Source organism: Zootoca vivipara, chromosome 6 (assembly GCF_965207765.1).
Source record: "Zootoca vivipara chromosome 6, rZooViv2.hap1.1, whole genome shotgun sequence".
Taxonomy (NCBI): Eukaryota; Metazoa; Chordata; class Lepidosauria; order Squamata; family Lacertidae; genus Zootoca; species Zootoca vivipara.
The window spans coordinates 71,664,193-72,230,799 of NC_142589.1; the positions used below are offsets into that span (position 1 = coordinate 71,664,193).

The following is a 566,607-nucleotide window of genomic DNA, read 5'->3' on the forward strand; positions in this document are numbered from 1 at the left end:
CTCCCAGCATGCAGCGCCGGCGGGCCCCGGAGACTTGGTCTTCGTTGCCGGTGGAGACGCAGAGGAGGAGGAGGAGGCTGAGGCGGAGGAGGCTGGTGGTGGTGGTGGTGGTGGCGGCAGCAGCAGCAGCGCTTCGGGTCCTGGCAGGTGAGGTGAGTGCACGGCGAGGCTTGAAATTAAAGACCGGTGGCGGCAGAGAGCGGTGGAGGGGGTTGTTCTCCCCTTTCCGAACCATCCCCGCCTGCACTGAACCGGGGCAGGGGGCATGTCCTTTTTGCACTCCTCTATCCCTCTCTCTTTCCTCTTCTCTCTGTATCCGCAGCAGGAGCCCCTTTGCCTTGCCTTCCCCGCTAATCTCTTTCTCCTTCTGCCGATCTCCCTCCCTCGCCAGCTTTCCCTTCTGACTTTCTCCTGTCAACCTTATCTGAGGCTCCTTCCTTCCTTCCCGCTGGAAGTTCAGTTTACTCCCCGGTAAGTGGCCTATAGCAGCCTCCGTCACCAACCTTTCCTCCCAGCCCCCTTGTTCCTCCTTCCCTCCCCGTCTCTGCTGTCATTCTCCTGCTCTCCGAGCCCACTTCCCAAATCTCCTTTCCTCTTATCTTATGGATCCACCCGCTCCCCGATTCCGTCCTTCCTAACCCTCTTTTCCTCCTCCTTAACCCTCTGCCAACCCTACTTCTGCATTTTTTGCGGGGTGGCGGCGGCAATTCTGCTGCTTTCTCTCCCTTTTCAGCACCCCTCCCCCCTCCCCGTTTTTCCTCCTGCCCTGGAGTTCATGCATTGCTTCTTTCCCCTCCCTCGCCCAGCAACCTGACATCTCCCCTCTCTCCGTCCTTCTGTCCGTCCTCTCCACCTTCCCTCTCCCGCCGCCACCGCCGCCGCCAGCCTCCTCGTCTCCTTTCACTCCTGGGTTTCTTCTTTTAGATCTGAGTTGCGGAGAGACCCCCCTTTCTCTCTCCTTTTACCCGCACACACCGCGCGCGCTCCGCCGCTGCCCCACCAATTCTGCAAGATGCAAAGAAGGGCAAAGCTTCTTTCTCCCCTGCAGGTGCAGCAAAACTCCTGGGCTGGACAGCCGCCCCCCTCCCCTCTTTTCCCTCCCTCCCCGTTTCCCCTGCGGGGCCCCTTTCTAACTCAGCCTCTCGCGCTGTGTATTTTCCTGTGCAGAAGCCTGGAAAAAAGAGGGGGGGCACACACACGCGCACACGAAAGAGAAGCAGATTGGACTGGAGGTCAAGTTCGGAGAGAGGGGAACCAGGAGCCTGGGAGGAGAAGGAGGAGGGGTTCCTTCCTACTCTACCCCCCACACCACCAAATCAGAGCAGAGGGGTCGGCAAGAGAATGGCAGGCAACCTCCCTCCCCATCCACCTTGTAAGATGCGCGTTCTTTGTTCGTCTGGATCGCTTTCCCCCTCCACCCCCACCCCGCGCGCCCACTTCGTGGGAGCGCTTAACTGGGGGAAAGAGAGGATCAGCGCAAGTCCCCCCTTCCCCCCGAGGATCAGGTAGGTCGGCAGGGCGGGGTAAGGGCGATGCAATGGGAGGCTGCTCCGAAGGAAGGAAGTTGAGGCGCTGGGGCCGCTTGGAAAAGACAAGAGGGTTCACCTCGGTTTCTTTTGCAGGAGGGTTCTGCCCTCGAGCGCAAAGTGGGGGGAAGGCAGTGCGACCCCCGTGTTTACTCGGAAGCAACCCCTACACTTCCTTCACGGGTGCTTGCTCCTAGGAGTTGGGAATCGTCGAATCCCCTTGATACTTTCCTCTCTCCCCCTCCCGCCTCTTTTATGTCATCTTTCCTAGAATTGGTGCTGTGCATTGCAATAAACATTGCGAAGGGGACCCCTTTCAGATGTTTCTCTCCCCCCCTCCATTAATGCACATATTTCGAGGGGAGGGGTGGAGGCTTTTCTGCAAAATCAAAAGGAAAAGCGACTGTCAGGACACTTGGGTTCCGTTCCTGAGAGCCGGAAGAAAAGTGAAAAGTGGGTTGGAGCAAGCAAGCTGTGGGTTGAGGTGCTCCTTCAGTGGGGAACGGGGGTCTTGAAGTGGGGGGTGTGTGGAGCGGAAGATTGCCTTGGAAGTGGGGCCTGTAGGATTTTTGTAAGGTGGCTGCAGGCGAATCAGATCCGGAGATCATGAATTGTTTTCCAGTTATGCATTGGGCATCTTGGGCGAAGATTTGGGATCTTGGCATCTGGGGGCTGGGGAAGAACACAAATCCAGGCAACCTCCTTGGGAGACAGCAGCAATTCTCTCTTCCCTGCCACCCTGCCTGGTTTTGCTTGCCTCTCCCCCTCTCGCTCTCTTTCGTCTGTCCCTGAATTCTGCCATTCCACTGCCCATATAATTTATTCATCCCAAGATGCACCTCTCTGCAGTTGCAGGCAGGAATGGGGGAGGGGGGCCAAAGAGCTTGCCTCCCCCCCCCAATGACTCTACATTTTGTTGCTGCTTGCAGCCCCTAACCTGCCCTCCGTGGAACAGGGGAGGAGGGCATTGTGGGAGGTTTGGGGCATCCATGGAGCTGAAGGGGTGTGTATGTGTGTGCGCCCCCCCCCCTTCGCTAAGGTTTAGGGGTGGGGAGGGCAATGCAACACGAGAGTAGGAGGAGCCCAGGGAAAGCAGCGAGGAGAGCTTGGTGTTGAGGCGGGAGGAGGGAAATGGGGCATTTTCAGGGTTTAAACAGCGTCTCCCTTCCGTGCCCCCCCCCCTGTTTTGACTTGGAACTTGCAGAGTGTAAATTTTATTCTGCTGAGATTCGGGAAGGGGTGGGGTTAGAGCAGGAGAGCATGTCTTTGGGATAGAGCTGGAAACACTCTTTCATTTGGAAGTGGTTTGCATGATCTGCTGAAGGAGGTTGACTGAGGATTTGGAGAAGTAAAGATGAATTTAGAGCAAGGGTGGCATCTAGGTTTCCAGACTCCTCTTCTCTCTCCCTCTATTCCGAAAAGCACACCTCCTTCCACCTCGCCAGAATCAGGTACAAGAACCCCCCTCCACCCACCCCACAATCCTAGCTGAGTCGGCTGCTCTTTTGAGAGCTGTGGCACTCACAGGGTTAATGTCTGGCAGTCTCCTTGGTGGGGAAGGGCGGGTCTGGAATTAAAGGGTCAAGGGGGAGAGACCCAGCTGCAGCCTGTCTGTGAAGCCAGACAGGGTCAGAGGTCATGGGCGAGGTCAGGGGTCTCTCCCAGCGCTGCCTCCATTCATTGGCAGCGCTTTGCGTGAGCATAAATCAGTTGGCCTACTAGGGGAGTGGGGTCTAGGGGGCTACAGGCAAGGAGTGGGGCACGCCTCTGTGGTGCTTGGGGAAGCTGCTGCAAACTGGGAATCCTCGGCTCACATCCTTATATAACACAGCCTTATGGCTCTCCATGCGTGAAAAACCCCTCCCCTCCCTCTCTCTCTCAGTCTCGCTGTACAGTACATAGAGACAAATCCATATACCACTCGTGCAACACAGTCATGAATGTGTGTGCACGTGTTTGCACTATAGTTTGTGTAGCAGCACGCCAGAAAAAGTTAACACGTGTTCAGAAGCACCTCCGCAGTCCAGGGAAGCGGATGCGTATGTTCCTCATCAAAGGTGTCGCTACATCCGCGCATGCGTGAGTGCACACAAACAGCCTCTGCTAAGATGTTCCAGGGTGGGGCAGCATCTTGGGAGTGGGGTGCATAGCCTTTTGGCTCCCCACTCTCTGAAATATATTGCAGATGCCTCTGTGTAGAATAGTGCCAGGAGCAGCGGGGGCACGTCCAGCACACACACACACACACACACACACACACACACACACAGAAATTATGAAGATGCATGCATTATTCTACAACAATTAAGTTCAGTGATGCATGGAGATGCATGTGTACTCCCTCTTCTATATACACTGCACAAGTGCACCTTCTTCCCCTATATATCTTTCTATTCACTCACCTCTGAATGTGACACCATCCCACAAATTCCAACACAGCATAGATCCCAGGCCCCTTGTGGTTACTTCCACATCTCTTTTGTGCAGGTACCAACCAGCCTGTAACACAAGAGAGGTGCCTTCATACCCCAGGAATTATACCTGCTCCCCTTAGGTGATGACTGGGCCCTTCCCACCAGTAGGAACCAACCCTTAATGCAATGGGTAAAGTACATTATAATGGTCTGTAATATAACGAGGAGCAATGTTTAGTTTGGATTAAATGCAACCATCACCCCAGTGCTGTGAATCAGCAGATAAGTTTTCCATGGGGATAAGGATGCACCTGAAATTTGACATGCACGGCCTCCAAGAGTTATGGGAATACCTGACTTATCAATAATCGTTAACTCTCACCATAATGGACACATTTGAGAACAAAAAGAGCTGCAGCTAGCTACTGTAGTTAGTTGCCTCAGAAAGGTAGCAGACCTTATAAGATGGGACTGTGGACTGATGGGGGAGACTTTGAGGTGTTTGCTTTGTGGGGAAGACTGCTGCCTGGTGATTTCACCACTGCCCCCCTCCCCACCCCCTCAGTTGTGACCTACTTTCTTAACAGCCCAAGTAAAGGTGTCTTGGATGATGATGATAAGTGGGCTTGGGGTGGTGGTCCTGATCTGTTCTCCCATTCTGGCTTAGAGGTGACTGTGTCTGTCCATAGTTTCTTAATTTAAGTGTGTGTGTGTCCCTGTTTTTTCTGCTTGCACGTGCAATTTGAATAGGGTGCTTTTATGTGCTGGGTTGTAGCTAAAAGCTTTGATCCCAAATCTTAGCCCAGTGAAATTATGATTTAGTGGGTGGAGGGGGGGAGGCTATGCCCAGGACACCCTTGTGTAACTTATCTATGTCTGGCTAATTGTACAGCTTTGGGAGAAGATATGCGTGTGAACGGGCACGGCAGTATGATGTGCAAAGGTGCTGCATGCTCAAGGAGGTCATGTTCACCTAGCGGAGCACGCCTGCACAGCCGATCTTTTGTGCAAGCATGCAGTCTCCTACAGCCCCTACGCCACCACCCCCATGTACTTTCACTGCCTGTGTTAGAGCCAGAATCCTCTTAAGAACTTGACCTCCCGACCAGCTCTAAGGCGGTGTGTGTGTGTTTTTGTGTGTGAAAGAGAGAGCGAGAGAGCAGGGAGGGAATTGCAGCACAGCAGGGACAGATGGGGGAGGGGAGCTTATTGCAGTGGTCCCATCACTAGCTATTTTCCTTCCTTGCTCCTTTACTTTTCTGCTCCCCCTCTCTTTGCCCTCCCTTTTCCCCACTTTGTGGATATCCCAGCCTTGGTCTCTCCCCCCACATCCTCTGTGTTAGAAAGGTGGAAGCCTGCATTCAAAGAAACTACAAATGTTTCTCTTTGCAATAGTTGCTCAGGGACTGTTGGGGGCTGCAGCCTCTCTGAGCTGTGGTTTGAGAGGCATGGTGGAGGGTGGGAATTCTTCCGTCCTTTTGGTGCGAATGAGGTCATGAAAAAGGCCCTTTGATTACAAACCACTGTGGGATAAACGGCTGGTCTGGACCAGTCTCTGTGTGTTTTGAAACCTGCACCATGTCAGAAACGCACAATGGCACCCTGTGATCCATTTCCCCACCTGTCTAGATATATAGATATCCTACCCATCACTCTACTTAACTCAGCCAGCTTCTTATCTCCACCTTTTCCCCCTAATGCACACCCATCCATGTCTTGCAATAAACTGCCTGCCCTTCATCTCTCCCCATTCATCCATCTCCCCTACTGGCTTCCTCATCCATTCATCACCCTTTATAGGCACTGATCTATTTCTGCTCCTGATAGGCAATTTCCAGCCCAGCTCCGTATTCCCCCGCCCACTCACTTTTCCATCATTCTTCAGCTTTACACATCCGGTGATTCCCATACAACTTTCTATGCCGTCCCACCCCACGCCCTTGCCTTCAACACCATATGCTCATATTTACCGCATCGTCTGCATTTAGCCACCCATGTCGGCCACCATTTCCCAACTGATTTTCCATTCTCACTTGTTCAGATATGACCAGGTTTCCACATATCTGAAGGGTCTCACACTGCTATTTGGTGGTTGCTGGAGTGGTTAGAAAGCATGTGTAGGGGCAAGTGTTTGTGAGGATGACAGGCCTACCATAAAGGCTTGGGGTGGTTATGAGGCACCGTCTCTAGCTTACCCTGTTATCTTACCCTCTTCTGTTGGCCTAATGTGAATTATGGATTTCCCCCACCTTAGGGGTCAACACCTTTGCTTTTTGTCCTTTTTGTTTGTTCTTTTCCATCTCTCTCACATGCCCACTTGCTCAGCCTTTCCAGGAAGCATCTCTGTGTCCCCAGGATTTGTGCATTAGGGTGGGTGGGTGTAAGAGGAGGATGGGGCAAGGAAGAGAAAATGCTCAATGACATGACCACCCCCACCTACCTAGGAACCTGGGGCTTGGAAGGAGGGAATGAAGGAAGCGGTTTGACCTTAGAGAAGAATGGGTTGGACATAGCTTTCTCATATTACAGCAGAGACAAAAATGTCATAACTATCAGAGTTGGGCTAGTGCTACTAAAATAGAAGTAGCTTCTTTATGCTAGGCCACATGCATAAGGTTTGTGAGGCTATGCAAAGTCTCAGTTGGTTTCATGTTCCCATAACAGATGGTCCTGGCAGGTAAGAACGAGGTGAAAAGTTTGCCATGCCAGTCTGTTTAAAAGGCCATGCCCTTTTGCAGGGAGGAGAGTGCGATGTATCTTCCATGACAAAGCAAGCAGGTGACCACCAGGTCAGCCCCAGTTTCCATCACTGCCACCACCCAATTTTTTCAGAGCTCTGCATGCTTGCTGTAAGGAGGAACACGGGGGCATTAATTTGGGAGTGGGCCCACTTAACTGATCCAGGGCGCCAGTCATTGAGACATGACTTGTGACATGTTGGGAGTTTAAGAGTACTTCTAGTTGGATCCTGGGTTTTCAGATGTCGGGAGCATAGAGAGGATTCAAATCTGTGTTAATGATTGTGGACATGGGGTCTGATGGTATGGTAGTTATCTCAGATTTAACACCAGCTAGGAGGATGCCTTCTTATGCAGATAGTGTATCTCTGTTCCCAGAAGGGGAGTGGCAGAATGCAGAGTCCCAAGCAACTGAGTTTGGTTGTTGGCAAACAGGTTAGTACTCATAGACAGGGTGGACTTCCTTCTGGAACTGTCCTAAGACCTAGGCAGTTGCCTTTCTGACCAAGAGGCCCTGTCCCCATTGCTCAGTCTCCCCCATTGCTCACCCAGAGCAAATAATAACTAATGCTTCTGGACAAAAGTCCTGCACCTACATTCTACCATCATTCCATCACTCTCCACCACCTACCTAATTCCACTTCCCAAACCCGGGAAACCCAGGAAAAGAGGGACCTTTTCCTGGCAGAGGAAAATCACAGGTCCCTTATTCCATGGCTAATCCTTGGGGGCAGCTAAGATGGCCGTTTCAGTGTGCGCCTGTGTTTTAGGCAAGGCCAGCCCAACAGGGCGCCTCATGTAGCGAATATGGAGAGCATTTTAAGACCATTTGCTGTCCAAAATATCCTACGGCCAAACCGTCTCAATATACTTGAGGGTGGGTGGCTGAGAGATCAGAATGTGAGTAGTATACAGGTTTTCTACAATGGTTTCTCCAGGCTGGTTCCATCCTTCCTAGAGGATGACAAAATATTGGAATATGGGGTAGAAGAAAGCTGAGTGGCAGTGCAGCAAATTACTCAGGTGATAAAAAGGCTCGTTTTAAGTGAAGCAAAGGCGGGGGGGGGTGTTGGCGGCAGTGAAATATTTTAAGGTGACAGGATTATCGTCTTTGATCAAAAATCAGGTGTGGGGGCATAAACTCTGTTAGAGGGGAGGTTCTGGGATTTCTGTCTGTCGTGGATTTCAAATGTATGGGGTGCCGTGTCTCCCAGGGCGTCCCTGCATTGTGTTGGCCTCCTGGGTTGTTGGTCAGCAGCGTGCAGCAACCAGGTCGGTATCCTTTGCTTTCTTGACTTCAGTGGGCAGACTTCTTAGCCCTCAGACTGTCCCGTAGCCTTTGTGCGGTGATGTTCTCAGCCTCCAAATCTGTGTGGCCTTGCGTAGCTATCTCTGGCGGGTGTGTGTGTGTTAAATGCGTGTGCATGTATTTGTGGGCGCACGCCTGTGGGTACCGTGACACTGCAGTCTGGTGCATGCACGAGGGTCACTGCTGGGCACTTGCTTTGCTGTTTTCTCTTTGTCGCGTCCCCCTCCGCTTCCCCCCCCCCGCGTTTGGCGCATGCATTCAGTTTCACCTGTGCGCATTCTTGTGGCATTGTAATTTATCTGCTGCTGTGCATTAGCCGGGTGATGTACACGGCTGTGTCGCTCTTTGTCTGCATCAGTGGTGCTCTGTGCTTCTGTATCACGGCAAATCACTGCTTGAGGCTCAGCACCTTGGCTCCGACGGTTTGCTCGCCATGCATGTGCTGCTTGCTTCAGCCTGGATATGTCGCGGCACATGCATGTGTGTGTGTGTGTGTGTGTGTGTGTGTGTGTGTGTGTGCACTGTTGTACGTCTGTATCAGGTGCTAGACTGATTCTCCTGGGACTCTGCCCCAACCCCGCCCCGTAGTGTCTGTGTCTCAGCCTCTTTCCCCCTCCCCAAGATCCCCCTTCAGGGGTCAGGGAGTGCCAGCGAGACAGTCTGCCGTCATGGCAACGAGGCCTAACACAGGCTTCAGCCTGACAGTTCTGCTCCCCCCTTAACCCTTCCGGGCCCAGGTTTCGCTACCTCTCCCCAACCCACCCGCTCGCCCCAATTCAGTCTGCTATTGAGTCCTCTCGTCCAGAAACTTTGCTAGTTAGCTTTTCCGCTGTAAACCCCTGCGGCTTAAAAAACACGGTGACCCCTCTCTCCCTGCTGCCAGTACCCCTGACTTTGCAACATCAAAGTTGCTTAATTGCTTCAGCCCCAGACCACCCTTCTAATGGCTTTGTACCACCCCTGCGTCCGCATTGCCAGGACGGCTGCTGTTGTGACGCTAAGCCAACCCCCAACCCCCAACCCCAAAAAGCCCTTCCTATTCTTTTGTGTCGTACTTAAACCAAACCTGAAAGATCCAATTTCCCACCCACCATGCTTTTCAGCTGTTGCTACAGCAAAAAATAAAGGGGGGGCAGGCACCTTGTTCTTCTAACTATAGAGTTTTCTAAAGGATGAAGTATTCGTGGGGACTCGATGCCATATCTTATTTTCTCACTGTGTATTCTAGCTACAGATGTGGGTGGTATTTTAACCTCTTAATAAGTTATATTTAGCTGGATCCCACAATGCTTCATGATGAGGATGAGGATGGTTTCCTGGTGGTTCTTACAACTTTGCTGTTATATCGTACAATTTGGGAAGTTAGATTCGCGTCCAACAAACATGGATTTGTGGGGGACCCCAAATGCAATATTTTTTTTCCCCTAACCATAAGGGAAGGGACACATCTGAAAATATGATTTTCAGGTTTTATCTGGTGGGTTGGGCCCACTGTCAGGCTTCATGGAACAACTTTTATCCCCTCCTCCCTGCATATGAAGCTCCTGTATTTTTTTTTAAGTGTACCTATTTTTACTCTTAACAAATGTTGGGAGGTCACGTAGAAGCCACAGATTGACAATAAGCAGCAGCTGCCGTGAACTCAAAGGGTTGACAAGAGGCCCTGAGAGGTGAGGAAGGGGAAAGGAGAGAGTCCTCTCTTAAGCAGGAATATTGTAACTCAAGAATGGGCATCTTTTTGTGGGCCCCTGTACCTTTTAATAGCTATGCAGAAGGGGGAAGCACAATAGCCCTGGCCTGCTTGTAATCCCCAGTAACTGATATTCAGAGACATCCTGCCTCCGATACTGGACGTAACATATAATGACCAGTAGCCTTTGGGAGCTATTCTCCTCCACAATTTTGTCTCATCCCCTTTAAAAAGCCATCCAAGCTGGTGGCCACCACTGCCTCTTGTGGCAGGGAATTCCACAGTTTAACCATGTGCTTTGTGAAAAAGTCCTTCTGTTTGTCTGAACCTTCCGACGTTCAGCTTCTAGCATGATGAAAGAAATTCGGTGCACTGCTCCAATTGAAAAGCAGCATCTGCCAAAACATTTTTTTTTCTGCATATGGCTCTTAAAACCGCAGACACCTTGATGCAGAGGAAAGGTTGGTTGTCTTCTCCTTAACTCCTCCGCCGTTATGAATGATAAGAGAAAGACTCCCTCTGCCCTTTCCTTCCCAATGTGCCTTTGTCCAGCATGAAGCACATGGCTGTTTGCATTATAAGAATTCTGGGATGCATCTGTCTGCCGATTCTCACAGCAGAAGGAATGGGGTTGCATTCTTTGGTTCTTAAAGCTGACTGGGTAGGGGAGCAAGGCACACCCCCCCTTGAATAACCCCTACCAGAAGACTGCATGCTGTTGGCTTATGTTAATGTGAATACAGCCTGGTACAGTATGAGGAAGAGTTTGGTCCATTGCAGAGAGAGCTGAATTGCCGTGATCCTTGTAACACATCCCATTTAAATCAGGCGCTAAGCAAGAAAGGGGCTGCAAGCTTCTGTGTTTATATTTCAGCGTTAGTACAGGAAACAGCCACCCTTACCATTGCTGCCTTTGAGGAAAAGCCAACATAGCAATCCTGACCCAACTGGCTTTTTAGCTGGGCCTAAGGCAGGGGTGTGAGACCTTTTAGGCATGGCTGGCCAGATCTTTACCTCTCTCCATCCTGTGGGCCAATTTTTGACCAGTTGGTGAGACTATGCTCCTGTCAATCATCTGACATCATAATACACAAGCAGCCAATCCAGTCATGCGACATGGGGTGAACGGCAGGTAGACGTGATTTAGGGAGAATGGCTTCGTGGGCCAAATGGGGAGCCAGATTTAGCCCAAAGGCTTGAGGTTCCCCACCCCTTGGCCTAAGGGGTGTTGGGAAGGGGAAACTTTGGGGTTGTTTAGCAATGACTTTTCACCTAGTATCCCCTAGTTCTGGCTTCTGCCATTAATGGATACCTTTGCCACGGGTAGGTATAATGAGCCACTGCTGCAGAAGGCAAGGTTGACTGCAAAGATGGTGTGAGTGCTTGCTTATTTATTTCTTTAACATTTAAATCCTGCTGTATGACCTTATGAGGCCTTTGTGGTGACTTGCCATTCAACCTGTCTCTAACGATTTATGACTTAACAATTCTAAAACAAACAAACAAACAAACAAAAACCCCTGTTGAAATCCACCGAGCTGAAAATTAATAATAATAATAATAATAATAATAATAATAATAATAATAATAAAGAATCAACTGAAAATAGTAAGCTGTCTCAGCCTCCGAAAGCTGACTGAAATAAAAGTGGAACAAGTCAGTGGAAGGTGAGGACAAAGTTAGCCTTGTGGGCTTCAGTTCAGGTAACCATTTACAGGTTGCCAAAAGAGAGGAAATGCACCACTAGGCAGGGGGGGCAAGTGGGCACAGATTTGCATAAAATGATTACCAGAATTTAAATAGAAATACAATACATCTCATCATCGTGGAGAAGTCTGTGACCCGGTAACCTTTGTGCCTCCTCTTTCTGGGGTCTTGGCATACAAGGAGGCCTGTAAGAGAGGAGTCATTTTCCTTATGTATCCTGAGTCTAGGCCTGTGGCAAATTCATTCAGCCCTCAGTATCATCCAGCTCTCCAGAAGCTGTGGGCCATTCTTGCTATCTGGACTGCGTTCCTTTCTGGTGTGTGTGTGTGTGTGTGTGTGTATGCCCAAACGAGATAGTGAGGCAGGGAAGGATTGGGATGGCACAGAGGGAGAAGAGGCTGTGTAATTTGGCAGTACTGCAAACATCTTCTCCTTTTGATGCTGCCTCTGCCCACAATCTTCCCACCTACACAATGATTTTTTCCTGTGGGTCAAGGACCCTCCATAAGGTGAGGGGCATTATTTACTGCCAGGCTAGATAATTCAGGGCTTATCTCTCCGTTTTCATATCTTGGTTCCTGATACATCCCAGCCATGGCCTTCACTCCTCCACCACCTTCAGCCACTCAAAAGATCTTCTCCTTGTTCAAATGACTTAATCCTTTTCTTCCTTGCTGCCCCACTGTACTGTATTGGCAGTGGCCAGGTGCCCAAAGCTAGTAAAAGATGCTCTTGGCAACAACCCCTTAGTGAGTACCTAGGAGCAAAGCTGGGTTGAGCATTACCCTCCAGGATATTGTCTCTCACCCCAACCCAGATCCAGCTGGGATGCGAGATGTACAGGCTGCCGGTGCCGGAAAGCCAAGCATGCCGTCTGGGAAGGTGGTGAGAGGCTTGCAAGCAGAGGGAGAAATGCTGATGGAGATAAAAAAGGGTGTGCTCACCAATCGATGAGGCCGTCTTGAGAAGATGCCTGGCTCTTTGTCCTTTTTAATTTGAGTGCCCCATTGTCTCTTTGTCAGCATTTGGAGGCTTAAAGCTCTCCAAGCTCCTCCATGGTTTTTGAACAAAATTCAACTGTCTGTGAGTTCCCTTTTTTAAAAAAAGGACAGAAAAGAAAAACTAGTCACTTGCGCAATTGCCTTTGCCTTTCTTTGTTTCTTTATTTTGTCGGTGGTCTTCAACCTTTTAGTCTGGGACCCAACTTTAATCCCAGCCTGCTACAATGGCCCCACTATTCATTTTCCATTACCCTTTTCTTTTCCCTGTCCACTTTCTCCTTATCTTTCCCTATGTCCTCCACCTTTATGCTTTATCCTCTCTTTCTGCTTCTCTTACTAATATATATGCATATAGAAAGAATACTGTGATTGCCCCTCTCGTGTGTGACCCATCTTGGGTTGACTTGCAACCTGTTCCCCCACCCTGCCCTCAATTGGACCAGAGAAACTTTGGGCTTCCAAACTAAAACTGCATTCCTAAACATTAGGCTTCACTGAACTCACATATTCCTCTAGGTAAACGTGCTCAGGACTACACTACGAATTCAGGAGCATGGCTGCTCCTACAGAGTCCTCCCCTCTTCTTCCAACGATAAGGAAGGGAGTCTTGGAGCCAAACTAGCAGAAAAGAAGCTAATTTGATTTATCGCAGTGTATCACTGCAACACAGAGGTGTAATAACATCACAGTAAATACAGGACGTAGGCTGTGCAGGAAGGGAAAGACAGGATGCCTACCCTAGTAAGTTAATTTGCTGCCTTGACATGTTGGTGAGGACCTGTGGTTTGTACACCTTTTCTAAAAGGGATTAGGTGAATATATGAAAAATAGTTCTATTTGTGTCTATTATTTGTGATAACTTCATAGAGCCTCCATTTTCAGAGGCTATATCTCTCTCAGTGGTTCTGGAGTTGAACAAGAAAGGAAGGCCATTGGCCCATGCCTTGTTGCAGAACTCCAAGAGGCCTTCTGGTAGACCATAGTTGGAAACAAGATACTGGATTAAATGGGCCTTGGTTTGATCCAGTACAGTGGTACCTCGGGTTACAAACGCTTCAGGTTACAAACTCCGCTAACCCAGAAATAGTACCTCAGGTTAAGAACTTTGCTTCTGGATGAGAACAGAAATCGTGCTTCGGCGGCACAGCGGCAGCAGGAGGCCCCATTAGCTAAAGTGGTGCTTCAGGTTAAGAACGGACCTCTGGAACAAATTAAGTTCTTAACCAGAGGTACCACTGTATAGCAGGGACTGTAGCTCAGCAGTAGAGCACTTTGCATGCAGTAGTTCCCAGGTTCAATCCCTGGGCATTTACAGTTTAAGGAACAGCTAGCAGGTGGCAGGAAAGACTGTCTGCCTGGAGAGCTGCTGTCAATCAGAGTAGATAATACTGTACTGGACTGGGTGGACAAATAGTCTGACCTGGAATGTGGCAGCTTGCTATGCTTCCAAGTCAGGAGTCTTGCTAGTGTGAAAATGAGTCTTTTGCCCTAGCTGAAAGCACGCACACCTGCCAATCCAAAACTTGAGCAATCTGCAGTTTATTCCCCCACCCCTTCCCATTTCTAGGAACAGAATCTGGAAGGTCCATATCCATACTCTATAGCTATTGCCTCCAACCAACTAGGTTTTATCTTCTGTTGAAGCATCAGAGGTTGGTGTGATTACCAATGGCATTTTGGGTGCTGCACATTAGTTTTTGAGTATGTCTGCATGGTGCTTATTTTAGAGATCTGATGCATTTGTGCAACGTGCTTGACTCCTGAAGGCTATTAAGTCCAGGGTCTCCAATCCACACTGACCCCTGCTTTTCTAGGCAGTTGATGGGAATGAAGATGGAAGTGTGTAAACTACATTCCCAGTTTCCCTTTAGGAGCACAGGGGGGAAGCACATGTCTCATCAGTGGACACTTCTGTTGAGTATCAGAGCAGCAGCGCTTGCCAGCTTGTGGGTGGACATTTTAAAGAGCCTGGAGTATATCTGAAGAACTCCTGTATATTGTCTCTTCTGATTGTATCTGGGTATGTTATACTTCAGTCTCAGGGTCCAACTGACCACTGTATTTTGGGTTGGGCAAGAACTTTTCGGCAGGCAAGATTATTTTGGCGGTTTTTACCTTAGCTTGCTTTACCATTTGTGTCTGACATTGGTTTGTTTGCTTGAGTTAGAAGGAATTTTCTTGCTCCCTTTTCCTGCTTGTTGCACACTATAATATTCCATAGATGGAATAGGTTAATTTGCATATCCCCTGTTTCTGCAGTGACCCCCTTCAAGCACGGAAATTGTTTCTGGGGGCATAAATGACAGCATACCAAGGACCTCAGTTTTTCATTTAACAGTAAAATCAAGTTACTACTAGCCCCTGAGGTTGTGAAGGTGTGCTCCCAGTAAAGTTCATGCCCTCCAACACTGCACAGATGAAAACAGGCCTGTGGCACCTCTATTCTCCTACCAGAGACCAGCTTTTGAGCATCATTCATTCTGCATTGCTGCATTCATTTACTGTGCAGTAGGTAGCCTGTCCTTTGCCGGTTTAGAATCAATATGTTCTTTGTTCTTTTGGTTGCAGATATATTGGTGGGGGAGACCTGATTGTCTGATAATATGCCACCACTATCTCAAAACATATGTCACCATCTGCAGTATGTAAAATGTCAGGATTTGTTCTTTGCGGCATGTGTGCTTTTTTATGCATGTGCAGAAGGGTGAATATACATCCATCACTTATCCTATGCACAGAAATGCACCTTCTAGAGACTTTGGGGAGGAACTTAAACGTTGAAGAACTGCAATTCTAGCAGCCCATGCTAAGAAAGCTTTAATAAGCCCCCCCTCCCAGGACAAAATAGGAATACTGTAGTGATTTACCAGGAGTGGTAGCAAAGAATATAGACAGTTTCTGGCAAGCAAGGACAGATGACATGTATGGAAATTTGAGATGAAATCTCAGAAGGCTTTTGTGCCTTTCATAGCCCTTTGGGGCTGGGAGATGCAGGATGAGTTAGGCAAATACTGTATATCCTAAACTCATTGTTTCGTACAGATCTGCTTTTTGGTACAGAAGTTGGTCCACCTTGTGCCAGAAACATAGGCTGCTTCCACTAACTGTTTTCTCTGAAATTGTCACAGTTCACTCACTCGGTTATTCTGGAGAATCCAGGCAGTGGTGCTCCCAAACCATTCAATTCCCATGTTTTCCCAGATATAGTCTTGCTTTTTCAGCTTCAGATCTGCCTCCTATATTACCTTTTCTGCAATGTGGTCCCCTACTGCAGGAATGTCCAAAGTCCGTTTTGGGGGTAAAATCCTTTAAAAAAAAAACACACACACACCTCAACAACTTCAACCCTAAAAAAATCTCAACAACTTTAGGTAAAATCCTAAAAAACCCTCAACAACTTCAATCCTAAAAAAACTTTGGTCGGCCCTCACGGCCCTTCACTTAATCAAATCTGGCCCTCTTTAGAAAAAGTTTGGACACCACTGCCCTACTGTCATTGCTTCTTAAGCAGCTTGTATTTGCCATCTTTGAAATGCATATATATTATGCTTCTTCCCAATTTTTAGAGTGAATGTGCTTGGGGTGAGAGTGTTTGTGTGTGTGCTTTTGTGTGTGTGTGTGTGTGTGTGTGCGCGCGCGCACACACACACACACACAGGGCAGAAGTACAATAAAAACACTATTGTCGTGTTAAAATTTGATTATAGATAAACAAGTGCAAAAGTTTCTGTTTTTGAAAGGAAACAAAATGCATGGAGGATGAAGCAGCTTGTGTGCATGTCTTTGGAAAATGGGGGTGAATGGGAGTAGATTGATTGAATGGGATTTGTGCACTCCTTGATTGTGAATAAAACCTCTGTGTTTTAAAAATGTGAAATACATATTCAAATAGTTAGTGTTAGTTGGAAAGGTAGCTTGTATGTGGAACCATAGTTTTAATTTCACTTCCATCTGATTGTGGAAGAGCAATGACTGCATAGTACTAAGACACTCTGGTGTGGAAGCTCTCTTATAATCTTGCGGATGCCTCTGGGGGAGCGTGAGTGCCTACAGTCCTGTCTTATCTCCTTCGGAATCACCTCTTTGGCACAGGTAGGTAATCAAACTGGTCCACGCAGCTGAACTCAAACAGTGAATGCATTATTGGATTATATTTAAGCAGACTTAACATTTGGTGGGGTGCAAATTACTGAGAATTTTCCCTTTGGTCAAGGGGTTTTCAATAATAATAAAAAAAGACCTTCAGGTTCTCTATCGGTCTGTGACTCAATCAGAGTGAAGATCGCCAAAGAGACAGATAAGCATAATGTGAATGAGCAATTTAAAAAGAAGGCCAAGAACGGTTAGAGATACAGTGGCCATATGTTCTGCGTTGCAGAGGAGAGCCCTTTATTTTGAAGGCCTCTAAGAGGACGTTCCTCTATTTGAAGGTGACCTCTGTTTGAGGGCTCTCTAATCCAAGTTGGGATTAATGATAAGGAACCATAAAAAGGGAGAACAGGAGCCTTGAACCTGCGCATCAGCAATGAGCAGCACCTGGTCTGAAGATTTAGAAGGCACACAAGTCACCTGGTGTCTTCTCCGTTACGTTGAGATGTGTTTCTGTTCAATACATCTATACATATAAATCACCATACAGTACGCAAATTCTGTGCAAACTATTGCCCTCTTTTTTTGGTGATGCAAATCCTCTTTGTTGGCAATGCATTACCAGCCGTGAGGAACAGTGGCCAGGAGGAAGGATGATGTAAAGCATTTCTTCACTTTTCTTAAAGTCAGAATATATTTTGATAAAGTCTGGCGCTTTTTATGATGTGTTAACTTTCATGTTAAATTCCCCCGCACCGCCACCACCGCCGAAGTACTAAAATGGATTACAGCTCCCATCATCTCTAATATCAGCCATGCCGTCTGGGACTGATGGAAGTTGGAGTCCAACAACGTCTGAAGGCTGTTCCCTATCTTTGATTTAGAGTAATCTGTGGATAGTGGGAGAGAGGTGGAGATCTCTGTTACTTCAGTGGATAGCTTAATCGGTAGAGCACGCAACTCTCAATCTCAGGGCCATGGGTTTGAGCCCAACATTGGACTAATGATTCCTGCATTGCAGGGGATTGGACTAGATCAGGGTTTCCCAAACTTGGTTCTCCAGCTGTTTTTGGACTACAACTCCCATCATCCCTAGCCAGCAGGACCAGTGGTAAGGGGTGATGGAACTTGTAGTCCCAAGTTTGGGAAACACTGGACTAGATCTTCCAAGGGCGGTCCCTTCCAACTCTATGATTCTATGAAGCTGAGCCAATGGCAGTGTTAAGAGTCAGAATACACAGGCCTTGCCAGGGCTACAGTGGCACCAGGAAAAATAAACCACCAGAGAGGGATAAGTAGAACTAAGTTGTATAGGGGGTAGGGAACCTGTGGCCAACTCCCATCAGCCCCAGTCAGCATGGCCAAGTGTCAAGAAAGATGAGAGTTGTATTCTGCGTCCATACAGTCCCTGTACCTGCTGTACTGCTCTGGAAAGTTTTAACAGAGCAAGAAATGCCTTTGTGCATGTCATTTATGGGGTAGCACTACTCAAGGATATCACAGGTCGCACCAAAACTTGCCTTATACTCTCAAAGGATCAGTTGCCTCTCTATCCTAGAGACCTCTGGTCATCTACCCACAAATTATATGCCGTTTCTAGAATGGACCTGAAGCCATGCAATGCCTGTGCCTATTCTGGAAACAATTCAGTCTCAATTGGACCTCCTTTTCCCAAGTGCGGAAAAAAGGTCAGAGATAGAGATTGGTACAATATCTGACTACAGTATATTTATGATCCACCATACAGGTGGAGCAGAAGTGTGGAGATGCAATCCCCTTGTAATATATTTCTGACAGCATGTGCTACTGAAGCAAACTTGAAGAAACTGTAGGATGGGACGAGAGCTCTTGCGTCAGCACAAAAATTGCAGTACCTGCTTGCAATTACAGGGCAGAGAAGTTATGATAGATTATTGGTACCAGTGGAGAAATTTCTGTGTTTGGATATGTGCATTCTCAGAATTCACAGCCTCAGTTTGTCTTACTCTGCAGCTTAGGAGGCTGGCTTAAGACATTTAAATTTGAGGTTCACAGCACTTGCGGGTTTCATAAATTTTGGCTTGAAGTAAATGGCTATAATAAGGGGTTTAGTGTATTCTGTGACAAAGCAAATCGTAATTTTCAGTTCAGAACAAATTAAAATGATTATAGATTAATCTACAATATAAGTACCCTAATTCCCAAATATAAGTACAGTCATATCTCTGGTTACGTTCGCTCTGGGTTACGTACATCACGGGATACGAACGCGCCAAACCCGGAAGTACCGGAACGGGTTACTTCCGGGTTCGGCGATTCACGCATGCGCAGAAGTACTGAACGACGTCACGCGCATGCACAGAAGCACTGAATCACGTGGCGAGCATGCGCAGATTTGGCGCTTCAGGTTGCACACTGCTTAGGTTGCGAACAGGGCTCTGGAACGGATCCTGTTCGCATCCAGAGGTACCACTGTAACCTAATGTCCTTATTTGCAACCATCCCAACATTCAGTTTCCAATCTTATATCTGGTCTAAAGAGATTTTTGGGCATATGCTGCTGTTAAATAAGTGTGCTACTCTGGAAATAGACCCAGATGTGCTTCCATTAAATTCAGCGGGACTGGCTCAAAATAAGTTACTGTTGGATTGTGCCGTTAAACTACTGGCATCTGAGGCACGACTGTTGAAAAATATTTCAGATTCCTAGGCAACAGCATCACATATTTCAGTGCCTTACAAACTAGGCACCTGGGATTTTTTTCTCAGTTGAACTTCTCGGTCATAGTCAATGTTGCCTCCCATTTTGAAAAAGCCAGGCTTTCGCATCTGCTACGAAGAGAGAAATGATTGGTGCATTTTTGAAAAGGCAGGGAGATTTCTGGCAAACAGTGGCCTAGTTCGGAAACTTACCCCGGCCAAAGATTGCATTCCTAACTTAGCATGTGATAACAGGCTTGTATGCAGCGTAGCACCAAGCATTGCTCTGCGCCAGTGAACAGCCTCCTCTTAACGGAATCCGACCCTTCTCTTATCCCCCCACGCGCCCCACAAATTTGTTCCAGGGGTTTCGTCAACCTAGGGGGGACAGTGATGGGAGAGGAGAGGGTGGCAAAGTCACTCAGTTGCTCCAGTGGGTATCTTTGCTCTGGCTCCCAGTTAGCACAATGGTTTAGCTGAATGTTACCCAAAGATCAAGGGTCTCCAACCCTTTTGGGCCAGTAGGCACATTTTGAATTTTGAGAGAGTGCTGAGGGTGCCTGTAGCAACCGTGGGGCTGGCGTAAAGCAAAATTAGAGAGACAGCCATACTCCACATTCTTGTGTTTACCGTGGGAAGTCAGCTCTGTCCTGCTGGTCCAGATTGTGGAGATCACACAATATTGATTTTACAAACACACACAAACACACACAGATACTGTAGCAGCAGGGAGCATTCTTCAGCACCAGGAAAAATATACAAGATGTTCAATATCTTTCCTTCTAGAAGGGCTAGAAACTTTTTAAAAAAATCTTAAAAGGAAGCTCAGAGTCTGGGGCACCTCCACTCCCCCACTTTTGGAATCAGGAATTTCAGTCAGGGTAAGTACGTATCTGTAGAACAAGGCCATAAATATCTTTACTCCTTAATGAGAACATTATCACGCGCACACACTTTTTTCTTCTTCCAGAAAATTTAGTTTCCTAGTTGTCCAGAACCAAACAAAACATTTTAAATAAAATTCGGAGGAACCTCTGAAGCAAAAGTCTTTGAGGTCTTGCTCACATTTTGACAACAAAAGCAGCTGCGCACCCTTCACCCCCTTTTTAAAGACGAGATTGGAACCCTTTAGGTCGGAACTGTCACCGGTAAGAAGACGACACTTGCTGGTAGAATTAGCACAATTGCATACTTTGTACATTGTGTAGAACAGGGGTGGCCAACCTGCGTCACGGCAGATGTTGTTGGCCTCCAACTGCCCATCAGCCTCTACCAGGATAGCCAGTAGGCAGGGATGATGAGATATAAAATGTCCTGCGCATGTGTACAAGAGGGTGTCACATCACCATTTGGGAACCCACTATGATGTTCCACCAGCACTTTGTTCCCTTCCTGCTGTGCACCACCTAAACTGTTTCACCCTTCTAAACTGCAGGAACCCCAGCACTGTTGTTCTCTCATCCCTGTTCTCTGTAGGCCAGTAGAGATACCTATCTTGGATCGAAGAGAAGTGAAAAGCTTCCATCCCCTTCTGTATAGGACTTGCGCCATCTTCTGTTCATACATTTCTCTGGGCCAAACAAAGAGCTCCCCTCTCCTCAGTGGTGGTATTTTATAGGGACAAAGTATTCTTGTGAATGACAACCAATGCTATATCCTCTGTGCCCGTCCTTGGAGATATTTCTTTGGGGGCTGTATCTGAACTCCAGATGTATATTGGTTATCTCCCAGTTATGGCTTCCACTCCAAGGATTCTTGGGGTTGTAGTTTGGTGAAGTAAGACAAGCTCCCCTTCACGTGACTACAGTCCCCAGGGCATAGCTGCCAAGTTATCCCTTTTTTAAAGGGAAATTCCCTTATGCTGAATAGGCTTCCTCGTGAGAAAAGGGAAAACTTGACAGCTATGCCCCAGGGCAGCCTTCCCCCAAGCTCACACCCACCAGGTGTTTTGGACTACAACTCCCATCAGCCCTAGGGGCGATCCATCAAGGATGATGGGAAATGTGGTCCAAAGCACGAGGAGGGCACCAATTTGGGAAAGGTACTCCCAAGGAGCAGGCAATGGCTGTTTAACCAATTTGAATCCGTGGTGTAGACTCCATGCTATGGCAGCATGCATGTTTTGCGTGAAATGTTGTCTCTCGCTTTCTCTACACTCACATTAGCTTTCCTGCAAGGCAAGGAGGTTGTGCATTTCTGGGCCGGGTATCTGCTTGCAATGGCTGTTGCAGGTCATTCTACTCCCAGGTATATTTCCACAGTGCCCACGTGGGCACTTCCTTTCAGTTTGACTCAACACTCTGTAAATATGCCCACCCACAGTTCCGCTGCCCAAACAATCACCTGGTGCTAACAGTATTTGGATGAGCTGCAGGCCTGCGTCCTGCACACATCTTCTAACGCACAACACTGCTTTGCATTTGTCAGCAGGCTTGTCCAACTTGCCTGGCATTGTCTCTGACTGGCAGTAGCTCTCTGAGGCTTCATATCGAGCTCCTTTTTATATCCTTGGTGCTTGCATTCCTTGTAAACCAGAGACGCCAGGGGCTAAACTTGGGATACGATGCACACAGAAGCATGCGGTCTACCCAGAGTTGCCGGCAGCATCCATTTCTGAGGAAGTGGTGAAGCACGGACATGTTCAGATTGCAGAGGAGCGCCACTCAGAATGGAATACTTATGATTACCGGAAGCCATAATAGAACAACTCCTTAAGATGTGGGGAAATGACTTACCCGTTCTTTAAGTAGCTGAACTGTATTCTCATTGACGATGCCAGAACACAACACCAATGAGGGTGTAGTGAAGCCACAAGTACCTCCTGCCCTCGCACAGAAGGGTTTAAGAAGTTGCACAGCGTCAGTCCACATGCGTCCATTCTTTCTGGTTTATTCCTTTGCCCCAAGATTCACTGGATCCGTGCCACGTGTTCTAGCTTCTCATGCAAACACAAGTGCTGGAAACTTGCCTTGAATAAAACAATTAAAACCAAAATGCCAAGGACACTGCGTGGGAATTTGCAGGAATATAGCGGAACCCTTTCCACATTAGGGAAACTCTGGAATTCTCTGTGTGTGCCCGCTGCTGGTGTTGCCGCTCCATTGAAGCAAAAATTGAAAAAGGAATGGTATTATGGCTCATAAGATCAGGAATATTGTAGGGGCCTTGGAGAATTCTGATGAAAATGGAGACTGGGACGAAAATGGCAAATGTTTGCTTATTCTTCCCATGGCTCCCTGATTGTGGAATGCCGTCTCCAGAGAGACTCACCTGGTGCCCTCATTACATGCCTTTAGACACCAGGCAAAAACATTCCTCTTTACCCAGGCCTTCCGCTATATGGACTGTAAAAATGTGGGGGAGAGGACTGTTATTTTTATGATTATTTCACTATTAGGCTGTCTATCAGTATGCTTTTTATCATGTTTTTGTCATTGATGTTTGGTAACGTGTTTCAAAGGTTGTACACCATCCTGAGATATTTAATAATGGGTGGTATAGAAATAGAAATAGAAATAATAATAATAATAATAATAATAATAAATGTACAGAGCGTAAATTATTCCAGCAAATACAATCTGTATTCACTGCTGTTGTTACTTTCAGTCCCCAAACAACACGTACTTGATTACATCCCCCGTTGAACCATTTGAATTGTGTTTTCTTTGCATCAAAATGAATGGGGTGGAATTGCGTAATGACAACATAATTTACATAATTACATAAATTGCATATGTAATGTAATTTTGCCACAGCAGGCAGCAATATGAATAATGTAGTTTTTGGCGGAGGGCGAACTGCAGTGGGGCGGAAACAGAGCTGTAATGAATATAGGGCAGAATGAAAAACAATGCCTTTTTACATCCCTAGTCATGGGATGGCCTGCTGCAGGCTCTGAGTCTGTCCTTATGCAGACTCTAGCCTGGCAATCGAGCCACGCCAAGGTGTGGACTGGATGGCCCTTGTGGTCTCTTCCAACTCTATGATTCTATGATTCCATACCTCAGTTGAGTATTGAAATACAACTGGTATGCAGCTGACCCACACTGTTTTGCAGTACCGGTAAGCAAGGACTCTGGTATATAGATTACATTCAGGGGAGAGCACCTGAAAGGATGTGTCTTACCCAAGGATGCTTCATGAGCATGCAGCTAAATTAGGATTTGAACACATACCCAACTCTTAGGGACCCTCTTTCTGGTCCCTTCTGTCAAAGTTTCCCATTGAAGAAAGATAAGAAGGCTTTAAAATTAGCACCAAACTGCCTCAATAGAGGAGGAAATACTTCCCTGCATGCAAATGGTAGAATGATTCTTCCTATGCAAGAAAGAAGTGCCTTGACTTGCCTAAATGGGAGCACCCTGCACTCCGTGCTAAGTGCTTTACTGTAAAACAGGACGTGTGGGAAGCAGCGCTTGGAAGTGCAGGGCCAATGTAGCTTGGTAGGGTTTCATGCAACAGTAGCTTTACATTGTCTCTGCCACCAGTGCATAATCTGCAATTTCCTGTATCTGCCATGTAGACGGATGAGGTATTTGTTTGGGGATGTGCATGGCTTGCTGTGAAGTTAGGGAATGCTAAGTAAGCACATCTGAGACCGCTGTTTACTTGCTATAATTATTTATATCCCATCTTTCAGGATGCAAATCCTTCCAAGGCGCAGCTTACAGGCAGCACTGTAAAATCAGAACAAACGACATCGAAACAAAAGAAGTCATTGGGATCCTTCCCACAGAGCATTTGGTGGTAGATTGGTTGGGGGGGGGGGAGGTGGAGAGGGAACAGTCCAACTGGTCCTCCCTCCCTCCTTCCCTCTCTGTGCCCTGTTATCCTGCCCCAGTCCTCTTCTGAAGATGCCCCTATAAAACACTGTTGACACCCTGGGGGTTGTGACTAGCAATTGGATTGTGATCTCCATGAAGTGAGTTGCAGTAGATCAGGGCATGGTGAGATCAGGAGAGACTGGAGCCTCAAGACCAGTGGGACCACAGCCCCCAAAAGCATAGCTGCCAAGTTTTCCCTTTTCTTGCGAGGAAGCCTATTCAGCATAAGGGAATTTCCCTTAAAAAAGGGATAACTTGGCAGCTATGCCCAAAAGTGCCAGGATCCTTACCTTCTACAGAGCATCCAGAAAGACCAGGTATGAGGTTTATCAAGTTATGCATAAGGCGGAGGAGAGATAAATGTTTCTCCCTGTCTTTCTCATAACACATGGGACCACTTTGACTGGCAGTAGATTCCAGACCTTCCAAGTGTCCCTATTTTCCAGGGACAGTCCCAGATTTACAGAAGCCGCCCCTGTTTCTGATTTTATACCGGAATGTCCCGCTTTTCCTTAGGATGTCCTATTTTCACCGGAGAGATGTTGCAGGGTATGGAGCTATGTGACTCCTGACCCAAGGAGATAAGTAACTGTGCAACCTTTAGAAGACATCTGAAGGCAGCCGTGAATGGGGAAGTTTTTTTAAAAAAATTAAATGTTTTATTTTGTTTTGATATATGTTGGAAGCTGCCCAGAGTGGCTGCGGAAACCCAGTCAAATGGGTGGAATATAAGTACGTAATAAAACAACTACTAATACAGAGGTACCTTGGAAGTCGAACAGAATTTGTTCCAGTAGTCTGTTTGACTTCCAAAACCAAGGCCCGGCTTCCGATTGGCTGCAGGAAGCTCCTGCAGCCAATCGGAAGCCACAGAAGCCCTGTCGGACATTCAGCCTCCAAAGAATGTTTGCAAACTGGAACACTCACTTCTGGGTTTGCGGCATTCAGGAGCCAAAACATCCAAGTACCAAGGCTTTCAACAACCAAGGTACGACTGTACTGTAATTGAACAGGACGTCCCTGGTTCCATCAGAGAAATGTTGGAGGGTATGAGATTCAGGACCGAATTTTTTAAAGTACTCCTTATAGACACACACACACACACACAACAGTGTGCATAATTAATATATAGCATTTACTGTCGCAGGATGCGGCGATGGCCACAAGCTTCGATGGCATTCAAAGAGAATTAGACTTATTCATGGACGAAGGAAGGCGTATTGATGACTATTAGCCTTAGTGGCTGAATGAAGCTGCCACATTCGAAGGCAGCATGGCTCTGTGGGGGGCTCTGTGGACAGGAGGCATTAGCAGTTGCTGGGGGGCAGCCAGCAGTGGAGTCTCGTTGCATTCCTGCCCTACCCGTGGGCTACCCCAATGCATTTGGTTGGCCGCTGCTGGAAGCTGCATCCTGCCATAGCTCCGTGATAGAGCATCTGACTGGCATTTAGAAGGTTGTTGGTTCAATTCCCAGCATCTCCAGGTCTGGCTGGGAATCGCTGCCTACCTGGAGAGCCTCTGGCAATCTGTATAGACGATACTGAGCTAGATAGACTAACGGTCTGGCTCCGAATAAAACAACTGCTTATGTTACTTAGTCTAGCAGGGCCGACCTCATGTATGAGAATTCCCCACTGGCACATCCTACCCCTTCTGAGTTAAGAGGAGCTCAGAAAGCACAGCTAAAGTCTTGGAGCCGGCAGCGCTTGCTTGTTTTCTGCTTTGCTCTGATTGCCAGGAAAGAAGCAGGGGCACGAAACAGCTTGGGGTGAGGGGGGGAGAGAGCTGCAGGAGGTGGGAGAGAAATCTAAAATGGCTGCCGCTGCTGGTCACTCGTGCTTCGGCGGCTAGTGCAGCGAGTCCTGGCTGGGCTGCATGAGGATGGAAGCTGGGGAAAGTCCAAGAGAGTGGGGAGACAGTGAGATGAGATGGGTTTCATGTTCAAGCCTGGGGTTAAATATGTGCCCCAAGTCTGGGAAGTCTACAAACCGCCGCTGTCTATGCACCCCCTAAAGGAGCCGGGGAAATGGACTCCTTTGCCGGTCATAGGGGCAGTTGGATTCGGACAGAAGAAATGCACCAGAAAGAGCCAGCTCTGTTTGGCTGAGGCTGTGTGCAAGGAGAAGAAGCTGTGGAGAGCAGCCCTGAGCCTCAGTTTGGGGCTGGTTGCCCCAGGCCGGCCATGGGTGCCCCTACTCTGAGGCACGAAGGCTCCTGCCGAGCCGAGCTGAGTCAGTCGGGGTGGGAGGAGAGAGTTAACCATGGCTGTTGGATCATGGCCCAGAGCTCTGTTTTTTTTCCCAGCGTCCCTCTCTCCTTTGCTCTCTCCCGCTCTCCCTCCTCCTTTCTCTCTTTCTCTTCCCCCCTCCACTGGCACTGAGCACTCACTCATTCTCCCAGCAAAGCACCCCCAGCTCCCTCCCAGCTCCCCTCGGCCACTGTGCCCCCGCACCCTCTGCAATCTCCTCTCCCACCCTGCTCCAAGCCTCAGGCACCACCTACCTCAGCTTGGCACACCCTGGCAGGGTTCCCGGCCTCTCGTCCCTCTCGCCCTCGGTGCCAGCCAAACCCCTCCATTTTCTTTCTCCTTCGTTCTGTAACCTGCTCTCTTTCTTGCTTTTGTCCCCCATGCCACCCCCAGCTCAGGGCATCCCCCCGCTTGAACCCCGAAGACCGCGTCCCTGGAGGCGAACCCGTCCCGAGCCGGGTGAGGCGTCGCGCTAAAGACTTTGCTTTTTTTATTCCCCCTGTGTATGCCAATTTTGCAACAAAAAAAAGTTTTGTTTTGGGATAGCTGTGGGGCGGCGGGCTGAGATTGAGGGGCATCCCCGTCGGGTTGGGACACTGAGAGGCTTGGCTTGGCAAGCGAGGGGGGACAAAGGGTGGAGCATAATGGCAGCGCTTTGTTTGAGGGTGGGGGTCCCACGGGCGGGAAAGCGAGCAGATCATGCCTGGAGTTCCTCAGTTTATGCTTACTGTAGTGAAGCCCAGGTAGATACTGCAGCCCCAAGGGCCATGTTGACTGTTCTTCCGCCTTACCAGGCAAAAAGGAGGTGATAGGTGGGCCAAAATGCGTGGACCACATTGCACCCGGGCACATTTTGTGCCGTGGTGGTCGGAGCAAATGCCAAGTCCTGCTTCTTCCTCTGATCTAGGAATGCCAAGGCACAAACTGGTTAAGGGCTAGCTGGGCTGATGCCCAGAGAGCACCGTCGTTGCATCCTGAGCCCTTTGATGCTCTCCCTTGTGTGCCCCATAATTTCGGTGCGTGGCCTCGCGGATCCTTCACCCTCAGAGGGGATCTTAATCCACTACTGCAGATCCTCACAGGCAAGTACTGCAAATGCCAGCAGCCTCATTTGGTTATTCCGGCTCACCCCCGGGGTTCTGGGCCCGCAGCCCCTCTGTGCACACCGCGAACGTTTGCCTGAGCTCCCCCAGGCTCATGTTTTTTTTTAATAAAAAAAATTGGCCGCAGTGCAGTTGTGTAACAGGACTGAAGGCCTTTCAGGAATTTCCCCCATCAGCCTCTGGGCTGGAAGATCGCCGCAGAGTTAGGTAAGGAGCGGGGGTGCCTGGAGTTCTGTGGTTCCCAGGGAATCTGATCCGGCCTGGCTGTAGGGCTCGGGAGCAAAAAGCGGTGTGGCGGCAGCAGCGATAGGGGAAGTGTAGAGCCTCAGGATCTCATTCAGACACCTCCTTCCGCGTTTGCTGCATTTCACTCAGCTCCCGTTTGTCTGCATCTAAAAGCCATGGTGTGTGTGTGTGTGTGTTTTTTGTTTTCAAACCACCACGGGCGAAAGAAGAAGAAGGGTTATCCGAGACAGTGTAGGAGGGGAGCGTTGCCCCTCAGGAGCCCCACTCGTGTTCTGTGGGGAGGAATAGCAAGAGGTGGTTGGGTGGGGGAAGCTGCAGTGGGTCAGGGTTGAAAAAGAGAGGGAGGGAGGGAGGGAGAGAGAGAGACTTGTAGCATTGATGGAAGCTGTGTGCGCAGCACTAAGAAGGGGGCTGGCGGGTGCCATGGGCGATGGATCGGCACAGGGAGGGTGGATTGGCACGATGCCAAGGCCTAGGCGGCCGTTGCTAGGAAACCCAGGTTCCCTTGGCAGCCAGACCGCCGTTTCACTTTCATTAAAGGGTGAGGGAGATGGAGACAGAAGAAATGGGGAAAGTGGCAAGGGGGGGGGGAGGGAGAGAGAGAGAGAGAGGCAGGTCAGGTGGAGCCGTTAGAAAGGGTGGCGGCAGAGTCGGGTCAAGCAGCAGCATGTGGGGGTCACAAGGACAGAGTGCGGGGGTCACAAGGGCAGAGCTGGGTTCAAATGCCCACTGCGGATGGCAGGGTGGGGCCGCGTCATGATGTGCTACCCCCTCCACCCCTTGGCTCTTGCGAATAGATAAGGAATCAACTTCTCCCTCCCTGTGAAGGTTTTCATGAGGAAAGGGTGTGCGCATGTGCATGTGCATGCTCTGGGCCTTTGGTTCACAAGGAAAGTGCAAAAGTGAGTGTGGGGGCAGTGAGGGAAAAAGACCCACTGCTGGTCAATTTTGGGGGTACAGTATCAAGACAAAGGAGGCAGAGGACTTCTGCGCTCGTGCTTTTCAAAAAAAAATACTGGATTCCGCAAAAAAATATAAACTACACAGCAACTCTTGGTCCCTCTACCCCCTCTGCAAGCTCCCTACTGCCCCCCTCTTGCTTTGAGGAATTTTAGGCCCAAAGCCTAATCCCTTTCTCTTATACTCCCCACCCCACCCCAAAAAACCCAGGCTGCTCTCTGCTGCCATTGTCTCTACTCCCCTCCTGCAAAATGGCCAGCAAGGGTCATTTGGAAGCTGGGGCAGAGATGCATATGGGGAGGAGGGGCATATGGTGGCTGTGAGTGTCTGGATGTGGGTGGGTGGGATGATGGGTTGGCAGATCGGGAGAGCATTGGATTCCAACCTGGAATAGCTGTGGTTGGGCCCTGGCAAGTGAGGAGGGCACACGCAGGGTGAATATTCACTGCACTTAAGGAGACAAGTCGCTGTGTGGAGTGGCAGCTGGGCGGGGGTCGGGAAGATTGGGTCAGCAGACTGGTACTCCAGAGCAGCTGGCAATCTGGAGGGTGGGCGTTGAACTGGAAGAAAGGAAAGGAAGATAGATGGCACGGGGAGGGACTCTCCAGTTGGCGCTTAAGGGTTGGCACACGAGACGGTGGCAGGTAATGATATAGCTGGGGAGGGTTGGCGGTTGCGAAGCGGGGGGGGAGGGGGCAGGTTCCTGCCATTTTGAGGCCAGGTTGGCGAGCAGAGAAGGCCTCGCAGGCAGGCGGGTGGGAGCGGAGGGCTGGCTGCCTGGCACTCCGGGGGCCAGCCTGCTGGCGGGCAAGTTGGCATAGTGTACCGCAATACAGCGTGATGTGAATTCATTAGAGGCCAGAGCGAGAGAGCGAGACAGGAAGGGAAGGGAAGTGGCGGGGGGGGGGGAGAGAGAATGGGAGATGGGCACTGACCCAAAGGCCAGACAATGGCAGCAGGTAACCATGGTGATGTGCCCGGCTGTGCCAGCCTAGCTGCCGAACTGGGAAGAGAGTTATCCAGACAACCCCTGGGGAACTGCCCGCCCACAGTGGTGTGGGGTGCAGGAGAGGGGTGGGTCACCCTTTTCCATTCTTCCCCTTCTGTCTACTATTTATGAATGTGCGGCTGGTGCCAATATGACCCACCCCCCCTTTCTGCTCCCACACTCCATCTCTACCTCCTCGGCTGTTTTCTCCATCCTTCTCTCACACCTCTGTCTGATCTTTTCATCCCTCTGTCGTCCTCTGTTGCTGTCTGGCTTGCCCCTGTTCTCCCCCCACCACGATCATCTCCCGCCCCGCAGCGGTGCCCTTCTTTCTTTCTTTCCATCCAGACCCCTATCCACATAACATCCCCCTCTCCATCCCAGGACCCTCCTGTGTTGACGGTGCCGCCTGAGGGACGGTGGGGGGGCAGGGAGGTGGCACCGTGCCCAGATCTGAGTATTCCTCCCTGCCTGCACGTCCCTATCTTTCTTCTCCATTGTCTGCCTCAGTCTTTTTGCTTTTCGCCTTCCTCTTGTTCTCCACGCCGCCGCCACAGCTGTCTGCCGGCTTCTCCCACCTCATGCTTAGCCCTTTCTGTCGTTTTATTTCCCACCCCCACTCACCCCCTGTGTATCTTGGCACAAGATGCCCATCTCATAGATATTCCGAGGCTCACTCTCCTCTGCCACTGCAGCCCCCCTCCCATTCCAGCACATCACCTCAGGGTGAGTCCCGGTGCATGGTCTGTAGGTCCCTCACTCCACCCTTGTTCCCCATTTTTTTAAAAACACACACAGAGAGATTAAATGTTTAGGTTGATAGGGAGATGATGGCGGTTGCGGTGGGGAGCATGCCTGGGATTTATTTCCTCCTTTACAGACCCATCTTCCCCTTGCGCTCCCTTCGTCCTTTCATTCCTGCCGTCTTCTCTTGCAGCCAGAGAGGTTTGCAACCAGGCCTGGCCCTGTCGTTAGGCAGAGTGGGGCGGCTGCCTCAGGCGGCAGATGCGGGCGGGTGGTATCAGTGGTGAGATATTGGAGGGCAGAGCTGCGTGAATCATGCGGCCTGCTCTATGCTTCCTAAGCTAGCCTGTTGCCCTCAGGTACTGTGGAGGACGCTGTCCCGTTGCCATTGTTGAAGTAGGAGTCGACTGCCACCCAGTCGGCTTTTGTACCCAGAAAGGAGAGAGGGAGCCATCTTGTCCTTTGTCTCAAGCAGCGCAGTGCCTTGGGCTGTGCCTGTTTGCGATACGAGGAAGATGCCTCTACGTATTAGGGCTATACATTTAAAGCATCCCCGCAACGAATCCTGGGAATCCTGTAGTTTACCCTTCCCAGAGTTACAATTCCCAGCACCCTTAACAACAGTTGCCAGGACTTTTTGGGGGGCTGACCTGAACAGAAGGAGCCTTGTCTTCTATGGGAGAGCCAGGAGGGTGTTGAACTTGTGGGGTGAGGGTTTCACCTCAGAAGACGGGGCTAGTTTAGTGGTTACCTAGTTTAATATAGCTAATATATCTGGTTTTCACAGCGCTGCAAAGAGCTATTTCATTCTGAACCACGAAAGGAAACCACCTTTCCAGTTTCTAACGCAGGAGAAGCGATGGCAGAATTAAAAACTCCATTTGGATTTCTCAGGAAGGGCCTCTAACGCCCGTTGATCTTCAATCCTGGTGTAGCTTTTTCAGCATAATTAGAATAATTAGAAAAATACAGGCGATTACCTCAGAGATAGGGATTATGAAGGCCTTCCCCCTCCCTCCATAAATATAATTAACTTGATCAATATTCCAGTGTAGGGCTTGGAGAGATCCCTGTCTGAAATCATGGAGAGCTGCTGCCAGCCATTGCAGGCAGTATTGAGTTGGATGGACCAATGGTCTATCTCGGTATAAGGCCGCTTCCCATATTCCTAAATTTCCTGTGGCTTCTCTTGAAATTCCTTACAATGTTTCACCCAAGGAAGAACATCTAAAACACCTGTGAATTTTGATTTAGGTGACACCCATAGCTGCCAAGTTATCCCTTTTTTAAAGGGATTTTCCCTTATGCTGAATAGGCTTCCTCGCGAGAAAAGGGAAAACTTGGCAGCTATGGTGACACCTGGCTGCTGGCAACAGCCTAAGAATGTGTAGAACTGTCCAGATAATTATTTGTCAGTTTGAGCAAAATTCGTTTGGCTTCCCTCCCCACCTCGCCCCCTGAGAACGAATTTTAAAACAAACTTCTCCTCAGGTGAAGTTTTGGCAGAAGTAACGAGAACCTGCGAAATGGAGCCTTTGTAAGGCACCAGGAACTGATGAACACATTTCTTGGACCTGTACCTCAGAGAGGATTGTAGCATCAAGACCTCCTTCTGGTACATCTGTCAAGACAGAGATACCCCGAAACAATAGATAGAGCAGTTATTCAAGTATACCTGCTTGCCGCTTGAGTTTACAGGAGGTAGCATTTATATAATTAACTAGACCTCTCTCCTTTTTCCGTTAGTCTGGTTGGAGGAAGGTGCCTCTGAACATGGACAGAGTATATCTCTCTCTCTCTCTCTCTCTCTCACACACACACACACACACACACACAGAGAGAGAGAGAGAGAGAGAGAGAGAGAGAGTCCTCACTGGAGTGTTGCATGTTGGATTTTGGATGTAGGAAATGGACTTATCACTTGATCCTCACCTAGCTTGCAAGGTTGTTGTAAGAGCAAATTGTAACAACCTGGTGTAACTTACCCCTGAGCTCACTGGAAGAAGCATGTTATGCAAATGAACAAAAGACATAAAAAGAATTAAGGGGAACGGAAGGTTTTAGTTTCTAGAGAAGTTTGTATCCCCTGTGCTTCTTATTTTCTACAAAAGAATAAGCCCTTTCTGTGAAATTGGGGGTTCAGGTATTCCCCACCACCACCATCCGGGAACTCAAAGTGATTAAACTACAAATGCACACCCCCAAAGTCTCAGAATCCGCTAAACTCAGCTTTGCTTTATTCGGTTTGTACAGTCTCCTTAAACAAAGAGAAAAACTTTTCCCTCTTTTTTTCTAGACTAAGAACCAGAGAACCCATTTCTGAGCCCCACTGAAGAGAAATGGGGGAAGACAGCCCCTAGAGGTAAGACTGTTAAATGAACATTATTTCCCCTCATCAGTAAACATCATTTCACATTTAAAACAACAACAAAAAGAATTGTTCTGCCGTTCTGATCTTGTTCGGTCTCACCTCAACTTTGCTGCTGATGTTCCCATTTTGCAGATTGGGAGCTATAACTTCCCTGAGACGGCCCAGTGAGTTCATTGCTGCCAGAGATATGAACTTAGATTTTTCAGATCCTGTGCATTGTTAGTCGTTTGCCCTGGCTTTCTTCTCTGCCACCAGACAGTTGCCTCTATACATCTTCCTTATCTTGACTCTCCTGGAAGGCCCCAGCCTTTAGCATCTTTATCAGGGCTGCTTCAGTAATTGCAAGGAAGCATCAAGAGCGAAGCACTTCCTCTCCCCACCAGTGGTGTCAAGAGAGGAATGATGTGCATGTCCCCTGTGTCAGGGGGTGAGGAACCCTTTTTCAGCCAGAGGGCCAAATTTCCTCCTGGACAGCCTTCCAAGAGCCACATTGGGCAGGGTCAGAGGCAAAAACAAGCAGAGAAACATAGGCAAATTTTACCTTTCTGCTGCAGGCTAGTTCCTACACAAACTTGCACACCCCATCCAGACAAGAAAGAGGCCTTGTCAGTCAGTCAGAAGTGTTTAGGGTGTGAAGCAGGCTTGGTGTTGGAGTATAGCCTGTTGAGAGGGTGAGGCACCAGGGGAGATTTCCAACAGTCAGGCAGATGTTGAGTGCCTGGGCCTTAGGTTCCCCATCTCTGCCCTTACATGAGTGTTCTCCCCTCTGCTTTGGGCAGATGTACTTTGTCCTGCGTGAGGAATAAACGCCACCTCCTTTATTTATGGGGAGAGGAGGCATATGTGACTCGTGCTTCCTGTCTCTTACCACCCATTCGAAGAATCTAAACTAGCTGATGATCATACTCGTGGCCCTCGCAGACCCCCAAGCATGGTGATCCCTAGTGAGAGGCTGTCATTGCACCCTACCCTTCTTGCCTAACCCTCCCATTCCTTTTCCCACCTTTCACCCTACATTTTATTGTATTTTAATCTTTGCTGGAAGCCGCCCAGAGTGGCTGGGGAGACCCAGCCGGATGGGTGGGGTACAAATAAATTATTATTATTGTTGTTATTATTATTATTATTTTATTACAAAGGGCAGGATGGGTGTAAGGTTTAGTGCTGCTGGGGCACAGGAAGGAGGGGTGCTTAACATCAAAGGATTGGCCGCCCACCCCTCCCCAGGGTTCTTGCCTCTCTGAGCAGGAGAAACGCCCATTCATTTCAGCAAACCATGCACAGGAGAATTTCCTAGAGGACATTCTAATCAGGAGGAGGGATTTGCCTTTTGAATGTTCAGCCTCAGGCACCCAAATAACTTAGACCGACTCTTCCTTTTGTGAGCCACCCACTTCAGCACCTCTGTGACATGACTGGCACCGTCATTGTGAAGAGTCTTTGTACAGCAAAGCATGGCGATGAGCATAATCAGCCTTTCCTTCTGCTCTCCCAGGCCCTCCCTGCAAATCTGGGTTGAGTTACTTTCATATTTTGAGTTGATTCACGGTTTCCTCTTACACTCTGCAGTGAGTCAGCGCTCTTATTTCGAAAAATCGTTATTTTGTTCTGAAAAGAACCGGGTGAGGCTTCTATTCACAATTCCGCTGCAGAAAATTTATGTTTGGAGCAGCTGGAAGCAGCTTTGGCTGGAGAGAGGGGACCAGAATCCATAAAGTGGCTAAGAGGCTAGGGTACCCCACCCGTGTGCTAAGCACCTGTCTGTGCAGAGAGCGGCCGATTCAAAGTGTTTGATGCCCTCACCCAAGCTGCATGGGAGAGTCCGGTTTGCAGATCTATGCCATACATTTAAAGCACATGGCTTTACCCAAAGAATCCTGGGAACTGTAGTTTGTCAAGGGTGCTGGGATTTGTAAGTCTGCGGGGAGGGATACTACGCTTCCCATGATTATTTGGGGGAAGCCATGTGCTTTAAATCTATGGTGGGGATGTGACCTCAAAGCACATTTAAAGAACAGGATTCTTTTGGTGGGCGGGTGCTTTAAACTTATGGTGTGTACACACCCTCACTCCCTAGTCACCTTCCCCCTTCATTCTGCATATTCAGCAGTGCTGCATAGCAGTGCAGAAGGAGGACAATTTCCATTTGGAAGCCCTGTTGAGTCATTGTGGTGTCCACCAAGACCAGTAGATCCTATTCACATGTATTGATTGCTGGTAAGCCAGATGACCCCCCCCCCCCCAATCTTATATGTGTGCATCTGGTTCTTCCTGCCTAAGTGCAGAACCTTACATTTGTCCCTGTTGAAATTAGTTTTCTTAGCTTGGGCCCAGTTCTCCAATCAGTTAGGGTCGTTTTGAATTCTGATTCTGTCTTCTGCGGCTACCCCTCCCAGTTTGGTGTCATCAGCCGTTTTCATGAGCAATTCCTTCATCCAAGTCATCTACAAAGCTGTTGAACAATGGGCTCAGGACAGGACCCTGCGGCACCCCACTTGTCACTTCCCCCCCCAGAATGATAAGGAACCATTAGAGAGCGCTCTTTGGGTTGGTTCAGTCAACCATCTTGCAAATCTACCTAGCAGTTACCAGATTCTCCACAGGAATACCACGGGGGACTTTGTCAAAAGAACTCAAGATACACTATGGTACAGGGTACGTTCCTGTTTCCGTAACCTAACTTCCTGGTGCAAGTGAGCCACTGCGAGGAAGCCTCAAGCGATGCTGTTAAAGCTCCCAGTGCCAGTTTCTTCCTACCAGCCTGCAGTGTGAACCCTCTGGATTGTCCAGGCCAGGTTTCAATGGAATGGATGACTTGTACAGGGATGAACTAAGTTTAAATCCCCTTGCCCAGCCATGAATGTGCTGGGCACTTTGGGCAGGCCATGGTTTATTGAGCTCAGCTTCCTGTCTCTAGAATTGCATCCTACCTTTAGCACTCAAATGATCAAGGCCTGCTGTGTGTACTCCAGGCTGCGCACAGCTCAAGCTGTCACTCCAGCTCAGATTCATGGCTCTTCTGCCAGCAACAGGTAATCTGGTTTGGGGAGGGGCAGGGAAACCCAAACCAGCAGAGTCCTAGGTCCTTAAAGGATTCAGGATCCCAGGACCAGGACACATATTTTATCTTATTTTTGCAAAAATAAATAAATAAATGCTGATTTGGGAAATCCTGTTCTCAACTAGATATTCACATGCAAGCATGCAAGATGGAACTGAGCGCAACAGCCCTCTCCCCTCCTATAGTTTCCAGAAACCACTAATCAGGAATATACCACCTCTGACCAAGGAGGTAGGGAAATCCATTCTGTAAGCAAAGTGTCTGTGTGCAGGTTTTTTTAATGTTTAAAAGGGGGCAGTCGGAAGGTACAAAAGCCTCAGGCCCCCTTGGCCCACCCCCTAACAACACCCTTGTTGCCCATCTTGGGCTCACTTAACACTGATGAGTAAAATAAGTAAATAAAATTCCAGGAACTGCATTCCTTGTCCCGTCCCGTCCCCCCCAAAAAAACCCCCAAGGTGATTGAAATGAAGTTTGTACAGATCAGCTTAATGTGTCTACTGCCAGAAGGTAGGCATTTTTTAGCTCAGACTGTGTGTGTGTGTGTGTGTGTGTGTGTGAAATGACATTCCGTTTGGGTTACACACATAAATATTAAGCCTAAACACTGCTCAACAACTACCTTTAGCATTACATTAGATTATTATTTTTTGATATATATCTTTTGGAAGCACAGTAAAGTGTCTGAGATAAAACATGTTACGTTATCATCTGGTTAAATTTACAATACCATAGCAGAATGCTGGTGGCGAAAGAGCTCCCCCTTGTGCATTTTCTCTGAAATTCCTCTCTTTAACCCACTGCTGCCATACTCTCGCATTTTGTCCTGTGACAGCCATCCTTTCTCTTTGTTGACAGCTTCTGCAGGACGGTCCATAGAACAGGCTCACCTGCCAGAAATAAACTAGCAGAAGCGGGGGGACACATACCCTCTTTGTTCAAAAGACAGTGTGGGCCGTTTGAAAAAGAATAAGGGAGAGAGAGAGACTGCTGTGCCCCTGGGAGACCTAAGAGCACAACCCAAGTCAGTTGTGCTTTCTCTTTGGTGGTCACTCATAGCCAAGGGTCTTCCATGAACACAGTCTTAACGGTGTGTCCGTAAGTGACTGGGGAGGCCAATTCTGGATCCACATGTCCTTCCACAGTGGGCACATAGGTCTTCAGGCGGGAGATGATCACAGTGAGGATTTGCCAAACGTGCCTTCCTCTTAGCTCATTTCTCCCTTTCATCCTGAATTTTTGCTTCTTCAAAGTCCACAACATCTTCAGTAGAGGCTATTCTCCAGTTTGTGCGCTTGCAGGCCAGTGTTTCTGAATTAACATTTTTTAGATTTGCCCTGAGAGTGTCTTTAAACCTCTCTTGTTGTCCACCAGCATTTTGCTTTCCATTCTTAAGTTGGGAATAGAGTACAGTCAAACTTCGGATCCTGAATGGCTCCGTTTTGGAACGTTTCGGCTCCCAAACGCCAAAAAACCCAAAGTAAATGCTCTGGTTTTCAAACCTTTTTCAGAAGCCAAACGTCCGACGCGGCTTCCGATTGAGTACTGGAAGCTCCTGCAGCCAATCGGAAGCCGCACCTTGGTTTTTGAACCGTTTCGGGAGTCTAATGGACTCCCGGAATGGATTAAGTTCAAGAACCAAGGTACCACTGTAGTTGCTTTGAAAGATGATAATCAGGCATCCGAACAACATGTCCATAGTTGTGCATCCACCACTATGAGAGCCAGTTCCAAGACTGCATGGTGGTGAATTCACAGCTGGCCTGGGATATGCTCTTAGTTCTCCCATGGGGATGGCAGGCAGGGGTGTAGCAAGGGGGTTGCGTTTGGGGTGGGGTGCCCCAGGTGCCACCCTGGAGGGGGGTGACACTTGGTGCCCCCCCCCTGCGACGAGCCCCACTGCCCAGTAAAAAGCCTCGCTCGGCTGGCTTGCTCGCTCACCTGCTTGGCTGGTGTGCGCTATGCTTTGAGGGTGCGGCGTCCGTACAGGCTACCGCTCTCTCACGCGGCCTGTATGGAATGTCGCCCGTGCGGCAGCCGTGCAAGGCACAGCCTGTACGGCCATCGCACACAACCAGCAGCCCATATGGCCGCCGCGCAAGAGCGGCAGCCCATACAGACTGTGCATGCGCGGCACCCCGTACGGAGTGTGCACGCGCGGGATGCCACACATGCACAGTCTGTACAGGGTGCCGCCATGCACAAGCAGCAGCCTATACGGCCGCCGTGCATGAACGGCATCCCGTACAGAGTGCGCACGTGCGGGATGCTGCACATGCACAGTCCATATGGGGTGCTGCACAGGCGCCGCACCGGGTACCATCTGGGCATGCTACGCCACTGATTGCAGGTTCTTAGCAAAGTGTTGCCTGGTGGCCTGCCCTTTCAAACACTCTTAATGGTGATCAGCCCTGGTGGCCTTATCTGGCAGTGGCAGACAATACCGGTAGCTATTGTACAGATGCTCTGATCAGCACCTTGGCAGTGGGACTTTTCCAGTGGATCATCTTATTACAATAGCCAGCCTTCCTTTCACGGAACTCATGGCAACAGACATGAGGTTCCCAGTCGGAGCCTCCTGCCAGGTACAGACCAGACCCACACCTGCTTAGCTTCAGTACTGTTGCTGTGTTCTACAGGTATGCCTTCAGATAGGCTTACAAGAAACTAATTTAATTCTTCTTCTTTTTAAATCAGTTTTGTTAAAGGTTTCAACCTAATATACCATCAAATTCAAACTAAAGAGAATAATAAAAAAACAACTGGAAAAAACTGAAGGAAAAAAGAACATTAATAATAATCCTCATGATCTTCATAAAACACAAAATTATAAATAAATCTATGTAGTGCTCAGTCACCGTTTTATCTTAATCTTCACACATACAGAGAGTTGACTCTTCCCACCTCCCACCTGAGAGAGCTCCCCCTTCCTTAGTCTCCCCCCCCCCCCCGAGAAAAGCCACTCTGACCTGCCTCTCTTCCAGCCCCCTTCCTCTTCTGTCAGCCCCCTACGTGTCTTCATTCATCACAAATATAATTTTTTAGACGTTAAGACATACATCCAGTGATTACTACTAAGAGAGCCACCAGAAATCAAAGATCACACAAGAAACCCAATCCAAGAGAAAAGAAAAAAAGAGAAAGGGAAGAGAGAGAAGAGAAAAAGAAAGAGAAAGTAGAGAAAGGTTTATAAAAAAGAGAAATACTACCATTTCCCTATTTGCCAATTGTGAATATAACTGTTATTCATAGTATTTAACACATATACTCCAGAGCAATTCTAGCTATAAATAACATCTGGTTATTGTGTTGAAGAAACTCACTTTATTCTTCCTTCTCTCCTCTTTCCCTCTCTCCCACAAATCCCAGTGTTTTTCTTTTTCTCCCATAGCCTTGCAGGTTTTTCTGCCCTGCGCTGCAGGCCTCTTCAGCTCCTCCAGGCAATGGTCCACCCAGCTCCTGCCGTGGTTTTGCCGGTTGCCATAAACCCGTAGATCCGAACTTGCGGTACCTCTGCCTCACACAAGCTCGAGTCTGTGGGTATGTGTCGACCTTGGCCAGGACTTCCAGACATGCTGTTGCACCCGGACCTTCTCTCTAGTGTTGGGGCTTAGATACAGACTCCCCTGAAAGTTGACGAGAGCTGATATCCCTGAAGCGAAAGCAAGCAGTGTGACAACTTCCAGCTCCCCGTTCTCTGGAATCATTCAGCTGAAAGGGCAGAGGAGAGCACAGAATGTGGGAATTTAGCTTCCCAAGAACCTCAGCTTTTGTTTTTGTTTTGTTTTTTGTTTTAAAAAACCCAGCAAGATCCTAGTCCATATGCCTCTTTAAAAAACATGCCTGGAAGTCAAAACAAAAATTAAAAAATTCATTCTAGTAGAACCTTAGAGGCCAGCTAAGTTTGTTATTGGTATGAGCTTTCTTGTGCATGCACAGTTCTTCAGATACACAAGTGTGTGACAATGCCTGCTGAAATTTCAGAAGCCAGAGAGGTGGTTGTGTAAGATTTTAGTGAATGGGGGCAGACAGGCCTCCAAGTGCCCTACATAGCTCCATGCTGCTCCCTATGCTGAGCAAATCCAGATTCAGTGGTGCAAAATTTAATAACAATTATGATGATACTTTATAAATAGAATAAATTAAGCAGAAGAGAAACAGTGAACATTTGCCCTCCTGGCTAGTTTAAACAGGTTGCACCATTTGGACTGCCTGGGAGGATCTTTTTCTTTTTCTTTTCAGCAAGCAGTTGGCACAGCCCTGCCAGCCAGCCCCATGACTAGCACCAGCAGTTGGCAGGGCTGCCACTTGCCAAGCCCCAGAAGCTGCTGCAGACCCCCTCGCCAATCCTCCCTGCTAGGGAATTTGCGGTCTCCCAGGCATGCAAGTTGCTAGATCTTTGTTCTGATTTATAGGCACAGATTTTGTAAATGCTGCCTAGAAGCAACATCCTTTGCCCCGGAAGCCTCTTCCCCCTATCTCATATGATGCTTTGAGGCTACCTGTGATGATGCAGGGATAAGGGAAAGCCTGATTTTGGACCAGAAGGATCCCTAAGGGCCTCTTACCCCAAAGCCCATGAAAACCTGAAGCCAGGTCTTCTCTCTTTTGCATATGGCTGGCTGGAAGCCAAACGTATCTGAGAAGAAAAGCCATTCTATTTCCTCGAGGCAGTAGGTTTCCATGATCTTAGAGGGGGCGAAATTGGCCTCTTTCTCTTGAGTGGTAGAGCTGTGTGAAAACCTCTGTCTCCTGCAGCTGGACTTCTTTCCTAGCCAACAAATGACTGGTGTCTTCAATCTGCAGTGCAGCGTGTCTCCTCCTGCTGGGGGTCCTGCCACATTTCCAGATGAAACCTGGTTGGGAAGCTTTCTCTCCTCTTCCTCCAACTCCTGCTGCGTGGCCTCGTGTTGAGGTAGTAGGTTGTATGGTTTAGAATAACACCATCAGGAGATAACTGTACAGCCTCCTAGCTTTCCCTGGGGCAACGCCACCATCCGAGTTGGTCCACTTGGCAGCGGGTCGGCAGCCGCCATAAGGGTGAGTAGCAAGCAATGTGACTCCCTGTTGCTGGAAGCGATTTGGCTTAACCTCAGAACCTCCCTGCTGTAGTTTACGCACCTAAAGCTGTAGACGGGCTTCACAAGACCCGGAAATTGTTTGAGAGAGGTTCCTCTTTGTGTGGGGCGCAACACACGCACACACATTTATTTTGTCTACGCACCTATTTGGTCGGATGAGAAAGTTGCACACCAGCAGCGATCCCTCTTCGAAATGTCCTTCTTCTAAGGGGGCGGCTGTTTGTGCATTGCCGAAAAGGAGGGGACGGGTTTGCATAAAATGTGCACCTGCTAATTTATATGGATAGATGCAAATGTAGAAGTAAGCACTCCAATTTAAATGGAAGTTAAATGCATTTGACCCTACTGTGGCAGAGGGGGAGGAAGTGACCCGTGTGTCTTCTCAGTCCGCTTTCTGGGTGCTGTTACCTTGCTGGGGAACTGGAAGGGACCCTCCTGCCCGCCCTTAACTATGGTTTTTTGTCTCTAAACTATACTGGGTCCAAGCAGCCTTTCAAGCAGAGAACTGTTAGCTGTAAATTATTGTCATTGTTACTGTAATCAGCAAACAGATATACAGTTTAAAAACAAAAACCAAGCAAAAGACATTCAGAAGCATATTAAAATATTCTAAAATCAATTGCAATTAAAAACATACCTCCATCCAGTGATCTCGAGGTTTGCAGGTACAGCATTCTTCAGCCACCAAATCGCTGGATGGGTGAATGGGGATGTTTTAACACTCCTCCTGAAAGTTAATAATGAGGGAGGCAGGCACTCCTCACTAGGATACATGGCAAATCTTGGGGCCGGAGGCAGACATCTTTCTCCAGGTTCAGAAGCTGGAGAGGTTGCTGAATACAATTATCAGTGGTCAGGAACGAAGATTCAGTGCCTAGCAGAAACCGCACGATTAAAAAACTCAAGATTGCCGATTCTGCATAATGCGTTATGTAGAACAAATCTGCAGGTTTGCATGGCAGTTGCCTTTCTTTTGGTGCAGGCCATTGTTCGTGTAAATTACACAACCGTCCGAAACATGCTCAGTTGTCTTCTGGTGTGAGAGTGTGTTGCGTTCGTATGTATATAGTTTGGGTTTTTTTCCAATTGTGTTAAAATGTGTATTGTGCAGGAGGCTTAAAGACAAAGATTCCACAGGTGCTGACTGCAAGGCATGCCAGGCTTCTGGGGGTAAAAGGGTTGGAGAAATGGAGCTGACCTTGGAGAGGAAGTGGGGAAAGGTAGGCAAGGTGGATGTCTGGAGCAGCTGTAAGAAATGATGTTGAGCCTAGGAGAAAGACAGGGGAAGGCATGCAAGGGCTGGAGATATACTTGTTGCGTTTTTATCTTGCCCTTCGCCCAAGGTTGGCATGCAAGGCCTTTCCAGATGGGAAAGGATGGCAGACATCTCAAATGCCATGCACTGCACAAGCAACACAGATAGCTTTGTGAGTCACATTAGGGGAAATCAGAGGGCACCAAAGAAGCCCAGGATCACCTACGAGGAGGCAAGTTCATGCCTGGACTTAAGGGCATGTGAAGATGTCAGCTGCGCACATGCCCCTTATGCTAAGTTGTGGTGAGGCATGTCACCGTGTGATATGCAGGGTCTCTCCACGACCTTTCCGCTGCCCCTTGTGTTCACCTCTTGTGTTCACTCAACTGGGCAGAGAAGGATTTGAGTTAACGTTCCCTTGGCAGTGGAGAAGCAAAGTGGAAGAGATTCTGCATGCAGGACTTTGGTGTGTGTGTGTGTGTGTGTGTGTGTGTGTGTGTGTGTGTGTGTGTGTGAAGGGGATACTTACTGCAGATAAATTATTCTGGAATCTTATTTTTTTAAAAAAGCACGATCCTATGGGAGTGACCTTTTTGGTTCTGCACACATGGAGGGCAATACGCATTTACAAAACTGCAGGAATACGCAGATTGGGTTGTGTTTTGTAACCTTTGGGAAATAGTGTGTGGTCTGAAGCAGCTCTTTGTTTTACTGCGTGAATTGTCCTTGTTTGTGCTGTGAGCGACTGTCTGGCGTGGTGTGGAAGCTATATTGTGAGATGTAGCCTTTGTTAGCAACACAAAGCCCTTGCAAAAGCAATGCATGGAGTTGGGAAGACCTATTTTTTTAAGGGTTGTACCTGTGGACACAGGGCATGCACTTTTTGGGGCGGGGGCAGCTGCCTGCATGGGAGGGGCTGTTTCATTCGCAGACGGGCCATTTGCCTTGCTCCTCACGTGCTATTGTCTAGGTACATACACGCGTGTGGTGTATCTGTGCTTCATGCATACACTTAATGTGGAGAGCATGTGTATTTCAAACATGAACATGGGGGGCACGTCTCTCTGGGGCAGACCAAAGGTCCCTTGGCTCCAGCGTTTGGTGCTCAGCAATGATCAGGCATGATAGTGCGGGCCATGCCCATTTGCCCCATGTACTTTAAGATAGGCTGCCTCTGAAAATGGAGGCTCCATTCAGCTGGCATGGACGGTTCCCGCTTGTGCCTTGCGGCACTTTTTTGTCATTTTCACGGGAGGCAGCCATGGGTGGCTGGCATGCTCTTGACCTGTGGCGGGCCATGCAACATGGCATGCCTAGTTCTCGGTCCATGTGGTGTGGCTTGCATCTTTTGCCTTTCATTTGCTAGCCGCGTTGTCCCACACTTGCCGTGCTGCATGCTCTCGTCCGATGGGCGCAGAATGTGGCGTGGGTCTGTTTGGGCTCAGCCCCACCTGCCTAGCTCACCTGCCGCTTATTGTCTCGGTTTGCTGCCATTTGAATTTTTCCCAGCCAGCTCCCTCCCTCCTTCTCCGCCGCTCCCTCTTCTCCCCTCCTTCCCTCTCTCTCTCTCTCCCTCTCTCCCCGCCCTCCCTGCCGTCTGGATCCAGGCAAGTCTGATAAAGTTCCATTCCAGACAACAGCCGCATTGCGTTGCTACAGCATAGACAGCGGCCCAGGGAGAGAGAGAGAGACATACAGCCAGAGCTAAGCGATGATGGAGAAAGAGAGGAGAGCATCTGTCAATAGGCACAACCACCCGTGAACCAGAGCCAAAGCCAAGGATGGAGGATGGCAAGCAAGGAGGGCAGAAGGAGAAGAGGACCAGAACAGGTTAACCTTCCCTGCATGGGGAGTTCACCAGCCCTGACCTGTGGGGTGGGGGGGGTGGGAGGGAGAGGGAGGGAGGGAATTGGCAGGGGAATAAGGAGGACCAGGAAGGAGACTGGAGGAAAGGGGCTGGGTGGGTGAGTGCAAGAAACAGGCGATAAAGAATAAGGGGAGGGGAAGGGGCTGACACAGAGCAACAAGGAGGAGAGAGCCGATAAGGCAGAGGTGCTGGAGAGGGTGGGGGTGGGGACAGGTGGCATGTCAGGGGCAAGAGGGAGAAAGGGAGATGGATCAGCCTCTGCGCACAAAGCTTGGGTGGTGAAGGGGATTGGCAGGTAGGTTAATGACCTTAAGTTTGATGGTGAGGAAGGGGGAATGTGTGGGGTTTTTGTGTGGGAGGAGGCTACTCACCTTCCTTAGAAAGATGAGAAGCCCGATAGCTGTGGAATGCTAAATTTCCATCCTGCCTGCCCCCTCCAGGGGCAAGTGGAGGCAAAGATGAGAACAGAGAGAAGCACTCTTTCTCTGGGGTTCAACAGTTGCCACCTGGGGCATCTCTCTCTCTCTCTCTCTCTCTCTCTCTCTCTCTCTCTCTCTCTCTCTCTCTCTCTCTCTCTCTCACACACACACACACACACACACACACATGCCATGTGTGTGTTTCTCTCTCCAAGGAAGGCGAAATGCATGCGCAGTGTCCCCATCCCCCCCCCAGCCAAACCACCAGGGGTTTCTTAGAGAGGTCCCAGCTGTTACCACCCCTGTGGGCACTTCCTGACATAACGCACCCGTGGACCAGTGACCTCATTGAGGGATCCAATGCATGACCTCCCTCCCCCAAAAAAATCTTGCCTCCCCCCCCCACTCCAAAATACAAGATGGACACGCTGTATGTGCATTGGAACGATTCATGTGCGTGCACACACACCTCAGGGGCCACACCCACCCAAGGGATTCCCATCTTCAGACATGCACAAACCTCTTTCGAAAACACTATTGGGTTCTTTTCTTCTCTCAGGGGAAAAAAATCTCTCTCACACACAAACACACAGGAAGAGTCCTCCAGGACTGGCCAAGGAGGAAAAAAATCTGCATGTGAAGGAGCTGGGTGTGGGTGTGTGGGAACAGAAAGACTGAGAAAGCGGTTCTTAAGGTTATTTGTCACGGATTGCCTTCTGTTGTGTGCATGGATAACTACTGTGTGTGTGTGGTAGGGTGAACCACATTTGGCATGTTGAAAGCTATGGGAATTATGTGGCATAAGTTCCGTGTAACAGGGAGAGAGGGGTGTGTGTGCCATGCCACAGGCATGTGCCATGAATCAATCCATTGTGCACCACAGAGGCAGCGTGCTTGAAAGAGGGGCAGTTTGGCCGAGGTCTGTGAGTGCACGGAGAGAGGGTATTGTTTGCGAAGAGGATGGCGTGGTTTGTGGGCAGTGGTATCGATGTCAAGGTGAATGCATAAAAGAGATCTTTGGGGGGGGGGACATGTGTGAGCCTGTGTGAGCCCGGGGTGTGAGTGCGAAGGAGCGGGCAGGCGTGTTTGCTGTGCATGTTCAAATCCTTGGTATTCCTCTGGACAGAACATGCTCGCATAACACAGACCCCGAGCAAAAGTATCTCTTGGGGAGTTGGCCCCTGTCTCTGCCTGGAGCGTCTGTATCATAGCATGTTTGGAAGATGGCTTGTATCCAGCACAGTCTTGGGCTGCAGGAAGTTTGGTATGCCTGTGTGTGTGTGTGTGTGTGTGTGTGTGTGTGTGTGTGTGTGTACGTGGTTGCTGGCTTTGGGGGGGCTGGTGGAGATGTACTTTTTGGAAAATGCAAATGTGCCGGGGCAGGTGTCTCTCCTATTATATCACAGAGCCCTTCATGATGTGGCTTTTGGCTCACCTCACCCAGCGACAGCAACGAGAAACGCACCCTGACCAGGTGAGTTGGTGGGTGGGGAGAAACACCCTTTGTGTTTGAGGACTGGGCTCCAGCCCCTCCAGATCTCCCTCAGACTTGGCTGGTTATGCTTTTCCATGCAGCCCTGATCAGTGTCCTTCGCCTAACTCAGTGAGTCTCCGTGGCACTGATCCCCGTGGACTTCTCAAAGGCCACCGAGGACTGTTTCACGCGATGGCTGCAGTCAGGTGCCCACCGCTTCTTTCAGCTTGTGGGTCACCCGACATGCTCGCCCCGAGCAGACGCTGCCACTTTGTCACGTTGCCTCAGATCAACGCCTGTTGGCAGCAGACGAGGCAAACAGCTTGCCACAATCAGGGGCCTGCCATGGGCTGAAGCAGCAGCCACGAGAACCACAGTTGTGGAGACTCATCCCTGAGCGAGCTGCTGGTTTTCCGTGAGGAGAGCAGTCCGTGCCTTGGTGGGCGGGGGGGGGGGGGGACGGTCCTCTCACACAAGGACTGAGTTCAACAGGGCCCCAGAGCCTCTCTTGAACTTCCTGGGCCAGCACATTTCCCTGACTTGAAGCCTACCCAGAGATTGAGCCGGCCAGAGGAGTCAGCCCCCTGACTGCATTGAAATCCACTTCACCATTCGAAGCAGCAGGGGGACAGGCGCAGTTCCGTGTCCTCTGGCATTTGCTGGAACATTCCAGAAATGTAGGCCCATCCCTTATCTGGAGTGAAAGGGAGTCTCTCTGGAATCTTAGCAGGGACTAAGGTCCAAAATGCAGAAATGCCAAGAGCACAGCGGGTACAGGCTGAAGCTGCCCCACCTATAATATGCTCCCCAATATTGAGGTTGAAACATCCCCGTGGCTTCTCCTTGCCAACCCACTTTCCGCAAACTTCTCAACTGGCACTTATCGAAATGGAGGTCAGGCCCAGGCCTTTCTCCAAATGGGAAGCATCCTTTAGAAAACTTTCCAAAAATGTCTCCCTTCAGAACTTCCGAAATTCCCACAATCGTTCTTTTAATTAAATGTGTCTTGCCTATCCTGGTTTTGTTTTCATATTTGCTCAATGCTTTTAAAAAAAGAAACAGCTTATATCCTCCCAAACATCCTTCCCTCTTTTTTTTTTTAAAAAAACCCTTTTTTAAGATTCCACGTCTTATTTAGCCACTGGCTTTGATGCTCCCTTTCGCCATGACCTTCTTGAGTTCACATTACCTGTTCTCAGTGTGGTTCCCCCCACCACCACATTCTCTGCCCTTTTGTGATTGTATTTTCTTCGGGGCACACCCTTTTGGTTGCATGGTGAGGCTCAAGGCAACTACAATTTTTTGTAGTAAAACTGCCACCTTTTGGGGTTTTTTTTTTGCATTTTCCTAGGTCCATTTTCAGCAACTCTTGGCTGTAACACATTACAAGTAGGATGGGAAACCTGTGTCCCCCAGACATTGCCAGACTCCACCTACCACCAGTCCCCCAGCAGCCTGGCCAGAGATCAGGGGTGACAGGAGCTGTAGTCCAGTAGCATCTGGGAAACTACACATTCCCCCCCCCCACCATCCCTAGTACTCTAGCGATGCTCTGCCCTGGGTCCTCAAATGCTTGTTTGAGTTACAAGCGTGTCCTGGGTCTGAAAAGGTGGGAAGCTACTGCTGCAGAATATTAGGACAGGTGGGTGGCAGGAGGGAGGGAGGGGAGGCAGCGGGACATGCCTTCGCTGCATTTTGATCCTGATTGCTTGCATACCATCGGGGCAGGTAGCAGTGCTGCAAAGTGACAGTGGGCTCTAGCCAACGCTCATTCTTCTCAGAGCAGACCCACTGAAATTAATGGGCACGACTGATTTAGGTACATTAATTTCAGTGTTGTCCAAGTAGAAATCAGATGGACCCAGAAGGGTTGGCAGTTAAATAGATCTAGTTGTGGTGGGAGCTGGCAGAATAAAAAGCTTGGCTTCCACTGGACTGAGGGCTAAGTGGGAAGCTTGAGGAGGTGCCAGGCTTCAAGCTTCCCAGGATATTGTATTCTGGGCCTAGAAACTTTTTTTCCAGCTCTCAGATACTATGTGTCTGGGAGGACACTGTGCGTGTTCAGGATAATTTCTTGTTCATCTCACTTTCCATGTCCTAATATTTGGCATTGAGAATAATGATCCAGCCCTGGCAAAATTGGAATTGGGTAATGATGATGATGATTTACGCAGCCACCGAGAACTCCCTGGATGGCTTACAGCAATGATTAAAAAGTGCAATATACAATAATAATTACAAACCCACAATTAATAATAATATAAACCTTACTTGCACAAAGCAGCCTGAATTTAAAACAATTCAAAAGCCTGAGTGAATAAAAAGGTATTTTACCTGGCACTGAAAAGGCTACTAAGAAGATGCAAGGTGAGACAAATGGCATCAAAAAGACCCTGCTCTGAGTGCCAAGTGAGGTGAGCCGAGTGGCTCCAAAGGAGAGAGCCTTTTTGATAGTGGCACCATAGCCTGCCTTCAGTGGCGGTCAAATGCCTTCTTTATGGTATTTCTGGTGCCTTTTGATTCACTCAGATGTTTTAACTGTGTTTTAAACCCGACCCACAAACCGCCAGATAATTAGATAAAAGTTATGTCAGAAAAGCAACAGGGCATTTTGTTTTGTATTTTAATTTTCAGGGGAAGCTAAAAAAGAGAATCACGTTGAAAGAATTGACCCAGTTCTGCTTAACTTAAAGGGTGTCATTAAGGCTTCCTTGTATTTCCAAAGCGACTGCCATCCTTCTGCTTTGCTTCCTGACTTGGCGAAGTTTGGGGATAAGAACGAAACTAGAGAACGAGAGTCATCCAAGAGACTTTGAGGACCTGCCACAATTTGTGTCTAGCAGCAGTTGAGGAACGGAAGTTTGCTTGCTCTTTTTATTCCTGTCTTGCTAAACTTATGGTGCCTTGTCTCTCACCTGTTTTTCCCCCTTCCCAGGTTAAGGAGTCACATGGGGGAACGACCTCCTCCCCACCCCTGCCCGCCCCTTCCTGTTATAGTCCCATTACCCTTTCTCTGCCTTCCTGCTTCCTCGTTTCCCGGCACCCTCTCTGTCCCTGAGACCCTTAACCTGTGAGGAAGCCCAGAGGTCACAGGTGAGGTTCTTGGGAACTGAGCGGGTAGCCCACCCCCTGCGACCCCCAAACGTCAAGGTTCTTGCCTCGTTCCCCCAGGATGGAGCAAAGGGGCTCAGTAGCACAAACTGTGCATTGGGAAATACTGTGGCTGTCTAGGTCATCCAGAATGGTGAAGAGAACAACTGCTTGAGTGGATTATATCTTACACTGCGGGGGACACCCAAACTCACAGAAAAGCTAATAAGATGAATGGTTTGCACAGCATTGGCCTGATAGGGAGTGTGATCTTTGCGCTATATACCTCTGGTCTCACAGCTAGAACCCATACTGCTCCCGTCTAAAATGTCCCATGTCCAGCACGACCTCCTATCCTGAGTACCAGAACCACAGAGGCTTCGCCTGTGTCAGCAGTTTCACTAGTGAAGAACTGAACTTCCTCCAAACGGAAGTTGCCCTGCTTGAGCTGTTCTTGCCCAGTCTTTGGGGGGTTATTGGAGACAGCAGAATGTGGTGTTGTAAAATTTAAGCTGGTTCCTATGAACCCAGAGAAATGGATCCTGACCCAGGGAGAGCCCAAGGATCCAGGCAAGCAGACGAATTTAAGCGTCTCCTGCCCACCAAATAACAGAGACCAAACCAGGACGTACGAAGCAAGGCACTTTTATTTTTGCTGTTGCAACAGGGTCCTTCCTCTCACGCAGGAGAACAAGGAAGGAACCCCAAACAAAGGTGTCTTGCCCTTAAAAAGAAATTTGAAATTGGTTTCAGCCCACCCCCCAGAAGCATCATCCATATGTCACAGAAGGGGTGTAGCCCAAGACCGCCCTTCTAGGTACATCATGAAAGGGGAGGTCTGGTGGCAGTAATCTGAGCATCCTGGACCCTGCCCCCAAAACCTAATCAACAAAAAAGAGATATTTACATTTCCCTGTTTCCCAGCCAAGTTAATCACACCCTTTTGTCTGGCACCCAGGTATCAGGATGCCAGGGATTATCACTTTAATTCCTGAGACAATGAGAAGGTTCCCCCCCCCCCCCCGCCTTCTTCCTTGCAGAGGAACGCCAGGTCTGAGAGAGTCAAAATGGTGTCAGTCAGTCCTGTCTTCCTGTGCTGCTTCAGACATGTTTCTGTACATTCATGTACATGTTTTATGAACAATATATATATATATATATATATATATATATATATATATATATATATATGACCTCAAAATTCTTATAACAGTGGAAACAAATTGGCCTGAGCCAGCTTGGGAATGTGCATCCTCATTCTAGTTAGGGCTCGCTTTCGCAAAGAACCCCCGGGAACTGTAGTTTTGTGAAGGCACCCCCAAGTCTCTCTCTAAGGGTCCCTGGGTTTCTTGTTCCCTGCTGCAGCTCCTACAGTTCCCAGGATCCCTTGGGGGAAGAGACAGCAACATTTACACTACTAAACATCAGTAAAGTAAGAGATGCTCCCCTTGTGAATTGGCAGTGGCAGTGGTGCATGTGGTACTTCCTCCCTTGAGTCGATGAGTTTTCAGTACTTTAACCGACGTTGGGAGAGCCTTTCTCATTGCTGGGTTTGCATGAGCCACAGATATCACTCAGCTGCTCCTGTGCAGACCAATAAAGGCCTCCACAGAGGCACAGCCGTGAAGCTTGAAAGGTGCTGTTGACCCACAGCCCAAAGTTATCTCTGGCTGCTTGGAAGTGCCATCCATCCCCCACCAACCCAGCATGAACTGTGGCTGATTTCTAGTTACTGCATCAAAACCTATTCTAAGCAAGCTGGTAATTTCTGGATTTTCCTGATTGGACCATTTTGCATAAATCAAGGGAGCCGTAACTCTGCCTGACCTGCAGTAGAATTTTTTAAAGCACCACTGAGAAGCATCTAAAGATAACTGGATGTGCTCAAAGATGTTCCTTTATTACATGTGGTATAATACCAAGAAGGACAAAGTACTCGTGGTTGGGTACATGGACTAATCCTTTGACACATATGTGGGCAACCCAAAGGCAGTCATCAGAGGCCCCAAGTGTGACCCACTCAGGTGTTCAAGTTGCCCCCAGCTGCCAAACCTGTGCATGCAAAAGGCCTCCCTGCCCTTCTCAGTACCGCTCCATCCCTGTTTTACTCAGATCTCTGCCGTTGTTTAAAACCACCATTTTGCTCTCAGTGTTGCCCTACTACCACTTTCCACAAACTTCTACCATTATTTAAAACAGCTACATTTTCTTCTTTCCAGTGTAGCTCCCTATCACTGTACTCCCAACTTTTCCCTGTTCCGTTCCATAGCTGCCTCTTGTGGGATAGACCAAGCATGTGTAGCCCTCAAATATTCCATAGTACTTACTCAAACCTCTGCTCCTGTTCCTGTTCGAAAGTGCCACTTCCTCTCATTTTTCTCCATCCCAGCTTTAGTCAAACTTAACCCTGTTGTTTTAAAGCACCACTTTCCCCTGCTCAGTGTCCTCCCAACCTTGCCATGGCTAGCTACTGCTCTTGTGCAACCTGCCTTCAATATTGCTCCGCGATCCTGCCCCCGACTTCATGCAAATCCAAGATTGTGATGAGGTACAACATCCTTACATTTTTATTATAGAGGGAGATATGACTCTTTACTTCAAGCTAAACTGCAGGAGGCTGGTTTCTTTTTACACCTTCCCCACCCAAGGGAACAGGTTTGACAGGTGTCTCTGTGCCTTTAAGGCTCCTCAGAGGGAGACACCATCAAATGACTGATCCCCTCTATCTCAGCAACATCGGGGTTCTGCCATCCCACCTCAAGAAGAAACTGAACAGGACGACAGTAGGGTCACTTTAGCAAAACCTGATGTTGTGTGTTTTTCTGTGACATTAAAGAACATGCTACCCAGCGCTCTGTTTTTCATATAGCCTGCCACATCCCAAGGACTCTGTGTAAGTAACAGGGGTAAGTTTGAAAAGAAATGGGAATATGCAACCAACAGTGCTAGTGAGCTCTTGTCATGCTCCATTTTAATGTTACATGGCAAAGGTGAATGATTTGCCAGTGGTATGGAGTCCTTCACTCAAGTATGAGGTCTGTTAATCGCATAGACAAGACGTGGTCTGCTTTCAGAGAGTGCAGCACAGCCTACAGCTAGCTGGCTGCACGTTCTGCTGTTGCAATTCAGGTAACATATCAAAGCCATGAACGGTCATTTTTCCTAAACAGGAGGATGGATGGTAAAGCTCATACCTGCTGCCTGTCTTCTGCAGGTTGCCCTTCTCGGTTATCCTGGAGAAGTGGTATAGGTGAGGCAGCACAGGTAGGGCAACCCTATTTCCAGTGGGTGGTTCTAGGTGATTGCCTAGGGCAGCACTTTTGCTACAGCAGCAGCAGGCTGGAAGACCCTTTCCCACTGGTAAAAAAGTAAAGGGACTCCTGACCGTTAGGTCCAGTCGTGGACGACTCTGGGGTTGCAGTGCTCATCTCGCTTTACTGGCTGAGGGAGCCGATGTACAGCTTCCGGGTCATGTGGCCAGCATGACTAAGCCGCTTCTGGCGAAATCAGAGCAGCACACGGAAATGCCATTTATCTTCCCGCCGGAGCGGTACCTATTTATCTACTTGCACTTTGATGTGCTTTCTGACTGCTAGGTTGGCAGAAGCAGACACACACACACACACACACCCCATTGCGGGGATTCGAACCGCTGACCTTCTGATCAACAAGCCCTAGGCTCTGGTTTAGACCACAGCGCCACCTGTGTCCCTTTCCCACTGGTACCTCTCTACATATGCTTTTACAGTCTGAGACCAGCAGAGGGCAACATCCGAATGGAGTAGCATCCAAGGAAATATCATCCAAGCAATATCTCAAAGAGCTGTAATGTTAAGTGAGGAATCCTTGGGACCCAAAGTCTGGTCTGATGCTGTTGTTTTTAAGCAGCGTTCAAGCAGTCCTTTGCTATATTTCTATCCCAGCTTTTAATGCAAATCTTCCCGAGATGAACAGCTCGAAAGCAAAGCAGTAATGAAAGTGGGCTTTCAGGACGAGGAGCAGCATATAGAAAGAGGAGATCAACATGTCCCAGGGGATATAATGGACACTATTCATAAGGTGCTACGCGGGCAGCCACAAATTGTACAGCGCACTCTATTGAAATGAGCTGGGGTTTTCCTGCTACACAATGTGGGAGCTCATTGATGGGGTGAGTGCCATTTGCCCACACGAGAGAAGTGCCAATTTCAGGTGTGGGGCATTGAAGACATGTTTCTGCAACTATTAAGGGGGGGCACATTATGCTTGTGGGAAGTATTGGCCCATCAGGGCTACCATTCATTCTCCAGCTTTCTTCAGCCTGGAGCCCTCCAGAATGTTTGGACTTTCTGGGTGGGGTTGATGGGGGCTGTATACCAAAACAGCTGGGGGGGCACCAGGTTGTGAATGCTTTTTCCCTGACACTGAGTGAAGGCGAATGGAAGATAACCACACTTGAAAAGGTGCTTGATTTCTGCTGATAAGAATCAAGTTCAATTTCAGAATTGAATAATTATACACTCCCTAAAAATGGCCTCTTTAAATCTTGGTTTATTGCCTCTAGTGCCCCCAAAAATAAAACAACTTTTCAGAAACATTTCTATGCAAGTTGCCTCTGGGCATGTTTGAAGCACCTTTGTAAAAATGGTGCTTCCTTGCCTGTCTTGAGTAAGGTGTGGAATCTGGTTTTTATGCTAAAGCCTACCTGCCCAAGCATGGGAGTGCCCTCCCCCCCAACTCTCTTATCTGAAAGAGCATTTTGTATACAGTCACTGCATGCTGGGGTTTTTTTGGGGGGGGGCACTAATCCTTTGTGATTACTAGTTGCACAGGTGCACACAGCGACAGCAAACACATGCACTGACAACTACCAACCTTTCTCTTCTGCCTTTGCAGCCTCTTAATTCAGACAGCTGACCAAAACTGATATAATTCTGGCTTGGACCCCCCCCCCAATTTTCCACGGGTTGCAAAACCAGCCCCTAGAATTACTTTTATCCATCCCTAGGCTCAACTCGATGCTCTCCAGCTGTTGGATTACAACTCCCTGCAGAACCAATGACCAGAAATGATGGGAGTTGTAGTCCAGCAACATCTGGAAGGCACCACATTGGGAAAGACTACATTAGGGTAGCACTGAGCTGGCACTATAAGGGGGGAAACCTTTCCTCCTATAGCAGCAGCGAGGAACCTGTCATTCCCAAGGGCAACATATCCCTTCTGAGCAACCTTTCAGAGTCTGAGGACAGATTTTAGCTAGGCAAAAACACTCTGTGTGAGGAGGAGTGGGCGTAGGGAGAGGGGGGCTGGCATTGGGCCTCTAGTGGAGGAGCCCCGACCCTCCTGAGGGGTCCAAGCAGCCCTTGCTGAAGCAGACCCGAAAGACCCAGTTGCAGAAACATACCACCACCAAGTTTAAGAAATGGGCCATTAAAGCATCTTGCAAAAAGCAAATTGCCACTGGATTTTTATGGCTGGGTTTTTAACACACATAGAAAGGAAGTTAAAAATGTCTCTGATGAGGGTGCGTTGAAGGAGCTGGCATTTAGACCAAGTGCAAAACCAGCTGCAGAAATGGAGGCAGGGCGGAAGGTCATGCAGATTGGGAACTGAGTCTTGAGGGTCCAAGGCTGAGCTTGCCTTGCAGATCAGTGTTCTCATTCGTTCTCTTATTGATTTAGCTGTCATGGGCAAGAGCACCTTCTGCCATCTCCGCTTCTCCCTCCCTCTCTCTCCTCCCTGTTTAAAGGACATATTCTCAGCTTCAAGCTGAGCTGTCTGGTTTCCATGGAGACAGAGGTCTGAGGCCTACAGGTCCCTCCTCTCTCCCATTACGGCTTTCCACTCTTCCACATTCTCCCTCTCTGCCTCCCCCCTTTTCCACCTGTCACGATGCCAAGAAAAGCAATAACTGTATAGACGGAAGGTGCCAACAATGCAGCACCTTCCGTCTTGCCAGGGAGAGTCGTCGTTATTCTTTGTTTCAGCAAATCGTGCTGGTGCTTTTACCAGCGTGCTTAAGACAGGGGGTCCTGTCCTTCTGTTGGCCACAATGAACAGGTACCTGTGGGGAACAGGTGTGTGGACAATAAAACCATTGTCCAGCCCATCCCATCCAATTCTGGGTCCCCATGGTGTCTTAACGGCAATTTTTAAAAAATATGTGCAAAATCACCTAAAAGTGTGAAAAGTTAGGGATGGTTTCCAACTAACACGTCCTGTCAGAACAAGGATTTATGCTTGTACAGCAGGACCTATCCCCTGTGCCCCCCTAAATCTCTTCTATGGGTCTCCCCAACCCTCTGGATGAGATTGGGGAGGATAGGGAAAGGGGGAATGTTCCATTGCATAAGAGTAAATCCTTGACCTTTTTCTCCAAAAGACGGATTCCACAGACCCAAAGCACCCAAACAGGGCTAGTCTGTAGGGCAGCACCTGTTTCCCCCAAACAAATGCCAGGCCCTCGAGGTTTCCCTAAGCCAGTGGTTCCCAACAGGTGGTCCGGGGACCCCCAGGGGTCCGCGAGCTATGCCAGAGGGGTCCTCAAGATCCTATTAGAATAAAAAATATATTAAATATATTTCGTATGATAACAGATTTTTTGTTTTGGCCGCTTCCTGCATGAGCAGAGTCTAGCGCAAAACTAGAATTGGATAGAGGCAGTAGTTCTGCTGTATGCCGCAAGGACTACAAGAAACTTGGAGATAAGGCAATGAAAAAAGATCCTTCCATTTGCAACCACATATCAGTGTGAGCAAGCATTTTCTTCCATGTGTTTCATGAAAAACAAATATAGGAATCGGCTCAACATGTGGTCGGATTTCAGAGTGAAAGTTTCAAGTTTGGAACCTAATATTTCAGAAATAATGGACTCAAAGGACACATTTAACTCATCTCATTAAGAACTGAAAATTAAAACTAACTGTATACTGATGGAGTACTCTGTTGTAACTGTAAAAAACGTATAAATATAAAATATAAAAAGGCTCTTAATTTGGCTCTCACTTTTTAATTTTAGGATTAGGAATTAATGGGGGTCCTTGTCACAATAGCGGCTCGATGAGGGGTCCTCGAGAAAATTTTCTTGGGAACCCCTGCCCTAAGCTTAAGACATCCGTCACCTTCGCTGGCTCAGTTGTTTCTCTTCGGCCCTCTTTCAAGCATATCAGATGTGCACGGTAGCTAGGAGCCACCAGCCACTGATAGTCATGAAAGAAATGTCTCTGGCTATAGGAAAGCCAAGAGAAAGCAAGATTTTGCTTATCCGAAAAGAACGAATGCAACAGGTTATAGAAATGTGAAGCCAAACCGCAAGGCTACATATACATTATGTTTTTATATAGAAAGAAGTAGTCCTCTCCGTTTGATGTTTTTGTTTGTTTGTTTACAACAGGGCTGCTAGGGCTAATGTATGAAATGGGTGGTATCCAAATTCTCAGGCTTTTGTCTTGCTTGGCAGAGAGTGTGTGAGGGGAGACTGTTAAGCCCAAGGAATCTTGAGAAGGAATTTGAGAGAGATAACATGAAGAGATTACCTGTGGAGAAGGAAGTTTCAGATGCAGGGGAGGAGAACAAAGATGCACATTGTTTTAAGAGCATGAGATATGTAGGGAAGGTTTTTAAAAATGTTTTATTGTGTTTTTATATATGTTGGAAGCTTCCCAGAGTGGCTGGGGGCAACCCAGTAAGATGTGTGGGGTATAAATACCGTGTTTCCCCTTTTTTAAGACACCGTCTTATAACTTTTTTCCCTCAAAAAAACACACAGTGGCTTATTTTCAGGGGGTGTCTTTTTTTTAAAAAAAAAGTGCTGGTACAACTGGGACCCACTGGCTCAGGATGCTCGGTGCTCTCTTCTGCACATTGCTGGGCGCGTTGTTGGCGCTGCCAGTTCCGAGCGCCTGCAGGGTGGGGTGGGGGTGGCAGTGCTTTAAACCCCCAACCCTGTAGAAAGCAATGGAAGTTATGGACTGTAACAATCCTTAAGAGGCGCAGGTCTTAAAAAACCCCTGGTATCACCCTTGAAGCACAGCCTTCCAAAGTCAGGGGGGAATAGGTCTGTTTAGACAAAGGAAAGGATCGGGGGTGATTCTGTGCCCTGGGACCCACAGAACTACTTTAAAAATCCCAACCTGGGGGGGGGTCAAATAGTGAAGCCCCATAGCCCTGTAGCAACAGAAGGCACATTCTGAAGCACCCGAGCTGTTCGGTTCCATAAAAAATCCAGGAATTGTAAAATTAACAACAATAATGGGGGGGCACTCTATCCAAAGAGTTAAGAAGGAATGGGAAAGTGTTGAGTTATATATGGAAAAATATGGAAAGGAAAGTTAGTTAAAGATAAAAAATAAATAATTATCGCAAGGGGAAAAATAACATCATAAAGGGTAATAATATTAAATATAAAATAGACAACACAACAGAAAAAGCAAGTATATGACTAAATGAGATCGCACAGGAGTGAGGGAAGTGGGGAGAGAGGGAGGGGGGTAAGGAATGGAAGGAGGCAATGGTTGGAGGAGGGTATAGGGGGATGAATTAAAGGAAAATTAAGACTGAGAAGCGCATGGTTTTTGTTTTTTAAAGATGCAAAGGCTTGCAATCAGCCAAAGTATAGAGCCCAACTTCTAGGAGACTGCGATCTACTTGCGGATTTATAAACTGGAGGTGATCTACCCCCGTTATATTGGTGTTCAGGTCAGAGTTGTTTTTAGAGAGAGGAAATATCCCATTTTTGAGGTTAAAGTAAAAGTTCCTGACCTTTTTTTTATAATGAGGAAATGCTGCTAAAACTCCGTTCTTCATTCCACGAAGGGGAGAGGGGGCGGGGCCGGGTGCTCAAAGACAAAAGAAATGGAAAAGGAGATAGCGATCAAATCCAGCCTCGCATTCATGCAGCCGTCGGGAGAGGCAGGGGCTGCAGCCGAGTGCTGCTTCACAAACAAACGGGGGAAAGTGCTTAGAACCCAGAGAATCCAGCTGAAAAACACGAAGCAGCAACAGCAATTGCACACACACCATCCCAAGCCAGCACAGTAACCAAGTCCCAAAAGCAAGAAAGGACTCAGCAAACACTGCTGCGGCCGGCGTTGCTGCTGCTGACTCGGGGAGCTCAGTGATCTCTTCCGCACAGCGCCTATCACTATGGCTTATTTTCGGGGTACGGTTTATATTTCTCAAATGCTTAGAAATGCTGCTATGGCTTATTTTATGACTACGCCTTAAAAAGGGGGAAACACGGTAGTAAAATTATCATTATGGAAGGGGACGTCCCTATTTTCATCGGAGAAATGTTGGAGGGTATGGGTGGAACATAACCATGGTGGTTATCAGGTCTCATAGGAATCTAGGAAGCCATCACGTACCATACCAACTCAGACCAGTGGTCTAGCTGGCTTGATATTGTCTGCACTGACTGGCAGAAGCTCTCTGGGGTTTCTGTTGGGCTGTCTCCAGCCCTGCCTGAAGAGAGCAGAGGTTAAACCTGGGACCTTCTGCATGCCAAGCAGATGTTCTGCCCTTGAGCTATGGCCTCTCCTGTTGTCTTTCTTCTAAAACGTCCCACATTTTACCTTTCTTCACCCCCTTAATAATTCTGGATGCCCTCTGCTGAACCGGCTTCAGCTCTGTGATGCCATTTTAGTAGTGAGGGATCTTTGTTATTGACAACCTGATCCTTAACCCCCCGCCCCCGCCTCTCTCTGCTTAATGTGTGGATGTGCTGAAGCAAAAATGACACATGGGCCTAGCCAGAATTTTTTATTTTTTTAGTAAATCAAAGAAGCTGTTGAGCATTTCTTCGGAAATCACAGGTACAAATACCCCGTATACAGGACACTGTGGTGGGGAAGGCTTCTGCTGGAGGGTGGGGCAGAACCTCAGATAAATGAGTACCGTACTTTCAATACTTTTCAATAATATTTGTGGATCTAGGGAAGGCAGCTGCACCCCCCTGGCTATGCCCATGAAAGTTAAACTGTTCCAGAAGCTCTTCAAATGCCATCTTGGCAGTCAAAATAACCCCACAATTAGTTGGTATTTGTTTGTAACCATGAGCTCATATATGTTTATATTCACTTGTTTTGAAAAAAGGCTAATTGGCTTTGCTTTGATCCTATCCTTATCTGTGGGCTTGGAGTGCTGAGCTTTGAGCCCAGAAAGTGAAACTATCTGTAACACTTGGGTATTTGCCATCTAAGGCCTCATCTGGTCAGGTGGAGTGATGGGAAGTCCTGGCCAAAGTGTTGTTTGCTGCTTTGTGTTTATAAAATTATAGAGTTGGAAGGGGAGACGAGGGTCATCTAGTCTGACCACCTGCAATGCAAGAATCTTTCACTCAACGTGGGGCTCGAACACACGAGCCTGGGATTCATGCCCTACTTCTTTCGGCCCTACTTTGGGCCCAATCTTATTCAACATCTTTATCAATGACTTGGATGATGGGCTTGAGGGCATCCTGAGCAAGTTTGCAGATGACACCAAATTGGGAGGGGTGGCTAATACCCCAGAGGACAGGATCACACTTCAAAATGACCTTAACAGATTAGACAACTGGGCCAAAGCAAACGATGAATTTTAACAAGGAGAAATGTAAAGTACTACACTTGGGCAAAAAAAATATATGAAAGGCATGAATACAGGATGGGTGACACCTGGCTTGAGAGCAGTACATGTGAAAAGGATCTAGGAGTCTTGGTAGACCACAAACTTGACATGAGTCAACAGTGTGATGCAGCAGCTAAAAAAGCCAATGCAATTCTAGGCTGCATCAATAGGAGTATAGCATCTAGATCTAGGGAAGTAATAGTACCATTGTATTCTGCTCTGGTCAGACCTCACCTGGAGTACTGTGTCCAGCTCTGGGCACCACAGTTCAGGAAGGATACTGACAAGCTGGAACGTGTCCAGAAGAGGGCAACCAAAATGGTCAAAGGCCTGGAAACAATGCCTTATGAGGAACGGCTTAGGGAGCTGGGTATGGTTAGCCTGGAGAAGAGAAGGTTAAGGGGTGATATGATAGCCATGTTCAAATATATAAAAGGATGTCATATAGAGAAGGGAGAAAGGTTGTTTTCTGCTGCTCCAGAGAAGCGGACACGGAGCAATGGATTCAAACTACAAGAAAGAAGATTCCACCTGATCATTAGGAAGAACTTCCTGACAGTAAGAGCTGTTCGGCAGTGGAATTTGCTACCAAGGAGTGTGGTGGAGTCTCCTTCTTTGGAGGTCTTTAAGCAGAGGCTTGACAGGCATATGTCAAGAATGCTTTGATGGTGTTTCCTGCTTGGCAGGGGGTTGGACTGGATGGCCCTTGTGGTCTCTTCCAACTCTACGATTCTATGATTCTATGTATATCTGCACCCAGCCACTTCCATGAACCTCCCTTTGGACCTGTGGTTCAGAACAGTTGATGGGAAGTTGAACAACCAACCTGAGTTTGCACTTCTCCAAAGTTTGTCATTCAGCTTTAAAGTTTAAACACATCAAAATATGCACTTTGAGAGAGAAAAATATTAATAATAATAGTAATAATTTATTATTTATACCCCACCCATCTGGCTGGGTTTTCCCAGCCACTCTGGGCAGCTCGCAAAAGAATATTAAAAACACGATAAATTTACAAATACATACTCAATCACACATTTAAATACAGAGTTGCATTTAAATTCAGGCTGTTTTTTTAAACAACAAGAAGCATACAGCGAAGCCATTGGTTCGGGTCCACCTCCACAGCAGGAGAAAACAAGCTTGCTCTATCTTCCATGTGACAGCCCTTTAAATATTTCATCTTTGAAAATCTTCTTTTCCAGGCTAAACATACCCAACTCCCACAACCTCATAACCCTTGATTCCTTCCAAACCCTTGATCATCTTGGTCGCCCTCTGCACACGTCCAAGCTTGTCGATATCCATCTTAAATTGTGGCATCCAGAACTGGACATGGTTGGATGGCCACCTGCCTTGTATGGTTTAGTTGAGATTCCTGCATTGCAGGGGTTTGGACCAGAAGACCCTCGAGACCCCTTCCAACTCTACAATGCTAGGATTCTGTGAAGAGGAAGTCTAGTCAGACGGTGAAAAGAAGCAAAAAGCCAGTGCAGCAATTTAAAAGAGGAATGTATTCTATGGCCTGAATGCAGAGAAATGCTATTTTCAAACACAAGTCATTGTGGGCAAAACTGTAAGATGGACTAATGGTCTGATTCAGCATAAGGAACCTTCTGAGGCGCCTGCATTTGTTTTGTTTTTACTTCAGAGTCGTTTATTTATTTTATATTATCTCCTCTCATTTATGAATCACTTCCCATGAAACACCCTGAAGCAATTTAACAGCGATATCGTCAACAAGAAAAAACATGTAGAAAACAATTTCAGATCCAATACATGAATGGACAGGGATTTTTAAAAAGATCTTTAGCAGGTGATGGATGCTTTAGCTGAGATCCCTGCATGGCAGGGGGTTGGTCTAGATGACCCTCGGGGTCCCTTCCAACTCTACAATTCTATGATTCTATGATTCCAAAGGGTAGATGCCACCACACTAAAAGCCTACTGCCTACATTATACATGCTGGTGAGATGACATTGGCAGGAAGCCTTCTGCAGAGCACAGTGGTTGGTTGGGTACATATGAATGGGCGATGCAATATTTTAGGTGCGAAGACCTTTCGTGGTTGCCTCTTGGAGCTACCCTTCTGCATGCGAGCCATGAAATCACAACCAACTCTGTGGACCTCCCTTATGACATCACTGGAGAGTTCTTTTCTTGGGCATGGTTCTTCTCCAGCGGCTTCCTATCCCCACTCAGAAGGCTGGGCATAATGCCTACGGTACATTTCCTGCTCCTCTGGCTAGCTCTTCCTGCACAGGCAACAGCTTGCCTCCTCTGCTTCTCCACCCAACGAAAACGTCTCCGTGTGTGCCAACACTTCTTTGGCCACCGGGTTTCCCAGCATGGGAACTGCCAACCGATTATGGAAAGGGCCTTTGCACGTTTTGCCAAAACCCAGGTAGGTGAGTGGTTTCCAATTGAGCACTGAACCAAAACGGAGGCGGTCGCACATACCACCTGCCCCGATGTGTAATGTTCAGTGTGCATGCTTATGGGTGCTTATAGGATTCCCTGATCTCAGTTGTTTCACTTGAAGTTCCAGGGGTTCAGCTATTTTCGCTGAAGGTCTGCAACCAGAAGTATGTTAAGCTGATCTTAACAGACAGGGCCATAGCTTGTCAGTTATCCCAGTACTGCCAGTCAGTGTCAGCGATACTGAGCTAAATGGAACGATGGTCTGGCTCGATATAAGGTAGCTGCCTAAGTTCCTTGGATAGCTATCTGAAAGCATAGGCTTGGCCAACTTGGCCAAGCAACTGGGCTATTGTAGATGATGCCAGGCAAAGGAATCTAGGGAGGAAATGCCACAACTGAGATGCTACCACAGAGAAGGCCCTTTCTCTGGTGCCTACCAGCTTCACCTCCAAAGGTGGGCTGACCTGGAGAAAAGCTTTCAGGTGAAGATCTGAATAGATTGGCAGGTTCATAAGGGAACAGGTAGCCCTGTTAGTATTTTTCTGCTTAGTTCTCGCTTGTGTTCGGCTCCCTGACCTAGCAGATGCCATTCACCACCACCCCACTACGCTCTTGAGCTCTGCCCCTTTCCAGAATCATAGAATTTGTAGAGTAGGAAGGGTCCACAAGGGTCATCTAGTCCAACCCCTTGCAATGCAGACATATGTTGCCCAACGTAGGTCTCGAACCCATGACCCTGAGATTAAGAGTCTCATCCTCTACCAATGGAGCTACAGTGGGAAAGGGACCAGGCCCGTCAACAGCTTCCTATCGTCTTCTTTCCAAGATGCGTCCGAAATTGAGAAGCTGAAGGACATATTTGGCAGAATGATCTTTTTCCTGGAGGAGAAAAGCATGGCGAAGGGTGCGTATAGGCTCCTCCATCTTCTGCACAGAACTCTGCATATTTAATTGGATTTATCATCCACACTATCCCAAGGTCAGGGACGCGGGTGGCGCTGTGGGTTAAATCACAGAGCCTAGGGCTTGCCGATCAGAAGGTCACCAGTTCGAGTCCCTGTGACAGGGTGAGCTCCCGTTGCTCGGTCCCAGCTCCTGCCAACCTAGCAGTTCGAAAGCACGTCAAAGTGCAAGTAGATAAATAGGTACCGCCCTGGTGGTAAGGTAAACGGCGTTACCGTGTGCTGCTCTGGTTCGCCAGAAACGTCTTTGTCATGCTGGCCACATGACCTGGAAGCTGTACGCCAGCTCCCTTGGCCAATAACACGAGATGAGCGCCGCAACCCCAGAGTCGGTCACGACTGGACCTAATGGTCAGGGGTCCCTTTACCTTTACCTTTACCCCAAGGTCTCACGGTTGCTAGCGGGAATGTTCTATTTTTTTAAAGAAATATAGGGACAGAACAGGAGCTCACCCTGTCTCAGGGATTCGAACCGCCGACCTTCTGATTGGCAAGCCCAAGAAGCTCAGTGGTTTAGACCACAGTGCCACCCGCGTCCAGGGGTCCTTTACCTTTTTTTTTCCTTTAGAAGAGTAGCCATGCAACGGCACCCACAGCACATAGAACATAGAATTCAACCGTGCCCTACATCCGCACCATAGCTCCCCCCAAACAATAATCCTGGGAACTGTAGTTCATCCTCTCACAGCACTACCATTCTCAGCATCCATAGCAAACTATTGTTACCAGGATTGGGGTAGAGGCTATCGGGAGGCAGAAGCCTCCTTGAATTAGAGCCTATTTTCTCTTTGTGTGACCAGTGAATTAGTTTTAGTGCAGGACTGGATAACCTGTGGGCCTTTGTTGGACCACAGGTCCCATCACTCCTGACCCGTTGGCCACACTGTCTAGGCCTGATGGGATTTATAGTCCCACAGCATCCCCATCTCTGCACAGAATCCAGCATTTTCCCATCTGATGGCTCTTGGACTACCACTCCCATCAGCCCCAGCCCAACCGAGCAATACCAAAAAGCAGAACAAAGCAGACCCCATAACAGCCACAGGAAGGTTTGTTGTGGTGCACTAGTAACAAAACAACCCCATCTTAGTCTATCAAAAGCCAGCTGGGGGTGGGGAGGGGAGATAAGCCCTTCCTTAGCGCCCAAAATATGTCAACAGTGGCAATGCTGCAACCCTAACAAAAGAAAAGAAAATCCATTTTTTAAAAAACCCCACCTGCCCCATGTATGGATAACAAAAAATTATTCTGAATATTTAAGATAGGAAAGGTGATTAGACATTGAAATCATAAAATTATATAATTGTAAAGCTGGGAGGGACCCTAAAGGTTGTGGAGTCCAACCCCCTGCAATGCAGGAATCTCAGCTAAAGCATCCTTGACAGATGGCCATCCAACCTCTGCTTAAAAGCCTTCAAGGAAGGAGAGTCCACAACCTCCTGAGGGAGTCCGTTCCACCACTGAACAGCTCCTACCATCAGAAAGATTTTCCTGATGTTTAGTCGGAATCTCCTTTCTTGTAACTTGAAGCCATTGCTTGGAGACCTACCGTCCCTTCCAGAGCAGGAGGAAATAAGCTTGTTCCCTCTTCCATGGGACAGCCCTTGAGATGTTAGATGGTGGCTATCATATCTCCTCTCAGTCTCCTCTTTTCCAGGCTGGACATTCAGGGAAGGAAATATGTGATGGGGCTTAGGATAGATGCTTCCATGTACAGTAAGATTGGCCAGTTTATTGGCTCTAAGGGACTGAGAGAGTAGAATGGATCCTGCATTGGCCAAAGAGTGCTGCCCAACCTTCTCCAGTCCGGAGTTCTCCATAGGTTTTGGATTACGGCTCCCATTACACGTGCCGCCTGGGGCTGATGGGAGTTGTAGTTGTTCTGAACCGCAGGCCCAAAGTGCAAACTCAGGTTATCTGCTAAACGTCAGATAAACTGTTCTGAATCGCAGACCCAAAGTTGGGTTTGTGGGGGTGGTTGGGTACAGGGATGTCAGAAACATCAGAGCAATCAGTTCTAGTGCTTTATTAAAGAAGGTGCAGACTTACAGCAAATCAGCCTGCCAGGCATCCTGGCCTTTACAGACTGCGAAATGGACACTGCAGCAAGGCACCATAGGTCACTTGGGCCGGATGTTCCCATAAGGGCATAGGTGGCAAACAACCCGAATCTTACAGATAGTTCCCTTTCTGGGCTCAGAGCCTAGCATCCCAAGCCCACAGATAAGGATAGCATCAAAGCAAGCCAATTAGCCTATATCAAAGCAAGTGAATAGAGACATGTACAGTATGAGCTCACGATTACAACAACTACCCATTAATTGTGGGGTTATTTTGAGTGCCAAGATGGCCTTTTGCATCCAAAGGAATAACTTGACACCCTTCTCCATCTGCCCTCATAGTGCCTTATCCCCTGGCAGTTAAAGAAGCTGAGAAGCAGGTTGAAAAAGAGATGGCACAGCTGAAAGCAGGTAATGTAGAGATATAATGACGCAGGGCAAAGGTGCTGTCTTAAAGCTGTCTGTTCCCTCTTTTGAGTCCGCAAACATTGTTCCCTCCACCACACAGTCTCCTTTTCTATCTCCAACTTGAACACAGGTTTTGTCTGGCTGAGTGCATTATCATGTGGGTGGGAAAATGCAAGTGGATCTCCTCTTGTAAGTCCCACAATATTTTGCTGGTGTCTCAGCCTTTATTGTGGCTATTGGATGCAATAGCTAAATAAGCCTCGTAAACAAGCCCATAGAAGTTACTAGCCTGTGGAAATATTTACGAGAGGCTGGCCAGACAGCTCCACCAGCCTGTTGCGTTTCCATGCTAGGCATGGAGAAAGGTGCTGGAGTTGCTTTGCTATTACTTGGACAATCTTAAAAAGGGGATTCGATAAATTCATGGAGATTAAAGGCTATCAATGGCTCCCTCCACTGTTGGAGACAGTATATCAATACCAGTTGCTGGAAATCACAAGTGCAGATAGCGCTGTTGCACTCAGATCCTGCTTGCGAGCTTCCCATAGGCATCTGGTTGGGCAGAACAGGATGCTGGACTAGATGGGCCATTGGCCTGACCCAACAGTTTCCTTCTGGCAACCCATTTGGTTTTATACTGGACAAGAGGAAAAACAGAACGCTCCATTGCTTCTCCTCCTACGTCACCTTCTCACTCACTTGCATGGAATTCCTTCTTGCTTACCACTACCAGGCTAGTGCTTAATTACAAGGCTGAATAGAACCAGATGTTTCTGAGACCAATGGAATAACAATTGCTCTGGGGCAAACAACAGGAGAGGTTTTCATGTCCAGCTCATGGGCTTCACAGACGTATCTGGTTGATTCATAGCTGCCAAGTCTCCCATTTTCCCCGGGAAACCCCTGTTTTTAAAGCCGTTTCCCGCTGTCATTCTGAATGGTGAAATATCCCATAATTCCCCCTGATTTCTTCCGGTACCGCTCTGCCCATGTCTGGGCACCGGAAATCGGGCAGCGCTGGCACCAGAAGTTGCTTCTACGCATGTCTGGACATGCGTAGAAGCGACTTCTGGTGCTGGCGCTGCTGATCCCGTATTTTTCTAACCGGGACTTGGCAGCTATGGGTTGATTGCTGGGGTAGAAGTGGGGATGTGATTTGGGCTGATCCTGCCCTGCAGCAGAGTTGAAGCAAGCCAGAAGCAGTTTAGCCAGATAGATAAAAGCAGAAAGTGGTGCCTGAGTGATATACAAGACTTTTAAATGGGTTGACCCTTGAGGGGAGGGCATTCGGACTCGTCTTCATGTGGTAAATGTTTGAATAGAATCAAAGGCTAGATGGACCTTTGTTCTGACCCAGCAGGGTTGATAGGTTCTTCTATAAGAAGGCTGGCTTACCCACGGCCCTCCAGAAGTTGTTGGTCTCCAACTCCAAACAGCCCCAGTCAGCATGGAGGATGGGAATTTGTAGCCCAGCTATGTTTGGATGGCTACAGATTCTCCACCCCTACATTCATCCAATACAAAAGCTCAAGGCGGCTTGCAAAATTGCAATTAAAAAGAAAGAAAAGAGATGGGTAATAGAGAGCTGGTGTGGTGTGTTGAACTAGGACCTGGGAGATCAAATCTCCTACTCAGTCATGAAGTCCACGGGGCAACCATAGACCAGTCACTGTCTCAGGTTCAACTTACCTTACAGGTTGTTGTGAGAATAAAATGGGGGTGGGGAGAGAAGCATGTACGACACCTCATTTGAACTCCTTGGATGACAGGTGGGATTGTTATTAAATAATAATATTATTATTTTAAATGTAATATAAATGTAATAAACAAGCAAACAAATAATGTTATTTCCTCTCTTCCTGTACAGCTCCTGCCTGCATCCCACCATGTGGTGAGTGCCAAAACCTACTGCTTTCCTAGCCTATCCTCATTGCTCCTCCATTCCAGATTCCCTCCCTGGCTTCTGCTTCTATTCCCATTGCACTCTTTCATCTTCCTCCCAGGGTTCCAGAAAGAGGCTCGCCAATACCGATGCTCATCTTGCACCATGGTGGACTGCTCGCTGCCCATCGATTGCCCAAGTACATCCCTCTTGGTTCTTCCTTGATTTGGGGGGTATTTGCTGGCCCAGGTGGTGGGAAGATTCTGTGCCAACCGTACCAAGAAGGATCTTGCACTGAGAGCCATGGAAACCACAGAGATGTGGGAGGGGAGAATCATAGAATCGTAGAATTGTAGAGTTGGAAGGATAAGGAAAGGCCATAGCTTTGTGGTAAGACACATGCATTGCATACCAAAAAATTTTGGTTTCAATCCCTGGCATTTACAGATACGGGTTGGGGGGGGACTCCTGTCTGAAACCCCTAAAGTACTACTGACTAAAGCTTTGATGCAGTATCAGGGGTGGGGGGCTTCCTATGTTCCACATTTCCCTGGTGAATGATGCGCATCAAATTGCACTCACAGCTTAATAGGAGATTTAGGTCCTATGCATTTCAGGGGTGTTGGACTAGACCGCAGGGGTGCCCAACTCCCAAGAGACTGCGATCTACTCACAGAGTGATCTACTCCCCTTTTGGGGTTCAGGTCAAAGTTGCTTTTGTTAGGAAGGAGGAAGGCCCATTTTTGGGGGGTTCGGGTCAAAGTTGTTGAGTTTTTTCAGGGAGGAGGTAAAATGTTGAGCTTTTTTTTAGGGGAGCCACAGTTGTTCAGCATCTTTGAGGGGAGCCAATGATCTACCAGTGATCTACCGCAGACGTCCAGTGATCTACCGGTAGATCACGATCTACCTGTTGGACATGCCTGGACTAGAGGACCCTTGGGGATCCCTTCCAACTCGGTGGTTCTATGATGACTCCATACCTGTGTGAAGTACATTTGAAGTATGTTCTTTCACTCAGAAGAATTCTGGACACTGTAGTTTGTGACTGCTGGGAACTGTAACTCCATGAGGAGCAAACTATCTATTATTGCTATATTAAACTGGTATACCGACCTTTGTCTGTAGATCTCAGGGCATGTTTTGAATGTGCTTTAAAGGGATAGCGCGTACAAGGCCACATGGTCTCTAAGCACCATCTAGGATGAGAAATGACTTCCCCAATCTGGCTTACTCTGCTAAAAATATATATATTAATTTGATTCTTTCTCCTCCCTGTTCCCCAATTCCTCACCTCCCAACCTCCCAGTTCAGGATGTGCATAAATCTGAAGGGGATGTAACACTTCTCAGCTGCGGAGTTAAGTTTGAGATTTCTGAAGAAGCAACCTTCCGATGGAAATTTGTCAAGGACGTAAGTGACTCCTGGGTGGTTGAAACGGAGGCTGCCTTCCTCGCTAAACCCCCGGCTTGTGAGGTAGCTCTATAGCAGAAGATTAAATGCTCCTCACGGTGTCCCTTGTTCAAAGGTGCTTTGAGCAAGGTTTTTGCTGCAAAACAACCACAAATCTTTGGCTCAGGTTTGGAGGGGACCCCAAATTTGGGGGTTCGCAGTCAACGAAGCCATTCTTAGGGCTTTCCTTGATTCCAAGTGTGTATCCACCAATTTGTGGTGTACTCCTGCAAATCTTCATTCAACGGCAATAACACAAAATCCAATGCAAGTCTAACGGTTTGGTGGGGCCCTCACTGCAAGGAGGACTATGTTCCTGAGGAGGGGTGAGAATGCTTTTGTGTATGTGTAAGTAGCCCAATAATATATATACTCACACAGCAGAATACCGGTAGCACTCAGTCTGCAAAGAGGATCATCCCCTGACAGCTGAAACTGACTGGTCTCAATATAGTCTTGAAAGTGACGCTGAAACTGACCAGTCTCCAGACAAGAAGTCTGGTATCATTTCATAGAACCAGTACCAGATTTACGTTCAGTATAAGCTAAACAAGCTATAGCTTAGGGCCCCACTCTCTTGGAGGCCCCCCAAAAAATTAAAGAAAAAATCCTGGATGTACATTTCCAAAATATAAGACAGAAAGCAAATAAAATAAAACCTACATACAGCAACAGTGTTTTGTGTTGTGTAGGCTCCTATTTGTTATGTGCAAATGGCTTTAGATACCTATTAGGTCCATAAATTACCATATGCCATATATTCAACACAAAAAACAGTGACAATTTGTTGTTGACAAAGGACAGCTGAAGCTGGACATATAAAGGGCCCCATTACCGTCAGTAGCTTAGGGCATGAGTAGGCAAACTTAGGTCCGGGGGCCAGATCCGGCCCAATCGCCTTCTAAATCCGGCCTGCAGACGGTCCAGGAATCAGCATGTTTTTACATGAGTAGAATGTGTCCTTTTATTTACAATGCATCTCTGGTTATTTGTGTTGCATAGGAATTCGTTCACCCACCCACCCCCCAAAAAAATAGTCCGGCCCCTCACAAGGTCTGAGGGACAGTGGACCAGCCCCCTGCTGAAAAAGTTTGCTGACCCCTGCCTTAGGGCCTCATCAAACCTAAACACGGCCCTGCATAGAACCACCATTTATTTCTAGAGGCACTGCATCTGTGATCCCTAGATGCAAGCAGCAACAATAAGCCATTGCTGTCAAGGTCGAGGGGCCCCTGTTTACTTGCAAAGACACCTGGCTTCCTGCTTGTTGGGAACAGGAACATTGGTGTTCTTTTGCTCTGACCTTGCAAGCCTGCGCAGATAGTCCTCGGATGTTCTGTAATCTGCGCAAGCGATCGCAAGCTCTCAAAATACAGTTTAGAGGCTACGGCAATGATGAGAAACCTTTTTTTCCCAGCTGGAGGGCCACATTCACTTCTGAGCAGGCTTCTGGAGGCCTGGTGGTGTCACTGGTCAGCGGGGACAGGGGAAAGTGGACAGAACGAGAAAGGCAAATTTTGTGTTTGTGCAGGAGGCTCGTTCCTACATATACCCTTCCCTTTCTTTAATCCAAGAAAGCAAAAGGCATTATCAGAGTTGAAGGACACATTCCAGCTGAGCAAAAAATGCTCAGGGAGGATGCAATGCAGGGAATAGCTGATGTGGCCTGGGGAGAGGGAGGGTGGAGAGGCCAGTTTTGGAAGCCAAACAGAGAATCTCAGAGGGTAGTATTTGACCCGCACAGCCCTAACCCTGGGCTTTGAGGTTCCCTGCTCCTGATCTAAGGGAAGGGGCAATGTTTGTGTGCCTGAAGGTGGAACTGCACACTTGAAAAGACACACACCCCAGGTTTTTCTCCTTGAGAAAATAATCTATACAGGTCCCCCTATATTCTATCACCCAGGGAGAAAGGCAGATTCGCTTAAGATGGAGTGGGGGGAGTGTTTGATTTTGAACAGAGAAATGGCTGCAAAGGAAAAGGTTCAGCCAGGGCCGGCCCTACGGCAAGGATGGGTGGCGCAGGGCGCCCACCAGACAGCCGTGCTGGGAAACGGGGTGGGGGGGTGGGCTGCCGGAGGGATCTTCGCACCAGGGCGCCAGATATGCTTAAGATGGCCCTGGGTTCAGCAGCCCCCACAGTAGACAATCTGCAGCCACCTACAACTAGTTTGCCTGGCAAAATAAATTCCTCAGGAGAGCTGAGTGTGGGTGCAGAATCGTGCAGCTACGCACTATGGGTTGCATTCGACTAACTTTTACTCAAAGTTGGACCCATTTGAATGAACGGGTCTCATTTGGTCGTGGCCATTACTTACAACGGGTCCTCTTGGAATAAAAGTTAGCTGAATGCAGTTCCTCCTGTGTGCAGTTCCTCCTTCATAAGAAGGTTCTCTACACCTGGGTGTAAAAAAGTGTTCAGAGGATCCGCCAGAATTCGCCTCCATCCAGGTAAGAATCTGAGGAAACACCTGATGGAGAAGAGTCGCAGCATGGCTGCTTTACGTCATTAAAAACAGTCATAATCATGACTGCATGAGAGGCACACCATATTCAGAGTCATTTTTCTCCTATCCTTTTATTGTTGTTACCATTGATTTATCATGAATCCTCTAAACTGCCGTCTGAAAGCAATTTACACTTAAGATAAATAAAAAGCAGTTACAAATATATTTAAAATGAGACCGAAATCCTAACAAGGGGAGACCCATTTAACCATCTGGGACAGGCTGTCAGAACAAAAATGCCCTTGATTGTTTCCAGAAAGTACTGATAGTGGATACCTGTCACATCTCAGCAGGGATGTTATTCCACAGCACAGGGGCAGCCACAGTGAAGGCCATGCTCTGAGTTACTGCTTAGGGCTGTATCTGAAGAAGTGTGCATGCACACGAAAGCTCATACCGAATGACAAACTTGGTTGGTCTCTAAGGTGCTACATGAAGGAATTTCTTTATTTTACTTAGGACTTGTAACACTACATTTCCCTTCTTCCCCCTCTTCTCTTTCCACTTCTCTACCTGCAGATCAGAACCAACAAAATTTTCCTCTTCCATGACCTGAACTTTGGATTCAATCCTTCCCTCCTTATCCGCCCCACCCTGGGATCCCACCATGGCACTTTCGCCTGCCAGATCGCCGATGAGGAAGGGATACTGGTCAGGAAGTTCTTTTACCTCAACGGTGAGGAGTTGGGGCTTGTGGCACAAATAGGCTCCTCAGAAAACTCCAGCTGTTTTTGGCTGGCAAGGCCTAGACTAGCTTGGGTCACATCAAAACCACACCATACATTTTAAGCCCGCTTATACCACTTTAACCAGCCATGGATTCCACCAAGGAATTTTGGGAACTGTAGCTTGCTCCTTGCCAAGCTACAATTCCCAGTACCACACCTCCCAAGTTCCCCCCAAATACGAGACATCCCATTTTCTCGTGTGAGATCTCGGCAGTCGTTTTGGGTGCCGTGCTCTCCACTCTTTGGGGGTGGGAGCAAGGTACAGGTCACATGACTCACCCAGAATTGCATCCCAGTTTAGGGCTTTTTTTTAATGGCCTTTTGGACTACTCTTCAGTTTCTACATCTACAGTTTCTTCTTGGGAAGCAATGGCTGTGAAAGTAGCACAAGAGTAGTTCAAGGTGCACCTTTTTGCCCTGGCTGTTGACACTTGGGAGCTATATATATTTGGGGGACCCACCTTATTTCTGCGACTACAAGTTGCTTAAAATTCTTTTAAATATTGTGCTTTAACTTGCCCTGGGACCTCAAGATGAAGGGCGAATTAACAAACAAACAAGCAATGCATGGCGTGGCTGTGACCTTTGCTTATACAGTGAGACCTCGGGTTAAGAACTTAATTCATTCTGGAGGTCCGTTCTTAACCTGAAACTGTTCTTAACCTGAGGTACTACTTTAGCTAATGGAGACTCCTGCTGCCGCCGCTGCACAAATTCTGTTCTCATCCTGAGGTAAAGTTCTTAACCCGAGGTACTACTTCCATGTTAGCGGAGTCTGTGACCCGAAGTGTTTGTAATGTGAGGTACCACTGTACCTGGATTGAGCCAGGAGACAAATGTGGAGGAGCCTGGTCACATGATGTTGCAGCAATAATACATACAAAGGTAAAGCTTTCCCCATCACTGTATACTTGGGATTTTTGATTATTTCCTGCACATTTGTAACCCGCCCTTCCTCCAAAGGTTTCAGGATGTGTGTATCATGGTTAGTCCTGCCCTGTCTTTTATCTGAAATGGATAAGGCTGAAAGGCAATGGGTCGTCCAAGGTCATCTGGCAAGAGTTTCATGCCTGAATGGGGTTTTTTTTTAGCCTGACTCTCCCCTTTCCTTTTTGTGTAGGTGGGTGATTTCAACCAGAATTGCTCATCAAAAAAACCTTTTACAGATATTTAGCTCTCCCCATTCTTGATCTAATGCCCTAAGCACTGCACCATGATGCTGCTAGGGGCAGAAAGCCAGACATACATACATATACAGTATATACATAATAAAATAAAATTGGTTGCATTTTTGCCTGTTGCTCAACTATCAAATAGACAGGAGTTTCTTCCCCTAAAAACCTGGCAACCACGGACTAAACAGCAACATGTTGAATTTGCCATGTTAAATTGGTACAAAAAGCCCTTAAGAGAACTGGCCTTTTGACAATTGCCACGTAAAGTTCATTCCACGCTTGCAAGAAACTGATCCTTCAGTATAATTTATATTAGGCAGGTGTTATTGCAGTCCTCTTTTCAGTTCCTGCTAAAAAACTTTTGTGTTTAAGCAAGTCTACCCAGATGGTGACAGCAGTCATGAAATTAAAAGACGCCTGCTTCTTGGGAGAAAAACAATGACAAACCTAGACAACATCTTAAAAAGCAGAGACATCACCTTGCCGACAAAGGTCCGTATAGTTAAAGCTATGGTTTTCCCAGTAGTGGTGTATGAAAGTGAGAGCTGGACCATAAAGAAGGCTGATAGCCGAAGAATGGATGCTTTTGAATTATGGTGCTGGAGGAGACTCTTGAGAGTCCCATGGACTGCAAGAAGATCAAACCTATCCATTCTGAAGGAAATCAGCCCTGAGTGCTCACTGAAAGGACAGATCCTGAAGCTGAGGCTCCAATACTTTGGCCACCTCATGAGAAGAGAAGACTCCCTGGAAAAGACCCTGATGTTGGGAAAGATGGAGGGCACTAGGAGAAGAGGGGACGACAGAGGACGAGATGGTTGGACAGTGTTCTTGAAGCTACAAACATGAGTCTGACCAAACTGCGGGAGGCAGTGGAAGACAGGAGTGCCTGGCGTGCTCTGGTCTATGGCGTCACGAAGAGTCGGACACGACTAAATGACCAAACAACAACAACCCAGACATATAAATCTGGCACGTGTGTGTTTTATACTGTTTGTTTGTTTGTTTGTTTGTTGTTTGTTTTTAACTCCTGCTTTTCTTTTCATAGAATCATAGAATTCTAGGAAAGGGACCCTAAGGGTCATCTAGTCCAACCCCCTGCAATACAGGAGTCTCAGTACACGAATCGCAATACAGGAATTTTCAATGACAGAACCATTGAGCCATTTAAGGCCAACGTTTTCCCTAACACATTATTTTATTGGTAACTGAATGTGTATTTCCTGGTTTGCGTAAAGAGGTTTTAACGACTAAGCGGTAAACCCAGCACATTGTTAACCCGTGGAACTCCCTGCCACAGGAGTCAGGGATGGCCACCGACTCGGATGGCTTTAAAAGAGGGTTGGACAAAATTGTGGAGGGAGAAGCCCATCAATGGTTACCAGCCGCCATGTCAACGTTCTGCCTTCATGGACTGAGGCAATAATGCTTCTGAAATGCTACCGGTAGCTGCTGTGAATCACAAGTAGGGTGAGAACTGTTGCGCTTAGGTTCTACTTTGGGGGCTTCCTATAGGCACCTGGTTGTCCATTGTAAGGGCAGGATGCTGGCCCAGATGGGCCACTCACCTGATCAGCAAAGTCCCCCCTATGTTCTCAAATTAAATAAGATATAGCAAGGTTGGTCTTTCAGTGATGGTTTGGCTAAGTGGCTTGGGCTTTTCCCTCTCCTGCAGTGACGGAGAAGAGACTTCATCTAGAGAAAGAGTTGCAGGAGATGTTCAAAGCCGTCTTGAACCCCCCGCCAATGGTAGGGGGTGCAGGTGAAACATGGGGAGAGGAGGTGCAGAGCAACCTAACCGACTCAGAGATGCCGTCCTTGGAAGAGATTCTCTCTGGGCCAGACTTCCTCCACAAGAAGGTTGTTGTCTTCCTCATCGTGGGGATAGCCATGATCTCAGCGCTCGCCACTATGATAACAATGTGAGTTTCGTTACAGTTCTTCCTGCACCGAGGGCTGGGATTCCAAAATAAAGCGACTTGCTTTATTTTACCCCATTCTGTTCACCTCATTTTGCAAATAAAAACGAAAAGCACCGCGGCACCGGTTTCCTTGCCTGGAACAACCTCAGCTCAGGGCTAGATTTGTTTTGCACATAGAGTTGTCCAAGCTTCAGTCTTTTGGGGAGCCAGTTCTATAAAAGTAGAAAATACTGAAAACAAGATGGACAATGAATGTAAGAAGATTGCTGGCAGGGCCAGCTCAGTGGCCAATCTCACAGTGGCTTGTCAATTGATTAAAGCTAGTATCTGTCTAATAATCTGCCTTTTAAACCAACTAACTGATTAAATCTAAGGCTGTCACTAAATAAATCCAGGGTTGCAAAACTACACCCAGTTACCAGGGAGTTAGCCCCACAGAGTAAACCTGCATAGGAATGCCATAGATCAATGAACTGATTAAATCTGCTCAAATATGCATATGTGAAACACCCATTTTAAAGGGGGAGAAAAGATCATTCATGATATTTTCCAGATAAGATTGGCATACCCAAAGAAGATGTATTTACCTCCCTCCTCACACACAAGTGGGAAAATGGTGCTCACCATCTCAAGTGTGTTGTAAATAAGTTATATTAAACAGTGATTTTTTATCCCTGGGGGTAGGCACGTACCCCTAAAACGTTTTGCTTAAGTTTGGCCTCATTGAGGGGCAGTATTTCAATATGAGTAGAAAAATGAGAGTACCCCTAAACATTTTTAGGGGGGGGGAAGCACTGGTATTAAAAATTATGATGGAAAAATAAACAAATAAATTCTTAAGACCACATATTTAGTGCCAGGGGTGTGTGTGTGTGTGTGTGTGTGTGTGTGTGTGTGATATGTTGTTGTTGTTTAGTCGTTTAGTTGGGTCTGACTCTTCGTGACCCCATGGACCAGAGCACACCAGGCACTTCTGTCTTCCACTGCCTTCTGCAGTTTGTTTATATATATATATATATATATATATATATATATATATATATATATATATATATATATATATATATATGAGAGATAGTTCCAGCTGGCTAATAAACAAAACAGCTGCTTTTATTGCATATTACTGCAATAAACAACTCAATAGTAGCCAATTTGTTCAGCATCAGCTACACTTCCTTTGTCATTCAATAAAAAGAATTTTGCTCCCCTGATTTTCAGGTCAGTGGAATCAAAGATCTGAAGCAAATAAATAAATAAATGTTTTTCAGACGGATCCATCCATTCATAGTTTTAACCTATTTGAAACCTTACATGCTTAAAACTAAGAATGGGCTTAGGGATGAACACAGGTAGAGACTCAACCATTCCACCAACCCTGGTCACATTATATTTGAAACCTTGCATTTTAGAGCAATTTTTTTCACCCAACAGATTTTTATTTTAAAAAAGCCTTTTGTACAGCTTTCCACCAGAACCAGCACTCTTATTGCTGATCCTCCCCCATCAAAGTCAACAATGCCATCATTTTATTCCTAAATTTTGGCATTTGAAAGCCTCAGGTTACTTTTCTCATCTCTCAAAAAGAGCTGGGTTTTAAAAAATAGTTTGATCTATTAAAACCTGGAAGTTTAACTACCCCAATTCCCATTGTTAGAGGGAAAAGTTGTCCTTTCAAAATATTTTCCCCATCTTCAATAGCTCCCCCCCCAAAAAAAATTGTGCTCTGTTATGATGTGGCTCTGCTGGTTAAATTTGGCTGGCTAAAGAGCAACACATTTTTTTGTTCTGAGATGTAAAGGTCCCTTTGAGATCAAGAGCACTTACTCCCACATGAACTGTGGATAAGAATGCAGCCTTGATTAATCTTATCTCTTAAGCAGCTGTTAAGAGATGGTAGTTTTAAGTAAGCTGTTAAGAGATGGTAGTTTTAAGCTGTTAAGAGATGGTAGTTTTAAGTATTTGGAGCAGCCATTGAACTAAGCATCAACTCTGTTTGCTCCTTAGGACAATTTATCGCTGGGCTACAGACATCAAACTGTGAATTGGGAGGAACTTCACAGAACATTCCCCCCTTCCCTTCTACCCACCCCTTCTTTTTCCTGTGCCTTGGTAAGGACTGTACAACGATGACATCACCCTTACGACACAATTAAAAGAATAATAATTATAATAAAAATCCAGGTCACACACTGGAGCTTCTAAGGGCAAGTTATGTGTTTTGCAATTTGTACTCAAGATGATCTCTCTTCCATTTAATGACGGGATGGGTGGACTGGTGACTAGCTAAACTCCAAAGCATGCATCTGTCTGTTTTCATTGTTGCTGTTGTTTGTTTGTTTGTTTTTTTTTTTTGAGCCTGTCTGAGCCTGTTACAAAAAAAGGAAATAAGCACATTGGGTCCTCTCTGGGCTGTTTTAGGGGGAAAGAGGAGAGCGCAAAATATGGTCTGAAGCTCAACATAAAAAAAACTAAGATCATGGCCACTAGTCCCATCACAAATAGAAGGGGAAGAAATGGAGGCAGTGAGAGATTTTACTTTATTGGGCTCCATGATCACTGCAGATGGTGACAGCAGTAACAAAATAAAAAGACGCCTGCTTCTTGGGAGAAAAGCAATTAAGAAAACATCTTAAAAAGCAGAGACATCACCTTGCCAACAAAGGTCCGTATAGTTAAAGCTATGGTTTTCTCAGTTAGTGAGCTATGGAAGTGAGAGCTGGACCATAAAGAAGCCTGATCGCTGAAGAATTGATGCTTTGGAATTATGGTGCTGGAGGAGACTCTTGAGAGTCCCATGGACTGCAAGAAGATCAAACGTATCCATTCTGAAGGAAATCAGCCCTGAGTGCTCACTGGAAGGACAGATCCTGAAGCTGAGGCGCCAATACTTTGGCCACCTCATGAGAAGAGAAGACTCCCTGGAAAAGACCCTGATGTTGGGAAACATGGAGGGCACAAGGAGAAGGGGACAACGGAGGACGAGATGGTTGGACAGTGTTCTCGAAGCTACAAACATGAGTCTGACCAAACTGCGGGAGGCAGTGGAAGACAGGAGTGCCTGGCGTGCTCTGGTCCATGGCGTCACAAAGAGTCAGACACGACTAAACAACTAAAACAACAACAACAACCCCCGACCCATCCCCATTAAGAGGTTTCAAGCCTACTGATATCTCCTTCCTGCTAAGCGAGCAAGGCACTCAAATCTGAAAATGGAGTTATTAGAAGATATAAAATCTACAAGGACAGAGCTGTGTTACAGTGTAGCTCAGTGGGAGGGCATCTGCTTTGCATGTGGAAGGTCCCAAGTTCAAATCCTGGCAAGGTCTGAAAACCTGGAGAGTTGCTGCCACCCAGTGTGGACAATACCAAGCTAGATGGGTCCACATTCTGACTCTGTGTGAGGCAGGTTCTGTGCAAGGCTAACCCTGCCTACTCAGAAATAGGTCCTACTGAGTTCAGTGGGACTTACTCCCGGGTATGTAGGGTTAGGGTTGCAGCTGTACCTGCCTGCTGCAGCGAAACCAAAAGAAGTTATCTGAATGGAAAGGAAGCCAAGGATTATGAGCAGGTCCTACAACAAAATGTTGCCGCGTGGCGTGTTCCATACCCTCAACACCCAGGTTCCACCCCATCCCCGCAAAAGTCTGTCTGTATTCCATGTCATGGGAGTTAGTCACGTAAGAAACTAATAGTGCAAAGTAGGAATTTATTAGCACAGGAATTAACACATTCCTCTAAGACAGGGTTCACCAAACTTGGGTCTCCAGTTGTTTTTGGACTACAGCTTCCATCATCCCTAGGTAGCAGGACCAGTGGTCAGGGATGATGGGAATTGTAGTCCCTAAACAGTTGGAGAGACCCAGGTTTGGGAAAGTCCGCTCTAGGAATTACTAGAAGGGTGGAAAACCTGTGTATCGAATCCAACTCCCATCAATTTCAGCCCGCATGGTAGAGATGATGGGAGTTGTAGTCTGGCAATGAATGGACACGTTAATTCCCACTGAACTGGCTACTTGCCTCAAGAAGGATATTTTGGAATGTTTAGAAAAGGGCAGACAAAATGATTGAGGGGATGGAATGGCTTGCCCAATGAGGAAAGGTTGCAGCATTTGGGAGTTTTTAGTTTACAGAAAAAGCAGGTAAGAGATGGCATGATATATAAGTTTATGCTAGGCATGGAGGGAACAGAGTCAGAGAGAGAGAGAGAGAGAGAAGTCTTCCTCTCTCATACATAACACTGGAACTCGGGGACATCCAAGCAACAGATAAAAGAAAGTGTTCTTCTTCATGCAGTTAAACTTTGGAACTCACTGCCACAGGAGTCAGTGATGGCCACCAACTTGGGGGCTTTAAAAGAGAATTGGGCAAATTCGTGGTGGGCAAGGCTATGCATGGTAACTAGCTGCAACGGCTATGCTGTGCTTTTACAGCTGGAGACAGCAAAGTGTTGAATATCATTTTCTGGAAACCACAGGAAGGAAGGGAGCACTTGGGCTTGGTCCTGCTTGCAAGTTTCCTAAAGGCACCTGGTTGGCTGCTGTGAGAACAGGATGCTGGACTAGAGAGGGGCTACTGGCCTGATCCCGCAGGCTCCTCTTACATTCTCCTGACTAGAGCAGGGCTGACGAATCTGTGGCCCTCCAGAAGTTGCTGAGCTCAATCTCTCATCAGTCCTGGCCAGTATTAGGTACCAGGAGGCAGGGATGATGGGAATTGTGGCTCAGCAACATCTTTATCATGGCAAGTTCCCCATCCTTGCTTCGCAAAAGGCAGAAAAGGTCATGTTTCCCTGGTGGGTTGGTGCAGTTATAGGAAAGGATTTAAATTCACTCCAAACTACAGTACTCAGAACTATCACCCTGCCCTGTTTCTTTGTTGCGTCTAAAAACAGACTAGTTACAGGTAGGTAGCCGTGTTGGTCTGAGTCGAAGCAAAATAAAAAAATTCCTTCAGTAGCACCTTAAACACCAACTAAGTTTATATTTTGGTATGAGCTTTCGTGTGCATGCACACTTCTTCAGAATCTGAAGAAGTGTGCATGCACACGAAAGCTCATACCAAAATATAAACTTAGTTGGTCTTTAAGGTGCTACTGAAGGAATTTTTTTATTTTGCTAAAAACAGACTGTTACAGATGTTTGAAAGGGAGCTGCATGGAATTTTCAAGTGACAAGAAACATTTCTTCTTTCAACAAAGCTATTTCATTTAAAGAAAAGAAGTTTCCTTCTCTTGGTTAATATGGGCTGCTGAAATCAGCAGTATTCGAATCATCAATGGCATTGCACTTGGGTGATTTTAGATTCTGAATTGAACACTGTAAGCTTAAAGTGTGGGCCCTGGGGGCACAATTAACAACTCCACACTGAATAGAGCTCCAAGAGCTGAGTGGATCTTCACCTCTGCAGATTGAGTGGGGATAATCTGGCAGATCTGCCTGAGCTAATCAGACACTTGATTAGATTACTGAATGTTCTTCTTCCTGACCCCATTTGCCCCCAAGGGTAATTGGCCCCTTCCTAGACTTACTTCCTCACTCTTCAATGGGTCTTGGGGCGGGGGGGGGGGGGGAGAGGTCCTTGCTGTCTCCATATTTCCAAAACAGCAAAAGGTCTTCTGGTTATACCTTAAAACCCCCAAAACCTAATATATATTACAAGTACGTAATGCAAAAACCCTGGTGTGGTTTCTCTTAATTGTGGAAGTTAACATAAAGCATGTGTTTGGGTAGGGGTCAAATTGAAAAGAAGAACACGATAACTTCTAATTTCTCAGAGCTTTATGTGCACATGTGTGGTGTTAATATAGCATCCAAACAGTTTTGGCCAGGTATGGAATCCATTTGATGCTCCTTAAATAAGATGGGAGACTGCAGAGCGTTTCTTGGACTAGGCAACACTTGTAAGAACCTGTGTAATGACAAAAAGGAAGAGCTGTATTGATCGGTGGATACATTACTTTGTCAACTGCAAAAAAATTGTTGTGCTCCCATTTCTAATTTTCTTCCCAGAAAAACTGAAGACAAAGATTTTTCAGAATAAAAAAACAAATAAATGAGGCATAAGCTTTCATGTACTACAGATTCATGAAGCATTATTCTGAATTATAGGTATTTTTATACATGGGTTGGTGGGGGTGGTAAATAGCGAGAACTTTAAAGTGCCACAGGACGCTTTGCAGCCCTTTGCTGCGAAAAGACTAACACAGAAACTCCTGGAAATGCATTTTAAGTGCCTGTTGTGCCATTCGAGTAACATGGTAAACATAAAGGTGAGCCTGGACTGCGAGGAACATGTATTTGCAAACACAGGTATTAGGTAAGAGACAAAGGAGGAGTCCAAGGGTACCTCAATAAACTAAGGCTGCAGCCCTAACTCAATTTACCTGGATGTAAGCCCCCATTGAATTCAGTACAGTTTACTTCTGAGTAGACACAGGATTGTGCTGTAATGCATTTACTTTTCACAGAAACTGTTTGCTATTTTCTTCTTCTGCACAGGCTGGGTACACACTCCTGTTTACTCTGCATCCAGTGTGTTCCCACTGCTGGTTTGGGAAGCAGAGTACGCATGGCATTGGACACAAACCCATGCCCATCCTGTCAAAATATTCCATCTTGATCTATCTTCTCCCCCAAAATCAGTTTCAATCCAAATTGAGAAAATAATAATAATAATAATAATAATAATAATAATAATAATAATAATACCCTGCCCATCTGGCTAGGTTTCCCCAGCCACTCTGGGCGGCTCCCAACAGAATTAAAAGCACAATAAAACATCAGACGTTAAAAACTTCCCTAAACAGGGCTGCCTTCAGATGCCTTCTAAAAGTCAGATAGTTGTTTATTTCCTTGACATCTGATGGGGGGGCGTTCCACAGGGCGGCTGCCACTACCAAGAAGGCCCTCTGCCTGGTTCCCTGTAACCTCACTTCTTGCAGCGAGGGAACCGCCAGAAGGCCCTCGGAGCTGGACCTCAATGTCCGGGCTGAACAATGGGGGTGGAGACGCTCCTTCAGGTATACTGGGCCGAGGCCGTTTAGAAAAGTCATGGCCTAGCTGTGTTTCGAGTAAGGTGTGCCTCCTCTGGATATTAGCAAGAGGAAATCAGGACTGGCCGCAGATGCACTGGTGGTTGTTGTCAGTCCATACATCTTAAGTGAAACATATAAGACAGGGTCTCCAAACTAAGTCCCGGGGGCCGTATGCAGCCCTATCGCCTTCTAAATCCGGCCTGGGATTCAGTATGTTTTTACATGAGTAGAATGTGTCCTTTTATTTAAAATGCATCTCTGGGTTATTTGTGGGGCATAGGAATTCGTTCATAATTTTTTTCAAAATATAGTCCGGCCCCCCACAAGGTCTGAGGGACAGTGGACCGGCCCCCTGCTAAAAAAGTTTGCTGACCTCTGATATAAGAGAATATAAGCCCTTATAAGATAGGTACTGACGTAAAACGAAATGAAGTGTGTTCAAGTGTGTTGTAGCCAGAACTGTGCGATCCTCAGACCATTGCATATTGAGCAGTGGGGGTTTCTCCTCCGTGGTCCAGGTATAAAATCTCTTTTGCAACCATAAGGGCTTGCAGTGTCCACTTTTGTTGCCCTACCATCCATCCCCATCCTACAGGAATATCAATGTAAAAGCACATGGTCATCTGCAAACAGGAAAGATTTTCACCGATACCAAATTGATGCAGGCAACAACTTTGGACCAAAAAGAATCTGACAAAGCCAAACCACATGCCTCAATTGACATCTGTACGAATGCCCTTCTATACAAACATTGTCGAGTCCAATATACTTGGAATGCTACTTTTTGCCAGATCAATCTCAATTTCACATCCAAGGAAACATTCCATATGGATTCTAAAGCAATTTGTTTATAACAACTTCCAGTTCCCTATTCCACACGTCTCCACGACACCTTCCCAAGTTGGTCTAGATGGGCCACTGGCCTAATCCTGCACCTTCTTTTTCATTTCATTCTTAAATCAGCCTGCCTAAACAGGCTCAATCTGGACACACTATTTGATTTCACCTGCTTCTAAATCTGTTCTCTAAGTTTATTGTTTTAAAATCATTTTTAGAGGCTTCCCCATGTTTTAAAATACGCTTCCCTTCTTTTTCAGCTGTATTATTGTATCACAGATATGTTTGCGGCCCTGGGATCCTCTGGGAGGGAAGAGCAATGTTTAAATAAATGTAATAAATGAAACAAGGTAACTAAACAAAATGTACCTGTTCCTACTAAAGCTCATTTCCAAGTACAGCAACGTTTGTTCTAGGAGCCTGAAGCCTTGACAGTCACACCTCGATCCTTATCTATAATACAGTGGTACCTCGGTTTAAGAACAGTCCGATTTAAGAACGATTTGGTTTACAAGCGTCGCAAAACCGGAAATAGTGTCTTGGTTTGAGAATTTTACTTTGGTTTAAGAACGGAATCCGAACGATGGAAGAGCAGCGGCTGGAGACCTCATTAGAGAAAGCGTGCCTCGGTTTAAGAATGGTTTTCATTTAAGAATGGACTTCCAGAACGGATTAAGTTCATAAACCGAGGTACCACTGTACTAGTAGTCCTGAGACAGCTGGATACCAATCAAATTGTTATCTAATATAATAACATTATTTTTATAAATACATCGGTTAACTACAATAACCTATTATTTTCAATGTACTGTATACAAGTTTTCCCCCTCCCGGTTCTGTTTTGTTTTTCTGCATGGGTGCTATTCTTTTTCTTCTTCTTTGCATCTTATCTTACTCTGTGCACTTGAAATTATGTACTTTTTATATTTCAATAAATAATATTACATACATACAGTGCTTTTTTCTAAAAAAATGTTTAGGAGTACTCTCATTTTGACTCAAGAAAATCACCATTTTATAGTTCAAATGGGGAAAAATAAATGCAGTAAATGGACAAAAGTACAAAGATTCACAAAACGTTTAGAGGTATGCGTTCCCCTGCGTCTCCCCAGAAAAAAAGCACTGTATACATATAAACTGCAATGGGGAGGTGTTATTGCTTTGCCTGTTACTATGCCATACATTTTTGTGCTTTTCTTTTGCAAACTGCCCTGTGATCCTCAGATAAGATAAGGGGTGTGTAGAAATTAAATAGATTAAATTAGAAAGAATCCCTTTCTTCTCCCACCCGCCCTTTCCTCCTATTGTCATGTTGATCTCTTTGTCCAGAGATCTGTACAGCGCCTAGCAAATTGAAGCACCCCCCGCAGCACTGCCGGTCACGCCCCCTGTGACGTCTCCCTCCCGCCCTTCCCAAACCTTCTACCCCTCGCCCTGCACGCTGGAAGGTCCCACGTGGCCAGGATCTCCTTTTATGGTCGCTGACGCGGCGGCCGCGCAGGGAACCCCCGCCTCTTCCCCCCCCCGCTCTTTGGTCCCGCCTCTCATAAGTCAGAGGATCCAGGAAGAGGCGCGCACAAACCCAAGAGACCGAAACAAGGCAGCCGCGTGGTCGGGCAGAGCGGAGAGGACCAGAGATCGAGAGAGAGCGCGCACGCTGCATTGTCGGGTAAGGCTGATGCGGGGGCGAAGCGGGGCGCTTCGATGCGGGGTTCTTTACTCCGGGTACCTCTTTTTTTCCCCTCGAGAGCTGGAGTTTTTTCCTTCCGTCTCCTTCCAGGGGAGTGTTTGGCGGTTGCGATGGGGAAACTATTCCTGGAATTCTGGGTTTCTTCAAGGGATTGAGGCACACCTCCGCTAGACCCTCGTTCTTCCTAAAACGTTTCCCATAGAGCTTCCTCTTTCCACTGAATTAAGGGGGCCGATCCGGTTGGTTTTCTGTTTGGTATGGATCGGGCTTTCCCCCTGGATTTCTCATTCCCCCCCCCGCTTCCCCACTCCCCGATCGTCTTACCTTTCTCTCCCCGATAGTCCCTCCCCGCTCCCCAAACAAAATTTCATTTCTGCCTGTCCGACTCTCCCGACCTCCAGATCGGCCCCAAACGTTCCTGGCATCGCATCGACGACCCCCTCCCCCCGGGCGAAGAATTATTGCTTAGCTGTCCGGTTTTCTTTTTAAATTACTTTTTATTTACCTCGAACGCTCTCGATCCCCGTCATTGCCGAAACATTTCCTCCTGGATTTGACCCACCCGCTGTAATATCTCCGTCCCTAAAAATAGACATCGGATCCTGGATTGGGGGAGAGGTCGTGTAGGATTTTTTATTTCGACGCCCTCCCTTCTCCAGTCCCCAACCCACTTTAAATTCCCCATCGCTGGTATTTTCTATTGCTGGCATTGCTATCTGTGCCTGTGCCGTTCTCTCTCCCCCCCGCCCGCACAGTTTCATCCTCCAGATCTGACTCAACCCTGTTTCATCTTATCGTCCCCCCCGGAGCCATCCCGGCACTACACCGGCGACCACCTCCACTCCATGCGCATTCCCAGCCCTAATTCCCGGGCGGCGTTATAACATGCGTCCGGTCTTTAACAATCGCACACCTCAAATCTACCTGAACTTTGCGTTCAAATCTACCTGAACCCTGTTTCATCTTATCGTCCCCCCCGGAGCCATCCCGGCACTACACCGGCGACCACCTCCACTCCATGCGCATTCCCAGCCCTAATTCCCGGGCGGCGTTATAACATGCGTCCGGTCTTTAACAATCGCACACCTCAAATCTACCTGAACTTTGCGTCTCTCTCTCTCTCCCCCCCACATTGCTTTGTCTGGTTCCCAAATCCTCCTTTCCTCTTCGTGTCTATTCCTTCCCCCGTTCCCCTTTCACATAGGGGGTGAAAAAGTGGCTCGTGGCGCCTTAAAGGTTATTGCACGACCCTCCCCGTGCCCATCGGAAGGACACGCAGAGTTCAGTGGGTCGCCATCCTCCCAGGGACGTGCGTAAAGGATTTGCAGCCTTGGGGTGCGAAAGGCCTTGAGGTGCTCCAAAGACTCCCGTATGTTTAGACTACCGGCTCTTTCGGCCGTGACCTTCATCCTAGCCCGATCTCGACACCCCATATTTTCCCCCTTTCCCGACCTCGGTACCCACTTCCCCCAGGTTACCGATTGCCAACCCACTCTGTGCGTATTTCCTCCTCTGACGCTCTTTATTGCCTTCCTGCTCCTTTCTGAAAGCTGATGAAACTGTCCTGTAGTTTGTTTTGCAACTTTCATTTAGATCAGTGCCTGGAGTGAGACGGGAGAACGGCCTTTGCCTCCCCCCTTCCTCGCTCCGCTGGGAACTTTATTGTTAAACAAATTGTTAAACACATTCCTATGCTCCCTCCTGTGTGATTTGGTCGGTGTGTTGTGTGGGGATCTATTGAGCTGTTTGTTTTGATGTCGCGCAGGAATCTCAGGTGGGGAGAGCGGTCTTGCACCTGGGTCCTGCTTGGTGTCTTCTCTGGGCATCTGGGGTTGGTCAGATCCACCTGCAGTTTTCAGTTGCCGAATCCTTGTTTTGCATCCTCTGTGTGCTAACAGAGGAGGGTTCTCTGTTGTTGAGGGAAGTTTGGGGAGGTGTACTGCCCCGTGGAAACGGTGTTCCCCTTGAAAGACACATTCTCGGAGAATAGGTCCAAGGGAATGTGTCTCTCAATGGAGCTCCATTTTCAGGGAGAGCTTACCCCCCCCAGCAAGTATATAAATGCTAAGCAGATTTTAAGATGTTTTTAGGACAGAACCCAAGGGTGTAATGGTACTGCAAATCCATTTCTACATTTGCTGAGGAATTGGGGGTTGTCTTTAGCTACCGTACCTGCTGAGTCCAGATTTCCCATTATGCAGTGTGGATTTGTGCCTGCCTGCCGGCAATGCAATCAATATGGCTTGTTTATATACCCTCTTAAATAGTTACATTTTGGGGGCATGGTTTTTGGGATTCTCTCTTGGTGAATGTGTTTTGTTTTGTTTTAAATAATTTTTATTGTAAACATTTTAAATCCATACCAATTATCAACATTACAATCAAATACCTTCCCCCCATTTCTCCCCCTCCCCCTCCCCCCCCGGAACTTCCCCCAGCTCCCATAAATGACCCTCCAGGTCAGGCATCCCCAAACTTCGGCCCTCCAGATGTTTTGGCCTACAACTCCCATGATGCCTAGCTAACAGGACCAGTGGTCAGGGATGATGGGAATTGTAGTCCAAAACATCTGGAGGGCCGAAGTTTGGGGATGTTTTACCATTGTAAATGATATTTTTATAATGTTCAAGTTCATATTCTACTTAAAAAATTGTGTATGTTTATTCAAATCCTGCCAGTGGTTCTAAGTCTCTTTGTTGTTTATTCAGATAACTTGTAAAAAGTTCCCATTCTTCCTTAAAGTCCTGATTGTCCATTTCGCATAGCTCGTCAATTTTTCTTGCCATTGTTCCTTCATTGGTATTTCTTCTTCCTTCCATCCTTGTGCTAGGTAAATTCTTGCTGCAGTTGTAGCATACATACATAAATTCTTAGTCTTCTTTGGCATTCTTTGATGAATGTGTTTGAGGCAGGTGGTAGCTGGGGTTTTTGGTGACTTACACAAGACTGGAACAAAGAGTTTGTTGCAGAGGTGAGATCTAAATATTAGGCTTTTTAGGGCTGGTGTGTACAGTACATTGTTGTTAGGTCCTTGTGAGCTGTTCTGCCCATTCCTGGCTGCACACTCACTTTGCATGTGTGTGCATCTAGGATGTCAGGTGGAGAGATGCTATTGAGGCTCATTCATGGATGTCCTGGCAAGTGGTCAAATCAAGTGCAGTATACGGTAAATAACTGCATATAGGGAAGTTTTTAAGTATAGGGAAGTTTTTAATGGTTTATGTTTTTCCGTGGTTGTATATGTGTTGCAGGTTGCCCAGAGTGGCTGGGGAAATCCAGCCAGATGGATGGGACATATATATTAAAAATATTATTATTGTTATTATTATTAATATTATCTTCAAGTGTCTCAATCCTCACAGGGATGAGGAAGCTGCGGCCCTCCAGATGTGGTTGAATCCAATTCCCACCAGCCCTAGGCAGCATGACCAAAGGCCTGGGGATGATGGAAGTTGTAGTCTAGCAACAGTCTGAGTGCCCACAGTTTCCCCATCCTTTCCCTAATACAAGTCCCATTTTCTTAAGGAGGGAAAGAATTCCTAGTGGGTTACATCAGTTTGAGATTTTGTGATTTGTTGCATTTTGGTGTCTCTGTTTGAAAGCATTTATTTTTTTCATCAACCTTAAGCCAATGGTCTTGCTACCTTTGGATGCAAATATGCATTTGGGGACCATTCTGCATGTACTTTGCATGGCAACAGTCCTGCTATTGCAACCCCCCCCCCCCCCCCGCCAGCAAGCTGTGACCCAGTAGGTAGTAGCTCTTCCCTGCCCACAAGATAAAGCTAAATGGTGCATTTGGGGAAGTGGTTGCCTAAAAGGGCTGGCAATGAACATCTCTTGCGGTGCATTTGTTCCTTCCAGGTGACATGAATTCCTGAATATCTGTTAAGGCCCCACCCCATTCCCTAAAAAGATAACTAAACAGAAAAGGTGCCCCTTTTGAATGCATTAAAAGCCTGCTAAATCCCCATGTATTCACCTAACGCAATCTGTATAAAATGCATGTTTCATTGTTGATGGGCTTAGATAAGGTGTCTGAAGGCTTTCTTTTTTATCTGCTGTGTGTCTCACCCTGGCCTCTCACCAGCATTTTTTATTTAAAAAATCAATTGTTTCTGAATGGCTCCTGTATTGCCCCAGGAGAGGGTGGATCTTGCTAAATTAGCATCTGTATCACAAGGTTTCTAAATGGCCATTGGACAGCTGCTGGGAGATCAAACAATTAATTTGTTTGCACTTTTGGGAGGGTTGAGGATGAATCCCCATGTCATTGCTTATCAAACTTGTGCTTTCCAGAGGTTTGGGGGGGGGAGAGAATTCCCATCAGTGTGCTGGCAAAGGCTAATGGGAATCGTAGTCCAACACATCTGGAGGGAGGCCCCAGGCTAAAGAAATCTGTTTTAAGTGTTGTGTTCAGTTGCTTGCTGTTTTATAGCTTCTGGATTAATGTTTTAGCCCAGGCATAGGCAAACTGGGCGCTCCAGTTGTTTTGGGACTACAACTCCCATCATCCCTGACCACTAGTCCTGTTAGCTAGGGCTGATGGGAGTTGTAGTCCCAAAACACCTGGAGCGCCCAGTTTGCCTATGCCTGTTTTAGCCTCTAGAACTGAGCTTCCCAAACTTGGGTCTCCAGCTGCTTTTGAACTTCAACTCCCATAATCCCTAGCTGGCTGGTCAGGGATGATGGGAATTGTGGTCCCAAACACAGCTGTAGACCCAAGTTTGGGGAAACCCTAATCTAGAAGCATGGTTATTGTTTGTAATGCCTGGGTTATAAATAGGATAACCTCCATATGTGCATAGCCACCAGAAGATCATAATAAAACCACACACACATTGACTATAAAATAGTACAGTTGGAAGGGACCCAAGGGTCATCTAGTCCAACCCCCTGCAATGCAGGAATCTCCACACACTGCCCTCCATCCAATTTTGAAACCAGACCCTGCTTTAGCTTTGCGATCAATGCTGGTGTTACTTAGTGTGCTTCCTAGGTGTAGAACATCTCGGTGCTACTTACCCTAACCTTGCAAGTAGGCCAGCATGATTTCCTCTTGTACAGTGGATTGTGCAAGGTGGGGAACACTGAAATGGAGAGGAATGGTGCCTTGCAAGAAACCATTCAGTAAGTTAGCTGGGATTGAAAAGAGGATGGAGGAGGAAAGATTTGCTTTTTGTTCCCCGTGAGGCAGAAAGCGAAAGAGGGAAGTGGGGAAAGCCCCACTGCCCAAAAATTCCTGTGGGGTGAGACAAGTGGGAAGTCATTTTCCAGAATCCCCTTTATTTGGGGAGGGCAGAGGAGAGCACAAAGGAATTCCCAGTTCACCTTTTCTCTTAGGTTGAGTGGGAAGTGACTGACAATCTCTCTCTCTCTCTCTCTCTCTCTCTCTCTCTCTCTCTCTCTCTCTCTCTCTCTCTATCTATCTATCTATCTATCTCTCTATCTCTCTCTCTCTCTCTCTGTGTGTGTGTGTGTGTGTGTTTGTGTGCCTAGGAACAGGTGTCAGATTTGGCAGTTGAAAAACAGCAGTTGCTCAGGCAGCAACCATGACTGGTTTGGATATGCGTGCCTCTGCATTATAGTTGGGCCATCTGAGGTCCTAGGACAGGTGTGGGGGGACCCATGCCCCTCCAGATATTGTTGACCTGCCACTCCCATCACCCCTGGCAATTGCCTGTGCTTTCTGGGGCTGATGGGAGTCATAGTCTAGCAACATCTAAAAGACCAAGGACTCCCCCACACCCGAGTTACAACCTGGTTCCAAAATTTGATATTTGCGGAGCTGAAAAGAACCCCCAAAGTGGAACTGATCACATTTTAAGTGATCCAAAAAAAATCTGGATATTTTTAAAAAGTGGTGTGTTTGTCAGGTTTTTAAAAATGTTTTTAGGGTGGATTTTCCGGCTTCCCTGGTGGGAAGATTTTTTTTATTTCTGGTTTTGGTGATCCTGTAAGTTATGTGCATATATGTTTTGCCAGGAATTGAAGCTTCCTTTCCCAGCCCAGTATTAGCTTCCACTTCCAAAGTAGTTTGTGGGACCCCAGTGCCCTGTTTCTGTGCTCTGCAATGTTTACCATTTCCAGGAAGCTGCTTTGTGTCATTGTTTTGGCTCACTCTCCCTATGATATCATTTGATTTTTTTCAATGTGACTCCAGAGTCGGTGATAAACGCAGGTGAGCTGATAGACGCTGCAGATAGCTTGCTGAGCTAATGATACTTGGCAGGTTTTGTGGCTTGGAGGGGTGAGGTGGGTGAACACTTAAAAACAGATGCCTCTCCTCCTTACAACCTTGGGACCTGCGTAATGGCTTGCCTTTCTGGCAAATAATGCCGTGCTTTATTCTTATCTGTCCAGCAGGTGCCTTGCTCAGGTGGTGTGTGTGTGTGTGTGTGTGTGTGTGTGTGTGTGTGTGTGTCCTCCTGGCCGTGTTTGCTGGAGATGGTGGTCGTTGTGGTTAACCACCACCTGTTCCTCACACCTGGCCTTGCTGCTTTCTCCTTTGTTATCCTCAAGGCTAGCCTGTAAGGTACTATAATCCAGGCTTCTCTTTGATGGCTGTCTGTAGGCAGTTCACAAAGCGTGTGTACTGCATCAGTCAAGACCAGCCCTGTCATTAGACAGGCAAAGTGGCCTGCTTTGGGAGTCTGACCTTTGCACTCTTTCAAAAGAGATGCAGATGGTGAGTGAAACGATTGCTGGTTATTTCCCACCCCCCCACCCACCCCCCCCGTGTGTGCATGCGAGTATACTTACACACGTATAAGTGTGCCAGCCACGTGGACTTTGCCTTAAGTCCCACATTGCCTTGGGCTACCTCTGCTGCTGCTAGAGCACCAGAACAGGCCTGTTGTATACTGGGTGCAGTTCAAGATGCCGTGCTTCTAAGGCCTGCACTGGTGGGCTGGGGGACAAATGACCCTCCAGATCAGGCATCCCCAAACTTTGGCCCTCCAAATATTTTGGCCTACAACTCCCACGATCCCTAGCTAACAGGACCAGTGGTCAGGGATGATGGGAATTGTAGTCCAAAACATCTGGAGGGCTGAAGTCTGGGGATGCCTGCTCCAGATCATGTTGGGTTCCAACCCATATCAACCCTGGCTCTGGGGGTGATAGGAACTGTAGACCAGCAGCAACTAGAGGCAGTGTTTGAAACTTACTGGCCACATTTTGCACCGGGCTATCGGCCACTTGTGGTGCGTGATGTCTCCACTATCTGGAGGTGCATGCTTGGGGACCTTAGGATCTTGCCTGTTTCCACACACTAATACCACATCCTGTAGATTTTTTTTTGATATTTTCTCTTCGCAGTCAGAACAAATTTCAGGTAGCATAAAGACTCACGAGCCATCGGGCCCCTAACTGGCCAGTAGACATTCCATTTTGGAAACTGTAACCTTGGTTTTAGGAGCCATTTGACACCTAGCTTATATATCTGGGTTTTTAACAGTGTGGCATCTAGACTAGCTTTCCAGGATCATAGGAAACTCCTGTCATGCACAATGGGCCGTAGCTTGCCTGCTTTGGATGCAGAAAGTGCCAGGTTTCAACTCCCAGCATTAGGCTGGGAGAAAGATCTCTGTCTGAAATCTTGAGAGCTACTGTCGGTCATTGTGGACAAAACTGTTACAGAGGGACCCAAGGTGTGACTCTGTTTAAGTCATGTTCAGTTCTGACTCTTGTGCTCCTATATAGATTCTGCCCACATTTCACTCAGCTGACGCTTCGGGGGCAGAACCTGCTTCCATGTGTTTTGGAAGCATAGGGCTGGGGTTATGATGGGCAACAACATTGACCATTATTTCCTGATTTGCAACATTCATTTGCCTCTCTCTCTAGCCAAGCTAAACACAGCTGGGTGCGAGGGAGCCTTCTTTCTTTCTGCATCATCAACAAACCATAAATCTCTTGCCTTGCCCCAACTGCCTTGTGCAAGAGATCGCAGCTTTGTACGGATGTGTGTGAACGCAAGCAGACTTACCCAGTCACGTGCCTGTGTTGATAGGAAGAGGTTTCCAGCCCACACATGGCCCTTTCTCTTTTTGTTTTGCTGCTTCGAGGCCCAGCCCCTCCTGTTGCAACCTTTTGCAACCAACTCAGTGTGTACTTCTGTGTCCCGTCAATGGCAGGTAATCTGCTTGCAACAAGCTGTTCCCGGAAACTGAGAGGGCCAGCCCAGTGGAGGGAAGAGCTTGTGCATACAAAATAGCATGGCTGAGGATCCAAGCGGTGGTTGTTCTTATCTGGAGTGTGTGTGTGTGTGTGTGTGCTGTTTGGGTGGGGGCTGGAGGGAGGGGGAAAACCACACACTCATGTGGTCCTGAGTGGTAATTGATCGGCGGGAGAAGTAAAATTCTTTGTACCATCGGTATCAATCGAGAGAACTGGCAGAATGTAGGGCAGGTAGCTTTGGCACCCTGAATGCTCCTGAACTGAAACTCCAATCAGTCCCCACCAGTGTGGTAAAAACTTGCAAGGCCAAAGTCTCTCCACACCTGAGAGCATTATAGAGTGTTAGAATCTCAAATATACTGTATATTGACAAATGGTACCTTAAAAACCTATGTTACAGTCACTAAAATGGAGTATCTTTTCTTGTTCTTCTTCATCAACATCATCATCATCATTTCTATACTGTTTTATATTTTAAAGGAAAACTCTCAAAGCAGTTTACAACCCGTTAAGCCATCAAATAAAACAATTCAGAACAAGACAAATTCAAACTTCAAGGAAAATATTTAAGATCCTTCTCTAAAGTGGCATTTTGCTTCCCTCATACTTCTTAACCTGCTTAATTTATAGTACCCTAGCAAGCCAATGTGGCATAATGGTTAGAGGGTTGCAATAGGACTTGCAAGGCCAGGGTTCAAATCCCTGGACTCTGCCATGAAGCTCACTTGGTTGCCCTTGGGCCAGTTACAGCCCCTTAACCTACCTCACAGGGTCGTTGTTGGGATTAATTGGGGAGGTGGGTGAACTGCTTGGAGAAAAGGGGCCAGCCAGATGGAGATGTCGGGCACCAACCTGGCATCCAGAGATCTCCACATGGTGCCATTTGGTGATTAGATTTTATACCTGAGTTTCTGACACTGGGTGGGCCTTGTGAACTTTGTTAAGAGCCTTCTCACCCACCTTCTTCATGGTTCTCCTTAACTAAGAAGGCTCTCCCCCTTTTAAAAAAAGATAAAGAGTTTTTGACCTCTTTCCTCTAGGGCACAGGGGAGTGCTATAGTTAAGAGACATGTTTGTTATTGATAAGTATGTTGACCCACAAGCATTCTCCCCCATCGCAAATGCCCTTTTGGCTGTGTTGTAATTCTCTTCCTCCTCCTTGACCCAAGGATGGATGGGTTGTGTGAATAATACCAAGCTAGAGAGTCCTAGATGGCCGCAAGCATCTTGTTCAAACGTTTTCCCCAAACTCGGAGCCAGTGTTTTGTCAAAAAGGTTGCCTACTCAGCTGAATTGGTATGAGAGTAACAGGGCAGACGGGGTTGGGCTATATGACCTCTGGGTGACCCCTGCAACAACCTTGCCTGTTTTCGTCTGTGTGCCTGGGCCATTGTTGTTACCCACTTGCAGGAGCCCTGATGTAACAGCCCTACAAGTTCTCCCTCGGTGACTCACTTCTGCTTCATAGGCCCGAGTCACTATTTTGTGGTCCTGGTGTTGCAAGCTTTTAGAACAAAGAGTTTCCTCGTGCTGTGCGGGAACACAGCTCTCTCGAATCTGTTCCTTGCAAATTGAAGGACCATTTCTTTCGGCACAAAGTGACTTTTTAGAGAGTTTCCCCACTCCCTACACTGGAGCCCTGTGCTGCATTATTTGTAGGGCTCAGTCGCTGAATGGGTTTTCTTCTTTTCTCCCCCAGGACGTACACAGCGAAGGGTCCAAGATGAAGGAGGAAGTGGAGAAAGCAGTCTGGTTCATCTCCCGCGTGATGGATCGCGACCGGAAGCTGGAGAAGGAAAAGTTGGAGCGTTTCAGGGAGAGCCTGACCACGATCCTGTGTGAGCGCTACAAGGACCATTGGTATCCAGAGAAACCCTGCAAAGGGCAGGCTTACAGGTAAACAAGGAAGTTGGTTTTTTTTATGAACTAAAATTGGAATACTGTCAACTGATGGAAGAGTTTTCAGCAAGCAGTCTTTCGGACGGTTAATTAAGTTGACATTCACATTGTTACCAAATATCGTGTTATTACAAAACCTCAACATTTGTGGGCTGCTGATTTTAACCCGATTTGGGATTCATTTGAATGGAGAGCAGCATAGAAATTCACTAAATCAGTTCCCTTTCTGAATGCCAACAGGCTTGTTCACACATTACATTGGGTGAAAGAGTACACTTCATACAGCTCGGTGGTTGCCACACCCAGGGCCGTCTTAATCTTATGTGGCGCAGGGATCCGCTGGGCGTCCCCCACCCCCACGGGGGTCCCCCCATCCTCTGTGCCTCTACGGCCATAGGATGCCTTTGCAGCCTGCCCACGTGGCTTGCTGGTGGGAGTGCGCAGCCCGGGCAGGTCCTTCTGAAAGGAGCGAGGTGCGCAGGCCGGCCTGGCGTTTGTGTCAGAGGGCTGCCTTAGGGGGTAGAGGGGTGGCTGCTTCCTGCTGGGAAGGTGGCGCTTGGTGCTCCACGCGGGTGGGCGAGCGACATGATGGCGCCCCCACGCCGGGGTCTGGATCTAGAGGCACTGCTGGCATGGAGCAGCGGCTGGGCGGGTGGCTACTTCCCAGAGGAGCGCTGGGTGCCTGAGTGTCTGGCGTGGCCTGCTGGCCCTGCTGGCCAGCACCGTCCCAGCTACATCCCCAGCACCCTTTCCCGCCTTCAAGGCAGCTTTGTTGGAGGCATGGTGATCTGCGCCCTGAGGATAATGGATAATGGGAGTTGCAGGCTAAGCAGTATCTAGAGGACCGCAAGCTCCTTATTAGTGCTGAAGGTTAGATTGTAAGCTCCTTGGGGCAGGGACTTTGTAAAGCACTCTGCACAGTGATGGTGCTATGTAAGTTAAATAAACAATACACAGCTGCTAGAGTAGACTAGCCCTTCCCATCTCCTTTCTCCTCTTTTTGTTCTAAATAGGAACCCATGCTGATCGTACTAGTGCTACCCAGCATAGGCTGAGGCATGTTCTATACGTGGACACCCTACTTATAGAGTAGTGGTCTTACAGGGTACTTTTTGCACTCCCTCCTGATTTTCATTGCCTTAAAGAAAGGGATAAAAAGAGCTCGTGCTTTTTGCCAATAACCATGAGGGCTAGCCACTTGGCTAAATACATTTCGCATTTAAAGGAGAGAAGGGAAGGAATAGACTGAGAGCAAGCGGTTGTGTTCCCTGCTTTGCCTCAAGATCCCAGACATTGTTAGTCACCCTCGACTCTTGTCTGTCTGTTTGTCGAGGATGAGGCAACGATCGGATGCCTCTTTATGGCGGCAGTTGTTTGCAGAGCTAGCTGCAAAATAACTGTATTGTACCTCTCAAGGCTATTTGTGTAGCTGATAGAGAACTGCGGTTTACAAACCAGTTGGCTGCTGCTACGCCTGTGTCACCAGCCTGCAGGTCAGCTGGAAGCTTTGTTTGCAAGGACTCTGTCTGGAGCTTGTTGTACTACAGATTATAACCTGGCAGTCCTTGTTTTATAATATTACAAATTGCTGTGGACACAGAGTACCCGAGTGGCAGAGCATGTTCATTTCAAGCAAATCCTGCTGAGCTTAGTGGCAATTATTTTCTGACTTTGTGTGCGCACGTCGAGAACAAATGTTCGAGTCAGCCAGCAAAAGTAGAAATGTTAGATTCACCCAGCAAAATTGATTTGGTCATAAGATTCTGGGCAGACAATTGCAAAGGGCACAACCTACAGATAAGGCTTTATAAGGGGGTGGAGCAAATTTGCAAGCATAGTCCTGCATCGGTTATGATAGTGAGTTTAACTGTTGCACTCAGTTTATATTGCCCTCCTCATAACACAAGCATTCTGGGCAGCTCACAAAAATAGAGGGGAAACGGTCTGTCAGGGAACCTGGTTCTAAGCTGTTCCGAACATCAGAGCATCTTAGGTTGGCCCTGGAAATGGAACTGGGAGGCAGCAGGGAGATGGAGTTGGATTTGCGTGTCGGATGTTGGCAACCAGCCACAGTAGAGAACTATATAGCCTTTCATGTCTTGCTTCCCAGAGACATCTAGTTTGCTGGAAACAGGACCTAGGAAACTTATTATATTGAGTCAGGCCACTGGTACATCATGCCCAATATTATTCACTCAGACAGGCAGCGACTCTAAAGGATTGCAGACAGGTTTGTTTGTTTGTTTGTTTCTTGGCCAGCTCCACCTGGATCTTGAACTTGGGATCTTCTGCATGCAGAGCACCTATTTATCTAAACCCCAGATGCTGTACTGAGCAGGGCAATTTTTATGCATTTGGGATTGCAGCCTCAGAATAGTTTAGGCATTTCGACGCTTGTGACGTGTGTTTCCAGGACATGCCCTATGCCCACAATGGCCCCTTTTAAAAACTGTTCTTAATTCTGAATTTTAAACTGTGACTTACTGGTGAAGGACGGGCAATAAAAACAGTAAGTCTAATGGTGATGATGATTTGTAAGATGCTATAGATAGGGGTATACTTGTTAAATAATTATGCATATTTTTATAGTTATAAAATATTTAGAATTGTAAGGTGAAAGGGATTATGGTCTATGTGTATTGCATAAGTTTTCGCGGGCTTTTGTGGATCTAGGTTCCCCCCCACACCCATTGTGTTTAAAAAAATGTGCATTCAAAATGCTGATTCAACAGCCCAGGAAATGATGTATTCAAAATGTGAAAACGGAAGTGCTGGCAACCTTGAATATGTATAAATAGTTGGTTTGCCTCTCTTGAGCAGACTAAAAAGGTCTCTTCAATTTCTGACAAAGCAGAATAAGAATAAGAGCAAATTATGCTAATCTTCTTTGGGATGTGCGGGTGTTTCTCCCCAGTATGGGAATGCAAGTTTACCTGCTGTGCCTGATCACCAAATCTTGTTCTAAATCTAAGCCCTTTCTGCATCGTCTCTGCTTCCTCGCAGGTGCATCCGAATAAACAGGCAGTATACCAAGGATGACGCCATCCTGAAAGCCTGTATGGAGAGTGATCTCGATTACTCGGCATTGACATTGAAAGGCGCAATTACAATCTGGATTGATCCTGGCGAGGTTTCCTGCAGGTGAGTGCATTCGACGGAACCGTCCCTTTAAAAAAGCAACAAGCCCGTAGGTGAGTCATAATAGAAAGCACCCTTCGAAAGAGGGATTCCCCTTCATGTTGTGTAAAGTACTTATGTTAAAAGTTGGATTTTTAATTGAGCACCAGTAATTCTTGTTCAAACTGAGGCTGATTTAGATCATTGTATTTTTCAAACTTGGGGCACCAGTTCTTAAAGTTATGTAGACGCGCATGTAACTGATCACCTGGAGCATAGATTTTCATTTCCTTCTTTATTTCCATACCCCCCCCAACCACATTACAAAAGTAAGATTGATTAAATGCAAATTAGCCCCCCCTCCCTGCTTGAACAGCATTTCAGGATTCAGATAACGTTTCTCTAAAGCACGGTATCTACAATAATTCTAACTTTTCCTTTACGGCATTTATTGTTTTCTATAATGTATGATTAAAACAAATTCCCCCATTCACTGGATCCACACTTGAGCTTTCTCGATTCAACTTGCATTTTCCATTAAAAAGACCAAGCCATCGTTGGAACTGTTCCCCGCCTGCAAAATAAAACATAAAAAACCTGCCTGTCTTCCTTCCAATGGAAGCTTGTGAGTGTAAATAGAGGGAAAGCGCTTCCTTCCAGTGTCTGACCCCTACCTTCCTTCTCCCCCCACCCCAGGCTTGGTGAGAACAACCGCCCCTTCACAGTGAAGGAGGATAAGGAAGAGGAGGAGGAGAGAAGAAAAAGCAGCAGCAGCGGCAAAGCAACGCCCGAGTCAGAGACGTCGGACTATCACTCCGAGTCTCCTTCGGAGTCGCCCTGCGAGTGCGCGTCCTCCTCGGAGGACGAGGGTCCCGGAAAGCGTTCTGCCGCGAAGACATCGCAGATTAAACCAGGGGGAGCAAATCTCCCCAAACAGGTAAGCTGATAGGAGAGAGGCTGGGAATCTGGTTCTGTACTGTGCGTTTGCTTCTAGGCAGAATGTAATTTTATGCAGTGTTTTGTACAACAACAACAACAACAACAACAACAACAACAATTAATAATAAGTGCCAGAAGGCCCTCGGACCTGGACCTCAGTGTCTGGGCTGTACAATGGGGGTGGAGACGCTCCTTCAGGTATACTGGGCCGAGGCCGTTTTGGGCTTGAAAGGTCAGCACCAACCCTTTGAATTGTGCTTGAGAGCCAATGTAGGTCTTTCGGGACTGGTGTTATATGGTCTCTGTTTGGCTTTGTAATGTAGTCATTTATTTTACAGGCGAATGGCCTATGGCCCAAGCATTAATAAACTACACCAATATTTTGCATATTTAAGAAGTCATATTCTGACCTCTCTTCCCCCTCTTCCCCTTCCAGGAGCCCCATCGCTACCGCACGCCGTCTCCGCTTTGGGTCCCGCACCCGCAAGGCCCGGTCTTCACCTACTTCCCTTTAACTTACTATTACGTCCAGCCAACGATGCCTGTTCCCCGGAGACCCAACCCCAACATGTTGAAACGGCTGACAAAGCGAGCATCCAAATCCTGAAGACTGGGCAGAGCCTGGGGTGGTTGTGGGGTTTTTTTTGGGGGGGGGGAACCATAGTATTCCTTCGTGAAGGACACCAGGCTCCTAAGACTCCTCCTTGAGTCTGGAGAGGTTCCTTGAGAGGGGCTGGGCTGACCTTGTTTCTATGGTGTTAAACAACTGTAGCATTCCGATTTGTCTGATTAAGCACTTCCGGAAAGGAAGGGCTGTGTTTGCCAGTGGTTAGAGCAGGGTAAGGCGGGTGTCTGTGTTATATATATATATATATATATATATATATATATATATATATGTGTGTGTGTGTGTGTGTGTGTGTGTGTGTGTGTGTGTGTGTGTAGTGTGAATCTCGGCGCATATATATATTCACTATATATATAGTGTGTGTGTGTGTAGTGTGTGTAGTGTGTGTAGTGTGAATCTCAGCGCATATATATTCACTATATGTGTGTGTGTGTGTGTGTGTGTGTGTGTGTGTGTAGTGTGAATCTCGGCGCATATATATATATTCACTATATATATAGTGTGTGTGTGTGTGTGTGTGTGTGTGTGTGTGTGTGTGTGTGTGTAGTGTGCGTAGTGTGAATCTCAGCGCATATATATATATTCACTATATGTAGTGTGTGTGTGTGTGTGTGTGTGTGTGTGTGTGTGTGTGTGTGTGTTTCAGCTCTTTATATAGAGAGAAATGTGAAGCAGTGGGGCAAAGGACCTGCGATCTCCTAATTCTCAGTGGCTTTTCTCAAATAGGTTTTCTGTAGGCGCTGTGTGTTTATCCTGCACTTTAGAACTAAACCAGGGGCCCCCAAACTATGGCCCCCGGGCCGGATGCGGCCCAATTGGCCTCCCAATCTGGCCCGCGACGACCCCCGCCGCCCGCTGCCGCCGCCCGCTCTTAATGGCGCGCGGCGCGGCGGCGATCTTCAAAATCAGCAAAAAATCGCCGAAAATCCTTTGTGCGCATGCGTATGGGCCTCTCCCGACCCAGAAGAGGTCATTTCCGATGCACTTCCGGGTCGGGGGAGGCCCATACGCATGCGCACAAGCGATTTTCGGCGATTTTCTCCCCGACCGTGTGCGTGTGCGCATGCACACTGGCGCGCACTCCCCCGCCCTCCGGCCCGAAGCCCGGTAAGTCTGGGGACCCCTGAACTAAACGCTGCTCCTGCTGACCCCTTTTGCACTTTTATGGGAAAACATGCCATTGAATGAAAATGCGCTCTGTCTGCAGCAACCACAAGGAAGGTCAAAAAGCATTAGAGCAGAGGTGTGTGGGGATCTGTGGTCCTACAGATGTTGCCAGACTCCAGCTCCATTCAGCCCCCACCCCCAGCCCTTGGGCTGCACATGCGGGGGGGGGGGGGCTGATGTGACCCAGAGGGCTGCAGGGTCCTCCAACCCTCTGCTAAAGCCTCATTCCCTTGCTGTAGCTGCTCAGGTCTCCTTTTGCCACCACCCCCAGCTTCTGCAATGCACTCAGGCATCTCTCGCCTACATTTCAAGCTCTTCTGCAACTTAAGGAAAGGCTGGGGGAGCCTGTAGCCCTTCAGATGACCTTGTCTTTGGACTCCCAACTCCCAGCATGACCAGTGGGTGGGGGGAGGGAAGGTTGGAGTTGAGTCTGACATAAGGTCTAGAAATGGCTGGTGTTTTTTTTCCAAGCGCTGAGATTCATCCCAGCTGTAATCCTATGTGCATGTACTTGGGCAGTAAGTAAGTCCAGTTCACTCCAGCAGGCCTTACTTCTAAGTAGACATGCCTAGGATCGCAGTTTGAATGCATGCGCGCATATATATATATATGTATATGTATATATATATATATGTATATATATATATATATATATCACATAAACATGCCGTACTGCCTTGCACCTTTTTTCCTGGAAATACACACAGCTGCAATAATAATACTTACCTACCTCAAGAGATGCTCTTATCAAGTTATTATTGTTATTAATATCAAGTTGTTGTTGTTATTGTTCTTACTATTATTAATATTGCTGAAGGATTGTTGGCGCTTGACTGGACCTACTTCTTGTTGGGGAAAGTATTGTTGTTGCTGATAAAATGACAGATAATATATATATTTAGATATATATTATGTATTCTGTGAATAACAATTGGGAGCTTTGTAATTTATGGAATGAAAATGATTTTGTAAATATGGTACCTGCAGCTTGTTTTTACGCACCATTGATACAATGAATTTTGCCTTTTTTTACAAAAAGCAAACCTCTTTTCATTTTTATACAGCTTTTTAAAACTAATAAAATAAATGATGCAAGTAAAGGAGGCTAATGCTGTGTTTGTGGTTTGTGGATGATGATGATGGAAGTGTGGCCATTGTACATGGGCACCCAAAAAAGGAACTTTCAAAACAAAGCAAAAAGGGAAGTGTTTCCGTTCTAAAACAGACAGCTTTTGTCCCTCCAGATCTTGCTGGGTTACATCACATGGCCTGGAGACAGGCAGGCAGGTTGTGCATCCGCAGCAGTGACCAGAGGAGGAATGACCTCTGGGAGGAGCTCGGAGAGAAGAAACGCCATGGCAATTCTGCAGCAGCAGAACTGGATGCCTCCCTCTGCCCCAGCTGCAACAAATCATGTCTCTCCTGTATCAGTCTCTGCAGCCACAGCAGGTGCTGTAACACTCCAGTGGTTTGCCTTTACCCCCCAATGGTGCACTTTAGACGGATCCCAACGCACACACTTTTACTCTAGCCAAGTTTGAACCAAGGGAGCACTTTATAGCCTTTTCATCTAGCAAAGCTTATCCGCTTCCCCGACATGTTCTACAGTCATACCTCTAGTTACATATGCTTCAGGTTGCATACGACACGGGATAGGTACGTGCCGAACCCGGAAGTAATGGAACGGGTTACTTCCGGGTTCGGCAATTCACGCATGCGCAGACACACTGAACGATCATGCGTGTGCACAGAGGCGCCAAATCGCACGGGGAGCATGCGCAGATTCTGTGTTTCAGGGTAAATACTGCTCTGGGTGCGTACGGGACTCCGGAACGGACCCCGTTTGTATCCAGAGGTACCACTGTACATATTTCCTAGCTCTGCAATGGCCTTTTTGAGTGACCAGAGCCATATCCCAGGGGGCGATGGGATCCCATGGCCCTCCGATCAGCCCCATCCAGGATTTACCCCTCAGGGGTGATGGAAGGAGCTGTTATTGTCCCATTGGATTTCTTAACTGGGGGGAGGGGGGGGTTGATGTGACCCAGAGGGCTGCAGGGTCCTCCAACCCTCTGCTAAAGCCTCATTCCCTTGCTGTTGCTGCTCAGGTCTCCTTTTGCCACCACTGAGATTCATCCCAGTTGTAATCCTATGTGCATGTACTTGGCAGTAAGTAAGTCCAGTTCAATCCAGCAGGCCTTACTTCTAAGTAGACGTGCCTAGAATCACAGAGGCGTGGTATGTACCTTTGTTAACTATGAAAATCCTTTAATAAAAAAACAGCTACTTAAAAATAATAATAGGGTGCATCTTAAAATAGTGGTTGTAGCCCATTAGCAGCTGTGGGGGGGAGGGGGAGGAGGCAACAGGCTCCATTCCACAATTGCTGGCCAAGCGAAGCTGACCACATACTCCTTATATAAACGAAGTGGAGGGAATGTCCTCTTCGGAATTTTTCTTCCCCATGCTAATAATTCCTTGCACTCTGTTTGCCCTCCCGCTAGAGAAGAAACCTCAGCTGAAGGTTTCAGTGTTGTATCTGCCACAGCGCGCACCAGCCTGGTGTTCCTCCAGTCCAGATTGTTTGGACTGCAACTCCCATGAGCCCTAGGAAGTATGTGTTGGCTGGGGATGATGGGAGGCTGTATGGGATAATTATTCCAGAAAATATTGTAATTTCGAGGAGATAAGTGAGCTGACATGGCCAGCTCTTCCTGTCTGGTTATCTCTTCCTTACTCTGGTCACCTATGTTTTATTGCTTTCTCTATCCCTTGGAAAAAAGGTCTTTGGTGTGGGACCCGGCTTTTTGTCTTTGATGTAGAGTAGCTGGGCCCTAACAGGGACCAGCATCTATAAAATACCTAGTTTTGAATATAGGAGCTGGGAGTTGCCACAGAGCTGTGCAAAATAAGGCTACCTGCGAGTCACTTCGCCACATCTGCAGGGCTTCCCCGTGGCAGAATGAAGTGCTGCTTGGTAACGTATACAGGTGAAACTCTGAAAATTAGAATATCGTCGAAAAGTGCATTTATTTCAGTAATGCAACTTAAAAGGTGAAACCAATATATGAGATAGATGCATGACATGCAAAGCAAGATAGGTCAAGCCTTTATTTGTTGTAATTATTTGTCATTAGGTGGGTCAATTATAAATGGAATGTAATTAATGAAATGTAATAGCAATGTTTATTTTTGTATTGTAACTATTTGTTTTATTACTGTGGAATTTCCAAAAGAAAGCATTTGTAAAAATTAAAAGGAAAATAAAAAATAACAAGTTGCATTACTGAAATAAAGGCACTTTTCGACGATATTCTAATTTTCCGAGTTTCACCTGCATTTTACTTGCTGTTCAGAATAAAATCTGAAATCTTCTCACCCACTTGCGTTTGTATTGCTTCTGTTATAGAAAATTTAAGGGATACTTGCCCTGATAAAAGGGGCCGATTCCGGGCGGAACCCTGACCTTGACAGGACGTTATTTGAAACCCCTGTCGGAATAGAAGTAACAGAGACCAGAGTTCTAGCGAAAAGCAACGCGGCTGCTAAGCCCGATCAGTTTATTATAAAATTGAAGACTTGGCAACAGGGTTCTTACTCACACGACATTACGATGGAGAAGAGCCCTGAACAAAAGGACTTCTGAACATTTATAGGCTACAGTTTTGACACAGCACAAGACAATAGAACAAATAGCGTTATCCGGGTGCGGTGAAGGGATTATAGCGGGTGAATAGGGCGGCGGAAGGGAGGGGGATTTTCCTGAGAGGGTATGACATTGTCATCAATGGATACAAAAGGTGTTTTTCCAGGTGGTGGTTCTTGGGAGTTCCGTTAACGATAGGTGATGTCTTTCCCCCTTTATCTACAGGGCATCACGGAACTGTCGGGACCCACCTGATAAGATTCTATGGATGGAACATCTGTATGTATATTTGTCCTTGTCCTATAGCTTTATTTGCCTAATAAAATCATTTTCCTAAATTCAGGTGTGTCTGTGAGTTCTTATGTAAACATGTTGGGAAGACCTGTGGAGGGGGGTATACAGAGAGTTAGAGGGGAAACGTTCACGCGTATCTTAGGATACAGAAGTTGCAAAGGTAAAATGAAGATATACATTTCAGAGATACAACATTCATGGATCAAGACAAGATACAGATAGTTTTATAGCTCAAGCGTAACAAATGATTTCATAAGTTTTCCCCTGGGCTACATAGCTTTATTTTAGGTTGAAACATTTTGTTTCCCCTTTCGGAGAAGATTTGACAGGACCACGGCTTTTGTTATTCCAGGGGGGGTGTTATCAGTTGTTAAGGAAGCCTGCAGCGATCACATCAGGATTTTCTATGGTCGGTTAATGAGGTGTGTAGACAGTTCCACGTGACCGAGGTGGCTCTGCATGGCGGGGGCGTGTACAGATTTTGGCAGGCGTGAACGTTCCTTTTATTTTTATAACAGAGCAATTGCGTGATTTTCTTTGATAAACGTCCTCCCCCCTTTGCGGCTTCTACTGCTTATAACAGCTTCTGAATCTAATTTTAAAAGCACCTTAGAGACCAACTATGTTTGCCATTGGTATGAGCTTTCGTGTGCATGCACACTTCCTCAGATCCACTGGAACAGAAGTCACCAGACCCTTATATATAGTGAGAGGGTGGGGAGGGGTATTACCCACAATTACTGGCCCCAACAACATCAAATATACCATCTCAGGACTATTTAATTGGTCATCTTCTAACATTGTGTATGCCATCAAATGCCAACAGTGCCCTTCAGGTCTCTATATTGGACATACAGGCCAAACCCTATGCCAAAGTATAAATGGACATAAATCTGACATCAGGAATCACAAGACAGAGAAACCAGTAGGAGAACACTTCAATCTCCCAGGACATTCTATAGAAGATCTCAAAGTAGCTGTCTTATTACAAAAGAATTTCAGAAATAGACTGGAAAGAGAAGTTGCTGAATTGCAACTTATTACCAAACTTAAAACCATGGAGAGACCTTGTCTGAATAGAGACATTGGATTCTTATCTCATTATACATGATAAAGCTTTTTTTAGCCATCTCACCCCTTGCTTTTTCCTGTAAGACCAATTGCAGTCGTTAACAGTCGTCCACAGGTTTACCACACCTATCTGCCAATCACTCATTCCCACCACTCTTCTGAGTAATAAGTAATACCCCTCCCCATCCTCTCACTATATACATATAAGGGTCTGGTGGCTTCTGTTTCAGTGTATCTGAAGAAGTGTGCATGCACACGAAATCTCATACCAATGACAAATCATAGTTGGTCTCTAAGGTGCTACTGGAAGGATTTTTTAAATTTTGTTTTGACTACGGCAGACCAACACGGCTACCCAGCTGTAACTAATTTTAAAAGAACCATCTTGCATTTGGCAAGACAGAGCCGTACTCCAAAAGATCTGGAGGGCTCCAGATGGGCAAAGACTGTAAACTTGCAATATCTTCCCAGGGCTGACATAACCAGTTCAGAACATTTCGTATGTGAAAGTAACACAACATGCACCGTTTTGCTCTAGGGTTGCACCCCATGTGCCTTTTCTGTGTACATATACACAATGGGGAGCCAATGTGTTATTGGGGGTGGGAGCCCAGGGTTTGAATCCCCACTCTCAGCCATGAAGCTCACTGTGTAACTTGGGCCAGTCGCTGCCTCTAAGCCTAACCCACCTCACTGAGTTATGAGCACAACAACAATATCAGGCCAATGGACAAGCCTGTCTAACATTCGGTTCCCACAGCTGCAAAACAGCGGCCTGTGGGTACCATGCAAGCAGGGGCTGAGCAAAAGAGTACCCTCCCCTCCTCCTGTGCTGTTCAGCAACGGGTATGCAGAAGCATTACTGCCTCTGCCTGGAGGCAGAACATAGTGATTGTGGTAAGTAGCCACTGAGAGCTTTACCAGCTATGAATTTGTGTAGTTTAAAGCCACCCAGGTTGCTTGCAGTCACTGCCTCCTGTGGCAGTGAGTTCCATAGTTTAACTGGGCATTGCATGAAGAAGCGCTTGCTTTTATCTGTCCTGAATCTTGCAACGTTCTTAACTCTCCTTTTCTGAAAACTAGACAGTCCCAAATGTTGCAACCTCTTTGGCAAAGGCTCAGCATATATTCCGATCTATTAATAGATAAATGGCAGCAACAAGCTTCACACAGTGCTGCAGGCTGTTCTCCTTTGCAATGCGTGAAATGTTAGCATTAGCATCCCGTAGCTTCAGAAACTGAGATGCTTCTAAAGGGAATCGTCATGAATTTCTTTAGCTGCAGTTCCTTCCTAAAGCCACCAGGGTGGGCTATTGCTCTATAGGTGTGCAAGTGGCCTCTGGCTTCCCTATTCTCATTCATTCACGAACTTAGAAATACAGAGAAGGGACTCTCTTTGTAACACCATCAATCGCAGAGGGCTGGCTGCGCCAACTGGGGTGTTTCTTGGTGCAGGATGCCCTTTGCAAGCTAGTCCCATTCAAGGAGACATGTTGTAGACAATAGCAATGGTGGACTGTAGCTCACTGGTTAGAGCATCTGCTTTGTGTGCAGGACGTCCCTGGATCCCTGGTTCAATCCCCACCATCCCCTGGAAGCGCTGGGGGAAAAGACACCAGACTAAAGTTCTGGAGAGCTTCTGCCTGTCTAAACACCAGGAAGAACATTTCTAACGGAAAGAGCTGTTTGACAGTGGAACAGTCTCCCTCGGGAGGTGGTGGACTCTCCTTGGAGGTTTTTAAGCAGAGGTTGTTGAGATTCCTGCATCACAGGGGTTGGGCTAGATGACCCTTGGGGTCCCTTGCAAGTCTACGATTCCATGAAGGGTCTGTCTGATTGCGAGGCAGCTAGCTGCCTTTAATTGCTGTGCAGAAGAGGTGATTGCAGCAAGCCTAGCTTTCTTAACATGGGTTGATCTGAACCAGCAAAAAGCATCCACATTGCATGCAGAAAGGTCCCAGGTTTAGTTCCTGACGTCTCCAGGTATGGCTAGAAGAGGAGACACCGGCCTTCATTCCTGGAGAGCTCCTGCCAATCAGTGCAGACCAGAGGTTTTCAACTTTTTTGGAGTCCATGGCTCCTTTGACCAAGTATCTTCTTTCTGTGGGGCTCAGGAGCCAAATTATGTCACCCCTTGCCTGCAGAGCTGGCAGCCTCTCACCCTTTTCCAAACACCCTCCCTTGTGGAGTCTTCCCTCAGCCTCCTCTCTTCTCCCCTCTCCTTGGGAGTCCTCTGGGCAGCTGCTGCTCCCCCCATCTTTGAGCTGCTCCCTGCCCCAAAGAGCGGGCGTGCCCCCTCACACTGCCCCACAGGGCTCTGGGAAGCACCCCCTGGCCAGCCCCAGAGGCACCATTCGCCTGGGGAGCTTGTAGCCAGGGCTGCTGCAACAAACAGCTGCGCAAGCCTTTGAGGGCAGAGACACAAGAGGGCATCAGAGGAAGGAGGGAAGGAAGGAAGGAAGGAAGGAAGGAAGGAAGGAAGGAAGGAAGGAAGGAAGGAAGGAAGGAAGGAAGGAAGGAAGGAAAGTGGGACAGAGGCCAGTGCTGCCCGCAGCACCCCTGACCTTCATTCAAGGCACCCCAGGGTGCCACGTGTTATAAAATCATATTGGGGGGGGGGGTTTGCAGGACACCATTATTAATGAACAGAGAGGGGTGACAGAATTTGACAGCTGCAATACCCAGAATCCTGTTCAATGCCATCTTCCCTGTCTCCCCACCCCTCCAGCTAGGACTCGACCCTGCCTGAAGGAAGGCTTAAGGATCTGCATATGCACAACAGTTAGCATAAACTCACACATTTCCCCTCTCCACCTCCCCTCCGCCCAGAACAAAACAATGTTTCCAGAAGAAGGGGGGGGGAAACCGCCCAAATCCAAAGTGACACTTTTCTACTCAAGTTAATAATACAGCCTATTATATGTTCTCTTACCATGAAATCTCTATCCGCTGCCTCTGTATTAGAATTGCTGTTTTATATCTTAGAACTGTATATGTCAGGACTGCTACCTTTTAATTAGAAATCCCTGTATTAGGTATGTTTTCCAGGTATATTTTCTGTATGAACCCTGTATGATCCCAACCCACCTGAACCTTGCCCTACTACCACCCTATACCCATTCAAGGACACACGGACAATAGAGGGATTAGCTGGAACAACTTTATTCAAATAAATTGCCATCCTCAACGTAGCCCACCCTTCCATGGCCTGGAGGAAAACACTGCCGGGCGGACTTCCACCCCATGGAAATCGCCAGGAACTGCCCCACCTCTGCACCCATCTCGACTGATTGCCCTTCCTGCCAAACAACAGGGAGCACCATCAGCGACAGGAGAAGAGCGATTGACATCTCTCCATCTGAAAGGAAAAGTCATCTCCGCACCCAGCTAATCCGATCCCCCACCCGTCGCCCTTGTCTCCCCCTCCCTCCCAGTACAGAGATTTCCATGCAGGGACAGGAGGGTATATAAGGGGACTTTACCATTTCCCGGGGTTCCTTCCTTTTCCAGAGGCAGGGACCCTACAGCTGTAGTTTCTGCATTTCTGCAATAAAGGGATCAGTTTGTTTTTCCTGACAGCATCGTGTGGTCTCTGTCATTTTCCCGGCGGAGCTGAACTTAGTGCAAATTTTGGAGCTTCCGACCCGCGTCTGTCCTTCTTAAAAGGCAACGCATTTTGGGGTACATTTTTCATAACACACGGCACACTGGCTGAAAACCACTGGTGTAGACCACCGTTTCTCAACTGTGTGCCGCGAGACGCTGGCTGGTGTGCGGCGACGTGCGGCGACGAGAAGGGCGATTTGCATTGTCACGTGCCTGGCGGTCGCCAATAGACGATACTGAGCCGCCGGAAAGCAATATTTCTCCTCCTCTTTCCCAAAGCTCAGTGCAAACGAGCCTGGCGGCCGCCAATACACAACACTAGCCCGCCGGAAAGCAATATTTGGCAAGTGTTTCTTACAGTCATAATTATAATATAGGGCGGCACAGAGTTAATTTTTTTAACTTTTTTTAATGGTGGTGTGCCTCGTGATTTTTTTCACGGAACAAGTGTGCCGTGGCCCAAAAAAGGTTGAGAAACACTGGTGTAGACAACACTGAGCTGGCTCACCAGTGCTTTGACTCAGCATTAATTAGGAGGCTTCCTATGTTTCTGCGCCTTGAATAGCTGCGTGGAAGAGGGGATTTCAGCCCAACTTGCTTAGTCAGCAGCACGGACAAACTGAAACATGATCCATGAGCAAAACCCAGTATCCTATCTTGCGTAGGGCAGACAATGTCCCTCCTTGCTTCCACCCGCCTCCTGCCTCTAGCCATGCCTAACTGTAGCTTGATAAAGCAGAAGTCAGCCAATGATAAAGCTTATCTGCCCTTTCTGAACCATATCAAGGCACTGTAGTGTGTGAAACTAGAGGGACCAGTGAACAAGCTGGTAGCTCTTTATCTGGGCTGTGCCCTTACCCAGAAAGGTGAGAGAGGCCTTTTGTTCTGTTTCCTGCAAAATGCCTCTGCAAATTATCTTGGCCCAGCTAGGGCGTGCTTAACAGATGAGCTATACAGTTCCCTACTTTGGATTTCAGAAAGGCACAGCCAAACCAACCAGGAAGTAACTTATACCCTCCAACATTTCTCCAATGAAAATAGGGACATCCTATTATTCCATAACAACAACAACAACAACAACAACAACATTTATACTCCGCTTATAATATCTGTGCAGCTTCCAACGCATATAAACACTTCATAAAACATTAAGCATTAAATAACTCCCCCCCCCAACAGGACTGCCTTCAGATGTCTTCTCAATGTGTTTTACTTATCTCCTTGGCTCAGGGGTCACATAACTCCATACCTTCCAACATTTCTCCAATGAAAATACCGACATCCTAAGGAAAAGTGGGATATTCCAAGGTCAAATAAGAAACCAGGATGGCTTCTGTAAATTGGGGACTATCCCTGGAAAATAGGGACACTCAGAGGGTCTGGTAACTGTTTTTTTAACTGGGCTGTGTGTGCACGTGTTTGCAATTGTTTCAGTTGCTTATATATATATATATATATATATATATATATATATATATATATATTGTTTTATACATATAGATTGCATTGCAAATCATTTTGTGATGCATCATAGGATAAGGTTACCAGACGTCCCTGTTTCCTGGGACAGTCCCTGGATTTACACATCAGTCCCCATACAAAATCCATAGAAGTTGAAAAGTGTCCCTGGATTCATTGAAAAACATCTGGTAACCTTATCATAGGAAGTGATTCATAAATGCGGGGTTACCCTTGGGCCTGATCCGGAGGCTCCAGCTGGTGCAAAATACTGTGGCTAGATTGCCAATGGGGACTATCGCCAGCGCATCCCTTCCAGTGCTCAAAAGATTTCACTGGTTGCTCATATACTACCAGTGCAGGTTCGAGATCCTTGTATTAATTTACAAGGCTCTTAACAATTTGGGTCCAGGATATCTCAGGGACTGCCTAAACCTTATACCCCAAGCGGATCCCTGAGATTTTCTGGGAAGTCACTGTTAATGCTCCCTCAAGCCTTAGACCACACAGCTTCTATCCACCGGGAATTGTGCTCAGAAACTTACTGGGAGTCAATGTAGGTCTTTCAGATCAGGACCGGTGTTATATGGTCCCAGCAGCTGCTACCAGTCACCAGTCTAGCTGCTGTATTCTGGATTAGTCTAGTTTTCATGCTGGAGGAGCTTTGCTTACTAAGTGTCTGCTGGTCATGTTAAAGACACAGGAGCGCAGCCAGGAAAAAAAATGGCAACCTTTGGTGATGACATTTGAGAAGCATGGTGACCAAATTTTCCTTCACAGGGCTCCTGTGCTGTTAATAGCTTCTGAAAAAACAAACAAACAAACACTCAGAAGGAGACTTTTTCTTGGCATGAAGATAAGTGGTAGGAACAAGTTGCACCTCTTAGAAACTTTTGTGAGTACAGCAGCTGTTAAATGCGCAGGAGCTCTTCCAGGTTGTAAAAGCTAACAACCTCAACCATTAAACTTTTCCGACTGGTTATTAAAATTCTTCACCGGATTTTACAAGGTTGCCTGAATTAATTAGCCCTCTCAGTCCCTTAGTTTTGTAAGTGTTTTTGTGCCCTTGAAAGGGTTGCTTCTTAAACATTTAAAACTTGCCTCCCCCTCACTAAATATACTTTCTACTCCGCCAACCCAAAACCGATGATCAGAAGGAAACATTCACACTGTATGTTTATAGCACGTGACTTCCCCCAAAGCATCCTGGGAAGTGTAGTTTGTTAAGGGCGCTGGGTATTATGGCTCTGTAAGGGGGAAACCACAGTTCCCAGGATTCTTTGGGGGAAGTCACATGTTCTAAATGCATGGTGTAGATCTGCCCAGGGATCCTTCCTGATGTTGGGTGGTGAAGTGAAAAACAAGAAAAGTCTTCTGCAGACCTGCTATTGTTGCCCTCGAGGGCCTACAGCTTGGAGGCACTAATCTCAATGCAGGCATAAACAGAGGCATAGCATGCCCCCTGCTAACATTGCAAGGAAGCTTCCTAACAACAAAGCAGTGACCCTTTCTAAGCTTGCTTCTTCCCAAGCAAGGACACAGTGAGGGCGCTTTCTGCTGGGAGGCAGCGAGGGTTCTTTGCCATGTAGACCCAGTCCTCTTGGCCGGAGGCACAACTTGCTTTAGGATGCTGTCTCTCCCTGGAAAGTCAGATACTTCAAAGGGAGGGCTGCTCCACAGTTAGATAACCGCGCATGGTAGAGCACTCACTTTTTGTGCAGGAGAATCCAGGTTCCATTCCTGACATCTCCAGGTAGGGCTTGTGTACTTTTTTTTGTTATACACACCGATAACTGGGAAACACTGGCCTGTGAGCGCTCCAGTTGGAGAACAGCCTTTACCAAAGGTGTCGTGGGCTTTGAAGACGCTCAAACTCAGGACGAAAGGGAGAAACGCGCTAAGAGGAAGGCACGCATGGCAAACCCTCACCGTGATCAACTCCCACCCGGAAACCTATGTCCCTACTGTGGAAGGATGTGTGGATCCAGAATTGGCCTCCACAGTCATTTATGGACTCACTGTTAAAACCATGTTTATGGAAGACAATCTTACTCAGCTATGAGTGATCACTGAAGAAGAAGAAGAAGAAGAAGAAGAAGAAGAAGAAGAAGAAGAAGAAGAAGAAGAAGAAGAACTTTTTTTTGCTGCAGAAGAAAATCCTCAAACCCCCCCCCCCTCATTTATATATTAAAAAGTGCATTGCTTCATAGAATTGTAGAGGTGGAAGGGACCCCAAGGGTCATCTAGTCCAACCCCCTGCAATGCAGGAATCTCAACTAAAGCATCCATGACAGATGACCACCCTTTGAGGGACTGTCAAGGAACAATCCTCTAACTCAGGTTTGGGGAGCCATTGGCCCTCCAGATGTTGCCCCAGGAAGAATGGTCAATGACTAGGGATTATGGGAGGTGTGCTTCAGCAATATCTGGTGGGACAAAGGTTCCTTGCACATGCTGTTAACTGAAGGAGCTCTCTTTTTGGAAGGGCTGCCTGGTGTGAAGCTGAAGAACTGCAAGAAGGAAGATCAGGAGTCTGGAAATAGCTGCCCTTTAGTACTTGGTCAGCAGACATTTGGCCCCCAGGACTCTTCCCCATGATGGTGAGATGTATTGCATCATAAATTGCAGTATTCCCGCCCCCGCCACTGAATTTGCATCTATAGATAGTGCGTACAAATGTTACACAATTCTGTAACATCAACCCTTTTTTGTGACGTTGGCTGTTGAAGGATTGCACAACGTCATGGGATTTATTTAAAGGTGACCCTCTTACATACAGATCAGCATGGGAATTTTCACTTTCTGGGAGGAGGAGGAGGAAGACAATGTTATCTAGTGGTTAGTGTGTCAGACTAGGACCTGGGAGACCAGAGTTCAAATCCTCACATGGCCATGACAGTGGCATAGCATGGGTTGCCAGTGCTTGGGGCTGCGTGGAGGTGTGGGTAGGCGTCTGCATCACCCAGGAGATTGTAGCCACAGAGATAGGCATAGAAGAGTCATTCTGTTGTCTGAAGAGGTCACTTCCTGCTTTGCATGGAGAAGCCGTTTTCAATGGAGCCCAATGATGGGAGCACACAGCTGTATTGAGGCACCACCAGGTGTTGAAATCTTATCCCCCTAACAATTTTGCACCTGGGGCAACTGGCCCTGTGGCCCCCACCATGCTATGCCACTGGGCAGTGAAGCTTCCTGGGTGCCTTTGGGCTGCCTCTCAGACTAACCTACCTCGCAGGGTTGTTAACGGGGATTAAATGAGGAGGGGGGGGAAACCACAAGCTCCTTGGAGAAAAGATTGGGAGAAATGTGCATCACAACTAGTGAAGAAATAGAGAAGATGGTGAAGTGCCCCTCTGTGTTGACCCAGATGCGGAAGGGGACCAGAAGTTCAAGCCTGAGATGCCACATTCCTTACATAGAGTCCCCGATTTGCGGTTTTAGCCAAATGTGGTAAGCCTCTAAAGAGATTAGCGATGCATTTGTTTTTCTTTCTTGGGTGCTGCTGGAGAAATGGGTGTCTGCAGAAAATGTGTTTTTTTCCTGCTTACCTAGAACAAAGTTTTTTTTATTTTCTCCCTTGCAGGGCTCTTCCTGTGCTTAACAGGCAGTAATCCAAGAGACAGAACTTTCCCCCATCACTGCACCTGCTGAAATTCTGCACTGTACACTGTCCTGTTCCACCCTGTTGAAATCCCCTCTCCCACATAACTATTAAAAAGTGTGGGAATCCTGCCCTCTCCAACATGTGGCTGTCCTACACAGCAGTCAGCCAGTGTAGCTGACCAACCGGGACTAGGTGGGTGGGTTTTTGGGGTGTGTGTGTGTGTGGAGGTGTAATTCTGCAATGTGACATTGCCCCAATAATGGTCCATTAATGGTGGGGTTATCCTGGGCTGGCCACACATCCTTCCATGCTTTTAGTCGTGCTGCGATGCCTCCCCAGGGCTATTGCATCATTGTCACCTGGAGTGTCAAGCTTGCATCGTAGCCCAACGAAAGCAGGGCGAAAAATAAACTGGAGCACTTTTGGCATGAAAAGCTACAGAATTTCATTCTTGGTGATAGCCATTATAAAAGCTCTGCCAGCTACATTTCTGCTGGTTAGGCAGCTGCAGTGATACAGGAGTCCTGTTAAAAAAGGGGGGGAAGGGAGAGAAACAGCCTTTAGCTCTACCAGTTGGATTTCTGCTTGTCGTGTATTGTTAAATGGCAGCAATAGAGAGATTGGGAATGTGGCACAGCATAGCATTCAATGGTATGTCACATTTAGGCTGCCAGGTTTACTTTTGCATTATGAGAAGAAGTTCAACAGGTGAAGCTTTTTCAGTTGTTGCTCCTCCATCCCTGGAGAGACTTCGCCTGATTGTCTGCTGGCCATGAAACTGTGAAAACATTCAAGGGCCCCAGCAGGAAAATATATCGACAACACTTTGCTATTGTATCTGAGAAGTACAGGGTGCTAAATCCGGTGGCCAACTTTTCATTGAGTCCAGCTACATATTCTTAAATTATTGGCTTAAATTACAATTTGCGGATGGAGGAAAGTTCCTCAAAATATACCTTGCCAGTAACAAATTTCTTCTTTTGGCTTCTCAGCCTCTTTGGGCTACAGGTGTGCCAACTTGGCCCCACAACCATGGGTGCCCAGAGCTGTGAGTGCCATGCGCTGTGCACTGAAATTTGTAAGTGCCCAGCCACTTCATGGGGAATTTTGTGGGTGCTTGGGCACCCAGAGCCCCAAGGAATTGGCACCTATGCTGGGTTGTTTCCAGCAAGTTATAAAACCACAATAAAACATCATATTAAAAAACTTCCCTATACAGGGATGCCTTCAAATGTCTTCTAAAAGTTGGATAGTTGTTTATTTCCTTGGCATCTGATGGGAGGGTGTTCCACAGGGAGGGAGCCACTACTGAGAAGGCCCCGTAACCTCAATTAACCTCGCAGTGAGGCAACTGCAAGAAGGCCCTCAGAGCTGGACCTCACTGTCTGGGATGAACGGTGTGGGTAGCGATGGCAGACCCTCCAAGTGCTTCCATTTCCCTGATTTAGAGAAGCCATCCCTGTTTCTTATTTGATCCTGGAACGTCCCACATTTCCTTAGGATGTCCCTATTTTCACTGGAGAAATGTTGGAGGGTATGGAGCTTTCTGACCCCCGGGCTGTCTGAAGGAAATCCTGTATAGGGAAGTTTTAAAAATGTTTAATGTTTTATTATGTTTTTATATATGTTGGAAGCTGCCCAGAGTAGCTGGGGCGACCCAGTAAGATGTGTGGGGTATAAACAGTAAAATTATCATTATGGAATGGGATGTCCCTATTTTCATCGGAGAAATGTTGGAAGGTATGATACGTTACTTCAGGTATACAGGGCCGAAGCCATTTAGGGCCTTAAAAGTCAGCACCAGCTCTTTGAATTGTGTTTGGAAACATACTGGGGGCTGATGTACGGTAGATCTTTCAGGACCAGCGGCCCCTCCCAGCCACCAGTCTGGCAACCGCTTTCTCTGTCAGTTTTAGTTTCCGAGTCACCTTCAAAGTTGCAAAATCCCACTCTTTCCTGTCTCAAGTTCATTTGCACATTGAGATAAAATTGCAAAACACAGATCAGATTTGCCTAGAATCTCCGAGTTTTGAAATCTGACAGCTGAAGCAAGCATATGCAGAGTAATATTTTTTGCAAATGTTGCAAACTCACAAAGATCTAAATCTATTGATCGTTCTTAAAAGCATGGCGGCATGAAGATCATGAATGTTGTCACCACTACCCACCTGGCACCCATGAAACCTGCAAGATAAACTGAAATCAAATGGGTATCTTATCACTTGCGTGACCTCAAGTTGTATGGGAAGAATCACCACTAGGCAAAGAAGCAGGAAATCTGGGCAAATTGAGTTCTTCTTTTCCCCTCCCTCTTTTCGACTAAAAATAGCAATCATACGTGCTTGCGGGTTTCTTGTTTTTAAAAGAATTGTTGGTGAGGTTGACCTAAATCTCACAATTTGGGCTTTTCAGAAGTTGGCCAAACCTCCTAATTCACAGTGTAAACCTGCATCAAATTAGATTGCAAACCTGCCAACTTCATGTCTCGATAAGACTTGTCTACATAGGCCTAGATATTATTTTCATAATAGCTTGCTTCTGCAGTCTTTCCCCCAAACAAATTGCCAGTTAAGGGAAATACTATATAGTTATTTAAAAAAAGTTATAAAGTTTGACTATGATCTTGGGCTCCTTGATCACTGCAGATGGTGACAGCAGTCACGAAATTAAAAGACGCCTGCTTCTTGGGAGAAAAGCAATGACAAACCTAGACAGCATCTTAAAAAGCAGAGACATCACCTTGCCAACAAAGGTCCGTATAGTTAAAGCTATGGTTTTCCCAGTAGTGATGTATGGAAGTGAGAGCTGGACCATAAAGAAGGCTGATCGCCGAAGAATTGATGCTTTTGAATTGTGGTGCTGGAGGAGACTCTTGAGAGTCCCATGGACTGCAAGAAGATCAAACCTATCCATTCTTAAGGAAATCAGCCCTGAGTGCTCCCTGGAAGGACAGATCGTGAAGCTGAGGCTCCAATACTTTGGCCACCTCATGAGAAGAGAAGAATCCTTGGAAAAGACCCTGATGTTGGGAAAGATTGAGGGCACTAGGAGAAGGGGACGTCAGAGGACAAGATGGTTGGACAGTGTTCTCGAAGCTACGAACATGAGTTTGACCAAACTGCGGGAGGCAGTGCAAGACAGGAGTGCCTGGCGTGCTATGGTCCATGGGGTCACGAAGAGTCGGACACGACTAAACGACTAAACAACAACAAGATCCCCATAAATTTCCAAGCAATCCACAGGGGAAAAGAAATTTAGAATGGCTGTCCTGGTTCTGGACCCTGCGTGATCTGGAGACATTAGGAGGAGATGCTGCTTTGTTCTGGGGTCATGCAAAACTTCACTCCTGATTTTGAAATTCAAAGGTCTGCTGTGTAGGGTTTCCAGGTCTAGAGTATCCAAGACCCTGAGATCTCAAGAGCCAAACATGAGACAGAGGGGCAGCCCTTGGTGATGTCATGGACGTGGGTCCTGGAGATGGAGGTTAATTGGGAGAGGGGAGGAGGGCAGACCTTGCGGAGTATCTATGCTGTGATTTGCTGGCAGGTGGGCAAGTGTGCCTTATCTGTAGTGCCCACCTGGAGATTCAAGTCCTACACCTCTAAGCGGTTTACATAAAATAGAAAATATTTATTTGAAAATGCCAGTAACCTGCAACTTTATAAAAAACCAACAGAGATGAAATGTATCAAAGCATACGAAAATCAGCAGTTCTTTTTAAATTGAGTTTTATAAATAAAAAAGTAAAATAAAAAAACATAGAAACACATAAACATACAAACATACAAAAACATATAAACATATAAACACATAAACATACAAAAAATAAACTGCTATTTACACAAACAAGAATTGTACCCACTGTCCAGTTCTTAACACAAAATATGCACAACAAAATTGCATGTCTGGGGAGCCTTGACTAAACAAAAATAGTTTTAGGAAGTGCTGGGGAAAAATACAGCCAAGGTGCATGCCCTGATATCAATGAGTAGTGGCATACCCATTTATTTTGGAAAGGGTGGGAAAGTGAAATTTCCAGTAGGCCACACCTTCTGAAAATCTTCTTCTTCTTAAACCCTGCCTATCCTCCTAAGGAGTCCAGCCCCTTTTAAAATCTCCCACCGCCCTTTCATAAGCCGCCCAGAGAATCTATGCCATGGGGCAGCCAGTAAATAAATAAATAAATAGATACATACATTTGGTCAGGGGAAAAATCTGTAAGTATAAATCACCATTTCAGGATGCTCAAATCTGGCCACCCAAAACAGCCATGGCACTATACCTCTTGATGGGTAGCTGGCCTCCATTTATTCTTGATCCTTTGAATTCACTTCTGCTTCCTTTTTCCTCTTCCTTAAAACCATAGCCCAAAGCTTGTTCTCTCCTGGATCCATTTCTGAACGCCCAGCCCACTGTATTGGGATCACCCTGGCAAGTAACTGGCTCTGACAAACTCAAAGGAGGAGCTGGTTAGATCTTATTACATCTGTGCTTTCATTCCAGGGAACTCCTCTCATCCAGGGGACTGAAACTCTCAGTCTTTCCAGGACAAGCCAAGACGGCAACTTCCGGTGGCTTCCCGCCCATCACAGAAATAGCACTTGTGTGTCATAATGGCCCCTTCTATGAATCATAATTTCTCTCCTTCTCCAAGGCTGGTGCACCATTCTTCAGAGCCGAGAGGAATCCTGGGATTATCTTATGCAATAAATGCCCTGTGTTTCCTCGCTGGCTCGGAGAGGCATTTGGAGGTCTGTTAAGAACATTCTGAAAGGCCGTTATGGCACAGAAGCGCTGTTTTTGCAAGGGCTTGTGGGCTGGACCTCAGGACCTCAGAAGAGCCCAGGTGCACCAGTCCAACGGCCCCTTGAGTCCAGCATCCGACTCTCACTGTGGCCACGCAGATGCCTGAGGCCTACCTTCAAGCAGGACCTGAGTCAAGAGCACTTTCCCCTCCTGTGGTTTCCAGCAGCAGATTTTCAGAAGCAAAGCTGCCTCCACAGAGCCATCCCAGCTAGAAGCCATCGATAGCCCTCTGCTTTGTGAGCATCCTCTGCAACTGCATTCTACAGGTTGCAGGAAAAAAAATCACTATTAGGTTTCACAAAGGCCACTATCAGGGCTGGATTTAGGTTTGATGAGGCCCTAAGCCAGGGGTCAGCAACCTTATTCAGCCGTGGGCCAGTCCACCATCCCTCAGACCTTGTGGGGGGCCAGACTATATATATATTTTGGGGGGGGAGATGAATGAATTCCTAAGCCCCCCATATAACCCAGAGATGCATTTTAAATAAAAGGACACAATCCACTCATGTAAAAACACGCTGATTCCCGGACCGTCTGTGAGCCAGACTGAGGCGGCGATTGGGTCGCATCCAGCCCACGGGCCTTAGGTTGCCTACCCCTGCCCTAAGCTACTGAAGGTAATGGGGCCCTTTATATGTCCAGCTGTCCTTTGTCAACAACAATTTGTTGCTGTTTTTTGTGTGGAATATATGCTATATGGCACGGGTGTCAAACACAAGGCCCGGGGGCCAAATCCGGCCCGCCAGACCTCGTCATGTGGCCCGCCGAGCGCCCCAGCCAGCGGGACCCAGCAGTGGGACCTTGCTGCTTAAGCGCCGCGCCAACAAAGCGCCGACAAACAGCTGGGGCCGGGGAAATGCTTTTTGCCCCTGGGTCCCTTCGCGCTCTTTTCTGGCGCTGAATCAAGGCGGCGACCTCCCCCCTTCCCTTTCTTCCTTCCTCTCTCTCGTTCTTATTCTTTCTTTCCCTCTCCTTCCTTCCTTCTTTATCTCTGTCTTCTCTCCCTCTTTCTTTTTCTTTCCTTCTTTATTCCTTCTTTCCTACTCTTCTTTCTCTCACCACTTTCCTTCCTCTCTCCCTCCTGCTCCCTCTTTTCTTTCTTTCTTCCTTCCTTCCTTCCTTCCTTCCGTCCTTCCCAACTTTCTTCCTCTCCCTCATTCTTATTCTTTCTTTCCCTCTACTTCCTTCCTTCTTTCTCCCTTTCCGTCTTCTCTCCCTCTTTCTCTTTCCTTCTTTATTCTCTTCCTTATTTCCTACTCTTCTTTCTCTCCCCTCTTTCCTTCCTTCCTTCCTTCCTCTCTCCCTCCCACTCCTTCCTTCCTTCCTTCCTTCCTTCCTTCCTTCCTTCCTTCCTTCCTTCCTTCCTTCCTTCCTTCCTTCCTTCCTCACTCCCTCCCTCTCCCTCTCCCTCTCCCTCTCCCTCTCCCTCTCCTCAGAAACATAGGATGCTGCTTTATACTTCTGGCCCTTAAACCCTGGAACCAGGAGAGCAGCTCCAGTGAGTCAACCTCAGCCAGTCCCTTTGGTGAAGGGTGGTGGCTCACTGGCAGAACATCTGTCCTGCATGCAGAAGGACCCCAGCACCTCCAGGTACTAGTAGCTCTGCAAAGGTCCTGCATGAAACCCTAGCGAGCCTCCACCACCCAGTGCAGTTACCAAAATTCATTTTTCAATAAATTGTACAATAATTGTACATTTGAATATCTACTTGCCATTATTCTGACTATGTTTCTGCTTTCAGAGCTAGTTATTACTTACATTATTACAAAAAAACAGTAATAATTGAATGCAGTGACAATAATTTATGATAATAAAGAGTGGACACATAGTCCTACAGATACAACCGGCCCTTTGAGGGTGACCAAACTGCTGATGCGGCCCCCGATGAATTTGAGTTTGACACCCCTGCTATATGGTAATTTATGGACCTAATAGGTATCTAAAGCATTTGCACATAACAGTCCATGCAGAATGCAGGCACCCTATATATAGAAATGAACAAACCAGTGATATTTTAGGGAGCAGGCTAGCAGGCGGGGCCCATGACTTACATCATAAGAGCCTACACAACACAAACCACTGTTGTTGTACCATATGTAGGTTTTATTTTATTTGCTTTTATCTTATTTTTTGGAAATGTGCATCCAGTTTTTTTCTTTAATTTTTTGGGGGGGCCTCCAAGAGAGTGGGGCCCTAAGCTGTAGCTTGTTTAGCTTATACATAAATCCGGCACTGCATGCAGCATTTTCCAGAAGCTGTTGGACTCCATTTCCCATCAGGCTCAGCTAGCATAGCCGGTGGTGAAGGATGATGGGAATTGTAGCCCCATACATATTGGAAGGCATCAATATGGAGGCATCATATTGACCAACTACCCCTGGCTTTAATGAACTCTCTTGAGGGGTGTACATCATAAACTTGCTGTTCTTACTTATGCTAGGTATTTTGTGGTTCTCATATTGAAAATTGCGAACCGGCCTGACGTCTGTGGACTAACCCAGAAATAGAAATCGTGCAGCAGCGGCAGCAGGAGGCCTCATTAGCTAAAGTGGTACTTCAGGTTAAGAACTGTTTCAGGTTAAGAATGGACCTCAGGAACGAATTAAGTTATTAACCTGAGGTACCACTGTATACGAATTTAATAAATGATAATCATGACAGAAAATCTCCCCACCCTCTCTCCGCATCTACCTGTACATAACATTATTTTATAGCCGGTAGCTTTTTTATTGTTGTGTTTTATGGCGCTAGTTTAAATCATGATATTCCAGGTTTATTGCATCTCAGTGCGCTTTGAAGCTGTATTGTTCGTTTTAAGGTTTGAAATGTTCGATGTTGCCTCGGGTCCCTTCGAGGAGAGAGACAAAGAGCAAACAGAAATACACATGTTGCAAGGTGGTGTGTGCTTTGGGGATAGGAAGATTTGTGGAGCCAGGATGACTGTGAGGCTTCTTCGATAGACCCTGGAAAAGCTGGCTAGCACCTTTTTGTTTTATTTCTTTCTTGGTTAGGGAGATTACTGGCAAAATGGCTAGGAAATACCTGAATGGGTGTGTGTCTCCCTCCCTCTGCTCCTAGATGTCTAGGAGTTATTGCAGAAGACATGCTTGAATTTGTTTCCTGGGAGATTAGAGATGTTAGCAATTTAATGAGCATTCACCCAGAATTGTTTAGGGGAGACTAAATGTCATTGCATCAAAGCTAGTGCCCCACACTTTTCAGTGCATCTTCCTGCCACTTTCATTATTGCAAAAAGCCCAATCTCAGGAGGAAGTTATATCCGTCTACAATATATTTGCACTTGTTTGTCTTTTGGGCACCTATGAAAGACCTTTCTTTTTCAACATGCGCTTTAAGTGGAGGTGGTGTGTGTGTGTGTGTGTGTGTGTGTGTGTGTGTGTAATCCCCAGTCTGTGTTCCTATTGGAATTGAAATCTTTTATTATTATTACTATTTTATGAAATCTTTTTTGTTGTTAAATTGCTTTGAGAAGTTTCCTAGGAGGCAATGCATAAATGGAATGAATTAAAACGAACAGAGAGATACCTACTCAGTCCTTAGGGAGAAACAGCCTGCACTTAAAAATAAAAATAAAAACCAGAGCACTTTCTACATGTTTACCAAACAGGCTTTTTAAAAGGTATGGATAGGACTTCCTGTGAGCAGGCAAGAAGGCCTAAGATAGCAGCTCTGGAATGTCTGTTGAATGCCAATACTCCACCTATCGGAACATGCAAAATAAATAGGAAGACGCTTGTCTGATTTCACCTCTCAAAGTTTATTAAATGTGAAATTTCAAAATTCATCCCCCAGCATTGCAAGCTTCCCAGACGGCTGTCCTCCATCGGAATCAAGATGTTGTGTATCCCTTATTTGGGTGACCCTACCCACAGAAAGTTACCTATTGTCCAGCTTTGTGGAGGGCAACCTTCCTTTCTAAACACAAAATGCCCTTTAGTTATTTCAACTAGAATGCAAAGGCAAGCAGAAAGGCAAGCAGCCAAGGTGGAAGGAAAGGCCCTCTGACTGTTGAAGGATATTCATTCAGCCACACTTGGAGATGCTGCCTTCTCACACTGCCAGATGCCAAAAAGGCTCTTCCTCTGGGTCGGACCGGTGGATCAGAGAGAGCACTGCAGCGGGGGCCTTGTGAAAATTCCAGGTGGCTGCATTTGAAAGCCGTCCAGCTGCTGAGTTTGGCTCTTCGCTGTCATTTCTAAACCACTTCTGACCCCTCGAATGTCAACAGAGGAGGCACATTCCATGCTGGCAAGCTGGGTCTGTCCCCCTGGGTACTCCTTTGATGGGATCCCTAAAAATAAATAAATACCCAAAGCTTCCAGGATGCGTGACTACTGATGACTCACCGGAGTGGCATCAAACCCATTGCGTCAGGCAAAAGCCAACGCCCAAAGTTGGGATGGTTGGATGGCGCCATGGCGGGGTTTGGTGTGGAGAGGAGCAGGGCTTTGTGTTCATGATGCGGTGAACGGCCAACTCCAGCTGTGAAGCATGTCCCATGGCTCCATCCCTGATGGATATCAAACTCTAGGAAGGCAGTTCCTTCTGTGTTAATGCCTCGGCTGGTAGCCATAGGCAAGAAGGAATCACAAACAGAATTCTATTGGGATGAGTGAGTGAGAGAGCAAGGAAAGTTTGGTCAAGTTGCTCCATACTTCCCTGCGCTAAGCACAGAAACTAAATGGGTGTAGGAAACCCCCTCTCTATCCAGCTTAGCATACACTCCAACATTTCCCCAATGAAAACAGGGACGTCCAGTTCCATAATGATAATTTTACTATTTATATCCCACACATGATCATCTTACTGGGTTGCCCCACTCTGGGCAGCTTCCAACATATATTAAAAACATAACAAAACATTAAACATTTAAAACAAAAAACAAAAAAAACTTCCCTATACAGGATTGCCTTCAGACGGCTCAGGGCTCGGATAACTCCAACATTTCTCCAATGAAAATAGGGACATCCTAAGGATTCAAGGATCAAATTAGAAACTGGGACGGCTTCTTTAAATCAGGAACGGCCCTGGAAAATAGGGACACCTGGAGGGTATGGCTTAGAAATGCAGACGGCTGTTGAAGGAGGGACAGAGCACTCCATCTCCCCTCTGCCAGCCCTCAGTAATATTCCTTGCAGGCTAGTAGCTTTTGTACACTTATTTGAAATGCTATAATAAATGAAATACTACTAATAATAATAACAATTTCCATCCTACTCGTCTACTGATGTGGGTAGTGGGTTGTTACCTAAGTTCTACTTGAAGAAGAAAATCCATTGAAATCAAAAGGACCTAAATTGTTATTATTATTTATTTATTTGATTCATTGAAGCCCATTAGTCATGTCCATTAATTTCAATGGGTCTACTCTGAATAATGCACAAGCACTGGATACAGCCCACAGCAGCTGCCAGCAAAGATTTAAAACCACAGCAATCAATTATTTCGATCCTGCTTTTATACTAATGTACCCATGAGTGGTGAACATCCTATATATATTTCTGCAATGCAGAAATCTTTTGCCCAACGTTGGGCTCGAACCCATGGCCCTGAGATAAAGAGCCTCGTGCTTTACCAACTGAGCTACATCTCTTGATTGTTATTATTTCATTAATAGTATTTTCTGTCAACTTTTCTGCTGATGTACTCAGAGCAGGGAGCAGCATAGGTTTAAAAAGTAGTCACAGGAAAACAATACAAATGATCAATTAACTACAAGCAGCTCTGTAAGCCAGTCTAGACATTAACACAGAAAGAACAACGGTAACATTGGGCGGCGGCACAATCTAAATTTGCAGACAAAAAGACTGCTGAAATAAAAATGCCTTTCTGAGTGAAAAGGCTCAAAGTTCATACATTTTTCAAGGATAAAACTGGATTAGCCACCATTTGCGTTCCAAATCAGACAAAGCCAAGCCTGCCTGCCTGATGCATGTATCTACAAAAAATTTAAATAAGTAGTTGTGCATCACTTATTTGCAGGGAGGAGTGTACACTTTGAACATCTTAGCTATGCACCTAAATCATCCTATCTGAGCAGCCCTCAAGACTCCGTTGTCAACTTGGATTGATGGGGAGGCATTGCTGGTATGCAGCTGGAAAAGAGGTCGGTTGGCACTTGAGATAGACTCTCTGAAATATACTCAGAATCCTGTAGTGACTTCATGCTCTTTATTGCAGCTTGTAAAACAGTGAATGAAATGCCCCCCCCCCAAACCTCAGGCTTTTATATACATTATTTACACAATGAGTCCCGTCTGATTGGCTGATTCTGCTTCCCTCCTGGAGCCTGATTGGTCTTCTCCTGGAAGAAAATCAGTTGTTGCATTCTACTATCCTACTTGCCTATTGTTCTAGGAACCAAGCTTAGTACATAACACCCTCCAAATACAGTTGTACCTTGGTTTTCAAACGCTTTTCGAGTCAAACATTTTGGTTCCCGAACGCCGCAAACCCAGAAGTGAGTATTCCAGTTTGCGAACTTTTTTTTGGAAGCCGAACATCCAGCGCGGCTTCCTAGGCTTCCGATTGAGTGCAGGAAGCTACTGCAGCCAATCGGAAGCCGTGCATTGGTCTCCGAACATTTTCGGAAGTCAAATGGACTTCTGGAATGGATTCCATTCAAGAACCAAGGTACAACTGTAACCCCCTTTTGCTAGCACCCCATTGCCCAGGTGATATATAACACATCTGAACCCTGGCTGAACCACAGACTTCAGGCTGATAAGTTGCCTTCTTCCCTTCTGATTCTTCCTTTGATACGTTTTGGCTACACTCACTCGATACATTTTAAGCACTATTTTAAGCACGCTTTAAAAACAGCTGTGGCTTCCTCCAAGAATTCTGGGAGCTGTAGTTTGTTGAGGGTGCAGAGAGGAGATTATTTATTTTTGCATTTTTTTCCCTATCCCAACGTGCTGTGCATAGCTCTACCTGCCTTGATATCATGCCCATACTGCCTGAATATGACAGTATGTATGAAACATAGTTATGTAATAGCTAATCCACAATAGGATTTCATGTTAGGAGAGCTCTGGAGGGAAGCTGGGTTCTCCCTGGGAGATCACTGGCTTCCAACACACTGTGGTCACTCTTGTCTGGCACCTCAGTTTCTTTTCTGTAAAATGGGAATAATAATGATAATGATTCACTTCAGACAGCTGTCATCACAAGGATGATTAACAAGTCTGGCAAAGCACTTCCCCGGTCTTGTATGAACGATTATTAATAAACAGCTCAAGGCTAAACTTACAGCCAACACAACTGACTCACACTTTGCCATGTGGTTGTGGCAAGGCCGTTTCTTCAGGCTAGCAAATGTAACCCCACTCACACCCATTCCTCCAGCTCCTCTCAGATCACTTGGAGTTTGCTTCTTCGTCTGTCTAGAGCAGGCATCCCCAAACTGCGGCCCTCCAGATGTTTTGGCCTACAACTCCCATGATCCCTAGCTAAGAGGACCAGTGGTCAGGGATGATGGGAATTGTAGTCCAAAACATCTGGAGGGCCGAAGTTTGGGGATGCCTGGTCTAGAGACTCCAAAAGAAAAACATATACAGTACTGTATATATCTCCCTGGAAGTCACACTTCAATCTGGAAGCCCTGGCCTGTAATTCTGTGCCTCTGTTTGCAAGGTAATCGGTTGTGCTTAGTCACACACCTTTCACATGCCCAGAAGCACTGCGTTTCCTTGGATTATTATTAATTTTTTAAAAAAAATATCTTTCAGGGTTGAGCCCAGCACTGAAGAATGATTCTGTTACGATAATTCCTTCCCAGGATCCCAGAGGTGAAGGAAGATGAGGCTCCCTTTCCTATGAGCAATTGTGTTGGGAAGAGGGAATGTTCACAGGTGCAATTCTGTTCATCTCCCCACAGCTGTACTAAAGGGCAATTGCTGAGCTTCTATGCTGCTATTGAAGGTAGGTAGATCTTCAGGCCATCTTGGCTCATATTTAGCTCTGTGAATGAGCATTTGCCCTCAAGAGCTGCCCTCAAGGTCATAGAATCATAGAATCATAAAGTTGGAAGAGACCACAAGGATCATCCAGTCCAACCCCCTGCCAAGCAGGAAACACCAACAAAGCATTCTTGACATATGCCTGTCAAGCCTCTGCTTAAAGACCTCCAAAGAAGGAGACTCCACCACACTCCTTGGTAGCAAATTCCACTGCCAAACAGCTCTTACTGTCAGGAAGTTCTTCCTAATGTTTAGGTGGAATCTTCTTTCTTGTAGTTTGAATCCATTGCTCCGTGTCCGCTTCTCTGGAGCAGCAGAAAACAATATTTCTCCCTCCTCCATATGACATCCTTTTATATATTTGAACATGGCTATCATATCACCCCTTAACCTTCTCTTCTCCAGGCTAAACATACCCAGCTCCCTAAGCCGTTCCTCATAAGGCATCATTTCCAGGCCTTTGACCATTTTGGTTGCCCTCCTCTGGACACGTTCCAGTTTGTCAGTATCCTTCTTGAACTGTGGTGCCCAGAACTGGACACAGTACTCCAGGTGAGGTCTGACCAGAGCATAATACAGTGGTACTATTACTTCCCTAGATCTAGATGCTATACTCCCATTGATGCAGCCCAGAATGGCATTGGCAGAATTGCATAGGTCCGTCTCCCCTATGCCAACAGGCACATCAGAGTACCTGCTATTCCACAGGAGTTGAGGAATTTCTAACCCAATGAGGAAATGCCAACTTTAGCTCCCCTCCTGGCTTCAAGGACAGGATCCAGGAAGTGGAAGGCCCAGCAGGAAGTAGGGTTGCCAGACTCAATAGAGGACAGGACTTCTGTGCCTTTAATTGCCCTGTTCTCTTTTGAGTCTGGAAACCTTAAAGAGAAACCAGCAAACCCTTTGCTTGGAAATTAAACAAAGGGCCTGCTGGTTTCTCTTTAAGGTTTCCAGACTCAAAAGAGAGCAGGACAATTAAAGGCACAGAAGTCCTGTCCTCTATTGAGTCTGGCAACCCTAGCAGGAAGAAGCACTTCTGCCTCTCACTTCTTGAAAGCTCCAGTGCTGCCAACCCGAATTAGCCCCTGCAAAATAGCCCTTTCTCATACACACACCACTGCTGCAGTTTGTGGCTTTGCAGTCCAGACTAGGAAATCCACCCAACGTTATCTGACTCACCATGACTGAAGCAGATTACCTCCCTCCCTCCCTCACACAACTAAAGAAAGGAAAGGGAGGGAAATGCTGCAATTTTAGTTGCATGTCTGAGGATAAGGCCTGTGTTCGCTCAGAGCGGTCAGCGAATTGCACTCTGCACATGTTCAGAGGTGTCGAGTGCTACCACTACACTGTGTGCTCTGGCTGTGTTTGATTTAGAAATAACACCTATGAGAAGTTAGCTGAATTCCATGTTCTAGAGCCGAGTACAGTACTCATATTGTGAATATGTGCTGGGGCTATATCCCTGTGAAGCTTGGACACAGCTTAAATCCTGCCACGGCCTCCACTCTGTTGCATTTTTCAGCTCTGAATTTACAACCCTATTTTCTAAATTCACCCAAATGTACATTTTCGCTACTGGATGTCCTGTATGATTGTAATCACCGTCGGGCAGAGCTTTCCAAACTTTTCATGTTGGTGACACACTTCTTACACATGCATCGTTTCGTGACACAATACTTCAGTTTTACTAGCAAACCGGAGGTAAAACTAACCCCTTTTCCAGCCCTGGGAGGAGCGCAGGGAACATTTGCATGACTCACCTACACACTGCAGCCGACACACTAAAGTGTCACGACACTCAGATTGGATAGCTCTGCCTTAGGCTGTGTGGGACTGCATAAGCTAATAAATAACTACAAAACCAGAAAAGACAAATCATGGTAACCCTTTGAACAATCCTGAAATATTGTCAGTATAAGGTAAAGGTAAAGGTACCCCTGACCATTAGGTCCAGTCGCAGACAACTCTGGGGTTGCGGCGCTCATCTGGCATTATTGACTGAGGGAGCCGGCGTACAGCTTCCAGGTCACGTGGCCAGCATCACAAAGCCGCTTCTGGCGAACCAGAGCAGCGCACGGAAACGCCGTTTACCTTCCCACTGTAGTGGTACCTATTTATCTACTTTCACTTTGACGTGCTTTCGAACTGCTAGGTTGGCAGGAGCTGGGACCGAGCAACGGGAGCTCACCCCATTGCAGGGATTTGAACTGCTGACCTTCTGATCGGCAAGCCCTAGGCTCTATGGTTTAACCCACAGCGCCACCCGCGTCCCTGTCAGTATAGTCAGGGGTTAAAATGTTGAACTAGGACTGGGTTCAAATCCCTGCTCCACTGTGATCTTTGGGGAGCACCTACTGACCATAACAAATAGTACTCGGCTAGAACCAGCGGCCTAACTCTTCTTTCTTCTTTTTTGGCGATCACTCATAGCCGAGAAATATTGTCTTCCATTAACACAGTCTTAACCGTGAGTCTGTAAGTGACTGTGGAGGCCAATTCTGGATCTACACATCCTTCCCCAGTGGGGACATAGGCCTAACTCTATACTACAAGGATAGGGAGCCTGTGACCCTTCACCTGTTTTTGAACTACAACTCCCATCATCCTTGACCTCTGGCCATGTTGACTGGGGCTGCAGATAAATGGAATCTGTTAATATCTGGAGGATTGCAAGTTTCCCATCCCTGCAGTACAAGATAACAAGAAAACTCAAAAACTGATGGCTGCAGAATCTCACAATGAAGCAGGAAAAAAGCAGAAAGGAATTCATGGGTGCAGGAAAGCCCCTTAAACTCAAAACCTGGGGGTTTCCTCCTATTGCAAAAACTTGGGGGTTTCCTTCCATTGCAAATAGCCTCTATGGTCAAATTCCACACTATACTACTTAAAGCGCATAAGGTTCCCCAAAGAAACCTGGAAACTGTAGTTTAAGAGTGCTGGGAATTATAGCTCTGTGAGCAGCCAACTATAATTCCCAGGATTCTTGTGCTTTAAAAGTACGGTGTGGATGTGACCTATGCCCGAGCCCTGTTTGGCCCTGAATTTCATGTGCCCATGGAGGAAATTCCCCTGATCTCTCTTACACACATTCTTTTTGTGACCCTGAGCCAGGATTTCCGATAGGGCTGCTGATCTTTGGAGAAGGTGCCCACACTGGGAAGTTAAACAGGTGGAGCTTTCCTGGCTGCTAGAAACAGTGCTTAGGGAAGCTTCGCCTGTTGAATTTCGGCCATCCCACCATTGTTCAAGCCCTTATGAGAGAAACAAAACAAGGCAGCAATTCTCTCCACGTCAGACTGCCCCTGCAGCAGGATGAAGCTTCAGGTGATGGAGTGGAGATCAATGAAGACAGGAATCTGAGTCTGAGTAGTGAAGGGACGACTTTTTAAAGTGTGGGCCCAGCAGCATGGATGAGAGATGGATTGTCGGTTTCAAAATGATTCGGGCCAGCTCTGCTCCACAGCCTCCTTCCTTCCCTGCTTAACTTTCTTCAGGAGACTTGGAGAATTCTAACAAAACATATTAAAACGTCGAGCAAAATAAAATAACTGGACCCACCTAAATCTGGGAGGGAACCAGCCCCAAGAAAGAAAGAACTTGTTGGCCTTCCAAAAGATCCCAGGCTTGGGCTGATCCCCTGCCTTCAAAGAGGACCAAGGGGGGGGGGGGAGAACAAGAAGTCCATCTGCTCTGCAGGATTGCCAAGCAGGCATGAACTCACAATTCAACAGGTGCAGGGTTTTTATCCCCAGCATGGAATAACAATGGAGAAGGCTTCAACCTTTGAATTTCTGAGTGTTGTAAAAGGCACAGGAAGGACTCTCTCTAGCCGGCCCTTGATGCTGTCAACCACACCCTTCATTGACTTTGTTTTGCACCCTCTTGGAGGTGTTTTTGCTTGGTTGGAGGGTATCTTCGAACTCTGATAATGCCTTTTGCTTCCCTGGATGGAGGATAGAGGGTGTGTTGGTGTGTATGTGCAGAAACTTGCCTACCATAAAAAGGTAAAATTGACATCTATTGCTCTGCTCACTTTTTGCCCCTTCCCCCTCTTGAAGGTTGTCCAGAAGGGAATCAGAGAGTCCTAGAATTGTAGAGCTGGAAGGGACCCTGGGGATCATCCAACCCCCTGTAATGCAGGAATATGCAGCTGTCCCATACGGGGATTGAACTTGAAACCTTGGCATTATCAGCACCATGCTCTAACTTTCTAGGAAAGTGGCCCTTAAGCTGGAATGGGCCTGTCAACAGCTTCTAACTGCATGGCTATTTGCAGCCTCCTGATTGCCTATTATGTCTCTGTATGAATGAATGAATGAATGAATGAATGAATGAATGGTTTATGAAGGTCACAGACCAATGAAGTGACTCTTTATTGCTTTATGGATTCTCCCCTGCCCCATGCACAGCCACACCCAGAACAATGACACATACGGATTCAGAAAGTGGGGGCTCCTCCTTCCTACCCGAAAACAGCCAGCAAGAACACCTCTGAGCTGAAAATGCGGAAACCATGGAGGCACCCAACTTCTTGCTTCTGGAGCTCTCTCGTTCTGTGCTCTACGTTAACTTTGAAATCCCTGATTTGGGTGCCTCGCCCCTTTCCCCAGGCTGCACACCTGGGTGGCAGTGGCAGCCAGCTCTCTGAGAGCTGCTGTCCACCTGGGGGTGGCTATGTGCCCATCTCTGCAATAGCACCCACTGTGTCCGTGTGTCCAAATGATGAACTGGCACAGCTTCATTGGAGGGGATCCAAAACTATAGGGTTTGTCGTTAAGGAAGCTCGGTGGCATCACACATCCGGTGCCTGGGTGGGAGACCTGTGCCTTGGCTGGCAGTGCTTAAGGTGAAAGGGTTTTTCATCTGCAAAGCAGATTCCATTCATCTGAAAATGCCCTCTGTCCGAGGACCCTGGTGTACTTGGCTGAGGTTACTTGAACTACTGTGCCTCAGTAGTGCAGTTGCCTAATCCCGACCCAGGCTGTTAAAGTACTCCTTGGCCTGTATCTAGCTAGGCTATTATACAGTAATACAATAATTGCTGCCAGTGTCTAGGACCTAATTATAATTTCTCCATTGCTGCTTAGTTCCTACCTACCTAGGCTAGGGTAAGAATCCCCTCACTGATGCCTAGTTGGCGAGTACAGTATATAATTCATTCCTTAAATATACTTTGGAACTTTGAAGGAGGCTAGCACACAAACAACAGGATCCACCTGCCTGAACATTTACAGGGTTCATCCCCTTTTGTGGACCTACTATATCTCCAGCTTTCATGCACCTGTGTGGGGGAAAAACCCAGAAAGTTATGGCCAGTTTAATTTTGATTCTTTTATTTAATAAATAAAAATAAAAATGTAAAGTTTAAATGTGGCTATCACATCGCTCAATGGGAAGGCAATGGTTTCCCAAATATTGGTTTGGATATGAGATCTGAGGTGAGACCCTCCCAAAGTGAACCGAAGGGAACAGGGGCTGAGTCAAGGTGCCAAAACAAGCTGTGAAGGTGGGGGTGGGGTGGCCTCATACAGTCACACCATTGAGCTCATTGGGACTTGAGATAAATTGCCTATAGGATTGCAGCCTTGTATGATCCAAGACTGAAACATGTTTTTATTGGTAATCAGTGCCTATTGGTGGTTTATAAAACAGTTGTCTGAATTCTGCTTGTCTGACAACTTGGTCATGAGTAGGAAGAATACGCTCTGCAGGATCTCAGAGGTACTCTCTCCTCTCTTGTTGCTGCGTGCCTCCAGAGGCTGGACTAAGCCTTGCATCCTGGACAGAACTTCTTAGGGTGCTGCTGGTGGCGTGTGGTAGAGATTTTGAGCTTCAGAGTACCGCGTCGGCATAAAAGACAACACGGGAAACTTGCTTCGATAAGGGCAGCACTTCAGCTCTCAAGCACCTAAAGCTTGCCTTCCTCAGGAACAGCGTGCCTCTGAGCATGGGCAGAGCTCTTTCATCCTTCCCCGCGGCAGCCACCCGCTTATTCGTTAGTGTTGGGACAGTTTCGAGGTCAGAATTGCGCTTCTCATGCGCCAGCGGTTCCTCTTACGGCTGAGTAAGTGAAGGAGGAGGAGAGAGAGAGAGATCACAAACCTTTACCAAGTTTCCACGTGCTTGAGCCCCAGCGAGCCACACCTCCCCATCCTGCAGGAGCCCAAAAAGCTGCCTTCTACCGAGTCAAGCCGTTGCTCCACCTAGCTCAGCGTGGCCCACACGGATCGGCAGCGGCTCTCCAAGTTCGCATGAGGCAGGGGACACCCACAGACCCGCTGGGCGATGCCTGGGCCCGGGGGGGGGCACTGAAGGCGGCACCTTCTGAGCTGCGCTACAGCCCTTCGGCGCGCCTTCCTTGCGTTGCTTCGGCGCTCGGGTTCCCTCCCTCCCGCCTCCCCTCCGCCGTTGTTCCCTCCCCGGGGAGCCCCCGCCCTGCCCTGCCCCGTGACGAAGCACCAGAGACCGGCCCGCCGGCGACTTGCCCAGTTCCTTCGGCGCTCTCTGGGGCTGCCTCCACTCTCCACCCTCTTCCTTGCCCGGATCGCTGCCTCCGGCTCCGCGCGCTTGGAGAACTTCGCCGCGCGCTCTTTCTCCTTCTGGCCTCCTTCCTTCCATTTTTTTTTAAACTCACGCTCTTCACTTTCTCTTTCTTCTCCGGACCTTCCAGCTCGCCTTCCTTCTCGTTCTCGCTTTCCCCACGCGTCGCTCGTGCTTTGTTTTCTTTTTTATTTCTTCCACCCTCTTCCTTCCCGGCCACCCCGGAGCGCCAGCAGGTGCCACCGCCCCATAATACCCCTACCGCCCCCCTCTTTCGCCCTGGCTGCCTGCTGGCTGCTCAAGAGGCAGGGATGGGGGGCTGCCCAGGGGGTCTTCAGCCCCTGCCTCCCAACCCCGGCGGCCAAGCGCTCGACCGTCCCCGGCTGCGCGCAAGAGATGCAGATCAAGGAAGACCCGGCGGAGACCACGGTGCTGCCCATCCCTGGAGAGCCCGGAGACAACCTGCGGCGGCTCCGAGGCAGGAAAGTTTTGCTGGGGGAAGAGAAGAAGCTGGCTGGCTGGGCGCTGGGCATAGCTCTGCTCGGCATCTTCCTGATGATTTTGCACACCGAACTGGCTTGGTTTGGACGCTGTCAGGTATGTCACCTTTACGCTCGACTCTTAACAGCCCTCACCAACCAAATGTTCTCTGTCCGGATGTTTTGGACGGATGGGGATTGTGGCCCAAAACATCTGAAAGGCTCCAGGGTTAGCAAAGGCCTCAAGTGTTTTAATAGCAGGTGTTTGCCCCAGATCCGTTTCCATTTGGGGGACTTTAAAAAGTTTTGCCTCATGCAGAGAAGATACAGAAGGAGTGCAGTTTGGGGTTAGGAAGAAACGTCTCTTAAAATCGAGTCAGCTGGGGGAGATTCATGGTCTTTGCTCTCTCTATACATCAGGGATGGTGCCTGTGGTGTCCCAACAGATGCTATGGGACTCCAGTCAAGCATGGCTAATGGTCAGGGAGGGTGGGAACTCTCCATCCCTGATGAGACGCCTAAGAGCCTGCTGCTGCTGCTGCTTTTCCACCAGATGAAGAATTCTGTGGAATTCAAAAGCTGGCAGCACTCTCATCAACCACAAGTCCCTCCGTTGACATGTACAACCTATAATTGGAGAGCCGTTGTGGTGCACTGACTGCTTGGTCTTGGGTGGGCTGGGTGGGAAGAGTCTTTTTAAAAACCCAACTCTGCAATAAAGTTCACTGAGTGACTTTGGTCTTAGGTAGCCAGCGAAGGGATTGACCACACTGTGAGTTCTTTGGGAGAAGGGCAAGATTGAAAACATGACGTTTCCTTGCCCATACCCCTTTGCATCTGCACCAAACCCTCAAAATAGGTATCAAAAGGAAATGGAGGCAATTTGCCGTTTCCTAAACCAAAGATTTTCTTTTTCCATTCCCCAGTGCAATATCGCATTGCAACACAACCACAATAGCCTCAGAACAATAAACATGCATGGCTTTTAATCCTGACTCTGCCTGCTCCTCAAGAGTGCCCTGCCCCAACCCCCCACTCCTGGTGATAAAAGCGGGAGTTAATTAACATACAGATGAAAATTTTCCTATTAAATTAACCTGCGGGACTCATTGCCACCAGCACACACGGTGGCTTCAAGAATTGCTTCATTGAAAGTGGTGGTGGAGGCATGTCCATTATATATCCATATAATTAAAAGTCAGTAGGTCGGTGTCAGAGATATTGGCATTTTGGACCACAAGTTGCTAAATATTGAGGACTGTGGGTGAATATCACTGCTGTTGTGAAACACCCCCAAGGCTCCTGATGATCTGCTCTTGCTGTGTTTCAGGGCTGGGGAACCTGATGCCTTCCAGATGTTAGAATCACAGAGTTGTAGAGTTGGAAGGTGTCCCCAAGGGTCATCTAGTCCAACCCCCTGCCATGCAAGAATCCTGCACACATCTGTCCCACTGAACTCCAGCTCCCATCATCTCAGACAACTGGCAGTGCTGGCTGGGGTTTGTGTGATGTATGTTGTGGTCCAATAACACCTAGTCCTGGAGGGTCCCCGGGTTCTCTATCCCCTCCCTTAAGACCTTCCCAAAGTAGGTGCCTGCCTGGATTCTGCCTCGGATGTGACGAGGGAAGGTGAGGCAGCGGCCTCTGGTGGTGGATTTGCAGCTCTGTGAAAGGTTGAAGGAGAGGAAAGCAGGTGGACCCAATCTGCAGGGCATCATCCACAGAGAAGGGTTTTTTTTAAAAAAACACCTTGATTTCTTAGTAGTCCTTTTGCAAGAGCCCCGTTGAAGTGAATGAGAACTGAGGGGCAAAGTAGAGATGATGTGGGGAATTTATTAACAGCGTCTTGCTTTTTTAAAAATTGCTAATAACAGCCAAAGGTATTAATCAGGAGTGTGTGTGTGTGTGTGTGTGTGTGTGTGTGTGTACGTGCTTAACCCTTTCACTCCATGCCACTTTCCCAGTTAAATCAACCTTCCAGCAGCTATTTAGCCCAGCTGTTTTGCTAGTATCACTGTGCTTCCTCCCATGGGGCAAATATAGGGTCGCCAGACTCAATAGAGGACAAGACTTCTGTGCCTTTAATTGCCCTGCTCTCTTTTGAGTCTGGAAACCTTAAAGAGAAACCAGCAGACCCTTTGTTTAATTTCCAAGCAAAGGGTCTGCTGGTTTCTCTTTAAGGTTTCTAGACTCAAAAGAGAGCAGGGCAATTAAAGGCACAGAAGTCCTGTCCTCTATTGAGTCTGGCAACCCTAGGCAAATAGAAGATTGGTGCAGAATTTAACCAGAAAAATAGTGAAATCGCCCATCTCTCAGTCTTCCCCCTCACAAGTCCTGCAGCTTTTCTTAACATTTGCGAGAGAGAGAGAGAGAGAGAGAGAGAGAGAGAGAGAGAGAGAGAGAGATCTCTCCTGTTTAGGGATTTCCTGCATCACTTCTGGATTGGTCCTGGAATGAACAGCCCCTCATTCCAATGCAACTCATGCAAAAGAACATCCCAGCAGCTTCCTTCCTTCTCCTGTTTAATTTGTGTGTCTCAGCTGGGAAGGGATTGCACTTGGATTTTCCTGCCTCAAAAGCACGATTGGGTTCCCGTTTGTGGCCTGTGATATCTGATGCTATACACTCGATATGTGAGGACACTTCTGTGTCCTCCAAACCATGGCTATTTTGGGGATGGGGTTCTATGGGTGTTTCTTAACCTTTGTTACAGCAGGCTGTGTGTTACAGCCGCGGAAAAAACAGAGGTTTCTGAGCACTCAAAACACATCTCTACACTCTGACGAGCAAGAAGCATTGTCCCAGTTCAAGGATGCATTCCAGCCAAGTGAAAGAGCACAGAACAGGTCCAGCGAGGACAATGGCTTGGGGAGGTGGGGTATCCAGAGGGCAGAATCCTGAGGGCTGGATTGATAAGCTTGGAGTGCCACCTTTGACTTCATAGGAGGAGGTGAACTGGAGGTTCCCCACCCCAGATCTCCCTGATTAGGGAAGCAAAAAGAAAAAACACCCATGGGAAAAGAAGACCCTCCATACATGGGCGTACCCAGGATCAAAACTAGGGGGGGGGCAAGGGGAGGGGCCAAGGCACGGAAGGGGAGGGGCCACAAAGTGGGCGGGAACGGCGAACTCGCGCTCCGCCGGGCTGTGCCCCTCCCTAGAAGCAGGGCTGGTGGGCGGAGGCGGAGCCCAGCCCAGCGGAGTGCGAGTTCAGCGTTCCCGCCCGCCGCGCCGCGCTCTCTGGTTCCCCGCCGCGCTTGGCCTTGCCAGAGGGCGCGACGGGGAGCTGGAGGGAGGGTGCGGCGCGGTGCGGCGGGAATGGCGAACTCGCGCTCCGCCGGGCTGTGCTCCGCCTCTGCCCACCAGCCCTGCTTCTAGAGTAGGGCAGCTGCCCTAACTTGCCGCATGGTGGGTACGCCCTTGCCTCCATAATCACTGATTTGTGTACCTCTGTGTTGGAGGAGGAAAAAATCCACTGTTTGTGTCCACAGACAAGTCCATGTGTGTCTGCAGTAACATTTTATTTTTTAAAAAGACACCTCTACATCATAAAGGTAAAGGTACCCCTGACCATTAGGTCCAGTAGCAGATGATTCTGGGGTTGCGGCGCTCATCTCGCTTTACTGGCCGAGGGAGCTTCCGGGTCATGTGGCCAGCATGACTAAGCAGCTTCTGGCTAACCAGAGCAGCGCACGGAAACGCCGTTTACCTTCCCACTGGAGCGGTACCTATTTATCTACTTGCACTTTGACGTGCTTTCGAACTGCTAGGTTGTAACTAGGTTGGCAGGAGCAGGGACCAAACAACGGGAGCTCACCCCATTGCAGGGATTTGAACCGCCAACCTTCTGATTGGCAAGCCCTAGGCTCTGTGGTTTAACCCACAGCACGACCCCACAGCGCCAACAGAAGACAAAACAGTGATGGTGCTTTAAACAGGGAGATGTAGTGGAAGGGAGAGCCAGCGTGGTGTAGTGGTTAGAGTGTTGAACTAGGACCTGGGAGACCAGGGTTAAAATAATAGAATTGTAGGGTTGGAAGGGATCATGAGGGACATCTAGTTCAACCCCCTGCAATGCAGGAATCTTTCACCCCATTTGGGTCTCGAACCCATGACCCTGAGATCAAGAGCTGGCTGAGCTATCCCAGCGATGCCCACCAGATGACCTTGGGCCAGTCCCAGCCTCTCAGGCTAACCTACCTTACAGAGTTGTTGTGAGGATGGAATGGGGAGCAAGAGAACCGTGTGGAACTTGAGCAACTTAGAGTTACAAACAAAAATAAATTTTAAATTTTATGTTTATATTCCACCTTTTCTCCAAGGAGCTCAAGTTGGTGTTGATACTTGTCCCCCTCCCCGCAACAACCCTGTGAGGTAGGTTAGGCTGAGAGGCAGTGACTGGCCCCAAGGTCACCCAGTGGGATTCCTGGCTGAGTGGGGATTTGAACCCTGGTCTCTCAGGTCCTAGATCCGACACTCTAATCACTATGTCACGCTGGCTCAGACTGGCTACACCACAACCAAGAGAACAGAGTTTCTCCTTGGGTAAGTTGTGCTGGTGGATCTAGGTGTGGAGCTTGCAAACCGTCCTCATCACACTGCGTAGCACAGCTCTCTGGTCTGAGTCATCTTGGCTCTGACTTCATCAAACTCTTCCCTTGCCCTGGAGGCAGCTCTTGACTGTAGATTTTTTCCCCTTGATAACAAAAGGGCTGTAAGCTTTCTTCATAAGTGAGGCTTAAGTTGGTGTTTGTATTCCCCCACATTTGTAATGCAAATGAAAAGTCTACATCATCTGCTTGTCTACTTCAGGAAGCCAAAGGCAGCCAGACAGTGATGGCTGGTGATAATAGGCCACTGACTTTAAGCGCTCAGTTTATGTAGTTTAGGAAGTTTTGTTCATGCTGGAAAATAAGACTTCTGAAATAAGAAAGCGTGAAACTGGAAGAAAACGATGCGGTGTGTCTTTGCAGGATATTAACAATGCTTTTTATTGGAATATTCCAACATTGTGTCTGCCAGCTGATTTGGGGATGAGAGATGTTGTCCAAGACAGCTGGGGGTATTAAGGTTGCCAAACGCCGGATTAATGTTGCTGTTGGCATCATGGGTGTAGCCGGGGGGGGGGGACAGTTGTCCCCCCCCCCAACCAATAAAAATCAGTACAAATCTGAGGTTCTCCCCACCCCAAAACAAAAGCCTGCCTCCTTCACAAAAATCCTGGCTGCACCCATGGTTGGCATCCATCTTTCTCAAAAGACAATGGAGTGTGCCTGGGGGGTCGGGGGGTGAAGTCAACCTGCTGCGGGCCTTCCTACAAAACCAGCAGCCAAACATAGAAGCTAATCTCCTCTTAAGGTGCGTGGGAAGCTACATTGCAGCTAGTCAGTATTCTCTACACCTCTTCAGGATTTGAGACAGGGAACCTCCCCTGCCCTGCCTGGAGATTTCATGGCCCTTCTGCATGCCAAGCATGTTCTGCTACTCTACCTATGGCCTTCCAGCTGTTGATAAGCTCCCACTCTCACTCCACTCCCCAGGCAGCGCAGACAGTGGTCAGGGATGATGGGACTTGTGGGGGGGTTACAGGTGCCCCATCCCTGCATTAAAGCTTAGATGTACTGAGCTGCTCCTGCAGAGCAGCTGGGAGGCTGAGTTTCAAATAAGAATACAGGAATAACCCTATGGGATCAGGCCAATGGCCCACCTAGTCCAGCATCCCACAAAAACCCACCTAGTCCAGCATCCCACAAAAACCCACAAAAACCCACAAGCCATGAGCACCTTCCCCACCTGCGATTCCCAGAGACTGGCATTTAGAGGGCATCCTCTGCTCAACTCTCAAAGCCAAAACAAATGGGAGGCACAGAAACAGAAAAGAATACGAAAAGGATCTCGAAAGCACCTACAATTAAAACTTTATCATAGCTCAGCATGTTTCAGAACCAAAGGTTCTTCAACTGGAGACTTTCCGAAGCACTTCGCACAAATGCTGCTGACTGTCTGGCGCCATGGGGGGAAAACAGGGAACAAGTGGGGTTTGGGTTTCTGTCGTTTTGCATCTGTCTTTTCAGAGTTCCTCTTTGCACAACCTGTTTAGATGGGCCTAGACTGGCCATGCTCTCCCAGTCTTAATCCCACCCCCTTTCGTGCACTATAGGGCAGGGCTTCCCAAACCGTGGTCTGTGGGTTACTGGTGGTCCACGAACTTCATTTTGGTGGTCCAGGGCAAGGCTGTGAAGAGGAACATTTACCCTTTGAATTCTGCAAAATTTTGCAGAATTCGAACTGGAATGCAATGAATTCGAACTAGAATTCGAACTGGAATGCAATATAAGAAAGGAAGGGACCAATCAAAACGCAATTAAAAATTATTATAAGTGCTACAGCAGGCACACAAAAATCATCAAGAGCCAGTGTGGTGTAGTGGTTAGAGGGTCGGACTACGGCCTGGGAGACCAGGGTTCAAATCCCCTAACGCAGCAAAAACAACGCAGGAGGCAGCAGTTACAAGTTACCGGTCTCTGCAGCCACAGCAGGTGCTGTGATCCGCCAAAGGTTTGACTTCACCCCTGGAGTGCACTCCATTCTCTCTTGAGACAGACAGGTGTCAGCAACAATTCAAAGCACATTCAATACAACTTAAAGCACACAACTTCCCCCCAAGGAATTTGGGGGACTGTAGTCCCCCCCCCATATAGCTCCAATGCCCAGTACCCACAACAAACCACAGTTCCCATGATTCTTGGGGGAAGCTATGTGTTTTAAACGAGCATTGAATGTGCTTTGATTGTATGGTGCAGATCATTGCTAAGCATGCCAAGCTCTGCTGATCTCCCATCCCGTAAATATGTCTCCCATACCTTATCCCAGAGAAGCAGGAAACAGAAAGTCCTTGCTCTGGCTTGTCTCCTCCACCCCCTCCCTTGAGATTTATTGCATTTTGCGCTTGCTGCAATTAGAGACCTGCAGGGTGGAAGGACGTTGGGGACATCAAGACCATGGAAAAGGGAAGGGAATGTGCTTATTCAGGGGTGGGGTGCAGGACTAAATGGACAAGTCCCAGCATAGCGGGGCAACGGCATGCTGAAGTGAAAGATTTGTATCGGTTGCATAACACAAAAGGTGCTGAGGTTAAAGCCTGCAATTGATTGTGTGCTTGTTTGTAGGCCAGCCTAAGTGATCCATTTGGTAAGGGAAGATTGTCTGAGACAGATTGTCAGTCTTGCTTATCTGACCCTTCTGAGTCACCAGTGGTTGGATAATTGTCCGTAAACATTCTGTGACATCACCAGTCATCAGCATTCCATAACTGCTCCTTTCCCCTCAGTTGTTAGAATGTCCATAAACATTCTGTGACATCACCAAAGCTGAGGCAGTGAAAGGGTTTGCAGGTGGCTGGGCTGTAACTTGCATCTATAAAGTGCTTCTTAAACCTATAAAGTGTATGAAGGAGACTTCCTGTGGAGCAGTCATTCCCAGAGTGTAAGACGGGTCTTTGTAGGGTGATTACCTACCCGTACCGTACTACTTCCTTGATTCCTTTCCAGAATGTGCCAGGAATTCAATCACTGAGCTTTCCTTTGTAAATGCCAAACAGTGTTGCCATTTTTTGCAGTGTGTGTGTGTGTCTGTGTGCCTGCAGGCCTGAGAGGGTTGCATTGGTAAGAGAGGTATGACAATCAGAAACACAACAGGAGCAGTGTTACCTGGAGATATGGTAACCGGGGAAAGACCTGCTAAATTTTTGCCTGTCGTGCAAATGTTTTTTAAAAGTACAGCAGTTCAGACTAGAGAGGAGGAGGAAGTAGCAGCACTAGGGAGAACAATAAATTGGGGCATGACCTGCTTTTTCCAAAGTTATTTTTTTTTACCTCAATTTGTGTGGTGGTGGAGAGAATATTAATTTCATCTACTTACTCACAGGTTGAGGGCAGGAGACCATGCGAATCACTGCGGCTGGGGGGGGGGGAGAGAATAAAAAAGCAGGTGTTGTATCTTGTAAGGAATGAAGAACCAAACCCTTAACATGCAAGGAAGAACAGACAGGCCAAGGGGTGCTGAATTATCCCCCACAACCCTGATCCTCCCCTGAAAATCAGCCCTGCAACCGCTTAAAATCCACCTGCTGAAATGAGCTCCAAAAGGAGTGTGAGCTCAATGGGGAGTGGGATGGGTCACGCACCTCTTCCTCTCCCACATCAAATGATGGCATTGCAAGAGACGGCTGCAATGGGCAAGCCAAAATAAGTTGCTGGGATCGACAGCAATTCATGGTAATGATTCACAACTGTGTGGTTCTGCAAAATCTGCAAGATACCTTAGTACTGTATATGTTTAGAGGTAGACCTATATCCCAGTTGTTGAATGATAGCAGCAACAAAAAGACTCCACCCTCCTGGTAGATTAACCGGGAGTAGCTTTTTGCGAGTTTCGTTCAGTCCTTGGTACTCAAAACGAATTCCTGAGCTCATATTTATTTCTACATGTAAGTCTGTCATACCAGACTCTGGTTGGTGGATCTCAGCAGCGGCAGGCCTAGGGACCTCAAATTTAAGTGGTGTGCTAGGTGACACCAAAATTCAGCGCCCCCTGCCTCTTGCACTCCAACATATCTAAAACAGTCAAGAACCACGACAACAGCTTCTCTGAAGCCATGTAACACTTAAATAAGGTTAAGACTTCAAATATAGAATTTTGGTTTGTTAGAAAGCTTGATGGGCTCCAGCTTCAAGGTTACAGAAAGGCAAAAAGTGTTTCACAATAGTATTTGTGGCACCCCCAAGGCTGCGCATCCAGGGCGACCAAACTGGTTGCTCTCCCCTAAATCTGCTTCTGATCTCAGGGTTTTGGCAAAATTCCTCCACAAAATCATTGCTGTAAGTTTGAAGCCTGTCCACCCCCCCCCCAGCTCTGTAGCACAGATCCTATTGTGATGTTTATGGGGCAATGGAGGAACTCTACAGTCTCTCATGTATGCAGAATATACAGGAAGGGCCCTACCAATCAGTGTGGACAATACTGAGCCAGATGGACCAATAATTTGCCTTCATATAAGGCCATTTCTTTGTTGAATGGCTTGCTGAGAAGGACTGGGGTTCTGCAGAACAGGATTCTATAAAGCGAGTGTGGGAAAGAGCTTGTTGACCTTGAAAATTCCAGCTTTGTTAAAAAAATAAAATAAAAATAAATATGGCAATTAGTCCAAAAGTTCTGGCTTCAACGCAAAGAGGTCTGGCAAATTGCCCAGAGATCAAAAACCTGCTTGGGCTGCTTTGCTTTGTTTTCGAGTCAATGAAGCGAGAATACCTACCTTATAGGGCTGATGTGAAGACTTCTGAGAGAGTGTTCTAAAATTGCCTGGTTTCCCATTTTTAAAAACATTTGTTATTAGGTCTCAATCAGAACAAGAGCTGGACATGTAGCTGCTGTTGCCATGCTAAACTTGGACCCTGCATGTCCTGAGCTGCATGCCCAGTGCTGTCCAGATCCCAAAAGTGATGCTGTGCCTCTCCTGGGACAGATTTCACATTGCAGATTAGATTAGATACAACAGGAGCAGAGCATATGCTCTCTTTGTGTTGGGTTTATAGCTTCTCTTCCCCCAATTTTGATGGGAAACCTTGCACAGACCCGGAGAGAACTGAGGAAGCATCTTGTGCCCACACTTCCTTGTGTTTGGGACAGCGTGTGACAGAAAGCTGCCTTTTGTTTCAAAGTCTGAGGATGACTTGCACAAGTGCACAAGCCCTTGGAGCTTGGCGCTGGACCCAGGAGTCCTGGCATGCAGCCCCCCTGCCCTCTACCTCCCCACCCGTTGGGACGGGAAAATATTTTCCCTTGCTACAGCTTGAGGTCTCTTTGCTTTTGCCCTGCTATGTGACGGCAGCTCCGTCTCCGAAGGGCACAGAGATCTGGAGCAAGCTTCCCCTGGAAGATGAAGAGCCCTTCCTGAACCTCCGTCTGCAAACAGACCTCAGATCCGTTCTAGGTCCCCTCCGTGACCGCTCCCTGCTTGGGAACACGTCGGAGAAGCTGGCTGGAAGAAACAAGGAGGGAAACGCCAGGCAAAGGACTCTGTCTGGGCTGCAGAGGAAAGGAAAGGGGGCTGTTTTATTTTATTTTATTTTTGAGGCGGGGCAAATGCCGTTTCAGTAAATGTGCTCCAATTTAAATATTGCACTCGGATTCAAAAAGGAGTACCATGAGTAGAGCTGCCTTCTGTGAGCTATGGTGACCTCCCCGTTGCCCTCGTCACTCGCTGGTACTGAGACTGAAAATAAATCCGATTCCTGCCAGCTCAGGCATTTTAATATTTGGGCTCCCTCAGAGCCTGTTCTTAAACATCAGGTAAAAAGAAATGCACGTTGGCGTCTTTCAGAGGCAGGACCATGCAGCTGGTGACCTGCTAGGCCACCATCTATAGAAGCGGCTGGTGCTTGACACCTTCCCCATTTTTGCAGTGACAGGCAAGCCAGGGGATCGTTCTTCAATCTCACAAAAGCCACCTTACATGTCTGGTAGCCTGCGTTCAGCTTGGTGGGTCAAAATTTGCTGACCCATCAGGATTAAGCGGATTTCAATCCTACTTCTGCTTTGTTTTTAAAACCTTACTATAACAGATTAGCAAGTGATCTGCCTTGGACTATTTGGCCAGGAACACCAGTTTCCACTTAAAAAAAACTTGAATCTTGCAGCGTTCTTGATTAACTTGATTAACAGCTGAGCTCTTGCAAACAGCTCTGGGTTTTGCTCCAGTAGGTCAGTTCTTGCATAGCTTACAACCCAGCTCTTGCAAGGAACTTTGCTTTGATTGCCCTGCTTGACTCTGAAACCATGCTTCTGACTGGAGGTTTGTAATCCAGTTTCATGTGGCATCCTCAGAGGCCTGAGTTCAAGTCTTCACTCAGCTACAGGAGCTGGGAGGAAGGCCCATGGCTGGATTGCCACTTTAGCCTTAGCTTCCCAGCTGTTTGACATGTGGCAGTAGGATTCTGGACTGTACCACTTTAGGGGTTTTTTCCATGTCCCCCCACAAAGTAATAAATTAGTAAAATGGGGGGGGGACTTTAACACAGCTTTCTCCCTGGTGTTCTAGTTTTCTGCATGCAAGGAGTTTATTTTCATTGTTGTTGAATGCCGGAATATCCAGAAGTATGACCCAAACACACCTGCAGTCTGAAGTGGTACAATCTGGAATCCTGCCCCCTCGTTCTCTTTAATGTGTTGCAAGGGTGGGAGTTTTCCACTTTTCATTAACAGAACAAAGGTGGGTGCTTATTTTTCCAACATACAGTACCGTAAATAGACTTTTTAAAAAAATTGTTTTGCAAACTGGGATGTGAATGGACCTGCAGAGGAGCCAAGCAGAGGCACGCAGCTCTGGGATTTACTGAGCAACTTGTCCCTACCCTCACAGAGTTGACCTTTCTTATCTGGTAAGAAACGTAATTCTACCTTAGGCAAAGGAGGAAAAAAAACCCGTTTTCATAGCACTTTAGTGGAAATGGGCTGGAACGAAATCAAAGCAGGAGGTGAAAGATAAAATCAGGAAAGGGACTAATGTTGACTCTTTGGCATGTGGAGCTGTGCAACGGGCAGGTGTTGAGAGGTGTCTTCCCCCGGCACCCAAGGGTGAACGTAGGAAATACGTTTTTGGGAACAGGCAGAGAAAAGGCAAAACTGGGGCAACGTCACAAGATGAGGGGGGGGGGAGTGCTCTGCAATGCCTGGGACAGGAGAGTGTCGAGGAGAGGAACAAAGACCATAAAAGGTGGCAAGAGTAATGTTTGGTTCACCTGCAGCTAATGCAGAGCCACCGGCATTTCCAAATTGAAAAACAAGGGGGCTTGAGAATTTGGAACATCTGACCCATCACAGATGTGAACCTGTGTATGGTGGACTCTGGTTCCTATCAGCCCCATGGGAAACGGTCAGGAGTGATGGGGTTGTGGACCAGCAACATATCAAGTGCCACACACACACACACACACCAATTTAGTTTCACACCCATAATCACTGCCGGAGCCCCTTCCTTTTTGCACACACTCCATCAAATTGTGGTAATTTGTGTAACCTTCCCCGTGTCAGCTTCCGATGAAGGGTGTGTGAGTCGACTGATGATAACCATTTCCGAATAATGTTTAACGAAACGTTTCCATTTTACAGTGGATTTTATTGTAATCATCGAAATAACAAGGTGAAGACAGCAACACAAGGATGCGACTTGAGATGCAGAGGTGCACAGAAAGGACTTCACTGAGTCGCCTCAGTGACATTTAGGCACACAGAGCAGGAAGTGGCGCTCTGGGATTTTTGCACATGCTCTAGAGTCAGGACAGCGTGGTCCTGCAACAAAATGTTGCAGTGTGGAATGCTACAGCTTAGGATGCCGGCTTCTAATAGGATGAAGGAAATCAGAGTAGACCTAATTTTTCAACTAGTGCGTGCACTTCAGATTACACAACATACATTTAAAGCACATCCCCTCCCCTCCTGGGAACTGTAGTTTGTTTGTTTGTTATGGGTGCTGGGAATTGGAGCTTTGGGAGGAGTAAACTACAGTTTCTGAGATTCTTTGGCAGGTGGATGTGCTTTAAAGGTGTGTTTTGTACACAGTCCCAGTTAACTGTCTTGAAAGAAGATTAAAAAATTGCCTTGCAGGACCAGCACAAAGATCTGTCTGGTCCTCAGCCTTTGGACGTTCGCAGGCCGAATATTAGGCAACATCCCCTTCCCCTGTTTATCTCATGACTCATAGGAATGGAACCTGCAACAAAGTGCTGCAGCATGGAATGCTTATGTTCAGGATTCTAGCCAGTCAGCCATACTGTTAATCAGGAAGCTTCCCAGAGTGGCTGGGGAAACCCAGTCAGATGGGTGGGGCACAAACAAATTATTATTATTATCACTGATACAGTGGTACTGCCGGTTACAAACTTAATTCGTTCCGGAGGTCCATTCTTAAGCTGAAACCGCTCTTAACATGAGGTGCGCTTTCGCTAATGGTGCCTCCTGCGGCTGCGCCGCCAGCGAAGTGGCTTCCACTCGCATCCCGGGGCAAAGTTCGCAACCGGGAGCATCTACTTCTGGGTTAGCAGACCTCATTATCCAAAGCATTAGTAAGGAGGACGGTATGTAACACAAGGTTCCACTGTAAAGAAAGCAAAAGTAATGCAAAAAGGAAAGAAAACTAGTTTTGGAAGAGTTCCCTGGGAAAAGAGATGGAAACTACTCTGGGAATTGTAGCTCTGGGCAGGGAACAAGGGTCCCCTAACAACTCTTAGCACCCTTAAACTACATTTCCTAGGGTCCTTTGGGGGAAGCCATGAGTGTCTGAAGTGATATCAGAGTGCTTTAAATGTATGGTATGACCTAGATCTGGTCTTTACTGAGCACATGTTCTGATTTGTTTGTGGGGCAAACAATGAACATTCATCCTGATTGGCTTGTGGGGTGTTTTATACATCTTCGCTGGTTCACCCCACACTTTTCAGTCCACTGAGGTCCCTGGGCACTTCCAGCCTGTTGTTGTTTTTGGGTGGGACCCAGTCACGTTCTGGGAAATTCAGGTTCCACAATTATAGCTGGTCAGGAGTTCTTGCACAACAGACCTGCTTCTCTGAAAGATGAGTTGTTTATTGATAAAGAACTCATTCACACTTTCGCTTGACTCATATTTTGATCTTATTGTGTACTGATTAATTCCCCCAGATCCAACAGATGTTTGTTTGTTTGTTTGTTTGTTTGTTTAGCAGCTGTGCCTTGCAAAAATCCGATCTTGCCCGTTGAATTAAGGCTCGGTTGAGCAAAATCTCTCTTGGGATTTTCCAAACATCTGATAAGATCCGATTCAGCAGCTAAGGTTGGGTAAGAATCCCGGGAGCTGTAGTTTGCCCAGAGTGCTGGGAATTGTAGTTCTGTGGGATAAACTACACTTCCCAGGATTCTCTGTGGGAAGGGGAATGTGCTTCAAATGTATGGTGCGTATCCAGTCCCCATTAGCCTGAAATGTTAGAATTGGATCAGCACAAAGATCGTAGAAGTCCACCCATTGATCATAAAACTGTAGAGATGTAGCTTAACACATCGTCTCCCATCCAATTTGAAACTATACGAGACCCTGCTTAGCTTTGTAAATGTGCTAGCAGTTTTTAGCGCTGCACCACAAGGAGGACTAAGATCTGCCTGGTCTTCAGCCTTTGGAAGATTCACAGGCAGAGGAACAAGCGGCACGCTGGCCTTTTGAGTTTCTTGCATTCGTGCATTTTTCAAGGCTACCTGCAACAATATGTTGCAGCATGGAGAGCTTGCAGCTTCAGATTCCAGCCAGCCGGTAGCATGTAAGACAAAAGAAATTGGTAAGAAGAGCTTGCTGGATTTGGCAAGTGACCCATCTAGTTCTGCATCCTGCACTGTCCTGAATCTTTCAACAGATTAACTAGCACACAAACTTCAGATTACTTGTCTTGGGCAGCATACATTTAAGGCAACCCCACCTGGGAACTGTAGTTCCTTTAAGGGGCTGGGAACTGTAGCTCCGTGAGGTAAATTACCACAACCAGGATTCTGGGGGAAATGGGCTCTAAAGGTGTGCTGTGTACGCAGGCCCAGTTCAGAGGAAGGTTTACCACCTCAGAGAGAGAACAAGGCTGTGTCTTTTTGGCTTTTCTCTTTTCCCTTCTTTATTTCCTTATCCTACCATTCCTGGCACGGGCAAGCCCCTTCTCCCGGCTCATGGAGGAAGCCCAACTTCCTTCTCTTGTCCGATTGTTCAGGACACAATTGCTCCCTTCATGGCAGGGGCTGTGGAGCTGGAGGGGGCGGGGAGGCAGCATTGGGACTGGTGACAGGATAAATATTAATCCGGATGGGCCAGGTGACATGTGTTCTCATGGAGAAGCAGCCACCAGCAGTGGGAACTGCCCAGGGCAAGGACGGAGAGGAGCCAAGAGACTCCAGGAGTTCCTTCCCAGCGCTGGGAGGAGAGTAAGGGATAGTGGTTAGGGATGGCAGGAGTGCAGACGTCACAAAAGGGGAGAAAACACACACACATACGCAAACCCTTGCAAGTGCAATGACTGGAATTCAATGGAAAGGAGAGCCAAGTTGTAAATGTTAAGCTTTTAATCCAAACTCTGGAAGGGATTTGAGGCCTAGTGGGTGCCGCCAAGCCGCAAAAGTTGTTATTTCCGCTCCTGGTCCCTTTATTCCACCTCACCCTTGAGCTGTGGCAAGTTAATTTAATTTGCCATCTTTACGGCGAGCGACTCTGTGCCCTTAATGGAGCGGTAGCTGATGTGTTTGCTTTGCAGAGGTAGCAGGCTGCAATTCCTAGGATCCGGTGCCATTGGCCACGCAGACTGGGGCTGATGGGAGTTGTAGTTCATTTGTTTGTTTGTTCATTTATGACCCGCTTTTCACCTTAAGTTCCTAGGGCAGGTTGCAACATTAAGAGACAATATTCAAAACAGTTTAAGACAACTCACAAAAAATTTAAAAAATTGCACACCTGTCAGGTTCCATGATGGCTTCCCCTTGCCTTGATAGTACCATAGTTGAGGGCTGCCAGCTTGAATGGTTTGAAAAGAGGACTGGAAAAATTTGTGGAGGCTATCTATGGCTACTTGCTGAGCAAATATGTACATGTTGCATTTCTGCTCAGCATGGGGTTGTTTATCTGTCCACAAAACAGGTGGATGCCTTCCTGCTTCTCCAAGGATACTAGGGCAGAGACTTTGGTGCCTGAGGGATGCTCAGACCACACCTTGGACCAGCTATTACTGCTGCTAGTGCATGAATGAAAAGCTGGTGTTGATCTGTAAAGTGAAGTAAATCAGCTTCCATGCCCTGGAGCGAAATGAGGAAGTGTTGAAAAGGGGTTATTCTTGGTGCAAGGACCTCCACTCCCCCATCAGCCAATGGCTTCACAGAAACAAGCCAAAGAAGGAACCCATGAGGGCCGCATGCCCTCATGGGTGACCTTCCAGGGGCCGCCTGCCAAATGGAGGGTGGGGCCGGAGACAAAATGGGTGGATCACAAGCATGATTCTTACCTTTGCACAGTAAAAGTCGCAGATTTCTGCACGCGACCCCCAACCCCTACCTTTCTCTAACCTCCATTTGGGCAACAAGAGGAATGATCACAGTTGAAAGACACATTCCAGTCAGGCAAAGGCACTTGAGGAGGAAGCAGAGCAGGGCTGTCCAAGGGCAAAGCTGGGAAGACCCCTGGAGCAAATAAAGGTCACATTCACACCCAAAGAATCCTGGGAAATGTAGTTTGTTAAAGGTGCTGAGCATTGTTGGGAGAAACCCAAAATTCCCCTCGCAGAATTACGATTTTCAGAGCGCTTTAACAACCAATCCCTTTTCACAGGGGACTCTGGGAATCGTAGCACCTCCCAGAACCCATATCGAACTACAGCTCCCAGAATTCTTTAGGGGAAGCCGTGATTGTTTAAAGTAGTATCGTAGTTCTTTCAATATATGGTGTGAATGTAGCCAAAGTCAGGATATATTTTGGCTTTAAAAAGAGACTCATGACGAGGAGGCAGCACTCATTATTCAACTCTCTCCGCTGCCCCCTCCTGCACCGCTGTTGCCTCTATCTGTCTGTCTTGGCTGTCCTTTGAGGCCTGCCTTGCTTATATATCTTGCGAGTGCCTCCCCTCTCAGGCACCTTCCCTATTGTAATAATATTTGCCCAGGGTGTCTCCCGTCCTGCCTTGGTCCTTTAATGGCCAAAAGTGCTCCCCCCCCCTTTGTCTTTCTGGAGCTTAGCTCTGGAAACGCCACCAAGGCAAATGTTTTTCCCCAGGACAAAGACCCCTTACCTTTCCAAGCTTTTATCACTTTCGAGGGAAAGACTGGGGTGCAGGGCAGGAATATCTTAATCTGGAGTGTTGCAGGTTCTAAAAGAACTCACCTGGACACAGGCTGACAACACGAAATTGGAACTTAAGAGCACCCCAAAATTTAGGAGTCCTAGAGGGGAACGTAAGATAACAAACACACAAAAATCCCTGCAGTGGCCCACCTAGTTCAGCATCCTGTTCTCACAAAGCCCAGTCAGATTCCAGATTCAAGCACGACCCAAGTGCCACAGCATTCTCCCCTCCTACGGTTTCCAGCAAGTGGCATTCGGAAGCAGTACTGCCTCCAGTCATAACCATCAGGGCTGCTAAGCCACAGTCCCGCTTTTTAGAAATACAACTTTCGATAGCTGTGCTTCCTTACTTCTTACATTCCAGGGCCTGTGGAACTCCCTGCCACCGTAACTCAAGAATTCCTCAAGGCGACCGTTTTCTACTGCCACATGTTTCCCTTTATGTAAGCCACTTGACTAATGGTTTGGCATGAGCCTGACACCAACAAGGGGGATGGAGCGAGCTACAGTATTAACTGTGATCCCTACTTACAGAAAGGAAACGGCGTACGTAAGGGAACGCTGATATTTACTGTGATGGAACACGGGAACCTGATTTATACTGAGTCATCCCCCCCAAAAAAATATAGTCCAGCCCCCCAAGGTCTGAGGGACAATGGACCGGTCCCCTGCTGAAAAAGTTTGCTGACCTGCCCTAAGGGATGTATGCAATGCCCTTCAGACTTGGAAAGAAGAGAGTGCCGAGTTATTCTTTACCATGGGCACATTTATTTCTACATCCCAGTTCTATGCCTAATTTCCAAATGCGTGTAAATAGGATTTTAGTCTGTCTCTCTTTCTGTGTGTGCCAGTAAGCCTGTCTGGAAACACCTGGCTCAGGTGGTAGCTGGTTGCCCAGGTGAAGGCTGTTGCCTCCAACAAAACCCACAATGATGCAATTGTTTTATTAGCACACGGAGATTGGTCACACACCCCTCATCTGTTGCCCCACGCAGCAGGGTTTTAACTCCTTCTGTTCCATGAGAAACAAGTAGAACCACCTCTTTGAGGGCTGCAAAGAGCTGCCGGTTTTGGAATAAAACGGTAACGCGCTTGCAAACTTTAATAATAATATTGTTTGTACCCCACCTTCCGGGTGGGTTTCCCCAGCTACTCTGGGCGGCTTGCAGAATATATAGAACGTAAGAAAGCATCAAACATTAGAAACTTCCCTAAACAGGGCTGCCTTCAGATGTCTTCTAAAAGTTGCATAGTTCTTTATCTCCTTGACATCTGAAGGGAAGGTGTTCCTCAGGGAAGGTGCCACTACTGAGAAGGCCCTCTGCAGCACGGTTCAGGGCAAAGAATGACATACATCACAGCACTGGCAGGTTGGCAAAACTTCACATGATGCTGTTTGGCCAAACTTGCCCTTATGGACAGTGGGAGACATTTGATTCAGTACCCGTCTGAGGGCAAACCAACCCAAGTTCCGCTTGCAGAAAACAGTAACCAGAAATGGAAACACAGGCAAAATCATACTTCTCTGAGTTATGCAATTCATTTATTTATCTTAGTTATTAAATTTCTTTTAAAAAACCCTTTATCCAAGGCTCACAGGGTGTTTTATAATATAGAAACATGAAGATACATAATGTAGTAACAAACGAAAGTTTGTTTAAAAAACCATAGATTGTTTAATTGGCCAAAAGAGAGGAATATTTTTGCCTGGCACCTAATGCTGGTGCCAGGTGAGCCTCCCTGGGGAGAGCATTCCACAAATGGGGAGCCACCACAGAAAAGGCCTGTACTTGTGTTGCCACCCTCTGGACCTCTTGCGGAGAAGGCATTACGAAGAAGGGACTCAGAGGATGATCATAGGGTCTGGGTTGGTTCAGTTTTCCAGACAAATTGTACAAAAAATACATACTGTACTACTAGGGTACAGTGCGCAATAAATAAATAAATGCATCTTGACATCAGGCAGACACCTTCACTGTACATACTGTTTTCGGTGCCTGCAAAAAATTGGTGTGTTTTTTGTTTAGACAGGTCTACCCATGGATATTCAATGTTGACATGTGTTTTAATCAGGTTTTTAGCTTCTTGCTGCTTTTATTTTTTTAAAAAAACATAGTCAAACCTTGGTTTATTTGGCTTCCGAAATGTTCGACAACCGAAGCACGGCTTCTGATTGGTTACAGGTGCTTCTTGCACTCAAGCAGAAGCTGCGTCGGATGTTCAGCTTCCGAAAAATGTTCAAAAACTGGAAAACAAGTTACTTCTGGGTTTTTGGTGTTTGGGAGCCAAAACGTTCCAAAATGGAGGCGTTTGGGAACCGAGGTTTGACTAGTTGTTTTTAACTGTTTTTACTGATACTTTTTGTTGTTTCACTCTTTTTGCAAACCACTTCGATCCTCCGATCCTTAATTTTTTTTTAACCAGCTGATGTTACACTAAGCTGATGTTTCTAGCTGCCATGTAACCTTCTGACAGTTTGACCTCACCCCCAAAGACGCAGTCCTCCACTGCCTTCCGAGACAGACAGATGCCAAACAAATACTAGCTGCTGTTTCCATTCCCCACAATTCCTTGGAGCAAGGCTACATCAAGGGCATTGTGGGAAATCAAAATGGCTATTCCCAGCTCTCCCGACACTATTTAGAGCACCAGGCTCTCTCTCTCTCTCTCTCTCTCTGTGTGTGTGTGTGTAAATGACATCTGTGGTTGTGACCTGTTGGGCTGTTGGACCTCTGGCAGATGCCCAAGGCCCACAAAGAAACTGGAAGCCAGTGCAGGTTTTTCAATGGAGCCAAATTATTGCAGTGATTCCCACCCCCTTCCTGGTTAATAACCTTTTTGTTAACTCTGTGAACAATTACTTCCTTTTGTTCGCTTGAGCTTTGTGCCAGCCAGGTTGCCCTGAGGTGCCATTCAGCTGTCAATGCTGGCAGTCAATTCTTGAATGCCATCCTGGACTTTCCTGCAAGTTGGTGTAGCCTAGGAGCCTTAGGAGAAGGATCCGCAAATCAGGAAGTACCTGCTTTGAATGTTATCTGTGGGCTGAGGTCCCTAGGTGGTCTCAGGCCATAGCTGCCAAGTCTCCCGTTTCCCCCGGGAAACCCCCGTTTTTAAAGCTGTTTCCTGCTGTCATCCCGAATGGTGAAATATCTCGTAATTCCGGTGCCACTCTGCCCATGTCTGGGCACCGGAAATCGGGCAGCGCTGGCACCGGAAGTTGCTTTTATGCATGTCTGGACATGCGTAGAAGTGAATTCTGGTGCCGGCGCTGCTGATCCCCTATTTTACTAACCGGGACTTGGCAGCTATGTCTCAGGCAATCTGCTCCTCCTCGGCCCCATGCCTCCATCCCATCTGCATTATGGAGGGCAATAATATTGACCTACCTTGCAGGGTTGTTAGGAAGGCTAGAGCTATATCATGCACTGTATGTGGAGTGCTTGGAAATTTGCGAGCATTAAGCCGTATTATTTATATCATTGCTGTTCTAACAGATATGCTTACGTATGACAAAGGTATGAGCCACATCCAATGTTTGTCATACTCAGAGTTAGACCTATTGAAATTAATGGGTATGGTTAATTTACATAAGCAGTGCTTTAAAAAAAAATCATAGAATCATAGAATCATAGAATCATAGAGTTGGAAGAGACCACAAGGGCCATCCAGTCCAACCCCCTGCCAAGCAGGAAACACCATCAAAGCATTCCTGACAGATGGCTGTCAAGCCTCTGCTTAAAGACCTCCAAAGAAGGAGACTCCACCACACTCCTTGGCAGCAAATTCCACTGCCGAACAGCTCTTACTGTCAGGAAGTTCTTCCTAATGTTTAGGTGGAATTTTCTTTCTTGTAGTTTGAATCCGTTGCTCCGTGTCCGCTTCTCTGGAGCAGCAGAAAACAACCTTTCTCCCTCCTCTATATGACATCCTTTTATATATTTGAACATGGTTATCATATCACCCCTTAACCTTCTCTTCTCCAGGCTAAACATACCCAGCTCCCTAAGCCGTTCCTCATAAGGCATCGTTTCCAGGCCTTTGACCATTTTGGTTGCCCTCTTCTGGACACGTTCCAGCTTATCAGTATCCTTCTTGAACTGTGGTGCCCAGAACTGGACACAATACTCCAGGTGAGGTCTGACCAGAGCAGAAAATGTTTATGGGGACTCATGAAAACCACCATTTTATAGTTCAAATTGGGAAAAATAAATACAGTAAATGGACAAAAGTACAAAGATTCACAAAATGTTTAGAGGTATGCGTACCCCCAGAAAAAAGCACTGTATATATAAGTATAAAGGGGCCAACTGAAAAAAGTTGTGGTTTTTTTTTTGGCTAAACATCAAGTGGGATTTACAGCATGATCCAATGCATGTCTACTCAAAAGTAAGCCCAATTGAATTAAATGGGACTTACGCTATGCCCCAGGAACTGTCCACATGATCACAGCCATGGGTGTAGCCAGGATTTATTGGGGGAGGGGACAGGCTTTAGGTGGGGGGGGGGCAGAACCAAGTTACCTGTGATACAATTGGTCAGTTAGTTAAGCATTTTTATTTGTTTGTTTGTTTGTTTGGGGGGGCGGCATCTGCCACACCTATGATCATAGCCTTAGTTTCCTATAGTTGTGCTGTCTGCTTTGTTGGTTGTTGTATGTACACACACACACACACACACACACACACAACTGTATTATGTACCATTTGTTTTATGACCTTTTTAAAATGTATTTCTGCTGCGTTGTAGATCAAGACCAGTGGAAGGTTAGGGTTTGTTGTGAATAACAGACAACATAAAAGCGTAGAATAGCTACGGAACAAGCATCTTCAGCTTTGTTTACTATTACTATTGTTTACTATTATTACTGTTATTTAATATGGATCATAGATTTGCAGAGTTGGAAGGGACCCTGAGGGTCATCTAGTCCAACCCCCTGCAATGCAGCAATCCTGCCCGTAGCCATCCCTGGGTGGGCTGGAGCCACCAACCTTCTGGTTAACAGTCAGATGCACTGACTGAAGATCTATGAAAAAGCGGGTTGGCAAAACCTGCAAGAAAGGACCCCCCAACCCGAAAAAAAATGCAACCAAATTCATACTATGATCAAGCCATAATATTAGCTAGGGACTTTGAATGCGCACCTTCCCAATTGAATTCATGCACCAAGGCATGAATTGAATGTGAGAATCAAACTACTGTATATTTTACTCGCAGCTACATGGACAGAAGCTCTGACTTCCCCTCTCCAGCCACATTGGAAAGAAGAAATATTGAGGAGGCTGCAATTCTGGGGCAAACAGTGGACGGGGAGGGGTTTTGCATAACTACTTTTCTGATTAAAAGTCACTTCCCTCGCCCAAAGCTTGGAGGGAAGAGCTAAGCACCCACAAATTTTGCTTCCTCCCCACTCACAGTTTGCGGTCCTCCTCAAAGCTCTTTTTCTCAGTTAAGTGGAAAACAAAGCAAGTCCATTGCAACACTGTTGCAACAGAGTACACACAGTGTGTCATTTGGTCCTAAGACCGAGGTAAATAACTTGTTTATTTATTTCACAAAAGTTATTTAACACTTGATTGTGAAAAACAACAGCAGCAACCTGCAGGTGGTTTACAAAAAGAATGAAACAACTTAACAGTTAAAAGCATCAATTTGAACCCAATATGAACCTACCCAGACCCTGTGATCATCATCTGAGGCCCTTCTTTGTGTTCCTCCTCCGTGAGAGGTCCAGAGTGTAGCAACACGAGAACAGGGCCTTTTCTGCAGTGGCTCCCTGTTTGTGGAATGCTCTCTCCAGGAGGGTCCGCCTGGCACCTTCATTGCATACACCTGTAGGCACCAGGCGAAAACGTTCCTCTTCAACCAGACCTTGGCTGGTTAACATTATATGGCAGGGGTGCCCAAACATTTTTCAAAGGGGGCCAGATTTGATTAAGTGAACATGCGTGAGGGCCGACCAAAGTTGTTGAGCTTTTTTTAGGGTTGAGGTTTAGCCCGAAGTTGCTGAGCTTTTTCACTACCCCAGGACATATACGGGAGCAGGGTTAAATCAAGCGGCGAGCCGCATTAGGCCCCCAAAGCGGACTTTGCACATATCTGTTATATGGCCTTTTAAATGTGCTTGCAGGAGGAAGGGGGGTTTATTGGTTTTGTTCTTGTTTTTATTATGCATTTTGTGTATTTATCTTGTATATTTATGCTATGAACCACCCTGAGATCTGTGGATACAAATTCAATGTGCTCACAACAACAAGCGTGGCTTCCCCAAAGTGGCCTTTGCTGGCCGAATGGGGAGGCCTGGTGGGCTCTGCTGGAGGGCTGGAGGTTCCCCACCCCACAGCACTATGATAAAGATGATCCCATTTCATAGAATCACAGAATTGTAGAGGTGGAAGGAACCTCAACGGTCATTTAGTCCAATCCCCTGCAACACAGGAATTTGAGAATGAAGTTCTACCATTCAATGTTTTTGAAGGGAGGCAAACCACCAGAGCCTGTGACTCTTGTCAAAGAGCGGCCACCATTGAACCATTGGCTCTGGGCGTAATAGCTGACATCCTTGAGGGGCTGAAATGCACCCAGGGCCTACTTATTTGTAGACAACTGGCTGGCCATTATGAAAGCTGGACTAGCTGGGCCATTGGCCTGATTCAGTAGCCAGGCTCTCCTTCAGCTATGACTTTTAATCCACTCAGTATCTATAATTTATATATATATATATACAGTAGTAGCTTGCAAGATGAATGCCCTGCAAGATGAATTTTTCACAAGATGAATGCGTTTTTCGATTTCAATGGAGACTCGCAAGACAAAGTTTCCTATGGCACGCTTTGCAATACAATTTTTTTTTTGTCCCATAGGGTGCCTTGCAAGACGAATCCCCCCCCCCCGTCTTGCGAGGCACCCTATGGGAAACCGCACTTCAATGCGTTCCTATGGGAGCCGCTTCGCAAAATGAATTTTTCGCTATACGAAGCGACTCGCGGAACAAATTAAATTCGTCTAGCGAGGCACCACTGTATATATGCAATGGCTTTTCGTTGTTTATGCATATGTTGTTGTTTTAACTTTCTATATAAGCAGTAGTTTGATATGCATTTCTACTGTACTGCAAAATCACTTCAAGGTTCTTCATAGGAAGGGGTTCATGATAATAATGCTCTAATAGCACTGGGCCCTTCTCCTCACTTCTCCCTCCTCTTCCCTTCAGTGGTTTGCATACTCCTTCATGGTGAAGTGCCTCATCACCCTCTCCACAGCTGGGCTGCTGATCACGATCCTGGCTTTTCACATCAAAGAGATCCAGGTAAGCCTAACTATGGGACTATTTCTCAAATGAGCGCAGTGGAGGTCAGAGAGTCTGACAAAACGCTGCGTACACACCATACATTCAAAGCACTAGGATGCTGCAATGATAGCAGTCATGGCTTCCCTCAAAAAATTATGGGAGCTGTAGTTCGGGGCGCTGAGAGTTTTTAGGAGACGCCTGTTTCCCTCACAGAGTTACAATGTCCAGGATTCCCTGGGAAGAAGGGTTGCTTGTTTAATCTCTCTGGAAATTGTAGCTCAATGACTACAGCCACCTGAATTCTTTGGGGGAAGCTACAACTGTTTAAAGCGTTCCCATAGCACTTCAAATGTAGGGTGTAAATATGGCCACAAAGGACCTAGATCACCTATTGAGCTTCATGAAAAGTCACCTGGGTCACAGTTTTCTGTGAAGTGTTTTTTCTATCTCCGTTATAGTAATTAATTCTAAAATTAGCATATTTCTTTCCTTCTTTTGGACTGCCCTCCTTGATGCAAATCTGCCTGTGGTGGTCCCCCCCCTTGGGGGTGAGGTGTTGTCATGGAAACGACGAAAAAATAAAAACCTCCCCAAAACAGGTTCTCTCCAGTAATTGGTACATATTTTGGTATGCACACAGCAAGTAGCACACAGAGTGAGAAAAAGTAGGTGTTGTACTTGTTAAAGAGGGACAGGATGAGGCTTGGGAGGGGGATAATTATGCCCCAAATCAATGACCCAAGGCTTGAAACAAATTCCTGGCAGTAGGGCTTCTGGGTGAAGGACAGGTCACTCAGCCGAAGGTTACCTCATTTTGGGAAGCTGCAACCATTATAACAGGAAGATGGAAATGGGAAGGTACGTATATGAAACTCTAAAAGGTAAAGGTAAAGGACCCCTGACAGTTAAGTTCAGTCACAGATGATTCTGGGGTTACGGCGCTCATCTTGCTTTACAAGCCGAGGGAGCTGGTGTTTGTCCGCAGTTTTCCTGGGTAATGTGGCCAGCATGACTGAGCTGCTTCTGGCGAAACCAGAGCAGTGCACGGAAACGCTGTTTACCTTCCCGCTGGAGTGGTACCTATTTATCTACTTGCACTGGCATGCTTTCAAACTGCTAGGTGGGCAGGAGCTGGGACCAAGCAATAGGAGCTCACCCCGTCGTGGATTCAAACAGCTGACCTTCTGATCAGCAAGCCCAAGAGGCTCAGTGGTTTAGACCACAGCGCCACCAAGTCTACAGTTCTATAATTCTATAAACCGAGCACAAGAGCACTCTCCCCTCTTGCGGCAACTGGTATTCAGAAGCATTGCTGCCTCTGTTGAGGCAGAACATAGCCACAATGGCTCATAATCACTGATAGCCTTATCCTCCTATGAATTTGTCCAGTTCTATTTGAAAGCCATCCAAGTCACTGCCTCCTGCGGGAACGAGTTCTGTAGTTTGCAGTGTGAAGAAGTACTCTCTTTTCTGTCTCCTGGATCCAAAGGACTAATGGTCTCTGACTCAGCTTCCTATGTTCCCTACCTTTGACCTTGGGGTGGTGGCGGCTGTGGCTGCATGGATCCCGCTTCGGAACCTGTAATGTTTCTCCACTCTATAAATTAATTGCAAAGAAAAAATGGCCGAGAACTAGCTTTTTGTGGGGAAAAGGAGGCAAATGGAAAGATTAGGCTGGCAGGCGGGGATTTGCATTCAAGGTCTGGGACGCAAGCCCAGAACTTCAGCCTTCTTCGCAGACCCATATAGCTCAACCGCGCATAGGAGCTAGTGACACTTGGAAAATACATCTCAGAAGGGTTTTTCCTTTCCTTTGGGCTGTTTGATCTCCGCTGCTGATCTGAGTGAGCTGTTTCCTGACTGAGTCACGGCATGTTTCATCCAGCTACTGGGCGAGTTGTGGTCGCTGCAGGATATCGTGGAGGGCTGGCTCTGGTGTGATTTGTGGGGTCCTTTGCTCTTCCTTTTCAGGTTAGCTTCTCCTGCAATTTGCCAGAAGGACATTTTGATCATCGTTCAGTTTAGCTTAGTGTTATCAGTTCAAACTCAAGCAATCAGGATGAAGATATATAACCAGATGTCACAAAGTCTCAGAATATTGGTGGGTGTGCAGAAACCACTGATCTGAATTAGATTTTGCTCCCTCCAAAGTGGACACGCCTTGGATTGTGCTATAAATACAACTTAACTCTGTTGATTGTGTGAGTTTTAATCGACCGGTTGGTTAACTGATTAAGCCAGCCTGGATTCTGCGTGAATGAAACAATTGTCCTCGAGCACAAAGCATAGAATCATAGAGTTGGAAGGAACCCCAGGGGTCATCTAGCCCAACCCCCTGCAATGCAGGAATCTCAACTAAATCATACAAGGGAGCAGGGGCGTAGGAAGATAGGGGCGGTGGGGGCGGGGCACCCTGGGCAGTGCGATCCCAGGGGTGCCATCGTGGCTGCCCGCCTCCAAATCATGTGTGGCATGCTCCGCCCCCAAATCTCGTGCCCCACCCCAAATCTTGTGCCCCACCCCAAATCGCGTGCCCCGCCCCGCCTCCAGAACATGCGCCATGTCCCTGGGGGCAGCATGCCTGCTCTCCGCCCCCGGTGGCAGACCATGAAGCTCTGCCCCTGCAAGGTAGATGACCATCCAACCTGTGTTTAAAAACATCCAATGAAAGGGAGCCCACAACCTCCCGAGGGACTCCATTCCACTGTTGAACAGCTCTTGCAGTCAGAAAGTTCTTCCTGGTGTTTAGTCAGAATCTCCTTTCTTGCAATTTTAAGATATTGGTTTGGGTCCTAGCCTCTGGAGCTTCTCCCTTCATGCGACAGCCCTTCAGATATTTGAAGATGGCTGTCACGTCTCTCTCAGTTTCCTCTTCCCCAGGCTAAACACACTCAGCTCCCTCAACCGTTCCTCATAAGGCTTGCTTTCCAATCCCTCGATCATCTTGGTTGCCTTCCTCTGCATACGTTCCAGCTTGTCAATACCTTTCTTAACCTGTGGCACCCATATTTTGAGTGCGTTTGATGATAATCATAATAACATAAGCAGAGCCTGCAGGATTAGGCCAGAGCCTGTAGCTCTCTCCCCTCCTGCAGTTTCCATCCACTGGTGGTATTCTGAAACATACTGCCTCCGACAGTGCATGGAAACTGCAAGAGGAAGTAAAGGCTGCTGCTACTGCTGTGCTCAGGTCGATTCAATGGACTTAAGTTACTCAGCTCCATTGATTGACGCTGAGCATGACTAACTTTGGTTTTTACCCTCAATACGTTTCAGAGCAGGCCAGTAAGGGAGAACTTAACTTGAAGGAGCTGCCAATATAGTCAGAAGCATTAGTAAGGTCAAAACTATGCCTGATGCTTTGTGCTGGCGAAACCTGATAAAGCCCAAACTCCTGTCGCCCAAGCACATATAAGCCTGGTATTCATTTTTACTCTATATGTTACAAGAATTACAGTGGCAGCTCTTAACAAACGTTGGGTTTCCCCCCTGCCCCCCCTCAATGAGCTTGAAATTCCTCAAGTATTATCAGCCTGCTTTGCCTGCAGATAAATATATAACCTTGAGTCACACAGACACGCCCAGAGGTGCAGGCGGCTAGCAAAGAGACGTGGGCTGCTGAAAACCTGCCTAGCAGACACTCTTAAGTGTTTGCGCATTCACATGCCAGACCTTATGACACACGCCATGGGGTTAACCAGCGGAAGAGGAACTCCTGCCACTGAAAGTGCTTACAGAGTGTTGCAGGCAAGAGGCAATGATGGCCACAGACTCGGGTGGCTTTGAGAGAGGAGCTGGCAGCTTCATGGAGGATAAGTCGCTTCAGAGGCAGTATACACGTTTGCATTAAAGTGGGTTGGACTAGATGACCCTGGTGGACCCTTCCAGCTCTACGAATCTGTGATTTTGTGATTCTATGAATACCAGTTGCTAGAATACCACAGTTGCATGCCACTTCTTCAGATAGACTGAAACAGAAGTCACCAGACCCTTATATATAGTGAGAGGGTGGGGAGGGGTATTACTTATTTCTCAGAAGGGTGGTGGGAATGAATGATTGGCAGATAGGTGCGGTAAACCTGTGGACGACTGTTAACGACTGCAATTGGTTTTACAGGATAAAGCAAGGGTTGAGATGGCTAAAAATAGCTTTATCATGTATACTGAGATAAGAATCCAATGTCTCTATTCAGACCAGGTCTCTCCATGGTTTTAGGTTTGATAATAAGTTGCAATTCAGCAACTTCTCTTTCCTGTCTATTTCAGAAATTCTTTTGTAATAAGACAGCTACTTTGAGATCTTGTATAGAATGTCCTTGGAGATTGAAGTGTTCTCCTGCTGGTTTCTCTGTCTTGCGATTCCTGATGTCAGATTTATGTCAATTTATCCTTTGGCGTAGGGTTTGGCCTGTTTGTCCAATATAGAGAGCTGAAGGGCACTGTTGGCATTTGATGGCATAATTTTGTAAAAAATTATCCACTCTCTTTCCCCTTAGCTCTTCATGATGGACAACTCCTTGACTGACTGGCGGATTGCTGTCAGTTGCCGGAAGCTGGCGTTTATCCTGCTGGAGCTGCTGGTCTGCTCCCTCCACCCCTTGCCCACTGGAGACTTCGCCTGCTTGGAGCCCCAACCCACTCAGGCCTTCCTGTTCCTCTCCGAGGTCGACATGCTGTTGTCGCTGCTCATGTTCCTCCGCCTTTACCTGGTGACGCGGGCGGCCCTGCTGCAGAGCAGCGTTCTGGGAGACGCCTCGTACCGCAGCATCGGGTCCCTCAACAAGATCCACTTCCAGTACCCCTTCGTGCTACGGGTGATGGTGAACAGCCAGCCGGGGAGAGTGCTGCTTATCTTCACAATGGGACTGTGGTTCATCGCCTTCTGGGTGCTGTCTGTCTGCGAACGGTAAGGACCGGGGCCTGCCTGTGCTGGCGTTAGGTAGTGAGGGTCAGTTAGTAATAATAATAATAATCATTTATTATTTATATTCTGCCCATCTGGCTGGGTTTCCCCAGCCACTCTTGAGCGGCTCCCAACAGAACATCAAACATTAAAAACTTCCCTAAGCAGGGCTGCCTTCAGATGTCTTCTAAAAGTCAGATAGTTGTTTATTTCCTTGACATCTGACAGGAGGGCGTTCCAGAGGGCAGGCGCCACTACCGAGAAGGCCCTCTGCCTGGTCCCCTCTTAACATCACTTCTCTCAGTGAGGAATCTGCCAGAAGGCCCTCAGCGCTGGACCTCAGTGTCCAGGCAGAACGATGGGGGTGGAGACGCTCCTTCAGGTATACTGAGCCGATGCCGTTTAGGGCTTTAAAGGTCAGCACCAACACTGAATTGTGCTCGGAAACGTAGGCTGGGAGTCAATGCAGGTTTTTCAGGACCGGTGTTATATGGTCTCGGTGGCCACTCCCTGTCACCAGTCTAGCTGCTGCATTCTGGATTAGGGCAAATGGGGCACTGCCCCACCAAGCTCAGCCGACCCACCCACCAGCCTTACATGCAACCAGTCTAGGGGGGGGGTGACCCTGGTTATGTGCTTCCTCCTCTTAATCTCAGGGTTGCTGTTGTACAACGTGGGAGAGAGGATGATGGGGACCAAACTAGAATGGACTCTGATTAGCTGTGTCCCTCTTTAAGACACGGCATCCCCCACTTCTGTTCTAGCTGCAGACTGAGCCTGGCACTCTCTGCTTACAGAACATGAGTTTTGTCAGATAGATGGTCTCATCCATAGAAGGAACCCATTCCACCCTGAAGCAGCCCAGAGCTCTACCCTCTTCCTTTTCAGAGCAGGCCTTTGTTTGTAAAGGACAATCCCATTTTCCACCTGATGCCCAGCCAACAGGTAAATAAACTCCCCTGATGAGCCGGAGGCTAGCAACTGAGTCAGCCTCCGTGAAAAGAATAAACAAGCATTTTGTCACTTCAGGTGACACTCAGTAAAAAAAAACAACAATAAATAGGCAAAGCCCATAGATCGGATTTCAAAGTAGTGGGCGAGGAAGATCAGTTGCAAAACCAACAGTCTCCCGCTCAAAAGCTGCAGTGTTGGCATGCCTGCCCTGGTGCATGATGGGAGAGAATGCTTGCCTACCGTGTTTCCCCCTTTTTAATACGTAGTCAAAAAGTAAGCCATGGCAGGGTTTTTAATCATTTGAGAAATGTAAGACATACCCCGAAAATAAGCCATACTTCCGCGATGTGCGGAGCAAGACCACTGAGCGCCCCAACCAGCTAGCGGGACCCAGCATGCTGGCTGCAACAGGAGGAGGAAGCCTGCTGGGTCGGGTCGGTGCCCGGAAGCGGTGGCTGCTGCTGCAGCGCCGATAAAGCGTGCAGCAGTGCCGCACGGAGCACCGAGGGCACAAGCCAGCAGGACCCAGCTCCTGCAATGCCGGCCATGGCAGGAGGAGGAAGCCTGCCAGGTCGGGTTGGCGCTCGGAAGTGGCGGCGGCTGCAGCGCTGACAAAGTGCGAAGCAGCGCTGCACACTCTGTGTGTGTGTGTGTGTGTGTGCGTCCGTCTCTTTCTCTGTGTGTGCGTGCGCGTCTCTCTCTCTCCCTGTGTGTCTTTCTCTCTCTCTCCCCCTGTGTGCGCGTCTGTCTCTCTCTGTATGTTTGTGATCGCGTCTCTCCCCCCCCTCCCCGACAGAGAAAAGGTGCCGTGCAGGTTCCTCTTTGGCTCATCATTCAGCTGCCCTGGCCTCCTTGCCGAGAGCTGACGCCGCTCCTCTCCCCCTCCTTCCCGCACGGAGCACCAAGGGCACGAGCGTCAGGAGGAAAGAGAGAGGGGCTCGTTGCTTGCGGAGGGAAAAGCGTGGGCTCGTTGCAGGTTTACCTCACAGCTGAGGGGGCAGCAGGGGCCAAGCACCTTCCCACCCCTCCCCAGAGCCCAGCCCGCAGGCTGTTCCCCTCAGGAAATGCGGCTCTTCCCGTCCCCGAGGAGAGCCGCCAGCCCTGGAGCGCCTCTCTGCCGCCCGAGGCTCTCGAAAGGCCGCCTCAGAAGCAGGCAGCTCCCTTACGCCATCTCCGTATCCCGCCGGCGGGGTTACTCAACCCGTTCGGCAGGACTGCCCCCGCCCCCGCCTCTTTGCAGAGTTTGTGCAGCTTGTGCGGCTCTGCCTAACTTCTTGCGCGGCAGGCAGGCGGGCGTCCTCCCATCGGCGCGGCGAGCTTTGCAGAATCGGGTGCTGCAACTCGGAAGCCGGCCAGGCGAAGCTTAGCTGCCAATCAAAAGGACAGGGGTGTACGCAAGACGTTCTCCTTAGTTGCTTGGACCAGTTTGGTGATGGTGATAATGATGCCCTTTGTTGAATCGGTAGAATTGTAGAGTTAGAAGGGACCCTCGGGGGTCATCTAGTCCAACCCCCTACAATGCAAAAATCTCAGCTAGGTCATACATGGCAGGTGGCCATCCAGCCTCTGCTTAAAAGCCTCCAAGGAAGGAGAGCCCTTGACTCAGGATGGGTAGGAGGGGAAAGGGAGAGAATAGAAGAGGCAGAAAACGGAAAGGACCATAACAAAGTGGCAGAGCACCCTGTGCTCTGTATGCATAAGGATCCCAGGTTTAACCCCCAGGTACCCCCAAGTTTGAAATCCTGGAGAGCTGCTGCCAGCCTGGTTGACAGCAATAATGGTAGAGGACACACGTAGCATTAAAAAATCCCAGTTTCAATTGCTGCAATTGCTTGCTATGTATTATGTATTGTATTTAAATAATCTCCTTATTTTCTTGTTTCATTTAATGGATGTTATGTACATCATGTTGTGCATTATGTTACAGTATTATGTTGTAAAACCTGGATAGCTCAGTTGGCTAGAGTGTGGTGCTGATAATGCGCGTGGAAGAGAGCGCTGAGCATCCTGAGCCAGTGGGACCCAGTTGTACCGGCACTTTAAAAAAAAGAAAGAAAAAAAGACACCCCCTGAAAATAAGCCACCGTGTGTTTTTTTGAGGGAAAAAAGTTATAAGACGGTGTCTTAAAAAAGGGGAAACACGGTAACTGAACTGGGTTATGTTTCATGGGGAAATGTACCCAACCCCGCTTGGTTATTTTCCTCGTTCTCTGGTGTCCCCCTCCCCACTATGCTAGGCTGCTACGAGCAAAACTTGAAAGGCTTGTTATCCCCTCATCGACTTGCCCGAGCAAAGAGAGACAAATGATACCATCGCTCCTTCCCTGCCCCACTCCCTGTCTGTTTGGGCAGTGATTCAGACTGGGCCCAGAGGGAGAGGGCCTGTGAGGGAGTCGTGGTGGTAGTGGCAAGGACAGCATAGCCACGGTGGCCAAGTTTTACTTCCCTGGCTAGAAGCAGTACCCCTCTGAATTCCAGTGGCAGGGAGTCACAAGAATGCGCTTGTGCTTGAGGTTCCAAAGGTCTTTTTATTTCCCAGGGCCTATTTTGAGTCAGTTTGAACACTGCTGGTACCTGTTCACTGATCTGCTATTTTAATCTCTTGCGTATGGGTGTTTAATTTCACTTTTTAGGAGTTTACTATTTCTCCTGTCCTCTTAAGTAACCCTGAAGGGTGCAATGTAACTCTCAATAATGTGAATTACACATTTCCTGATGCACCTCTCTTCATTCCTACCTGTCAGGGAGCATATGGATAATGACTACCTATATAGCACTTTCTGGCTGATCCCCATCACTTTCCTAACCATTGGCTATGGAGATGTTGTTCCGGTGACGGTGTGCGGAAAAGTTGTGTGCGTGTTCACCGGTGTTATGGTAAGAGATGCATCTGCGCATGGTGCAGAGCTGAAATGTGCACATTTTTGCAAATCCCGAATCCGACTCCCAGCTCCCCCCCCAAAAAAACTTACGTATTTATTGTGTCCATATTCCACCCTTTTCTTCAAGGAGCTCAAAGTCGCTATGTGGTCTCTACAGCTCCGCATTTAATCTTTACAACAACCCTGCGAAGCCAGGGTTCCAAACCCCACCCAGCTGTGAAGCCCACTGGGTGACCTTGGGCCAGTCACTGCCTTACCTTACAAGGGGTTTTTTGGATTAAATGGGGAGGCGGAGAACCTTCAGCTCTTTGGAGGAAAGCGTGGACTAATAAAATTGATTAGGCAGCAACTGAGAGGCTGAGTCCAAGGTCACCCGGCAAGCTTTGTGGTTGTCTGGATATTTGAATCCTGGCCTCCCAAGTCCTAGTCGATCACTCTAACCACTACACCACACTTCCTCTCAATTCTGAATCAGAAAGTTGCCTGATTCTGAAACGGAAAGTTTGTATCTGAAAATGTGATGCTGCAATGCTACTTCAGAACTTTGGCAGCTGGACTTGAGCGCTTTAGACTCAAATATCTTGATTTGATTTTTTTAGTATCATTATTATTATTGGTCAGGCGTCAAATAAGAAATCCCATGAAGCTGTCAAGTGCTAAATGCCGCTTTTTGTGCTGCCTGTCAAGGGCTGTCGGATGCTATATGTAACAGTGGACTCTTGGCGAATTGATTTGATAACAAAACAAGAATTGATACCAATCCTTTCCTTAGCATTACTGGGAACGTGGGCTGGACAGATGAAGATGGCTTGGATGGATAATGGATTCTGTATGGTATTTCAAAATCATGGGATTAAATAAGGAATAGTCAGATCTGGTCCATAGCTACTGCTGAAAAATTAACCCAGAAATGAAGGACAAACCAAAAAAAGATTCGTTTTCAATAATGTGGCAAAAAAATATTTTATATATTAATGGTGAAAACAATGTTCAAATGCCTTTTGTGGAATATGCTACAGTTTGGAATTAACTTTTCGTCTTTAAATTAGAATGCCATAAATCCTTGATGGCAATATATTGATATTTATCAATAAAACAAATAATTTTTTTTAAAAAAAATGATATCGCCCTCCCCACTTCCAGAAACAATAATAATTTCCCCCCAAGGAATGTGAGTGAAACAACACAAATTTACACTGTGTGTGACTTTCTACATTTCATTTCCATTGAATTGTATTGTTTTGCTCATCTTCCTTATTATTGTGTTGCACGGGTAGCCCAAGTGGAGATCTTGAGATTTTGGGCTTCAGCTTCCATCAACTTTAGCCAGTGTGGTCCATGGTCAGAATGCTGGTGAGGGCTGCAGTCCAAAAATGTATTGGGGGGCCTTCCCCACACAATTGTGTGCTCTGCTTTAAACTGCTTTGGTTTTATTTCAAACAAGTGGTATATAAATCTTGTGATTTACGTTGAGGAAATGCTTTATGTATTTCCAAGATGCTTAGAGACTATTCATGTAGCAAGTGATTAATGATGATCACAAACATAATCATAATAACCTACTATATACTTTGGAAAGTTGCATGTTTCTTCATTATGTGTTTGGGCATCTCTTAAGAGATCGTTACCAAATTTTGCACAGTAGTTCCCGAGATCAAGGAGCCAGGTTTTCATCTGTGCTTGGATACGGTGTGATGACATTTTTAATCAAGATGGCAGAATGAGCTTTTCAAAACTGCACTGATATCAAATGCACCAACTGGGCTGATTTTTTAGTTTTTAAATTTCTGAGCTATGCAAGGAACTAGGCTAACGATACAGAAAATCCTGAAATTAGATATGTGCCCTTCCACTGAGCTATCATAGTCCCTATCTGCCACAGTCATTCCTAGTGTGACCCGAGGCACAAGGCATATATTTCCTCTGTGCCTCCAGTTTTATTGCTTCAAACTCATTGTCCTCGTTGTTTTTTGCAGGGAGTGGGCTGCACAGCCCTCTTGGTGGCTGTTGCTGCTGATAAGCTGGAATTCAGCAGGGCTGAAAAACATGTCCATAACTTCATGATGGACATTCAATGTGCCAAAGAGGTAAGGCAGAAGATGAGCTTGCTGGATCAGGGCAACGGCCCATCTAGTCCAGTATCCTGTGCTCACAGAGGCTTGTGGGGAACCAGCAAGCTGGATAAAAAGCACTTTGCCAACCTGCGATTCCCAGGAACTGGTGCTCAATGGCAAAGCAGAGCTTGTAGCTGCTGATATTCTTCTTCGCCATGATTTTGTCCAATCCTCTTTGAAAGCTATCAAAGTTGGTGGCCATCACTGCCTCCTGTGGGAGAGAGTTCTATAGTTCACCTTTGTGCTGTGCTTAGAAACACTTTTATCTCAGGGTTGCCATACGTCCAGAATTTCCCAGACATTGCCGGTATTCTGCCACTGGAAACAGCGTCCAGGCAGAAATTGCCCAACATAAAGAAAAATACAATAAAACGTTAAACTTTTTTTTTAAACCCACTTCCCTATCCAGGGCTGCCTTCAGATGTTTTCTAAAGGTTGAATAGTTACTTACCTCCTTGGCTCTGGGGGTTGCATAGCTCCATACCCTCCAACATTTCTCTGATTAAAATAGGGGTGTCTGCCAGGCTGCCAGGCAAGGCTTACCTTCCCCTTCTCTGTAGAAAACAGCATGAAGTGAAAGCAGTCTTTTGCAGCAACAGAGAGCTTTATTGAACACAGCACAAACATTCAGCGTCCATTTTCACCGTGCAGGTGCTCCCAATTGAGTTCCTCCCACTTCCCTCTAGTTACTTCCGTCTTCCCATCTCCTCACCACGTGATCCCTCCACCACTGAGCCTTCTGAGAGGCTACCCTATCCAGATGCCTGGCTCTAGAGCTCCTGGGCTGCACACTTTCTAGTGAGGGAGATCCCACCAGCTCTCTCTCTTCCTCTTCCTCTCCCTTTGGTTGCTGAACGGTGTCCTTCCGCAAACAATTGCTCTAGGTCAATACTATCCTCCTGCTCCAGAGCCCCTTCATGATCAGGCCCTTGAGCAGAGTGAGAGGGGGACCCCACCATTCTTCCTCAGAGCAATACCCTTCTGTCTGGTTCCTGACAATGTCCTAAGAAAAAGAGGGACATTCTGGGATCAAATCAGAGACTGGGACGGACAGCTTCTGTAAATCTAGGACTGTCCCCGGAAAAGTAGGGTTGCCATATTTCAAAAAGTAAAAGCCAGGACACCCCAAAAGTAGTAGTTGAGCTTATTTTGAACAAACCCCAAAGTTGTTGAGTTGGTTTTTTTATAGCGTGATTTTTCGGTTGACTTGGCTAAGATCCAGGGAGAGAGATCTTAAGAGAGCCTGCTTTCATGACACCTCTTACTCACCTTCTCTCTCAACGAAAAAGTACCAGAGGTGTCAGCCTTTCCTCAGAGGAGAATAGCTCCCATTACCTGCACCTGGAGTGGGTAACTTTAGTCCATCAAGGGCTGCAGTCCCTTGGGGAATAATATTTTGGAGCCTGCATATTGACAGTGGGTCGTGCCACTCCTCTTTCTCTCTCTGCTACCTTTTCTCTTTTTTTCTGCCACTCTCTCTACCTACCCTCGCTTCCTCCCCCCCCCCCACCCAGAGGGCTGCCAGGAAAGGAATATGTTACTCTCACCAGACATCTGAATTAATTGTTTGCAGAGGATTTTTGAAATTAAGCCAAGAGCGTCACATTGCCCACCCCCTGACTTTTCAGATCAATCAATTTCAGCAAGATTAATGTGGGAAGTGTAGGTTTTGAGTTTCCTTAATGCCTCTTCTGTTTTCATTTCGAAACATCCTCTTTCTTGTCATCATTCACCAGAAATCAGGAATCAACAGAAGACAGGGCTTCCTGGTCACAGGAAGGTTTTTGGGTATTACATCATACCTTCCTCCTTCCAGAGTTGTGTATCTTTGTTGGCTACAATTTCTAGTGAAATGCTACCATTGTGTTTTCCGCAAAGCATGTTCCTGCTTTGCATTTTGTTATATAGCCTCTAAAACGGCCAGGGAGGTGCAGGAGGCGGGGGGGCATCAGAAGTGTGTGTCCAGGTGAGCTGGCCTTACTGGCTCAGTTTTTTTGGGGGGGGGCTGGATATGGGTCAGGTGGGTTCCCAGGTCAGCTTGGTTGGGCTTTTGGTTGGGTCAGGGGCCTGTGCACACCCTTAATGATCACAGTCGAAGGAACAAAAATACTCAGCCAGGCAAAAAATACTCAGCCAGGCAATGGTACCCCAAGAGGACCGGGAGGGGTGCACATGAGAGAAAAGTGTGTAGCCGAAGGACAGTCTTACAGGCCAGAGAGAAAGGGCAGCATCCCTGGTGTCTACAATAATGAGGTGGATGGGATGGTAGTCAAAACAAAACAAAACAAACAAAAAATCCTTTCAGTAGCACCTTAGAGACCAAGAAGTGTGCATGCACACGAAAGCTCATACCAGTGACAAACTTAATATGTCCAAGAGTCACTCTTCTATCACTGATGAACTGCAGATCTACTCCTCTTTCCTTCCCTGTCGGGCAGCCCTTCCAAACTGAAACTCTACAGGGGTTTCTGCTGCAGCATTTTGCCCTGCAGAAGAGCTAAAGGGATCCCCTATTTGAATGTTAATATGCAAAAACAAGGGGCATGTTTCTGTGTGGTTAGCTCTTCCAGCAAGGGGCAAAAACCTGAAACACGTCTGGCTCTGTTGTTCTCGCTATGACCTTGGCAGGTGCCATTTTAATGTGCCCCGTGGACCATGGTTTAAGAACCCCCTGCAATAAACAATATCATTGTTCCTGGGCTCTCTGCCCAGTTATCTCAGGGTGTGTGTAGGCATACATGCAAATCAAGACTTCCTTGTGGGTTTCCTCCTCCCTGGCCTCCCCCCCCCACTGCCCACCGCCTTCACAACACTTTTGACAGATGTCCTGTCCTAGCCGGCAAAATCAAAGGCTAATGCAGTTGTCAGTCTTCCTCCTTCTTCCGCTTGATGGGTCATGAATGGCACTGCAGGGAAGGGTTGCAGCTCAGTGGCAGACTCTCCTTCGCTTGCCGAAGGTTCCGGGTTCAAATCCCCGGGATTTCCTGGTAGGGCTGGCAAGTTGTCTCCCAGTGACGTCCACAGGGCCAAAAGTTCCCTAGTCCACTTGTAGACCATCAATAACTTTCTGCAAAAGGAGCATAGCTCAGTGGTAGAGCTCGTGCTTTGCGTGCGAAAAGACCCCAGGTCTAAATCCTTGGCATCTCCAATCAATGTCTCCTTGGTTGAAACGCCAGACAGCCTCTGTCAGTCAGGGCGAGGGAAGCCCTGAGCTGTTGGGCCTGTGTTCTGACTTCATCTAAGGCAGCTCCTTACATTCCTAGGGACAGAGAAGGGAAACTGAGCTTTAGCGAGCCGTCATATTTCTCCCCTTTCTCTCCATTTTTGCACCAACCTGTAGATGAAGTGGTCGGCCGCCAACGTGCTGCAGGAGGCTTGGATGCTGCACAAACACACCAAGAGGAAGGATGGCTTAAGGACACGCAAACATCACCGAAGGCTGCTGGCAGCCATCCATATGTAAGTGAATCGCTCCCAGGTCACGGGGTGCTCAGGTGTAGCACCAAGTCGGGGGGGGGGAGAGGCTGGGCAAGGCACCTTCCGGGGCAGAGGGCTGCACTGCCCTGGTCCTGCTCTGCCAGTTTCCCCCTATCTCGTGGACTGCTTGGGTGCCAAGGAATGGTGGGCGAAACCATCAGGGTAACCCCCAAGGGAAGAAGGCTCAGAGCCCTGGGATTTGTGGTAGGACGGCATCGAGTGGTCTTCCGCAAAACAATCCTCATTAAGTCCTCTTATTTTTGCTGTTAACTTTGCCCAATTCTACATCACCTTGCTTATTCGTCCTTCTTTGGTTGGAACTTCTTCTTCCTTCCATTTTTGTGCATAAAGATTCCTAGTCAAGCGCGGATTTCGAATCGAACTGGTCCTTCGATTTGAGATGGGAGGCGGCGGTGACAAGGGCCGGTTAGATTTGTTATCCGTTGGTCGCCCTGCATGCAAGAGCTCTGAACCACTCGCAGATGGGCCTGGGAGGGTGTTGTCTATTTCGCCAGAAATTATAGCGCGCGCGCGCAGACAATTATCAGGGTTTCCTGAGGAAAGTGCACCAGCGGGTCACGGCTGCTGCGTATGTTTTAACTGTTAAAACTCTTCTCTCCATTGCAATTTGGAAAGGAAGCACACTGGCGAAAGCCCAGGAGGGGAAATAACTTCTCTGTTCTCCCCGTAGGTTCCGACACGTGAGGATGAAGCACAGGAAGATCCGAGATCAAGTGAATGCCATGATGGATGTCTCTAAGGCGAGTTGTGTGCAGGGAACATTGTTGCCCAGTCGATAAGAGGCTATGCACACACAAGTTTAAAGCATATTGCTCCCCAACAAATGTATCCTGGGAAATTGCAGTTTACCCTTTACAGAGCTATAGTTCCCAGGCATCTTTGGGCTGTGGTGCGGGGAACATGCTTTACATGCACAGCCTGTATGCATCCTCTGCTGACCCTCCTGTGGTGCAACGGACCAGTGCATCTGGCTGTTAACCAGAAGGCTGGCAGATTGAGCCCACCCAGAAACTGCTGTCAGCAGAATTCTGGCATCACAGGGGGTTGGACTAGATGGCCCTCAGGGATCCCTTCCAACTCTACAATTCTGTGGTTCTATTAATCTAAGGCAATGCAATGCATTTCAGCACAGTGTGTTTCCAACATAAGCATTAGTGATTCCTCAGAAAAAGGCCACTGATAAGTTCCTGGAGGTGTAGCTTCTATGACGGTAAAGTGGTACCTTGGTTCTCAAACTTAATCCGTTTTGGAAGTCTGCTCCAAAACCAAAGCGTTCCAAAACTAAGGTGCACTTTCCCATAGAAAGTTATGCAAAATAGATTAATCTATTCCAGACCTTTAAAAACAACCCCTAAAACAGTGATTTAACATGAATTTTATGATACCATTGAGCCATAAAATGAAATCAATAAACAATGTTACTGCAGTCAGCCAGTCAGCCAGTCAGCCAGTCAGCCAGTCAATCAATCAATCAATCAGTAGCTGAACTGGGTTCCACACAGTCACAAAAATAAAACAAAAAAAAAGCCACAAAAACAAAAACTCAAAATAAATAGCAAAAACAGACCTCAGCGTAACACTCAAAACTGAAGTGTGGCACTCAAAACGGAGCACATTCGGATTCTGAAAAAAGTTCACAAAAGTTCACTGTATTTTGTGCCCGGGGGAAAGTAAATTATTCCAAATAAAAGTGTTGCTGCTGCTTTTGTTGTTGAGATTCTTTTTTATCCTGCCATTCGCCAAGCGGGCTCAGGGCAGCACATTCATTTTCTCTGCCACCCCCCCTCCATTGATCCTCATAACAACCCTGTGAGGTAGGCTGGGTTGACTAAAGTGATGGACTTGATGTCATCCAAAAGGCTAAATAAGAAGTGTTAGCTAAATCTGGTATTGGACTGCCCTGTTTTCTACAGATGAAGGGCAGCATAGAAATGTAATAAATAATATCAGTGTGAATATATTATACAGTATATCAAAAATATATTGTAATAGCAGACTTTGAAAGAGGTGATTTGTGCCCCCACCCCCATCTTTTATTTGTGCAGCTGGTTCTTCCTGTCTAAGTGCAGAACCTTACAATTTTGTTAGTTTTGGCCCAGTTCTCCAATCTGTTAAGGTCGTATTGGATCCCGATTCGGTCTTCTGCACCATAAGCTACCCCTCCCAGTTTGGTGCCATCTGCAAATTAGATGAGCCTCCCCTCAATTCCTTCATCCATGTCGTTTGCAAAGCTGTTGAACAACACAGGGCCCAGGACAGAACCCTACAGAACCCCATTTGTCACTCCCCCCCAATCCCTGAGGACAAGAGCGCCACCTGTGGGCCAGCCCTGGGAAGTAACTTGAGCAAAGGCTGAACTGTTGTTCTTCTTCCCCTGCTGCAGATGCAGATGATCATGTGCGACCTAAGCTCCAGCCTCAGCAGCTCCCACCGGGAGCTGGAGAAGCGGATCGAGTCCCTGGACAGGAAACTGGACGAGATGACGAGGCTTCTCTCGGGACTCGTGGACTCCAAGCAGCGGCAGGAACCGCGGGCGCTCTAAACGCCAACTGCAGTTGGGTAGGTGCGGCAACTAGAACTCTGCAACGAAAACCCTCTTCGAGGCACAGATTCTGCAACTCGAAAACACCCACATAATGCCATCGGAATCTGTTGGGACAATTTGAATAGACTAGCAAGTTCTCCCCGGGTGGAATGATTTGTCTTTCTGTTCTTCCCTCTGGAGCCTAGAACTCGAGAGACGTGCCGGGACCTCTGTCCTATGCTCCGGGCTCTAAAAGTGGGAGTGGCGAAAACTCTGACATTCTCAACGCTCCTGTACTGCCCCCAACGGCAATTTTAGGCTATGTTTTAGCGACCCAGTTTTAATTTACATACTGTATTCTAAATGCTGTGATATATACACGTGTACTGTCCCTGCCGTGTAAATTTTAATGCTACATCATTGAGTTTTATTATTTTTGATTCTGTATGTGAGCTGGTCTGTGACCGTAAATAAAATTGAATTGAATTGACGCTCCTGTACTACAACTCCCATCATTCTGAACCATTAGCATCACTGGCTGAGACGAATGGGATTTGTTGTCTCACCACCACCACCACCCAAAATGGAGGGGAAACTTGTTTGCAAGCTACCTGTGGTCTACTTTTAATATAATCCTCCCCTTTCATTGTAATTTTTTAAAGGAGCGGTCGGATGGCCACCCCCCAGGGATGCTTTAGTGAAAATTCCTGCATTGCAGGAGGTTGGATTAGATCCCTCCCAACTCTACAATTCTATGATTCTATCTATTCCTCCAATATTAGTGCCATTGTGACCTTTGTTTTCCTTTCCCTTCCAGGTGGCTAAAGAGATGGTTTTGATCATCCCGCTGAAGCCTCCATAGACAGAACTTTTAAACGCCTCCTGCCTTTCTTCATGGGCGTCAGGCAGTGTGTCGGGAACACACGGGACTACACCGCCACCCTGTGGTGGAGGAGAACCACTACAGGCATTTTGAAAAGCCGACCCATCGCATCACCAGACAAAAGAAAAGGAGCAAGGAGGAGCTTTCGGAACTTTGTTCTCCGCAGAAAAGACTTCTCGAACCTCTGAATGGATTTTGCAAAGGTGGTTGTGTCTTGCAAGAGGGACTCAGGATGCAGAAATCAAAAGACAGGACATCCACTCCTCTAGCAGGCTCCTGAGCTGGGGGGGGGGGCGGCGGCAAGAGGACAAGATACAGGAATAAGTGTGCTTGAAACCTGTGCAAAGTCCTTGCCCTTTTCTTTTTTGCTTTCTTTGGCAAAAGACAGTTTGTCCATCCCGGGCAGGAATGCAATTTCCAGGAAGCAATTGCTAACTGGCTGCACAGGATCTCCTGAGATGGGTGGGATAGGACCCCACACCTTCGAAGTTCAGGTTTGCATATAAGCGTGTTCTTGGTCACCTAGAGAGTAACAGTTGCTGCAGGTGAGGAAGCTTGTGTGTGTCTGTACCGGGGGTGGGTTTATCATTTAAGGCGGTTAATGCTACACCAGTGACTTAACATAAGCTAGGGCTAAGCAGGCAGGCTTCTGACAGCGTGCAGACCACTTGCCCGCCTGCTCTTGACATTTACTATGCATCTGGAACAAATGTGCCTTAAGACAACACTGCAGAAACACAACTGCTGGCAAGGAGACCCTGACCAGGAGCTCCAGAGACAAGCAAGAGCCATCGTTTTAGAGCATACCCTAAGGGTCCCAGCTTCAGTACGTTAAAAAAATTATGTTAGGCATGGAGGGCAGAAAGATGCCTTGTTTGTGCCATGGACCTTGGAGGCAGGCAAAGTAGATGAAAGACGGTTGGATGGACGCGGTGGTCCAACTTGAGACAAAGAGTGAAGTTCTCAAAGGGTTGCTTAGGCTAGCTGTTCAGTGAGAACTCGAAGGAGGTCTCCGAAGTGTGGGAAACCTTGGGAATCAGCCGCTGAGCATCCTTTGTCTGGCCAGAGGGAAAACTTTGGAAGTCAACATCTAGTGGAGAAAGAGCTGCTTAGCTCTTGGTTTTCAGGTCAACACTGAAATGCAGAGACATGCTTTCTTTTTCCAAGGTGTGCGGACAGGAGAATCACAATTTGCACTTGGGTCCTTGTTTCGGGCTTCCCACAGGTATCTGGCTGGCCAGCAGGAGAACAGGATGCTTGTCTAAATGGGCTTGATCCACAGCAGGCTTTTCTTACATTCCTAGGGGATCAGCTTTTAGAAGCCATACTTCTGTGGGGAGCCGACTGCCGTAGTTTCCTTCCTTTCTGCAGAAGTTTGTGAAGCACATAAAACTGGAGGTACAGATTCCTACCTCTCCCCTAAGGCGAAAACTTGATATTTGGATTGCTTCTGGTCTCTCAGGTGAGAGATGAGGGAAGCTGGCGGTGTATGTATAGGCGGCACTCTTCTCCTTTATAGCATTTTCTCCTTTTTTCTTTAGAGGGGAGGAAGGAATAGACGAAGTGCCATTGCCCAGTCTGTTAGAAAGTGGTTTCTATCGTGCCTCGTGATAACCTGCCGCTTCCCCAGTGAGAGGCAAGGGGAACGCTTGGTATGAATGCTCACCTATGGGGTGTCTATATTACTGCTTGCTTGTCAGTACTTGACATTTGTCTGGATCTCATAGCACAGACGTGCGAGGATGTGAGACAGAATTATGGCAGCGATTGTGGAGTGAGATTGGAGGGCGTGCTAGAATACGGTAGTAAATTTGAGTGTGTGTTGATCATGCAAGGTGTGTGTGTGTGAGCGAAACTGAACGGTCTCTGCATTTTTACCTGTAGTTAGATGAAGTTGTGCAAATTGCTGAGTAGGGAGCTAGGCATTTAATTGGATTGATTCATTTAATGGGATGATTGATTGATTGATGTATGGTGGTGGGGAAGAATGAGTTGATTTTCTTTTGCTTCATCGTGAATCAGATTTGTTTTTTTTAATAAAAAAAGGTGAAATTTATACTTCTTAGCTCATTTTTAATTATTTTGCTAGCTTCCTGATCTTTAGAGGATGCTTGGATTTAGTCCTTTACTATGGATTTTCCTTGCATTTTTTACAGCTGATTTTTATGTGGCAATGTTTATTTTGATACTGACAAGGATGCTTTGTTTAGTTACGTTTTAGAGAACGTAGAAATGCTCTCCTTTTTTGTTTTGGTATCTGCTGTTTATTTAAGATGTTTTAACCTATGTTGTAAACCACTTAAAGAGTTTTGTTTAACTACAAACGGTATATAAATGGTCCAAATAAAAATGAATGAAAGCCATTATCCCCGTTGCTAAATGATGGCTGCACACCAGTCCCAAGGAAGGAAACATCAGGACCACTTTTCATCCTCCCTCCCACCCCTGGGGTGCCATCGCGATACACACCGAGGCAGCAGTTTTAAGGAGAGGGGTTTGCACCTCACCAGCCACTTCCAATGAAGAGACCAGAGTTCTTTACTCCCCTGGAATAGAGATCACTACTTATTGTGTACATATCAAACGATTAATTAAATCTGCATTCATGTGGATTCAGGAAAAGGCAACGGGCTGGATCCATATAGCTCTACCATTGAAAGCGACAAGTTCTCAAATAAAGTCGTGGCTACGACGTGACTCGTCGATTTCAATTGGACTTAATTTCAACTGAGTCTGGATGTAGCCAAAGAACTGCATAGATATATGCACAAGTTGTTTTTAGCTCATGCACACATGTTGCAAAAACATATTAGAAGATGCGTTCTGCATTCTCTGGCAGGTGGAAGCACCTCTTAAGATGGTGTTTGCCATCCCTAGTTTTTCATACCGGTAGGTACCTGTATTGAAAATAACTTACAATGTGAAAAGAAGCTGTTGATTGGTTCATTGGGGGCACCTTTGCAGTCAACCCAAATATGTTCTCAGCTGCTACACCAAGGGCAGCCAATATGGCGGTCCCCCACCCCACCCCACGTGCTGTTGGACTCCAATTCCCACCAGCCCCAGTTACTCCAACCAATGGTCAGGGATGATGGGAGCTGTCCCCCTCCATGTGCCTCACGCCAGGTGAGCCCATGCCAGTCTACACACCTCAGCCTTCCTCTTGTGAACACAACCCATATAAGAAACACAGGTTTCTGCTACCACACAGGCCTCCCTCTGCAGGTAAGCAAAGAGTGATGGACTCAGCATCTTTTGCTGTTTTAATTTTCACAGTCATAATTACATGAGGGGAGGAGAACAAAACAAAAGAAATACATCCCAACAGAAACGAGTGAAGCTTCACAACCAGTAAACCATGTCAGACTACCACTCCCCTGGAAGCAGCAGCCTTTTGTCTTCGGGTCACCAGACATACAAGGCGAACCGCCAAGGGACTGGTGGGCAAAGCTGAGGGTCCGCTCTCAACGGGACCCCCAGATATTCCTGAGGCCCTGACTGAGTGAGCCCACCTGGCTCAGCTCGAGGGGAGGAAACCTGAGAGGGTGTACACCCGCAGGCCGGGCCGCTGGTTCCTCACATGGTGCCACAGGTAGCGGGACAGGCGCTGGAAGCTGGCTCCGCACAGGCAGCTGAAGTGGACCGGGCGAGGGTGACAGGAGCCGTGCCTGGCGAGGCCCGTGTGCCCTTTGAGCGACTTCCCGCAGGCCGCGCAGATGAAGAGGGCTTCCTCCAGGTGCTGCAGCTGGTGTCTCAGAAGGTGTAGCAGGCCGCGGAAGGAAGTCCCGCATTCACACAGGAAGCCCCGCCCTCGGCGCCGGGGCCATTTCTGGTGGGCGCAGAGCTGGGACATCCGGCTGTAGCGTGCCCCGCAATCGGGGCACCGGAAGCCCCACGCAGTCCTCTTCCGTCTGGCCGGCTTCCGAACCCTTCTCCGGGAGGCCTGCCGCTTGTGGCTGCCGAGGGGGCGGCCCACTGCCGCCATCTTGGCACCCCTCGAGTCAGGGTCCACCTCCACCACGATGAAGTCCTCCTCTGCTGCCGCCACCACTTCGGCACCGTAGGCCTCTGGCCCGGCCCTCCCGTTTGCCTCCCACGGCTCAGAGGCCACAGGGATGCCGCCGCCCATGTCGTACTCCAGATCCAAGACCTCGGGGTGGTCGCCCCCAGACGTGCCGGGGACCAGGCGGACAACCACAGAGCCTTTGGGAGAAAGGGTGGCGGTTGCCGGGGGAGACGGCTGCTTGTTTTGTTGACACGGGTTCGGCACGTACCCCGAGAACTGCACGGTGGCGGCCTGGGGCTGTTCCCAAGCCCCGTTCCCGTCGCACACCGGATCTGTGCTGTCCAAGGTCAACGCGTTCCCGTACGGGACGGTTATAAACTGAGACTCTTGGTGCAAAGGGACCAAGTGGAGGGTGGCCAAGTCCACAGAAGAAAGGTGAGGGTCTGGGTCCAGATACAGTGTGGATGCCCCTTCTGAAGTCTTGATGATCACCTGCTGCAGGGGGCTGGGCTCTGCCTGGCCGTCCACGACGGCCCCCTGCTCGTCCGTCTGGAGCAGCACAGTCCGGAGGAGCGTGCAAGGGTTCTGGGAGACCCACCCAGAGGCAAGGGTGGCCTGGTCCTTATTGACTCCCCCCAACTGCAGGGAGCTCAGGCTCACCGGAGTGTCCAAAATGGCTGCCTGTTCCTCGGCCCGGAGGAAAAGAGGCCGGAGGGCGTTGACGTTCCCCTGCCCGTCGAAGAGAGTGGCCTGCACCTCTGCCTCGTCGCCGTCCAGGATGATGATCTGGTTGTCAGCGTTCATGACCGCCGGCTGGAACAGGCCCCCCACCACCTGGCCTTCCAAGATGGCCTCCTGCTTCTGCCACGGCTGCAGCAGGGCCACGCCGACGTCCCCGTCTAAGATGGCCACCGAATGCCCCGGGTGGGGGGGACCGAGCAGGCTCTCGGCAGGCGGAGCACCAGCAGCCGGCAGCTTCCTCTGGTGCTTGGAGGACTTCCGCTTGCTGGCCTTCTGGGCCCGGGGCGCCTGGAGGCTCTTCGGCTGCCTCGGAGCTTCCTGCACAGCTGGCAGGCCGGACGTGCCTTTTGCTCCCGGCTGCGTTTCGGCGGGCTTGTAAACATAGGCAGCTTGGGAGGCGGGGGAAGAGGAGCAGGAGGAAGAAGAGGAGGAGCGCCTGCACCCCTTCCTGTGGCAGACCTTGATGCCCTTCCGCACCAGCTTCAGGTGCCACTTGGTGTGCCGGGCAAAGTGCTCCGGGTGCAGGAACCGCTTGCCGCACTCCAGGCAGCGCAGCTTGCGGGGCGGGGAGCGCGCCCGGGGCGGTGGCGCCGCAGGCTTCTGCAGCTCCTCTTGGGCATGGTCCTTGAGGTGCTGGGCGTAGTGCCACTCTTCCATGAAGACCTGCAGGCACTTCTGGCACTGGTGAGCGCCAAACGCCGGGCTCCCAGGGGCAGCGGGAAGGCTGGGGCGCAGCGGGCAGGGGTACAAGGGAGGGATCCATTTTGCACAAGAGGCAGACCGGGTGGAGGGGGAGGCTGGCGGGCGCTGAGCGGGGAGGTGCTGAGCAGGCCGGGCTGGGCGCCGAGCGGGGAGGTAAAAGGTGAAATAGGCCTCCCCGTCGTCATCGCTGCTGGAGGTGTCCAGGGTTTCCCAGGAGAGACAGTTCTTGGCGTTTTCCTGGTGGTGGAAGGAGAGAGAGAGAGATGTTAACAGAACATCTTAACACCAGACACCATTCCTGCTTGCGGAATGCTTACAGACGTAGGCTTTGTTTGGAAAAATAAGACATTGTTTGGAGTGAGTGGATACAGAGGATCAAAGCTTCAACAGGGAACAGGAGCTATATAGACTGCATTTAAAAGAGCACTGTAATGTTTTCGAGTTCTTTGGCAGGCTTTCAGTAACTCTTGCAGCATTACAAAGATGGTGGATATTTTGGAGGGCCATAATGTGGAAGAACTATAATATGCAGTTGATTTAGACATATAAAGGACCCACAGAGGGGAGGAGGTAAGTCCTAAGATTGGGAAGAATTTTAAGATTGGGAAGATTTTAAAATTTAAATGTGGTAAATGTGAAATTTATTTTGTAAAATTAATAAAAAAATATTTCAAAAAATATATGGAATGAGTTGATACAGAACGTTTAATATCTACGTACGCTTAGGATAATGACAGTACATCAATTTATAGAAGAATGCATGGGAGTATATTACATTGCATTTTTGTATGTATATTTCCCCTTACACACATCTTTGTTCTTTTTTCCTCTCACTTCTTTTCTCCATCACTATATTCCTTTATACTTGAAATACTTTCAATAAAAAACAACACCACACCAAACACCATTAAGCATCACATGCTACCGACACAGTTGTGCGCACATCACATTTCCAAATTTGGGAGGGGAGGAGGAGGAAGGGAACAGAAGACAAGTATTGAGCATTTCTCGATCGTCTCAGCATTTCTCGATCTACTGAGCACTCTCTCTTTTAAGCTTCTAGCCTTATGGTTGCAAAATGCAAGGCCTGGCGGACTCTTGGGACAAGTAATTTTGTCAATGGGATTTCTGGCAGCTGTGGGCCACTTGCTTTTCTGTTCTAAAACAACATCCCCAAGTGGTCGTCAACAACAACATAGATCAAAATAAAATCATCCAAAAAAGTCAAACCAGGTAAAAAAAGAAAAGTAAAAGAAGCAGAAAAAAGGAGAAAGAACTATCCCAAACCAAACATGTTTTCAAGTAATGGAATGTGATCAGAAGAGGAGAAAATGAACGTGAGAAATGGGTGGGTTAGAATCCCAAGCCTATGCCTGAGTTCCTAAAAGCACTTGAACCCCATGGACTCTCCTGCCTAGTTTTAGTAAGTTGTGAGGGAAAGTGACACTTCTGCTGAAGCCTGGAGAATGCCAAAAGGTTTGTATGGAGCTTATGATATCCACCCCTCAGGATTTATACTGCAAACCTATCCATCTGTGGCCATCCAGATGTTGGACATCCGGCTCCCATCCACAGAATGGGCAAAGGCCAGGGACTTGGAATCTAACATCTGGAGGGCCACAGGTTCCCCATTTAACCTCTAAAAGGTTTGGGACTGAGAACACTGCCTAGTTCAAACAATTCCTGAATGATACACGAGCCCACCACCTTGCTGAAGCTAAGCAGGTCTGGGATGGATCAGGGCCTGGCTGGGAGACCTCAAAGGAACCACAGGGATTCCACGTTCAGTTCCATCGATGGAACTGAAGGTGGGGTATCAGTATACGTAAATAAATACAATAAACCATTTCCCCCTGAGAGTGGACTATGGCCTTCCTCTGCACACACTTCTGAAGGAGAGCAAGATAAAAACAAATAGGTTGACTCCAGCTGTATACAAAGTTAGATGCATTAATTTCCATGGGTATAAGTTAGTCCTGTCCATTACTTTCAATGGGCCTACTCTGAGCAAAGCCAACAATGGACTCAACCCAATATTATTTAGTAGTGATATGCTTGTTTCTCAAATGAATCAAAGGTTTATTCTTGACAATCCTAAGAAGGATGACTGTGCAAAGCAAACCCATGATATCGCCATGTAAAAGATACAAGACAGTGACTTGCATTTATGGCTACTGCTCAAGTTCATTGTGGGGTAGAGATCTGCATCACAGGACTTCCAGCTTGCTGCTCATGCTCTTCACCACTATAAGCAACAAGGCTTAATTTAGGGTAATGGGGATTATTTAGAAACCAAAATGTTTTTACTAGTACAGTCATACCTCATGTTACATTTGCTTCGTGTTGTGGCTTTTCAGGTTATGAACGCGGCAAACCCGGAAGTGTTTACTTCCGGGTTCGACACGCGTGCATGCGCAGAAGCAATCTGCGCACCTTACGCATGTGCAGAAGCGCTCTATCACACTTTGCACACACGCAGTAGTGGCGCTCTACTTATGGACTTTTCGGGGTGCAAACGGCACCCCGAAACGGATCGCGTTCGTAAGTAGAGGTACCACTGTATACTTGATGCTCCCCGTAACCTTCTGGGTTAGTGTAAGGTAAATAGCTGGCAAACACACAGAATTGGGACAAAATGCAAGATTGGGGTGGGTGGGATAGTACAGAGAAGAGTGCAGAACCCTAGGTATGCTCTCTGCCTCTCATACCACCCTCATAAGCCACGCGTTGGTGCAGATCCATAAACACGAAGCAACTCAGCTATCCCCACACCACAGGGAGAAGAGCTGAGACCCTGTTGCCTACCAAGTGCAGAGGCAGTTCATCCAGGGACCCATCTTCTGTCAGTTCAATTTCAGCTCCAACATCCATCCCTGCCAAGTCCATAGCGCCCTGAAATGAGGAGAAACATCTTGAACGATCCTCGCCTTCTCATGAAAAATCAGAATTCACAACTGTGAGCTGTGTCATATGGGAACTGATGCACCCTGGACAATGAAATGGGCCCACCTGCTGAGCTTGGGACAGTGGTGCCTGCTCTGTGGAACGTCCTCCCATCAGATGTCAAAGAGATTAACAGCTACTTGATGTTTAGAAGACCTCTGAAGGCAGCCCTGTTTAGGGAAGTTTTTAATGACTGATATTTTTAATCTCTGTTGGAAGCTGCCCAGAGTGATTGGGGAAACCCTGCCAGATGGGCAGGGTACAAATAATAAATCATCACCACCACCACCACCACCACCACCATCAGGTTGGCCAAGGATGCCTTGCACTCAAATGGAAACAGAGCCATGCACATTTTAGGGAAGGGCCACAGCTCATTGGTAGAGCATCTGCTTTGCATGAAGGTTCAATCCTTGGCAGCCCCAAGGAGGGACCCTGGAGAGTCACTGCCAGTCAGTGTAGACTAGTACTTGTCTCAGTGGCCAACAAGCTTCATCCAGGTGGTCTAAGGCTCATCTGCTAAAATGCAATTAAAAACCATGCGGCGCCTGGCACAGCATGTTACAACTGCTACGGCAAGTGGTCCCCCAAGACCCTCTGCCATTTTCAAGTGGTTGGTGGGGCGGGGGTGCAGCAGGAGCTAGTTGGACCAATGACCTGTTTCACTAGAAGGCAGCTGCTCCTGTTCCTAGCCCAGGAGTTCGGACTACATGCCTTGAACGGCAGATCTGGCTGCCATTCCCACAATTAAAGCTCAGGAACTGCAGTTCACAAGCACCGCCAAGCATAACTCTGCAAAAACAAGGAGACTGAATCCAGACTCTGGACCAGCAGGTCGTCACAGGACCACCTAGCTTCTTCTGGGACAGCTGTATGAAGGTGTGCAGCTAGATTGGCTCCTGCTTGTGGTAATGGCTTAGAGATCCTGGCCATGTGCTGCAGCTTGGGGGGGGGGGAATATAACAGCACATCATCAGTTGATAAAGCAGTGCGCATGCCACACAAAACGGAAATCCAGGCCGCCCATCCCTCCTTTAGCTCCATTGGGACCAGCAGAATGAATGGCAGAGAGACCCACCCTGGGTGGAATGAGAATCAATGACAGAGCCAACTAATCCTCTAGCTTTGTCCCCATCCTCCTCCCTGCTCAGGGGGCAACTCTGAGTCTGGGGAGGAGCAGGAAGCTGGCGGCCAGTGATTCCCCTTGGACTAGCAGTAAGTACGAAGGCATGCAGCTGGGGCAGGCTGAAGTCGGTGGGGCAGCGCCCCATTTGAGCAGCCTCCGCTGTGAATCAACTCCTTTTTGCGTTTTATACAGACGGAGCGAATCCAGGCCAGTTCCCCTTCCAAGCCCCGCCTAGCATCTAACCGCGGACATTTTTTCTCTCCCTTGCAGGGATAGGGTCGCCTGCTGGCGCGCCCCCCCCCTCCCCGGGCTGCAAACTTGCCTCCTTTTGCGCCAGTTCGACCTTACCAGGGCGTGTCCCGCAGGCCTCGCCGCTGCTCCGGGCCAGCCCAGCAGACCTTCCCGCATGGTGCTCGGAGGGCGGCGCCCCGGAGCACCCGCAAGAGCCCGCGCTCCGGGGAGAGCGCGCCGCACGCGACCTGCTGCACCGCGGCCGCTGCTGTTCCTACTGCAGCAGCCGCCTCCCCCTTTGCAAAGCGCACGGCGGCGCTTCCAGCCCGGCCGGAAACGAGCCCGGAGATTGCTGGGGAGGTGGGTGTGGCGACGGCGCAAGAGCTGCTGGGAGTTGTAGTCTTTCGATTCCTTTCCCCCTAACACTCCGCCCAGCAAAGAGCCAGCCAAGCGCTTTCAGGTGATCTGCGGAACTCCCCGCCCCGTGCTCCTTCCCTCAGCTTAATGGCGCCGAAGGCTCGCCTGGGGCTCACCATCCTTCGTGGTCAAGGGGACCTTTCCCCCACTCCAAGTCAGGATGCTTCAAAGCCCGTGGGAGCTGAAAGGCACTCTGCACATGCTCTGGAAGGACTTGTAGAGTTGGAAAGGACCGCAAAGATCGTGCAGACCAACCCGCTGCGAGGCGGGAATCTTTTGCCCAACGTGGGGCTCGAAACCACGACCCCGAGTCTCATGCTGTGAACAAAGCTCATTGGATGGGGCAAAGTCAAAGACACTCTGCACATGCTCCGAGGGACCCTTTTAGGACTTGTATTACCTATTCCAACTCTGAGCCTGAGCAAAGCTGCGGGGGGGGGCGGGGGGGCGGTCTTTTGTTTTTCAAGGATCCGCAGCGCTGATCGTTATCAGGCTTTACGAAGCTGCGGTCGTTTCGGATTGAGGGAAAGGAAGTGGGTGAGAACAAAGTGAGTGGATAAGGCTGCTGCGAGTTCGGATCCTAGTTGGCTGCTCTTGTTTTCAGTCTCCCCACAGAATAATTCTTCCAGGAGCGGTTTTTTGCTGCCAATGTAGTATTGTGACACCCCCCGCCCCAAGGGGGGCTCAAAGAGATGCTTGTGTGCCTTTTGTGAATTTCCAATTTGATTTGGATTTAGCTTAGATTGAATTAAACGGGGATTCAGGCAAATGCAGGAAGAAAAAAAGCTTTTTCAGTGAAGACATGATTGACCAGACGCAGCCTGTAGCTCAGTGGGTCCCGCTACTCCAGGGTAAACGAGCTTATTGCACTGAATGCTGTACAGTATTGAATTAGCCAGCCAGGGTTTTTATTTTATTTTTTTGCTACACATTTCTACTTCTTTTTATGATCTTACAGTATTTATTAACACCACCAAAATACTCCCCCCATGGCAAGTTCTAGTTAATAGCTGGGGGAAAGTTTTGTGTTGTAATCATCATCATTATCATTATTATTCTGCTCCAACCATTACACGCCACTACCATTCCCAGATGGGAAGCCCCGCCTACCCCGTTCGCCCTGCCTGGCCTTTAGCCTCGCTCTGGTTTCACGCCCCGCCCCCGGAATGAGATCCACTACGAGTGGTCTGTCGGCTTCCGACGCATGCGTACAAATGAAACTACTTCGGCAACGCTGCCTAGGCAAACGAAAGGCTCCGAAAGCAGCGCTGCAATGCACACACTTGCCGCAGACTGAGCATGCGTCAATCCAAAGCCAACGGCGCTCACCCGTCCCCGGAGCGAGAAATGACGCCCAGCGCATGCGCGTTGGTTCAAGCAACGGTGGCCGACGAGGTTCGCACTCCTGCTACCTTCCGTGATGCGCTGATTCGCAGGACCGCATTCTAACCGGCATTCAACGAGGTGTTATCGCCGCCTAAGGCTACCTCCTCCGCCTAAGGCTGCCTCAAGGGACGCTCGGAAGGTCTCTTTCCTGCGTAAGCGGGGCTGCTGGCTTTTACCGCCCCGCCGCTCAGGTATTTCTCTGGGACGGAGAGTGGGTAGTTTCGGGCTTTGCGCTAGTATCCATTCGTTGAACGTTAAAATGAGTTTGCGGTATCCATCCGCTGGTTGCTGGCTCTTATTTTCCTCTATATACAGTACAGTATATCCCTCCGCTGTATACAGTACTGTATTAGTGATGTTAAAAACTGAATTATATGCGTGGATCCTTCCGCCAATTAATATAGTCCCTTTGCTTGCCCCCCCCCCCCACTCCCCACCAGAACAACAACCTATGGTTAGACCTTGCCTAGAAGCTATGACTTCAGACCTGGAACTTTCCCTGTAAATGGAGGTGGTTAAATTAGTAAGTCGTGAGACACTCTGCACATGCTCAGAAGCATTATCATTTGCATGTGTCTCCCATGCTCCATTTCCACTCTTATTTACGTATTTATTTTTAAGCAAGGCATGTTTACTTTGCTCTTTGTCCCCACAAGCTTCTTTTATTTGCATGGAAACTTTAAGCGGACTAAATCCGTTCCTCTTCCTCCAGGTCCGCTCCTCTTCCTCATCTCCATCTTGCTCTTTGCAGCTGCCTGTTGAGGTGCTTAATGCACAGCTATAATGAGCACCGCAGGGTTGATTTCTCACATTTGAAACGAGATCTGGGAAAGCTGCCATACACTAGCTGTGTTCAGACATTGCAAAAATAAAAAGCAACAACAACCATGGTTTACTGTGACAATAACAAGCCTCCCCTCCCCTCAGGCTGGTATAACCCTTGTTTATCTCCCAGCGTAGACATAAGGAAGCTTATGCTTCATGTTTTGATCATCCACATCATGCCATGTTGTCCACATTAAGCTCAGCGATGGTGTGTTTGAAACAAAGTCACTTCACACTGCGGCTTAGGGAGGTAGCTTGAGTTTCAGCAAACCATAGTGACCTCTACTTAAGGTTACCAGATTTTTTTCAGTGGATCCAACTTCAGTAGGAATGATAGGATTTTGTATGGGGACTGATTTGTAAATCCGGGGACTGTCCCCAGGAAACTGGGACATCTGGTAACCTTACTCTACATATTTTAGGCTGCAACTGTCTTCATACCCAGTGCTCATGGGAGTTGTAGTCCAGAACATCTGGAGGGCATCAGGTTGGGAAGGATTAAACATAGTTTGGACGTAATGCTGAAGCCAAAACTGGTTACCGTAATCAAAACTAGAAGCAAAAACTCCGGATCTTTTTGTGGCTATCCCTGGGAGGGAAGCTAGGTTTATTCCAGCCATGCTTACTTATGGCTTAGCTTTATTGTGCTATCTGGATGCAGCCATTGAGTCAGATGGGTGTTTAATCTAGGCCAGTAACCTTAAAGTAATTTGCTGATCCAGGTCACACTTTTGATCCCAAGCTGCAACACAGTGGTAGGTTCAACACTCCCTTCCTTTGCACCTAGTCACTTTAAAGTGCGAGCAGGGCCCTTATATTTTTAATAGTTGCATGGAAGAGGGAATTTTGATAGGTACAGAGGAGAAAATGTTGCGCCTACCGGAATGTATACAGCACAGCTCTTTAAAGATTGAGGAACATTTTCAAACATTTATATACCGATCTTCAGCAAAGCTTCCAGTGGTTTGGAAAACCAAAGAAAAATTCTGAAATCAAAAATTCCCATTCCCATTCCCACCCACCCCCACCACCCTCTGTATATATATAAGGGTCTGACACTTCTGTTTCAAGTGTATCTGAAGAAGTGTGCATGCACACGAAAGCTCATACCAAAATAAAAAACTTAGTTGGTCTTTAAGGTGCTACTGAAGGAATTTTTTTATTTTTCTTCCTGATTGTTAGTCAGAATCATCTTTCTCGAATTCATCGGTTCAGGTCCTAGCCTTACAAAAAACAAAACACCACCTTTAAAAATCAACAACAGTGTGCAACTCACTCAGTGAGTGAAGGCAAATGATCCAGCTCAGCGCTGAGTGGCAGCTGTTGTTCTTAAGTCCTCAGGTAGGGTCTTTCCTAGTCCTGCCTCCATGTTTGGTTAGCTCTGACATTGGTGGAACCTGAGGGTGCTCTGCATACTATTGCTGAGCTGTGAGCCCACCTTGGAGCAGGTTTCAGGGCCTGAGGCCTAAATTCCTGTATCTCAACAGTTATGGATTATGCCTTGGGAAAGGGATGGATGGGTCAGTGGTTGAAACTCGGTCGACTGGATTTTCAGAGACAATGGAAGAATATTCTATTCCAAGTTGTACTTCTGTTCTTCTGGTTTTCATGGCCGATAGTTTACAGCAGAAAAAGCAATTTCCACCCTGTTGGTTTTTGGAGTATTCTTAATAACCAATGTGTGTGTGGGCTTTGCACATGCTGCTTCTCAACATTCAGTCACACCCAAGCGTGACCAAGAAACAACCCAGTGGAGGGTTGTTCAGGTACGGTGGTTGTTGTTTAGTCATTTAGTCGTGTCCGACTCTTCGTGACCCCATGGACCAGAGCACGCCAGGCACTCCTGTCTTCCACTGCCTCCCGCAGTTTGATCAGACTCATGTTGGTAGCTTCAAGAACACCGTCCAACCATCTTGTCCTCTGTCGTCCCCTTCTCCTTGTGCCCTCAATCTTTCCCAACATCAGGGTCTTTTCCAGGGAGTCTTCTCTTCTCATGAGGTGGCCAAAGTATTGGAACCTCAGCTTCAGGATCTGTCCTTCCAGTGAGTACTCAGGATTGATTTCCTTCAGAATGGAGAGGTTTGATCTTCTTGCAGTCCATGGGACTCTCAAGAGTCTCCTCCAGCACTATAATTCAAAAGCATCAATTCTTCGGTGATCAGCCTTCTTTATGGTCCAGCTCTCACTTTCATACATCACTACTGGGAAAACCATAGCTTTAACTATACGGACCTTTGTCGGCAAGGTGATGTCTCTGCTTTTTAAGATGTTGTCTAGGTTTGTCATTGCTTTTCTCCCAAGAAGCAGGCTTCTTTTAATTTTGTGACTGCTGTCACCGTCTGCAGTGATCATGGAACCCAAGAGGTACGGTAGGTATAGTAAAATCCAACCCTCAAAGGCTTCCCAGTATAGCCCTTGATCTCGAAAAGGACACCTTCTTCCATACACAGCCACGTTCTCCCAAGCTGAGACCCCAGGCAAAGGACTCGTCACAATGTAAATAGCAAGAGAGGCCTTGGCAGAGCCCTTTTCCTTTGTTATATTCCTCTGCTCTTTGTTGCATCTTTCTGACCCTTCCCCAAAACCTGCTGGTTGAGTGTCTCTTAGCATCCTTGTGGAAACAGGTGACAGTTGCTGTTTATGTACTCAGACTAAAGTTTGTTTCTCAGATATTACTATTATTTATTCAGCTTCTTAACTTGTTTTTCCTCCTCCCAGGTCCTGCTTCCACATGTCCGAGTCGGGGCACAGCCAGCCTGGGCTGTACGAGCGCCGTCGCCGCTGGAACCGTGACAAGGAGCTGGGTCACCAGAGCCTGTCTGGGCCGGGTCGGGATCGTGACTACGTCCCCTGGGATCGTGAGCGAGACCGGCGGGTAAATTCCACGCTTTGGCTGCGGTGGGAATAAGGTGAGGGAACGATGTGGGGCCCCAAGTTGACCCTGTTCTACTCCTTGTAGGACCCAGTGGATGAGCCGGTGGGAACCGTGATGCAGAAGACACCCATCATCCTGGCCAAGCCACCTGCAGAAAGGGTAGGTTGGGAGACATAGTGCCACCACACTGTAGCCTGATAGGCCTTAGTTCCCAGCTCAATCCCATGGTTGCCCTCCAAGGAGGCCAGTAAGAGCTCCTGTGGCTGCTCTGGCTTGCTCCTGAGCAACAGGCTTGCCATCCAAAGCTTACCTGAAGTTATTGACGCTGTCGGTCATCGACAGTTGATATATAATAAATAGAAAGCTTAGAGGTTAGCAGCTAGGGCAGGGCTATTGTTGAGCTTATAATTTATTTATTTTTCATTTATTTATTTTGTATACTGCCCTTCAGCCGAAGATCACAGGGCGGTGGGTGGGTAGGTGGGGGGCATTGTTGCTGTTGTTTTTTGTATCTTTATTTTAGATTTTGTGATGTGGAATTAGTTTTGTGTTTCTTAATGTTTTATTTGTTGTTTACTTTTGTTTGTTGCAGTTATTTATTTTCCCCATGTTGTCAGTAGCCTTGAGCATGGTGCGAACTGTGCAGAGGTGGGGTGCATATAAAATTATGTACTCTCATCCGCTTCCTCAAGAGGAATATTATATCGACTTCTTAGCTGCTAATTCTTTCTTTCCTTACCTCTCTGTTTCAAAAGGGATTGGGGGCGGAGGAGAGAGAGAGAGAGAGATTCCCTCTTCATTTCATTTCATCTTCTCTGCGTGAATTCCCTTTTGGAAGTTACATAGGGTGAGGTGGAGGAACAAGGAATCTGGAGCATAGACACCCACAAGAGAAGGGACTCCTCTTTACCACCCTGGCTGTTTTAGGTAGCACAGAGGTGGGGGGAGTCATGTGTCCAGCTGTGGGAAGGAGGCAGTGTTGCGTTTGAGCCAATGAGGCTGTGCTCCCGTTTCTGGCTGAGAGAGATGTTGGATTTCGGCCTCTGTGTCCTCAGCCTCTGTGTCCTCACAGTCCAAGGGGACCCCAACCCCCACTCCTGCTCCAGCGCCTGCCGCCACCCCTGCCATAGAGAAGCCGATTGTGCTGATGAAGTCGCGGGAGGAAGGCAAAGGTCCCGCGGGGGCAACGGAGACATCCGCTCAGCCCCCCGCTGCTGTCGCCAAGGTGGAGAAGGAGGGCCAGCGCCCCACACAGCCGGTCTACCAGATCCAGAATCGGGGCATGGGCTCAACCGCACCCAGCAGCGTCATGGACCGTAAGTCACGAGAGATGGCAACTTCCAGAGGTGTAGCCTTGTTGGCCTGTTCCGGAAAAAATCAATGTAGAGACTTTGGGTGCTGCAGAGGCCAGCTGTGATTAGGAGAGAAGGGACATGGAGGAAGTACCGTATTAGGTCCTGATGCATTGTCTACACACTGCATCAACTACAGTGGTACCTTGGTTTAAGAACAGCTTAGTTTATGAACAACTTGGATTAAGAACGCTGCAAACCCGGAAGTAGGCGTTTTGGTTTGTGAACTTTGCCCTGGAAGAAGAACATGTTGCGCTTCCTGTTGAGTGTGTTCCATTTGTAAATTCAGTCCCCCGCTGCTATGGGAAAGCGCGCCTTGGTTTAAGAATGCTTTGGTTTAAGAACGGACTTCTGGAATGGATTAAGTTCGTAATCCAAGGTACCACTGTAAAATTAACTAGTCCAAGGCCCTGATTTGTAATGAAACTCCCATGAGAGACAGAGTGCTAAGAAGCACCCCTGCCAGTCAGGTATGCAAAGCATCTCAAGAATGTCTGCTTTCACTTCTCAGTGTAAGCTTCTAGTCGTGTGTGTCACCGGACCTCATAAAGTGTGCTTTGGTGAATTGGGCCAACATAACTGAATACAGTGGTTCTCAAACTTAATCCGTTCTGGAAGTCTGTTCCAAAACCAATGCGTTCCAAAACAGAAGTGCACTTTCCCATAGAAAGTAATGCAAAACAGATTAATCCATTCCAGACTTTTAAAAACAACCCCTAAAACAGCAATTTAACATGAATTTTACTATCTAACGAGATCATTGATTCATAAAATGAAAGCAACAATCAATGTACTGTACTATAAAACAAATAAGACAGTATTGTAGAAGATAAAAATTAAAATTATTTTTTTTTCTTCTTACCTGCACTGATGATAGCCATTGTTTGGATGGGAAGTCACACAATCAATCAGTCAGTAGCTGAACTGGGTTCCACACAGTCACAAAAACAAATGAACCAAAAAAGCCTCAAAAACAAAAATGCAAAATAAATAGTGAAAACAAAAGTGCCCAACTTAATCCATTCCTGAAGTCTGTTTGACTTCCAAAACGTTTGAAAACCAAGGTACAGCTTCAGATTGGTGCAGGTTGCCCTGGGAACAATAGCCAACAGCTGCATTGGATGTTCGGCTTCCAAAAAACGTTTGGAAACCGGAACACTTACTTCTGGGTTTTTGGCATTTGAGTACCAAGGCGTTAGAGACCTAAGGTACCACTATATATCCAGCACTTTGTGTGGCCATCCAAAATAAAGGCACTGGCATTAACCCAAGAGGGCGACAATGCAATCCTATCCACATCTGTTCAAAACTACTAAGTCCTATTGAGTTCATTGGGGGTTAATCTCAGGTAAGCGTGTAAAGGATTGTGTCCTGAGTTAAGATGCCTGGATAAAGCCCTTACACAAAAATGGACTGACACTCTGGAATCACCAGCAGCTCAGAAAGTTGCCCCATTTCTGACTTGGTGCCCATTCCATTTGCTTTGCTGTAGGGTGGTGGTGGGGCTCTGGGCAAGGTGTTCCCTTGTCTACCAAGTCACTGTTGCCCATTTGCCCAGAGGAGTTGCCACTTGTTGTTGCTTGCGTACTCGAAAGGGGGCGACTGAGCAAGCAGTGATAGGAGGAGGAAGAGCTGCAGGATCGGGAAACTTCGGAGGGTGGCAGCAGGCACTGTGGGTGCACAGTTATGTCTGTCCCTGGTACTGACCCTGTATTTACCGGGCAAAGGGAGGTCCGACCTCTGTGAAGTGCTGTTAAATGGGCAGTCCCACGCATTGTTCTAGGTGCCAATGGAGAAATATTGCATGTATCCTCCCTTGGGTGGATGTGCTGTGCCTTCACTTTTAATGTGGCGGTGGGGTGGTGCCTAGGTGTAAAAAGTTTGGGGAGCACTGTGCTAGTCCCTGTGACTGTGGGGGTGGGGAATGACTTGCAGTTGTGTGGGAATGTCTGGCGAAAGTTCAAACAAGAAGTAGGGCAGAGCAGAACTTGGGAAAGTCGGACTCGCCTTATGAAATGCCATTGCTGTTCCTAGAAAGAGCTGCAATATTTAATGGGGAGCAAATGGGACTTATGAAAGCTGTTAATGATCACTGCCCATATTTTGTTTATGGTTTATTGGAATGACTTCACTGGAATGCGTTGTTTTGTTCCGTTAGGCCTTTTTCACTTTTTTTGTAAGCTGTTTGGCAACCTTTTTTTTCAATGTTTGCATTAAACGACTAATCAGTTAAATAAATAATGACGCACTTAACCTTTATGTGGGACTTATCACCTGGCCCCTGTTGACCTCAGACCCTCTTGCCATTCCAGCTGTGGTTGGCCAGGCCAAGCTGTTAGCCCCGGAGAAGATGAAGCACAGCATCAAGCTGGTGGACGACCAGATGAACTGGTGTGACAGCGCCATTGAGGTACTGTGAAAGTCCAGGGGTTTCCTACTGGTCATCTCTCATCTGCACCCCTTCCTCTTCCTGCAGCTTTTCTGCGCTCCCCTGGTAATCCCACTTTCTAATTCCTCAGCACTTGTTCTGTGATCAAGCATGCCTGCATTGGGGATGGGTTCTTTCCCTGTGAGAAACGGTGGTAACAATACCTAGATCACCCTGCTCTTTAAAACTCCTGTGATTTCTGTCCTAGCTGGTTACATTTTACAAGTGTTTTTTCCACCCTCTGTCCCACATTAGTATCTCCTGGACCAAACAGATGTGCTGGTGGTTGGAGTGCTGGGGCTGCAGGGCACAGGAAAATCCATGGTAATGTCACTGCTGTCTGCCAACCAGCCTGAAGAGGATCAAAGGTAATTTGGGGGCTTGGCTCAGGGGAACCGTAACTACAACTGCAGAATCAGGCTGTTTAATGGAAAGGGTTGGATGATGAAGTTGAGAGAATGAATTCCATAGAATAAGGAAAGCAGTTGGGGAGACTTCCTCTGTTGGGCGATCCTCTTAGCTGTTTAGGGGGTGGGGTTGCCTGAAGATGCAGGGCAATGCATCTTGGGCGTGCTGCAAATAAAGCTTTGAAGATTATTGCCTTGTGATTTTGATTGGCTGGAGGCATTACTTGAGGCTGATGTAGCGGTACTAGAAGCCTTAAACCAAATAACTGACTGGTTCAAGTCAATATGTAACATTCATCCTCCACCTCCTCTTAATGGTTCCCCCCATCTCCTCTGCCCTTAAGCCTCCTTCATCTGTTTCTCATTTGTGTACTTAGAATCTTTCCTTCAACCACTTTGCCTCTGAGATTTCTGCCCCTTAGATTCTCTACATCCCAGAATCTCTTTCCAGCCCTAAGCTTGCCTTGTTGCCATCGTCATCAGTTTATTGTCTTCTACACAATCATCTCAACGTGATATACAGTCATGACAGTAAAAACAGTTAAAACACAGCCTCATGAATCTGTTTCTGTCCCCAGTAACTAAGTATGGTAAAGGTAAAGGGACCCCTGACCATTAGGTCCAGTCGCGGACGACGGGTTGTGGCGCTCATCTCACTCTATAGGCCGAGGGAGCCAACGTTTTTCCACAGACAGATCATGTGGCCAGCATGACTAAGCAGCTTCTGGTGAACCAGAGCAGTGCGCAGAAACGCCATTTACCTGTCCACTGGAGCGGTACCTATTTAACTACTTGCACTTTTACGTGCTTTCAAACTGCTAGGTTGGCAGAAGCAGAGACCGAGCAATGGGAGCTAACCCCGTCATGGGGATTCGAACAGTCGACCTGATCGGCAAGCCCTAGCTAGGCTCTGTGGTTTAGACCACAGCACCACCCGTGTCCCGAAGTAAGATTATAATCCCTGCTAAACTGACAGCTTTTCTTTCCCTCACACTGACATGTGTGGCTGCAGACGTTTTCTCATCTTTTTTTCTTTAAGCACTAGGAATGATTGAACATTGCATGCCTTCGCACTAGCTGAGCCAGTCAGTGATCAGTCTTCACTGCCACAAGCGCAATTCAAAATAGATTTATAAACTCTGCTCTTTCCTGCCAATCCGTTCTCCTCTCTTCCAGGACCTATGTGTTCCGTACTCAGAGCCAGGAGATCAAGGAGCGTGGGGGCAACCAGACCAGTGGTATCGACTTCTTCATCACTCAGGAGCGTATCATCTTCCTTGACACTCAGGTCTCTACTTTGGTTATCTTTCTGCAATTGCTTCCGACTTTTTTTGGAGGATTCTCCATGCAGCTTCCAGTAGACCCTGGATGGGTTTAAATGCCAGGCCTCCACTGCCTTGCCACAAACACCATTGGTGAAATATCTATTTGTTTTTGTTGTGAGATTGAAGCTTATTTGATCAAGGCAGCTGATCTTTAAGGCAGTTTATAACGCTTCTCTTCCACACGAAATCTGTTCCCAGAGTGTGGGAGAGCAGGACAGAGCAGCTAGTCCAGTCTTGAGAGCAGAAAGTGATCCACTGGGTTTGTTAGATGGCGTTCAAGAAAGGAGAGGTTGGAGCTATGTGAGTACCAAATTTGTTGAGCATCTAGGTGAGTGAAGAAAGACAAAACAAATAAGAATATACATTGGTCACGTTCTCAATTCACAGGATATAATGTTTCATCCATGAGTTGTTGAGAACGTGGTAGCATCGTTCAGTAGGAAAACCCAGTGGCCTAGGAAAGGACTAGCTTTAGCTAAGAAATGAGGACTGACAACAGGGTAGCCTTAGGTTAAAAATCAGGGTGAACAAGCCCTCCAAAGGCTTTTTCCTTTCTCTCTCCTTCTCTGTAGCCCATTCTCAGTCCCTCCATTCTAGATCACTTGATCAACAATGACCGCAAGCTGCCTCCGGAGTATAATCTGCCTCATACTTACGTTGAGATGCAGGTAGGGACCATTTGTATGTGTCGGGTAATGGTGGCGGATGTGGATGTAGGGAATAAGCTGCAGAGTCTTCACCTCTGGCAGATGATGGGGGTGAACCTCCCTATAGAGGCAGGTGGCTCCCTGTCCCATTTGTCCTCACAATAATGCAAAGGCATAAGTGAAAACAAAGCTGGAGAAACGGGGAATTCCTGCCCTTTTCAAGCCAGCTTCCTGGCTCAGTTCTGTTATCTTCTGTAATCCTTAGAATATAACTCGCCCTCAACTCTTTTTTTCACTGGCCTTGTCCCTTCAATAAACTCATCTGACCCCATATAATGCCAAAGGGTGTTTCCCACCAAAAGTGCATCTGATTTTGAATACCTTGTACCCTGAGGTCCCAAGCCCTGACCCGTCTCCTACTCACACCTGCTTTCCTTCCAGTCCCTCCAGATTGCTGCTTTCCTCTTCACTGTCTGTCATGTGGTCATCGTGGTACAAGACTGGTTTACTGATCTGAGCCTGTACAGGTGAGACATTTGGTCACACAGCTGTAGGAAACAAAAGAGTCAAACCAAAGGCCCTAGACCAGGCTTCCTCAAACTCTGCCCTCCAGATGTTTTGAGACTACAATTCCCATCATCCCTGACTACTGGTCCTGCTAGCTAGGGATCATGGGAGTTGTAGGCCAAAAACACATGGAGGGCCATGTTTGAGGAAGCCTGCCCTAGTGCCTCAGGGTCAGAAGTTAATGTGACGGGTATAGGGCTCCGTTGAGTTGTTTATGACTCAATTAGGAGCCTCTGATTATCGCCCGGCGCGCTTCCTCTGCGCTTCTCTGCTTCCGTAGAACCGGGCTGGCAGTAAAACACACACACACAGCAGAGTTCTTTTTCTCACACAGCGAAAGCTTGTATAGCCGTTGGATAAAAAGCCTCTTAAGAACACACAGAGTCCAAGGTGTTCTAATAACTACTTAAGTTTATTCTAGAGAGAAAAATAACAAACAACCTGGTGAGAGCGCAGACATCTTGCGACCGTCTCCCAGGCAGAAACGAAACCAACTGCAACATACAGAAACACTTCTGGTACATTCTGTAACATGATCTTCCTCAGTGGTCAGGTGCTACAGTACACAGTTAACTCTTTAGTTACTTGTTACTCATCACACCCCCTCTCACCTGAACACTGGGGATAGCGGGTATCCAAACTTACCCCAAAACCAACCCTTCACAGAATTCCCCATGCCGTTGGAAACTCAAGGGTTTTGTGAACCCATCTGCTAGGTTCTCTTGACTTGGACAATACCTCAACTTCACCAAGCCTACCTGTATGCTCTGACATACGTTTCGGAAGCGGATATCTAAGTGTTTGGTTCTGGCTTTGAACTGTCCAGACTCCGCCAGTCTCAAAGATGGTTGATTGTCGCCCCAAACAGTGATGGGCTGGCTACAATCACCCCAGATTTCCTGGACCAAACATCTGTAGTACTCCAATTCAGTGCATGTCGCAGACAACGCACAGAATTCGGCTTCCGTGCAAGACATTGCTATTAGGCTTTGCCTGCGCGACCGCCAACCAATCAGGGCATTTCCAAACTTGACTACCAAACCAGTCACTGACTTCCTGTCCTCCTGATTGGCCCAATCAGCATCTGCAAAACAAGTGAGTTGTGGCTCACCTTGCGCTGACATCTCCAAACAATACTCTTTGGTCTCCTGCAAATACCTAAGCACTCTCTTAATGCCATTCCAAGCATGCACGCTAGGTTTCGATGCTTCTCTACTGAGCAAATTGACTGCAAAAGCAATATCTGGTCTGCTCCATTGTGACAAATACAACAGACTCCCTAGCGCTGACTGAAACACTTCAGGACTCTCAAACGCTACTTTGTCCTTCACTTGTGACTCTTTCACAAAGTTTGTCTCCATGGGTGTTCTGACCCCTTTACAATCAGACATTCTGAACTTCTCAAGCAAATGTTCAATCTTGCCTTTCTGACTGAGCAAGAAACTTCCATCCTCAGTTCTGTCTATCTGCACACCTAGATAAACATTCACTGCACCTAGATTCTTGAGTTTGAACCTCTTGCCTAGCTCTTTTGCAAACTTCTGCACTTGCATCTGGCTCTTTGCTAAGCAGATCAAGTCATCAACATAGACAAGCAACAGTTCCTGCTGTTCTCCTTCACCTCTGAGATACAGACAACTGTCAGCTAGACTCTTCCTGAAACCTAGGCTCTTCAAAACAGAATCAAGACATGAATTCCAATTTTTAGCGGATTGCTTCAGACCGTAGATCGACTTGTGCAGCTTCCACACCTGACCTGGCACGTCACTCTCAAACCCTGGAGGAGGCAACATGTACAACTCCTCCTGGAGGTCAGAGTTCAAATAAGCGGTGTCCACATCAAAGTGGTTGACCACTAGGCCTCTCTGCGCTGCAGTCGCTAAAAGCATCCTGAAAGATTCCGCTCTCGAAGTCGGACTAAAGACATCTGTGTAGTGGATTCCTTTCTTCTGAGTAAAACCTCTAGCCACTAATCTAGCCTTGTACTGAGGCTCTCCAGTCACTGTGGGTTTCAGCCTGTAGACCCACCTACAACTGACTGCTTTCTTACCTTCTGGCAACTGTGTTAGGCTATACACACCAAGAGATTGCATGGATTTCAACTCTTTCTCCATTGCAACTTTCCACTTACTAGCTTCCTCCACTGACAACTGTTGCACCTCTTCAAAGCTTTCAGGCTCACACACTGCTAGGTTCGCCCATACACTGACAGCTGAAAACCTTTCAGGTGGTTTACCTTTCGTGGTGCGTTTTGAACGCCTTGGTCCCACATCTTCCCCCTCTAAATCCGAACTGCTTGTCTCTGACTGTGGCTCTCTCGGACTAGCAGCACTGTCAAGAGACCTACTACGCTTTGCAGCCCCCTCTGGGCTTGCTTTGGGTGAAGTGGGTGACCTACCACGTTTGCTGTACTTCCCAGGCTTGACCTGGGGTGAAGTCGGTGCGCTTCTGACTACTTGCTTCACTTCCCTAGGAGCTACACCACTTGGACCAGCTACCTGACCTGGATCTGGTCCTGCAGCACCTGGAACTCCAGCATCAGCTACCTGAGTTTCCTCTTCCTGGTCAAAACCTGAAGACCAGTCAAGAAGAACTTCGGGGTTAGCATGAATGCGTCTCCAGCCCTCTTGTTCACAGAACGTAGCACTCCTGCTAATGTGAACCCGGGTTTGGTCCCCCTCTGCTGGTACAAACCTCCAAGCCTTTGAGTTTGGTTCGTAACCACAGAAGATCATTTTTCTGGATCTTGATCCTCCCTTTCTGCGCTTCTGCTTTGGAATTAGAACCCAAGCCTCACACCCAAAAGTTCTGAAATAGTGCACCTTCGGAACTTTGCCATACAACATGTAGTAGGGTGTGTTGTCCACAACTGAATTAAAAGCGCGGTTTGAACAGTAATTCACAAATTTATAGCATTCCCCCCAAAACTTCTGGGGTAGTCCTGCATCAAACAACGTTGCCTCTACCAGTTCAGACAGCGTTCTAAATTTCCTTTCAGCTAAACCATTCTCCTGTGGACTAAAAGGAGCGGTTTTTCTGTGCCTAATTCCCTTGCTGCGGAAAAACCCTTGTAGTTCTGCACTCAAAAACTCTCCCGCCCTGTCACTCTGAAAACACTGGACAGTGACGGAGAACTGTAGTTCTATCTCGGCTACCCACTCCTGTATCACTCTGGCAGCCTCCCCCTTCTCTTTCAGTGTTATGACCCAGGAAAAATGGCTGAAATCATCCAAAAGACACAAAACATATTTTGAACCACCTAAACTTAACGTTGACATAGGCCCAGAAATATCCAAGTGCACCAACTGAAACGGCTTTGTGCTCTTCCTCTCAGACCTAGGATAAGAGCATCTCTTCGTCTTCGCTTTCGCACATGCGCGGCACTGCAGGTGTTTTTGACATGGCTTGAACCTGCAACCTTTGACAAAATCAGGGGCTTTTTTCACATAAGGAAAAGACATGTGACAATACCTTCTGTGCCAAGCATGAATACAATCCTTATGGATAGCGCCCTCTGTGCCCTTTGGGGTATTGGCACTTTTAGCCTGAGCATCACCAGTGTTACTTCCACCTGCTTGCCCCCTCCCATCTAGGACAAACAGACCATCAGACCCAACAGTAACACTTACCAGCTCAGCCCCATCTCTGGCAATTTTGCAAACACCATTGGCAAAACCTATTTCAAAGCCCTCACGCAATAAGCAAGACACACTTAAAAGACCATTTTCCATGCCTGGTACAACATAAACATCAAGGTTAGTGTCTAAGCATTGCATATAAAAAACACCCTTGCTTTTAATTGTTCCAGAAGAGCCATCAGCAAGATGCAGGCTTTTTTCATCTTCAAGTGGCCTGCAGTTCAGGATCTGTCCTGAAGGCGGTACAAGATGATGGCTGCTGCCTGAGTCGATAATAAAAGCGAAACTGTCCTGTCCTCTGTTTCGAACCGTTGCTAAGGCAGCAGAAAGACGGCTGACAGGCTTATCTGGAGTTTTCCCACGTCCTCTGCCTCGGCGCTGCTGGCTGGTCCCACGACCACGTCCGCTGGGTTGCCTGGCACCTGGCTGAGTGACCTTGGCTGCTTCCGGAGCTGGGCAAAATCTCGCTACGTGCCCAGGCTGCTGGCACCGATAGCAAAGCCTTGTTGCGCACGCACTCACAGTGGATTCCTCAGTGCTTTTTACTGCACCCCCACTGGCTTCTCTGCGCCCACGGCCCCCCTTCTCAGCCGATTCTTTCTGGCGTCTCAGTTCCTCATCCGCCAAACGCCCAGAAACGTAAGCAATCGTGAGTTCAGATTCAGGCATTGACTCAAATGTTAAACACAAATGTTCATAGGCGTTTCCCAAACTAGACAGCAAAATATAAACTTTTTCCTTCTCTTTGAACACAAGCTCATGCCGCTGCAGCTTATGGAATGCATCAATCACATTGGCAATGTGCTCCTTAATGGGTTGCCCTGGTCTCAGTCTCAACTCAAAGAGATGCCTCATAGCATGCAGCTTAGCTCCAGCTGTTTTTCTCTGATGGACCCTTTCCAAACTGTCCCAGGCTTCCTTGGCATTTTCAGCATTTTGCACATAGGGCAGTTGTGTAGCATCGCAGCTCATGGCAATGGCACATAGAGCCTTATTGTCTTTTCTGGTTTCTGCTGCAAACCTCTGTGCTTCAGCTGCTGAATTATCAGCGACAGGGGTTGGAGGATTTAACACACAAGTCCACAAATCCTTTCCTAGCAACCACATTCTGGCCCTTTCTCTCCACTCTGCATAGTTGTCGCCATTCAACCTCTGGAACGGCACGACAAATGACTCCTGTAGCTGCTCCGCCATCTTGTCCACCCCCGGGCTCCGTGTCTGTGTACTCACTCAGAATAGCTCACGTTGCTCCTCCGGGTAGACTGCGGATCCCAGCCTTCTGGTACAGGGTCTTCCTGCTAGCGAGTGCATCTATTGATTGCCGACTGCAAAACAACAGGTTTCTCCCAGCTAGCTCTTTACACCGGCTTTCTCCAAGGCTTTTACAGCTGCAATCACCTTTTATTGCTTTGGTGATTGATTAGGTTCTATGACCCATAACCTGTGACGGGTATAGGGCTCCGTTGAGTTGTTTATGACTCAATTAGGAGCCTCTGATTATCGCCCGGCGCGCTTCCTCTGCGCTTCTCTGCTTCCGTAGAACCGGGCTGGCAGTAAAACACACACACACAGCAGAGTTCTTCTTCTCACACAGCGAAAGCTTGTATAGCCGTTGGATAAAAAGCCTCTTAAGAACACACAGAGTCCAAGGTGTTCTAATAACTACTTAAGTTTATTCTAGAGAGAAAAATAACAAACAACCTGGTGAGAGCGCAGACATCTTGCGACCGTCTCCCAGGCAGAAACGAAACCAACTGCAACATACAGAAACACTTCTGGTACATTCTGTAACATGATCTTCCTCAGTGGTCAGGTGCTACAGTACACAGTTAACTCTTTAGTTACTTGTTACTCATCACAGTTAAGCCCCTTCGTTTTCCTGCTGCCTAAGCAAGAGGGCCGGGCATAATCTTTCCCTTCAAACCTGAACCTGAATTCTACATTTGGGTAGCATGCAACTTGTTCCCAGAAGTGGTGGATTTTGCTACTTCTATAATTCAATACAAATAAAGCATAATTTCTTTTCCACATGGGAGCTACAGAGAGGTGCCAGCTATACAGGACACTGAAGATATGACCCTCTGGGTACTGGGAAATTTACTCAGTCCCTAAGATTTCATTAGGCATTGGATTTGGGTGTCGTTTAACTGGAGATTACTAGACAAAACATAGGACCTCATGTTCTTTATATATGCTGTTACCAGTAAGTTAAGGGAATTGATAGATTTCAGATATGCACTTGGAAGTCCTCATTTTGTTTCCTAAGCTCTGAAGTTGCACGGGTATATTTGAAAATCCAGAGATTTCGAAAGCTAAATTGTAGGGCTGATCTTGAGAAAAATTTGCAGTCTTGAGAATGGATTTTTTTCTTTTGGTGATTCTCCTGTTTGTTGGTACTTAAAATCCTTGAGAAACACCCAGTATTTCCGAAAAGTTGGCATTTTGTGCTATATGTTTTGAAGCAGTCTTGACAAGAGGAAAAAATGTTCGTTTTGTATTGTAAGTTCTGAGTGTACGTCTGATAGTGATGGACTGGTTCGGTTTGGTCCATTTCAGACAGTACAGGGATATCTTTTTCTGTGGGTACTAACTGGCCATCTTAATGTCAACCAGTAGGTGCTAGCCCAGTATCTCTGGATGAAAGAAAAAGAAAAATGCCTCTTTCACCTTCATGCTTCTTTTGCCATCTTTAAAGCTGCCCCAGCTATTTGTGTGCTCAGAATTGGTATCACTTGGTTTCCCTTGCAACAATAAAATTTTGAAAATGGCCAGTAGCAGAAAGATCCTGCAGTATTTCCATTCTCCACTAGAGATGGGACAAGGTCTATTCAGACAATGCGTCATCTTACATATTCATTGCAAAATATTATTCCTAGTCTTCAACCACTGGTGGCTTTTTGTTGCAGGTTCTTGCAGACAGCTGAGATGGTAAAACCCTCCACTCCGTCTCCCAGTCACGAATCCAGCGGCTCCTCTGGCTCGGATGAGGGCACAGAATACTACCCACACATTGGTACAAAACAGCATAAGCACGTCTTTATTGGGCTGGATCAGTGGCCTGTCCCATCCTCACCCCAGTATTCTGTCTCCAAGAGTGATTGCATCTGGCAGGGTCCTACGATGGCCTACAGCTGACACCTGCTCAAAGGGCCTCCCTAAAGAAAGATAAAATTATATCTGGGTACTCCCAACAAGAGCAGCAGCTGGTGGCCAGGCATAGCAGCAGTTCTAATTTTCCACCAGACCCCCCAATTCAGGGCATCGTGGGAATTTAAGCAGCCTCCAGTCATTTGGTGCTGCTTGGATTGCTACCAGACAATGTCCCACAAATAAGGGAGGGAGACCACCAGAGAGCCCTTTTTCCTGGGGCCTCATGACACCTGGAGCTGGCCCTGGGATCTGGAGTGGGCAGTGGGGTGGAAAGCAAAGTGTTGGGAAGCAGCAAGAAAAATGGGGAAACAACATGTTGGGCGTATAAAACACTGTTGGAAGCTTGCGGTAAGGGTGGGGGTGGGTTAAAAAGTTTAATCATGTGATTTCAGGCTGGATTGATTGGAAAAGTCCGACACTGGTATGAAATATGGAATTTGCTGGGATTTCTGGGTAATCTGGGTCCAGGGGAAGGGGGGGAAGAATGAAGTATTAAAATGGAATTTCATTTCTGGTAAAAATTTAAGTTGGGGAATTAATTAGAATATATGTATATAAAAATTGAGTTAATAGATAAAATTGAAAGGAGATAATTAGAGAGGAAATTTTAATTAATTGGAAAGTAATTGGTAATATGTGAAAACTGTTCTATAAGGAATTGGAAATGGGGAACCAATGGGGGGGGGAACCGGGGGAGTCCAAATGTTATGATGATGATACAAGATTATTAGATAATTTTTCTTTTTTCTTTCTCGCTGTGTTTTTGTTTTGTTTTATTTTCTTTTTGTGTTTTTTCTTTCTTTGCTTTTTGTATTTTTGTATGTTTTTCTTATGTGAAAAATGAATAAAGATGAATTTAAAAAAAAGGAAAGCAAAGGATGGTGGGGTGGGTGGTGGTGGAGGCAGAGACCCAAGGGATGGTGAAAACAAGGGGCAAAGCAGAAAGAGGCCACCGATGGCATCTTAGTTGGTGTTTCCCCAGCTCTTCTCTTGAAACACAGCTGAGCTTCCCCAAGCTGCAAGCTGGACCCTAGATTGTGTGTTTGTGCAGCGTCCTGGTAGATGTGGCAAAATAACTCCCACAGTGGTTAACAGCTGCCAATTCAGAAATCTGAAGAGAGAACTCCCCTTCATATGAGCGCCACAATTGGATGAGTTCTGGCTTAGGGTGGGGAGGGCCCTATCTCTTCTTGTTTAGATTGAGCAATGGGGACAGGCACATTTAGGACACCTGTAAATCTTCTCACACACTCTCTCTCTCTGCCTAGTTTTTCTCCAGAACAAAGCCAAGAGAGAGAACTTCTGCCCCCGGAACCTGAAGCAGATGCACCTGGTTATTGACAAGATTATGATGCACTCTCACCTGAAATATAAGGGTAATGTGCCTCTTTCCAATATTTAAAAGGCCAGATTGTGGAGCTTAAAATACTAGAAGATGAAGCCTGCCGAAGGAGGCAATGTAGAGACTTGGGCTTTCTCATCCCAAATACAACATGTTGCTGACCCAGTGGGCCAGCAGGCAGCACTGACTTCCTGGCTGCCACCTATTAAGCCCCTGAAACCCAGAAAACCGTATTCCGGGGTATATCAAGACAGTTGTCTGCTTAACCGCACTCATTCTTTCCACCAGGCACCCTCTCCATGCTGGAATGCAACATATTTCCTGGCCTTCCTCAAAGTTACCTGGACTCAGAGGTCAACCTGTTCCTACTGCCTTTTATGGACAGCGATTCGGATGATGCTCTGCCCAGGGCAGGTGAGTAGCTGGAGTTGTGTCTCCAGCCCTTTTGCTTGATATTTAAACAGGTAGAAGGGCTGAAGCCCCCACTGCCTTCTCTCTCTGGGCAGTTTCCTCTTCAAACTGGTCCCCAGCATAATTGAATCCACATTTAATATTTAACCCGCCATGTGAGCAGGTAAGGGATGCGTGCTGAGAGACTCAAGCAAGACAGCATGTCGCCTGGAGCAGGGCTGGTGCTCAGCAGCCATTTCTGGAATTTTGATTCATTATGAGTTGGTATTGAATGGCATTGCTTGCTGAACTTGTTTTCTGCTTTATTTATATGCTGCCATGCTTTAGATATGATTACAGTGATTGCAATTGCTGGCGTTTTTTTTATATTGCTACTGCAAGCCACTTCAAGCACAGCATTGTTGTTTAAAAAGGTGGATACAAATACTAAATCAAAACTGAAAAAGAGAAGCAATGCACAGCAATGGTCCTACATCAGCCCTGGAAATCCAGTCACCTGCCTACCCCTTTCTTTTTCATACGAATTAGCTGCAGGTGGCTCCTGGTTGGAAGATGGGGAGGGGTTGGCAACAGGCTTAGCCCTTTCGTGTGCTCAGAATCCTTCCCTTCCAGCGATCTGCCAAGTTACTTCTCTCGAAAAAAGAGCTTACCGATATGCGGTGGTATTCCACTTTTACTCAGAGTAAACCCATTGCAATGGATCATGACTATGTTAGGTCCATTAATTTCAGTGGGTCTACTCTAGGTAACTTGAAACGTGGGTGGCACTGTCGTCTAAACCACAGAGCCTAGGGCTTGCCAATCGGAAGGTCTGTGGTTTGAATCCCCGCGACGGGGTGAGCTCGTGTTGCTCTGTCCCAGCTTCTGCCAACCTAGCAGTTTGAAAGCACGTCAAAGTGCAAGTAGATAAATAGGTACCGCACCAGCTGGAAGGTAAACGGCGTTTCTGTGCGCTGATCTGGTTTCTCCAGAAGCGGTTTAGTCATGCTGGCCACATGACCCAGAAAAACTGCGGACAAACGTTAGCTCCCTCGGCCAGTAAAGCGATTTGAGCACTGCAATCCCAGAGTCGTTCGCGGCTGGACTTAACTGTCAGGGGTCCTTATCTTTACCTTTACTCTGGGTAAAATATAGGCTTTTACTAGAAGAACAGTTGGGGTGGGAAAACTGCAGGAAGGGAAGGCTTTAAGAGCACATTTTTTTCCTGCCTACCCTGTTTAGCCAAAATAGCAGAATTAAGTTGCATTAGTGATTTAGGTTTCCACATGGATTGCATATAGTTCTGCCCTGATATGATGAACTGCAGCAACCGTGGAGCACAAAGCAAAATCCATCCACTGAATTACTCCCCGCTGCTCCATGTAACACTGCAATCTGCATCCCCAGTGTGCTGGGCTGGGTGGGCTGGATTGGGTGAAGGTGTTCATCCATCCAACTTGTGCCAGTGTAGTTTCATCCACTGAAAGCCTCCAAAGAGGGTGATAGTTCCGCCCCTCTTATAACAATCCCTTTTGGAAAAGGGCTGTTTGCATTCTGGTGAAAGCTCCAGATGCGCCAACAGATGGAGTAACCCGCCTGTCTTCCTTTCCTTTGCAGCCCCTGGGAGCGGCCCCCTCTTCTCCCTCCTGCCTGGGTACAAGGGGCACCCCAGTTTCCAGTCTTTGATTGCCAAGCTTCGGAGCCAGATTATGTCTATGTCCCGGCCTCAGCTCTCCCACACCATCCTGACAGAAAAGAACTGGTGAGAGAGAGAAAGAAAGTGTGTGTGTGTGTGATTTTGGTGGTTGAAGTAGCATAGGAGAATAACTTAAGAGGGGGCTTAACTTGGGGGGTTGCAAGGCCCATTGAGCATCTGATCAGCCTCCGTTCTCGTCAGGCAAGTCGCTCTCCATGCTAATCATTTTATGTAATTAAATAACGTTCCAGCTTCCCACACCTGGCAAAGTATGCTTCTGCTTTCAAAAGCTCATGTCACAATAAATCTTCATATTAGTAGCTAGGCTACCTTTTGAGTTTAGTGAGTTATGTGTCATCCTTTCATGTGCTGGCAGGTGCCTGCCTTCCAGGAAGCGTGGCGAATATGGTGCCTTTTGCACCACCCTGCCATGGCTGCTTTCAGACAATGGCTCAGACCCCAGAGCTGAGCGTCCTGTTAATAACTTCCCTCGCCTCAAGGTCGCCCAGCTGAGTCTATTCCATAGGGGAGGAAGGCATATTTTGCATGTCTTTGATGTCTGCACCAAGACAGGTGATACAGACCAGAATCGCATTACCAGCCTTCTGGTCCCCATTCCCTTATCTTAAAACAGTATTTTCTTTCTTAAAACAAACCCATCACGAAACCACAAAACCTTAAGCTTATTGTAAAGCTATAAAAGCTCGAAACAAACCACACTTCTAACAAAGCCATAAACTTAAACATGTTGTAAATTGCTAATTGCTCCCAATTAGCCAGAACAGTTCGATTTCACAGAGATAGCAACCTGTGCATCAGACTCTTTAACTGGCAATCAGGGCCAGATTTAGGTTTGATGAGGCTCTAAGCTACTGAAGGTAATGGGGCCCTTTATATGTCCAGCTGTCCTTTGTCAACAACAAATTGTTGCTGTTTTTGTGTTGAATATATGCTATATGGTAATTTATGGACCTAATAGGTATCTAAAGCCATTTGCACATACCAAAATATGTATTTTATCAAAGTACATCCAGGTTTTTTTCCCTTTAATTTTTTTTGGGGCCCCCAAGGGAGTGGGGCCATAAGCTATACCTTGTTTAGCTTATACAGTGGTACCTCAGGTTAAGAACTTAATTCGTTCTGGAGGTCCGTTCTTAACCTGAAACTGTTCTTAACCTGAGGTACCACTTTAGCTAATGAGCCCTCCCGCTGCTGCCGTGCCGCCGCCGCACGATTTCTGTTCTCATCCTGAAGCAAAGTTCTTAACCCGAGGTACTATTTCTGGGTTAGCGGAGTCTGTAGCCTGAAGCGTCTGTAACCTGAAGCGTCTGTAAGCCGAGGTACCACTGCACGTAAATCCGGCACTGCTGGCAATGCTGAGATACATACTAGACATTTCGTGATGTCTAAAAGTATGTTATTCTGAAGACTTCCACTCAGAACAGAGCAAAAATTGCTGTGTATAAGATGTGCCTCATCCTTTGAAGTGGCTCCATCTTAACCTTTTCATGTGATTTAAGAGGATTTTATACCTAGGGGTGAGAGTCAGGAATGCCTCTACTATAAACGCATTGTGAGTTTCGCCGTTTCGCTCCTGCGAGTGGGCATGCTCTCAGTCTGTTGTGCACTATATAGATCACCCTCAGGAGGTGCAAGAGGTTCATTTGCCCCAGTAAACGGAGTTGCAGGCAGTTGGGTAGTGTTGTGAGCCACCGAAGGCAGTTGGGTAGCGTTGTGAGTCACCCTTATTTATGTAGGAGTGAACAGGCCTGCCCTTCTCCTGTTCTGGTATGCCAGAGAAAGAGCTGCACAATTTCCTCTGCATGCAGGCCCACTGCATAAGTGCAGAATCAGATTTCAACTGTAAAATCTGCCTTTGAAGAAGCACATTTTGTATATTAAAGCAAGTTTCTAGCTCTCCTGCGCACATAAATTTAGAAACAGGATGTGGCTGACAAAAACGTGCAAACCTGAGTTTTGTCTGCGTCGGGCATGGGTTCTCTACCCTGTCTTTCTTTCTTTCTTTCTTTCTTTCTTTCTTTCTTTCTTTCTTTCTTTCTTTCTTTCTTTCTTTCTTTTTGCATGCCTCGGTTTTCTGGGGGTCTTGTATCTTTCTAGTGTGCTCATTCTCCCTTGTTACTTGCTTCCAAAAAAATTAACACAAACACATGTGTATGTGTGTATATATATATATATCTGTAACTGCCAGTTGAAAGTAGAAATAAATAATATACGTATACAGATTAACTTGCCATAACATTATGGGTATTGTGATGCTATTGTGGAACAGAGCAGATAACTCTGTTTGCCTTTGGGCTGAAGCTGACTGCCATGTTACTTTCCCTCTCCCGGGCAGGTTCCACTATGCAGCTCGCATCTGGGATGGTGTGAAGAAATCCTCTGCTCTCTCCGAGTACAGCCGCCTGCTGGCCTGAGCGTGACATCCTTGCATTGGTAGCTGCCGAACAGCAGCCAGGCTCCCCCCCCCCCCCGAGCTGGGTGGGCCAGGGCATCTGAGCTGGCATCCAGAGGCGCAAAGCGAGGTGTGTCTCCCAGAGAGGGAGCTGTTGGGGGTGGGCCCTAGCCCTCCTTCGGTGATTCTATGCAAGTTGCAAGGAGCAAAAACGCAGGATTGGTGTGGTGTCCCTACTGGGCCACCGTACTGCCTGCCGCCCAGCATGGGTCTTGCTCCGTTCCCACGTACATGCAAAGACGAGAGAGCTGTGCATGTCTTCTCATGGGCTGCGACTCCCTCCAGAAAGCAGAAGCCAGTGTAGGAGTTATGACAGAACCACCTGCAACCTCCTCCTACCCTTCTGGGCAGAAAAAATATATATCCGCAGTTGCAGTGGTGGGTCAGGGCAAAGGTCAGTGGGGAGCGAGAGTTGTTGCTTTGTATATGTTGAGATAGTACTTCCCTGTAGTCGAGTGTGTTGCTCATAACCTTCCATTTGGAGGGATGTGGACCCCAACACATCTCCCCCTCCTCAAGTCTCTGCCCCTTTCCTCGATCCAAGCCTAGCTTTCTTGTTCCTGCAGCAATGTGAGTTAAGAGTAACTTCCCTTTGGGGAATATGACATTCTTGTTTAATAAATTGTTCGTGCTGTTTCACATTGTGTGTGGCTTTCTCCCCCAAAACTCTGGACTGCCTCCTTTGCTAACAGTATCTCCAGTGTGGATATGCATAGATACCTATATGTTGAGCATAGCCTGGCCTATATAATTATTGAAAGAATAATGTCCATCATTGCATCCCTCTGAAGAAGGGGTATCGGAAGACTCAACCTAGAGCAGGGTTTACCAAACTTGGGTTTTCAGCTGTTTTTGGACTACAGTTCCCATCACCACTGATCCTGTTAGCTAGAGATGATGGGAGTTGTAGTCCAAAAACAGCTGGAGACCCAAGTTTGGGAAACCCTGACCTAGAAAAAGATAAGCAAGCATGATTCTCAAGCGATGTGCTCATGTGAGAAATGAAAGTTGGCTTGAAAATATATATTTTATTTCCTCCAATCCACCTTGGAGGTGGCAGAACATCTCTTTAGCACAGGGGTGGAGAATCTCTGGTCCATGGGCCACTTTTGGGTGTAATCTGACCCACAAAATGATATCCACAAAACCACATCCACCTGTCAATCAGCTGATGGGCGGGATGCAGGGGTCAACTGTGCTGGGTGCTGCTTTGCCAGGATATTTCCTCCAGGGAACACTTCACTGCTTTTCCCTCCATCGCTTCCTACCATCGTCATGACAGCCTGTTCTGCTGACTGTCACTGACTTTGTGGCAGAAGTGAAGTACATGTACTACAGCCAAATCCCTTGAGAGGTTTTCGTCTGTGACATGATTCCTGTCATGCTTCATAGATGTTGTAAGGGGGAAGGGATTATAGAGACCCCCCCCCCCTCATCAGAAGCAGCCCGTCTCCAAGCAGTCATGAGAGCGAGGGGTCTGAATGGGCGAGTCAGGAAACGGAGAGGGAGTATCAGGGCTCTGGCAACACTAAAGAGCCCCTGTTCCATAGGCAGGAAGAGAGGGAGGCGGGAAGAGTGGACAAGAATAGGTCAGACAGAAGACCCGTCCCTCTGACGCCGGAATTGAGAAAGAGGAGGAAAGGGAGGCGCTTCTCAGTTCCGAGGCTTTTATGCTGGTCGCGAACGCGGAAGGAATTAGTGCAGGAATCTGACTTGAGTGGGTAGACATGAAATGAGCAATCCGTTACACTGTAAATAATGTGCACCAATAAAAACGTCTGAAAGACAAGCATGTGGACGGTCGTTACTCAAGAGTAGTCACAACAAACCCTGACAGAAGTGGTTGGAGATAACGTTCGTAGACATAACCACATCATGCTTTGGCCTCAGAGAAATGTTAGATGGCAGAGCAGTGCCCCAGGAAACATGAAACATTCTGCTGTCTGGAAAGCTACATCACAGCAATTGAGATCTGACAAGACCTGGAATTCTCGTATGGTTTCTGTACTTAGTTTTCATAAGTTGTCTTATGCCCCTCCCCCTCAAAAACGCTTACCATGTTTGATTAGAGCAGGATTTATAAGAAACATGGAAATTTAGATTTTGGCTCATAATAGGTAGCTCCAACATGTCTTGTATGAATTCAGTTTATAAAACCAAAGCCATGGTTTACTAGTCTTACTTGTTAAGCGACACGTGTACTCAGAATCGAGAGGATTTGCTGAACAAATTGGTTAAACTTCCTTGGGTTATTAGCCAAGCTCAGTATTTCATTTGCCAAAGAATGCATTTTTAAAATCTGAACAAAATGTTATTGGGCTTACCTACAGCTCCCAAAAGGCTCGTGGGAAATGTGTGCCCCATCCCATTAAAATTTCTCCCAGCCTTTATTTTTTTCCTCCTTAGTATGGGCTGTTGCTTTAATATTGAATCTAGAAGTTAACCTGGAGATCCAATATAGCTAATGGGATTGGAGCTGGCCAGATAAAAGTTTTTCCTAGAGGACAATGGGACCTGGCTCAGAGTTACTTATGAGTGAGAAGATGCCACTTGTTTTAAATCTTCTGCTTCAAACCAAGGAACTTGTCCACTCTAGATGCTTTACATTAGCCACATTTTATTATTCCAAAAGGAAAAAAGAAAGGAAAGCAAGACAGGCCTAAAGATTCAGGTTGTCACAATCTGTGGCTTGAACCACTAGTAAAAAGGGAACTGATTTGTGTTCCAGTTCTTTGTTAAGTTAAGCCCTGAACGTTGCCCAAGGAGCTTCACTATAAAACAGCACAATCTTGGCTTTAGTTATAAAGTCATTAGAGGGGTAACATTAAAACAAAATTAAACATTCACCATCCAGTTTTTCACTAAAGGAAGCAAGCCAATTCAAAAAGGCCTCCAGTCAAATGCATATGGCTCACATCTACACGACAAGTTTCAACCAGCTTCATTCTAGTTTAACTGTCATAGCTTTCCCCAAAGAACCCCGGGAACTGTAGGACAGAGCTCTGTTTGATTTGGTGCCGTTCCATACATTTGGAAGCTAAGCACCCATCATGTTCCACTACACGAGATCCGAAGAACTCTTTCAAACATCAGACTCAAAGGCCTTGATGAGGACACTATGAGCATCACCTGCCACCTCATTTAGGAAGCTGTAAAGCATGTAATAGGTGGTTCCAAAGGATATCCCTCCAGCTGTCACGGAGCCAAATACAGGGATTGTGCTGGCAAAGTACTCCACCAGCATCAACGCTCCTCCACCGGCTTTGGTTAGCATCTTCACCACGAGGTCCCTGGAGATTTCTTTGGCCAGTGGTGACTTGATCACCTCTTTAAGCTCCTCCACAGTCTTGCCAACTTTCTCAGCTAATTTGCCGAGGGATTCTTCGTCTAGGCCAAAGTTCTGACGGTATTCCGAAAGAGACTTAACCAGAATAGCTGTATCGCAAGCTACAGAGAGGCCTGGGATGGGCACAGCTGCTATTCCACATGAGACGGTAGCCAGCTTCCAGATTTGCTTCTGCAAGACCTCTTTCTTCTTCTGCAAGATGGCCAAAGAGATGTTTGGCAGGGCCATGAGGAATGCATGTCTCTTGTGGCTCGGCAGCTCCTTCTCCAGCGTCTCCTCAAGCTGTATAAAGTCATACTTGTTTAGTTCCCAGCTGGAAAGGAGGAAGACCTGGGGAGCAGCCACTCCTTCGGCCTGAAGGCACGCTTTGCAATTCTCTCGAATCTTCCTCAGTATCGCCTCCTCGTCGTAGGCTTTTGGCCGGCGCTTTTTGGTGGCCTCTAGATCTGAGTCTACCTTTGAGCGCACAAAATAGAAGCATTTGCCCAGCCGCTGGATTTCCTTCGCCAACTGGGCATGGTTGGACTTGAAGCGTTCTGAGGCAATGAGAATAAAGAAGTCATAGCGGGAGAAGTTGACCTGCTCCAGGTAAGTGCTGGACTGGAAATCTGGAGTGCCGATTCCGGGCAGATCCCACACAGTCACGTTGGGGTGCTTGGGGTGTGGATAAGGAGTGGGCACCATCGTGGTCTCTACAACCCCAGTGTCGGCAGATCCTTCGTCTTCATCCCCTAGGCCTCGAATGGCATTGACAAACGAGGACTTGCCGGCGCCAGACTCTCCCGTTACTGCAATGTCCAGCTGGGCATTCTCCAAAGCCTGCAGGTTTTCCAATATTTTGGATGCTGCTTCTGCCATTCTTCCTCCTTCAAGTGCGTCCCTAATCTCTTCGATGTCTTCTTCGGTGATGATATCATATTCTTCTGCATATGCAGAGGCTTGCTTTTGAGAATCCGGCGGCGGCTGAACTGCCATAGGATCGTGTCGAGGCCTGGCAGGAAAGGGAGAGAATGTAACACATAAGGAGACATTGAACAGGCTTCACTTATTGTGGGACAATGTGTTCCACATCTGAGACATCATCTGAGGAGATAGCATGAGACAGGGCACCTTTCTTTCATTTAGAGAGCCATGCAGCCAGCTCAACTCTGGGCTGGATATTTGGAGAAAGAGAAAAGGGGCCAACGTTGTCTTGAATAATGTTTATGTTATAAATAGGGCCTTATTCCATCCAAAATTTGTTATGTGAGAGGTTATCAGGATAGGGGAAATTAGAGCTGCCTGGCTCCGACCTCTGAAGCAAGAACCAATAGCCTGCTTCCCTTTTGTTTAGTCCACAGGTGGGGAACCAAAGGTCCTTGGGCCTCTCTATATGGCCCTCAGAACTCTCCTCAGGCCACACCCCTCAGCTGCCCTACACCTCCATGTTTTTTCTGGGTTTTGCCATTGAACTCTGATAATGCCTCTTGCTTGAGTACAGTGGTACCTCTACTTACGAATTTAATGCGTTCCGAACACACATTTGTAAGTCGAAAAAAATTGTAAGTCGAATACCATAGGAATGCATTGGGAGAAAAAATTCGAAAGTCGAAGCAACCCTATCTAAAAATTCATAAGTAGAAAAAATCCTATCTAAACCGCATCCAAGATGGCGGACGGAGCTCCATTTGTAAGTAGAAAAATTCGTAAGTAGAGTTATTTGTAAGTAGAGGTACCACTGTATAAGGAATGTGGCCACTGGCCCTCAAACTGACTTTAGAATCTTGACTTTCATTTTTCCCAGGGTGAAAGAGAAGCATCACATAAACTGTTGGTGTGTAGCCAATTTAAACACTTGCACTAGTGATTAACGCCCTAAAATGACTTAGGCCCCAAATGGTAGCCCCTAAATTGTGGAATCCCCTCCCTACAAGTGTGCGCCTAACACCTTCATTGTATCATTCCCGTTCAACAGTGTTTGCATCCTGAAGCAACACCTCCGGGTGTTTTAAACCGTTTCTAGCATTGTGTTTTAAATTGTTGCAATCCACCCCGGGGCCTTTATTGCAAAGGGTCAGGTGAGAAATCAAATTATTCTTATTATTCTTATTAATAAAGAATGAGCAGAACTTTAAGTTTCCATAGGAAAACGCAATGATTAAAAATGAAAAAGTTCCCCCAGAGAAAGACAGCGAGGTATGAATAACAAAATACTGTTTATACTCAAAGAACGTGGCTAAAACGCTCTTTGTCTGTTCCTTGATCTTGTAACCCCAGTGTGCTAGTAGTGAAAGTTCATTGAAGGAAAACACACCTTTTGGGGCTGCTCTTGCCAACCTCTGTTTCACGTCGTCTCTTGGCAGCCATCTTGGACTAGGGCCCAGGCCAGCAGGTGTTTGCTCAACAAAGCATCAGTTAGTTTGCACCTTTATAGTCTTAGTCAAGGGGAGTTCTCTCTCTCCCTACTTCAGGCCTGACTTTCTCCACCTGAAAAGTGCCACGGTATTTGGCTGACAGCGAACCAACAATTCACCCTATCCAACTTGGTCCTGGCAAGCTCCTTTTCATCCTTGCACCATTGCATCAGAAATGGCCACTACCTCTCTTCAAAGCATCTCAGTTCCTCCTCCTCTTCTCCTTTGCTTTAAATGCACATCCTCAAAATGCAGGCACCTGCTCACAGCCCAGCCTCTCAGCTTTATTCCCACACAGCCTAACCACTTCCTTTTGCTACTTCCCTGCTAAATGTTTTCAGAACCAACTTAAGGGGCCTAATTCACGCAAGGAGCTCTGGAGATGAACAAGTACTCAAGAGAAATGTTTCTCTCTCTCTCTCTCTCTCTCTCTCTCTCTCTCCCCCCCCCCCCCGAATTTGTGAACTCCAAGGAAGCTGCATGTTGGAAGATTTAGGGCAGAGAAAAGAAAGCACTGATTCAGGCAGTGCAGTTAAAACTATGGGCATGTGGTTGACCACGATAAATACAAGATGCTGGACCAGAGGTGAAAAAAGCTCTTTATTTAGCAACCCCCTCTTCTGCACACAGCTGCCTTTTCCCGACTTGAGACCATTGGCCGATTTGGATTAATACAGTGATGGCCAAACTCAGCCCTCCAGCTGTTTTGGGACTACAACTCCCATCACCCCTAGCTAACAGGACCAGTGGTCAGGGATGATGGGAATTGTAGTCCCAAAACAGCTGGAGGGCCACGTTTCGCCATCACTGGATTAATACTAATATTGTCTACAATGAACCAGCAGTGGCTCACTAAGATTCACTTCTTGTGATAAGGGAAAAGTGCACCAGAAAGTTATTTGCATAACTCTGCAAACAAATCAGAAGGAATTTCACTGACAGTTTGCCTTAGCACATACAGCACGTTGACCTTTAAAACACACACACACATACACACACACACAGTGAGAGCATTTCACTTTGACTGCCTTGTGAGATTCTGCTAATTTCACAAAAGAGGGAGCATTGCATTTCGGTTTTTGTTTGCTTTTAGAAAGAAAGGAAGGGGAAAAAATTATAGAACATTATAATCACTTACAAAATACACAGTACGTACTAATGCTGAAGCATAGTAATAGAATCTGGGGTGGACTTTGGTAATCTTTCGTAATTATGGCGTTCTGAGCAAGGCCAAAATTTTTGTTTGCGCAAGGCTACAATCCCCCCCCCCGGATTTTCTCCATTATGGATCTTCTCTTTTTGGGGGGGTAATAATTTCTATTAGTTTTCAATTACAATAACTCATTAAATGCCTCATTGCCCATACCAAATTATAATCCAATTAATAATGCCAATTGTTCAGATGCCAAATTATATTATTTTGTTGCCCCCCGTGCTAGAATTGACGATTTGATGATTTACTTTAACTCTGCACTCCAAAAACTTATAAATTCCAATACACACTAGTCAGAATAACAAGCCCTTATACCGCAGCTGCAATTTTATCGACTTCCATTCGCATTAACACATCAAATAATTTACAGTCCTATACCAATTATGGATCTTCTCAATTTTGGTCCTCCTTGGCTAGTGTTCTGCGCTGATAGAATAAGTTGTTGCTGTTGCTATTATCATTATTATTAAGAGTCCTGCTGCATCGGCCCAAAGTCCAATGCACTCTGCCATCCTGCATTCCAGTGTGGCTAAGCAGACGCTTCTCAGAAGCATACAGGAAGGCGAGAGCTATTTGCTTCCTAGTTAATACCTGGCAGCATATACAGTACTGCACTTGCCGCTGGAGATTCCCTATGACTAATAGCAATGCGTCTGTTGTCCTGCGCTCTTGTTTTTCAGCGTCGTATCCTGAGCCACTTCCTGCTTCTTAAGTACCTCCAACGCAGCAACAGTTTCCAAATATTTTAAGCCAAGGCAGCAACAGTTTCCAAACATTTTAAGCCAAGGGCCACCTACTGAAACGACATTCGCCCCTCGCCCCGCTCCGAAAAAGCAGAAACAAAAAGGCTTTGAAAAGTCCACGAACGTGCCAGAGCCGGGTCTTCGCTTTCCCCGGGATCCAGATGGATGGGAGGCTGGCTTTCCGAGTCAAGTGTGTGCGCCGCCGGCCCACATTTTCCTTCCAACTCCTCCCGCTGTATCCCGTCCTTTTGCAGGCGGGACTCTGATTGTCCTCCCGCGACCTCAGTGGCAGATTCGCAGCGATCCACCGGTCGGGAGGCGGGGTGGGCGAAGGGGATCTCTTGATCTTGCGGAGCCAGCCGCTTTGGGGGAAATCTCCCTTTCCCTGTAATCTGAATTGCTCGCGATCTGAACTCAGCTCTGGCTAAACTTTGGCCAGCCGCCCCCAGCTCCTCTCCAGCCCCCATCCACCCCACATACCTTTCAAGGCAAATCCGTGGAGATCCAGACGTTCAGCAGAGTGACCTAGGAGAGAATGTGGAGCAGATCGTTTGGAGTCGGGGGGGGGCACTGAGGGGGTTTCCCGAGGGGCCGTTTTGTTTTGCCCGCGCGCCGGCTCCAGAAGCGCCCTGATTGTACATGTACGATCTACTTTCGGTTTCCAAGCTGCTGATTGTTCCTTGCTGCCTCCTGGTGGAAGGAATGAGTTCGGACCGCAACAGAATCGCTATTATTATTTTTAAGCGAGGGTGGGGGTGGGGGTTAAAATTAAAATTTGCTGTGTGGTGTATATACAAAAAGGCGTGCGAAGTGTGCGGCCGGGGGCGCGCGCGGATAAATTTATTTATAAAGGCAGTAATCTAAGCAGGTAAAATGCTTTTAAATATTTATTTTTTATTTTTCAAGGGAGAGAAATGGCACGATCGCGACAATCGGCGAGATCACTGAAACGCTTTATTTCTTTATTTCCCCTGAACCGAGTAAGGGGAAACCGGCTTTAGGACCTGTTCGTTGCGCGCCGTTAGAGGCAGCACCGTGCGCCAATGTGGAGTCACATGCATTGCAGGAACCCGAAACTGAAAAGTTAACAAAGTAGGATTGTTCTCATTGAAGGAGAGGAGGACGGAGAAACGGCGGCGTGCGATATGTAAGTACTTCAGTCACTGAGAGGAGGCAGGTGCAATTTTTAGTACCGGTAGGAGATTTTTATTTCTTCCCCAGATGTTATTGTTCTAGGATCACAGTCCACACAGAAATGCAGGTGACTCTGCTGCTCATCCGGGTTGCAATCGTCTGGTTTATAACGTTAAGGACGCAGTGGTTCGTTTGGCAAGAACCAGAGGAGGATTTATTGATAGGACATGTGCAAAATAGAAACCGGAAGCTGCAACAGGAGCAGTTCTCTTCTGGGAAACAGTTTGGCTTATTGTAATAACAATTTTTAATTTATTTATACCTCGCTCATCTGGCTGGGTTTCCCCAGCCACTCTGGGAGGCTTACAGCACATAAAAAATAACAAAGCATTAGACATTAAAAACTTCCCTAAACAGGGCTACCTTCAGATGTCTTCTAAAAGTCAGATAGTCCTTGACATCTGATGGGAGGGTGTTCCACAGGGCGGGTGCCACTACCGAGAAGGCCCTCTGCCTGGTTCCCTGTAACCTTCACATTCTGCCGCAGTCTAGCTAGCCTTCTCCTCAATTAATTTGCCTGATCCGCTTTTAAAGCCATCTAAGTTGGTGAGCATCGCTTCCTTCCTGTGGGAGGGAGTTACATAGCTTAACTAGGTTCTGCATGAATAAGTGCTTGTTTTATCTGATCTGAGGGAGGGTTTCCTATAAGAATTAAGTAGCCACGCCCACTGTTGTGCATGGCAGGATCTAGAATGAATCTGGACTGAAAGCATTTTAGAGATGAACATGAATGAGAAAAACTAAATTTTTGTGGCACTAGCGGGTGAGCGTGTGCACAACATGAGGCTGCAATCCCACCCTCACTGTCTTTTGTAAGAAAGGATCAGGAATGTCACACATAATACAATGTGACATACTGTACAATGCCTGCATGCCTCCCTTTTTTAGGACCATTGCAAAATCTGTTGAGTTGCACAGCAAAGTTTTCAGTTAGAATAGATGATGCAAGCATGCATACGTTACATCGATATGCTCTTTATTTTCTCTCACACAAACACAGGTGGGAAAGCCTCTTTTAAGATGATGGGTGGCACCAGCTGTATTTTTAAATTTAAAAACTATTGTTTTGGATTTGCTGATCAATTAATTGTGAAGGCACCTTTCTAGCACAGTGGAACCTTGGTTCTCAAACTTAATCCGTTCCGGAAGTCCGTTCGACTCCTGAAACCGTTCGAAAACCAAGGCGTGGGTTCCGATTGGCTGCAGGAGCTTTGGACATTTGGTGTTCGAAAACTGGAACACTTACTTCCGGGTTTTCGGTGTTCGGGAGCCAATTTGTTCGTCAACTAAGCCGTTCGAGAACCAAGGCTCTACTGCAGGCATCCCCAAACTTCGGCCCTCCAGATGTTTTGGACTACAATTCCCATCATCCCTGACCACTGGTCCTGTTAGCTAGGGATCATGGGAGTTGTAGGCCAAAACATCTGGAGGGCCGCAGTTTGGGGATGCCTGCTCTACTGTATATCGATGGATGGCTTAATGGATTCACCCAGGTGATCAGTTGACAAAGGCTGCAGTCCTAGGCACCAGAGGTGGGGAACCTGTGGTTCTCCAGATACTGAACCTTTAACCTAAATTGTGGAAACAAAAACCATCAATGAATTCCACCTCCAAGCGCTGATGATATGTCCTTCTTTTTTAAGGAAACATGGCCTCTGTCCTCAGCACTGTCTTGCAATGGTCTCTCAGCATCGTCATCCCGTGGTTTACAGCTCAGCTCTGGAGATTCATGAACAAACTGCTGACCGTCGCGGTCGTGGTGGCGCTCGCTGTTCTCCTCTCCACGATGTGGCTAGCTGTGAACAAAGCGGATTATTCCCCCATGGGCACGGACCACGAGGTTGCCGTGACAACCAAGCAATTGTGGAAGCCCACCAGTGTTCTCAGTATCATGAAGGATGCCCTGTTGTACGTGGCTAACCTACTGCCCTCTTACGAACCACTGACAGTTGAGAATCTCCTAAGGCACCGCGATCGGCTGGATGGCGTCAACTACATACTCCAAGCCTGTTTCACCAAGGCCATTGATACCTTTCTCCAGGAGCCCTGGTCTGTGCAGCAAAATGCCCAGCTGGTCATCCAGTGTGATGGACCCCCCATAGAGTTTCGGTCCGGCAAGGGGGACTGCCAGATTTCTGTATATGTCATAAAGAAGCGGATCCAGTGTGATATCAAGGAGCGGACGGCCGAAATGTACCTTGCGAGGCTGGCCAATCACAAGGAGCCACTGAGCGTCGGAGACCTGCTGAGAGTGAGGCAGAGCTTGCGCTCCTGGGGGGTACTTTCCGAGGAACTAGGGCACTGCTTGGAGTTTGCCGTGGAAGAGTTTGCCAAGGAGCCGTTCTGTGTCCAGGACAATGCCTACATGGTTGTAGACTGCGGTGGGCAGGTGCTGAACTTCGCCTCTGGCGAAGGGGAGAATAAGATCAATATCTACGACGTGCGGGGAGGCCTCATTCACTACCGGATCAGGATCTCAGGTTCTTGGACCAGCATCGTGCGGTTCTTTCATGGGAACAAGGACCACGTGCAAACACATGCGAGGAAGCCTCTGCAACTAGAGTGAGATCAGTGCTAAGAAAGGAGCTTGCCTCTCCTTGTTTCTAAAAAGACTGGTTCACAGTTTCCCCTGGTTGTACATGAGAGAGGCAGAACATGTGCACATTTTTGCAAACAGTCCCCCCTCCCAAATTAAATGCATTTTGTATGTTGTTTTCACAAACTCATGGATTTTTATGCACGCTCAGCCATACCTTATGCATTTTTGAACAGGATTTTTGAGTTGGGGAAACTGCATTGATAAAATTCTGATAAGCACTGATTTTGAAGAATAGCTTCCTTTTGATCCATGTACTGCTAGGAAACTTCCAATCCAAGAGCCACATTTTCTCACAGGGAACCTTTGTGGTTGGGAAAACACCCCTCTGGCATAGCTGCCAAGTCTCCCGTTTTTTGCGGGAAACCCCCGGATTTTAATCCGTTTCCTGCTGTTATCCCGAATAGAAAAAAATCCCGTAAATCTCCCGATTTCCTACCTGCCAGGAGGCTTCTTATGCACATGTCTGGACATGCGCAGAACCGATTTCGGGTGCTGCTCTTCCCATGTCTGGACACTGGAAATTGGGCAGAGCGGCACTGGAAGTCGCTTCTACGCATGTCCAGACAGACTTGGCAGCTATGCCCTCTGGAGATTGGTGATGCAAACAGATTAGGAAGACTAGGTAGCTCTATGCCTATGGACCAACATGGATATCTTAAGCCCCAATTGCTTTTATTTGTTTATTTATTATTTACAACATGTATACAATACTCTAGCCAAAAAGGCTCCCAGAGCAACTTATATGATCAGGCTTTCAACCCAAAATAGACACAAGGAAAAGGGGTGGGGATGGTGGAGGAAGCATACCAGCACACTACAGTAGTTCTTAAAGTCCTTTTAAGGACTAGTTGGGAAGGAACTGGAAACTGTTCAGTAGGCCTGCTCATGGTGGTGGACCAATCAGAGCTGGTCTTTGAGCAGAGGCAGTGAAACAGCCCTCCTGTGCTTCTTCCCCTCTGCTCCACAGCCAGATGGAATTTATTTCAATAATGCAACTTATTATTTTTTATTTTTCTTTTAATTTTTACAAATGCTTTCTTTTGGAAATTCCACAGTAATAAAACAAATAGTTACAATAATACAAAAATAAACATCGCTATTGCATTTCATAAATTACATTCCTTTTATAATTGACCCACCTAACGACAAATAATTACAATTACAACAAATAAAAGCTTGACATATCTTGCTTTGCATGACATGCATCTATCTCATATATTGGTTTCACCTTTTAAGTTGCGTTACTGAAATAAATGCACTTTTTGACGATATTCTAATTTCCCGAGTTTCACCTGTAGACATGCCATTTCAAATTCATTATAAAATAACCATTAGAACATATCAGTTAATATCAATTAAACACAAGAAATTCCAGTACAGTACAATCACATATTAAGAATAAAAAAGTAGCCACTGCATCAGTTACGTAGGTTTCCTGCCATAGGTCTAAAACAGAGTCAGACAAGAGTCTTGGCTGGTCAAATCTCGTCAAATTAGAATAGTTTTGTCCTTGCTGAAAAGGAGCAGGCTCATATTTCTCAATAAATGAGAGAGAAGGCATTTGTTGTCCATCAAAGCATGATACGTTTGCTGAAAGGAATTCCTACACTCACTCTGGATGATTGATGGATGAGTTCTAGGTGTCATTGAGTTCTGTGGAATTAATTAGGCATATGCAACTGATCGCTCCTTGAAGCTGGCAGTACACTGGCATCAGCATGGCTTTGGGGAAGGCCTCTCACTGCTTAGCCAAATCGCATACATACCGTGTTTCCCCCTTTTTAAGGCGTAGTCATAAAATAAGCCATAGCAGCATTTCTAAGCATTTGAGAAATATAAACCGTACCCCGAAAATAAGCCATAGTGATAGGCGCTGTGCGGAAGAGATCACTGAGCTCCCCGAGTCAGCAGCAGCAACGCCGGCCGCAGCAGTGTTTGCTGAGTCCTTTCTTGCTTTTGGGACTTGGTTACTGTGCTGGCTTGGGATGGTGTGTGTGCAATTGCTGTTGCTGCTTCGTGTTTTTCAGCTGGATTCTCTGGGTTCTAAGCACTTTCCCCCGTTTGTTTGTGAAGCAGCACTCGGCTGCAGCCCCTGCCTCTCCCGACGGCTGCATGAATGCGAGGCTGGATTTGATCGCTATCTCCTTTTCCATTTCTTTTGTCTTTGAGCACCCGGCCCCGCCCCCTCTCCCCTTCGTGGAATGAAGAACGGAGTTTTAGCAGCATTTCCTCATTATAAAAAAAAGGTCAGGAACTTTTACTTTAACCTCAAAAATGGGATATTTCCTCTCTCTAAAAACAACTCTGACCTGAACACCAATATAACGGGGGTAGATCACCTCCAGTTTATAAATCCGCAAGTAGATCGCAGTCTCCTAGAAGTTGGGCTCTATACTTTGGCTGATTGCAAGCCTTTGCATCTTTAAAAAACAAAAACCATGCGCTTCTCAGTCTTAATTTTCCTTTAATTCATCCCCCTATACCCTCCTCCAACCATTGCCTCCTTCCATTCCTTACCCCCCTCCCTCTCTCCCCACTTCCCTCACTCCTGTGCGATCTCATTTAGTCATATACTTGCTTTTTCTGTTGTGTTGTCTATTTTATATTTAATATTATTACCCTTTATGATGTTATTTTTCCCCTTGCGATAATTATTTATTTTTTATCTTTAACTAACTTTCCTTTCCATATTTTTCCATATATAACTCAACACTTTCCCATTCCTTCTTAACTCTTTGGATAGAGTGCCCCCCCATTATTGTTGTTAATTTTACAATTCCTGGATTTTTTATGGAACCGAACAGCTCGGGTGCTTCAGAATGTGCCTTCTGTTGCTACAGGGCTATGGGGCTTCACTATTTGACCCCCCCCCCAGGTTGGGATTTTTAAAGTAGTTCTGTGGGTCCCAGGGCACAGAATCACCCCCGATCCTTTCCTTTGTCTAAACAGACCTATTCCCCCCTGACTTTGGAAGGCTGTGCTTCAAGGGTGATACCAGGGGTTTTTTAAGACCTGCGCCTCTTAAGGATTGTTACAGTCCATAACTTCCATTGCTTTCTACAGGGTTGGGGGTTTAAAGCACTGCCACCCCCACCCCACCCTGCAGGCGCTCGGAACTGGCAGCGCCAACAACGCGCCCAGCAATGTGCAGAAGAGAGCACCGAGCATCCTGAGCCAGTGGGTCCCAGTTGTACCAGCACTTTTTTTTTTAAAAAAAGACACCCCCTGAAAATAAGCCACTGTGTGTTTTTTTGAGGGAAAAAAGTTATAAGACGGTGTCTTAAAAAAGGGGAAACACGGTAGTTCCAGGGCATGAATCAAGTTCTAGTTGAACAAGTTGCTGGAAGCAATTGCAGATCGCTCAGGGGGCTCAGGATGTCTGTGAGAGATGGGGGGGGGGAGGATGGAGAGATGGGGGAGGGAGGGAGATGTGAGGTTAAAAAAGCACCACACAAAACCTTAGAAGAAAGTCAGCTGGAGTGCAAAATGCATGCATGCAAAGTAAGCAAAAGTTCGTATGTCACATTGCTCTCTCTCTCTCTCTCTCTCTCTCTCTGTGTGTGTGTGTGTGTGTGTGTGTGTGTGTGTGTATTATTGCAGAATATTTTATTTCACTACCAATAAAATTAATGCATCAGTTTGGCTGCTTTTAAGGTGCTAAACAGTGATCAAAATGGAAGTGCTTATTTTTAAGCCGTAAAGGTAAAGGACCCCATGACAGTTAAGTCCAGTCAAAGGTGACTGGGGTTGTGGCGCTGATCTCACTTTCAGGCCGAGGGAGCCAACATTTGTCCACAGACAGCTTTCTGGGGTCATGTGGCCAGCATAACTAAACTGCTACTGGCGCAACAGAACACCGTGACGGAAACCAGAGTGCACGGAAACGCCATTTACCTTCCTGCCGCAGCGGTACCTATTTATCTACTTGCACTGGCATGCTTTAAAACTGTGAGGTTGGCAGAAGCTGGGACAGAGCAATGGGAGCTCACCTGCAAAAGGTTAATTAATATATGTCATTAAAACAACTCTGCATGTATGCAAACGTGATATGAAGGCTGGCAACATTAACCCTGCCCTTGCAGGTGACTGCAGTGCCTTGAGACAATCAAGTTGTGTATCCACAGCAGTGACCAGAGGAGGAACGACCGCTGGGAGGATTGCAGAAAGAGAAACGCCATGGTATGCCTGCATCAGCAATAGCCAGACGCCTTCACCTGCCTCAGCTGCAACAAAGCATGTCTCTCCAACAGTTTGACTTCACCCCCGAAGGCACACTCTTCCATTGCCTCCCGAGACAGGCGGATGCCAACAGCAACAACACATGAAAATGTTAAACAAAAACTCAACCTAAAGCCAACCTAAACACCTTAAAGAAAGTGAAACAGAAATTCGAAAGTTTCAAACATGTACTGTAATATATAGGGTCCAATCTTATGGGCCAGGGAAAGCCTGAACAGAAAGATAAGCCTTCTTCACAGGCGGTCTGAAGAAACTGCTGTTTCACTTTGAGTTACCTAACATTTTCCCGTAACTGATTAGGTTATCTCTCCCTTGCCTGCACTTGAATACCCTTGCAGAACACCATGGAGACATTTGCAACCTGTCTCAACCTCCACTGCTGACCAGCCTTTGCGCTCCAGAGATGTTCTGAAAAAGAGGTAAGAAGGGGCAGCAGCAACAGGTATTTTTCATTTCCCCACAGTGGTTGTGCTTGGCTAGTGTGCCTTATGAAGAGCAAATATGGGCAACAGCATATTTTTGCCTGTGATCCCACACTGCAAATGTTGCTAGGTGGGTGCTAAAATTAGAATGCTTATATTTAGCTTGCAATAAAACTTTCAAAAGACATTAAGTGGAAACGCCTCTTTGGGTTGCAAAAGATTTCCTCTCGGTCCTGGCATGGTTCCTGAGCCTTTATCGTCACCATATATCATCTATAAATTACCTAATATCATGTGTCATTGCAGAATAAGTTTTAAAAAGCAGGTCCCTGCCTGCAGGTATGCAACGCTGATTTGTTGGGGGGCGTTTTCTTACCTGAGAAACCCATTGGCATTTGGCTTGGGGCAATCAGAAGTTTCCTTTGTGGTGTAGCAGGAGGATTTTAGGGGATGTGACCTTACCTGCTCAGCTTTCAATCCACCTCTTGGCTCTGTTTGCCAGGCAACATCTACGAGACTCTGGGAACTTCACAAAAGGTTTCTTTATTACTCACCCACATAAGAAAAAGCAATCCCTAAGTAACTGCATGATGTACTCCCTCAGCTCCAGATGTGCTAAGGGTCAGCCCCCTCCCCAAGCTTCCATAAGGAAAGAGATAATGTACACATAGACATATGACATGTGCCATAATCAGGAGAGATTTGCTCACTCTTTGTGGCCAAGGATGGCTTTGAGGCACTGCAGAAACAAATGAAACTCTTTGTTAAAAGTTCTCTTGACCTTTGCTTTTCACCCCTGTCCACACTCTTACACTTGCCTGTTTAAAGCACATTCCCCATACATTTAAAGCACATGGCTTTCCCCAAGGAATCCTGTAGTTTAAGGGTGCTAAAAAAAATTATGTTTGAGGAACTAGCATTCCCAATATCCTTTGGGAGGAAGTCATGTGCTTTAAACGTGTTTTGAATGTGCTATAAATGTGTGGTGTGGATCTATCCTACATTTCCTATTACGGGATACATCTCGGCCTGACAGAAAGACAAAGTTGGTTCAACAGCCTTCTGAGGTCTGCCCATTCACAGGTTTTTCATTGTGGTTACCATGGGACAATTGCTTTGTTTTTAGGTAAAACTATGAACTAAGTCCTCTGCCACAAAGTCCGGAGAGGACAGGAGAGAGTGTGCGCAGCTGAAGTGAGAAGATAAACTACCCTATCATCAAACAACTGTTTATCAAGGATATTGAGGAGCAAGTAAGTCTAACAGAGTTCCTTCAAAGTCTTTCCCTCCCAGCCTGCTTTCCCTTTGCTTGGTTGGCAGGCTTGTGATCCCAATGATGTTTGATCTCCTGCTGCTCTGAAGCTTTCCCCTAAGGCAGGCATGCCCAAAGTCCATTTCAGGGGCCTAATCTGGCCCACTGGTAGGTCTAATCCGGCCCCTGTGGCAGTTAAAATGCTAAAAAAAACTCAACAAAAAAAAGGTCAACAACTTTGGCCGGCCCCCACGGCCGTTCACTTCATCAAATCTGGCCCTCTATGAAAAAAGTTGGGACACCACTGCCCTAAGGTTAATAATAATAATAATAATAATAATAATAATAATAATAATAATTTATTATTTATACCCCACCTATCTGGCTGAGTCTCCCTAGCCACTCTGGGTGGCTCCCAATTGAGTATTAAAACAATAAAGCATTAAATATTAAAAACTTCCTTAAACAGGGCTGCCTTCAGATGTCTTTTAAAATTAGGATAGCTGCTTATTTCCTTGACATCTGATGGAAGGGCGTTCCACAGGGCGCGTGCCGCTACCAAGAAGGTAGGTAATAGCATTGTCAGGAGAAGGATTATCATCAGAATCATGGGATGGGGAGGGGAAGTTTCAAACTCTCCTTTGTCTGCAACTTCCTTCTGGGCTGTTGAGCTGACTAGGGAAGAGCTAGAGTGCATAAAAAGAGGCTGGAAATAAAAAACAGTTATCTGAAGCCCCCCCCCCCCCAAAAAAAATTGCCAATGAAACTAGGCAAAAGTGAACAATGACTGGCTGTTATGTACATTAACTGGTCCACTGGCTTCACCCCAATGTGTAACTGTGTGGGGCGAGACTTCAAAAGATGTTAATTCCCTAAGGTTTATTGCAGGGTGAGGGTCTAAACCAAATCCTTGGTACCAGCACAGAGAGTAGGTCTGGTCTCTGTGTCTTCCCAGCTCCAGATGAGACTAGACAAAGCCTTGCTCATGGTAATGATGTGGCATCCAGCCAGCGGATGCAGGGAAAACCTCTCCCTTCCTTCTTGAATCATCACTAGCTAGTCATTTCTATGGCAATACATCTTTACTTGACCAACTCTTTAGACATGCAAATGGATGCCTAACAGACTTGGCAGACCCATGAACTTGAACAGACTAGTTTGACCACTTTAGCAGTTCCTTCTACTACAGACTCCAATCTTACAGTTATGAAACCATAGGCTTAGAGGGCACCCAAATGTGGGATGTGAAACAGGTGCAGTCAAATCACAACAATTCCTAGAGAGTCCACTTGGAGGACTGTGGAGGAACACATGACTAACTTGGTTTCCTGTTCCTCCACATGCAAATGAGTTGGGGAACGCGGCAGATAAATTCACTCTCTTGGACCAGACCTCTTGGACTACACACATCTAAGAAGCAACATCTTAGTGAGTCTCTCTCTAGGCTTCCAGCCCAGAGAGAGATGAGATGGAGTCTCACTTCCTATAAGTGAACTTCACATGTATATATCACTTTTTACCTAAGCCAGTCTACCTCTTGAGTGTGCTGTATCTCGAGATGCTTGTAAGTAAATATCTTTTATACTTTTAAGAGCATTGTGTCGTGTCTTTTCTTTTAAGAGGGATAAAGGGAAAAATACTTCAAAAATACACAAAATACGCAACTCTGGGCCGCAATAACCCTTTGTGGAAATGCTAAGTTTGGAGCTTGTTAGCACAAGCTAGGAGAGGATATATTCAATGATATCTCCTCATCCACATCCCTGAACATTCCCACTCCAAATATATCATTCAAGCCAGCCTCCGGTCCTATAATACTATACAGTGGTACCTCGGTTTGCGACCACAATCCGTTCTGCGGAGCGGTCATTCACCGAAGGCACGCTTCTGTGTGTGCACGAAGCGCCCATAGAGTGCTTCTGTGCATGCGCGAGCTGTGCAGATCACGTCTGCGCATCCGACGCTGCGGAACCCGGATGTAAACACTTCCGGGTCCGCGGCGGTCACTCGCCGAAGCAGTCGCTCACCGAGGTAGACACAAACCGAGGTTTGACTGTATAGGCAATAGGGAGAGTCCGCAGTAGGCTTCCCATGATGTCAAAAATGCAACAGCAGCAATGGGTTGAGCATCAGGGTCCCTGACAAATACAAGAATTAGGAGTCTGGGGAATGGCATTTCCCAGGGGTCCTGGCAGTTGAGCCACTGCTGCAGAACTCTAGGTGTAATGGTAGTTGCAAGGTATGAAAGTGTATGCATATATGTGTATTTTGTGAAATCCTGGGCTCTGATATGCCTTATGGCAACCCTTTCAAGTGTGGGCGCAAGTGAGCACAGTGGATTGGATCAAAGCAAATATTTGTTTTTAAGAAAAATCAGAACAGAGCAGAAGTGCTTCATTCTGTGGGGTGTAGCCACACTGTTCATTTACCAATCGGTGTGTCCCTGTGTCTTACCAGGTGATGCAAAGGGGTGGGGAGTTCAGCATGGTGCAGACACACCAGCCGATCAAATGCAGTGCTCCTACCAGAGCAGGAATGCAACACTATCCTCTCTGCTGCCTTGCCCTCTCCCTCTCGGTAAGCAGCAGCAGGTGTGCCTGTAAACTAGCATTGTGTCTCAGCCCCACTGAGTGAGCCACTTCTGGGAGGAAGCTTCCACACCACAGTTTACAGAGGACTTCTTTCTACTTATACATGGAAGTTTTTGAGTGTCTACATGACAATGTCCTCATCAAAATTCCAATGTTTTCTTGGCATTTAATCTGAATTTACAGTTTCTACACAAAACTCAATATGTAAAAACAAAAACAGAAAAAACAAGGAAATTGAAAGTCTGGATTAAAAGGGGGGTGAAATATAAAATGGCATTTTGATAATGATGCAGTTGTGTGGACACTGAGAAGAATGTAAATTTAAGAGCAACACTGAGCACAAAAGGAATTCCTTGTTGAAATACCCACAATATAAAAATTCAAACATTTTTTGCTGAGTAGAAAATATTTATATTTGAGCTGAGTGTAAATCATCACTGAGTTTCCCAGCTAGAAGGGCCAATAGTATTGACAAAGCCTGTCTGAGCTCTCCCTTTTTCTTCTAGGATAAATTCATTTGCAGAAAAACTTTCATTGTTGACTGAGATTATCCAGACTATATTGAAAAATACAGACATGAACGTAGATATAGCAATCAAGATATATGAGAGGTTTATGGAGGTTTTCAGTGATGGTGGAATGAAGGAAGCAACTTCTGAGGTGAAAGAGGAGATGGAGGAGATGGAAAACACTGAGCTTGACATTGCCATCACTGGAGAGACGGGCTCTGGGAAATCATCCCTCATCAATGCTCTCCGAGGCAAGAAGGCAGAAGATGATGGTGCTGCCCCTGTAGGAGTGACAGAAACTACACTGAATCCAAAGGTTTATACGCATTCTAACGACCCCAAAGTGAAATTCTGGAACCTGCCAGGAATTGGATCCCCAGATTTCTCCCCAGAGAGTTACCTTAAGATGGTGGATTTCCCCAGCTATGACTTCTTTATCATTGTTGGCTCAGAGAAATTCCGATCCAACCACACTGACCTAGCTCAGGCAATCCAGGAGATGGAGAAGAAGTGTTATTTTGTGCGCTCCAAAGTAGATGCAGATCTAGACAACATGGAAAGGACTTACCCAAATACCTTCAATGAAGAGGAAGTCCTTGAGAAGATGAGGAATGACTTAAAGAAGCAGCTTAAGAAGTGCTTCAGGAGCACCATCCCTCAAGTCTTTCTGATCTCCTCCTGGGACCTTGCCAAGTATGACTTCCCCCGACTGGTGGAGACGTTGGAGAAAGATCTGCCCAGCCTAAAGAGACATGCATTCCCGCTCAGCCTTCCCATGTTTTCCCCTGAAGTCACGGAAAAGAAGAAATCTGTGCTGAAGAGCCACATATGGAAAATATCCCTGGCGTCTGCTGGCATCAATGCTATTCCCATTCCAGCCCTTCCTGTGGCTTGTGATGTTGCCCTCTTGCTTGGGTCCATGGTTGCCTTCTGCAAGAGATTTGAGCTGGATGATGACTCCCTGGCTAGGCGGGCCAAATTGGCCAGGAAGCCTGTTGAGAAATTGAAGGCCGTGATGAAGTCTCCTCGGATGGAAGAAATTACCAGGGATCTCATTATAAAGAAAATAACCGATTCTGCAAGAACATTAATCCCGCATTAACTAGTTAGAAGCTTGGTAGCAGCAGGGGTGTCTTTTACCAGCACTTATTGGATGCTGTTGAGCTTCATCAATAATCTAGCTGAGGATGCTGAAAGGGTTCGAAAGAAAGCCCTAGAACCAGAGCACTAGGCAGAGCACCCAGGTAGACATGATGCAACTCAAGGTGAAGTAGGAACTGCTGCTGCTCTGATGACAAAAATGTTCCCACTTTGGCACCCTTTTTCATACCCATTTTGGCCAGTTCTTATAGCTGATATGCCTACGGCAATACAACACAATCAAGCTTTTAAAAGTAGAAATAAAAAGCAACTTTCAATTTTGTAAAGTCCTTTGGAGACAAGCGTGCCAGGCAGGTACACCACTGCTCTTATGAATTGAATTGGTCATCCCACCCTTAGAGATTCATTAAACATGTCGTGTCCACAATGAATGCTATTTTTAACTGATACTTTTAAAATATACTCATATGTAAAACTAGACACATTTGTCATATTGATGTAACATCCTATCGAAACCTCTCTATGTAACTTCTACCCAGGTATGCCTTTAAAAAAGAGAATTGTTTGATTTTGATGTAGTTTTATTAGATGTTGCTATAATTATTTCATTAGATGATAGTAGGCAATAATCGAAATTAATGTAGAAGTTGAAGTGTAGGTGTTTTGGGCATATAGTTTTTTTCTTTCATGAAGTTTTCTGTGAACTGCCCTGAGACCTCTGGGTATATGGCGGTATATAAATTCAATTAATAATAATAATAATAATAAAGTTGCAGATTTTGTGGAATGCAGTCTTGCTTTTCTTCAATAATTCAGAAAGCGTAGGGGGAAAAACCACCTCCTTCAAAGGAGAATTTGGGAATAAATATCCCTTCCTTGGAGCATCTCTCTCTCTCATTTGGCCTATGTAATATTTTGCTTCCTGCCCAATTCTAGCCTTGCTGATTCAGGCAATTATGATTTGCTTAAGGTTTAGTCAAGGTTTCCCAGCCTTAACAATATTTCAGATTTGTACTGCTAACATATTATACTGTGTTTATGTTATTAACCTCATTTATCTTATTTTCTGTAGTGTTCAATCATGGGCATACCCAGGATCAAAACTAGGGGGGGCAAGGGGAGGGGCCAAGGCACGGAAGGGGAGGGGCCACAAAGTGGGCGGGAACGGCGAACTCGCGCTCCGCCGGGCTGTGCCCCTCCCTAGAAGCAGGGCTGGTGGGCGGAGGCGGAGCCCAGCCCAGCGGAGCGCGAGTTCAGCGTTCCCGCCCGCCGCGCCGCGCTCTCTGGTTCCCCGCCGCGCTTGGCCTTGCCAGAGGGCGCGACGGGGAGCTGGAGGGAGGGCGCAGCGCGGCGGGCGGGAACGGCGAACTCGTGCTCCGCCGGGCTGTGCCCCTCCCTAACAGCAGGGCTGGTGGGCGGAGGCGGAGCCCAGCCCAGCGGAGCACGAGTTCGGCGTTCCCGCCCACCGCGCCGCGCTCCCTGGTTCCCCGCCGCGCTTGGCCTTGCCTGAGGGCGCGCCGGGGAGCTGGAGGGAGGGTGCGGCGCGGCGCGGCGGGAATGGCGAACTCGCGCTCCGCCGGGCTGTGCTCCGCCTCTGCCCACCAGCCCTGCTTCTAGAGTAGGGCAGCTGCCCTAACTTGCCCCATGGTGGGTACGCCCTTGTGTTCAATTAAGTTCCACCAAGTAAAGGAAATGCATTTGCTATGTGCCTGAAGACTCATTCTTGAACACTGAATTTTCTGTGTTGATATGTAGGGGGGCAAATTTCAACGTAAGGGGATCTGAGATGAGAAACTGGATTTCTGCTTTGTAGAAATCAAGCTTACATTTCCCCTCTGAACAAAGCAAAACTGTCACACTGCCTGCTCTCCTCTCCCCCTTTTACTTCGAAAATGCTTTGCTGACACTAATGCAGCTGAAGACACTCGCTTTGCGGAAGAGGATCATCTCTCAAAGTGAGACATTCTGGGTTAGATGGCCAGGGAGAGTTGCCTGCACCAACATGTTTCCACAGGGGCTAGAAATTGTTTTAAAACAGGCACCCCCAAACTGCAGCCTCCAGATGTTTCGGCCTACAACTCCCATGATCCCTAGCTAGGAGGACCAATGGTCAGGGATGATGGGAATTGTAGTCCAAAACATCTGGAGGGCTGAAGTTTCAGGATGCCTGATTTAAAACATAGTTAAAAGATCAAGATTCATAAAGTTAAGGACTTGCAGCCATTTTGAACTTTTTGTTATGGCATTCTTTAAAACATGAGTCTTGCTTCTTCATTCAGTCTGAGGATAGTAGAGCCTACAGACAGGGGCTTAGAAGGGGGGGTGCGATGGGAGCGCGCCACCACGGGTGCCACCCTGGAGGGGGGTGACACTCGGCGTGCCCGTCCCTGGCCCACCCCTCCCCTCCGCACGCAGCCCAAGCGGGACTGAGGCAAAGTGCCAAGCGGGTGGGTGAGCAAGCCGCTCAGCGCACGCTTTGCCCCCATCCCACTTGGGCTGCGGGCGGAAGCGAGGGGCGGTCCAGAGCTGCCGGCAACCTGCTAGTAGCGCGCATGCGCAGCGTCGCTACGTGGCGACGCCCCGCCACTGGGGTGTGTTATGTTTGCCACTCCGAGTGCCGGAGCGGCTTCGTTCACCACTGCCTACAGACAATTTGGGCTACAAGGGATCTTGTGAGCTTGGATTTTGCATGTGTGGTTTTGCTTCTTTGAGTAAAACACACTGAAACATAACAGTCAGGGAGATGCATGGCTGGTAGTTGACACTTTATTGGCAAGAGAAACACCTACAGCAGCTCCCACAGGGCAACGTCTTCTGTACGGAAGCCACTGCTGCTCATTTCTCTTCAAGCCCCCCCTGGTTCTAGGAGATGGCGGAGCAGGGGAAGGTGGGGAGTCAACTGGCCCATCCCTTGCCTGAACAGTTTCTTCTTCCTCCACCTCATCCTGCCCTAACTCTTCTTCTTCCTCCTCCTCCTGGTCTGGCTGCTGCCTGTCGGGTGGCTCCCAGCCCCATAAATCAGTGGCTCCCTCTCCCGGGTCAGCCTCCTGCCCCCACCACATTCACAATGACACAAGAGGTTTTGTTGCCTGAGGTGAAGGACAAGATGGCTGCTGCCCCTCACGCCATTCCATGGACAAAAAGGAAGTGGATCAGCCATTGAATGACTTTAGAACACTGGCAGTGGAGCCCTGTCCTCTCCTCACATGAGGGAAATGGCCTTAGGGGACTCAGGCAGGCTGCTTCCAAAGGGGTAGCCATATTGGTTTGTTGAAGCAAAAACAGCAAGTGCCTCTATTTTCCTGCCCTGGTTTCTGATTTGATCCTGGAATGTCCTGCTTTTCCTTAGGATGTCCCTATTTTCATTGGAGAAATGTTGGAGGGTATGGAGTTATCTGACCCCTGAGCCGTATGAACACAATCTTGTATAGGGAAGTTACGGTATTTTAAAATGTTCAATGTTTTATTATGTTTTTATATTTATTGGTAGCTGCCCAGAGTGGCTGGGACAACCCAGTAAAATGTGTAGGGTTATAAATAGTAAAATTATCATTATGGAATGGGACGTCCCTATTTTCACCGGAGAAATGTTGGAGGGTATGCCAAGGGTCTCATGGCATCTTAAAAGAGGAGAGTGGCTAGCGGAGAAACGGTCAGGAATAGCCGCCACCACTGAACTTCCCCCAATATGCACACCCTCAGCGTCTGCTATCTGAGGCAGCTGCTTCACACTGGCTAATAGTAGAGCTGGTCCTGTTAGACTAGGCCAGGAAAATGGCAACTCCCGGTGACAGAACATTGAGCAAGCCTTCCTGAAGATAAAACAGAAGTTGGGTGGCTTTGTGAATCTCCTTGCCCAATCAGCCTGTCCTTCCAAATTCATCATGCTGGGGGTAGCGCTAACATTGATCTACGGGCCTGATCTATACAGACCTAAATGAATGCCACTTGAAATGTCATTCCCTCCCAAAACAGGTTGCATCGTTTTGACCCACCACAATGAAACAAACGGTTGGCATCCACCATTGTCAACCACAAATAGAGGGGTAAATTGTGGGTGGGGTGGTTTAGTTCTGGCCTAATCCCATTGTATACTAGTATTTCACCTCAGCCTTCCCAAAGCAAGTTATGCTTCAGAAATTTTGGACTACAACACCCATCAGTTCTAGCTAGCATGGCCAATGGCCAGGAATGATGGGGAATGAAGTAGAAAACACCTGGAAGGCATCAGTTTGAGGAAGGCTGTAGGATCTTCCAGATGTCCTTTTTATTGAGCATTCACATCTGAGCTCATATTGGGGCATCTGCAAATGTTTTGGGATGGTCATACTGCTTCGTTTGCAATAGGCATGGGCTCCATACCTTTCTCATAAAGCCCTGCAGCTTTTTCGTAACACGCATGGGTGTGTGTGTTGCTCACTTTTGTCCCATTACAGAGCAAGAGTGACCTTCCAGATGGCAATAATAACTGAGTGACCTTGGGGAAGTGTTGCAAAACTCTTAATAAAGAGTGGAATGGTATGTGGATGGCCCAGTATAACTCTCCCACTCATGCATTATTATTGTGTCAACACCCACAAAAGACACCAGCCTGGAGGGGGGTCCAGACAATTCACAATATTTCTTATGGAAAACTGAAAGCTGATTAGTTAGGGTGGCCATATTTCAAAAGGAGAAAATCCAGACACAAAAATGTATGGTTTTTTCTCACACAAAAAAAAAGCTACGCTATCGTCATGGGCTGGCATACACCCGGATTTTCTGGATATTTCTTAAATATTTAGAGTGACCATGTGGAAGCTGCGTTGATTATAACAGTGGCAGTGGCAAGGAGATTCATTTAACCAATTAGTTTATTTCATGAAACCTTATACTGTACACTAAATTCTAATAAAACCTCAAAGTGGTTTGCAAAGAGATAAAACAATAAAACCAGGAAACAATTACAGCCGTGCTTTAAGATAAGCAAGAGTTAAAATACTAAAAGAGATTAAAATTACCTCGACTTTCTATTTAACAAATGTGGAGGCTCCTGTCTATCTGGATGCCCTCCTTCAGTTTGAGTGTGTATGAGGGAAAGAAAATTCTGAAATAGATGTTGCATGGTACTTGTGATATAGAGCTAACTCTTGTCCCTAAAGAAAAAAGCAAAGGCAGCGCGCGCGCGCACACACACACACACACACACACACAAACAGTGAATGCTGCAGCCTGCATAAATGATAATTTGAGACCATCCTTGCAAGCAGGTTCAAATACGTCGCTAGTTTTTTCTAGTCTGACATCAGATACAGAACAATTCATTAGTGGACTGAAAGAATTATGACTAGTAAAAAGTCCATTTGTCCCAAAGTCTCCTTTTGGTATTGGTCTTAATTCTTATACATTACTGTACGTAGAGATACTAATTTTTAAAAAGGAACTGAAGGGGTATTATGCTGGCATTCGGATTATTTCACTTAGGGTTTTTGAGAATCCTAATATTTATTGAATTTTTAAAATAAAAAACCTGATCATCTGATCATTATTTTTTAAAATGTCTTTTGGTGTGGTTGTTTTAAAAATGGAAACCTGTATAATTCTCCAGATGCTCTATCAAGCACTTAGTCATAATATCCTAGGTTTGCAAGACATGACTTGAGAGTCCACAGAAGCTTGCGCAAACTGCTACCCCTGTGCAGCTGTTTGCTGCTAAATGGACTTTTTCCCTTCTGCCTCAAGAGCTTTGGACAGAACCCTCTGGGTGTCATCCGCAGCACCCGATATGCATTTCTGCAGCATGAAGTAGGTGCGAAGAAGTGAAATCCCTCCGGACAGAAGGCAGCCAAAGATGGGGAAATGCTCCCAGCGGTGATATTCATAAGCCATCACTGAGAGTCCCACCAAGTCTGGCAGCACCCATAAAATGGCAGAGAATATTCCCAGGGACTGCATTGCTGCTTTAAGGGCTGTGCTTGTCTTTCCAACACGCTGGGCCAGAGCTGCAAGGGATCGATCGTTCAGGCCAAAGTCTAGGAAGCACCAGGAGCGGAACTTACTAAACAGAAATATGGGAAGAAGGAAAGGAACTGGGCTTCCAAGAGCGACCAGCAAACAAAGCCTGCTGGTCCAAATCTTTTCCTTCACAGAGGCTTTCTTTTTCTCTAAGATAGGCAGACAGATGCTAGGGAAGCGGTGCAGAAAGGCTTGCCTCTTCAGCCGCAAGAGATCGTTCTTCAGCGTTTCCTGCAGGAGGGGGAAATCAAAGCGGTCGGCTTCCCAGTTGGAGACGATGAAGACTTGTGGGTCCCTCACTCCTTCTCTTACTAAGCACTCTTTGCAGTCCTCCTGGATGTGCAAGAGGACCTTCTCTTCATTGTAGTTGGATGGCTGTTGCCTCTTGGCGGCCGACAGGTCCAGGTCTGCTTTGGTGCGCACAAAGTAGAAATTCTTGGCCATATCTTGGATCTCATGGACCAGGTCAGAATGGGTGGCACGGAAGCGCTGGGAGCCGACGATAACGAAGAAATCAAAGTGATTTAAATCAACCTTCTTCTCAAATTTGTCCTTCCCAAAAGTTGGCGTTCCCTTTCCGGGGTGGTCCCAAAGGATCACTTGTGGAAGTGTCGGGTGTGGGTAATCCTTGACTTGCAATGTTGTCATCTGTATGCCGGTTGCAGCGGCACGCGGGTCATCAGCATGAAGACCCAACATGGCATTGATGAAGGAGGACTTCCCGGAGCCGGGCTCTCCTACTACGGCAACGTTGAGTGGAGTGCTGTTGAAAAAGTGCAGTGGTTTTGCCAGCACGTGCGACACAGCATCTGCCAATTGGCCCTGAGAAACGGCTACCTCAAAGTCTTCAACCATTGTGGATCTCGGTGCACTGCAGAAAAAGGAAGCAGGAAAATGTTAAGCGACCGGCCTAACTAGAAGCATTCATTTATTTAACGAGAGTGGCATGCCCTCTGTAAAATTTCCAGCATCGGCAATATTGTTATCATTTGCCAAGCAACAATGCTTTATAGGTAGAAGGTATGAATCCCATCAGATTCTGTAATTCAGAAGTGAGTGCAAGGCTAAAGTGCCCAAAGGTCATGGGACCAGGGCCGGCACGCCCATTAAGGCGAACGAGGCAGCTGCCTAGGGCGCCAAAATGGAGGGGGCGCTGGCCAGCCTGCCCACCGCCCACCACCCCCCGGTGCTGCCTGGGGCCACCTCCACTGTGCCTCTCAGCTGTTGAGTGGCTTCCGAAGAGCGGCCGGAGAGCGGCCTGAAGCCGCTCAACAGCTGAGAGGCGCAGTGGAGGCGACCCCAGCCTGAAGGTGCAGAAGAGGAGGGTCTGGTCAAAGAGAAGGAGGGGTTGAGGCAGTTTTATTTAAGTGTGCTTTAAGAATGTATGTAAATTCTGCTCCTGCTGGTCATTTAAGTCAGAGGTTTGTTTTCAACCTTTTTGAGTCCACAGCTCCTTTGACCAAGTACCTTCTTTCTGCAGCACCCCTGTGGGGCTCAGGAGCCCAGTTATGTCACCCCTTGCCTGCAGAGCTGGCAGCCTCTCACCCTTTTTCACCCCCATGTGAAGTATTCCCTCAGCCTCCTCTCTTCTCCCCTCTCATTGAGAGTCCTCTGGGCAGCCACTGCTCCCTCCCCTGGTCTCTGAGCTGCCACCCCCCCTGCCCTCAAGAGAGGTTCCTCCTCACATTGCCCCACAGGGGCCTGGGAATTGTGTGTCCATTCCCAACAGCAAGGGCTGGTGGTCTGGCTGGCTGGACTCCCTTGCCCATTTGCTTACTCTGAGGCCCTGCTTCAGCTCCTGGAAACCAGTCCCGTCCCCCCGCCAGCCCCAGAGGCACCATTTGCCTGGGGAGCTTATAGCCAGGGCTGCTGCAACAAACAGCTGCAAAAGCCTTTGGGGGCCAGAGATGCGAGAGGGCATCTAAGGAAGGAGTGAAGGAAAGAGGGACAGAGGCCAGTGTTTCCCATGGCACCTCTGACCATCATTCAAGCCACCCCAGGTGCCATGGCACATTGGTTGAAAACCACTGATTTAAGTAATTAATAACCAGATATGCCTTATGTGCCTAAATTCCCCACCCACTTCCCCCCTCCCCCAAGCTGCACATTATCAGCTTTCCAACAAAATGGTTTCTCTTCTCTTATTGGGGACAGCCTCCCCCGTCCTTCTCCCCAACCTGACCAGACACAAATTCCTCGCCTCTTGACCCCTCAGCAAAGCTTTATTATTTTTTCCATTCTCTCTCTCTCTCTCTCTCTCCCCCCCCAAAAAAGTCTTTTTGGGGTAAAAGATTTTTCTTCACACTCCTGTCTGGAAATCACCTGGGATTTTGTGTTGCTGAGAGAGGAAAGGGGGGGAGTTGCATGAGGAAAGTGAGGGGGTAAAAATCTTTCGAAACAAATAGGGTGTGTGTGTGTGTGAAGCGCAGAGCAGGATCCGGATGGAAAGTTGCCCCGAAGTTGGGTCGTTTCTCTCCCCCCCCTCCCCACCATCTTCCATTCAGGGCATGGGCGTAGGCAGGGGGCAGTTGCCCCCCCTAGAAGCAGGGCCACTGGCCAGCCTGCCCCGCTGCCCGGCCCCCCCCCCAATGCCGTCTCCCTTCTCCCTGGCTGGCTGTGGGGCGGGTGGAGGGAAAGCCCCAGAGCCGCGCAAAGCGTTTGGCTGGCTTTCCCTCCACCCGCCCCACAGCCAGCTGGCTAGAGGACGTCTCCCTTCTCGCTGGCTGTGGGGCAGGTGGAGGGAAAGCCAGCCAAATGCTTTGCTAGGCTCTGGGGCTTTCCCTCCACCTGCCCCACAGCCAGCTGGCTAGAAGGGACGTCTCCCTTCTCCCTTGCTGGCTGTGGGGCGGGTGGAGGGAAAGCCAGCCAAACGCTTGGCTGGCTTTCCCTCCACCCGTCCCGGCGATCGCGGAGGGGGAGGAGGGGATCGGAACAGCCCGATTTGGGGCTGATCCTGGCGCCCCTTCGCCCCTGCCGATTGCGGAGGGGGAGGAGGGGGTCGGAGCAGCCCGATTTCGGGGTGATCCTGGCGCCCCCTCGCACCTGCCGGTCGTGGAGGAGGAGGAGTCAGGGGCGTAGCCAGGATCAAAACTAGGGGGGGCAAGCCATGGTCGTTCGGGGGTGGGGCCAAGGCATGGAAGGGGAGGGGCCACGAAGTGGGCGGGGCTAAAGGGCCAGCGGGCCTGATGATATTGTGGTGGCGGCAGCAGCGGCCACGTTGTGCTTCTGGGGCTGGTAGCGTTGGCGGCTACCCTGCTTGGCTGGAGAGGACGGGAGGGTCGGGCAGGCGAGAGGGGGTGGCAGGGCGGGCGAGGCAAGACACGGACGCAGCCACGACGGCTCCGAGGCGTTGCTGCATATCAGCATAATATTTCAACGATGGTTCAAGCCCCACCTTAGGAAAAAAACCTGCATTGCAGGGGGTTGGACTAGATGACCCTTGTGGTCCCTTCCGACTACAATTCTATGATTCTATTGATATATTACCATAGCATATGCATCATTCTGCTTTCTTGAATTGTCCTACTCCTAGGAATAGCATCCCACTCCTAGAGGCCTAGGTGCCCCCCCCCCAATTACTGGTGAATACCGTATTTGAAAGAGTCATCCCCCCATGTTGATGGGCTTTCTATGTGGGGCTTATCTGCCCCCCGTATTTTATTAAGGATGGAAGAGGGAGGGAAGGAAGGAAGAAATAGAGAGAGAGATAACTCATATTTGTGGGTGTCTCTGGATGACGCTGTGATGCTGGAACTCTGCAGCAAGAGGACAGGAGGGTCGGGCAGGCGAGAGGGGGTGGAAGGGCGGGCGAGGGCGGGGCAAGGCATGGCCGCAGCCACGACGGCTCTGAGCCGTTGCTGCATATCAGCATAATATTTCAACCATGGTTCAAGCCCCACCTTAGGAAAAAATCCTGCATTGCAGCGGGTTGGACTAGATGACCCTTGTGGTCCCTTCCGACTACAATTCTACGATTCTATTGATATATTACCATACCATATGCATCGTTCTGCTTTCTTGAATTGTCCTACTCCTAGGCATAGCAGCCAACTCCTAGAGGCCTAGGTGCCTCTCTCCCCCCCCCCCCCAATTACTGGTAAATACCATATTTGAAAGAGTCATCCCCCCATGTTGATGGGCTTTCTATGTGGGGCTTATCTGCCCCCCGTATTTTATTAAGGATGGAAGAGGGAGGGAAGGAAGGAAGAAATAGAGAGAGGGATAACTCATATTTGTGGGTGCCTCTGGGTGACGCTGGAACTCTGCATGTACAGGAGCCTTGTAAGCAGCTTTCTCTCTGCTTGATTTACAACAGGCACGTCCAACAGGTAGATTGTGATCTACCAGTAGATCACTGGATGTCTGTGGTAGATCACTGGTAGGTCACTGGCACCCCTAAAAAAAGTTCACCCAAAATTTTCCTCCTCCCTAAAAAAAGTTGAACTATGACCTGAAGCCCTAAACAAAAATGGGCCTCCCTCCCTCCTAAAAGAAGCTTCTCTTCCTTTAAAAAAAACTCAACAGCTTTGACCTGAACCCCCCAAAAGGGGGTAGATCATCCCCAGTTTTAAACTCTGAGTAGATCAGAGTCTCTTGGGAGATGGTCACCCCTGATTTACAGTATACAGATGCAGGAGGAGGGGCAGACTGGAACACCAATGCTTTTTATAAACATCACTGTGTCTATCAAAGTTCCAGCCTCCCCCCTTTCTTATTCACTTCTTTTTAGCCTTGCAGAGCCACCTTAGTCAAATTGAATCCTCTGAGTCTGCACCCTCATTAAATCGCCAATAGAACTCTTAATGCTCCTGAATGCTCATTAACAACTCCCACTTAAGAACAATAGGGTGAAATGGTCAGCTATCGAATCTTGCCTGGGGATATATGCTCCATTGTCTTAACTGCTTAACTACTGGTAGCCACTTTGCTTTATTTCTTTGATGTGTTTTTGTTACTGCTGTGTCCCCACCCCCACCAGCAAGCAGAGACTTAGCTGCTCTTGCTAAAGCAAAGCCCTTTCCACTTCAGTTTTTGGAGGGGAAAAGTGCTGGTTATGGTCTGTAAAATACATTAATTTTTTTGCTTCTAGGGGGGGGCAGCTGCCCCCTCCTGCCCCCCTGCCTACGCCCATGGGAGGAGTAGCCCGATTTTGGGCTGATCCTGGCACCCCCTCACCCCTGAACGACCATGGCTTGCCTTGCCCCCCCCCCAGTTTTCATCCTGGGTACGCGCCTGTTTCAGGGAGGGATGGAGAGAATGGGATGGGAGCTCTTTTCCTTCTGATCCTGGCATCTAAGGTGAGGGAAGAGCCGGGAAATGAGCAGGAGGGGCTAATGAATGAAGTTTCTCTCTCTCTGGAGGTGTGTGTTGGGTACGCGGACGAAGAGCAGCCTGGAAGTGAAGGCTGTGTGCACCAGTGGAGAGATCTGGGATCGCCTGTGGGGCGGGGCAAGGGAGGTGGGCGATGGGCTGTGTGGGTGTGTGGGTGTGTGACAGAGAGAGAGAATGAATACATCTCCAACATCTCCGGCTCTGAGACCAGAAAGTTATCATTGTGGAAAAAATCTGTATGATATTGTTTGTATGTTCCATTTAAAACAATCTGTGTATTGTTTAACAACTGAATTTCCGGTACATTTTTTAAAAAAACCCACACCTGTCAACTCACATCAAAATGTCATTTTCTCTGCTGAAACCTTTTATTAAGAAAAAATAAATTAAATACTGGATTTTCTGTGAAAGAATTCATTACAAGGTGACGTGTGTGAGGAATTGAATGCGTGTGGGGGGTGGAGGAGAGACGGAAAGAAGAGCTCATTTGTCCGTGGCTAGGGGGCGCAATCTGGACGGTTCTGCCAGGGGCGACCATAGCTGCCAAGTTATCCCTTTTTTACAGGGATTTTCCCTTATGCTGAATAGGCTTCCTCGCGAGAAAAGGGAAAACTTGGCAGCTATGGGGGCAACAGATCACTTAGCTACCGTAAGGCTCTGCCTGCTTCCAAAGAGCTTCCCCCTCCACTCTGCCAAACCCCCAAAAGGGAAAGAGGCAGGAGGCGAGAGAAGCAGGAGGGCGGCAGCCTCGTAGCAGCTGCAGAAAGGGATGTCGAATGAACACGCGTCACCGCTGGAAAGGGAGACCCGCGTTGATTTCAGAGCACTTACAGTACTTACAACTTTTATATGCTAGCACCAGCTCTGCTTGCTCCCTGGAGCTTTCATGTTATTTATTCCCTTTGCAGCGGGGAAGAAGGGCAGCCTTCTCCAACATCATTATTCATAAGAGTGAAAATAAACGATTCTGCCGCCCCCTCCCTAGCAATGAGCTCAGAGTCTCCTTTAACTCAAACACACTCAGAAAAAAGCAGAAAACGCGGAAATCAGCAGAGCACCAGGAGAAATGCTCACCTCCTTTCCTGCTGCCTGTCCGATTTTTATGCAGTAAAGCTCAGTTCCCTCTTCGGAGGCTTTGCTTGCTGGTCTCTGACATTTTTCTTCCTCCAACTTCGTACAACTCTCTTTCTCTCGCTCGCTTTTATTCCCTCTCCCTCCGGGTCGTCGCACTACAAAAAGCAAAGAAGAAAGTGAAAGTACGCGCGAAGACGATATAAGATTGTAACGAAGAGCGAGAGCCTCATTCCCCGCTAGAGGGAGCTCCAAGCAGCCTGATTGACAGCAGGGATGCTGCCTTTCCTGGGAAGGTCCCAAAGGATCACTCGTGAAACTTGAAGCATCAGAGATGGTTAATCCTTTACCTCTGCGGTAGTTGTCTCTGTGTCAGTCTCAGTAACTCCCGAGTTTTCCGCACTTAAGCCCCACATGGCACTGATTTCAAGGGGTTGAACTAGATGACCCTTGAGGTCCTTTCCAACTCTACAATTCTATGATCTTGTGACTTCCCAGAGTCCAGCTCTCCTACTACGTACGTACTGCAGTGTATATTGGAGTCTTTGCAAAGGACGGTAGAAATTTCAGGGAGGCACGAAATCTTTTAGAGCCCGCAAAGAAGCAGGAAGGGTTCTATCGCCCGTCTCAACTGCTTTGAGGTTTTATTGCAATTAAGCAGGAGGTAAATCCTGCGAAATACACAATGTTCCACCATGATTTCTTCATAGCATGGACGATTGCAGCTCATGATCTCGTTTTAGCTGTGTCCATTGCATTTTGTACACCGCCTTTTGAGGAAAATAATAGTCCTGATGAATTTTCATGGGAACTTTTAAAAAAAGGAAATAGCCAACAGATGGGGAGATGTGAAGAGCTGAACTTAAATATTGGAAAAATGAGAAATTGAGAGAAACTGAAAATAATAAATTTGCCCACTTCTCAGGAGATTTTGCCTTACCCTGAAGGAAATACCGGTACTTGCTGACATTCCCCCTTCTACCCAAATATTAAAGGGGCAGAATTCCCTGACCTCTTTTCTACTCATCTCCCCCACATCTCCTCTAAAATCTGCTCTGGAAAGTTGCTCCCAGCTGGGAAGGTGTGCAAGACATTCACTTGGGTGGGGAGAAAACATGATGCACACAGTGCTCCTCATATCCTTCAGAAGAAGGATATTGATAAGCTGGAAAGTGTACAGAGGAGGGCGAGGAAGTTGATCAAAGGTCTGGAAACCAAGCCTTATGAGGAACGATTGAAGGAGCTGGATATGCTTAACCTGGAAAAGAGGAGATTTAGAGGAGATACGATAGCCATCTTCCAATATCTCAAGGGTTGTCACACAGAAGAGGGAATAAGCTTGTTTTCTTCTGCTCCGGAGGGTAGGCCCTCAAATTGTACAAGATTGAACATGAGGAAGAAACATTCTAACATTCTGCAGGGTGCAGAGCAGCTATATAGAGCCTGCATGACAAGCTGGCTTTGCAAGCCAGGCAGGCATGAAGGACACCAAACTCTCCTCAGAGTGACTGACAGCAAAGCCTGTGTCTTATCTGACACCCTCAGCCTTAGGCGGACATCATGCAGGGGGGCACAGCACTGCTACCTTCAAGTGTTTCTAGCCTCACGCAGAGAGACTCGCCTTCCAGCTTGTCCTCCAGCTTCCTGCAGCCTTGGGAGCTGGAACTCTTCGCCACCCCCATCCTCCGACTCCCTCTCAGTGCAGACCGGGCAGGCAGGAAGCATCTGCAAAGTCATCTGAGAAGCGTCTACAGCAGGAATTTCTTGTCCCATGCTCTGAGTGCCAGCAGTGGCAATTTTAATTTAAAATCTTTTGATACACTGTATCAAAGAGTTCAGAGGTAAGAGTTCAGAAATGGCTGGTATTAATAAAGTTCCCTATGGCAGAATGCCCCTATCATTTATGGGTCTTTCGGACTCTGAGATATGATCCAAAAATAATAAACCGGTGCAATCACGAACTGCTCAGCAATAGAGCATTTATAATGCTCTGCTGCTGATTATTTACTGTATTTATCCTGCTTAATCTTGGAAAGGCAAATGTAGTTGCGGCTTTTGGTGATCTTGGAGCAGAAATTACACCCTGTTTCCAAGTTTTCCTCTCCCCCACGCTTGACCAGCACACAGCTCTGCTCAAACAGGTGATTTCTGAGAAAACAAAACCTAAATGAGGTCGCCCTAGTTTCTCCTCCTTGTAAATAATTTATTGGACTGTGCTGGGTCATGACAGATTGCAAAACAACATCAAACCTAGCATTACGTAAAACACATTCAGCTCAGCAAACACACAAAAGGTAACTGGCTGTACATTCACATAAACAATTCTTTTCTGTATTTTTTATCACAGTATCAATATCAAATATTTCGCTTGCACATAATCAACACATAAAGTACAACAATATAAATGGAAGTCCAAATGAATCAATTCATTTATAGAGTTCAACAGTGGCGTAGCGTGGGTTGTCAGCACCCAGGGCAAGGCAAGTAATTTGCGCCCCCTAACCCTTCATGTTTACAGACAATTGCAAATTAACCACAAGATAAAAAACTATAAAATGATTATTCCTCATCTTTATAAAATTCCTAGAAAAATGGAAACATATGCAAACATTCAATATTTTACAGGAACTTATAGTAATATTGAAGTGGGTCGGTCAATGCATGAGAGTGCAGTGCCAGAACATTTCAGAGTAGGAACACCAGAGTAGTTGATGGATCTTCCTTGCTTTGGCATGCATGAATGAGGTGACTATGAGGCTTTTAAGTGTGGTTGACATAGAAGCCCAGAGCAGCATTCCCTAATGTCCAACTGTGCTGCAGTAACATTTGTAGCTTGCTGGGACTAATGGGAGCCGTTAGTCCAAGACATTTGGAGGTAGCTAGGTTTGAATCCCAAGCCGGAATTAAGATTGCTGGAAGAAATATCAACAACCTCAGATATGCTGATGACACAACTTTGATAGCAGAAAGTGAGGAGGAATTAAAGAACCTTTTAATGAGGGTGAAAGAGGAGAGTGCAAAATATGGTCTGAAGCTCATTAAAAAAAAACCCACCTAAGATCATGGCCACTGGCCACATCACCTCCTGAAAAATAGAAGGGGAAGAAATGGATGCAGTGAGATTTTATTTTCTTGGGTTCCATGATCACTGCAGATGGTGACAGCAATCACGAAATTAAAAGATGCCTGCTTCTTGGGAGAAAAGCAATGACAAACCTAGACAGCATCTTAAAAAGCAGAGACATCACCTTGCTGACAAAGGTCCGTATAGTTAAAGCTATGGTTTTCCCAGTAGTGATGTATGGAAGTGAGAGGTGGACCTTAAAGAATTGATGCTTTTGAATTATGGTGCTGGAGGAGACTCTTGAGAGTCCCATGGACTGCAAGAAGATCAAACCTATCCATTCTGAAGGCGAGAATCATATTTCAAGCACAGGTGTATTATTGGAAGAATGAAAAGCCTGTTACCTCTCCAGCTTCCAACATTTCCTCCTCCCCGTCTGCTCCCTCTTCTCCCTCTGACCATTCATCATCCGCTACCCTTCCCTGGGCTCTGAGCCTTCTTCCCTTGGGGGTTCCTCAGCTGGTGCCTCCCACCAGTCCTCTGAGTCCAGCCAGTCCATGACACCCACCAACATGTCTGGGTAGGGCTGAGAGAGAACCTAGAGAGACAATGCTGCCGGTCAGTGTAGAGACTACTGGGCTGGATGGACTCAGTAACAGGCAGCTTCCTACCTAAGGATCTGTAGGAAATGGCCAAAAATTGTAGAGTTGGAAGCTACACCCAAGGGTCATCCAGTCCAACCCCCTGCAATGCAGGAATTTCAACTCAAACATCTAAGACAGATGGCCCTCCAACCTCTGCTTAAAAGCCTCCAAGGAAGGAGTCCACCACCTCCTGAGGGAGACCATTCCACTGTCAAAGTGCTATTAAATGCCAGAAAGTTCTTCCTGACATTTATTCGGAGTTGCCTTTCTTGTAACTTGAATCCTGTGGTTTCCACCCCTACCATCCATGTCTCCTGAATTTTTTTTCATATTAGTCTCATCCATTTTTCCTAATTTTCCCTCCCTTCCTTGCTATCTTAGTAGTCGATTCTGACACGATTTCAATATTTTCATCCATTTGGGCTCAAATCTTGTCTGCTAAATTATCCCAAATTTCCTTAATCTCTTTAATCAATTCTTCTTTCCACACAGAGAAAAGTCCCACCAATTCCAAGCAAACCTTGCCTCTTGTGATGTTTTAAACTACTCAGAATACTCAGGACTGAGTGAAATTAATGCAATTCACTCTGCCTTCCATGGTTCTCAAAACAGTCAGTTTTACAACAGTACCTTATCACTTTGTCAAGGCCACTTTCCCAGGAAACACCACTTTTTGTACTTTCCCTCCAGCCCGGTTACCCATTACACGTATACAATTTAAAATAAAATCCAAATTTCCAATTAACATTCAAAATACACAAATATTTACATTAAAAAGAACACACACAACAACAGAATGTCCAGAAAGTGTAAGTACTGACTTATTTTCCCAGGGAAGTAGTTAGTTCTCACTCATCCAATTCTCTTGAAATGTCTATGAGGAGTTGCAAACAATTGAAGATTCTTATAATTTCTCTTTTCAGCAAAATATAGACATATGCAGTCCTTTTGATATTTCAACCTCTCTGACCTATTCCAAACTTTAAAGTTTCAGTTTATCTCTCCAAGCATTTTTATAAGCACACCCAGCTTCCAACTTTAAGAAGGTGGTGTGGGGGCTCTGAGATGCTGAGACCTTCGCAGCGATCTTTGTATAAATAGTTTCTCCTTTCAAAAAGACACGGGCATATCCAGTCCTTATCAATGTTTCAGCTTCTCTAGCCTGTATGTATTCTATACATACTTTGAAAACAAACTCAATCTTCCTTAAACCACTCCAGCCAAGGTGCATTCATAATCCACAATTAAGAATCCAGTTGACGCTAATACAGAATGAGTTTCAGAGTTAATTTTTAGTCTCAACGTCACATCAACAAAACTCAGGAAGAGATGAAAACTAAGAGTTTAAGTTGATAAAAGCTTCATGGGTTAGAGGTGGGGGTTAATATAAATGTTATGGGAGGTAGTTATGAGCCTTAGGGGACAGATATTCCTGCTGAGATAGAAAGACAGCAAGCAGCATGGTCAGAAAGATATGAAACGCCATGTGCTGGGGCGACCTCTATATACAGTACACACATACACATACGCAGCAGGGACGGTGGGATTTTCCGCTCCCAGTGGCAGAGGGATCCTGGGGCGGTTTGCTGACGGCGCCGCTCGAGGGTCGTAGGGCGCAGCAGCAGAGCCATTCCGGCCGGCGGAGCCTCCCTGATGAGGCTCAGAGGCAGGAGGAAGAGGAGGCGATCGAGCCGGGCGCGCAATGATCAGCCTCCCTCCCTCCCTCTCTGGTGTGCGCTCCGCTGGAGCCGTGGCACCTCGCGCTTCTCTCCCCGGCTCCCTCTCCCGGTTTTCTCCGCGCCCGCTCGTTCCCCTTCAGCCAGGCAGGGGCAGAGAGCTGCGAGTGGGAGCGCGCCCACCCAGATGTTGCGCCCGGGGCAGCGCCCCCAGCCCCCCCACGCTACGCCACTGAGTTTGGAGCTTGTTAACACAAGCTGGGAGAGGATATATTTAATAATATTTCCTCATCCACATTCCTGAACATCCCCACACTCCTCACCTGGCATTTTAAAAGGCCTTATCTAAAACCATCTATCAGTATGAGACCATCCCATCATCTCTGACCTTACACAATTACACCACTGCTTGTACGCGTGGCAAGCAGATAATGACAATGAGGCAATGAGGCAATGAGCCCCCATTAGTCTGCCATCTAAGATAAGATAAGATAAGATATGATAAGATATCTTTATTGTCATTGTCCCCTTGCGGGAACAACGAAATTACTTGGTTGCTACGTCCACTCAGATAAAGCTTTCCACATAATCCAAAATTACAAAACCTAATTAAAAACAGTAAATATAATACAAAATAACAAGTAAAATAAGATGACTTCAAAGTCCAGGCTTTCCATTTAATGTCAAAATCGCTCTAGAGAAGAAACTGGTCCTGAGATGGCTCGTTCTTGCCTGCATTGTTCTACCGTATATCTCCGTCCCGATGGCAGGAGCTCAAAGAAATGGTGACCAGAGTGCGTTGGATCTCTTGATATGTCTAGTGCTTTTCTTGATATGTCTAGTGCTACACCTGGTGGTGTAGATTTGTTCTAAGGTGGAGAGTGAGCAGCCAATGATGCTCTCTGCTGTTTTAATAATTCTACACAGCCCTGCTCTGTCCTGAGAAGCACAGCTTCCACACCAGACACATAAACCATACGTGAGCACGCTCTGTATGGCACAGTGATAGAAGGCAAGCAGCTTTTGTGGAAGATGGTTTTTCCTTAAAATTCTCAAAAAATACAGTCTCTGCTGCGCCTTCTTCACAAGCCCCCTTGTATTAACACTCCAGGGCAGATCCTCCTGTAACTCAATGGCTAGAAATCTAAACGTTGTTACCCTCTCCACACAAGTCAGAACTTTTCATAAAAATAAACTACAGTATTTCCTTGAAGACGCCCCAAACTCCCACAGCTTTAGAACCCTTCCCCATCAATGCAACAATGGGGAGGTGATTTAATTGATATGGGGAGGAGATTTTGCAGCAGGACTAAAGTGCATGGAGAAGGGAAGTTTCATTTTTGGTACCACAGTCATGGAAGGATACAATCTTGGTTACCATGGATGTAACATCACTATACACCAATATACCTTTAGAGGAGGCTCGAAGCATTGTGGAAAACATATTCGTCTCTAGAGAAATCCAACAACCACCTACGTTTTTTCTCATGGAACTGGTTGACATCATTTTTGAACATATTTTTTTCAAAAATGATAGTGAATTCTTCTTGCAAACTAAGGGAGTGGCTATGGGGAGTGCATGTGCCCCTAGCATAGCTAATCTTTTTATGGGAAAGATAGAGGAAGAGTATCTGATGAATTCAATGGCCAACCCTTTTTATGAAAAAAATACTATTTTACAAACACTTCGTTGATGATTTGTTTTTAATATTTGAATCACCGGAAAGCATAACCGGATTTTTTTTGTAGTGCAACACGATACACTCTAGCATTAAATATACTACACATTTTCACACAGAACAAATAACTTTCCTTGATACTATCGTATTCAGGGATAGTGTGAACAAGTTAGCTGTAAGATCCTTTTAAAAACCCACGGATAAACCTTCATATTTACATTATAAGTCATATCACCTGATGAGTTTGAAACAGAACTTACCATATGGCCAATTTCTAAGAATTAAACGAAACTCTACTTTCTCACATGACTACCACAGAGATAGCAATAAGATGGCACAAGATTTTCTATCCAGGGGATATCCACAGAAAATAGTCAAATCGGCACAATCTAGAGCATTCTATAAACCTAGAAACAGTCTGTTTGAGGAACATACAAGACAGGAAAGCCAGCCGATTACATATGCACTTGATTTCACTCCTTTGGCTTATTCCATCAGTAGAATCATTAAAAAACATTGGCATTTGGTAAAAGATTTACCGGGATGTGCCAGAATTCCACAGATAGGCTATCGTAGAACGAGGAATCTTAAAGATATGTTGGTACACACGGCCATTTCCGATGCGCGCCAGACCCAGAGCAGTATACGGGGCCACTTTAAATGTGGAAGGTGTGCCGCCTGTGAATTAACGCAAGAAATTAAGGAATTCACAATACCTGGTTCTTGCAAACCTGTCTGGTTGGAGTCTTTTACTAATTGTAACTCTCGAGGAGTTGTGTATGCACTACAATGCAATTGTAAATTATGGTACATAGGGAGTACTATTAGACCGGTGAAGGCGAGAATCTTGGAGCATAAAAATTGAATCCTTAATAGAGTTTTGGAGGCGCCACTTACGTCCCATTTTATTGAGCAAAACCATAGAGCTACGGACTTTAAATGGTTTATTATTTATAAGCACAAACACTCTGGAATAAATGCTGAGGTTTTGAAAAGGAAACTACACCAAAAAGAGGCATACTGGATACATACAGTAGATTCGGATCATTAGCACCCGTGGGGTTAAATCTCCAAGCAGAATTCAGTGCCTTTCTATAAACGAGGAATTTCAAGGATTTGGTGGGGAACGCTTTTATCCTATTCATGAGATTATTAACAGTTGTATATCTTTAAGAGTTGCTGGTGTTGTACTTCTTGCAAGGAGTGGTTGATTTGAAATGATTTACTGATTGAACCTTGTATTTAACCTTGTAAGTAACTGTTGCATTTTCATCATTCTTTGAGAATTGTGAGCTTCGGTAGTCTTGCTAAGCTTTTGCACATGAACCTTTGGTGAGTATTTTAAACATTTCTGTACAATGTTTTAAAGAAATGTATAAGTATCTATTAAGAAGCTGCTCCGTGCTCCCCTTAGTGAGGAATGCTGCGTTTGCTATTTGCTGCAATCGGGAAATAGGGGTTTACCAGTCTCATGGGAGGGGGAGGGAAAGTTTCAAACTCTCCTGCAATCTTACATTATTTTTGCTCGCAACTTTGCTTTCGTTTTTGCTTTTTGTAGTGCGACGAGCAGGAGGTAGAGGGAATAAAAGAGAGAAAGGAAGAGAGTTGGGAGGAGAAAAGTGTTAAAGAGACCTGGAAGCGAATTAGCGAAACCTCCGAGGAGTGGACTGAGGTTTACTGTAAAAAATCGGGCTGGCAGCAGGTTAGGAGCTGAACTTTTCTCTTGGGGTTATGATGATTTCCGTTTCTTTTTGAGCTTGATTGACTCCTTGCTAGGCGGGTGGGGTGGAGCAGCCAGAATTGTTTATTATTACTGTTATTAATGTTGGAGAAGGGTGCCCTTCCCTGCTACAAAGGGAATAAATAACATGCCCTCACTATTGAGCTAGTGCTACCATACTATAAGAACTTTAAGTAACTGCTCTGAAACCAACCAGGGTCTCCCTCTGAAACGATGCTGCGTGTTAATTTGACATATCCCTCTTTAGCTACTAGGAAGCGGCCCTTCTCCTCCTCCTCTTGGTGCCTGCCTCTTTTCCTTTCCATTGGGTTGAAACGTTGGAGAGAGAAGCTCTTGGGAAGCTCTCACACCACATGACTATCCCTGCATCTTTCTCTGTCCCTATTCCGCATTTACTAAAAATATTTGCAAACACCCAGTGGGACTAGCAGGGCTTCCATTTTCCCTGGATTCAACTCTGTCATACAGTATATATTTTGGTGCCCAAATTGTGCCCCCTCAAAATTTTGTGCCCCATACAACCAACCCCCTGACCCTCCCCACGTTACATCACTGAGTGGACATACCCTGTGCTTCCTGTTATGGGAATGCATCTCAGTCTAACTGAGAAAGACAAAGTAGGTTCAACAGCCTTTTCCTTTTGAGGTCTGCCCATCTAGATGTTTTTCACTGTGGTTGCCATGGGACTTGGGACAATTGCTTTGTTTTTCAGTAAAACTCTGAACTAAGTCCTCTGCCATAAAGTCCGGAGAGGACAGGAGAGAGTGTGACCAGCTGAAGTGAGAAGATAAACTACCCTATCATCAAACAACTGATTCTCAAGGATCTTAGGGAGCAAGTAAGTCTTAACAGAACTCCTTCAAAGTCTTTCTCTCCCAGCCTGCTTTCCTTTCCCCTTGCTCAGCTGGCAGCCTTGTGATCCCAATGATGTATGATCTCCTGCTGCTCTGAAGCTTTCCCCTAAGGTTAATAGCATCATTGTAGGGAGAGAGATTATTATCAGAATCATGGGCTGGGGAGTTTCAAATTCTCCTTTGCCTGCAAATCCCTTCTGTGCTGATGAGTTGACTGGGGAGCATCTGAGAGTGCTTAAAAGGAGGCTGGACAGCAAAAGCTAACAGTTATCTGAAGCCCCCCATCCCTGTTCCCGATTGCCCATGAAACTAGGCAAACTACCTAGAACCTCCCCTTCTCCCCCTCCAACATGGCTGATCAGTGGAAAGGTACATTGTGAGCCTCATTAAAATAGGCAGTGGGACAAAAGCAGTCTGAGCGGTGCAAATGGCATGCTTCTGAAGCAGAGTTTGAAAACCTCCCCCTCTCTGTCTGCTGAGCAGTGGCAAGAGCCCATGGGGTTCCTGGCATGCACCCAGGGTCTGTGGTCCTTTAGAGAATTGAGACACAGCAGAGACTTAAAAAAATATGGTTTATTCACCTATTTATGCTATTTTAGTCTGCATGGAGGGAGTCCAGATCTTACAGCATGCTCTTTTCAAGAGGGATTTATGCCCCACAGTAGTGCAGCCCCAGGGCATATCTTCCAGTCAGCCTGCAGCCAACCTACCCAAGATGGACAAAGCCTTTCTGAGCTCTTCTTTTTTCTTCTAGGATGAATTCATTTGCAGAAAAACTTTCATTGTTGCCTGAGATTATCCAGCCTATATTGAAAAATACAGACATGAACATAGATATAGCAATCAATATATATGAGAGGTTTATGGAGGTTTTCAGTGATTGTGGAATGAAGGAAGCAGCTTCTGAGATCAAAGATGAGATGGAGGAGATGGAAAACACTGAGCTTAACATTGCCATCACTGGAGAGACAGGCTCTGGGAAATCATCCCTCATCAATGCTCTCCGAGGCCTGAAGGCAGAAGATGATGGTGCTGCCCCTGTAGGAGTGACAGAAACTACACTGAATCCAAAGGTTTATACCCATTCTAATTATCCCAAAGTGAAATTCTGGGACCTGCCAGGAATTGGATCCCCAGATTTCTCCCCAGAGAGTTACCTTAAGATGGTGGATTTCCCCAGCTATGACTTCTTTATCATTGTTGGCTCAGAGAGATTCCGATCCAACGACACTGGCCTAGCTCAGGCAATCCAGAAGATGGAGAAGAAGTGTTATTTTGTGCGCACCAAAGTAGATGCAGATCTATACAACATGGAAAGGTCTTACCCAAATACCTTCAATGAAGAGGAAGTCCTTGAGAAGATGAGGAATGACTTAAAGAAGCAGCTTAAGAAGTGCTTCAGGAGCACCATCCCTCAAGTCTTTCTGATCTCCTCCTGGGACCTTGCCAAGTATGACTTCCCACGACTGGTGGAGACGTTGGAGAAAGATCTGCACAGTCTGAAGAAACATGCATTCCTGCTCAGCCTTCCCATGTTTTCCCCTGAAGTCACGGAAAAGAAGAAATCTGTGCTGAAGAGCCACATATGGAAAATATCCCTGGTGTCTGCTTGCATCAATGCTTCTTCCATTCCAGACAATCCTCTGGCTTGTGACCATCCTCTGGCTTGTGATGCTTCCCTCTTGCAAAGGTCCATGGTTGACTTCTACAAGATATTTGAGTTGGATGGTGACTCCTTAACTAGGCTGGCCAGATTGGCCAGGAAGCCTGTTGAAGAACTGAAGGCTGTGATGAAGTCTCCTCAGATGGAAGAAATTACCATCGATTTCGTGATAAAGAAAATACTGCAATATATCAATACTGCAAAAGAATTATTCCTATCTTTAGTTGGAAGATTGGTAGCAGCATCTTTTTCTATCATTTATTTGATGCTGTCGAGGTTTGTCAGTAATCTAGCTGAGGATGCTGAAAGGGTTCTAAAGAAAGCCCTAGAACCAGAGCCCTAGGCAGAGCACCCAGGTAGGCACAAGACATGATGCAACCTCTGGGTATACGGCAGTATACAAATTCAATTAATAATAAAAATAATAAAGTTGCAGATTTTGTGGAATGCAGTCTTGCTTTTCTTCAATAATTCAGATGGGAAGGGAAAATAAATACCTCCTTCAAAGGGGAATTTGGGAATAAATATCCCTTCCTTGGAGCGTCTCCCTCTCACATTTGGCCTATGTAATATTTTGCTTCCTGCCCAATTCTAGCCTTGCTGATTCAGGCAATTATGATTTGCTTAAGGTTTAGTCAAGGTTTCTCAGCCTTAACAATATTTCAGATTTGTACTGCTAACATATTATACTGTGTTTATGTTATTAACCTCATTTATCTTATTGTCTGTAGTGCTCAATTAAGTTCCACCAAGTAAAGGAAATGCATTTGCTATGTGCCTGAAGACTCATCCTTGAACACTGAATTTTCTGTGTTGATATGTAGGGGGGCAAATTTCATCATAAAGGGAACTGAGATGAGAAACTGGATTTCTGCTTTGTAGAAATCGAGCTTATATTTCCCCTCTGAACAAAGCAAAGCTGTCACACTGCCTGCTCTCCTTCCCCCCTTTTACTTCAAAAATGCTTTGCTGACACTAATGCAGCAGTATACACTCGCTTTGCGGAAGAGGATCATCTCTCAAAGTGAGACATTCTGGGTTAGATGGCCAGGGAGAGTTGCCTGCACCAACATGTTTCCACAGGGGCTAGAAATTGTTTTAAAACATAGTTAAAAGATCAAGATTCGTAAAGTTCAGGACTGGCCATTTTGAACTTTTTGTTATGGCATTCTTTAAAACATGAGTCTCGCTTCTTCGTTCAGTCTGAGGATAGTAGAGCCTACAGACAGGGGCGTAGCAAGGGGGGTGCAATGGGAGCGTGCCACCACGGGTGCCACTCTGGAGGGGGGTGACACTCGGCGCGCCCGTCCCTGGCCCACCCCTCCCCTCCGCACGCAGCCGAAGCGGGACTGAGGCAAAGCGCCAAGCGGGTGAGCAAGCAAGCGAGGGGCGGGCCAGCGCTGCCGGCAACCTGCTAGTAGCGCGCATGCGCAGCGTTGCTATGTAGTGGTGCTGCACATGCACGCTACGTGGTGACGCCCCGCCCCTGGGGTGCGTTATGTTTGCCACTCCGGGTGCCGGAGCGGCTTCGTTCGCCACTGCCTACAGACAATTTGGGCTACAAGGGATCTTGTGAGCTTGGATTTTGCATGTGTGGTTTTGCTTTTTTGAGTAAAACACACTGAAACATAACGGTCATGGCCCACTGCAGCACCTCAGGGAGATGCATGGCTGGTAGTTGACACTTTATTGGCAAGAGAAACACCTACAGCAGCTCCCACAGGGCAACTTCTTCTGCACAGAAGCCACTGCTGCTCATTCCTCTTCAAGCCCCTCCTGGTTCTAGGAGATGGCGGAGCAGGGGAAGGTGGGGAGTCAACTGGCCCATCCCTTGGCTGAACAGTTTCTTCTTCCTCCACCTCATCCTGCCCCAACTCTTCTTCCTCCTCCTCCTCCTGGTCTGGCTGCTGCCTGTCGGGTGGCTCCCAGCCCCATAAATCAGTGGCTTCCTCTCCCGGGTCAGCCTCCTGGCCCCCTGCCCCCACCACATTCACAATCCCTGACATCTGTTCTCTGAGGAAGAAGCGGCCATCTTGTCCGTCACCTCAGCCAACGATGGCCGCTGCCCCTCACTCCCAGGGCCGTCTTGAGCAGATCGCGCGCCCTGGTGCTGAGGGGCGGAGATCGCTCCGCTGCCCGCCCCACCCTTGCAGGGTGCAATTGGTTTCCGCACGGCTTTGCCGCGCGGCACCCTCCTTGCCAGGCTGGCGCCCAGCTTACCAGCCCCCCGCCGTGGTGCACTGCGCTCACTCCGTTCCATGGACACAAAGCAACTGGATCAGCTATTGAATGACTTCAGAACACTGGCAATGGAGCCCTGTCCTCTCCTGAAATGAGGGAAATGACCTTAGGGGACTCAGGCAGGCTGTTTCCAAAGGGGTAGCCATATTGGTTTGTTGAAGCAAAAACAGCAAGTGTCCAAGTGTCCCTTTTTTCCAGGCATGTTCCTGATTTAGAGAAGCTGCCCTGGTTTCTAATTTGATCCTGGAACCTCCCGCTTTTCCTTAGGATGTCTCTATTTTCATTGGAGAAATGTTGGAGGGTATGGAGTTATCTGACCCCTGAGCCGTATGAAGGCAATCTTGTATAAGGAAGTTACGGTATTTTAAAATGTTCAATGTTTTATTACGTTTTTATATTTATTGGTAGCTGCCCAGAGTGCCCAATACACACACCCTCAGAGTCTGCTGTCTGAGGCAGCTGCTTCACACTGGCTTATAGTAGAGCTGGTCCTGTTAGACTAGGCCAGGAAAATGGCAACACCCAGTGACAGAACATGGAGCAAGCCTCCGTGAAGATAAAATAGAAGTTGGGTGGGTTTGTGGATCCCCCATGCCCAAGCAGCCAGTCCTTCCAATTTCCTCATGCTGGGGGAAGCGCTAACATTGATCTATGGGACAGATCTATCCAGACCTAAATGAATTTGTGTGAAGGTCAGGGCTGAAGAGTTAAGGGAGTGAATGCCACATGAAATGCTTTGTTGTTGTTTAGTTGTTTAGTCGTGTCCGACTCTTCGTGACCCCATGGACCATAGCACGCCAGGCACTCCTGTCTTGCACTGCCTCCCGCAGTTTGGTCAAACTCATGTTCGTAACTTCGAGAACACTGTCCAACCATCTCATCCTCTGTTGTCCCCTTCTCCTAGTGCCCTCAATCTTTCCCAACATCAGGGTCTTTCCCAAGGATTCTTCTCTTCTCATGAGGTGGCCAAAGTATTGGAGCCTCAGCTTCACGATCTGTCCTTCCAGGGAGCACTCAGGGCTGATTTCCTTAAGAATGGATAGGTTTGATTTTCTTGCAGTCCATGGGACTCTCAAGAGTCTCCTCCAGCACCATAATTCAAAAGCATCAATTCTTCGGCGATCAGCCTTCTTTATGGTCCAACTCTCACTTCCATACAACACTACTGGGAAAACTATAGCTTTAACTATACGGACCTTTGTAGGCAAGGTGATGTCTCTGCTTTTTAAGATGCTGTCTAGCTTTGTCATTGCTTTTCTCCCAAGAAGCAGGCACCTTTTAATTTTGTGACTGCTGTCACCATCTGCAGTGATCAAGGAGCCGAAGAATGTAAAATCTCTCACTGCCTCCATTTCTTCCCCTTCTATTTGCCAGGAGGTGATGGGACCAGTGGCCATGATCTTGGTTTTTTTGATGTTGAGCTTCAGACCATATTTTGCGCTCTCCTCTTTCACCCTCATTAAAAGGTTCTTTAATTCCTCCTCACTTTCTGCCATCAAGGTTGTGTCATCTGCATATCTGAGGTTGTTGATATTTTTTCCGGCATTCTTAATTCCGGCTTGGGATTCATCTAGTCCAGCCTTTCGCATGATGAATTCTGCATATAAGTTAAATAAGCAGGGAGACAATATACAACCTTGTCGTACTCCTTTCCCAATTTTGAACCAATCAGTTGTTCCATATCCAGTTCTAACTGTAGCTTCTTGTCCCACATAGAGATTTCTCAGGAGACAGATGAGGTGATCAGGCACTCCCATTTCTTTAAGAACTTGCCATAGTTTGCTGTGGTCGACACAGTCAAAGGCTTTTGCATAGTCAATGAAGCAGAAGTAGACGTTTTTCTGGAACTCTCTAGCTTTCTCCATAATCCAGCGCATGTTTGCTATTTGGTCTCTGGTTCCTCTGCCCCTTCGAAATCCAGCTTGCACTTCTGGGAGTTCTCGGTCCACATACTGCCTAAGCCTGCCTTGTAGAATTTTAAGCATAACCTTGCTAGCGTGTGTTGTTGTTGTTTAGTCGTTTAGTCGTGTCCGACTCTTCGTGACCCCATGGACCATAGCATGCCAGGCACTCCTGTCTTCCACTGCCTCCCGCAGTTTGGTCAAACTCATGTTCGTAGCTTCGAGAACACTGTCCAACCATCTTGTCCTCTGTCGTCCCCTTCTCCTTGTGCCCTCAATCTTTCCCAACATCGGGGTCTTTTCCAAGGATTCTTCTCTTCTCATGAGGTGGCCAAAGTATTGGAGCCTTAGCTTCAAGATCAGTCCTTCCAGTGAGCACTCAGGGCTGATTTCCTTAAGAATGGATAGGTTTGATCTTCTTGCAGTCCATGGGACTCTCAAGAGTCTCCTCCAGCACCATAATTCAAAAGCATCAATTCTTCGGCGATCAGCCTTCTTTATGGTCCAGCTCTCACTTCCATACATCACTACTGGGAAAACCATAGCTTTAACTATACGGACCTTTGTAGGCAAGGTGATGTCTCTGCTTTTTAAGATGCTGTCTAGCTTTGTCATTGCTTTTCTCCCAAGAAGCAGGCACCTTTTAATTTTGTGACTGCTGTCACCATCTGCAGTGATCAAGGAGCCGAAGAATGTAAAATCTCTCACTGCCTCCATTTCTTCCCCTTCTATTTGCCAGGAGGTGATGGGACCAGTGGCCATGATCTTGGTTTTTTTGATGTTGAGCTTCAGACCATATTTTGCGCTCTCCTCTTTCACCCTCATTAAAAGGTTCTTTAATTCCTCCTCACTTTCTGCCATCAAGGTTGTGTCATCTGCATATCTGAGGTTGTTGATATTTTTTCCGGCATTCTTAATTCCGGCTTGGGATTCATCTAGTCCAGCCTTTCGCATGATGAATTCTGCATATAAGTTAAATAAGCAGGGAGACAATATACAACCTTGTCGTACTCCTTTCCCAATTTTGAACCAATCAGTTGTTCCATATCCAGTTCTAACTGTAGCTTCTTGTCCCACATAGAGATTTCTCAGGAGACAGATGAGGTGATCAGGCACTCCCATTTCTTTAAGAACTTGCCATAGTTTGCTGTGGTCGACACAGTCAAAGGCTTTTGCATAGTCAATGAAGCAGAAGTAGACGTTTTTCTGGAACTCTCTAGCTTTCTCCATAATCCAGCGCATGTTTGCTATTTGGTCTCTGGTTCCTCTGCCCCTTCGAAATCCAGCTTGCACTTCTGGGAGTTCTCGGTCCACATACTGCCTAAGCCTGCCTTGTAGAATTTTAAGCATAACCTTGCTAGCGTGTGTTGTTGTTGTTTAGTCGTTTAGTCGTGTCCGACTCTTCGTGACCCCATGGACCATAGCATGCCAGGCACTCCTGTCTTCCACTGCCTCCCGCAGTTTGGTCAAACTCATGTTCGTAGCTTCGAGAACACTGTCCAACCATCTTGTCCTCTGTCGTCCCCTTCTCCTTGTGCCCTCAATCTTTCCCAACATCGGGGTCTTTTCCAAGGATTCTTCTCTTCTCATGAGGTGGCCAAAGTATTGGAGCCTTAGCTTCAAGATCAGTCCTTCCAGTGAGCACTCAGGGCTGATTTCCTTAAGAATGGATAGGTTTGATCTTCTAGCAGTCCATGGGACTCTCAAGAGTCTCCTCCAGCACCATAATTCAAAAGCATCAATTCTTCGGCGATCAGCCTTCTTTATGGTCCAGCTCTCACTTCCATACATCACTACTGGGAAAACCATAGCTTTAACTATACGGACCTTTGTCGGCAAGGTGATGTCTCTGCTTTTTAAGATGCTGTCTAGGTTTGTCATTGCTTTTCTCCCAAGAAGCAGGCGTCTTTTAATTCCGTGACTGCTGTCACCATCTGCAGTGATCAAGGAGCCCAAGAAAGTAAAATCTCTCACTGCCTCCATTTCTTCCCCTTCTATTTGCCAGGAGGTGATGGGACCAGTGGCCATGATCTTGGTTTTTTTGATGTTGAGCTTCAGACCATATTTTGCGCTCTCCGCTTTCACCCTCATTAAAAGGTTCTTTAATTCCTCCTCGCTTTCTGCCATCAAGATTGTGTCATCTGCATATCTGAGGTTGTTGATATTTCTTCCGGCAATCTTAATTCCGGCTTGGGATTCATCTAGTCCAGCCTTTCGCATGATGAATTCTGCATATAAGTTAAATAAGCAGGGAGACAATATACAACCTTGTCGTACTCCTTTCCCAATTTTGAACCAATCAGTTGTTCCATATCCAGTTCTAACTGTAGCTTCTTGTCCCACATAGAGATTTCTCAGGAGACAGATGAGGTGATCAGGCACTCCCATTTCTTTAAGAACTTGCCATAGTTTGCTGTGGTCGACATAGTCAAAGGCTTTTGCATAGTCAATGAAGCAGAAGTAGACGTTTTTCTGGAACTCTCTAGCTTTCTCCATAATCCAGCGCATGTTTGCTATTTGGTCTCTGGTTCCTCTGCCCTTTCGAAATCCAGCTTGCACTTCTGGGAGTTCTCGGTCCACTTACTGCCTAAGCCTGCCTTGTAGAATTTTAAGCATAACCTTGCTAGCGTGTGAAATCAGCGCAATTGTGCGGTAGCTGGAGCATTCTTTGGCACTGCCCTTCTTTGGGATTGGGATGTAGACTGATCTTCTCCAATCCTCTGGCCATTGCTGAGTTTTCCAAACTTGCTGACATATTGGGTGTAGCACCTTAACAGCATCGTCTTTTAAAATTTTAAATAGTTCAGCTGGAATATCATCACTTCCACTGGCCTTGTTATTAGCAGTGCTTTCTAAGGCCCATTTGACTTCACTCTCCAAGATGTCTGGCTCAAGGTCAACAACCACACTACCTGGGGTGTACGAGACCTCCATATCTTTCTGGTATAATTCCTCTGTGTATTCTTGCCACCTCTTCTTTATGTCTTCTGCTTCTGTTAGGTCCTTACCACTTTTGTCCTTTATTATGGTAATCTTTGTACGAAATCTTCCTTTCATATCTCCAATTTTCTTGAACAGATCTCTGGTTTTCCCCATTCTATCGTTTTCCTCTATTTCTTTGCATTGCTCATTTAAGAAGACCCTCTTGTCTATCCTTGCTATTTTTTGGAAATCTGTATCTTTCCCTATTTCCCTTGCATTTTGCTTGCCTCCTCTCCTCCGCTATTTGTAAGGCCTCGTTGGACAGCCATTTTGCTTTCTTGCATTTCTTTTTCCTTGGGATGGTTTTCGTTGCTGCCTCCTGTATAATGTTACGAGCCTCCATCCATAGTTCTTCAGGCATTCTGTCCACCAAATCTAAATCCTTAAACCTGTTCCTCACTTACACTGTGTATTCATAAGGGATTTGATTTAGATTGTATCTTACTGGCCCAGTGTTTTTTCCTACTTTCTTCAGTTTAAACTGGAATTTTGCTATAAGAAGCTGATGATCTGAGTTACAGTCAGCTCCAGGTCTTGTGTTTGCTGACCGTATAGAGCTTCTCCATCTTTGGCTGCAGAGAATATAAATGAAATGCTACTCCCTCCCAAAACAGGTTGCATCATTTTGACCCACCACAATGAAACAAACGGTTGAAACTCCCCATTGTCAACCACAAATAGAGTAGTAAATTGTGGGAGGGGTGGTTTAGTTCTGTCCTAATCCCCCTTTTTTTAAAAAAAGATTTTTATTCAATTTTTTAAAAAAGATTTTTATTCAATTTTCCAAATAAACAAACAACACACAAACAAAAACAAACACAAAACACAATTTCACTATTTCTTATATCTCCTCATCTCACTTCCAGTCGCTCTGCTGAGCTATGACTTCCCTCCCGCCCGCCATTCAGCTTTATTGATCACTCTTATCTCGCAGTTCATTTTTACCCACATTTTAACTCAGTTTGTAGGATTTATCTCAGTCCCGCAAGTGTCTTTAAACTCCTACAGTTCTTCTCCATATAGTCAATGAATTTACTCCATTCCCCTTGGTACTTTGGGTCAACTTTGCTAATTCTGCATAATCTATCATTTTCGTCTGCCACTCCTCAATCGTCGGTATCTCCTGTACTTTCCATTTTGGGGCTACTGAAGTCCTAGCAGCAGTTGTGGCATACATAAATAATCTCTGGTCACTTTTTGCTATTTCCTCTCCCATTAATCCCAATAGAAAGGCCTCAGGTTTTTTGAGGAAAAGTATATCTAAACATCTTTTTCAACTCATTATATATTGTTTCCCAAAATCTTTTGATTTTCTCGCATGTCCACCACATATTATAAAATTCTCCATCTTTTTCTTGACAATTCCAGCATGTTTTACTACTCATTCTAAACATTTTGGCTAATTTTACTGGTGTTAAATACCATCTATACATCATTTTCATTACATTTTCTTTCAAAGTGGTACATGCAGTAAATTTCATTGTTTCATTCCATAATTCAATATTATGCCCAAAATCTTTTGCCCATTAGTTCTGTCCTAATCCCATTGTATAGTAGTATTTCACCTCAGCCTTCCCAAAGCTTCTGAAGTTATGCTTCAGAAGTTTTGGACTACAACACCCATCAGTTCTAGCTAGCATGGCCAATGGCCAGGAATGATGGGGAATGAAGTAGAAAACACCTGGAAGGCATCAGTTTGAGGAAGGCTGTAGGATCTTCCAGATGTCCTTTTTATTGAGCATTCATATCTGAGCTCATATTTGGGCATCAGCAAATGTTTTGGGATGGTCCTACTGCTTCGTTTGCAATAGGCACAGGCTCCATAGTTTTCTGCTAAAGCCCTGCAACTTATTGGTTACACAAATGTTCATGGGTGTGTGTGTTGCTCACTTTTGTCACACTACAGTGCAAGAGTGACCTTCCAGATGGCAATAATAACTGAGTGACCTTGGGGAAGTGTTGCAAAACTCTTAATAAAGAGTGGAATGGTATGTGGATGGCCCAGTATAAATCTCCCACTCATACATTATTATTGTGTCAACAGCCACAAAAGACACCAGCCTGGAGGGGAGTCAAGACAATTCACAATATTTTTTATGGAAAACTGATTAGTTAGGGTGGCCATATTTCAAAAGGAGAAAATCCAGACACAAAAATGTCTATCGACATGGGCTGCCATGCATCCGGATTTTCTGGACATTTCTAAAATATTTAGAGTGACCATGCGAAAGCTGCATTGATTACAACACAGATGTCTTGGCAGTGGCAAAGAGATTAATTTAACCAATTAGTTTATTTCATGAAGCCTTATATTGTACACCACTCGATTCTAATAAAACCTCAAAGCAGTTTGCAAAGAGATAAAACAATAAAACCAGGAAACAATTACAGCCATTCTTTAAGATATGCAAGAGTTAAAATACTAAAACAGATTAAAATTTCCTCAATTTTCTATTTAACAAATGTGGAGGCTCCTGTCTAGCTGGATGCCCTCCTTCAGTTTGAGTGTGTATGAGGGAAAGAAAATTCTGAAATAGATGGTGCATGGTACTTGTGATATAGGCAACACACACACACACACACAGGGTGAATGCTGCAGCCTGCATAAATGATAATTTGAGACCATCCTTGCAAGCAGGTTCAAATACGTCACTAGTTTTTTCTAGTCTGAAATCAGATACAGAACAATTCATTAGTGGACAGAAAGAATTATGACTAGTAAAAAGTCCATTTGTCCCAAAGTCTCCTTTTGGTATTGGTCTTAATTCTTATACATTACGTAGAGATACTAATTTTTAAAAAGGAACTGAAGGGGTATTATGCTGGCATTCGGATTATTTCACTTAGGGGTTTTTTTTTAAAAAAAAATGAGAAGCCTAATATTTATTGAATTTTTAAAATAAAAAACTTGATCATCTGGTCATTATTTTTTAAAATATCTTTTGGTGGTGGAAAATGGAAACCTGTATAATTTGTGAGGAGTAGCAGGTACCCACTAAGGAGTTAAGCTGTATACTCTGTGTCACCTAATCACTGGGAAGGGATCATGTTACGGTTCCTACATACTAGAATCTTTCTTTGTTCTGTGTGTTGTAAGTCAGTTTCGATGTATCTCGGAAGAGAGAGAAAGCCATGCTGGCTAACTCTCCCGGTCAGTCTGTATCTATCTGTAAATAAAGTCCAGTAGAGGAGAAATAAACTGTTCTTCGTCAGTTTATTCATGAGCTACTAAGTCACACAAGCTTCTGCTGTGCAACAGGAGAAGGTACTTTGTTGTTTTTTGCCAAGGGCGTGCTGGACTGTCGTGAGTTTGGCAAAGCCCTAATGAGCCATAAATCACTCATTAGGGCAATAAAACTTTCACATAATTCTCCAGATGCTCTATCAAGCACTTAGTCATAATATTCTAGGTTGGCAAGACATGACTTGAGAGTCCACAGAAGCTTGCGCAAACTGCTATCCCTGCAGCCACATCTGTGCATCCATTTGCTGCTAAATGGACTTTTTCCCTTCTGCCTCAAGAGCTTTGGACAGAACCCTCTGGGTGTCATCCGCAGCACCCGATATGCATTTCTGCAGCATGAAGTAGGTGCGAAGAAGTGAAATCCCTCCGGACAGAAGGCAGCCAAAGATGGGGAAATGCTCCCAGCGGTGATATTCATAAGCCATCACTGAGAGTCCCACCAAGTCCGGCAGCACCCATAAAATGGCAGAGAACATTCCCAGGGACTGCATTGCTGCTTTAAGGGCTGTGCTTGTCTTTCCAACACGCTGGGCCAGAGCTGCAAGGGATCGATCGTTCAGGCCAAAGTCTAGGAAGCACCAGGAGTGGAACTTATTAAACAGAAATATGGGAAGAAGGAAAGGAACTGGGCTTCCAATAGCGACCAGCAAACAAAGCCTGCTGGTCCAAATCTTCTCCTTCACAGAGGCTTTCTTTTTCTCTAAGATAGGCAGACAGATGCTAGGGAAGCGGTGCAGAAAGGCTTGCCTCTTCAGCCGCAAGAGATCGTTCTTCAGCGTTTCCTGCAGGAGGGGGAAATCAAAGCGGTCGGCTTCCCAGTTGGAGACGATGAAGACTTGTGGGTCCCTCACTCCTTCTCTTACCAAGCACTCTTTGCAGTCCTCCTGGATGTGCAAGAGGACCTTCTCTTCATTGTAGCTGGATGGCTGTTGCCTCTTGGCGGCCGACAGGTCCAGGTCTGCTTTGGTGCGCACAAAGTAGAAATTCTTGGCCATATCTTGGATCTCATGGACCAGGTCAGAATGGGTGGAGCGGAAGCGTTGGGAGCCGACGATGACGAAGAAATCAAAGTGATTTAAATCAACCTTCTTCTCAAATTTGTCCTTCCCAAAAGTTGGTGTTCCCTTTCCGGGGTGGTCCCAAAGGATCACTTGCGGAAGTGTCGGGTTTGGGTAATCCTTGACTTGCAATGTTGACATCTGTATGCCGGTCTCAGCAGCACGAGGGTCATCAGCATGAAGACCCAACATGGCATTGATGAAGGAGGACTTCCCGGAGCCGGGCTCTCCTACTACGGCAACGTTGAGTGGAGTGCTGTTGAAAAAGTGCAGTGGTTTTGCCAGCACGTGCGACACAGCATCTGCCAATTGGCCCTGAGAAATGGCTACCTCAAAGTCTTCCATCATTGTGGATCTCGGTGCACTGCAGAGAAAGGAAGCAGGAATATGTTAAGCGACCAGCCTAACTAGAGGCATTCATTTATTTAACGAGAGTGGCATGCCCTCTGTAAAATTTCCAGCGTCTGCAATATTATCATTTGCCAAGCACCAAAGCTTTATAGGTAGAAGGTATGAATCCCATCAGATTCCGTAATTCAGAAGTGAGCACAAGGATAAAGTGCCCAAAGGTCATGGGACCAGGGCTGGCGCGTCCATTAAGGCGAACGAGGCAGCTGCCTAGGGCGCCAAAATGGAGGGGGCACTGGCCAGCCTGCCCGCCCCCCGCTGCCACCCCCCCGGTGCTGCCTGGGGCCGCCTCCATTGCGCCTCTCAGCTGTTGAGTGGCTTCCAGAGAGCGGCCTGAAGCCACTCAACAGCTGAGAGGCACAGTGGAGGTGGCCCCAGGCAGCACCGAGGGGTGGCGGCAGCGGGCGGCAGGCAGGCTGGCCGGCACCCCCTCCATTTTGGCGCAAAGTTCTGGAGGCGCGAGCCTGGGGCCACCTTGTGGGAATGTTCAGGAATGTGGATGAGGAGATATTGTTTAATATATCCTATCCCCGCTTGCGCTAGCAAGCACCAAACTTTAGCAGAGTAAAAACTTTCCCTTTTTTCAAAATACACAGCAGAAAAACGTTTGCGCTGGCTTGATTTAAGCCACTAAAATAAAGTGTATTTTCCTGGTATTTTCCCCTTTATCCCTCTTAAAAGAAAAGACACAACACAATGCTCTTAAAAGTATAAAAAATGTTTACTTACAAGCATCTCGAGGTACAGCACACTCAAGAGGTAGACTTGCTTAGTTAAAAGGTAATATATACATTGTGAAGTTCACTTATAAGAAGTGAGACTCCATCTCATCTCTCTCTCTAGGTTGGAGGCCTTGAGAGAGAGACTCACTAAGATGTGTGTAGTCCAAGAGGTCTGGTCCAAGAAAGGGAAATGGCTGTTTCCTCCAGAATTTATCTATCGCCTTTCGCATCTAATTAGCATGTGAAGGAAGAGGAAATTAGGCTTAGTCATGTCCTCCTCCTCAGTCCTCCAAGTGGACTATCTAGGGATTGTTGTGACTTGACTGCACTTAACCCTTTGCATCCCACACACCTCGCCGCACCTCTCAGCTGTTCAGCGGAGGCGGCCCCAGGCTCCCGCTCCCTGCGCGAAGCTCCAGAGGCTCGCGCTCCCCACGCGCGCCTACAGAGCTTCGTGCGGGGAGCGGGAGCCTGGGGCTGCCTCCGCTGAGTTCAGTGCAGTTTCTGCGCCCCTGATGGCCAGGCGCCCTGGCGCCTTGCGCCACCCAGCCCGGGCCTAGGGACAGCCCTGGAGGCGCCCTCTCTGCTCTTTCGCTCGAGTCGGGCCCACCCCTCCAGCAGCTAGCATGCCGAGATCGGACTCCAGAGGTAGCAGGGGAAGGCCGTGTCAGAAACAGGGAAGGCCGCTAGCTGACAAGGTAAAGAGACTGCTTTTTACCCCTTCCCCTCACCAACAACCAAGGAACTCTCTTTTTATTTTTTTTCTATTTTTATTATTTATTTATTTTATTCCACTTTTATTTTTTCTTAACAAATGTCAACAACTCTGGGAAATGGGGGAGGGGGCACCAGAAGGTGATCTCTCCTAGGGCACAAAAAACCCTAGCACCGGCCCTGCATGGGACGTCAGGAGCTGGAGTCTGTGAGCAATGAAACACCTGTTGTCAGTGAAGTTAACTCTTTACTCAAAGAAAACCAAACAGGCCGCGTGAACACAGCAACTCTTCCCAGGATCTCTTGCCCCAATGAAGCACTTGTGAGGACTGAAGGTCCCCACCTTTCCCCGCTCTCAAGACTCCTTCTTCCCCAGCAACCTGAGGTTCTTTCGTCTTGTCTCTCATTGCTCTGCCCTCTTCGTGTTCTGGGAGACCAGGGGGGAGGGAAACTGGTAACACTACAAGGGGGAGATTCCCTGGCTTCTTCAGCAACCTGCCTCTACTCTTCCTCTTGATCCCTCTTCCACTTCTGCCTCTGATTCTGGACTGTTCTCTGCCACAGACTCTTCCTGCTCACTATACTCCATTGCCTCTTCAGCTTCTGACATCTCCTCCTCCTCCCAGTCTGCTCTCTCTTCTCCCTCTGACCACTCATCTTCCTCCCACCACCAATCCCCTGGCTCTGAGACTTCTTCCCTTGTGGGTTCCCCAACTGGGGCAGAGTCCTCAACAGGAGCAGAGTCCAAGAGCCCTGAATATAGAGAGGGACATGAGGAAGGGGACTCCCAGCATTTTAAGAAGCTGCACTTCCTGATTTTTTATTTATTTATTTTTTAGTTTGGGGAGGGAAGCTGCGCCCATTACATTGATGATTAAACCTTCCATGTTTTTAGAAAGATGCAAGGAAGAGGTACCAGCCTGAAGGTGCAGAAGAGGAGGGTCTGGTCAAAGTGAAGGAGGGGTTGAGGCAGTTTTATTTAAGTGTGCTTTAAGAGTGCATCCTACCTTAGACAATGTATGCAAATTCTGCTCCTGCTTGTCATTTAAGTCAGAGGTTTGTTTTCAACCATTTTGAGTCCACAGCTCCTTTGACCAAGTACCTTCTTTCTGTGGCACCCCTGCCCTCAAGAGAGGTTCCTCCTCACATTGCCCCACAGGGGCCTGGGAATTGTGTGTCCATTCCCAACAGCAAGGGCTGGTGGTCTGGCTGGCTGGACTCCCTTGCCCACTTGCTTACTCTGAGGCCCTGCTTCAGCTCCTGGAAACCAGTCCCCGTCCCCCCGCCAGCCCCATAGGCACCATTTGCCTGGGGAGCTTGTAGCCAGGGCTGCTGCAACAAACAGCTGCACAAGCCTTTGGGGGGCAGAGATGCGAGAGGGCATCAGAGGAAGGAGGGGAGGAAAGAGGGACAGAGGCCAGTGTTGCCCACAGCATCCCTGATCAAGGCCCCCCAGGTGCCACAGCACATTGGTTGGAAACCACTGATTTAAGTAATTAATAACCATATATGCCTTATGTGCCTAAATTCCCCACCCACTTCCCCCAAGCTGCACATTATCAGCTTTCCAACGAAATGGTTTCTCTTCTCAGATTGGGGAAAGCCTCCCCGTCCTTCTCCCCAACCTGTGGGAGGACCAGACACAAATTCCTCGCCTCTTGACGCCTCAGCAAAGCTTTATTATTTTTTCCCATTTTCTCTTCCCCCCCCTCCGAAGTTTTTTTTTTTGGGGGGGGTGGGGTGAGATATTTTTCCTCACACTCCTGTCTGAAAATCACCTGGGATTTCGTGTTGGTGTTGCTGAAAGAGGAAAGGGCGGCGGCGGCGGGGGGGGGAGTTGCATGAGGAAAGTGAGGGGGTCAAAAACCTTCGAAACAAATAAGGGTGTGTGTGAAGCCCAGAGCAGGATCCGGATGGAAAGTTGCCCCGAAGTTGGGTCGTTTCTCCCCCCCCCCCCATCTTCCCTTCAGGGAGGGAGTGAGGGAGAGAATGGGATGGGAGCTCTTTTCCTTCTGATCCTGGCATCTAAGATGAGGGAAGAGCCGGGAAATGAGCAGGAGGGGCTAATGAATGAAGTTTCTCTCTCTCTGGAGGTGTGTGTTGGGTACGCGGACGAAGAGCAGCCTGGAAGTGAAGGCTGTGTGCACCAGTGGAGAGATCTGGGATCGCCAGTGGGGGGGCAAGGGAGGTGGGCTGAGGGCTGTGGGCTGTGGGTTGTGGGTAGTGTGTGTGTGTGTGTGTGTGTGTGTGTGTGAGAGAGAGAGAGAGAGAGAGAGAGAGAGAGAGAGAGAGAGACAGGGGCGTAGCCAGGATCAAAACTAGGGGGGGGGCAAGCCATGGTCGTTCAGGGGCGGGGCCAAGGCACAGAAGGGGAGGGGCCACAAAGTGGGCGGGGCTAAAGGGCCAACGGGCCTGATGACATCGTGGCGGTGGCAGCAGCGGCCACCTTGTGCTTCTGGGGCTGGTAGCGTTGGCGGCTACCCTGCTTGGCTGGAGAGGACGGGAGGGTCAGGCAGGCGAGAGGGGGTGGCAGGGCGGGCGAGGGCGAGGCAAGACACGGCCGCAGCCACGACGGCTCCGAGGCGTTGCTGCATATCAGCATAATATTTCAACCATGGTTCAAGCCCCACCTTAGGAAAAAATCCTGCATTGCAGGGGGTTGGACTAGATGACCCTTGTGGTCCCTTCCGACTACAATTCTATGATTCTATTGATATATTACCATAGCATATGCATCATTCTGCTTTCTTGAATTGTCCTACTCCTAGGCATAGCATCCAACTCCTAGAGGCCTAGGTGCCACCCCAAATTACTGGTAAATACCGTATTTGAAAGAGTCATCCCCCCATGTTGATGGGCTTTCTATGTGGGGCTTATCTGCCCCCCCCGGTATTTTATTAAGGATGGAAGAGGGAGGGAAGGAAGGAAGAAATAGAGAGAGGGATAACTCATATTTGTGGGTGCCTCTGGGTGACACTGTGATGCTGGAACTCTGCATGTACAGGAGCCTTGTAAGCAGCTTTCTCTCTGCTTGATTTACAGCAGGCACGTCCAACAGGTAGATTGTGATCTACCAGTAGATCACTGGATGTCTGTGGTAGATCACTGGTAGGTCACTGGCACCCCTAAAAAAAGCTCACCCAAAATTTTCCTCCTCCCTCAAAAAAGTTGAACTATGACCTGAAGCCCTAAACAAAAATGGGCCTCCCTCCCTCCTCAAAGAAGCTCAACAAGTTTGACCTAAACCCAAAAAAACAGGGCTTCCCTTCCTTAAAAAAAAAACTCAACAGCTTTGACCTGAACCCCCCAAAAGGGGGTAGATCACCCCCAGTTTTAAACTCTGAGTAGATCAGAGTCTCTTGGGAGGTGGCCACCCCTGATTTACAGTATACAGATGCAGGAGGAGGGGCAGACTGGAACACCAATGCTTTTTATAAACATCACTGTGTCTGTCAAAGTTACAGCCCCCCCTTTCTTATTCACTTCCTTTTAGCCTTGCAGAGCCACCTTAGTCAAATTGAATCCTCTGAGTCTGCACCCTCATTAAATCACCAATAGAACTCTTAATGCTCCTGAATGCTCATTAACAAGTCCCACTTAAGAACAATAGGGTGAAATGGTCAGCTATCAAACTTGCCTGGGGATATATGCTCCATTGTCTTAACTGCTTAACTACTGGTAGCCACTTTGCTTTATTTATTTGATGTGTTTTTGTTACTGCTGTGTCCCCCCCCCCCCAGCAAGCGGAGACTTAGCTGCTGTTGCTAAAGCAAAGCCTTTTCCACTTCAGTTTTTGGAGGGGAAAAGTGCTGGTTATGGTCTGTAAAATACATTAATTATTTTGCTTCTAGGGGGGGGCAGCTGCCCCCTCCTGCCCCCCCTGCCTACGCCCATGGAGAGAGAGAGAATACGATCTCCAACACCTCCGGCTCTGAGACGGGAAAGTTATCATTGTGGAACAAATCAGTATGATATTGTTTGCATGTTCCGTTTAAAACAATCTGTGTATTGTTTTACAACTGAATTACCGGTACATTAAAAAAAAAACCCTGTCAACTCACATCAAAATGTCATTTTCTCTGCTGAAACCTTTTATTAAGAAATAATAAATTAAATACTGGATTTTCTGTGAAAGAATTCATTACAAGGTGACGTGTGTGAGGAATTGAATGCGTGTGGGGGTGGGGGGTGGAGGAGAGACGGAAAGAGCTCATTTGTCCGTGGCTAGGGGGGGGGGGCAGGGATGCCAGATCACTTAGCTAAGGCGCTGCCTGCTTCCAAAGAGCTTCCCCCTCCACTCTGCCAAACCCCCAAAAGGGAAAGAGGCAGGAGGCGAGAGAAGCAGGAGGGCAGCCTCGTAGCAGCTGCAGAAGGGGAAGTCGAATGAACACGCGTCACCGCTGAAAAGGGAGACCCGCGTTGATTTCAGAGCAGTTACAGTACTTACAACTCTTATATGGTAGCACCAGCTCTGCTTGCTCCCTGGAGCTTTCATGTTATTTATTCCCTTTGCAGCGGGGAACAAGGGCAGCCTTCTCCAACATCATTATTCATAAGAGTGAAAATAAACGATTCTGCCGCCCCCTGCCTAGCAATGAGCTCAGAGTCTCCTTTAACTTAAACACGCTCAGAAAAAAACAGAAAACACGGAAATCAGCAGAGCACCAGGAGAAATGCTCACCTCCTTTCCTGCTGCCTGTCCGATTTTTATGCAGTAAAGCTCAGTTCCCTCTTCGGAGGCTTTGCTTGCTGGTCTCTGACGCTTTTCTTCCTCCAACTTCGTCCAACTCTCTTTCTCTCGCTCGCTTTTATTCCCTTCTCCCTCCGGGTCGTCGCACTACAAAAAGCAAACAAGAAAGCGAACGTACGCGCGAAGACGATATAAGATTGCAATGAAGAGCGAGAGCCTCATTCCCCGCTAGAGGGAGCTCCAAGCGGGATGCTGCCTGTCCTGGGAAGGTCCCAAAGGACCACTCGTGAAACTTGAAGCATCAGAGATGGTTAATCCTTTTCCTCTGCTGTAGTTGCCTCTGTGCCAGTTTCAGCAACTCCCGCGTTTTCTGCACTTAAGCCCCACATGGCACTGATTTCAAGGGATTGAACTAGATGACCCTTGGGGTCCTTTCCAACTCTACAATTCTATGATTCTGTTACTTCCCTTCTGAGTAATACCCCCCCCCCTCACTATATATAAAGGTCTGGTGACTTCTGCTTCAGTGTCTCTGAAGAAGTGTGCATGCTGCAGACTGACAGCAAAGCGTGTGTCTTATCTGACAACCTCAGCTTTAGGGGGACATCATGCAGGGGGGCACGGCACTGCTACCTTCAAGGGTTTCTACCAGACAGACTCGCCTTCCCTTCCCCCAGCTTTTCCTCCAGCTTCCTGCAGCCTTAGGAGCTGGAGCTTTTTGCCACCCGACTCCCTCTCCTTGCAGACCAGGCAGGCAGGTAGCAACTGCATTTGCAAAGCCATCTGAGAAGCATCTACAGTACACAAGGAATTTCTTGTCCCATGCTCTGAGTGCCAACAGTGACAATTTTAATCTGAAATCTTTTGACTCACTGTAAGAGTTCAGAAATGGCCGGCGCTAATAAAATTCCCTGTGGCAGAATGCCCCATCTCTGTGGGTCTTTCAGACTCTGAGATATGATAGCCATCTTCAGATATCTAAAGGGCTTCCACATGCATGCTTGTCTTCTCCTGATCCAGTGGCTAGGAAAGGAGATCTAATTACAAGAAAAGAGAGTCTGACTAATCAGGAAGAACTTTTTGACAGCAAAAGCTGTTCAACAGTGGAACAGACTCCCTCAGAAGGTGACAGACTCTCCTTCATGGGAGGTTTTTAAGCAGAGGTTGGAGGATGGCCAACACAATGTCATTGTATGAAAATGCAAGCCCTCATTTTCTCCCCATTTATTCTGGATTTAGCATTTCCGAGGGGAATCCATACTTTTATATATCTTATTTTTAATAATATAATAACAAAAAAATTTAATGGGTGTGGAAGACGAATGCATAAGAGTCTAATTCTAGATGCACAGGAATGGATGCAATGACATAAATCTGTTGAGTCAGTGGTGGGTTTTATTTATAAGTTATATGGATGGATGGATGGATGGATGGATTGCCCCTTGTCCAGAGGGGCAATCAAAAAAGTATAAAAGTAATGAGTGCTTCCTTGGAGAACATTTCATAACAGCCCTTCAGGGTTATTTGGGAGGTGCCTCATTCCTGCGTGGTGGAAAGTTAAGGAGAACTTTAGCATGGTGCATTTCCTTCAGATGACAGACTAATGGAGGCTCATTGCCTTGTTGTCATTATCTGTTTGCCACACTTACAAGCAGTGGTGTAACTGTGTAAGGACAGAGAGGATGAGATGGTCTCATACTGATAGATGAGGCCTTCTAAAACACCAGGTGGTGAGAGAGGCCATGGTAGGTTGGTAAAAATATTGGAGCAGAAATTGCATCCTGTTTACAAGTTTTCCTCTCCCCTGTCCCCCCTCCCCCCAGAACACAGCTCTGCTCAAACAGCAGATTTCTGATAAAAACTAAATCCAAATGGGGTTGTTATAGTTGCTTCTTTTTGTAAACAATTTCTTGGATTGTGTGTGTGAATGTTCAGGGTGGCAGGAGAGGATATACAGGTATTGTTTATTAATATCCTTTCTCACTTGTGCTAGCAAGTTCCTTTACGTAGCAGAGTTACATTCTCCTTTTTTATGAATTTTATTGATTTTGCATAATAAAGAGAACATAACTCGTACCTACGGGACCGCCTCTCCTGGTATGCCCCGCGGAGGACCTTAAGGTCCACAAACAATAATATTCTGGAGATCCCGAGTCATAAAATGGCTAGATTGGCCTCTACTAGAGCCAGGGCCTTTTCAGTACTGGCCCCAACCTGGTGGAACACTCTTTCCCAGGAGACCAGGGCCCTGCGGGATTTGTCATCTTTCCGCAGGGCCTGCAAGACAGAGCTGTTCCGCCTGGCCTTTGGGTTAGACTCAGCCTGACCCCTGTGTTTTTCTCCCTCATGGCTTGGATTTATGGCCTACTTGAAACGAGGCTGCACTTTAAATTTTAATACTGTATTTTAATCTGTATTTTAACTAATTGTTTTTATGTTTTATTGTGGTTCTGTTGGTGTCAGCCACTTATGGCCTACTTGAAATGAGGCTGCACTTTAAATTTTAATACTGTATTTTAATCTGTATTTTAATTAATTGTTTTTATGTTTTATTGTGGTTCTGTTGGTGTCAGCCGCCCTGAGCCTGGTTTTTGACTGGGGAGGGCGGGGTATAAATAAAAATTTATTATTATTATTATACACATACATAACATATTTTCCACCTTCTCCTACCCCCCATCCAAGAGCCCTCTCCTCCCACAAGAGAGTCCCCTGAAAAGTGGACAATCGAAGGTGATTCATTTTATAATTAAATTCCCCCTCCCTCCCTTCCCCCAGAGCCTCCCCCTGCCACCAAGAGGCTCCAGGGTGACAAGGAGAGAGAAAGGTGGGTAAAAAGAACAAAAAAAAGAACAAAAAAGAGAAGAACAATAAAAATAAAAATAAAAACAAAACACACAACACCAAAAATTTAAACCTTATCTTTTTTCCTAAACATTATCCCTTGGGCTTCCCCAGACCCCCCCCCTTATTGATTTTCATTTGCCAAATCAACTTTTTCAGTTCTCATTTTTTACAAACCATATTAATCTCAATTAACTTATACTTATCTATTTAACTATTTACTCAAATTATCTATTACTTTTTATATTTATATATCTCATTCCATTCCCTCCTTCCCCCTGCACTCCAGAACTCTCCCTGCCACCGAGAGCCTCCAGGATGCAAAAGACAAGCAGGAGATGGTTCTTTTCCAGCTGAATCCCCCCCTCCTCCCAGTCCCCTCCACTCCGGCAGCTCCCCCTGCCACCAAGGGACCCCAGAACGGAGATGACCTGCAGGGGAGGGTAAAGCACCCAGCTATCCCTTCCAATTCACTTTTTTATAGCTATACTAATAATCTCATTTCTATTCTAAAAACCCCCACTTTACTTCACTAATCTACTTTTCTTCCCTTGCCTAAATTTTCTGCAAGAACTTTCATAATTTTATAAATTCTATATCTTATTTTCACATTCCATTTTATATCTTTTCTTTCTAACTTAAGCTCTCTCCCCCCCCCTGTTCACAACTCGTCCCTTCTTGATTCAGCAAGTTACAAAATCCGTAAACCAGTTTCAAAACCATTTTAACCAGCCTTTAAACATGAAACCCTTTTCCATTCACCCCACTCCCTTTCTGCAATATTTTACATGTCCAGATTTTCCATTCCCTCCCTGTTGCTCTTTTCTTATTTGAATGTTCCACTCAATGTAATTGATCTTCTCCCACAGTCTTTGTTCCTTATGGGAATTCTGAAGTCCAAACATAATTCGTGCTCCCCCTTCTATGGGGGCGCCATTTCTCTGACACACTTGCTCAAAAACTTTTTCCTCTTTCTTCTCATTGCAAATCTCCTCCTGATCCGAAAATTGGGGGCACTGTTTCTCTGATACACTTGATTGGAGACTTTTCCCTCTTTCTTCTCATGGCAAACTTCCTCCTGACACGAAAGTTGACGTAGTTCTTGATTTCCATCTATTTCTTCTTTAATCCCTTCATCCGACATTTTTTGTCCCTTGTCCCCTTGGAGAAGTTGTTTCATCTCTCCTAATTGTAAATTGTCTTTGTAGGTTCCAATTGTAAGTTCCCATAAGAGTCTCAGAATTTTTTCTTTGAATCCAGCTGCATGTTGACATTTTTGTACTCCTCTCAAGGACACAGTGTTATTCCAGAGCACAGGAAGGGGTTACATTTCTTCAACCATCGCCATTTTCCCCCCAAACTGGTTACAATATATCCACAAGTTAAAAAAAGAATCAGTTACTTATTTCCAAATTATATTTTTCCGGAGGGAGTTTTCGTAAGTAATTCTTACAGCTCAACTTATCAACATTATTTCAACTCTCCTTCTTTCACAAATCTTGCTGAGTCCGTCAGGGCTGCTGGTTCCAGCGGTGGGAAGAGACTCTCCTCTCTTAATAAATCACCCACTCTCCCCTTAGCCCTTCTACGAAAGGGGATTTCAGTACAGTTCTTGAAGATACATAACACAAAAATTCCAGAATTATCTTGGCATCGGGTATTTTCTTAACTGCTTCTTTCAGCCATCATTAGAAGGAGGTCGGCTTCCGTTTTTTAACCTCTCTTCCTTAAGCAAATTTCCTTAATTTTAATTCCAAAAAGTCCAAATTACTCACAGTTCAATCTTTTGCTGAATTTTCTTAGAAGAATTGGCTGCCTCCACCTTCCAGTCACGCAGCTTCGTGCTCTCAGAGTAGCAATCTCAGCCTGTCCGCCGCGGTTCACCTCCTCGCTCTCGGGGGCTTAAACAAAGCCGATCCGGGGAAGAGAGAGCCCGCACATGGTGCCGCCAGGCAAAATCTGTCCCCAAAAAGCTCGATTTGGGGCTTTTTAGGAGGGTTCGTTTCGCTGGGACTATTCCCTCCACCTCTGAAGCGCCGAGGTACGCTCCGCTGAACGGACCCCCGACTGCTCAAGACGGTCAACCGGAAGCCTACATTCTCCTTTTTAAAATGCACAGCAGATTGCTGGTTGCAGGCTCGCGTGGGCCTCTCACTATTATATAATTCAATCCGTCTCAGATTGAATTGTACGTTCCTGGTGAATTCCCTCGAATCCCTCTTAAAAGAATAAAGACGCGACAATCTTATTCAAAGTCAATAAAAGACGTTTACTCACATCAGTTCACAGTTGGATTCCTGAAGGCAGACTAAGTTACAAATATGTACATGTGGATCTACATGTGGATCTACCCCATATGGGGTAATAATCCCAGTGCTTCTGCTAGCTTAAAGCTAGCAAAGCAGTCCTAGCTAAGAAGCTGGTCAGACGAAGAAGGAAGTCAAAAAGAGAGGGGTGCTGCTGCATGACTTGTCCCTTTCTTACCTGGACAGGTAAGGTCATGCCTACCTTCTATCACATGCAAAAGGAAGGATGCTCCTGCCAGGAGGAACAGGAAGTTTCAACTGGCTGGACCAAACATTCCCTCATTCCCTCATATGTCTTCTCTAGCATTACAAGGAATGTTGTACTTGACTGCTTCTCATGGATCACATCCCACACTGTGCGTGTTCAAAAGGAAGCATAAATCTTTCCAGCCTGAAAGCAGAGGAGAAGCATGCAAAGGAAGTTTTTCCCAACAGTCAAAAGAACTAATTTGTTTAAAGTCTTTGTACCATATCATCATATTTCTCCTGAGTTTTGATGCAACGTGAGCCTCACACTGCTTGCTTTTGCTCTTCATCAGGACCCAGCACAGTCTAGGAAATGATTTACAAGAAGGAGGACCTACAGCAATGCCATTTAGCTTTCGTTTTCTCGGAAAACACCTGTTTGAGCAGAGCTGTGTGTTGGGCATGGGAGGGGGAAGGGAAAACTCATAAATAGGATGTAATTTCTGCTCCAAGATCATAAAAACCTCTTTCAAGGTTATGCAGGATAAAAGTTGCAAATGATCAGCAGCAGAGCATTTAGTAACAAATACATGCCTGTACCAATTTATTAGGCTTTTGTCAGAGATGAGCTCAAAGTACCTTGGTGATTTTAAACTGCATAGGGGTTTTCAGTCTCTGTTTGGGGTCTCCCATCAGAAGTATATATGTGTTAGGATTCCTGCTCCGTGTTTGCAGTATGTCATTCCAAGATCAAAACCAGTGATACATGGTCAATACTGCTGATCTTCAGTGCACAGCTACAACAAGGCACAGCCTATCTGTCAGTTTATGCACATTCCCAGTTCATGGACCTTGACAGTGAAACATGACAGGTCTGAGCATGGGAACCAATACTGTATAACATGCCTTATGATGCTTTTCCATTCTCAGAATTTTCTGCAATGCAAATGGGTCATGTGACAAATGATGTGCAGGATTCCCCCAGCAGACAATTTAGTGTTGAAAGGGCTTCCTTTAAGCAGAACAAATTATCTCTGCACATGCTAATGCAATTTTTTCACTGTCACTGCCCCCACCATCTATTTTGATGCAAATAACAGGAGAGGTCCAGAGAGAGGGTTGGAAGAAAGAACTTGACACACTTCAGATATGAGGCAGAACCTTGTTGTCATTGCATTCTTATATTAATAAGTCTGTGCTCAGTGTACATCTACACTGTTTACCAGCTCCATCTGGTACGCAGGCTGAGACCCTACCTCCCCGCACCACTTTAGGTATCTCCTGCTTGGACTATTGCAATGTGCTCTATGTGGGGCTACCTTTGAAGGTGACTCGGAAGCTACAACTAATCCAGAATGCAGCAGCTAGACTGGTGACGGAAGTGGCTGCCCAGACCACATAACAACAGTCTTGAAAGACCTACATTGGCTCCCAGTATGTTTCTGAGCACAATTCAAAGTGTTTGTGCTGACATTTAAAGCCCTAATCGGCCTCGGCTCAGTATACCTAAAGGATCATCTCCATCCCCACCATTCAGCCCAGACACTGAGGTGCACCTCCGAGGGCCTTCTGGCAGTTCCCTCACTGTGAGAAGTGAGGTGACAGAGAACCAGGCAGAGGGCCTTCTCGGTAGTGGTGCCCGCCCTGTGGAACGCCCTCCGATCAGATGTCAAGGAAATAAATAACACTCTGACTTTTAGAAGACATCTGTTTAGGGACGTTTTTAATGTTTGATGTTTTATCATATTTTAAAAATTCTATTGGAAGCCGCCCAGAGTGGCTGGGAAAACCAGCCAGATGGGCGGGATATAAATTAACAACAACAACAACAACAACAACAACAACAACAACTGATGTACTGCAGATGCAGATCTGGTTGTGCAACCATGGGCATTACATACCCTGATCAGCCGAATTTCCCTCAAAGCACTGCTCTGCTCCCCCAGCCTGCCATTTACACCCCAGCCTATGGATTTTATCCAACATTTCTCATGCTCAGAGCACACCAATGATCTGAGGTGTATCTGAAGAAGTGTGCATGCACACGAAAGCTCATACCAAAATATAAACTTAGTTGGTCTTTAAGGTGCTACTGAAGGAATTTTTTTATTTTGCTTCGACTCAGACCAACACGGCTACCTACCTGTAACTAGCACACCAATGAATGCACCTTATTAACTAGAAGGGTTTTTTTAAAAAAATCTAGGAAATTTCTAAGGTCCTTTGCAAATATTCTACACTGCAGTAGTACCGTAGGAAGGACAGGCTCTGCATAGTCCTCTTTCATCAATGCCACGCTGCTTAAGTGCGGACAACTCAGGTGCTGCTGAGACTGGCAAAGAGGCAACAACAGCAGAGGTAAAGGATTGCCCACATGGGATGTTTCCACAGGTGATCCTTTGGGACTTCCCAGGAAAGGCAGCATCCCCGCTGGCAAACGGGCTGCTTGGAGCTCCCTCTGGCCAGGAATGCGGCTGCGGCTATTTGTTGCTATCTTATCTCATCCTCGCTGGTTACCTTCGCTTTCCTTTTTGCTTTTAGGAGTGTGGCGATCAGGAGGGAGGGGGTATAAAAGGGAGCCACAGAGAAAGAGCAGGACGGAGAAAAGCGTGGAAAACCATGAAGCAAAACTTCCGAGAAGAGGGCAGAGCTTGGCTGCAAAAAAATCGGTCCAGCAGCAGGTAAGGAGTTGAACTTTTCTCCTGGGTCTAGAATGATTTCCGTTTCTTTTTGAGCTTGTTTGCTTTAAAGGAGACTCCGAGCTCCTTGCTTGGTGGGGGTGGCAGAAACAGTTGTCGTTGTTGTTTATCATTTACCTTTTTATTGTTATTTTTTACCTTTTTACCTTTTTATTGTTATTATATTAACCGTTACATTATAGCTATTGTGATATCATATATCATATCATATTATAAACAATAATATTATTATTAACAATGATGTTGGAGAAGGCTGCCCTTCTTCCCCGCGTCAAAGGGAATAAATAACATGCCATCCCCAGGGAGCAAGCAGAGCTGGTGCTACTATAAGAGTCGCCCCCCCCCCCGCAGAGTTTAATACAGTAAATGACGTTTATTAGCATTGGAATGCGGTTCATGACCCCACCCTCTTTGTCAGAGCGGGGAACGGGGTACAGAACAGAGGAATACAGCAACTTCTATTCTCCAAACAATGCCCTGAGTCTGAAGAGGCAGAGACCTGGGCCGGCTCTAGGTAGACCCCCGGTGGCGGGGGTCTTCCTCCTTTTTTTCCCACCGCCGCCAAGCCAGTCCCCAAGCCGAAGTGCGGCGCGGTGGGGGCTTTTCGCTGTTTGACTTCCCGGAGTGAAGGGGGAGGCAAACGGTAAAAAGCACCCGCCGCGCCGCACTTCCTCCCCTTCTTCCCGCCGCCAAGCCAGTCTCCGAGCCAAAGTATGGCGCGGCGGGTTTTTTCGCCGTTTGCCTCCCCCTGGGGGGAAGGCAAACGGCGAAAAGCCCCCACTGCGGACTGGCTTGGCGGTGGCGGGAAGAAGGGGAGGAATTCCTCCCCTTCTTCCCGCCACCGCCAAGCCAGTCCCGGAGCCGAATTGCGGCGTGGCGGGGGCTTTTTGCCGTTTGCCTCCCCCTTAGCTCGGGGAAGGCAAACGGCGAAAAGCCCCCCCCCCCCGCGCCGCAATTCGGCTCTGTCCCCCGCGCGCTTTAGTTTGGGGAAGCAGGCAGGGAGACGCAACAGCCCGGGAAGCTGCGGGCTGTTGCGTCTCCCTGCCTGCTTCCCCGAGCCGTAGCGCATCGGGGGACAGCTGAAGATCGGCGGGCGCTGTTTGCCGGGGTTGACAAACCCCGGCAAGCGGCGCCCGCTGATCTTCGTGTGACAGGCAGTGGGGAATGCAGGCAGGCAATAGAGCAAGCGCCTGCCTGCCTTCCCCGCCGCCAGTCCCCCGGTGCTTCGTGCAGCGCTGCTGGGTGCCGACCCGGCAGGCCGCTTCCTTCATCTCGCGGCCTGCCGGGTCGGCGCTGATCAGCGCTGCGCGGAGCACCGGATCGAGGAGCCGGCATGCATTCTAGCGCCCGTTTATTTAACGGGCTGAAGACACTAGTTCATTATATTTATCTAGCTTTCGGGACAAGATAATGTTGCTGATAATGGGTTGTCTTCAACTAACATGTACTCAGAGTAAATCTATTAAATTAATGGACCTTAGGCATGGTTATTAATTTCAGTGAGTCTATGCTGAGTAAAAGTTGACAAGAACTCGATGTGGATATTTCCCCCAGTACCGCACTTTAAGAATATTTCTGGGCTCCTTCTGCATCACTTATTTCGACCCTTTGACTCCTTTTTTCACCTCCCCCTTGGTGACATTTCTAAAAATATTCTTCATTTTATTGGTGACTTTTGTGAAAGTGGCAGGACAAGACTTCGCCAGAATATACTAGGGATATGCACAGTGCATTGGCATATTTATTTATGAAGTGTTTTAGCAAAAAAAAGAGAGGAATTTTAGTGTGTGTGTAAATGCTTCCTTTACACAGCGCGGGTGGCGCTGTGGGTTAAACCACAGAGCCTAGGGCTTGCTGATCAGAAGGTCGGCAGTTCGAATCCCTGCGACGGGGTGAGCTCCCGTTGCTCAGTCCCAGCTCCTGCCAACCTAGCAGTTCGAAAGCACGTCAAAGTGCAAGTACGTAGATTAATAGGTACCACTACTGTGGGAAGGTAAACGGCATTTCCATGTGCTGCTCTGGTTTGCCAGCATAGCTGCCAAGTTTTCCCTTTTCTCGCGAGGAAGCCTATTCAGCATAAGGGAAAATCCCTTTAAAAAAAGGGATATCTTGGCAGCTATGCTTGCCAGAAGCGGCTTTGTCATGCTGGCCACATGACCTGGAAGCTGTATGCCGGTTCCCTTGGCCAATAACGCGAGATGAGCGCCTCAACCCCAGTCCGTCACGACTGGACCTAATGGTCAGGGGTCCCTTTACCCTTTACCTAAATGCTTCCTTTAGTCAAATCTCTAGAGCAGGCATGGCCAGACTTGGCCCTCCAGATGTTTTGGGCCTACAGTACAACTCCCATCATCCCAGGCTAACAGGACTAGTGTTCAGGGATGATGGGAGTTTTAGTCCCAAAACAGCTGGAGGGCCAAGTTTGGCCATGCCTGCTCTAGACGAATGAATTTGAGTTCAATAAAGGTCCACATCTCACATAAACATGCTTTAACTCTTATGTGTGTATGTATGCACATATAGATTTCTGAGAGATTGACAACAGGCGCAATTCTTCACTTTATTGAAATACTAGTGTCTTCAGCCCGTTAAATAAACGGGTGCTAGAATGCATGCCGGCTCCTCGATCCGGTGCTCCGCGCAGCGCTGATCAGCGCCGACCCGGCAGGCCGCGAGATGAAGGAAGCGGCCTGCCGGATCGGCACCCAGCAGCGCTGCACGAAGCACCGGGGGACTGGCGGCGGGGAAGGCAGGCAGGCGCTTGCTCTATTGCCTGCCTGCATTCCCCACTGCCTGTCACACGAAGATCAGCGGGCGCCGCTTGCCGGGGTTTGTCAACCCCGGCAAACAGCGCCCGCCGATCTTCGGCTGTCCCCCGATGCGCTATGGCTCGGGGAAGCAGGCAGGGAGACGCAACAGCCCGCAGCTTCCCGGGCTGTTGCGTCTCCCTGCCTGCTTCCCCAAACTAAAGCGCGCGGGGGACAGAGCCGAATTGCGGCGCGGGGGGGGGGCTTTTCGCCGTTTGCCTTCCCCGAGCTAAGGGGGAGGCAAACGGCAAAAAGCCCCCGCCACGCCGCAATTCGGCTCCGGGACTGGCTTGGCGGTGGCGGGAAGAAGGGGAGGAATTCCTCCCCTTCTTCCCGCCACCGCCAAGCCAGTCCGCAGTGGGGGCTTTTCGCCATTTGCCTTCCCCCCAGGGGGAGGCAAACGGCGAAAAAACCTGCCGCGCCATACTTTGGCTCGGAGACTGGCTTGGCGGCGGCGGGAAGAAGGGGAGGAATTCCTCCCCTTCTTCCCGCCGCCGCCAAGCCAGTCCCCGAGCCGAAGTGCGGCGCGGCGGGTGCTTTTTACCGTTTGCCTCCCCCTTCACTCCGGGAAGTCAAACAGCGAAAAGCCCCCACCGCGCCGCACTTCGGCTTGGTGACTGGCTTGGCGGCGGTGGGAAAAATTCCTCCTCTTCTTCCCGCCGCCGCCAAGCCAAAGTCGGCTTCCCTCAGCGCCCGCTGCCGCTTCGGCCGAGGAAGCGCCGTCCCATGCCGGAGGTGCGCGGCAAGGCTGCCGGGGGGAGCGCTTCTTTCCCCCGCCGCCTCGCCGTGCACCTCCAGCGTGAGACTGGGCTTCGGAACGGCGGTTGGCCGTTGTCCCTCCGTCCAATCCCTGTGTGCCTGGGGGACATGCGCAGTGACCCAGGGACACACGGGACAACTGGACGCAGGGACAACTTGGACTTTATTATATAGGATTACCAACTGTTGCTAAAACAACCCACTGGTCTCATTGACATGCCCTGAGTAAATTGATATTTCCCACATAAACCATGGTTTGTAAAGATAAAAGTGTGTGGAAAGTTATAATCTAACTATTAGAGTTTTCTTCTCTTTCTCAGATAAACTGAACCACGAGGAATCACTGTCATGGACCCTGCCGTAACAATAGACCTTGATGAAGTGAAGGCTGCTTTGGATCAAAAGGAATTCGAAGCTGTTTCAGCTGAAGCTCAACAGCAGTCAAATTTATTAAATAATATCACGTTGGCAATTGCCATCACAGGAAGATCAGGTGCCGGGAAATCATCTTTCGTCAATGCCCTGCGAGGAATGACAGATCGTGCAGAGGGTGCAGCTTTGACTGGGGAGACAGAAACAACAATGGTGCCACAAGAATATACACACCCCACATTCCCCAACTTCAAAATTTGGGATCTACCAGGAATTGGATCAAATGAATTTAGTGCAGAGGAATACCTAAAGAAGGTCAATTTCAGCAATTATGATTTTTTTATCATCATTGCCTCAGAACGCTTCACTGAGGATGACACCAACTTGGCTCTTGAGATCCGTAAAAATAAGAAGACATTCTACTATGTGCGCAGCAAAGTGGATGTCGATATAGATAATGACAGGCGGTCAAAAGGCATCAAGGAGGGGGACAGCGATAGGATGATGCAGTCTGAGAAAGAGACTCTTGACACTATACGGAAAGATAGCTATGATAATTTGAAGGCATTAGGTGAGTCTTCTCCAAGGGTCTTTCTAATATCAAGGTGGGATTTGAGCAAGTATGATTTCCCCCTGCTTCAAGAGACCTTTGAAAAGGAACAGGATGAAATTAAGAGAGATGTTTTAATTATGTGTATTCAGATTTTAACAAAAGAAAGCATAAAGAAGAAAAGGGCTGCTATGGAGAGCCGGATACGGAAAAAAGCCATGGTGTGTTATTATGTTGGGTTGATTCGTCTCCCATTCTTCTCCTTTGGTTTTGACATTGACATTGTGGTTTCGACAATGAGGGATATCTGCAAAGTTTTTGGCTTGGATGAAGATTCCCTCAATATACTAGCAAACCGAGTGGGGAAAGATGTTGAGGAGTTGAAATCTGTTATTGAACATACCCCAAGCGCTGGTAAGATCACAACAGAATTCGTCATGGATATGTGGCGGGAGAAAACAGTGGTAGGGCAGGTTCTGGATTTCATACCTCTGTTGGGGTCTCTCTATGGTGGGGGCAGTTCTTTTTTTACCTCAATTGACTTGCTGAAGAATTTCCTGGAAAACGCTGTGAAAGATGCAGAGAAAGTTCAGGCAAAGGCTGCTGAGCCTAAGAAACCCAAGTAAACAGCCAATACATCTACCTGGGGAAGAGACATCCAGGTGAAGCATGCATCTTTCTACCACATCATCAACCAAGAGCCAGTGTGGTGTAGTGGTTAAGAGCGGTAGACTCATAATCTGGGGAACCGGGTTCGCATCTCCGTTCCTCCACATGCAGCTGCTGGGTGACCTTGGGCTAGTCACACTTCTCTGAAGTCTCTCAGCCCACTCACCTCACAGAGTGTTTGTTGTGGGGGAGGAAGGGAAAGGAGAATGTTAGCCGCTTTGGGACTCCTTAGGGTAGTGATAAAGCAGGATATCAAATCCAAACTCCTCCTCCTCCTCCTCCTCCTCTTCTTCTTCTTCTTCTTCTTCTGTTTGACTTCTGGTCCTGGAACATTTTTTTGCGAAATCAACATATGCCTGGGTTTTCAGAGACATTTTAACCATTTTTTAAAAATCCCACATGGACAATATTTCTAACGGGTGTATCCCAGACGTATAGCAGCCCTGTTGTTGTTGTTGTTGTTGTTGTTGTTGTTGTTGTTGTTTAGTCGTTTAGTCGTGTCCGACTCTTCGTGACCCCATGGACCATAGCACGCCAGGCACTCCTGTCTTGCACTGCCTCCCCCAGTTTGGTCAAACTCATGTTCGTAGCTTCGAGAGCAGCCCTGTTGAAACCATAGCTGCCAAGTTATCCCCTTTTTAAAGGGATTTTCCATTATGCTGAATAGGCTTCCTCGCGAGAAAAGGGAAAACTTGGCAGCTATGGTTGAAACAACACTTAATTGGTAGCCTTATCTCCTCCCTGTCAGCGTTAAAGCAATTGATGTCATCCAAGGGCAATAAACAAGATGGCAAAGATCAAACCGCGGCCTCCTCTCCTTCTCCCCCTCCGACATCCAGGAAATTTGCAGCAGCAAAACATAAAGAATGGAGCAAAAGAAGAGAGACACATGACTTCAGAGAGTTCTATTGCTCACATGCTTAAGGAAATTATGATGAGAATGAATGCCTGAAGGATAATTTCACAAAGGTGGATCTTAAAATTACAGCCCTGGATTAAAAAGTTACTGATCTTAATGACACGATATCAAAATCTGAAACAGTTCAAATTAAACAAGATATAACACAGATATATTCTAGGGTGGGATCCTGCATATCCATTCAAAAATATACTATGTAGTTTTGTAGCCTTTTGTATATTTTATAGTTATTTTGTTATTGCTGCTTTTAAAAATGTTTTAATGTATTCTCTTCCTCCTTTGATTGCTATTCTTTCCTTTTCCCTTATTTACTTTAATAATCTCATTAAAATTATAAATATTAAAAAATTAAAATGGTTTCTTTATTCTTTTCTACTGAACGAGCCTGAAGAAGCAGACTCGTGTTTTAAAGCAGGGATCAGCAAACTTTTTCAGCAGAGGGCTGGTCCACCATCCCTCAGACAATGTGGTGGGCCGGACTGTATTTCTTTGGGGGAAATGTACAAAATCCTTAGTTTGCCTACCCATGTTTTAAAGAATACCATAACAAAAAAGTTCAAAATGGTAGCAAGTCCTTACTTTATTAATTTTGAACTTTGAACTATGTTTTAAAATGATTTCTAGCCCCTGTGGAAACATGTTGGTGCAGGCAACTCTCCCCGGCCACCTAACCCAGAATGTCTCACTTTGAGAGAGGACCCTCTTCCGCAAAGCAAGGGAAAAAAGAAGGGCTGCTGCTTTAGTGTCAGCAAAGCATTTTTGAAGTAAAAGGGGGAGAGGAGAGTGGGCAGCGTGACAGTTTTGCTTTGTTCAGAGGGGAAATGTAAGCTCAATTTCTGCAAAGCAGAAATCCAGTTTCTCATCTCAGTTCCCTTTACGATGAAATTAGCCCCCCTTCATATCAACACAGAAAATTCAGTGTTCAAGGATGTGTCTTCAGGCATGTAGCAAATGCATTTCCTTTACTTGGTGGAACTTAATTGAGCACTACAGAAAATAAGATAAATGAGGTTAATAACATAAAAACAATATAATATGTTAGCAGTACAAATCTGAAATATTGTTAAGGCTGAGAAACCAAATCATAATTGCCTGAATCAGCAAGGCTAGAACTGGACAGGAAGCAAAATATTACATGGGTCAAATGAGAGAGAGAGATGCTCCAAGAAAGGGATATTTAGTCCCAAATTCTCCTTTGAAGGAGGTAGTTTCTTTAATAAGCTTTCTCAATTATCAAATAAAAGCAAGACTGCATTCCACAAAATCTGCAACTTCATCATCATCATCTTCATCATCATTATTATTAATAATATACTGCCGTATACCCAGAGGTCTCAGGGCAGCTCACAGAAAACTTCATGAAAGGAAAAAAACCTATATGCCCAAAATACCTACACTTCAACCTCTACAGTAATTTTGATTATTGCCTAAAGAAACAATTTTAGCAACATCTAATAAAACTACATCAAAGTCAAACAATTCCCTTTCTTAAAGGCCTATCTGTGTAGAAGTTACACAGAGAGGTTTCGATAGCATGTTACATCAATATGACAAATGTGTCATATAACCTTCATGGGAGGTTTTTAAGCAGATGTTGGATGGCCATGACAATGTCATTGCCATCAAAATGCAAGCCCTCATTTTATCCCCATTCTGGATTTAGCATTTCCGAGGGGAATCCATACTTTTATATATCTTATTATTAATAATATAATAACAAAAAAAATTAATGGGTGTGGAAGACGAATGCATAAGAGTCTAATTCTAGATGCACAGGAATGGATGCAATGAAATAAATCTGTTGAGTCAGTAGTGATTTATATTTATATTGATGGATTGGTTGTCCTCTTTCTCGGCAATCAACAAGGTATAAAGTTTTTTAAAAAATATTTTTTTGAACATATTTAACATACATTATCTATCATATTATCAGTTACATTTCCCCCCAGGTTTTTCTCACAGGCCCGTATAAGTTCAGCACAAACAGCTGGGCCTGGTGAGCATTTAAGGTCCCCAACCCTAATCTGCGGGTAGCCATCTGATTGGATTTTATTCTGATCCTGATCTGATTTTAGGATGTATTTTAATTGATTGCCTGATTTTATGTTAAAGTGTTATACATTTGATGTTAGCTGCTCTGAGCCCGGTTTTGGCCGGGGAGGGTGGGGTATAAATTATTATTATTATTATTATTATTATTATTATTATTATTATTAACAATTTTGCATGTCAACAATTTTGCAAAATTTTGCAAAAAAGCTCAACAACTTTTGTGTCTGGATTTTCACCTTTTCAAATATGGCAACCCTACAACCCTAACTAATAAGCTTTTAGTTTTCCATGAAATTCTCATAAATGAGAAATATTGTGAAGGTCACTCTTGCTCTGTCTGTAGTGTGACAAAAGTGGGCAACACCCACCCATGAACATTTGTGTTATGAAAAAGTAGCGGGGCTTCAGCAGGAAACTATGGAGCCCATGCCTATTGCAAACGAAGCAGTATGACCATGCCAAAACATTTGCAGATGCAAAGGGTATTGAAAATGGGATCATGTATAACGACCCCAATATCATTATGAGCTCAGATATGAATGCTCAGTTAAAACGACATCTGGAAGGTCCCCACATCTACACCAGCTTCCTCAAACTGATGCCTTCCAGATGTTTTGACTTCATTTTCCATCATTCCTGGCCATTGGCCATGCTGGCTTATAATAATTTCTTGGACTCTGCTGGGTCATGGCAGGGGGCAAACAACAAAGTATAAAAATAATGAGTGATTACTTGGAGAACATAGCATCACAGTCCTTCAGAATTATTTGGGAGATGCAGCTCTGATCTATGGGAAGACATTGTTCCACGTTTCCCTCTTTGCCACATTGTGGAAAGTTCACGAGAATGTGGCAGTGGTAGGTGGGTAAAAATATTGGAGCAGAAATTGCATCCTGTTCACAAGTTTTCCTCTCCCCCTTCCCTGCCCAGCACACAGCTCTGCTCAAACAGGTGCTTTCTGAGAAAACGAAAGCTAAATGGGGTTGCTGTAGGTCCTCCTTCTTGTAAATCATTTCTTGGACTGTGCATGGTCATGACCAAGAGCAAAAGGAAGCAGATATTTCTCCAGCCTGAAAGTATTGGAGGAGCATGCAAATGAAGTTTTGTCCAATATCACTATGAGTCTTTCGGACTCTGAGATAGGATCAAAAAATAAGAAACCAGTGCAATCATATACTGTTCAGCAACAGAGCGTTTATAATGCTCTGTTGCTGATTATTTATTTAACCTTGTTAATCTTGGAAAGGCGAAAGTAGCTGGGGGTCTTTGTGATCTTGGAGCAGAAATCACATCCTGTTTCCAAGTTTTCCTCTCCCCCACGCTTAACCAGCACACACCTCTGCTCAAACAGTTGATTTCTGAGAAAACAAAACCTAAATGAGGTTGCTCTAATTCCTCCTCCCAGTAAATAATTTCTTGGACTGTGCCGGGTCATGACAGAGAGCAAAAGGAAGCAGAAATTTCTCCAGCCTGAAAGCAGTGGAGGAGCATGCAAAGGAAGTTTTGTCTAACATTCAAAAGAACTTTTTTTTTGAAGTCTTTTTTATCGTATCATCGCATTTCTTCTGAGTTTTGATGCAGTGTGATCCCCACATGGCTGACTCCAAAGGGCAGAAAAACTGAAGCAAACCCCACAGGGATATGAGGTGGGGTAAAAGCAGGAGCCCTATCTCTCAAAATGAGAATTCTAGGAACTGTAGTTAAGGGTGCTGAGAGTTGTTAGGAGGCCCTATTCCCTTCACAGAAGTACAGAACTCAAAAGTGATTTAGCAGCCTCTCTAATCAGAATGGCCTTGGCACCATTTTTGCATGCAGAACTGAGCTGCGATGAGTGAGAGAGGGAGAGGAGCTAGGGAGAAGGAGAAGGACTTGTGCACAGATATAGGAGCCAGCTCCTGGGGGCCAAGGTATCTTTGGCACACACACACACCCCCAATAAAATATTGGTGGGGGGCTGCTCTCCACAAGGTGATGGGCATTGCCAATCAAATGGTGTGGGTGCGCCACATCTTGTGATCTATAAGGTGAGGCAGGGCATACCAGCCTCTCCCCATATTTTAAGTTGGCCCCCCAGCACCCAGTCTTGCTCCCTCTGTTGCTTGGCTCACTCTCTGTCCCCAAGCCCGGCAGCAGAGCTGAGCTGCAATGGGTGAAAGAGGGAGAGGAGCTGGGGAGCATACGAAGAAGTGCCAGGCAGCAGCTGTGTTCCTGCCACTTTCTCACAAGGGCAAGGGCAATGCCCATCAACTGTTTTGGGAAGGGGTGCCCCTCAAATATGATATTTGGAGGGAGAACACATGTAGACTCCCAACTCTGTGGTTAAGGTGGTTATCAAAGGCTGTCACAGGGGGTGGGGCCTGCTCTGAAGCATGCTGGGCAAGTGTAAACCCCATGAGACCTCCTAGGATGCCCCCCCTGAATTTTCTCCCTTGGGTGGGGGGATACGAGCAGCTCCTCCTATTCAGCAAGAGGCCACTGCAGGGACCCACATGTCATTTACGTTCCCGCCAGAGCGGTACCTATTTATCTACTTGCACTTTTATGTGCTTTCAAACCCCAAGGTTGGCAGGAGCTGGGACCAAGCAACGGGAGCTCACCCCATCACAGGGATTTGAACCGCCGACCTTCCGATCGGCAAGCTCTAAGCTCTGTGGTTTAGACCACAGCGCCACCCACATCCCGTGGTTCAGGTTAGGACCCCTAAATTTGGACTGTTGCCTATAGCTTTCCCATGCCTGGATTAAATGATTTTTTAAAACAAAAATTAGAACAGTTGGGGAAATAATTGCAGTAGGGAGGATTCAGGAATAAACCACAATTTCTTAAAATGTTAATATTTATTATTTTATTGAGATTATTAGAGTAAATAAGGGAAAAGGAAAGAATAGCAATCAAAGGAAGAAGAGAATACATTGTAACATTTTTATAAGCAGGAATAACAAAATAACCATAAAAATGCTAAAGGCTACAAAACTATATACAGTAGTATATTTTTGAATGGATAAGCATGTCTCGCAGGAACCCACCCTAGAAGATATCTGTGTTATATCTTGTTTAATTTGAACTGCTTCAGATTTTGATATCTCCTCATTAAGATCAGTAACTTTTTGATCCAGGGCTGTAATTTTAAGATCCATCTTTGTTAAATTATCCTTCAGACAATAATTCTGCATCACAAATTACTTAAAACGTATCAGCAATAGAACTCTCTGAAGCCATTTCTCTTCTCTTCTTTTCTCTATCCTTTATGTTTTGCTGCTGCAAATTTGCTGTATGTCGGAGGGGGAGAAGTACAGGAGGCTGCAGATTGATCTTTGCCATCTTTTTTTTTTGCCTTGGATGACATCCATCACCGACAGGTAGGAGATAAGGAACCTCTTAACTGGACAAAAATTGCCCAGGCAGGCTACTGATTAAGCGCTGTTACAATAGGGCTGCCATACAACCAGGATTCATCCATTGGAAGTAGAGGCCATTGGAAAAATCGGAAGACATATTTCACATTTTGAAATATGGCACCCCCACAAGTGCTGAGCTGAAGAGGAAGAGAGGGAGCATGCTAGGATGCCATGTTCCAAGACCGGAAGTTGAACTTGTGAAGAAAGCAATTGGTTGATGATGTGGTAGAAAGATAAGATGATGCAGGTTTCACCTGGATGTCTCTTCCCAGGTAGATGTATTGGCTGTTTACTTGCGTCTCTTGGGCCCAGCAGCCTTTGCCAGAACTTTCTCTGCATCTTTCACAGCGTTTTCCAGGAAATTATTCAGCATGTAGAACGTGGTAGCAAAAGAACTGCCCCCACCAAAGAGAGACCCCAACAGAGGTATGAAATTCAGAGCCACCTCTACCACTGTGATTGCTCCCCACAGTGCTGACCTCTTCAAGAGATCCATGGCGAATTCTGTCGTGATCTTACCGGTGCTTGGGGTATGTTCAATAACAGATTTCAACTCCTCAACAGGTTTCCCCACTCGGTTTGCTAGTATATTGAGGGAATCTTCATCCAAGCCAAAAACTTTGCAGATATCCCTCATTGTCGAAACCACAATGGCAATGTCACAACCAAATGATAGGAACGGGACAGGAATCAACCCAACAGTACAACTCACCATGGCTTTTTTCCATATCAGGCTCTCCATAGCAGCCTTCTTCTTTTTAATGCTATCTTTTGTAAAAATCGGAAGACACATGATTAAAACATCTCTCTTGAGTTCATCCTGTTCCTTTTCGATGGTCTCTTGAAGTAGGGGGAAATCATACTTGCTCAAATCCCACCTCGATATTAGAAAGACCCTTGGAGAAGACTCACCCAATGCCTTCAAATTATCATAGCTTTCTTTCTGTATAATGTCAAGAGTCTTCTTCTCAGACTGGATCATCTCATGGGTGTCCTTCACATCGATGCGTTTTGACCGCCTGTCATTATCTATATCAATATCCACTTTGCTGCGCACATAGTAGAATTTCTTCTTATTTTTACAGATCTCAAGAGCCAATTTGGTGTCATCCTCAGTGAAGCGCCCTGAGGCGATGATGATGAAAAAATCATACTTGCTGAAATTGACCTTCTTTAGGTATTCCTTTGCACTAAAGTTATCTTTTCCAAATCCTGGTAGATCCCAAAATTTGACTTTGGGGAATGTGGGGTGTGAATATTCTTGTGGCACCATTGTTGTTTCTGTCACCCCCGTTTCAGCTGCACCCTCTGCATCATCTTCCATTCCTCGAAGGGCATTGACAAAAGATGATTTCCCGGCACCTGATCTTCCTGTGATGGCAATTGCCAATGTGATGTTATTTAATAAATTTGACTGATGTTGAGCTTCAGCCGAAACAGCTTCGAATTTCTTTTGATCCAAAGCAGCCTTCACTTCAGCAAGGTCTTTTTTTAAGGTTTCTATTGTTACGGCAGGATCCATGACAATGATTCCTCGTGGTTCAGTTTATCTGAGAAAGAGAAGAAAACTCTAATAGTTAGATGATAGCTTTCCACACACTTTTATGGACATCTTTACAATCTGTGGTTTATGTGGGGAAATCAATTTACTTAGGGCATGTCTCTGAGACCAGTGGGTTGTTTGAGCAGCAGTTGGTAGGGTTTCAATAAAGTGAAGAATTGTGCCTGTTGTCAATCTCTCAGAAATCTATATGTGCATGCATTCCCACACAACCATGAAAATATGCTTGCGTGAGATGTGGATCTTTTTTGAACTCAGATTTTTCATTCTTCTAGAGATGTGTCTAAAGGAAGCATTTACACTCCACTAAAGATTCCATTTTTTTGGCTAAAACATTGGATAAAACACTTCATAAATAAATATGCCAATGCACTGTGGATATCCCTAGTATATTCTGGTGAGTCTTGTCCTGCCACTTTCACAAAAGTCACCAATAAAATGAAGAATATTTCTAGAAATGTCATCAAGGGGGAGGTGAAAAAAGGAGTCAAAGGGTCGAAATAAGTGATGCAGAAGGAGCCCAGAAATATTCTTAAAGGGCAGTACTGGGGAAAAGATCCACATTAGGTTCCTGTCAACTAACTTTTACTCAGGGTTGACTCAATGAAATTAATAACCATGCCTAAGATCCATTAATTTTAATAGGTCTACTCTGAGTAAATGTTAGTTGAAGACAACCCATTACCAGCAACATTATCTTGTCCTGAGAGATTTTTAAATGTAATGAATGAATGAATGAATGAATGAAATACAGCTAAAGGAAAAAAGAGCCTAAAACCCTTTTTTAGAATTAAAGACATTCTGAGGACCTAACTGCATGATACATTAAGTGTGGGGTGTTATCAGTGGGGTTTTGTTTGTTTTAATTGATATGGGGAGGCGATTTTGCAGCTGGACTAAAGTGCATGGAGAAGGGAAGTTTTTTTTTAAATTATATTTATTAAGATTTTTCAATTTAAGATTACAAATCATCACATCATCACCTCACATCATATCATAATACTATATAGAAAAAAGAAAAACAAAAAGCAGAAAAGCTGGAAAAAACTCCAGAAAAAAAGGGGGGAATACATTCTCATTTTAATAACTTTGTCATAACTTCGACTTCCCCGCTCCCCCCTTCCCGGGTCTAATTATATCCCATCTTAGCAATTTTCCTGATTATACAATTCCAAAACTAACAATTTAAATATTAAAATGATACTTAGATAAAATCCTTTACTCCAAATTTATACACAATTTATTCCCTCTAATTAATCCCTTTAGCCTTTTGATTTTCTTTAAAAATATCCTACCTTTTCCAGTCTAACAATTCTAATACCTCACTTCTAACCCAATTTAATGTCCGAATCCCCCCTCCTTCTCCCGGTTGGTGTTCCACTGGATATCCCGACCAGTTCCTTTATACAGTCCAATTTCAGACCATTTAATCCATCCCATAAATACAATGCCTTATTAATCAACCCACTCCATCTCTCGACCACACCAGCCCACCCCCCTCTCTCCAGCAACCCTTCTGACAACCCCACTCCAATTCCTATTTGTCCCCCCATTTAGCATGTCCTTCGCCTGGTTCTTGCCTCCCTTCTCTCACTAAGGAGGTTCAAATCCAGGCCACATCTTTGTTGAATGTCACAGCTGTGGGATGGAACACTGGGGCAGACAAGTCACAACAGTTCCTAGAGTGTCCACTAACAGGAACTCACCTGGAGGGACACCTGACTACAGGTCAGTTCCTGTTCCTCCAGATATGCTGAAGAGATTAGGTGGGACAAAAGCCCTAGCCTGCAATCACTCGCTCTCTTAGCTACTTCCTCCTTCGATGAGGACACATCTCCAGAGAATCTCTAGTTAGCATGGTTCTCACTCTAGGCCTGCAGCCAAGAGTGAGACCAAATGGAGTCTTACTTTACTAAGTAGTCTCTAGATATATATATACTTGTAACTTTTCTAAGCAAGCCTGCCTTTCTGAGATTATGCTGTAACTCAGGATGAAACTGTAAGTAAACTCTATCTTATTTTATAAACACTGTGTTGTCTATTTCTTTTAAGAGGGACAAAGGGGACCTTTGCCAGGAAGTGTAATATTGAACTATAAAGTGTAATATTGTTATAGAGATTCTAGCGAATCTAACGCACATGCTTTGCTGCGCACAAAAGGGGAATGTCACTCTGCTGATATTGGAAGCTTGCTAACACAAGCTTGGATAGGATCTATCTAATAATATATCCTAATCCACATCCCTAACATTCCCATAAAGGGTTATTACGGCCCAGGACTGCGTATTTTTGTGTATTTTTGAAGGATTGCTTTGGATTGTGATTTTGAACTGAGTAGGATTTTTTCAGTTAGAACTTCCTGGTAAGCACATGGTCTATTGTTCTCCAGTGTGCCTAGGGGATTAGCTACCCTTCCCCTCCCTCAGAGTTTACAGCACTGAGAACTCAGAGGCAGTGAAGATTATTTTGCATTTTGAGATATTTTTTAGAGATTTTGATTTTGGAATTTTTGGCAAATTTTTGAATTTTGAGAAATTTTTAGAATTTTGAGATTCCAAGATGGCTTTTGCAGATTTTGATAGTGGAGTTAAGCCAGGATTCATGGCTCTAGATGATGACAATTATGTATTTTGGAAACAACGCCTGATAGCATTTTTAGATGCAAGGAATGTTTTGGATGCCATTGAAAAACCTATGCCTACTGGCACAACAGCAGAGGATTTAGCCAAGATAGCAAATTGGAAACGCATGAACAGCGAGGCCAGATACATAATTTTGAGTGGACTTCGCAACAGGCATCTAACATCAGTTAATAGCAAAGATGATGCAGCTAAAATCTTAAAAGATATTGAGCGCAGGTATGGAGCATCTACTAAGAACTCCTACAGGAATTTGATGAGCAAATTAACTGCGCTGAGGATGAATTCAAGAGAAGAATTCACTGACCATATCAGCAAATTTAGTGAAATTGTTCAGAGGATTGATCTTGCTACTAAAGCCCTTGATGAAGAAACAAAGGTTTCATTTTTGATAGCATCTCTAGGACCAAGCTTCAGTTCATTCAAGAGTTGCATGGATCATGAAAAAGACCTGACTTTTGAAGAACTGATTGATCATTTGAGAGAGGAATGCAGAGATTACCTTGATTCTTCAGAAAGGAATACAGGGAGAAAGGACACTAATTATGCTTCCAAGCATTTTCAAAGGTCCAGACAAACGCCAAAGGAAATAATTTGCTTTAACTGCAATTTAAAAGGGCACATGGCAAAGGAATGCCGGGCACCTAGGAATAAATCCCGCCCCTTTCCACCAAAAGGCGAAAAGAAGGGGGGTCGTGGGCGTGCCTTGATATTGCAAGAAAGAAATGTAGCTTTCCAGAGCTGTGAAGGAAAGCGCAATAAGTGGCTTCTAGACAGTGCAGCAAGCAGCCATTTCTGTTATAAAAGGGAATATTTCAATGAAATAGACAATAATAAACAGTCTGAGATTGAAATTGCTGATGGAAATGTTATAAAGTCAATAGGTGCAGGATCTTTGAACTTGAATTTCAAAGTGAACAATGAGTCTTTTGATACTACAGTGAGTAATGTTAAGTATGCACCAAAGCTGAACTGTAATTTAATAAGTGTGTCTAGTTTGGACAAGAAAGGTTTTGAAATTATATTTAAAAATGGACAATGCAATGTGATAAAAGATGGTGAAGTGTTTATTCAAGCCAAACTAATCAATGATGTGTATGAGATTGATATTTCAGAGAATGAGTCTGCAAGGGTTGCACAACCCAGCAGAAAGGATCAACCAGATCTGGAACTCTGGCACAAAAGGCTTGGACACAGGGATACCAACGTTATCCTGAAAATGCAGAAGGAAAATCTGGTAAAAGGTCTACAGGTAAAGAATTGCAGTACACCAATGCCAAACTGTACAACTTGCATAACTGAAAAGGCAGTCAAGCCTTCCTTCCCACGTTGTACAGAGAAGAGAAGCACAAAAGTCATGGACACTGTTCATACTGACCTATGTGGTCCGCTGAATGTACCTTCCCTAGGAAACAATAAGTACATTCTGATATTTATAGATGACTTCTCAAGATATTGTGTTGGATATTTTCTAGAGGAAAAGAGTCAGACACCGGAATTGTTCAAACTGTACTTAAACATGGTGAAGAACAAATTCCAGAGAGCTCCTTCCACCTTAATTTCGGATAATGGTGGAGAGTTCTGCTCACGGCAGATGAAGGCCATCATGGCACAAGAAGGCATAGCACATGTAACTACAGTTGCTTACACGCCTCAACAGAACTCCATTGCTGAGAGAAAGTTTAGGTCTATTATGGAGATGACAAGGTGCATGTTAAAAGAGGCCAACTTGTCACAGAAGCTATGGGCTGAAGCGGCGAATACGGCGATTTATCTGCAAAACAGATTGCCTACAAAGGGTGCAGAACGCACACCATTTGAACTTTGGCACGGGAGAGTCCCAAGTCTGCAGCACATACGTGTGTTTGGAAGTGTCTGTTATTACCACGTGCCCAAAGAGCGCAGACACAAGCTTGACTCCAGAGCAAAAGCAGGTATCCTGGTTGGATATGCTCCTGGAGGAAAGGGATATAGAGTTCTAGATCCAAAGAGTGGCAGAGCAGACCCATACCATGTGGTTCATTTTGATGAACTAGAAAAGTTTGATACAAAGAACACTGTTATTGACTGTTCTAGAGAGTCACCAGATGAAGAGTTTATAAGTTTTCCTTTAGCACAAGGAACTAATATACCTTCTAGTGTCACAACACCCCCTACAGGCGACACCCCAGAAGACGCAGAGGTCCAGACCCCTGGCGGCACCAGAGACGAAGAGGAGGAGCTGTACGTGGACATGCCAGCGTTGGAGGAGGATGAGGATGCTGATGCGGTTGCACAACCAGAGGTCAGATGCTCATCCAGAACCAACAAGGGCGTTCCGCCACTACGACTGTCCTACTTTGCAGGGTCGGCGTCTCCACCAGAACCTTCCACTTGGGAAGAGGTAGAGCAGATGCCAGCCACCGAAGCCAGTCTCTGGAGGAAAGCCGCGCAGGAGGAGATTGACGCACTGCACAAGAACAAGACCTGGACACTCACAGAATTACCTGCTGGTAAGAAAGCAATTGGGAGCAAATGGGTGTTCAAGGTTAAAAGGGGTTCAGAAGGGGAGGTGCAACGTTACAAAGCAAGACTAGTGGCACAAGGTTTTTCGCAGCAATATGGCCACGACTATGACCAAGTCTTTGCACCGACAGTGAGATACAGTAGCGTAAGATTACTTTTAAGCATCGCAGCATCAAAAGGGATGGAGGTGAAACACATCGATATAGCTACTGCGTTTTTGCATGGGGAAATTTCTGAAGAAATTTACATGAAGCAGCCTAAAGGTTTTATAAAGCCAAATGAGGCACATTTGGTTTGCAAGCTTCAAAAGGGACTGTATGGTTTAAAACAAGCAGCCAGAGCCTGGAACTTGAAATTGCATGGAATGCTGGTGAAACTTGGGTACAAGCAAGGTGAAGCTGACAAGTGTTTGTACACTAAGCAGAGTAATGGACAATTTTCTTATATTCTTGCCTTCGTTGACGACCTTTTAATCGCAACGTCAAATGACAGGGATTATAAAAATGTAGTCCAGCACCTCAACAAGGAAGTGCAAGTGAAGGAATTAGGACCAGTTGAGTATTACCTTGGGATTCAAGTGGAAAGAGAACAGGATGGTTCATTTCTACTTAATCAGAAGCAAAAGATAATTGAACTGTTGGAGAGTATGCAATTGCAGGATGCAAAACCCGTCGACACCCCGATGGCTACAGACTTCTTAAAGAACCAAGAGGATTCGAAGCTGCTGCCAAACAACACCGAGTATCGTTCAGCAATTGGTAAACTTTTGTATTTAGTTACCACGTGCAGACCTGATTTAGCCAATGCAGTAGGGATTCTCAGCAGGAAAGTGAGTAGTCCCACTGAGCATGATTGGGTTGGTGTGAAGAGGGTGGTTCGATATCTTAAGGGTACAATGGATTGTAAATTAAAGTTACCAGCTGTCAGTGACCCTAAGCTCATTGGGTACACTGATGCTGACTGGGCGGGTGATAATTCTGATTATAAATCCACAAGCGGGCATGTCTTTATGTATGGGGGCGGAGCTATCACATGGGGCAGTTATAAACAGAAATGTATAGCTTTATCGTCTACAGAATCGGAATATGTTGCGGCTACAGAAGCGTGCAGAGAGATTTCCTGGCTGGACCAACTCCTAACAGACTTTGGCGTGGAGAGAAAGGAACCTATAAGCCTGCTGGAGGACAACCAAAGCTGTCTAAAGCTGGCACAGAATGAGAAGTTCCTAGCACGCTCAAAGCACATTGGGGTCAGGTACCACTACGTTCGCCAGATGATACAAGATGGACTTGTCGAACTGTCGTACTGCTGCACATCGGAGATGACAGCAGACATCCTAACAAAACCCCTGCCAAGACAGAGTTTCCAGAACCTGCGTGTCAAGCTGGGACTCTTGGGTGGTTGAATAAAGTTGCTTATGTTTTGTTTTGTATGTAATGAATGTTGTGAATTGCCTGAGAAGGGGTTTGTGGGATGGAACACTGGGGCAGACAAGTCACAACAGTTCCTAGAGTGTCCACTAACAGGAACTCACCTGGAGGGACACCTGACTACAGGTCAGTTCCTGTTCCTCCAGATATGCTGAAGAGATTAGGTGGGACAAAAGCCCTAGCCTGCAATCACTCGCTCTCTTAGCTACTTCCTCCTTCGATGAGGACACATCTCCAGAGAATCTCTAGTTAGCATGGTTCTCACTCTAGGCCTGCAGCCAAGAGTGAGACCAAATGGAGTCTTACTTTACTAAGTAGTCTCTAGATATATATATACTTGTAACTTTTCTAAGCAAGCCTGCCTTTCTGAGATTATGCTGTAACTCAGGATGAAACTGTAAGTAAACTCTATCTTATTTTATAAACACTGTGTTGTCTATTTCTTTTAAGAGGGACAAAGGGGACCTTTGCCAGGAAGTGTAATATTGAACTATAAAGTGTAATATTGTTATAGAGATTCTAGCGAATCTAACGCACATGCTTTGCTGCGCACAAAAGGGGAATGTCACTCTGCTGATATTGGAAGCTTGCTAACACAAGCTTGGATAGGATCTATCTAATAATATATCCTAATCCACATCCCTAACATTCCCATAACAGCTTGGTCATTTTCCCCAAGAACCTGTTTTCCCTCTCTCACTGGGAAAAACGATTCCTGGGTTCCTCACACATTGGAGCTCCTTTGTTGTAACGCATGTCCTGTGCAACCTCTCTCACCGCTTGCACTTCGGTCGGAATCTGTAGCTCCTCTTGCTCTTCCTCCTTTACAACTTTGATGTTTATAGCATCTATATGCTCAACCTGTGTCTCAAAATTGTCTGTGGGGAGAAGTTGGTGCTGAGTTTCAATCCATAACTTTGTAAGTCTTTTGTATTCTTTTACTCCTGTCAACACTTCTTGAACTTTTTCCCATACACTTTGTATCCCTTTCTCACACATCTCGTGGTGTTGTTTTGACTGTCTGTATCCTTTGTCTTCTAAAGTTACAATATGGCGTATAGGCTGTTGTGCCAGAGACGAGTCCTAATGTTGGCTGATTGGAGCCTCCAGTTTCCCGTCACCTGTTACCGGAGAGCTCGTTAATGTAAAGTTCCAATTTTTTGCGGAGATCCACACAACTAAAATAAATCGCCTTCCCTTGGCTCCGCTGCCACAGGGAAGGGGTCCAATTTGGTTTTTTAAAGAAATTCAGAGTCACATTTCAGCATGATGGCTGCAGGCTCGGTAATTGCATCTTGGTATCTCGGTAGGGGGGGAAACGACCTCTGTTTTCTTTTAGATTCCCCTTCCAGGTCCAAATTCTTTTTCCAAATTGATTAAATAAATTTACTTACAAGTCCAAATCGATTTTTGGAGGCACCTGGTGCTCAATTGAGACCGGCACGGAGCTTTGCGCCTCAGAGTGAGCGAATTGTCCCAAGGCTCCGTCTTGCTCCGTCTGCTCTCGTCGCCCCCCAAAAGGGGGTTACCTGCAGCGGGCAGGACTCTAAGGAGCTCTGCTGGGTATCCACGTTCCTGGAAAGCCCAATCCAGGGGTTCTCCGGGGGGCCGCTTCGCCCAAGCGGCTCCCCCCCCCTGAGACGCAGGGAACCTCGGAGCCCGAGGTTTCCCTCACCGATTTCTGATGGCGCCAGACCGGAAGTCTGGAGAAGGGAAGTTTCATCTTTGGTACCACAGTCATGGAAGGATATGGAAAGCCCCGAAAGGGCTACTTGAGAAAGTCATAGAATCAAGGATATGTAGAGTTGGAAGGGACCCTGAGGGTCATCCAGCCCAACCCCCTGCAATGCAGGAATATGCAGCTGGTCCATACAGGGATCAAACCTGCAACCTTGGTGTTATCAGCACCACGGTTTAACCAACTGAGCTATCCAGGCTCATCAGGCAACACCTACCCAGAACCGAGAGAACCTCCAGCATCTTTTGCTCTGACTAGACCCTTTTCCATGCAGTTTCTCTAATCAGAAGTGGCGCACACATACCATTTTTACACAACAGCACGTGCTGGGGCACAGCCGTGTTCCTGCTGCTTTCTTGCAGGGACTGGGGGGTGGCTCTGTGAAAGGGAAATAATACGGGAAAGGGAGGCCGGCTGCATTGGCTTCAGGGCAGTTACTTAAAACTGATATGCCCGGCGTCTGCCCTAAGAGGCAGCCCAGATGGTCTCTGCTTCTTCAGCACTCAGGGCATTGTTTGCAGAATAGAAGTTGCTGTATTCCTCTGTTCTGCACCCTGTTCCACCCTCTGACAAAGGGGGTGGGGTCATGAACTGCATTGCAATGCTAATAAATGCCATTTATTAAACTCTGTTGTGGCGACTGGACCAAATGGTCAGGGGTGCCTTTACCTTTACCTTTACCACAGTCATGGAAGGATATGGAAAGCCTGGGGAGGGTGACTTGGGAAAGTTGTAGAATCATAGAAATCTAGCGTTGGAAGGGACCCTGAGGGTCAGCCATTCCAACCCCCTGCAATGCAGGAATATGTAGCTGATCCATACAGGGACCTGCAACCTTGGCGTTATCAGCACCATGGTCTAACCCAGTGTTTCCCAACCTTGTGCCTCCAGATGTTTTGGGACTACAACTCCCATCATCCCTAGCTAGCAAGACCAGTGGTCAGGAATGATGGGAATTGTAGTCCGAAAACAGCTGGAGGCACAAGGTTGGGAAACACTGGTCTAACCCACTGAGCTATCCAGGCTCCTCAGGCAGCAGCTATCCTGAACCAAGAGAACCTCTAGCACATGGGTGTCAAACACAAGGCCCGGGGGCCAAATCCGGCCCGCCAGACCTCGTCATGTTGCCCGCCGAGCGCCCCAGCCAGCGGGACCCAGCAGCGGGACCTTGCTGCTGAAGCGCCGCGCCGACAAAGCGCCGACAAACAGCTGGGGCCGGGGGGGGGGTCGGGTCCCTTCGTGCTCTTTTCTGGCCCTGAATCAAGGCGGCGACCCCCCCCTTCCCTTTCTTTCTTCCTCTCTCTCGTTCTTATTCTTTCTTTCCCTCTCCTTCCTTCCTTCTTTATCTCTGTCTTCTCTCCCTCTTTCTTTTTCTTTCCTTCTTTATTCCTTCTTTCCTACTCTTCTTTCTCTCACCTCTTTCCTTCCTCTCTCCCTCCTGCTCCCTCTTTTCTTCCTTCCTTCCTTCCTTCCTTTCTTCCTTCCGTCCTTCCCATCTTTCTTCCTCTCCCTCATTCTTATTACAGGTAGGTAGCCGTGTTGGTCTGGATCGAAGTAAAATAAAAAAAATTCCTTCAGTAGCACCTTAAAGACCAACTAAGTTTTTATTTTGGTATGAGCTTTCGTGTGCATGCACACTTCTTCAGATACCTGAAGAAGTGTGCATGCACACGAAAGCTCATACCAAAATAAAAACTTAGTTGGTCTTTAAGGTGCTACTGAAGGAATTTTTTTTATTTTACCTCATTCTTATTCTTTCTTTCCCTCTACTTCCTTCCTTCTTTCTCCCTTTCCCTCTTCTCTCCCTCTTTCTTTTTCTTTCCTTATTTATTCCCTTCCTTATTTCCTACTCTTCTTTCTCTCCCCTCTTTCCTTCCTTCCTCCCTCCCTCCCTCCCACTCCCTCTTTTCTTCCTTCCTTCCTTCCTTCCTTCCTTCCTTCCTCCCTCCCTCCCTCCCTCCCTCCCCTCCCCTGCCCTCCCTCTCCTCAGAAACATAGGATGCTGCTTTATACTTCTGGCCCTTAAACCCTGGAACCAGGAGAGCAGCTCCAGTGAGTCAACCTCAGCCAGTCCCTTTGGTGAAGGGTGGTAGCTCACTGGCAGAACATCTGTCCTGCATGCAGAAGGACCCCAGCATCTCCAGGTACTAGTAGCTCTGCAAAGGTCCTGCATGAAACCCTAGCGAGCCTCCACCACCCAGTGCAGTTACCAAAAATCATTTTTCAATAAATTGTACAATAATTGTACATTTGAATATCTACTTGCCATTATTCTGTCTATGTTTCTGCTTTCAGAGCTAGTTATTACTTACATTATTACAAAAAACAGTAATAATTGAATGCAGTGACAATAATTTATGATAATAAAGAGTGGACACATAGTCCTACAGATACAACCGGCCCTTTGAGGGTGACCAAACTGCTGATGCGGCCCCCGATGAATTTGAGTTTGACACCCCTGCTCTAGCATCTTCTGCCCTGCCCTGCCTTGAACCCTTGCCATGCAGTTTTTCTAATCAGAGGTGGCACACAGATACCATTTTTACACACCAGCTAGCAAGTGCTGGGACACAGCGGTGTTCCTGCTTTCTTGCAGGAGTAATATATCCATCAACTTGGGGGGGGGGTCCGCAGAGGGATACAGTATATTGAATTAATACGCAAAAGGGAGACCAGCCCCATTCAGGGCAGTTACTTAGAACTCTTATGATTTGCGTCTGCACTAAGAGGCAGCCCAGATGGTCTCTGCCTCTTCAGACTCAGGGCATTGTTTGGAGAATAGAAGTTGCCGTATTCCTCTGTTCTGCACCCCGTTCCCAGCTCTGACAAAGAGGGTGGGATCATGAACTGCATTGCCATGGGTGTAGACAGGGGGGGGCAGGAGGGGGCAGCTGCAACCCCCCCCTAGAAGCAAAAAATTATTGTATTTTACAGACCATAACCAATACTTTGCCCCTCCAAAAACTGAAGTGGAAAGGGCTTTGCTTTAGCAAGAGCAGCTCTCCACTTGCTGGGGGCGGGAACACAGCTGTAACAAAAACACATCAAATAAATAAAGCAAAGTGGCTACCAGTACTTAAGCAGTTAAGACAATGGAGCAGAATATCCCTTCAGGCAAGGTCCACCCTATTCACCCTATTGTAAGTGAGAGTTGTTAATGGGCATTCAGGGATCGCATTAACAGTTCTATTGGCGATTTAATGAGGGTGCAGAGGATTCAATTTGACTAAGGTGGCCCTGCAAGGCTAAAAGGAAGTGAATAAGAAGGGGGGGCTGTAGCTTTGATAGACACAGTGATGTTTATAAAAAGCATTGGTGTTCCAGTCTGCCCCTCCTCCTGCATCTGTATACTGTAAATCAGGGGTGGCCACCTCCCATGAGACTCTGATCTACTCACAGAGTTAAAAACTGGGAGTGATCTACCCGCTTTTGGGGGGTTCAGGTCAAAGCTGTTGAGTTTTTTTAAGGAAGGGAAGCCCTGTTTTGGGGGGTTTAGGTCAAACTTGTTGAGCTTCTTTTAGGAGGGAGGGAGGCCCATTTTTGTTTAGGGCTTCAGGTCATAGTTCAGCTTTTTTTAGGGAGGAGGAAAAATTTGGGTGAGCTTTTTTAGGGGTGCCAGTGATCTAGCAGTGATCTACCACAGACATCCAGTGATCTACTGGTAGATCACAATCTACCTGTTGGACGTGCCTGCTGTAAATCAAGCAGAGAGAAAGCTGCTTACAAGGCTCCTGTACAGGTGTACCGGTATCTTCCTCTTGCTGCAGAGTTCTAGCATCACAGCGTCACCCAGAGGTACCCACAAATGTGAGTTATCCCTCTCTCTATTTCTTCCTTCCTTTCCTCCCTCTTCCATCCTCAATAAAATACTGGGGGGGGGGGCAGATAAGCCCCACATAGAAAGCCCATCAACATGGGGGGGGATGACTCTTTAAAATACAGTATTTACCAGTAATTTCTTTTTTGGGGGGAGGCACCTAGGCCTCTAGGAGTTGGCTGCTATGCCTAGGACAATTCAAGAAAGCAGAATCATGCATATGCTATGGTAATATATCAATAGAATCATGGAATTGTAGTCGGAAGGGACCACAAGGGTCATCTAGTCCAACCCCCTGCAATGCAGGAATTTTTCCCCAATGTGGGGCTTGAACCCACAACATGGTTGAAATATTATGCTGATATGCAGCAACGCCTCGGAGCCATCGAGACTGCGGCCCTGTCTTGCCTCGCCCTCGCCCGCCCTGCCACCCCCTCTCCCCTGCCCGACCCTCCCATCCTCTTGCTGCAGAGTTCCAGCTTCACAGCATCACCCGGAGGCACCCACAAATATGAGGTATCCCTCTCTCTATTATTCCTTCCTTCCCTCCCTCTTCCATCCTTAATAAAATACTGGGGGGGGGCAGATAAGCCCCACATAGAAAGCCCATCAAAATGGGGGGGTGACTCTTTCAAATACGGTATTTACCAGTAATTGGGGGGGGGAGGCACCTAGGCCTCTAGGAGTTGGCTGCTATGCCTAGGAGTAGGACAATTCAAGAAAGCAGAATGATGCATATGCTATGGTAATATATCAATGGAATCATAGAATTGTAGTCGGAAGGGAACACAAGGGTCATCTAGTCCAACCCCCTGCAATGCAGGATTTTTCCCCCAAGGTGGGGCTTGAACCCACAACATGGTTGAAATATTATGCTGATATGCAGCAACGCCTCGGAGCTGTCGTGACTGCGGCCGTGCCTTCCCTCGCCCGCCCTGCCAACCCCTCTCGCCTGCCCGACCCTCCCGTCCTCTTGCTGCAGAGTTCCAGCATCACAGCGTCACCCAGAGGCACCCACAAATATGAGTTATCCCTCTCTCTATTTCTTCCTTCCTTCCCTCCCTCTTCCATTCTTAATAAAATACGGGGGGGGGGAGCAGATAAGCCCCACATAGAAAGCCCATCAACATGGGGGGGATGACTCTTTCACATACGGTATTTACTAGTAATTGGGGGGGGAGGCACCTAGGCCTCTAGGAGTTGGCTGCTATGCCTAGGAGTAGGACAATTCAAGAAAGCAGCATGATGCATATGCTATGGCAATATATCAATAGAATCATAGAATTGTAGTCGGAAGGGACCACAAGGGTCATCTAGTCCAACCCCCTGCAATGCAGGAATTTTTTCCTAAGGTGGGGCTTGAACCCACAACATGGTTGAAATATTATGCTGATATGCAGCAATGCCTCGGAGCCGTCGTGACTGCGGCCGTGCCTTGCCTTGCCCTCGCCCGCCCTGTCACCCCCTCTCGCCTGCCCGACCCTCCCGTCCTCTCCAGCCAAGCAGGGTAGCCACCGCCGTTGCCAGCCCCAGAAGCACAAGGTGGCCGCTGCCGCCGCTGCCGCCACCACGATGTTGTCAGGCCAGCTGGCCCTGTAGCCCCGCCCACGTTCCCACTTTGTGGCCCCGCCCCTGAATGATCATGGCTTGCCCCCCCCCCCAGTTTTGATCCTGGCTACGCCCTTGTGCATTGCAATGCTAATAAACGTCTTTTATTAAATTCGTGGGGGGGGGGAAGACTCTAATAGTAGCACCAGCTCTGCTTGCTCCCTGGGGGTGGCATGTTATTTATTCCCTTTGCTGCGGGGAAGAAGGGCAGCCTTCTCCAACATCATTGTTAATAATAATAAATAACAACAACAATAATAATAATATCACAATAGCTATTATGTAATGGTTAATATAATAAAAATAACAATAAAAGGGTAAACAACAACAACAACATTGTTTCTGCTACCCCCCAAGCAAGGAGCTCAGAGTCTCCTTTAAAGCAAACAAGCTCAAAAAACAAAAACAAAAAAACCGGAAATCATGGGAAAAGTTCAACTCCTTACCTGCTGCCGGACCGATTTTTTGCAGTCAAGCTCAGTCCTCTCCTCTGAGGTTTTGCTTCGAGGTTTTCGCGCTTTTCTCCGTCCTGCTCCTCTCTCCCTCTGTCTCCCTTTTACTGTATACCCTCTCCCTCCTGATCGTCATACCACTAAAAGCAAAAAAGAAAGCGAAGGTAACAAGCGAGGATAAGATAAGATCGCAACAAATAGCCCAAGCCGCATTCCTGGCCAGAGTGAGCTCCAAGCAGCCCGATTGCCTGCGGGGATGCTGCCTTTTCTGCGAAGTCCCCAAAGATCACCTGTGGAAGCATCCCATGTGGGCAATCCTTTACCTCTGCTCTTGTTGCCTCTTTGCCAGTCTCGGCAGCACCTGAATTGTCTGCACTTAAGCCGCGTGGCATCAGAGCCCAGAATCCTACTGCTGCAATGTAGAATAGAGTATTTGCCAACAAACATAGGAATTTCCTACATTTTTTTTTTTAAAAAAACCTAGTTAATAAGGTGCATTCATTGGTGTGCTCTGAGCAGGAGTAATGTTGGATAAAATCCATAGGCAGGCTGGGAGAGCAGAGCAGTGTTCTGAGGGAAATTCGGCTGATCAGGGCATGCGATGCCCATGATGATGGTTGCACAACCAGATCTGCACCTGCAGCACACCAGATGCGCACTGGCACAGACTTATTAATCTAAGAATGCAAGGACAAGGTTCTGCCTCATATCTGAAGTGTGTCAAGTTATTTCAACCCTCTCTCTGAATAGACCTCTCCTGTTATTTGCATCAAAAAAGCATCATAAGTCATATTATATAGATTCACATGGAGCGCTGCTCAGACCTGTCAGTTTTCACTGTCAAGGTCTATAAACTGGGAATGTTCATAAACTCACAGATACGCTGTGCCTTGTTGTAGCTGTGCACTGCAGATCATCAGTGTTGGCCATGTATCACAGGTTTTGATCTTGGAATGACATACATACTTCTGATGGGAGACCCCAAACAGAGACTGAAAACCCCTATGCAGTTTAAAATCACCAAGGTACTTTGAGCTTATCTCCGACAAAAGCTTAATAAACTGGTACAGGCACGTATTTCTTAGTAAATGCTCTGCTTCTGATTATTTGCAACTCTTTATCCTGCATAACCTTGAAAGAGGAAAGTAGTTTTGGGTTTTTATGACCTTGGAGCAGAAATTACATCCTGTTTACAAGTTTTCCTCTCCCGCTCCCCTGCCCAGCACACAACTCTGCTCAAACAGCTGTTTTCTGGGAAAACGAAAGCTAAATGGGGTTGTTGTAGGTCCTCCTTCTTGTAAATCATTTATTGGACTGCGCTGGGTCCTGATTGGAAGGAAAAGCAAGCAGTGTGAGGCCCACACGGCATCAAAACTCAGAAGAAATGATGATGATATGATACAAAGTCTTTAAACAAATTATGTAACTGATAAATAAAAGCACCACTGACCCAACAGATTTATTTCGTCGCTTCCATTCCTGTGCATCTAGAATTGACCTCTTCTGCATTCATCTTCCACCCATTTTAAAATTTTTATGATTAATACTAATACTCCAGAGGGATTCCGTTCCACCGTCAAAGAGCTCTCGCTGTCAGAAAGATCTTCCTTGTGTTCAGTCAGAATCTCTTTCCTTGTAGCTGGAAGCTGTTTGTTCAGGTCCGACCCTCTGGAGCAGGAGAAAGCAAGCTTGCACCACCCTCCATATGGCAGCCAGCCCTTTAGATATCTGGCTATCATATCTCAGAGTTCGAAAGTCCCATAGTGATAGGCACATTCTCTGCAACAGGGAGTTTTATTACCAGTAGCGCGAGCAGTTTCTGAACTCTGATCGCAATACACTGTGTCTAAAAGTTCAGATTAAAATTGCCACTGCTGGCACCGTGGGCTGGATAGGAAAAGATCCTGCTGCAGCAGCTTCTCAACTGACTTTGCAGATCCAGTTGCTTCCTGTCTGCCTGGTCTGCAAGGGGGTGCGGAAGAGCTTCAGCTCCCCAGGCTGCAGAAAGCTGGCGGAATGAAAGGCGAGCCTCTCTGCGTATGGCTGTAGAAACCCTTGAGCGTAGCAGTGTCATGATCACTTGCATTATATCCTCCTCAGGCTGAGGATGGTGGATGGGACAATGGCTTTTCTAGGAACACTCTGGGGAGAGTTTGGTGTCCTGCCTGCCTGCCCGGTCTGGAAAGGCAGCTTCTTGTGCAGGCTCTAAAACCGCTCGGCACCCTGCAGAATATCAGAATTTTTCAAAAAAATAAACCACTATTTCCTCTAACGCCCCAATTCCCCACAGCTTTAGAGCCCTTCCACTTTTCGCAGCCTATCAATGTAACAATGCAAAAGTCGACAAGAAGGAAGCCGTCAAGGAATAATATCTGGATTGTGTGGGCTTGCAGACAACTTGGGTGCCGCTGAGACTGCCACAGAGGCAACAACAACAGAGGTGAAGGACTAACCACCTCTGACGCTCCAAGTGTCACAAGTGATCCTTTGGGACCTTCCTATGAAAGGCAGAATCTCGTCTATCAAGCAGCTGCTCCATGCTCCCCCCTAGCGAGGAATGCTGCTTTTGCTATTTGCTGCAATCGGGAAATAGGGGATTACCCCCAGTCTCATGGGAGGGGGAGGGAAAGTTTCAAATTCTCCTGCAATCTTACATCGTCTTCGCTCTCGACTTCGCTTTCGTTTTTGCTTTTAGTAGTGCGAAGAACAGGAGGTAGAAGGAAAAGAAGAGAGAAAGGAAGAGAGTTGGAAGGAGAAAAGTGTTAAGAAACCTGGAAGAGGAATCCTCCGAGGAGTGGACTGAGGTTTACCGTAAAAAATCGGGCTGGCAGCAGGTTAGGAGCTGAACTTTTCTCTTGAGATTATGATGATTTCCGTTTCTTTTTGAGCTTGATTGACTCTGAGCTCCTTGCTAGGCGGGTGGGGTGGGGCGGCCAGAATTATTTATTATTACTGTACTATTATTAATGTTGGAGAAGGGTGCCCTTCTTCCCTGCTACAATGGGAATAAATAACATGCCATCACTATTGAGCTAGTGCTAGTATAAAAACTTTAAGTAACTGCTGTGAAACCAACCAGGGTCTCCCTCTCAAACGATGCTGCGTGTTAATTTGACATATCCCTCCTTTAGCTGCTAGGAAGCTGCCCTCCTCCTCCTCCTCCTCTTGGTGCCTGCCTCTTTTCCTTTCCTTTGGGTTGACACAGTGGAGAGAGACGCTCTTGGGATAAGCTCTCACGCCACATAGTTGCCGTCCCTTCATCTTTCTCTGTCCCTCTTCCCTGTTTACTAAAAATATTCCCAAAAATTCAAACTTTTTTTTTTTTGCTGAGCAGAGAATATTTATATTTGAGCTGAGTGTAAATCACCACTGAGTTTCCCAGCTAGATGGGCCAATAGTATTGACAAAGCCTGTCTGAGCTCTCCCTTTTTCTTCTAGGATGAATTCATATGTAGAAAAACTTTCATTGTTGCCTGAGATTATCCAGCCTATATTGAAAAATACAGACATGAACGTAGACCCCAAGATATATTTCAATATAGCAATCAAGATATATGAGAGGTTTATGGAGGTTTTCAGTGATGGTGGAATGCAGGAAGCAGCTTATGAGGTAAAAGAGGAGATGGAGGAGATGGAAAACACTGAGCTTGACATTGCCATCACTGGAGAGACGGGCTCTGGGAAATCATCCCTCATCAATGCTCTCCGAGGCAAGAAGGCAGAAGATGATGGTGCTGCCCCTGTAGGAGTGACAGAAACTACACTGAATCCAAAGGTTTATACGCATTCTAAAGATCCCAAAGTGAAATTCTGGGACCTGCCAGGAATTGGATCCCCAGATTTCTCCCCAGAGAGTTACCTTAAGATGGTGGATTTCCCCAGCTATGACTTCTTTATCATTGTTGGCTCAGAGAGATTCCGATCCAACCACACTGACCTAGCTCAGGCAATCCAGGAGATGGAGAAGAAGTGTTATTTTGTGCGCTCCAAAGTAGATGCAGATGTATACAACATGGAAAGGTCTTACCCAAATACCTTCAATGAAGAGGAAGTCCTTGAGAAGATGAGGAATGACTTAAAGAAGCAGCTTAAGAAGTGCTTCAGGAACACCATCCCTCAAGTCTTTCTGATCTCCTCCTGGGACCTTGCCAAGTATGACTTCCCCCAACTGGTGGAGACGTTGGAGAAAGATCTGCACAGTCTGAAGAGACTTGCATTCCTGCTCAGCCTTCCCATGTTTTCCCCTGAAGTCACGGAAAAGAAGAAATCTGTGCTGAAGAGCCACATATGGAAAATATCCCTGGCATCTGCTGGCATCAATGCTATTCCCATTCCAGACCTTCCTCTGGCTTGTGATGTTGCCCTCTTGCTTGGGTCCATGGTTGCCTTCTACAAAAGATTTGAGTTGGATGATGACTCCTTAGCTAGGCTAGCCAGATTGGCCAGGAAGCCTGTTGAAGAACTGAAGGCCGTGATGAAGTCTCCTCAGATGGAAGAAATTACCATCGATCTCGTTATAAAGAAAATAACCAATTATGCAAAAGAATTATTCCCACCTTCCCTAGTTAGAAGCTTGGTAGCAGCAGGGGTGTCTTTTGCTATCACTTATTGGATGCTGTTGAGCTTTGTCAATAATCTAGCTGAGGATGCTGAAAGGGTTCGAAAGAAAGCCCTAGAACCAGAGCACTAGGCAGAGCACCCAGGTAGGCACAAGACATGAGGCAACTCAAGGTGAAGTGGGAACTGCTGCTGCTGCTGTGATGGCAAATGTTCCTACTTTGGCACCCTTTTTCATACCCATTTTGGCCAGTTCTAGAGACAATGGAACAGGCCTTACAACTGATTTGCCTTACCGCAATACAACACAATCAAGCTTTTAAAAGTAGAAATAAAAAGCAACTTTCAATTTTTCTAAAGTCCTTTGGAGACAAGCGTGCCAGACAGGTACACCACTGCTCTTATGAATTGAATAGGTCAGGTTTAATCATCCCACCCTTAGAGATTCATTAAACATGTCGTGTCCACAATGAATGCTATTTTTAACTGATACTTTTAAAATATACTCAGATGTAAACTAGACACATTTGTCATATTGATGTAACATCCTATCGAAACCTCTCTGTGTAACTTCTACCCAGGTATGCCTTTAAAAAAGAGAATTGTTTGATTTTGATGTAGTTTTATTAGATGTTGCTATAATTATTTCATTAGATGATAGTAGGCAATAATCGAAATTAATGTAGAAGTTGAAGTGTAGGTGTTTTGGGCATATAGTTTTTTTCTTTCATGAAGTTTTCTGTGAACTGCCCTGAGACCTCTGGGTATATGGCGGTATATAAATTCAAATAATAATAATAATAATAATAATAATAATAATAATAATAATAAAGTTGCAGATTTTGTGGAATGCAGTCTTGCTTTTCTTCAATAATTCAGAAAGCGTAGGGGGGGAAATTACCTCCTTCAAAGGAGAATTTGGGAATAAATATCCCTTCCTTGGAGCGTCTCGCTCTCTCATTTGGCCTATGTAATATTTTGCTTCCTGCCCAATTCTAGCCTTGCTGATTCAGGCAATTATGATTTGCTTAAGGTTTAGTCAAGGTTTCCCAGCCTTAACAATATTTCAGATTTGTACTGCTAACATATTATACTGTGTTTATGTTATTAACCTCATTTATCTTATTTTCTGTAGTGTTCAATTAAGTTCCACCAAGTAAAGGAAATGCATTTGCTATGTGCCTGAAGACTCATTCTTGAACACTGAATTTTCTGTGTTGATATGTAGGGGGGCGAATTTCATCGTAAGGGGATCTGAGATGAGAAACTGGATTTCTGCTTTGTAGAAATCGAGCTTACATTTCCCCTCTGAACAAAGCAAAACTGTCACACTGCCCGCTCTCCTCTCCCCCTTTTTCTTCGAAAATGCTTTGCTGACACTAATGCAGCAGAAGACAATTGCTTTGTGGAAGAGGGTTACCTCTCAAAGTGAGACATTCTGGGTTAGATGGCCAGAGAGAGTTGCCTGCACCAACATGTTTCCACAGGGGCTAGAAATTGTTTTAAAACAGGCACCCCCAAACTGCAGCCCTCCAGATGTTTCGGCCTACCACTCCCATGATCCCTAGCTAGGAGGACCAGTGGTCAGGGATGATGGGAATTGTAGTCCAAAACATCTGGAGGGCTGAAGTTTGGGGATGCCTGATTTAAAACATAGTTAAAAGATCAAGATTCATAAAGTTAAGGACTTGCAGCCATTTTGAACTTTTTGTTATGGCATTCTTTAAAACATGAGTCTCGCTTCTTCGTTCAGTCTGAGGATAGTAGAGCCTACAGATAGGGGCGTAGCAAGGGGGGTGCGATGGGAGCGTGCCACCATGGGTGCCATCCTGGAGGGGGGTGACACTCGGCGCACCCGTCCCTGGCCCACCCCTCCCCTCCGCACGCAGCCCAAGTGGGACTGAGGCAAAGCTCCAAGCGGGTGGGTGAGCAAGCCATGGGCGTAGGCAGGGGGGCAGGGGGGGCAATTGCCTCCCCTAGAAGCAGGACCGCTGGCCAGCCTGCCCCGCTGCCCGCCCGGTGCCGTCTCCCTTCTCCCTGGCTGGCTGTGGAGCGGGCGGAGGGAAAGCCAGGCAACCGCTTTGCGCGGCTCTGGGGCTTTCCCTCCACCTGCCCCGGCGATTGCAGAGGGGGAGGAGGGGATCGGAGCAGCCCGATTTCGGGCTGATCCTGGCTCCCCCTCACCCCTGCCGATCGCGGAGGGGGAGGAGGGAGTCGGAGCAGCCCGAAATCCGGCTGTTCCTGGCTCCCCCTCACCCTTGCTGATCGTGGAGGGGGAGGAGGGAGTCGGAGCAGCCCGAAATCGGGCTGCTCCGATCCCCTCCTCCCCCTCCGCCATCGCCGGGGCGGGAGGAGGGAAAGCTGGCAAGGGAAAAGAAAGCTTTCCTTGCCCCGCTGTGGCCCCTCCCCCACCCCTTGGCCCGCCCCTTGCCCCCGATTTTCATCCTGGCTACGCCCCTGGAGCAAGCCGCTCAGCGCGCGCTTTGCCCCCGTCCCACTTGGGCTGCGGGCGGAAGCGAGGGGCGGACCAGCGCTGCCGGCAACCTGCTAGTAGCGTGCATGCGCAGCGTCGCTACATGGCAACGCCCCGCCACTGGGGTGTGTTATGTTTGCCACTCCGAGTGCCGGAGCGGCTTCGTTCGCCACTGCCTACAGACAATTTGGGCTACAAGGGATCTTGTGAGCTTGGATTTTGTATGTGTGGTTTTGCTTTTTTTGGTTAAAACACACTGAAACATAACGGTCATGGCCCACTGTAGCACCTTGTGGAGATGCATGGCTGGTAGTTGACACTTTATTGGCCAGAGAAACACCTACAGCAGCTCCCACAGGGCAACTTTTTCTGCACGGAAGCCACTGCTGCTCATTCCTCTTCAAGCCCCCCCTGGTTCTAGGAGATGGCGGAGCAGGGGAAGGTGGGGCGTCAACTGGCCCATTCCTTGGCTGAACAGTTTCTTCTTCCTCCACCTCATCCTGCCCCAACTCTTCTTCCTCCTCCTCCTCCTGGTCTGGCTGCTGCATGTCGGGACTCCCCGCCCCATAAATCAGTGGCTCCCTCTCCCGGGTCAGCCTCCTGGCCCCCTGCCCCCACCACATTCACAATCCCTGACATCAGTTCTCTGAGGAAGAAGCGGCCATCTTGTCCTTCACCTCAGCCAACAATGGCCGCTGCCCCTCACTCCATTCCATGGACAGAAAGCAATTGGATCAGCCATTGAATGACTTTTGAACACTGGCAGTGGAGCCCTGTCCTCTCCTCACATGAGGGAAATGGCCTTAGGGGACTCAGGCAGGCTGCTTCCAAAGGGGTAGCCATATTGGTTTGTTGAAGCAGAAACAGCAAGTGCCTCTATTTTCCTGCCCTGGTTTCTGATTTGATCCTGGAACGTCCTGCTTTTCCTTAGGATGTCCCTATTTTCATTGGAGAAATGTTGGAGGGTATGGAGTTATCTGACCCCTGAGCCGTATGAACGCAATCTTGTATAGGGAAGTTACGGTATTTTAAAATGTTCAATGTTTTATTATGTTTTTATATTTATTGGTAGCTGCCCAGAGTGCCTGGTAGAACCCAGTAAAATGTGTAGGGTCATAAATAGTAAAATTATCATTATGGAATGGGACGTCCCTATTTTCACCGGAGAAATGTTGGAGGGTATGCAAAGGGTCTCATGGCATCTTAAAAGAGGAGAGTGGCTAAGGGGGATCCTTAAGAGGAACGGTCAGGAATAGCCGCCACCACTGAACTTCCCCCAATATGCACACCCTTAGCGTCTGCTATCTGAGGCAGCTGCTTCACACTGGCTAATAGTAGAGCTGGTCCTGTTAGACCAGGCTAGGAAAATGGCAACACCCGGTGACAGAACATGGAGCAAGCCTCCCGGAAGATAAAACAGAAGTTGGGTGGCTTTGTGGATCTCCTTGCCCAATCAGCCAGTCCTTCCAATTTCATCATTCTGGGGGTAGCGCTAACATTGATCTACGGGCCTGATCTATACAGACCTAAATGAATGCCACTTGAAATGTCATTCCCTCCCGAAACAGGTTGCATCGTTTTGACCCACCACAATGAAACAAACGGTTGGCATCCACCATTGTCAACCACAAATAGAGGGGTAAATTGTGGGAGGGGTGGTTTAGTTCTGTCCTAATCCCATTGTATCGTAGTATTTCACCTCAGCCTTCCCAAAGCAAGTTATGCTTCAGAAGTTTTGGACTACAACACCCATCAGTTCTAGCTAGCATGGCCAATGGCCAGGAATGATGGGGAATGAAGTAGAAAACACCTGGAAGGCATCAGTTTGAGGAAGGCTGTAGGATCTTCCAGATGTCCTTTTTATTGAGCATTCACATCTGAGCTCATATTGGGGCATCTGCAAATGTTTTGGGATGGTCATACTGCTTTGTTTGCAATAGGCATGGGCTCCATACCTTTCTCATAAAGCCCTGCAGCTTTTTCGTAACATGCATGGGTGTGTGTGTTGCTCACTTTTGTCCCATTACAGAGCAAGAGTGACCTTCCAGATGGCAATAATAACTGAGTGACCTTGGGGAAGTGTTGCAAAACTCTTAATAAAGAGTGGAATGGTATGTGGATGGCCCAGTATAACTCTCCCACTCATGCATTATTATTGTGTCAACACCCACAAAAGACACCAGCCTGGAGGGGGGTCCAGACAATTCACAATATTTCTTATGGAAAACTGAAAGCTGATTAGTTAGGGTGGCCATATTTCAAAAGGAGAAAATCCAGACACAAAAATGTATGGTTTTTTCTCACAAAAAAAAAAAGCTACGCTATCGTCATGGGCTGGCATACACCCGGATTTTCTGGACATTTCTTAAATATTTAGAGTGACCATGTGGAAGCTGCGTTGATTATAACAGTGGCAGTGGCAAGGAGATTCATTTAACCAATTAGTTTATTTCATGAAACCTTATACTGTACACTAAATTCTAATAAAACCTCAAAGTGGTTTGCAAAGAGATAAAACAATAAAACCAGGAAACAATTACAGCCGTGCTTTAAGATAAGCAAGAGTTAAAATACTAAAAGAGATTAAAATTACCTCGACTTTCTATTTAACAAATGTGGAGGCTCCTGTCTATCTGGATGCCCTCCTTCAGTTTGAGTGTGTATGAGGGAAAGAAAATTCTGAAATAGATGTTGCATGGTACTTGTGATATAGAGCTAACTCTTGTTCCTAAAGAAAAAAGCAAAGGCAGCGCGCGCACACACACACACACACACACACACACACACAAACAGTGAATGCTGCAGCCTGCATAAATGATAATTTGAGACCATCCTTGCAAGCAGGTTCAAATACGTCGCTAGTTTTTTCTAGTCTGACATCAGATACAGAACAATTCATTAGTGGACTGAAAGAATTATGACTAGTAAAAAGTCCATTTGTCCCAAAGTCTCCTTTTGGTATTGGTCTTAATTCTTATACATTACTGTACGTAGAGATACTAATTTTTAAAAAGGAACTGAAGGGGTATTATGCTGGCATTCGGATTATTTCACTTAGGTTTTTGTTTTTTAAAAAATGAGAAGGCTAATATTTATTGAATTTTTAAAATAAAAAACCTGATCATCTGATCATTATTTTTTAAAATGTCTTTTGGTGTGGTTGTTTTAAAAATGGAAACCTGTCTTATTCTCCAGATGCTATATAAAGCACTTAGTCATAAAATTCTAGGTTTGCAAGACATGACTTGAGAGTCCACAGAAGCTTGCGCAAACTGCTATCCCTGCAGCCACATCTGTGCATCCATTTGCTGCTAAATGGACTTTTTCCCTTCTGCCTCAAGAGCTTTGGACAGAACCCTCTGGGTGTCATCCGCAGCACCCGATATGCATTTCTGCAGCATGAAGTAGGTGCGAAGAAGTGAAATCCCTCCGGACAGAAGGCAGCCAAAGATGGGGAAATGCTCCCAGCGGTGATATTCATAAGCCATCACTGAGAGTCCCACCAAGTCTGGCAGCACCCATAAAATGGCAGAGAACATTCCCAGGGACTGCATTGCTGCTTTAAGGGCTGTGCTTGTCTTTCCAACACGCTGGGCCAGAGCTGCAAGGGATCGATCGTTCAGGCCAAAGTCTAGGAAGCACCAGGAGCGGAACTTACTAAACAGAAATATGGGAAGAAGGAAAGGAACTGGGCTTCCAAGAGCGACCAGCAAACAAAGCCTGCTGGTCCAAATCTTCTCCTTCACAGAGGCTTTCTTTTTCTCTAAGATAGGCAGACAGATGCTAGGGAAGCGGTGCAGAAAGGCTTGCCTCTTCAGTCGCAAGAGATCGTTCTTCAGCGTTTCCTGCAGGAGGGGGAAATCAAAGCGGTCGGCTTCCCAGTTGGAGACGATGAAGACTTGTGGGTCCCTCACTCCTTCTCTTACTAAGCACTCTTTGCAGTCCTCCTGGATGTGCAAGAGGACCTTCTCTTCATTGTAGTTGGATGGCTGTTGCCTCTTGGCGGCCGACAGGTCCAGGTCTGCTTTGGTGCGCACAAAGTAGAAATTCTTGGCCATATCTTGGATCTCATGGACCAGGTCAGAATGGGTGGCGCGGAAGCGCTGGGAGCCGACGATGACGAAGAAATCAAAGTGATTTAAATCAACCTTCTTCTCAAATTTGTCCTTCCCAAAAGTTGGCGTTCCCTTTCCGGGGTGGTCCCAAAGGATCACTTGTGGAAGTGTCGGGTGTGGGTAATCCTTGACTTGCAATGTTGTCATCTGTATGCCGGTTGCAGCGGCACGCGGGTCATCAGCATGAAGACCCAACATGGCATTGATGAAGGAAGACTTCCCGGAGCCGGGCTCTCCTACTACGGCAACGTTGAGTGGAGTGCTGTTGAAAAAGTGCAGTGGTTTTGCCAGCACGTGCGACACAGCATCTGCCAATTGGCCCTGAGAAACGGCTACCTCAAAGTCTTCCATCATTGTGGATCTCGGTGTACTGCAGAAAAAGGAAGCAGGAAAATGTTAAGCAACCAGCCTAACTAGAGGCATTCATTTATTTAACGAGAGTGGCATGCCCTCTGTAAAATTTCCAGCATCGGCAATATTGTTATCATTTGCCAAGCAACAAAGCTTTATAGGTAGAAGGTATGAATCCCATCAGATTCTGTAATTCAGAAGTGAGTGCAAGGCTAAAGTGCCCAAAGGTCATGGGACCAGGGCCGGCGCGTCCATTAAGGCGAACGAGGCAGCTGCCTAGGGCGCCAAAATGGAGGGGGCGCTGGCCAGCCTGTCCGCCGCCCACCCCCCCCCCCGGTGCTGCCTGGGGCCGCCTCCACTCTCCTCTCAGCTGTTGAGTGGCTTCCAAAGAGCGGCCAGAGAATGGCCTGAAGCCGCTCAACAGCTTAGAGGCGCAGTGGAGGCGGCCCCAGCCTGAAGGTGCAGAAGAGGAGGGTCTGGTCAAAGAGAAGGAGGGGTTGAGGCAGTTTTATTTAAGTGTGCTTTAAGAATGTATGTAAATTCTGCTCCTGCTTGTCATTTAAGTCAGAGGTTTGTTTTCAACCTTTTTGAGTCCACAGCTCCTTTGACCAAGTACCTTCTTTCTGAGGCACCCCTGTGGGGCTCAGGAGCCCAGTTATGTCACCCCTTGCCTGCAGAGCTGGTAGCCTCTCACCCTTTTTCAACGCCCCCCCTTGTGAAGTATTCCCTCAGCCTCCTCTCTTCTCCACTCTCCTTGAGAGTCCTCTGGGCAGCCACTGCTCCCTCCCCTGGTCTCTGAGCTGCCACCCCCCCCTGCCCTCAAGAGAGGTTCCTCCTCACATTGCCCCACAGGGGCCTGGGAATTGTGTGTCCATTCCCAACAGCAAGGGCTGGTGGTCTGGCTGGCTGAACTCCCTTGCCCACTTGCTTACTCTGAGGCCCTGCTTCAGCTCCTGGAAACCAGTCCCCGCCCCCCCCCCCCGCCAGCCCCAGAGGCACCATTTGCCTGGGGAGCTAATAGCCAGGGCTGCTGCAACAAACAGCTGTGCAAGCCTTTGGGGGGGGCAGAGATGCGAGAGGCGGAGAGGGCATCCAAGGAAGGAGGGAAGGAAAGAGGGACAGAGGCCAGTGTTGCCCATGGCACCTCTGACCATCATTCAAGCCACCCCAGGTGCCACGGCATATTGGTTGAAAACCACTGATTTAAGTAACTAATAACCAGATATGCCTTATGTGCCTAAATTCCCCACCCACTCCCCCCTCCCCCCAAGCTGCACATTATCAGCTTTCCAACAAAATGGTTTCTCTTCTCTTATTGGGGACATCCTCCCCCGTCCTTCTCCCCAACCTGACCAGACACAAATTCCTCGCCTCTGTCTTGACCCCTCAACAAAGCTTTATTATTTTTTTCCATTCTCTCTCCCCCCCCCCTGAAGTTTTTTGGGGGGTGAAAGATTTTTCCTCACACTCCTGTCTGGAAATCACCTGGGATTTCATGTTGCTGAGAGAGGAAAGGGGGGGGGGAGATAAATGATCAAAGTGAGGGGGTCAAAAACCTTCAAAACAAATGGGGGGGTGAAGCGCAGAGCAGGATCCGGATGGAAAGTTGCCCCGAAGTTGGGTCGTTTCTCTCCCCCCCCCTCCCCACCACCTTCCCTTCAGGGAGGGAGGGAGAGAATGGGATGGGAGCTCTTTTCCTTCTGATCCTGGCATCTAAGGTGAGGGAAGAGCCGGGAAATGAGCAGGAGGGGCTAATGAATGAAGTTTCTCTCTCTCTCTCGAGGTGTGTGCTGGGTACGCGGACGAAGAGCAGCCTGGAAGGGAAGGCTGTGTGCACCAGTGGAGAGATCTGGGATAGCCAGTGGGGGGGCAAGGGAGGTGGGCGATGGGCTGTGGGTTTTTTTGTGTGTGTGTGTGTGTGTGTGTGTGACACACACAGAGAGAATACGATCTCCAACACCTCCGACTCTGAGACCAGAAAGTTATCATTGTGGAACAAATCAGTATGATATTGTTTGCATGTTCCGTTTAAAACAATCTGTGTATTTTTTTACAACTCAATTCCCGGTACATTAAAAAAACAACAACCACACCTGTCAACTCACATCAAAATGTCATTTTATCTGCTGAAACCTTTTATTAAGAAAAAATAAATTAAATACTGGATTTTCTGTGAAAGAATTCATTACAAGGTGACGTGTGTGAGGAATTGAATGCGTGTGGGGGGTGGAGGAGAGACGGAAAGAAGAGCTCATTTGTCCGTGGCAAGGGGGGGGGCAGGGGCGCCAGATCATTTAGCTAAGGCTCTGCCCGCTTCCAAATAGCTTCCCCTCCCCTCTGTCAAACCCCAAAAAAGGAAAGAGGCAGGAGGCGAGAGGAGCAGGAGGGCAGCCTCGTAGCAGCTGCAGAAGGGGAAGTCGAATGAACACGCGTCACCGCTGGAAAGGGAGACCCGCGTTGATTTCAGAGCAGTTAGCCTACTTTCAACTCTTATAGTAGCACCAGCTCTGCTTGCTCCCTGGAGCTTTCATGTTATTTATTCCCTTTGCAGCGGGGAAGAAGGGCAGCCTTCTCCAACATCATTATTCATAAGAGTGAAAATAAACGATTCTGCCGCCTCCTGCCTAGCAATAAGCTCAGAGTCTCCTTTAACTCAAACACGCTCAGAAAAAAAGAGAAAACACGGAAATCAGCAGAGCACCAGGAGAAATGCTCACCTCCTTTCCTGCTGCCTGTCCGATTTTTATGCTGGAAAGCTCAGTTTCCCTCTTCCGAGGCTTTGCTTGCTGGTCTCTGACCCTTTTCTTCGTCCAACTCTCTCTCTCTCGCTTTTATTCCCTCTCCCTCCCGGTCGTCGCACTACAAAAAGCAAAGAAGAAAGCGAAAGTACGCGCGAAGAGAGATACAGTATAAGATTGCAACGAAGAGCGAGAGCCTCATTCCCCGCTAGAGGGAGCTCCAAGCAGCCTGGTTGACAGCGGGGACGCTGCCCTTTCATGGGAAGGTCCCAAAGGATCACTCGTGAAACTTGAAGCATCAGAGATGATTAATCCTTTACCTCTGCGGTAGTTGCCTCTGTGTCAGTCTCTGTGCCAGTCTCAGCAGCTCCCGAGTTTTCTGCACTTAAGCCCCACATGGCACTGATTTCAAGGGGTTGAACTAGATGACCCTTGAGGTCCTTTCCAACTCTACAATTCTATGATTCTGTGACTTCCCAGAGTCCAGAGTCTCCTACTACGTACGTACTGCAGTGTAGATTGGAGTCTTTGGAAAGGACGGTAGAAATTTCAGGGAGGCACGAAATCTTTTAGAGCCCGCAAAGAAGCAGGAAGGGTTCTATCGCCCGTCTCAACTGCTTTGAGGTTTTATTGCAATTAATCAGGACGTAAATCCTGTGAAATACACAATGTTCCACCATGATTTCTTCATAGCGTGGGCGCTTGCATCTCATGATCTCGTTTTAGCTGTCTCCATTGCATTTTGTACACTGCCTTTTGAGGAAAATAATAATAATAATATTAATATTAATAATAATAATAATAATAATAATAATAATAATAATAATAGACGTCCTGATGAATTTTCATGGGAACTTTAAAAAAAAGGAAATAGCCAACAGATGGGGAGATGTGAAGAGCTGAACTTAAATATTGGAAAAATGAGAAATTGAGAGAAACTGAAAATAATAAATTTGCCCACTTCTCTCAGGAGATTTTCCCCTACGCTGAAGGAAATACTTGCTGACATTCTCCCTTCTACACAAATATTAAAGGGGAAGGAGTCCCTGTCCTCTTTTTCCAATCATCTCCCCCACATCTCCTCTAAAATCTCCTCTAGTTGCTCCCAGCTGGGAAGGTTTGCAAACTTGGGTGAGGAGAAAACATGATGCACACAGTGATGTTGAAGCTGGAAGCTCCTCATATCCTTCAGAAGAAGGATATTGATAATCTGTAACTGTACAGAGGAGGGCAACCAAGATTATCAAAGCTCTGGAAAACAAGCCTTATGAGGAACGGTTGAAGGAGCTGGATATGTTTATCCTGGAAAAGAGGAGATTGAGAGGATATACGATAGCCATCTTCAAATATCTCAAGGGTTGTCACAAGAGGGAATGTTTTCTTCTGCTCCGGAGGGTAGGGCTTGAACCAATGGCTTCAAATTACAAGATTGAACATGAGGAAGAAATACTGTAGTTTATTTTTTTAGAAACATTCTAACATTCTGCAGGGTGCAGAGCGGCTATAGAGCCTTCATGACAAGCTGGCTTTGCAAGCCAGGCAGGCAGGAAGGACACCAAACTCTCCTCAGAGTGACTGACAGCAAAGCCCGTGTCTTATCTGACACCCTCAGCTTTAGGGGGACATCATGCGGGGGGGGGGGCACATCACTGCTACCTTCAAGGGTTTCTACAGCCTCACGCAGAGAGACTCGTCTTCCCTTCCCCCAGCTTGTCCTCCAGTTTCCTGCAGCCTTGGGAGCTGGAGCTCTTTGCCACCCCCATCCTCCGACTCCCTCTCAGTGCAGACCGGGCAGGCAGGCAGCACCTGCATTTGCAAAGCCATCTGAGAAGTGTCTACATCAGGAATTTCTTGTCCCACGCTCTCAGTGCCAGCAGTGGCAATTTTAATTTGAAATCTTTTGATACACTGTATCAAAGAGTTCAGAGGTAAGAGTTCAGAAATGGCTGGTATTAATAAAGTTCCCTATGGCAGAATGCTCCTATCATTATGGGTCTTTCGGACTCTGAGATACGATCAAAAAAATAATAAACTGGTGCAATCACGAACTGCTCAGCAATAGAGCATTTATAATGCTCTGCTGCTGATTATTTACTGTATTTATCCTGCTTAATCTTGGAAAGGGGAACGTAGTTGCGGCTTTTGGTGATCTTGGAGCAGAAATTACACCCTGTTTCCAAGTTTTCCTCTCCCCCACGCTTGACCATCACACCACTCTGCTCAAACAGGTGATTTCTGAGCAAACAAAACCTAAATCAGGTCACCCTAGTTCCTCCTCCTTGTAAATAATTTATTGGACTGTGCTGGGTCATGACAGATTGCAAAACAACATCAAACCTAGCGTTACGTAAAACGCATTCAACAAACACACAAAAGGTAACTGGCTGTGCAGTCACATAAACAATTCTCTTCTGTATTTTTTTATCACAGTATTAAATATTTCTCTTGCACATAATCAACACATAAAGTACAACAATATAAACGGAAGTCCAAATGGATCAGTTCATTTATAGAGTCCAAATATCTGCTAGTTTCTGTTTCCCATATGTCTTTGTATGTTCATAAAATCCAAAGGGGAGCTTACTACATTTCCACAGAATCTTGACAAGGTTTTCCGGAATAATGCCTTGTTTCGCCCTCCTGGGCTTCATCAGTTGTAAAGGTAAAGGTAAAGGGACCCCTGACCATTAGGTCCAGTCGTGACCGACTCTGTGGTTGCGGCGCTCATCTCGCATTATTGGCCGAAGGAGCTGGCGTACAGCTTCCAGGTCATGTGGCCAGCATGACAAAGCCGCTTCTGGCGAACCAGAGCAGCACATGGAAACACCGTTTACCTTCCCGCCAGAGCGGTACCTATTTATCTACTTGCACTTTGACGTGCTTTCGAACTGCTAAGTTGGCAGGAGCTGGGACCGAGCAACAGGAGCTTACCCCGTCGCAGGGATTCGAACCGCCAACCTTCTGATCGGCAAGCCCTAGGCTCTGTGGTTTAACCCTATATTCTAGGGAGGCATAAATACACATAGATCTTGTGTTAACGTGTGAACAGGATGTAAGAAAGGCCAGCCTTTCTCTTAATTGTGATTTTTGAATGGCAGTTGTTATTACAGAATTTTGGATAGCCTCGTTTTAACAAAGATGCAGAAAGTATTTTCGAATGGGCTTTAAAGTCCTGTGGGTCTGGTGAATTATGTTTTAATCTTAGGAATTGACCTAGAGGAAGATTGTCATGGAGGTGTTTGGAATGATTTGAACTATAATGTAGCAAGGAGTTTCTATCTGTACTTTTCTTATAAGGATGAATTTTAATTCAAGATTGATCCACATAAATTTCTAGGTTTAAAAAAGCTAGGGGGTGTGAGCTCGATGTTCCTTCAAAGGTCAAATATGGACTTAAACTATTTATCCAATGGTTAAACAATTCAAAAATATCCTCAGAAAATATAAATATCAGATCATCTATGTATTGGCCGTAAAACAAAATGTACTCACTATATGGATTATTATGAACAATGTGTTCTAAATCAAAATTCCTCAAAAAAATATTGGCTACACTTGGAGCACATTTGGAGCCCATGGCTACAACTTGTTTCTGAATGAAATACTTACAACCAAACCTGAAAAAATTGTTAGATACGACCAAATCTAAAATCTCCATTTAAAAAATTCACCGGTGGAGATGATTGCCTGTGACCAACCAGCAGTTCTTGAATTAGTGATTTAACTACGGTATATCTAAAGGTACATTAGTATATAGAGACGAAATATCCCATGTCGCAATTATACCATGTTGAGTGACATTCAAATTTTCAGTGAGGGTTATAATATGTTTAGTAATTTCTCCAGCCTGAAAGCAGAGGAGGAAAGGAAAGGAAAGCAAAGGACGTTTTCCCCAACAGTCAAAAGAACTAATTTGCTTCGATTCTTTGTATCATATCATCCCATCTCTCCTGAGTTTTGATGCAGTGTGATCCCCACATGGCTGACTCCAAAGGGTGGAAAAACTGAAGAAACCCCAACAGGGCCGTCTTAAGCAAATCCAGCACTGTGGCGCAAAGGTCCCTCCGGTGCCCCCTCCCTTTCCCAAAGCTGTTCTCTCTCGCCCTGGCTCAGGGTCCCCAGCACCACCAGCCCAGGCTCCCCGCCGCCTCTCACCTGCTGCGCGGTGTCCCGCTGCCAGCCCAGGTCCCGCTGCCGACCCCTCTCCACCCCAGCCAGGGCGCGGGCAGCTCCCCAGCTCCCGCCACCTTCCCGGCCCGGAGGCTGTGTGGCCCAGTGGCTGCCACCCGCACCAGAGGAAACAAGTGTGAGCGGTGAATTCCGGGTCCTGCAGTGCGCTGCTTGTTCCCTGGCCGGCTGACCTGTCCACCGCTGCCTCTGCCAGCGCTCTCTTGCTGCGCTCCAAGCGGCCCGAGGAGCAGGAGGTGGTTGCCACGCCGCCGCCTGTGCCCCGGGAGTGGTGGTGGTGGTGGGGCGGCGAACAGCAGATGTGGAGGAGGCCCCTCGGGAGCCGCTCCCGCCGCCTTTCCCGCAGGGGACAGTGGCTTGGCAGGCAACAGCTGAGGGGATTCTCGCGGGCCAAAGGAGAGGAGGTGGAGGCGGAGCCATAGGGCTCAGACATCAGCTGTTTGGCGGGCGCAGCAGCGCCCCTGGTGACCAGGTGCCCTGGCGCATTGCACCACCCAGCCCAGGCCTAGAGACGGCCCTGAACCCCACAGGGATATGAGGTGGTGTGGGGTAAAAGCAGGAGCCCTATGCCTAAGATATTCCTCCTGGCCTTCAATTTAGCCTGATCTGCCATTCTTTTCCCCTTTCCTTTTTTTTTATAAAGAAACCCTTCTGGGTCCCCACATCAAAAATTTCCCTGGTCTCCTTGCTGTCCTTAGCAGGACTAACTTGGCCAGTTGCCCTGGTGATGCTATACTGTATCTTACGTTGTTTGTAAGTTGTTTTTCGGTTGATGTTTTATATTTGTTGTTAGCCGCCCTGAGCCTGGTTTCTAAACTGGGAAGGCCATGGTATAAATAAAAATTATTATTATTATTATTATTATTATTATTATTATTATTATTATTACCTTATTATTATTATTATACCACAGTTAATGACAAACCTAGACAGCATCTTAAAAAGCAGAGACATCACCTTGCCGACAAAGGTCCGTATAGTTAAAGCTATGGTTTTCCCAATAGTGATGTATGGAAGTGAGAGCTGGACCATAAAGAAGGCTGATCGCCGAAGAATTGATGCTTTTGAATTATGGTGCTGGAGGAGACTCTTGAGAGTCCCATGGACTGCAAGAAGATCAAACCTATCCATTCTTAAGGAAATCAGCCCTGAGTGCTCACTGGAAGGACAGATCGTGAAGCTGAGGCTCCAATACTTTGGCCACCTCATGAGAAGAGAAGAATCCTTGGAAAAGACCTTGATGTTGGGAAAGATGGAGGGCACTAGGAGAAGGGGACGACAGAGGACGAGATGGTTGGACAGTGTTCTCGAAGCTACAAACATGAGTTTGACCAAACTGCCGGAGGCAGTGGAAGACAGGAGTGCCTGGCGTGCTATGGTCCATTGGGGTCACGAAGAGTCGGACACGACTAAACGAGCACAGTTAAGGCTTTCCCGAAAGAATTCTAAGAATGGTAGTTAGTTAAAGGTGCTGAGAGTTCTTAGGAGGCCCCTATTCCCTTCACAGAAGTACAATTCTCAAAAGTGATTTAGCAGCCTCTTTAATCAGAAGTGCCTGGGCACCATTTTGCATGCAGAGCTGAGCTGTGATGAGTGAAAGAGGGAGAGGAGCTGGGGGGAACGAGAACGACTTGTGCAGTTATAGGAGCCAGCTCCCAGGGGCCGAGATATTTAAACATTGGAGGGGGGCTGCTCCCCACAAGGTGATGGGTATTGCCATTCAAATGGGGTGTGCGCACCACATATTGTGATCTATAAGGTGAGGCAGGGCTTACCTGCCTCCCCCCATATTTAAATTTGGCACCCCAGCACCCGGCCCTATTCCCTCTGTTACTTGGCTCTCTCTCCATCCCCAAACCCCACAGCAGCCGTGTTCCTGCCACTTTCTCACAAGGGCAATGGCAATGCCCTTCAACTTTTTTGGGAGAGGGCGCCCCTCAAATATGATATTTGGAGGGGAAACACATGTAGACTCCTAACTCTGTGGTTAAGGCTGTCACAGGAGGAGGGGCCTGCTCTGAAGCATGCTGGGCACATGTAAACCCCATGAGACCCCCCAGTGTGCCCCCAGCATTTTCTCCCTAGGGGAGGGGGGATACGAGCAGCTCCTCCTATTCAGCAAGAGGCCACTGCAGGGACATTAGCTCTCTCCCGGTGTTTTGCATTGCTTGCTTTTATGAATGTAATTGAGCATCAAACTCTGCCCTCAGCATGGCAACCCCAAATCTCCAGAGCTTGTTTCCATGATCTCATTACTCAGGTAGACACCATGTTTCCTTCCCTCTTGTCCCTAGGGGCTGTTTCATATATGTTGGAAGGTGCCCAGGCTGGCTGGCGCAACCCAGTCAGATGGTCAGCATACAAATAATAAAACTGTTGTAATTGTTGTTGTTACTCTGAGTGTTTGGCATTGTTGTTGTTGCAGTGGCGAACGGTACTGCTTGGCTGCCCGGGGCGGCAAATGTGGAGGCACCCCCTGGGGGCGGGGTGTTGCTCCGTAGCGCGCATGGATCCTGACACATGCGTCATGAAGCACGGCGCACACGTCAGGACAAACGGTGGATGCGCAGTCCGCCCAGGCTGCTGCTGCTGCTCCCGTGGCAACCTTACAATCCACCAAGCAAGTGGCTATTCGTAAGGCGCTGCCACGCACAAACAGCGCGCGTAAGGCTACCCCGTCCATGCTGCTTTTCACATGGCAGCCTTACAAGTTGCCGCTCGTAAGGTTGCCGTGGGAGCAGCAGTGCCAGCACGGATGGACTACGCATGTCCACACATGTGCAGTCTATCCAGGTTGGCGCACATGCACAATCCGTACGCGCTGCTGCTGCCGCATGGCGGTCTGTGCGCACTGTCCTGCACTGTGCACTACCCCATATGGAGTGCGCATGTGCAGGATGCTGCACATGCGCAGTCCGTACACGCTGCTGCTGGCGCACAGTGGCCTCATGGGCCGCTGCTCACACACAGCGGCTTGTAATGGGCTGCCACTAGTGGGGCAGCCCGCACAGACCGCATATGTCTGTATGGCGCACGCAGGTGGAGGTGAGGGGCGCCCTGAATTGAGTCCCCCCCGAGTGGAGCCCCCATCGCCCCCCTTACTATGCCCCTGTGGTGTTGCTGCTGTTGTTGTTAATTGAATTCATTTACCTCCCTATACTCGGAGTTTTCAGGGCGTTTCACAGAATAAAATCAAGATATAAAACCACAATATGAAACCACAAGATACCGAAAAAAAATAAAACAACAGAACAATACCCCCCCCCCCCAAAAAACATTTTAAAAGGACATAGGATGTAAATCAGATCAGCCAAAGGCCTGGTTGAAAAGGAATGTTTTTGCCTGGTGCCTAAAGGTGTATAATGAAGGTGCCAGAAGAACTTCCCTGGGGAGAGCATTCTTTTATTGTTTGATGGATTTCTGTATTTTAATATTTTGTTGGAAGCCGCCCAGAGTGGCTGGGGGAACCTGGCCAGATGGGCGGGGTATAAATAATAAGTTGTTGTTGTTGTTGTTGTTGTTGTTGTTGTTGTTGTTGTTGTTGTTGTTGTTATTCCACAGAAGGGGAGCCACTGCAGAGAAGGCCCGTTCTCATGTTGCCACACTCCAAACCTCTTGAGGAGGGGGCACATGAAGGAGGGTCTTGGAAGATGATCTCATGGTCCAGGTAGGTTCATATGTTGTTGTGATTACAAATATATTAATTGTTATTAAAGATGGAATAGGGAGTGAGATGGGTTGCCTCAACATAATCTGACCCAATCCTATGTTGATACAAATTGGCCCAGTCCAATTCATTAATTAGATTGGGCTGGATCTGATGCACAGCCCAAGTGAAACATGTTCTTAAATAAACTGAAATTTGGCTAGCAACACTTAGCTCTAGAGCCCCTGCTGCCATATTGTCCCAAGTCTCTTTCTCAGTTGCCGCAATTCTCCTCATGAAATTCCATTCTCAGCGCCACAGAAACTTCAACATGGAACATAAGTCCCTTGCAGTTTGCTCTCAGCTGTTCAGAAAGCCAAAGCAGTGTTGTAAATCAGATGGTGTTGGGCAGAGTCTGAGAAGTTTGTGCTCAGACTGATTCAATCGCAGGGCCATGCAAACCTAAGGCATAGCTGCCAAGTTATCCCTTTTTTAAAGGGAAATTCCCTTATGCTGAATAGGCTTCCTCGCGAGAAAAGGGAAAACTTGGCAGCTATGCCTAAGGCTACCTGAGGAGACGCTTCGCCACTTTTTGAGAGCTTCCAAGTGGCAGATTGAAGTGCTTGCTTAGTAATGTATATATTGCTTGCTGTTTAGAATAAAACCTTAATAAAAATCTTAAATCTTCTCACTCACTTGTGTTTTGTGTTGCCTCTGAATCTCAGTTTAAAAGAACCACCATGCATTTGGCAAGAAAGTGTTCATAACATTGCCAACAGAGTACTAAATACTCTGGATAAAACACGTCAATGGAGGGTTATATTTTTAAGAGAGGCCTTTATTTCAGATAGGGTACCCCTCCTTTTTAAAGATTCCTATGTTGCTCTGCTTTAAATAACATGTTATTTAAATAAATGTAAATAACAAGGAAAGAAACCAACAACCAAACCAAGAACTTTGCAGGGAGTGCTCTAGACTGCCTCTCACTTTCAGGTTATCAGTGGCCTGTAAGGCTTAGCACCAGAAAGGCAGGGTGAAGCTGCAAAGTTCTTTTTAAAAATGTATAAGCAAAAATTCACCAAACTCAGACACCTCTTAATCATTTTAATATAAGAAATAACCTCCCACCCGTTAAAATATAAAATATGTATGGAGGAAAGTAAACCCACTTAACTTCCTCCACAAAGAGCCCATAGATTTAGGTAGGCTTATTCCAATTGTCAATAAAAACTATATTACTTTGTATGTTTATTTGTGAATTGGCAGCCAGTGGGGGAACATTTCAACCTCCAAGGGCATTGCTGTAAGACTTTACAGAAAAGTTGCATTCTGAGGAGGAATAAACTCATACCACAAATAAGAGCTGGTGTTGCTGGCCCCAACTTGATGCATAGCCATCTCTTAGTTTAGCTGCGAGTAGTTGTCAGAGTAGCCACCTCTGACAGCTGGAAAAACTTGGATTTTTATCTCAGCAGCCGGTAAAATCATATATGGACTATAACAATCTCAAAAACAATTGGCTAGTGCTTGGAATGAACAAGTTCAATGTGGACTGAATTTGTTTGAAAATCATCTGAACTACATGTGAAAGTAGTTCCCATAATTGCTGGGTAAACTAAACATGAATTAAGTTGATGTTGGTGCAAAACTAAGAATGATTTCTGGCTCATTTTTAAGTTCATTGTCACTTTCTAAATGCTTTAGAGTATTTATACAAAATATTGCCAAGGATAATTTGGATGAACCTGAAGTGAACTGAACATTGTTCTAGGCAAAAATCTGCCCTTATTCCCTTATTGGGTTCTCCATCGGTTGGAGAATATAACAGAGGCCAACCTGAAGTGAACTGAACATAAAGGGAACTAGTTTGTTTCATAAAGGGATGAACATGAATGGGAATTAGTTTTTTAATGCACATGTTGAACTAGTTCCAAGCTCTAATATGGACAGAGACCTGATTTGAAGTCTCGTTTGTTCTGATGTTGTCATCTCTGGTTTCTTGGTTTTCTCAAAAACCAAGAAATGAAAAAAGGAAAAGCACATATCCCTCAAAAACAAAACAAAAACAAAGAAAGAATAAGAAGCACCAAGAGAGAAAAGCTGGAGTTGTTTGTGGCAGGAGGACACCCTAAACTCCCTCTACTTCAACTACTGTATGTTGAAGACAAAGCAGTCCTTCTCTGTTTCATAGTGTTATGAAAAATGTACCCCAAAATGCGTTGCCTTTTAAGAAGGACAGACGCGGGTCGGAAGCTCCAAAATTTGCACTAAGTTCAGCTCCGCCGGGAAAATGACAGAGACCACACGATACTGTCAGGAAAAACAAACTGATCCCTTTATTGCAGAATGCAAAGCTACAGCTGTAGGGTCCCTGCCTCTGGAAAGAAGGAAGGAACCCCGGGAAATGGTGAAGCCCCTTTTTATACCCTCCTGTCCCTGCATGAAAATCCCTGGACTGGGAGGGAGGGGAAAGACAAGGAGGATGGGTGGCGATCGATTAGCTGGGTGAGGAGATGACTTTTTCTTTCAGATGGGGAGATGTCAATTGCTCTTCTCCCGTCGCTGATGGTGCTCCCTGTTGTTTGGCAGGAGGGGCAATCAGTCGAGATGGGTGCAGAGGTGGGGCAGTTCCTGGCGATTTCCGTGGAGTGGAAGTCCGCCCGGCAGGTGTTTTCCTCCAGGCCATGGAAGGGTGGACTACGTTGAAGATGGCATCTTTATTTTTGTGCCAGCTAATCCCTCTATTGTCCGTGCGTTCTTGGGTGGGTATGGGGTGGCAGTAGGGCAAGGTTCAGGGGGGGTTGGGATCATACAGGGTTCATACAGAAAATATACCTGGAAAACATACCTAATACAGGGATTTCTAATTAAAAGGTAGCAGTCCTGACATATACAGTTCTAAGATATAAAACAGCAATTCTAATACAGAGAGATACTGGCAATTCTAATACAGAGGCAGCGGATAGAGATTTCATGGTAAGAGAACATATAATAGGCTGTATTATTAACTTGAGTAGAAAAGTGTCACTTTGGATTTGGGCGGTTTCCCCCCCTTCTTCTGGAAACATTGTTTTGTTCTGGGCGGAGGGGAGGTGGAGAGGGGAAATGTGTGAATTTATGCTAACTGTTGTGCATATGCAGATCCTTAAGCCTTCCTTCAGGCAGGTGCAATCACGAACTGCTCAGCAATAGAGCATTTATAATGCTCTGCTGCTGATTATTTACTGTATTTATCCTGCTTAATCTTGGAAAGGGGAACGTAGTTGCGGCTTTTGGTGATCTTGGAGCAGAAATTACACCCTGTTTCCAAGTTTTCCTCTCCCCCACGCTTGACCATCACACCACTCTGCTCAAACAGGTGATTTCTGAGCAAACAAAACCTAAATCAGGTCACCCTAGTTCCTCCTCCTTGTAAATAATTTATTGGACTGTGCTGGGTCATGACAGATTGCAAAACAACATCAAACCTAGCGTTACGTAAAACGCATTCAACAAACACACAAAAGGTAACTGGCTGTGCAGTCACATAAACAATTCTCTTCTGTATTTTTTTATCACAGTATTAAATATTTCTCTTGCACATAATCAACACATAAAGTACAACAATATAAACGGAAGTCCAAATGGATCAGTTCATTTATAGAGTCCAAATATCTGCTAGTTTCTGTTTCCCATATGTCTTTGTATGTTCATAAAATCCAAAGGGGAGCTTACTACATTTCCACAGAATCTTGACAAGGTTTTCCGGAATAATGCCTTGTTTCGCCCTCCTGGGCTTCATCAGTTGTAAAGGTAAAGGTAAAGGGACCCCTGACCATTAGGTCCAGTCGTGACCGACTCTGTGGTTGCGGCGCTCATCTCGCATTATTGGCCGAAGGAGCTGGCGTACAGCTTCCAGGTCATGTGGCCAGCATGACAAAGCCGCTTCTGGCGAACCAGAGCAGCACATGGAAACACCGTTTACCTTCCCGCCAGAGCGGTACCTATTTATCTACTTGCACTTTGACGTGCTTTCGAACTGCTAAGTTGGCAGGAGCTGGGACCGAGCAACAGGAGCTTACCCCGTCGCAGGGATTCGAACCGCCAACCTTCTGATCGGCAAGCCCTAGGCTCTGTGGTTTAACCCTATATTCTAGGGAGGCATAAATACACATAGATCTTGTGTTAACGTGTGAACAGGATGTAAGAAAGGCCAGCCTTTCTCTTAATTGTGATTTTTGAATGGCAGTTGTTATTACAGAATTTTGGATAGCCTCGTTTTAACAAAGATGCAGAAAGTATTTTCGAATGGGCTTTAAAGTCCTGTGGGTCTGGTGAATTATGTTTTAATCTTAGGAATTGACCTAGAGGAAGATTGTCATGGAGGTGTTTGGAATGATTTGAACTATAATGTAGCAAGGAGTTTCTATCTGTACTTTTCTTATAAGGATGAATTTTAATTCAAGATTGATCCACATAAATTTCTAGGTTTAAAAAAGCTAGGGGGTGTGAGCTCGATGTTCCTTCAAAGGTCAAATATGGACTTAAACTATTTATCCAATGGTTAAACAATTCAAAAATATCCTCAGAAAATATAAATATCAGATCATCTATGTATTGGCCGTAAAACAAAATGTACTCACTATATGGATTATTATGAACAATGTGTTCTAAATCAAAATTCCTCAAAAAAATATTGGCTACACTTGGAGCACATTTGGAGCCCATGGCTACAACTTGTTTCTGAATGAAATACTTACAACCAAACCTGAAAAAATTGTTAGATACGACCAAATCTAAAATCTCCATTTAAAAAATTCACCGGTGGAGATGATTGCCTGTGACCAACCAGCAGTTCTTGAATTAGTGATTTAACTACGGTATATCTAAAGGTACATTAGTATATAGAGACGAAATATCCCATGTCGCAATTATACCATGTTGAGTGACATTCAAATTTTCAGTGAGGGTTATAATATGTTTAGTAATTTCTCCAGCCTGAAAGCAGAGGAGGAAAGGAAAGGAAAGCAAAGGACGTTTTCCCCAACAGTCAAAAGAACTAATTTGCTTCGATTCTTTGTATCATATCATCCCATCTCTCCTGAGTTTTGATGCAGTGTGATCCCCACATGGCTGACTCCAAAGGGTGGAAAAACTGAAGAAACCCCAACAGGGCCGTCTTAAGCAAATCCAGCACTGTGGCGCAAAGGTCCCTCCGGTGCCCCCTCCCTTTCCCAAAGCTGTTCTCTCCCGCCCTGGCTCAGGGTCCCCAGCACCACCAGCCCAGGCTCCCCGCCGCCTCTCACCTGCTGCGCGGTGTCCCGCTGCCAGCCCAGGTCCCGCTGCCGACCCCTCTCCACCCCAGCCAGGGCGCGGGCAGCTCCCCAGCTCCCGCCACCTTCCCGGCCCGGAGGCTGTGTGGCCCAGTGGCTGCCACCCGCACCAGAGGAAACAAGTGTGAGCGGTGAATTCCGGGTCCTGCAGTGCGCTGCTTGTTCCCTGGCCGGCTGACCTGTCCACCGCTGCCTCTGCCAGCGCTCTCTTGCTGCGCTCCAAGCGGCCCGAGGAGCAGGAGGTGGTTGCCACGCCGCCGCCTGTGCCCCGGGAGTGGTGGTGGTGGTGGGGCGGCGAACAGCAGATGTGGAGGAGGCCCCTCGGGAGCCGCTCCCGCCGCCTTTCCCGCAGGGGACAGTGGCTTGGCAGGCAACAGCTGAGGGGATTCTCGCGGGCCAAAGGAGAGGAGGTGGAGGCGGAGCCATAGGGCTCAGACATCAGCTGTTTGGCGGGCGCAGCAGCGCCCCTGGTGACCAGGTGCCCTGGCGCATTGCACCACCCAGCCCAGGCCTAGAGACGGCCCTGAACCCCACAGGGATATGAGGTGGTGTGGGGTAAAAGCAGGAGCCCTATGCCTAAGATATTCCTCCTGGCCTTCAATTTAGCCTGATCTGCCATTCTTTTCCCCTTTCCTTTTTTTTATAAAGAAACCCTTCTGGGTCCCCACATCAAAAATTTCCCTGGTCTCCTTGCTGTCCTTAGCAGGACTAACTTGGCCAGTTGCCCTGGTGATGCTATACTGTATCTTACGTTGTTTGTAAGTTGTTTTTCGGTTGATGTTTTATATTTGTTGTTAGCCGCCCTGAGCCTGGTTTCTAAACTGGGAAGGCCATGGTATAAATAAAAATTATTATTATTATTATTATTATTATTATTATTATTATTATTATTATTACCTTATTATTATTATTATACCACAGTTAATGACAAACCTAGACAGCATCTTAAAAAGCAGAGACATCACCTTGCCGACAAAGGTCCGTATAGTTAAAGCTATGGTTTTCCCAATAGTGATGTATGGAAGTGAGAGCTGGACCATAAAGAAGGCTGATCGCCGAAGAATTGATGCTTTTGAATTATGGTGCTGGAGGAGACTCTTGAGAGTCCCATGGACTGCAAGAAGATCAAACCTATCCATTCTTAAGGAAATCAGCCCTGAGTGCTCACTGGAAGGACAGATCGTGAAGCTGAGGCTCCAATACTTTGGCCACCTCATGAGAAGAGAAGAATCCTTGGAAAAGACCTTGATGTTGGGAAAGATGGAGGGCACTAGGAGAAGGGGACGACAGAGGACGAGATGGTTGGACAGTGTTCTCGAAGCTACAAACATGAGTTTGACCAAACTGCCGGAGGCAGTGGAAGACAGGAGTGCCTGGCGTGCTATGGTCCATTGGGGTCACGAAGAGTCGGACACGACTAAACGAGCACAGTTAAGGCTTTCCCGAAAGAATTCTAAGAATGGTAGTTAGTTAAAGGTGCTGAGAGTTCTTAGGAGGCCCCTATTCCCTTCACAGAAGTACAATTCTCAAAAGTGATTTAGCAGCCTCTTTAATCAGAAGTGCCTGGGCACCATTTTGCATGCAGAGCTGAGCTGTGATGAGTGAAAGAGGGAGAGGAGCTGGGGGGAACGAGAACGACTTGTGCAGTTATAGGAGCCAGCTCCCAGGGGCCGAGATATTTAAACATTGGAGGGGGGCTGCTCCCCACAAGGTGATGGGTATTGCCATTCAAATGGGGTGTGCGCACCACATATTGTGATCTATAAGGTGAGGCAGGGCTTACCTGCCTCCCCCCATATTTAAATTTGGCACCCCAGCACCCGGCCCTATTCCCTCTGTTACTTGGCTCTCTCTCCATCCCCAAACCCCACAGCAGCCGTGTTCCTGCCACTTTCTCACAAGGGCAATGGCAATGCCCTTCAACTTTTTTGGGAGAGGGCGCCCCTCAAATATGATATTTGGAGGGGAAACACATGTAGACTCCTAACTCTGTGGTTAAGGCTGTCACAGGAGGAGGGGCCTGCTCTGAAGCATGCTGGGCACATGTAAACCCCATGAGACCCCCCAGTGTGCCCCCAGCATTTTCTCCCTAGGGGAGGGGGGATACGAGCAGCTCCTCCTATTCAGCAAGAGGCCACTGCAGGGACATTAGCTCTCTCCCGGTGTTTTGCATTGCTTGCTTTTATGAATGTAATTGAGCATCAAACTCTGCCCTCAGCATGGCAACCCCAAATCTCCAGAGCTTGTTTCCATGATCTCATTACTCAGGTAGACACCATGTTTCCTTCCCTCTTGTCCCTAGGGGCTGTTTCATATATGTTGGAAGGTGCCCAGGCTGGCTGGCGCAACCCAGTCAGATGGTCAGCATACAAATAATAAAACTGTTGTAATTGTTGTTGTTACTCTGAGTGTTTGGCATTGTTGTTGTTGCAGTGGCGAACGGTACTGCTTGGCTGCCCGGGGCGGCAAATGTGGAGGCACCCCCTGGGGGCGGGGTGTTGCTCCGTAGCGCGCATGGATCCTGACACATGCGTCATGAAGCACGGCGCACACGTCAGGACAAACGGTGGATGCGCAGTCCGCCCAGGCTGCTGCTGCTGCTCCCGTGGCAACCTTACAATCCACCAAGCAAGTGGCTATTCGTAAGGCGCTGCCACGCACAAACAGCGCGCGTAAGGCTACCCCGTCCATGCTGCTTTTCACATGGCAGCCTTACAAGTTGCCGCTCGTAAGGTTGCCGTGGGAGCAGCAGTGCCAGCACGGATGGACTACGCATGTCCACACATGTGCAGTCTATCCAGGTTGGCGCACATGCACAATCCGTACGCGCTGCTGCTGCCGCATGGCGGTCTGTGCGCACTGTCCTGCACTGTGCACTACCCCATATGGAGTGCGCATGTGCAGGATGCTGCACATGCGCAGTCCGTACACGCTGCTGCTGGCGCACAGTGGCCTCATGGGCCGCTGCTCACACACAGCGGCTTGTAATGGGCTGCCACTAGTGGGGCAGCCCGCACAGACCGCATATGTCTGTATGGCGCACGCAGGTGGAGGTGAGGGGCGCCCTGAATTGAGTCCCCCCCGAGTGGAGCCCCCATCGCCCCCCTTACTATGCCCCTGTGGTGTTGCTGCTGTTGTTGTTAATTGAATTCATTTACCTCCCTATACTCGGAGTTTTCAGGGCGTTTCACAGAATAAAATCAAGATATAAAACCACAATATGAAACCACAAGATACCGAAAAAAAATAAAACAACAGAACAATACCCCCCCCCCCAAAAAACATTTTAAAAGGACATAGGATGTAAATCAGATCAGCCAAAGGCCTGGTTGAAAAGGAATGTTTTTGCCTGGTGCCTAAAGGTGTATAATGAAGGTGCCAGAAGAACTTCCCTGGGGAGAGCATTCTTTTATTGTTTGATGGATTTCTGTATTTTAATATTTTGTTGGAAGCCGCCCAGAGTGGCTGGGGGAACCTGGCCAGATGGGCGGGGTATAAATAATAAGTTGTTGTTGTTGTTGTTGTTGTTGTTGTTGTTGTTGTTGTTGTTGTTGTTATTCCACAGAAGGGGAGCCACTGCAGAGAAGGCCCGTTCTCATGTTGCCACACTCCAAACCTCTTGAGGAGGGGGCACATGAAGGAGGGTCTTGGAAGATGATCTCATGGTCCAGGTAGGTTCATATGTTGTTGTGATTACAAATATATTAATTGTTATTAAAGATGGAATAGGGAGTGAGATGGGTTGCCTCAACATAATCTGACCCAATCCTATGTTGATACAAATTGGCCCAGTCCAATTCATTAATTAGATTGGGCTGGATCTGATGCACAGCCCAAGTGAAACATGTTCTTAAATAAACTGAAATTTGGCTAGCAACACTTAGCTCTAGAGCCCCTGCTGCCATATTGTCCCAAGTCTCTTTCTCAGTTGCCGCAATTCTCCTCATGAAATTCCATTCTCAGCGCCACAGAAACTTCAACATGGAACATAAGTCCCTTGCAGTTTGCTCTCAGCTGTTCAGAAAGCCAAAGCAGTGTTGTAAATCAGATGGTGTTGGGCAGAGTCTGAGAAGTTTGTGCTCAGACTGATTCAATCGCAGGGCCATGCAAACCTAAGGCATAGCTGCCAAGTTATCCCTTTTTTAAAGGGAAATTCCCTTATGCTGAATAGGCTTCCTCGCGAGAAAAGGGAAAACTTGGCAGCTATGCCTAAGGCTACCTGAGGAGACGCTTCGCCACTTTTTGAGAGCTTCCAAGTGGCAGATTGAAGTGCTTGCTTAGTAATGTATATATTGCTTGCTGTTTAGAATAAAACCTTAATAAAAATCTTAAATCTTCTCACTCACTTGTGTTTTGTGTTGCCTCTGAATCTCAGTTTAAAAGAACCACCATGCATTTGGCAAGAAAGTGTTCATAACATTGCCAACAGAGTACTAAATACTCTGGATAAAACACGTCAATGGAGGGTTATATTTTTAAGAGAGGCCTTTATTTCAGATAGGGTACCCCTCCTTTTTAAAGATTCCTATGTTGCTCTGCTTTAAATAACATGTTATTTAAATAAATGTAAATAACAAGGAAAGAAACCAACAACCAAACCAAGAACTTTGCAGGGAGTGCTCTAGACTGCCTCTCACTTTCAGGTTATCAGTGGCCTGTAAGGCTTAGCACCAGAAAGGCAGGGTGAAGCTGCAAAGTTCTTTTTAAAAATGTATAAGCAAAAATTCACCAAACTCAGACACCTCTTAATCATTTTAATATAAGAAATAACCTCCCACCCGTTAAAATATAAAATATGTATGGAGGAAAGTAAACCCACTTAACTTCCTCCACAAAGAGCCCATAGATTTAGGTAGGCTTATTCCAATTGTCAATAAAAACTATATTACTTTGTATGTTTATTTGTGAATTGGCAGCCAGTGGGGGAACATTTCAACCTCCAAGGGCATTGCTGTAAGACTTTACAGAAAAGTTGCATTCTGAGGAGGAATAAACTCATACCACAAATAAGAGCTGGTGTTGCTGGCCCCAACTTGATGCATAGCCATCTCTTAGTTTAGCTGCGAGTAGTTGTCAGAGTAGCCACCTCTGACAGCTGGAAAAACTTGGATTTTTATCTCAGCAGCCGGTAAAATCATATATGGACTATAACAATCTCAAAAACAATTGGCTAGTGCTTGGAATGAACAAGTTCAATGTGGACTGAATTTGTTTGAAAATCATCTGAACTACATGTGAAAGTAGTTCCCATAATTGCTGGGTAAACTAAACATGAATTAAGTTGATGTTGGTGCAAAACTAAGAATGATTTCTGGCTCATTTTTAAGTTCATTGTCACTTTCTAAATGCTTTAGAGTATTTATACAAAATATTGCCAAGGATAATTTGGATGAACCTGAAGTGAACTGAACATTGTTCTAGGCAAAAATCTGCCCTTATTCCCTTATTGGGTTCTCCATCGGTTGGAGAATATAACAGAGGCCAACCTGAAGTGAACTGAACATAAAGGGAACTAGTTTGTTTCATAAAGGGATGAACATGAATGGGAATTAGTTTTTTAATGCACATGTTGAACTAGTTCCAAGCTCTAATATGGACAGAGACCTGATTTGAAGTCTCGTTTGTTCTGATGTTGTCATCTCTGGTTTCTTGGTTTTCTCAAAAACCAAGAAATGAAAAAAGGAAAAGCACATATCCCTCAAAAACAAAACAAAAACAAAGAAAGAATAAGAAGCACCAAGAGAGAAAAGCTGGAGTTGTTTGTGGCAGGAGGACACCCTAAACTCCCTCTACTTCAACTACTGTATGTTGAAGACAAAGCAGTCCTTCTCTGTTTCATAGTGTTATGAAAAATGTACCCCAAAATGCGTTGCCTTTTAAGAAGGACAGACGCGGGTCGGAAGCTCCAAAATTTGCACTAAGTTCAGCTCCGCCGGGAAAATGACAGAGACCACACGATACTGTCAGGAAAAACAAACTGATCCCTTTATTGCAGAATGCAAAGCTACAGCTGTAGGGTCCCTGCCTCTGGAAAGAAGGAAGGAACCCCGGGAAATGGTGAAGCCCCTTTTTATACCCTCCTGTCCCTGCATGAAAATCCCTGGACTGGGAGGGAGGGGAAAGACAAGGAGGATGGGTGGCGATCGATTAGCTGGGTGAGGAGATGACTTTTTCTTTCAGATGGGGAGATGTCAATTGCTCTTCTCCCGTCGCTGATGGTGCTCCCTGTTGTTTGGCAGGAGGGGCAATCAGTCGAGATGGGTGCAGAGGTGGGGCAGTTCCTGGCGATTTCCGTGGAGTGGAAGTCCGCCCGGCAGGTGTTTTCCTCCAGGCCATGGAAGGGTGGACTACGTTGAAGATGGCATCTTTATTTTTGTGCCAGCTAATCCCTCTATTGTCCGTGCGTTCTTGGGTGGGTATGGGGTGGCAGTAGGGCAAGGTTCAGGGGGGGTTGGGATCATACAGGGTTCATACAGAAAATATACCTGGAAAACATACCTAATACAGGGATTTCTAATTAAAAGGTAGCAGTCCTGACATATACAGTTCTAAGATATAAAACAGCAATTCTAATACAGAGAGATACTGGCAATTCTAATACAGAGGCAGCGGATAGAGATTTCATGGTAAGAGAACATATAATAGGCTGTATTATTAACTTGAGTAGAAAAGTGTCACTTTGGATTTGGGCGGTTTCCCCCCCTTCTTCTGGAAACATTGTTTTGTTCTGGGCGGAGGGGAGGTGGAGAGGGGAAATGTGTGAATTTATGCTAACTGTTGTGCATATGCAGATCCTTAAGCCTTCCTTCAGGCAGGTGCAATCACGAACTGCTCAGCAATAGAGCATTTATAATGCTCTGCTGCTGATTATTTACTGTATTTATCCTGCTTAATCTTGGAAAGGGGAACGTAGTTGCGGCTTTTGGTGATCTTGGAGCAGAAATTACACCCTGTTTCCAAGTTTTCCTCTCCCCCACGCTTGACCATCACACCACTCTGCTCAAACAGGTGATTTCTGAGCAAACAAAACCTAAATCAGGTCACCCTAGTTCCTCCTCCTTGTAAATAATTTATTGGACTGTGCTGGGTCATGACAGATTGCAAAACAACATCAAACCTAGCGTTACGTAAAACGCATTCAACAAACACACAAAAGGTAACTGGCTGTGCAGTCACATAAACAATTCTCTTCTGTATTTTTTTATCACAGTATTAAATATTTCTCTTGCACATAATCAACACATAAAGTACAACAATATAAACGGAAGTCCAAATGGATCAGTTCATTTATAGAGTCCAAATATCTGCTAGTTTCTGTTTCCCATATGTCTTTGTATGTTCATAAAATCCAAAGGGGAGCTTACTACATTTCCACAGAATCTTGACAAGGTTTTCCGGAATAATGCCTTGTTTCGCCCTCCTGGGCTTCATCAGTTGTAAAGGTAAAGGTAAAGGGACCCCTGACCATTAGGTCCAGTCGTGACCGACTCTGTGGTTGCGGCGCTCATCTCGCATTATTGGCCGAAGGAGCTGGCGTACAGCTTCCAGGTCATGTGGCCAGCATGACAAAGCCGCTTCTGGCGAACCAGAGCAGCACATGGAAACACCGTTTACCTTCCCGCCAGAGCGGTACCTATTTATCTACTTGCACTTTGACGTGCTTTCGAACTGCTAAGTTGGCAGGAGCTGGGACCGAGCAACAGGAGCTTACCCCGTCGCAGGGATTCGAACCGCCAACCTTCTGATCGGCAAGCCCTAGGCTCTGTGGTTTAACCCTATATTCTAGGGAGGCATAAATACACATAGATCTTGTGTTAACGTGTGAACAGGATGTAAGAAAGGCCAGCCTTTCTCTTAATTGTGATTTTTGAATGGCAGTTGTTATTACAGAATTTTGGATAGCCTCGTTTTAACAAAGATGCAGAAAGTATTTTCGAATGGGCTTTAAAGTCCTGTGGGTCTGGTGAATTATGTTTTAATCTTAGGAATTGACCTAGAGGAAGATTGTCATGGAGGTGTTTGGAATGATTTGAACTATAATGTAGCAAGGAGTTTCTATCTGTACTTTTCTTATAAGGATGAATTTTAATTCAAGATTGATCCACATAAATTTCTAGGTTTAAAAAAGCTAGGGGGTGTGAGCTCGATGTTCCTTCAAAGGTCAAATATGGACTTAAACTATTTATCCAATGGTTAAACAATTCAAAAATATCCTCAGAAAATATAAATATCAGATCATCTATGTATTGGCCGTAAAACAAAATGTACTCACTATATGGATTATTATGAACAATGTGTTCTAAATCAAAATTCCTCAAAAAAATATTGGCTACACTTGGAGCACATTTGGAGCCCATGGCTACAACTTGTTTCTGAATGAAATACTTACAACCAAACCTGAAAAAATTGTTAGATACGACCAAATCTAAAATCTCCATTTAAAAAATTCACCGGTGGAGATGATTGCCTGTGACCAACCAGCAGTTCTTGAATTAGTGATTTAACTACGGTATATCTAAAGGTACATTAGTATATAGAGACGAAATATCCCATGTCGCAATTATACCATGTTGAGTGACATTCAAATTTTCAGTGAGGGTTATAATATGTTTAGTAATTTCTCCAGCCTGAAAGCAGAGGAGGAAAGGAAAGGAAAGCAAAGGACGTTTTCCCCAACAGTCAAAAGAACTAATTTGCTTCGATTCTTTGTATCATATCATCCCATCTCTCCTGAGTTTTGATGCAGTGTGATCCCCACATGGCTGACTCCAAAGGGTGGAAAAACTGAAGAAACCCCAACAGGGCCGTCTTAAGCAAATCCAGCACTGTGGCGCAAAGGTCCCTCCGGTGCCCCCTCCCTTTCCCAAAGCTGTTCTCTCCCGCCCTGGCTCAGGGTCCCCAGCACCACCAGCCCAGGCTCCCCGCCGCCTCTCACCTGCTGCGCGGTGTCCCGCTGCCAGCCCAGGTCCCGCTGCCGACCCCTCTCCACCCCAGCCAGGGCGCGGGCAGCTCCCCAGCTCCCGCCACCTTCCCGGCCCGGAGGCTGTGTGGCCCAGTGGCTGCCACCCGCACCAGAGGAAACAAGTGTGAGCGGTGAATTCCGGGTCCTGCAGTGCGCTGCTTGTTCCCTGGCCGGCTGACCTGTCCACCGCTGCCTCTGCCAGCGCTCTCTTGCTGCGCTCCAAGCGGCCCGAGGAGCAGGAGGTGGTTGCCACGCCGCCGCCTGTGCCCCGGGAGTGGTGGTGGTGGTGGGGCGGCGAACAGCAGATGTGGAGGAGGCCCCTCGGGAGCCGCTCCCGCCGCCTTTCCCGCAGGGGACAGTGGCTTGGCAGGCAACAGCTGAGGGGATTCTCGCGGGCCAAAGGAGAGGAGGTGGAGGCGGAGCCATAGGGCTCAGACATCAGCTGTTTGGCGGGCGCAGCAGCGCCCCTGGTGACCAGGTGCCCTGGCGCATTGCACCACCCAGCCCAGGCCTAGAGACGGCCCTGAACCCCACAGGGATATGAGGTGGTGTGGGGTAAAAGCAGGAGCCCTATGCCTAAGATATTCCTCCTGGCCTTCAATTTAGCCTGATCTGCCATTCTTTTCCCCTTTCCTTTTTTTTATAAAGAAACCCTTCTGGGTCCCCACATCAAAAATTTCCCTGGTCTCCTTGCTGTCCTTAGCAGGACTAACTTGGCCAGTTGCCCTGGTGATGCTATACTGTATCTTACGTTGTTTGTAAGTTGTTTTTCGGTTGATGTTTTATATTTGTTGTTAGCCGCCCTGAGCCTGGTTTCTAAACTGGGAAGGCCATGGTATAAATAAAAATTATTATTATTATTATTATTATTATTATTATTATTATTATTATTATTATTACCTTATTATTATTATTATACCACAGTTAATGACAAACCTAGACAGCATCTTAAAAAGCAGAGACATCACCTTGCCGACAAAGGTCCGTATAGTTAAAGCTATGGTTTTCCCAATAGTGATGTATGGAAGTGAGAGCTGGACCATAAAGAAGGCTGATCGCCGAAGAATTGATGCTTTTGAATTATGGTGCTGGAGGAGACTCTTGAGAGTCCCATGGACTGCAAGAAGATCAAACCTATCCATTCTTAAGGAAATCAGCCCTGAGTGCTCACTGGAAGGACAGATCGTGAAGCTGAGGCTCCAATACTTTGGCCACCTCATGAGAAGAGAAGAATCCTTGGAAAAGACCTTGATGTTGGGAAAGATGGAGGGCACTAGGAGAAGGGGACGACAGAGGACGAGATGGTTGGACAGTGTTCTCGAAGCTACAAACATGAGTTTGACCAAACTGCCGGAGGCAGTGGAAGACAGGAGTGCCTGGCGTGCTATGGTCCATTGGGGTCACGAAGAGTCGGACACGACTAAACGAGCACAGTTAAGGCTTTCCCGAAAGAATTCTAAGAATGGTAGTTAGTTAAAGGTGCTGAGAGTTCTTAGGAGGCCCCTATTCCCTTCACAGAAGTACAATTCTCAAAAGTGATTTAGCAGCCTCTTTAATCAGAAGTGCCTGGGCACCATTTTGCATGCAGAGCTGAGCTGTGATGAGTGAAAGAGGGAGAGGAGCTGGGGGGAACGAGAACGACTTGTGCAGTTATAGGAGCCAGCTCCCAGGGGCCGAGATATTTAAACATTGGAGGGGGGCTGCTCCCCACAAGGTGATGGGTATTGCCATTCAAATGGGGTGTGCGCACCACATATTGTGATCTATAAGGTGAGGCAGGGCTTACCTGCCTCCCCCCATATTTAAATTTGGCACCCCAGCACCCGGCCCTATTCCCTCTGTTACTTGGCTCTCTCTCCATCCCCAAACCCCACAGCAGCCGTGTTCCTGCCACTTTCTCACAAGGGCAATGGCAATGCCCTTCAACTTTTTTGGGAGAGGGCGCCCCTCAAATATGATATTTGGAGGGGAAACACATGTAGACTCCTAACTCTGTGGTTAAGGCTGTCACAGGAGGAGGGGCCTGCTCTGAAGCATGCTGGGCACATGTAAACCCCATGAGACCCCCCAGTGTGCCCCCAGCATTTTCTCCCTAGGGGAGGGGGGATACGAGCAGCTCCTCCTATTCAGCAAGAGGCCACTGCAGGGACATTAGCTCTCTCCCGGTGTTTTGCATTGCTTGCTTTTATGAATGTAATTGAGCATCAAACTCTGCCCTCAGCATGGCAACCCCAAATCTCCAGAGCTTGTTTCCATGATCTCATTACTCAGGTAGACACCATGTTTCCTTCCCTCTTGTCCCTAGGGGCTGTTTCATATATGTTGGAAGGTGCCCAGGCTGGCTGGCGCAACCCAGTCAGATGGTCAGCATACAAATAATAAAACTGTTGTAATTGTTGTTGTTACTCTGAGTGTTTGGCATTGTTGTTGTTGCAGTGGCGAACGGTACTGCTTGGCTGCCCGGGGCGGCAAATGTGGAGGCACCCCCTGGGGGCGGGGTGTTGCTCCGTAGCGCGCATGGATCCTGACACATGCGTCATGAAGCACGGCGCACACGTCAGGACAAACGGTGGATGCGCAGTCCGCCCAGGCTGCTGCTGCTGCTCCCGTGGCAACCTTACAATCCACCAAGCAAGTGGCTATTCGTAAGGCGCTGCCACGCACAAACAGCGCGCGTAAGGCTACCCCGTCCATGCTGCTTTTCACATGGCAGCCTTACAAGTTGCCGCTCGTAAGGTTGCCGTGGGAGCAGCAGTGCCAGCATGGATGGACTACGCATGTCCACACATGTGCAGTCTATCCAGGTTGGCGCACATGCACAATCCGTACGCGCTGCTGCTGCCGCATGGCGGTCTGTGCGCACTGTCCTGCACTGTGCACTACCCCATATGGAGTGCGCATGTGCAGGATGCTGCACATGCGCAGTCCGTACACGCTGCTGCTGGCGCACAGTGGCCTCATGGGCCGCTGCTCACACACAGCGGCTTGTAATGGGCTGCCACTAGTGGGGCAGCCCGCACAGACCGCATATGTCTGTATGGCGCACGCAGGTGGAGGTGAGGGGCGCCCTGAATTGAGTCCCCCCCGAGTGGAGCCCCCATCGCCCCCCTTACTATGCCCCTGTGGTGTTGCTGCTGTTGTTGTTAATTGAATTCATTTACCTCCCTATACTCGGAGTTTTCAGGGCGTTTCACAGAATAAAATCAAGATATAAAACCACAATATGAAACCACAAGATACCGAAAAAAAATAAAACAACAGAACAATACCCCCCCCCCCAAAAAACATTTTAAAAGGACATAGGATGTAAATCAGATCAGCCAAAGGCCTGGTTGAAAAGGAATGTTTTTGCCTGGTGCCTAAAGGTGTATAATGAAGGTGCCAGAAGAACTTCCCTGGGGAGAGCATTCTTTTATTGTTTGATGGATTTCTGTATTTTAATATTTTGTTGGAAGCCGCCCAGAGTGGCTGGGGGAACCTGGCCAGATGGGCGGGGTATAAATAATAAGTTGTTGTTGTTGTTGTTGTTGTTGTTGTTGTTGTTGTTGTTGTTGTTGTTGTTGTTGTTGTTATTCCACAGAAGGGGAGCCACTGCAGAGAAGGCCCGTTCTCATGTTGCCACACTCCAAACCTCTTGAGGAGGGGGCACATGAAGGAGGGTCTTGGAAGATGATCTCATGGTCCAGGTAGGTTCATATGTTGTTGTGATTACAAATATATTAATTGTTATTAAAGATGGAATAGGGAGTGAGATGGGTTGCCTCAACATAATCTGACCCAATCCTATGTTGATACAAATTGGCCCAGTCCAATTCATTAATTAGATTGGGCTGGATCTGATGCACAGCCCAAGTGAAACATGTTCTTAAATAAACTGAAATTTGGCTAGCAACACTTAGCTCTAGAGCCCCTGCTGCCATATTGTCCCAAGTCTCTTTCTCAGTTGCCGCAATTCTCCTCATGAAATTCCATTCTCAGCGCCACAGAAACTTCAACATGGAACATAAGTCCCTTGCAGTTTGCTCTCAGCTGTTCAGAAAGCCAAAGCAGTGTTGTAAATCAGATGGTGTTGGGCAGAGTCTGAGAAGTTTGTGCTCAGACTGATTCAATCGCAGGGCCATGCAAACCTAAGGCATAGCTGCCAAGTTATCCCTTTTTTAAAGGGAAATTCCCTTATGCTGAATAGGCTTCCTCGCGAGAAAAGGGAAAACTTGGCAGCTATGCCTAAGGCTACCTGAGGAGACGCTTCGCCACTTTTTGAGAGCTTCCAAGTGGCAGATTGAAGTGCTTGCTTAGTAATGTATATATTGCTTGCTGTTTAGAATAAAACCTTAATAAAAATCTTAAATCTTCTCACTCACTTGTGTTTTGTGTTGCCTCTGAATCTCAGTTTAAAAGAACCACCATGCATTTGGCAAGAAAGTGTTCATAACATTGCCAACAGAGTACTAAATACTCTGGATAAAACACGTCAATGGAGGGTTATATTTTTAAGAGAGGCCTTTATTTCAGATAGGGTACCCCTCCTTTTTAAAGATTCCTATGTTGCTCTGCTTTAAATAACATGTTATTTAAATAAATGTAAATAACAAGGAAAGAAACCAACAACCAAACCAAGAACTTTGCAGGGAGTGCTCTAGACTGCCTCTCACTTTCAGGTTATCAGTGGCCTGTAAGGCTTAGCACCAGAAAGGCAGGGTGAAGCTGCAAAGTTCTTTTTAAAAATGTATAAGCAAAAATTCACCAAACTCAGACACCTCTTAATCATTTTAATATAAGAAATAACCTCCCACCCGTTAAAATATAAAATATGTATGGAGGAAAGTAAACCCACTTAACTTCCTCCACAAAGAGCCCATAGATTTAGGTAGGCTTATTCCAATTGTCAATAAAAACTATATTACTTTGTATGTTTATTTGTGAATTGGCAGCCAGTGGGGGAACATTTCAACCTCCAAGGGCATTGCTGTAAGACTTTACAGAAAAGTTGCATTCTGAGGAGGAATAAACTCATACCACAAATAAGAGCTGGTGTTGCTGGCCCCAACTTGATGCATAGCCATCTCTTAGTTTAGCTGCGAGTAGTTGTCAGAGTAGCCACCTCTGACAGCTGGAAAAACTTGGATTTTTATCTCAGCAGCCGGTAAAATCATATATGGACTATAACAATCTCAAAAACAATTGGCTAGTGCTTGGAATGAACAAGTTCAATGTGGACTGAATTTGTTTGAAAATCATCTGAACTACATGTGAAAGTAGTTCCCATAATTGCTGGGTAAACTAAACATGAATTAAGTTGATGTTGGTGCAAAACTAAGAATGATTTCTGGCTCATTTTTAAGTTCATTGTCACTTTCTAAATGCTTTAGAGTATTTATACAAAATATTGCCAAGGATAATTTGGATGAACCTGAAGTGAACTGAACATTGTTCTAGGCAAAAATCTGCCCTTATTCCCTTATTGGGTTCTCCATCGGTTGGAGAATATAACAGAGGCCAACCTGAAGTGAACTGAACATAAAGGGAACTAGTTTGTTTCATAAAGGGATGAACATGAATGGGAATTAGTTTTTTAATGCACATGTTGAACTAGTTCCAAGCTCTAATATGGACAGAGACCTGATTTGAAGTCTCGTTTGTTCTGATGTTGTCATCTCTGGTTTCTTGGTTTTCTCAAAAACCAAGAAATGAAAAAAGGAAAAGCACATATCCCTCAAAAACAAAACAAAAACAAAGAAAGAATAAGAAGCACCAAGAGAGAAAAGCTGGAGTTGTTTGTGGCAGGAGGACACCCTAAACTCCCTCTACTTCAACTACTGTATGTTGAAGACAAAGCAGTCCTTCTCTGTTTCATAGTGTTATGAAAAATGTACCCCAAAATGCGTTGCCTTTTAAGAAGGACAGACGCGGGTCGGAAGCTCCAAAATTTGCACTAAGTTCAGCTCCGCCGGGAAAATGACAGAGACCACACGATACTGTCAGGAAAAACAAACTGATCCCTTTATTGCAGAATGCAAAGCTACAGCTGTAGGGTCCCTGCCTCTGGAAAGAAGGAAGGAACCCCGGGAAATGGTGAAGCCCCTTTTTATACCCTCCTGTCCCTGCATGAAAATCCCTGGACTGGGAGGGAGGGGAAAGACAAGGAGGATGGGTGGCGATCGATTAGCTGGGTGAGGAGATGACTTTTTCTTTCAGATGGGGAGATGTCAATTGCTCTTCTCCCGTCGCTGATGGTGCTCCCTGTTGTTTGGCAGGAGGGGCAATCAGTCGAGATGGGTGCAGAGGTGGGGCAGTTCCTGGCGATTTCCGTGGAGTGGAAGTCCGCCCGGCAGGTGTTTTCCTCCAGGCCATGGAAGGGTGGACTACGTTGAAGATGGCATCTTTATTTTTGTGCCAGCTAATCCCTCTATTGTCCGTGCGTTCTTGGGTGGGTATGGGGTGGCAGTAGGGCAAGGTTCAGGGGGGGTTGGGATCATACAGGGTTCATACAGAAAATATACCTGGAAAACATACCTAATACAGGGATTTCTAATTAAAAGGTAGCAGTCCTGACATATACAGTTCTAAGATATAAAACAGCAATTCTAATACAGAGAGATACTGGCAATTCTAATACAGAGGCAGCGGATAGAGATTTCATGGTAAGAGAACATATAATAGGCTGTATTATTAACTTGAGTAGAAAAGTGTCACTTTGGATTTGGGCGGTTTCCCCCCCTTCTTCTGGAAACATTGTTTTGTTCTGGGCGGAGGGGAGGTGGAGAGGGGAAATGTGTGAATTTATGCTAACTGTTGTGCATATGCAGATCCTTAAGCCTTCCTTCAGGCAGGGTTGCGTCCTAGCGGGAGGGGTGAGGAGACAGGGAAGATGGCATTGAACAGGATTCTGGGTATTGCAGCTGTCAAATTCTGTCACCCCTCTCTGTTCATTAATAGTGGTGTCCTGCAAACCCCCCCCCATATGATTTTATAACAGTAGCATCCTAAAGTACAAGGAAATTTGTGGGTATGTGTATGCTTCTTTCCAGAGGAAAAAAACCCTCCCCAAAGGCTCAGGCTTCCCCTACCTACCCACCCACCCAGCTGGTGAAGTGAAGCAAAGATTAATCATTACAACAAGGAGGCTGAGAGAAAACAGGCTTGTGGTTCAGGTTAGGTCACCTCAATCTGGACTGTTGCCTATAGTTTTCCCATGGTAAATGATTTTGTTAAAACAAAAATTAGAACAGTTGGGGAAATAATTGCAGTAGGGAGGATTCAGAAAAAAACAAGTTCTTAAAATTTCAATATTTATTATTTTATTGAGATTAAGTAAATAAGGGAAAAGGAAAGAATAGTAATCAAAGGAGGAAGAGGCTACATTAAAACATTTTTAAAAGCAGCAATAACTAAATAACAATAAAATATACTAAAGGCTACAAAACTATATACTGTAGTATATTTTTGAATGGATAAGGATGTCTTGCAGGATCCCACCCTAGAAGAGATCTGTGTTACATCTTGTTCAATTCGTATTGTTTCAGATTTTGATATCTCCTCATTAAGATCAGTAACTTTTTGATCCAGGGCTGTAATTTTAAGATTCACCTTTGTTAAATTATCATTCAGACATTAATTCTGCATCACAATTTACTTAAGCGTATCAGCAATAGAACTCTCTGAAGCCATTTCTCTTCTCTTCTTTTCTCCATCCTTTATGTTTTGCTGCTACAAATTTGCTGTATCTTTGCCATCTTTGTTTTTATTTGCCTTGGATGACATCCATCACCGACAGGTAGGAGATAAGGAACCTCTTAACTGGCCAAAAATTGCCCAGGCTGGCTACTGATTAAGCGTTGTTACAATAGGGCTGCCAAATGTCTGGGATTCATCCGTCAGAAGTAGCGTCCAGGCAGAATTTTGAAAATTGGTAAAAATGTCTGTGAAAATATATGGAAACCCATGGCAACACATGTCAGAAGTGTTGATATTTTTGATGAATTTCCTTAAAAATAGCTCAAAAACTTCTTTTGTTTTTTAGAGATTTTGCAAAAAAAAAAATGCTCATCAATTCCCCCCCCAAATCTCTACAACTTTGCCCCTCCCCCCAAGTGAAAAGCTCAACAACTTTTGTGTCCGGATTTTCACTATTTGAAATATGGCAACCCTGAGCTGAAGAGTAATAAAGTGCTGAGCTGAAGAGTAATAAAGGGAGCAATTGGTTGATGATGTGATAGAAAGATGAGATAATGCATGCTTCACCTGGATATCTCTTCCCACCAGGTAGATGTATTTGCTGTTTACTTGTGTCTCTTAGGCTCAGCAGCCTTTGCCAGAACTTTCTCTGCATCTTTCACAGCTTTTTCCAGGAAATTATTCAGCAAGTAGAATGTGGTAGCAAAAGAACTGCCCCCACCATAGAGAGACCCCAACAGAGGTATGAAACCCAGGACCATCTCTACCGCTGTGATTGCTCCCCACATTGCTGACCTCTTCAAGATATCCATGACGAATTCTGCCGTGATCTTACCGGTGCTTGGGGTATGTTCAATAACGGATTTCAACTCTTCAACATCTTTCTCCACTCGGTTTGCTAGTATATTGAGGGAATTTTCATCCAAGCCAAAAACTTTGCAGATATCCCTCATTGTCGAAACCACAATGGCAATGTCACAACCAAATGATAGGAACGGGACAGGAATCAACCCAACAGTACAACTCACCATGGCATTTTTCCATATCAGGCTCTCCATAGCAGCCTTCTTCTTTTTAATGCTATCTTTTGTAAAAATCGGAAGACACATGATTAAAACATCTCTCTTGAGTTCATCCTGTTCCTTTTCAATGGTCTCTTGAAGCAGGGGGAAATCATACTTGCTCAAATCCCACCTCGATATTAGAAAGACCCTTGGAGAAGACACACCTAACGCCTTCAAATTATCATAGCTATCTGTCCGTACAGTGTCAAGCGTCTCTTTCTCAGACTGCATCTTCCTATCGCTGTCCCCCTCCTTGATGCCTTTTGACTTCCTGTCATTATCTATATCAACATCCACTTTGCTGCGCACATAGTAGAATTTCTTCTTATTTTTCTGGATCTCAAGAGCCAAGTTGGTGTCATCCTCAGTGAAGCGCCCTGAGGCGATGATGATGAAAAAATCATACTTGCTGAAATTGACCTCCTCTAGGTATTCCTCTGCACTAAAGTTATCTTTTCCAAATCCTGGTAGATCCCAAAATTTGACTTTGGGGAATGTGGGGTGTGAATATTCTTGTGGCACCATTGTTGTTTCTGTCACCCCCGTTTTAGCTGCACCCTCTGCATAATCTTCCATTCCTCGAAGGGCATTGACGAAAGATGACTTCCCAACACCTGATCTTCCTGTGATGGCAATTTCCAATGTGATGTTATTTAATAAATTTGACTGCTGTTGAACTTCAGCTGAAACAGCTTCAAATGTTTTTTTCTCGAAAGCAGCCTTCATTTCAGCAAGGTCTTTTTTTAAGGTTTCTATTGTTATGGCAGGATCCATGACAGTGATTCCTTGTGGCTCACTTTATCTGAGAAAGAGAAGAAAACTGTAATAGTTAGATAGTTTTCCACACACTTTTATGGACATCTTTACAATCCATGGTTTATGTGGGGAAATCAATTTACTTAGGGCATATCTCTGAGACCAGTGTGTTGTTTGAGCAGCAGTTGGTAGGATTTCAATAAAGTGAAGAATTGTGCCTGTTGTCAATCTCTCAAAAGTGTATATGTGCATGCATTCACACATAATCCTTAAAACATGTTTATGTGAGATGTGGCTAAAACTTTGGATAAAACATTTCATAAATAAATATGCTGGTTTGCAACCTGGTTCTTTTCCCAGCATGCATTTTCGTCTGAGTGGTGTGTTTTGAAACACGGTTTTTTGGGGATTTAACCTGGCGGTAGTGTGACATCTGTCTTAGCAAACTTTATAAGAGCCTTCGGACATTCGCTTGGGACATTGTGGCCAAATTTGAACGCAATTGGTGAAGCTGTTTCGGAGAAAAGTGGCTAATAACCCGCATGCCCAGTTTTCATTTATATATATATATAGATAAATATTTAAATGAAATACAGCTAAAGGGAAAAAAGAGCATGAAACCCTTTTTTAGAATTAAAGACATTCTGAGGACCTAACTGCATGTTTCATTAAGTGTGGGGTGTTATCAGTGGAGTTTTGTTTGTTTTAATTGATATGGGGAGGCGATTTTTCAGCTGGAGAAGGGAAGTTTCACCTTTGGTACCACAGTCAGGGAAGGACACAGAAAGCCCCGAGAGGGCAACTTGAGAAAGTTGTAGGATCGTAGAACTGTAGAGTTGGAAGGGACCCGAAGGATCATCTACTCCAACACCCTGCAATGCAGGAATATACAACTGGTCCTGTAGGGTCCATTGGCTGAAGAGGCAGCCCAGATGGTCTCTGCCTCTTCAGCACTCAGGGCATTGTTTGGAGAACAGAAGTTGCTGTATTCCTCTGTTCTGCACCCCGTTCCCCCCTCTGACAAAGGGGGTGGGGTCATGAACTGCATTGCAATGAACGCCATTTATTAAACAGGGGGGACTCTTCTGGTAGCATGAGCTCTGCTTGCTCCCTGTTGATGGCATGTTATTTATTCCTTTGCCTTGGGGGAAAAGGGCAGCCTTCTAGAACATCAATAATAATAATAATAATAATAATATTGTTTATAATATGCTATGGTATATGATATCAAAATAGTGTTACAATAATGTAATGGTTAATATAATAACAATAAAAATGTTAAAAGGTAAAAGGTAAAAAATAACAATAAAAAGGTAAAAGATAAACAACAACAACAACAACAGTTTCTGCCACCCACCAAGCAAGGAGCTCAGAGTCTCCTTTAACGCAAACAAGCTAAAAAAGAAACAGAAATCATTCTAGACCCAGGAGAAAAGTTCAACTCTTTACCTGCTGCCGGACCGATTTTTTTGTAGCTTGGAGGTTTTGCTTTGAGGTTTCTCACGCTTTTCTCTGTCCTGCTCTCTCCCTCTCTCTCCCTTTTATACCCTCTCCCTCCTGATTGTCATACTACTAAAAGCAAAAAAGATAGCGAAGGTAACGAGCGAGCATGAGATAAGATTGCAACAAATAGCCAAAGCCGCATTCCTGACCAGAGGGAGCTCCAAGCAACTGATTTGACAGCGGGGATGCTGCCTTTTCTGGAAAGTCCCAAAGGATCACCTGCGGAAGCATCCCATGTGGGCAATCCTTTACCTCTGCTGTTGTTGCCTCTTTGCCAGTCTTACAGGACCGGAGTTGTCTGCACTTAAGTAGTGTGGCATTGATGAAAGAGGCCTACCCGGAGCCCGGCCTTCCTACTATCGGTACTGCAGTGTAGAATAGAATATTTGCAAAGGACCATAGAAATTTCCTAGATTTTTTTTAAAAAAAAACATTCTAGTTAATCAGGTGCATTCATTTCAGCTGAGCATGAGCAATGTTGGATAAAATCCATAGGCTGGGGTGTAAATGGCAGGCTGGGAGAGCAGAGGAGTGCTATGAGGATAATTCGGCTGATCAGGGCATGAGATGCCCATGATGATGGTTGCACAACCAGATCTGCATCTGCAGTACACCAGATGCGCACTGAGCACAGACTTATTAATCTAAGAATGCAAGGACAACAAGGTTCTGCCTCATATCTGAAGTATGTCAAGTTCTTTCTTTCAACCCTCGCTCTGCATAGACCTCTCCTGTTATTTGCATCAAAATAGATGTGTGGGAGGCGGGGACAGTGAAAGGATTGCATTAGCATGTGCAGAGATACTTTGTTCTACTTAAAGGGAGCCCTTTCAACACTAACTTGTCTGCTGAGGAACTCCTGTACAACATTGGTCATGTGACCCTTTTGCATTGCAGAAAATTCTAAGAATGCCAAAGCATCATAAGGGATGTTATTGGTTCACCTGCAGTGCTGCTCACTAAATGAATAAAAAATTGTCCAGTAGCACCTTAGAGACCAACTAAGTTTGTTCTGTCGTGTTTGTCCATGGAGTTTTCTTGGCAGGGATACTGGAGTGGCTTTCCGGTTCCTCCAGTGAGAGCTGGACCATAAAGAAGGCTGATCGCCGAATAATTGATGCTTTTGAATTATGGTGCTGGAGAAGACTCTTGAGAGTCCCATGGACTGCAAGAAGATCAAACCTATCCACTATCCTGAGTGCTCACTAGAAGGACAGATCCTGAAGCTGAGGCTCCAATACTTTGGCCACCTCATGAGAAGAAAAGACTCCCTGGAAAAGACCCTGATGTTGGGAAAGATTGAGGGCACAAGGAGAAGGGGACGACAGAGGACGAGATGGTTGGACAGTGTTCTTGAAGCTGCCAACATGAGTCTGACCAACTGCGGGAGGCAGTGGAAGACAGGAGTGCCTGGCGTGCTATGGTCCATGGGGTCACAAACAGTCAGGCACCACTAAACGACTAAACAACAAAGTTTGTTCTGTGTATAAGCTTTCATGTTTGAAGTGGTTCTGGGTGAGGACAAAACGGCAGAGTTTGGTAGCTGTTCAATAATTTATAGTGTTTTGGAAGAGTTATGAGGTGGTGAAACCTCTATAACGAGACCGGGAGATAAGTTAAGCAATGGCAGTCCAGTACAGGGCAAGATCGCTCCGGTGCCCCCGCCCTCGCAGTGTTTAGCACGGCTTCCATGCGGCTTTGCCGTGCAGTGCCCCCCCACCGGCCCGGCGCCCCGCGCCACCAGGACTACACCTGGAGCTGGGCCTGGTCCAGTACACTTCCAGGCGTCCTCTGCTTTTTGTCTTCTTCTCCCCTCAGCAGAATTGCACAGAGGTAAAGCAAACAGCTGGTCTTGAAGTGTAATAAATCAGGACCATGCAGACCTCCTTATCTATGAGCTTTATTAACAGACCTGGAGACTGAGCAGACATGTTTGATCCCTTGGGGGGGGGCAAACTAACTCCTTCTACAACAGCACACAAGCACACATAGGCACACAGAGAGAAACCCCTCCGTTTGTACAGAGATATATGCATGCCCATATGTTCCCAGTATTCTCAGTGACAGAACGTAATGTCCGGTGTACAGTTTAACTCATTCATACCAACAGTAGCAAAGTCCACTGTGATTTTATCTGAAATGGTGTTCCTTATAGCTTGTAATCCATCGTTGTGTGGGATGTTGAGTTGCTGAATTACAATGTACAGTGGTACCTCGGGTTACGTATTTCCAGGTTGCGAACGAGTATAGTTCCGGTTTCGCTGCACGCACATGGACAAAAATGCTCAATCACGCTGTGCGTGTGTGCAGAAACGGCACCTCTTTTTGTGAATTACTCCAGATACGGATGGGCCTCCGGAACAGATCCCATCCATAACCGGAGGCACCACTGTATTACTAAACTGAAAACCTGAACTGAATAGAGATATCTCATTACAGACGCTAAAGCTACTTTTGGTCATCTGTATACTATCCCTTGCTTTTTCCTGTAGGACTAATTGCAGTTGTTAACAGTTGTCAACAGGTTTACAATACCAATTGGGTCAATCACCCATCTCCCACTACCCTTCTGAGAAAAACTCCACCACCACCCCTATATACAGTATAAGGGTCTGGTGACTTCTGTTTCAGTGTATCTGAAGAAGTGTGCATGCACACAAAAGTTTATACGCAGAACAAACTTAGTTGGTCTCTAAGGTGCTACTGGACATTTATTTATTTATTTCGACTTCGTCAGACCAACATGGCTACCTCCCTGAATCTAGAATCACAAATAGGCTGTGCCTTGTTTTAGCTGTACTGAAGATCAGCAATGATGACCGTGTATCACCAGTTTTGATCCAGGAATGACATACTGTATATACTTCTGATGGGAAATCCAGAACAGATACTGAAAACCCCTATGGAGTTTTAAATCACCAAGGTACTTGCTTATCTGCAACAAAAGCCTAATAAACTGATACAGGCATGTAAAGGTAAAGGTAAAGGGACCCCTGACTGTTAAGTCCAGTCACGGACGACTCTGGGGTTGTGGTGCGCTCACCTCGCTTTATTGGCCGAGGGAGCCGGCGTACAGCTTCCAGGTCATGTGACCAGCATGACAAAGCCACTTCTTCTGGTGAACCAGAGCAGCACACGGAAACGCCATTTACCTTCCCGCCGGAGCGGTACCTATTTATCTACTTGCACTTTGACATGCTTTCGAACTGCTAGGTTGGCAGGAGCTGGGACCAAGCAATGGGAGCTCACCCCGTCGCCGACCTTCTGATCGGCAAGCCCTAGGCTCTGTGGTTTAGACCACAGTGCCACCCGCGTCCCTGATACAGACATATATTTCTTACTAAATGCTCTGCTGCTGGTTATTTGTAACTGTTTACCCTGCATAACCTTGAAAGAAGAAAGTAGCTTTGGGTTTTTATGATCTTGGAGCAGAAATTACAAGTTGTCCTCTCCCCCTCCCCTGCCCAGCACACAGCTCTACTCAAACAGGTGATTTCTGAGAAAACGAAAGCTAAATGGGGTCACTGTAGGTCAGGGGACAGCAAACTTTTTCAGCAGGGGGCCGGTTCACTGTCCCTCAGACCTTGTGGGCGGGCGGACTATATTTTGAAAATAATAATAATAAATGAATTCCTATGCCCCACAAATAACCCAGAGATGCATTTTAAATAAAATGACACATTCTACTCATGTAAAAACACCAGGCACGCCCCACAAATAACCCAGAGATGCATTTTAAATAAAAGGACACATTCTACTCATGTAAAAACACCAGGCACGCCCCACAAATAACCCAGAGATGCATTTTAAATAAAAGGACACATTCTACTCATGTAAAAACATGCTGATTCCCAGACCGTCCACGGGCCGGATTTAGAAGGCAATTGGGCGAAATCGGACCCGAGGGCCTTAGTTTGGGGTCCCCTGCTGTAGGTCCTCCTTCTTGTAAATCATTTCTTGGTCTGTGCTGGGTCCTGATTGGGAGCAAAAGCAAGCAGTGGGGGCGGGGCATCGTGACGCATGCATGGCGCATAGAATGTGCACGAGCGGGATGCTGCACATACGCAGTCAGTACGCGCTGCTGATGGCACACGATGGCCCCATGGGCCGCTGCTGGCACACAGCAGCCCATAATGGGGTGCCGCTCGCGGGGCAGCTGGCACAGACCGCGTATGTCCATACAGTGCACATGGGTGGAGGTGAGGGGTGGGGTGGGGAGCCCCCGAGTGGAGCCCCCCCTGAGTGGAGCCTGTCTCGGTCATGACCCAGCAAAGTCCAAGAAATTATTTACAAAAAGGAGCAACTATAAGAACCCCATTTGGATTTAGTTTTCTCAGAAACCAGCTGTTTGAGCAGAACTGTGTTGCTGGGCAGGTGTGGGGGAGAGGAAAACTTGTAAACAGGATGCAATTTCTGCTCCAAGATCTTTACCCATCTACCACGGCCACATTCTCACCCTCTTCCCACCTGGCGTTTTAGATGGCCTCATCTAAAACCATGTATCAGTATGAGATCATCCCATCCGCTCTGACCTTACACAGTTACACCACTGCTTGTACGTGTGGCAAACAGATAATGACAAGACAATGAGCCTCCATTGGTCTGTCATCTGAAGGTAATGTACTGTGATAAAGTTCTCCTGAACTTTCTACCACGTAGCACTGAGGGCCATAGCTGTCTACCCTCCCATTTTTGGTGGGAAACCCCGGATTTAAATCCGCTTCCTGTCGCACCCCCGGATTGTTCGATATCCCAGATACAGTATTTACCGGATTTCAAATGAAGCAGCCCCTCTCCCTCCCTGATGGCTCGGCACCCCACCCCCCACAAGTGAGCAGCTAGCCGCTGCCCAGTAAAATGTCTTGCTCAACGGCTGGCTGCTCGCTCACTTGCCGAGTGCTGCCAGAAATCGCCGCTCTGCCCATGCCTGGGCACTGAAAATCGCTTCTGTGCATGTCAAGGGAATAAGTGTAATCAGGGAATATAAATGGTCAGGAAAGGTTATGGTAAGGGGCGAGGGGTATAACAGAGGGGGCTTGCCAAAGCTCGGGTCCAGCCTTTGGGTGCAATCCCCCCTGGACCATGCTTCTGTACAGAACCAATAAATAGTCTTCTTTACCAAACGCCTCATGTGTGTGACTCTTTGGGGGAACTTCAGTGAGAGCTCAAGTTTTCCTGCAACAACATGAGTTCAGCCAGGATGCACACCTACTTGGCCTCTGCTCAGTTAGTTCTTAGGCAACACAAGCCACCTATTCCCACCTTCTTAGCTAGAAGCTGGCAAGTTTTAGAAAAGTGAATTCTGTAACCTAGCAAACTGCAGTTGGGAATTTTGATGTCAAGTTTCAAAACAGGAGGGAAGTGGTCCAGGCAGTGAGCAACTACAGCCTCTTCTGCACCTGTTTGTTATGCTCAAAGCCTAGCTAAGGGCAGACCACAGATTTCCTGTTGCTAGCACCAACTCACAAGAACGAGAGCATCAGTGTGTGGAGTTCTTCTAGCTCTTCTGCCACAAAGTCCAGAGAGGACAGGAGAGAGTGTGAGCAGCTGAAGTGAGAAGACTACCTATCCTATCCTTAAACAACTGTTTGTCAAGGATCTTGAGGAGCAAGTAAGTCTTACAGAGGTCCTTCAAAGTCTTTCTCTCCCAGCCTGCTTTCCCTTTGCTCAGCTGGCAGGCTGGTGATCCCAATGATGTTTAATTTGCTCTGCTGCTCTTGAGCTTTTCCCTAAGGTTGATAGCAGCATTGGGAGGAGAGGGATTATCATCAGAATCATGGGGAGGGAAAGTTTCAAACTCTCCTTTGGACAGATGAGGACATCTGAGGAACTTTGCTTTAAACATAATATCGCTGAGTGTTTATTGTACCATCACCTAAACACTATATAGGATTTCAAAGAGAACCTTTGCACTTTAGAGTTGACTATACTTGGAATGTATGTCATTGGCCAGGGGTGGCCAACTCCCAAGAGACTCTGATCTACTCACAGAGTTAAAAAACTGGTTGTTGAGCTTTTTTTAGGGGAGCCAATGTTGTTGTACATCTTTGGGGGGGGGGAGCCAGTGATCTACCAGTGATCTACCACAGCTGTCCAGTGATCTACCGGTAGATCACGATCTACCTGTTGGACATGCCTGTCATAGGCTATAGCCATTTAAGTGATTATTGTTAGCTCAGGTTATTTTCAGTTATTTTTTAAATAATATTTTCATATTTTTCATATTTCTTCATGGTTTTTGTGTATTTTGTATTTGGTCTCTGGACTTTGTGGCAGAAGAGCTAGAAGAACTCAAAAGACTGGTGCTCTCATTCTTGTGAGTTGGTGCTAGCAACAGGAAATCTGTGGTCCGCACTCAGCTAGGCTTTGAGCATAACAAACAGGTGCAACAGGGGCCGCGGTTGCTTGCTGCCTAGTCCTCCTCCCTCCTGCTTTGAATTTTGACATCAGAATTCCCAACTGCAGTCTGCTAGGTTACAGAATTAGCTTTTCTAAGATTTGACAGCTTCTAGCTAAGAAGGTGGGAATAGCTGGCTTTTGTTGCCTAAGGACTTAATGAGCAGAGGCCAAGTAGGGGTGCATCATGGCTGAACTCATGTTGTTGCAGGAAAACCTGAGCTCTCACTTAAGGGGTCCTTCCAGACCGTCACTATCTGGCAGGACAGATTCAAGTGCGCACTGGAAAATAAGTTTTGCACAGTTGAAGTGGGTTAGAGTTCCGTTAGAATTTCCCTCCTATCCCTAGCTGTATGTAGTCATCATATGGATGAGCCTGTGTCCCCCTAGTGCAACAAATCAGGTTGGTTTTTTTTATAAAAAACACACACACACAGAGAGAGAGAGGGTGGGGCTTTATTGCATTTAGGAAAGTGATGGGTTACTGCAATGCAAAGTGTTGGATGAACAAATATGAATGGGAAGAAGTATTTACACCCATTAACAAATTAATGCTGTTTGTCATATAATCACCCTGCAAACAAATCAGAACAATAAAGACCAGACATAGTGTAACCACCACTTAAAATTTGTGCAAGCAAATCAGGAGGCAAGTTGAGTAAACAGGGGAGCCCTTATTTCAATCTTAGCTCATTAAGGGGTTCAATTTGGCCTGCGATTACAATTTTTCCAAACCGCTCCCACCTGCCAAACAGTTGTCATCAGCTGATGGGCAGGTGCATAGTGTTTAATTCTAGGTTGTCTCCAGGTGTTGGCTAAAATAGCAGGGAATGGGTGCAGGCAGTGAAAGCAGCAGGATTTAATCTCACAATTATCAGCTGTTAAGAAGGGGTTTAAATCCTGTTCTGTATGGCTGTGAGTACCTGCTCACACAGAGCCCCATTTTTTGCAGGTGCTGGCTGCAAGAGGAACAACACAGTTGTTGCTGTTGTCATAAAAGGGGGGTTCAACATTAGGTCATATGGCTAATGGTATTTGTGTTTTATTTTTCAACCTGATAAGCAGGACCTTTTATTGCATATCCAAAGACTGCTGAATCTCCCTTTGAATTAAAAGACAAGTAGTTTGTACTCTAAAAGTCTCTTTTATCTTCAAAATTGTCCTTGGAAATAGTGTTTAGTGTTCTCATGCTCCTAGATTCATCACTGTCTCAGATTTTTCAACCTACAGCTGGTTCACTGCTTTGAACAGAAATGGCTGCACCAAACTAGTCTCTTGACTGCTGGGAAAGGCTTCCTTCCTGTGCGTGCTTAGCTTCTGCTTGTCTGGCTGGAGAGATTTCCGTTTGTTTTTGTTCTCCAAATGGCTTACAAGAAAAAGATAGTAGACCCACCCAGTTTAGGTTTTGCTTTCTCGGAAATCATCCATTTGCGCAAGAGCTGAGTGCTTGCAAGCATCCAGGAATGATCAGCAATGGAACATTTAGTCCTGAATATATTGCTACTGTCTATTGTTTGTGGATCAAAATACATTGGTTTAATCAAATGTACCTCCCTCCTCATCCCCATGAAGTTCCACACATAGCCCCCTTCCCAGACTTTGATCTTGGCTTCAGAGGAATCTGGAAGGTCCCTGTCATAACCACATCACATTTCAAGTTGCTTTGTCACATTGTTATCCTCCTCCTCCTCCTCCTCCTCCTCCTCCTCCTCCTCCTCCTCCTCCTCCTCCTCCTCCTCCTTGTAAATGTCAGAATAGAAGAGTCCTGCTGGATCTGGCCAACCAGATGCCTGTGGGAAACTGGAATGCAGGACCTAAGCACAAAAATATTCCCCCCTCTGGTGGTCTCCAGCAACTGGTGTTCAGAAGCATTACTGCCTCATACTGGGGAGGCAGAGCATAGCCATCATGCACACCGATGCACTTTCATCTCAAAATGCACATCTTTAAATGAGGTTTTGCTCGATGCATTTCTGCACATTTTGTCAGGATGCCTGTGCCACAACCGGGTGAGCTATGGGGTGGGGTGGGGTGGGATGGCACATGGTGATGGTGTACCTGTGCCATACCTGCCAACGTTTCCTCAATGAAAATACTGTAGGGACCTTCTAAGGAAAAGCGGGACATTCCCAATGATGTTTGATCTCCTGCTGCTCTTTGTGGGATGGAATACTGGGGCAGACAAGTCACAACAGTTCCCAGAGTGTCCACATGGAGGACCACATGGAGGAACACCTGACCAGGTCGGTTTCCTGTTCCTCCAGACATGCAGATGAGATGTATTAGCTGGCAGATAAAAGCCCCTAGCCAGCAGCCATTCTCTCTCTTAGCCATCTCTTCTTCAATGGGAACACATCTCCAGAGAATCTCCAGTTAGGATGGTTCTCCCTCTCGGCCTGCTGCCAAGAGAGAGACCAGACGGAGCCTTACTCTACTAAGTAGACTCCAGATGTACATATTTGTAACTTTTCTTTGTAAGCCTGCCTTTCTGAGATTACGCTGTTAACTCAGGGTGTCATGTGAGTAAACTCTATCTTATTTTAATACTATTGTGTCATGTATTTCTTTTAAGAGGGACAAAGGGGATTTGCCAGGAAGTATAATATTGTTGTATAGATTTTAACAAACCTAAACGCACACTTTTGCTGCGCACAAAAGGGGAATGTCACTCTGCTGATGTTGGAAGCTTGATAACACAAGCTTGGATAGGATCTATCTAATAATATATCCTAATCCACATCCCTAACATTCCCACACATCTCAGCCTGAGAAAGACAAAGTTGGTTCAACAGCCTTCTGAGGTCTGCCCATCTAGATGTTTTTCACTGTGGTTACCATAGGATTGGGACAATTGCTTTGTTTTTCCATAAAACACTGAACTCGTTCTTCTGCCACAAAGTCTGTGATGATGAGTTGCCTGGAGAGCATCTGAGGGTGCTTAACTTGGATGTGTTGTGATGAAATGTTCTCCAATCAAAGCCTCAGTTTCTTGCATTTAATCACCCTCTGATGTCACTGCCGACATTTCTCTCTCTCTCCACCAGGGATGTGGCTCTCTAGCTGTTGTGGGACTACAACCCACACCATCCCTGACCAATGACCATGCTGGTTGAGATTGATGGGAGTTTGAGTCCAGAAACATTCCGGAGAACCACGGTTTCTCCACACCTGATATTTTGCAAAAAAAGAAAAGGGGGGGGGGAGCTCAAAAAACCTTTGTGTCTGGACTTTCACCTTTTGAAATATGGCCAGCCTAACTAATAAGCTTTAAGTTTTCCATGAAAGTCTCATAAATGATAAATATTGTGAATTATCTTGACCCCTCCAGACTGATGTCTTGTGGGTGTATTCTGCAACCTGTCATTGACACAATAATAATGCATGAGTGGGGGATTTATACTGGACCATCCACATACCATTTCACTTTATTAATAGGTTTGCAACACTTCCCCAATGTCACTCGGTTATTATTGCTATCTGGAAGGTCTCTCTTGCTCTGTAGTGGGACAAATGTGGGCAACACACACCCATGAACATTTGTGTTTTTGGGGGGGTTGGGATTGCTCTTTTTTCTTTATATTTTCTTCCTTTTTCTTTTAAAGACATATATGGATAGATAGCTGGGCGGACATCCTCCTCTGCCTTCCCTTGTTACCCTAGGGCCCACTGGTGGCAGAGGTGGGCCCTGGGGGCGGAGGAGAGGGGAGGGGATAAACCCAGCTACAAAATGGACCACCTTCGACTGCTCGCCCTGCATGGGACTCTCTCGTGGCAGGAGGGGGCCTCGTGGGGTAGTGGTGGAAAAGGATGGATGAATCTGATACTGTATGTGTGTCTTGCTTTATTTTTGTAAAATCAATAAAAATTATTTATAAAAAAAAGAACATTTGTGTTACAAAGAAGTTGCAGGGCTTTAGCAGCAAACTCTGGAGCTGGTGCCTATTGCAAACGAAGCAGTATGGTCACCCCCAAACATTTGCAGATGCAAAGGGTATTGAAAGTGGAATCACGTATAACCACCCCAATATCATTATGAGCTCAGATATGAATGCTCAGTTAAAAGGACATCTGGAAGGTCCCCACATCTACACCAGCTTCCTCAAACTGATGCCTTCCAGATGTTTTGACTTCATTTTCCATCATTCCTGGCCACTGGCCATGCTGGCTTGTAATAATTTCTTGGACTGTGCTGGGTCATGGCAGGGGCAATCAACAAAGTATGAAAGTAATGAGTGATTACTTGGAGAACATAGCATCACAGCCCTTCAGAGTTATTTGGGAGATGCAGTTGTGATCTATGGGAAGACATTGGAGCAGAAATTGCATCCTGCTTACAAGTTTTCCTCTCCCCCTCCCCTGCCCAGCAACATAGCAATGTTAAAAGAACTGATTTCTGCGGGGGGGGGGGATCCAAATGGGGTTGTTATAGTTGCTCTGTTTGGCTGATTATTTGCAACTGTATACCCTGCATAACCTTGAAAGAGAAAAGTAGTTTTGGGTTTTTATGATCTTGGAGCAGAAATTGCATCCTGTTTACAAGTTTTCCTCTCCCCCTCCCCTGCCCAGCACACAACTCTGCTCAAACAGCTGATTTCTGAGAAAACGAAAGCTAAATGGGATTGCTGTAGGTCCTCCTTCTTGTAAATCATGTACAGTGGTACCTCGGTTTATGAACACAATTGGTTCCGGAAGTCTGTTCATAAACTGAAGCGTTCATAAAGTGAAGCGAACTTTCCCATTGAAAGTAATGGAAAGTGGATTAATCTGTTCCAGACGGTCCGCGGGGTACTTAAACTGAAGCGTTCATAAACTGAAGCGAACTTTCCCATTGAAAGTAATGGAAAGTGAATTAATCCGTTCCAGATGGGTCCGCAGTGTTCATAAACTGAAAATTCATAAACCGAGGTTCCACTGTATTGGACTGCGCTGGGTCCTGATTGGAAGGAAAAGCAAGCAGTGTGAGGCCCACATGGCATCAAAACTCAGAAGAAATCATGATGATATGATACAAAGTCTTTAAACAAATTATGTAACTTATAAATAAAAGCACCACTGACCCAACAGATTTATTTCGTCGTTTCCATTCCTGTGCATCTAGAATTGACCTCTTCTGCATTCATCTTCCATCCATTTTAATATTATATTATTAATACTAATACTCCAGAGGGATTCCGTTCCACCGTCAAAGAGCTCTCGCTGTCAGAAAGTTCTTCCTTGTGTTCAGTCAGAATCTCTTTCCTTGTAGCTGGAAGCTGTTTGTTCAGGTCCGACCCTCTGGAGCAGGAGAAAGCAAGCTTGCACCACCCTCCATATGGCAGCCAGCCCTTTAGATATCTGGCTATCATATCTCAGCGTCCGAAAGTCCCATAGTGATAGGCACATTCTGCAACAGGGAGTTTCTGAACTCCGATCGCAATACACTGTGTCTAAAAGTTCAGATTAAAATTGCCACTGCTGGCACCGTGGGCTGGATAGGAAAAGATCCTGCTGCAGCAGCTTCTCAACTGACTTTGCAGATCCAGTTGCTTCCTGTCTGCCTGGTCTGCAAGGGGGTGCGGAAGAGCTTCAGCTCCCCAGGCGGCAGAAAGCTGGCGGAATGAAAGGCGAGCCTCTCTGCGTATGGCTGTAGAAATCCTTGAGCGTAGCAGTGTCATGATCACTTGCATAACATTATATCCTCCTCAGGCTGAGGATGGTGGATGGGACAATGGCTTTTCTAGGAACACTCTGGGGAGAGTTTGGTGTCCTGCCTGCCCGGTCTGGAAAGGCAGCTTCTTGTGCAGGCTCTAAAACCGCTCGGCACCCTGTAGAATATCAGAATTTTTCAAAAAAATAAACCACTATTTCCTCTAACGCCCCAAACCCTCACAGCTTTAGAGCCCTTCCACTTTACGCAGCCTATGAATGTAACAATGCAAAAGTCGACAACAAGGAAGCCATCAAGGAATAATATCTGGATTGTGTGGGCTTGCAGACAACTTGGGTGCCGCTGAGACTGCCACAGAGGCAACAACAACAGAGGTGAAGGACTAACCACCTCTGACGCTCCAAGTGTCACAAGTGATCCTTTGGGACCTTCCTATGAAAGGCAGAATCTCGTCTATCAAGCAGCTGCTCCGTGCTCCCCCCTAGCGAGGAATGCTGCTTTTGCTATTTGCTGCAATCGGGAAATAGGGGATTACCCCCAGTCTCATGGGAGGGGGAGGGAAAGTTTCAAACTCTCCTGCAATTTACATTGTCTTCGCGCGCAACTTCGCTTTCGTTTTTGCTTTCAGTAGTGCGAAGAACAGGAGGTAGAAGGAAAAGAAGAGAGAAAGGAAAAGAGTTGGAAGGAGAAAAGTGTTAAGAAACCTGGAAGAGGAATCCTCCGCGGAGTGGACTGAGGTTTACCGTAAAAAATCGGGCTGGCAGCAGGTTAGGAGCTGAATTTTTCTCTTGAGATTATGATGATTTCTGTTTCTTTTTGAGCTTGATTGACTCTGAGCTCCTTGCTAGGCGGGTGGGGCGTGCGGCCAGAATTGTTTATTATTACCATGGGCGTACCCAGGATCAAAACTAGGGGGGGGCAAGGGGAGGGGCCAAGGCACGGAAGGGGAGGGGCCACAAAGTGGGCGGGAACGGCGAACTCGCGCTCCGCCGGGCTGTGCCCCTCCCTAGCAGCAGGGCTGGTAGGCGGAGGCGGAGCCCAGCCCAGCGGAGCGCGAGTTCAGCGTTCCCGCCCGCCGCGCCGCGCTCTCTGGTTCCCCGCCGCGCTTGGCCTTGCCAGAGGGCGCGACGGGGAGCTGGAGGGAGGGCGCAGCGCGGCGGGCGGGAACGGCGAACTCGCGCTCCGCCGGGCTGTGCCCCTCCCTAGCAGCAGGGCTGGTGGGCGGAGGCGGAGCCCAGCCCAGCGGAGCGCGAGTTCGGCGTTTCCGCCCACCGCGCCGCGCTCCCTGGTTCCCCGCCGCGCTTGGCCTTGCCTGAGGGCGCGCCGGGGAGCTGGAGGGAGGGTGCGGTGCGGTGCGGCGGGAATGGCGAACTCGCGCTCCGCCGGGCTGTGCTCCGCCTCTGCCCACCAGCCCTGCTTCTAGAGTAGGGCAGCTGCCCTAACTTGCCGCATGGTGGGTACGCCCTTGATTATTACTATTATTATTAATGTTGGAGAAGGCTGCCCTTCTTCCCCGCTGCAAAGGGAATAAATAACATGCCATCACCAATGAGCTAGTGCTACTATAAGAATTTTAAGTAACTGCTCTGAAACCAACCAGGGTCTCCCTCTCAAACGATGCTGCGTGTTAATTTGACATATCCCTCTTTAGGTACTAGGAAGCGGCCCTCCTCCTCCTCCTCTTGGTGCCTGTCTCTTTTCCTTTCCTTTGGGTTGACACAGTGGAGAGAGAAGCTCTTGGGAAGCTCTCACACCCAGACGCATAGCAAGGGAGGGGCAGGGGCAGGCCACCCCTGGCTCCAGTCTGGTGGGGGCAGCGCATGGGGCAGCGCCGTCGGCCCCTGGCCCACCCCTCGCCTCCTCTGGCCGAGTGTGCTGCTGCCCTTGCCACAGCCGCCCGCATGTGCTGGCCGCCGCCCTCATGGAGCATGCACCCTGCCGCTGCCCTTGCGCACTGCCGTGGGCGGACTGCACATGTGTGGACATGCACAATCCGCCCTGGCACGTGTGTTATGACATCACGACGCATGCATCAGGCCACATCGTGATGTCATGACGCACACGCCAGGGCGGACTGCATATGTACCACCCCGGGCAGCGAAGCAGCACCGTTCGCCAATGGTCACGCCATATGGTTGCTGTCCCATCCTTCATCTTTCTCTGTTCCTCTTCCCTGTTTAATAAAAGTATTTGCAAACACTCACTGGGACTAGCAGGGCTGTTTGTTTTTTAGAGTGCACGTGGACACGAAATGTGTAGTCAGGAGCAGTGGTGTGCCGTGGGTTGGCGATACCCGCTGAGAGGAGTCCTTGGCCAGGTTACACTGCAGTCAACCCTTCCATGCCTGCCCCCACTTGTCTCTGCCCCTCCCACTTTTGCCCCACCCACTGTTGCTCACTAGCTCACCTGCCACCCCCTGTCCCCTGTCTTATCTGCACCTGGTTGTGCCCCCTCAAAATTTTGTGCCCCAGACAACCACCCCCTGGCCCTCTCCACATTACATCACTGAGTGGACATACCCTGTGCTTCCTGTTATGGGAATGCATCTCAGTCTAACTAAGAAAGACAAAGTAGGTTCAACAGCCTTTTCCTTTTGAGGTCTGCTCATCTAGATGTTTTTCACTGTGGTTGCCATGGGACTTGGGACAATTGCTTTGTTTTTCAGTAAAACTCTGAACTAAGTCCTCTGCCATAAAGTCCGGAGAGGACAGGAGAGAGTGTGAGCGGCTGAAGTGAGAAGATAAACTTCCCTATCATCAAACAACTGATTCTCAAGGATCTTAGGGAGCAAGTAAGTCTTAACAGAGGTCCTTCAAAGTATTTCTCTCCCAGCCTGCTTTCCCCTTGCTCAGTTGGCAGCCTTGTGATCCCAATGATGTTTGATCTCCTGCTACTCTGAAGCTTTCCCCTAAGGTTAATAGCAGCATTGTAGGGAACAAGATTATTATCAGAATCATGGGGTGGGGAGGGAAAGTTTCAAATTCTCCTTTGCCTGCAAATCCCTTCTGTGCTGATGAGTTGACTGGGGAGCACCTGAGAGTGCTAAAAAGGAGGCTGGACAGCAAAGGTTAACAGTTATCTGAAGCCCCCCATCCCTGTTCCCAATTGCCCATGAAACTAGGCAAACGATCTGGAACCTCCCCTACTCCCCCCTCCAACATGGCTGATCAGTGGAAAGATACATTGTGAGCCTCATTAAAATAGGCAGTGGGACAAAAGCAGTCTGAGCGGTGCAAATGGCATGCTTCTGAAGCAGAGTTTCAAAAACCTCCCCTCCTCTGTCTGCTGAGCAGTGGCAAAGCCCATGGGGTTCCTGGCATGCACCCAGGGTCTGTGGTCCTTTGGAGAATTGAGACACAGCAGAGACTTTATAAAAAATATGGTTTATTCACCTATTTATGCTATTTTCAGTCTGCATGGAGGGAGTCCAGATCTTACAGCATGTTCTTTTCAAGAGGGATTTATCCCCCACAGTAGTGCAGCCCCAGGGCATATCTTCTAGCCAGCCTGCCCAAGATGGACGCCAATCTTTCTTCTTCCTTCTTCCTCCCAGCAACCCTTTCTCAAAACTCTTCATTTCCTGCCACCTCAAACAAACACCCCATCACTTGTGTAGGGAGATACTTCAAGAGTGCCAACACTTGCCTTGGAATCTTTTTGCTTGGAAAGAAGGTCACTGGAAACTGTGGTGTCTTCAGGGCAGTCTGGAGCAGGTCGGGCGTGTGGGATGGAACACTGGGGCAGACAAGTCACAACAGTTCCTAGAGTGTCCACTAACAGGAACTCACCTGGAGGGACACCTGACTACAGGTCAGTTCCTGTTCCCTCAGACATGCAAATGAGTTGGATTAGACAAAAGCCCTAGCCTGCAATCACTCTCTCTCTTAGCTACTTCCTCCCTCGATGAGGACACATCTCCAGAGAATCTCTAGTTAGCATGGTTCTCACTCTAGGCCTGCAGCCAAGAGTGAGACCAAATGGAGTCTTACTTTACTAAGTAGTCTCTAGATGTATATATACTTGTAACTTTTCTAAGCAAGCCTGCCTTTCTGAGATTATGCTGTAACTCAGGATGAAACTGTAAGTAAACTCTATCTTATTTTATAAACACTGTGTTGTGTATTTCTTTTAAGAGGGACAAAGGGGACCTTTGCCAGGAAGTGTAATATTGAACTATAAAGTGTAATATTGTTATAGAGATTCTAGCGAATCTAACGCACATGCTTTGCTGCGCACAAAAGGGGAATGTCACTCTGCTGATATTGGAAGCTTGCTAACACAAGCTTGGATAGGATCTATCTAATAATATATCCTAATCCACATCCCTAACATTCCCATAAAGGGTTATTACGGCCCAGGACTGCGTATTTTTGTGTATTTTTGAAGGATTGCTTTGGATTGTGATTTTGAACTGAGTAGGATTTTTTCAGTTAGAACTTCCTGGTGAGCACATGGTCTATTGTTCTCCAGTGTGCCTAGGGGATTAGCTACCCCTCCCCTCCCTCAGAGTTTACAGCACTGAGAACTCAGAGGCAGTGAAGATTATTTTGCATTTTGAGTTATTTTTAGAGATTTTGATTTTGGAATTTTTGGCAAATTTTTGAATTTTGAGAAATTTTTAGAATTTTGAGATTCCAAGATGGCTTTTGCAGATTTTGATAGTGGAGTTAACCTAGGATTAATGGCTTTAGATGACCACAATTACGTATTTTGGAAACAACGCCTGATAGCATTTTTAGATGCAAGGAATGTTTTGGATGCCATTGAAAATCCTATGCCTACTGGCGAAACAGAAGAGGATTTAGCAAAGATAGCAACTTGGAAACGCATGAACAGCGAGGCCAGACACATAATTTTGAGTGGACTTCGCAATAAGCATCTAACGTCAATTAATAGCAGAGATGATGCAGCGCAAATCTTAAAGGATATTGAGCGCAAGTATGGAGCATCTACAAAGAATGAATCCCGCCCCTTTCCACCAAAAGGCGAAAAGGGGGGGCGTGGGCGTGCAATGATATTGCAAGAAAGAAATGTAGCTTTCCAGAGCTGTGAAGGAAAGCGCAATAAGTGGCTTCTGGACAGTGCAGCAAGCAGCCACTTCTGCTATAAAAGGGAATATTTCAATGAAATAGACAATAATAAACAGTCTGAGATTGAAATTGCTGATGGAAATGTTATAAAGTCAATAGGTGCAGGATCTTTGAACTTGAATTTCAAAGTGAACAATGAGTCTTTTGATACTACAGTGAGTAATGTTAAGTATGCACCAAAGCTGAACTGTAATCTAATAAGTGTGTCTAGCTTGGACAAGAAAGGTTTTGAAATTATATTTAAAAATGGACAATGCAATGTGATAAAAGATGGTGAAGTGTTTATTCAGGCCAAACTAATCAATGATGTGTATGAGATTGATATTTCAGAGAATGAGTCTGCAAGGGTTGCACAACCCAGCAGAAAGGATCAACCAGATCTGGAACTCTGGCACAAAAGGCTTGGACACAGGGATACCAACCTTATCCTGAAAATGCAGAAGGAAAATCTGGTAAAAGGTCTACAGGTAAAGAATTGCAGTACACCAATGCCAAACTGTACAACTTGCATAACTGAAAAGGCAGTCAAGCCTTCCTTCCCACGTTGTACAGAGAAGAGAAGCACAAAAGTCATGGACACTGTTCATACTGACCTATGTGGTCCGCTGAATGTACCTTCCCTAGGAAACAATAAGTACATTCTGATATTTATAGATGACTTCTCAAGATATTGTGTTGGATATTTTCTAGAAGAAAAGAGTCAGACACCGGAATTGTTCAAACTGTACTTAAACATGGTGAAGAACAAATTCCAGAGAGCTCCTTCCACCTTAATTTCGGATAATGGTGGAGAGTTTTGCTCACGGCAGATGAAGGCCATCATGGCACAAGAAGGCATAGCACATGTAACTACAGTTGCTTACACGCCTCAACAGAACTCCATTGCTGAGAGAAAGTTTAGGTCTATTATGGAGATGACAAGGTGCATGTTAAAAGAGGCCAACTTGTCACAGAAGCTATGGGGTGAAGCGGCGAATACGGCGATTTATTTGCAAAACAGATTGCCTACAAAGGGTGCAGAACGCACACCATTTGAACTTTGGCACGGGAGAGTCCCAAGTCTGCAGCACATACGTGTGTTTGGAAGTGTCTGTTATTACCACGTGCCCAAAGAGCGCAGACACAAGCTTGACTCCAGAGCAAAAGCAGGTATCCTGGTTGGATATGCTCCTGGAGGAAAGGGATATAGAGTTCTAGATCCAAAGAGTGGCAGAGTAGACCCATACCATGTGGTTCATTTTGATGAACAGGGAAAGTTTGATACAAAGAACACAGTTATTGACTGTTCTAGAGAGTCACCAGATGAAGAGTTTATAAGTTTTCCTTTAGCACAAGGAACTAATATACCTCCTAGTGTCACAACACCCCCTACAGGCGACACCCCAGAAGACGCAGAGGTCCAGACCCCTGGCGGCACCAGAGACGAAGAGGAGGAGCTGTACGTGGACATGCCAGCGTTGGAGGAGGATGAGGATGCTGATGCGGTTGCACAACCAGAGGTCAGATGCTCATCCAGAACCAACAAGGGCGTTCCGCCACTACGACTGTCCTACTTTGCAGGGTCGGCGTCTCCACCAGAACCTTCCACTTGGGAAGAGGTAGAGCAGATGCCAGCCACCGAAGCCAGTCTCTGGAGGAAAGCCGCGCAGGAGGAGATAGACGCACTGCACAAGAACAAGACCTGGACACTCACAGAATTACCTGCTGGTAAGAAAGCAATTGGGAGAAAATGGGTGTTCAAGGTTAAAAGGGGTTCAGAAGGGGAGGTGCAACGTTACAAAGCAAGACTAGTGGCACAAGGTTTTTCACAGCAATATGGCCACGACTATGACCAAGTCTTTGCACCGACAGTGAGATACAGTAGCGTAAGATTACTTTTAAGCATCGCAGCATCTAAAGGGATGGAGGTGAAACACATCGATATAGCTACTGCGTTTTTGCATGGGGAAATTTCTGAAGAAATTTACATGAAGCAGCCTAAAGGTTTTATAAAGCCAAATGAGGCACATTTGGTTTGCAAGCTTCAAAAGGGACTGTATGGTTTAAAACAAGCAGCCAGAGCCTGGAACTTGAAATTGCATGGAATGCTGGTGAAACTTGGGTACAAGCAAGGTGAAGCTGACAAGTGTTTGTACACTAAGCAGAGTAATGGACAATTTTCTTATATTCTTGCCTTCGTTGACGACCTTTTAATCGCAACGTCAAATGACAGGGATTATAAAAATGTAGTCCAGCACCTCAACAAGGAAGTGCAAGTGAAGGAATTAGGACCAGTTGAGTATTACCTTGGGATTCAAGTGGAAAGAGAACAGGATGGTTCATTTCTACTTAATCAGAAGCAAAAGATAATTGAACTGTTGGAGAGTATGCAATTGCAGGATGCAAAACCCGTCGACACCCCGATGGCTACAGACTTCTTAAAGAACCAAGAGGATTCGAAGCTGCTGCCAAACAACACAGAGTATCGTTCAGCGATTGGTAAACTTTTGTATTTAGTTACCACATGCAGACCTGATTTAGCCAATGCAGTAGGGATTCTCAGCAGGAAAGTGAGTAGTCCCACTGAGCATGATTGGGTTGGTGTGAAGAGGGTGGTTCGATATCTTAAGGGTACAATGGATTGTAAATTAAAGTTACCAGCTGTCAGTGACCCTAAACTCATTGGGTACACTGATGCTGACTGGGCGGGTGATAATTCTGATTATAAATCCACAAGCGGGCATGTCTTTATGTATGGGGGCGGAGCTATCACATGGGGCAGTTATAAACAGAAATGTATAGCTTTATCGTCTACAGAATCGGAATATGTTGCGGCTACAGAAGCGTGCAGAGAGATTTCCTGGCTGGACCAACTCCTAACAGACTTTGGCGTGGAGAGAAAGGAACCTATAAGCCTGCTGGAGGACAACCAAAGCTGTCTAAAGCTGGCACAGAATGAGAAGTTCCTAGCACGCTCAAAGCACATTGGGGTCAGGTACCACTACGTTCGCCAGATGATACAAGATGGACTTGTCGAACTGTCGTACTGCTGCACATCGGAGATGACAGCAGACATCCTAACAAAACCCCTGCCAAGACAGAGTTTCCAGAACCTGCGTGTCAAGCTGGGACTCTTGGGTGGTTGAATAAAGTTGCTTATGTTTTGTTTTGTATGTAATGAATGTTGTGAATTGCCTGAGAAGGGGTTTGTGGGATGGAACACTGGGGCAGACAAGTCACAACAGTTCCTAGAGTGTCCACTAACAGGAACTCACCTGGAGGGACACCTGACTACAGATCAGTTCCTGTTCCCTCAGACATGCAAATGAGTTGGATTAGACAAAAGCCCTAGCCTGCAATCACTCTCTCTCTTAGCTACTTCCTCCCTCCTATCCTCCTATCCTATCCAAGCTTGTGTTAGCAAGCTTCCAATATTAGCAGAGTGACATTCCCCTTTTGTGCGCAGCAAAGCATGTGCGTTAGATTCGCTAGAATCTCTATAACAATATTACACTTTATAGTTCAATATTACACTTCCTGGCAAAGGTCCCCTTTGTCCCTCTTAAAAGAAATACACAACACAGTGTTTATAAAATAAGATAGAGTTTACTTACAGTTTCATCCTGAGTTACAGCATAATCTCAGAAAGGCAGGCTTGCTTAGAAAAGTTACAAGTATATATACATCTAGAGACTACTTAGTAAAGTAAGACTCCATTTGGTCTCACTCTTGGCTGCAGGCCTAGAGTGAGAACCATGCTAACTAGAGATTCTCTGGAGATGTGTCCTCATCGAGGGAGGAAGTAGCTAAGAGAGAGAGTGATTGCAGGCTAGGGCTTTTGTCTAATCCAACTCATTTGCATGTCTGAGGGAACAGGAACTGACCTGTAGTCAGGTGTCCCTCCAGGTGAGTTCCTGTTAGTGGACACTCTAGGAACTGTTGTGACTTGTCTGCCCCAGTGTTCCATCCCACAAAATCATCCCTCATCAATGCTCTCCGAGGCAAGAAGGCAGAAGATGATGGTGCTGCCCCTGTAGGAGTGACAGAAACTACACTGAATCCAAAGGTTTATACGCATTCAAACTATCCCAAAGTGAAATTCTGGGACCTGCCAGGAATTGGATCCCCAGATTTCTCCCCAGAGAGTTACCTTAAGATGGTGGATTTCCCCAGCTATGACTTCTTTATCATTGTTGGCTCAGAGAGATTCCGATCCAACCACACTGACCTAGCTCAGGCAATCCAGGAGATGGAGAAGAAGTGTTATTTTGTGCGCTCCAAAGTAGACGCAGACGTATACAACATGGAAAGGTCTTACCCAAATACCTTCAATGAAGAGGAAGTCCTTGAAAAGATGAGGAATGACTTAAAGAAGCAGCTTAAGAAGTGCTTCAGGAACACCATCCCTCAAGTCTTTCTGATCTCCTCCTGGGACCTTGCCAAGTATGACTTCCCCCGACTGGTGGAGACGTTGGAGAAAGATCTGCCCAGCCTGAAGAGACATGCATTCCTGCTCAGCCTTCCCATGTTTTCCCCTGAAGTCACGGAAAAGAAGAAATCTGTACTGAAGAGCCACATATGGAAAATATCCCTGGCGTCTGCTGGCATCAATGCTATTCCCATTCCAGACATTCCTCTGGCTTGTGATGTTGCCCTCTTGCTTGGGTCCATGGTTGCCTTCTACAAGAGATTTGAGCTGGATGATGACTCCCTGGCTAGGCGGGCCAAATTGGCCAGGAAGCCTGTTGAAGAACTGAAGGCTGTGATGAAGTCTCCTCGGATGGGAGAAATTACCAGGGATCTCGTTATAAAGAAAATAACCGATTTTGCAATAACATTAATCCCGCATTTACTAGTTAGAAGCTTGGTAGCAGCAGGGGTGTCTTTTACCAGCACTTATTGGATGCTGTCGAGCTTCATCAATAATCTAGCTGAGGATGCTGAAAGGGTTCGAATGAAAGCCCTAGAACCAGAGCCCTAGGCAGAGCACCCAGGCAGGCACAAGACATGAGGCAACTCAAGGTGAGTTGCTGCTGCTGTGATGGCAAATGTTCCCACTTTGGCACCTTTTTTCCATACCCATTTTGGCTGGTTCTAGATACAATGGAGCAAGCCTTATAGCTGATTTGCCTTTTTTAAAATAATATATATATATATATATATATATATATTATTGAAATTCCAGGCCCATACAATAATCAAAATTACAATAATCAAAATTAACACAAATTGGTCAAAAATACAGCAGCAAAATCATTTTGACCCCCCACCACCCTGCCCTCCACCCACCCTTTAGTGTTTTAGTGCTTCCAGCCATTCTTATCTTGCGTCTTAGTATTTTGAGTCCATGTATATACCTAACTTTTTAATAGGCAAATTAATTTTCATTATTGTGAGCCTTCATAGTTCTTTTGAGAGGTCAGCATTCTCCACCATAGTTGCTATATAATTTTTTCCAATCTTTGTCTTTTTTCCTTTCATTTATTCCTTTAATTTCTGCTGTTTTTAGTGCCAAATTATAATAAGAGATCATTTTTATTTGCCATTCCTCTTTACTAGGTACCTTTGTACTCGTCCAATTTTTTTCCTATTAATATTCTGGCTACTGTGGTTGCATTCATCAAAATACTTCTATCTTCTGGTAAGATCTCCTCATCTAGCATTCCTAATAAAAATAGCTCTGTTTTTTTCTTAAACAAGTACTTTTGAGTATCTTTTTCAGTTCTTTATATATCCACTCCCAATATATCTTAATTTCATTACATTGCCACCAGTTGTGTACATAGGTACCAGGTTCTTTATGACATCTCCAGCATTCAACTCTACTCCCCTTATGCATTTTTGCGTGTTTGTCTGGGGTTAAGTACCACCTGTACTGCATCTTTAATAGATTTTCTTTAAGATCATAGTTGGCTGTAAAATTCATGTCTCTTTTCCATAGATTTCCCCACTTCTCTAGCATAATTGGTTTCCCTAAATCTTGTCCCCACCGAATCATTGTTCCTTTTGTTAATTCCTCCTTAGTTTCCCATTCCAACAATAATTCATATAACTTTTTTATATATTTATTTTCACCCCTGATTAATATCTTATCTAATTCTGAAATTTCCTTATTGAAGCCAATTTTTTTAATCTTTTTGAAATTTTTGATTTATCTGAAAATATTGCAGCCAACTAGTCAAGAATGATTTCACTTCTTTGTACTCTTTTAGCAGCAGCGAAAAAAGCCAATGCAATTCTGGGCTGCATCAATAGGAGTATAGCATCTAGATCAAGGGAAGTAATAGTACCACTGTATTCTGCTCTGGTCAGACCTCACCTGGAGTACTGTGTCCAGTTCTGGGCACCACAGTTTAAGAAGGATACTGACAAGCTGGAACGTGTCCAGAAGAGGAGGGAGAGGAGGGAGAAAGGTTGTTTTCTGCTGCTCCAGAGAAGCGGACACGGAGCAATGGATTCAAACTACAAGAAAGAAGATTCCACCTAAACATTAGGAAGAACTTCCTGAAAGTAAGAGCTGTTTGGCAGTGGAATTTGCTACCAAGGAGTGTGGTGGAATCTCCTTCTTTGGAGGTCTTTAAGCAGAGGCTTGACAGGCATATGTCAAGAATGCTTTGATGGTGTTTCCTGCTCAGCAGGGGGTTGGACTGGATGGCCCTTGTGGTCTCTTCCAACTCTATGATTCTATGATAATTTTAAATCCCCATCAACCTCCTCCAGCAGAGTTTTATACGGTGGCCAACTTGTTCCCATATTTCGCCTTTTAACAGACACTGCTTCCACTGCTGATTTGCCTTACCGCAATACAACACAATCAAGCTTTTAAAAGTAGAAATAAAAAGCAACTTTCAATTTTTCTAAAGTCCTTTGGAGACAAGCATGCCAGACAGGTAAACCACTGCTCTTATGAATTGAATTGGTCAGGTTTAATCATCCCACCCTTAGAGATTCATTAAACATGTCGTGTCCACAGTGGATGCTATTTTTAACTGATACTTTTTAAATATACTCAGATGTAAACTAGACACATTTGTCATATTGATGTAACATCCTATCGAAACCTCTCTGTGTAACCTCTACCCAGGTATGCCTTTAAAAAAGAGAATTGTTTGACTTTGATGTAGTTTTATTAGATGTTGCTAAAATTATTTCATTAGATGATAGTAGGCAATAATCGAAATTAATGTAGAAGTTGAAGTGTAGGTGTTTTGGGCATATTGTTTTTTCCTTTCATGAAGTTTTCTGTGAACTGCCCTGAGACCTATAAATTCAAATAATAATAATAATAATAATAATAATAATAATAATAATAATAATAGTTGCAGATTTTGTGGAATGCAGTCTTGCTTTTCTTCAATAATTCAGAAAGCATGGGGGGGGGGAATTACCTCCTTCAAAGGAGAATTTGGGAATAAATATCCCTTCCTTGGAGTGTCTCTCTCTCTCATTTGGCCTATGTAATATTTTGCTTCCTGCCCAATTCTAGCTTTGCTGATTCAGGCAATTATGATTTGCTTAAGGTTTAGTCAAGGTTTCTCAGCCTTAACAATATTTCAGATTTGTACTGCTAACATATTATACTGTTTTTATGTTATTAACCTCATTTATCTTATTTTCTGTAGTGCTCAATTAAGGTCCACCAAGTAAAGGAAATGCATTTGCTATGTGCCTGAAGACTCATTCTTGAACACCGAATTTTCTGTGTTGATATGTAGGGGGGCAAATTTCATCGTAAAGGGAACTGAGATGAGAAAGTGGATTTCTGCTTTGTAGAAATCGAGCTTACATTTCCCCTCTGAACAAAGCAAAACTGTCACACTGCCCACTCTCCTCTCCCCCTTTTTCTTCAAAAATGCTTTGCTGACTCTAATGCAGCAGAAGACACTTGCTTTGCGGAGGAGGATCATCTCTCAAAGTGAGACATTTTGGGTTAGATGGCCAGGGAGAGTTGCCTGCACCAACATGTTTCCACAGGGGCTAGAAATTGTTTTAAAACAGGCACCCCCAAACTGCAGCCCTCCAGATGTTTCGGCCTACCACTCCCATGATCCCTAGCTAACAGGACCAGTGGTCAGGGATGATGGGAATTGTAGTCCAAAACATCTGGAGGGCTGAAGTTTGGGGATGCCTGATTTAAAACATAGTTAAAAGATCAAGATTCATAAAGTTAAGGACTTGCAGCCATTTTGAACTTTTTGTTATGGCATTCTTTAAAACATGAGTCTTGCTTCTTCCTTCAGTCTGAGGATAGTAGAGCCTACAGACAGGGGCGTAGCAAGCGGGGTGCGATGGGAGCGCGCCACCACGGGTGCCACCCTGGAGGGGGGTGACACTCGGCGTGCCCGTCCCTGGCCCACCCCTCCCCTCCGCACGCAGCCCAAGCGGGACTGAGGCAAAGCGCCAAGCGGGTGAGTGAGCAAGCCGCTCAGTGTGCGCTTTGCCTCTATCCCACTTGGGCTGCGGGCGGAAGCGAGGGGAGGACCAGCGCTGCTGGCAACGTGTTAGTAGTGGTGCTGCGCATGCACGCTACGTGGTGACGCCCCGCCCCTGGGTGCGTTATGTTTGCCACTCCAGGTGCTGGAGCGGCTTCGTTCGCCACTGCCTACAGACAATTTGGGCTACAAGGGATCTTGTGAGCTTGGATTTTGCATGTGTGGTTTTGCTTTTTTTGGTTAAAACACACTGAAACATAAAAGTCATGGCCCACTCAGGGAGATGCATGGCTGGTAGTTGACACTTTATTGGCAAGAGAAACACCTACAGCAGCTCCCACAGGGCAACGTCTTCTGCACGGAAGCCACTGGTGCTCATTCCTCTTCAAGCCCCTCCTGGTTCTAGGAGATGGCGGAGCAGGGGAAGGTGGGGTGTCAACTGGCCCATCCCTTGCCTGAACAGTTTCTTCTTCCTCCACCTCATCCTGCCCTAACTCTTCTTCTTCCTCCTCCTCCTGGTCTGGCTGCTGCCTGTCGGGTGGCACCCAGCCCCATAAATCAGTGGCTCCCTCTCCCGGGTCATCCTCCTGGCCCCCTGCCCCCACCACATTCACAATGACACAATGACATCTGTTCTCTGAGGAAGAATCAAGCCAAGAGGTTTTGTTGCCTGAGGTGAAGGACAAGATGGCTGCTGCCCCTCACTCCATTCCATGGACAAAAAGGAAGTGGATCAGCCATTGAATGACTTTAGAGCACTGGCAGTGGAGCCCTGTCCTCTCCTCACATGAGGGAAATGGCCTTAGGGGACTCAGGCAGGCTGCTTCCAAAGGGGTAGCCATATTGGTTTGTTGAAGCAAAAACAGCAAGTGCCTCTATTTTCCTGCCCTGGTTTCTGATTTGATCCTGGAACGTCCTGCTTTTCCTTAGGATGTCCCTATTTTCATTGGAGAAATGTTGGAGGGTATGGAGTTATCTGACCCCTGAGCCGTATGAATGCAATCTTGTATAGGGAAGTTATGTTATTTTAAAATGTTCAATGTTTTATTATGTTTTTATATTTATTGGTAGCTGCCCAGAGTGGCTGGGACAACCCAGTAAAATGTGTAGGGTTATAAATAGTAAAATTATCATTATGGAATGGGACGTCCCTATTTTCACCGGAGAAATGTTGGAGGGTATGCAAAGGGTCTCATGGCATCTTAAAAGAGGAGAGTGGCTAGTGGGGATCCTTAAGAGGAACGGTCAGGAATAGCCGCCACCACTGAACTTCCCCCAATATGCACACCCTCAGCGTCTGCTATCTGAGGCAGCTGCTTCACACTGGCTAATAGCAGAGCTGGCCCTGTTAGACTAGGCCAGGAAAATGGCAACACTTGGTGACAGAACATGGAGCAAGCCTCCCGGAAGATAAAACAGAAGTTGGGTGGCTTTGTGAATCTCCTTGCCCAATCAGCCTGTCCTTCCAATTTCATCATGCTGGGGGTAGCGCTAACATCTACGGGCCTGATCTATACAGACCTAAATGAATGCCACTTGAAATGTCATTCCCTCCCAAAACAGGTTGCATCGTTTTGACCCACCACAATGAAACAAACGGTTGGCATCCACCATTGTCAACCACAAATAGAGGGGTAAATTGTGGGTGGGGTGGTTTAGTTCTGGCCTAATCCCATTGTATAGTAGTATTTCACCTCAGCCTTCCCAAAGCAAGTTATGCTTCAGAAATTTTGGACTACAACACCCATCAGTTCTAGCTAGCATGGCCAATGGCCAGGAATGATGGGGAATGAAGTAGAAAACATCTGGAAGGCATCAGTTTGAGGAAGGCTGTAGGATCTTCCAGATGTCCCTTTTTATTGAGCATTCACATCTGAGCTCATATTGGGGCATCTGCAGATGTTTTGGGATGGTCATACTGCTTCGTTTGCAATAGGCATGGGCTCCATAGTTTTCTGCTAAAGCCCTGCAGCTTTTTCGTAACACGCATGGGTGTGTGTGTTGCTAACTTTTGTCCCATTACAGAGCAAGAGTGACCTTCCAGATGGCAATAATAAACTGAGTGACCTTGGGGAAGTGTTGCAAAACTCTTAATAAAGAGTGGAATGGTATGTGGATGGCCCAGTATAACTCTCCCACTCATGCATTATTATAGGGTTGTCAAATTTGCAGATGACACAACCGTGATCGGGCTCATCTCTGATAAGGAGGGTGAAACTGAGTATAGAGATGAGGTGGAGCGGCTGACAGAGTGGTGCAGAGTCAACAACTTGCTCATAAACACAAAGAAAACTAAGGAGCTTGTGGTGGACTTTAGGAGACAGAAGAACGAGGTCCAGCCACTCTTGATTGACGGAATTTGTGTGGAGAGGGTAACAACGTTTAGATTTCTAGGCATTGAGTTACAGGAGGATCTGTCCTGGAGTGTTAATACAAGGGGGCTTGTGAAGAAGGCGCAGCAGAGACTGTATTTTTTGAGAATTTTAAGGAAAAACCATCTTCCACAAAAGCTGCTGCTTGCCTTCTATCACTGTGCCATACAGAGCGTGCTCACGTACGGTTTATGTGTGTGGTACGGAAGCTGTACTTCCCAGGACAGAGCAGGGCTGTGTAGAATTATTAAAACAGCAGAGAGCATTATTGGCTGCTCACTCACCACCTTAGAACAAATTTACACCACCAGGTGCCATAGAAAAGCACTAGATATATCAAGAGATCCAACGCACCCTGGTCACCATTTCTTTCAGCTCCTGCCATCGGGAAGGAGATATAGAACAATGCAGGCAAGAACGAGCCGTCTCAGGAACAGTTTCTTCTCTAGAGCAATTTTGGCCTTAAATGGAAAGCCCGGACTTTGAAGTCATCTTATTTTACTTGTTATTTTGTAGTATATTTACTGTTTTAATTAGCTTTTTGTAATTTTGAATTATGCGGAATGCTTTATCTGAGTGGATGTAGCAACCGAGTAATTTCGTTGTTCCCGCAAGGGGACAATGACAATAAAGATATCTTATATCTTATATCTTATTGTGTCAACACCCACAAAAGACACCAGCCTGGAGGGGAGTCAAGACAATTCACAATATTTCTTATGGAAAACTGAAAGCTGATTAGTTAGGGTGGCCATATTTCAAAAGGAGAAAATCCAGACACAAAAATGTATGGCTTTTTCTCAAAAAAAAAAAAAAAAGCTACGCTATCGACATGGGCTGCCATACATTCAGATTTTCTGTACATTTCTAAAATATTTAGAGTGACCATGTGGAAGCTGCGTTGATTATAACACAAATATCTTGGCAGTGGCAAGGAGATTCATTTAACCAATTAGTTTATTTCATGAAACCTTATACTGTACACTCGATTCTAATAAAGCCTCAAAGCGGTTTGCAAAGAGATAAAACAATAAAACCAGGAAACAATTACAGCCATGCTTTAAGATAAGCAAGAGTTAAAATACTAAAACAGATTAAAATTTCCTCAACTTTCTATTTAACAAATGTGGAGGCTCCTGTCTAGCTGGATGCCCTCCTTCAGTTTGAGTGTGTATGAGGGAAAGAGAATTCTAAAATAGATGTTGCATGGTACTTGTGACATAGAGCTAACTCTTGTTCCTAAAGAAAAAAGCAAAGGCAGCGCGCACTCTCTCTCTCTCTCTCTCTCTCTCTCTCTCTCTCTCTCTCACACACACACACACACACACACACACACACACACACACGGTGAATGCTGCAGCCTGCATAAATAATAATTTGAGACCATCCTTGCAAGCAGGTTCACATACGTCGCTAGTTTTTTCTAGTCTGACATCAGATACAGAACAATTCATTAGTGGACTGAAAGAATTATGATTAGTAAAAAGTCCATTTGTCCCAAAGTCTCCTTTTGGTATTGGTCTTAATTCTTACACATTATGTAGAGATACTAATTTTTAAAAAGGAACTGAAGGGGTATTATGCTGGCATTCGGATTATTTCACTTAGGGTTTTTTAAAATGTCTTTTGGTGTGGTTGTTTTAAAAATGGAAACCTGTATAATTCTCCAGATGCTATATCAAGCACTTAGTCCTAATATTCTAGGTTTGCAAGACATGACTTGAGAGTCCACAGAAGCTTGCGCAAACTGCTACCCCTGTGCAGCTGTTTGCTGCTAAATGGACTTTCCCCCTTCTGCCTCAAGAGCTTTGGACAGAACCCTCTGGGTGTCATCCGCAGCACCCGATATGCATTTCTGCAGCATGAAGTAGGTGCGAAGAAGTGAAATCCCTCCGGACAGAAGGCAGCCAAAGATGGGGAAATGCTCCCAGCGGTGATATTCATAAGCCATCACTGAGAGTCCCACCAAGTCTGGCAGCACCCATAAAATGGCAGAGAACATTCCCAGGGACTGCATTGCTGCTTTAAGGGCTGTGCTTGTCTTTCCAACACGCTGGGCCAGAGCTGCAAGGGATCGATCATTCAGGCCAAAGTCTAGGAAGCACCAGGAGTGGAACTTTCTAAACAGAAATATGGGAAGAAGGAAAGGAACTGGGCTTCCAAGAGCGACCAGCAAACAAAGCCTGCTGGTCCAAATCTTTTCCTTCACAGAGGCTTTCTTTTTCTCTAAGATAGGCAGACAGATGCTAGGGAAGCGGTGCAGAAAGGCTTGCCTCTTCAGCCGCAAGAGATCGTTCTTCAGCGTTTCCTGCAGGAGGGGGAAATCAAAGCGGTCGGCTTCCCAGTTGGAGACGATGAAGACTTGTGGGTCCCTCACTCCTTCTCTTACCAAGCACTCTTTGCAGTCCTCCTGGATGTGCAAGAGGACCTTCTCTTCATTGTAGTCGGATGGCTGTTGCCTCTTGGCGGCCGACAGGTCCAGGTCTGCTTTGGTGCGCACAAAGTAGAAATTCTTGGCCATATCTTGGATCTCATGGACCAGGTCAGAATGGGTGGTGCGGAAGCGCTGGGAGCCGACGATGACGAAGAAATCAAAGTGATTTAAATCAACCTTCTTCTCAAATTTGTCCTTCCCAAAAGTTGGTGTTCCCTTTCCGGGGTGGTCCCAGAGGATCACTTGCGGAAGTGTCGGGTGTGGGTAATCCTTGACTTGCAATGTTGTCATCTGTATGCCGGTCGCAGCGGCACGTGGGTCATCAGCATGAAGACCCAACATGGCATTGATGAAGGAGGACTTCCCGGAGCCGGGCTCTCCTACTATGGCAACGTTGAGTGGAGTGCTGTTGAAAAAGTGCAGTGGTTTTGCCAGCACGTGCGACACAGCATCTGCCAATTGGCCCTGAGAAATGGCTACCTCAAAGTCTTCAACCATTGTGGATCTCAGTGCGCTGCAGAGAAAGTAAGCAGGAAAATGTTAAGCGACCAGCCTAACTAGAGGCATTCATTTATTTAACGAGAGTGGCATGCCCTCCGTAAAATTTCCAGCGTCTGCACTTTTATTATAATTTACCAATCAAAAAAGCTTTATAGGTGAAAGGTATGAATCCCATCACATCCCATAATTCAGAAGTGAGCGCAAGGATAAAGTGCCCAAAGGTCATGGGATGTCAGGAGCTGGAGTCTGTGAGCAATAAAACACCCGTTGTCAGTGAAGTTAACTTTTTACTCAAAGAAAACCAGACAGGCGAAGTGAACACAGCAACTCTTCCCAGTATTTCTTGCCCCAAAGAAGCAGTTGCGAGGACTGTAGGTCCCCACCTTCCCTCGCTTTCTGAGGCACCTTCTTCCCCAACAACCTGAGGTTCTTTCATCTTGTCTCTGATTGCTCTGCCCTCTTCATTCCTCTTCATGTTCTGGGAGACCAGGGGTGAGGGAAACTGGTTACACCACAAGGGGGAGATTCCCTGGCTTTTTCAGCAACCTGCCTCTACTCTTCCTCTTGATCCCTCTTCCACTTCTGCCTCTGATTCTGGACTGTTCTCTGCCACAGACACTTCCTGCTCACTAAACCCTGTTGCCTCTTCAGCTTCCAACACCTCCCCCCCCCCCGTCTGCTCTCTCTTCTCCCTCTGACTACTCATCTTCCTACCACCACCAATCCCCTGGCTCTGAGACTTCTTCCCCTGGGGGTTCCCTTGGGGGTTCCCCAACTGGTGCCTCCCACCACTCCTCTGCTTCCAGCCAGCCCATGACACAGGAGCAGAGCCCAAGAGCCCTGAATATAGAGAGGGATATGAGGAAGGGGACTCTCAGCATTTTAAGAAACTGTACTTCCTGATTTTTGTTTTTTGTTTTTTAGATTGGGGAGGGAAGCTGTGCCCATTACATTGATGATTAAATCTTACATGTTTTTAGAAAGATGCAACAAAGAGTTACCAGCCTGAAGGTGCAGAAGAGGAGGGCCTGGTCAAAGAGAAGAAGAGGTTGAGGCAGTTTTATGTGGGTTTTGTGTGTGTGTGACGAGAGAGAGAGAGAGAGAGAGAGAGAGAGAGAGAGAGAGAGAGAGAGAGAGAGAGAGAGAAAGTGTATACGACACCTCTGGCTCTGAGACCAGAAAGTTATCATTGTGGAACAAATCAGTAAGATATTGTTTGTATGTTCCATTTAGGCATATCTGTGTATTGTTTTACAACTGAATTACATTAAAAAAAACACCTGTCAACTCACATCAAAATGTCATTTTCTCTGCTGAAACCTTTTATTAAGAAATAATAAATTAAATACTGGATTTTCTGTGAAAGAATTCATTACAAGGTAACGTGTGTGAGGAATTGAATGCTTGTGGGGGGTGGAGGAGAGACGGAAAGAAGAGCTCATTCGTCCGTGGCTAGGGGGCGCAATCTGAACGGTTCTGCCAGGGGCGACAGATCACTTAGCTAAGACTCTGCCTACTTCCAAATAGCTTCCCCCTCCCCTCTGTCAAACCCAAAAAAGGGAAAGAGGCAGGAGGCGAGAGGAGCAGGAGGGCAGCCTCGTAGCAGCTGCAGAAGGGGATGTCGAATGAACACGCGTCACCGCTGGAAAGGGAGACCCGCGTTGATTTCAGAGCAGTTACAGTACTACAACTCTTATATGGTAGCACCAGCTCTGCTTGCTCCCTGGAGCTTTCATGTTATTTATTCCCTTTGCAGCGGGGAAGAAGGGCAGCCTTCTCCAACATCATTATTCATAAGAGTGAAAATAAACGATTCTGCCGCCCCCTGTCTAGAAATGAGCTCAGAGTCTCCTTTAACTCAAACATGTTCAGAAAACCCCCCCCAAAAACACAGAAATCAGCAGAGCCCCAGGGGAAATGCTCACCTCCTTTCCCGCTGCCTGTCCGATTTTTATGCAGTAAAGCTCAGTTCCCTCTTCGGAGGCTTTGCTTGCTGGTCTCTGACCCTTTTCTTCGTCCAACTCTCTTTTTCTCTCTCGCTTTTATTCCCTCTCCCTCCTGGTCGTCGCACTACAAAAAGCAAACAAGAAAGCGAAAGTACGCGCGAAGGCGATACAGTATGCAATGAAGAGCGGGAGCCGCATTCCCCGCTCGAGGGAGCTCCAAGCAGCCTGATTGACAGCGGGGACGCTGCCCTTTCATGGGAAGGTCCCAAAGGATCACTCGTGAAACTTGAAGCATCAGAGATGATTAATCCTTTACCTCTGCGGTAGTTGTCTTTGTGTCAGTCTCAGCAGCTCCCGAGTTTTCTGCACTTAAGCCCCACATGGCACTGATTTCAAGGGGTTGAAATAGATGACCCTTGAGGTCCTTTCCAACTCTACAATTCTATGATTTTGTGACTTCCCGGAGTCCAGCTCTCCTACTACGTACGTACTGCAGTGTAGATTGGAGTCTTCGCAAAGGACGGTAGAAATTTCAGGGAGGCGCGAAATCTTTTAGAGCCCGCAAAGAAGCAGGAAGGGTTCTATCGCCCGTCTCAACTGCTTTGAGGTTTTATTGCAATTAATCAGGACGTAAATCCTGTGAAATACACAATGTTCCATCATGATTTCTTCATAGCGTGGGCGCTTGCATCTCATGATCTCGTTTTAGCTGTGTCCATTGCATTAATTTGCACACTGCCTTTTGAGGGAAATAATAATAATACAGTTATAATAGTAGTAGTAGTAGCAGCAATAATAATAATAATAATAATAATAATAATAATAATAATAATAATAATAATAATAAAAGTCCTGATGAATTTTCATGGGAACTTTTTAAAAAAGGAAATAACCAACAGATAGGGAGATGTGAAGAGCTGAACTTAAATATTGGAAAAATGAGAAATTGAGAGAAACTGAAAATAATAAAAAAAAAATCCTTCAGTAGCACCTTAAAGACCAACTAAGTTTTTATTTTGGTATGAGCTTTCGTGTGCATGCACCCTTCTTCAGATACACTGAAACAGACGTCACCAGACCCTTATGTATATTCAGAGGGGGGTGGGGGTGGGTGGGAATGGGTGATGGGCTGATAGGAGTGGTAAACCTGTTGATGGCTGTTAACGACTGCTGATGACTGCAATAGGTCCTGCGGGGAAAAAGCAAGGGCTGAGGTGCTAAAGAAAGCTTGATCATGCATAATGAGATAAGAATCCTATGTCTTTGTTCATCCCACATGGCTCCATGGTTTTAAGCTTGGTAATGAGTTCCAATTCAGCAACTTCTCTTTCCAGTCTGTTTCTGAAATTTTTCTGTAATAAAACAGCTGCTTTGAGATCTTGTATAGGATGTCCTGGGAGATTGAAGTGTTCTCGTACTGGTTTCTCTGTCTTGTGGTTCCTGATGTCAGATTTATGTCCATTTATTTATGTCAGATTTATGTCCATTCTCAAAGCAGCTGTTTTATTAAAGTAGCTGAGATGAGTGAGAGAGGGAGAGGAGCTGGGGAGAATGAGAACGACAGATATAGGAGCCAGCTCCTGGGGGCCAAGGTCTCTTTGGCACCCCCCCCCCCAATAAAATATTGGGGGGGGCTGCTCTCCACAAGGTGATGGGCATTGCCAGTCAAATGGTGTGATCTATAAGGTGAGGCAGGGCATATCAGCCTCTCCCCATATTTTAAGTTGGCCCCCCAGCACCCAGTCTTGCTCCCTCTGTTGCTTAGCTCCCTCTCTGTCCCCAAGCCCGGAAGCAGAGCTGAGCTGCAATGGGTGAAAGATGGAGAGGAGCTGGGGAGCATACGAGGAAGTGCCAGGCAGCAGCCGTGTTCCTGCCACTTTCTCACAAGGGCAAGGGCAATGCCCATCAACTTTTTTGGGAAGGGGTGCCCCTCAAATATGATTTTTGGAGGGGGAACACATGTAGACTCCTAACTCTGTGGTTAAGGTGGTTATCAAAGGCTGCCACAGGGGGAGGGGCCTACTCTGAAGCATGCTGGGCAAGTGTAAACCCCATGAGACCCCCTAGGGTGCCCCCCCCGAATTTTCTCCCTTGGGTGGGGGGATATGAGCAGCTCCTCCTATTCAGCAAGAGGCCACTGCAGAGACATTAGCTCTCTCCCAGTGTTTTGCATTGCTTGCTTTTTTGAATGTAATTGAGCATCAAACTCTGCCCTCAGCATGGCAACCCCAAATCTCCAGAGCTTGTTTCCATGATCTCATTACTCAGGTAGACACCATGTTTCCTTCCCTCTTGTCCGGCTGTATGCTTGAGCTGCCTTCTTTCACCGCTCCAGGAGATTCACATTTGAGAGACTCCCTTGCATGGCAGCCAACTCCTAGGAACTGTTTCATATATGTTGGAAGGTGCCCAGGCTGGCTGGCGCAACCCAGTCAGATGGTCAGGGTACAAATAATAAAATTGTTGTTGTTCCTGCTGCTGCCATGAGTCATTTTGGATGGTGTTTGACGTTGTTGTTGTTGTTGTTGTTGTTGTTGTTGTTGTTGTTGTTGTTGTTGTTGTAATTATTAATTGAATTTATATACCATCCTATACCCAGGGGTCTCAGGGTGGTTCACAGAATAAAATCAGGATATAAAACTACAAGATACCTAATAAACTGAAAACAACAGAACAACAGCTTCCCCCCCCCCAAAAAAACCCCTACATTTTAAAAGGGCATAGTATGTAAATCAGATCAGCCAAAGGACTGGTTGAAAAGGAACGTTTTTGCCTGGCGCCTAAAGGTGTATAATGAAGGTGCCAGGTGAACCTCCCTGGGGAGAACATTCCACAGAAGGGGAGCCACTGCAGAGAAGGCCCGTTCTCGTGTTGCCGCACTCCAAACCTCTCGAGGAGGAGGAACATGGTGGAGGGCCTCAGAAGATGATGTCAGGGTCCGGGTAGGTTCATATGTTGTTGCGATTACAAATATATAAATTGTTTTTAAAGATGGAATAGTGAGTGAGATGGGTTGGCTGGCCTGATCTGGTGTGATCTGGGGTTGCCTCAGCATAATCTGACCCAATCCTATGTTGATAATCCTATGTAGATTAATTGGATTGAGCTGGATCCGATGCACAGCCCAAGTGAAACATGTTCTTAAATAAACTGAAATTTGGCTAGCAAATTTGGGAAGTTGAGGAGGAGGAAGTTACATCAGCCATGATGGTCTCAAGACTTTGGGTATGCTATAACAATGTCTCAATGGGAAAACCTGTGGAAGAATAATTGGAAATTTACTATGTGCTATGCAGGTGGCACTGTGAGTTAAACCACGGAGCCTGGGGCTTGCTGATCAGAAGGTTGGCGACTCGAATCCCTGCAACTGGGTGAGCTCCCATTGCTCAGTCCCAGCTCCTGCCAACCTAGCAGTTCGAAAGCATGTCAAAGTGCAAGTAGATAAATAGGTACCGCTCCAAGCGGGAAGGTAAACGGCGTTCCCGTGTGCTGCTCTGGTTTGCCAGAAGCGGCTGAGTCATGCTAGCCACATGACCTGGAAGCTGTACACCGGCTCCCTCGACCAATAACACGAGATGAGCGCCGCAACCCCAGAGTCGGTCACGACTGGACCTAATGGTCAGGGGTCCCTTTACCTTTATGCCATAAAGAAAACTTGTTAAAAATGCAACACCGGTGGTATTTAACTCCATGGAAATTAGCCAAAATGTACAAAGGAGCCAAAAGTAATTCTTGGAGATATGGAGACCAAACAGGCTCATTGTACCATATATGGTGGCAATGTAGCTAAATAAAGAAATTTTGGGAGGAAATCCACTTTTAACTAGAAAAAATGTTTAGAATCTCATTTATTAGGAAACCAGAGGCATATCTGCTGGGCATTACTGATTCAGATATTCCTTTAAAAATTAAAGATTTTTCTTTTTTTTTGTATGCAACAGTGGCAGTGAGAGTTCTTATAGCTACAAGGTGGAAGAGTAACATATTTCCTTCTACACAAGAGTGGATACAAAATTTGACTGAATATGCTGAATTAGATAGCCTATCTGAAAAAATAAACAATAAACCGAGAATTGAATTTGTATCAAAATGGGGACCTTCAGAACATATCTTAAACAAAATTATACCATGTTAAAATCTGTAGCAGCTTTTGAGTGAGCCCAGCTGTTCTTATTAATTGCTTATATGAATATAATTTTTTATAAATTGTGGAAATATTAACATAAAAACAGCATTTTGATATGGCAGTAAATTTATGTTAAAAGAATTAAGGAATCACATATTTATGTCATAATTTTTATCTTGTCAACAGATTGTGTAAATTTTATTTTATTTTATTTTCCCTCCCCTCTTAAGTTGTACCCCTTTTTGGTATTGGTTTTTTTATATGCAATAAGCATGGAAAGAAATCTAGAAATAAATCTAGAAAGAAAGAAAGAAAGAAAGAAAGAAAGAAAGAAAGAAAGAAAGAAAGAAAGAAAGAAAGATGTTCTTAAATAAACTGAAATTTGGCTAGCAACTCTTGGCTCTAGAACTCCTGATGCCATACTTGTCCCAAGTCTCTTTTTCAGTTGCCGTAATTCTCCTCAGAAAGCCAAGGCAGTGTTGTAAATCAGATGGTGTTGTGCAAACTCTGAGAAGCTTGTGGACGGACTGATCGATCACAGGGCCATGCAAACCTAAGGCTACATGGGGGAGACGCTTCACCACTTCTTGAGGAATTCCAAGTGGCAGATTGAAGTGCTTGCTTGGTAATGTATACATTGCTTGCTGTTTAGAATAAAATCTTTAATCTTTTCACTCGTGTTTTGTATTGCCTCTGAATCTCAGTTAAAAAGAACCACCTAGCATTTGGCAAGACAAGTGTTCATAACATTGCCAACAGAGTACTAAATATCTGAGGATAAAACATGCCAATCACTTTTAGGTTTATCAGTGGCCTGTAAGGAAAGGCCAGGATGAAGCTGAAATGTTCTTTTAAAAAATGTATAAGCAAAAATTCACAAAACACAGACACCTCTTAATTATTTTAAGATAAGAAATAACCTCCCACCCATGAAAATATCAAAAAAAGTATGGAGGAAAGTAAACCCACTTAACTTCCTCCACAAAGAGCCCCTGGATTTAGGTAGGCTTAATCCAATTTGGAGGGTCTCCTATGCCTGCAAATTTCACCCACTTTGGCCAAAGGGGGATTCTTTGATTCCTCATTATAATGAATGGGGAACACAGAGCTTTATTTGGTTAGAGTTGTCTGGAAATCAAAACACAGATATAAGCAGAGAGTACAGAGTAACTAAGAAATATATTGGATTAATGATAATCAGTCATACCTAATGAGTTTGAATGTGTTTTGCTATTTGTCAATAAAAACTATGTTACTTTGTATGTTTATTTGTATTGGCAGCCAGTGGGGGGACATTTCAACCTCCAGGAGCATTGCTGTAAGACTTTACAGAAAAGTTGCATTCTGAGGAGGGATAAACTCATTCCACAATTAAGAGCTGGTGTTGCTGGCCCCAACTGGATGCATAGCCATCTCTTAGTGTAATTCCTAGTAGTTGTCAGAGTAGCCACCTCTGACAGCTGGAAAAACTTGGATTTCTATCTCAACAGCTGGTAAAATCATGTATGAACTATAACAATCTCAAAAACCAAGAAATGAAAAAGGAAAAAGGAAAAGCACATATCCCTCAAAAACAAAACAAAACAAAAACAAAGAAAGAATACAAAGCACCTATCTGGAGTTGTTCGTGGCAGGAGGACACACTAAACTCCCTCTACTCCAACTATGTTGAAGACAAAGCAGTCCTTCTCTGTTTCATAGCATCCTAAGATTCAAGGTGATTTGTGGGTATGTGTATGCTTATTTCCAGAGAATAAACCCTCCCCAAAGGCTCAGGCTTCCCCTACCCACCCACCCAGGATGTGAAGTGAAGCAAAGATAAATCATCACAACAAGGAGGCTAAGAAAAAACAGGCTTGTGGTTCAAGTTAGGACCCTTAAATTTGGGCTGTTTCCTATAGCTTTCCCATGCCTGGATTAAATGATTGTTTAAAACAAAAAAATAGAACAGTTGGGGAAATAACTGCAGTAGGGAGGTTACAGGTAGGTAGTCGTGTTGGTCTGATGCAGTCAAAACAAAATTAAGAAATCCTTCCAGTAGCACCTTAGAGACCAACTAAGTTTGTCATAGGTATGAGCTTTCGTGTGCATGCACACTTCTTCAGATACACTGAAACAGACGTCACCAGACCCTTATGTATAGTCAGAGGGTGGGGAGGAGTATTACTCAGAAGGGTGGTGGGAATGGGTGATTGGCTGATAGGAGTGGTAAACCTGTTGATGACTGTTAACGACTGTTAACAACTGCAATTGGTCTTGCAGGAAAAAGCAATGGCTGAGGTGCTAAAGAAAGCTTGATCATGTATAATGAGATAAGAATCCAGTGTCCTTATACAGACCAGGTCTCTCCATGGTTTTAAGCTTGGTAATGAGTTGCAATTCAGCACCTTCTCTTTCCAGTCTGTGCTGAGCTGAAGAGGAAGAGAGGGAGCATGCTAGGATGCCATGTTCCAAGACCAGAGGTCACACTTGTGAAGAAAGCTATTGGTTGATGATGTGGTAGAAAGATGAGATAATGCATGCTTCACCTGGATCTCTCTTCCCAGGTAGATGTATTGGCTGTTTACTTGTGTCTCTTGGGCTCAGCAGCCTTTGCCTGAACTTTCTCTGCATCTTTCACAGCGTTTTCCAGGAAATTCTTCAGCAAGTAGAATGTGGTAGCAAAAGAACTGCCCCCACCATAGAGAGACCCCAACAGAGGTATGAAATCCAGAACCATCTCTACCACTGTGATTGTTCCCCACATTGCTGAACTCTTCAAGATATCCATGACGAATTCTGCCGTGATCTTATCGGTGCTTGGGGTATGTTCAATAACAGATTTCAACTCCTCAACAGGTTTCCCCACTCGGTTTGCTAGTATATTGAGGGAATAATCATCCAAGCCAAAAACTTTGCCGATATCCCTCATTGTCGAAACCACAATGGAAATGTCAAAACCAAACGAGAGGAGTGGGAGCGGAATCAACCCAACAGCACAACTTGCAATGGCTTTTTTCCATATCAGGCTCTCCATAGCAGCCTTCTTCTTTTTAATGCTATCTTTTGTTAAAATCGGAAGACACATGATTAAAACATCTCTCTTGAGTTCATCCTGTTCCTTTTCAAAGGTCTCTTGAAGCAGGGGGAAATCATACTTGCTCAAATCCCACCTCGATATTAGAAAGACCCTTGGAGAAGACACACCTAACGCCTTCAAATTATCATAGCTATCTTTCCGTACAGTGTCAAGAGTTTCCTTCTCAGACTGCATCACCTCATGGGTGTCCTCCAAATCGATGCCTTTTGACCGCCTGTCATTATCTATATCGACATCCACTTTGCTACGCACATAGTAGAATTTCTTCTTATTTTTCTGGATCTCAAGAGCCAAGTTGGTGTCATCCTCAGTGAAGCGTCCCGAGGAGACAATGATGAAAAAATCATAATTGCTGAAATTGACCTTTGTTAGGTATTCCTTTGCACTAAATTTAACTGTTCCAATTCCTGGTAGATCCCAAATTTTGAAGTTGGGGAATGTGGGGTGTGAATATTCTTGTGGCACCATTGTTGTTTCTTTCACCCCCGTTTTAGCTGCCCCCTCTGCACGATCTTTCATTCCTCGCAGGGCATTGACGAAAGATGATTTCCCAGCACCTGAACTTCCTGTGATGGCAATTGCCAACCTGATGTTCTTTAATAAATTTGACTGCTGTTGAGCTTCAGCCGAAACATCTTCTAATTTCTTTTGCTCCAAAGCAGCCTTCACTTCAGCAAGGTCTTTTTTTAAGCTTTCTATTGTTATGGCAGGATCCATGACAGTGATTCCTCGTGGTTCAGTTTATCTGAGAAAGAGAAGAAAACTCTAATAGTTAGATTATAGCTTTCCACACACTTTTATGGACATCTTTACAATCCATGGTTTATGTGGAAAAATCAATTTACATAGGGCATGTCTCTATCATTGGGTTGTTTGAGCAGCAGTTGGTAGTACGGTATTTCAATAAAGTGAAGAATTGTGCCTGTTGTCAATCTCTCAAAAATCTATATGTGCATGCATTCACACCCTTAACACATGTTTATGTGAGATGTGGATCTTTTTTGAACTCAAATTGTTCATGCTTCTAGAGATGTGTCTAAAGGAAGCATTTACACCCCACTAAAGATTCCAATTTTTGGCTAAAACTTTGGATAAAACACTTCATAAATAAATATGCCAATGCACTGTGCATATCCCTAGTATATTCTGGCCAAGTCTTGCCCTGCCACTTTCACAAATGTCACCAATAAAATATCCACATTCAGTTCTGGGGAAAATATCCACATATTCAGTACTGGGGAAAATATCCACATTCAGTTCTTGTCAACTAACTTTTGCTCAGCAATGACTCAATGAAATTTATAACCATGCCTAAGGTCTATTAATTTTAATAGGTCTACTCTGAGTAAATGTTAGTTGAAGACAACCCATTATCAGCAACATTATCTTCTCCCGAAAGCTATATAAATATAATGAGTAAATAAATAAATGAAATACAGCTAAAGGAAAAGAGAGAGCATAAAACCCTTTTTTGAATTAAAGACATTCTGTATGACATAACTGCATGATTCATTAACTGGGGGGGTGTTATCAGTAGCTTTTTATTTATTTTTTTGTTTGAACTGATATGGGGAGGCGATTTTGCAACAGGACTAAAGTGCTGGGACTAAAGTGCAACAGGACTAAAGTAAAGGACTAAAGATGAAACTTCCCTTCCCCAACTTCAAGATTTGGGATGTGGGTGGCACTGTGGTCTAAACCACAGAGCCTAGGGCTTGCCAATCAGAAGGCTGGCAGTTCAAATCCCTGAGATGAGGTGAGCTCCCGTTGTTTGGTCCCTGCTCCTGCCAACCTAGCAGTTTAAAAGCACATCAAAGTGCAAGTAGATAAATACCGGTAGGTACCGCTCTGGCGGTAAGGTAAACGCCGTTTCTGTGCGCTGCTCTGGTTCGCCAGAAGCGGCTTAGTCATGCTGGCCACATGACCCAGAAGCTGTACGCCGTCTCCCTCGGCCACAACCCCAGAGTCGTTTGCGACTGGACCAAATGGACAGGGGTCCCTTTACCTTTACCACATTCATGGAAGGATATGGAAAGCCTGGACAGGGCGACTTGGAAAAGTCTTAGAATTATAGAACTCTAGCGTTGGAAGGGTCCCTGAGGGTCATCCAGTCCAACCCCCTGCAATGCAGGAATATGCAGCTGATCTGCAACCTTGGCATTATCAGCAGCATGGTCTAACCCACTGAGCTATCCAGGTTCCTCAGGCAGCACCTACCCTGAACCAAGAGAACCTCTAGCATCTTCTGCCCTGCCCTGCCTCGAACCCTTGCCATGCAGTTTTTCTAATCAGAGGTAGCGCACAGATATCATTTTTACACGCCAGCAAGTGCTGGGATGCAGCGGTGTTCCTGCTGCTTTCTTGCAGGAGTAATAAATCCATCAACTTGGGGGGGGGGAGGTCTGCAGAGGGATATATTGAATTAATACGCAAAAGGGAGACTGGCCCCATTGGCTTCAGGGCAGTTACTTAGAACTCTTATGCTTTGCTTCTGCACTAAGAGGCAGCCCAGATGGTCTCTGCCTCTTCAGACTCAGGGCATTGTTTGGAGAATAGAAGTTGCTGTATTCTTCTGTTCTGCACCCCGTTCCCCGCTCTGACAAAGGGGGTGGGATCATGAACTGCATTGCAATGCTAATAAACGTCTTTTATTAAGCTTCTGGGGGGGGGGCTCTTATAGTAGCACCAGCTCTGCCTGCTCCCTGAGGGTGGCATGCTATTTATTCCCTTTGCTGCGGGGAAGAAGGGCAGCCTTCTCCAACATCATTGTTAATAATAATATTATTGTTTATAATATGATATGATATATGATATCACAATAGCTATAATGTAATGGTTAATATAATAACAACAAAAAGGTAAAAAATAACAAAAAAAGGTAAAAGGTAGACAACAAACAACAACAACAACAACAACAACAACAACAACAAAACATTGTTTCTGCTACCCCCCAAGCAAGGAGCTCAGAGTCTCCTTTAAAGCATACAAGCTCAAACAAACAAACAAACAAACAAACAGGAAACCATGGGAAAAGTTCAACTCCCTACCTGCTGCTGGAAAGATTTTTTGCAGTCAAGCTGAGTCCTCTCCTCAGAGGTTTTGCTTCGAGGTTCCTCGCGCTTTTCTCCATCCTGCTCCTCTCTCCCTCTGTCTCCCTTTTATACTCTCTCCCTCCTGATGGTCATACTACTAAAAGCAAAAACGAAAGTGAAGGTGACAGCAGCGAGGATGAAATAAGATCGCAACAAATAGCCAAAGCCGCATTCCTGGCCATAAGGAGCTCCAAGCAGCCCGTTTGTGAGCGGGGATGCTGCCTTTTCTGGGTAGTCCCAAAATATCACCTGTGGAAGCATCCCATGTGGGCAATCCTTTACCTCTGCTGTTGTTGCCTCTTTGCCAGTCTCGGCAGCACCTGAATTGTCTGCACTTAAGCCACGTGGCATTGGTGAAAGAGGACTACTCAGAGCCCAGCCTTCCTACTACTGCAGTGTAGAATATTTGCAAATGACCGTAGACTTTTTTTTTTTCTACGGACCTAGATTTTTTTTTAACCCTTCTAGTTAATCAGGTGCATTCATTGGTGTTCTCTGAGCATGAATAATGTTGGATAAAACACTGTTGTACAGTGGTTCTGCTCCTTCCTCCTGAGCTGTGTCCAGAAAGTGGCAGTGGGGGATGAGTGTTCGGACCCCTGGGCTCTCACTTGTGGGGTGCCTCAGGGGTCTGTCCTCTCCCCCATGCTTTTTAACATCTACATGAAGCCTCTGGGAGAGATCATCAGGGGGTTTGGGCTGGGTGTCCATCAATATGTGGATGATACCCACATCTACCTCTCTTTTAAATCAGAACCAGTGAAGGCCCTGTGTGAGTGCCTGAAGGCGGTTGGAGGATGGATGGTGGCTAATGGATTGAGGTTGAATCCTGACAAGACAGAAGTACTGTTTGTGGGGGACAGGGGGCGGGGTGGTGTGGAGGACTCCCTGGTCCTGAATGGGGTAACTGTGCCTCTGAAGGACCAGGTGCGCAGCCTGGGAGTCATTCTGGACTCACAGCTGTCCATGGAGGCACAGGTCAGTTCTGTATCCAGGGCAGCTGTCTACCAGCTCCATCTGGAACACAGGCTGAGGCCCTACCTGCCCGTGGACTGTCTTGCCAGAGTGGTGCATGCTCTAGTTATCTCCTGCTTGGACTACGGCAATGTGCTCTACTTGGGGCTACCTTTGAAAGTGACCTGGAAACTACAACTAATCCAGAATGCGGCAGCTAGACTGGTGACTGGGAGCGGCCGCCGAGACCACATAGCACTGGTCTTGAAAGACTTACATTGCCTCCCAGTACGTTTCTGAGCACAATTCAAAGTGTTGTTGCTGACCTTTAAAGTTCTAAATGGCCTCGGCCCAGTATACCTGTAGGAGCGTCTCCACCCCCATCGTTCTACCCACACACTGAGGTCCAGCGCCGAGGGCCTTCTGGCAGTTCCCTCACTGAGAGAAGCGAAGCTACAGGGAACCAGGCAGAGGGCCTTCTCGGTAGTGGCGCCCACCCTGTGGAATGCCCTCCCATCAGAAGTCAAAGAGATAAACAACTACACGACATTTAGAAAACATCTGAAGGCAGCCCTGTTTAGGGAAGTTTTTCATTTGTGACATTTTATTGTATTTTAATATTTTGTTGGAACCGCCCAGAGTGGCTGGGGAGACCCAGCTGGATGGGCGGGGTACAAATAATAAATTATTATTATTATTATTATTATTATTATTATTATTATTATTATTATTTCCATAGGCTCGGGTGTGAATGGCAGGCTGTGGGTGCAGAACAGTGCTGTGTGTGGGGAAAATGCAGCTGATCAGGGCACATGATGCCCATGGTTGCACAACCGGACCCGCATCTGCAGTAGGCTACGTCAGATAGTCTACTATCAGGTAGCCCCACGTAGAGTGCATTGCAGTAGTCCAAGTGGGAGATAACAAAAGCATGCACCACTCTGGTGAGACAGTCCATGGGCAGGTTACCTCCAAAGGTAGCCCCACATAGAGCACATTGTAGTAGTCTAAGCAGAAGATAACTAAAGTGGTCTCTGACGATACTGTCTGCGGCGAGGTAGGGACTCAGCCTGCGTACCAGATGGAGCTGGGAGACAGTGTAGATGTACATTGGCCACAGACTTATTAATATAAGAATGCAATGACAACAAGGTTCTGTCTCAAATCTAAAGTGTGTCAAGTTCTTTCTTCAAACCCTTTCTCTGCATAGACCTCTCCTGTTATTTGCATCAAAATAGATGGTGGGGTGTGGGGACAGTGAAAGGATTGCATTAGCATGTGCAGAGATACTTTGTTCTGCTTAAAGGGAGCCCTTTCAACACTAACTTTCTGCTGAGGGACTCATGCACAACATTTGTCACGTGACCCATTTGCATTGCAGAAAATCCTGAGAATGCAAAAGCGTCATAACGCATGTTATATTGGTTCACATGCTCAGACCTGTCAGGTTTCACTGTCAAGGTCCATAGGCTGGGAATGTGCAGAAACTCACAGATAGACTTGCCTTGTTGTAGCTGTGCACTGAAGATCAGCAGCGATGACTGTGTATCACCGGTTTTGATTTAGGAATGACATACATAATTCTGATGGGAGACCCCGAACAGAGACTGAAAACCCCTATGCAGTTTAAAATCACCAAGGTACTTTGAGTTTACTCCGACAAAAGCCTACTAAATTGGTACAGGCATGTACAGTGGTACCTCGGTTTATGAACACAATTGGTTCCGGAAGTCTGTTCATAAACTGAAGCGTTCATAAACTGAAGCGAACTTTCCCATTGAAAGTAATGGAAAGTGGATTAATCCGTTCCAGACGGTCCGCGGAGTAACCGTTCATAAACTGAAGCGAACTTTTCCATTGAAAGTAATGGAAAGTGGATTAATCCGTTCCAGACGGGTCTGCGAAGTACTTAAACTGAAGCGTTCATAAACTGAAACATGGGTGTAATTGGTTCCGGAAGTCTGTTCATAAACTGAAGCGTTCATAAACTGAAGCGAACTTTCCCATTAAAAGTAATGGAAAGTGAATTAATCCGTTCCAGATGGGTCCGCGGCGTTCATAAACCGAAAATTCATAAACCGAGGTGTTCATAAACCGAGGTTCCACTGTATTTCTTACTACGGTAAATGCTCTGCTGCTGCTGATTTGCAACTGTATACCCTGCATAACCTTGAAAAGAGAAAGTAGCTTGGGGTTGTTATGATATTGGAGGAGAAATTAGATCCTCTTTACAAGTTGTCCTCTCCCCGTCCCCTGCCCAGCACACAGCTCTGCTCAAACAGGTGATTTCTGAGAAATCGTAAGCTAAATGGGATTGCTGTAGGTCCCCCTCCTTCTTGTAGATCATTTCTTGGACTGTGTCCTGATTGGGAGCAAAAGCAAGCAGTGTGAGGCTCACACTTCATCAAAACCAGGGCTGGATTTAGGTTTGATGAGGCCCTAAGCAACTGAAGGTAATGGGGCCCTTTATATGCCCAGCTGTCCTTTGCCAGCAACAAATTGTCACTGTTTTTTGTGTTGAATAAATGCTATATATGGTAATTTATGGACCTAATAGGTATCTAAAACCATTTGCATATAACAAATAGGAGCCTACACAACACAAAACACTGTTGCTGTATGTAGGTTTTATTTTACTTTTTATCTTATATTTTGGAAATGTACATCTAGTCCCCCCCCCAAGCTATAGGGGCCCTAAACTATAGCTTGTTTAGGTTATACATAAATCCGACACTGATCAAAACTCAGGAGAAAGATGCTGATATAATACAGACTTTAAACAGATTACGTAATTTATACATAAAAGCACCACTGACTCAACAGATTTATTTCATCGTTTCCATTCCTGTGTATCTAGAATTGTCCTCTTCTGCATTCATCTTCCACACCAATTTTAAAAGTTATGTTGTTAATACTACCGGTAATACTCCAGAGGGAGTCCGTCTGACTGTCAAAGAGCTCTTGCTGTCAGAAAGTTCTTTCTCGTGTTTAGTCGGAATCTCCTTTCGTGTAACTTGAAGCTGTTTGTTCAGGTCCGACCCTCTGGAGCAGGAGAAAACAAGCTTGCACCGCCTTCCATATAGCAAGCCTTTAGATATCTGAAGATGGCTATCATACTGTATCTCAGAGTCCGAAAGTCCCATTCTGCCACACCACAGAGAGTTTTACAGTATTAGCGCGAGCCGTTTCTGAACACTTATCGCAATACTGTACACTGTATTGTATTGTATCAGATTTAAATTGCCACTGCTGGCACTGAGGGCACGATAGGAAAAAATCCTGCTGCAGTCGCAGATCCAGCTGCTGCCTTTCTGCCTGCCCGGTCTGCAAGGGGTGCGGCAGAACTCGAGCTCCCCAGGCTGCAGGAAGCTGGAGCACAAACTGGGGGAATGAAAAGTGAGCTTTTCTGCATATGGCTGTAGAAGCCCTTGAGCGTAGCTGCGCCATGTCCCCTTGCACCATATCTTTCTCAGGTTGAGGAAGGCGGATGAGACAAAGGCTTTGCTGTCCATCTAAGAACACTCTGGGGAGAGTTTGATGTCCTGCCTGCCTGCCCGGTCTGCAAAGCTAGCTTTTCGTGCAGGCTCTGTCTGAAGCCGCTCGGCACCCTGCAGAATGTTAGAACTTTTCTTAAAAATGGGATACTATTTCCTCTAAGACGCTCCAAACCCCCACAGCTTTAGAGCGCTTCCACTTTACGCAGCCTATCAATACAGTATTTGGATTGTGTGGGCTTGCAGACAACTCGGGAGCTGCTGAGACTGCCACAGAGGCAACAACAACAGAGGTGAAGGATTAGCCACCTCTGACACTTCAAGTTTCACAAGTGATCCTTTGGGACCTTCCCAGGAAAGGCAGAATCTCGTCTATCAAGCAGCTGCTCCGTGCTCCCCCTAGCGAGGAATGCTGCTTTTGCTATTTGCTGCAATCGGGAAATACTGTAGAGCAGGGGTGTCAAACTCAAATTCATTTGGGGCCGCATCAGCAGTTTGGTCACCCTCAAAGGGCCGGTTGTGTCTGTAGGACTATGTGTCCACTCTTTATTATCATAAATTATTGTCACTGCATTCAATTATTACTGTTTTTTGTAATAATGTAAGCTCATTCCCGCCCCCACGCGGATCACATTCCTGCGTCGTGGTGCGTGTGTGGGAGGGGATGTAAACGAGGGAAATTTGAACAAACGGTGGGGATTGATGGCTTCCGGGGGTGGGGGGCGCTCAACTAAACCTTCGGCAGGAAGGAGAAAGCCACTGCTGGGATTAAAAACCTGCAGATGGAAAGAGGGCTTCCCTCTCCCGCCCTGCGCACACCCAAACCCCACTAGGCAGGATGCCACACGCTGCAACCCACCCCATGCTTTGGAAAGGGGCAGGAACATGCGGTGCAGCGCCAACTCCCTGCTTTGCTTTTGCATCCTCCCTCCTCAGCGCCAGAGTCCCTTCCCCTCGCGCTGAGGGAGGGCAGCGGGTTTCCCGAGGAGGAAGGTGGCGGCAGCCCCAGCGGACGTGCATCTTCACCTCAGAGCTGCTCTTCCCCCCACCCGCGCTGTTGTCGTCTTCGCCGCCGCCTCTCCCTACCGGGACTGCAGGCAGAGGAGGCTTGAAAACCTCCCCCCCAAAAAAAATTCCCCTCCCACCTACTCAAACCGCGAGGCGACTCCATCTGGAGCCCTACATCACGAGGGGCTGAGAGGATGTGGCGGCAGAGCGGGAAGAGCAGGAACCCGTGCCGTCGTCGCCGCCTCCCTCCCGGCCGCCCCCCGGGGAGCAGCTCCACCGGAACTGAGAAGCCAAAGGGCGGCTCGGGGTGGGGGGCAGAGCAAAAGCCAGGCACCCTCCCGAGTGTCTATGAGGAGAAAACGGGGGAAGAGGGAAGAGAAACCCGGCTCCATCAAGAGAGCGGCTGTTGCGCTTCGCCCTCAGGCTCACTCCGCGTCCCTTTCGCCCGCTCGCTCGCCCACCTCCCGGATGCAGCCGAGGAGAGGAAGGGAAGCGGCGGGCGGCGGCTCCCCAGTGCCGCCTCACTCGCTCTCGGAGACAACAGCAAAGCCCGCCAAAAAAAAAAATGCAACGCTGCTCCGTCCTGGCACCAACTTTGCCGGCGGCGCCTGTAGGGCTTTCCTACCTCCTCGGCGGGCTTCCTCCTCCTCCTCCTGCATCTCACTTCCCCGTCTGGCCGCTGTGCCACCGCCTCCCTCAGCCTCATTCGAAATTGAAATTCCCTGGCCAAGGCCGTCAGCGTGGCTCCAGCGTCCCGGCCTCCGCCTGCAGCCCCGCCCCCGGTTTTGACCCTCGGCCAATCGCAGGCTCCAGAACTACTGTCAGCGGCTACTGTCGGCAGCGGCTACGCGGGCCACATGACGAGGTCTGGCGGGCCGGATTAGGCCCCCGGGCCTTGTGTTTGACACCCGTGCTGTAGAGGATTATCATCAGTCTCACGGGAGGTGGAGGGAAAGTTTCAAACTCTCCTGCAATCTTACATTGCAGAACTCTAGGTGTAATGAAGTTGCAAGGTATGAAAGTGTACGCATATATGTGTATTTTGTGAAATTATGGCCTCCGATATGCCATATGACAACTCTTTCATGTGTGGGCGCAGTGAGCACACTGGATTAGATCAAGGCAAGTAGTGCAGCAGTGCAGCTGGCCTGAGTGTGACATCCTCGCATTGGTAGCTGCCGAACAGCAGCCAGGCTCCCCCCCCCCAGCTGGGTGGGCCAGGGCATCTGAGCCGGCGTCCAGAGGCACAAAGCGACATGTGTCTCCCAGAGAGGGAGCTGTTGGGGGTGGGCCCTAGCCCTCCTTCGGTGATGCTATGCAAGTTGCAAGGAGCAAAAACACAGGATTGGTGTGGTGTCCCTACTGGGCCACCGTACTGCCTGCCGCCCAGCATGGGTCTTGCTCCGTTCCCACCTACATGCAAAGACGAGAGAGCTATGCATGTCTTCTCATGGGCTGCGACTCCCTCCAGAAAGCAGAAGCCAGTGTAGGAGTTATGACAGAACCACCTGTAACCTCCTCCTACCCTCTGGGCAGAAAAAAAAAATTATCCACAGTTGCAGTGGTGGGTCAGGGCAAAGGTCAGTGGGGAGCGAGAGTTGTTGCTTTGTATATGTTGAGATAGTACTTCCCTGTAGTCGAGTGTGTTGCTCATAACCTTCCATTTTGAGGGATGTGGAACCCAACGCATCTCCCCCTCAAGTCTGCCCCTTTCCTCGATCCAAGCCTAGCTTTCTTGTTCCTGCCGCAATGTGAGTTAAGAGTAACTTCCCTTTGGGGAATATGACATTCTTGTTTAATAAATTGTTTGTGCTGTTTCACGTTGTGTGAGGCTTTCCCCCAAAAAACTCCAGACTGCCTCCTCTGTTAACAGTATCTCTAGTGTGGATACGCATAGATGCCTATATGTTGAGCATAGCCTGGCCTATTATATATAATTATTGAAAGAATAATATCCGTAATGGCATCCCTCTGAAGAAGGGGTATCAGAAGACTCAACCTGTGCTGGGTGCTGCTTTGCCAGGATATTTCCTCCAGGGAATGTTTCTCAGCAAATGCCTTTTGAAGTGCCAAATCCGCTGTCAGGAATGACGCTGACACTTCACTGCTTTTCCCTCCATCGCTTCCTACCGTCGTCATGACAGCCTCTTCTGCTGACTGTCACTGACTTTGTGGCAGAAGTGAAGTACATGCACTACAGCCAAATCCCCTGAGAGCTTTTCGTCTGTGACATGATACCTGTCATGCTTCATAGATGTGGTTGGAGATAACTTTCGTAGACATAACCACATCATGCTTTGGCCTCAGAGAAAGGTTAGATGGCAGAGCAGTGCCCCAGGAAACATGAAACATTCTGCTGTCTGGAAAGCTACATCACAGCAATTGAGATCTGACACCCCTGGAATTCTCGTATGGTTTCTGTACTTAGTTTTCATAAGTCGTCTTATGCCCAAAAAACCTGCTTACCATGTTTGATTAGAACAGGATTCATAAGAAACATGGAAATTTAGATTTTGGCTCATAATAGGTAGCTCCAACATGTCTTGTATGAATTAAGTTTATAAAACTAAAGCCATAGTTTACTAGTCTTACTTGTTAAGCGACAGGTGTACTCAGAATCGTGGTCTAAAGTTTGTATCGCTAGGTCATCAGTAGAGAGGATTTGCTTAACAAATTGGTTAAACTTCCTTGGGTTATTAGCCAAGCTCAGTATTTCATTTGGCAAAGAATGCATTTTTTTAAAATCTGAACAAACTGTAATTGGGCTTACCTACAGCTCCCAGAAGGCTTGTGTAAAATGTGTGCCCCATCCCATTAAAATTTCTCCCAGCCTTTAATTTTTTCCTCATTAGTATTGGCTGTTGCTTAAATCTAGAAATTAACCTGGAGTTCCAATATAGCTAATGGGATTGGAGCTGGCCAGATAAAAGTTTTTCCTAGAGGACAATGGGACCTGGCTCAGAGTTACTTATGAGTGAGAAGATGCCACTTGTTTTAAATCTTCTGCTTCAAACCAAGGAACTTGTACACTCTAGATGCTTTAGGTTAGACACATTTTATTATTCCAAAAGGAAAAAAGAAAGGAAAGCAAGACAGGCCTAAAGATTCAGGTTGTCACAATCTGTGGCTTGAACCACTAGTAAAAAGGGAACTGATTTGTATTCCAGTTCTTTGTTAAGTTAAGCCCTGAACGTTTACCCAGGAGCTCCACCGGGTCTAAAACAGCACAATCTTGGCTTTAGTTATAAAGTTATTAGAGTAGTAACATTAAAACAAAATTAAACATTCATCATCCAGTTTTTCACTAAAGGAAGCAAGCCAATCCCAAAAGGCCTCCCGTCAAATGCATATGGCTCACATCTACAAGACAAGTTTCATCCAGCTTCATTCTAGGTTTAACTGCCACAGCTTTCCAACAAAGGACCCTGGGAATTGTAGTTTTGTTAGGGTGCTGGCATTCTTTAAGAAATCCCCATTTAGTTCCCAGGATTCCTTTGCTGGAATTGGAAAGATACCGTGTTGAAACTATGCAACAAGCAAAGCCCTTTCCCCATAATTGTAGGCACCATTAAAAAAGAGAGAATTAAGTGAGCTTAATCCTGAGCTTGCAAGGACAGAGCTCTGTTCAATTTGGTGCCATTCCATACATTTAGAAGCTAAGCACCCATCATGGTCCACTACATGAGATCCGAAGAACTCCTTCAAACATCAGACTCAAAGGCCTTGATGAGGACACGCTGAGCATCACCTGCCACCTCGTCTAGGAAGCTGTAAAGCATGTGATAGGTGGTGCCAAAGGATATCCCTGCAGCTGCCATGGAGCCAAATACAGGGATTTTGCTGGCAAGTTCCTCCACCAGCATCAACGCCCCACCACCGGCTTTGGTTAGCATCTTCACTACAAGGTCCCTGGAGATTTCTTTGGCCAGTGGTGACTTGATCACCTCTTTAAGCTCCTCCACAGTCTTGCCAACTTTCTCAGCTAATTTGCCGAGGGATTCGTCGTCCAGGCCAAAGTTCTGCTGGTAATCCAAAAGAGACTTAACCAGGATAGCTGTATCGCAAACTATAGAGAGGCCTGGGATGGGCACAGCTGCTATTACGGAAGAGACAGTAGCCACCATCCAGATTTGCTTCTGCAAGGCCTCTTTCTTCTTCTGCAAGATGGCCAAAGAGATGTTTGGCAGGGCCATGAGGAAGGCATGTCTCTTGTGGCTCGGCAACTCCTTCTCCAGCGTCTCCTCAAGCTTTATGAAGTCGTACTTTTTTAGCTCCCAGCTGGAAAGGAGGAAGACCTGGGGAGCAGCCACTCCTTCGGCCTGAAGGCACGCTTCGCAATTCTCTCGAATCTTCCTCAGTATCGCCTCCTCGTCGTAGGCTTTTGGCCGGCGCTTTTTGGTGGCCTCTAGATCTGCATCTACCTTCGAGCGCACGAAGTAGAAGCATTTGCCCATCTGCTGGATTTCCTGCGCCAAATGGGCATGGTTGGACTTGAAGCGTTCTGAGGCAATGAGAATAAAGAAGTCATAGCGGGAGAAGTTGACCTGCTCCAGGTAAGTGCTGGACTGGAAATCTGGAGTCCCGATTCCGGGCAGATCCCACACAATCACGTTGGGGTGCTTGGGGTGTGGATAAGGAGTGGGCACCATCGTGGTCTCTACAACCCCAGTGGCGGCAGATCCTTCGTCTTCATCCCCTAGGCCTCGAATGGCATTGACAAATGAGGACTTGCCGGCGCCAGCCTCTCCTGTTACTGCAATGTCCAGCCGGGCATGCTCCAAATTCTGCAGGTTTTCCAATATTTTGGACGCTGCTTCTGCCATTCTTCCTCCTTCAAGTGCATTCCTAATCTCTTCGATGTCTTCTTCAGTGATGATATCATATTCTTCTGCACATGCAGAGGCTTGCTTTTGGGAATCTGGCGGTGGCTGAACTGCCATAGGATCGTGTCGAGGCCTGGCAGGAAAGGGGAGAGAATGCAACACATAAGGAGACATTAAACAAGCTTCACTTATTGTGGGACAATGTGTTCCACATCTGAGACATCATCTGAGGAGATAGCATGAAACAGGGCACCTTTTTTTCATTTAGAGAGCCATGTTTCCAGCTCAGCTCTGGGCTGGATATTTGGAGAAAGAGAAAATGGGCCAACGTTGTCTTGAATAATGTTTATGTTATAAATAGGGCCTTATTTCCATCCAAAAAAAATTATGTGAGAGGTTATCAGGATGGGGGGAAATTAGGGCTTCCTGGCTCTGACCTCTAAAGCCTGCTTCCCTTTTTTTGTTCACGGGTAGGGAACCATAGGTCCTTGGGCAAAATGTGGCCCTCCAGGCCTCTCTATATGGCCCTCAGAACTCTCCTCAGGCCACACCCCTCAGCTGCCCTACTTCACATCTCCATGTTTATGCCATTGAACTCTGATAATGCCTCTTGCTTGACTGTACGGAATGTGGCCCTCAAACTGACTTTTGACTTATAACTCTTGACTTTCATTTCTCCCAGGGCAAAAAAGAAGCATCATATAAGCTGTTGGTGCATAGCCAATTTAAATCACTATTGCACTAGTGATTAATGCCCTAAAATGACTTAGGCCCCAAATGACAGCCCCTGAATTGTGGAATTCCCTCCCTACAAGTGTGTGACCAACACCTTCATTGTATCATTCCCATTCAACAGTGTTTGCATGCTGAAGAGACACCTCCGGGTGTTTTAAACCGTTTCTAACATTGCACTTTAGATTGTTGCAATCCACCCATGGGACTTTATTGCAAAGGGTCGGGTGAGAAATCAAATGAAGGAGAAGGAGAAGAACTTAAAGCTTCCATAGGAGAATATAATGATTTTTTTAAAAAGTTTCCCTTGAGAAAGACAGCAAGGTATGAATAACAAAATATTGTTTATACACATTACTATGCTTTGGCATCAGTGCTGTGTAAGTAATGATAATGTTCTATATATTTTTTTACAGGTTTTTCTCCCCCCCCCTTCTTTCTAAAAGCAGACAAAAGTCGAAATGCAATGCCAAGGGTTTCCCTCTTCTGTGAAATAAGTAGTCTGAATGGGCAAAGGAAATGAAATGCTCTATCTCCCTCTTGTATGTGTGTGTCTTAAAGATCAATAAAGGTAAAGGTAAAGGGACCCCTGACCATTAGGTCCAGTCAGCGGACGACTTTGGGGTTGCGGCACTCATCTCGCTGTACTGGACAAGGGAGCCGGCGTACAGCTTCCAGGTCATGTGGCCAGCATGACTAAGCCACTTCTGGCGAAGCAGAGCAGTGCACAGAAATGCTGCTTATCTTCCCGCCGGAGCGCTACCTATTTATCTACTTGCACTGGCATGCCATTTGTCTACTTGCACTTTAACGTGCTTTTGAACTGCTAGGATGACAGGAGCTGGGACCGAGCAATGGGAGCTCACCCTGTCGCAGGGATTCAAACCGCTGACCTTCTGATTGGCAAGCCCTAGGCTCTGTGGTTTAACCCACAGCGCCACCCACGTCAATATGCTGTGTGTATTAAGGAAAACTGTCCATGACATTCATTCTGATTTGTTTGCAGAGTTATGCAAACAACTTTCTGGTGCACTTTCCTTATTCCAAGAAGTGAATCCTAGCGAGTCACTACTGGTTCATGTAGACAATATTAGTATTAATCTAAATAGCAAATGGTCTCAAGTCAGAAGAAAAGCAGAACATAACCATTGTGGCTAGTAGCCTCTGATAGACTTTATCCTCCATGAATCTGTTTAATTCTCCAGAGTTGGTGGCCATCACTGCCTCCTGAGGGAGAGAGTTCCAGATAGTTTTAACTGTGCTGCCTGAACCAGTACTTTCTTTTCTCTGCCCTGAATCTTCCGACATGCAGCTTCCTTGGAGTCTACAAGTTCTAGGGTTAGGAGAGAGGGAGAAAACATTTATCTGAGTACTTGCTTGTCTCCAGCTAAGTATCCTGCACTGACAGAATAAGAAGTTGTTGTTGTTGTTGTTGTTGTTGTTAAGAGCCCTGCTGCATCGGCCCAAAGGCCAATGCATTCTGCCATCCTGCATTCCAGTGTGGCTAAGCAGACGCTTCCCAGAAGCACAACAGGAAAGAGAGAGCTATGACCATAGCTGCCAAGTTCTCCCTTTTTTTAAGGGAAATTCCCTTATGCTGACTAGGCTTCCTCGCGGGAAAAGGGAAAACTTGGCAGCTATGGCTATGACTCATAGCAACTCGTCTGTTGTCCTGCGCTCTTGTTTTTGAACGTCCTATCCTGAGCCCGTTCCTACCTCTCAAGTACCTTCAAGGCACCCAGAGCAACAGTTTCCAAACTTCATTTTAAGCCAAGGGCCACCTACTGAAACGACATTTGCCCCTGCTTTGAAAAAGCACAAACAGAAAGACTTTGAAAAGTCCACTAAGGTGTCAGGGCCGGATCTTCGCTTTCCCCAGGATCCAGGTGGATGGGAGGCTGGCTTTCCGAGTCAAGTGTGTGCCCACCGGTCCACATTTTCCTTCCAACACCTCCCGCTGTATCCCGTCCTTTTGCAGGCGGGACTCTGATTGTCCTCCCGCGACCTCAGTGGCAGATTCCCATCGATCCACCGGTCGGGAGGCGGGGTGGGCGAAGGGGATATCTTGATCTTGCGGAGCCAGCCGCTTTGGGGAAAACTTCTCTTTCCCTGCAATCTGAATTGCTCCCGATCTGAACTCAACTCCGGCTAAACTTTGGCCACGGCCCACAGCTGCTCTCACCCACCCCTCCAGTCCAGGCACCCCACCCCCACGCATACCTTTCAAGACAAACCCGTGGCGATCCAGATGTTCAGCAGAGTGACCTAGGGAAGAATGGGGAGCAGATCGTTGGGGGGGGGGAGGGCGCTGAGGGGGTTTCCCGAGTTTACCCCAAAACATTTTTTGTGAACCTTTGCTACTTTTTTTCCATTTACTGTATTTATTTTCCCCGATTTGAACTACAGTATAAATTGGTAGCAGCAGCTCTGCTCCATGGTGATGGCATGTTATTTATTCCATTTGCCAGGGGGAAAAGGGCAGCCTTCTAGAACATCATTGTAATAATGATGATGATGTTTATAATATGATATGACCAGTGATTTTTCCGGGGGGACGACGCAGGGGTACACATACCACAAACATTTTGTTGTTACCAGCTCCGATGGCGACTTCCTTTCCTTTCTCAGAAAGGAATCAGGAAGATGTTAGTGCACACAACCTCATGCCAATGTTGAAGTTACTGTGAGCTGTCAGCTGTGTGATACGAGGAAATGCATGTTCTTTAAACTTCTCTCCATTTACTCTATTTATATTTCCCGATTTGAATGATAAAATGGTGATTTTCTTGAGTCAAAATGAGAGTACCCCTAAACATTTTTAAGGGGGGAAAAGCACTAGATATACAGTAATATGATATACGTAGCATCACAATAGCTATACTATAATTAATATAATAAATATAATAAGGTTAAAGGTAAAAAAATATCACAATTTTAAAAAGTAAAAGGTAAAAAAAAAACAATATGTAATCGTTCTGCCGCCTGCACCAAGCAAGGAGCTCAGAGTCTCCTTTAACGCAAATAAGCTCAAAAAGAAACGGAAATCATTCTAGACCCAGGAGAAAAGTTCAACTCCTTACCTGCTACCGGACCGATTTTTTGCAGTCAAGCTCAGTCCTCTTATCAGAGGTTTTGCTTCGAGGTTCCTCACGCTTTTCTCCGTCCTGCTCTCTCCCTCTGTCTCCCTCTTATACCCTCTCCCTCCGGATCACCACACAACTAAAAGCAAACACGAAAACGAAGATAACCAGCGAGGATGAGATAAGATCGCATTCGCAACAAATAGCCGCAGCCGCATTCCTTGCCCGAGGGAGCTCCAAGCAGCCCGTTCGAATAGCGGGGATGCTGCCTTTTCTGGGAAGTCCCAAAATATCACATGTGGAAGCATCCTATGTGGGCAATCCTTTACCTCTGCTGTTGTTGCCTCTGTGCCAGTCCCAGCAGCACCTGAGTTGTCTGCACTTAAGCCACGTGGCTTAGGTGCAGACAAGATTGAGGGCACTAGGAGAAGGGGACGACAGAGGACAAGATGGTTGGACAGTGTTCTCGAAGCTACGAACATGAGTTTGACCAAACTGCGGGAGGCAGTGCAAGACAGGAGTGCCTGGCGTGCTCTGGTCCATGGGGTCACGAAGAGTCAGACACAGCTAAAGGACTAAACAATAACAACAACAACAAGCCACGTGGCATTGATGAAAGCGGACTATGCAGAGCCTGTCCTTCCTACTACTGCAGTGTAGAATAGAGTATTTGCAAAGGACTGTAGAAATTGCCTAGTTTTTTTTAACCCCTTCTAGTTAATCAGGTGCATTCATTGCAGCTGGTGTGCTCTGAGCATGAGAAATGTTGGATAAAATCCATAGGCTGGGGTGTAAATGGCAGGCTGGGGGAGCAGAGCAGTGCTTTGAGGGAAATTTGGCTGACCCATGGTTGCACAACCAGACCTGCATCTGCAGTACATAAGATGGAATAACAACAACAACAACAACAACAACAACAACAAAATTTATTTATACCCCACCCATCTGGACTGCTTCCAATAGAATATTAAAAATATGATAAAACATCAAACATTAAAAACTTCCCTAAACAGGGCTGCCTTCAGATGTCTTCTAAAAGTCAGATAGTTGTTTATTTCCTTGACATCTGATGGGAGGGCGTTCCACAGGGCGGGCGCCACTACCAAGAAGGCCCCCTGCCTGGTCCCCTCTTAACATCACTTCTCTCAGTGAGGAATCCGCCAGAAGGCCCTCGGCGCTGGGCCTCAGTGTCCGGACAGAATTATAGGGGTGGAGATGCTCCTTCAGGTATACTGGGCCGAGGCCATTTAGGGTTTTAAAGGTCAGCACCAACACTTTGAATTGTGATCGGAAACGTACCGGGAGCCAATGTAGATCTTTCAGGACCATTGTTATGTGGTCTCGGCGGCCAATCTCAGTCACCACTCTCAGTCACTCTCAGCTACTGCATTCTAGATTAATTGTAGTTTCTGGGTCACCTTCAAAGGTAGCCCCACGTAGAGCGCATTGGAGTAGTCTAAGCAGGAGATAACTAGAGCACGCACCACTTTGGCGAGAAATCTGCAGGCAGGAAGGGTCTCAGCCTGCATACCAGATGGAGCTGGTAGGCAGTGTAGATGCACACTGGGCACAGACTTATTAATATAAGAATGCAATGGCAACAAGGTTCTGCCTCATATCTGAAGTGTGTCAAGTTCTTTTTTCCAACCCTCTCTCTAGACCTCTCCTGTTATTTGCATTAAAAAGATGGTGTGTTTGTGTGTGACAGTGAAAGAATTGCATTAGCATGTGCAGAGATACTTTGTTCTAAAGGGAACCCTTTCAACACTAACTTGTCTAAATGCACCTCATTTGTCATGTGACCCATTTGCATTGCAGAAAAGTCTGAGAATGGAAAAGTATCATAAGTCATATTATATAGGTTCACATGGAGCGCTGCTCAGACCTGTCAGGTTTCACTGTCAATGTCTATAAACTGGGAATGTGCATAAACTCACAGATAGGCTGTGCATTGTAGCTGTGCACTGAAGACCTGCAGTGTTGGCCGTGTATCACTGGTTTTGATCTTGGGATGACATACATAGCGTACTTCTGATGGGAGACCCCGAACAGAGACTGAAAACCCCTATGCAGGTTAAAATCACGAAGGTACTTGGAGCTTATCTCCGACAAAAGCCTAATAAACTGGCACAGGCGCGTATTTCTTACTAAATGCTCTGCTGCTGATTATTGCAACTTTTTTCCTGCATAACCTTGAAAGGGAAAGTAGCTTTGGGGTTTTATGATCTTGAAGCATAAATTGCATCCTGTTTACAAGTTGTCCTCTCGCCCTCCCCTGCCCAGCACACAGTTCTGCTCAAACAGGTGCTTTCTAAGAAAACGAAAGCTAAAACGGGTTGCTGTAGGTCCTCCTTGTAAATCATTTATTGGACTGTGCTGGGTCATGACAGAGAGCAAACGCTAGCAGGCGAAATATGATGATATGATATAAAGACTTTAAACAAATTACATAACTGATAAATAAAAGCACCACTGACTCAACAGATTTATTTCATTGCTTCCATTCCTGTACATGTAGAATTGACCTCTTCTGCATTCATCTTCCACACCCATTTTAAAAATTATATTATTGATACTAATACTCCAGAGGGAGTCCGTTCCCCTGTCAAACAGCTTTCGCTGTCAGAAAGTTCTTCCTCCTGTTTAGTCAGAATCTCTTTCCTTGTAGCTTGAAGCTGTTTGTTTAAGTCCGACCCTCTGCAACAGGAGAAAACAAGCTTGCACCGCCCTCCATATGGCAGCCCTTTAGATATGGCTATTGTATCTCAGAGTCCGAAAGTCCCATAGTGATAGGCGCATCCTGGCACAGTTCGTCAGATACCATGCACACTTCGTCAGATACCATGCACACGAACGCTCATACCAATGACAAACTCTAAGGTGCTACTGGAAGGAATTTTTAAATTTTGTTTCAACTATGCCAGACCAACACGGCTACCTACCTGTAACTAGAACTGTGTGTAAAAGTTCAGATTAAAATTGTCACTACTGGCACTATGGGCTGGATAGGAAAAGATCCTGCTGCAGCAGCTTCTCAGCTGGCTTTGCAGATCCAGCTGCTTCCTGCCTGTCTGGCCTGCAAGGGACGCAGAAGAGCTCTAAGCTCCCCAGGCTGCAGAAAGCAGGAGGACAAACTGGGGGAATGAAAGGCGAGCCTCTCTGCTTATGGCTGTAGAAACCCTTGAGCGTAGCAGTGCCATGATCACTTGCATTATACCGGTATCCCCCTCAGGTTGAGGATGGTGGGTGGGACAATGGCTTTGCTGTCTAGGAACACTCTGGGGAGAGTTTGCTTTCCTGCCTTCCTGCCCGGTCTGCAAAGCCAGCATCTCGTGCAGGCTCTAAAGCCGCTCAGCACCCTGCAGAATATCAAAATTTTTCAAAAAATTAAACTATTTCCTCTAAGACGCCCAAATTCTCCGCAGCTTTAGAGCGCTTCCACTTTCCCCGGCCTATCAATGTAACAATGCAAAAGTCGACAACAAGGAAGCCGTCAAGGAATAATATCTGGATTGTGTGGGCTTGCAGACAACTCGGGAGCTGCTGAGACTGCCACAGAGGCAACAACAACAGAGGTGAAGGACTAACCACCTCTGACGCTTCAAGTTTCACAAGTGATCCTTTGGGACCTTCCCGGGAAAAGCAGAATCTCGTCTATCTAGCGCAGCTGCTCCGTGCTCCCCCTAGCAAGGAATGCTGCTTTTGCTATTTGCTGCAATCGGGAAATAGGGGATCATCAGCAGTCTCGTGGGAGGGGGAGGGAAAGTTTCAAACTCTCCTGCAATCTTACATCGTCTTCGCTCGCAACTTCGCTTTCGTTTTTGCTTTTAGTAGTGCGACGAACAGGAGGTAGAAGGAAAAGAAGAGAGAAAGGAAGAGAGTTGGAAGGAGAAAACAGAAAAGTGTTAAGAAACCTGGAAGCGGAAACCTCCGAAGAGTGGACTGAGGTTTACTGTAAAAAAATCGGGCTGGCAGCAGGTTAGGAGCTGAACTTTTCTCTTGGGGTTATGATGATTTCCGTTTCTTTTTGAGCTTGATTGACTCTGAGCTCTTTGCTAGGCGGGTGGGGCGGGGCAGCCAGAATTGTTTATTATTACTGTTATTAATGTTGGAGAAGGCTGCCCTTCTTCCCTGCTACAAAGGGAATAAATAACATGCCATCACTATTGAGCTAGTGCTAGTATAAAAACTTTAAGTAACTGCTCTGAAACCAACCAGAGTCTCCCTCTCAAACGATGCTGCGTGTTAATTTGACATATCCCTCCTTTAGCTGCTAGGAAGCTGCCCTCCTCCTCCTCCTCTTGGTGCCTGCCTCTTTTCCTTTCCTTTGGGTTGACACAGTGGAGAGAGACGCTCTTTGGATAAGCTCTCACACCACATAGTTGCTGTCCATCTTTCTCTGTCCCCCTTCCCTGTTTACTAAAAATATTTCCAAACATCCGCTGGAACTAGCAGGACTTTCTTTTCCCCTGGACTCAAGTCTCTCATACCGTGTTTCTCCTAAAATAAGACACTGTCTTATATTTATTTTTTCTCAAAAAAAATGCACTATGACTTATTTTCAGGGGATGTCTTATTTTTTCCTCCTCCTCCTGTCACGGCCGGCATTGCTGTTGCGCCAATCACTATGGCTTATTTTGGGGGTATGGCTTATATTCCTTGAATGCATAAAAATCCTGCTACGGCTTATTTTATGGCTACATCTTATTTTCGGAGAAACAGGGTATATATTTTGGTGCCTAGAGGCTGTCTGTTTGTTTTTTGGCGTTCAATTGGACACAGAATGTGTAGTTGGGAGCAGTGGTGTACCATGGGTTGGTGGCACCCGCAGAGAGGAGTGCTGGGCAGAGAGGAGTGCTATTGTCTCTGCCCCCCCCACTGTTGCTCGCTTGCTTGCCTGCCACCCCCGTCTCCCCGCCTAACTCACACTGTGTCTCCGCTGCCGCAAGTCCTCTGCAAAAGCATGCCACCTGCCCCAAGGCCCGTCAAGGCCACTGACATGCTTGCGGAAGTACAGCCCGGCTTCCTGAAGCACACCAGCTGCTGCAGTGGAGGCCTGGTGGAGACAGAGGTGCCTCGCAGTGGTGGAGGATGAAGTGAGCCATCACCTGTGTGGGGCCGCATGGTTCTGCCACCTCAAAATTTTGCATCCAGGGCAACCACCCCTCTGAGCCTCCCCACGTTACATCTTGTCTCTTGACTGCTTCTGGCTTGTCTGGCTGGAGAGATTTCCGTTTGTTTTTGTTCTCCAAATGGTTTACAATGAAGAGGAAACAGAGCCACCCAGTTTAGGTTTCGCTTTCTCAGAAATCAGCCATTTGAGCAGAGCTGTGTGCTGGCAAGCAGCCAGGAATTATCAGCAATGGAACATTTGGCCCTAAATACATTGCTGCGCCAGTCTATTGTTTGTGGATCATAATATATTGGCTAAATGCATCTCCCTCCTTATCCCCCATCCCCCATCCCACACATAGCCCCCTCCCCAGACTTGGGTCATGGCTTCTGGAAGCTCCCAGCCAGAACCATATGACATTTCAAGTTGCTTTGTCGCATTGTTGTTGGTGTTGTTCTTCTTCAGACCCATGTAAATGTCAGAACAGAAGAGTCCTGCTGGATCAGGCCAATGGCCCACCTAGGCCAGCATCATATTCTCAGAACAGAACTCCTTGTTGGCTGTTATTCATTGTTTGGAAGGCAGACGGAAGTGAAGCCTGCTTTCACTGTCAATGTAAAAAAAAAAAAAATTCAAAGCGTGCCATGTACCAGATAAGTTTTTCTAGGTGCAAGAGAAAAGAGGTTCCGATTTCCGCCTGCAGGAATGGCGGACCTGTTTTCCATCCCTCTGACCTTCGTAAGGAATTTGGCGGTTGCTAGGGGAGTAAATGGCAACCCCCCTACCCTCTCCGGGGGTTACGGAGAGGGGCCGCTGGCCCGCGATGCCCCCAGACCCACTCCGACTGTTTATGGAGTGGGGGGAGCTTGGGCTGAAGCACTTACGAGGGCCAGGACTCCCGGACGCTAATCTGCATGGCGGGGATTTCCATGAATAAAGAAGATAATTAGGCTTAAATCTATGGACATACTTCAGAAGGAGGGGCAGAAGCGCTGTTTACTGCCGAGAAATCTATGCTGCTGAGGGTGAGGAGTTAAAGGCTGTATTTCATCTGGAAGAAGGATTGAGGGGGACGGAGCGATAAGGGAAGCGAGTCTTTCTTTTTTCTTTTTTTTCATATGAGTTACTTCGTACCTTCCCAGACGTGATGTCCTGGCTTGTTTGGAGTGAAAGAGAAGCAAAAGACTGTGTGAGTTGAACTTTATAAACTGTTGTTATTGAGTATATTTTTTGAAGATGAGGAGTTGCTGACGAGAAAAGCCCCCCTCTAGTTGGATGGGAGGAGTGCCTGGACGCGTTCGGAGGATTTATGAGTTGTGACGCACTTTGAATTGGAGCAGCGACCTGAAGCTAAGTTCAGCTATAGGGCAAGGAGATCCATTAATTTACCAAGAGTCTATGCATGGTGTGAGGTCTGGTTCTTCTGCCTGGAAAAGCTGTAAATTTTATAAAGATCGTTAATCTATGAGAGAAAACGAAAGTGATTTGAGTTTTTTTAAGATGGCGCTGCTTCGTGTTGAGAGTCGACGCAATAGGGACGCTCCAGACCAAGAAGATTTATGGGGAGGCTGGACTGATTAACTCACACAGGAGAAAGAACATTTGTGAAACTTTGTTTGACATTTATCTCAGCAGCTGGGAAATAATCGGTTGAAAGAGGAAAACATCTATGTGACTGTAAGGGAAAGATCTGGATTATTATGAACTCGGAGAGACGATTTGAACTTTAGAAAAAAGACGGCAGTGGACGGTTGCGAGGAATCCCCAATTTCTTGAAGCATGGGAACCCAAAAAATTTTCTAGATGATTTGGCATAACATTCGGTTTGATTGATATATATGTGTATAATTTGAAATAATGAATGTGATATAATTGGTTTTAATTGGAAAATTAATAAAAATATATTAAAAAAGAGAGAGAGAAAAGAATCCTTTCAAATAGCTGTCAAACTTGTCACTTTAAGGCTGTTTTTCCAAAAAGCGACTGGCTGCCAATGGTAAGCAATTTTAATTTGCTGATTGTAAAAATATTTCTACGCTGCCTTTCAGCTCTAACAGGAGCTCCCCCCTTAATAATTCTGACTGTTTCTTTCTTTGCTCACTTTCCCATATTTCAACCATTCCTACTACTGTATGTATTCAGAAGTCAACGTATGCTTGAAAGGACCACAATCAAATATACAGTGAGTGGAACGTTGGTTCTTGAACTTAATCCGTTCCGGAAGTCCGTTTGACTCCTGAAACTGTTCAAAAACCAAGGCGCAGGTTCCAACTGGCTGCAGGAGCTTCCTGCACTCAATCAGAAGCCTTGTCAGGTGTTTGGCTTCTGAAAAACATTCACAAGCCAGAACACTTACTTCCAGGTTTGCAGCGTTCGGGAGCTGATTTGTTTGACAACTAAGCTGTTCGGGAACCAAGGTACCACTGTATATAAGAGCTGCTCTCTCCAGGAGAAACCCTCACCAGGACAGGAAGTCCAAGTTATGCAGTTTGAAAACTTCTCATCAAAGCATTGCAGCCATTTCAGGGGGTTTAGGCAGGAAAACTGAGATGTAGATGAAGCTGTACAGGAATATCAAGAGCATTTGTTAAAGCTATTTATTTAAGAAGTTTTAATAACTACAATGTTGCCTGCACCCCAATTTCTGTTCGGTGAGAGATTCCAGGGGTTCCAGTGCTTACCCAGAATATGGTTTCCTTGGAATGATCAATGGAGTTAAACACTAATGTGAGTAGTTTGAACTGGGCCTCTAAATGAACTGGCAATCGATCCAGCTGTTTTAAAAGAGGACTTAGATGCAGAAGGTGTTAACTGCTGCAATATTTCTGTTCTTATTTAGGTGTGATAAATCTCACAGAAGAGCAGCCATGGCTTGTAAGAGCTGCAAACAAGACACATTAGCTCAAATGAATGAGCCATCTGGAAAACATACCCTTGATATCGCCATTGTAGGGGACTCAGGTGTCGGCAAATCATCCCTGGTCAATGCCCTGCGGAATATGGCAGACGATGATGCTGGGGCAGCTATGGTCGATGTGATAAAACGTACTATGGAACCAACAGGGTACTTATACCCCCAATATCCAGATGTAACCCTTTGGGATCTACCAGGGATTCAACCACCTCTGTTTCCGGCAGAGAGATACATAAAGGGTATGGATTTTAAAAAGTATGATTTCTTCATCATTGTTGGCGAAAGAAGATTCACTGATGATGTCATCATGCTGGCCCGCGAAATTCAGAAAATGAACAAGGGTTTTTTCTATGTGTGCACCAAAGTGGATGTTATTATATATGCTGAAAGCAGGAAACCAAGCTTCAATGAGGAGAAAACCCTTGCACAAATAAGGAAAGATTGCTGTGAACGTTTGACAAAGGCCGGGGAGTCACCTCCAAGGGTTTTTCTCATCTCAAGGTGGGATTCGAGCATGTACGATTTCCCCCTCCTGCAGAGGACCCTGCGAGACAAATGTATTGATCTCAAGAGGCATGCCTTATTACCACCCCAGGACGCAGGAAGGAAGATCCACAATAAGTATGTTGGTTTCAGCTAAAGCCAAACTTTATTCAATTACATATCTTCAACTCAATATGAAAGCAAACATGTTTAATGTTTCTTTTTTCTGTGTTATTGTGGCTGTAGCCATATATAAGGATGTAGAGACCATATCTCTCCTCACTTTCCTCTTTTAGTTGACCATACCCGACTCCAGCTCCTGGCATCAAGCAATAATGATGATGATGATGATGATGATGTTATTTATACCCCACCCCTGTGTGCTCTCTTGCACACAGACCTTAACAGTGAGGTGGGAAGGACGCAATGGGGTTACCTGATAACTAAACTGATAAGCCCTGCGTTGCATGAATCAAGCCTCTATGAAGTGGGCTATCCATTTCAATTCCCCTGAATCTGATACTGTATGTTAGGTGTAAAGAACGTTTGGCCCTCCAGATATCACTGAACTACAACTCCCATCTTCCCTGCCCATTGGCCATGGCTGATGGGAACTGTAATTCAGCAACATTTGCTGCTTGTAGCACTAAGCTGTGCCCACCCCTTTCCCCAGAGCTGTCTTTCCCATAGGGCTTAGTGGTGCGCTGCACCAGGGCGCCGGCCTCTCAGGGGTGCCCCATCAAGTGGGGGAGCTGTGCAGCTTTGCCGGCGGCCTCCCCTTTCCCTGCATGCCCACCAGCTGTGCCCCGCCAACCATAAGCCTGGCGGATGTGCAGCTTCCCTCTCAAGCCTCTGTGAGGATCGCTCTCCCGCAGCGGCATGGGGGAGAGTTGCAACCCCCCCCGATGGCTGGCAGTGCCCGCCGGATGGCTGGGTATATATTTGCACCCCGGCGCCACATCTGCTAAAGACGGCCCTGCCTTTCCCTTATAATGGGGTGGCAGTGGGTGTGTCCTTGTTGGATCAATGCCTTCCCTTCCCTACCCATGTGTGGCCACTGCTGTGGCACTTTTGAACTGCAGATATTTGGGGGGCGGTCTTTAGGAAAGGAGCCAGTCTTTCATATGTTTGTTTATTTAGGACTTTAATGTGAGTGATCTGGACTGGGCCTACAAAGCAGCTTTTTTAAACAGGAGCTTTATGTAAAAAGGAGTTAACCATTGCGGTATTTCTGTTCTTACTTAGACCTGATGAATGTCCCGGAGGAGCAACTATGGGTGCTAAGAGCTCCCAATCAGACACATCAGCTCAAAGAAAACACCCACCAGGCAGACGTAGCCTTGACGTTGCCATCACTGGGGGGCCAGGTGTCGGCAAATCATCCCTGGTCAATGCCCTGTGCAATATGGCAGACAATGAGGTGGGTGCCGCCGTGGTTGATATGATACAAGGTACTAGGGAACTCAAAGGGTACCTGTGCCCCAGCGACCCCGACGTAACTCTCTGGGATCTGCCAGCAATCGGAACACAGGAGTTTGCAGCAGAGAAATACGTAAAAGACATGGATTTCAAAAAGTATGATTTCTTCATCATTGTTGGCGAAATAGGCTTCACCGAGCACGATGCCATGCTGGCTCGTGAAATTAGGAAAAGGAAGAAGAGGTTTCTCTATGTGCGCACCAAAGTGGATGTCAGTATAGCTGACGAAAAAAGAAACCCACACTTCACGGAGGACAGAACCCTTAAGGAAATAAGGAAATACTACTGTGAAAATCTGGCAAAGGCCGGGGAGTCTCCTCCAAGGGTCTTTCTTATCTCAAATTGGGATTTGAGCATGTATGATTTCCCCCTCCTGCAAAGGACCCTGCAAGAAGAATTTACTGATCTCAAGAGGCGTGCCTTAGTACTAAACCAGTTACTTGATAGGTATGTTGGGTTCAGCTTAGGCCATTTATGTCATCATCTGATGCTCCTCTATTCTTTCCAAGCCTCTGGCAAGGCTCCTGCCATTTATGCCGGCAGGGGATAAGAGCACAAAGCAAACTGTGTCTGGAGGTTTCAGTTGCAGAAGTTGCAGTTGCAGAATCACTTCTCTTTGTCAGGGTCCTTCCTGACTCAAACGATACATACCTCTTTGGAGTAATGACACCCTGTGCAGAACCTTAGTAAGGAACTTAGCTGTCTTATGTTGAGTCAGACCATTTATTGAGCTAGACCTTGTACTGGCTACATGGACTGGCAGCAGCTCTCTAGGGTTTCAGAAAGGGCACGTTCCCAGCCCAAACTGGAAATGTCAGGGATTGAACCTGTGATCTCCTGCATTTAAAGCAGATGCCCTGCCACTGGGCTATATGCCCTTCCCATATAAATGAGGAACACACAATGGTTCTAAGGCAGCCTGAAGTGTCCTATCTCATTAATATCTCACCTGGACACACCAATAGCCTCCAGACACATCCCGATCACTGTATTGATCCTCAGTTTTCCCCTTCAACCTTTGGGCTTCAGAGGCGAAGGTGGGAAGCCCAGAGTCTCCATATGGGTCTTGTTTAGCTGGCAGGTCCGTTCACCTTTTATCTGGTGTATGGCATTGCAGCCAGTCAGCCGAGCCTCAACAGTTTTCCGGCGTAGGGGTAGGTATGCTGCCTCCCCCCCCCGCTACACAGCCAGTGCAGTCATCTGCCAATCTGAGGCCAAGGTAGGTGTGGCCATGGGTCATTTAAACTCGGCACGGCTGGCCGGCCAACTCTCTCTTCCTTGCCTCTTCATCAGATCACCCTACCCACCCACCCACTTTTCATGCTTTGCTCAGATATGACCTTGTTATGTCAGTTGTCGGTCGCCAAGTTCTTGGGGCCAGGTAGGATTTTTTCCCCACTTGGCAAATTGGCACCGGCCATTTGGTTTTCGCCCACCTAGTAGCAATCGTCACAACTTTTGTGAGGTTAGGCATTGGGTAAGCCTTTGTTTGGATGGAGGGGAGGTTGTTGCCTCACTTGCCCCTCCTCAGTAAGGGTATCCTGTTAAAGGGACCCGGGGTGTGAATCCTGTCTGAAGCCTGGACATGGGATAGGGCCGTGTCACAGCCCCTACAGGGACCCCTCGGGGTGCCACTGTCTAATGTAAGTTATAGGGCACCCCCTATCAGTGGTTTACCTTTCTGTGGATTCCCTGCAGACAGGCGGGAGTCAAGATATAGTCTGGCTTCACCCCAATGCCTGAGCCAAACTGCTCACACAGAGCCGTCCTTCCCATTTATTTTACTGGGGCATTGCACCAGGGCGCTGGGCGCTGAGGGGTGCCCCAGCAAGTGGGGGAGCTGCACGGCCTCCTGCACGCCTGCCAGCTGTGCCCTGTCAACCCTATGGCTGGCAGGCGTGCAGAGAAAAAGGTTGCGGGAAGCAAAGAAAAGGGGAGGAGAGCTTGGAGGCGACCCGATCTGCGCATGCCTCGTCGGTCTTTGCACCGACTGCGCACACGCTGGCACTGTGCTTGGGACCCTGCCCCTCCCTCCCCTCAGCAACTGTCACTTTCTTGCCATTGCTGGGCAGGGCTTCCCTGGCGCCTGGAAAGAGGCGGAGGCTGGACGCAGCGCCCTTGGCCGCCACACCGAAGCAGCGCCGCGCCCGGAGCCTCTGCCTGCCATGGCCACCGAGGCAGGAAGAGGTGGAGGCTGGACGTGGTGCCTTCACTTGCCATGCCGAAGCAGTGCCGTGCCCAGAGCCTCCACCTCTTCTCTGCTGGAGGAGTCGCCCTCCAGCCCTGCCAGGATGGAGAGGCGAGCGCTGGTCCCGGCCAGCGGCCCTGGTGCCACGCAGAGGAAGAGGAAGGAGAGGCAGGCCCTGCACTCTCTCCATCCCTCCCTGCCCTCCTCCTCCTCCCCCGTTCATTGCGCGCACCCTCGGCAGCACCCACCGTGCCGCGCAGTGCGGCGTGGCAGCAAAGCCAAGCCAGAGGGGAGGGGCTGGAGCAGAGAGGAGGCGGAGGGTGTGGGGAGCTGAGCCGGGACTCCTGGGTCCGCTCTATTCTGCACACGCACACACCCCAATAAAGAGGGGGGGAGTGGCCCGCTCCTCCAGCCCCAGCAACTATGGGAACGGGGGACGGGGCGCTGGAGGGCTTCTTGAACCACGGCGCTGGATAGGCATAAGATGGCCCTGCGCTCACATCTGTAACCAATAAAGTTGTGGCCTATTTGAACCCATAAACCAAAATATTCTGTGTCAGTGTGACTTATTGTTCTCCTGGGAACTTTGTGGTTCAGGTGCCTTGGCATGCAATAACCTCCATCAGGACTACTCTTACAAAGATCAATTCACCTCCATGCAGCTGTATCTAGGTTGTCAAAGAAAAATAAGTAGTATTTTAAAAAAAATAAAATGCTTTTTTTCTTTCCTAGATCAAGTGATACATCAAGAAGAGCCACGTGGCTTGCCATCTTTAATGCTGACTTGGAAAATATGAAGGCTGTTTTAAGACAAAGAAATCTCCCAGATGTGGTAGCTCAGATTCGGCAAGAGTTAGATTTGCTAGGCCAGGTGTCTGCAACCTGCGGCTCCGGAGCCGCATGTGGCTCTTTTACACCTTTGCTGCGGCTCCGGAGCGGATACGAGGGGAGGAGGCGTCCGAGCCATGCGCTGCCTGAGCCATGTGGCGGCGCCCGCCACGCCCGCCAGACACTCGCACGGTGCCCACCGCCGCTGTGCAAAAAGGACGCAAGGTGACGTTAGCAGCCCGGGGAGCGTGGTCGGCCCCCTCCCTGCATCAGCCCCTCCCCGCCGCATTTCTGCAGCCAATAGGCTCATGGGGGTGGGGGCGGAGTTATTTATTTTTTAAAACGGGCGCGCTTCTTCCCGCCCAGCAACAGAAAAGGCTTGCGGGCTCGGAGCGCCTGTTTGCTGCTGCTGCTCCTGCCTGCGGCCTGCCTGTGGCCTCCTGCCGGCCTGGTCAGGAGATTGAGGTAGATGTATTAATCAATGGGTTGATTCAATATGAGGAAATTTTATAAGTTCACTTGATGGGAGCAACACACATGAAACCATACAGGTGTCCTAATAAGGGAGTCAGAGTTTTGCCCATTCACAGTAATCAAGGCAGCCCAAACTCAAAGTTATTTTTATAATGACGAGGATGACATTGGGCCCTCATTATTAATTATTATTTACATCAGGCACTGATTATGATTTATGGTACACTGGGGCCCTGATTAATTTTCTATGGCATTTTGGGGCATTGATTATTGGGCATAGCAAATTTTGCTATGGGGCCCTCTGATTTCTAATTACGTCCCTGTTTTGCGGCTCCCAGTTTATTTTTTTTCCTTCAGAAACGGGTCCAAGTGGCTCTTTTTGTCTTAAAGGTTGCAGACCCCTGTGCTAGGCAATGCCACACTTGACATTGCCATCACAGGGCGTACAGGTGCTGGCAAGTCTTCTCTTGTCAATGCCTTGCGGGGTATGACAGATTTTGAAGAGGGCTCAGCTAGGGTAGGGCTGAAACAGACAACCATGATTGCGAAAAAATATCAGCACCCGAAGTTTCCCAAGGTGACACTATGGGATCTACCAGGAATTGGAACAGATGAATTCAGAGCAGATGAATATCTGGAGAAGGTAGATTTTAGCAAATACGATTTCTTTATCATTGCTTCAGAACGCTTTACAGAGAGTGACACCCAGCTGGCACGTGAGATTCAGAAAATGAAAAAGAAGTTTTACTATGTGCACCCTAAAATTAATCTTAGCATGGCTGCTGAAAGAAGGAGACCCACCTTCAATGAAATGGAGACACTTAAGGACTTAAGGCAAGACTGTTGCGATAAACTGAGAAAACTGGGAGAGGCTTCTCCAAAGGTTTTTCTGATATCAAATTGGGATTTGAGCATGTATGATTTCCCCATTCTGCAAGAAACCTTGCAGAATGAACTAGATCATCTCAAAAGACACGCCTTCCTTCTCTCAATGCCAACATTCTCAAGAGATATCCTGAAGAAGAAGAAAATTGAGATGAGGAACCTTATTTGGAAGCAGGCCCTTGTGGCTTTGTATTTTGGCTCTGTGAATCGGTTAACTCTCCTATTATCTTTCCATGTTTCCTTCTTGTTGACAACACTCAAAAAGCTCTGCATGGCTTTTGGGTTGGATGAAGAGTCCCTGAGGAGGCTTGCAAACCGGGTTGGTAAACCTCTAAGTGAGCTGAAATCAGTTATTAAGAAGTCTCCACTGGCTAATGAGATCAGCGAAGAATTTGTACTTGATCTCTTGGCCAGGTCAGAGGTGTGGAAAGCACAGACAGTGCTAGAACAGATTGTTGAGTTCATACCTGTGTTGGGCAATTTAGTTAGTGGAGCTGATTCTTTCAGAACCATCTACTTCATGCTGCAATGCTTTCTGCAAGATGTCGAGGAAGATGCGGAGAATGTTTTTGCAAAAGCCTCTGAGCACTGAAAGTCCCAAGTAAAGACCCAACCCCTACCTGCTAGTGTTTAGAGATCTGCTATTAACATGGAACCTACAAAATCAATGTTTTTTTTGGGGGGGAGGGTTGGGCAGAGGGAGGAAATGGTTTTCCAAGTGAAATTGTTTATATGCTTTTACTGTTTCTTTTGTTAAATTGCTTTGGGTATTTCATGGAAGTGATTCATACAGGGCCGTCTTAAGCTTATGTGGCACCGTGGTGCAGGGATCCCTCGGGCACCCCCCACCCCCACGGGGGTCCCCCCCACGCTCTGTGCCTCTGCGGCCAGAGGATGCCTTCACGGCCCACCCAGCAGCCCCGACTCGCTCACCCGCCTGCTGCGTGGCTCGCAGGTGGGAGCGCGCAGCCTGGACAGGTCCTCCTGAAAGGAGCAAGGCGCACAGCCCGCCCCCCGCCCCGGCCGGCCTGGCGTTTGTGCCTTCAGGGACGGAGGGGTGGCTGCTTCCTGCCGGGAAGGCAGCACTTGGTGCTCCATGCAGGCGGGCAAGTGAGCGAGGCGATGGCGCCGCCACGCTGGGGTCTGTGGCTGGAGCTGGAGGCGCTCCTGGCATGGAGTGGCGGCCGGCCGGCCGGCTACTTCCCAAAGGAGTGCTGGGTGCCACCTCCGCCACCTCGTTTCAGGCACTGCCGCCGGGAAAGGAGCAAAGCGGGCGAGGCGGACCTGTGGGTGGCTCCGTGTACCTCCTCGATGCACCCTTCAATGCGCCCCTGCTGGGCGGGTGCCGTGCCACATTGCACCACTCAGCCCAACGGGAAAGACGCCCCTGGATAGATACATGAAACGAGATAAAGAAAACAATAGAAGCGGCAGAGTTCATGGGGAACACTTGGCTGTGAGTGCTATGTCTCTTGACTGCTGGGGAAGGCTTCCTGTGCGTGCTTAGCTTCTGTTAGTCTGGCTGGAGAGATTTCTGTTTGTTTTTGTCCTCCAAATAGTTTGCATGAAAGAGGAAGTAGAACCACCCAGTTTAGGTTTTGCTTTCTCAGAAATCACCCGTTTGAGCAGAGCTGTGTGCTGACAGAGTTCATGGAGAGTTCTCAGCTGTGAGTGCCATGAACACTTGAAAAATCAGGGTCCCGAATTTAGGTAATCAAGATATCTAAAGAACAGAGCAACTTTAAGGTCACATATTAAGGAGATTCTGCATTAGCCTCTAAGAATAAAGGGACCCTTGAATGTCCTTTTTATCAGTTGATTTGTGCTCATGATATTCTTGGGACTAGACTAGACTAGACTAGACTAGACTAGACTAGACCATACCATACCATACACTACACTACACTACACTACACTACACTACACTACACTACACTATACTGTTTCTATATGTTTTGGGGCTGCCACACTACTTCATTTCCAATCAGTGCCCTTCCTGTAACTTCCTGTTGAAATCCCATAACCTTCCAAGCCACAAATGTTCGGGGTGTTTGCTTTGTTTTTGTTCCACTTTTCTTGTGCTCCAGCCCTTCTGGGTGATGCAATAGCATTGGGAAAATATGACGTAACACCTCATAAAGCAGAACAAATGCACCACTTATGCACCAATACACTATTATTGTGTCTATGATAAGTTGCAGAGCTTACCCACAATAAAACGCCAGTCTGCAGGGGCCCTAACCTGCCTTACATTACTATTTTCATAGATGCGTGATAGAGTGTTGCATCACACAGAGCTCTGAGTGGGTCCATATTGGCAGGCACTCATCTTGGAACAGAATGTGCTGAATGGGGGCCAACACCCAGGTTGGAAAGCTGTCCACTTCTTCAAAACAAGGCTGGGGACTCTCTGATGTTTGATCACACCAAAACAAAGCCCAGATTTTGGACTGGATTAAGAAGAACCACAGTCCAGTGGGAGGCCAACACTCTATTTGCTCTGGTTATGCCACCAATTCCTTCTGTAAATTGCCCTTGCAACAGAAACTTCAGTATTTGGTGGAAAAGCAGTAGTTTGTATTCTGTACAGGACTAGATGAGGTTTAGTGAGCTAGGAGTATTTATGTGTGTGCTATGTATTACATGTAGTAATAAACTTGCATACTGAATGAAATTTCCCTTGTTTCGAGAACTGCTCCTTCATCTTTCCAGCCAAACCTGAAACTAAGGACCCTCCAGATGTTAGATTACACCTCCTATCAGCCTCAAACATCATGGCCAGAGATCTGGGAGGGAGGAAGCAAGCAGCCATGAATTATCAGCAATGGAACATTTAGTCTTAAATACATTGCTGTGCCAATCTATTGTTTGTGGATCATAATACTCAGCCTGTTAACAACTGAAGCTGGGCTCAAATACACCATCCATGTTTAAAATGCAGGTTCCATCAAGTATCTTTGCAAGCATTAAATGAAGAACATCCCAGGTTCTGTTCCTTACATCTCCAGTTTCAGTGATGCTTTTTAAAAAGGCAACACAGTGCATTATTAAAGTTTAAATCACCAAACAAGTCAGTGCACTAATGCATGGGTCAAATTGTGGATGAATTGCTAATTGAAACAGAAACTCTGCTTAGTGAGGATAGATCAATGAAAGTTTATGCCATTCTTTCACCAATATTTCTTATAATCTACACTTTCATAAAGAATATATATGTCAGGGTGGTATACATCATATAAGAATAAAATCTGCAAAAAGCATCCATAGAAACATCCATAAAACACCAATAAATACTAATCGGTGAAGAAGAGAAAATGCATACAGTGGTACCTCTGGTTAAGAACTTAATTCGTTCCGGAGGTCCGTTTTTAACCTGAAACTGTTCTTAACCTGAAGCACCACTTTAGCTAATGGGGCCTCCTGCCGCTGCCACACCGCCGGAGCATGATTTCTGTTCTCATCCTGAAATCGATTGAAGCTTTTATTACCTTACATGACCACCACATGAGATAAAAGGTGCCTTCTTTTTCTTTACATTTCCAGCAGGTATTTGTACTTGTTCTATACATTTTTGCTAACTGAAAGTGGAAAATAAATTAGAGTCACTCTTTGCCTGAATATACTGATCTGCTGCTCAAATTGAAATACATTATTTGACTCAATCCAACGTTTGGTAGCATTTCAAGGGAGCCCTGAACTGCTTGTGGGAAAGATGGCCTAAGAATGTGGTCCTTTGATAAGTGTGATTTATATAGCACTTGGCAGGCATGCTTCCAAAAACTGTGATGGGAAAAAATCTACACCCATTTGAAGTGTGTGTGTGTCTACCATTGATAAGTATAAAAATCCATGTAGACAGGAGTCTCACTTAAATCACAGTGCCATCATGGCTATATGAATAAAAGGAGGCTTGCTTGTGCTGCAAAACTGATGTGGAATCCTAGAGGACGTAAAAATGGAAAAACGAGAAACAGAAAAAAATCCGAAACCAGCAGATTCACCCATCCCTATTCTAGGGCATTTTTTTTCTGATGGGGAGGGGGGATCCTGTGGTGGTTGCCACAGAAACATAGATATCCAAGATATCCAATAGATATTCTGAAGAATGAAAGCACTATGACACATCCTGGTGGAGTCCACACACATATTTTAAAAAACGCCATGAAAATGCTCTTTAAAAAAAGTTTTGAAAAACACATTGTATTTGCCATTGCTCACTGTCACCATCTAGCGTCACATTTGTATGATGTACTTTGCAACACACTTAAAACATTTTGTTTGCAGCTGTATAGCTGAGTTGTCCCCTGATGCACAGACATATCCAACAAAATCTTGCTCCTAATTTTTTAAGTGGGGGTGTGTTGTTGCATTCAGATAAGAGGAAATGAAGCATGTATTGTTTTCTCAAGAAAGCTTCATCCACCAACCCCGCTTCCTTCATCTATATTAGACTAGGAGCAACCTTGCCCTACTATGTCTTACATTGTTAAAAGCCCTACTATGTCTTACATTACAGAGGACAGTTCTCTATTCGGCACCAGAGGACAGTCCTGTGTTTCAAAGCGTCCTCTATTAGAGAGCTGTCCCCTCAGCCCCCCCCCCCCCGGCCAACTCTCATTGAAAGATAAGAAACCACGAAAAAGAAAAGAAAGAAAAAGGAGCTTTGGATTTGGTCAACCATTAGCAGCACCTTCTCAGCAGGAATTGAGAAGGAACTGAACTCCCCCAGAGCTTCCCCTGCCGTCATTTGCATTTCATTGATAGCAGCTCTTTCCATAACTGCAAATCGTCACGGGCAAATTTCGTGCAGATGGGTTCCCTCTATTTAATTTGGGGTCGATACGTAACCATCCGCCCCAGAAGCTAATACAGAGAATTGGAAGTTGGTTACGGCAACTCGCTTGTGGGGTGCCTCAGGGCTCTGTCCTCTCCCCCATGCTTTTTAACATCTACATGCAGCCGCTGGGAGAGATCATCAGGGGGTTTGGGCTGGGTGTTCATCAGTATGCGGATGATACCCAGCTCTACCTCTCTTTCAAATCAGAACCAGTGAAGACAGTGAAGGTCCTGTGTGAGTGCCTGGAGGCGGTTGGAGGATGGATGGCGGCTAACAGATTGAGGTTGAATCCTGACAAGACAGAAGTACTGTTTGTGGGGGACAGGGGGCAGGGTGGTGTGGTGTGGAGGACTCCGTGGTCCTGAATGGGGTAACTGTGCCCCTGAAGGACCAGGTGCGCAGCCTGGGAGTCATTCTGGACTCACAGCTGTCCATGGAGGCACAGGTCAATTCTGTGTCCAGGGCAGCTGTCTATCAGCTCCACCTGGCACGCATGCTGAGACCCTACCTGTCTGCAGACTGTCTCGCCAGAGTGGTGCATGATCTAGTTATCTCTCGCTTGGACTACTGCAATGCGCTCTAATTGGTGACTCTGAGCGGCTGCCGAGACCACATAACACCGGTCTTGAAAGATCTACATTGGCTCCCAGTACGTTTCCGAGCACAATTCAAAGTGTTGGTGCTGACCTTTAAAGCCCTAAATGGCCTCGGTCCAGTATACCTGAAGGAACGTCTCCACCTCCATCGTTCTGCCCGGACACTGAGGTCCACTACCAAAGGCCTTCAGGCGGTTCCCTCGTTGCGAGAAGCCAAGTTGCAGGGAACCGGGCAGAGGGCCTTCTCGGTGGTGGCACCCGCCCTGTGGAACGCCCTCCCATCAGATGTCAAAGAGAAAAACAACTACCAGATTTTTAGAAGTCATCTGAAGGCAGCCTTGTTTAGGGAGGCTTTTAATGTTTAATAGATTATTTTATTTCATTTTTCTGTTGGAAAGCTGCCCCGAGTGGCTGGGGAAACCCAGCCAGATGGGCGGGGTATAAATAATAAATTATTATAATTATAATTGTTGTTGTTCTGAAAACCCTGCTGAATGCAAAAGTGAGAGGTGAAAAGTGGGCCGCTCGACTCCTTCCTCGTTTGTGAGGAAAAGGGGTGGGGTGGGGGCTGCAGGCCCATAAGTACCAGCCCCAAGGTGAGCTTTGAGGTCACTAGGTTGCTGCCCCATTTCTGGGTATAAGCGGATGAAGCCTGGAAGTCAGGCCTCTTCCTGCTCCTTCCGCTCCGCCTGCTTGCTGTCGTCCCTGCCCCTCTCCAGCCCACACAGCAAGGAGGCCCTGCTTAAAGGCTTCTTAGGCCCCAGGCATGTTTACATGGGAACAAAAGGAGGAGGAAGCTGGCAGCCAGGGCAATGGCCCCAGCAAGAAGGGTCTGAGGCGTGTGAGCTGGGAAAGGTAGACGTATTCAGGAGCAGGGCAGGATTACACCTCCTTCATCTGAACTGGGTCTCAGAAAGCCCTTGGAAAGGCCAGGCCCACCTCCGCTCCGCGAGTGTCGCATGCCGGAGGCCAAATCATTTTGCTAACCGGCCGGAGGTTGCAGAGGGATTTTGTGCAGGGTACATGTTTTAGAGAAGGGAACGGAAAGCCAGTTTTGAAGGAGGCATCCCTCTTGCAACTCCCGCCAGGGCACGTATTAAATACATACATAAATAAAATAAACAGTGGTTCTTCCTCAGAAGGCCCTATGGTGGTAGTTGGTCAAGGGAAGAGCCATCACCGCTTGGACCAGGAAGGTGGTGGCCACACACCCAACGGTCATTTGCCTAACTGCAAATTTTGGGATGGCCAAACATACATTCATAATGCATGTTATGGTCGCTCTCCTCAGTTCAGGCTAGCTTTGTGTTTTTGTTGCAATTTATTTTCTAACCCTAGAAAGGGGAGGGCGTTGTTGATCAAACCATGACTATACAACAGTTATTTTGGGTTCTGCTGCTGACCAGATTGTCAATATGGCTTTTCTTCCATAGATTGGACCACTTTTAACTGAAACTCCTCTTTGCAGCTGATCACAGCAAATTCCCTGTGGGTTTATTTACTTTTACTCTTTTGGTGTTTGTTTGTTTGTTTACGCCACTGCTTTGAGTATCCTGCAGGTCCTTCAAGCCACAAAATTTGCTTTCTTTCTCCAAGGCTTCACACCGTGTGCTTCCCACCAACATGAAGTTTCTCTTGGGACTTTTCCTCTTCTTTGTTCTTCTAACTACAGGTAAGCTCACTATGGGATGGGTGGAAGGTGCCAATGAGTAGTTCAGGACATCTGGAACTCTGCACATGCCCTGGAACCAGCAGGGGCCAGCAGGGCAGGGTGGGGCTGGATTGCACTCCTGGCTTACTAGTGCCACGATTTGCTGCTGGTTACCAAGAGGGAGAGAGGCAAAGCAGTGGGGAGGTTGCCATGGCACAAGTGCAATATTGGGAATATCAGATTGGCTTTGCTGCCGCGCTGGCAGCGTGCTGACTCCCCGCCACCCAGGAACGAGCAGCAACATTGAGAACAACGGCATTGGGAAGGAGGAAGAAAAACACAGGCCCTGTCTCCACAGCCAACCGCTATTGCCTTGAACTGTATGTTTGTTTTGGCTTTGCGGAAAAGGAGAATTATTACATTTGGACCAATGCAGCCGTTCAGATCCAAGTAGGGGGAACTGCTTTCACATGGTTCATAAAGTGAGAAAATGCATGATCAAAGAACAATTACAACAAGGGAATACTCTTTGCATAACATTTGTGTATGTTAATTTATATGTATTCATAATTTTTGACCTGGCAATATATCGCAAATCATAGAATCACAGCGCTGGAAGGGACCCAGGGTCATCTAGTCCAACCCCCTGCAATGCAGGAATCTCAGCTCAAGCATCCATGACAGATGGCCATCCATCTCGATTCCTGCAGCCCCTGTTAACTCCGCTGGTTCAGCTCTCCCATGTCTCCTGCAGTGGGCAACAAATCACAAGAGCGGACGCCAGCAAAAATCACAGTAAAACCATGAAGCCAGCCAGTGCCTCTACATAGCTCCATCCTTATTTCAGACATCATGATATATTGGTATATCACGATGTTTAGCTAGATCACGATGTTAAAAACCAAACGTAGCCCAGCCCTAATATAGATTACTAGCACTTGTGTATCAGAGATACACTTGGGCATATTTGGGCAATATCTTTTGAAATCTGAAGGCCATAATGGTCTTTCCAATGGGTGGGAGTGACATTAAAGGGCTCTGAAGAGTTCATTACCTTGCAAAGACCTTACAAAATAAATGACTGAAAACTAAAAGAAGGCGTGTTCATTTGTTTAACTCATACTTTACACTGGTCAGAGATTGGGTTGCTTGAATATACAAGTTATTTATTTTCTTTTTAGTATGGGGTACATGTGGCCCTGTTGGCAGCCACAAAATCCTGTTAGTTAAAACACAGGTGGTTTTATTTTAGAGCACTGCATTAGCAATTCATTTGGACTTGACACCCTGTGCATGCCATACACTACATGAAAGCCCTTCTGTTCCCTCCTTCAGGTGCCTCCATAGAGTGTGAGGTTTGCAAGGGAGTCAGCACCTGCACAGGCAAGAGGGAGATTTGTCCTGAAGATTTAGAAGCCTGTTCCAGCTCTCTGCTTGAAAACAGTAAAGGTGGATGAGAGGGATCATAAGTCAACCAGGCCATACAGTGAATAGGCCACATTTTGTGCAAAATATGTGAATGAGTGGTGCCACCTAATAACGAGTGAGATCAATTCTCTATTTTGCCCAGTACCGTCCACTCTGAATTTATCCCAGGTCTCCAGCAGAGACCTGTTCTTTTTGCCCCCCCCCGGGGGGGGGAGTTACATCTTTTAACCAGAGAACACATCTGAGGCCCTCTGTGCAGAACTTGGTCTCTGCTACTAAAAATAGCCCCACGGAGAGAGCTGGTAGGTTCCTGGGAATCAAAGCTATACTTTGGGGGGGTCGATTATGCTTAAGGCCTAGATTAAACCTCCTGTGTGTCTTAGTATTGGACTGCTACAAAGCTGTCTATGTGAGGCGGCCCTTGAAGATGATTCAGAAACTTCAACGGATTCAAAATGCAATGGCTACGTTACAGGACTGGGTTCAATTTAGAGCTCTTATCATCCTTGTTTTAAAAACAACTGCACTGGTTATCATCTTGCTTCTAGGCCCAAGTCAAGGTGTTCAAAATATTGGTGTTTGAACAACTTAGGCCCATGATATCTGAAAGTCTGCCTCTATTCCTGCAGTTCCTTACGGGTAAAATAAAAAAATTCCTTCAGTAGCACCTTAAAGACCAACTAAGTTTTTATTTTGGTATGAGCTTTCGTGTGCATGCACACTTCTTCAGATACGGGTTGTTAAAATTAGCAGAGGTGCCTCCTTGGCAGTTCCACTATCCATAACACTTTTTAAACGTGCATCATTTCGCGACCCAGTAATTCAGTTTTACTAGCAAACCAGAGGTTAAACTAACCCCTTTCCAGCCCCGGGAGGAGAGCAGGGACAGTTCGCATGACACACCTACACACTGCAGCTGACACACCAGCGTGTCGCAACACACAGTTTGGAAAGCTCTGTCCTAACATGTGGAACTCCCTCCCCACAAAGGTGCACTTGACACTTTCTTTCTACAGCTTTCCCCATATGCTGAAGAAGACCCACCTGTTTACCTTGGCCTTTGACAGTTAGGAAATTTTGTTTTGTGGGACCCATTTCTTTCATTTAATTTAGACCAGGCATCCCCAAACTCGGCCCTCCAGCTGTTTTGGGACTACAAATCCCATCATCCCTAGCTAATAGGACAAGTGGTCAGGGATGATGGGAATTGTAGTCCCAAAGCAGCTGGAGGGCAAAGTTTGGGGATGCCTGATTTAGACTGATCCTTTTCACTTGAGGCTGGTTTACTTGGTTTTTTTTAAAAAATAATAATAATTCTGTCATCGTATTGCTGTAAATAAATAGTTGTGACATAGTCCCTTCCCTCCATGAATGCCTGAGTACATAGCAAACTACGAGTGAGCAGGTAACACCTCTCACCTTCTAAATGTATCCTCTCTTTTCTTCTTTTTTTGTGTAGTTAAGGATGTATTCATGGCAAAGGGATGTGCAAACCCTGAAATCTGCCTTTTTGGTGTGATCACTATGACTGATGGCAACGGGAGCCACATAAGGCAGGTTGCCACCTGTTGCGAGGAGTATGCCTGCAATCCAGCCCCTCCAATACGTAGGTTTCTGTTTTGGTTTAACTTGTCTCCTTTTTCTGACATGTCTGTGTGACATTTTAATGTATTTTAGTCTTTGTTGGAAGCCGCCCAGAGTGGCTGGGAAAACCCAGCCGGATGGGCTGGGTATAAGTAATAAATAATAATAATAATAATAATAATAATAATAATAATAATAATTTCTGTCTGTCTGCATGAGGTGGTCGTGCCATGCGGTCTCGGTTTCTAACAGATAAATGGCTAAAAATTAATCAATGAAATCTTGACCCATAGATTATACTTTAAGCTCTTATTAATTTGTCAGGATTAGGGTTCTGACACCCTCAGGACTTTCCTGGTATGCATGCCTAGTCCCTCAGACTCCAGGGCACGTAAAGAGCTCAGCAGAGTAACCCCAGCAGTGTGTCGGCAGCAAATGAATCACACGAACAGCTCACTCCATGAGCAAATACACTTTACCGAAGCATTTCAATAAGCATAGCGGTTACAAGCCCTCAGCCAGATCCCTGGCTGCGTGAATAGCTTCGAAAAACAGTTACCTAGTGACTTGCATAGCTTGAAAACGAAAGAAAGACTGACTGGCTCTCACACCTGCATATGGCTGGATGGCTACATGGGAGTTGGCTGAAGCTAAATCCTTCGAAGACAGAGGTCCTCTGGTTAGGTCAGGATGACATGGGGCGGGGGGGGCAACTTTCATCTTTTGCTGGGGCTCAATTAGTGTCAGCCCCTTCTGTCGAGAGCTTGGGTGTAACCTTGGATGCCTCCCTTTCCATGGAGGCGCAGGTTGCAACCACAGCCAAGGTGGCATTTTTCCATCTCTGCCGCATTAAGCAGTTGGTACCCTACCTTTCTCAGCCTGACCTGGCCACAGTGATCCATGCAATGGTCACCTCCAGGCTTGATTATTGTAACTCGCTCTACGCGGGGCTGCCCTTGAAACTGACCCAGAAACTCCAGCGGGTGCAGAATGCCGCAGCGAGACTCCTTACGGGGTCCCCGCCGCGGGATCACATTCTTCCAGTGCTTTACCAGCTGCACTGGCTCCCAGTGGAGTACAGAATCAGGTTTAAGGTGCTGGTTTTGACCTTTAAAGCCTTATGCGGCTTAGGACCCTCGTACCAACGGGACCGCCTCTCCTGGTATGCCCCGCAGAGGACATTAAGGTCCACAAATAATAACATACTGGAGATCCCGAGTCACAAGGTGGTTAGACTGGCCTCGACCAGGACCAGGGCCTTCTCAGTACTAGCCCCGACCTGGTGGAACGCTCTCTCTCAGGAGACTAGGGCCCAGCGGGAGGGCCTGCAAGACAGAGTTGTTTTCGTAGGGCCTGCAAGACAGAGTTGTTCCACTTGGCCTTCGGACTGACTCAGTCTGACCCCGGTGTTCCCCTCCCCTAAGGTTTAATCCTACAGATGTTTAAATGAGGGTCCACTTTAGATTCCCATTTTAAAATTGAATTTTAACATTGTATTTAATCTGTATTTTAATTGAATTGTTTCTTTTATGCTTGTTTTGATATTTTTGTTGTTAGCCGCCCTGAGCCCGATCTTGACTGGGAAGGGCGGGGTGTAAATAATATAATATTATTATTATTATTATTATTATTATTATTATTATTATTATTATTAGGGGCCTGCGGCTTAGGATCTTTTTACTTATGCTACCGCAACCTTACGCAAGCTGGGAGTGGGGGCAGGGGGAGGGGAATAATATATGAAGAGCAGGGGAACCCGCTATTCTGTGTTCCTCATTTGTTTATTCCTGTCACCACCCACTGCACACCCAGTAGGTTTTCCTTGCTTACCAAGTTCTGAGAAGGTCACAGGAGAGCCCTGGAAAGCTCCCAGAGCCCTTGCACATCATTCAGCCCTCCGCCTCGTGGAGGCAGCGGGGCGGTTCCAGGGGTTCCTAACTTCGCTGAATTTTGTATTGGTTTAGGGCAGTGGTTCCCAACCTTTTTTTGGCCATGCCCCACCTAAGCACCTCTAAAATCCCGATGTCCCCCCCCCACCCCATGACATATAATTCTTATTATTCAAAAAGTGAACTCCTGTTCACGTGAAGGAAGCTAAAATGCCATTAACTTGGTTTAACTCATTATCGAATCGCCCCTCTTGAAAATCAAATTGCCCCCCTGTGGGTGGGTGGGTGCCCCACGTTGAGAACCACGGGTCCAGGGGGTGCAAATTAGGCCGCTTTGCTTAAAAATGTGGCGCAAGCAAAACTCTACGTCATCTGTAGTGGAGGGGGGTCTTTTCGAAGGAGAACTCTGCTTACACAAGCTCCCTTGAACCTCTCAAACTCCTTTTGCTTTTCAGTTCCAGAACGGAATACCAGAGCTAATGGGAAGATTTGCCCAGGCTGCTCGTCTACAAAAGGCGACTGTTTAGCAGCGGCCACAGAATGTATTGGATCTGAAACTTTCTGTATTAAATATGTCACACTTACAGGTATTTCTGATTCTATTGCTATGGCCCTTTTGAGCTTTTGCTACTCCTGCTGTGTGAAATGCCTTTTAGCAGCACTGTTGGATAGTAGCTTGGGGCCAAGTTGGATTTGATGTGAACAGCATGAATGCAATTAACATGCATGCTTTCTTGATATGTACAGCTTAGCACCAATGAGTAAGGCAGGGAGGTTCCCTGGGAGGTTAGCATGGTCTGCTATCCTCCCATCCCAGTAGTGATTTCAGCCAGGAAGGATGAGCCTACTTGCTAGTGACGTTAGCCAGTAAGAATTGCAGTGAAGGGTCTCCTTCAAGGATTTGGCACAGCAGCGGGTCAGCCCTGCAAGTCTGGCACCTAAGACTGTTTACAATCAATCAGCTCTTTCGAGGTGGTCTTCCTCAGTGTTGTTATGGGAAATGCTGGGTGTTCAACTCAGAAATGTATACAGTCAACTTCTAAGGAGCAGTGGTCATAAAACTATGTAACCACTGCTCATAGTTTTATGACCACTGCTCCTTAGAAGTTGACTGTATACATTTCTGAGTTGAACACTGAGGAAGAAGACGTCAAAACAGTGTCATTATCCGGATCACTGTCTATGATTTGCTATTATTTGCATCGACAGATTTCGCTAAGCATTCAAATTATATCACTGGATGAATTTTATTTTGATACTATATGGTCTGTACTCTTGAATATCGCTTCTCTATATATACATAAAGACATACATTTATGCCCTCATTTTTCATCGGTCCACGTGTTGCCGCTGTTGTCTTTACTTGTTGAGGTTGGCTCATAGCTCTGTCAAATGGTCAACATGTTATAACACTCCAATGAAGGGTATATTGCTTTGCCACCCAACATGCATATTAGGCTGCTTAACGGTGATGCGTCTTGGGTTTCTTACAGTAAGAGTGCCTCTTTTTTACAGATTTGGGGCACCAGAGTTTGGGGGGTGTAAAAGCACCTGCAATTCTAAGAAGTTAGTGAATGTTAGAAATTACCAAGTGCTAGAAATTATTAAATGTCTTCCCCTGGGTGAGATATAGCTTAGTAGTGTAAACAAAACAAAACAAAACAAAACCGCAAGCTAAGCTTGTTTTTCAAGGTATCGCCTGGGAAGGAAGATGTTAAGCATGACGGAAGGTGTTGATAGCCCACCAAAGGAGGTTGCCAGGGTAATGTGGGTGTGATGTCACACAGGAAAAATGCTGTCCTTTTGAAAAAAAACAGGTCTCCTCAGTGTGTGTGTTTGGGGGGGGAGCAGACAGGAGGAGATGTGTTGTGTTTGGCAAGGTGTTCTTGGAGGAAGGAGGGGAACAAAGGGGAGAACTCTGGAGTCATGGCGGGCTGCTGCCTTGAACCCAAGCTCATTGAAGTTACTAGAGGGGCAATGAGGGATACTCCTGGAGCCTCATGTTCTGCACTCCCTCAATGGAAGGCTTTAGGTGTAAATATGTGTAAAATAAACCATATTTTTTAAAGACACTAGTCCTCACTGTGCCTTGATTCCCAACGGAAACACGACCCTGGGAAAGTGCCTGGAACCTCTAGAGTCTCACGCAGATGCTTGGTGGAGATTGCAGTGGCATGTAACACTATATATATCGGTGTGTGTGTGTGTGTGTATCAGTTACTGGATCTTCTGACCACTCATCTTTTTGTTTTTATGGCACAGAGAATAATGTCGTAATCAGCTCCAGGAAGGGCTGCACTCGTGAAGGCACCTGCACCCAGTTAAAAATATTCGACGGAGGGATTTTTCATGATGTTAATCGTGTTAAAAATGTTCAGTGTTCCCCAGCCATGGCAGCCGCCAGTTCTTCTCCTCCTCCTCCTCTTCCCCTTCCCCTCCCTTTCGGATTCCTTATCCTGGCTCTCCTGCTGACGAAGCTTCTCTTGTAATGAGCTTCTTGCACTAGTTCACCGCTGAATAAAGATGCCTCTTGTTTTTGAGTTTCAGAGGGATTTGCCTTCCTCTATGTTTTATTGAGTGAAATAAATAAAAAGGTTTTTTTGGCGGGGGGGACGAGTCAGCACCATTTTCCTGTTCTATTGACCCACTGATCAGATTGCCCAGGGATCAGACGTGAAATAATTATTTGCCTGCTTTCAACATCTGGAGACATTGGGAGCAGCCCTGACCTTCTTGAGGGAGGGTTGGGCTCAAAAGTGCTGACTGAATAGATCCAATGTTTTGCTGAGAGAGAAGATGAATGAACGCTGGAAAAGAAACAAGGTTCAGTTTTTGTCTGTTTCTGTTGATCAAATTCTTCAGAGCTGATGCCCCAGTTCCTCCCCTGAATCCGATATTTGGAACCCTGAACACGCTTGGGGAAGGATGCACTAAGAATGTGATACTTTCATAAATGGTATTGATCCAGTCCTGCCCCTTGCAGCATGCCCTACCCAACTGCACCCCACACAGCTGGGAGACCTGCTTTCCTGTGCAACCCCAGCTTAGGTAAAGAATTTTCCATCCCTCATGGCTATCTGTAGCTTGTCAGCAATTGCTGAAGTGTCCATGCACCAGACTTGGGGAATCTAGCAGAAAGGGGTTTGACCCTCTGCCCAGCTACAGCTTTTAAAGTTGTAAACAACTATGTGATCTTCGGATGAAAGGCGGTATATAAATTTAATAAGTAATGGTTAAGTAATATGTGATGTCACCACCCAGGAACAGCTTTGTTTGGAGTTAAGTTAGTGGTGGTAATAAAGCATGTGAACAAGTCAGACCTGTCTCAGCTCTCTTAATAATCTGGCTCCCATGATAGCTTGAGCAAACAGCTGTGCTAGTAAATGAAGAGGGGCATTTTACTGCATTCTTGCAAGTTTGGGGGAGCTGGAAGGTGTAAAAGAGAAACCTTCACTCCTCTGCATCTCAGTGTTTAGGTAAGAGAAAGAATAATAGGTAATCTCTGCCAACCCATCTGAAACTTGGACCGTGTACACCTTACCCACTTTGATACTGTATTCTCCCATGGGTGGTGTTTGAAGCCACAATCCATATGTATCCTGCAGCTACTCGAGCAGTAATCTTGTTTGATGTGCTTCTATCTGATTAGAAAATGAATGCTTGAGATGGTATTTAATTCCAAGTAGGCTTGCTAAGATGTGTAAGACTGAATCAGATAAGTGCTGGGGATGCAAAGAGGCTGATGGAACCTTCTTTCATATGTAGTGGACTTGTAAAAGGGTAAAAGAGTATTGGGAAATGATCCATAATGAATTGAAAAAATATTCAGAAAGTACTTTCCAAAAAAACAACAACCAGAATCCATTCTGTTGGGGATAATTCAGACTGAAATTCCCAGGTGTCAAAAAAGGTTATTTATGTATGTCACTGCTGCAGCCCGTGTTTTGTTAGCCCCAAAATGGAAAACAAGCGAGGTCCCAACCAAAGAAGAACGGCAACTTAAGTTGACAGAATATGCACAGCTTGCAGACTTAACATATAGAATAAGAAAACAAGAAGAACATACATTTAGAGAAGATTGGAAAATGTTTATTGAATATAACTGTACAGCTGAAAATGCTGGCAGCATTAAGATAAATTGAACAGTGTAAATACGTTTGATGGATGCAATAATGGAATACTGAATGGTATAGTTTTTGTAAAATATGCAGGGATTTATGATATGCAAAATGAACCATGGAAAGAGAAGAAAGGAACTCATTGATATGCAGGTTGAACTCCTGTTGTTCAGTCTCAGCTCCTGCCCACCTAGCAGTTCGAAAGCATGTCAAAGTGCAAGTAGATAAATAGGTACCACTACAGCGGGAAGGTAAACGGCGTTTCTGTGCGCTGCTCTGGTTCGCCAGAAGCGGCTTTGTCATGCTGGCCACATGACCCGGAAGCTGTCTGCGGACAAACATCGGCTCCCTCGGCCTATAGAGCGAGATGAGCGCTGCAACCCCAGAGTCATTCGCGGCTGGACATAACAGTCAGGGGTCCCTTTACCTTTTAAGTTAACCTGGATATGCAGAAGATATTAAAAATAAATTTAAGGAGTTGTAGAAAGAGGGGGAAGGAAGTCAAGTTTTGACATGTTAAAATGACTGTAAAATTAGTGAAATGTATAAACCTGAAAAGCATAAATAAAATATAAATAATAAACAATAAAGTATAGTTCCCAGCGGGGCCAGATTTAGGTTTGATGAGGCCCTAAACTACTGAAGGTAACGGGGCCCTTTATATGTCCAGCTTTCCTTTGTCAACAACAAATTATCACTTTTTTGTGCTGAATATATGCTAATTAATGGTAATTTATGGACCTAATAGGTATCTAAAGCCATTTGCTCATAACAAAATATGTATTTTATCAAAGTAATTGATATAGAAAAGAGCAAACCAGTGATATTTTAGGGAGCAGGCTAGCAGGCAGGGCCCATTACTTACATCATAGGAGCCCACACAACACTGTTGCTGTATGTAGGTTTTTTTTTTCAATGTTCTATTTTGGAAATGTGCATCCAGTTTTTTTCCTCCTTTATTCCCCCCCCCCCCAAAGAGAGTGAGGCCCTAAGCTATAGCTTGTTTAGCTTATATGTAAATCGAGCACTGGATCCAAGGATCCTTTGGCCAGGATGGGTGGGGAGCCATGACAGTTCCATAGAGGTTCCGTAGCGCTTTGCATTTATTACAGTGGGTCCAAAAACGGAGACGCTCGGCGGCTGGGAGTCTGTTTGGAGTGGTTTGTGACGCAGAGGCCAAAAAGAAGAGGCCCCTTCCCCAATTTTGTAGGGGGAAGAAGAAGCCGGGGTGGGGAGAGGGTTGGGTGGCAGCGGCGAAGGCTCTTAGCCTGGATAGGACTAGGCCTCAGCCTGCATTCCTGCTCTGATCTGCTTTGAAGGTTTTTGTTTTTATTTCCCCCCAAATGGTAGGTATACACCTTACAAAACAAAACAATGAATGAATTCAAGGCCTGCCAGTTTCTTAACAACAACAACAACAACAACAACAACAGACTTATCCCCCCCCCAAAAAACGGGGTTGCCCCAGCCCCGTGTCAAGGGACACGGATGTAAGGCCTTGTCTCACTCAGCCCAGAGATGATGATGATACCGGTAATAATAATAATAATAATAATAATAATAATAATAATAATAATAATTATTATTATTATTTATACTCCGCCCTCCCCAGCCAAGACCGGGCTCAGGGCAGCTAACACCGGATACAAAACAATTGATTAAAATACAGCTTAGAAACAAGATTAAATACAACATTAAAATGCAGCCTCATTTCAATAGAAACTCAAATCAAAAACTGTTTGGGGAAGAAAATGTCAGATCTTCACCAGGCCAACTACCCAGACTTTTAAAAATAACCCCTAGAACAGCATTTTAACATGAATTTTACTATCTACCGAGACCATTGCTCCATAAAATGAAAGCAATAATCAATGTACTGTACTATAAAATAAGACAGTGTTGTAGATGATAAAAATTGAAATTAAATGATAGTCATTGTTTTTTGGGGGGCTTTTATCCATTTTCACAGTCACACAATCAATCAATCAGTAGCTGAACTGTGTTCCACACAGTCACTAAAACAAATTAATCAAAAAAGCCTCAAAAACAAAAACGCAATATAAATAGCAAAAAAAAAAAGGGGGGGGGGAGATAGCACCAAACTTAATCCATTCTGGAAGTTGGTTTGACTTCTGAAATGTTCAGAAACCAAGGCGCAGCTTCTGATTGGTGAAGTTGCCCTGGAAACAATAGCTAACAGCCACATTGGATGTTCGGCTTCTGAAAAACGTTCGAAAACCAGAACACTTCCAGGTTTTCGGCATTTGAGTACCAGGGCGTTTCAGAACCAAGGTACCACTGTACAGCTGGACTGTGTCTTCAGGAAGACCGAGAACTTGCAAAAACCAGACCTCAACTGCTTGCTCAATTGTCAACATGACTCTTTGGGCAAAGGATAGGGCACCTCTACCTGGCACTCACGTTTTCAGCTTGTGGTAATGAATTTCCTGCTGGGCAACAAGTTTTATCTTTTTATTTACCTTGCTGCGTGAATGTTTTAGCAGATACTTTGAGTCACACATTTGCTTCATTGAAGGAGCTTTTGAACCATCGCTATGCAGGCTCTTCTGGGAATTTTCTTCTTCTCTCTGCTAACTACAGGTAAGGGGCAGCTGGAAGATTCTCATGATATCAGAGTGGGAGGTTTATTTTATTACGATATCTGTGTTCTTCAACCTAGAGGCCCTGGACTGCAACTCTCATAATCCCGGGCCATCCACTGCAAAACACTGAATTACATCCAAGCTTGGTATCTATTCATTTACTGTATATGACTATCCAGTAGGGATGGCTGAATCTGTCAACTTCATTTTCTCTCTCTCAACTCATCATTTTTCCAATTTAAATTTAGTTCTCCATATTTCTGCATCAGTTTGAAATTATTATTTTTTAATCCTCGGAGAAATTAATCAGCATCTTCAAAAAAGCTTCAAAAACGCAAAATAAATAGCAAAAAAGCACCAAACTTAAAAAAAACCAAACAGGTCCTCTTCCTCCTTTATTGCTACCGCTGGAGCCAATCACCCCATCGCCACTTCCGGAGAGAGATGCAGACAGAAGCTGCAGATCCATTCTAGCCTTTTTATTCTGCCTGTGCATCTCTCTGTCTGCTTCCCTTGGTCACTGGTTTTTTAAAACATTAGGGGGTGCCTGGGTACACCTGGCAGACACCCAACACATACTGATGGTAAGATGCAATGTCATGGGCAAGGCTAAAAGTATGGTCCCAATCCTATCTGCTGTCTACGAACCTAACTGCTGTATACAAGAGCAATGCATGAACACGGTCTGTGTGTGTGCTCTGATTCCACAGAAACACAGGAGGGCAAAAATGTACTTAATGTAAATTTGCCCCTTTATTTGGCATACAGGTTCATTTTTTAAATAAATGAGTATATGAAGCATACAGAGCCCTGCTTATAGCCACAAGGTTTTGGAGACCCTGTTTTGTTGTGAGTATATTCTAATCAGCATCTTAAAAAGCAGAGACGTCACCTTGCCAACAAAAGTCCGTATAGTTAAAGCTATGGTTTTCCCAGTAGTGATGCATGGAAGTGAGAGCTGGACCATGAAGAAGGCTGATCAACGAAGAATTGATGCTTTTGAATTATGGTGCTGGAGGAGACTCTTGAGAGTCCCATGGACTGCAAGAAGATCAAACCTATCCATTCTGAAGGAAATCAGCCCCGAGTGCTCACTGGAAGGACAGATCCTGAAGCTGAGGCGCCAATACTTTGGCCACCTCATGAGAAGAGAAGACTCCCTGGAAAAGACCCTGATGTTGGGAAAGATTGAGGATTGAGAAGGGGATGGCAGAGGACGAGATGGTTGGACAGTGTTCTCGAAGCTACCAACATGAGTTAGACCAAACTGCGGGAGGCAGTGGAAGACAGGAGTGCCTGGTGTGCTATGGTCCATGGGGTCACGAAGAGTCGGACATGACTAAACGACTAAACAACAACATATTCTGCAACAATGTCAATACAATAGCAGTGTATTACTGGTGGATATGCTCTGCTTTAGTTTGTTCTGCAGAACTTTCCCAATGCTATTGCATTATTGTTGTATGGAGCAGAATTTGGGAGGGTACACCCTGATTGGAAATGATGCAATGTGACCGTCCAAAAACATTTGCAGGCTTACAGTAAACATCACTGAAATGTGTATGACTGCCCTAGTATCACCATTGAGTACAAGTCATCTAGAAGCAGTAAAAAGGATGCCGGGAAGAGTTCCGAGTGGTTTATAAATAAATACAAAAACAAAAATAGAGGGATAGCCATATCAACCCTCTACTCTGGTTGACAGCTTTGAATTCTACCCACCAATAATCAGTCATGCAATTGTCTTCTCTTCCCTTTCTCCAGGTGCCTCTATGGACTGCGAAATTTGCAGTGGAGAAACATTCTGCACTGGCAATAAGGAACCTTGCCCTTCTGCTGACGATGTGTGTTACATAACTTTGGCAGAAGGCCCAAAAGGTGGACCGTAGGAGTGAATAGAATGCAGTTTTGTGCAAAACTCATGAATCCACTGGCAGCGTTGGTCCTTCCCAACCTGGAGGGCTGCTCACATCCTCAAATGAGAGAGAGAATCTCTTGCCTTCTGTGTGCACTACATTAGCCCTGCTACTGAGCAACTGTCTCATCCTTGTGTGTAAAGTGTGGAGAAACCAAGTAGGGTCATGGCCTTCAAAGCCATATGTTGGGTTTTTACCCTTGTTCTCAGAAAGCCAGCCCAATCGTAGCTCAGGGTGTATTGGCTGAGCCTCTACTGCCGAAGAGGAATACAGTGGAACCTCGGTTTACGCCTACCTCCGTTTACGAAAACCTCTGTTTACGAACGCCGCGTGTTTACATCCGGGTTCCACGGCGTCGGATGCGCAGACGCGATCTGCGCAGTGTGTGTGTGTGTGTGTGTGCAGAAGCGCTCTATCGGTGCTTCACGCACGTGCAGAAGCGTGCCTTCGGCGAGTGAATGCCTCGGCGAGCGAGGGCCTCCGCGGAACGGATTGCGTTCGCAAACCGAGGTACCACTGTAGTGTCTCTTCTCATTATATAACTCATTGCGCCTCCATTTTCCTGTATATAAATGCGTATTGGGGTGGGGACGCAATATTTCAAACCTTATTGAATAGCATACTGCGTACTAAGGATGGGTGAGATTCTCACACTTAATCTCCTTTGGGGCTCTGGGATTTACCCCGTCCAATTTTGTTCTTTACCTCAGTCTGGTTTTCACTTTCTACCAAGTTCTGTCATGCCACCCTTGAAGTGAAAAAAGGTTAGCTTGTGTATGCTTTGTGCATCTTCATTGCCTGTCATGCACGCCCATTTGATGCGTAACCTACGAGGATTCTGCAGGCATCCCATTGCACCTTCTAAATATACCCTCCTTTCTTCTTTTCTGCAGATAACGCCACAGTTACAAAAGTAGTGAAGGGCTGCATTTCCCCATACCACTGCAAAACATCGTTCGAGATCAATCTTGGAACTGATAAACACATCAGGGAAAGTACTGTCTGCTGCTCGGAGGAGGATTGTTTGCCAGATTCCCCTGAATGTAGGTATTATTTTACAGGCAACTCCCAATTTACACAGGGGTTATGTTCCGAGGCTCCATGCGTTTATGCAAAATTGAGTATATTTGAAACACCATTGGAAAAGCCTCCAAACACCCTCCAAACCTCTGGAAACCTTTTGAAACCAGCAGCACTTACCAACCCCAAATTCCACGACATTCGTTCCCTCCAAACCTCCAACTCTCCACAGGCCTCAATGGTCGGTCAAGGGCTCCTGGGATTGCACTTGCAAAGGCTTGTTGGGTTGCTAGGCTCTGTTTTCATGCCTTTTGCCCCTTTTGGGATCTTTTAAGGTGTTTTTTTTTGCCATTTCTAAAGTATGGGTTTGGCACCATGCATGTTTGTGCAGTTGTGTGCCAATTGGTCATTTGCCTGTGCTTGGTAGCGGGTGACAGAGCAGGGTAGGGCAGTGCCGCAGCCGCATATACTAGAGGGGTGGGCTGAGCCAACTCCTGGTGGCCTGCCCCCATGCCCCCTCGCAATTTGCAGCTGAGCGAGTGGGCAGGATCAGTTTCCCAGGCAGCAAGCTCAGCCTGGAAGCTTCCTTTGCTGGCTGGAAAACCATCTCTGGGGCTTCCCCATTGGAAGACTAGTGGACTAGTAAAATATGCAATCTGCTGTTTTCTGCCCTGTTTTCTGCCCTGAGAGAACTTTGCTGCAAACAGATCCTAGGTATGTTTGTTCCTAAAGCAAACCTTTCCGCAGAGCTCAGGTCATTCTTCCAGCATTCTGCCCAGACCAGGAGTCTGACAAGGAGCGTGACTGGCAAAAGATGGATGTGTGGAGAACAATGGACATGTCCTTCAGGCACATGAAGGAATTCAGCAGGGCAGTTGTGGAGGACTCCCTGGTCTTGAATGGGGTAACTGTGCCCCCGAAGGAGCAGGTGCGCAGCCTGGGAGTCATTTTGGACTCACAGCTGTCCATGGAGGCGCAAGTGAATTCTGTGTCCAGGGCAGTTGTCTACCAGCTCCATCTGGTACGCAGGCTGAGACCCTACCTGCCCCCAGACTGTCTCGCCAGAGTGGTGCATGCTCTAGTTATGCCCTGCTTGGACTACTGCAATGCGCTCTACGTGGGGCTACCTTCGAAGGTGACCCGGAAACTACGATTAATCTAGAATGTGGCAGCTAGACTGGTGACAGAGTGGTCACCGAGACCATATAACACCATTCTTGAAAGGCCTACAATGGCTCCCAGTAAGTTTCCAAGCACAATTCAAAGTGTTGGTGCTGATCTTTAAAGTTCTAAACGGCCTCGGTCCAGTATACTTGAAGGAGCGTCTTCACCCCCATCAGACAGGAGGTCCAGCTCCGAGGACCTTCTGGCAGTTCCCTCACTGAGAGAAGTGAAGCTACAGGGAACCAGGCAGAGGGCCTTCTCAGTAATGGCACCTGCCCTGTGGAATGCCCTCTCATCAGATGTCAAGGAAATAAACAACTATCTGACTTTTAGAAGACATCTGAAGGCAGCCCTGTTTAGGGAAGTTTTTAATGTTTGATGTTTTATCGTGTTTTTAATATTCTGTTGGGAGTCGCCCGGAGTGGCTGGGGAAACCCAGCCAGATATTTTTTTTGGGGGGAGGGTATGAATTATTATTATTAGGCATCATTTTGGCCCAACACCATGAGGAAAGAAGTAATCACTTTCTACTCTGTCTAGGCAGACACAGCATGCATCAAAAAGGGTTAGGAAGCTTCTGCTTTTGCACTGCTGGGGGCAGGGGATCACAGGTGGGGGTAAGGACTAGGAATACTTTGTCTAAATTAATCTGCACCACACTATCTCTCCTTAATGCACTTGATTCCTTTTATGTTTCAGTGCCAAGAATGCCCCCTGCTACCAATGGAAAGGTTTGCCCATCCTGCTTTTCTAAAACACAGGAATGTCCTGAGGAATATGTCTATTGTACTGGAGGGGATCTTTTCTGCATAGGTTTTATCACGGTTTCAGGTATTGCTAATTCTGATTTTCCATGCTGCAGTCCATTTCAGTTTTTCTTCTTTCTATGGGATGTGGATTTATTTTCAGTATCGGTGGGGAAGACTTGTAGCTCAGGGCTATGCTAAACATGGCTGCACCAACACTAGCTTTTCCTGAGATGCAAACAGCATCTTCAGAGAGGTGACTTTTGTGGAGACTGAGGCAGGGAGAGAAAGAGTTAAGTTCCCCCCAGCCCCGCCCCCTTCATCCCCTTGTCCCCTCAGGCTTTCTTGTGGCTGCTATTTACCCAAGAAAAATGTGCACCTTAAATGCACAGATGTAGTTAATGTTGCTTCTAGCATGCTTTCCTTGCAAAAAGCCCCAAGTTGAATCACTGCCACCTCCAGTTAAAGGCCATAGATGGAAAAGATCTTCCCTGAGACTCTGGAGGGCCACTGCCAGTCAGATTAGCGGACAATAATGAGCTAGAATGATATATACAGTCATCTTTTTATTGTGTATTCATGATGATTTGTACTCAGGATGCTATCAGAGTGGTGACACATGATTCTCCCTTTCAGGACTGCTGCTGCAAAGGTTTTGGGACAGTCACATTGCTTCATTTTGAATCAGTGCATATCCTGCTGAAATCCTATAACTTTTCCTACCACAAATGTTTATTTTTGTCCTGATTTCGTTGGGGGCTAAATCCCCTCCGGAAAGGAATAGTGTGGTAGCACTGGACCCCCACCACTTACTTCCTATTAGAGTGCCAACATGTTGCAAAATACGCCCACAATAAACACCAGCCTGGAGGCACCCGCCCGCAGCAGGTGCAGAATTGAGCCCCACCCTTCTGCCCATCAACTGATGTCATGAGTGATGTCTTGGCAGGCGGGTGTGGCTTGAGGGAAATGCCCTCATGTGCCTGGGAGGCCAAAATTGGCCAGCAGGGCAGATATCCCCCTGCCCCTCCGGTCTAGTAGCTTAAGGCAGGTAACTTTCGAGTCCAGTCACAGCAAACATTTTGGTTAGAACAGTGGTTCCCAACAGGTGGTCCGGGGACCCCCAGGGGTCCGCGAGCTATGCCAGAGGGGTCCTCAAGATGCTATTAGAATAAAAAAATATATTAAATATATTTCGTATGATAACAGATTTTTTGTTTTGGCCGCTTCCTGCATGAGCAGAGTCTAGCGCAAAACTAGAATTAGATAGAGGCAGTAGTTCTGCTGTATGCCGTTAGGTGGCGCTTTACAAACACTACTGTTTTGCAAAGAGGCAGCACGTGCATTCTACTAATGCTCACCTCCCCAAGATGCTTTGCGCGCGTCGGCTTCATTTGTGCGCTACTGCGCAGGTACCCTGTCTTCTCCATTCCCCTCCCTCCTCCCTGGCGCGCGCTGCCTCTTTGCAAAACAGTAGTGTTTGTAAACAAAGTGTTGTTTTTCGCGGAAGCTACAGTTTGCGTAGTTAAAAATGGACCGTTGGTTAAAAAGTGGTTCATCTCATTAAGAATTGTAAATTAAAACTAACTGTATACTGATGGAGTTCTCTGTTGTAACTGTAAAAAACGTATAAATATAAAATATAAAAAGACTCTTAATTTGGCTCTTTTAGGATTAGGAATTAATGGGGGTCCTTGTCACAATAGCGGCTCGATGAGGGGTCCTCGAGAAAATTTTGTTGGGAACCCCTGGGTTAGAAAGCAGAATGGCTGGGCTCTTTCAGTCTTGCTCTGTACTGTCAGGGGAACCTGTTCCCATTCAAACAGACTTGTACCATGATAACCATGGCAAGAGCTTAGATGGTCTGACAAACTGGGTATTTCCTTGAAACCTCCTCTTTCCTATCCTTAGGCTATTTGTAGTTGACCTTTTCATCTGACGTGATTTCCCGCCTTCGTTCCCTTTTCTGTATTTTTGTTTGCCAAATAATATTTATTAGTTTTCCAAAATTTTAACAAATCAATGCCAAATTACACCAAATTTAATACAATTTCTCCCCAAAAGTTGACTTCTCACTCTTCGTCCTCAATGTGTCCCTACTTTCCCCCATTGCTGCTTGATATTACGTATTTATCTCTAATTCACATTTCATTCCTTATATTCAGTTTATAATTTTTTATTATTATTAATTATAGTAATTTTTGTTTTTTTCCTATCCCATTATCCATCAGCTTTTGATTTATCAATTCCTGCTCATACACTTACATAACAATATCATAATACCTTAAAGAACAAAAGAGGTTATACATCCTTCTGTATAACCTCTTTTGCTCCTTTGTTCTAATTTGGTATATCAGCTTAAGGTCAGCTGTGATGTGTCCTACCATGCATAGGTATTTTTTAAATTGAGCAGATGGGGTTTTTTGTGTGTGTGTGTGTGTGTGCGTGCGCTAGTTCCTGACTCCCCTGACTGCTCGCCTTTGATTTCCCTTGCAGACACCAACATTGTAAATAGCACCATGAAGGGCTGCATTTCTGAAGTTGGCTGCCAGACACTACAAACAATGAACAGATCACTTGCTGGATTTCCTAATATGAGAAATGTGAGCTGTTCCCAGGCCAAGGTCTCTCAAGCCAGCAGGACCTTTCCCTTGTTAGGATACCCCCTCCTGGTTCTCCTGCTGATGAAACTTCTCTTATAATGTCTCTTTTGCAGCATCTCAGCAATGAAGAAATACTCCTCTCTTCCCCCTTTGCCTCTTGTTTTCAGTTTGGCCTTTCAGGAGGATTGGCCTTCTTTGAGTGAAAGTTAATTAAAGTTGAAAAAACTGAGATCCTATCTTTGTCTGCCTAAGAACATAGGACTCTGCCTTCTACTGAGTCAAACAAATCTAATTCAGTACTGTTTAATGGGCAATGTCTCTCCAGGGTTTCAGAAAGAGTTCTCTGCTAGCCCTATATGGGGATGCTGGGAATGAGCCTGGTTTGTTCTGCATGGAACTCTACAGTCCTACAGCCACAGCCCTTCCCTGTTGTTTCTACAGACCTGCCAATCAAAGTGCTCAGAGGTCCAAACTCAAAATTGGGCCAAAGTCAAGTTACCAACATTTTAAGAAGCGTCAAACTGCATGCAGCAGGAATGGGCTAAGATATTAATTTCATGCCCAGGCACTGAGCCAGCCATCCCGCACTGTGTATCAGACCACTCATGACATTATTTTTGGTTCAAATTAGGCCACAACTTCATTGATTAACAGATGTAAGGAGCTTTGACTTAGGCATTGCGTATAATGTGTATCAACCAGGCCGCCTGCTGGTTGATTCACCGAGAGGTTGATCTGGTGGTGGAGAGTCCCATGACATATATCAAATAGGTACTACCCCACCCAGATTGCCTTGGGAGGAGTGCTATGGCCCTAGCCCTCGTCTGGGCATCTGTACAGGAGCACCTCCTTCAGGATTATTATGATTTATTTTATATACCGCCCTTCATTTGAAGATCTCAGGGCAGTTCACAAGATTCTCTGTGCTCAAAGAAGAGTGCTGCTGTTATTTATCAATTTGATTTTTAACCTGCCTTTCCCCCTGAAGGAGTCCAGGCCTACAAGGAGGAGTCCATACTACAATATGGCAAACAGCACAATGCAATTTAAAACATCACAATTATTCAAAGCAACTAAAAGCACTATTCAGTATATATAGCACAATTTTAAGCTGCTGAACATTACCCCCCCCCCCAACATACCCCCCCCACCTGCTGAGCTGGGACTCAGATGGCTGAGCATATGACCCTGGATCAGGGGTCAGCAACCTTTTTCAGCCGTGGGCCGGTCCACCATCCCTCAGACCATGTGGTGGGCCGGACTATATTTTGGAAAAAAAAATGAACGAATTCCAATGCCCCACAAATAACCAAGAGATGCATTTTAAATAAAAGGACACATTCCACTTATGTATAAACACGCTGATTCCTGGACTGTCCATGGGCCAGACTGAGAAGGCGATTGGGCCGCATCTGGCCCCCGGGTCTTAGGTTGCCTACCTCTGCCCTGGATGCTCAAGCAGTTATCTATACTGATCATGCCCATAATTCATTCATTGGTGTTGTTGTGGTGGTGGTGGGGAGGCATGTGCACATAGGGGAGGAGGAATCTGCTCCCAGACAGGCTGAGGCTCACATCATTTAAATGTTTGCCAAAGTATATTTTTCCTGGTGGCTTTCTCTCATTTTCAGTTGATTCTTCCAATCTCTACAAAGTCTGAGATCCAGCAAGTGGAGCCTGAGGCGAAAGGCATACCCTTAAAACCAATTATTTCTCAGCCCATAAACTTGTTCAGGGTACCAGAACTGAACTGAACTATTTCTTACACCTGTGCCAAAGACACACACTTCTGCTCACCCTATTTTTATTCAGCAGCGTGCAACGTGCTGCTTTGTTGCTGCCATTGTAAAAACAATCTGGAGCAGGAAATTCAAACCAACCCGAGATCTAGTAGATCCTAGCCACAGAAGCTCTTACCCACTGGAGTCGGCTGTCCTAGCAGACTAGCCAGGTGCAAAGAAACTAACTATAAAGGAAAGGGAAAGGCACAGCTTCCATGCACCTTTTAATGGTTGTGTAGAAGAGGAAATCACATTGGGCAAGCCAAAATTCCCTCCCCTGTGCCCCTATTCAAGGTGCAGGAGCCCCACGTTGTCTTGCACTAGGCCATAGCGCATTGCAGAAACCAGTACAGCAATGCCTGCCCACCAGAGCCAGTAACTGAGGAGCGGACAATGAGTTCTCCTCTGTCTGGAAATTCTGTCAGGAAGGCAGGCATAGGTGCATTCACACCAAACATTTAAAGCTAGGATAGCTCAGTCAGCAGAGCATGAGACTCTTCATCTTAGGGTGGTGGGTTCAAGTCCCATGTTGCGCAAAAGATTCCTGCCCTGCAGGGGGGTTCGACTAGATGACCCTCGGGGTCCCTTCCAGCTCTACAATTCTACACAGTATGTAGTGTGTGTGTGTGTGTGTGTGTGTGTGACAGAGAGAACTACACTAGTGGCCAAAATTGTGGAAACCTTTTGGAAAAGGTGCATTTCCGAGGTTTGATGGCTCATAACACTACTTTCTTTTGGAGCAATACCATAAAATTATATATCAATGGAAAGATAAGTTAATGAAGAATGTAATGTAATATTTTTTATGAAAGATTATTTATTACAATAGCAGTCATAAAGAAGAAACGTAAAACACGTAGAAAAAATGAGCTATACAAAAATTCTCACCCTGTCAGTTAATACAATACAGTACAGTACAGTATTTACAGTAGTTGGGTAACCGTTAGCCTTCCCATGGTGTACATAAAAATCAGGGTCACAAGGTGGCACCAGGCACAGAGTCTTTAGTTTGGGTGTGGGCAGAGTGAAGGTTTGTTTCACTTTTACTTCCAGCGAGTCCCGGAGAATTGCAGGCAGGCGTCAGGGTTGTTGTGCGTTGCTGCTACGGCACCAAAGCGGAGGGCTACTCTCGAGGAAGACTCCAGCCGCTTTGCAGGGAACTGAAGGTGAGCTCAAAACACTTTCCAAGCCCTTTAAGCTATAGCAACAGCCACCCACCCTCCTTGAGTTTGTAGCGGGGCAGGGGAGAGGGAAATAGTGCAAGAGACATGTGGGTGCTGGGAGAGAGGGTCCCCACTGCAGATCTCTTGCTAGAAGCCCACAAAAACGCGCGCGCACCTGCAGCTGGCTTAGTTTAGTCTCAATCCTTGCTGCTTCTTCTTTCGTGATTCTGGTTTCCTCCTCCTCTCCCGTAATTCTGCTTCTTCCAACCATCTGCAAATGGGGGGGAAAGGCTGCAGCTTAGCGGTGAAGCACAGGCATTGCACGCAAACCGTATCAGATTTAAACCGCGGCATCATGGGAATGTCTTCTTTTCTGAAAAGCTGGAGGGTCAGTGCTGACAATACTGAGCTAGATGGAGCAATGGTTAGATGCTTGGTGTGATGTAGTTTCCAGAGTGATTAAGCCAGCATTACTGGCGAGGTTTCCAGAGTCCCACTTCCGTGTCCTGAGGACCAACATCCAGGCAACCCTAAAAAGGTTGTGGGCTGTTAAGAGGCCTTGATGCTGGCAGTTCCAAACCTTGCACAAACTGGTATCTTTTTTAAAAAACAGACTATCTTGAAACTGTGCCCAGTTTTTCTGTCATGCAAAGAAAATGTTACACTGTTTATTTCAATGACATATCAATATCTGATGCCAGTACAGTATTGTGTTGTTGGCCGCTGTTTGTATTGGGAGGCGATGGAGAGCACCTTTGTGGGTGAGGTCAAACAGTTGGAAGGTTGCAGATGATTTCTCTTTATGTTTTTGCACTTGTGTGAATTGCTGTTTTAGTGTGGTTGACACCAGGCAGGCATCTCCACTGCACTGTTTTGGCATCTGCTTAGTTTAAAACGTTTGTTTTGTTTTGTTTAGGAAAGTGTATCCAGACACATGGGCATTGGCATGCTTTAATCTCTTCTAATTTGAAGTTATCTATTTAATAGTTTGATTGTAGCAAAACCTCTGAGAGGTTTGAAAGAAATATTACCATGATCAATAAAATGCATGTTTTTAACTGCAATGCAGTTGGTCAGTTAGGTAAGTATTTTTATTTATTTACTTGATTTAGGAGAGGCAGCTGCCCCCCACCCCCTTGGCTATGGTCAGGGATGGGGAACCTGAGGCCTGGGAGCTACAGTAAATGTGGCCCTTCATGTGTCTCTTTCTGGACCTCAACACATTCCAAAGGTGACAAACCAATGAAGGGCAAGGCCATGTTTTCTTTCCCCGCTCCAAATTAACAAAATAGCAAAGGGAACCTTGTAAAGCTCAGTTGGTAATAATAATAATAATAATAATAATAATAATAATAATAATAATAATAATAATAATTACAGTCATACCTCGGTTTAAGTATGCCTCGGTTTGAGTATTTTCAGTTTAAGTACTCTGCGGGCCTGTCTGGAACGGATTAATCCACTTTCCATTACTTTCAATGGGAAAGTTCACTTCAGGTTAAGTACGCTTCAGGATAAGTACGGACTTCCAGAACCAATTACACTCATACCTCGGGTTAAGTACGCTTCAGGTTGAGTACACCGCGGACCCGCCTGGAACAGATTAGTCCACTTTACATTACTTTCAATGGGAAAGTTCGCTTCAGGTTAAGAACGCTTCAGGTTAAGTATAGACTTCCGGAACCAATTGTGTTTGTAAACCGAGGTACCACTGTATAATTTATTTATACCCCACGCATCTGGCTGGGTTTCCCCAGCCACTCTGGGCAGCTCCCAATCGAGTGTTAAAAACAATACAGCATTAAATATTAAAAACTTCCCTAAACAGGCTGCATTCAGATGTCTTTTAAAAATAGGATAGCTGCTTATTTCCTTGACATCTGATGGGAGGGCGTTCCACAGGGCGGGCACCACTACCAAGAAGGCCCTCTGTCTGGTTCCATGTAACCTCACTTCTCGCAACGAGGGAACCCGTATCCAGGCTGAACGATGGGGGTGGAGATGTTCCTTCAGGTATAGAGGACCAAGGCCATTTAGGGCTTTAAAGGTCAGCACCAACACTTTGAATTGTGCTTGGAAACGTACTGGGAGCCAATGCAGATCTCTCAGGACCGGTGTTACGGTATATGGTCCTGGCAGCCACTCCCAGTCACCAGTCTAGCTGCTGCATTCTGGATTAATTGCAGTTTCCAGGTCACCTTCAAAGGTGGCGCCATGCAGAGCGCATTGAAGTAGTCCAAGCGGGAGATAACTAAAGCATGCACCACTCTGGCAAGACAGTCTGCAGGCAGGTAGGGTCTCAGCCGGTGTACCAGATGCAGCTGGTAGACAGCTGTCCTGGACATAGAATTAACCTGCGCCTCCATGGACAGCTGTGTTAGGGTTAGGGTTAGGGTTAGGTTTGGGTTTGATCCCCATATTGGGCAAAAGATTCCTGCATTACAGGGGGTGGACTAGATGACCCCCGGGTCCCTTCCAACTCCCAGTTCAATGATTCTACCCTGTGATTCTATGAAAATGAAATGCCTCTCTGTTGTGTTCTTTCAGGTGAGACCTCCAGAACCATGGCTGAGTTGCTGGAAAACAGCAGAATGGCAGACGTCCTTAGCATTTTGCTGGAAACACCAGATAAGATCAAGCTTGACATCGCCATTTCAGGAGTAACGGGTGCTGGGAAATCTGCCCTGGTCAATGCCCTTCGAGGTCTTAGCGATGAGGAAGAAGGTGCTGCAGAAACTGGAGTATGTGAAACCACTATGAACGTAGTCCCTTACCAGCACCCTAAACTTCCCAGTGTAACAATATGGGATCTCCCAGGAATTGGCACACCTCAATTCACAGCTGATACGTACCTCCAGCAGGTAAACTTTGACCGCTATGACTTCTTCATTATTGTCAGCAGCCGCCATTTATGCCAGAATGATATTCTCCTGGCAAAAGCAATTGAGCAGCTGGGGAAAAAGTTTTACTTTGTGCGCACCAAGGTCGACTGGGATTTGGAAAGTGCCAGGAGACAACAGGCCCCCTTCTATGATGAGGAGGGTGTCCTGAGGAAAATCCGTAACGACTGTATGCAGAGACTCAGAGACGCAAAGTTCACCTCTCAGGGGGTTTTCCTCCTTTCCAGATACGACCTCAACAAGTACGATTTCCACCGTTTGGAGGAAACTCTAGAGAAGGACCTCCCTGTCCACAAACAACGGGCTTTTATTTTGGCCCTTCCAAGCATTTCCACGCATATCCTACCGAAGAAGAAAGCGGTTCTGAAGAAACACGCGTGGGAAGTAGCCACGGTGTCGTGTGGCGTCACCGCAACCCCAACGCCAGACATCCCTTTTGCTTGTGACACCTCCCTCCTCTTGCCGTCCATGTTAAATTACTATCAGGAGTTTGGTGTGGATGATGGGTCTCTTGCCAAACTCGCTAGGCTGGTCAAGCAACCTGAGGAGGAACTTAGAGCCGAGATGAAGAAGTCCCCTCTGTCTTCAGCATTGCCTTTGCATGTAGGCAGGTTACTGACCAACGCGCAGGTCGGGTTTTTCCGTGTTATGTTCTCACCTCTATTGCTGCTCCTTGGCTCCCCAGCAGCGGGAAGAATTGCTTTTATGTCGACGCTGAGAATGCTGGAAAGATTCATGGACGATTTGGAGGAAGATGCTGAAAGGGTTCTTAGCAAGGCAGTTGGGAGGAAAATCGCTTAGGCATGGAGGGTTTTCTTTTTTTCAGTATTCCCCCCCCCAATTATATTTTATCAATTTTCAACATTTTTAGCACATACAATCAAAACACAATTCCGTCTCTTCTCTTGCTTTTGTCTGCTTCCCACTCTGTTTTTCATGGAGTTGTTTCTCCCCTTCTGCTGCATCCTATCTTCTATCTATTAGATCATAATCATGATATTATAATCTAATTACTTCCATTGCTCATAGCTCAGATCCTGTTCACAAGTACATCATACTGTAATACTTCTTTAAGTAATCCAAAAAGGCAGCCATCCTTCCACAAAGCACTCATTATTAGGTTCTCTTAATCTTGCTGTTAATTTTGTCAGTGCTGCATAGTAAGTACATTTACATCTTACTTATCAGTTACAGGTAGGTAGCCGTGTTGGTCTGGGTCGAAGTAAAATAAAAAAATTCCTTCAGTAGCACCTTAAAGACCAACTAAGTTTTTATTTTGGTATGAGCTTTCGTGTGCATGCACACTACTTATCAGTATTAGCAAGAAATGGGAAGACAGAAGATTTACCTACGGTGGATGATTGGCAGTTGAAGCTGATAGAATTCATGGAACTGTCTGAGCTGACCGGGAGACTCCGTGACCAGGGGGAAGAATCGGTGGAAGAAGATTGGAAGAGGGGGGTTCTGGGGGGGGATGAGGGGGGGGGACAAGCCCAGCTATGAAGATGCACCGCCTTTGACTGCGCACTGTCCATGGGGATACCTGGTGGCAGGAGGGATCTCGGGGGGGGGGGGGTTGGAAGAAGGAGGAAAATATGTTATTTTATGTTTATGTGTCTAATTTTCTTTTTGTTCAGTTTATATGCAAAACCAATAAAAATTACTTTTTTTAAAAAAAAGAAGATTGGAAGAAATTTAAAGTTTATTAGAAAATAATTGTAAGATTAGCAGTGTTTAATAAAAGATTTGGAAGTATAAGGAGGTTGTAGAGGAGGATTAGTTGAGTTATTATTGTGTAGTAAGATTTAGTTGTGTTATTGTATTGAGTATCAAGAATTAATTAGAATAGAGTTGTATTTTAAGATAGTAATAAGAGATTTATTATGTTACCAAGTTAATGAGAGTTTTAATATGTTCAGATAATTATTTAAAAGATGGGAATTAAGATATGGAAGTAGATGGGAATTAAGATATGGAAGTACTACTGAAGCAGTATAATGAAACGCAGTAGGGAAGGATTGGAGGAAGTCATTAATGATAGATTCTATGATAGAAGATATTTCTGATATTTTTTTTAATGTAGCGTATGTATTGTGTTTGTTATTTTTGTGTGTGTCTTTCTTTGTTGTTTTTGGTTTGTTTTATATATATACAAATTATATATATATATATATATATATATATATATATATATATATATATATATATATATAAAATTATCTTACTTATCCATTCTTTGGTAGGAGCTTCATACTTCCATTTTTCATGCATAAAGAATCCTAGCTGCTGTTGTTACATACAGTACATAGACAACTTTAATATTTTCTTTGGGATTTCTACTCCTATAATCCCCAACAAACGCTTCAGGCTTTTTTTGGTATGCTCATTTTGGACATCTTTTTTTTATCTCATCATGTATTATTTCCCAAAATACCCTTGCTTTCTTGCAAGTTTACCACATATGAAAAAAATCCATCAATTCCAGCATAATTTGTTAGGTTTTGGGTACCATCTATACATCATTTTCATATAATTATCTTTTAACAAGCAGTAAATTTCATATCTACTTTCTACAGCTTTCCCCATGCACTCATTTCTACATTATGTCCCAGGTCTGTAGCCCATTGTATCATTGTTGATTTAACCATTTTGTCTTTCGTCTCCCCTTTTTTCAATATTATTTATTGTTGTTTTCCAACACCTCGGAACCTGATGTCCCATCCAGTACAGCTTTAACAAATTATTATCAACTCTCATTGCTTTGTTCCAGGAAACTCCTCTATGGGATACTATTCGTTCCCTTACAGTGCTAGCAAATGGCAACAAGAAGCGAGATGCAAATATTTGTCAGTTATGCTATCTACAAAACGGTGCAAATCTTTGGGGCTGGTCTTTCATTTTCTGGTGTCTTTGTTAAATGTAATAAAGTTCCACCATTCTCCAGCAAATTTGTCCTTGTGTAGCTCTGGGTTTTGTGTTAATTTCTCTGTGGGTGCTGTTTACCACACACTCTCATATCAGGATAATACAGGTTCCCTTAGTGTCATACTTGCTGCTGCCAACAAAAATCCAGTTAAGTGTTTATCTACCAGGTCTTTGTTGTTATTCATATACAGATTCAGTAAAGCTAGCTCTGGAGTGCTGGTGATAGGCTGATGGGTCATTTTATCTATATCACCATCACCTGGTCTCAAAACATTGTCCCCTTGGGGTATATCCATAGATGTGCCAGTAATGACCCCTTTCTCTGCAGCCAAGCCAGCACAATGGTGAGCTATGTTGCAAATGTTAGTGAGGTAAGATGCCATTTTTGCACCATTTCCAGTTTCATACCTTTAATGTGGTATTTCATATATTTAATGCCGTTCCATATCTTTAATAATGGTATTCATGTTCAATTCCAGTTCCTTAATCTGTTTCCCACATACATTTCAATCCCCCAGATTTGTCCATAGCCATCCATTTATAAATTTGGGGGACAATGCCCCCCTTCCCTTATCAGGGACCCTGGTTATCGGATGTTTCTTTCCAACAAGTGTATAAACTGCACACTCTCTTTTAGTGAATTCGGTGTTTAAAGAAGCTGGCAGATTTTTCACTTGATGTCGCAGTTAGATCTTTCCACTTTTAATGCACAAGAGTTTAATGTTTCATCTAGCAGATGGGGGCAACTGCTGATTTCTTTCTATACGTGTTGTATTTAGGGTGAATTTGCTCTAGGTAGTAACGTGGAACTAAATAGATGCTAATCAAAGTTTTCCAAGTGATTCCTGGGGTGTGCCAGGGTAAAGAGAAAGCTGTGATTCTTCAAAGGCCCCCCTCCAGGGCATTATAATAACTTTACAGCACTTTTTTAAAAAAATACATAAGATGGTAATGGGCCAACCTACCTCACAGGGTTGTTGTGGGGATTAAATGAGGAGGGGGAGAACCACATATGCCACCTTGAGCTCCTTGGAGAAAAAAGGTGGTCTATAAATGAAATAAATGGATGGATAGAGCATATAGTGCGGATTAGGTAACATACATGGTCATGGGTTGTGATGGGACCTGTTGTGATAATATTGGTAGGCTACTGTCACTTGAATGTGAAAAGAACCTTAGAGGCTCCCTTCCTATCATGCACTTCTTGCACCTCCGTCTCTTTTTAGTAGCGTATTAATATTTATTAAATTTGTATGCCGCCATTCGAAGATCCCAGGGAGGTTCCCAATATACGCCCAGTAGAATCACCCCAGGCCCATTCCCCTCCCTCCATACAATGGTGGGGCTTCAAGGATGCCTTTTATGGGCCTGTACACCAGGGCTGGCCCACCCATGAGGCAACGTGCAGCAACCGCCTCGGGCGGCAGGATCCACGGGGGCAGAAGATCCCGAAGCAGATCTTGTTCCCCTCTTGTTCCTGATCTTCACTAGCTCCTCCTCTGGCAGGGCGGAGGGCAGCATTTTTGTAGTTTGCCTCAGGTGCCAAAATGCCTTGGGCCAGCCCTGGTCAGGACAGTTCAGGCCCATCTCCCAGAATCCTTTGGGGGAAGAAGCCATAACTGTTTAAACTGGTATTCTAGATCTCTAAATGCGGGGCGTCGACGTGGCCTCAGGGGCTGCCTGCCACAGAGAATTCATTCATTCGTTCTCAATATTAATTTCATAATGGCATACACCGCTCTGCTGTAAAAGATCTCAAAGCGGTTTGCGAAAAGAAGGCCCTCCCGTGTGGCCACCATTGCCACCACTGAGCTTTTCAGGGTGGTGGGACAAGCAGTAGGGATTGTTCCCCCTTGCTAAGGGGTTCTATAGGGAAGGAGGAGGCCTTTCAGGTATTTGGGGCCTGAGCTGATTAGGACTTTAAGCGCAGGAGCACCTTGAAATGGGCCCAGAAACAGACTGGCAAGCAGCGCAGATGTTTTAAAATGAGCCTCGCAAAGTCTAATGGGGAGACTTCATTAGACCCATGGGCCAGAAGTCCCCCTGCCTTGCTGTAGGAGACTGCTTTAACTTGTTCCTATTCTTGGGGCAAAGATAGATAAATTCCTATCTCCAGTCCATCTTGTCTTGCACATTTCTGTATTTCCCCCTCTAAGCTTGCATTTCTGACTGCAATTAAAACAACAGCTAGCCCAACCTAGATGTGCTTGAAAATACAGTACATAACGTACATTTGCTATGAAGGTAGTCCAAGGACTTTCTTGAAATGTCCATACTCTCCAAGTGTCCCTATTTTCCAGGGACGTCTTGGATTTAGAGAAGCCGTCCCTGTTTCTGATTAATGTCCCACTTTTCTTTAGGGTGTCCTTATTTTCACTGATGAAATGTTGGAGGGTATGGAGTTATCCAACTGTGCCCCCCCCCAGCTGTCTGATGGCAAACCTGTATAGGAAAGGTTTTTTTTTAATGTTTAATGTTTTATTATGCTTTTATATATGTTGGAAGCTGCCCAGAGTGGCTGGGGCAGCCCAGTAAGATATGTGGGATATAATAGTAAAATTATCATTCATTGGAGAGATGTTGAGGGTATGGAAACGTCCCTATTTTGTTTTTTAAGAACTAGTGATGGAGGAGAACTTTGCTTTTTAAAAAGCAAACAAACTTAATTTACACCTCTCTCACTAATACCTCAGTCAGAATGTATACTTCAGTTGAGTTTTGTGACAGTTTTTAGCTCGGAAAATGCACCAAAATGCGTATTTCCTGATATGATAGGTTCAGAATTGCAAATATTGAGATAAAATACACATTTAATTGCAAATTTTCATATATCTATATTTTAAAAACCCAACAGCAAGTCATACATTAATGGGATTGAAAATGGACTTCTGAATGCACACTTGATATGGGTCACATTGAAAATCAGTTAGAAAAGCCAGCTCTTGATTCTATAGCTCTTGCTGCCCATGTTCAAAGTGCCCCTGAGTGCAGCAGGCTGTGATTCTGTGATCTGCCATCTCAGGAATTTCATATGGAAATATAAAAAGATATGTCTTTTCCATGAACATTTGTGCTGTCATACTCTGCCAAATGTTCTAGTTCATTAAATATAATATAATATAATATAATATAATATAATATAATATAATATAATATAATATAATATAAACATCATTATCATTGCATTATTAGTATTTATTACCCACACTACACAAAAACATCTCTGGATAGATTATAGCATGTGGGAAGGGAGTCTGACATTCATGGAGCCATCACTGAGAAGACCCTCAACTGAGTTATTGCCCTCCAAATGTTTAAGGTGGATCCTTCGCTGATCTTATTCTTCAGGCTGGCTTATAGGAAGGGAAGTGCTCATTCAGATATTTGGGGTCCAGGTCCAGAATGGGATAAGGGTTAGGAGTTTCCACATTTTACACACACACACACACACACACACACACACACACACACACACACACACACTGTACACATTCCACCAAGTGAGAATTGTATCACCCCTCTGCTTCTGAAGATTACTAGCAAGTCAATTATGCCTTATCAAGTGTTTGCATTTGCATGCACACTGCGGGAAGTTGCCATTTGACACACAGACATTTCCCTCTGCATACTCTTGCAGGCTCTTGGTGCCAGAAAATTGCTTCATTGTAGAGAGTTTCTCCACTGCTTGTCCCCTGTAGCTGTCCTACCAGGATGCAGACTCTCCTGGCATCTTTCCTCTTCTTTGTACTTCTGACAAAGGGTAAGAAGTAGCTGGGAGCAAGTTGGAGATGGGCATGCAAGACTGATAATATGCTGAGTGTTTGTTGTCGCAGAGTTGGAAGGAAAGAATTTAAAGTCTCCTGAGTAGAGGCTCTTTAGAGCCCGTGTTTCCAAAAAATCTTGAAAGAAGGGTCACAGCTTGGTGGCAGAGCACGTGCTTTGCATGCAGAATGTCTCAGAGTCAGTCCCTGGCATCCTCAAATATATCTGGGGGTGAACCCATCCTGAGAGGGCTGCTGTCAGTCAGTGTAAACTGCTGAGCTAGAGAGGCCAAAGGTCTGGCTTCAGTGATCTGGCCTGACCCTGCTTCTAATTCCTGGCTCCAGCACAGATTCCATTCTTGGAATCATTGAGGTAGCTTCCTGGCGAGGCCCTCTAAATATGGGTCATTAAGGTAACAAAAGAAGTGGCTCTGTGCCAGATTAAACAAATGGGTGGCTGCATCTCCCTCAACTCACTGGTAGTTAGAAACACAAAGGCCAGACTTGAGATTTGAGTTATGTGAGCTAGTGGCTGGAAGCAAAGCTGAAGGCTGGGAAGCCAGCAATACTCTGCTTGAATCCAAGGCTGCAGCTATGGGAGAAGCAAGATCCTTTTGGGGTGCTAATGCTGCAAACCCCTCCATTGCAGGCTCTGATTGTATATATGTGTAAATAAAGCATATACGGTGGTACCTTGGTCATCGAACAATCCGTTCTGGGAGTCCGTTCAACTCCTGGAACTGTTTGAAAACCAAGGTGTGGCTTCCGATTGGCTGCAGGAGCTTCCTGCACTCAGTTGGAAGCTGCGTAAGCCGCGTTGTGCGTTTGGCTTCCCAAAAATGTTCACAAACTTCCAGGTGTGCGGCGTTCGGGAGCCGATTTGTTTGACAACCAAGGTACCATTGCATCATAAAGGCACCACAATCCCCGCTGTCTTCCTTCCTCCAGGTAATTCTTTGGAGTGTGAAACTTGTACTGATGTTGGCAACATCTGCAACGGCAGGAGAAAGACCTGCGCTGAGGGCCAAGATACTTGCATTGTTGTGTTTACTGACACTATTATAGGTAAGTGTAAAGGGACACACACACACAATTAAACCCACCAAACCAGGAAAGGACTACACCAGTGTTTCTCAACCAGTGTGCCTCCAGTACACACACAAAGAAAGGAAAACACTATTGGGGTGGAACGATAGAAAAAGGTTTCTTTCAAGCTTAAGCAAGAAAGAGGCACAGAGAGTTAACACTCCAAGATTCTGCGCACCATGCAAATGCAAGAAGCTCATTTTTATCTGCAAAGTTTCACGCGAACACTACATGTTATGAATATGCATAAACCATAAAGAATATGAACAGCTCTTCTTAGCCTCCCTGGAGCAAATTCAGGAATCCCATGATGCGTCAATAGCTAGACTACTAAATACGTAGAAGGAATTACATCTCCCTCCTAGGCTCTCCTGCTCCTCTGGAATTCAACCTTGCCACTTATACTACAAAGCCTATATCCAATGAAGAATAGGCATGAAGTCTTTTTTGTCCCCAGGGGAAATGGGCTCTCCAGTACCCCCAACAAGACCCAGGACACATCAAGCCGAAATAGCTGTGCCGATGGTGGAGAACAGCTCAATCCTTATGGATAAACTGGGATCCCTGGAGGTTATTCAGGCAGAAGAATGAAAGACGGGCATGGAGAGTGGGCACCTTGATGGAAAAATCAATCAAACCAAACTACTACAGTGGTGCCTCGCTTAACGAATGCCCTGCTTAATGAAATTTCTGCTTAACGAAAGGATTTTTCGAGCGGAGCTTGCCTCGCTAGACGAATGCGTTTTACGAAAAATTCGTCTAGCGAATCACGGTTTCCCATAGGAATGCATTGAAATTCAATTAATGCGTTCCTATGGGCAAAAAAAAATTCAATGCATTCCTATGGGATTCGCTAGACGATTTTTTTCGCCATAAGAAAAGACCCGTGGAACGAATTAATTTCGTCTAGCGAGGCACCACTGTATCTAGTATAAGTGACCTCATTACTCCACCACATCACACAGTTAATATACCAGAACATACCCATCCAAAGAATGACCGTTTTTTTAGATCTAGACGGAGCTAAAACTCCTAAAACCCAAGAACCAGCCAATGTCATAGACAACCCTTCCGGGCCACTATTACCGGCAAAATTACGGATAGTACAGAAAGGATGGTACAGAAATCCACCCTTATCGGTCCTGTGTTGGAATATAGCAGGGTGGCAGAAGAAAAAATCTGATCCAGAATTCCAGGCGTATATTAATTTGTTTCATATTATTCTATTCCAAGAAAACTGGGAGGTTGGAAATATTATAAATGGATTTAAACTAATAACACTTCCTGCTTGCCCCTCTAGGAGGGGACGCCGACCTAAAGGTGGTCTTGTACTAGGTATTTCTCTTAATTTACAGACCAAACTTACATTACTGCAGACATCTCCCCCTTATGTTTTCTCTGGTTTGATATCTGCCGATAAAGTTTCATTGTTAATCTCAAATGTATACTTACCACCAGGAGGCTCCTCTTCCGAACTTAGATCTAGATGGGAAATACTTGACGACCATCTAACATTATGTCATGCTAAGCATCCCAATGCCCAGGTTTTAATAGGAGGGGATTTTAATGCCTGAATAGCAGCCAACTGGGAAGCTTTGACTAAATCCAAGTGGTCTTGGTATTTATGATCTGGAATCCATCACTGGGCGAATCTCTAAAGATACTAAAGTGAATGAGGCGGGTGTTCTTTTCTTCCAGCTGGCTATACATTTAAACTTAGTCTCCTTGAATGGTAGTTGCCCCCCAGATGTACCGGGGGAATTAACCCATCTAGGCACAAAATCAAATAGTGTATTAGATTACCTCCTGATTTCGAGGGACTTGCTGCCGAACATATTTTCCTTCAAGGTCGACAATATGCCAACCAGTGACTATCTCCCCTTAGTATCTGCACTCTCCCTAGACTGGCAACGTCACCCAGTCACCCATTTTGGATAGAATCTAACACAGTGGCTACAGTGAGAGGTTTAAACTGGTCCAAGGTACAAAATCGTCTGTACTCTGACTTTTACGGTATCAAAAAGGGATTCGTGTCCAGTTAACTGATACAACCTGCGAATCACACGACCCCATTATGATACTGGATGTATTTAATCAATTTACTGCAGAACTTACTGCCTTCTTCACGTCGTCTCTCCAGGCGGCTAAGCGCACCCAGCACAATGCCTGGGCCCCTTGGTACGATTCCCAATGTAAACAGGCCAGAGTGCTCTTGCCCTCAATTTATAACGATTATAAGGCTTCAGGAGCTACCAACCTCCCAATTACATACTTCCAAGCCAAAACTGCTTATAAGCAGGCCCAGTTAAAGGCTAAACGCAGCTGGCAAAAAAAAAATCGCTGGCAGGCCTTAATTAAAGCACCTAAATCTCACAATCCGCGTGAATTCTGGTCAGTAATCAACAGAAGAACAAGGCAATACCCCCCAGTTTCTTCTCGCAAGCAGATCCTCCATCTGCACCTGCTTCTCCATGTACCTAAGTGGCCTCCTATGGACCCAGAGTTAATAAAAGACTTGATCAGCCAACTGAAAGCGGGTAAAGCACCTGGGCCTGACCTGGTTCCAGCTGAGGCCATTAGGTCACATCCTGAGTGGTGGGCTGAAATCCTGGCCAAAGTATTTGATGCCATAAACACCACTGGTCTCATTCCTAGGGCCTGGAAGGAGGCTATTATTATTCCAATCCATAAAAAAAAGGACCTACCTCTGACCTGGGGAATTACCGCAGTATTAGCTTACTATCAACCTTAGGGAAAATTTATGCCCGTTTTTTGTTGTTGTCCAAATTAGCCCAGTGGACGGAAGAGCATAGCTGCCAAGTTTTCCCTTTTCTCGCGAGGAAGCCTATTCAGCATAAGGGAAAATCTCTTTAAAAAAGGGATAACTTGGCAGCTATGCGGAAGAGTCAAACTTAATTGGGCATGAACAGGTGGGTTTTAGGTCTAATCGCTTCACAACTGATCACACCGTAATTCTGTACCATCTTGCACTGAAATACTCGGCCCCTAGGCGGGGCCATTTATGTGCAGCCTTCATTGATTTGAAGGCAGCTTTTGATAGTATTCCCAGGAACAATCTATGGGTGAGGTATATACGTGGGGTATAGATAGAAGACAGCTATGGCTCATGATTCAATTACATGGTTGATCAGCTGCCAGAGTGAGATTAACTCCTTCAGGTGAACTCACGAACAGCGTGCCTATAAATAGGGGAGTCCGTCAAGGCTGTATACTGGCACCCCTTCTCTTTAACCTGTATATAAGCGATATGAGAAAGCCCCTAGCTGATTCATCTGCTAATATCCATGCCCCCCCCCCCCGCCTTGTGGATTATAGATGCCCGCTGCGCCTGTATGCAGATGATGCAGTGATTCTTGCCTACTCACGAGTTGCTCTAAATAGAGCACTGAAGATTTTTGTGTCCTATTGTCAATCCAGTCATCTAGCCATTAACCACTCCAAAACTAAAATAATGATCTTTTCCAGAAGCCGGAAACAATATACTTGGAAGCTTGATGGAGAGGCAGTGGAACAAGTTACTCAGTTCCAATACCTAGGCATACTCTTTCAACAAAATATGAGGTGGACAGCACAGATACAATACCTTCTTAACAAGGCAAAAGCTTTGTCTTATGCACTACTCCAATTCTATTTTATGGATAGTGCCCTACATGTGCCCTCGGCGTTGAAGGTGTATAAATCGAGAGTTGTTGCCACGGTTGGTTATGATGTGCCACTTTGGGCTGCCTTGGCAAATGTCTCAGCTCTTGAGTCTCTCCAAAATCAATTATTCCGTCACCTCTTGAAAGTTCCCACTTGTGTGAGTAATGTGTGAGTAATCCTTGGAGACACTCCTGTGGAAGCATGTTTTTAGCTATTGGTTAACACTTTGGCACAGATTACCTAATTATTATCTAGCCCAATCCTTATGGCGCGATGAGTTTACTGGCCCTTGGGCTAGTAAGATCCACGCCAAACTCTCGCTTTTTGGAATTTCGCCTTTAGAAATTCTGAAGTACGATCTTACTACAGCAAAAAAAGTTTATTACCCAAAGATTGGACGATGTAGAGATGCAACGCAATCTTATGCTTGGTGGGGGGGACATGTTCTCTGCAACATTTGGGCGTTAATCCTTCATTTCATGTGCCAGCTTGCTTATCATCCCTTCCCATTTCCACACATCGTTTTGCTTTTATTTAGGCACGTTTTAATGTCTTCCCCTCAAATGCCCTCCTTCACAGATTTTCTAAGGGCCAAGTTTCGGTTTTATGTGCCTGTGATAACTCTTCGATTGAAACCCTGCAGCACATAGTGTTTATATGTCCTTTATATTGTGCTGTCCGTAAGAATTTATTGCTCCCACTAATTCAAAAACTCCATGGGCATCTGGAAGATTCTCACCTTGCTTTTTTATTGCAAGACACAAATCTGTTTGTAACTCTACAAATGGCAAAAATTTTAACTTCTGTTTTGACATATAAAGAGACAGAATGGATTGTTATATACAACTTGAAATTCTTTTATTATATCCTTATCTAATTCTGTATATCCTTTAAGCTATTTTACCTTTTAATTGTAAATCAAATCGTGCACGGTTCTGTTTTTATTTTATTATGTCTATGAGCTTAAAGCTGAAATAAAGTGATTTGGATTTGAATATGTATAAGTTACTTGAGGGATCATCTCACACGTGTCCATGGTTTCTGTACATGGTTACAGAAACATGCTCCTACCTTCATTAAACAATGCCATGGCAGCGGGGAACTTTTCATCAAAGTTGCGTTCTCATATCTTCCAACTTTTCTCAGATGAAAATAGGGATGTCCTAAGGAAATGCAGGACATTCCGGGATCAAATCAGAAACCTGGACGGCTTCTGTAAATCCGGGACTGTCCCTGGGAAATAGGGACACTTGGAGGGTCTTGCATTCTTTAGCTAATTCTACTATCCCATATAAATGTTGCATTCTCTACTGCCTGCCTTATCAAGCTGTCTGGAATCACTTGAGTCCCTATTCCTCTTCTTTGTCCCAAGGCCCGTAGCTCCGACAACAGATAGAAAAGCCTTGCGGCTTCCAGGGAGCCGAGAGGGGAGGTTAGGCTTGCAAAGAAGAGAAAAATATAAGTTATTCACAAGGGGGAGAGCAGGGAGAGGAGAAAAATCTCAGTTTTTAAAAACAGAGAAGAGAAGGCCCTTTGTACCTTGCCCCTGTTCACATCAAGCACTCTTAATATTGTGTGAAATAAGGTGGATGCTTTCATTGTGAATGAATGAACCTCTTTCTCTTCCCTTCTTCTGCAGATGGCAAGCTGCTTCAGACTATAGTGAAAAGCTGTGCGTTCTCTGACAAGTGCCATTATCCCCCAAAGCACATGACTATAGGGAAAGGGAAAAGCATAAGGAGCACTCTGCACTGTTGCACTGGCAATGCCTGTGCATTGATAGCCCCTCCACACTGTAAGTGCATATATTTTCTCTTCCCCCTGTCCAGCCACCACTATTTCCTGTTCGTAGAATCATGGAGTCGGAAGGGACCCAAGGGTCATCTAGTCCAACCCCCTGCACTCCAGGAATCTCAGCTAAAGCATCTATGACAGATGGCCATAGCCTGCAGGCTGGTGCTTTCTGCAACACTGCATTCCGAAGGTTGCATCACATTGAGAGCCAGTGTGGCGCAGTGGTTAGAGTGCTGGGCCTCAGTCAGCAGAGCACAAGACTTTTAATCTCAGGGTTGTGGGTTCAAGCCCCACATTGGGCAAAAGATTCCTGCGTTGCAGGGGGTTGGACAACCTGATCCTTGTGGTCCCTTCCAACTCGATGAGTCTATCACCTTGGAGACCAAGGTTCAAATCCTTGCTCAGCCATGAAGCTCACTGGGTGCCCTTAGGCCAGTCACCATCTCCCAGCCTAGCCTACTTCACAGGGTTGTTGTGAGGGTTAAATGAAGAGTGGGTGAACCACGCCACCTTGTGCTCGCAGGTGTGGTATAGAAATGTAAGTGTTGTTGTTGTTGTTGTTGTTGTTAATTTCATTGCACTTGTTGCTGGATTCATAAATTGATGACCATCATAAACCTGAGTAGGATTTATTCTCAGTGACTTAAGTTCTGGGGTGGTGTGTGTGTGTGCGCGTGCGTGCGTGCGTGCGTGCAAATTGGTTGTTTCTGCTGTAGCATCTCTGTTGCTTTCTTCTCCAATCCTTCGGACTGAGAATCTTCTCCACTACCCCACCCCATCCCCACTTTCAGCGCAACCAATAAATCTGAAAGCCAATGGAAAACAGTGTCCTTCCTGCTACTCTTGGTCTGGCGCATGCCATGCAGATATGGTGAACTGTACTGGAAAGGAGAAGTTCTGCTTTGATGTGCTCTCACGCTCAAAAGCTGGTAAGATGCAGTGTGCCTTTTCAGCCCCAAACCCTCATGCATTTTGTAGCTGGACTGGTTTGGGATTGGCGTGGCGCATGGAACAAATGGGTGTTGTTGCCTTTCAGAAAATAAGAGGATGCTTTTACCAGAAAAGGGAGGTGGTCACTTGGGGAAAGGGTCATGGCTCAGTGCATGAACATTTACTTTGCATGGCAAAGATCCTGGGTCCAATCCAAAGAATCACAGGCTAGTTTGGAGGGACTGTTATCAGAAACTACAATTCCTTTCTAATCTGTGGGATATGATCCATGAGAGGCAGTCGAGTACAGTGGTACCTCTACTTACGAATTTAATGTGTTCCGAATGCACATTCGTAAGTCAAAAAAAATTATTGTAAGTCGAATCCCATAGGAATGCATTGGGAGAAATAATTCGTAAGTCGAAGCAACCCTATCTAAAAATTCATAAGTAGAAAAAATCCTATCTAAACCGCATCCAAGATGGCGGACGGAGCTTTGTTCATAAGTAGAAACAGTTATTCGCAAGTAGAGGTACCACTGTACAACATTCCTTGTAATGCTAGAGGAGACATGTGAGGGAATGTTTGGTCCAGCCAGCTGAAACTTCCTGTTGCTCCTGGCTGGAGTATCCTTCCTTTTACATGTGACTAGAAGTGGGCATAACCTAACCTGTCCAGGTAACAAAAGGACGAGTCACGCAGCACACCTCCCTCTTTTTGACTTCCTTCTTCTTTTGAGCAGCTTCTAGCTAGGACTGCTCTGCTAGCTCTCAGCTAGCAGAAGCGCTGGGATTATTCCCCTATATGGAGTAGACCCACATGTACATATTTGTAACTAAGTCTACCTTCAGGTATCCAACTGTGAACTGATGTGAGTAAACATCTTTAATTGACTTTGAATAAGATTGTCATGTCTTTATTCTTTTAAGAGGGATTCAAGGGAATTTACCAGGAACGTACAATTCAATCTGAGACAGATTGAATTGTATAATAGTGAGAGGCTCACACAAGCCTGCAACCAGCTATCTGCTGTGCATATAAAAAGGGGCAATGTAACTCTGCTACATAAAGGAACTTGCTAGCGCAAGTTGGGAAGGATATTAATAAACAATATATCCTCTCCTGCCACCCTGAACATTCCCACATAATCAGCCCATCTCATCTTCTGTTTCCAGATGGAGAAGTCAAAGACATAATTATGAAGGGCTGCACTATCAAGTCTACCTGTGTCACAATGAACAGAGGCATACCTCCCATTTTGGAAGAAAAAGATACTACCATCGTAAATGCCAGGTGTACCCCAGATCCTTCTAGGGGATCTCAATCCTCTGGGCTCTACCTGCCAATCTTCTCTGGGCTCCTGTTCCTGAAGATCCCCTGGTAAAAGGCACCTGTGGGAAACTTGCACCATCTCTGCATTCATTCCCTGCTCTGCTTACCACTTTTTCTTAACACAGCTTAGCCTTCCAGATATGGGCCTCTCCACACATCTGTTTGTCCTGCCACTTGCTCCCAGGGAAACCCAATATTCAGCACTGAATCAGAAGAAATGGGGTTTTCCCGTGGATTGCTGTTTGTTCCAATTTAGCAACGAAGAGTGGGTTTTCCACAGGAACGCAGCAGTGCAAAGGTGAAACCGCTCAGACCTATGCCTAGAAAGTGTGGGGCAAGCAGAAAACCCATGCTTTCCAGGCAAGCAGAAAACCCACTACGTCCTATGCTTTCCAGGCAAGTGTGAATGGGCCCAGTTTCCTTGCTTTCCTCAATGAAAATAGCAACCAGGAATAAAGCAAATAAAACATGAATGCATGCTTCATCTTTGTTTGGTTTTTTTAACTGACTCTCTGCATTCATTTATGCCTCTCTTTTGTTCATTCACCACTTTCTCTGAAGGCAGTTTGGCTCTCTAGATGGATAAACACAGTGTTTTTTGGATACACACCCACCCACACCAATTTATATATATAATTGAGTTGCCAGTATTCATATCTTGATAAAAATGTCAGCATACCGTGAGTACTTATCAGAAATAAATCCAAATGAGTGTGTGTGTGTGTTTATATGCCCCCCTTACATGTTATAAAACAGCTGCACTGGTTACCAGTTTATTTCTGAACCGCTCTCACATTATACAGCTTTGGGTGAATGCTGAAGACGCACCTCTTTCCCTTGGCTTAGGCCAGTGTTTCTCAACCTTTTTTGGGCCACGGCACACTTGTTCCGTGAAAAAAATCACGAGGCACACCACCTCCATAAGACATACCTCCATGCCCTGTAGAGCGAGACCACCGAGCGCCCCAGCCAGCCAGAGGGGCCTGGAACCGGCTGCTGTTGCTCTCTGCTGTAGAAACAGGGAGCGCACGGAGCGCCCTGCAGCGCCTGGCCTCTTCTTTTGGGGGGGGGGCTGCCCGAGGCCTGCCGCCTCGGTGCCTGGAACCGGCGGCTGCAGAGCGGAGCGCTCTGAAACGGCGAGCGCTCGGAGCGCCCTGCAGCGCCTGGCCTCTTTTCTTTTCTTTTTTGCTGCCCAAGGCCGGCGGCTGCAGAGCGGAGCGCTCCGAAGCGCCGAGCACTCGGAGCGCCCTGCAGCGCCTGGCCTCTTCTTCTTTTTTTGGGGGGGGGGGCTGCCCAAGGCCGGCGGCTGCAGAGCGGAGCGCTCCAAAGTGCCGAGCGCTCGGAGTGCCCTGCAGCGCCTGGCCTCTTCTCTCTCTCTCTCTCTTTTTTTTTGGCTGCCCAAGGCCGGCGGCACGTGACAAGGCAGCAAGTCGCCCTTCTCGCTGCGGCATGTCGCGGCACACCAGCCAGCCTCTCGCGGCACACTAGTGTACCGCGGAACAGCGGTTGAGAAACGCTGGCTTAGGCACTTGAAATGTATTTTTTAAGGACCAATCTTATTTCTGTGATGGCAAGTACACACACACACACACACAACGACCCACCCACACCTATTTTTAATATTATGTCCTATTATGTTTTAATATTAATGTTCTGTTTTAATTGCTTTCATCTGCCCAGCAACCCTAGTGTGAAGGGCGGATAATAAAGTGCACCAATAATAACTACGACAATAATAATATCCTACGAAGACATCTTCTCTCAGCTAAAATTGTCTGTATATCCTACCCCCAATCCTGATGACTTATTTCAGGTCATTTGCATTCACTTATTTACACTGTTGAATTTATCTTAATGTGGCCAACGTTTTCAAATGTGCACACTTTTCACCCATATATTCATTAAACATTTTTCAATCTTCTTTAAATGCATATTCTTCTTGTTATCTTATTTTGTAAGTTAAATCTGCCAGCTGCATGTATTCCATTGAGATTCTTATTTAGTTGGGACCTCACTCGTTTTCCATTTTCGGGCTAACAAAACACAGGCTGCAGTAGTGGCATACATAAATAGCCTTTTTTTGACACCTGGGAATTTCCATCTGAATTATGCCCAACAAAAAGGACTCTGGTTTTTGTTTTGTTTTTTTCCAATTCATTATAAATTATTTCCCAATACTCTTTTACCCTTTTAGAAGTCCACCACATATATAATAGAACGTACCCTCAGCCTCCTTGCACCCCTTGATTCCATGCCAAGGGAGACACCCTCCTGCCTCCAAGTGTTGTGAATGACTTAGGTACTGTTGCTTTAAGGGAAACAGAATCTTAGTGGCTTAGACGACAGTTAGTGGAGGTAGACTGAACATCGGCTTCAAGGTGGGGTGCATTGCGTTCAGCGGGATTCAGCTATGATCAACCCATCTCTTCAGCTGTTTGGTTATTCCTGCTGATGGCGTGTACCTGAACGCAACATCCACTTATCAACAGGTGCCTACATACCGTAGAAGTTGACCTGGTTGGCCCCTGCCAAGGATTCAGGCCCCAGGGGTGTGTGCGCAAAAATCACACCTCTCCACTCTGGCTCAGTGTGGCTAGGAGCCCGCCTGCCTGTGCACTCTCTGGGCCATTCCTGTGCTGCTCTGGGCAGCCAGGCAAGCTCCTCTGAGTGCCAGTTTTTGATTCACCTTGGTGGCAACTTCTCTGGATTTCCCATCACCATGCAGAATGTCCTGGAATTCTTCTTTTTTGCCCTCCTTACAACAGGTAAGAAAGGGCAGCTCACTCACTGGAGATTTATTCCACTTGGGTAGCTGGGGTCAGATGCAAGCTGGTTTCACGAGACTGGTAGGGGCATAAGACGCAAGGTCTTTTGTAATACTTTTAGATTTGAATTTTTAAAAGAAATAGTGTGGAAAGCAATTGTTGCGAGCAATTTTTAAACTAAAGAAACCAAGGAGCATGATATTGTTGAAAAAAGAGGTGCAAATTGCACATTTTCCAACAGCTTCAATCTAATAGGTCACATTTTCGCTTGCCTGTACATAGCATGTTAAAATGAATAAATAAGAGTCCAGTAGCACCTTAGAGACCAACTAAGTTTGTTCTCGGTACTGTATAAGCTTTCGTGTGCATGCACACTTCTTCAGATATCGTTGGTCTCTAAGGTGCTACTGGACACCTTTTTAATTATTTCAACTGCATTAGACCAACACGGCTACCTACCTGAATATAGCATGTTAATTTATACATTATTGCTGTGCACTGTTTTCTGAAAAATGTGTGCACTTCCCTTCCTGCAGAGATGCACTGCGGAGGTGCACCTCCACATGCAGCTGCTGGGTGACCTTGGGCTAGCCACACTTCTTTGAAGTCTCTCAGCCCCACTCACCTCACAGGGTGTCTGTTGTGGGGGAGGAGGGGAAAGGAGATTGTTGGCCGCTTTGAGACTCCTTCGGGTAGTGATAAAGCGGGATATCAAATCCAAACTCCTCCTCCTCCTCCTCCTCCTCCTCCTCCTCCTCCTCCTCCTCCTCCTCCTCCTCCTCCTCCTCCTCCTCTCTCTTCTTCTTCTTCTTCTTCTTCTTCTTCTTCTTCTTCTTCTTCTTCTTCTTCTTCTTCTTCTTCTTCTTCTTCTTCTTCATTGTACAAATTTTTCATATGCTGTGGCAGACCCTCCAAGTGTCCCTATTTTCCAGGCACAGTCCCAGATTTAGAGAAGCCGTCTTGGTTTCTGATTTGATCCCAGAATGTCCCGCTTTTCTTTAGGATGTCCCTATTTTCATTGGAGAAATGTTGGAGGGTAATAGAGTTATCCAACGCTTGAGCCACCTGAAGGCAATCCTTTATAGGGAAGTGTTTTTTATTTATTTAAATGTTTAATTTTTGATTACGTTTTTATATATGTTGGAAGCTGCCCAGAGTGCTACTAAATAGTAAAAAATATCATCATGAAATGGGACGTCCCTATTTTCATTGGATAAATGTTGGAGGGTATGCTGTAGACTCACCATTTTACCCTATCTTTTGATTGTAAATTGAGGGATATTTTTGGGAGAAGAAATAACCAGTAAGCCCTACAACACATTCCAAATGGAGTTCCTAAGACAGTTGGAAGGTGTTTTGTACGCCTCCTTCTGGCAATTCCTACAGCCAAGCTGGTGCCAGATAAGATCCCCTTTGATTTCCTTTGGACCACACATCAGTGAGGCCGAGAGGGGGATCTTATTGCCTGGGCAGCCCAGGAGTTACCAGTCTCTGCAGCCCCAGCAAGTGCTGTGATTCTCTACTGGTTTGACCTCACCCCTGAAGGTACACTCCATTGCCTCTCAAGACAGGTAGATGCTCAACGACAAAAAGAAATGGTTTTCACTGATTTTCATATTGTGTTTTCATTTTATTAAATGTATTTTATCAACAACATGGATCAGAGAATACAATTTGCACAATGAAAAATTCCAGTATAATGAACACAGTTCCCTAAGATGAATAGTCAAGGAGTTTCAGAAGATGGGAACAAAATTATTATTGCTGCTGCTGCTGCTGCTGTTGTTGTTGTTATTATTTCGTTTACTTCCTCCCCTTCACACCAAGGTTACAGGGCAGGTTACAATGATTTTCTTTTTATTATGAAAGATTTTCTTGATTTACAAAAGTGTGTGCAATGTCTCTCGTAACATTTTTACAGATCAGTTTCATTTGTTGAGACATTGGGAAGAAAAGGGGAAAAGAGGTAGATGGGGGAAAGATGGGTGGGGGTGGGGTCAGGTGACAGTGTTTCTATTTTGCTTAGTATATGTGGGGGTTTTTTGGTGGTGAGAGATGTTGGAGTTGGCCTAGGGTATGATTGTTCATTTGTGGTTGGCTGTGGTGTTCTTTGTTTCGTGTGTGAGTGGGTGTGGGTGCGTGTTTTGGATCAGGTTAGCCATATTGATTTGTATGCTGTTGGTGGATTTTTGTCATTGTCTTGTTGGGCTGTGTATGTGATAAAGGGGAGCCATACCAGGGTGAAGCCGTCTTCTTCTATTTGTCCCCATGTCAGTTTCAGCTTATTGGTTAATTTTTCTAGTAAGGCTGTTTCCCATACTATTTGGTACCATTGGTCCATGCTTACTCCTGACAGGTCTCGCCAGTGTCTGGTTATGGTGTTTCTGGTTGCTGAGAGTAAGTGGGTTATGAGTTCTTTGTGGTGTAGGTGAGCATTATTGTCTTGGAAGATGTTTAGTAAGGCCAGTTCTGGGGTTATTTCTAATTGGGGTTACAATGATTTAAAACACAACATGAATAATAGTATCATTGAATTGTAGAGTTGGAAGGGACCCTGAGGGCCATCCAGTCCAATCCCCTGCAATGCAGGGATCTCAACCAAAGCACCCATGACAGATGACCAGCCAACCTCTGCTAAAAAACCTCCAATGAAGGAGGTTTGAAATAAAGTACAATCAACTGAATAGGGTGAGTCCTTAAAAAAATGGCCTCCCAGCCTCCTTCTTTTCCTTCTTCCAGGTGCTTCTTTAGAGTGTGAGATTTGTTCAAGCGATGGCATCCACTGTACCGGACCTAAGAAAACCTGCCCTCTGGGGAAAAACACCTGCATGACCGCATACACTGAAAATACTGTGGGTGAGTGGGATTATTGAAGCGGAAGAGGAGTCAGATCATCGCTACATTTGGCTCAGTACTGTCTATGCTGGCTGGTCCCATGACCTCAGACAGGGAATCCCTCTCCCAGTCTTACCCGGAGATGGCAGGGATTGAACCTGGGATGTTCTGCATCCACAGCAGGTGTTCTAACACTAAGCTATGGCCTTTTTTGGGATGGCAGAGGGCAAAGGACAGGATCAGTCAAGGTCACTTACTACTAGTATTGTATGGGCCCTCCGCCTTGTTAATTATCTCTAGCAAACCATCCCAGGGGACAAACTAATTGAATCATGCCTTCAGTCTGACACAGACTAAGATGATTTAAGGGCCAATGAAGTGTAACTGCTCTGCTTCAATAGTGGGTTTCAGTGGGTTTGATGCTACCCTACAGGGTGCCGCAAGAACCCATTGCTACCAGATTCCAAGCAACAAATGGAGCAGGCGGCCTCTTAGAAAATGAGGAATAGAAGGTGCCTTACAGCACCCAGATTGGATCAGACATTGGTTTGAGGAAGATTAGGCTTCATCACCAATATGCATAATAAATAGCCAGTTCCTCAAATCCAGTCACATCCTGAAGTGACTAACAGACAAGATTCAATACCGCGTAGGACTATGCTGGAGAAATAGACAATACTATCAAAAGAATTTTCATAAGGATCAATAATGTCACATGATTTTCCTAGCTTTGCCAAACCCAGACTACAGCCTTGCAGGCAGCCATGAGCAATGTGATGTCTTCTGACGGCTGTATAGGTCTTTGCAATCAATCAATCAATCAATGAATCAATCAATCTCCTAGGACATTCTATACAAGATCTCAAAGCAGCTGTTTTATTACAGAAAAATTTCAGAAACAGACTGGAAAGAGAAGTTGCTGAATTTGAACTCATTACCAAACTTAAAACCATGGAGCCACCTGGGATGAACAAAGACCTAGGATTCTTATCTCATTATGCATGATCAAGCTTTCTTTAGCGCCTTGCCCTTGCTTTCCCCCCGCAGGACCTATTGCAGTCATCAGCAGTCGTTAACAGCCATCAACAGGTTTACCACTCCTATCAGCCCATCACCCATTCCCACAAACAAACAAACAAACAAACAAACAAACCAATATTTTGGACAACAGCTCCCATCAGCACCAGCCACAATAGCCAATAGCTGACAGGGAACTGTGGTCCACAATATCTCAAGGTGACTGTACTCGTCTGCCCTTGTTTTAAGGAATGGACTAACTCTGGGATCATTTGTAGGAGTTGTTAAACTATTTCCCCTTCTCTACCCCCACCCTGCCTCAGATTAAGAAATCTGAAGAACTAAAGGGGAAAAATACTGAAAAATCAATTGTGTGTTTTATTGTGAATTGGCCAGAACAATTTCTACTCCTTTGGGAAAATATAAAACAACATGCTACATTTGGAAGACATATCGTTCTCTGATGTAGAAATGTGGAGAACTGAATAAGATTCGGAAAAGGGAGAAAAGCCAAAATTGACATATCCACCCATTCCTAATCTTTATATCATCCTCCCAAACACAACCCTGTTCGTTATCTTGATGACTGAACAAAATGGAAGCCAGTCTGGCATGCTGGTTTAAGGTGCTGGATTATGGCTGGGGAGATGGTTGAAGCTGATTGGATGACCTTGGCCCAATCTCACAGACTAACCAATCCTGAGGATGGAATGGGGTGAACCATGTCAGCAGACATGCATTCCTAGGAGGAAAGGTGGGAAGCAAAGGTTATAAAATTAAATTAACAATCTCCCTCCCCCCCGTCTTCCATTGCAGACGGAAAAACTGAACATACTATAGAGAAAGACTGTGCAACTGCTGACATCTGTACCAGTTCCGCCATTGAGTTGTACTTTGGACCTGGAAGAGCCATGAGGACAATTGTGTACTGCTGCATCGAAGGTTTATGCAAAAAAATTGAATCCAAATGTAGGTATACAATGCGGTTGAGGGCTTGCTCCTCTCCCCAGTCTTCTTCCCTCGCCATGTCCTTCCTTCCACCTGTTCCCTGAAGCCAGGTGTACACATGTGACATGAGCATGTCATGCAGCCCTGGCCCCCTCAATCGCAGGGGCAAGCCGGTGCCCCTAAGTATCTGATTCTTGCTGTATGGTCTGTAACTGTGGAAGTGGCCTTTAACCTTCAAAGCTACTGGCTGCCTTCCCCATGAATATATCCCATCCTTGAAGGTAGATATAATTAGCCGTGCTTTGGCCTAGTAGTGGCCGGTGCCGCTTGGGACCTGCGGGGAGTGGAAAGCAGAGAGTTATGGTCCTGTTCCTTCTCACTGCTGAGTTCTACAAGCGGCAACGCTGAGAATAAGGAGGAGGAAGCTGCCACAGCCAGTTCCACCTACTGGGTGTAAGCAGGAAGGTTGGCAAATGGTAGATGGCTGAAGACTGAAAGAGTTTGGTCAGGCAGCATGCCCTCCCTCTACAACCAGGGCCGGGCTGTCCATGAGGAAACGTGAATCAACCGCCTCGGTCAATGGGATTCACAGGGGCAGCAAAACCCAATGTAGATCTTCCTCCCCCCCCCTGTTCCCGATCTAGATATTCCCTGGTGGGGATGGGTACGCCATTTTGTGGCTCCCCGTAAGGTGCCGAAACGTCTTGGGCTGGTCCTGTCCACAGCTGTAAACAACCGAGCTGCCTCCTCCAAATCCTTAAGCATTTCCACACCTTGCTTTCAGTTCCACCAATTGAAACCAGAATGAACGGAAAGCAGTGCCCTGCCTGCCATGTGTGGTCAGACACGTGCAAAGAAGAGATGGTGAACTGTACAGGACACAACGTGTACTGCTTTGACGTTTCTTCGCATTCACATGCCGGTAAGCGCTGCCCCAGACATTGCGTCCCTTGAAGCCCACATCCTCCCCACCTATTTTCTAGGTTACGTATCATCATCATCTTCTTCTTCTTTGGCGACCACTCGTAGCCGAGTAAGATTGCCTTCCATAAACACGGTTTTAACAATGAGTCCGTAAGTGACTGTGGAGGCCAATTCTGGATCCTCACGTCCTTCCACAGTGGGGACATTGGTTTCCGGGCAGGAGTTGATCACGGTGTGGATTTGCCAAGCGTGCCTTCCTCTTAGCACGTTTCTCCCTTGCGTCCTGAGTTTGAGCATCTTCAAAGCCCATGACACCTTTGGTAAAGGCTGTTCTCCAACTGGAGCGCTCGCAGGCCAGTGTTTCCCAGTTGTCAGTGTTCATACTACATATTTCTAGATTTGCCTTGAGACAGTCTTTAAACCTCTTTTGTAGACCACCAGCATTATGCTTTCCATTTTTAAGTTCGGAATAGAGTAGTTGCTTTGGAAGACGATATCATCACATATAATCACCACATATAATCTGAGCCATGCTGAGTAGGGAGGAACAAGCAGACTGTCACTATTCACTTCCATAAGATGTGGGTTTTTTTAAAAAATAAAAAAATACCTACCTCTTATCTTCTGAGTTAAATCACACAGGCTTCTTCTTTCAGCTGTTTCTCACATAAATGCTTTGGTTGCATGTTGCTAGAAAGCTGCCTGCCGAAATTTGCATTGTGCTAATTTTTGCTATGCTGTTCCCCAACCCGGGAATGTCTAGGAAAATGCATTTATTGGGGGTAAACCATGCAAGAAGAAATATGCACATTAGTAAAAATCACATACAAAATGCATTCTATTGGGTAAATTTTCAAAATATAGAAAGGTGTATATTTGGCAACATTTGGCTACAACCCAGTGTATATTGGAGGAAAGACTGAAATGGTAATGAGTTTTCATGGGGATTATTTCATGGGGAAAATAGCAATCTGATGTGCAAATGTGGAGAACTGAATTTAAGACTGGAAAAATGAGAAACTGAGATGGACAGATTTGCTCATCCTTACACTGGACCATCATCGAGCTCCACTATCCAGGAAAAACGAGCAATTTGGAGAATAGCTGAATGCCAATATGGTTCCCATAATCCCCTCTCTTCTCTTCCATTTCCAGCAACTAACAGTGTGGACAGAACCATGAAAGGCTGTACTACTAAGTCTGTCTGTTCCTCAATAAGAAGTGGCCGCAGTCCCATTTTGCAACATTCTGATATGATTATGAGGGCAACATGCATTCCAGAGGTTTCTCGGGGATCTCGATGCTCTGGCCTTCTCCTACCAACCTTCTCTGGGCTCCTCCTGCTCTTGAAGATCCTCATGTAAAGGGACCTGCATGGGATTGTATCAGCTCTGCCTTCAATCAAGCCTTCCATCTATCTATAGGCAACTTATTCCCACCTCAGTTGGGCCTTCCAGATGGATTTTCTCTGCTTCACTGAGTGAAAATAAACCTCAGGTTGAAATCAATTGCAATTGGAGTTGGGGGGTTTTCTTCTCCTTTATACGTAAAAAAATGTATTTTGTGTAAGGAAGCTATGCAGCGAAGCATTCTGTCCTATTGCATTTCATAGGTTCGAGGTCCAAGCAATAAGGCTATATATTTACTTTGAACAAGGCAGGAGCAAATACCCCCACTTACAGTAGATAGATACTTTATTGTCATTGTAGATAGTACAATGAAATTGAATGCCACCCCATAAAAACAAAACAAAAACGCAATTACAGCCACACACATACATACACACACACCCACCACAACTCCCCAAGATCATATTATTTAGTTGCAGCATTTAAGATGGTTATAGCTGTTTTTTTATCTATTTGTTCTTGATTTAATTATTCTGTATCTCTTGCCCGAAGGCAACGGTGCAAAAAGACTATATCCAGGATGAGATGAATCCTGTAAAATATTATTTGCTTTTTTTAAGGCAACAGGAATTGTATAGTTCTTCCAGAGATGGGAGAGGATGACCGATAATCTTTCTGGCTGTGGTTATGACCTTCTGGAGCACTTTCCTATCCATGATTGTGCAAGCTGGAAAACCAAGCACAGATATAGTATGTAAGAATGCTCTCTATGGAACCTCGGTAGAAGGACTTTGTGGGTATTCACAGACCACCTTGGATTCTGAAGTGGTTGTCAATGAAGCGGGCTGGCAGCGATGTTTCAGAATCAGCCTTCAAAAAGGTTTTGTGGTGGGGAAGTCCTTCGGGCTCAATTTGATCCACTTTTAACCCCTTTCAAGATTTTAATAAATGGAAAATGAGAGGGAGGGAAGGAGGGAAAGAAGGGGTTAAGAACAGAGGGCAAGCCCTGTTGCATTAGCTCAGGGGCTCATCTCATCCAGCATCCTGTGCTCGCAGAAAACAAAATTATTATTATTATTTTTAATCGTTAAATTTGTATACTGTCTGTCAGAGGGTCGTCGTGGCTACTCTAGAGTAGCTCCGCTTGAGTCCAGTTTGTCTTTAAAGATTTTTATTGTGCAAAGTATTTACAGTGCAGAGACAACTTAAAACATGACCTCTCAGTCCGAATCAGAATCCGGCAATGGCGTACATCTGTTTCTACGCCAGCAAAGTGGTCTGGGTACCCCAAAATGCCTCCCCCTTGACCTGCGTCGCGGTGCTCTCCTTAACTCTTGCGCCGGAAGGAGCAATGCCCTCTTAGCCTCCACCTGCTCAAGGGAGTGGAAGGGCTCTCCAGCATCCTTGAGCCCTTGCATCTCTCCTCCCCTGAGCTTTCCCATCATTCCGCAAGCTGGCTTCTCTCTCCCTCCGAGTCTCTCCCCTCCCCCCTGGCTGCTTCAGACCCACTGCTGCTCCCTGTGCTTGGGCGAGGTGGACGTTAGGATGATGGGGGCTGGCTCCCTGTAGGGAGTCACCCTTACACTGTCCTATGCCCGCGGGTCTCAGGACGGTTCACAAGATAAAAAGACATCATATTAGGGGAAATTACTTCAAAAATGTGTACATTAGTTTCAACTGCGTACAAAAGTGCAGGGCCGGCTTATCGTAGACCCCCGGTGGCGCAGGGCACCATGGCGCCGGCCCGCCAGGAGGGCGCCACGAGCTGCGCCCGCCTGTTGGCCGGCCGGTCCGCTGTGCAGCTGCGTGTGGCGCCCACCTGCCCACCGCGCTGGGAAACGGGGCGGGAGGGCGCCGGAGAGATCGTGCTTTGTCTGCCCGCCCGCCCGCCGCGCAGCAGCGCCGCGCCCACCCGCCCACCGCGTTGGGAAACGGGGCGGAAGGGCGCCGGAGAGATCCGGCGCACCATGGCGACAGGGGTGCTTAAGACGGCGCTGCAAAAGTGTGCTTATTAGATTCTGCCCCCAAATGCAAAAGATTACAAAGAGTGCTTTTAAAAAAGGGAAATCTGCCGCAGAAATGTGAACTGCATTTAAGACTGGGAAAGCAAGAAAGGGAGATAACCGATCTTGGCTGATCTTCCCATCCCTAGTTTGGGTGGAGGAAAGAGTGGGGTGAATGTTTACTTGGCAAAGGTGGAATTTGCATTCATGGTTCTGCACAGTTTTCCCTCTGGCCTCACCCCCCCACTCGCAGGAGTCCCCGAAAGGTCGGCTCAGAAGGTATTCCAGCTGTTGGGCTGAAAAAGATTCCCCCCTCCCCTACTTTAGATACTCCAAGCTGATTAGGGCAGGTGTGGAAAAGCTTTGGCTCTCCATATGTCACTTAGCTATAGCTCCCTGTATCCCTAGACTTTGGCTATGTTTGCCAGGGCTGATGAGAGTTGCCTTTCAGCATCATGGAGGGACAAAGTTGCCTCACACTTCATTTCGGTCTTTCAGAGTTATCCCCTATATTTTGGACTGGAAGCCAAAGGAGTTCTTTTAATAGCATTAGCATGCTTCAAGCAAGTCGTCTCAGTGAGCTGTGTTCAGTATTGGCTTCAGTTTGAAAAGCACCTTCAAGGAGAGCCCCACATGCAACACTAGAAGTTACGATGGATGGATAATGCACGACTCCTCCAGGAGATGATGATGATGACGACGATGATAGGACTTGCGCTAGGAGCAAGTCGCAAAAATCGGAGCTCCGCGGACAGAGGGGGGAGATAGACGGTGGTAAATGAAGGGGGGCAGTTGGTGTCTGGAAACACCCCCCCCCCGAAAGGCGAAAGTACGAAGCTTTCGCCAGAAGGAAAAAAGCGTCGAAAAAAGGCAGAACTCCGTGCTGGCACCGGCAAATGGTGGAGCCTACGCAAACTATAACGAGTACATACTGTCTCGACGCCCGAGAACCTGCTTCGGTAAGCACCTGGGACCCTTTGACTAAGGGGGCTGAAAGAAAGAAGTTACCTCCCCCGTGAAAGAACCAGAGGATTTTATTTGAAGAAACGTGGAGAACAGGGGGAGGGGAGCGAAGTCAGAGAATCATTTTATATTGTGAGAGAGAACTGCTTCTAAAAGACTGCTTGTGGGGTGGTGAAATAAAGACAAAAGAGAGCATATCACTGACGATACAGCAGAGGGAAACTAAAGAAAGTGAAGAAAGAGGAGCGGAGAAGAGAGGAGGAGGAGGAGGGGGGGGGAAGAAGTGGAGCGGGAATAAGAGCAGAGCAGAACCATATTTCTAAGCGATCGGGAAGTCTAAAGAACGGAGAGAGAAGGATATCAGAGAGATTACAAGAGAAGACAAGGGGGGAATCCCTGAGAAAAGAACACGAAGGAGGGTGACGAGAAAATGGAGGACTTATTTTAAGCTGAGTCAAGCAGAGACACTTATTTCTGTCGTGGAAGTGGGGATAAAGGGAGATTCAGCGGTGCAGCGAGTGGCGACATCTAGTGGACAATAAGTAACACCACTGAATAAATTTAACAACCAGCAGGAAGTGATTTCAGGACTTTTTACTTGAGACTGGCTGTATATTTGATCTCTGATTTTTATTGGGTATAGGAATATGCGCTGATGATACGATAGACATTCAATAAAGGGAACTCCCGGGTAAAGAAAGAAGGGCTAATTATAAACCTGAACCTCAGCAATTGTTTGGCAATTAAGATTGGACATAATTTAATTTGAATAATATGGGATCCAGAAGTGCGCAAGCTCTATCAACAAGAAGACAGTTGACAGAAAATGATCATGACAACTTGGCTGATATTAAAGAATTGATAACGGAAATGAATAAATCTCTGAATGATAAATGAGATTCGGTGAAGGCCAAATTGGAGAACAACTCGAAAATAATTTTGGAGATGACAGGCCAGATAAAAGATCTATATGGTAAGAATAAAGAAATGGAGAAGACAATGAAGGACCTAAGCGCCAAAGAGGAAGGCTGATAGCTGATGGCAAGGAATCAAAGAAAACACAAGAAAATGAAGAGAAGAAAAGACAAGATATTAAGAAAATGCAGGAGGAACTGGCTGGCCAACTTGCCATGGGCTAATCCATTAATAAAAAAATGTGAAATCATGGCAAAGTCTATAACAGAACACAATCCAATTATGACAAGAATTAAAAAGAGCTATGGACAAATTTGAAGATGGCGTCTAGATGAAAGAATTTTGGGTGATGAATTGTTTGTAGCTAAAGTGAGAGATTTGTTGAAGGAATTCTTCCAGAATAATGTCTTGGAAGAGATGGACTTAACTACAGCCTGGGATTTGAGCAAAGCCTATATCAGAGGAATGTATATCCAACAAAAGAGTAGACTTAGAAGGGAAAAAGGAGAAAGATTGGGAAAAAAGAGATAGAGTTGAAGGAGAAAGAGTTAGGGAAGAATCCAAAGGATGCAAATTTAGCAACACAAATTAAAATTCTACAAAATAATTTTAAAAATTTGATGGATGAAGAAATTGAAAATAAAATTAAATGGGCCAAACAAAGAACATTTGAATATGGGGGGAAAACAGGAAAAATGCTGGCGTGGCAATTGAGGAAAAGACAAAGTGAAAGGATAGTTACATCAATTAAGGAGGGAGAGAAGAAGTGGACAAATCCGGAAGATATACAAAGATGTTTTGTGAAATTTTATAAGAAATTATATAAGGAGAAAGAAGTAAATGAAAATAAATTAGAAGGTTATTTTAATAAACACAAAGCAAAGCAAGTTAATTCAGAGGAGAAAGATTTGTTAAATAAATTGGTGTCAAAACAAGAAATCTATACAGCTATTGCCAAACTTAAAATGGGGAAGACAGCAGGAACGGACGGCCTTCCTGGCTGACATTATAAATTATTTAAGGATGAATTGGTTGTGATATATCGAAAATTAGTAAATAAAATTTTGGAAGATTGGATAATGCCCAAAACATGGCAGGAAGCATATATAATTTTAATCCCAAAAGACAAAGAAGGAAATGTAGAAGTAGGAAACTTTAGACCAATCTCTCTCCTCAATATAGATTATAAAATCTTTGCAGAAATTTTGGCCAATAGAATAAAAGGGGTTTTAAATAGGATCATAGGACAGGAGCAACAGGGGTTTCTGTCAAAGAGAAAGATGTTTAACTATATGAGAATCTTTTTGAATTTATTGGAATATATTGATTGGAACCTGAGTAAAAGGGCAGCATTCATCTTTCTCGATGTGGAGAAAGCATTTGACAATCTGGCCTGGGGATTCTTGAAGAAAGCATTGAAGAAAATAGGGGTAAGGGGTATATTTTTGGAAGGAGTAAAAGCAATCTATAACAAACAAACAAACAAACAAACGGCCAGATTAATTATAAATTCTTCTTTCAGAAGAATTCGAGATATCTAAAGGTACTCGCCAAGGATGCCCACTGTCTCCACTATTGTTCATCTTATCGTTGGAATTTTTATTACAGGATATTAAAAAGGATGAGGAGATTAAGGGAATTTCAGTAGGGAGGGCTTTTGCAGATGACATTATAATAATGATGGAGGAACCAGTGGAAACAATAGTTAAGCTGAAAGATAAATTATCAAAATATGAAGAAGTAGCAGAATTTAAAGTTAATGGAAGGAAAACTAAAATAATTGTCAAAAATATGAGAAAAGAGGAAGTAAGTAAATTAAAAGGAATTACAGAATGGGAGATAGTGAATAAAGTGAGATATTTAGGAATAATGGTAACCCCAAATAATGTTAATCTATGATAATAATTATGCTAAAATTTGGACAAATATTAAGGAAGATTTTAGAGAGATGGAAAGGACTAAATTTGACGTTTTTGGGAAGATTAGCGGCAATAAAAATGATGGTATTACCCAAGATTTTATTTATATTTCAAATGCTGCCCATTAGGATTAAAAAAGAAACATTTGAGATTTGGAGAAGGGATTTTAAGCAAATTCATTTGGCAAGGAAAAAGGCTAGAATACAGTTTAGACTATTAACGGATACAAAACAAAGGGGTGGTCGGGGGGTTCCAAATTTGAAATTATACCACGCAGCGGCATGTTTTTGTTGGATGAAAGATTGGTTTTTGCTCGAGGACTGGGATTTATTAGAATTGGAGGGTTTCAGAAATGTAGGCGGCTGGCACGCATATCTATTAAAAGGAAAGGGGATTATAAAGGAAAGGGGCGTATAAGAATTTATTCGAGCCAAATATACCATGGTAGATCTCACCGCTGGAGATGACAGCAATGAATGGAGAGCCCAAAGGGGGAAAATAGCTAACCTATAAAGATCTATTACCGGTAGTAAAATAAAATGAGCAATTAGTGTTAAAGCCATACCAACAGATAGAACAGTATTGCATGAGCCGGCTACATTATCATCAAATACAAAGTTTATTTTATAAACATAAAGTAATAGGATTTTCAGAAAATAAATCTAAATTGCAAGAGTTATTGATAGAGAATTCGGTGAAACCATTGACCAAAATATATAAATTCTTTTTAGAATGGGATATGAAGGACGAGGAAGTAAAAAATGTGATGATAAGATGGGCACAAGATTTTGGCAGAATAATTAATAGGAAACAATGGGACAAATTGTGGAGGGTGGATATGAAATTTACAGCATGTATGGGAATCAGGGAAAACATGATGAAATTGACATATAGATGGCATTTGACGCCAGAAAAATTAGCAAAAATCTGTAAGAATAATTCGGATAAATGTTGGAAGTGTAAAGAAAAAATAGGTAATTATATCCATTGTTGGTGGAAATGACCTAAGGTTTTCAGATTTTGGTCAGAAATTTATGAAAAATTTAAGAAAATGCTGAAAATGACCTTCGAGAAAAAAGCAGAGATTTTTTTTATTAAGTTTAATACCTGATAATATCCCAAATGACAGAAAAAATATCCTCCTGTATGCGTGTGCAGCAGCCAGAATGCTATTGGCCCAAAATTGGAAGGGGGACAAAATCCCGTCAATCCACGAGTGGCATGTTAAGCTGGTTGAATTCATGAATTTAGCAAGAATGATGGTGGTAATTAGGAATAGCTCAAAACATAAACTAAAAGAGGAATGGAGGTATGTGGAAGAATATCTGTGTAAAGAAGGTATAAATGCGAAACTGGTGATTTGCTTAGACTGAGACTCACAAGAAAATAAATACAGAGTGAGGGTATTTAAAAGAGATACTTTAATTATATTAAATAAGGAAGAAGCTAAGTGAATGTAACATATTTGAAAAGGGAAGCGGTATTAAAATGATTGGAAGTTGTTCTTTTTCTTTTTTCCTTTTTCCTTTTCCTTTTCCTTTTTTTCTGTTTTGTTGTTGTTGCTTTCTCTCTTCTTCTTTCCTTGTTAGTTTTTTGTGTTCCTTTATATTTGGATGGAGTTTGATATGCTTTGATATGCTTTGCTATATCCATGTGTGCATTTGTTATGATTTGTGAATGTTTTAATAAGAAATAAAGCTTATTTTAAATCTTAAAAAATACCATCATAATAATGATACTACTACTACTACTACTACTAATAATAATTTATTTCTTTATACCCTGCCCATGTGGCTGGGTTTCCCGAGCCACTCTGGGAGACCCCCAACAGAATATTAAAAACATGATAAAACATCAAACATTAAAAACGTCCCTACAGGGCTGCCTTCAGATGTCTTCTAAAAGTCAGATAGTTGTTTTTCTCTTTGACATCTGATGGGAGGGCATTCCACAGGGCGGGTGCCACTGCCAAGAAGGCCCTCTGCCAGTTCCCTGTAGCTTCAATTCTCGTAGGGAGGGAACTGCCAGAAGGCCCTTGGACCTCAGTGTCCGGGATGGAAGATGGGGGTGGAGATGCTCCTTCTGGTATACTGGGTTGAGGCCGTTTAGGGCTTTAAAGGTCAGCACCAACACTTTGAATTGTGCTCGGAAATGTACTGGGAGCCAATGTAGGTCTTTCAGGACCGGTGTTATATGGTTTCAGCAGCCACTCCCAGTCACCAGGTCTAGCTGCCAGATTCTGGATTAATTGTATGCCACCATTACAGTCCATGACAGTGTCATCTAGTGAATACCGGTAGGCATAGAATGATTTCAATGGAAGAGCGATCCCATTGATAAGAAGCGCTAAACAACAATGTACTTTTCTGGAGCAGTCATACCATATCAGGCAAATTATTAGCTTGGGGCTCAGGGTTCAAAGGTTTGGCTGCTTCTGCTTTTTTAAAATTTTAAAACTTCAAACAAAGTTAAAGGTTGTAATCCAGCTTTGTCCATTGCTACAATACTACAAAATGATCACAAAAAGCATTAATTATACCAGTGCTTTCCCCTCTAAAAATGTTTAGGGGTACTCTCATTTTGACTCAAGAAAATCACCAAATTATAGGCTGCCATGGGGGGGGGGGGTAGCAAAGGACCTGACAATTCACCATGCTAGAGAAGAAACTTAATAATTTTTAGTTTCTTCTCCTGTTAGATTCTTAAAATCTTTAGGGGTATGTGTACCCCTGCGTCCCCCCAGGAAAAAACCCACTGAATGATACATTACTGCCATGTTGGCTCATTTAGTGTTTTCAGTTGATATCTAACTCTACTTTCACTGATGTTTTTAAGCAGAGATTGGATGGCCATTTGTCATGGATGCTTTTGCTGAGATTTCTGCATTGCAGGGGGTTGGGCTAGATGACCCATGGGTCCCTTCCAGCTCTACAATGCTATGATTCTAACTCCCACAGTGGCTCATTAAAGGTTTTTAATCAATATATCCTGTTCATAAGCATTCTTCCAATGTTGATGGCATTAAAACTTTTTCATTAATAATAAAAGGAAAAGAAGAAGTCAAAATAGTGCCAAATGTATCTTTTTTGGAAATGCCTTTGGCCGCTCTACATGTGAGGTGTTCTGATAGAGATATGTTCCAGATATGGTTAACCTAAGCCTCAATTGGTCTATTAGAAGCTTCCTTCCGTTGCTGGGCAATAACTAGCTTGGCTGCTGTGAACAAGGAGGAAATAAATTCTTTAGATTTGAGAGTAGAATTTGGAATCACCTCTGGCTTCTATGGAATCTCAGGGGTGTTTGCTAATAGAAGTCAAGATGATAATGCTTCTGTCCCCTTTGAAGTCATGGAATCTTAAAGGCTTATACATCTGCTGTTGAGAGGTAGGCTGAACTTCCTTTTAACCACTGCTGACTTGAATCATCTTTTGAATACTCTTAAATACCTGCTTTTAACTGTGTTTTAGCAATCATTTTAATGTTCTGTTGTATGTTTTTGTAAACTGTTTAGAAGCTCTCTTAGCATCATGCGGCTTATAATATATAATAACAAATTCAATTTAAAAAACACTTTCAAACAGAGTTTCAGCCTTAGTGCAACATACTATTCAGTAACTGGATGTTTGTAACTTCTGGGGCTGGCATGCAAAAAAAAAAAAAAAAAAAAAAAGCCTTCAGCTTCCCCCCCCCCCCCCGGCTGTCCTCAGGAAGGCCTGGAAAAAACCTGCTTCTCATGTCAAGTTTGTGGGTCAGCAGTGTGATGCAGCAGCTAAAAAAGCCAATGCAATTCTGGGCTGCATCAATAGGAGTATAGCATATAGATCTAGGGAAGTAATAGTACCACTGTATTCTGCTCTGGTCAGACCTCACCTGGAGTACTGTGTCCAGTTCTGGGCACCACAGTTCAAGAAGGATACTGACAAGCTGGAACGTGTCCAGAAGAGGGCAACCAAAATGGTCAAAGGCCTGGAAACGATGCCTTATGAGGAACGGCTTAGGGAGGTGGGTATGTTTAGCCTGGAGAAGAGAAGGTTAAGGGGTGGTATGATAGCCATGTTCAAATATATGAAAGGATGTCATATGGAGGAGGGAGAAAGGTTGTTTTCTGCTGCTCCAGAGAAGCAGACACGGAGCAATGGATTCAAACTTCAAGAAAGAAGATTCCACCTAAACATTAGGAAGAACTTCCTGACAGTAAGAGCTGTTCGGCAGTGGAATTTGCTACCAAGGAGTGTGGTGGAGTCTCCTTCTCTGGAGGTCTTTAAGCAGAGGCTTGACAGGCATATGTCAAGAATGCTTTGATGGTGCTTCCTGCTGCCTATGGTTCCTATGAACACAAATCCATCTTCCACAGTTATCCGTCTCTGGCAAGAAACCATGCAAGCTGTTGTTCCCAAGAGACATTGTATTATAGGAAATTTGCTTTGCAAAAAGGTGTACATTCAGAAAAACTGCAGAGAAACATGTTTATATCGGGAGAAATTCGCACTAAAATGCTGGTGGGTTTCCATGAGGACTTTTCAAAAAAACATACACTGATGTGGAAAGGGGGTGGTGGTGGTGGTAGTTTTGGGGCTGATTTTGTTTTTATAATGTATTTTGTGTTTTTATATAGTGAGCTCAGTATCCTACGCTGTGGCCAAATTTTGCACCTTAGCTCTTAAAAAACGTAAATCTCTTTTATTGAATAACATATTACAATTTGTCCTGCCCTCCGACGATGATATTGCTGCTACAGCTTTTAGTTAAATCTCTTGTTTTTTTATGGTGTTTTATTCCTCTGGACCTGTATTTTAAGTACTGTACATTTAATTAGTATATTGACTGTTAAAACCCCATATCAGTCATTTTTATTGTTTATGTAGAGAATTATGCAGAATTTCTGGTTTGATATGCTGGCTGTTTGCTGTAATAAACATTGACTGACTGACTGACTTTATATTGTGATTTTATGTTGTCACTGCCCTGAGACCTGCGGGTATCGGATGCCATACAAATTTAATAAATAATAATATTAAAATGTGGGGGACCAAATTCAGGATTGGAAAAAATGAGAGAAACTGAAATGGACAGATCTCCCCCATCACTCAGTACAGTGGTACCTCGGTTTATGAACTTAATCCGTTCTGGAAGTCCGTTTTTAAACCAAAACCTCTCTTAAACCGAGGTGTGCTTTCCCTAATAAGGCCTCCCGCTGCCACTGGCTTCCACCCTTCAGCTTCCGTTCTTAGACCGAGGTAAAGTTCGCAAAGCAGGACACTACTTCTGGTTTTGCAGAGTTTGTAAACCGAATAGTTTGGGGCTACCTTTGAAGGTGACCTGGAAACTACAAATAATCCAGAATGCGGCAGCTAGATTGGTGCCTGGGAACGGCTGCCGAGATCATATAACGCCGGTCCTGAAAGATATACATTGGCTCCCAGTGTGTTTCCAAGCACAATTCAAAGTGTTGGTGCTGACCTTTAAAGCCCTAAATGACCTTGGCCCAGTATACCTGCAGGAGTGTCTCCACCCCCATTGTTCTGCCCAGACACTGAGGTCCAGCTCCAAGGGCCTTCTGGCAGTTCCCTCCCTGCGAGAAGTGAGGTTCCAGGGAACCAGGCAGAGGGCCTTCTTGGTGGTGGCACCCAGCCTGTGGAACGCCCTCCCATCAGATGTCAAGAAAATAAACAACTATCTGACTTTTAGAAGATATCTGAAGGCAGCCCTGTTTAGGGAAGTTTTAATGTTTGATGTTTTATCGTGTTTTTAATATCCTGTTGGGAGCCGCCCAGAGGAACTTCTTCAAGATCCTCTGGGCATTTTACCCAGGTCAGCTGACTGGGTCCCCCCCACTGTTGTTTCAGGTCCTTTCAGCCAGGGTATTCAATTCACCTTGGACACAGTTTCTCTGGCTCTCCCCTTACCATCGCCATGCAGGATCTCCTGAAACTCTCCACCTTCTTTGCCCTCCTTACAACAGGTATGGAAGGATGGCTCACTCGCGGGAGATTTATTCCACTGGGGTAGCTGGGGTCAGATGCGAGTTGGCATCACGTGACTGGCAGGCATATATGACGGAAGGCGTTTCCAAGGTCTTTTTAATCTTTAATTATTATTTTTAAAATTTGATTTGATTTTTGATCAATTACGGGAAGACCAAAATTATGCAGTTTAAAAAGAGAGGAAACCCAAAAGACTATATAATTAGTGGACATCTAATATAGGAAGTGAAGCAGATTAATTATCTGGGGATTCTATTTAAAAATAACATGAACTGGAATGCACATATCTCTGTGGCAATAGCCAAGGCCAAAGGGACAGCCCACCATATCAAATCTCATTTTTTCTCCCCTGAAGGAAATAGATATATTCCAGCGGCACTGCAAGTAATTGATATGAAACTTTGCCCGCAACTTTTATATGGCGCCCCACTATGGATTTCAGGTGACCTCAAGAAGTTGGACAAATTCCATGCATCCCTCTTGAGGTCATTATTTGGACTTACAAACTCTGTTAAATATGAGTCAATATGCTGCGAGCTAGGAATACTACCTCTATCAATAAGAGCATGGCTGAGGACTTTGAAATACTGGATCTTCCTTCATAATAAAGCCCTATCTCCTAACTCTCTCCTTTACGACCTTCTAAGTGATAATATAAGCTATAACCTATCACTGACTTGCAGGAGAAAGTTGAACTCAATAGGACTAAAGATAACTGATTTTGAAAACGTTGACCCCAAAGACGTCTGGAAAATTATTAGAAAGACTCTTATAGGGAAAAGCACTCTCTACTTGAGATGGCGGGGCGCAGCACCTGCTCCCCATTACACCTGAACCTCCCAATGTGTAGAGACTTTAAAGGGGGATATATGGCAAACTTGAAGAGTCAGGAAGGGTGCAGGCTCTTCATGTTGGCTAGATTCAACGTGTTCCCCTCTATGGAGACAGAAGGAAGATATCTAGCTCTCCCAAAAGCCGAACGTTTATGTAAATGCGGGAAGAATGAACCAGATACATTGGACCACATTTTCTTTTCCTGTAATTACGGTATTAATGCGAGAAGATGATTGCTGGATGCTTTGCAGGTGGATGCCAACTATTCAGGGGTTATTGTCAGATAATAATGATGGAGTTACTTTAGTGGTGGCTGAGTTTTTGTGCTCGGTTTATGCAGAGAGATTGGGCCACTGTGGAGAGGACCAGGGGATGCTAATTGAAAATTGATATATTGTTCTAAAATATTACATCAATTAATATGTATTTTATTTAATGAAGTTTATAATGCGAATGTTTTATTCATAATTTTGTTCTGAAGCTTCTGAATTTGTCATGCCTAATAAAGGTTATTGATTTGATTTGATTTGATTTTTGTTTTTTAAAACCCCCAGCTTTGGAAGCAATTTAGAATACAGCATTAATAACCGTTTTCAATAAAGCTTAATCACACAAATAGGGTTAGTCATTTTTTAAAAAGGCCTGCCACCTTCCTCTTTCTCCAGGAGCATCTGTAACATGTGAAGTTTGTTCGAGCGAAGGATACATCTGCAATGGCACACGGAGGACCTGCCCTCCCGGGAAAGATACCTGCATGGTTGCATACTCCGAAAATACTCTACGTGAGTGGGATCGAGGTTATTGGAACATAGGAGGAGGAGTCAGAATGTTGGTCCACCTGGCTCAGTATGGTCTACGCTGACCTGTCCAGGATCTCAGACAGGGAGTCTTCCTCCAAGTCCTACCTGGAGATGCTGGGGAGGGAACCTGGGATTTTCTGCATCCACAGCAGGTGGTCTATCACTGAGCTACGACCCTTCCCCTCAGGACAAGTGGGCACAGGACAGGGTCAGCCAAGGACACTGACTGTTAGGGCAGGGATTGCATGTTGGACAGGTCCTTGTCTCATCTTATCTTCAGTAATCACCTCAATGAACAAACTGGTTGAGTCATGCATCTACTGCGCTAACTGCCCATTAGTTTTCAGGCCCAATTCAAAGCGCTGGTTTGGACCTATCGAGCATTAAACAGCTCAGGACTGCAATACCTCATGGACTGACAACGGACACTGTGGTCATCATCTGAGGCCCTTCTTCATGAGGCTCCTTTGTGAGAGGTCAGAAGGGCAGCAACATGAGAATGGGCCTTTTCTGTGGTTGCTCCCCACTTGCGGAAGTCCGCTCACTCTTCTTGTTTAAATGTTTCTTTGGTTGTCCTTGAATCTTCACGACACACTTGCTACACTGGTTTAGAGTGTTGGAAGGGACACGGGTGGTGTTGTGGTCTAAACCACTGAGCCTCTTCGGCTTGCTGATTGGAAGTTCGACAGTTCGAATCCCCTTGATAGGGGTGAGCTCTCTTTGCTTTAAGCCAGCTCCTGCCAACCTAGCAGTTTGAAAGCACACCAGTGCAAGTAGATAAATAGGTACCGCTGAAGCAGGAAGGTAAACGGCATTTCTGTGAGCCCCACAACCCCATAGTCGCCTTTGATGGGACTTAACTGTCCAGGGGTTCTTTACCTTTTTATCTAGAGTATTGGACTAAGGCTGGGGAGACCAAAAAAGCTTATTGGGTGATCTTGGCCCGATCTCTCAGTCTAAGCTTCCTTACATGGATGTCATGAGCTCTGAATGAAGCAAACCACGGCGGCTGACTTGAGTTCCTTGGAGGAACAGGTGCGATATACTTAATGTAGGAAAGAAAGAAAGGAAAAAGAAAGAAAGAAATGTGGTGAAATCAGATTGACCCACTCCCTCTCATCCATTGTAGGTGGAAAAGCTGAACGCAGTGTAGACAAAGAGTGCGTCACTGAGGACGACTGTGCCAATGCTGCTATGGAATTGTACTTTGGACCTGGGAAAGCTTTAAGGACAGTTGCCTTCTGCTGCAATGAGAAGTTCTGTGGCACAGTTAAACCTAACTGTATGTCTATCATTTGTTGGTGTGTGTGTGTGTGTGTGTGTTTGATCCTCTCCCCATGCTTCTTCCCCCATCATGGAATCTCAGATTCAAACCCTGACCTTTCCAGATAGGAAGCAAAATATCTTCAAAATACCAATTTCTTTCTATCTAGAGCTGAAAGCAAAACACTGCCTCTCCAAACTGCTTGCATTGCAGCCTGAGGCTGTGTTCTTGGGGAGAGAATGGCTTAAACATCCTTTCTCTTCAGTGCTTGAGAACCAAGAGCTAACTCTCATGCCCAAAATGGAGACCTGTAACACAATCCTTTCTTGTGTGATCTAAGTTAAACACCTCGTGACAGAGCTAGCAGAGCTGCATTCTCAGTTAATCATTTCCTGTTAGGCTCTTTGCAACTCTTTTGCTTAGCTTCAGTGGACAAACGTTTCCATATTGTGCTGTCAGCGGTACACAGACAGACATATAGAGTTATTTTCTATTTCAATTGTACAATTAAACAATTTACTTATCAGTAGAATGCTGGAGGCAGGGACCCTGTGCAAAAATAGCAAGGAGTCCTCAACCCTCTGCAACCACAGACCACTAACCTCTGACCCTGTCCCATGAAAACACCTCTGATGTGCACTGTCAATGACTCCCTCTGGAGGACCTTTCCAGACAGCTTGCCAGTTTGCAGAGGAAGAAATGTCCATTTGCAGGCACAGTTTGAATCCAATCCAAACATCATCATCATCATTCATACCCCGCCCATTTGAATGGGTTTCCCCAAGTGCTCTGGGTGGCTTCCAGCAGAATATGAAAACATAATAAAATGTCAAGCATTAAAAACTTCCCGATACAGGGCTGCCTTCGACAATCTTACTCGGCTACGAGTGATTGCCAAAGATCATCTAAAAGTTGTGTAGTTCTTTATCTCCTTGACATCTGATGAGAGGTCTACCACCGAGAAGGCCCTCTGCCTGGTTCCCTGTAACTCATGGCGGTCAGGGGAGGTCCTGTCTGCCACTCTTACCAAACAGCCTTTAAACATGGAGTTGGGGTTTAATCTGGAAGGTTACTAGCTGCTGGCGGATGCCTCCTTCAAGAGTGAACCCCATCCCCTGTCAAAATTTATTTAGCATTGCTTTTGCCCACCGGTGGCTGGCGCCATTTTGGACTGAGCATTGGCAGCGGAATGTCAGGATTGTGCCCCCCCCCGGGCGCAGCAGAAGGGTCAGTTTTGGAAATTGTGCAAGGAGCTGACTCTTCAGCTGAGAGCTGTCTGTGTGAGTAAGAGAACAAAGCCCACACCCCTTCCTTCCCAGGCAAGACACTGTTAGCTCTCAGGGTGAAAGGAGAGTTGGAAGGCAGCCAGAGCGGGGGGTGGGGGGTAGGCCAGGTTTCAGTCCCTGTACTAGGAGATTGGAGAGGCTCAGAGAGTTGCTGAAGGGGAGGAGGAGAAAGGCAGAGTTCTGGCATCCTTCCTGTTGGGGAAGGGATTCTGAGTCAGTCTGAACAACTCCTTTGCCGAGAGAGGGCGGGAAGTTTTGCTGTGGAGATGTTTTTCCCCCTCTTTGTAAACAAACGTACATAAAGCTTTGTAAATAAACGTACATAAAGTCTCCGTAAGCAGGGCCGTCTTTAGCATATGCACTGCCGGGGTGCAAAGAGCCGCGCAGTGCCTGCAAATTACGTTTAGCCACCCCCACATTTTTTTTGGGGGGGGGGTGAACGCAAAGTTGTTGAGCTTTTCTTGGGAGAGGGTGGAAATAAGTGTTTTTGTTCTTCGGGAATATTCGGGAATATTTGACACCACGGAGTAAGTAACAGAGCAACGGAGGAGGGGGGCAGGGACTTTCGCTCCATCGCTTTTCACTGCCACTGATTGAGAAGGACCGGTATACAGTAGGTATACATTTTGTGCCACTCAGAATTCGGCGCCCGGGTGCCCTGCAGCCCTTGGACCCCTTGGGTAAGGACGGCCCTGCTTATGGAGACTCATTACTGCTTAGCAGGCTGGTTGCATGCCAGGGATCATTAGGCTGAAGTCAGAATGGAGCATGCCATCAGCCTCCAAAGCTGTAAACTCTGAGCTGCCTCTTCCAGATCCTTGAATGTTTCTACACTTGTTTTCAGTGCCACCATTAGAAGGGGATTTTAATGGAAAGCAGTGCCCTGCCTGCCACGAATGGTCAAACACATGCAAAGAGGAGGTGGTGAATTGCACGGGAGCCAACATATACTGCTTTGCTATATCTGCACACCTGTATTCTGGTAAGTGCAACCCCAGATGCAGCAAGACCTGGGACCCCAAATCCTCCTTTCCACCTATTTTCACATAGGATCATGTGTAAACAGAGCCATGCTTATTTAAGGCACATTCTTCAAGACATGAGTTTTTATATCAAACAAAATACCCACCTCTAATTCTCTTCTTTAAATTGCTTCCATTGCATTTGCTTCTTACGTGAATGCTTTGATCTCATTTTGCAACACAAACGTTTGTCTTTCGGAATTGGCACCTTGCTGAATTTCACTATGCAGTTCTCTAACCAAGGCGTGTGTACAAAAATGCATTCTGTTAGGGTAATTTGCTGCTTTATTATTATTATTACTAGTGTATTTCAGCCCGTTCAATAACGGGCGCTAGAACATCCCGGGGTTCGGAGAAGCGCTTGCGCAGCGCTTCTCCGAACCCTGGGACCTGTCCTTGCTGTCGGCGATGGGACCCTTGGTCTGACCTAGTGCAGCAGTTCTTGTGTTCCTAGGCAGCAATGATTTCTAGAAGAGTTTCACCAGAAGTGCGAGGGCAGCTGTGCCATTAAAGATCAAGGGACCATTGATAGCCCCACCAGGTTTGGGGGCTCTTGCATTAGCTCAGCATTACATTAGCAATTTATTTCAAATTATAAATTCATTATAGTGAGAGAAGAACAGAGTGTGGGACACATTTAGAGGAGGAGTTCTTTGCATAATTTGCCTCCTGTAATGTGCAACTTTATTCTTGGATGCCAAAACCCATGATTGCAACGTGGTGGATTTTTTTTTAAAAGCAAACTCTTTTATTTTCCAATATGTACTGTATGAATACAAAATACAAAAAAGAAGAAATACAAAAACTTTCCAACCGAAATACAGAGTCAACTTATAAAATAAACGGGCGCTAGAACATTCGGCCTTTTTCGGTGGCCTTTTTCAATTTTGGGCCTGTTAGTGAGGAGAAGCCGGGGCCTCGATTTTTTGGTCGTCCCGGATTCCTCCTCAGGCCCTTGGGCACGTTGAGAGAGGGCCCGCCCTGCTTAGGAGCCTTGCTGCCTGCTCCTGCCTTCCACCTGATGGCCTCTGTTTTAACTGCTTATTGAGCCAGTGCAGGGCAGAGGGGTGGGGGTGGGGTGGGGAGAGCGCGCGCGTGTGTGTGTGCAGTCTCTGCGTCCAATCCCTGTGTCCCTGGGGCACATGCTCAGTAGCGCGGAAAACGGGACACAGGGAATCTGGACGCAGAGACACAGGGACTTTATTATATAGGACTAGTGTCATTCAGCCCATTTAATAAATGGGCGCTAGAACATTCGGCCTTTTTCGGTGGCAGCGGCGCGTGGGGGGCTTTTATTCCTTGTCTAATTGATTGTTCCTCCCCCTCCCTTTGATCCTTAATTTATCCCTAATTTTCTCCCCCCCCCCGTTCCCAAACCCCAAGCCAAAGCCCCCCCCTTTTACCTTTACAACCCGGGCTCGGCTGGGGGGTGCGGGGGGTATTTCTTCCTTTACCCCCTCCGAAGCTTGTGTTTGGAGTGCGGATCCCTCCCCACCCTGTTTTCGCGCGCTTTTTGTGCCTGCCGTTTGGTTCCTAATTTTTCCTTGTCAACAGCGCTGCTGCTGCCAGGGCCCAGTGGCCGAATTCTGGCTCCTGGACGGCCCGGGCGGCTGCTCCGGGGTGTACACCCAGTTTTTCGGGGGGTGGCTCCCGCTACTTTTGTTGGCCTCCGCGGCTGTTTTTCAGTCACCTGCTGCGTCCGGGAGGGAGCTTTGCTGTCCGGGGGGCTTGCGCCCGCCCCGGCACTTTCTGAGGGTCCCACGGTTGGCGCTGAGCATTCGGTGGCCTCCCCGCTCCTTTCCTGGCTGTTCCGGCCCAGCGGGGGTCTCCCGGTTGCTTGCGCTGTTTGGGCCTCAATTTCGGGCCTGTTAGTGAGGAGAAGCCGGGGCCTCGATTTTTTGGTCGTCCCGGCTTCCTCCTCAGGCCCTTGGGCACGTTGAGAGAGGGCCTGCCCTGCTTAGGGGGCCTTGCTGCCTGCTCCTGCCTTCCACCTGGTGGCCTCTGTTTTAACTGCTTATTGAGCCAGTGCAGGGCAGGGGGGTGGGGTGGGGTGGGGAGAGCGTGTGTGTGTGTGTGTGTGTGTGTGTGTGTGTGTGTGTGCAGTCTCTGCGTCCAATCCCTGTGTCCCTGGGACACATGCTCAGTAGCGCGGAAAACGGGACACAGGGAATCTGGACGCAGAGACACAGGGACTTTATTATATAGGATTATTGGCAAAATTGCATGCAAATGTGTGTGTGTTGGGAGAAACATACTAAATTTTTGATGTGTTTTCATGGGGGATGTTAAAAAAACACACAAAGTGATATGAAAATGTGGAGATCTGGATTTAAGATTGGAGAAAAGAGAAACTGAAATTGACATACTTGCTCATCCCCATGGGATTGCTAGCCATTTTTTTGAGCTCCATTCCATAAGTACCAGATTTGTTTAGTAGCAAGGACAGGGTAAATTTCATCTAGATGGGATTTACTGGTTTGGAGAATAGCTGGAAGAAATTAACATCTTCTCCTGTCTTCCATTTCCAGGAAAAGTTGTGGACAGGACCCTTAAAGGCTGCACTAGTGAGTTTGTCTGCACCTCAATGAAAACTGGCCGCACTCCCATGTTGGGGGGTTCTGATGAGCTCAGGAAGGCAGAATGTTCACCAGATGTTTCTCGGGGAGCTCAGTGCTCTGATCTCCTTCTTCCAACCTTCTCTGGGCTCCTGCTCCTGAAGATCCTCTCATAAGAGGCACTTGCATGGGATGGCATCAGCTCTGTATTCAATCGAGTCTTCCTTCTATCTATAGGTGACTTTTTCCAACTGCAATTAGGCCTTCTGGAGGAATTTTCTCTGATTCACAGAGTGAAAATAAACCTCAGGTTGAAATCAATTGCAAATTGAATTGTAATTCTTTTTTTTTGTTGTTAATTGTAATTTGTGTCAAGACCCCCATTGTTCAGCCTGAACATTGAGATCCAGCTCCGAGGGCTTTCTGGCAGTTTCCTAACTGTGAGAACAGTTTCATTTCATAGGCCCCTAGGATGCATAAAGTTGCTTCTTTGTGGTGCGAGTCAAATCCACAGCCCAAAGTTGGCACCCATAACTCAGCTACATACAGTTTTAAAGTGAAGTTTGGAAGAGGACTGAAGTGTCAACCATGGCAACATTGAAGTTGTGTAAGGAGCTTGATCGTTACAGTTGTGTCAGCACATCATCATAGGAGGGGGGTGGGTGAATCACCAAGGGCTCAGTCCTGGCTTTTTGTGTGTGGTGGCAGGGTGTTATTGACAGACTTTGGTGGTCTGCCCCATGTGGCTATAGGGCTGTATTCTCACTTGACGGGTCTCAAGTCATCTAAGTTTGGTACTTGAATGAGCAGCTAGGGCTGACCAATGGCAGAGTGAATTGTCAGTTCCCCACAGTTGTCTGGTTGATTCCATGCCAAGGAAGGCACCCGTCTGTTGTGGTGACTTATGGTTCTGTCACTTTAAGAGATGTGGAATCTTAAAGGCCTATGTGTCAGTTACTGGAGGTAGGTTGAACAGGAGTTTAAATGCAGTTCCTTTTCATAACAACAGAAGGACCTGAGAAGAACCCTACTGAGTCAGTGGAGAGCAGACTTCCACAAGAGGTGGTAGACTCTCCTTGCTCAGAGGGTTTTAAGCAGAGGTTGGATGGCCACCTGCTATGGGTGATTTAGTTGAGATTCCTGCACTGCAAAGGGGTTGGACTGGATGACCCTTGGTGTCCCTTCCAACTCTACAGTTCTACAAGTGTAGGATAGACCAAAAGCATACCTAGCCCCTTCTTTGTTATACTAACTACAGGTAAGGAGACACAGGTAGCCTACTGGAGAATTTCTTTTCTTTTCCTTTACAGTGGGGTAAACAGTTGTTATTGTTGTTTAGTCGATGAGTCATGTCTGACTCTTCGTGACCCCATGGAAGAGCATGCCAGGGGTAAATAGGGCCAGGACCAAATTGAGGTCGCTCAGGGTTGGCATCAGTAGTTGGCACTGTTAGGCAACTGTTGAGGCTCATGCCTGTTTGGGAACCCACTGCTGATTCCCAGAGCATCCTGGTTCTGCTCTCTCTCCTTACTGCCTCCCCCACGGTTCCCCTGCCCTCTCTGAGCATTCCAGCAATGTCCAGGGGAAGGACATGAGATAGCTGTTTCCACCTGCTTTGTGCTCTCTTGCGTGGATTAGGGCCAGAGGGCATATGAATGGGCAGAGAAAGGAGGAGGTAGGGAAGGAAGGGGCAGAAATTGGGCTAAGCTTGCATTTATAGGCAGACCTTTCTAATTCACAAATCATGAGCTACCACCATCATTTGAAATTCACCCTTCTCTGCTAATTGGCTGTGTTCCACCTAGAAAAGCTGTCTAAGAGGGGATTTACGGGTAGGTTGGATTGGACAAAAAAAAACCCACACAGAAGAACGATTTTCTCTCAAATCTCATTTGCTGCTCATCTCAAAAGCTGTGATAAGAGAGGAGATAACATCTAGAGGATTTGATGGGAAAAGATCGGGAATAGAATGGATTACGAGGAAGATTTGGACATTAGAACTAGGATGGCAGGGCGAAACGTTATTTAGAATCCCTTTATTCTGAAGCATGGGAAGTCAAAATATTGTATGATTTGGCATAATATTCTGTTTAATTGATTGTATTTGTATAATTTGAAATAATTGATGTGTTATAATTGATTTGTAATTGGAAAATTTAATAAAAATTGTTTATTAAAAAAATGAAATTCCCCCTTCTCTGAATTTTGCAATGCAATTCCCCCAGCCAAGTAATGTGTGGGGAAATGCATAAAAAACAAAAAATGCACTCAGGAATGCATATATTGGTGACTGGAACATTAAGAAAATGTGTTACATTGGGGGAAACTGATCTGCTCAATGAATTGAATGAATGAATGAATGAATAAATGCATGCATGTGAGGAGAAAATCACAATAAACGCTGCTAAATTTTCATGTGTGTGTGTGAGAGAGAGAGAGAGAGAGAGAGAGAGAGAGATGTGGAAATGTCCAGAACTGAACTTAAGAATAGTAAAATGAGAAATCGAAATTGACAGATTTGGGCCCATCACTAGAAGGAGGTACACTCACTCAGAGAGGGAGGTGGCGGGGATGGGGAGGGAGTTGAAGGCACCTCACTCAACAACACAGTGATAGAGCATCTTTTCCCCATGCAGAAGATCCCAAGTTCAGTTTCCAGGAACTTATAGGTAGAGCTGGGAATGTCTCACCAAACTGTGGGAGGCAGTGGAAGACAGGAGTGCCTGGCGTGCTCTGGTCCATGGGGTCACGAAGCGTCAGACACGACTAAACAACAACAAGGGAACCGCATAGCAGACCAATAAGCCTGCATGATGGTCAACAATCCATTAGAAAAATCTCCTGCTCAAGCCCCACTAAAATAAAGAAGATCTGCACAAGTACATTGCTCCATTTCAGAACACTTATGCCCAAGGAAAGAGCCCCTTTTGAGTTATAAATAGGTAAAGTGTCAAAGGTATACAATGGGCTCCTTGTTATGTTCAATGCCACATTCGCACCATCTATTTAAAGCAGTATCATACCACTGCAAAAAGGCATGGCTTCTCCCAAAGGATTCTGGGAGCTGCAGTTTGTTAAGAGTGCTGAGAGCTGTTAGGAGACCCTCTATTGCCCTCAAAGAGCTACAGCTCCCAGAGTAGTTTAACAATCAATCCTTCTTCATGGGGAACTCTGAAACTAGAAGCACAGGAAAGAGAAGGCATAGATAAAGCAAAAAGTCAAAGTCTTAGACTTCTCAATACCACCACAGTGAGAAACGAAGTTTCTTACAAGGTGGAAGAAATATAATAAAGGGAGAGGTCTATATATTATGATTTATATTGTGATTTCATTCTGTGAACCACCCTGAGACCACCAGGTATAGGGCAGTATATAAATTAGGAGGAGGAGGAGGAGGAGGAGGAGGAGGAGGAGGAGGAGAAGAAGAAGAAGAAGAAGAAGAAGAAGAAGAAGAAGAAGAAGAAGAAGAAGAAGAAGAAGAAGAAGAAGAAGAAGAAGAAGAAGAAATCCTCACTGATACTTACGGTACCTGCCAAGAAGGAAAAAGCAGAGGTGAAACTGCTTAAGTAAAAAGCAAATTTCCAGAAGGATGTGTGGAGTCTGACTTCCGATCAACTTGGAGCCCAAATACCACTACAGCAATTGTTGTTGTTGTTGTTTAGTTGTTTAGTCGTGTCCGACTCCGAGTGACCCCATGGACCAGAGCATGCCAGGCACTCTTGTCTTCCACTGCCTCCCGCAGTTCGGTCAGACTCATGTTGGTAGCTTTGAGAACACTGTCCAACCATCTCGTCCTCTGTTGTCCCCTTCTCCTTGTGCCCTCCATCTTTCCCAACACCAGGGTCTTTTCCAGGGAGTCTTCTCTTCTCATGAGGTGGCCAAAGTATTGGTGTCTCAGCTTCAGGATCTGTCCTTCAAGTGAGCACTCAGGGCTGATTTCCTTCAGGATGGATAGGTTTGATCTTCTTGCAGTCCATGGGACTCTCAAGAGTCTCCTCCAGCACCATAATTCAAAAGCATCAATTCTTCGGCGATCAGCCTTCTTTATGGTCCAGCTCTCACTTCCATACATCACTACTGGGAAAACCATAGCTTTAACTATACGGACCTTTGTCGGCAAGGTGATGTCTCTGCTTTTTAAGATGCTGTCTAGGTTTGTCATTGCTTTTCTCCCAAGAAGCAGGCGTCTTTTAATTTCGTGACTGCTGTCACCATCTGCAGTGATCAAGGAGCCCAAGAAAGTAAAATCTCTCACTGCCTCCATTTCTTCCCCTTCTATTTGCCAGGAGGTGATGGGACCAGTGATAAGAAGCGCTAAACAACAATGTACTTTTCTGGAGCAGTCATACCATATCAGGCAAATTATTAGCTTGGGGCTCAGGGTTCAAAGTTTTGGCTGCTTCTGCTTTTTTAAAATTTTAAAACTTCAAACAAAGTTAAAGGTTGTAATCCAGCTTTGTCCATTGCTACAATACTACAAAATGATCACAAAAAGCATTAATTATACCAGTGCTTTCCCCCCTAAAAATGTTTAGGGGTACTCTCATTTTGACTCAAGAAAATCACCAAATTATAGGCTGCCATGGGGGGGGGGTGTAGCAAAGGAACTGGCAATTCACCATGCTAGAGAAGAAACAATAATTTTTAGTTTCTTCTCCTGTTAGATTCTTAAAATCTTTAGGGGTATGTGTACCCCTGCGTCCCCCCAGGAAAAAACCTACTGAATGATACATTACTGCCATGTTGGCTCATTTAGTGTTTTCAGTCGATATCTAACTCTACTTTCACTGATGTTTTTAAGCAGAGATTGGATGGCCATTTGTCATGGATGCTTTTGCTGAGATTTCTGCATCACAGGGGGTTGGGCTAGAGATGACCCATTGGTCCCTTCCAGCTCTACAATGCTATGATTCTAACTCCCACAGTGGCTCATTAAAGGTTTTTAATCAATATATCCTGTTCATAAGCATTCTTCCAACGTTGATGGCATTAAAACTTTTTTTATTATTAATAAAAGGAAAAGAAGAAGTCAAAATAGTGCCAAATGTATCTTTTTTGGAAATGCCTTTGACTGCTCTACATGTGAGGTGTTCTGATAGAGATATGTTCCAGATATGGTTAACCTAAGCCTCAATTGGTTTATTAGAAGCTTCCTTCCATTGCTGGGCAATAACTAGCTTGGCTGCTGTGAACAAGGAGGAAATAAATTCTTTAGATTTGAGAGTAGAATTTGGAATCACCTCTGGCTTCTATGGAATCTTAGGGGTGTTTGCTAATAGAAGTCAAGATGATAATGCTTCTGTCCCCTTAGAAGTCATGGAATCTTAAAGGCTTATACATCTGCTGTTGAGAGGTAGGCTGAACTCGGGTTAAAATGCAGTTATTTTCTTTTCACAAGAACAGAAGGACTTGAGAAGAGCCTTAATGAATACCTAGTTTGGCACCCTCTTTTCCACCGTGGCTAATCTGTGTGTCCCTGGAAACACAAAAGCTTCCAGATAGACTCAGCCCACAAGCAGGGCATGAGCACTTTTTCCTTTTCCCATTCCCAGATGACTACTCAAAGGTGTGCTGCCCTGATACTGGTGGAAATATGTGACCATAATAGCTAGTGCCCATTGATAGCTTTACCCTCCCTGAATTGGTTTAATCCCTGTTCAAATCCATCTAAATCGATGGTTATACCCACATCTTTGGGCAGCAGATGCCATAGTCTGATGATACACTGTTTGAAAAAGGACTTATCCTCTTGTCTTCTCCTGAATCTTTTCTTCCTCCAGGTCATAGCTGCCAAGTTCTCCCTTTTTTAAAGGGAAAATAGGCTTCCTTGTGAGAAAAGGGAAAACTTGGCAGCTATGCTCCAGGTACTAAACCAGGGGTCAGCAAACTTTTTCAGCAGGGGGCCGGTCCACTGTCCCTCAGACCTTGTGGGGGGCCAGACGATATTTTTTTAAAAAAATTGAATGAATTCCTATGCCCCACAAATAACCCAGAGATGCATATTAAATAAAAGGATATATTTTACTCATGTAAAAACACCAGGCAGGCCCCATAAATAACCCAGAGATGCATTTTAAATAAAAGGACACATTCTACTCATGTAAAAACATGCTGATTACCGGACCGTCCGCGGGCCGGATTTAGAAGGCGATTGGGCCGCATCCGGCCCCCGGGCCTTAGTTTGGGAACCCCTGTACTAAACATTAGGTATGAGAGGAACAAAAACCTCTCTCAGGATGCAAACACTTCTCAGTTTTCTTTTTCTTTTTTTGGTGACACATACTTATCATTAGTGAAGATGGCTGTAGCTCAGTGTTAGAGCTACAGATGGGAAGGCCTGGGGGAAAAAAAACCCAGAAAAATCGGGGTGGGGGGGGACCGGTGACCGGGACCAGGTTTCCTCCCATTTTCCCCCAAAGCCATTTCCCCCCTGAAAAAAATAAATAGTTTGATATAGTTTGAATATTCCACACACTTTTTTTTCATTTTCCGTGAAAATTCCAATTCCAATTATTCCTCTTAAATCATGGAACTTGGCACGCTGACGGGGATGGCATCAGGGAGTTCTGGGCCATCCACGGGGCTTTCCACCCAGTGCCCCCGGCCTCTCCTTTGGGACCGGGTAGTAGGCAACCGCGGGCGAGACTGCATCTCCCCTTTCCCGGGAAGAATGGGAGGCTGCTTTATTCCCACAACAGCCTCTGTGACCCCTAGACGGTCAGAGCGATGGAATGCTTCAGCCATCTTCTGTGCGCCCAAGCGGAAGTCTGTTAGAAAAGTTTTTAATGTTTGATGTTTTATCGTGTTTTTAATATCCTGTTGGGTGCTGCCCAGAGGAACTTCTTCAAGATCCTCTGGGCATCTTCAAGATCCTCTGGGCATTTTACCCAGGTCAGCTTACTGGGTTTCACCCCCCTGTTGTTTCAGAGCCTTTCAGCCAGGGTATTCGATTCACCTTGAACACAGTTTCTCTGGCTCTCCCCTCACCATCACCATGCAGGATCTCCTGAAACTCTCCATCTTCTTTGTCCTCCTTACAACAGGTATGGAAGGATGGCTCACTCACGGGAGATTTACTCCATTGGGGTAGCTGGGGTCAGATGCGAGTTGACATCACATGACTGGCAGGCATATAAGACGGAAGGCATATCCAAGGTCTTTAATTATTATTTAAATTTGATTTGATTTTTTTTTTAAAAAAATAACAGCTTTGGAAGCAATTTAGAATACAGCATTAATAACCGTTTTCAATAAAGCGCAATTACACTAATAGGGTTAGTCATTTTTTAAAAATGCCTCCCACCTTCCTCTTTCTCCAGGAGCTACTATAACATGTGAAGTTTGTTCAAGCGAAGGATACATCTGCAATGGCACATTGACGACCTGCCCTCCCGGGAAAGATACCTGCATGGTTGCATACTCCGAAAATACTCTACGTGAGTGGGATCGAGGTTATTGGAACATAGGAGGAGGAGTCAGAATGTTGGTCCACCTGGCTCAGTATGGTCTACGCTGACCTGTCCAGGATCTCAGACAGGGAGTCTTCCTCCAAGTCCTACCTGGAGATGCTGGGGAGGGAACCTGGGATTTTCTGCATCCACAGCAGGTGGTCTATCACTGAGCTACGACCCTTCCCCTCAGGACAAGTGGGCACAGGACAGGGTCAGCCAAGGACACTGACTGTTAGGGCAGGGATTGCATGTTGGACAGGTCCTTGTCTCATCTTATCTTCAGTAATCACCTCAATGAACAAACTGGTTGAGTCATGCATCTACTGCGCTAACTGCCCATTAGTTTTCAGGCCCAATTCAAAGCGCTGGTTTGGACCTATCGAGCCGTAAACGGCTCAGGACTGCAATACCTCAAGGACCGCCTCTCTCCATATATACTGACACGGACACTGTTTTCATCATCTGAGGCCCTTCTTCATGAGCCTCCTTTGTGAGAGGTCAGAAGGGCGGCAACATGAGAACGGGCCTTTTCTGTGGTTGCTCCCCACTTGCGGAAGTCCGCTCACTCTTCTTGTTTAAATGTTTCTTTGGTTGTCCTTGAATCTTCACGACACACTTGCTACACTGGTTTAGAGTGTTGGAAGGGACACGGGTGGTGTTGTGGTCTAAACCACTGAGCCTCTTCGGCTTGCTGATTGGAAGTTTGACGGTTCGAATCCCCTTGATGGGGTGAGCTCCCTTTGCTTTGAGCCAGCTCCTGCCAACCTAGCAGTTTGAAAGCACACCAGTGCAAATAGATAAATAGGTACCGCTGAGGCGGGAAGGTAAACGGCATTTCTGTGTGTTCTGGCTTCCGTCACGGTGTCCCGTTGCACCAGAAGCAGTTTAGTCATGCTGGCCACATGACCCAGAAAGCTGTCTGTGGACAAACGCCGACTCCCTTGGCCTGAAAGCGAGATGAGCCCCACAACCCCATAGTCGCCTTTGACGGGACTTAAGTGTCCAGGGGTTCTTTACCTTTTTATCTAGAGTGTTGTACTAAGGCTGGGAAGACCAAAGAAGATTATTGGGTGATCTTGGCCCGATCTCTCAGTCTAAGCTTCCTTACATGGATGTCATGAGCTTTGAATGAAGCAAACCACGGCGGCTGACTTGAGTTCCTTGGAGGAACAGGTGCGATATACTTAATGTAGGAAAGAAAGAAAGGAAAAAGAAAGAAATGTGGTGAAATCAGATTGACCCACTCCCTCTCATCCATTGTAGGTGGAAAAGCTGAACGCAGTGTAGACAAAGACTGCGTCACTGAGGAAGACTGTGCCAATGCTGCCATGGAATTGTACTTTGGACATGGGAAAGCCTTAAGGACAGCTGCCTTCTGCTGCAATGAGAAGTTCTGTGGCAGAGTTGAACCTAAATGTATGTCTATCATTTGTTGGTGTGTGTGTGTGTGTGTGTGTGTGTGTGTGTGTGTGTTGTGTTTGTGTGTGTGTTTGATCTTCCCATGCTTCTTCCCCCATCATGGAATCTCAAAATACCAATTTCTTTTTATCTAGAGCTGAAAACAAAACACTGCCTCTCCAAACTGCTTGCATTGTGGCCTGAGGTTGTGTTCTTGGGGAGAGAATGGCTTAAACATCCTTTCTTTTCAGTGCTTGAGAACCAAGAGCTAACTCGCATGTCCAAAATGGAGACCTGTAACACAATCCTTTCTTGTGTGATCTAAGTTAAACACCTCGTGACAGAGCTAGCAGAGCTGCATTCTCAGTTAATCATTTCCTGTTAGGCTCTCGGCAACTCTTTTGCTTAGCTTCAGTGGACAAACGTTTCCATATCGTGCTGTCAGCAGTACACAGACAGACATATAGAGTTATTTTCTATTTCAATTGTACAATTAAACAATTTACTTATCAGTAGAATGCTGGAGGCAGGGACCCTGTGCAAAAATAGTAAGGAGTCCTCAACAGCTTGCCAGTTTGCAGAGGAAGAAATGTCCATTTGCAGGCACAGTTTGAATCGAATCCAAACATCATCATCATCATCATCATTCATACCCCGCCCATTTGAATGGGTTTCCCCAAGTACTCTGGGTGGCTTCCAGCAGAATATGAAAACATAATAAAATGTCAAGCCTTAAAAACTTCCCAATACAGGGCTGCCTTCGACAATCTTACTCGGCTACGATTGATTGCCAAAGATCATCTAAAAGTTGTGTAGTTCTTTATCTCCTTGACATCTGATGAGAGGTCTACCACCGAGAAGGCCCTCTGCCTTGTTCCCTGTAACTTCACTTCTTGCAGTGAGGGGACAGAACAGACGACCTTCATTCAGCTGATCAGTGCTTACTGCAAGACCTTTAGAAAGCACATTGCCAGTGCCAACCAGCTGCTTGGTGAGCCTGTTTGATGGACAGGTGATGACAGGACTGTGGCCCAGCCCACCTAGTAAAGTTGGCTCACGGCGGTCAGGGGAGGTCCTGTCCGCCACTCTTACCAAACAGCCTTTAAACATGGAGGTGGGGTTTAATCTGGAAGGTTACTAGAAGGTGGCGGATGCCTCCTTCAAGAGTGAACCCCATCCCCTTTCAAAATTTATTTAGCACTGCTTTTGCCCACCGGTGGCTGGTGCCATTTTGGACTGCGCATTGGCAGCGGAATGTCAGGATTGTGCCCCCCCCAGGGCGCAGCAGAAGGGTCAGCCTTGGAAATTGAGCAAGGAGCTGACTCTTCAGCTGAGAGCTGTCTGTGTGAGTTAGAGAAGAAAGCCCAGGCCCCTTCCTTCCCAGGCAAGACACTGTTCGCTCTCAGGGAGAAAGGAGAGTTGGAAGGCAGCCGGAGCGGGGGGGGGGTAAGGCCAGCTTTTCAGTCCCCATACTAGGAGATTGGAGAGGCTCAGAGAATTGCGGAAGGGGAGGAGGAGAAAGGCAGAGTTCTGACGTCCTTCCTGTTGGGGGAGGGATTCTGAGTCAGTCTGAGCAACTTCTTTGCCGAGAGAGGGCAGGAAGTTTTGCAGTGGAGATGTCCCCCCCCCCCCTTGTAAATAAACGTACATAAAAGTACATAAAGCTTTGAAAATAAACGTACATAAAGCTTTGTAAATAAACGTACATAAAGCTTTGTAAATAAACGTACATAAAGCTTTGTAAATAAACGTACATAAAGCTTTGTACATAAAGTCTCAGTGGACCCAGGTGGCGCTGTGGTTAAACCACTGAGCCTAGGGCTTGCTGATCAGAAGGTCGGCGGTTCGAATCCCTGTGACGGGGTGAGCTCCCGTTGCTTGGTCCCAGCTCCTGCCAACCTAGCAGTTCGAAAGCACGTCAAAGTGCAAGTAGATAAATAGGAACCGCTACAGCGGGAAGGTAAACGGCGTTTCCGTGCGCTGCTCTGGTTTGCCAGAAGCGGCTTTGTCATGCTGGCCACATGACCTGGAAGCTATACGTCGGCTCCCTCGGCCAATAATGCGAGATGAGCGCGCAACCCCAGAGTCGGTCACGACTGGACCTAATGGTCAGGGGTCCCTTTACCTTTACCTTTACCTTAAAGTCTCAGTAAGCAGGGCCGTCTTTAGCATATGTACTGCCAGGGTGCAAAGAGCCGCCCAGCGCCCCCATATTTAGTTTAGCCACCCCCACATTTTTTGGGGGGTGAACTCAAAGTTGTTGAGCTTTTTCTTGGGAGGGGGTGGAAATAACTGCTTTTGTTTCCTAACTCTTCGGGAATATTTGACACCACAGAGTAAGTAACAGAGCAACGGAGGAGGGGGGCAGGGACTTTCGCTCCATTGCTTTTCACTGCCGCCTATTGAGAAGGACCAGTATACAGCAGGTATACATTTTGTGCCACTCAGAATTTGGCGCCCGGGTGCCCTGCAGCCCTTGGACCCCCTGGGTAAAGACGGCTCTGCTTACGGAGACTCATTACTGCTTAGCAGGCTGGTTGCATGCCAGGGATCATTAGGCTGAAGTCAGAATGGAGCTGGATGGGCAGCACGCCATCAGCCTCCAAAGCTGTAAACTCTGAGCTGCCTCTTCCAGATCCTTGAATGTTTCTACACCTGTTTTCAGTGCCACCATTAGAAGAGAATTTCAATGGAAAGCAGTGCCCTGCCTGCCACGAATGGTCAAACACATGCAAAGAGGAGGTGGTGAATTGCACGGGAGCCAACATATACTGCTTTGCTATATCTGCACACCTGCATTCTGGTAAGTGCAACCCCAGATGCAGCATGACCTGGGACCCCAAATCCTCCTTTCCACCTATTTTCACATAGGATCATGTGTAAGCCGAGCCATGCTGATTTAAGGCATGCCACTCTTCACTTCATTAAGACGTGAGTTTTTATATCAAACAAAATACCTACCTCTAATTCTCTTATTTAAATTGCTTCCATTGCGTTTGCTTCTTACGTGAATGCTTTGATCTCATTTTGCAACACAAACGTTTGTCTTTCGGAATTGGCACTTTGCTGAATTTCACTATGCAGTTCTCCAACCAAGGCGTGTGTACAAAAATGCATTCTGTTAGGGTAATTTGCTGCTTTATTATTATTGGCAAAATTGCATGCAAATGGGGGTGTGTTGGAAGAAACATACTAAATTTTTGATGTGTTTTCATGGGGGATGTTAAAAAAAAAGGCAAAGTGATATGAAAATGTGGAGAACTGGATTTAAGATTGGAGAAAAGAGAAACTGAAATTGACATACTTGCTCATCCCCACGGGATTGCTAGCCATTTTTTTTGAGCTCCATTCCATAAGTACCAGATTTGTTTAGTGGCAAGGACAGGGTAAATTTCATCTAGATGGGATGTACTGGTTTGGAGAATAGCTGGAAGAAATTAACATCATCTCCTGTCTTCCATTTCCAGAAAAAGTTGTGGACAGGACCCTTAAAGGCTGCACTAGTAAGTCTTTCTGCACCTCAATGAAAACTGGCCGCACTCCCATGTTGGGGGGTTCTGATGAGCTCAGGAAGGCAGAATGTTCACCAGATGTTTCTCGGGGAGCTCGGTGCTCTGATCTCCTTCTTCCAACCTTCTCTGGGCTCCTGCTCCTGAAGATTCTCTCATAAGAGGCACTTGCATGGGATGGCATCAGCTCTGTATTCAACCGAGACTTCCTTCTATCTATAGGTGACTTTTTCCAACTGCAATTAGGCCTTCTGGAGGAATTTTCTCTGATTCACAGAGTGAAAATAAACCTCAGGTTGAAATCAACTGCAAATTGAATTGTAATTCTTTTTTTTTTTTGTTAATTGTAATTTGTGTCAGCCTGAACATTGAGATCCAGCGAGGGCTTTCTGGCGGTTTCCTAACTGTGAGAACTGAAGTGTCAGCCATGGTAACATTGAAATTGTGTAAGGAGCTTGATCGTTACAGTTGTGTCAGCACATCATCATAGGAGGGGGGTGGGTGAATCACCAAGGGCTGGGTCCTGGCTTTTTGTGTGTGGTGGCGGGGTGTTATTGACAGACTTTGGTGGTCTGCCCCATGTGGCTATAGGGCTGTATTCTCACTTGACGGATCTCAAGTCATCTAAGTTTGGTACTTGAGTGAGCAGCTAGGGCTGACCAATGGCAGAGTGAATTGTCAGTTCCCTTTTATAGCCCCCCACAGTTGTCTGGTTGATTCCATGCCAAGGAAGGCACCCGTCTGTTGTGGTGACTTACGGTTCTGTCACTTTAAGAGATGTGGAATCTTAAAGGCCTATGTGTCAGTTACTGGAGGTAGGTTGAACAGGAGTTTAAATGCAGTTCCTTTTCATAACAACAGAAGGACCTGAGAAGAACCCTACTGAGTTAGTGGAGAGCAGACTTCCACAAGAGGTGGTAGACTCTCGTTGCTCGGCGGGGTTTAAGCAGAGGTTTGATGGCCACCTGCTATGGGTGATTTAGTTGAGATTCCTGCACTGCAAAGGGGTTCGACTGGATGACCCTTGGGGTCCCTTCCAACTCTACAGTTCTACAAGTGTAGGATAGACCAAAAGCATACCTAGCCTAGCATAATCTTTTGCATACTGGCCAACCTGGTGCCTCTGGAAGCCCACCATGGTCAATGACCAGGGATGATCCGAGCAATAGCTCAAGAAAAGGTGGGCAGGCTACTGGTCTCCCGTCCTAGGTGTAAATGCACACTGGTGAAAGCTGCCACTTGTCAAACATGCTTCCTCTGGATGTCATTACAGGCTCTTTGAGCCAAAGAAGTTGATTCGTCACATGTATTTCTCATCATCATTACCATGCAAGATCTACTGAGGCTCTTCCCCTTCTTTGTTATATTAACTACAGGTAAGGAGACACAGGTAGCCTACTGGAGAATTTCTTTTCTTTTCTTTGTACAGTGGGGTAAACAGTTGTTATTGTTGTTTAGTCGTTGAGTCATGTCCGACTCTTCGTGACCCCATGGAAGAGCATGCCAGGGGTAAATAGGGCCAGGGCCAAATTGAGGTCGCTCAGGGTTGGCATCAGTAGTTGGTACTGTTAGGCAACTGTTGAGGCTCATGCCTGTTTGGGAACCCACTGCTGATTCCCAGAGCATCCTGGTTCTGCTCTCTCTCCTTACTGCCTCCCCCACGGTTCCCCTGCCCTCTCTGAGCATTCCAGCAATGTCCAGGGGAAGGACATGAGATAGCTGTTTCCACCTGCTTTGTGCTCTCTTGCGTGGATTAGGGCCAGAGGGCATATGAATGGGCAGAGAAAGGAGGAGGTAGGGAAGGAAGGGGCAGAAATTGGGCTAAGCTTGCATTTATAGGCAGACCTTTCTAATTCACAAATCATGAGCTACCACCATCATTTGAAATTCACCCTTCTCTGCTAATTGGCTGTGTTCCACCTAGAAAAGCTGTCTAAGAGGGGATTTACGGGTAGGTTGGATTGGACAAAAAAAAACCCACACAGAAGAACGATTTTCTCTCAAATCTCATTTGCTGCTCATCTCAAAAGCTGTGATAAGAGAGGAGATAACATCTAGAGGATTTGATGGGAAAAGATCGGGAATAGAATGGATTACGAGGAAGATTTGGACATTAGAACTAGGATGGCAGGGCGAAACGTTATTTAGAATCCCTGCTTTGTGCTCTCTTGCGTGGATTAGGGCCAGAGGGCATATGAATGGGCAGAGAAAGGAGGAGGTAGGGAAGGAAGGGGCAGAAATTGGGCTAAGCTTGCATTTATAGGCAGACCTTTCTAATTCGCCAATCTTGAGACACCACCATCATTTGAAATTCACCCTTCTCTGAATTTTGCAATGCAATCCCCCCAACCAAGTAATGTGTAGGAAAATGCATATAATACAAAAAATGCACTCAGGAATGCATATGTTGGTGACTGGAACATTAAGAAAATGTGTTACATAAGAACTGAACTTAAGAGTGGTAAAATGAGAAATTGAAATTGACAGATTTGCCATAGCTGCCAAGTTTTCCCTTTTCTCGCGAGGAAGCCTATTCAGCATAAGGGAAAATCCCTTAAAAAAAGGGATAACTTGGCAGCTATGCAGATTTGCCCATCACTAGAAGGAGGTACACTCACTCAGAGAGGGAGGTGGCAGGGATGGGGATGGGGTTGAAGGCATCTTGCCCAACAACACAGCGATAGAGCATCTTTTTCCCATGCAGAAGTTTGGTTCCCAGCAACTATAGGTAGAGCTGGGAATGTCTCCTGCTTGAAACCATTGAAAGCCACTGCTGGATCAATGGATTCGGCTCATTCCAAGGCAGCTTCTTATGTTCGAGGTTAGCTATCACATGATTGGCATGGCTACATGATGGAGGATATGCCCCAACCTTCCCTTTTCTCACCCCATTTCTCTCTTTATTCCATCCCTTCCTTTCTTTCTCTTCTTCATCTCATCCCCTGTGTTTTCACTTCTTTGCCACCTACATGGAAATCAGCTTGAAGGTCCCTCAGACCATAAGTTGTTGGAAGTCAATGGATTTTTATAACGATATTTACTTATAGAAAAGTATATGAATGGATTCCCTCTCTGCATCTCCCTTTTCTTTCCCAGGTGCTTCTTTGGAGTGTGAAGTTTGTTATGGCCTTGGGACCAGATGCAGTGGCAGGATGGCGACCTGTTCTCCTAAGAAAGACACCTGTGTCGTTGCATTTGCTGAAACTACTCTGGGTGGGTGGTGTTCGAGGTGTTGCTGGTGGAATCCCTGATCCAGACCTTGTGCAGAGTAGAAACGCATTTGCTCTCCGCCGCAAAAATGACTTTCAAAGCTTTGCTGCAGAACAGTCTTAAAATGGTCACAAATAAATGTTGCACAATACAAAATGCACAGTCGATCTCTATCACTGAGCTATTGCCCTTCAATTTCCCCTTGAGACTTGCTGGTTATTGAGTCCAGTTCCTTGGACCTGTTACTGAGTTCATAATCTGTGGTATATGAAGCTGGTAGGATATGTTCTCAATAATCAGGGTCTCTGGGAGAGGGGCAGAAGTCAGATTATACTGTGCCCTTTTTAATGAAGATATGCCCTTCAATCCAAGAGGAGATTGCGGGGATACTCACCCCCCTCCACTGGCTCCCAAATACTTGCCATCAGTGGTAGAAATCTCAGGAATCTGAGAAATGTGCATCTTCCAGCCAAAAACACAATGCTTGACATAATGATGTTTTGCTCATCACTGAACAAACCTGTCTCTTTTTCTCACTCTCGTTTCTACCATAGAAGAACATAAAATTCACACTGTAGAGAAAACCTGCGATTCTTCCAAGGTCTGCTCCACTCCCCCAACGTACTTTGTTTTTGGGTTGGGGAGAACCTACAGGATGTACTTGGTCTGTTGCACGGGGGACAACTGCAAAAATGCCAGGCCTAAATGTAAGTATTATTATTATTATTATTATTATTACATTGATATCCCACCACTCCTTCAAAGAACTCAATGTTGTGTACTCAGTTTTCAATTTCTTCATTTTATCACCATGAGGAAGGTTAGGCTGAGAGACAGTGACGAGCCCAAAGGCCCCAGTGGCTGAAAAGGAACTGAAACATGGTCTCTCAGGTTCAAGTCCAGAACTCTAACCATTACTCCACTCTGCTTCACCTAAATGTATTTATTTTAAGCCCTTTTTTACCTCACTCGATATTCATAAAAGATTCCCAGAGCACCTTGAATGAGATCAGCATCCTCAGAAATAAGGCCACATATACTGAGGCCTACTGTAGTCATGTCCATTTCTTTTAGTGGGCCAACTCTGAGTAAGACTAGCATTGGATACACCCTGTTCCAATTTCCTTGTTGTGCTTCCACCCTCCACCATTTGTGAACGTAGGAAGCAGCCTTATATGGAGCCAGACCATTGGTCCATCTGGTTCAGTATTGTCTACACTGATTGGCAGGCCTGTCCAATGTTTCGGGAAGGGGATGTTCCCTTTTCTGCCTGGAGATGCTGTGGATTGAACCCAGGATTTTCTGCTTGCAGAGCAGATGCCCCACCACTGAAGCATGATCCTTCCTTTCCTCTACTCCATCACAATTGTCAATCTGTAATCAATTCAGTTCTATTCGTCATCAACATCTGTCTCTAGCACAGGCTCTCCTCAACCTGAAGACCTCCAGGTGTTTGGGCCTACAGATCTCCACACCCCAGATACCCCTGCTGGCTAGGGCTCATGACAGACCCTCCAAGTGTCCCTATTTTCCAGGGACAGTCCCTGATTTAGAGAAGCCGTCCCAGTTTCTGATTTGATCCCGGAATGTCCCACTTTTCCTTAGGATGTCCCTGTTTTCATTGGAGAAATGTTGGAGGGTACGGACTTATCTGACCCCCGAGTTGTCTGAAGGCAATCGTGTATAGGGAAGTTGTTTTTAAATGTTTAATGTTTTATTATGTTTATATATATGTTGGAAGTTGCCCAGAGTGGCTGGGACAACCCAGTAAGATGTGTGGGGTATAAATAGTAAAATTTTCATTATAGAATGGGACGTCCCTGTTTTCATCGGAGAAATGTTGGATGGTACGTTAGGAATGTGGAACTCAAACAACATCCAGCGGGCACTGTGTGCGGGAAGGCTGCTCTAGGCTACAGCCACCTATAAATAAAATGTATTTAGCCTTTAACGCTTTATTAACCAAGATAGCAACAAACATGGATGGCTTTAAAAGAGGACTGGAGCAAGTTAATAGGTGATTGTCCCCACTCCAATCTACTTGGCAATGGGCCTAGGCTAGAAATTGCCATTTCAGAGGCAGCCCAATACATAAACGACGGAACTCGCTCCCAAAGGAGGCAGTGGTGGCCACCAACTTGGACGGCTTTAAAAAGAGGACTGGACAAATTCATGGAGGACAAAGCTACCAATGGCTACTAGCCATGATGGTGATGCTCTTCCACAATGGTCAGGGACAGAATACCAGTTGCTGGAAGTTGGAGGATGGCAGTGGGCTCATGTTGTCATTCTAGCTGGCTACTGTGAGAGCAAGATCCTGGGCTAGATAAGCCATTGGCCTGATTCAGCTGATTCTTCTTATCTTCTTAGCCTCTGCCTCCTACTTAGTCCATTCCTGAAGCTGATTATGAATCCTATTCTTCGGCTTGCAGTACCCCAAGTAGAAAAGAAAGTCAATGGAAAGCAGTGCCCTACCTGTTACTCCTCGTCAGACGTGTGCCATGCAAAGGTGGTGAATTGCACCGGCTTGGAGAGCTACTGCTTTGACGTGGCCACAACCACCTATATTAGTAAGTCTTCATGCACAATGTGCCTTTGAGTCCAGTTGGTAGAGCATGAGACTCTTAATCTCACGGTCATGGGTTTGAGCCCTATGTTGGGGGCTCGTGGTCCCTCCAAACTCAACCATTCTGTGATCTGTAGGTGAGCTGATTCTCAGAGCAATGGCATCTTGCCCTTGCGTAGCTGGAGACACAGAGCAAACTGGTTCTGCTGTCTTGTGTCAGGCACAATATGGGGGCATTTCTTCGAGACAGGCCATGCAGCAACCCCAGATGCTTGGTGGGTAGAAGGGAACACAATCACCCTACCAATCCAATGGGTCCATTTTAGCCAGCTTGCCAATTTTAATTAATGGATATTTTTAAATGTTTTGATGGAATTTTATTGCAGCTTTTAATGATGTGAGGAGCTCAGTGTTGTGTGTTCAAGCCCCGTGTTGGGCAAAAGATTAATGAACTACAGGGGGTTGGACTAGATGAACTTGTGGTCCCAACTGTACGATTCTATGATTCCATAATTCTATGTGTGGATTTTATACTTGATTTCATAATTGATGGAAACTGCTTAGAACTAATTTATGTCATGGAAGCAGTATATAAATTAGCATAAAGTAATAGTAAAAATAGGGACCCAGGTGGCGCTGTGGTTAAACCACTGAGCCTAGGGCTTGCTGATCAGAAGGTCGGCGGTTTGAATCCCTGTGACGGGGTGAGCTCCCATTGCTCGGTCCCAGCTCCTGCCAACCTAGCAGTTCGAAAGCACGTCAAAATGCAAGTAGATAAATAGGAACCGCTACAGCGGGAAGGTAAACGGCGTTTCCATGCGCTGCTCTGGTTTCGCCAGAAGCGGCTTTGTCATGCTGGCCACATGACCTGGAAGCTATACGCTGGCTCCCTCGGCCAATAATGCGAGATGAGCGCGCAACCCCAGAGTCGGTCACGACTGGACCTAATGGTCAGGGGTCCCTTTACCTTTACCTTTAATAGTAAAAATATGCAAGTTACTTGCAGAGAACAATGAAGTATAGAGTACAAATGAGCAACAAATGATATTAATGAAGCCCTGAACATCAGCACATCCAACCAGGATAAAAGCCCAGGGATGCAGTTAGGACTTCACTATTGGGCTGACCAAAACCCTTATTTGGAGGCGACAAGTTGACTGGCAACAATGATTTCCCAGGCTACTTAATCTTATCTTCCCTGTTCAGATGGACAACGGCAGCACAGTATCATGAAGGGATGCACTACTAAGTCCATCTGTTCCTTAATAAACAGAGGCCAGGCCTACCTCTTAACAGGTGCGGACATTGTTAAAAAGGCCACCTGTACTCCAGAGATTTCAAGGGGATCTCAGTCCTCTGCGCTCCTTCTGCCAACCTTTCCGGTGCTTCTGCTGCAGAAGATCCTTTCGTAAAAGGCTCCCGCGGGGGACTGCATCAGCTCTGCATCCGTCTATGCTTGCCTTGTATCCGCTTAGCACTTTTTCTTAATGATGTTGGGCCTTCCAGATAGATTTCCCTTGCTTTCCTCAATGACAGTAAAAAACAACAACCAGGATTCAAACAAAATCTGTCTGAGCGATTTCATTTGCCTGCCTTTATGAAACAAGTACCGACAATCACAAATTGGTAGCAAATCTAAATTCTCGAGGAGAAATACCTACCAAGGAAGCAGGGTCAAAACACAGCACTAATACAGAACACTAAAAATTATCAGTGCAAACAGAGATCGACAACAGCATCAAAGTTCTATTGTGAATGGTCCTTGCACTGCATGGCAGATATCTTTTAGGATTTTTTGAGCTGCTCCTGCGAAGATGGCAACCTTGTTTGCAATGGCATCTTTATGGTCTGCCAACAGATCACACACAATATCAGTCAGGGTCCAGCCTGCTTTGGCTGTTGAAAGACGTCTCAGGGAACAAGCTCTGAGATCTGTATACGAGGGACTATTGCAGCCCCCTCCCCAAGTGTCCATATTTTCCATGAATGTCCCTGATTTAGAGAAGCTGTCCCAGTTTCTGATTTGATCCTAGAACGTCCCACTTTTACTTAGGACAGTGATGGCGAACCTATGACACGCATGTCAGACGTGACACGCAGAGCCCTCACTGCTGGCACGTGCCCCATTAGCCCATTTGCACAGTTGTTGTTGCCCCCCCCATTTGTTCTCCCGCTCCTCCTCACGCTATGGCTTGTCTCCACTGTTAAAACCCATTGTCTCCGCTGTTAAAACCCGGATCCTTTTTTTGTTGTTGTTGCTGGTAGCAGAGATTGGTTTTTTAACCCTTTCTGTGCTGTTTTTTCTGGCGCTTTGGCAGACGATGATTGGGTGTAACAGCGTTCGTTTTTTAACCTGTTCTGTGCTGGTTTTTTTGGTGCTTTCGCAGACTATATCGGTGCTGCGTGTTAGTTCCAGCGAAGGTATTATTCGTCATTTATTTCTGTTCTCTTTACCCCCCCAAAAAAAAGCGCAGCAGCTTTGGGGCACCCCCCCAAAAGCAAAGCAACTTTTGCACCACCACCCCCAAAAAACTCCAAAACTTTGGTCAGCAGCTCCCCCCAAAAAGCTCAACAACTCTGGGCACTTTGTGATAAATAAGGGTTTTTTGGTTTGGTTAAATAATTAGTTTTTGATTTATTAAATACAGTTATATATTACAATTATACATTTTTGTTATTTAAACTATTAATATCGTGAAATTATGGGTTTTTTTTCTTGAAGTGACACACCACCCGAGTTATGCTCGGTTTTTTTGGCGAATTTTGACACACCAAACTCAAAAGGTTGCCCATCACTGACTTAGGATGTCCCTATTTCCATTGGAGAAATGTTGGAGAGTATGGAGTTATCTGACCCCTGAGGTGTCTAATGGCAATCCGGCATAGGGAAGTGTTGTTTTTTAATGTTTAACATTTTATTATGTTTTTAAATATGTTGGAAGCTGCCCAGAGTGGCTGGGGCAACCCAGTAAGATGTGGGGGTATAAATAGTAAAACAATCATTATGGAATGGGACGGCCCTATTTTCATGGGAGAAATGTAGGAGCGTATGCTATCGTCTTTCACATCCCCACAAACACATACCTGCTGTGCATAGGAAATCCCTTTCTACTTTCCCTACAAATAGGCTGAAGACATTGTTTGGGGGCAGTAAAAGCTTTGCTAAGCGCAACAGAAGTTGAAATTCTGTTGAAAATGTTGTTGGAAATATTGCTCTCCCTTTAGTAAACCAAACCAAGGGGGGAAATGCTTGGGTGTTGGTGGGCAAAAACATTTTCACGAGAATCTACCCCAAATGCGGGTGGCGCTGTGGGTTAAACCACAGAGCCTAGGGCTTGCCGATCAGAAGGTCGGCGCTTCGAATCCCTGCAACGGGGTGAGCTTCCGTTGTTCGGTGCCTGCTCCTGCCAACCTAGCAGTTCGAAAGCACATCAAAGTGCAAGTAGATAAATAGGTACCACTCTGGCAGGAAGGTAAACGGTGTTTCTGTGCGCTGCTCTGGTTTGCCAGAAATGGTTTAGTCATGCTGGCCACATGACCTGGAAGCTGTACACTGGCTCCCTCAGCCAATAAAGCGAGATGAGCGCCGCAACCCTAGAGTTGTCCGCGACTGGACCTAATGGTCAGGGGTCCCTTTACTTTCACCTTTATCCCATAAATTATTGTTTCTAATGAAAAAAAATTCTCCTTATGGACTAGGGAAGTACATAAATCCGAATGCATGGTATTTTTTAAAGTAAATGACTCCACAGTTCATGAAAACATTTCACCTTACCTGAAATTGCCTATAGTGGGGCTTCCCAAACCATGATCTAGAAACCACCAGTGGTCTGCAAGCTTCATTCAGTGGTCCATGTTTTTTGTATGAAGAATGGTGGGAGCAGCCAACTGAGCGACTGATTCATTGCTCTTATAATCCAATGGTCCACCTAGATGGTGAGCAGGGTGAATCCCCCCCTTTGTATCACTTTATTTCTTTTTAGCCGAAAACTTTTAAATAAAATATTAATATCAAAAAAGAGAGAAATGATTGGAGGGCAGTTGGCTGGGGGGTAAGGAAGCACTTGGAAGGAGTGGAGAGGATTAGCAGTGAAGTTAATGGGAGTCTAGGGTGAATAATTTTAATGCTGAATCTGCATTAAGACTCAAGCTGACGAATATTACACTGAAGAACTTCGCTTAACACAACAGGTCCACCCATTGCATTAACTATTCATGTTGATTTTTATATAATTCGATCCGCAGTGCAATAAAATGCAATACAGTAAGCTGGCAATTTACATGGGGGCTACATTCCAGGCTTCATGGCTAAAGACAAAATTGTGTATAGTCAAAACCAGCATTTGAAATTTGCCAGGTGCCAGGCACATTTTGCAGCTGGGATGTTGGGATTTTGCCTGTTTTTTCCCCAAAGAAAGGTTTCATACAGAATTTCTTTTTTAAAAACAACCACCACCACCCACATGTCTTTTCAAGTTTTCCGAATAAGAGTGGCTTTTCAAATGTTAAAAATGGGTGGGTGGGTGGTTTCTCAAGTTTGCTTTAAAAAATGTGGGTAGGATTGTACGGCATGTTATGACTGCATATTTGTATATGCCTTCTCCTCCTGTCTCTTATCTTTCTCCGTCTTCCCTCTTTGTGAACAAAGTAAAAAGCAACCTGCTCATCCAGATAAATGGCTGCAGGGATGGCCAGCCCTGTTGTGATGCAGTGAGAGAGCTGCCCCAGGCAGCTGTCCTTGGGTGTCATGAAAGGCTTGCAAATTTGTTTGTTATTTTATCTGTTCTTACTGTAGTTATGAGCAAGTGAAGCCATTGGGAAATCTTCCGCCCCAGAGGCTAAATTCACTTGAGCTAGCTTTGGGACCTGTGCACCTGGACTTGGGGGGCAACCACCATTTACTGCTTTGTATTAGGCAGAAAAGTGTCATAAGAAGATAAGACGATCCCGCTGGATCAGGCCAATGGCCCATCCTGTTCTCACAGTGGGTGATCAGATACCCATGGGAATCCTGCAAGCAGGATCTGAGCACAAGAGCCCTCTTCCCCTCCTGCAGCTTCCAGTACCTGATATTCAGAAGCATTGCTGCCTCTTGACTGTGGAAGCAGAGCACAGCTATCATGCCTAGTAGTCATTGATGACCTTCTCCTCCATGAATTTGCCCAATCCCTTTTTAAAGCCATCCAGATTGGTGGTCATTCCTGCCTCCTGCGGGAGTGAGTTCCATAGTTTAACTATGCACTATGTCTCGGGCTGGCTCTGAAATGGCCCATGCCATGGCCATTTCTAGCCAAGGCCTATTGCCAAGTAGATGGACATGAGGCCAGAGCCATCTATGTATTTCCCCTTCAATGCTTGGCAGCGCCCCAGACTTAGAATCATAGAACTGTAGAGTTGGAAGTGACCACGAGGGTCATCTAGTCCAACCCCCTACATTGCAGGAATCTTTTGCCCAAGGTGGGGCTCGAACCCATGACCCTGAGATCAAGAGTCTCATGCTCTGACCAACTGAGCTATCCCATGATTTTGCTTGACTTATGTTTAAAGAGCATGGTGAGTTTGCAGCCAACAAACACAGAATGCTGCCTTGTGATAATCAGACCATTGGTCCATCTAGGTTAGTATCTCTGGCACTGGCTGGCAGTAGCCCTCTGGGATATCAAACACAGAATCTTTCACAGTGCTTCATGGAAATGCCAGGGATTGACGCTGGGAATTTCAGCAACTGAGATACAACGCTAGATTGCAGTTAGGTTTCGAGTACAGTTTATAAGCTAAAGGTTTGGTGCACATCTCTGTTCAATACAAAAACCCAGTTTTTAAGTTCATTAAAAAAGAAGAAGCATGCATGACACACACAGAGGCTTTAACTGAGTCAGATCATTGTATTCTCAGAGGGGCTCAAACTGCCCCCCTCTCTTTACTTCCTCCTTCCTTATTACCGGTATCTCCTTCCCTGTTGATGGCGGTCATCATGAAAATCAGCATTCCCAGGAGGCTTAGCTGATCTAAATCCCGCTTTAAATTCCCACTCATTACTGGTGCAGTCAGTAGTCTAAACACACCCACCCACACCCATTTCTTAAAGAAGTCATCCTCATCTCATTGGCTGCAACAGAAGTGCAGGCAAACTAGCCAAGGGCATACAAGTAAGAAGAGCAGTTTGCAAGAGAGCGGAAACATCTCAGTCCCAGTGGAAAAACATCAAGGGAAACAGCTGGCCTGTCAGAGGAGAAGGTAGGGGACTCCAATTTATTCAATGTATTAGCGATCATTTGTAGCAGAAACCAGGGGATTGCATTTCAGGAGATTAATCTTGTAGAAATGTGAAGATCAGGAGAAGGTCCTGTAGAACAGCTTTCCCCAAACTTGTGTTCTTCCTTTGGGTATCTCTTTGGCTACCATGAGAACAGAGCATTGGACCTCATCTGGAACACCTAATGTTCTTATGGTTTTTTGACTACAACTCCGATCATTCCCAGCCACCACATTTTTGCTAGGTGGGGATGATGAGAGTTGTAGTCCAAAACCTAGAGGACACTAGGTTGGGGAAGACTGATGGAGAAACCTCCAGTTTAGGAGCTGAATCCCAAGTTATCTAGTTCTGTAGAAATATATAGTTCTTGCAGCTCTGCTCCAGCAGGGAAGCCTTGTCTTGCTGTAGCAAATGTGAAGCAGCAACCTTTCCTAATGCGCAAAGGCAGCAGCTCATGTATACTTCTCATCTGACAAAGCCCACAATGAAGAACTAGGGAGCGGAAGCTGATGCATAAAGGATAGGCTCAGCCTTCACTTTAAGCTTGGTTTATGTTAAGCTTTACAGGCCAGAGATGGGGAGCCTGTGGCTATCAACCAGAGACAGTATAGCTACCCCTTTTAATAAGCTAAATCACGGAACTGTAGTCCTCCCTTCAGTTTAAAAATCTGCCAAGTGAATCTTACAGAATTAATCTCCAAAATTTAAATCTGTTGCTGGAGCAAAGAGGGGAGGGGCTTTATTATTTCTCAAGCACGTGATCACGCACATGCATCTCAAAACAATAGAAATTATCCCTCTATAGCATGGGTGTCAAACACAAGGCCCGGGGGCCAAATCCGGCCCGCCAGACCTCGTCATGTGGCCCGCCGAGCGCCCCAGCCAGCGGGACCCAGCAGCGGGACCTTGCTGCTGAAGCGCCGCGCCGACAAAGCGCCGACAAACAGCTGGGGCCTGGGGGGGTAGAAAGGCGGCTGGAGCAGTGCTGCATGGAGCACCCCGAGCCACAGCAGAAGGAGGAGGTAGCTTGCCAGGTCAGCGCCCAGCAGCGCCGCACGGAGAGTCCCAATCCTCTGCGACGCAGCAGTGCTCTGTAGCACTTTGAATCCTCCTCCTCCTGCCACGGCTCGGCGCCTGGAAACGGCTGCTGCTGCTGCTGAAGCACAGACAAAGCACCCAGCAGCGCCGCGTGGAGGAGCAGGAGGATTCAAAGTGCAGCCAGCAGCAGCAACGCTCCCAGAGACTCAGGGCGCTCTGCGCACGCTTCTGGGTGCCGACCCAAGCCTCTGGGAGCCGGCAGGAGGAGGAGGAGGCTTGCCGGGTTGTCACCCAGCAGCGCGCGCGGAGCGCCCCGAGTCTCTGGGAGCGTTGCTGCTGTTGGCTGCCGGAGGCTAGGGGCGCTCTGCGCGCGCTGCTGCGTAACGACCCAGCAAACCTCCTCCTCCTCCTGCCGGCTTCCTGAGGCTTCGGGGCGCTCTGCGCGCGCTGCTGGGTGACGTCCCAGCAAGCCTCCTCCTCCGGCTCCCAGGGGCTTGGGTTGACACCCAGCAGCACACGCAGAGCACCCTGAGCCTCATTCAAACCAACTTTAAAGGAGAACACATTTTTTTTTAAAAAAATCAGCAGTAACATGGTCATAAAACCACATCTAAAAAGTCTGGGGTAATACAACGTTTTCACCTGGTACCAAAAAGAAGAAAAAAAGACTCAGGTCCAGATGAACCTCTGCGCGTGCTGCTGGAACCACTTGCAGTAATAATAATAAAAAGACACCCACCGAAAATAAGCCACCCTGTGTTTTTTTGAGGAAAAAAAGTTATAAGACGGTGTCTTAAAAAAGGGAAAACACGGTAGGATGCTGCTTTATACTTCTGGCCCTTAAACCCTGGAACCAGGAGAACCTCAGCCAGTCCCTTTGGTGAAGGGTGGTGGCTCACTGGCAGAACATCTGTCCTGCATGCAGAAGGACCCCAGCTTCTCCAGGTACTAGTAGCTCTGCAAAGCTCCTGCATGAAACCCTAGCGAGCCTCCACCACCCAGTGCAGTTACCCAAAAAATCATTTTTCAATAAATTGTACAATAATTGTACATTTGAATATCTACTTGCCATTATTCTGACTATGTTAGTTATTACATTATTACAAAAAGCAGTAATAACTGAATGCAGTGACAAAAATTTATGATAATAAAGATAATAAAGAGTGGACACATAGTCCTACAGATACTACCGGCCCTTTGAGGGTGACCAAACTGCTGATGCGGCCCCCGATGAATTTGAGTTTGACACCCCTGCTCTATAGTATCGTTTTAGACCTCATCAGAAGTAGTGCTCCCAACATGAGATGGCGGGGAGCAGGGCTATGTGAGCTGGGAAACAGGTTTGTCTTCTTGGCATATTTCTGCTTCCTTCTCTCTCTGCCCCCCCCCCCCAATTTCCAAAAAAGAATTTTGGATGGTTCTTTAATATAACAACCCCTAATAAATCTGTCTTGCTCCTTACCCCTTGCCCCTCCTGTTTGCTTTTTAAACATGTGTCTGCTGGGGATTTGTAGTGCAGTCTTAAACATTGTTTTACTCAGAAGCACATCCCAGTATCCTTAACAGGACTTTGTTCCAGGGAAAGGTTTCTAGGATTGCGGGCTGAATCCCTGATCCATCTTCCCCCAGAATTATGAGCACGGAATGTCTTTCAACACTTGGAGTTGGGCAGTGCTCTTATTTTCAACCAGAAAAGGAATTTTAAGCTTTTGAAAAGGCGTGGGTTGACCCAGGCAGGCACGATCTGTGGGCCTGTGTGGTGAAGTAACTGGGACAGGATGCGGGGTTGGGTAAAAATCAGACCAAATCTTGATCGACCGCATCATGAAGTGGGGTTGGCATGGCAGTAGGGCAATGGTCCCATTGCATCAGTCCTTGCTGGAAAGCACTGTTCCCTGCCATGAGAATGTTCCAGGGCTGAGCCAAGCCAAATGTCCAGGATCTCGCTGGGTGCCTGGGGTGAGAGATTCCAGCCATGCGGGGGCCCTAACCTGATCTTAGGGTGTGCATGGCCAATATTTTCCCCTAGAGGCCTCCATTGCTATACTGATCCTGCCCAATGCCTATTCTGCTGATATACAGACCTTGGTTGGTTGGCTTCCGTATGTCTCGGGAGACAATGGAGAAGTGCGCCTTTGGGGGGGGGTGAAATCAAACAATTGGGGAGTTAATGGTGGCTGTGGCTGTACACCCAAATGGGAATACATGTTTTGTTGCAGTTTTGACCATCGCCTAACAAAAGTAAGCCTTAGGCCACTGAGGGATAGGTGAAAACCCCTCAAGGTTGGGAGAAAAAATTCCATTGACGGCCTGTCAACCAGCAACTGAAATAGCCTAGCAAAGCTCTGACGCAGAGGGTGGATGGAAAGTTCACTACAGGTAAAGTGTTGCCATAGCCCACGTGAATGAGACCTTTTAAGCCCTCACCCTTCTTCCCTCTTGCGAGATCCCACGGGACGATGCCGCTGTGAGAGATCTCTCTAGAAGGTGAAGGAGGTGTAAGGGTGCTCTCCTCTACGGCTATCCAGGCCCTGCACTGCCAGGTAAAGTCACTCTGTGTGTGGTGGCCCCTGGAAACATACTGTGTGTGTGTGTGTGTTGTTTTTGTTTAGGTTGCATGGCAGAACTCATCCATTGAGCATTCATTCTGATTTGCTTGTGCGAAAATTGAGGGGTGCTCTGAAGGCCTTGGCTGCTTATTTTTATTGAGCATTTGTTGAGATTTGTCGTGGGAAGGCTGTACAATGCTGTATCCCAAAAGTGTTAGCGCACATTTTCCAATGCATTTCTCTGGCACTTCCCTTGCGGAAAAGAAGTCTGATTCTGTGTGTGTGCAAGGGAGGGAGCTAGTTTGTTTCTCAGGAGCCCCCCAGCAACTGTCTGGGGCTGCTAGGAATTGAAGTCTGACAACATCTGGAAGGCCAGGGCTTCCCCAGTCTTGCAATCTTGGATTTCCCCCAGGTAATTTGGTGTCACTTGGCTTTTTACGCGTTTCTGCGTGCTTAAATGCACACTTTGTTAAGTAACACCTGGTGTCGACACTTCCTCTGTATATCGTTGCAGGTCCTTTGAACCAAGTACATCGTGGAGAGAGCTTCTGTTCTTGTGCTCTGAAATTTCCCATCACCATGCAGGCTGCCCTGACATGCTTCTTTGCACTTCTAAAGACGGGTGAGGAGGGTCTGGGAGGCTCCTGGGGGTTGCTTCCATCTGGGATGAATAGATTTGGAGCCAAGCTTGTGTCCCATGATTGGTATGGATACAGGTGCGTCGCTAGAGGGGGGTGGGGTGGGCCGCCCCGGGCACCACCCTGGAGGGGGTGACAGACACTCGCCGGGGCCCCGCCCCCACGATTGGCGACTCAGCCGATCCCAAAACCTTACTCGGCGTGAGGCGGTGGCTGGCTTGTGCTTGCTCTCTCGCTCTGCCGCTGCCGGCTCACGCTTTCCTTTTTCCCCCCTGGCTGGGGTGGGCCCTGGGGGTGGAGCCATGCACAGAGGCAAGGGGCGGGCCAGCGAGGAGGGGCGTCACACCAGCATCAAGCATGACACCTCGCTGACACGCCCCTCGCCTCTGCCAAGGGCCCACCCCAGTCGGAAAAAAACAACAAAAAAGAGGAAAGTGCGAGCTGGCAGCGGCAGAGCGAGAGAGCAAGCACACACTGAGCAAGGTTTTCACAGGGTGGCAGGTCGCGCTCAGCTTGCTCCCACCCTCGGCCGACGCGTTCTCTCCCTGGATGGAGTCGGGGGGGGGCAGCGAGGGGCATTACAAGCGTCGCCTCGCTGGCTCGCCCCTCAACTCCACCCAGGGAGAGCGTGCACCGCAGCAGGAAGGGAAAGCCGCATCGGCCGAGGGAGCAAGCCGGTCCCGGCAGCCACCCAGCAAAAAACCACTAGGTGCTGCAGGGCTTGGCTTGCTCAGCCAACACGCGTTCTCCCTTCCTGCTGTGGCGTGCACCAGGGCGAAGTTGAGGGGTGGGCCAGTGAGGCGGCGCCCCGCCCCTGGGGGTGCCTCCGCGTTTGCCGCCCCGGGTGACGGAGCAGCTAGCAACGCCCCTGTATGGATACAAGATGGATAATGCAGCTTTCTGAAACAGCTGTAGCTCATTGATATAAGGCAACATGTATTTTCTGTTTCTTTTTCACATTGTGATTTTACATTGCAAAAGATCTGCGGGTATAGGATGGTACACAAATGTTAAAACTAAAATAAATAATAAATAACAAACTGTTTCGCATGCAAGAGTTCACAGGTTCAGTTTCTGCCATCTCCAGATAGGACTGAGAACATACCGTGTCTGAAATCCTGCTTTTGGGTTTTTTACAAAATCACCTCAAAGTAGCTTAAAAGTATTTTTTTAAAAAAACAAAAACAAACCAGAAGCCATTCAGAAGATGATATGGAAAGGCTTATCAGAAGTAGAGACATCCATGTTATCTCAAGATGTGCACCCAGAAACTTCAAAGAAAAGAAGACCTTTTAAAAATAATAATAATAATTGTGACCATTTGCCAGTAAGAAAGAAGGATCAGGTACTGCTGGGGAACACCTTTCAAGCTGAATGTGTGGAAAGGCAGAGAGGAGATTGTAGTCCACAATACTAATGATTCGTGGCAGTTATTAGGAATCATTGAAGCCGTGCTCACAATACGCTCCAGCCCATTACGTTGGGAATGAAGGGACAAAAAGCAGCCAAAGATAATATGAAAATAAATAAGCAGGAAACAGATTTTCCCCTCATTTAACTCCTCCTTCATCAGTAATAAAAATATCAGCTATTTTCACTTCTTAAACCCCCCTCAAAGTAGCTTAAGAAACACTAAGAGACAACTATTAAAAATCATACATTTCCTTCCTCTGACCACTTGATGCCTCTCCTTAAATCAGTGTGTAGACTCCTACTCTCTGGCTGATCCCCGAACCCTCCAACGGGCACAAACGGGGGCACCCCGAAAGTAGGTGACCCATGGCTTATTCCTGCACAAAAGTATCTTCATTTGATCTCATTTTTAAAAAGTGTCCTTCCCTCCTCCAGCTGCTTCTCTGCAGTGCGAAATCTGTACTGCCAAGGGGACCAATTGCACTGGCAGCATGCGGACCTGTCCTGGAAACAAAGAAACCTGCCTCATCACACTGTCGGAGAGCACCCTAGGTGGGTAGGAGAGAGGTTGCAAGCCAGATCAGGGCACTGGGTGGGTTTTGGCAAGACCACTGACAGCTGCTGCCTGTATACATGGCACAGTGGACTTTTCAGCTCAGTATGGGGCTCTGCATGGCCAGGGTGGTAGATTGCGTTCTGTTTCACGATGCCTTTCGGGAGGCTGAGACTGAAGCACTTACCTGTATATTAACTTAGATGTTAAACTTTAAGACACGTATTGATGGTTGATGCACCTGCAATGAGAATGGATATTTTTTGTGTGTTCCTATATTTTATTTTATTTTACTTTATTATTTATTAAATTCATATACCACCCTTCATCTGATGATATTCTTTCTTTCTCCCCCCCCCTTTATGGTCTTTAATTCTCCCCCTCCTCCCTTCCTTTTCTTTGTTAAATTGCAAATAAAAAAAATACTATTATTAATCAGAGCCACTCTGGAGTTGAAGCTTCTAGTTGCTAAATAAACCTCCCTCTCCTCCTTTTTTTTTGGGGCCATTTAAGATGGAAAAGTGGTTCAGACCGTAGAGAGAAGCTGTGGTTCCACTTTTTGGTGCAACGCCCCACCACCTTACTTCGATATGGGGGGTGGGAGAACCTACAGGTCCAGTTGGGTCTGCTGCACCGGGAAGACCTGCAGACAAGTCACTCCTCAATGTACGTATATAAATTTCATGCTGGTCCCTCTCCCCAAAATTTCTTATTCTTTCCTTATGTTCACTCCCTGTAAACAGTGGTGCAGGGGTCATGGAAGGTTGGAGACCCACTGCTACTTCTGCAGAAGGTGTAATGACCAATTAGGTTCTTTTAATCTGTTTAGGTGTTTAACATAGATGAGACCCAGTACACTCTAGGAAGGCAGAAGTAAACCTCAGACAACCAATATTGGATTGTCTCTATAATAAGTTTTATTGATTAACTCACATGTCAAGGCAAGGAATATACACTCAACCATACATCCATTCATACACCTTTCATACTCACCACTCTTTACTCTTCAATGAATTGATCAGGTTCAGTAAGAGCCACGGGTGGCAGACGACAGCGCTGTCAAATGTCTGGCACACATCTTAGGCTGGTGGGCTTTGCCCTATGTACACCTTGTTGTTCATCTGATTCTTGGCATTACACAACTCCTTACTCCTTGTTTTTGGCATCTCACATCCTTGTCCTTGGCATCATCTCACAACTCTTACCTTATCTCGAAGGTAATGTTGTGTAGCCCATCTCCATGCCTCCTTGTATGTGCTGTTCTGTACTGTTCCTAGCACACACTGTTTTTGCCAAACATCATGATGTTTTCCACATTCCATTAGTGCTTCTACAACACAGTTCACGATGAGTTCACTGACAGTTCAAAGACATCGCATCCATTTTGTGGTGCTATTCAGCCATCTTTAGGCCCATACAAACCATGCCATTCATTACAACGGGTCCCCGTCTCCAGCAACCTAGAGTCACCCAATAGGCATGGGTGTCAGGGACTGGGCAGAGGAGGAATGGTGGAGACCTCCCCCCCCCCTGAACCTTCCAGAGAAGCATAGCTGCCAAGATTTCCCTTTTCTCGCGAGGAAGCCTATTCAGCATAAGGGAAAATCCCTTTAAAAAGGGATAACTTGGCATCTATGCAGAGAAGAGGAAGACAGTATAGATTTACAACAGTTGTTTGAGGAAGGTTAAGGCTCAGAGGCAGACGAGGGGCAAAGTTGGGAAATAATGGAAGAGGAGGAGGGGGAAGCAGAGCTGGAGCAGCTGGCTGACACATTATCACTAGAAAGCATTCCAGACCTGCCTTCTCCCAGAACCCGGCAAGCTTTAAAAGTAGGAGAGCAAAAGGCTCTGAGGCAAATGGCCCTAAGCGGGCACTGTAAGGTGGGTGGTGCTGTCGACGATTGAGGAGAGAAGGGGTGTGTGGAGATTACTCAGAGCAACGCCATTACTCCAAGAGGATGCATTTCTAAGCCTCTTTCTGTGAATATTGAATAAAAGACCTTGGTAAGAGCTTTCCTTATCTATCTATTCCTGGCAGCCTACCATGGGGGGATCGGATTCCCTAGAGCCTGTCAATGGGAGGGGAAATTTTTAAGCCACTGTGTGTTCCAAGGCTCTGCATTCAGGAAAACCGAAAGCAGAAGGTGCTTCCATTTCAAGAGAGTTCCCTAGGAAGAGGGGTTGACTGTGAAACCACTCTGGGAATTGTAGTTCTGGGGGTGGGGGGTGAGCAGGAGATATGTGACAACTTGACTTAAGGAAATGGTGGAGGCTCAGGCTGTTTGCTCACATGACCCTCAGTCTGAAAAAGGTCCTCACCTCCCCAACTCTGTATTGCTTTCCGGTCCAGTCCTTGAGCTGACCTGGAGTATCCTTTGTTTCTGTTTTCAGTGCCACCGCTAAAGCCTAGAGCCAATCCAACGTTGAGCCCATCCACTTCCTCCTGCTCAGGCACTTACAGCACTGAGATGGCGAATTGTACCAAGGTGGAAACCAATGGCTTTGGCAGGGCTTCCAGTAAGTGATTTCCTCCGCAGTGCAGCTTCATTTCTTCTGCGATCTGTAGGCGGGTGGATTTTTATTGCAGATATTGATATAGCACAGTTTGGAGCAACTGGAAGCATAAGAATGGGGCTCCTTTTGGAAATATGAAGTATTGCCCAGACCCATCAAAATATAATTTGAAGTTTTACTGGCAGAACTCTACAAAAAAAAGAATCACATGAGCATCAAAGATACACCCCAGATATCAATGCAATGTCTCGTGCTGTCCAGCACAGGCTCAGCATCTTAGAAATAAAAGATAACTTCATAAATCAAAACATCTCTCTCTCTCTCCCCCCCCCATTCAGGAGTGCTGTCCAAGGACACTGAATCTGCCAGCTGTCTCTCTCCTAGTGTTTCCTCTTCTAGCTGCTCCTCACACAGTATTTCCCAGCTATCCCCCTCTGGACTATGCCCTTCTGCAAACCACTGTTCTAAATCTATACTATCCTCCTGCCCTTGGGAAGGTTCAGAAAAAGGGGGCGGCGGCTCCCACCATTCCTCCTCAGTACAGTCCCTGATAGGTGTTCTCCTCCAACTACCACTATTCCAAACTTTCTCCTCTCTAAATCCTGGGATTCCCTACACTTTGAAAATCTAAATAGTAGAGCTACATCAATTGTGTGGGATATCTCCAGATTTAGGGAGCAGAAAGTATGGGTGCGGATGGTTCCAACACATTGTAGTATTTTGGTTTTGCCATTTACTTTTAAGATATTGTTTTATTTTAATGTCTTATTGTGTAAACTGCTCTTGGGTTTTTAATGAAGAGAGGTCTTTGCAAGTATTGTTGTTGTAGAGGTCTTTGCAAGTGTTGTTGTTGCATGAAGGTTCTTCCTTGAGGCAAGGTGCCGCACATAATGGATTTTGGTTACCCTTAGGTGGCAGAGCGAGGGAGATTTGAGGCATGTGAGATGCAATCTACAGGAAGGTCTCTTGCAAAAAGCTCCATTGGAATGAAAAGACCTTAATTGCCAGAAAATGGAAAAAAGAATTTGTGCCAACAAAAAGGGGATGGCAGGATAAATTACTAAACTATATTGAACTGGCTTGATTAACAGAGGCAATTAGGGGACTCCCCAGACATTTCAAAAAGAATGGGGAAAATGTAAAGAATACTTCACAAAACAGTGCTCTAAAATACACTCCTGGACTTGTTTTGATTAATGTCTGCAGGAGACTTTGTGGTTTTCTTTTTAAGTCATAATTTGAAAAAATCGTAATAATAACTCATAAACGAAACAGTTCATAGGAAGTAAATAAGGAGGCCATGTACAGGACAGAGGAAGTCTTTTATTTTGTTGTTTGTTTTATGCTATGCTATGTTTATTTCATGTTATGTTCATGTCTAATGGTGCTGGATTCGTGTATTTGAGTTGTGGTGGATTTATTTTGTAAATAAAAAAAGAAAGAGTAATGAATGGAGCCGGATCAAGGTTGTGGATCATTCCCATGCGAGTCAATGGCTTTGGATAGATGGGCTAAGCTCTACTGGTGAGCAGTAGATAGACCTCGCTTTGTGGCAAACACAGGGTTCATTTCAAACAGAGTAGATGGAGCACTTTGGAGAGCAGTCGCAAGCAATAATGTCCTGACAACCCATATCTTGTCTTCCATATCCAGATGAAACCCCCCCGGTGAGGCTTTCGAATGGCTGCACTACGAGGTTTGTGTGTGCTTCGGAAAATAGCGAACACTCTGAGTTCACGGTTGGCTATGATGTCGTTCATAAGATGGAGTCTTCCAAGGCGTCTCAACCTAGTACTGTCCTCCTGCCAAGCTTCTCTGGGCTCCTGCTGCGGAGAATCCTGTTGTAAAAGTTGCCTGCATGAGATCGCATCAACTCTCCCGTTGAATTCTGCCTCCTCTTTCACCCATGAACCACTTCCTTCTGAATGCACTTTGGCCTTTTCTGCTTTCCTCGGTGAAAATTAATACTGGGATTAAAATAAATGACACGTTAAATGCATGGCGGTTGTGTTTATTTGTTAGGAAAAAATTAAGACTCTTGTGGCAGAAAGACATTTTCTTTTAGTGCAGAGTTCCTCCAGCTCTTCACACCGACCCTGCCAACTGACAGTAGTGAATCGCAGAATTGCACACCACACTCTTCAGGCAATTTATTCTATTCAGGCAATTTAATCAGTCTTATTTCTCCCAGTGGTTTGAAGGAATAAGCAGAGACCCAGTTGGTGAGGGGCTTAATGCCTTCTGGGGACTAAAGCATGCAATTATTTCTCAAGCACCAACGAAGGTATTCTACTATATGTTTTGGGAAGCTGGTTGTTCTCTATGCATCTGGACACCAGTTCAGATATTGTAGCCAGATTTCGCATGATCCAAAATCCAAAGTCAAGGATTAAGGTTTTGTCTATCTTTGAAAATGGGTGGATGCCATTTTGAATCATGGTAGGGGACTGAACCTTTCAAAACTGCACCATTATTATTATTATTATTATTATTATTATTATTATTATTATTATTATTATTATTATTTTATTTCTTAGCAGTCTCAAGGAATGCTGGGTATGAGGATCCTAGTTGATTCTAAGCACAGACAAGACCACTGTTGATGCACCAGCCTCAGCAACAGCTTTAGATGCAGAAGGCACTGTTGTTTGAAAACAGCTTTATGTTTTAGTCACTAGATGGCAATATTGCCTTCATGATTAGTGATAGATGTCAGCACTGTTTCAAGGGTGGGGAACCTCTGGTCCACAAGCTTACTTAGCCCCACCAGGCATCTTTATTTGGCCTGTTGAGGCCATTTCAATTCAAAGTGTTGGTGCTGACCTTTAAAGCCCTAAACGGCCTCAGTCCAGCATACCTGAAGAAGCATCTCCGCCCTCATTGTTCTGCCCGGACACTGAGGTCCAGCTCCGAGGGCCTTCTGGCGGTTCCCTCACTGCAAGAAGCCAAGTTACAGGGAACCAGGCAGAGGGCCTTCTCGGGAGTGGCACCCGCCCTGTGGAACGCCCTCCCACCAGATGTCAAAGAGAAAAACAACTACCAGACTTTTAGAAGACATCTGAAGGCAGCCCTGTTTAGGGAAGCTTTTAATGTGTAATAGATTATTGCATTTTAATGTTCTGTTCTGTTGGAAGCCGCCCAGATAGGTGGGGGTATAAATTATTATTATTATTATTATTATTATTATTATTATTATTATTATTATTATTATTCCACATCCACCTGCCCCACACGTCAAATGTGAGGCAGGCAAAAACCTGGCTCAACCGAAAGGGGGTCTGCAGGCACTGTGCATCTTGGTTTCAAGAAGTAAAGTCATTCATAAAGAAAGGCAAAATGTCAGATCTTCAGAAGATCCTTTCAAAGCACTGCTGTACAATGTAGCATTTTGAACAGGGCTTCTGAAGATCCCCTTGGCATAAAATGCCACCAGGTGCCATTGTGATGTCAGGTGAGTGACCCCACCCACCCGTTGAGCTTGGCCTATGATGGGAGGGGGAGCTCATGATCAGAACTGCCACCCAGTTCCCCACCCCTGCCTTATATTGACCAAAGCGGGAAAATAATAGTGTGCAGTAATACTAATACTAATACTACTACTACTAATAATAATATATTTATACCCCGCCCATCTGGCTGTGTTTCCCCAGCCACTCTGGGTGGCTCCCATTCAAATATTAAAAACACAATACAGCATTAAAAACTTCCCTAAACAGGGTTGCCTTCAGATGTCTTTTAAAAGTAAGATAGTTGCTTATTTCCTTGACATTTGATTGGGGGGGGGGGCGTTCCACAGGGCTGGCTCCACTACCGAGAAGGCCCTCTCTGCCTGGTTCCCTGTATGACTTTCCAACATTTAATATAACTCAATGTATTCAAGGCTTCCCCTGCAGAATTAAACACACTTCAGAAATGCATCGTGCCCTTGGTTTTAGGTCAAGTTTACTGAGGGGATGAATTGCTTCCTGCAATGAAAAGCCCCAAAGTGATTTATTACCACCTCTAAGAATGCAACAAAACCATGTAAGCATATTTTAAAACGCAGTCAGGTTAAAAGCACCTGAGAGTTTGACCTGCTCAAATGTCTGGGGAAATAATAACATCTTTGGTGACAAAACAGTGGTAAAGTTGACACCAGAAATGGAAGTTCTTGCAGAAAAGACCTGCTCTCTCATTACCATCCTCTAGCCATCCCTTGGAGGTGGCGCATGGAGAAGACTCAGATGACAATCCCAGGGTATAGGCCGGTTCACATGGGGGTGAAATATCTCATAATTTTTGGCACTTTTGTGGTGCTTGCAAATGATGGGTCACAGATGCTCCAAGCTTGACTCCAGTGGTGGTTGGTACCCATTGGGACTCGTGGTTTGGTAGGCAGGGACCAATGGTGGAGTCACCCTCTGACTGGTTATAAGAAAACAAGCGCAAGTGGGGACGAGCTGAAAGCAGGCTGACGTTTGTTCTCCGTGCCCCATTCACTCCAATGCACCAGCCTTTGTTCCCAAAGCCTGCAGAACCAGCTTGAGATGGACCAGCAGCAGAGTGGACCTCTCTGTCCCCCGCCGTTCCCTTTTCCCTCATCATGAAAACAAAAGGGGGGCTCTCACTTTAAGAAACGTGGAATCTTAGGAGCCTTTGTGACAGTTGCTGCAGTTTGCTAGGCATGAGTTTCAAACACCAAGAGTTCCATTCCATCAGGATGAAGGCATCCATCTCAAGGTGAATTTAGATGGCTCTTGAGTGGGTCAGGGAGACTTCACACTGCTTTGATCTAAGTCTGCGGCCTGTATGACATGCCACCAAAGAGCAAGGTAGGTTTCCCTCACCCCTTTGCTTCCTTAGGCTTTTAAAAAATTCCCTCTGAGTCAAACCCACCTGCCAATCAGCTGATGGCATTCCAATGGTCAGGCAACAAGAGGTGATGAGTAGGGCATGCCAGGGTTCAATTTTGCACCTGTTCCCCACAGGGAATGGGCATGCACATAGGCAGAGCAGCAGGATTTGACCCACCCCCTCCTGGATGCTCCTTCACCCATGGGTTCCTTTTGGAGAATGCACGGGCAAAGCAAGGTCCTGCAGGGAGCAGGATGTAAGTCTCCGCTCCTCGGCTGATGAGCAGAGACTCCAATCCTGCTGGGTGCTGCTTTGAAAGGTCTGCAAAAGGGCTGTTTGAAAGCCCTTCTGTACACAGTCCTGTATGGCTCTTTCAACCTTTGGTTTTGCGGAGGCTTAAAGAGCAGCTTAGGGCTGTTTGCCGAAGGCCTTCCAAATAGCCCAATGCTGCACTATATAAAATTTTAGTAAAATTTCCAAACTTTTTCACAATAACCTTGTTTCATAAGTGGACTTCCCACCCCCACATACACAATGTTTTTACTCAAAACTTTTCTACTGCATTGTATCTTTATCTGCCACAACAAATTATTACAATTATTTTTCCATTTTTCTTCTGCTTTTATCTCAAATCCTGCCCGCAATTTCATTTGACTGTAACATTTTAAAAAAACAATCTAATTCTTCATTCTTCTATTAAAACACCATCATTTTGATCTCTTCGTTTTGCTGTCTGCTTTGCCATTTCTGAATAGTCCATTACTTTCAAAATTCACTCCTTCATTGGAATCTTCTCTTCTTTCCAGTTCTGTGCACATAATATTCTAGCTGCTGCTGCTGTCACATACATAAATAGTTTCGTCATCCATGTTTATTCTATCTATAAGAAAACCTTCTGGTCTTTGGGGAATAGCCCATTTAAACATTTTCTTCATAATATATCATTTCTAAAAAAAACTTTAGCTTTTTTTTTTTACATGTCCACCACATAGGGACGCAATGCTGTACTTTCAAGTCTCACTGACAATCAAGAAGCATCATCACCTAACATCATAGAGACATCACATTATAGACAGGTGGTGGCCTCAACCATCAGTCAATTTTAGCCTGCCAGGAGTGGGAGGAAAAGGATCTGGCCTGCCGGACAGGAAAGGTTCCTTTTTGTACTCCCATGAGAGTGTGTGGCCAACACCATCTAGAGAACAATTCCCATTCCTGTGGTAGTGCCTCAGGGTACCATATGATGCCAATTCGTCTGACTCCTGGAATAAGGGTAAGAATGGCTCCTTGGCTAGCACCAAGTACCTCTTGTGAACTGTGGGCTCAGGGCCGGTGCATCCATTTAGGCGGACTAGGCGGTCGCCTAGGGCGCAAAGATGGAGGGGGCGCTGGCCATCCTGCCCCACAAAACCCCTGCGCCACCGCCTCCCTCCCAAAGCGCGCGCTCGCGCTCCTCCCGCTTATGGAGGGGACGCTGTGAGCTCCTCAACGGCTGCAGAGAGCGAGCAAGCAGTGGCGGTGGCAGCAGCAGCAGAGCCCATAGCTGAAGCCTACAGCTATGGGCGCTGCCGCCGCCGCTGCTCGCTCGCTGCAGCCGCTGAGGAGCTCACAGCGCTCCTTCCACAGGCGGAGGGCGGTGAACTCTCCTTTTGGCTTGTGGCGTTGTGCGTGGGTCATGACACATGCGTCATGATGCGCGACACATACGTCATGACCCATGTGCCGGGGGGCGCCAGAAAGCGATTTTGCCTAGGGCGCAAAAAGCCCTAGCACTCGCCCTGTGTGGGCTATCACCATCAAAGGCAGCCTCAGATTCTGTCAAGCGATGGCATGTGGTAGTTTTTGTGAAGTGTTACAATATAGAGGCCACCTTGGATTTTCAAGCAGCTGACTGTATGTTCCAGGAGCAGACCTCAATGTGGCTTTCTCCACCATATTCCAAAGTTTCTTCAAATTTTTTTATTCATTTTATAATAACACACATAATAAACACTAAATATACCACAATACAACTGAAAATTTTTAATACATCATAACTTTACCCATTTTCAGTAAACTAACATTTACCATAAATTCCTGATATTTAAAAACTTACATATATCTTATTTCTATCGAAACTACCTTAACTTCTAACCCTACAGCCTAAATATACTTCCAAAGATATCCTATAATTCAAATATTACTTTATTTTTTCAAATGCAATTTAAACTTCTTCCAATCTTCTTCCACCGTCTCCTCTCTCTGGTCACGAAGTCTCCCAGTCAGTTCGGCTAGTTCCATAAAGTCCATCATCTTCAATTGCCATTCTTCAATAGTTAGTAATTCTTGTTTCTTCCAATAAGACTCAAATCCTAGACTTTAAGAAAGCCGACTTCAGAAAACTTAGGGAAGCGCTGGGTGAGATCCCATGGACAGAAATACTAAAAGGGAAGGGAGTTCATGATGGTTGGGAGTTTGTTAAAAGAGAGATATTAAAAGCACAACTTCAGGCAATACCAATGAGACGGAAACATGGAAGGTGCCTAAAGAAGCCAGGGTGGCTATCTAAAGAACTTTTAACTGAGTTAAGATTTAAAAGGGATATGTACAAAAAATGGAAAAGGGGGGAAATCACCAGAGAGGAATTCAAACATATAGCCAGCACATGTAGAGACAAAGTCAGAAAAGCTAAAGCACAGGATGAACTCAGGCTCGCCAGAGAGGTTAAAAGCAACAAAAGGGGCTTTTATGGGTATGTCCGTAGCAAAAGGAAGAACAAGGAAACAGTGGGGTCACTTAGAGGAGAAGATTGTGAAATGCAAACAGGGGACAGGGAAAGGGCAGAACTCCTCAATGCCTTCTTTGCCTCAGTCTTCTCCAAAAAAGAAAACAATGCCCGACCTGAATAATATGGAGCTGATCATTCAGCATGGGAAACACAGCCCAGAATAAGTAAGGAGGTAGTACAAGAATACTTGGCTAGTTTAGATGTATTCAAGTCTCCAGGGCCAGATGAACTACATCCAAGAGTATTAAAAGAACTGGCAGAGGTGATTTCAGAACCACTGGCAATAATCTTTGAAAATTCCTGGAGAACAGGCGAAGTTCCAGCAGACTGGAGGAGGGCAAATGTTGTTCCTATTTTCAAAAAGGGGAAAAGAGAGGACCCAAACAATTACCACCCAGTCAGCCTGGCATCAATACCAGGAAAGATTCTGCTCTGGTCAGACCTCACCTGGAGTACTGTGTCCAGTTCTGGGCACCACAGTTCAAGAAGGATACTGACAAGCTGGAACGTGTCCAGAAGAGGGCAACCAAAATGGTCAAAGGCCTGGAAACGATGCCTTATGAGGAACGGCTAAGGGAGCTGGGTATGTTTAGCCTGGAGAAGAGAAGGTTAAGGGGTGATATGATAGCCATGTTCAAATATATAAAAGGATGTCATATAGAGGAGGGAGAAAGGTTGTTTTCTGCTGCTCCAGAGAAGCGGACACAGAGCAATGGATTCAAACTTCAAGAAAGAAGATTCCACCTAAACATTAGGAAGAACTTCCTGACAGTAAGAGCTGTTCGGCAGTGGAATTTGCTACCAAGGAGTGTGGTGGAGTCTCCTTCTTTGGAGGTCTTTAAGCAGAGGCTTGACAGCCATATGTCAGGAATGCTTTGATGGTGTTTCCTGCTTGGCAGGGGGTTGGACTGGATGGCCCTTGTGGTCTCTTCCAACTCTATGATTCTATGATTCTTTGCTAATAGTATACTCGCTGCTGTTGTGACATACATAAAAAAGTAACATCTTTTTTGGGTATTTCATCCCCTACTATACCAAGTAAAAAGGCTTCGGGTTTCTTAATAAATGTGTTTTTCAACACTTTTTTCAATTCATTATAAATCTTTTCCCAGAAGTCTTTTACTTTGGGGCACGTCCACCACATGTGGTAAAAGGATCCTTCTTTTCCCTTACATTCCCAGCATTTATTATCATATGTATGATGCATTTTAGCTAACTTAACAGGTGTTAAATACCATCTGTACATCATTTTCATCATATTTTCTCTCACTACATTACACGCTGTAAACTGAATTCCCTTTTTCCACATCCTCTCCCAATCCACCATCATGATATTGTGCCCCACACATATTCCAACGGTTTCTTGGAGTGGAGCTCACCGTTAGGAGGGGCAGTCCAAGAGCTTTTATTTTCTCCTAGGGGCGAGAGCAGGAGCAATAGCTGTTGGCTGTCTGGTTATCATTCCTTTGCAATACTGCGGATCTAGAATTCCAGGGCATGGTTGGTGGATAGAAAGGAGAAATGGTGGCCACAATAAATTAAGAAATGGTGGAAAATATTATTGGAGAATAAATGAGGGTATGGTTGAGAAAAAGTCCTGAGAAATTTTGACTAGAGAACATTTTGCTGAAGTTGAATGCTTGTATCAGAATCCTAGCAATTCTCATTTATTTCCTCCACCCATCTGCCCTAACCATTAACAAGGATTTATGTGAGCTATGTGCAATTGCACTTTGAATAAAGCTTCCCTCTGGATGCCATTGCAGGCCCATTGAAACATCGGAGGAGGAGTGTCTGTACTTGCTATACCAACCACAACCACCATCATGCAGACTCTTCTGAAACTGAGCCTCTTTTTGGCACTGGTAACATCAGGTAAGGAGGTGCTGCAGATAGATTAAAAAGGAAGGGGAGATACCAAGTGAGCATTTGCGGGGTGGGTGTTCCCAGTTCTCTCCACCATCCAAGGCAGTTGGGATCTCCTGACGATGTCTTTGTGTGTGTGGATGGGAGTGTGTGATGATTCAGGCTGGGTTCCAGCCAGCGTGTGGTGGGTGGAGAATAGAGTTCTTAAAACAAAATAACTCTTAGAACAGGGGTTTGACGCTGACTCTCAGTTAAAAGCAAATGAAGCAGAAGAGAAACGTCTTCTGCAGCAGATGTGGTCTTCATACTATGACTTCTACTATTCACTTAGCAAGCATATAACGCAAAAGGAATTAGGTTAAACACGATATTTTATTAGGCAGGTAATTGTGGAGATTGGGGGGTAAGAGAGCAAGGAAGACACCAAGGGTCCATTTGCACTACATGTTTAAAGCACCATCTTATTGGATCAAATAGTTGTGGGAACTGCTGTTTGTTAAGGGTGCAGACAGTTCTTAGGAGAACACCCTCTCACATTCCCCTCACAGAGCTAGCGTACATTTTGTGGGGTAGTTTAACAACCAACCCCTCTTCTGAAAACCCTGTAAGAAAGTAAGTGAGCTAAAAATTGGCCACATCTTTAGTAGCTGCAACAGGGTGGCTAACACACAGCCTTATTGAACCCCCTGACTTTTTGCACCTCCAAATCCCCTCCCCCAAAATTGTATTTTTAAATAAAAAAATAACTTTCAAAACCCTTATTGATCATTACTGTGGTTCGACTGCTATGATGGCAAAATGTTTTTCATTCCCCCCTCCAATTTTCCCCTTGAAAACATTTAAAAAACAAACAAAAGAACCAAACAATTATCCTGGCTGCTCCTGTATGTCCCTCGCTGTGCTGCGATGCCAAAAGCCCCCCCCCCTAGAAGCAGCACCCATATGGAGTCCAGCAGTAGGAATTGGGTTGCTCAGACTGCTCTGTTTGGGGCAATGGCCTCAACACAGAGGCAACGTATCACAGCTCCCTTGGACAGCTCCCTTGATGTATCTTGGACAGCTCCATGAAGGGCTCAGGCTGGAGAGTCTATTCAGGTGGCATCTTCAGACCGAGCATCAAATAAGAACTGTAGCTCTATCTTTACATTACTAGCTCTGCTTTCCACAAGAGGAGGAGCCTCTGCATTTAACAGGACCTAGCCTGCTTTAGCAGTCATAGACTGACAGAGCACACATGACTGACAAGAGGACCAGATGGCATTGCTGCCTTCCTGAACTCTTGCTCTCCAGCTCTTCTCCCGCACTCAGTACGACAATCTGATTAGCAAGGATTAATGCTTAATGATTGGATGAAACATGAATTCATTATGTTTTATTTCCCCCTCTTCCTCTCCCAGGGGCTTCTCTGGAGTGTGAAACATGTAATGGCGAGGGAACCACTTGTACTGGTCCGAAGAGGCTGTGTCAAGGGCGTGAGGAGACCTGCATCATCATCCTGACTGAAAGCACCGTAGGTGGGTGGGAGAGACCATAAGTCAGATCAGTGGCAAGTCCATGGATAACTATCCAATGTGTAGATGACACAGTGGGCTTAGGAGCTCAGCACCAGCTGGGATGGGGTGGTGTTTTTGCCCTGCTTCATGTTACTTTCTGCAGTCACCCAAAGGAACAAGATATGGTGCCCTCAATTTGGTTTGAACCAAAGTGGATACATGAGTCATAGGATCTTGGGACCATAGAATTGTAGAGTGGGAAGGTACCCCCCCCGGGTCATCTTGTCCAACCCCCTGCAATACAGGAATCACAGCTAAAGAATCCTGGACAATTGGCCATCCAGTTATGTTTCAAGAGACCTGATGAATGTGAACCCACCACTTTCCCAGGTAGTCTGTTCCACTGCTGAACAGCTCTTACCACCAGAAAGTTATCCCTAATGTTTAGTCCTGCCCTCTAGAACAGCAGGAAACAAGCTTGCCCCATCTTCTGTGTGGTATTTGAAGATGGCAAACGAGTTTGATTAGTTCTTGCATTTTACTCTCCCCCATTTCTTCATTATTTTTCAAATCTATTCAACTAGAACCAGGGCCTTCTCAACACTGGCCTTGACCTGGTGGAATGCTCTGTCTCCTGAGACCAGGGCCCTGTGGGACCTGATTTCTTTCCGCAGAGCCTGTAAGACAGAGTTGTTCTGCCTGACATTTGGCCTGAAGCCAACCTGATCCCCTCCCCCATTTTCCTTTTCCCTGCGGATGAGGCTGCATTTTAATTTTAATTTTAACTTTAATTTTAATGTTTATTTAATTTTGTTCTTAGGTTGTAATTCAGTCAGCTGTTTTATATCCGGTGTTAGCCGCCCTGAGCCCGGCCTTGACTGGGAAGGGTGGGGTATAAATAACATTTATTATTATTATTATTATTATTATTATTATTATTATTATTTATAAGAATACAGCATGCCACTTATTCATGGCGGAGATATGGCTCACAACCACAGTACATAAAAACATACAATAAAAACCATATGTAAAAGTTTAAAAATAGTAATCGGGTTATTGTGGAAATATGCATTCTTAATTGCCTGCATGAGGCTGATGGAATAGAAAAGTTTGCAAGCAGACTTTGAAACAAAAGGTGCCCTGCTGAATTTCTGTTGGCAGAACATTCCACAGGACTGGACCAGCCACACTCCTGCCTTGCTCCTACCCTAGGTCTTTGTAATATTCATCTTCAAGACAAGCACACCGTATTTGTTTTTCTAAAAACTATACACTGCAAAGCTGTTTACTAAAAGAATGAAAGAATACAATTATAGGTAAAAACAAAGCAACTGTTTAAGACATTAAAAAAAAATTAAAAACAGCAATTAACTAAATAATAATAAAACATCAATCTGTATACCTGGGTAGGCTTTCTTAAATAAAAATGCTTTTCAGCATGTGTGGAAAGAGTACAGTGAGTACAGGTGCTTACCTGATATCAATAAGCAGGGAATTCCAAAGGGCCGGGTGCCATACTAAAAGATCGGTTTCTTACAAATGCAGGACAGGCATTATGTGGCATTTGTAACAGAACCAGTTCCACTGATCAAAGGGGTCGAGTGGGCACATGTGGAGCAAGGCAATCATAGACTCTTAGAGTTGGAGGGGACCCAAAGGGTCATCTAGACCAGGCACGTCCAACTCCCAATAGACTGTGATCTACTTACAGTATAAAAAAACTGGCAGTGATCTACCTGTTATCATTGGATGGACCAAAGATCTTGAGCTTTTTTTTTTAAGAAGCCAAAGTTGTTGAGCCTATGGCATTTTGTAAAGGCAAAGTTGTAGAGCTTTATATATATATGTAAAGGCAAACTTGTTCAGCTATTTTTAGGAAGCCAAAGTTGTTGAGGTTTTTTTTGGGGGGGGGAGATCACTGAGGGGCCAGAGATCTACCAGGAACACCCCATGATCTACCAGTAGATCACAGGGACATGCCTGATCTAGACCAACCCCTTGCAATGCAGGAATTTCAGCTAAAGCATCCATGACAGATGGCCATCCAACCTTTTTTTAAAAACCTCCAAGGAAGGAGAGTCCACCACCTCTCGTGGGAGTCTATTTCACTGCTGAACAGCTCTTACTGTCAGGAAGTTTTTCCAAATGTTTAGTCAGAAACTCCTTTCTTGCAACTCAAGGCCATTGGTTTGAGTCCTACCATCCAGAGCAGGAGAAAATCCCTCTTCCCTGTGACAGCACAGCCCTTCAGATATTTGAAGACGGCTATCATATCTCCTCTCAGTCTCCTCTTTTCCATGCTAAACATACCCAGATCCTTCAAGCATTCCTCGTAAGGCTTAGTTTCCAGACCCTTGATCATTTTGGTCTCCCTCCTCTGCACACATTCTAGCTTGTCAACATCCTTCTTGAATTGTGGTGCTCAGAATTGGACACAGTGGTCTGACCAAGGCAGAACAGAGCGGTACTATTACTTCCCTTGATCTGGACACTATACTTCTGTTGATGCGGACAAACTGATTTCAAGTTGCCAAGGCCTTTGTACATTCATAGTAATACCTTGAACTTGGCCTGGTAGCAAATCACCAACCAGCGCAGATCTCTGAGCACAGCTGTCACATGCAGACAATGGTGAACCTTTTGACTGGTGACTAAATAAACCTCTTTGTCTCTCCTTTCCCTGCCCTCCTGCTTAGATGGACCATCAGTGACAAAAATAGAGAAAAGGTGTTCAACCATGTTTCAGTGCTCCATGCCTCCGCTTTACTTCACTTTGGGGGGTGGAAGAAGAGTACGCGAAAGCTGGGTCTGCTGCATTGACAACTGCGATACAGTTGTACCCGTCTGTAGGTATACAGTGCTATACCCACTTCCTGTTTCCCTTCCTTCACCATTTCCTTTCAATCACCCTCCAGAGCCCACTTCCTTCTTCCATAGCTTCATGCAATATGCCACCTGCATATTGCCATCTGCAAACTGTAATCGGGCTCCTCCACGCTTACCTTTTGCCCTGAATGTTCTAGGCACAGCCCCACAGTTTAAAGCTCTGTGTCTAGGCCTATACCCAGAAATGCAGCACAAAAGGAAGTCTGGATGAGCCCTGCATTTCTAAAAGCCAGCTGCCCTGAACCCCTGGCCTACCCGACAGCAAGTCAGTATGTCAAGTCTAAAGTCCAAAGTCTGAGGCTCAAGCCACACAACCAAATTCAAAGGTCAGGAAATGCAGTCCGGGATCCACCCAAGTAGCTAAGTCTGAAGTCCAGCAGTCAGGATACTGTGAGGCAGGGTCAAACCCAGGCACCCCCAAACTGCGGCCCTCCAGATGTATTGGCCTACAACTCCCATGATCCCTAGCTAACAGGACCAGTGGTCGGGGAAGATGGGAATTGTAGTCCAAAACATCTGGAGGGCCGAAGTTTGGGGATGCCTGGTCAAACCCAAAGCGCACTCGCATAGAATTCCAAGGGGCATCCAAGCCAAGGACCATCGACATGGGCAGTTGAGCAGGCACAGCACCTCAGCCCTGCTTCTCTTTTGGACTTTGCATGCTGACTGCAGCCTCTGGGCTTGACAAGGCATGTGGCCCTCACCTGTTCCTACTCCAGCTGAGGAATCAAATCCTCCATAGCTAGCAAGCCCCATCTCACCAGCTAGGGAGTTGGACTGTGGGCCCTTGCCTGCCTCAGCCTCTTGGAGCGCCCTCCTACTGTTCCCTACCCTGTTTCTCATATTTTAAGACATTCCCATAAAATAAGCCATAGCAGGATTTTTAAGCATTCAAGGAATATAAGCCATACCCCAAAAATAAGACATAGTGATAGGCACAGCAGCAATGCCGGCCGCAGCAGGAGGAGGAGGAAAAAAATAAGACATCCCTTGAAAGTAAGCCATAGTGTGTTTTTTTGAGGAAAAAATAAATATAAGACATGTCTTATAATATGAGAAACACGGTATGCCATGGGGATCCTCTTCCTTCTCCTCCTCCTCCCTGTGGTCCTGCCAGTTCATGATATCAGCCTTCCCCAGCCTGGTGTCCTCCTGATATTGTATGACTACGAGTCCCCTCATCCTTGACCATTGGCCATGTTTGGCTGCTGTGTTTGTGTTTCTCTGTGTTTAATGCTGTTGCTTTGACTCTGAGTGGCTATTCCCCGCTGTGAACAGGCACTTGCAGCCAAGGCAGAATTGAACCCTACCCTTTCTCCCATCAGCTGGAAAACTATGCCAGCAGATTGGGAGGTGGGCATGGCTTGGAGGAAGTGGCCAAATTGGAACCCCTGGCCAACCAGTATTGGGTTCCCCACCCCTGACGCCAGCACTAGAAAACATTTTGGAACAAGACGGGACTGTGCAAAAGGCACAGGCGCCACTTGAGCTAGGATGGGATTAAGACTTAAAAACACGGCAGAGCACCTTGTACAAAGTGGTCAAGGGTGCCAACTCTAGGGGGCGGAAGGGACTTTGGCCCCCTCAATATTTGTGGGCAGGGGGCCGAACCCTCCACCCAAGTATAACCCTCTGTTGATGGGCAAGTGATCATGTGCCAGGGACGAGCAGAGCACGTGGAGGGTGATCTTTACTCTCCGTGCTTTCCAGGTCCTGCCACCAACAGGGTGCAACAGGGATCTCTGTAGGGGGCATGTAGTTCACACACCCCTGGATCGCGTGCCCAAGCAACAGCCCCCAACCACATGCATGATGTCATGCATATGTTGCCAAGTGACACCAGGGCCCCTCAATGTGGGGGGCAAGTTGGCGCCCCTGAAAGTGGTTGTGAGGATAAAACCTTTGTCTCTGTATTACCTCCTCCTCTGATGAGATGATGGCCAAATGCTTCCCCCTCCCCCGCCCTGCTTTCAGTAATACCAGTACAGACACGAGTCAACGGAATAATGTGTCCTGCCTGCCACGAATGGAAGGATTCATGCAAGACAGAGATGACCAATTGCACTGGAATGGAAACGAGCTGCTTTACAATTGTCTCACATGTAGATACCAGTAAGTGGTTTCCTATGCAGTCATTCTGCTTCTCCTCTATGTGGTAGGTGGGATGATTTTCATGACGGGCATTTTGCTGGGTAGACAGAGCAAAGCCACCATGATCCCCTTGCCTGGATGCCTCCGGCTGGCTTATCTGAATGATTGCCTCTTCTATTACTATTATTACTACTACTACTACTGTTGTTAGTACCGTATTACAGTCACAAGTAGTAACTATTTTATTTGCTTAGCTATAAACCATAGCAAAGGGGGGGAAAGACATCCAGTGTCGAGCCACTGGTTTTACTGGTATGATTTTTCATACTTATACCCCAGCTTTCGTTGAAAGAGCTCAAGGTGGCGAACAATTCCCCTCTCCCCATTTCATTATCACAACATGCTAGGTCAGACAGCACATTTTCATAGCTGAGTTGGGACTTTAACCTGGCTCTCCCAGGTCCTAACCTGGCTCACTAAGCTCTGCACCAAACGGACTCCCTTTATAAACCTGCCTGGGCTTTGCAGATCTTTTTCAGAGGTCCTTATCCACCCACACCTGCAAGACATGGTGGCTATTATCTGAGAGGAGGCTTGGATGACATCAGTGTTCAGATTTTTGGTTGTGACTCGGCAACCTTTTCATTCTCCCAGTCCTTTGAGGGTCTCTTTGTCCTTGGGACAAATTCTTTTAGCTGTGTTTTTTTTAAACACAGTTTTAGAATGCATCTATGCTGCTGGTGGCGGACACGGGTGGCGCTGTGGGTTAAACCACAGAGCCTAAGGCTTGCCGATCAGAAGGTCAGCGGTTCGAATCCCTGCAACGGGGTGAGCTCCCATTGCTCGGTCCCTGCTCCTGCCAACCTAGCAGTTCGAAAGTACGTCAAAGTGCAAGTAGATAAATAGGTACCGTTACAGCGGGAAGGTAAACAGTCTTTCCGTGTGCTGCTATGGTTCGCAAGAAGCGGCTTAGTCATGCTGGCCACATGACCTGGAAGCTGTATGCCGGCTCCCTTGGCCAATAACACGAGATGAGCGCCGCAACCCCAGAGTCGGTCACGACTGGACCTAATGGTCAGGGGTCCCTTTTCCCTTTCCCTATGCTGCTGATGCTGGTTTCTATGCAGATTACTTTTAGCACACCGTATTGCTTTGTCTTGTTCCCCCTCCCCCCAAAAAACCATATTATATACATTTTTTTAAAAAATGCAAACAATCCACAGGACGTAGCTCTGGATACATGTCATTTATTTGTTAATTTCCAGAGTAGGCCCTGTGTTTGTCTTTTGCAGTAAAACCCACAAAGAAACTTATAGAATCTTTGAATACTTGCATATTTATTATCATACAAGCTTTCATGAACTGCAGCCCACTAAGGTTGCTACTGTTAATTACATGATTATTGCTTCTGCCTATTCTTTTCTGCCATAGGAGGCCAACAATATTTGAGCCTCCCCCCCCCCACGTTGCCATTTAAATGGTGCACCTGTGCCACATCTTGTGATTGATGATGTGGGGTGGGACTGTAGTTTCTTAAAGAGTTGTTTGGACGCCCCTATTCCCCTCACAGAACTACAGTCCCCAGAGTGGTTTAACAATCAATCTTTCTTCACAGGGAACTCTGGGAATTGTAGCCCCTGGGAGGGGAAACAGGGGTTTTTCCTAACACCTCTCAGCCCTTTTAACAAACTACAGCTCCCAGACTCCCTGGAGATGGGGGCTCTGTTTAAAGTGGTATCACAGGGCTTTAAATGTATGGCGGGAATGTGGTCTAGTTGGAAGCAACGCTTCATTTTCACAAGAGCTCTGGAAAGATTGGCCTGCCCGAGTGCCATTCCTCAGTGGCCAACTGGACTTTCAGTTAAAACGGAACCACTCCTCTCGAGTAGGCTGGGCGGAGTGGTTTGGGATACAGAGGCAAGTGTCAATGGTTCCCCTAGCAACCCATCTTGTCTCCCATGTGCAGATGGAACCCACATTGACCGGACCATGATGGGCTGCACTACAACGTACACCTGTGCGGCAATAGAAGCTGAAACCACAAAATTCCATCCCATGGCTGATGCTTCTGTCCAGAAGGCTGAATGCAGCACTCTCGGAAACGGAGTTCAATCTTCCGGCCCCCACCTGCCAATCTTTTCTGGGCTCCTGCTGCTGAAGATCATCTTGTGAAAGGGACCTGCATGGGATTCCATCTCCTCTGCATTCATTTATGCCTGTCTTTTATTCGCTCACCACTTTCTCTGAATGCAGTCTAGCCTTTCCAGGAGGAATTCTCTGTTTTCCTCAGTGAAAATAAACACCAGGCATAACAACAGTGACACGTGAAGGTGTGGTATTATTAACAATGACAATAATAGCACATAAACATTTCTTTCTAACTCAAAAGGTCCATAAACCACGGCAGAATAAGACAGCAGACAAGGCAACCCAAACTTTCCCAAAGGTGCAGAAATTGCAAGTAGGATCAGGATCCCTTAAGAGGGAATACATAAAATCAATGCATGTCCTTGAAGTCTAACCTAGACGTTGCCAGAGAATAGGCAGAAATTATGGGCTGTAATTCCCAGTGGGTACTGGTAAGGTTGGGGAAAGCTCTTCTCTAAAAACATGAAAAGCCACTAGATGGAGCGGTGGTGTAAAATCCAGTGCTCTTTAAAGGGCTTTAAAAGGCCATTCTCAGTCCAGCAAAGCTCGGTCACCCAGGATCCTTTTTCCCATTCACGGTGAGCTCCACTTGCCAACAAGCCTCCTCCCCTAACGCACTTTAATGGAGGGTGCTGTTGCAGTGACTCACCCCTCAGCAATGCTTTCCTGCGACCGAGTTTGATTATCATGGTTTTGTTGAATAAAAGTACAGTAATGGATTTCAGGAGGAAGCGAGAGGAAATTCAGAGCCCGCACATGAATCGATGGATTTTGGAGTTATGATGGCATGGGGCGCTTTAAAAGAAGAAGCCGCCATCATGGAGGCAGGCCAGATTGATGTAGAATTGCAGCAAAATGAATTTAAAGGCAGGCAGGCTGGTCCCAGTTTAAAGTGCCGATGGTGACCCTTATAAAGCCCTGAATTATTTGGAACCAGGGTAGTTGAAGGACCAACTCCATCTGTATTGCAGCAGCCCCTAAGCTGTGGAACCTGTTCCCCCCAGAGGCACAGCTCTCTCTCTCTCTCTCTCTCTCTCTCTCTCTCTCTCTCTCTCTCTCTCTCTCTCTCTCTCTCTGCCAGAATAGTGTTCCAAATTTCATTGCTTTACTCCCATGTTTTTCTGAGTTAATAGGACTGCAAATGGATTTTCTTCTTCCTGGAAGCAATTAGCCTGGAAATAGAGTAAATTTCCACTCTGTTCTGTTAGATTTCTGGTAGTGGCTTTTATGCCATGCGAAAGCTCAAATATAACACGTAAATTAACAGCTAAGGAAAGTCAGGGTTGGAGAACAAACTGCCTTCTGAATGCAGCTTTTGTCTCATGGCCGAACAACACTTTTAAATAAAATAAAATAAAATAAAATAAAATAGCATGATTAACACTGGCTACCTTTTGCATCGTCTCCTCCAGCCACCACCACCACCACCACAACAGACATTCAGTCCCTGATCTGGATCTGGACCACAATGAATTGGGGCCGCTAACACATGCACCAAGAATCCCCTCCTGATATCCCCACTGCAGGGATAGGGAACTTGTGGCACTACAGATGTTGTTTGACTCCCATTAGCCTTGGTCAGCAGGTTCAATGGTCATGGATGATGGGAACAAGAACTCAATGGCACCCAGAGTGCCACAGCTTTCCCAAATTCCATCATCTTCATCTGCCACTCATCAATCGTTGGTAATGTTTGTAGCTTCCAGTACTTAGCTATCAAAAGTCTCGCTGCTGTGGTGGCATACATAAAAAAAGATACATTCTTCTTGGGAATCTCCTTTCCTACAATGCCCACTAGGAATGCTTCTGGTTTCTTAACAAATGTGTTTTTCAACACTTTCTTGAGTTCATTATAAATCTTATTCCAGAAGTCATTCACTAGTGGACACGTCCACCACATGTGGTAGAAAGAGCCTACTTCTTTATTACATCTCCAACATTTGTTATCATGGTTATGATAAATCTTTGCTAATTTTACTGGTGTAAGATACCATCTATACATCATTTTCATTAAGTTTTCTCTTAATAAGTTACACGCAGTAAACTTAATATTCTATTTCCATAATTTTTCCCAATCTTCCATCATTATATTATGTCCAACATCTTTTGCCCACAAAATCATAGCATTTTTTGTTTGTTCATCTTTCGTATGCCACTCTAGCAACAATTTCTACATTCTGGAAAGTATTTTCGTCTTGGGTTCTAACAATTCTGTTTCCACCTTTGACTTCTCTGTTTGAAAACCAACTAATCTGTCCATTTTAAACACTTCATTTATCTGGTGGTATTGGAGCCAATCATCTAGTTTACCTTTCAGTTCCTCATAAGTTTTTAACTTAAATTGGTCTCCATCCTCAATCAACAAATCTCTATATTTCAACCAACCGGTCTCCATGTTTAACCTTTTTCGAGCCTTGGGCTCTAAAGGCGAAATCCATTTAGGTGTTTTCCTTTCTAATAAATCTTTATACCTGGACCAAACCTTATACAATGATTTTCTAATTATATGACTTTTAAAGCCTCTGTGGGCCTTTACTTTATCATACCACATATATGCATGCCATCCATAAACATTGTCATAACCTTTTAAATCCAAGATATCTGGATTTCCCAATGTAAACCAATCTTTCAACCAGCAAAAGGCAGCTGCTTCATAATAGATTTTAAGGTCAGGCAGGGAGAAGCCTCCTCTTTGTTTATCATCCGTCAGTACCTTATATTTTATTCTTGGCTTCTTCCCTTGCCATATGAATTTCGATAGCACCTTTTGCCATTCCTTGAAACAATCCAACTTTTCAATTATTGGTAATGATTGAAACATAAACAACATTTTTGGCAATACATTCATCTTAACAGTAGCTATACGGCTCAACAGAGACAATTTCAATTTGGTCCAAATTTCTAAATCTTTCTTAACTTCATTCCATAATTTCTCATAATTATCTTTAAACAGATTCAAATTCTTAGAAGTCATATTAACACCAAGGTACTTCACTTTCTTAACAAAAGATAAACCAGTTGCTTCTTGCAATTTTTCTCTCTCCTCAATATTCAAATTTTTATCTAATACTTTGGTTTTTGATTTGTTCAATTTGAAACCTGCTACCCTTCCAAACTCTTGAATTACTTCCAGTGCCCTCTGGGCACTGGACTCTGGGTCTTGCAAAGTCAGTACAAGGTCATCTGCAAAGGCTTTGAGTTTATATTGTTTCTTCCCTACAGTCACACCTTTTATTTCATCGACCTTTCTAATCCTATCGAGTAAGACTTCCAGGACCGATATAAAAAGTAAGGGGGAGAGTGGACACCCTTGTCTTGTGCCTTTTTCAATTCTAATTTCTTCTGACACCATATTATTTACAATTATCTTAGCTTTTTGCTCGGAATAGATTGCATTTACTCCATTCAGAAAATTTTGGCCCATCCCCAGTTTTTCTAAATTCCTTTTTAAAAACAGCCAAGAAATATTATCAAAGGCCTTCTCTGCATCTATGAACATCAAAATGGCTTTTTTATTTATTTTCTGCTCCAACATCTCCAAAATATCCACTCCATTCCTGATATTATCCTTCATATGTCTCCCCGGAAGGAAACCAGCTTGATCATGGTGAATAAAATCTTTCAAAACCTTTTTCAATCTGAAGGCTAAAATATTGGCAAAAAATTTGTAATCCACATTAAGTAGGGAAATTGGGCGATAATTCTTGACTTGCATTCTATCCGTATCCGGTTTCGGTATCATCGTGATGTAGGCCTCTTTCCAAGACTCGGGGGCCTCTCCTCCATTCAAAATTTCATTACACAAATCTTTCAATGGTTGGACTAGCCAGTCCTTCATTGTCTTATAATATGAAGCAGTAAGTCCGTCCGGTCCTGGGGTCTTACCCAACTGCATTTGTTGTATTGCATATTCCACCTCTTGTGTTGAAATCTGTTGAGAAAGTAGGGATTTTTTTTCTTCCGGGATTTCATGCAATCCATATTTATCCAAGAACTGCTCCACCTCTTCTTTATTTTGCTTTTCTTGTTTATACAGTTGTTTAAAATATTTTTGAAAACATTTTTGAATCTCTGTCGGGTGCTCCAGATGTTTTCCTTCCTGCACGAGATTTGTGATGGTATTCAACTTCTGCCTCTTTTTCAATTGCCATGCCAGTAATTTTCCACATTTGTTTGCTGATTCAAATGATTTCTGTTTCATCCATTTAATTTTTGATTCGATTTCTTGGTTCATCAATTGAGAAAATTGAGTTTGCAATGCCTTAATTTCTTTCTGGACCTGTTGGTTCTTAGGATTTCCTCTCAATTTCTTTTCCTTTTCTTTCATTTGGTTTAGAATCCTTTCTTTATTTGCATTGCTTTCTTTTTTCTTTATTGCATTCTGTTGAATCAAAAATCCTCTCATCACTGCTCTACTGGTGTCCCAAACCGTTTTTTTCCTGGTTGTTTTCCTCAGATTTATTTCAAAATAATCTTTCAATTTTGGGGGGCTTTCTCCACTATTTTCTCATTTCTTAATAGAGCATCATTCATTCTCCATCTGTAAGTTCCCTGTAGAGATATCTTTAAATCCAATAAGACAGCGTTGTGGTCGGAGCAAGTTTTTGGACAGATCTCAACCTCATTTATCCTTGGTCCTAGCTCTCTTGTAATCCAAATGTAATCGAGACGACTCCACGATTGTTTAGAATTTGAGAAAAAAGTTTGGTCTTTTTCCAATGGATTTTTCAATCTCCAAGTGTCTATCAGATCCAAATTTTCCGTCAATTCGAAGAAAGACTTCGGGAGTCTTCCTTCATTAGTACACGTCTGTCTTTGTGATCTGTCCATTAATGTAGAGACCACTCCATTCAAGTCTCCCATCAGACATAATTTGTAATCCAAATAATCCAAGAGCTTCTCATGCAGCTTCTTAAAGAAATCCGATTTTCCTTCATTTGGTGCATAGATTCCCAGAATTAAAATTTTTTCGCCTTGCGATGTTATTTCCACTGCAACATATCTTCCTTCCTCATCTTTAAATATTAATTTGGGGCTTAATTTCTCTTTAACATAAAGCACCACTCCCCGCTTCTTAACATCATCTGAGGAAATAAACTCTTCACCCAATTTTTTATTTTGCAATAGTCTTTGGTGGGCTCTTGTAACATGTGTTTCCTGAAGGCATATTATATCCAATCTTTGTTTTGCTAGAATGTGATAAACTTGATTCCTTTTCCATTTCGAATTCAATCCATTCGAATTCCATGACAAAATCCTCAGTGACATCTTAAATTGCAGTGGCACCTGCTCCCAAAAGAGAATCAGAGTCTAGCTCAATTGGTAGTCCTGGTTGTCCTGGAGTGGAGGTTGAGAATCCTGGTCGCGACAGCTCTCTCTCGTGTTTCTGAAGAAACTCCTTCTTCTGCTCCACTGACTTGATCTTAATCTTCTTCTGCTGAAATTGAAAATTTAAGCCTTCCGGAAATTCCCACTTGTAATTGATTCCTAGCCTCTTCAGGATGGCTACCAAGTCAGAGTATTGGGATCTCAGGTCCAGAAAGAATTTTGGCAAGTCTTTAAAAAGGATGATCTGTGTTCCTTGAACCTTTAAGGTCTTCTCGTAGTGTAGGCCCAGGATTCTATCTCTTTGTTCTTTAGTGTGGAATGATACCAAGCAATCACTAACAAAGTTTTTATCTTTCTTTGGTTTTGCTCCAAACCTAAATGCTTTGATAATCTGTACTTCCAGTTCTTCCTTCGATAGGTCCCAGGCCTTCACAAATTCTTCAATTATTGTCTCTTTCAGATCACCCTTCTCAATGTTAGGAAATGCTCTGATCCTGAGATTTCCCTCTCTTTGCCGTAGCTGTACAAAAGCTAAAGCCACCTGCATCTGGTAGGCTTGCTTCTCCAAGTCAGGGATTCTTTCCTCCTCGAGATGTTCCACTCTTCTCTCCACGCCAGTCACCTGGGCTTTCACCTGTGCAATGTCTTTAGAGATGGCTCCTACTTCATCCCTGAGTTGCCTCAGTTCCTGAGTAGTGCGCTGCTGTTCTTTCGTATTGCAGTCTAAAGCACTTAGGATTTGTTCCTCCAAGGTAGCGGAAATGGATGATTTTTTCTTTCCTTTGCCAGTCTCTGTTCCTGACATGGTTAAACTCAGTTCACTAGCAAAATAAAACAATTCAATAGAAAACTCCACTCAGTGGTAAGCTCAGTTCAGTCAGAAAAGGCTTTGTCTCAGCCTATAGTCCAGGTGTCTTTTTATCAAGAAGAAATAGTAAACAGGCAGTCTTTCTATTATTGAGCTAGAGCTTCGAGGTCAGAGCTTATCTGGAGTTTCTCAGAGTCAGCCAGCTTGAAACACAGTCACAATGAGCTAGCCTGGGTGTTGGAACTGAAACAGTTTAAAGCAAGGAAACAATGTTGTATAAAGTCTCTTTACACTTTAAAGGTAGAAAAGTTGCAAATCCAGTTAAGAAAAGGTCTTTAAATCATCAATGGAAGGTTGCAGGCAAATCAAAGCCTGTCAAGGGGTAAACAGAAGTTCATATGGAAATTTCTTCTATGACGTCACAATAGGAATTGGCTAGAGTGAGCGGAGCAAAGTCCCGCATCCAGTTTAAGCAAGCGATTTCATGCACAAAATCAATATCCACTTGCAGGGTTATTTAAGAGCCCTGCTCTCTTTTAAATGTTGCAAAGTCCAAGAAATTAAGTTACCAAGTTTCTGCGTCTAAATCACTGCGGAGACTGCCTTTTGCTTCCCATCTTCCGCAGGGGGGGGGGAATGCCCAACCTCCGTATTTACAGGCTCTCCCTTTGACCAATTCAGTCCAAATTGCAGATTTTTAAGGCTATTTTGAAGCTGTTACTCACTGTGGCCAGATGGTTCCAAATTTTTAAGTTGTTTTTGAAGGAAGCTGGTTGCTGTTCCGCCGCCAGAAAACGGAGCTTCTCCTTTGAGGGTAAGCGCTGTGCCCGCCGTGTCGCGCCTTCCACCTTCCCCGCTCTCGCGCTCTTATTAGAGCTCTTCGGGGGGGAAGGGAGGCAAAAAAAGACAGCTGCCGGGTCCCCAAGTCTTCAGGACGCTCTTCCTGAAGTTTCGGGGGGCTGCGCGCTCTGCAAGCCCCCCCAGAACCCCTCAAAGGACCGGGAGAAATCTCTCCCGCTGCCACCGGCGCTCGCAACCAACCCGGAAGTCTCAGGTTATTAATGAAGTTTTTAAAGTGAAGCTACCTATAGACTTCAATCTTATGACAATGGGTATACTAGGAAACTCGGCCATAGAGAAAGGTGACCAGCACACCATCAAAGCAATGATACTAGCAGGAAAGGCAACAATAGCTTTAGGTTGGAAAGATAGAGAAAAATGGACAGTAGAGGTCTGGACTAATTATTTGTTTGAATTTATTCAGTCAGACATCATGGCAGTAACGTCACAGGATATAACATGGAAGGCCAAGTCTACTGTGATAAGGACCAGATGGAACCCCTATCTTCAATGGATAACAACTACTGGACCAGAAGACATTCAGTGGAAATTAAAGACATTGTGCCCATGGCTGAGGACAACTGTTTGAAGCCTTCCAATGGATTATGGGTGGGGGAGGGGGTTGGGAAGGGAAAGGAAAAATGGTACAGGAAATTAAAAATTGGAAGGAGAGAATATAATGTATGTAAAAATTCTCGTACTTCAATAAAAATCTTAGAAGAAGAAGAAGAAGAAGAAGAAGAAGAAGAAGAAGAAGAATCATAGAGTTGGAAGAGACCACAAGGGCCATCCAGTCCAACCTCCTGCCAAGCAGGAAACACCATCAAAGCATTCTTGACATATGGCTGTCAAGCCTCTGCTTAAAGACCTCCAAAGAAGGAGACTCCACCACACTCCTTGGTAGCAAATTCCACTGCCGAACAGCTCTTACTGTCAGGAAGTTCTTCCTAATGTTTAGGTGGAATCTTCTTTCTTGAAGTTTGAATCCATTGCTCCGTGTCCGCTTCTCTGGAGCAGCAGAAAACAACCTTTCTCCCTCCTCTATATGACATCCTTTTATATATTTGAACATGGCTATCATATCACCCCTTAACCTTCTCTGTGGTCTACCAAGACTCCTAGGTCCTTTTCACATGTACTGCTCTCAAGCCAGGTGTCACCCATCCTGTATTTGTGCCTTTCATTTTTTTTTGCCTAAGTGTAGTACCTTACATTTCTCCTTGTTAAAATTCAGAAGAAGAAGAAGAAGAAGAAGGAGGAGGAGTAGGAGGAGGAGGAGGAGGAGGAGGAGGATGCCGTTCCTAGCAACATTTAAATTCTAGATACAGGTAGGTAGCCGTGCTGGTCTGCCGTAGTCGAAACAAAATAAAACAATTCCTTCCAGTAGCACCTTAGAGACCAACTAAGTTTGTTATTGGTATGAGATTTTGTGTGCATGGTATCTGAATAAGTGTGCATTTTTTTTAAAAAAAATTGTTTCAACATTTAAATTGTTAGCAATGGTTCTTCTTAATTTTTTCCAGACCATTTTAATAAGGCTGTGCAAGGCACCTCCAATTTGAGGCCTGGCTCAGCAAGGGCCGGCCAAAGACGTTTTGACGCTTGGGGAAAACCACAAAATGGCACCCCCCCCCAGAGAACAAGGGTGAGGGAAGATCTGCATCAGAAGGGTAGAATAAAGATCTACACTGGGAACTGCTGCCCCTGTGAATCCTGCAGCCCGAGTCAGTCATCTCACCTTGGCTCCTGGAAGGGGCTAGCCCTGGATTCAGCAATCTGGATCCAACGGGATCTGGACCAGACCTTATATTTGAATCAGGGCCTTTGCACATTCCTAATGCTTTAAAAACCACAACTAAACATCTGGTCATTGGTGAGGGGAGAGGGAGAAAGGGGGAGCCTTTGTGACAGTTGCTGCAGTTTGCTAGGCATGAGTTTCAAACACCAAGAGTTCCATTCCATCAGGATGAAGGCATCCATCTCGAGGTGAATTTAGATGGCTCTTGAGTGGGTCGGGGAGACTTCACGCTGCTTTGATCTAAGTCTGCGGCCTGTATGACATGCCACGAAAGAGCAAGGTATGTTTCCCTCACCCCTTTGCTTCCTTAGGCTTTTAAAAAATTCCCTCTGAGTCAAACCCACCTGCCAATCAGCTGATGGCATTCCAATGGTCAGGCAACAAGAGGTGATGAGTAGGGCATGCCAGGGTTCAATTTTGCACCTGTTCTCCACAGGGAATGGGCATGCACATAGGCAGAGCAGCAGGATTTGACCCACCCCCTCCTGGATGCTCCTTCACCCATGGGTTCCTTTTGGAGAATGCACGGGCAAAGCAAGGTCCTGCAGGGAGCAGGGCTGTCTTAAGGTCATCGGGCACCCTGGTGCAGGGATCCCTCGGGTACCCCCCCACTCTTACCTGGCGTGCCGGGCGGGAGCCCCCGCACCTCACAGTAGGGCCGCGCTGTGCCGGAGGCTGCCTGCCTGTCCTTCTCACAGCGGAGCGGGGTGCCTGGGCAGGCCGGGCCACGCCGGGTTCCTTCCCGCCAACAGGGCGCTGCATTTCATTGGTAGAGGTGCTGCCATGTGGCGTCACCTCTACCAATGAAACGCAGCACCGGGGTGAGGTATGACACTGGCGCTGCAGAGCGGAACAGGGTCCTAGTGCCCATGTTCTGCTCGTTTCCCTCCCTGCTCTCGCGGCGCGGCTGGTGGAGGGAAAAGGGAGGCCACCGCGAAGCTCCCCCACTTGCTGGAGCGCCCCTCAGTGACCCCTGATCGCCCAGGCACCGTGGTGCAGTGCGCCACTAGAGTCAATGGGCGAGCCGGGCCTGGCAGGGAGCAGGATAGAAGTCTCCGCTCCTCGGCTGATGAGCAGAGACTCCAATCCTGCTGGGTGCTGCTTTGAAAGGCAGAAAAAGGGCTGTTTGAAAGCCCTTCTGCACACAGTCCTGTATGGCTCTTTCAACCTTTGGTTTTGCGGAGGCTTAAAGAGCAGCTCAGGGCTGTGTGCCGAAGGCCTTCCAAATAGCCCAATACTGCACTATATAAAATTTTAGTAAAATTTCCAAACTTTTTCACAATAACCTTGTTTCATAAGTGGACTTCCCACCCCCACATACACAATGTTTTTACTCAAAACTTTTCTACTGCATTGTATCTTTATCTGCTACAACAAATTATTACAATTATTTTTCCATTTTTCTTCCGCTTTTATCTCAAATCCTGCCCGCCATTTCATTTGACTGTAACATTTTAAAAAACCAATCTAATTCTTCATTCTTCTATAAAAACACCATCATTTTGATCTCTTCGTTTTGCTGTCTGCTTTGCCATTTCTGAATAGTCCATTACTTTCAAAAGTCACTCCTTCATTGGAATCTTCTCTTCTTTCCAGTTCTGTGCACATAATATTCTAGCTGCTGCTGCTGCTGCTGCCACATACATAAATAGTTTTGTCATCTTTGGAACATCCATGTTTATTCTATCTGTAAGAAAACCTTCTGATCTTTGGGGAATAGCCCATTTAAACATTTTCTTCA

General features: G+C 46.2%; 31 protein-coding genes and 3 long non-coding RNA genes across 53 annotated transcripts; 23 read left to right on the forward strand and 11 right to left on the reverse strand.

Annotated features, from left to right (window-relative positions):
- Positions 1-202: 202 nt before the first annotated feature.
- Positions 203-39,582, forward strand: LOC148685427 (uncharacterized). Of its 2 annotated transcripts, XR_015950348.1 has the most exons (3): positions 203-26,683; positions 32,562-32,627; positions 39,067-39,582. It is a non-coding gene; the product is annotated as an uncharacterized LOC148685427 (long non-coding RNA). The 2 variants fall into 2 exon arrangements; XR_015950347.1 differs by having other exon boundaries at positions 32,562-39,582.
- A 21,842-nt stretch (positions 39,583-61,424) lies between these two features.
- Positions 61,425-77,184, forward strand: SPACA6 (sperm acrosome associated 6). Its single transcript, XM_088671187.1, has 9 exons — positions 61,425-61,875; positions 62,715-62,792; positions 65,253-65,321; positions 67,186-67,209; positions 67,322-67,399; positions 68,507-68,610; positions 71,673-71,829; positions 74,732-74,978; positions 76,983-77,184. The coding sequence occupies exons 1-9, from the start codon at positions 61,503-61,505 to the stop codon at positions 77,017-77,019; spliced, it is 1,167 nt and encodes a 388-aa protein (XP_088527313.1). The 5' UTR covers positions 61,425-61,502; the 3' UTR covers positions 77,020-77,184.
- A 3,553-nt stretch (positions 77,185-80,737) lies between these two features.
- Positions 80,738-92,629, reverse strand: LOC148685428 (uncharacterized). The gene is made up of 2 exons (XR_015950688.1): positions 92,529-92,629; positions 80,738-80,885 (listed from the first exon to the last, which is right to left on the reverse strand). It is a non-coding gene; the product is annotated as an uncharacterized LOC148685428 (long non-coding RNA).
- On the forward strand, positions 84,395-101,572 carry LOC118087767 (protein BTG3). Its single transcript, XM_035120729.3, has 5 exons — positions 84,395-84,517; positions 94,419-94,615; positions 97,622-97,759; positions 98,432-98,672; positions 99,111-101,572. The coding sequence occupies exons 2-5, from the start codon at positions 94,443-94,445 to the stop codon at positions 99,279-99,281; spliced, it is 723 nt and encodes a 240-aa protein (XP_034976620.1). The 5' UTR covers positions 84,395-84,517; positions 94,419-94,442; the 3' UTR covers positions 99,282-101,572.
- Positions 101,573-133,358: 31,786 nt separating this feature from the next.
- KCNN4 (potassium calcium-activated channel subfamily N member 4) lies at positions 133,359-178,243 on the forward strand. Its single transcript, XM_035119482.3, has 9 exons — positions 133,359-134,076; positions 158,057-158,152; positions 162,631-163,040; positions 166,736-166,868; positions 168,850-168,960; positions 172,328-172,446; positions 173,156-173,225; positions 174,869-175,044; positions 175,827-178,243. The coding sequence occupies exons 1-8, from the start codon at positions 133,876-133,878 to the stop codon at positions 175,025-175,027; spliced, it is 1,299 nt and encodes a 432-aa protein (XP_034975373.2). The 5' UTR covers positions 133,359-133,875; the 3' UTR covers positions 175,028-175,044; positions 175,827-178,243.
- Positions 178,244-179,137: 894 nt separating this feature from the next.
- LOC118087124 (uncharacterized) lies at positions 179,138-185,991 on the reverse strand. Of its 2 annotated transcripts, none has more exons than XM_035119481.3 (3): positions 185,759-185,991; positions 184,147-184,233; positions 179,138-181,578 (listed from the first exon to the last, which is right to left on the reverse strand). In XM_035119481.3, the coding sequence occupies exons 1-3, from the start codon at positions 185,816-185,818 to the stop codon at positions 179,410-179,412; spliced, it is 2,316 nt and encodes a 771-aa protein (XP_034975372.3). In that variant the 5' UTR covers positions 185,819-185,991; the 3' UTR covers positions 179,138-179,409. The 2 variants fall into 2 exon arrangements, with proteins under 2 accessions (XP_034975372.3, XP_088527314.1); XM_088671188.1 differs by having other exon boundaries at positions 185,733-185,934.
- Positions 185,992-187,273: 1,282 nt separating this feature from the next.
- Positions 187,274-212,348, forward strand: SMG9 (SMG9 nonsense mediated mRNA decay factor). 2 transcript variants are annotated; one of them, XM_035120242.3, is made up of 14 exons: positions 187,274-187,635; positions 190,988-191,144; positions 191,229-191,303; positions 192,217-192,460; positions 194,809-194,906; positions 195,180-195,292; positions 196,508-196,619; positions 197,229-197,324; positions 197,745-197,830; positions 204,415-204,521; positions 205,927-206,034; positions 206,289-206,414; positions 208,008-208,152; positions 210,443-212,348. In XM_035120242.3, the coding sequence occupies exons 2-14, from the start codon at positions 191,001-191,003 to the stop codon at positions 210,519-210,521; spliced, it is 1,533 nt and encodes a 510-aa protein (XP_034976133.1). In that variant the 5' UTR covers positions 187,274-187,635; positions 190,988-191,000; the 3' UTR covers positions 210,522-212,348. The 2 variants fall into 2 exon arrangements, with proteins under 2 accessions (XP_034976133.1, XP_034976134.1); XM_035120243.3 differs by lacking the exons at positions 187,274-187,635; positions 190,988-191,144 and having other exon boundaries at positions 192,200-192,460.
- An 811-nt stretch (positions 212,349-213,159) lies between these two features.
- IRGC (immunity related GTPase cinema) lies at positions 213,160-218,876 on the reverse strand. 6 transcript variants are annotated; one of them, XM_035119081.3, is made up of 2 exons: positions 218,735-218,876; positions 213,160-214,896 (listed from the first exon to the last, which is right to left on the reverse strand). In XM_035119081.3, the coding sequence occupies exon 2, from the start codon at positions 214,878-214,880 to the stop codon at positions 213,642-213,644; it is 1,239 nt and encodes a 412-aa protein (XP_034974972.1). In that variant the 5' UTR covers positions 214,881-214,896; positions 218,735-218,876; the 3' UTR covers positions 213,160-213,641. The 6 variants fall into 6 exon arrangements, with proteins under 6 accessions (XP_034974972.1, XP_088527319.1, XP_088527318.1 ...); XM_088671193.1 differs by lacking the exon at positions 218,735-218,876 and adding an exon at positions 218,383-218,527; XM_088671192.1 differs by lacking the exon at positions 218,735-218,876 and adding an exon at positions 218,379-218,488.
- Positions 218,877-218,897: 21 nt separating this feature from the next.
- LOC118086966 (uncharacterized) lies at positions 218,898-223,607 on the forward strand. Its single transcript, XM_035119089.3, has 2 exons — positions 218,898-219,401; positions 221,092-223,607. Exon 2 carries the CDS (start codon positions 221,097-221,099, stop codon positions 222,012-222,014), a length of 918 nt encoding a protein of 305 aa, XP_034974980.1. The 5' UTR covers positions 218,898-219,401; positions 221,092-221,096; the 3' UTR covers positions 222,015-223,607.
- Positions 223,608-225,378: 1,771 nt separating this feature from the next.
- Positions 225,379-232,948, forward strand: LOC118086238 (interferon-inducible GTPase 5). Its single transcript, XM_060275666.2, has 3 exons — positions 225,379-226,705; positions 227,835-227,961; positions 231,058-232,948. Exon 3 carries the CDS (start codon positions 231,128-231,130, stop codon positions 232,160-232,162), a length of 1,035 nt encoding a protein of 344 aa, XP_060131649.1. The 5' UTR covers positions 225,379-226,705; positions 227,835-227,961; positions 231,058-231,127; the 3' UTR covers positions 232,163-232,948.
- Positions 232,949-236,996: 4,048 nt separating this feature from the next.
- LOC118078595 (interferon-inducible GTPase 5-like) lies at positions 236,997-250,083 on the reverse strand. 3 transcript variants are annotated; one of them, XM_060275662.2, is made up of 3 exons: positions 249,788-250,083; positions 244,561-244,715; positions 236,997-239,026 (listed from the first exon to the last, which is right to left on the reverse strand). In XM_060275662.2, the coding sequence occupies exon 3, from the start codon at positions 239,008-239,010 to the stop codon at positions 237,853-237,855; it is 1,158 nt and encodes a 385-aa protein (XP_060131645.1). In that variant the 5' UTR covers positions 239,011-239,026; positions 244,561-244,715; positions 249,788-250,083; the 3' UTR covers positions 236,997-237,852. The 3 variants fall into 3 exon arrangements, with proteins under 3 accessions (XP_060131645.1, XP_060131647.1, XP_060131646.1); XM_060275664.2 differs by having other exon boundaries at positions 249,794-250,056; XM_060275663.2 differs by lacking the exon at positions 249,788-250,083 and adding an exon at positions 246,143-249,679.
- A 3,006-nt stretch (positions 250,084-253,089) lies between these two features.
- On the forward strand, positions 253,090-256,649 carry LOC118078601 (interferon-inducible GTPase 5-like). Its single transcript, XM_035102522.3, has 3 exons — positions 253,090-253,322; positions 254,074-254,199; positions 254,970-256,649. The coding sequence occupies exon 3, from the start codon at positions 254,971-254,973 to the stop codon at positions 256,219-256,221; it is 1,251 nt and encodes a 416-aa protein (XP_034958413.1). The 5' UTR covers positions 253,090-253,322; positions 254,074-254,199; position 254,970; the 3' UTR covers positions 256,222-256,649.
- Positions 256,650-265,276: 8,627 nt separating this feature from the next.
- On the reverse strand, positions 265,277-309,283 carry LOC118078602 (interferon-inducible GTPase 5-like). The gene is made up of 3 exons (XM_060275658.2): positions 309,144-309,283; positions 273,830-273,985; positions 265,277-267,668 (listed from the first exon to the last, which is right to left on the reverse strand). The coding sequence occupies exon 3, from the start codon at positions 267,650-267,652 to the stop codon at positions 266,495-266,497; it is 1,158 nt and encodes a 385-aa protein (XP_060131641.1). The 5' UTR covers positions 267,653-267,668; positions 273,830-273,985; positions 309,144-309,283; the 3' UTR covers positions 265,277-266,494.
- Positions 281,698-288,303, forward strand: LOC118078600 (interferon-inducible GTPase 5-like). The gene is made up of 2 exons (XM_035102521.3): positions 281,698-281,855; positions 285,760-288,303. The coding sequence occupies exon 2, from the start codon at positions 285,788-285,790 to the stop codon at positions 286,985-286,987; it is 1,200 nt and encodes a 399-aa protein (XP_034958412.1). The 5' UTR covers positions 281,698-281,855; positions 285,760-285,787; the 3' UTR covers positions 286,988-288,303.
- LOC118078598 (interferon-inducible GTPase 5-like) lies at positions 292,820-309,282 on the reverse strand. 2 transcript variants are annotated; one of them, XR_015950349.1, is made up of 3 exons: positions 309,144-309,282; positions 293,346-294,949; positions 292,820-293,313 (listed from the first exon to the last, which is right to left on the reverse strand). XR_015950349.1 is itself a non-coding variant. In XM_035102516.3 (2 exons), exon 2 carries the CDS (start codon positions 294,919-294,921, stop codon positions 293,689-293,691), a length of 1,233 nt encoding a protein of 410 aa, XP_034958407.1. In that variant the 5' UTR covers positions 294,922-294,949; positions 309,144-309,282; the 3' UTR covers positions 292,820-293,688. The 2 variants fall into 2 exon arrangements, 1 of the variants encoding a protein (XP_034958407.1); XM_035102516.3 differs by having other exon boundaries at positions 292,820-294,949.
- Positions 309,284-311,450: 2,167 nt separating the features above from the next.
- Positions 311,451-314,881, forward strand: LOC118078596 (interferon-inducible GTPase 5-like). The gene is made up of 3 exons (XM_035102513.3): positions 311,451-311,589; positions 311,845-311,983; positions 312,588-314,881. Exon 3 carries the CDS (start codon positions 312,589-312,591, stop codon positions 313,837-313,839), a length of 1,251 nt encoding a protein of 416 aa, XP_034958404.1. The 5' UTR covers positions 311,451-311,589; positions 311,845-311,983; position 312,588; the 3' UTR covers positions 313,840-314,881.
- A 1,408-nt stretch (positions 314,882-316,289) lies between these two features.
- LOC148685429 (uncharacterized) lies at positions 316,290-386,116 on the forward strand. The gene is made up of 2 exons (XR_015950350.1): positions 316,290-319,237; positions 386,013-386,116. It is a non-coding gene; the product is annotated as an uncharacterized LOC148685429 (long non-coding RNA).
- On the reverse strand, positions 318,608-323,971 carry LOC132592295 (interferon-inducible GTPase 5-like). 2 transcript variants are annotated; one of them, XM_060275654.2, is made up of 3 exons: positions 323,704-323,971; positions 323,363-323,504; positions 318,608-320,664 (listed from the first exon to the last, which is right to left on the reverse strand). In XM_060275654.2, exon 3 carries the CDS (start codon positions 320,646-320,648, stop codon positions 319,491-319,493), a length of 1,158 nt encoding a protein of 385 aa, XP_060131637.2. In that variant the 5' UTR covers positions 320,649-320,664; positions 323,363-323,504; positions 323,704-323,971; the 3' UTR covers positions 318,608-319,490. The 2 variants fall into 2 exon arrangements, with proteins under 2 accessions (XP_060131637.2, XP_060131636.2); XM_060275653.2 differs by lacking the exon at positions 323,704-323,971 and having other exon boundaries at positions 323,363-323,623.
- LOC118086964 (interferon-inducible GTPase 5-like) lies at positions 351,470-368,272 on the reverse strand. 2 transcript variants are annotated; one of them, XM_088671194.1, is made up of 2 exons: positions 367,942-368,272; positions 351,470-355,031 (listed from the first exon to the last, which is right to left on the reverse strand). In XM_088671194.1, exon 2 carries the CDS (start codon positions 355,001-355,003, stop codon positions 353,771-353,773), a length of 1,233 nt encoding a protein of 410 aa, XP_088527320.1. In that variant the 5' UTR covers positions 355,004-355,031; positions 367,942-368,272; the 3' UTR covers positions 351,470-353,770. The 2 variants fall into 2 exon arrangements, with proteins under 2 accessions (XP_088527320.1, XP_034974978.1); XM_035119087.3 differs by lacking the exon at positions 367,942-368,272 and adding an exon at positions 356,435-356,739.
- LOC148685430 (interferon-inducible GTPase 5-like) lies at positions 377,529-381,262 on the forward strand (the record flags this gene model as incomplete). Its single annotated transcript, XM_088671198.1, has 1 exon — positions 377,529-381,262. A coding segment is annotated over one exon (1,053 nt), but the record flags the coding sequence as incomplete, so codon positions are not given.
- LOC118086965 (interferon-inducible GTPase 5) lies at positions 385,344-389,857 on the reverse strand. 2 transcript variants are annotated; one of them, XM_088671197.1, is made up of 3 exons: positions 389,602-389,857; positions 389,265-389,409; positions 385,344-387,352 (listed from the first exon to the last, which is right to left on the reverse strand). In XM_088671197.1, the coding sequence occupies exon 3, from the start codon at positions 387,334-387,336 to the stop codon at positions 386,179-386,181; it is 1,158 nt and encodes a 385-aa protein (XP_088527323.1). In that variant the 5' UTR covers positions 387,337-387,352; positions 389,265-389,409; positions 389,602-389,857; the 3' UTR covers positions 385,344-386,178. The 2 variants fall into 2 exon arrangements, with proteins under 2 accessions (XP_088527323.1, XP_060131643.2); XM_060275660.2 differs by lacking the exon at positions 389,602-389,857 and having other exon boundaries at positions 389,265-389,511.
- Positions 389,858-394,495: 4,638 nt separating this feature from the next.
- On the reverse strand, positions 394,496-399,895 carry LOC118087811 (interferon-inducible GTPase 5-like). The gene is made up of 2 exons (XM_035120822.3): positions 399,538-399,895; positions 394,496-397,235 (listed from the first exon to the last, which is right to left on the reverse strand). Exon 2 carries the CDS (start codon positions 397,205-397,207, stop codon positions 395,975-395,977), a length of 1,233 nt encoding a protein of 410 aa, XP_034976713.3. The 5' UTR covers positions 397,208-397,235; positions 399,538-399,895; the 3' UTR covers positions 394,496-395,974.
- An 8,182-nt stretch (positions 399,896-408,077) lies between these two features.
- On the reverse strand, positions 408,078-418,893 carry LOC118087810 (interferon-inducible GTPase 5-like). Of its 5 annotated transcripts, XM_035120821.3 has the most exons (4): positions 413,674-414,182; positions 412,814-412,858; positions 411,740-411,926; positions 408,078-409,994 (listed from the first exon to the last, which is right to left on the reverse strand). In XM_035120821.3, the coding sequence occupies exon 4, from the start codon at positions 409,976-409,978 to the stop codon at positions 408,740-408,742; it is 1,239 nt and encodes a 412-aa protein (XP_034976712.3). In that variant the 5' UTR covers positions 409,979-409,994; positions 411,740-411,926; positions 412,814-412,858; positions 413,674-414,182; the 3' UTR covers positions 408,078-408,739. The 5 variants fall into 5 exon arrangements, with proteins under 5 accessions (XP_034976712.3, XP_034976711.3, XP_088527328.1 ...); XM_035120820.3 differs by lacking the exon at positions 411,740-411,926; XM_088671202.1 differs by lacking the exons at positions 411,740-411,926; positions 412,814-412,858; positions 413,674-414,182 and adding an exon at positions 418,782-418,893.
- Positions 418,894-421,413: 2,520 nt separating this feature from the next.
- Positions 421,414-430,711, forward strand: LOC118086237 (uncharacterized). Its single transcript, XM_088671199.1, has 5 exons — positions 421,414-421,513; positions 421,626-422,321; positions 423,429-424,109; positions 426,583-426,716; positions 427,563-430,711. Coding segments are annotated over exons 1-5 (2,580 nt in total). The 5' UTR covers positions 421,414-421,511; the 3' UTR covers positions 428,630-430,711.
- Positions 430,712-434,244: 3,533 nt separating this feature from the next.
- On the forward strand, positions 434,245-442,568 carry LOC148685431 (phospholipase A2 inhibitor and Ly6/PLAUR domain-containing protein-like). The gene is made up of 6 exons (XM_088671218.1): positions 434,245-434,325; positions 435,067-435,142; positions 436,457-436,570; positions 438,009-438,155; positions 440,478-440,609; positions 442,285-442,568. The coding sequence occupies exons 1-6, from the start codon at positions 434,245-434,247 to the stop codon at positions 442,509-442,511; spliced, it is 777 nt and encodes a 258-aa protein (XP_088527344.1). The 3' UTR covers positions 442,512-442,568.
- Positions 442,569-446,695: 4,127 nt separating this feature from the next.
- On the forward strand, positions 446,696-454,421 carry LOC148685432 (phospholipase A2 inhibitor 31 kDa subunit-like). The gene is made up of 5 exons (XM_088671334.1): positions 446,696-446,741; positions 448,508-448,621; positions 449,553-449,702; positions 451,543-451,674; positions 454,086-454,421. Exons 1-5 carry the CDS (start codon positions 446,696-446,698, stop codon positions 454,289-454,291), a joined length of 648 nt encoding a protein of 215 aa, XP_088527460.1. The 3' UTR covers positions 454,292-454,421.
- A 2,548-nt stretch (positions 454,422-456,969) lies between these two features.
- LOC118087814 (interferon-inducible GTPase 5-like) lies at positions 456,970-462,984 on the forward strand. The gene is made up of 2 exons (XM_035120825.3): positions 456,970-457,139; positions 459,684-462,984. Exon 2 carries the CDS (start codon positions 459,701-459,703, stop codon positions 460,835-460,837), a length of 1,137 nt encoding a protein of 378 aa, XP_034976716.3. The 5' UTR covers positions 456,970-457,139; positions 459,684-459,700; the 3' UTR covers positions 460,838-462,984.
- A 3,688-nt stretch (positions 462,985-466,672) lies between these two features.
- On the forward strand, positions 466,673-476,003 carry LOC148685433 (phospholipase A2 inhibitor NAI-like). Its single transcript, XM_088671335.1, has 5 exons — positions 466,673-466,721; positions 467,671-467,787; positions 473,111-473,266; positions 473,982-474,194; positions 475,371-476,003. The coding sequence occupies exons 1-5, from the start codon at positions 466,673-466,675 to the stop codon at positions 475,577-475,579; spliced, it is 744 nt and encodes a 247-aa protein (XP_088527461.1). The 3' UTR covers positions 475,580-476,003.
- A 2,243-nt stretch (positions 476,004-478,246) lies between these two features.
- LOC118086231 (phospholipase A2 inhibitor gamma subunit B-like) lies at positions 478,247-485,380 on the forward strand. The gene is made up of 5 exons (XM_088671336.1): positions 478,247-478,292; positions 481,032-481,148; positions 482,961-483,113; positions 483,877-484,014; positions 485,172-485,380. The coding sequence occupies exons 1-5, from the start codon at positions 478,247-478,249 to the stop codon at positions 485,378-485,380; spliced, it is 663 nt and encodes a 220-aa protein (XP_088527462.1).
- Positions 485,381-497,078: 11,698 nt separating this feature from the next.
- On the forward strand, positions 497,079-507,084 carry LOC148685434 (phospholipase A2 inhibitor and Ly6/PLAUR domain-containing protein-like). The gene is made up of 5 exons (XM_088671338.1): positions 497,079-497,127; positions 498,649-498,765; positions 499,913-500,065; positions 502,178-502,315; positions 504,884-507,084. Exons 1-5 carry the CDS (start codon positions 497,079-497,081, stop codon positions 505,084-505,086), a joined length of 660 nt encoding a protein of 219 aa, XP_088527464.1. The 3' UTR covers positions 505,087-507,084.
- A 4,376-nt stretch (positions 507,085-511,460) lies between these two features.
- LOC148685435 (phospholipase A2 inhibitor and Ly6/PLAUR domain-containing protein-like) lies at positions 511,461-518,060 on the forward strand. The gene is made up of 6 exons (XM_088671339.1): positions 511,461-511,627; positions 511,838-511,953; positions 512,230-512,346; positions 513,625-513,777; positions 516,425-516,562; positions 517,227-518,060. Exons 1-6 carry the CDS (start codon positions 511,461-511,463, stop codon positions 517,427-517,429), a joined length of 894 nt encoding a protein of 297 aa, XP_088527465.1. The 3' UTR covers positions 517,430-518,060.
- A 535-nt stretch (positions 518,061-518,595) lies between these two features.
- On the forward strand, positions 518,596-524,456 carry LOC118086230 (phospholipase A2 inhibitor gamma subunit B-like). Its single transcript, XM_088671340.1, has 5 exons — positions 518,596-518,644; positions 520,365-520,481; positions 521,033-521,185; positions 522,911-523,048; positions 524,251-524,456. Exons 1-5 carry the CDS (start codon positions 518,596-518,598, stop codon positions 524,454-524,456), a joined length of 663 nt encoding a protein of 220 aa, XP_088527466.1.
- A 4,790-nt stretch (positions 524,457-529,246) lies between these two features.
- LOC148685436 (phospholipase A2 inhibitor gamma subunit B-like) lies at positions 529,247-540,004 on the forward strand. Of its 2 annotated transcripts, none has more exons than XM_088671212.1 (6): positions 529,247-529,281; positions 533,402-533,509; positions 535,374-535,490; positions 536,005-536,157; positions 537,883-538,008; positions 539,659-540,004. In XM_088671212.1, the coding sequence occupies exons 2-6, from the start codon at positions 533,467-533,469 to the stop codon at positions 539,850-539,852; spliced, it is 633 nt and encodes a 210-aa protein (XP_088527338.1). In that variant the 5' UTR covers positions 529,247-529,281; positions 533,402-533,466; the 3' UTR covers positions 539,853-540,004. The 2 variants fall into 2 exon arrangements, with proteins under 2 accessions (XP_088527338.1, XP_088527337.1); XM_088671211.1 differs by lacking the exon at positions 529,247-529,281 and adding an exon at positions 532,558-532,717.
- Positions 540,005-547,431: 7,427 nt separating this feature from the next.
- LOC148685437 (uncharacterized) lies at positions 547,432-556,261 on the forward strand. Its single transcript, XM_088671341.1, has 4 exons — positions 547,432-547,480; positions 548,869-548,985; positions 553,828-553,965; positions 555,911-556,261. The coding sequence occupies exons 1-4, from the start codon at positions 547,432-547,434 to the stop codon at positions 556,114-556,116; spliced, it is 510 nt and encodes a 169-aa protein (XP_088527467.1). The 3' UTR covers positions 556,117-556,261.
- The last annotated feature ends 10,346 nt before the right edge of the window (positions 556,262-566,607 follow it).

Coding starts and splice junctions, on each gene's coding strand:
- SPACA6 (XM_088671187.1), top strand. CDS start 61,503: ATGCAATATTTTAGGTGCGAAGACCTTTCGTGGTTGCCTCTTGGAGCT. Junction 61,876..62,714: donor TTTTGCCAAAACCCAGGTAG/GTGAGTGGTTTC, acceptor CTTCTTTCCAAG/ATGCGTCCGAAATTGAGAAG. Junction 62,793..65,252: donor GGAGAAAAGCATGGCGAAGG/GTGCGTATAGGC, acceptor CTGCCCTCATAG/TGCCTTATCCCCTGGCAGTT.
- LOC118087767 (XM_035120729.3), top strand. CDS start 94,443: ATGAAGGAGGAAGTGGAGAAAGCAGTCTGGTTCATCTCCCGCGTGATG. Junction 94,616..97,621: donor TGCAAAGGGCAGGCTTACAG/GTAAACAAGGAA, acceptor GCTTCCTCGCAG/GTGCATCCGAATAAACAGGC. Junction 98,673..99,110: donor GAGCAAATCTCCCCAAACAG/GTAAGCTGATAG, acceptor TTCCCCTTCCAG/GAGCCCCATCGCTACCGCAC.
- KCNN4 (XM_035119482.3), top strand. CDS start 133,876: ATGCAGATCAAGGAAGACCCGGCGGAGACCACGGTGCTGCCCATCCCT. Junction 134,077..158,056: donor CTTGGTTTGGACGCTGTCAG/GTATGTCACCTT, acceptor TCTTCCCTTCAG/TGGTTTGCATACTCCTTCAT. Junction 173,226..174,868: donor CCATGATGGATGTCTCTAAG/GCGAGTTGTGTG, acceptor CCCCTGCTGCAG/ATGCAGATGATCATGTGCGA.
- LOC118087124 (XM_035119481.3), bottom strand. CDS start 185,818: ATGCGGGAAGGTCTGCTGGGCTGGCCCGGAGCAGCGGCGAGGCCTGCG. Junction 184,234..185,758: donor GGCCTGCGGGACACGCCCTG/GTAAGGTCGAAC, acceptor TCCTCATTTCAG/GGCGCTATGGACTTGGCAGG. Junction 181,579..184,146: donor ATGAACTGCCTCTGCACTTG/GTAGGCAACAGG, acceptor TTCCACCACCAG/GAAAACGCCAAGAACTGTCT.
- SMG9 (XM_035120242.3), top strand. CDS start 191,001: ATGTCCGAGTCGGGGCACAGCCAGCCTGGGCTGTACGAGCGCCGTCGC. Junction 191,145..191,228: donor ATCGTGAGCGAGACCGGCGG/GTAAATTCCACG, acceptor TACTCCTTGTAG/GACCCAGTGGATGAGCCGGT. Junction 206,415..208,007: donor TGATGCTCTGCCCAGGGCAG/GTGAGTAGCTGG, acceptor TTTCCTTTGCAG/CCCCTGGGAGCGGCCCCCTC.
- IRGC (XM_035119080.3), bottom strand. CDS start 216,251: ATGGCTGCCAAGAGACGACGTGAAACAGAGGTTGGCAAGAGCAGCCCC. Junction 214,897..216,198: donor GGCAAGAGCAGCCCCAAAAG/GTGTGTTTTCCT, acceptor CTTTCCTGCCAG/GCCTCGACACGATCCTATGG.
- LOC118086966 (XM_035119089.3), top strand. CDS start 221,097: ATGGCCTCTGTCCTCAGCACTGTCTTGCAATGGTCTCTCAGCATCGTC.
- LOC118086238 (XM_060275666.2), top strand. CDS start 231,128: ATGAACGTAGATATAGCAATCAAGATATATGAGAGGTTTATGGAGGTT.
- LOC118078595 (XM_060275662.2), bottom strand. CDS start 239,010: ATGGTTGAAGACTTTGAGGTAGCCGTTTCTCAGGGCCAATTGGCAGAT.
- LOC118078601 (XM_035102522.3), top strand. CDS start 254,971: ATGAATTCATTTGCAGAAAAACTTTCATTGTTGCCTGAGATTATCCAG.
- LOC118078602 (XM_060275658.2), bottom strand. CDS start 267,652: ATGATGGAAGACTTTGAGGTAGCCATTTCTCAGGGCCAATTGGCAGAT.
- LOC118078600 (XM_035102521.3), top strand. CDS start 285,788: ATGGACCCTGCCGTAACAATAGACCTTGATGAAGTGAAGGCTGCTTTG.
- LOC118078598 (XM_035102516.3), bottom strand. CDS start 294,921: ATGGATCCTGCCGTAACAATAGAAACCTTAAAAAAAGACCTTGCTGAA.
- LOC118078596 (XM_035102513.3), top strand. CDS start 312,589: ATGAATTCATATGTAGAAAAACTTTCATTGTTGCCTGAGATTATCCAG.
- LOC132592295 (XM_060275654.2), bottom strand. CDS start 320,648: ATGATGGAAGACTTTGAGGTAGCCGTTTCTCAGGGCCAATTGGCAGAT.
- LOC118086964 (XM_088671194.1), bottom strand. CDS start 355,003: ATGGATCCTGCCATAACAATAGAAACCTTAAAAAAAGACCTTGCTGAA.
- LOC118086965 (XM_088671197.1), bottom strand. CDS start 387,336: ATGGTTGAAGACTTTGAGGTAGCCATTTCTCAGGGCCAATTGGCAGAT.
- LOC118087811 (XM_035120822.3), bottom strand. CDS start 397,207: ATGGATCCTGCCATAACAATAGAAAGCTTAAAAAAAGACCTTGCTGAA.
- LOC118087810 (XM_088671200.1), bottom strand. CDS start 418,674: ATGTCAGTGGCCTTGACGGGCCTTGGGGCAGGTGGCATGCTTTTGCAG. Junction 409,995..418,600: donor TGCGGCAGCGGAGACACAGT/GTGAGTTAGGCG, acceptor CTTTCCTGCCAG/GCCTCGACACGATCCTATGG.
- LOC118086237 (XM_088671199.1), top strand. Junction 422,322..423,428: donor GGAAGGAAGATCCACAATAA/GTATGTTGGTTT, acceptor GTTCTTACTTAG/ACCTGATGAATGTCCCGGAG. Junction 426,717..427,562: donor GCAAGAGTTAGATTTGCTAG/GCCAGGTGTCTG, acceptor CCCCTGTGCTAG/GCAATGCCACACTTGACATT.
- LOC148685431 (XM_088671218.1), top strand. CDS start 434,245: ATGGGAACAAAAGGAGGAGGAAGCTGGCAGCCAGGGCAATGGCCCCAG. Junction 438,156..440,477: donor CAATCCAGCCCCTCCAATAC/GTAGGTTTCTGT, acceptor TTTGCTTTTCAG/TTCCAGAACGGAATACCAGA. Junction 440,610..442,284: donor TAAATATGTCACACTTACAG/GTATTTCTGATT, acceptor TTTATGGCACAG/AGAATAATGTCGTAATCAGC.
- LOC148685432 (XM_088671334.1), top strand. CDS start 446,696: ATGCAGGCTCTTCTGGGAATTTTCTTCTTCTCTCTGCTAACTACAG. Junction 446,742..448,507: donor CTTCTCTCTGCTAACTACAG/GTAAGGGGCAGC, acceptor CCCTTTCTCCAG/GTGCCTCTATGGACTGCGAA. Junction 451,675..454,085: donor AGGTTTTATCACGGTTTCAG/GTATTGCTAATT, acceptor TTTCCCTTGCAG/ACACCAACATTGTAAATAGC.
- LOC118087814 (XM_035120825.3), top strand. CDS start 459,701: ATGGCTGAGTTGCTGGAAAACAGCAGAATGGCAGACGTCCTTAGCATT.
- LOC148685433 (XM_088671335.1), top strand. CDS start 466,673: ATGCAGACTCTCCTGGCATCTTTCCTCTTCTTTGTACTTCTGACAAAG. Junction 466,722..467,670: donor CTTTGTACTTCTGACAAAGG/GTAAGAAGTAGC, acceptor TCCTTCCTCCAG/GTAATTCTTTGGAGTGTGAA. Junction 467,788..473,110: donor GTTTACTGACACTATTATAG/GTAAGTGTAAAG, acceptor CTTCTTCTGCAG/ATGGCAAGCTGCTTCAGACT.
- LOC118086231 (XM_088671336.1), top strand. CDS start 478,247: ATGCAGAATGTCCTGGAATTCTTCTTTTTTGCCCTCCTTACAACAG. Junction 481,149..482,960: donor ATACACTGAAAATACTGTGG/GTGAGTGGGATT, acceptor CTTCCATTGCAG/ACGGAAAAACTGAACATACT. Junction 483,114..483,876: donor CAAAAAAATTGAATCCAAAT/GTAGGTATACAA, acceptor CCTTGCTTTCAG/TTCCACCAATTGAAACCAGA.
- LOC148685434 (XM_088671338.1), top strand. CDS start 497,079: ATGCAGGATCTCCTGAAACTCTCCACCTTCTTTGCCCTCCTTACAACA. Junction 498,766..499,912: donor ATACTCCGAAAATACTCTAC/GTGAGTGGGATC, acceptor CATCCATTGTAG/GTGGAAAAGCTGAACGCAGT. Junction 500,066..502,177: donor TGGCACAGTTAAACCTAACT/GTATGTCTATCA, acceptor ACTTGTTTTCAG/TGCCACCATTAGAAGGGGAT.
- LOC148685435 (XM_088671339.1), top strand. CDS start 511,461: ATGGCATCAGGGAGTTCTGGGCCATCCACGGGGCTTTCCACCCAGTGC. Junction 511,628..511,837: donor GCCTCTGTGACCCCTAGACG/GTCAGAGCGATG, acceptor CTGTTGTTTCAG/AGCCTTTCAGCCAGGGTATT. Junction 516,563..517,226: donor ATCTGCACACCTGCATTCTG/GTAAGTGCAACC, acceptor TTCCATTTCCAG/AAAAAGTTGTGGACAGGACC.
- LOC118086230 (XM_088671340.1), top strand. CDS start 518,596: ATGCAAGATCTACTGAGGCTCTTCCCCTTCTTTGTTATATTAACTACA. Junction 518,645..520,364: donor CTTTGTTATATTAACTACAG/GTAAGGAGACAC, acceptor TTTCTTTCCCAG/GTGCTTCTTTGGAGTGTGAA. Junction 521,186..522,910: donor CAAAAATGCCAGGCCTAAAT/GTAAGTATTATT, acceptor TTCGGCTTGCAG/TACCCCAAGTAGAAAAGAAA.
- LOC148685436 (XM_088671212.1), top strand. CDS start 533,467: ATGCAGGCTGCCCTGACATGCTTCTTTGCACTTCTAAAGACGG. Junction 535,491..536,004: donor ACTGTCGGAGAGCACCCTAG/GTGGGTAGGAGA, acceptor GGGCCATTTAAG/ATGGAAAAGTGGTTCAGACC. Junction 538,009..539,658: donor TGGCTTTGGCAGGGCTTCCA/GTAAGTGATTTC, acceptor TTCCATATCCAG/ATGAAACCCCCCCGGTGAGG.
- LOC148685437 (XM_088671341.1), top strand. CDS start 547,432: ATGCAGACTCTTCTGAAACTGAGCCTCTTTTTGGCACTGGTAACATCA. Junction 547,481..548,868: donor TTTGGCACTGGTAACATCAG/GTAAGGAGGTGC, acceptor TTCCTCTCCCAG/GGGCTTCTCTGGAGTGTGAA. Junction 548,986..553,827: donor CCTGACTGAAAGCACCGTAG/GTGGGTGGGAGA, acceptor CCCTGCTTTCAG/TAATACCAGTACAGACACGA.